This window comes from Capronia coronata (genome assembly GCF_000585585.1).
Source record: "Capronia coronata CBS 617.96 chromosome Unknown acBCG-supercont1.11, whole genome shotgun sequence".
NCBI classification, from domain to species: domain Eukaryota; kingdom Fungi; phylum Ascomycota; class Eurotiomycetes; order Chaetothyriales; family Herpotrichiellaceae; genus Capronia; species Capronia coronata.
In genome coordinates, this window is record NW_006912903.1 from 359,685 (window position 1) to 837,859 (window position 478,175).

Below are 478,175 nucleotides of genomic sequence, written 5' to 3' on the forward strand. Positions count from 1 at the left end.
TAAGACTGTAGTGAGCGTTCTCGTGGTCTGAGTCGACCCTGGTGTTCTCTCTCTCTTTCTCTCTCTCGCAATAAAGGATACAATCACTGCCTATCCATTGTTGTCCATGAGTTGATGTCGTTGTCCATCATGTAGCCGTGGATCCTAATAAATCTTGTCAATCTCGTTGTTCTCCGCCCGTTTCGCTTCTCCGCAAATTGCGAGATCTTCATTCAATCTCGAAACTTTTTCTCCCGCTTCCCAAATTCCCTCTCTCGACGCGTCTCATACCTTTCAGGCCAATTGCGCCTGCCACTCGCTGGTCGCAATGGTCAAATTACGTGTAGTAGTCAGGGTCATCCCAGAAGACGACTATCTCAGGAATCTGGAACGACCTGCGGGTTCCCTCATCCCCCACGAGAGACGGTTGATTGTCATCGTTCGAGAACCGCACAAATGGCAGGTTGGCACCCTTGCGCTTGAGGTACAGCGAGCATACAAGAGTTGCTATCAGCAGTAAGTGTATTGTTCCGCTCGGAATGCGCCAGCCATAGTACTGACCGTGCTTTAAGGGAGCTGCCCACCATCAAATACCTTAAAGACAACGAGGACGACTGCGACCTAGACCCCCAGCTGTACGTTTCTGATCTCCTACTCGACGAAGGCAAGGCCGCAAGAGATGGAGCAGATCAACGTGCCACGATCAAAGTCATACTCGAGCAAGGGCGTGCCGTGCGTGAAGGGTCGGTTGCAGTGGGCAGCTTGTTGGACAACCCTCAATTTCAGCTTCAACACCACAAAACTTCTCGTCCGCCTGTCCCAAGGTTTCCTGGTGTGTCTTCTTCGCTAGGGAAACGTTCGCTTCCACCGTCCGACGTCTATTCATCCGATCTGAACGGGAGCAAAAGGCCGCGACAGGTTGAGATACTGGAGACGCAAAGAGAAGAAAGCGTGGTCTCGTCTATTGAAAGAGACGCACTCAGAGCAGGATCACCCGAACTCGTTCAAGCAACACAAGATGCAGAACTTCGACAAGACCAGGTATGGGAGCAACAGCAAGAAGAACACCAACAGTCGCATCTGGAGCCGAAGACAGAGTCCCCCGAGCTATGGAGGGCTTTCCACAATATACCGGCAGCGACTGTGGATGAATTAGAGGAGCTGTCAGGCCAACCCCAGATATTTGCGCCTAGGCAGAGAGATTCAAGAGAAGTGCAGAGATCTTCGGAGTCCCGTCGACCGAATGGAGTTGCGTCAAGTGGCCAGATCGAACATTCCCACGCTCCCCTGACGCCGCCTACAGATGTATCTACAGGGCGTCTGTCGTCGGCGAAGGTGCGCTCTCAGAGCAGACGGGATGCTGCAAGCATTCCTCTTCCACATTGGTCAACCTCGGCCAGCAAATTCAAACGTCGAGACATCTATGATTACCCAGAGTCAGATATTGACGACACCCAGATGTCGCCTCGCTCGAGGCAAGCGCATCTTGGATCTCGGAAGTCAACAGACCGCTTGTCTCGGATTGAGCTTCTGCGATCTCCTGACGAGGATCGCGTCGAAGAGGATCGTCACCGGCTCGGCGTCAACGAAGCTCTGGATGCCTTGGACAACGAGTCTGTCTTTGACAACAATGGAGCCGCTCAGCAAGAGTTTGTTTCTCCCCAACTACCCAGGAGAGATTCCGCTCCGCTCGCGGATGAATACGAAGACTCTATCTATGAGGATGCTCCAACCAACGGCGTTCAAGTACAAGATGTCCATGGGGGATCCATTCTGCACACAAATCCATCGCCAGGCATGCAGAGAACAGAAGACAAGAGAACACAGACCCCACCACCACAATCGTACGGGGAGACCGACGATAAAGAGAATCATCATGAAATCCCCACATCGGCTCAACCGGTCTCCGGACGTACTCAGACGGAAGCCACTATCAAATTCGCCGGTAAACCTCCCACCAAGATACATCCTACGCCGACTCCTGCCGAAGCAGGTCAATCGACCGAAGCCAGTCCTGCAAAGAAGCGAGCACGGAAAAGAAGCACGGCCCGGGGAGGAGAAGCGTCCATCAACGGCGATGAACACTCGAGCCAGGTGACCGGCAGTACAAAGCAATCCCCTACTGCAAAACCGCCTGCCAAAGCAGCGCCAAAGCCAACTCCAAAGACCAATAAACGTCAAAGGACACCTAGACACGACAGCCCTGGAGCACAGTTGTCACAATCGCTACAGGAATCCGCACGCAAGCAAGTGTCTGTGAACGCCAACGTGCCTGGCGAAAATCTTGCAGCTGAGCAGAAGAAAGCACAGGCCACCGCCGCGGTCGGAAAGAAGCATAATGCTAAGGATACCACGAATGCCAAATCGGATAGGGAGACTGAGCCGTCCAAGGAGCCTGCAGAAACCCAGAAGGAAGAGTCCGTCACTGCGCCCAAAAAGACACCTAGGCAGAGAAAAAGCCAGGAACAACCGAAATCAGCAAAGGCAGTTGCCAAGTCTGCTGTACAGGAGAATGTTGCTCCTAGTATCGTCGTGCAACGCTCGGAGGAGGCAACAGCCCATGCTATACCTCTTCCCAATTGGGGTTCGAGTCCAGGTATGGGCGTCGACCCACAGAAGGCACCGACCCATGACCAGACAAAGTCACTAACAGCTCAAACCGCGGACGGCTCGAGAAAGAGCTCATCTATCCCGCCAGGCTTTACTGAAGAAGATATCAAACTCTGGAAAAGCCGAGAGGGCATGACCAAGGAGCAGTACCAGGCTGAAAAGAAACGTAAACAGCGGGAGGCGGCCGCCGAGCGGAAGAGGCAGGAGGTTGCAGCTAGAAGGGAGAGCGCGGGCAAGTCATTGGCAAGGGAGATTCCCAAATCCGAGGCTGAAAGTCCTGCTATTGCCGTGGAGAAGGGCCCTAAACCGAGTGCGAACGCGAACAAGGCTCGGAAGAGTGCTTCCGCAGAAGATGCGCCAAACAGTCTTTCTGCCGAAGATGTTTCCCGGCCTCCTCTCAAAGGTCCATCAGCCAAGGCGAAGGCGAAAGACGATGCTGTCTCTACTCAGGACAAATCGGTAACACCAGCAAAAAGTGCCACCTCCTCCTCGAAACCGGAAACCTCTCGGGATGCGTCATCAACTACAAGCTCCTTGAAACAGCCTGAATCTGAGGCTGGCCTGACGGCTAAGACACCTGCAAAAAAGACAACCAAAACACCTTCAGTGAAGTCCGCTACTGCTGCTACTGCCAGTAGTCCTGCTCCTACCACTACTACAGTCGCCAAGCCAGCAAAGACAGCAGCCAAGGCGCAAAGCAAGACAACGAAGAAATCAACGCCTGCTCCAGAGAAGAAACCAAAACCTGTGCCGGCAAAGAAACCCACACCGGCTGAAGCAGGCAAATCATCCACACCTGGTTCCAGAGTTGAGACAAAATCAGCATCCAAATCCACTCCAGGTTTGATCTCGACTTCTTCAACCTCCGCCAAACCAGCACCCACACCGACCATCGCGACAGCAAAGAACCTGACCGACCTCCGCACGGCGATCCGTTACGCAGCTCACATGGCATCCACCACGGCCTCGAGCTCGCTGTCTCGCTCTCGCGCTTCTTCTCGACCAGATCCAAAGCGATCGGTGTTGAATACATCGAGCTCGGATGATGATGACGACGACAGCAGTGACGATGATAGCGACGATGACAGTGATGAGGAACAAAAGACGGAGACTGCCAATTCTGCCAATACCGGGGTGAATGGGCAGCAGACGAAAGTTAAGGTCCGGAACCCAACCAAAAACCAGAATGGAGCGCTCACTTCATCCTCGGATTCGACCAGCGATGATGACAACGAGGATGAAAGCGAATCAAGCGAAGCAGTGCCGAAGTCTAAGCCGGTCATCAATGCAAGTGCCAATACGAAGACACCGACAGCTGGCAAAACAACTGCAAAGACACAAGGTCAAGATCAAAGTCAAAGTCGGGCTCAAAATGGAAGTGGACCTATAGTCAACAGCAACACCGCAAGCGTAAGCAAGCGCATAACTTTGAGCCGGCCAGATCGAAGTATTCGCGATCCGAGCGTTGAATCAGACGATTCTGACGACTCCGACTCCGACGATGAATTGTGAGGACGAGATCCAAGAAAGAAAACGCACTGAAAGGGGCATGTCTTGTTTGATTGAGTGTCACACATCACAGATCACTCAGCCTCGGACTACCAACACGTCTGGACCGTGCGAACGAGATTCGAGGGCTTATGAACCCCTTCGAGACCCCTGGGGCCGCTCGTCGCCCGCTTTGTTGGGTCTGGTTCGCTTCATTGTCAGCCTTAATGATGCGGCTGCCCCCTTCCACCGGGGTCTAGCCTCGTCGGGTCTGCTGTTTGCCCTAGGAGTTTTGAGTCAGATAACTACCCATGTTTCTTGCTCTTCATTTGAGTAGCTCCCTGGTTAGCTCTGGGGATGGATGGAAGGATTGATAGCTGGCTGGATAGTTGAAGGCTAGGCAGTTGGTTGGTTGGGTAGTAAGATAGTACAATCATCGTTCACTTGGGTTCCGGTCACCTAGGTATTTGCAAGTCCTGAGTCCACTTTGACCTACTGACCTAATCCCATCGAGCTGGTTGTCCAATACTTTCCAACCCTAGTAATTTGGGCATACAATGGATAAACTTGCATAGCGAGTGGATGGGATTGACGCACAAAGGGAGGATGGCAGAATTTTGTACGTCGATGATTGGGGTTTGAGTGCGTGAATAGGTGTAGTCGAGTCAATGGACGAATCCCGTGTGCTTGTACAGATAGATATCTTACACCGAGAGATATCTTCCACCGAGAGATATCTTCCACCGAGAGATATCTTACACAGAGATACGACGCCCCAATTCTGGACACAAACACCAATTCAAAGTCCGGAGACAGAGAGGGCCGGGAACTTGACATGACTGTTCATGGTGTCTTTTATTTAATAAAGGTCTTCAAGTTGCTACTTCGTGACTGTGGCTTTGACTAATCAAGGGAATTGATGTCTGAATAGAGTACAGTCTCTTTTCTTCCCTTTTCGCCCTCTCGAATCATGCAGGCTGTCCTCGTGCTTCATGCTGCATCCTGTATCTGGTATCATGGTCCCTGCGTGCTGAGCGCTTGCTTTCAACCTCCGAATCTGGATCCAGGGGTCATCGTCTGGTCAATTTGACACAGAAGGCCACCCCCAGCAGCAGTGCTAGTCGTGCTAACTAACCCGTGAGGACGATAGCCGAGCAGTCTTCGACCACGACCCCGACCACAACCCTCAAAACCTCCAACCTCAAATCGTCGAAGCTTGCTGGAGCTTCTCACTAGGAAGCCTCAGGCGCGATGGTGTTTCCCGCGACGATATTCGCCCAGCCAATAAGACGCCAATGCTTTTCGATTCTGCGACTGAGGGCGATCTTCTCGCCGATGGCGGTGCAGGCCGGGGTGGTCAGGGTGAGTTTTGCGGCGTCGGCCTTGACGCCCATGACCTTCGCACCGGTGGCGGTGCTGCCAATGTTGACCATGAGGACCTCGTTCTTGGCCAACTTTGCGACCTTGGCCTGTTTGCCGTCGGCGGTCTTGACGCCCAACAACCGTCGCAGCAGGAAGTAGTTAACTTCCAGCTCGATGTAGATTTCGGGCAGTTGGCCCCTGAGGCCCAGCACGTGGCCGACCAGACGATCGGCTCGGCACAGCGTGGGATCGACGCGGGTCCCGACACCGATCAGACCGCCGGGAACGGCGAATTTCAGGTCGTTGTGTTCGGCGAACAGACTGACCACGCGAGACATGATGGGGCGGCAGATGGTCTGGCCCTTTTCGTCCTTGGTGATGATGCCCGGCCGGATTTCCACTTCGTCGCCGAGTTTCAGGACCCCGGTCAGGATCGACCCTCCTGCGACACCACCCTTCAGGTCTTCAATCTCGGCGCCGGGTTTGTTGACGTCGAACGATCGGATCACAATCATGTGCGGCGGGGCGGTGAAGTTGCGCACCGGCACGGGGATCTTGGTGACCAGATACTCGTTGATGGCGTCGATGTTGTATTTCAGTTGTGCGGAGATGGGGATGATGGGCGATCCGTCGGCCACGGTGCCCTTGATGAATTTCAGGATGGACTCGTAGTGGGAGAGCGCGCCTTCTTCCCGCATCAGGTCGACCTTGTTCTGCAAGATGATGATGTGGTTGAGCTTCATGATCTCAATGGCCGCCAAATGCTCCGACGTTTGCGGCTGGGGGCACGTTTCGTTACCCGCGATCAGGAGAAGAGCCGCGTCCATCACCGCGGCGCCTGATAACATGGTGCTCATGAGAATATCGTGTCCTGGGCAGTCAACGAACGACACGTGTCGGAGCAGACGGTATGTGCCTCCACATCCGGGTCTTTCACACGGAGGATCTACTTCCTTTTCACTCTTGTAGCTCTTGTAGCAGGTTGGTCGTGGACACTCCTGGTTGTCACACTTGTAGATCTTGGCGTTGGCGTAACCGAGCTTGATGGTAATGTTCCGCTCCAACTCGTTCTTGAATCGAACCGTCTGCACGCCGGAAATGGCCTTGACCACCGTCGACTTTCCGTGCGCCACATGTCCTATCGTTCCAATGTTGATCGTCGCTTGTCGGGCTATGATCTCGGGCGTTAGAGGCGTGAGCGTGGATATATCTAGGTCTTGAGGTTCTGGTTGTTCGGGAAGGACAGGGCGAGCGACTGGAGGCTCGGGAATGGCTGCTGTGGTGCTCTTTTTCAGCGCCGATTTGGGAGGTTGGTTGCTTTCTTCGATTTCGTCCACGTCGTTCTCGTCACCGGGGGGAGTGCCGGGCTGCGAGAACTCGTCGTCGGAAGGGAGGTCGCCGTTGGTAGACATGATTGCGGCTGCTGCTCGAGAGTGAAGTAGGAGTTCGGTGCGGAAAGTTGGTCTCGTCAATGGAGGCGACGAGGGCTGCGGTAGATCTCAAACGGTAGGTGTCCTGGTCCACGAGCGGGCTGCTTCGAAGGAATCAATTAATCTCGCAGGGGAGATATCGTGAGGTTGAGCTTCTGAGGCCGCTGTTCAGGAGCCGCGGACGTGGTAACCAGAACTGAGTGGCAGCGTGGAAGAGTGAGTTGATGTGAGTGTTGATATCAGCGCCGGCGGAGGGGCGGGAGGTTGTGAAATTTGTGGCATCGCCTTGCCAAGAGCTTGACTCATGGAGTCCGTCTAAAGCGGCGGGTGTCAGTCGCCTCAGCCTCGTCACAGCCTGACTAATGTAGTAACCCCCTAACTCAGCCTTGTCGACCCATCTTATGGATGACTGTTGGTGAGTAACCTCTTGATAGATATTATTCTATTATTCAGCACACATCTCCATCCCGGATGCACTCAAGAAAGCTTATGGGCGAGGCATGGAATAACTTCAGTCACATTGCGTATTCAAAGGGACGTTGCCTATAAGACTATCCAGTCACTGAATACTACCTAGAACACTCAACACCACGATGCTCTCTTCATCTTTGGTCTTGCTCTTCGCCTACCATGTCTTTGCAAAGACCTTGGACCGTACACTAGACTGAGTGCCAGTCCTGTTAGGCCTCGCGCCTTGCCCTACCACGACTTTACTATTCAAGGCCCTGTCGAACAGAGACTTGCTCCTCTGCCTCCTCCGCCGATCCGCACGGTATCTACAAATCAGCCACACCGCCCATATTAAACCCAGCACTAAGGTCAAGAGCCCCGAAACAATCCAGTAGACCTTGAAAGGCTCCTTGACAATGACGCCGTCATCTTTCAGTTTCCAATTGAACATGGGCGTCGCAAACAGGTTGGCAACGAACGTCCAAGGCAGGAAGACGAAGCCCGCCAGAGCCAACGCCACCATGGCCGAATTGGACCACCTTCCCTGCCAGGCGAGAGTCAGACCGATCCGGGCATCATGTTGAGCCACCTGATAGGTCATGATAGCCACTTGCTTGTCGAGACGATGTGATAGTGTCTCAGCATCGTGCAGGTAGACTTTCGTGAGAGATTGCATCTGGTACAACTTCTGGTCCAGCCGCTTACATTCATCCTTTGTGGTGTCATTGTCCAAGGTCTCCGCGTAGGCCATATTGCAGCCCTTGATCCAGCCGATCTGATCCTGAAATACTCGGAGGCGGAAAAGAACGTTGGTGAGCTTGCCACTCAAGACGTGAAATCGGCCAACGGCTGCTTCCTGGGCCTCGGCGATCATATGGGTGCCTTCTTCAACGTCGGATGCATTTGGAGGATCAATTTCCCGATCGAGGACCCAATCCCAGGTGGCCAGTCCAAGCGTCATCTCTATCGCGCGGGTATCCCAGTTCATGGTGTCCAGGAGTTGAAATGTCCATTGTAAACTGATCGTGATCTTGATATACGCGAGAAGCATTGGATGTGCCAGGTGTTGTCTGAGTCGAAGGATCTCGGCTTCGAGCTCTTCTCGTCGTTCGTCACCATCCCCTTCCCGATGGAACATGACAGCGGATGTATGTCGAGTCGCATGAAAGTATGACCAGGCTATCGCCCATGATGTGCCGCTGGTGTAGAAGGATGTGACCGCCCCACCGTCAGCGCCTTCCTGGCCGAGGACTTGATAGGGAGAATCATCCCAGAACGTGATGTGCGAGCGGATGTAGGCACCCAGAGCTGCGAGTGGTAGTCTGGCATGATCGAAGATCTCTTTGACCATGGCCCGCTGTTCGGTTCGTTCTGGAAGAGGCGTCACTTCCGTGTGACCCGGGATTGTTCGATATGTAGGGTTCTTCTCCGGGTCTTTGCTGAAATCATTGTGCGTTTGGATGAATAAGATCTTGAGGGCGGGCTGTCCACTCCAGCGAGCAATGTCCTCGGTGTTGACGTTACTGGGTCGAAGCCACTGTTTGATGCGGTTGACGTCCGGTTTTTCTGGTAGTATTTCTTTGGAAGGCTCCGACTGCCCTTCGATCAGATGATACTGTTCAATCTTGTGGTGACCGTTGTAGCTGCTCAACTCTCGATCGAGCATAATCAACCCAGCCTCACTGAGAGTGTTGGACGTCATCGTGTTCACCTTGTCGAACGATCGACGGTGGCGGGTGATGGACCAGGATGGTTGGTTATGAACCCTTCTCACACACGATGGGCACTTCTTCTAAGAAAGGGTGGGCGGTTCTCGAGAAGTTCCTGGATGTTGCGAGAGACTTTTCAGAAAGACCATCTCAAACGTTTCTTTTATGTGTTTATGTGCCCGTCTGGCTGTATAGTCCATCCTCGTCAGGTCGAACATTAGAGTCACAAGACAGCGTCGTTCGCATCCTTCCCCCTCCTCCCAAGCACCAGGCTGTGGAAGGTGGACGGTTGATTACTGGGTACCTGATTCGACGATAGTGGTTGTTTGCCTTGAAACAAAGGGGGTTAGAAGCATGGAGGTCGCCGAAACAGTACGCGGACCGGGCGAGGCAACCTTCAACAGCGCTGGCATCCAAGTGTTGTCCTTATCGGACGCTTCTGGGCCAATAAATGAATCTGCAACTCTCATGGATCTTCTTACGGGATTCGCTGCATTTTCCGGGCGTTGAAACTGCTGGTATTCAGCCGCCTTTCAGTCATGTAGATCGACGTGCGAAGTCTTGCTGCCTGGCGCCCATGTCGAGGATATCTCCTTGATTGGTAGCATAGCATCTGGGGTCAAGGTCAGCAGACCATGATATAGACACCCGTTTTCTATACAGACCTGTCCTTGACTCGGCTGGCCTAATCTCTGCTTGTTCAAGAGTTGGGATGTTTACCAGGTAGGTACATCCCCGTCACCAGGGTCTGCATCTTCATGCGTTTAATGCATTTGTCAAACCGGTCAGGTAAGAAGCTCTTCTTCAACGAGCTTCGAATCGATTAGCGGTAAGAAGCTGGCTTGACTCACTGGCACATGTATGAGATTGCCGTCTACTGCGTCAGGAGCCCATCTCAGTCACATCGACTCTTGGGACGACGACGATAGCTGGCGACGTTTAGATTCGACAAACATCAAGGTGTCCTATACTAGTAATGCTCGAAACATCCTCTAGGATCTAGGCGAGCCTGCAGAAATACAGTATGCAGTAACGACGCCGCCACATGCTCTCGGAAAGCCTTGAAAGACGACAGTTACCTTTCTTTACACATCCTCGTCGAGATCGTCCTCATTCCCTTCCACCATCTCATAGCCTTCACTTCCTTCAATGCCATCCGAACCATGATCACTGTTTTTGTCGTCGTCGTCCTCGTCGTCATCATCGGCGCCGTCAATCGGCTTCAAGCCATAGTCGTCCTGGAAGAAATTGAGATCTCGGATCTCCGGGGTGAAACCCGCCTGGGCGAGTCCGTCTGAAATGGCCTGCATCACCAATAATTAGCACCTGATCCTGCGTGTATGGAGTTGGGACGTGAATATTTTTACCTCCTTCAATCCAGGGGCACATGTTACAATGATATCAGCCTTCCCTGGGGTGAACACGTTGTATACGACTGTCTTGAGGGCGTCCTTGATATCCTCGACCTTGATGGCTCGGACCTTCTTCAGTAACCTCTCCATATGGTCCTCAGGCAGACCTTTCATGACCGACCGAATGAAACTGGCACCTGCAGCGCTGGCCAGAGTCTGCTGCTCGTTGGCAAACGCGACAACGATACTGCTAATGGCGCCTTCCAGCATCAACGAGTCGAACTCGATGTCTCCCGTCATGTGACCCTCGACAACTTTCCGGCTGGCCTCAAAGGCCTTGTAGGCATCCGGAGAACGATAGACATCAAGGTAGACATAGCCGGACTCCAAGTCGTACCCCATGTTCGTGCCGTAGGCGAGGCCGGTCCCTCGTACAGCGGCCCAGAGTGGACCTTCCACTGCATTCATGTAGGCCATCGCAACCATGACTGCCGGCATCTTGGGATCGTCGTAAGAAGTCGGTCCGCGTGCCGAGGCGTACGCGAACGAAGAATCGATCGTTGGCATTGGCACAACATATGCTAACTCCCCGGGGTTTCTCCCTGCCTCGCTGAGACGATCGATTCGGCGGCCAATTGGTGTGAGCTGCTCCTTCGTCTCCAGACCTTTCAAGAAGGGTTTCCAGGTGCTGACCGGCTTCTTGACCTTTTCAAGGTCCGTGATGACGAGGACTCGGAAGTTCTCAAAGCGACAAAGATTCTGGCGCAATCGTTCAAATTGCTGCACGACATGCTCGGGACTCGTTTCCAGCAATTGCTTGATGCGTTTCAGGTAGAGAGCCTTAACAAGGGTACTGCGTGCACGGCCGATGGACTTGGGAGCAAGGTGGATCATGCGGTTTACCGCCACCAGCATATCATCACCGCTGCGTTTCGAGTCTGGCACATCAGCGAGTAGTCGTGCGTTGATGGCCTTGAGCCGGTCCACGTCGAAGATGGAGTCGAAGAGGAGTTCCGACAGCCACCTAACGGCGACACTATACCGTTCAATCTCCACTTGGAAACTGACTCTGATCCCTTCAACATTGCCTAGATTTGACGCTGCGTCGATGGAGTATCCGACCGTATCTCGTTCCAACTCGGTCACCACTTGTTCGAATCCAATTGTCTGACCATTTCTCTTCACGGGCAGATTGAAGAAAGCTTCCATGTAGATCGACAGCAGTGGGCGCAGTTCATCAGGAAGTGTCTCGGTCGATATGATCAAGTGAATCCGGGCAAAGTTTGATGGAATGTGTTGGAAATCAAGGAACAAAGGCATGTCCTTGGCGTCAGTATCGATGATCTGCTGATATCTGCTCTGCGGCTTTCCAATCTCCAATGCAAGGCCTGCGCGAGCACCCGAGGTGTTGACGAAATGAATGGAATCTGGAGATGGGACTTTGAATTGAGCAAGCAGATCTCGAGGGATCTCGCGATCATTCTCCGCTTTGGCTTTGTCGAGCTTCTCCTGCATGTCCTTCAACCCTTCAGGCCCAAGCCTTTCTTTTTGCTGCTCGATTCGATTGGCCTCATCCGTTTTTAACTTCTCAGATAGACGCGCCGAAGGTACTCCAAGGATGGACACGTGGGGAGCGTCTGAGATGTACTTCTTGATGAAGTCTTTCCACTGTTGTTCGCTCCAGGACGTCAACGTGTGTGTGTACTGGCTGAGAGTTTTCACGTTCTCCAGTGTTGAGCCGTCTCTCTGTCCATACAGGTAGTCAGAGATGATGTAGTCAGCAAAAGCGGTGGGTGACCCTTCGGCATTGAATTTGTACGTCCGCACTTGTCGATCGATACAATCCTTCATGAAATCCATGTCCAGCGGCTTGCCCATGGCTTCCTTCAAGACCTCGAAGAACCGCCTCTCAACACGCTCCAAGCGCTCGGTTTCGACACTAGACATTGAGAAAGCTATTTCCGTCCGTGGACGGCTGTCAACCTGGTAGTAAACACCACTGGCCAACTGCTCCTTCTCTACAAGAGTGTTGTCAAGTAAGGCAGCTGGCGAACCGGCGAGATAAAGGAGTACCACATTTAAAGCCGCCGTAGACAGTGGATCTGCGCAGTCAGGGCCCAAGAAACGGATGTCAATTTCTCCAAATGACTCATCTTCCTCCGGGAACTCGACACGCTCCAATGTTGATGTTGTTAGAGGCGGCGCCTGCTTCGACTCAATCCAAGGCCGTCGGAATGGGGCGTCGGGACTTGGAATGTCCTCCATGATCGATGTCTCGAAGTCGTCCAACACGGCCAACAACTCGCCATGGTTGACCTCGCCAAAGAGGGCCAGACAAAGGTTTTTCGGCTGGTACATGTCGCGGTGGAAGTCTCGGATCCGGTCGGCCGTCAGCACGCGGAGTTGCTCCATCATACCTCCAGTCTCGTAGCGGAAGCCGACGCCTTCTGGATAAAGGATCCTTTTTGATCGCAGCTCAATCAGCTCCGCGGCCGTATTCTGCACGCCCTGCATCTCTGAGTAGACAACACCAGCGTCGTGGCCATTTCCGTCAATGTGATGGACTTCGGTTATACAGCCTGCGTCAGTCAACGTTGGGAGGATGACATGCTCCAAGTAGACCGGTAGAATCTGGGCAAACCCAGCCCAGCCAGCGGTTTCCAACGTATAGGCCGTATGATCCGTCGCCGTCCAGGCGTTGGTGCCGGAATAAGCACGAGTTGCGAGTTTGTCGAGGAAACCTTTATACTTGTAGCTCTTTGAGCCCATGAAGCACAGATGTTCCAACGTATGTGGCGCGCCCGAGTCGTCGTGGATTTCAGTTGCTAACACGAAAAACCCATGCAATTTGGGTCCCTGTTGGTCGACCACGACCACTCGCATTCCCGTTCGCTCTGATTCATACTGGGTGATCTTGGTGGGAGAATATTCAGGTACAATTTGTTGAAGCTGCCGAAATCGCGGGCCCGACCTTGATGACACCATGTTGGCCGAGCGCAGAATGGCCTGGCAGAGTTGGTGGAATGAATTGACGTGTTGTGACTCTAACGCCAGTCTCACATTAGTCCACAGTTCTTCAGCGTGAAATAACAAGCTGGTCAAAGGCTATATCGGGAGAAAAAGGGCGAAGAGGCAAACGATTCCGGCTATGAGATACACAGCAAGCCTCATTTACCAACGGAAAGACCTGCCTGATTGTAGTAATGGCTTGAGTCCAAGGCTGACAGGTGCTTACGTGGTGTAACGCACCTTCTTTTCAATTTGATAGCAAACCGTTTTCGACGTCAGTAATGTTTTCCCAATAGGTGCCCACCAGCCTTGGATCGCAATTGACCAGCGACAAGCAAATTCCAGCACTGGCAGGGAGAGATTGTGAGGCTCGACGGCAAGGAACGTGCAGAGCCCAGTCGAAGACTCGAGCAGTCTGTTGATCCTGGATATCCCGTTGCGATACAAGAGTCCAGTCCCGCGAGGAGACTCTGTGAAGGAGGTGGGAGAGAGCGAAGATATTGCTTTAATCACCAGGACTTCTAATGGCCGTACGAGATGTGAAAACGAGATGTATTGTGTACCTTGGTCCCGTCCCCATGCATTTTGGTAGAAGTTGAAGTCCAGACCACATTCACTCCCCGTTTCGGCACTAGGAATGCCTTGGCGTCAAAAGCAGTGTATTGTTAAGATGCTAGCATGTTAGAATCCACGTGACTCGACCGAGCCTCGCCGCTTTTGTAGCTACGGCCATTGCGACGGTATACTAGTACAGAGTAGTAGTCCTGAGGTACCTACGTGGAGGTGATATTTGCGACAGAGCAGTTGCAGGGTTACCTCACAAAAACAGAAGAGAGGGTGGTTCAAGTATTATTCCGGACCTAAAAGATCAAGTATTATCTTGCAAATGTGCAAAGGCCCAACATATATTTCCCTTCGGTGGTCCAGCCCGTCGTCTATCCAAAACATGCACTGAGGCCCTCTCAGCACGATACAATTACCCCCAGACTTTTGATAAACCGCTTTGCTAATGCCTGATGATGACGTGCCGCGCCTGTTTCCGAAACCGACCAGAAATATGCCGCTTATCATCCGCTTCAAGTATGCACAGGAAATCCGTGTAAAATGTCCACTGTCGTTACGGGGCGTTGGTGTAGAGCTCTTGAAGAGGGTTCTGTCCCTTCCGAAGAGCCCTGTTCTTTTGCTTCTTCTCTTTCTGCAACTTCATTTCTGCCCATCCCTGCTCTTCGTCGTCATCGTCCTGTTTTGCCAGCGGTGATCTTCGGCCAAGAGTATTGACCGACGGTTTCGCTCCATGCATTGATGCTCGAGGTACATTGTCGCCTTGTGACCATGGTCGGTAGGTTGATGTGGTAAATGTAGACGATCGTCTTGTGGAGGAGGCATCTGGCTCGCCAACGATCGACACCGGTCTATATCTCGGTGCAAGTCCAACATTGCTACGCTCTGAGGGCGCAATCGATGGGGTGTAGTACCCGCCGTTGATGTTGATGGCTGGCACAAACGATGGGCTGGAGTTCCATGGCGCCATCCCCGAGTGGAGAGCACTCATGGTCCTCGACGCCAGCTGAGGGCCTGATGATTGCTGCATATGAACAGACTGTGGCCGTTGCTGACCAGGCTGAGGCGGCATGCCTGGCGGAGGCTGTCCCTGTCCACCCATCATCTGCTGCATTTGCTGCATCCATTGCATTTGCATGTGCATCATTTGATTCATTTGTTGGGACATTTGGATCTGCGCTTGCTCCCCAGGGCTCACCATTGGAGGCATCCCTGGCATCCCTGGCATGCCCATGGGATATCCCATGGTAGACAAATTGCCAGCGATTTGTGACCTGGGTAGCATTCCCGGGGGCGGCGCAGGCATGTCATAAGTGCCTGATGCATTAGGGCTACCTCTTCTCGCCGCGCGCGCTCGTTCCTCTCCAGCAATGACTCCAACAAGACCTGCTGGATGTACAGGGTGAGCGGTCGACGGACCTGCTCCTAAAGCAGGGCTGGCAGGGTGGATCGACAGAGACTCTCGAATGGAAGAACTGACGAGGCCAGCTCCATAATAAGGGTCTTGAGGCAGATGCCGTGCAAAAACGGGCAGGTTAGGCCCTTTCGGAGCTTGACTCACCACAGATGACGCAGCTTGGCTCTGACTTACAACTCTGAGGTTGGGATTTGAGGGCAATTTCGAAAGTTGAGTCGGTGGCCGATTCTTGTTTGGAAATCCATGCGCCGCTAGGATGCCCAGTGGAACGTCCTCATCTTCATCTTCATCCTCTCCGCTGCTCCTGCCAGGTTGTTTCAAATCCATTGACAGATGAGACAATTGATTGTTAAGGTCATTGGAGCTTCCGTTTCCGAGCTTCATTGTGCCCAAGCTACTCTCGGTTCCAGATGATAGCTTTTCACCCGTCACTTTCATCATCTGCTGACGGTAAACAGCCAAATGAGCCTCCTGCTTCTGCCGCTGCTTTGTAGCTCGACGATCACGCTCAATCTCGTCATCGTCCTCATAGTCATCGCTTACGTTCGAGTCACTGTCATCAGACAAAGCACCCAACCTTCGGTCCATTTCCTTCTGCTGTTTGTATTGTTCCCATTGAGCCGGCGTCATCACCTTGTTAGAGGAGACTGGTTTCGGGGGAGGGACTTTGGTCTCTTGGTACATATTGGCGAGTTGGGCATCGGCTGCGATGGCAGGATCGAACGTTGCGCTATGCGTCGAGCTTGGCGACAATGCTTCAGTCGCTTCTCTGATCGGACTGGTTGACATCAGGTTGCTGTCCCTCGATCTCGATTGCATCAGTGCCACTGGTCGTTCATCCTCCTCTTGTGCTGGGGCTCGTTGGCCGACTGGCTTCCTCGAAGGAAGGACAGACCTTGACGAGAGAGGACTATGACGAGACCTATGTAGACTGTTTTCACGCTCCCTGGCAGGACCCCCTTGAGTGATAGTCTTCGAAGGGCTTGGAGATCGCATTAAGCCATCCTGCGAATCATGCGAGTTCCATGAATAGGGGGAGGACTCGACACCTTGGGCGCCATCTGTCCGGATAGGAGAAGGTACAGGCGTTCTGCTGGAACGCACTGCAGCTGCGCCAGGGTAGCTTGTAGGAGGGTAGCTGGTCGAAGGGGAGGACATAGGTTCCTATGAATGGTCAGCCTGTGGGAAGAGAATGAAGTCTCAGGATAGAGTGGTACCTCTTCCTGTATCGGCCGGACAGGGGCAGAGCCTGGGCTAGACCCAATATGGTCGAACATGTTGCCGAAGCCATCCAACTCGGAATTCTCCAGTGCTAGGTCAGAATCGAAAAGTCGCGGAGGTGTCGCGGTGCTGGCAGTGCTGGCAGTGCTTGTTGTGACCGCCCTGCTTCTGTTGTTATCGATCACTACATGGGCACCCGGTGAGCCCGTCGGTGACCCTCGACTGCCTCTCACAATTCCAAAAGAGAATGTCCGGCCTGGACTGCGCAAAAACGCCGGTTTGGCTGCCGAGGGTGGCGGGACAGGAACGTCGTTGGGTGACCTTTGTGTAGAAGTATGAAGATTTTTATCTTTATCCGACCTCGTGTCGACGGATGATGGATTCGTGGAGGAGATGCTGAGTCGAGTAGAAGATGCACCGCTGTCATAGGGGGCAGTAGAATGGGAACGTTCTGTCCCACCACTTCCACTGAACATGGTCAGTTTTCTCAATGGTGTATACATGTGCAAGTCCTCGCCTACCGATTGCTCACATCCTGGCGCGCTCCCACAAATATGTCGTCTTCTTCGTGATCATCATGGTCTTTCGGTGGTGGCCTTGGTGCTCCACCCGAAGCCATTCTCATCGAAAGGCCACCATCAAAGGACTTTTCTTTGCTGCCGGGCCGCTCCAAGACCCTGAAGGAGGAGTGAGAGTCGGGAGGATTACGGACTTCATCCAAGGCATTGCCTGAAGATTTCCGTCGCTGAAAACCCTTGGGCAGCTTGATTGGCATGAAGGTGGTTTAGAATGACTGCGACAAGCCTGACCAAGGACCAATGGATATGTGACTGTGTGTCTGACGGGCTCCGGTCTGTAATCGAAGAAGTAAAGGGGTTTAAGGACACAGGACTAGGACGAGGTCATGGAATAAGTTGGACGCGGCCGGCAACCTGCATGAAACGATGTGGTCAGCAACAACATCCCCGGTGAGAAGAAAGTTCACAGAGCCTACATACTGTGTACTCCGTACAGCCTCCTTTGACCTTTTGTACCCACTTGTCGTCAGCGGAACGATCAGGAACGGTAGACCACACACTCGGACCTCTAGAGATGCTGGATAAACCAACAAGTGTAGGAGGTGGTTGGACCGAGCGTTATGTCAGACTGCGGATGGACACTATTTTTGTACAAGCGAGGGATGTGAGCGGCAGGAGGACGAAGGAGCGATGGACAAGGGCTGGACGGGAAATTGACGTTCTTTAATACTGCCACACTTTGAAGTGAAGAAGCTGGAGCATGAGAGCTTGTGAGTAGTGCAAAAAGCGAGTTGTCATCAAACATATAGAAAATGAGACGAAGATGGGCAAGAGTGTAGGAGCAAAGCTGCAAAGCAGCAAGTTAGTGGTGAATCCTCCTTGCCTGCTCTAGGGACCAACCAGTGCCTGTAGTGCCTGCACTCGCGCGGTTTTTGAGACATGCCCCAAAACAACGCCGGGATCCATTTTTTAGGCGACTTTACTTAAAATGTTATAAACAGTATGCCCCTCCCCAGGTATGTTCCGGCTTGATTGTGGCCCAATGCCATGTTTAGTTGGTCCCCTAGCCTACTACTACTTACCTGGTATGCACCAAGGAGCCCGGGAGGACGCAGAGTGACACTTTCTGGGCAGCCCGCAGTACGTAGTAGCGGCGACATCACTTGTTCCGCATAGGTACAGGCTGTAGGTAATCATCAAGATATACCTAGGTAGGTAGGTAATGCTTGACAGTCTACTGACCTACGTACAATTACTGTTCATGCCCAATAAGGTAGCAACTTGCGACATTATCTCGATGTGAAGAACCTCTCATACAGCCTGCGCCTATACGTTGGTAAACGAGTAGATACACCAACTAAATATCAGGTAATAATGGGGGGGTTTCTTCTCCTGCAGCGAGTGATTGCCCTCCTCACGATGCCAATCACAACATCCGCCAGCTGCCGCTGAAGACACACACAACTGCAACATTGCATTCAATCCACCGGCCCTCCGGCCAAGGGCGGGATTCAACAATAAATAGTCTGGGTGTTTACTCCTCGTTTTGTGCCGCTTTCGGTCAATTTCATGCCCTAAATCAACCCAAGGTGCTTACCATCAAGCCATCTTTTCCATGCAGGTGTTGACGCATCGTGCACCCCCAGCCAGTGCCTTTTATTGTGGCGCTCTCGCCTCCCAGTCTCTTGCCCGTACTACCAGGGACCGGGGCGACCGTAGCTGTGCTGGACTCTTGTCTGCCCCGTGGCAGGCTGTCCTTGCTCGCTGGAGCCCCGCATGCACTTCGCCTCCTCTTGGCTTGCAAGATGCGTACCTGGGAACCGAAATAAGGAGGCGGGAATCCGGGGAAAAGACCAGTCCATCTAACATGTTGCTACCGGGCCATATTGTGATATGACACACCTGCATATCATGCCCTGTCTGTGGCTCGCACTTGCACGAACCCCGACCAGGGCTTGCGGATGGAACTTTGGTGGAGTCTCCTGCGAAATAGTTGTTATTGCCACGGAGGTTTGCGCGTCAAGCAATACGAACCGCGGGCTTGATCCCTTCAAGACACGACTTCAGGTCTGGTCGTTGCCGCGGTTGATCTGGACCACTTTATCCTCGCCAGTGCTGAGAATTCCCACCTCCTTGTGCCAACACACTGCGAACACCTTGACACCGTCACCAACGGCCGGACTGGGCTTGCCTTCAAGGCTTGCTCTCGGCAAGGTGTACAAGCTTTGCCCGACCGCACCCTCCTTCTCCTGTTGTGTGCTTCTCACATCCCACACTCTGCAGGTACCATCGTGACTGCCACTGACCAGGGTGTACTCATTGGTGGGATCTCGAGCCAGACTGACAACGGAGTTCTTGTGTCCCTTGAGCGTCATGGCGGCAACAGTAGCAGCCGACACTCGCGGATCTATCAGCTTGATAACTCGGCTGATCGAGCCTGCAGCAATCAGGTGAAGCGACGGCATATGCTCGATACTGAGCAAGGCACTCGATATCGGTCTTGTGTCCACCAAAGATGCCGTCACCAGATCCCACGTTCGAACAGTCTGGTCCCAAGAACTTGAATATCCTACCGTGGCGTCGTTTGAGTCAAAGATCGCTCCCGATACCGGTCCAGTATGTTGTTGCATTAGGGCAAGTGGCCCTCGTTGCGACAGAGTTGTCTCACTCAACTTCCTCCTTTTGCCATCCTTGGTCCTGGCACGAGGCACGAGTGCTTCCGGCGCCGCAGGTGCATCGGATTTTCGGGTAGACCACAATCCGACAGAATGATCCGAGGATGCAGATAATATGCGACCTGAACCGGAATGAGGGCACACGGAATCCACCGAGGATTTGTGACCGTAGAGTTCAAGTTGTGGTGTCAAGCTGGCAGAAAAGCCATCCTGGTCCTCCGTATATCTCCACAGCCTCAATGTCCGATCGAAAGAACCCGACACAATCTGATCTGGCGAGACAAACTTAGCGGACTTTATAAAAGATCCATGCCCACCATGTGCTCTTCCCGGAGATGTCACGAGAACCTGGGCTGAGGTATTCCAAACTCTTAGGAGCCCATCGTAGCTGGCTGAGAGGATTCTGGGTGACTGGCCTGATAGGACATCGACATCGCTGACCCAGTCGTCGTGTTCAAAGGAAGTGACATATTGAGGCGGAATCCGCGCCCGCGCGTACTCGACGGTGAGAGTGGTTTCCGGGGACAGCCCGTTTTCGGTCAGGTATTCATCAATCGTGGTGCGAAGATATTTGCCATTAATGAGAAACTCCAAAGGAACCGACTTCTCGCTCTTGAGGAGGCTGTTGACAAGGGTTGAGAGGGCATAGCGGCGGAAGGACGTGGGAATGAGGATTGGCGCATTGTCCTCGAGGACGAGATCGGCGTCTCTGGTGGTCAGTCTCACCCGCACTTGGGAGTTCTGTGAATCCGCAGACGTTGCTGCCATCTTGATAGAAAATGACACGTAGTTGGTAGGTAGCCAGAGTGCTGGCAACAGCGACGGGCTGATGCGAGGCCTGGTTGGAAAATGTTCTGCTCAACCCGCATCTGCAAAAAATTTGAGTGGAGAAAATGGTCCGAGTAAATAAATGGCCTAGGGAGCCCCTTAGCCCCTCTACTACTACTAGTACTAAGGTACGTACCTAAGTAAGCCCCCCCGGTCCACCAAGCAAGTTCCTCGCAGCCAAACCGCAGCGGGCCGCAGCCTGATGTGTTTGATGTCACTTTTGGGCTCTCCGCGTCCCTGTCTATTTTGACACGTCGACATATTAATCTTCCTCCTCACGAAGGCTCGTCTTCGCCCTGCGTCTGCCCGCAGACATGCCAGATGAAAGAGACCCTTCAGTGTCTCTGTGCGAGGCCATCGTGAATGGCACTTTTCCTCAGTCGGAAGACCTTCTGACCTCCGACCTATCGTCTGAAGTGCGACTCCTCCATGAGATCTCCGAGACCCGACGGAAGATCAGTGACGAGATCAAAGCTGCCAGCCAAGATGACTCGGGAGACGTGGGTCAATGGATTCTGCAAGCCAAACAGGTCCAGGAGGACATTGCAAGATGCAAGCTGGAATCTAAACGCATCGTCGAGGAGCATCAGCACGTGCAGGCTTTGAGGGACGAAGCTATCGACTACCAGCGGAAAGCGGAACTTCTCGAAGCAGAGATTGAGTTCACAGAGACCTTGGGAAGAGAACTGCAGACCATATCTTCAGCGACACAGTCTTTGAGAGAGGTTGAGGATGATTTGGCTGCGCAAGATTTTTCCGCAGCCGCCTCAAAGTTGCAGCAACTGGACAATACTACCTCAAGCATATTGAGATCGCGTACGGCGACCTTGATTCGAGATCTGAAGGATGAGCTGCGTCTCAAGACACGCGTCCAATTGGAAGCAAAACTATATGACCAAATCACAGTGCGAAGGGAACAACAAAAAGCGAGCATTGAGGTCCTGCCGACAGAGATTGATCCAAGCGCAGTCAACTCTGACACTCTTCTACAAGCTTTGAGCCAACTAGGTGATCTGCAGGAGTCACTGGAACCCTTGATAGACAAGCTCAGTGCGGTTGTGCTTCAGCCTCTTCGACAGTCGTCGCGACTGAAAATGGCCTCTTACAACGTTTCAAAGTTCAGCATCACTGTTGAATTTGACAGGAGTGGCGCACCACTCGACGTGATTTTTCGGTTTGTGCTTGACTTCTTAGACTTCGTGCATTCCTCGTTGTCCAAGGAGATACAGCCTATAATGGTCAAAGCCATCCTGCCGCAGTTAATGACGGTATTGGTCAATGACTGGCTCAATCCTGGTCTCCCCACGGACCTGTCGATGCTTGAGGGACTTGATACAATGCAAGAACAAGTAATTTCAATTCTGGGAACATTGAAGGCCCTTGGTTGGGACGGTCAAGCACAACTTGAGGACTGGGTTGACGACATCCACCGGGCATGGTTGAACAAGCGGAAGGCAGCCACCCTAGACGCGATTCGAAAAGCTTTCGCGTCGTCCAGAGGGGTCCTTCGCCAGGTCGAAAGGGTTGAAAGGCAGGTTATCTCAACAACGCAGAAAGAGCCCATTCAGACCCACGATGACGCGATTGACTGGAATGCAAGTTGGGACGATGAAAGTGGGGAGAATCCAACGAACCGTGAAGCAGCAAAGACCGAGGACGATGAGGAGGTGAGCGGATGGGGCTTTGAGGACGACGAAGAGGAAGCGAATGGTCGCGATAAGAATACTCAAGCAGGCCGGACCAGCGGTGCAGACAAGGACAAGCCTACAGATAGCAATGAAGAGCGCCAGGAAGAAGTAGAAGAGGCAGAAGAGGCCTGGGGTTGGGAAGATGACGGTCCTGTCGAGAAGCGAGACGATCCGAGAAACAACATCCAACAGGCTCCCACAAATCAGACCAAACATGCCGAGCAGGAAGTTACTTTGACCGAGGTCTACAGCATCAGCGAGATCCCCGACCATATAGTCGAAATCATCGGACGAGACGTCTCAGATGCGCAAGCTCTCCAGCAAGGAACAGAACACAAGAGTCTCGACGCGACCGCTGCCTCGAGAGGCCTTCTCGCGCTGCCTACATTAGCACTTGCCATGTTCCGCGCCATAGCACCAAGCTACTACGGCGCCTCACCATCGTTGACGGACCTCCACCGTTACAACGACTCGCTATACATCGCCGAGCGGTTGCGCGACATGTTGCAGTTAAACAACGTGTCTTCGACAATGCCTACACCACCAAACGTCGAGGCGGACATCAAGGCAATGGAGCGGTTTGCGCGACTAGCATATTCCAAGGAAATGGAAACGCAGCGCCTCATCATCTGGGACCTGCTCGAAGGCGCACAGGGGTTCGTGTCAAGCACTCAATTCCCTTATTCCCAAGAGATCAAGAACGCAGTGTCGGCCGTCGTCGACCGCATTCGCACACTGCATCGCGAGTGGAAGCCGATCCTGTCGACCTCGGCGCTCATGCAGAGCATCGGCTCACTGCTTACCATGGTCGTCGCCAAAGTCATCTCCTCCATCGAGGACATGGACGACATCTCCGAGCCCGAGTCGCAGCGCCTGACTGCTTTGTGTCAGCAGATCTCCTCCCTGGACGACTTGTTTCTCTCCAATCCGCCGCCGCCGAAAGCTGATAGTCCAGACAGTCAACCTCGGCGCTCATCCTTACTTGAATCCCTCGAACCCAGACCTGAATCGGAATCCGGCCTGGAACCTGGTTCAGAATCCGATTCGGTGCCAATGACCGCCGTCTACGTCGGCAACTGGCTCCGTTTCCAGTATCTGATCAACATCCTGGAAAGTTCGTTGGTCGACATCAAATATTTGTGGACCCAGGGCGAACTCAGTCTGGAATTTAGTGAAGACGAGGTGGTCGACTTGATCAAAGCCCTCTTTGCTGAGAGCGCTCATCGGAGGAACGCTATAGCGGCCATCAAGGGCTCGAGGCGGTCGCAGTAGTCAACTTCAGGATCCGGGGACGTCTGCGCAACTGGAATGCAAGTGTCTATCTATGCATACTTTGGAAATTGAATAAATACCTGGACGCATTCAGCACTCACACTATCAATGCAAAAACTGATAAACTGAAGTCAAGACGTCGCGTTCATATATTAATAAAAGGTGAGATCATCACCAAGCTGTGGCTAGCTATGTCTATCAACTAAGCGCGCTGGTATTGTCCAGAGCTACCTTGCTGACCACGTATAAAGCCAGGTAGTTGAGACAGGTAAATGTACTGTACAACGTACAACATTGGCTAGTTGGCTAGCAGAAGAATTTATACAGTTTCTTCCAAGTCGGCCAATTCCTGCGATCCGCCTTCTCCTCGGCCACCAGGACCTTGACATTGAACTCCCTCTTACCCGTGAACAGATCCATGTCCCTGATCTTGACGACCTCCGTCCTCAGATACAGCTTGTAGCCGAGATACATGATGACGACGATCGGGGCGGCGAGATAGGCCTGGAAGAAATTGATGACGAGTTCCTTGGAGCTCATGGACTGCCAGCCTACGGGACTGAAGCCGGTCCAGAACTGGGCGATCAAGACGAGCATGTTGAAGATGAGCCCGATCCACGACCCGATCACGCCGACGGGGGAGCGGAACGCGAGTTCGTCCAACGTGTGGCCTTGAGCGAGCCAGGCGTGGCGGAAGCGGATGTGCGCGAGGCAGATGCTGGACCAGGTGAAGATGGAGCTGAGGCCGGAGAGGGCGACCATCCAGTTGAATGCGTCTTCTTGTCTATGGGAGGCGGCGAGGAAGGCGAGTAGGCCTAGGACGGAGGCGACGATGATGGCGTACAAGGGGCGGCCGGTGCGGTCGATGTAAGCGAAGAAGGAGGGCGCTTGGCGCTGTTCGGCGAGGGCGGCCAGGGTTCGCGACGATCCGTAAATCGAGGAGTTGCCGACGGAGAGGACGGAGATCATGATGACCACGTTCATCACCGACGGGAGGACTTGGAGACCGGCGTTTTGGATGGAGATGACGAATGGGGATGCTCTGCAAGACAAAAACATATCAGTAACCAACAAACTTGTCCGGGATTGTTGTGTTTGTGGAAAGATGGGAACTTTGGGTGCTATGGAAACAATGCCAGGGGTAGGACGTACTTTGCATCGGCGCTACTCTTGCCGTTTAGGAGCCGTGGATCGTCGTAGGCCACTAGGGTTCCGACAAGGAGTAGACTGACGATGTAGAAGAGGGTGATTCGCCAGAAGACCTATACGACCAGTCAGATAGGAAGGAATAGGATATTTTGGTGTAGCAGAGGGACTCACTTGCTTGATGGCAGTCGGCAAGGCTTTGCGTGGGTTTTCCGTCTCCGCCGCAGCCAGGCCGACCAGCTCAGTGCCGGCAAACGCAAATGCCGCCGTCACAAATGTACTGCATAAGCCTTTGAAGCCATTGTGGAAGGCTCCCGGGTGATGCCATAACCGAAACCCCATATAGCTTCCATCGGGTCTGCCAAAGTCGTCGGTGCCGCCCATGATATTGATCAGGACACCAAGGATGCTGTAACAAGCATCAGTATCGAAGCCCAAGATCTCTTGTCGGAGAAGGCTTACATGTATCCTATCACAGCGGTGACTTTGACAATAGAGAAGATGAATTCCGCCTCGCCATATCCTTTCACGCCGAAGAAATTGATCATCACAATCAGAACCAGGAATATCGACACCCAAGCAGCATTGAGGCTGAGCTTTTGCACCTATAGGATTCTGCGTCAGCCATTCGACGGGCTCAAACACACAAAGACCAGTCCACTTCCGACCTACCCAGTAATCGACCGTGATGGAGGCCGCGACAATCTCCAACGGCAGCACAACGAGCCATTGCATGGCGTAATTCCAGCCCATGGCGAACCCCCATGCCGGATCCAGAAACCGGGTGGAATATGCGGAGAAGGATCCTGCGACCGGGAACAACACTGCGAGTTCACCCAGCGCCTGGACGGTACAGTACATCATGACTCCCGTCAAGCTGAACGCCAGCAGCACCGAAGCTGGACCTCCGTATGCGAGTGCCTTGCCGCTTCCGACAAATAATCCTGTTCCGATACTGCCGCCGATCGCGATCATCTGCAAATGTCGTCCCTTCAGCCGGCGCAGGAGAGGCGACATCGCCGTCGCCTGCGCGGCAGCCTCGGCATCGTAGTGGTGATGGTGAGGATGGGCAGCGCTGAACGAGGCCGACCTGATGACGCTGGCATTGGGATCTCGTCGGAAACTGTCGGTCATGCGCCGTGACCATTTCCGCTTGACATGGGCCATGTCTCCCTCGTACGCCGACGGCCCTGGGGAGGAATCTGGAGTCCAGCTCTTCTTATCGTCCATCTTGGGGAAGCTTCGATCATGGTCGCGCAGACGCGGAAGATCTGTCTGTTGTCGGCGCGGGTGCGATACTGACTCTCATAGCGAGCGACAACGGTACGATAGGTAGTAGAGGTGGCAGAGACGACGGCGAGGGAAGATGATGTGCTGAGTGCGTTGCGTTGCACCGCAGACGCCGGCAGTGGGAGGATCTCAAGCCTTGCTTTTGCCAGTGGTGAAGCCACAGATAGGATGGTCCCACTTGATGACCCTGGTTCTTTGATAACGAACGAAACGCTGTGTTGAATGAAGATAAAGACGTGTGATTGAAGTCGGCTGGTCACGTGATATGAGGCTCGGCCCCGATTTGGCAGAATTGGTCTATTACAACTAACTGTACTGTATCAGAAGAATAAAAGCTACCTACCTTATCCTACAGCCATCATTACTCCAGCCAGGTATATATACCCTGCAAAGCACCTGGTAATCATATCGCGCTCTGGCGGGTCAAAACATAGAGGGAATTCCCTCGGAGTCGTCAAATCGTCATAGACCACAAGACAGCATTTGAAGGGTGCTGCCCGTTAATGGGTCTGTCTCATGCCTTCTCTTTTGTACAGATGCCCAGTGTGCATAAGTAGGCGCTTCTGTCATCAACACCAAGCCGGGGTCGAATATTAGAAGACGATAAGGATGGGCGATACCATCGTTATGGTTTGTGTCCGGAGAAATAAAGGGTTGGAAAACCGGCTCCCTGCCTAGGTAGGATCTGCATCATTCTCGGATTCCCGATCACTGGGTCCAGATGGGCCAAATGGATCCGAAAGGCGGTTCGTCCTCGTGAAGTGATCGTCCGGCCGCGACGATTCCCCCTCCCCCTCTCCAGCGTCCAGCTTCAACGATGCGTGTCCGACTTCGTCGGCATCAGGAGGAACCGATTTCGACTCTGCACTAGCCAGGCCTTCGACATCTCGCGAGTTTAATCCTCTTTCGAGCGCAGGGCGTTGCGCGGCTTCTCGTTTTTGCTTGACCTCTAGCTCGTCTTCCGGTTCGGCTTGATCGTCTTGTCGTTTGAAGTCAAGCATCATTGGGGGCTGGGATTGCTCCCGTAGGGGGCTTGGCGACACTAACGCCAGACTTTTTGCCGACGAGGATCTTTGACTCTTCATACTGGGACTGGCCAGAGATTTGGAGGATGGGGTCCGCGTTGCCCGACGTGAAGCCCGCGTCCGCCTGCCGCTTGAATTTCTTGACTTGCCACTTCCCTGATCCTCATTCAAGCCCTGATTCGTCATGCGCCGGGTTAACATCACTGCAAATTCGTCGTCAAGGGGAACGGCGTCTTCTTCCTCATCACCCATAATAAGATCTCCTCTAGAGCTGAGGGAATTCATGGTCGACCTTGAACCGGCAGTATCGCTCCTTTGGCGGCCGTGACCCTTGTCCCAAGGGACATCATTCTCCTCATTCTCCTCGATCAAGGGTTCCCGTTCGGAGTCCCTTACTCTAGCTCCTCCGGGGTTCTCTTGCAAGTCTGCTGCCGAAGGCTTGTACCGCAACTTACGCGCCCCTATTTTCCACGGAAGGCGTTCTAGGAACCCCAAATAGGATGAGCCTGGGATAATGGTCGGGTCTTGTTTTGGGTCTGGCTGGATCCCAGGGGGGTTTCGTTTCCCCCGAGAACCATAACTCATGGCCCGTTGTCTGCGTGGCTGCCCCGAGCGTGGACTTTGACCGGCCAGGAGACTGTCCAACTCATCATTACCCCATCCTAAAGGAGTGTCGGCGAGGGCCTCATCATCGTCCCAAGCGTCGTAGAAGTCGAAATTGTATTCAGCTCTGCCACGCGATCTCCCCCTCTTCCGGCGCAGATTGTCTTCTCGACCTGGGAAACATGGCCGTGTGCAGTCATACAGGCAGGATCTCAGTCCAGCAAGACAAGGATCGATGTAGAGTTGGGCGAAGGTGTAGATGTTCTCCTGGGCCGCTTGGTTGGCGGACTCAAGATTATGGGAGATGTTATGGAGGGTTTGGCGGAATTCAGGGTTGTTCATCTTTATGCGCCGAAATGTCGTCAGGCCGATGGTAGAGGTGCTGGAGCAGTCGTGCACGCGGGAGGCTCTGATCGAAGCGCTGAAATCATGCGCTCAGATCTCGCAATTGCCATGCTTAGAACAATGCGGTAGTGGTAGTGGCAGTGGCAGTGGCAGTGACAGAGTGAGATGAGTTGCGCAAGAGGAGAGGATCGTGAATTGGTGGAATTGTCTGGCGGCGGGACAAAGGCTGGGACGGAGATCGTTACAGCCCGGTAAACACGGGTCAACAGGTGACGGTAGGGAGATTATGTAAGCTGCGGTGGCTGATGCCGTGCAGTGGGGGGTTAGAACTCCACCGTAGCATTATATCCAGACCGTCTGCTCCACCGAACAAGTCTCGCTTCACGTCCACTATCCAACGGTCCAACATTTCAATTCCTCGCAGAACAAGTTTCAACGGAGGTGATCAGAAGCAAATTATGCAGAGTCCGGTCTCAGACGACTAGCATGGCAACCTAATCAGACCTCTGCAACTTCGACTTCACACTTTGACCTCCCAGCCTAATGCTGCCAACCGTTTCGTCTCCTTCGAATGGTTCACTATATCCGCTTCCTGCGCACGCCGCAGACTGCAACGGGCAAGAAGACTGTTGATATTGCAGCCGTTGTTGCAGTCACCACAGATCTGGGTGATGCCTACTACGCCCAAAATATTGATCTTGTGGTGGAAGTCGTAGAAGCCAATCGTCCTCATGGTATTCTTCACACGCAAGTCGTGACATGGCAGGCCTCTTCCAGAGCTCTCAAATTCACGGCGAATTGTCCTGGCAAATATACTTCTAGGTCTGCACGGCTCCATGTGACCACCAGAGCCACGCAATCTGCGTCTGGCATTATGGCGGTGCCCGTGATCCTTGACGTGTGGAGTGATATCTTTACCCTGTCTGACAAGCAGCGCACCGAGCCCATAGTGGAACGGCAGCTTGTCCTCCCGAACAAGAGCCGCATCCGTATGTGGGAGGAGACGGGTGACAGCATTGCCCGTCACGTCTGGTACGTACAGCGATCGCATTCCCCTGGACTGACTGACAAGATACTTCAGGGACGCCGGCTTGGGCTTTCTGATGTATTTTTCGCAGGCTCTATCATCATCACCTGCTGAGGGAATGTCCCGACTGGCATCTCTGATGAGGTCTAGTAAGGTGAGGCGACTGAAGGTGCTGGAACTTGGAGCTGGCTGTGGGATTGCGGGTATGGCCTTCGCACAGCTTGCCAAGTGCGACATGCTCCTCACCGACCTGGAAGATGCTCAGGAGATTTTGGGCAACAACATTCGCTGTGCTTCGCCATTAGCGGGATCGACCCTCCGATCCGAAGTTTTGGACTGGTCTACAGGCGTTGATGATAGCTGCAATGCGAATTACGATCTTGTTCTGGTTTCGGACTGCATCTACAACCCAGACAGCAGTCTTCACCTGGTAGAGACTCTCAGACAGTTGGCCACTCGTACCCCCGGCGTGTTGATTTTGGTCGGGTTCAAACGACGACATGAAGCAGACACCATCTTCTTCGACCGGATGCAACAGACCGATTTTGCCATAGTCGAGCAGGTCAATATTCCTCTTCCGCACACCTTCACCGACCATGACGCCGACATACCCACGAGCGAGTTTTATACCTATCAGTTGCAGTCCGCTCTGTCCCCAAGAACCTAGACAAGAAATTGACTCCCACGCACTCTCAGACGAGCAGAACCATACGCATCGCAGAATCCCCGACCTTCGGACCGTAAAAATGCCGACATATTCGACCTGGTTGACATGGTTGACATGGTTTGATACCCCTGCCAGGGCAAGCCTGGTCACGTGCCGTGTCACCCCCTGAGGCGGTCAAATTCCCGCACACAACGAAAAATTCCCTTTCTCCTCCGCCTCGATTGAATTGTCGATTCGATTCGATTTGTCTCCCTCGGCGAATTAGACGCGTCGAAAAGAACGGTCTCCGTGTATTATTCAGCCTTCGATCTTGCCGATGTATACTATTATTGGCCGCCCACCAACTTTGTCGTCAGTCCAGTAAATAAAAATCCTTATCGACTGGGGCCAACACACAGCTCGTCCATTTCTCTACTACCTTCACCTTCATCTTCCCCTTCAACTTTCACTGTTCGTAACCGCCAACAGCTCCGCTCATCACCTCACAGCTATTTATTGTGTCCCGAATGAGACACAGTATCCCCTGGAAATTTATCTAGCCTTTGGTAGTCCAAAGGCACCTCAAGACGGCTTCAACGTCGTTTTGCCTTCGCTTTCAAACTGCATCGTCTTGCAAACACCGACATATTCTCAACACTCGTCCACCGCCTGCTGCTGAAGTCTTCAACCGCCACGCCATTGTCGTCCTTCCAGCTTGACGCCCCGGACCAGTCACTTCCCCAAACTAAGCTGCCGCATAGGTCGTCACTCGAGGTTCTTCCTCTTCGTGAGGGAGAGTCGCTGAGGCAAAGCCAACGTCCCATTGGAGCGGAATCCAGGAAACCTCCCTAACACCAATTGGAGATTTCTAGAACTTCAAACTACTGCTTAACCTGTTGCATGGTTATGGCACCTTCTGCGATCGCCATTGATGAAAAAGAAACTACGATTATCAACGACAGTAAAGTCGAACTCATCGACAACAATCATGGCGTCGAATCCGATGTGACTGGCTTTGCCTCCAAGGCGCTCGTGCAAAGAGTCCTCAAAGAGCAGATTGCCCGTGTTGATGTTGACACCTGCGAACCGGGCGAGGAAGATGCCTTCTACGTGGCGGATCTAGGGGAAGTCTACCGCCAGCATCTCCGTTGGAAGCTCAACCTCAGTCGAGTCAAGCCGTTCTATGGTGAGTTTTGCATGTGTATTTCGGTGTTCATCAAAAGTTCAACTAACATTTGTGCAGCCGTCAAATGCAACCCGGACCGCGAAGTGCTTCGTCTGTTGGCGAAAATGGGCACCGGCTTCGATTGTGCGTCTCGAGCTGAGATCGACCTGGTGCTCAGCTTGGGCGTGCCGCCCAGCCGTATCATCTACGCTCAACCATGCAAGACCAAATCGTACTTGCGATACGCTCGCAACGTCGGCGTTACTCAGATGACCTTTGACAACGGGGACGAGCTTCGAAAGATCAAAGACTGCTTTCCCGACGCCGAATTGGTGCTGCGCATCTTGACCGACGACTCGGCCAGTCTGTGCCGTTTCAGTGCGAAATACGGCGCCAGCTTGGAAGACGCGGCAGAATTGCTCCATCGGGCAAGGGAGCTTGATTTGAATGTCATCGGAGTCAGCTTCCACATTGGCTCCGGAGCGAGCGATCCCTGCTCCTTCGGAAAAGCAGTCAAAGATGCACGCTACGTGTTTGACCAGGCGGCCGGATTCGGCTACGATCTCAAATTGCTCGATGTTGGAGGCGGCTTTGTTGACGAGACGTTCGAAGTGTTCGCGGGCAATTTGAACGAGGCCCTCGAGGAGTATTTCCCCCACAACGTCAATGTCATTGCCGAGCCTGGTCGTTACTATGTCGCAACCGCTTTCACTCTGGCCACTCATGTCATCGCCCGACGTGAAGTTTCGGTGGATCGTGAAGGTGGGAAGGGGTACATGCTGTACTTGAACGATGGTGTTTACGGCAATTTCTCCAACATCATCTTCGACCATCAGCATCCTGTTCCACAGGTTTTGTCGGCTGCAGCAGGCGGGGACAAGATGGTTGAATACTCGATCTGGGGTCCTACTTGCGATGGGATCGATGTCATTGCCGATCGATACTTCTTGCCTGGCGTTCTCGACATTGGGGATTGGTTGTTCTTCGAGAACATGGGAGCATACACCAAGTGCTCGGCCACCAGGTTCAATGGATTCAAAGATGACCACGAGGTCATTTACATTTCCAGCGAGCCGGGTGCTTCAGCATTGCTCGGGTACTAAAGACCATGAACGGAGTACGAAGAACCGGGAGCATCTGAATCCCGACGGGACGGTCATTCCTTACGACAAGGAAGAACGGGACAATCTTTCGTTGCGCAACACTCATCACGCCCTTCCGCGGTTTGCGAAGCAGGCGAGAGGATTTCTTTTCTGTTATCACACACTCCTTTGACCATTTTGATCGAACAGATTAATTAGTGACCTCTCTCTGTATCCCACGGAGATGATTCAATTCATTTGACCAAGACAGATGCTCTGGTTTATCAAACATGGCATCTCCTCTTATAAGAAAGCATTTGCCCTATAAAAGCCCCAGCGTCAGCTCCTGACAGAAGCTGGTCTAGTAATGAATGAGGTGTAGCCATCAAAGTGTCCATCTAAAATACCTAGAACATACTACGTACTGCTAACAAGTACTTGCACAGCTTGCTGCTATCAAAATCACTTTCACTTAGAAGATCACGTGCCGTGTCCAGTCTCCAGGCTTTTCTGTGTCTGTCCAGCGCATTTTATTGAAAGGTTGGTACAGTATATCAATCACTCTGTTGTATTGACGCCAACCATCTCAATAACGACCCATAACATAGACTCGTCCGATCCCAGCTGGGAACAAGGATTCACACCATCTAGACCGAGACCGTCCTTCTTTCCCTAAGATCGAGACTCCCCTTCTTTGTGAAGACAGAAGGCTCTCACAGTATATATACCGTCATCTATTCTCCTCAACACCTCCCAACGGCCCGATGGCCGAATCCAAAATGGCACCGACCCCCGTCACAATCATCACGGGTTTCCTGGGGAGTGGCAAGACGACGCTGATTCTGAACCTCATTCCACAATTACCAAAAAGCTACAAAGTAAGTCATCATGCCAACCATGACCCAAGACACTGCCTCAAGAAATGTCCACTACTATGTCAATGACAAGAACAATGACATTGACAATGACAACTCCTCCCCATTCAAGAACAACATAGAAAGACAGAGAGAGAGAGCCCCTAAGCGCCGGTGTACATATCATTCTCAGGACCTCGATATTGCTATGATGTGACTAACGCAACCATTGAACCAACGCAGCTCGCGCTCCTCAAGAACGAATTCGGCGACGTGGCAGTCGATTCGCAGCTCGCCGGGTCCGCATCGATCTCTGGCGTGCGGGAGCTCTTGAACGGCTGTATCTGCTGCAACCTGGTCGGACAGCTGGAAGACGCGCTGTTCCAACTGCGCGACTCGGTGTCGCCTAGCCGGATCATCATCGAGACGTCCGGGTCCGCGTTCCCCGCCACTCTGGCCATGGAAGTCAACCGGGTGGCGCGCGAGCATCCGGGCACGTTCACGCTCGACGGCGTCATCAGCGTCATCGACGTCGAGAACTGGAAGGGCTACGACGACACCAGCTACACGGCCAAAATGCAGGCCAAGTACACCGATCTCGTCGTCTTCAATAAATGGGAGCTGGTGGACGAGCGGAAATTCGACGACGCGCTCGACCGTGTGGGCGACTTGGATGTGCAGGTTGCTTGGGTCAAGAGCGATCGAGGCTGGGTTGACGTCGATGTCATCATGGGCATTGATGGCGCTATGGTGCGGGAACAGGGGTTGCGAGGAGCCATCGAGATCACTGACGAACAGCATCAACTTCAAGAACAACTTCAACAGAGTCACGAGCATGGACACAGCCATGGCCATGACCATGACGTGCACGTGCATCACCAAGACGAAGTGGAGGTTCTGAGTGTCGTGGTGCGCAATGCAGATTCGTCCCGACCGCCGCAAGGGGTGGTGCTGCAGTCCTTCGAGGACTTGCTGCTCTCGGCGCCCAAGGATGAGGTCTACCGCATCAAAGGGCTCGTTTTGTCGTCGAACCCGCCCCCCGATTCGACGGGAGATTCCAAACCCAGTGTTGCCGTCGACGCCGAGGGGCTGGGTCTGTATGTTCTGAACTGGGCGTTTGGCCGCTGGACCTATACGCCACTTCCGAGCTCGGCGTTTCAGGCCATGGAGGGGGCCAGCGCGAGACTGACTTTCATCCTGGCCAGAGGAGAGTCGAATAAGTGGATCAGACGGTTGGAGAAGGGTGATTTTATTGCTTTGGAAAGCGACGACGGAAAGGAAGAGAGGGGAGAATTGAAGATCGAGAAGATCGGTTGAATGAGTCGTCGGTTGGAGGACGTGGCTTTTACTAAATGTCCGCGGCGAGCATCTACACCATTTCATTCCGTTGATGACACTGAAGCGACCACGACGATATCATATCAATGGCGATGGACTACCTATCAAAGATCTTACTGTGGACAGCAGCAATACCTGAGGGAAAAGAACGTTAAGTGACCAACAGCAACGACCAAGCCAGAGGTCTAAAAGGACTGGCACGGATCAAGGCAGCGCAACGGCGACAGATGACCGCGTTTCATGATATGGAACGCCAAAGGCCCGGTCAATGCCAACTGACCAGTCCGGGGAATCGATCAAATATTTGATATGTTGGTCGTGGAACTCCCAGTCATTCATGTGGCAACGATCTGGTTTTTCCAGGTCGACGACTACGGGCTCGTGAAAAGCGGAACGGCAGCGATACTGTCGCAAGAAAGGATGCTCCGACATTCTGTCACCGGCTGTGCTGATGTGGTCCTGTTTAGCTTCATTACTAGGACCTCACGTTATGACCTCGGAACAAGAGTCAGTTTCCTACGCTGGAGGAAACAAGGAAGCAGCCAAGGAGCAACGAGAGAGCCCGACACGAAAAGCAAAGAGGAGGTACAACAGCCACAAACAGAACCAGATAAATAGATCAACGACCTCGTCGGGGAGGACAAAGGGAAAGCCTTACGATGAATGCTTCTTAATATTCACTTATGGTGTCACACGAGACAACCCTCGATGGAGGACTCTCTGCTCTCTGCTCTGTGCTTCCGTGCCACAAAAGCCTTAAAGCCAGCTCTGAAATACCTTGAGTTCAGTATTCCGGCCATGCTCTCAGCAGCCTCTTGCACATCAAGACTGTCTCCATGTTGTTTGTAAGGATAGAGTCAGGTAGCTAGGTATGATGCAGCACGTCCTGCTGTCTTCCCCAAACACCTCAGGATACCATACCATGCATTATCTGATGTCTCTCTTGTTGCATGTCGATCAAGCACTGCAGTCCATGGCAGCCTAATAGGTCACCATAGACTCGATCCGCTATGGCATGGCGTATTTCGCAGGTAGGTTCACTAGAACTTGGTTTCCTTGTCTTTGATGGGGACCTCTTTACCGGTCACACTCCTGTCTGTAATTCGCCGTGTCAGTCAAACTTCAGACAAGAAGAGAGACAGTCAAAGATACAATGAGGACGGAGGAGACTAGACATGGAGGTGTAGGTTGCCCCCAGGGATATTGTCAGTACTCACATTGGTTACGGAGGAAATCACTGATCTGTTCATCCTTGGCTTGTTCAAGGGCACTCTCGTTGTTTTGGGGGCCTTGCCCCAGGAACTTCTCTTGGACGAAGTCGACACCTACACCGCCAGGGTCATGGTCAGCATGTTGTGACGACAAGAAGATGAGACAACCCGCACCCTTGTCAACGTAGTCTTCGTTCTTCTCGCTCTCCTTGCCTCCACCAGCCATCGAGTTGAATTTGTTGCCGAGTCCTCCAAGGAAGCCCCCGTCACTCGAGCTACCTTGTTGTTGACCGGGCTGCTGTTGGGAGTTTTGTGGGTTTTGTGGGTTTTGTGGGTTCTGCTGTTGGTTGCCTCCAGAGAAGCTGTTGAAAGCACCCTTGAGTTGATCCATGATGAGGTAGAAGGAGGTGGGAGGATCGAGTATGAGGACCGAGACAGGAGTATGGGGTATGCTATGGTCCGGCGGAGACAGTAGAATGAGAATGTTTTGTTCGTGAGTTGTGAGTTGTAACTAAAGGCTGAGACTCGAGGAGGGAAGATGGAAGAGGGAACAGGGACTTTAAAAGCAGTTGAACCAAACGAAGGAGGTGTGAGTGAACGATTCACTTTCACGTTTGAAACACCGGTGAAGGGAGGAGGGGCAGAAGGCCACACCGCAGCTGGAGTGTGACGGCGACACTCCGCTGTTCATCGTTCAATTGGAAGCTGACAGGCGCAGCCAAGTTGCTTGGACAGTCTCCAGCCAGGCTTCGTGTTACCTGCGTTTCGACCCTGAGGCTTCGCGTTGGACAAGAAACGCAGAGTCGAGTCCTGGTCGCAGCTGAACAGATACTAGGAGGGCCCTGTACGCAGTAAATAGTGTCACTGACGTTACGTACTGCTGCACCGTGTAGTAAGTGAGCCACATCTTTCCCCACCAATGATGTGCTGACGTTGCTGTGCCACCTGTGCCACAGTTTCCCCAATGACGTCGGCCCAGCCGGTTTAACCGAGATGGAAGAAGCGAGATGCGGCACATCATTCTATTCGTCTATTCGTCCCTTCGCAGCCTCGTCACGAACACTCTCCTTTAGATACCCCTACAACTTAAGGTAGCCCTGGCCCTTGCCCTTGCCCTAGCTAGACGGCCCCATTGGCGAGGTGCTGGCCACCGTTCCAGTCCTGGGCCTCTTTTGCAATGCCGTGACAGACAGCGCCAGCCGAATCTTGCAGCCACTATCAAACTAGGTGCACAGTATGGGTATACTAGTACTGTGTGAAAGCAGCCCAGCCTCACGCTGTCAAGTCTCCCTATTCCTCCACTGTATCAATCTCATCACCAGCACCAGCACCATGACTGGTCACACTAGTCTGACTGGCTCTCCTGTCCGCCTCATCATGTTCTTCCCGCTCAACCTCCTGCTCCCAATCATCCACCACTTCCTGCTCCTGAGCCTTCTGCCGTAGTTTCTCTTCATTCTCCTGCTTCTTTCTTCTGGCTTCGGCTAGTCGACTGCCCAGGACCGTATAGACTGGCCTCTGCCCAACCGGCTTGACCTGAGGTGCTTGAGCTGGTGCGGCTTTCCTCGCTGCCACCTGTGACCACCCGTTCGTGGCCGTCGTGCTCGGTTTACCTTGCTGCTCAAGCACTATCGGTCCAGGTCCGGATGTGTCAAATTGACAGAGCACCACCGAGCTTGCTAGGTTATGCTTGCCAACCTCACCAGCGATCGTAGGTTGCAAGCTCGTCAGCATCGTTACCACTTGTTCAGACGTATCCCAAGACATAGATGGGATGAGGGCGACACCTTCGTCGTTGGGCAGGAAGATGATATCAAATTCCGTCGTGGGGGCCGCCTTTTTCACCACCGGCCGCACTTCGTCTTCAGTCAACGCAAACTTGGGTTTCAGTAAGAGTAACCCATTGTATTCGTGCTTGACCTCATCAGCTTTTCGCTCCGCTGTGGAATGGACTGGAGCAGACACATTCAACTGTCCTCGTTTGATCCGGGCGGCTTGTGCCAAAGTCTTCATGGGAGCCGCAACAAATTTCGGCGTCTTGAATAATACGACGTGTCGGTGTGGCTCAGGATCCAAACTCTCTCCATCGAACCCGAAATCTTCGGCAATGCTGTGGATGAACGCTCGTTGTCGGCTCTTCATTGGCGGGAACCGATAACGCTTCACGGTGTCGTCCGCAGCAAAGAGCCTTAAAACGTCCTCCTGCTTATGAGCCCATGCCACATCTTCCAGATACATCTTGAGAGTCGTGGTGGAATAGGGAACATGCTCATCAGTGTGGTCGTCCGAGATATGTAAGGCAAGTGCCAGGTTCCGGTTCCTCTCCAGCCTGGCGCACTCCTCGTCGCATTTGAGGGATGTCTGTCGACCCGGTGGCTCAGGCATATTCGCCCGAGCATTGCATCTCACCTCTTCTTTCTTTCGCTGACAATCGCACGTGATCATGATTTTCAACGGGCATGGTTTGTTCTCCTTGCAGGCTGAAGGGGCATGGCAAGGCTGCTCACAAGGATGTCCACAAGCCTTCTTTGCTTTTCCACATTCTTGTTGGCAGTGTTGATGGGCGTCCTCGCATTGCCCTGGCTTGTGACATGTCTTGCGGCAAGTATGCGAGCCACATTTCAACACCTTGCCACAGACTAGGCCACAAAGAACGTCCGACCGCCAGCAAGGCTGGTTCTTCAGGGTTTTCTTCCCGCAAAGACACTCCTTTTCCGTCAAGAATGGACACTTTGGGCACCCTTCCTCCGCTGGGTGGCAGTTATGCGCCACCTGCGGATGACCGCACTCCTTCGTCCGGGTGCAGGGGAAACTGCAAGGTGGTGGTTGTGTGCCACACGGAAGAGGTGCTTGAAGCACGGTCCTGCCGCAACTGCACGATATATCATCGAAGATGGCCTCTTTACAGCCGCCACATGGCCCACGGTGACACAGATCGGTACAGGTATGATTGCCACACTTTAGTCGACGGCCACATGTTCGTGTGCAAATGTGTTCTGCCTCGATGTTGTCGTCGAAGGACCTTGGGATTGCGCCCAAAGGCTTGAGTTTGCGTCGCGTGGCTTGCCGTTCTGAGGCCTTGCGTTCGCCGGTGCAGCATCTTTCCCCACACTCATGCCGGCCGCAGTTCAAAGTGGCCTTGCACAGACGTGTACACTGTGGAGGTTCTTTGGTTGCCTCATGACAGATGACGTCGAAGGAGTTCCGACCACATCGACATGGAAGCGAGATCTTCAGGTCACAAGGTTTGCACTCTCCTGCGTGACAGGTCTGCCGGCAATTATGGCCACAGGGCAATGTGCGTCCGCACTCCTTGTGACAGCTCGGAATCGGATCCGTACAGGATGTCCGCGGTTCGACATCGAGCTCAGTCAGGGCTGTCTTGCCGCAAGGACAATGTGTGACAACATCTACTGAGCTGGGACAATGTGGAGGAGTCGACTCCTGAGGATGACAATGCTTCTCGCACTGATGCAGTCCGCAGTCCATCGACCTCCCACACGGCTGGCCACAATCAAAACTTCCGGTCCAATTTGCACTTTGCTTCTCTTCTCCACGTTCATGGCATTGTATCGTTCTTTCCACTTTGCCACAATAGCAACGAGCATCAACCTCGGCCGTACAAGCACCGCAAAGCCCCTCGTGACAGGGCCTCGGACAAGTATGCTGACCACAAGGCATCAAGTCGCCACAGATAGCACCACAGCTCCAACCTGCTTCGTAATTTGTCTCCACGCAACGTCGCGTGATCTCTTCTTTTCCACAAAAGCATGGCTGCTTCGTGCCCATGGCTGTACAAGGAGGACATGGCCCGGCATGACATAGGAGATCACAAGGATGTGGACATGGTTTGGGAAAGGTCCTCTCTCGCCCACAGGTCTGTCCACAAGAATGCGGAGGAATACCTGTGATCGGTTTCGGATCCAGCTCCTTCTCGCACCAACATGTATATGCTGTAGGAGCGGTATCCTTGGGCAGATTGCAACCCGGACACCTCCATTGTTTTCCCACTGGTGTCTCGTTGTCGTCTTGCGTCGCAGGTCGCTGCACAGCCGAGCCTTCGTTCTTCGACCACCTCTTTATGCAACCAATATGGAAGACCGTCCAGCATGTCCGACATGACCAAATCTTTGAGTTGCGACCGACCTCATTGGTACAAATCGCACATTCGTAGAGATTATGCAGTATGTCTTCGTGTATTCGGGTGGCAATATCCGGCGCTGTAGAGCGGGAGACTGATGGTTTTCTGGGCCGCTGCTGTTGTTGAGGCGGTGGGCGGGTCGGTGGTTTCTTGGTGCGAAGATTGTGAGGTTTCGATGTCGGCGTTTGAGGAGGACTCGAAGGGCGTCCTGGCGACACCGAAGCTGGGATAAAAGCAGGCGCTTCCGCGTGTAGTCGTGTAAGCTGGCCGCCGAACGATCTTCCACCAGCCGTTCGTACGGGATTTGTCGAGTCTGAAACAGAAGGTGGGTGTGGTTGCCCTCGTCTAGGGGGTCCTCTCCGTCTATGTCGTTGGCCTCTGTTATTTGGTTCCGAGGGTTGCTGCACCACGGGTGCCTCCATGGTGATATTATGAAAAAGGAACTGACTTGGGAGAACAGCGAGGCAAGAGTGAAAGCGGTAGGTGAGTCCGGAAAGAAGAAAAAGAAGGCGCCTCCGAAAGAATAGCCACCGCCAACAAATCTAAAAAGAAGAAAGGAAAAGTGCTACCTACAAGCGAGAGGATGTGAAGTAGTGATAGGGAGAGATTCAATTTGATTGTGAATCGTGAATCGTTCGTTGTGCCCAGTGGCGCAGGCACTTTTCTCAAGGCTCTAGATTTCCCCGAGTTTCAACGTCATGTCCGTCCCCTCCAACTGACTCACCGCAAGGCTGACCAATCACACACGGCTCAACCCCAAGAGTCCAAATTCCAGTTTCACCGTCTTACCAATGCCATTGTGTGTTAAGAAGAGATGTACATCGTAGCAGTCGGTCTTATTCACAACCAGGAATGATTGTGCGTGTTCAATCTCATCGATTTGGCATTCAAACGCCTACAGCAGGACCCTGTTGCCCTAACTCCATGCGTGTAGAGAATATGTCATACCATACCACGCCATGCCATTCTGTCTAATTGACCTGTGTCCCATAGCCTCGAATTTGATCAGCAAATGCCCAGCTCTGATTCTCCAGCTTTTCGTCTTCCTTGACCTCGACTCCGTCTTTGGTCACCACAGCGATACTGTACTTGTCCAAACTTCGGGCATCTCGGTAGAAGAGGACTTTCATGCATGCCTTGACGGCCTCGACGGCCTGCTCTTTAGTCACATCCTTCACACTGTCTTCGTCATGAGGCATCAACTTCCGTAGGAGAGGCTGTGCCAGATGCGCTCCAAACCCTGTCGCTAGCGTAGGGCTCGAGAAGGTGGTTCCCAATAAGTCGGCGCTCGCCAGGAATGGCTTGTCGTCATCGTCCATACCAGCCACCAACAGCATGTTCCATAACGGATTGAAATCGCTTCTTCTCTTGTACAGGACCTTCGACAGGTATGTATGCAGATTTTTGGCATTGAGGGTGTGTCCGTGAGCAGAGAGATAGTTTTCGCGAATATCCAGTGACATTAGAAGTCGGTCCAGGTATTGCATATCTGAGACATCGCCACCGAAGCCGATGACAGTGTTTGGGGGGAATGTCCGTAGACGCCTGACATCGGTAAATCGTGCCAGTGATCCGTATGAAGCTGATTGAGCCGTTAGTACAGGAGAGGATCAACCGGTATGGGCTGAACATACCTAGATTGTCTGCAGCGATGACAACTCCATCTTTAAACTTGACTCCCAGCACCGATGTCCCTGTAACGGCCGGAGATTGTGTGTGTGTCGTGGGCGCAGATGTCTGGAGGTAGGAATTGTCGTAAGGCCCGTAGACGTCGTCTCTGGGCTGCGTTGGGGTTAGCCATTGTTCTGTCTGATGCGCCCGAATCACTTACCCGACCCCAGGCTTCAGGGTAGTGGTTCATCTTGGGAATATTCTGGTGAGAGGATCGAGAGTAATTGGTGAGTGAGAGTTGTTCCGTCCGTCAAGTTGAGCTTGAGACACGGTCAAGACGCCGCGTCAAAGAGGTGAAGCCTTGATTGAGCTTGGCCAATCATGTTGCCCTGCACATTTACGGAGGATCACTTAAGCACTTGATGTAGTTACAATATCTCTCCAGGTCATAATAACTCACTGTCAAGGCTGTAGACCACAAGCTACCATTCTACCTCCTACTAGGAGGTTACGTCGTTGATGTCAACCTCGACCTGTTCACCAGCTCGAACATACCGACCACAGCAGCCTAGATACAAAGGTCATCCAGGAGCTGACATACTCGCGCAGGCCGAAAGGCATTCCAGCACTAACTACCAATGGCGCCGACCCCTATAAAGACCAGGACGAATGAGTGATCTCTCCTGTGAGCAGGATCATGACATTATACTCGCTTTCAGGAGACCCTCCGGCAACTGCGATTCTGGTTTCGACGAGCGGCCTTTCTTCCAAAGCTGACAGCTCGCTGGTTGACATTAACGAGTTGCAAGCTGGGCAGATTGGTTTCGTCATACCCCTGTAAGAGGCGACCTGCGAAACTTGTATCGTGGGAAGGCATACCTTACATAACGTTGACGATTATCTTTTTCGAGGTTATAGGAAAGTAGAAGAGGGGGTTTTTGGTTACCGGCTGATCGATCTAAAAAGTAAACGGTCGATGGTGCGGTTGATTATGGAGATGAGGAGGACGAGAAGTAGGACGTCCAATCTATGATTGCCATAAGATAGCTGTCTCTTTTTCCTGTTTCAAGCGTGATCGGCCTGCTTGCGATGGTGGGATTCAAGTTGAACCCACTTCGAGTCGGCCAGTTAGCCAGTCTTTATTTGCCCGTTCCGCGCAACCGGAGACAGGTAAGAAGAGAAAGCGCTGCATCAGTTTGAATTGTGCATGGCAGGGAATGGATGGTAGACATGATGAGATGTAGAGATGAAGATGGGCTGCCACGAAAGTTGATATAAGCCTCAAGTTTGATGTTGTGCGACGTGACAGAGACTCCTCGCTGCCAGTGAATTCTGCTAATCGTACATACCTTACTCAAGTAGTCAAAGGTGGCCCTGTCTGACGAGAGAGGTTTCGTAGCCTGAGGCGGCATTCCATTATACTGCCACATCTCGACTAGACCCTGTGTAGAAGTGCATTGTTGCATTGCAATGTAAATGCCACGAGCTTCGCCGAGATCATGCCTGGCGGCCCATGAGACTGGTAGATGTTCACTGTACTGTATAGCCAGATGTATCTTGTTGATCTACTCCAGCAGTGAGAAGAGTTGAACTCTCTCGAAGATGCTTGTCTCTTGACCCTCCGCACAGCGTTTTTCAAGGCAGGAGAGCTGTCCCAGGCCACTATTCCCTGCGAGGGTGAAGAACTGGACCCTTCGAAGTATTCGGAAGATGAGCAACTGCTAATAAGACTCGACAGCTGTGCTCAAGGTATGACACCTTCACAAGACACAGTGGCAGGTCAAGAACGACTTACCTGGAGGTTAAATAAGGCTCATGTGAGATGGCGAGGCTCAGATCTGAAGACGGCAGTGGAAGATAGACAGATCAGGATCCTTCATCAAATAAATGCGGTGTCTTCTTTTTCATCCCACCGCAAACAGGAAATAAGTCTGGTATCTGCAAATGAACCCCGATGGCGTTACCGTTACCCGATATCGGGCCATTCGACGAGCGCAACCTTTCGCAGTTCTCCGCGAATTCGCAATTGCAAGTCTCCTCAATCAAGTCTTCCCTTTTGCGGGAGGCCCTATGGCGGTGACGAGTCATACGCAGCTTGTTTCTAAGACGATGCGATGTCTTCCTTCTGCTTGGTATCTTACCACCTGAATGAAGTAGGGAAGCATCTCCCCCTCCTCCATTCACGCGAGGGTGGTCTATCCAATGTCTGCTCTCGTACGGCCGTTGAAATGGTTCTATCATGAATTCGGCCTCAGGTCGATCCACGAAACCGGCCGGGATGCATATCTGATTGTGTTGACGCGGACGTTGCGGATGTTCGCATATGGCACCAATTCACTGATCATGGGTACGTACATCCATCATATATCTGATTATTGCATGATGCCCCCGACTATACTGTTGCGAGCATACTACGCAACTGTGCCAAGTTCTCGCTCAAGAATGGATCTATCTACGGTTGCTTCTTGCCGAAAGCAATAAGGAACATACACATCTACCACTGCTGCCTCGAAGATGAGACCACATTGTCTAACCTACGTTCACGAGGATAGCCATATTCTTCTCAGCGCTCGGATACTCGGATCATCGGATCGGTGCATTCATGACCTTGACGCTGCTGGGCGATGTATTCCTGGGCACCTTCCTCACGCTGATTGCTGACCGAGTCGGGCGCCGAAAAGTCCTAATGGGTGGATCATTCTTGATGGTGTTCAGTGGCATCATCTTCGCCCTGTTTGAGAATTTCTGGATCCTGCTTCTCGCGGCAGTGGTGGGTGTCATCAGCGTGACGGGATCGGATTTTGGGCCTTTTCGAAGCGTGGAGGAGTAAGTGTCCTGGACTCCCTCGGTGTCTGGCCTCAAGCTTGACTAAGAGAATGGAACGACTAATCGTGTTTGCTCTTTTCTCCTGTTTCCTAGGTCTGTCCTGTCGCAGCTCACCACGCCTTCCACCAGAGCTGATGTCCTGTCATGGTACGTCACGACGTCAACGCTGGGTTCGAGCATTGGAAGCGAGGCCTCGGGTAGGATCGTTCATTCGCTCCAGTCCCGCGATGGCTGGACAGCCGTTGATGCATATCATGCTCTGTTTTGGGTCTATACGGCCATGGGACTCGTCAATGCCCTCCTGGTCCTCGCCCTGACTGACGCTTGTGAGCTGCAAACCACGGCGGAAACTTACTCACAGGTGCCACAGGACGAGCATGATCATTCCAATGTGGACCTCGGGGAGCATGACCACGAGCAACAGCCGGATGTCGACGGCCTCACAACCGCGCCTTCGTCCCCGGGCACCTGGATCTCAAAGATCGGACTCTGGTTCAGCACGCGGTTCGCCGAGATATCTGCACCCACTCGCTCAATCATGTACAAGCTGTGGTTTCTGCTATCTGTGGACTCGCTGGCGGATGGGATGGTTCCCTACACCTGGACCACCTACTACATGGATACCAAATTCACACCTGCCAAATCGACCCTCGGCGACATCTTGTCGGCCAGCTACCTTCTTGGCGCGGTCGGGGCCGTCTTTGCAGGACCACTGGCCCGCAAGATCGGACTGATCAACACCATGGTGTTCACGCACGTGCCGTCGTCTTCGGCAGTTCTGGTCTTCCCGTTCGCGCCTCGACTCTGGATGACGGCCGGACTGCTACTGTTACGCGCGGGCTTGAACAATATGGACCAAGCGCCCCGAGCGGCATTCATTGCGGCTGTGGTCAAGCCGGACGAGCGAACAGCTGTCATGGGCATCACAAGCATGTTGAGGACCCTGGCTGCCATGGCGGGGCCTTCCGTGACCGGCGTTCTTGCTGCGAATGAACGGTTCTGGATCGCTTTCGTGGTCGCGGGCATCTGCCGTTTGGCGTATGACTTTGGTCTGTACGCCTTGTTTGTCAACATGAAGCTGCATCAGCATGAAGACACATCCAAGGTGGATGAGTTGCCTAGTGGACACGGCCACAATCACCGGCAACGACAGCGTGACGAGGAGGAAGAGCTCGAACTGCATAGTCTGGCTGACTCGGACAGCTTGAACTCCGGCTCCGGCTCCAGCACTCTGGAAGGAGATCCCAAGAGTCATGGAGCCGGTGCTGGTGCTGTTGGGAAGGACTCCTTTGCGAACACTGCTCTAGAGGTCACCTCTCAAAGTGAGAGGCTTCGGAGTCGCAGTCCTGATCGGTGGAGCGCTGCAGAATGATTCGTCCATGCATTGCTCGGTATACGGGCGCGCAGCATCCAGCCAACCGAGGTTACCGGGACAAGCATGATTCAGCAATACCTCGTCCTTGTCGGGAGCCTTCAACTGGCAAACCGCGCCCATATATGCGCAGGCTTCACCATCGCCCGCCGCATATGACGATCATGCCATGCTATGATCGTGTGCTGGAGACCATGTTACGACCTGATATGAGAAAAAAGGAGTTCTAGCATATTTTGATGACCGCCAACACCAATCATATATGTCAATCTGTTTAGACATGTAGGTAGACATATAGCCATATGGACAGCGAGACAAATCGGGCTGTTCAACCCGTATTATTGCATGTGCACACCATCCCTGCACTAAAGGTCGATATATACCTTGCCCAGCGCAATAATATATACATTCCATTCCATTCCATCCCCAATCCAACAACTTCACCACCACCAATCAATTACTACGACGCCACCATCGACTATTCTGGCTTTTGACCATCTTTTTCAAGAAACTCCTCCAACGCATCCACAATGACCTGATGATCCTCCCATGACTTCAGCCCACTGACGACAATGACTCCCACAATGCCCTCTACGCCCTTCACCCTCACCGGCATCCCTCCACCATGGATCGCATACTCGCCCGCCGTCTCCCCAAGCGCATATCTCGTCTTAAAGGCCGCCTCATCACCTTGCATTTTGTTGTGCATGAACCACGAACTCACTCCCCATCGCTGCACCGTCTTGCGTTTGCGCGCGACCCAGATGTCGTTATCCGGCTGGATGCCGGGCCGCGACACCGCGTGGAACAGGAGGTTGTTGCTGTTGGCGAGGGTGATGTTGACAACTGCCGAGAGTTGTGATAGGGTCCGTAGTCGGTTGCGGATCGCGAGGCCGATTTCGAGGGCGTCGTCGGCGGTAAAATGAGGGAGCATTAGGGCTTCTTCTTGTTTGGCGATCTCGGAAAGCTGGAACACAAGGGGAAACACAGCTGTAAGTATGTGAAACTACTGAATAAATGGACGCACGAGGGAGGAAAAGGCCACCCGTGTAACAGGTCAAGTACTGGGGATTAGGGTAGATGTAGAAGTTCTCAACATCATTCATGGTACTGCATACATCTCGGGGCGCTTCGCGCAGGGTTGTTGATGAGGCCATTTCTTGTGCGACCCTGGTTTCTCTCAGTCTCGGCCTGAATCTATGCTGGTCGGGGCGTGTGGCTTTATTTGTGATAATCGACGGCGTGTAGGACAAACTCGGGGAAAGGTGTTTGTATAGAGTCTTCAAATGAAGGAGCAGGGTACCAGGTACTACTACTAAGGTACGACGTGGATGTATATACTCTACGGTAGAACCACGGTAGAAATATGTCAACGGTAGAAATGCCGCCTATTGGCGGTAGGTGGTATGAGTGAGGGGTGCGCGGTAGGGTAGTAGTCCATTTGGAGAAGTCGTTCCTCGCATTCCAATTGGCGAAATGACATCGGCTAAGCTTCGCACATTAAAGCGGCATGACTAGCATATTGTTCCAGGCATCAATCCGTTCGGGGTTATAGCTGCCAACTTGAACTACTAAAGGTACTTTCCACTGTACGAGGCTTCGATATCTGTATCAGTTACAGCTGCCCTACGTTACAGGAATGGCCGTGGGCCTTAGATTCGACACCTCTTGAGTACTACAATTGAAAGATCTGGAAAGGTCTGGAATAATGACACCACGCCAGCCTTCAGGCCACCAATGGCGACACTGGATGCATTTCCGAGTATAACCGAGTCCGAATTCGTCAAAGCATGCAGGGCTTTGGAGATGCGCAGTCTGGATCGACTAGACGGTACAGACTGGACGAGTATCAGGTGGTCTGGTGATGAACTTGTGATCAAACAGAGGCGAAGGGTCAATGACGGTGACCGAGAAGTCTGCAACGGTAATCCGAAGGAGGAAGATGGCGATGAAGAGAACATGGACCCTATCGAAGAGGCATGCCATGACACGGTATGAGACTTCAGTCTCTAATTCGGTTATTGGACTTTATATGCTAACCGCCTTTGCTCAGCTTGTTCGTGGCAGGGATGATTTCGGTGCCCTCACGATCGACTTCTCCATAACTCTGTCCCCGACATACTGTGTTCCTGTCCTTTGGTTCTCATGCCCACCAATTGTGGACGGGAAAGTGTTCAGTCTCGACCAAGTATATAGGATTTTGGTGCCATTGGCATTCCAGCAGTCACTGCGAAGTGTGGGAGTGATGGGAGGGATCAGTATGGCGGTGAGTCGACTCATGTCTGAACGCTCCATGGATTGCTGACTCTCCCTCTTTTTGTCCCAGCATCATCCAGTATCAGATCACCCAGCTTTCTTCGTTCATCCGTGTAATACCCATGAAGCTCTTTCGGCGCTCTGCACAGACAAGTCCTTGACTCCGGAAAGGTATCTCATACTTTGGTTGGGTCTGATTGGATCTTCCGTCGGCCTGCACATTCCGAGTAAGCTTTTCGAGACGGACGGGTCGTGAAAAGCGAGTTTCAAGATTCTCGAAGGGTTGGATGTATGGGCCAGCGATGTCAGAAAATGCAGCCAACAACTTCATCCAATCCGACAACCTTGTCCAGCAAGAGCTCGTTGGCGCGTGTCTCTCACAGACTACGGCGAACGCGCATTGATCGCTCGCATCCGATGCAATCTGGGACCCGGACACTTAGATAGAGCCCATGCCTCAGTCATCCTCGTCCTCCTCCATGGGGGCATCGTCCTCGTCTTCATCCATCGATACTTCATTTTCTTCCTCCTCTTCCTCTTCGTCTCGAGTCCTTTTCGTTCCGTGTGGCGCGCCATCTGTCCTCTCCGCGGGGTTTAGACCATTCTCAACAGTGTGACTAGAATTTGCTGAAGGTGGCGCATTGAATATTGATTTCTGTAATTCTGTGGTCTCGGGCATGGAGACTGCAGCAGTAGGAGGAGGTTCAAAGGTACCCCGTAGTTTCGGAATGATTTGCGACTGTCCTTTGCCATACACTATCACCTGCACAGCCAAAGCGGTCAACAACGACACCCATATTTGCTGTAACATTGAAGTATTCTAACGTACCATCTCCTTGCCGAATAGATCGAACCCTTGCAGCGCACGCATCGCTTGAGTACTGGTTTGGATGTCGCGGTAGACAATGTGTGCCTGGCCGCGCATGTTCTGGCCTTTGGTCCCGACTCGGGTCGTGACGATGTCTAGGACTGGGCCGTAGGTGGAGAAGAGCATATACAATGCCCGTTTGAGCTCGTTCTTGTTGACCTTCTCGTTCAGGTTCTTGAGGTACAGACTGGCAAGAAGTGTTAGAAGCCACAACAGTTCAAGAGCTACACAGAGGATGTACAACTCACGTTTGATTCGGGGTGCCCGCGTTGGTAGCATCTTTGGTTTTCGACGCCAGTTGCGTTCCTTTGGCGGCCATGTTTTCTGGTCGCAGGTCGCTGTTCGACGTGTTGAAGATGCGGAGATCTTCCCTCTCACAGCCGTGACACCCTGCAAGTTCGAACTTTCTCCGACCCGGTCATCCTCCTCGTGCTTGGCACAGGTATGGTAGAATGAAGCCTTTGGTCGCAAACTGCCGTGTTGAAATCATGCGGCTCTGTCAAGTCACAGCCGATTAATGGAAAATTCGGCTTGGCACAATGATGCATTTCTACGGGCGAGCAGATGGACACCCCTGCTGCCGCAGCCTTGCAGCCTTGTGTTCTACAGAACATCTCATTACCTACCTGACCTACCTACGTACTGCTGCGTACGACGACGTGTGAGCACATTATGAGCATGTATCTGTTTTATGTTGTCCTTTTTGGCATCTTCTCCTACAACTCATCCCTCTTAGTCTTTCTGCTACCGTGCGTCTCATCCCACTCGTTCATCCATGTCTGAACCTGCCGAATCTCCCATTGATGCGCCGCCTTGATGAAATCAGGCTCCGCGCTGATGTTGAGGATTCCAGTAGAGTCCCAGTGATGACCACCACCGGTGATTAGCATTTGATACTCACCATATCGCTCGCTGGCATTGTGTCCATGGTAGCAAACGTCTCGCCAGACATCGCTTCCACCATCGATCAACGCCAGTCGCGGCGCCGAAATGTTGAAGTCACCGTACTGATTGTACCATGTCAGATTTGGCCCATCTGGAGCTGGTACCGCTTGTGGTGAGAGAGGGCCAGGAGGAAAAGCCCAGGTGCACCATTGTTGCGTATAGTCTAGACCGATGACCCGCGACAGGAGCGAAGGAGTTCCGTAGGGCTGTGGAAGCTGATAGGCGCCCTGCTCCGTGCAAGTACTGTACAGGTACGAACGAGAAGCCGAGTTGTCCGTTATGGCGTAGAATGTCTCTGGATTTGTTTAGATCAGCATTAATATAATCAAGGCTTTGCAATCGCACTCACGGTTTTGAGTAGAGAAGCAAGAAGTGGTGCCGATCAAGTCTTCGCTGGGGCAGGTCGAGACAATGACTTCTTTTACGTAGTTGGCATACGCTCCGAGGCCTGTCCATGCCGATCCGTTGGTGTAGTTGGCCAGCTGCATATCAACTGCGGTGATGTTGGCTGGTGCATTCATATCTGTGATATTGTTGCAAAATGCGAAGAAGTCTGGAGCGTCGGAGGCTTCGTTCCAGGACAGCTCCTGCCAGGTATTCGTTGGGTAATTCATTGGCCCACCGAGCGGGAAAGCGATCTGTGGATTTGAATGGATTAGAATGGGTCAAATTTCAGCTGGAAAGACTCGTACTAACCGTCATTGCGAAATCTCTGAGGTCCTCCAAGCCACCGAGCCCGAAGATGTCCTTCAACTGCTGAATCGCTGTTGTCTCGTTATTCTGGATGAGGTAATCCATCTTATCAATGATCTTGTTGATTCGCGTGATGCAATCCTGTGGTCCATTTTTTTGTATTGGATTGTACCATTCAGGGTAGCCAAGGACCGCATGAATAACACCTGATGAAGCAATGCCGCCCCAGAGATGGCCTGAGTATTCGACGAGCGAGAAAGCAGTCTGTGCACCTGCTAGACTACCACCATATAGGATCCAAGGATGTCCTGGCGCGGTAAGATTGTCACCGCCAGTAACATTGGGGAAAGTGGCATGTTCAGCAAAGTAGGCGTTGTCCGCTATCGTCTGTTCCGTTGTCAAGAATCGAAGGTTGTCGGTGGTGCTATTCTCGAACGGATAGCTTTCGCCATAGTATCTGTTCTCCAGAATCTGACGGACGTCAGCCAATGACTCGAAAAACCATGTCTTGGATTCATTGTAGTCGCCATATTGGCGAAAGCTGATGTTCGTGCGGGCGTCATAGACAGGAGCAAACACGGCCAGCTGTGCGCTTGTGCACGTTCTTTCAAAAGAGAGAGTGACTTACAACGCCTAGACCACCAGTCGCATTCATGAGGATTTGAATGATGCCGGTCTGAAGGTTGGAGAACCGTGACGGTCCTGATGTCTCACCGCTAATGTAGAGAAACACCGGGCCGCCAGGTTTGTAGTAAGTGTTGTCGAAATAGTACCTCTGTGTAAAAGTAGCATTCGTGTTAGGCGCATAACGAGGGCTGTCTTGAAAGTGGTCGATGAGTTGATCAAAGTAGTATGCTGTATAATTCGTGGGTCGACCATTGTCATCCAATGGACCGACTTGTGCTGCTACAAAGCCTGTAAAGGCTGTAAGAGAAGTGACGATGGTTCCAAAGAACTTCATGTTGACAGCTAGAAATTCAGCAACACAGTTTAGAAGCTCCAAACCGAGCAAGTGAGGGGAGCATCATGTATAAAGTATTCTGAACCTGGAGCTAGTCGAAGCTCTACTGCATTGAATGTCGCACGCAGGTACGTCAGGTACAACCAACCTGGTGAAGCATGTACTTACCATCCACGTAACGGGTGACTCGGTGAGGCGGGGCTGACCTCTCGCCATATGTCGCATTAAAGCCCCTCATTGGCCTCCATAAGAGCTCGTGGACTTCCTCACCATTGAACAGCTGATCTTTGCCACAATGGTGGTAACGAGGTTGCATTGAACGCATAGCTACCTTGCTAACGGTCGATGATGACAGACCAAAGCCGTTCCGTTTCCAGAAGCTGCAGGCACTATGGAAGCGTCGGCTAGGCTAATCCAAGTGTCCAGGCAGAATGTGGCAGCCAGATGTCCCGGGAAGCGGGCATGCCCTGGCTATATTCTGTACCATGTTACCTGCTTATCGGGCCCGCTCTTCTGGGTGGAGTAACAAGGTATTTATTGAAGCTGGGGCGGAAAACGGCGACTGCCCGGGGTCATTTATCCCTTCATTCGGCGGTGTCGTCTTTTTGGCCACGAGGTGAGCTCGACAGCAGCGATTTGTGCCGACAACGGGATCAATATGTAACAACTTCGGAAGAGAGTATCTCTAGAGGAGAGACCAGCTTGCAAATCTGCCGGTGAAGTACGTAGGTCTTCCCTTTGTTGTGGGCCGTTGAGGGAGTTGTTATAAATAGGTACCTGTCGCTGCTGTCGCTGCTGTACCTACTTGGATCAGGCGCAACTTCCGATTAAGCTTAAAATGGCGGGACTTGGCGGCTGGGCACAATCTCACCTGGAAGTCCTAATGTGGCACTACAGAAGCTCCCTAATGCGAAACCACATTATTAGTAACGCCGTACTGCACCGAACTGCTGACTGATCGCCTGACTGACACCTCACCGCGCTTGTACACAGTAGACTGCGCCCTCATTCATACATTCCTCCTGTGGTCGTTCCCGCCGCGGTTTCACGTCGAAGGTGCAGCAGGTCATTTTTTGGTTCTTGCAACATGCCAATTGCTGTCCCTTCACAGTCTCCACAAGTCATTTCAGCTCCGGCGGTCCAGGCAGACTCCCGCACATAACTCGTTTACCTTGATCATCATCCTCTCAATATCAACCATACCAACATCGCCATCCTAAGTATCGACATCCACACTCCCCTGGCGCACGACCCTCAGTCTAGACTGCACAATATACTGTCTGCTCAACCTGGCGCATGTTAACCTTTGGGCCTGGATGCCAGGCTCACAGTCATGGGCAATATTGGTAGCAGAGTTGATGAAGGGTCACTCCTGTACCTAAAGGATCAAACAAGGTGTATGTGTTTATTCAACTTTCTCGACAATCGCTGACCGTGCCAGTCTTCATTAATTCCGTTGTCATCAGCAACAGTCGCGGTAGAGTTCTGCTCACTGTCGCACCGAATGGGTACCCAGCCTCACGTCTTATTGGCAAACCTGACGCGACAGACTATCGACCGATCTCTTACATCCAAGTGCGTTATCTGGCACGTTGCGCTTGAAGCCTTGCTGACCACTGGACCAGGACCCTGATTCCCCAGCCCTTGTATTTCTTCCAAGACTGGATCTTGAAGATGAATTAGACTTTCGATTCATATTCGTCAGTCGACAGAATTCCGCCCCCTTACCCGCCACACCCTCTACGGCGACTGCCGCTGTCGATACAACCATCAATGGCCTGACTTTTGCATACGCCCCGAACGGCAAAGAATTGGATACACTGGTTACCCGGGAATTCCATGCAGACCCTAATCTCCACAAGAATTCAAATGTACAATTTATTGGCGACTTTGGAACAAACGGAAGCCCTTCCGTGACATACGAATGGAATTGGCGTTGGAAACCTCCGAAGCCCTACGAGGACCGAGGCGGTGGTTGGCGCAACTGTTGCAGTTTCCTCGAGTACGACTCCAGAGCGCACAGACTAAACACTCTTGCGTCCTTTTCCTTTTGGGTGAATAACGCTACTCTGCCGAGTCTGACACCGCTTGCTTCCCCCAATGTTGATCTTATGGTTCCCCCGCCAAAACAGCGCCTGCCGTCTTCTCAATCGTACCAGTCTGCAGTCAGTGACTCGGAGGGACCGTCTGATCATGCAAATCCGCCGTCCCCACATGTCTATTCGACAGACTTCAGTTCTACCGCCTCAACTGTGGCACCCCCAGTCCCAGTGATCGACGTCCAGTGTCAGCGGCCCGGAGGGGACGTCAGCGCAGTTGAGGATGGGCCGTTATTCAGAGCCACGATGAAATCGTTAGAGCAGAAAACGGGTACCATGAGGGTGCAAATCAAGAAGGTCTTGAAGAAGGCAGAAGCCGCCCAACAGGCGCAAGCTGAGTGCAATCAAGCTATGTCCGCCTTCCTGAGCGCTCTCCAAGAAGCATCGGCCTCAAACGCCACCGCTTTTAAGCCCGCCCTTGACCACTATTTCACGAACATTGCGCAGAGGATCCTTAAGTATGAAAAAGAGAACAGTGTACTCTTGCAGAAACAGATCATCGAACCCATCTCCAAACTCTACAACCTCGACATCAAGCAAGCCGAGGCCAAGAAGAAGGACTTCGAAGACGAGAGCCGGGACTACTACGCCTACGTCAGTCGGTATCTCGGTCAGAGGCAAGATTCGCTCAAAGACAAGAAACGCGCAGAAAGCGATTCGAAATATCAGACCAAAAAGCGCAATTTTGAGCTCAAGAGATTTGACTATTCAACTTTCATGCAAGATCTCCATGGAGGACGCAAAGAGCAAGAGCTTCTCTCCCAGCTCACGAAATATGCCGATGGTCAGGCAAAGTCGTTCCTGGCAGCGGCCAAAAAGGTGGATAGCCTCATGCCACGACTGGATGCTCTGGTGAAAGAAGTGTCCGAGATTGACAAAGAGTACAATCTACAGAGGACCGAGCGAGAGGAAAAGCGCAGAAACTTGGAGATGAACGGACCTATCCCAGTGGAGCCAGAGCCGGTGCACCTTTCTACGAGCGTGGCGAGCCACACCCCAGCTCAGAACGGACATACAGGGTCTACTTCTGACACTGACCTGAGTAGGGCGGACAGTGCTAGCTCACAGTTCGGCCGCAGTTCGGTCAAGACTCTATCCCCTACCAGTAGTTCAACATTGCAAGGTCCGCCGAACGCCATTTTGTCAACATCACCGGGGAGCTCTTCGATAATGCCGACGCCAAACAAGTTCAAGGGTATTCGTGACCTGGATGAAAACTCGGTGTTGACGACTGATAGATCAACTGTCGGGAAACACCGGAAAGAAGGGTTGCTGTGGGCACTGAGCAAACCAGGCTCACATATAGATCCAAAGGGTATCAACAAGCAGGCCTGGCACAAGTACGTCGTTCCAACCTCCTGTCTTGTGGCTGCTGACTGACCACTCCAGGTTTTGGATCGTGCTTGATCAGGGCAAACTATCAGAGTACAGCAATTGGAAAGATAAATTGGATCTACATCGGGACCCTATCGACCTGCGGATGGCTTCAGTGCGGGTCGCACGAGACGCAGAACGACGCTTCTGTTTCGAGGTGATTACTCCTCAGTACAAGCGAGTTTACCAGGCCACGACCGAGGATGAGATGAATAATTGGATTAATTCCATCAACAACGCTCTTCAAAGTGCGTTCGAGACTGGCCCTCGCACGGCTCAGCAACCACGAAAAGAGCCCAATGGACGCGAGTTTGGAGCTATGTTGACCGGGAAGAGCTCATCTCAGTCTGGGCCGCACGGTTACTCACATCGCACTGATACTTTCGGAGTGTCGCGGCGGACAACAGTCGGTTCCAGACCCACGTACATCCGCTCAACCAGTAACACCTACGAGGAAATCCCTTCCAAACTCCTTGATCAGCTCCGAAACAACGACCACGGGAACAAGTATTGTGCCGATTGTGGTTCTACTTCTAAGGTTGAGTGGGTTTCTCTGAATCTGGGCATCATTTTGTGCATTGAGTGTGGAGGCATCCACCGCTCCCTGGGAACTCACGTGTCAAAGATTCGATCCCTGACTTTGGACGTTCATTCCTTCACGGTCGATATTGTCGAGCTTTTCATGCTGATCGGCAACCGAATCAGCAACATGGTCTGGGAATCCTTGTTGGACAAGTCCATCAAACCCGGGCCTAATGCCACGAGGGATCAGCGGCTAAAATTCATCACCGCCAAATATGTTGAGAGGGCTTTTGTCGAGCCAGTATCTCAACATGGGACAGCGGACGACACCTTACTGACATCGATTAAGAAGCACGATATTCAGGGGGTTTTACTAGGCCTCGCCCAGCGCGCCAACGTCAACGCTCACGACCGGTCGAGAAACACGCACGCCGTCTTTCTAGCCCTTGCGGCCGCCGACCCTGCTCGGCCAGTGTCCTCTCATTCTGCTACACCCTCACCTGGACTGAAAGCATTCCCAATGGCGGAACTATTAGTACAGAATGGAGCGGAAATCCCGATCGAGCCACCCCCAATACCATTATCGCCAGCCGCACAGCTCTACATAGACCAACGCACGTCTCGAGCGCCCAGGAATCATTCCGGCCACGGCGACACACTCGGCCCTCTTCCAGCCATGTCCAAGGCACCACCGTTCCCCTCCTTTGATGGCACCACAAAATTGCAGAAACGAGGTAGTGCCGGTGCAAGATTTGCTGGGAAAGTAACGGGACTGGGTGAACGATAGTGCCGTTATAAAGATATGGTTGAAGTCGACATTGCTGCACCAATACTTTGTAATACCGCGAGAAGCGACTAATTATTCAGGCGTCCGACTTGTATACCTAGCAAGTGACGCCGGTTTATGATAATGACCACGAAAAAGAAACATGGTGTCCTCCATGTACAGGACAGGATATCATCAGACTTGGAGGAGAGAAGGGTGATAGGATTAATCATCACATTGGCGCAAGGGTGATGGGCCTGTGCAGGAGTGCAGAATGAAAGGCATGATTGGAAAAATCGAAGGGCATGCATCTGGCAACCGGGAGGAAGACGGGCAGGCCTGGTCGTCCAAGAAGCTTGGAAACAGAAGCACACCTTAATGCTTTGGTTTGTACTCAGAATTGGGCTTTTGAGCCGGTCGGCGAGTTGCAGCCCTAATCAATCCATTGTATGTGACTATTACTCCGGACTCCAGTACCGCAGGCAAGTCTGTTCTTTACGGAATCAAATGTGATTGGAGACTATAACGTGCAGAGATGCTTTTGTCGCATGTTTCTCTTGAAAGAGTAGATCTGTGGGAGATAGATCTGTGGGAGATAGATCTGTGGGAGGTATCCTGACCTGGGAGGCGAAAACAGCGCTCGGCGGCCTGACAAGTGTCCATGATTAGTGAGATGAGCACCACGACTAGTAAGAGGAGAAGAGACGGAGGAAAGGAGAAGAGAAAGCAAAGCAAAGAACGCCAGGACCATCAAGAGACCAAATAGGAAGTCGAAAAAGATGTACTGCGAGGCCCGAGGGAAGAACAAGGGAGGAGGGAGGATGAAATGTTCAGTCTATGGCGAAAGGAGGATGAAAGCAGGTGATAGATCTTGTGATAGATTTATCTGGCTCTGGCTTTTCCGAGTCCTATAGAGAGATCTTCTTGACCTACCATGCGTCGACCTGTGAAAAGGAAACCCCAGGAAGAAGGGTAAGGGTCGACTGTAAAATGATGGGTAGTGGAAAGAAAAGCTGAGTCTTGACTGTCTCAGCAAAGATTCGGAAGAGTGTGTGTGTGACAACACATCAAGGAGCACAGGCCACTCGGATGATGTCTCTCTCTTTCTCTCCCCCCTTAATATCGTTGTCTCGTCTTTGATCTGCTGGACGCTCCTTTTTGTCTTCCACTTGTGTCTCGTAGGTGTTGTTTTTCGTCCGTGTGGAATCGGTAGACAGGTATGCTAAGCAGTCCAGCCATCCAGCGATAACGCTATACATCATTGCATTATTCCTCTGTCCTTCTTGCCTCTTTTCTATTTTCTTCTGTAGGTGTAGTCGCTTGTTCCCTGAGTGTTATTTCTTGCAAGTTGCAATATTTGTCATGTTTTGTCGCTTGTTCCGTCTTTCCAATGATCCTCCATAGGCTGTGTATTGTTTGTTGTTGCGGTATGAATCTGTTGAGTGTGCGGCTTCTTCGTTCCTATCTACTGAAATTTTTCGAGAGTTTTCTGTTGCTCCAGGTCAGCTTGCTTTGGGCGTCTTCGTGTTTCCATGTAAACAGGGCGGTGTGGTCGCGGGGATTTCTCGTGCTTATAGGATCTGAGAATGACAAAAATGGCGGTGGTTAGCAGTCTGAAATAGCACACTGGCGCGTCAGGCCATCCTCAGCAGAGAGATCATGTCACCAAGACAAGATTTTCCATATTTCTCTGTGGCTTGACTCTTGAGGCCAGTTTTGATAACAAGAAAGATTGCAGGATTGTAGAAAAGGACTTTGTTTGTAGCAAGACTTGAATAGGCGGTAGTCAATGAGCAATTTGCTAATACAATCCAGCATCTTCTTTCAGAAGTCGTGCTGTAAGAGATGAGCATGCTCGCTCGTGCCCTGTCCATAGAAGCTCGAGGTGTTGAAGGGGAGGCCAATTGCAGCTTGCAACTCTTCAGAACGAAGCGCTGTTGTCGAAAGGGTGATAGCGGTTCATGCAGGGGCGCCGAAATGCCGACTCGAAATGCAATGAGACGCACACGTAGGCGAATTGGAGCCGATATCGCTGAGCTCGTGGAAGAAAGGGGTGGAACAAGACGCATTGTAACACAATAGCAAGTGGAGCTGGGCTTTGGCTATTTCATCGATGAACATGAGGGCTTTCAATTTCATACCGGAAGCGCCCATACCACGGTCCACGGCTGATACCTACCTCAAGTTTGAAGAGAATACGAGAGACCGACAGCTGCCGGTTCGTGTCTTCATGACTCCACGTAGGAACGTACGCCCTTCATTCGAGCAGGATCCACATGGATCAGGTCTCTTCTGCAGAGGAAGACCAGGGAGTATGGCAGATGAGATGGAGGCCTAGGTCTATGATTGGTTCACCAAAAAGAACCAACAAGACATCGTCACAAGCGAGATGTATAGCTCGGTAGTGCAAGGAGAAGGGGATCGAGACAACGAGTGCTCTGAAGAATGGCCCCCCGTGATATTAACTGCTCAATATTGACCATAGCGCTTCGAGAGGTGATTGTAGAATCGAGGTCACAGCAATAAGATCGCCAGGCTTTGCCTCTGAATCCTGATCGTTGCGGAATTCCCTGGCTCAGCTCAGATCGTGAAAGGGGACGATGTGCTGGTTGGAAGACATCATCAATAAGGGCCCACCCAAGACCGTCGCGAGCATATCGCTGGTGTATCAGAAAGTAGGTCATATTTGTTGTGTAATCAGAAGATGGTTCTCCTGGTAGCCACAGGAGCATTTGACGCCCGTTTCTATCTCATCTGCCAACACTCGTAAGGTCCTGGTACCAGCTGTTCGTGTATGATTGGCTTCATGAGCAGGTCACCAACATTTACTGGCTGCAGAAGAGGCTGAGCGAACAAAGAACTCGGTGCATCTTAGCGCAGGCTTCAGCGTAGAGGTTGGATAAGTCTTTTCGCCTCAGATGCTCGGCTCCAAGTTGGAACCGTCTCGTTACAATTAAAATCCCGGTAGATGGTTGTAGGTTCGATAGAGTCCATCACAGGCAACATCAACTGATGATCGGGTTGGCCGCTGATCAAGTGGGAGTCTCCTGGGAGGCGATGCGTCGCTTGCAAGGAGCACTTCTCCCCGAGAATTATGGATGCTGTCCCAGATCACCAAGCATTCTCGTCGTGTTCATGTCCGAGTCTCAAGAGCGTCTCTTAGCGTCGGAGCATCTTGGGGGATGTTAGTGTTCAGCAGCATCGCCACTATGGTCTGGCCAGGCTGCCAAATCAACACGAATAATGAAGACAATAAAACCAAAGATAATAAATGAACCACATGTCAGCACTGGGTATTGACATCTGTCGCACCGACCCGCTCTGGGCCTTGTGTCAGTTGACAGATCCTCCTGCCGTATTGGCTAGTGTTGTACTGGCTGGAAGATTGTTCCTGGCGTGTCTCCTGTGTGCAGGCGCCATATTATATCGAAAGGGTCCTCAATGTGTACACTCATCATTTACCAGGTGAGCAGGATAAGACCGCCTGTCGGACGGTGTCGGCAAGATGGCTTCTGCAGCGGCGCCCTATCATCAGTTCTGGACCCAGTGGTATCCCGGGGTGGTCTTTCTTGTGGTAATAGTGTTCTAACATGGGGTTGGCTTTAGAGACTCCAAATCACGAGCAGCGAAGGCCGCCGAGATCCAGCTGCCCAAAAATTTTCTCTTCTGTAAGAAACCACTTTTGGAGACCGTCAACGCGTCTAGAACCTTTAGCGCAGTCGTCCAAGCCACTGGGTTTATTCGACATGCGTGGATGGTTTTGACTCCACAGAAATTGATGTTTCCTAAAGCGTACAGGCCTTAACATCCAATCGGCAGCGAACCAGGACCTTCCGGTCCGAGGTAGGGCAATCTGTCCCAGCATTTCGCGTCCATCTGAAAATCCGTCGACAAATCTTTACCTACTCGTGATCGAGTTGGGGTTCGGTTCGAGCTCGATGAGGTCAAGGTTCTATATTTGGGTGGCGCCACTAAGACACACAGGGAATGGAGACAGGGTTCGTTTTGGGTCGACTACGAGATCGACGACAGCGACGACAAGAGAAGGAAGAGACAGCCATGGAGCAAGCATTGAGGCAGCGAAGCGCAGGCTGTGATGGAGGTACTAGCAGGGCCTCTAGGCTGTAGGATTCGTACACAATAGAACTATTAATGCCAGGCGTCTGAAGCGCAATACCTACCTAACTACGTACGGAGTTAGTAGTAGCGCAGCAGTAAGTGAGGTTGGAACAAGGACCGGCGGGGCGCCAAGCTCCTCTGACGCAATTGCCTTTTAGGGAAAAAGTTTCTCCGTTATTCGACGCTAATCCTGATACGGCATTTCCTCTGAGCATGGGGATTCGCACAATTTCCATCTTTCCCAGAGTACAAATCCTCCATTCTTCTCTCGGCGCCCCACGATGTACGATGCAACTTTTTCTCGGAGAACTTCTCGACAGCTGCTCAGCCACAATCTTGGTTCAGCCACTAGACCCTGCAGTGGACTACATACTACTAATAAGACCCCGGTAAAGATGCCACGACAGAAGGACATCCTACCGTGCTCGCGTGAGGCCTCATTGTACCTCACACCTCACACCTTGACCTCTGGCACTGGTCTCTCTTGCTTTGTGTCACCACTCTCAACACTGGCATATGTGTTGATCTTCGACTGATGATGAGACAGCATAGAAGACATTCGCCACTGCGCTGGTCACATACATTCTAAGAGCTTCTTGACTGTCTCTCGTAGGCGCCTGCCTTGGGACAAAATATAGAAACACATCGTCATTCATCACACCTGAGCGTGGGATGTCGCTCGAACGGTTCTTTTGTCGTCCCCAAAGCGACGCTTGGCTCGACAATGTCTCAGGAGAAGCAATGCCTGATCTTCAGAAGCAGTGACTAAGAACCATAACCGACAGTCTGGCACACCAACCAGATGGCGAGTCTGCACCAGTATCGTGGTCGCAGCTCGCATCTAGGAATGTTGAAACGTTCATGTCTCAAAAGCGATCTGCAACTCGTTCGACGCCCGTTGCCGGTCGTTCCTTGTCAGTACATAGTCTGTACTCTGCTTGAGCACCTTGCAGCTGAGCAGCTCGCCAGTAGTGGCACTATTCGGCAACTGGCGGTAACAAGTCCAAAATTAGCTCCACGGTCATCGCTTCGTCAGCGGCACCAGGAATTAGAATGTACGACGTTGACCCTGACCCGAGACAAGCATGGTATAGAGGCGAATGACGACAGACCCTTTACCTACTGCAGGCCAGCGACTTTAGATGCATACTCTATATAACGCAGTACAGGATGTCAATGGATGTTGGCGCAGGTCGATCACATCTAGAACGCCGCAGAAGCCGAGTAGTGCAGAACCCCCCTGGCTGTCAGGGGTAGTGTGGCTTGCATATCCCGGCAGTGAACGCCACAGCCTAACCATGAGAGTATAAAGATCAACAAGTCCAGAACATCATATCTACGTTCGCCTCCTGCCACGAGCCAGTCGCATTCGAGCAATATATCGTTTGCCGGAAGAAAGCTGGCCGCAGCCGGGTTCCGCAGATGCGGCCAGGCGGATTGGCAGAATTATGGGAATGTTCCCCTGGGCCTCGTACCTGCCCGTTCGACACGTGCTGAGGTTCGACACTTGCCTTTCGATGTGGATCTGCCATTGTCTTCGAGTTACGCAACCCTGGGCAGAAGGTGACCATAACTTGCGCGACCAGTGGAGACTTTGCTGTAGGAGTACATCGTCTATCAAGCCGGGTACCATTCGGGCGAATTGGACACCCGGCAAGGAACCACCTTCAAGTTGTCCGCCACCGGATGATATGGGAGACCCTGAACCGAACAGTGTTGTCGCCACACATGGGGACCGTGGCGCAGCGGAGCCATACGCGGACCTTCCACTACCGGACAATGGTTCATTGTCCCTCTCCTCACCCACACGCAGACCAGACCCCCTTTCGGAAGGAGCCCAACGTACACAGTACGCTGAAGGGACCCATTGGCGGGAGGTACCGCCTTCTCACACAAGGAAGGGAGGAAAGCATGTAGCTCCTGAAAGAAGCGACGCTCGCCTCTCGCAGATCCTTATGCCTCTCTGTGCAGCGGTTTCCAAACTCTATCCGGCCCAAACTTCCGGAAGGAGGACGCACACAGCCACTGCTTGTTGCATCGACCCACCAACTAAATTTCTACAGAGAGCGAGGCCTCCAGCAAGATCAAGTGCGTGTTTTACACTTCCTCGTGCTTGCATGGAAAAGAGGTCGATCCTGTGGAAGGCTGAATCACATCAGAGTCAACGATTGCTAGCGAAAGAACAGATCCCTCCCTCAGCCACACATACCACATTCGTCTCGACTCTCGCGAGAAACAGAACACTGGGGTCAGATCACTTCTCCATCCGACCTTAGTTTGATGCCATCTGCCGCCGTCTTCCTGATCTCCCCGCTTACTCGTTTTGGGTCCTAGAGGTCGCATCTAAGATCCGTCCAATGGCACTGCTGGCCTTGACCGTTCTTCAACGAGCCAGCGAGGGTCGGCAAAACCGAGCGCGACTACTACAAAGCTATGGTGCTGTGGTGCTGGTATTCTGTTAGACCGTCAAGCTTCCGGGTTCGTCTAGCGGGCCCTGGTCTTCCTTGTTTCCCGCAAACAGTTTGGCATCTCTCCGAATCCTGATCACCTTGAGGCCGACAGGGGGCACTGTCCCGGTCTTTCCCAATCATACATGCTCTATCCTTTTGGCCACTGGCTCTCCAGTGGACCCTTGTACTGTTGTCGAATTTTACTTGTTGTGTCCCACAGGCTCTAGTATAACGTGCATCGCTATCGCCGCCAGTCGTCGACTCCCACCCCGGTCATGCCACATTTGAAGACACGGTTGGATGCGAATGCCGCTCTTAAACTACTACTGTCGTTCCCTTTGCACGCATTTGTTAAACCAATCGTTCTTCAAAACTCACTTTCGACACTGCCACGAGAGAAAAGCCTTCCTCATCTAGCCCTGTGAAACACAAACCGACCCTGGCCATACACGTCCATTTCCAAATTTGGCGCCGACCTGCTTGTTTCATTTCCTTACTCGAACACAAAAGACCGACTGATAGGAACATCACCTCAACGCCTTTCCTCAGAGTCAACAAGGTCACTCGGATAGGGGCGATCCGGGCGCTCAGCCTCTTCAGCTTCTCAGTCGGAATAGGATTCTCTTCTTCCTCTTGCAGACGGTTAGCTGTGTCTATTTGAGGTATGCATTCTGTCTCAGCCTTTTGTCTTACTTTTGAGCAACATGGGTTGACTGATGGCTGTCATCTGGGTCAAGCATTATTACCCTCTTCCCGTTATATTTGAAGGTTTAGGGATGGGTGATGAGCCACCATTAGCACGGAATCCCATATCCCAGGAGACTGAAGACAGCTTGAGAGGTGTGTTCCTGTTGCTAGAAAGCCTCGAAGAAACGTGGACACTAACCTTGACAGAACAATCTCAACAGCATTCTGGACCTGCCACGACGGCGCATTCAGCACAAGCGACCAATATGGAGTTTGAATCCTACCCTCGACAACACTTTGGCGTGGGCCACTTCCCTGGGGGAGCACCACTCGATATGTCCAACCTGGCGGCTGCGTTGCCAGACTATCAAATGCGACAATCTCAGCAACAATCGTTCCCTCAACATTTCCAATCTGCTGGCCCTGCTAGTCAGACCATGATGTATCAGTACCACCATGGCGCACAGTTTGCTGGTCAGACTGCGGGCCATTACAACCAGACTTTTGCTCAACAATATCCGTCACAGTACGTCCAGGGCCCTCAGGCACGTCAGCCGCAAGGAGTATTTCCCCAGTTCGCGGGGGGTCCGCAGGCATATCAAAACCCAAGCTTCATTTTACAGCAGCCCATGCTTCACAGCGCCGGTACAGCTGCGCATCACCAACAGCAACATCAGTCACATTTTCCTCAGTCTCAAGTCGGTGCAACGTACATGGGGTCGTACCCTAACAGGGTAACCACTACGTACCCATTACCACAGCTGCGCGTGGACAGTAGTCTGGCACATGCGCAGGCACAACAATTTTATCAGCAGCCGCACCCTCAAGGTACGAGACAACCCTATACAGTGAATTGGAGCGAAGAACTAAGTAGAGAAGCGGTGAGGAGAACAAGTTCGAATTCATCGCTACAAACCTCGGTTCTCAGAGGTCCTCCCAGAAAACCTCGACAGTCTGGCCACGCCCTTTGGGTGGGCAACTTGCCGCCTTCAACTAACATAATTGACCTGAAAGATCACTTTTCGAAGGATGCCACCGAGGACATTGAAAGCGTGTTTTTGATTTCCAAAAGCAATTGCGCTTTTGTCAACTACAAGACCGAGGCCGGCTGTGCTGCAGCCATGAGCCGCTTCCATGATTCTCGCTTCCAAGGCGTCAGATTGGTTTGCAGACTTCGTCGTGGTAGTTCTTCTGCTGGGACCACACCGCAACCTACCGTCGCAGGTTCTGTGGATGGTACAGAGGCAACGAAGCAACCCGATGGCGTTCCAGCAGAGCAGGTTCTGGTTGTAGATGGCTCAATCACGGCCGAGCCCGAATCCACTGAAAAGGTCAAGGAGAAATTCTTTGTGGTGAAAAGTTTGACCGTCGAGGATCTGGAACGTAGTGTGATCAGTGGCATATGGGCCACCCAGGCGCACAACGAAGAGGCACTGAACAAGGCATATCAGGTCAGTTTTGCTCTGTTACCCTTATTTGCTGGCAATAACACTCTCTGACTGATGAGCAGACTGCCGACAACGTGTACTTGATCTTTTCTGCAAACAAATCCGGCGAATATTTTGGCTACGCCAGGATGGAGTCGGCCATTGACGACGAATCTGCCTCCAAACTCGACTATCAACCACGGCCAGAGGCGCCCGTCCCGAGCCCTTCGGATCTGCCCCTGACGATCCCAACGCCCGCAACAGCCACGGCTCCCAAAGGGCGCATTATCGACGATTCTGCGCGTGGCACGATCTTCTGGGAGGCGGATGCGGACAAGAAAGAAAAGGAAGAACAAAATGTGGAGGAGGATGGGGGTAATGTGTCTGGAGAAGGCTACGAGTCAGCCAGTCCTGCGACGCCCCAAACTTTCGGCAAGCCATTCAAGATCAAGTGGATGTCCACGGATCGTCTACCTTTTTACCGGACCCGAGGACTGAGAAATCCCTGGAACTCCAACCGAGAGGTTAAGATTGCTCGTGATGGTACAGAGATTGAACCTACCGTGGGTCGTCGCTTGGTCAGCATGTTCCATCGGGCCCAGATGGCGCCGGTCAGTCCCAATGCCGCCAGGCAACAGCTTCCTCCTCAGGGACCGATGGTTGCTGGATTCATGTCCCCAGATGCGGCAGCTCCCGGTGGTATGTACGGACGGGGATATTGACAAGAACAAGAAACAACACATGTATGATGGTGCTTTTGTTTCCGACTTTATCTGTGACTTGAATCTTCAACAGCCAGCATACAATTTGAGCCTTATTGTCGCAGCATTACCATTGATGTTTGGACGACGATATGATATCATGACAACTGGAAAATAAAAGAGAACATTAAAGAACTGCAGACATATCCGAGCAACGACTGGAGGATGTCGAATTGCGGAGCTATTTTCTGGATGCGTCAGTCGACCCTGTCTTGAGGCGGTCCGGGATTGTCAATTTACTTGCCTTACTGTTCTACTGCCCTACATTGTCCTAGTGGTGGCGAAGTAACTACCTGCACGCAAAAATTCGCTAGCGAGCTTGGCTGGCCGAGGCTCGTTTTCAATTCTTCTTGTACAGGATTCTCGATTGGCTGGTGTGTGACGAGACGGCAATGGAGACGTTGAGTTGAGGCGATTGCAAGGGAGGCAAGGAGCACGCTGTTGAGGACTGAGTGGGCGAGTAGGCCATCTTATGTTAATTGTTTTTGTTTTTTTGATAGCAAAAGTAGGGGCCAAGAGCCTCTCAAGTCACTGTGTGTATATCTACCCTTCTCAGCGAACGGAGTGCTGTTGGCTTCCTTCTCTCTCTTTTTTCGCCCTCTAACCCCGATCAGACCCTCTGACCCCCGACAGAGTCGCCCTCTCCGGATACAGCCAGTCTTCGGAATCCTCCTACATTGTCTTTGGCCGTGGGCCCTACTCAAAAACATCGTGACATATATTCAGCTTGGCATTTCTTCTCCTTCTCCTTCCCTTCCCTTCTAGCGCCTACTCGCGCACCTCTTGTCGGTTCTATTGGGACATGATTTGCCACGATATACCCTACATGGAATGCAATGATGTTCTTATAAGTTACTTACATTCATATACTCGCGTGGCCTTGTTGTTCGAGACAGAGCGGCGTGATGTGCTCCATGTCGTATGAGAGCATACCTGGGCACATGGGAATCGATTGTTGCATGGTTCAAGTTGGGCATCCAAGAGCAGGAGATACCTACTAGTGTCATAGTCTAGTGAAAGAAAGTGTTCATCGATCGCCTGAACATACATAGGTACCTTTGTGCCTTGCGACTCAACGATATAAGAATCCTCTTAAAGTAGCGAGATATCATGCTAAACGAAGCTAAGCTCAATACCCACTGCAGTGATACAATGAACGAATCACACTGCAGCCAGAGGTACTATCAACATTCCCCTTTTATCTCTCCACACGCCTTGTTTTTAAAGATACACAACACCACGACCTTGGTTGGTACCTACCGTATCGAAGCGATATCCAAGGACAGTGGTTCACACTCGACCCCATCCGACAGATCATCCATAATCTCGACGTATATTCTATAGCTAGGCTGCCCTAGATATCGTGTCCAGACTCCAGACAATCCAACACGACGTCCTCCCATCCAAAAAGCACCGGGCGGGATCCCAACTCCCAACTCCCAACTCCCAACTCCCAACTCCCAACTCCCAACTCCCAACTCCCAACTCCCAACTCCCAACTCCCAACTCCCAACTCCCAATTCACAGCTCACAACCCCCATACTACAAATTCACTAAACCCGCCCACGCAAGGTAAATGGGGGATATATATTAAAGTCGACGATTTTCTTCCCAATAACGCAAAGACCCCCGGTTGGTACACTGGGCGAATTTCACACCCAAGTCTCCCCTGACTCTCGAGTTCGAGTTCGATTCTCGCCGTTGTCTCCCCGTCCTTGATTAATTAATCCTGCGAACCCGGGTTAACGCCAACCAGCGATGATCGACGACGACAACGACAACGTCTTCGGTTCGAACCCTGCGAACCCCCTACTCCCAGGATTAATTGGCCCAGTAATCGACAGCGAGAACCACGAAACCCTGCGAACCCACCCGGGTTGACGCCAACCACCGCACCGCACCGAGCAATTCGAACGAGAAATGGGATAACGGAAAAACCTTCCCGGGTTTCACTTCCTACAACCCTTGTATCAAGAAAGATGCGAGGCTTGTAGAAAAGTTTTTGGCTGCTTTTGACGGATGCATGTCAGGCCTAGTCCACTACGTATATAGGATTCACTGTATATGATAGGATGACTTTGAAAGGCTTTCAGAGATGGTAAGACGTAAGGATTTCTCTTAGGCTTAGTGATAATAACTGATATATTTATTACTACCCGTCGCATCTATCTATAGCCGGAAAATCGTATTCAACCTACTATAATATATACTGTAGTCGACAGTTGACAGTCGCCAGTTACCATCTCAGCCTTGGGGTACGCTGAACCAATTGGAGGACGAGTGACAAACACTTGACTGGCTTCCTAGCAGCCTAAAAAGTCTTTCCACGAATTAAGGCAGGACACCCTCATTGAACGGCGCTCACCTTAGGCTGAGGCAGCGGTATATAATATATTTCCCTATTCAGGATACGGCATTAAAAGCCAAGCCAGCGCGGATAATAGTACATTCTTAATAACAAGTAAGAGTACCATTTGGCATCATGTCGCAATATCAACATTAATCTGAAGATGAAGATCAACTTGGTCTGAGACTCGAAAGAAATATAACAACCTGAAATCATCCCAGATTATATCAAATCTATAGTTCCTACGAGGCTGAGTATCACTAATTGCCTGCCTCCGTCACTATCTACATGTCCATGTCGTTAGAGTTATCAATTTCAAGACTGCATTGGGAAGCATCCCAAGGAAAGAAGGAAGCCGTGTCACCGGAGGAAAAACATTGTATAACACATAAAAAAGTAGAAGGCAAGACGCCTATTGTAACGTGAAAAGCAATCATTAAGTCGTTACAGTCTCCAGAACCTCCGGATTCAGCTCACACCTTTCCTCCAGATAGATCAAAGCAGTCACGAGTCCTCTCTGCCTATCTCGCCACGCCGCAGTCAGATCTCTGGCAGTATGCGACTGCTGTGTCCTTGTTCAATGTCGAGACAGGTTTCTTTCGTCATCAGGGGTATCATTTGAAACAATGAAGGATATGCCGAGCACATCTTCCTTTGCAACAGGAATTGCGAGGATATCAAGGGATCAATGCCGAGTGGGCTTGCCCGTGTCCGCAGCAGGTTGTGTTTTTGAAAAGTCGTATGAGCATTTCGGCTGGTATATGCAGTCCCTTCGAAGACCTCAAAATTTCAATCCGTTAAAAGCACGCTCCAGTGCATCGGCCGCCACAGCCCACTAAGCCCATTTACCAAGTAAAGCCATTAAACCAGCGCCAAAGCACATGGTGACAAATGCACCAAGCACTGTCTTGATTCCGGCCTTTTGCATGGATCTACTGAACATGAACTCGTGCGCCATCAACTCCACCAATCCGGTATAAATGAGAATGCCTGCTGAAATGGAATCAAAAACACCGTTGACCACGAGGGTGGTGGCAGATCCGGGGGGATAGGAATTACGCACACCCAATCCAATGGCAATTGCTATGGGTGTGCTCAACCCGAAGGCTAGAGCGAGGATGTAAGGGGTCCATCTTCGGTGTGTGGGCCACGGCGTAACTGCGAGTCGAGAGCCCAGACCAAGCCCTTCAAAGGTCTGGTGGAAGATCAAGACAACGAAGAGGGTGTCAAACTCTTCTCCCGCCACAGCAAGGGTGAGCCCAATGAAGACGCTGTGGAAGATGATGCCGAACTCGAGGATGAAAATGGCCGTCATCTGAGCCTTGTAATCCTCAAGGCTGAACGGATTGTCCGAGTCTTCAATCTCATTGTGATCTTGGGAGTGTCCCAGATGGTCCTCTCCCGGGAGCTGAGTGCTGTGAGAACGCACTTGTCCGGAGCTTTCTGGTTGGAGGATGGCGGGTGCTTCGTCTTTGTATGGGGAGAGGCGTGAGGTGTTGCCCAGCTCTCTATCTTCCGATTGGTCTGAGTCAGAGCCGTGGGTGTGGGTAGATGCATGTTCGTCGTGGCTATGTCCGGAGCCAAAATCGCCATACCTCATGACCATCAACTCGACGAAAAACAGAACAAAGATTGTCATGAGAACGATGCCTTCCACCCACGAGTATTCGGTAATGGGTCCGGTGAGACATGGATTCGTCAATGCTTCTTGGGCAGGCCCCAGTAAGTGTATGAACGCCGTGGCGACAATGACGCCCGACCCAAAGTATTTGCAGATGAAGAACACCCATTCTGGAATCCTTAGTCCGCGATGTCGAGCAGCAAATATGGGAAAGGTCGCGCCAATGGAGGACGTAGCCCAGATTATGAAGAGCGCAGCTACCCGCAGGCCTATTCGACCGTTGTACGAATTGCCCGCCTCACAAGCCGGAGCAGCTTCGGCGTCATCTTCGCGAATAACAAGACGGGCCAACGACTCAAGACTGGCCATGGCGTTCCGAGACGTGAACGCAGGAGGAGAGTCGGCTACCGGCAGCCTGAGAGGCTTCCTTCGTGGCTCTGGGTTCGGAGGGAGTGGGTGGACGTTGTATACATCACAGATCGACAGGGCAGGGTGGTTTATGAGGGTCTGAGACTGGCTCTTATGTTAGATTGCTAATCAAGTGAAATACTTTGACATCAAGTATCTTACCGGTGGGTGTCAACAACAGCGTCTAGCTGGCAAAACTTCCTGGCGTCGAGTCCTTCAACATCGACATGAATGAAAAATGCCAGGTAGGGAGTCAGAATGGAAGTGAAGGGTAATGTAGGTAGGTACGGAGGTAGAGAGGTAGTATATTGATGGGTCGCTAAACAGGAGTACGTAGTCGAACTGGGGAGAAAAGAAGGAAGGAGCATCCATGAGTCTCCATCCATTCCACCTTCCAGGAACTGTGGGAGGAGGAGAAGGAGAAAGAACGGACATCGGTAGCAGATGGACACAATACAATTGGTCCTTCAGGTCATGTCCTCAATTATTAACAGCCACTGTTAGCAATCGCAACAGCAATAATAATCTCTGGGTAATACCTTAGGCAATAATCTGCTCCTGCTGTTTCAATGATACGTGCTTTCTGGATGAATGCGGCGAGGAAGAAAGTGAGGACCTTAAATGCTCGAGAGTCTATATGTCACTGCAGCCAATGAGAGGAAAGGCGATGAACGAGGCTCGGCACTACTGCGCAAATCATTACGATTCCATTGGTCAACAGCAACAGGGGAGGCAGCGCCAGGTACATACGCAATAAGATTGGTCTAGATGCGTTTAACTGCACGTCATGCTCCACAACCTTGAAAGCAGCTGGAATTCAGTCCAAACTCGAACTGTCCAAATGCAGAAGGAACCACATCAACTCATCTTGTACAGAAGAGAGATATCTACCAAATATCTTCCACAGGAGATGTGACTATGCTGCAGGACAGGTCCGTCATTGTACAACACGCGTCCTCTGGTATATTACCCAGGTTCAGCACAAGCGTCAAGAAAACTGTCAGGTTACACCGCTCCATCTGCAAGGCTGTGATCTCCTTGGCATTCTTTAAGGTCCTCAATTTAGTATGTCAGCGACATGTGCAGCAAGGATTCGTCTCGGGACAGTCCAAACAACACCCCTGTTCATCCTGCACGGTTGATGATAAGAGATGCGATATGTACATCTATTCGTTGGCTATGGTACATGCCAGAATCGACATAACTCTGGCTTACACTGGATAGCCGGTCTGCAGACGGTGGGCAATGATTGCGCCCAGTTGCGAAAGCCTGACATGTCAGTTCACTCGCCTCGAGCTTGCCAGGATCGGTGACTCGTGACTCGTGACTCGCTTATCCCAGTCCAAAAAGAGCTCCCGCTTCGCCGAAGCTGCGTCCTCTAGGTGGTGTCGGCGCTCGACGAGGCAGCTGTAACATGCCCTTGTAGAGCAGCCAGCCCACCAAACCCGTGACGGCACAGGTGGAGGCTAAAACCTGAACATAGACCTCTCGTCGCCGGCGAAGCTGCGCCAGTGTCGCCTGCCTCGCCTGGTGACGGTCGAGATTTCCTGGCCGTGGCCTTCCGATATCCGATATCGAGAACCAAGAACCGAGGACAGGAATAGGACTAATGCAGCTCTCCAGAACCGCCTGCATGACCTGTGGCAAGCTTCTTTTTCCAGGACTCCGCCATGGTAAGACCATTTCTGCTGAAGCGGAGCCCTCCTTCTGGTGCAGCACCATGGCGACATCAACCGGCGCTCCATACACCTCCACGACACGCGTCCGGATCCAGTGATCCAAGTTCGGGTATTTGTTTCTGAGAGCCTCCTTCAACCATCCTTGCGGTAATTCGGGGCACTGCATGAGAGCGAGGTACCCAGTCGCCAGACAGTCCACGCTGCTTTCCTTGTCTCCAAGGAAGAACTCCTTGTCTCCCAGCATCTCCACCAATGGTTCGAAGAAATCCGAGATGATGGCATCCAACCGGAATCTGTTCTTCTGCATGTTGCGTCCGAGAAGGCCACTGACCGTCTGCCTGGGTTTCCTCAACGACTTGGGGATATGTGCTGTCAGCCTGGCATCCTCGCTCTTGTCCTCCTGGGCCGCGTCCACGTCCAAACTACTGAGGCCCAGATGTTCCGATCTCTTCTTCGCCTTCGCTCGTAGGTGGTGTGGGACAGTCCAGCTGTTCGGCCACGCCAAGATCTCGCCCAGAGCTTGCCTGGTGCTACCCAGGTAATTGTCGCTGCTCACATAGAGACATAAGTCGAGAAGAGGCTGTCCGCGGGATTCGAGAAAAGACGTCAGTGCCGTGCAGTCGGCCCGTTGAGATTCATCGAGGTGCCTGTCGAGATTCCATTCTCCGTCTGAAACATCCCGTAAATACCGGACTATGTTATCGAACCCGGCTACCCAGCTATCCCCATCGCGCAGCGCTGGAAGTTCTCCAAGAGGGCTGACGGCCGGGTCGCTCGAGGGAATCAATGCCCAGGCGTCCACGGGCAGACATTTTCGCAGGTAACAGACAGCGGCAAGACACTGAGCGTCGATCGAGGGCAGATCAAATGCAGGGCCCCATATGTGCAATTCCAGCACCATTTCTTGCCTTGAGAAGGACAAGTTGACGGACTGGTGGAAAAGTAGGATGTATGCTGGCTAAACTGCGAAAACACGTACCTTTCGAGATGGCATGTGCGGCGAAGCATTGAGTGCTCGTGTACAATGCAGTTTTTCTCCTGCGAAGCATTAAATCTGGTGGTGCAGTAGTTTCCGCCGTCCCCAAAACGCTTGATCAACTCTTCCACCCCGCAGTCATTAGTACCTGTTATCCTTCTTGTCCTCTCCATTCACATACCGCACTCTGCTGGCCCGTTTCTCCCCGGCTGCGCTCTATCGAGCAAGCGGAAGGTCCAGACTGATGCATGAATCATCTCCGCCTGGGCCAGTGCCTCGGCACGGTTCCGCCAGCAACATTCCGCCGAAGACATAACGAAAGCCTGATCAACAGCCTCGCGCATCAGAAAGAGATAACCTTCTTCTACAGCAGACCGAGTTCCACGGGTCGGAATGATGGAAACAACTGCCCGCCCCCGACGACGACAACTGCATCTGCATCTGCATCTGGGACGATCGCGCATCAAGCAGGCGTCAACTGTCTCGCCATTGACGGCAATGAAGGTCGCTACTTGTTCTCGGGAGGCGCAGACTCCACTGTCCGGTTGTGGGATCTTGAAGAACACACGGCATCCCGCACCGCACCAGCGGGCGTTCCACGTGAATATCACCCATCAGCAGCGCTCACACGCAGCACTCCATCATCGCATACCCACGCGCTGACATCGATCTCCATCTACCCGTTCGACCCAACGCCGTCAACTCTGCTGACGACCAGCTACGACAAATCGCTCAAAGTGACGTCCATCACACCTACTTCGCTGGTGCCGGTACACACTTTCGATCTCGACTTCCTGCCCTACACACATTGTGTCTCATCCGTCCCGGACTCGTCCCCACTGATAGCCGTCGGAACGGCGCACCCAGCTGTGCGGCTACTCGACCTCCGCTCGGGCCTCTCGACGCATTCCCTCTCGGGGCCCAATGGCGCCGTCTACACGCTAGCGTGGTCGCCGAGGACATCCTACATTCTCGCGTCCGGCTCGGCGGACGGACGCGTGCTGTTCTACGATATCCGCCGCGCCAATGCGGTGTTTGCCTCGCTCGACTCAGACGACGCGGTCGGGGTTGTGGGCGAACAGCCCTCGACCGGTCTAGGCGCGCGCACCGAACTGCTGGATTTCCATACGGCCGCGCACAACGGCCCCGTGACCAGTGTGCAATGGACGCCCAGCGGCGATCGGCTGGTTACCGCGGGCCACGACCAGCGCATCCGGGTCTGGGACACGGCGACGGGTCGCAACGAGCTTGTCCATTTCGGCCCGCGCATCCGCAACGAGAGACAGGGCGAACTTAAGCCGTTGATCTCGCCGCCAGGGACCCATGCGCCCGGTCGCGAGTCGCTGTTCTGGCCCAACGACGACGGCCGCGGTGTAGTGTTCCAGCACCATCTGCGCGAGGGCCATTTGCTCGGGATCTTGCGCACCGAGGGTGTCAAGGTCGCCGAGGTCCAGGCCGCCAAGAAACACGGCAGGACCGGCGCCGCTGGCGTGAGCACTGCCGTCGCCCGCTTGACCAGTGCCGGCCGCATCAATGCTATGGTCTGGCGCACTGATGCCCCCCTTGGCGACGGGCTGGAGATGTACACTGCGCATGGAGATGGCAGGATTTGCGCTTGGATGCCGCGCCCCAAGGATGCACCTGAAGAAAAGGATGACGACGACGACAACGTCGACGATGATGAAAGTGGCACTGCTGGCGATACATCGGCTGGTGGAGATGGCCGTCGGCAACTACCTCCCGGCTCTGGCGATGCCGACGATGCAGCAGATAGAAAGAAACGCAAGCGTGACCTCATGGCCGACTTGGTCGGGGGTCTGGCGCGGCGGCCGATGCGCTTCTCCTGAACATCCGAGCATCTGTCGGACGCAGGCAGCATCGAGCCATCGCAGTGAGCCTGATATCTACAGCAAGAAGATCTTCCATAGCCGAATATATGCTCAATTGACACGAGGATCCGCTCATGATTCGAGTATATAGCCTTGCCACCTGCCAAATTACACTCTGCCGCCCAAGGACGACATACAAGGCTACACAATACTCCTGTCCAAGGAGATAAACTTCGCGGACCGCTTGATGCTGAATGTTCCAAAAACAAAACTAGCAGCTCATCTGAAATCGCTGCTCCGTTAGAGAATCGTACATTGATTATGTCATCCCAGTCATTAACATTATTGGTCTCGGGTTCGCCGCCACCGCCTGGATCCCGTCAAGCTCCTGGCCGTGGTATGATCTTCTTCCTCACGTCCCAAGAGCACGTGCTACCGTTCCTGGACGTGGTCCTGCCGATGTCATCGCTTTGGCACCACAAAGTCATCCTTGGTCGAGATCTTAAACCTCGTGTTGATGCCCGCAACCATATCTGCAGGAGTGAGGGAATTTGGATTGAACGAATGCCGTTTCAATTGGTGCGGGCCTGACACGACGACCGCGGGAGTAGCCGTAGCGTGAGCGGGATCAACGCCGTACGCTGGGATCTGGCCCTGCAGTGGCTGTGCCACGGGATACATCGGCAGCATCCCTATGGAATAACTCGGGTATCCCGGATCTGCCTGGCCAGGAGACTTTGCGTACATCAGAGGAGAAAAGGTTGTAGCGTTCGGGCCTGAATTCGGAGTTGCACCGGAAGAGTTTCGAAAGTCGACCTTATAATACCCTCCGGGAGAAGGAGTCTGCTGGAAGTAAGGATGCCTCTGCGGCGTTGGAGTCGTATGTGAAGCCACCGAAGACGTAGGCATGAAAGAGCCTCGACGTGGTCCAGGCTGCGTGGCAGGAACGGACGGATTCGGTTGATGCTGTCTCTGCATAGCAGCCAGTTGTTTCTGAGGCATGCTTGTATTCGCCCCGATGCCGCCATGGTACATTTGGTTCTGCGGCGGTACCTGACTACGCTGCGGATGATCCGAGAAGAGCGGAGGGATTGTGACAGCTCTAGAGGGGTTCCGCGCCTCGCTGGGCTGTGACGCAGCCGGTCTCGCTGCATCCGGATTTTGTCCAACAGACGTCGGAGCAGCAGAGATTCTGGTGTTCGCTGTACTACCTTGATCAACCCCTTCCTTCAAACCAGCGTTGTCAGTAGCCTTTTCTAAAAATTCGGCCATGGGCGACGAGAAGGGAGATCCAAACAAGGAATCGTTCTCGCTCGCCAGCAGTGGCTTTGGAGTCTCTGTGTCCTTGGCCGACGCCTCTGTAGCAGGTGTAGATACAGAATCGGTGGCCGGCGTCTGGACCTCGAGGCGGGAGAGAGCCGGAGCATATGCAGCTCGGGGCTGCATCGGTCGGGTAGGGAGAGTGTTAGAGATGGCTCCAGAGTCTGGATTCGGCGCTTCATTACGGCCAGCCTCTGTGCTCAACTCAGTCGCCAACTGACTTGATGGGGACTTCGACGATAGGTACTCTGCCTGCCTCCTAGCCCAGATCTGTCGCATACCCTTTTGCTCGTTCTCTGCTCTCTTTTGGGCAATCAATGATGCTATCAGGTTGGGGTGGGTGGTCAAAGAGGGTGTTTCGCCCGGTTTGAGAGCAGGCTCCTCGCCTATAGAAGGAGTGGCGGCTGGGAGACCTTCCTTCTGTACTTGCAGGCTCATGGACGTAGGTGCGACAAGAGCTGAGGTTTGCGCAGGAGCGAATTGCGGGAAGCCACCCGCAACGCTTGGGTGTCTCCCGGGCTCGTCCCCTTGCCGTGAGGATGCCAGAGGGCGATTGTTTCTCTGTAAAGGTTCCTGCCAGGTCTGCCCATTCGTAGAAGGCTGTTTTTGCGGCGCTACATTCCCACCACTTTTAGGACCCGTAGAGAACGTCGCGGCGGGTTGTAACAACGCTTGAGGACTCGGTCGAGGCCGGGACTCGGCATGCGTGACGTGTTGTCCCGAACTTGAAGGCGCAGGCGTGTTGAGATCCTTGTTGGTTGCTAGTGAGCGTGAGATGGTAGAGAACTGCTGAAGCGAGGCGGGGATTTCGAATGCTACGCGTTTCTGAGGAGAGGAGGGTGACGGCGAAGGGGTGCGCTTCCTGCGCGTCATGATGGATGGCGAAGAGCCTCAGCAACCATTGTCTGGACTGCGAAGACCGTACAGCCAGACGTCGAGACAAGGTCTGTTGGAGGGTCGAGGTTGAGGCAGAATGGGAATGATTGCGCAAGGCGCCTGGTTGGGGGTTGGCTGTTCAAGTCGGTATTGGCCGGGGATGATGAACTGCGTTCAAGCTGTGTGCTTATGATACTCGTGCCCGTGGTGTTGGTCCCTCGATCCTCGATCCCTCGATTCCATAACTAATTGACTGACAAAATATTGTCGGGTTTATCACTGAAGGTGCAAAGACATGTGGTGATAGATCGGGATGTAATGACAATGACGTTGTCCTACAGCTCCAACTCAATGCAATCCCATTGACTGCGCTGCATTGCACCTTTTTACTACCACTCAGTCTCTTCAGCTTAACAAACATCAACACCTCAATGCTGCGGTCGGCGTACTCGCTGTCACAGAGCCGTGCTCAAGGATGCCAGAGTGTCAGCCGGCTTCCGATGTGCTCCTCGGGCAGCTTTCCACTTCAGACCTTCCAAAGCCGTTTTCGTTCTGCCGAAAGCACCACGTCCACCTGATGCCTGCCTAGGTAGTTTTAATTCCGCCCATCATCTATGCTCGCGCCTCCTAGGCATCGACCGCGAACTTGCCTTCTGTTCGATGGCTCTATTCCTAACCAGGCCTGAAAAATTATTAGGTGAAGTGGGAGCTGGCAAACACAATAAATAAATGGGCGCCCGAGCGGCGCATTGTCTGCAGAGCTTGTATTCATGTTCAGTCAATCAATGGATGCTGATGTGCCGGCTCGTCCTCCACTACGGAAAAAGTCACAAGACGTTGGCAGAGGAGGTACACAGAGTCCTCGGCTCTCTGCTGGCCTGTTCCCGAAATCCTTGAGCCACGGTTTGGCAACCCTCCTCCACCTGGGGTGGTGCACATAGAGAAGCGATACTTCTAGGTCACGAACCTAAACATGCGCCTCTGAGCAAGGTAGGTCGAGAGGAAACAGAAGAGACACTGCTGGTGTATCGCAGACGGCAGACCAATCAGTGAGTGAGAAGTATCAAAGCAGCTGCCACAACCACGAACTCCGTTTGAGATTGCCTCTCCCAGCTAACGCAGATGCATTTCTCTGACAATGAAGAGTGAGTTTGCGTGATATGTCATTTCTTTCATGCTTCACGGCCATTGACAAAACCCCCTGGTTTAGATCCAATGCGGGCTTGAAATTAATACATGAAAGAACTCAATCCGATGCTCGAGGAGTTAACCGAGGTCAGATCAGACGGCTCGCTTGAATTTGTGCAACAACAGTCTATTCTGATATCCGAACCCAATCCCTTTGAGTACAAGACCCTGTGTACTAGTGACCCCAGACTTCATTTACCCCGGATCAAGGCAATACAACACGATACTAATATCCATGAAGGAGAAGACTTGGTGCAATTTTGGATCCTTGTTCATTCACTTTTGAGCACTTTGATAATCTTTAAAAGAAATCTGTAGAGGAAGACTCAAGAGTCATGAATACACGTACGTAGCAACACACTACAATAGTCCAAATCGACGATCATGACAGCCTCTACGTACCCAATCGCTTCAAGCAAAATCCGCTATCCAGGGTGTCTCCCAATTCGATTCATCGTCGAGCAAGCCGACTTTCAATGCCATGGCTCGAAAAGTAACAGAAGTTTGTCGTCAAGCGTCATCATTGGCAAACATCATCCTCTTAGTAGCGACCCCCACCCCAGCTGCTGTTGGTACTGCTGTTGTGCTTCTTCTTCTTGTCCTTGAGGAAATCTTCGGTGATGCTGCCCAATATTGCACCGCCGACTGTCCCGAGGAAGCCATGGTTCGCCTTCTTGCCGAGCATATGACCACCGAACCCGCCGCCGATGGCGCCCAGCAAGCCCCGATCGGTTTCGGTCATGGGGGGAGCATTGGGGTCGTAGTTGGGGGCATTTGGATCGGACGACTGAGCTTGGAACTGGTGTTGGCTCGCGTCGGGCAAGTGGGTGCCTGGTTGCTGAGCACCGCCTCCTTGGGCCAGTTGGGCCTGGTAGGCTTGATTCTGGGCATACGCGTCATTGCCGCCGCCGCCGCCGTAACCCTGATGTTGCGGTTGCAATTGCCCGTAGTAGCCTGGATGGCCTTGCGGGTTGCTGGCGTCGTAGGCACCAAACTGGCCACCGGCTTGACCGTGCTGGAAGCCCCCGTGCTGAGGGGGTCCAAAGGAGTCCTGGCGACGAGGAGGACCGTAGTTTTGATCTTGAGGATATTGCGAGTAGCCTTGCTCGGGATATTGCGATTGCTGATAGCCTTGGTCGTAGCCTTGTTGGGGAGGATAGCCGCTACCGTAACCTGGCTGGGGAGGATATTGGGCTTGTTGGCCGTAGCCGGAGTACGAATCGTAAGGGCCCGACATTTTGGAGGATGATGGTGGATGAGGATGAGGCGTTGATGTGGACGAAGGCGTAGATGAAGCAGTTGACCTCGTGTGTGTAGTTAGTTGTAAGGATGCTTTGGGATGGTTGGTCTAGGTTGTGGATGAATGAGAGGAGACGGTTTGAGAAGTGGGCGAGGTTTATGAAGGTGAAAAATACAGGTCGAGGTCTAGGGCTACAGTGGCTGGATACTAGTAGAAGACTGAAGTTCTTCGTCTGTCGTAAGTCGGTCACTCGGGTCAGTCAGGCAGTCAGTCAGCAGCAGCTCAGCCCCGCGCTGGATTACAGAGTGAGAGGCGACGCAATAATGCGCAGTCATGAAATTGTGAATGATGAAGCTGATGAGGGCGCATGAGGGCTGATTGAGGGGTTCAAGTTCCATCAAGACGGGGAGTCGGAGTCGTAGTGGATGTACTTATGTCATCTGCACCAATCAGCTGGTCGATTGTTACCATAGCCGTGGCGAAGCCTAGTCACGTGAGAGTCAACTGTGAGGCGCAGCAGATCTCGGAGCATCAGCCACAGTTCAGATAACTGATAGCAAACTGCGCTGCGCTCCTGGATACGAACTTACCTTATCCATCCATCACTACTACTTCTGAGACTGATACCAACAGACCACCCTATTCAGCTTGAAACATGTATTCCCCAAGTTACTAACATCACGGACGTAGGCATTACTTCTTCCATGAGACTTATTAGTGGTAGGTCGAATGTTCAAATGTCTAACTTATTAGGCTAAATTTGATTGAACCTCCTCCTTCTACCTACTTCAACACTAGGTATTGTACTAACTAAAGGATCTACCTTCCTCGAGATAGCCAAAGTCAAGTACTCCAACACCTCGGCCGCATCGGTTGTCGGATTTGAACGACTATCATGCCTCCTCGCCCGATGGTATCTGACATCTGCTATCGTTCTCCCATTGCTGTCAAATCATCTTCATTTGCGCCCATAAACTCCCCAGAATGGACTCCTACCACAGACCATGGTGCTCCGCTCGCATCGAGCCGTTCCAACAGCACGAACTACCGTGGTTTATATGTAGTCCTTCGGTTTCTCGAGATGATTTATCGTTGACCGTCTTGCGTCTCGCTTCTTGTCCTCTCGCCTGCCAATCCATCGTCCTCACCGACCCATGCTAAATGGCGACGCACGATTACAAGGAGGCTTCGGCCATTGCCCGTAAGAGGAGGGCTGCCAACATTGCCGCATTCTACAAGACGCCTACGTGGAAGGAGGAAGACCTCCCCAAGAATTTGACCGAGTTTGCCCTGAACTCGGGGTACTATACGGACGCCGAACTCGCCATCATCCAATCCGAGGCAGAGGCCATCCTCGAGAACATCAAGACCAGAAAATGGACCGCGCTTGAGGTTGCACAGGCATTTTGCAAGGCCTCGGCTCTGGCCCAGGAATTGGTATAGCCACATATGCCTAGGTATCGATGATTAGCACAGTCTGCTCACGTCTCTCCAGACCAACTGTGTAACTGAAGTCCTTTATCCCGAAGCCATGGCGAGAGCGAAATACCTCGACGACTATCTCGCGCGGACGGGCAAGACCATCGGTCCGCTCCATGGTCTGCCCATCTCTCTCAAGGACTGCTTTGTCACCGCTCCCCACCCGAGCAGTAACGGAATGGCCTGTTACGCGAATGACCCCATGGAGAAGGATTCCCTGTTGGTGAACATCCTTCGAGACCTCGGGGCCGTCTTCTACATCAAGACGAACGTCCCTGTGGCCATGATGATGGCCGAGACCAACAACAATGTGTGGGGTGAGACGCGGAACCCTCTTCACAAAGGTCTGAGTCCCGGTGGGTCCAGCGGCGGAGAGGGTGCCATGATCGCCTTCAAAGCATCCCCCCTGGGACTCGGGACAGATATCGGCGGCAGTGTCCGAATCCCAGCTGGATGGTGTCACTTGTACGGCCTCAAACCGAGCTTCGGTCGGTACCCAACTTATGGCGGGAAAGCTGGGATATCCGGACAGGAATTCATCCTTGCCGTCAACGGTCCCATGTCGAGATCCTTGAAGTCCCTTCAGCTGTACTCCGAAGCCGTCTTATCAGAACAAGTCCGTCCTTGGGACTACGACCATAAATGCATCCCTATTCCATGGAGGAAGAATGTCATCCAGCCTCCCGGGCGCAAGCTCAGGTTCGGAATTGTGGGCATCGACGACGGCCTGGTGACGTGCCATCCACCCGTGGAAAGGGCCCTGAATATGACCAAGGAAGCACTAGAACGCCAAGGCCACGAAGTGATCCCTTGGTCGACCGAGGAGCATGAAGCCATTGTCAAGGTAAAGCCCTGTTACAGGCCACGGTCCTCATGAGCGTTGATCAGCCCTGTACTGACACTCCCGCAGAACCTGCAAGCCGCGTTTTTTGACCTAGGCGGCGCCGCAATCATGGATCTGGTCAAACCCTACAATGAACCCGTCTTTCCCTCCATGCAAGGCTACGCGATCGCTGCCGCCGCCGGGGAAGGCGAGCTCGGCCCGACCAGGTTGCGCATGATGGTCCTGCGCCGCAACGAGCTCCAGAAGGCCTACCTCGATCGCTGGAACGCGTCTGCAACGGACGGGAAACCGCGTATCGACGGTATCATCCAGGCGGTATCGCCTTGGGCCGCCCCTAGGCTTGGAGAAACACAGCGTTCTGGCATGTATGTTGGGTAAGTAACCCTGTTGCTATGAGTTTTACTTGCTTCGAAGCCCACGTGCAGCATAAGACATCCTGCCAGGGAAACGGCGGGCAGCAAAGAGAAACAAGAAAACAGAAACAAACCAATCCGAACGACCCCATCCTGTATCAATCAAGTACCTGAGCTAATATATATGCATATCCACAGATACACAGGAGTCTGGAACCTCCTCGGTACGTCAACGATCCCCATGTCCTCCCAATTCTTCCCTATTCCCAGTGTCACTCAAGGTCCTCTCCCAAGACTTTGTGTCGTGTCCCCGGGCCGAGGTCTCCCCATTGCCTTTTGTGTTCTTCGCATGAAAGAATGAATGAACGAATGAATGAAGCTGAAGCTCACGTTACAATCAATACAGATTTCGGCGCCTGCACATTCCCCGTGACCTTTGCCGACAAAACCCTCGACAAAGCGCGAGACATGACGACGTTCAAGCCACTAAGCGATATCGACGCCCGCATCCAGGCCGAGTACGACGCCGACTTCTACGACGGCGCCCCCGTCGCGTTGCAGATCGTCGGCCGCCGCCTGGAAGAGGAGAAGATCCTGGAGATGTGCGAGGTCATCGACAATGCCTTGAAGGCCTCTTGAAGGAAGAGGATGGTGATACTCTTGTTTGCTGCGTGTCCAGATCACAGTCAATGGATTCTGGATCTTCGTTACTACGTACAGAGGAAAAGAAGGCCGCGATATCGATTCTGCGTTGTGGATCGACCCCAGCACCAGCCCCAGTCCCAACACCACCACCACCACCACTGAATGGCCTTGCGCCAAGCAGCTCTTGCCGTTCTTTTCGTGAACATGATGCGCTCAAGAGCAGTTCAATCACTGGTCCCCTTTTACCACTGACCAGGGCTGAGACAGTCAGCATTGCTTGCATGTTTACCGTCTAAGTATACATACTCCTATAGTGACCGGAATCTTGCTTACCTAGGTGCTACTAGTAGGTCAATAGATAGATAGATCTCGAGGGATATAGAAGATTATACAAAATGTCCGCAATTCCTTATTTGCCAGGCGAACAGGGCCACTGAATATGTATTCTATCATACCGGCCCCTACAGCCTCATTGACCATGTCGGTCAGTATCTCGTTTCTGGTTTGAGAGAGTCTGTGCGCGAGTAAAAGGATAACCCGTGAGCCTTTACATGTGCCGAACAGTAAAGATACTGCTCCCTGGTCCAGTCATCCGTACTACTACGAAGTACATCGGCTCGCGTCCAGCCAACAGCCGGTAACCGATGCTGGAGCCACGCATGATCAATCGTCTTCGAAGCGCCACTCAACTCCAAGATTAGTTTTGAAGCCAGCCATAACCCCGCCGCGTCCACTAATACCTAGTAGACAATGCTACTGAAGCGTCTGATTTTACATGTGCACTTCAACCCGTCCCTCGGTCCCTGATCCTTTGGCAAGGGTTGGCAGGAGATAGGTAATATCGTCCCAAGGATGTCTGGTGGAAGAGAACAGTCAGTTTTTGATGCTTTCATAAATACTGGACCGGGACAACAAACCTGTAGAGACCGGTGCGAAGACGTTTCTGATCAAGATAATGGGCAATAAGACCAATCGAACGGCCCAGCACGAACAGTCCGTTGAGGACACCCATCTTCATGTAATCTTCCGCTTCCTCGGCAGAGAATACACCAGAACTTCTCATTAGGTCGACAAAACTAACAGCAACCGCTCTGCAATCACAAATCGTCAGTCTTGGGCACGTATACAGACTCGACCACCCTAATGGAGGCGCGACTTACCCGTCAACGTTCAGAATGAGATTGTCCTTCTTGGACGTCGTCACTGTCTCCACGGCGATGGCATAGTCAAGCAGTTTGTGAGAGGGGAAGTTCTTCATAACATATTCCTTGACTAGTTCCACACGGAGATCGGGGTTATTTCGAGACTTGATTCGGTGACCAATACCGGGGACTGCGGTGTTGTTAGTTGGATTCTGCTTACTCCGGCGACCCACTTACTCAGTTTGTTCTCTTTCCTCATGTTGTCGACGAACTCACGCGGCGACCAGCCCTTGTCGAAAGCCTTGCCAAACTCTTCAGCAGCACCATCAAGGGCACCACCGAAGCGGGAACCGATCGTCAAGAGACCAGCAACGAGAGAGGAGATCAGATCCTTGCCGGCACGAGTGGTGATGATGGTGTTCATGGCACCAGACACGGCCGGACCGTGGTCGGCAGTCAACATCAGAACCATTTCCAAGAATTTGCTGGCGTAGGGAGGGAGTCGGCGACGGAACCACAGGAGAGACATGACACCGCCGATACCGATATCCTCCTTGAAGACATCCGATATGGGCATACCGGCATACAGCAACTCCTGGCCTCTGTCGTCGGAAATCGTGGAGATAAAGGCCGCAGGCTTTCGAATCAGACCGAGTTCTTGAGCCCAGGCGTAATCCATGGGGATCTTTGGTGGAGATGGCTCGGGAGCTGGCTTGATGGTCCCTTGCTTGACGAGCTTCTGGTAGACCTCGGCCAACAGTTGTGGCATCTCCTCAAAGGTCTCTGGGACGAAAAAGCCTGCTTCTCTCATCGACTGATTCTTGACCACGGCCGTCTCAAGTTGAGAGTTAGCGGAGGCGCCAGCGTGACCGAACTGTACTTCGGTCTTGAACATGCTAGCGCAGGTACCGATGGCCCATGCGACGATGGGCTTGGTGATCTGGCCCTTCTTCACCGCCTCAATAACCCTGTATTCTTCAACACCACCGACCTCACCCAGGAGCAGCAGGATCTTGCATCCTGGCTCATTCTGGTATCGCATCAAGTGGTCGATGAAGGAGGTACCAGGGTATCTGTCACCACCAATGGCAATACCTTCGTAGACGCCATCCGTGTTTTGGGCGATAATGTTGTTCAGCTCGTTGGACATACCGCCGGATTTGGAGACGTAGCCGACCGAACCTGGGCGATACAATTTCGAAGCAACAATGTTGTCCATCATGCCGCCAGTATTTCCAATCTTGAAGGCACCTGGTTTGATACCACCGACCGTGGCCGGACCAATGATGGTGATTCCCTTCTCTTTCGACTTGACCATGATCTCTCGGGCGCGTCGCTCGGGCACACCTTCAGCAATGATGGCGATCGAGCGAACTTGCGGGTAGTTCATCAACTCCATGGTTGAGCTGTACACCGATCTAGAGGAGGCGAAGTTCACCACTGTGTCAACATCGGGGTGTTTCTCGAACGCTTTTTCAACGGACTGGTATACTGGTAGGAGGGTCTCGCTAGTTCCCCAGTACATCTTGCTGACGAATTGACCGCCAAAAGTGTAGATGATACCGGCAACCGATGGCGTCGTGCGCTTGCAGATAAAGTCGAAATCGAGCATGCCCTGGACAGCCTTTGGCTGCATACCACTGTGCCGCTTGTCAGCGCCCCTTCCTCTTTCACTCAATTGTTTTGTCCGCAGACACTTACTAGACAAAACATCTTGTCTTGTTATGGAAGAGAGCATGTTGTGCAGGGCTCAACACCCTTGAAGGAGGATCAAAGCGACGGATGTTGTCGTTGGCAGAGATCATATTGTCTGATCCGGGTGTGGACGTGCTGCTCTCTTGAAGATCAATCTTGGGCACTCCATTGGAGAGGGGCGCAGGTGCGTCTGTCGCAGAAGGCATGGTGGGTGAGCTTTCACGGTCTGGCAAACCCATATTGTTAGTTGAGAAACAGAGGTAAAGGCACGCGAGAACAATGGAAATGGGCGTGCTTTGGTGTATAACAGAAAAAGGACGGTTCAGAAAAAGAACGGTTCAGAACAAGAGGGCGAAGGGGTAAAAACGGACCTCACTTGGACTTACAGGGAACGATACACTTGTTGAGCGACGCGTGAAAGGTGAAAGAGTCGTCGCAAAGGTCGGTTGGATTTCAGCAAGGAGAGATCACGGCAATGCAGAAGGTGAGGATTCGTGTTGGATGGTGCTCAGTATGGAGTTGATGTGTGCACTGCAGTGGTAGGTGTGTGGTGAGAGCAAGGGACCTGAGTAGGGATCCAAAAAAATGCCAGAGTATGTTTCGCGCAGCTTCAATGGGGATGGAGCGTTGAGATTCAACTCCGGCTACTAAGCAGCTGAACTACCGTCGCTAGCATCATGGCAGGGGCCTAAAATAGGAATGGCGGCCCCCAATGTCTTTTGCACTGCAGAGATTCAAAGCCTAGGGGCCCTGTCTGGCCCTGTCTTCCGGGCGGTGAGATTTCCAGTGGAGTTCCAACCGTTCAACAGCCTCCCTCGCCCTTGAACCTGGCGCCCCTTTGCCATGTCAGGCCTGTTACACCCACCATTATTCCATGCGCCTCTGACGGCCCGCCTCCGGAAAGGCTGAACGCACGGATGTTAGCAGCGTACTACCAGCTGCTCAGGTGCACGCGGCGCTCAGCTTTGGGCCTGTTTTTGACGGGCCTAGTTGGAACTTCTCGCGTGCCCCTCGATTTCGGAGTCCGGTCTCGTAGTCTTTTTACACGTCGTATCTCGTAACGCCTGTGGAACGTTGGGCCCTTGTCGGAGTAACAAGTACACTGTGTACACATTATCATCTCAGGTACGTAAGACAGTACCTATACAAGAACGAGTCCATGGATGAAGTAACGCCCGCGGCTCCCAATCCTGCCCAACAGAAATTTCCGGTGGTCACGGTGGTTGGATTGGAAGCCCAGCCATGCTGTACAGTCCTTCGCAGTATCCCGACAGGCTACAACCACTACCTAGGCCTGCTAGTATAGTACCTTAGACTTTCCCATCCAACAAAAGGCATGGACACTGGGACAGCAGTAACGACAGCGTCACAGCGTCAGCAGCGGTTGCCGACAATTGCAGCGGCGGCAGCCTCAGTCGAATAACAGCACAGCGTGTAGCGACTATTCGGAGAGGCTGTCCCTGGCGTTGTGTCCCCCCTGCGGTTCTTTAGCTTGCTGAGGTCCCCGATCCACCCATCGTTTAGGTGGCTTTGCGCCCCTCTAGATATGTTTAGCACCCCTAAATAGGAGACCCTAGGTGCCAGACCCCTGCTCCCAACAACCGCGCTCCACCAAAAATTTGTTAGGGAGCTGCAACTCCGGACGCCAACATTATTATTGCTGGACACCATTCACTGCATTGCCAGCAATAATTCTGGCCCCAGCAGCTGCGCGAGTCTCCCTTGCTCTACACCACGCTCACCCCATCTTCTGTACAGCAGCCGGTAATCTTTCACATTGTCAACTGCTCTTTCTCTCTCCTCACATTTCTTGAACATAACCAAACCTAACTCAACTCAGACAAAGAGGCACAGATACAACAGTCCGCGTTTCCCCTGAGCATCATCTCTTACTCTACCCCACACCGCCGCGACAATGTCTGCAAAGTCCATTCTGGAGGCCGACGGGAAGGCCATTCTCAATTACCACTTGACTCGTGCTCCTGTGGTCAAGCCGACACCTCTGAAGCCCGCCGGCGTTCACAATCCTCCACCCAAACTCGCTTCCCTCCATTTCCCTGAAGATGAGTCGGTCAAGACTGTTTTGGACCAAGCTGAGGCCACCTATCCCTGGCTACTAGCCCCCGGCGCCAAATTTGTCGCGAAACCAGATCAATTGATCAAGAGAAGAGGGAAGAGTGGTCTTCTGGCCTTGAACAAGACATGGCCCGAAGCCAGAGCGTGGATTGAGGCGCGCGCCGGAACGGAACAAAAAGTTGAGACGGTCACTGGCTTCCTCAGACAATTTTTGGTTGAGCCTTTCGTGCCCCATCCTCAAAATACCGAATATTACATCAACATCAACTCTGTCCGAGACGTAAGTTGTGCTCCTATCAATGGCCAGGACCAGCATTGACGAGGTTTTTAGGGCGATTGGATTCTCTTTACACACGAGGGTGGTGTAGACGTGGGCGATGTCGACGCGAAGGCCGAGAAGATCCTCATCCCAGTCGATCTGAAAGACTTCCCTTCAAACCAAGAACTCGCCAGTGCTCTCCTGAGCAAAGTGCCCACGGGCATTCACAATGTATTGCTCGACTTTATCATCCGACTCTACTCCGTCTATGTCGATTGCCAATTCACCTACCTCGAAATCAACCCCCTGGTCGTTATTCCCAACGCCGCCGGCACATCTGCCGACGTCCACTTCCTTGATCTTGCCGCGAAGCTTGACCAAACGGCGGACTTTGAATGCGGCACGAAATGGGCTATTGCACGAAGTCCTGCAGCCCTTGGGCTGCCCGGCGTCAAGAGCGACGGAAAAGTGACCATCGACGTGGGTCCACCAATGGAATTCCCCGCACCCTTTGGTCGCGAGCTCAGCAAAGAAGAGAAGTACATTGCGGACATGGATGCGAAGACCGGTGCCTCGCTCAAGTTGACCATCCTGAATTCCCAAGGTCGCGTGTGGACATTGGTTGCTGGTGGTGGTGCCTCTGTGGTCTATGCTGACGCCATTGCCTCCGCCGGCTTCGTCAGCGAGCTTGCAAACTACGGTGAATACTCAGGCGCCCCAACCGAGACCCAGACATACAACTACGCTCGCACTGTTTTGGACCTCATGCTGCGAGCACCTAAGCGCGAGGAGGGTAAAGTCCTTTTCATTGGTGGAGGCATTGCCAACTTCACCAACGTCGCTTCGACGTTCAAGGGAGTGATCCGCGCCTTAAGGGGAGTGGCTCCCGCGCTTCTCGAACACAAGGTTCAAATCTGGGTTCGTCGTGCCGGCCCCAATTACCAAGAAGGTCTCAAGAACATCAAGGCAGTAGGTGAAGAGCTACACCTGGACATGCACGTCTTTGGTCCCGAGATGCACGTCAGCGGTATTGTGCCGTTAGCTCTCCTGGGAAAGAAGACCACCGTGCCAGAGTTTGGAGGCTAGAGGTTTAGCCATGGAGGCAAGGGCGAAGCGAATTTTGTTTGGCTGGTTTGAACTAGAGTGTATCAAGTATCAGATCGATGGCGAAGGGTCGGTATGCGTGTGGGCAGTCGGAAAAGGGGCTTACAGGGTTATCCTTGCAGAGTTCATTCTCTGTTGACTGTGACGAACTGAGCAGTGTGTGCGCAACGCCGTGACAGTGCTCTGCTATCTCACTCGCGACATGAGATTAAGCTCGCACACAATGAAGCGTTGCTTCGAAGACATATTTAGACCCAGCACAGTAATCACAGTGTTGATGCAAGCAAAATAGTCGAGCATTTTCTTCACTCGTGTCTACTTCCTGCAAGTGTAATCGAGTCTTCGAGGTAGCTTCGCAGGCCAGTTGGTGTTTCATACTACAGCTGCCATCCTTGTGGAGGCTGTGCACCAGTTGTACCCCTTGCGAACCGATATTTTGTAAGTCCATGACCTTTTCACGGCAATTGCAAGAAATACCCTTGCGTAGACTCCTGACTCCATTTTCTGCCTGCCATGAGCACAAATGACTTGCAAGATATCACGAACCCGCCCCGTTTTATCGCGGACAATACCACCTTGAAACTCGCAAACTCCGAATCCATTTGCGTCCTGCTTAGTTGAACATTCTCAGCCACGTCTCTACTCGACAAGGATGACCCTTCCTCCGGCCAGCTCATCGATGTAGGCGAGTTTCCCGCAGCCCTGACTGGTCTTCTTATCCTCTTCGCGCAACAGCACGGCGAGTACTTCGACGGGTGGTTCTAGACCGAGCAGGTTGGCCCGTTTCCAGCGCTGGAGCCGTGATATACCGATGCACGGACCGTACTGGGACGAGAGGTCGAAGTGGCGTAGGATCTTCTCATGGAGGGAGAGCGTTTCTTGATGGACTGCAGCAGAAGAAACTGTGGTTAGCGCTTGGGATCATAGACATATGTAACTATGTCGATGGTATGGGTTGTGTTTGACTAAGGCAGAAACATGCTAATCAAGGGGTTTTCGTGCAAGGTAGTCAGGGCAAGAGTCCGACCAGGATGAAGATTGCGGATTATACGAAAGTATGCGCACGTAAAAATCAAAAGAGTACACATACCTCTAGGAGCAAGTCGGCTGTCCTCCTCGGCCCGCCAGTACTTCTTGATCTGCGAATCCGTGACCTTCTCTGCCTCAAGTTCGCGCGCATCTTTTCCCCCTTGGACTCGTGTTCGCTTCGCCCTTGGTTTCAGTCTCTGCGTCTGCGCTTCTTCTGCCGGTGAATCTAGAATGTTGACTTTGATCTGACTTGGCTCTGCCTTCGCTGCTTCCACATCCACAGACCGGGCCTCCTCCTGTCCGGACTCGAGCGTTTCGATCGCCGTCACCTCCTCTTCAATCTGCGCCTGCGCTGGTTCTGATAACGATTTGGCTAGCGGGTTCTTCTTGGCTTCATCTGGTCTGGCGCTCGGTTTGGTCACTCGTGCCGATTTGCTGTTGAACGAGAGCGTAGATTGGGCTTGAGCGGCAGAGGAGCCAGTGCTCGCTTTGGTCTTACGGCCGCGAGGCATGATGGTTAGATACTGCGCTGACTGTGGTAAATATGTGTCCTTAGCCTGCTGTAGTCAATGTGTAGTTTTGTGAACGCTGTTAAAGTGTCTGGAATATCTGAAATATCTGTCTTTGATATTAGGAGGTTGAATGGTGGTGTGAAGTCCAGGCCACCAACGGCACAAGTGCATGACGTTCTTCAATTTCCGCGTCGCGCTGCCTCAGCAACCGCGCCTAAATGACATTTATCACGAAATCAGGTCGACTATCACGCCTCTTTATCCAACCGCTCCTGTCGTCCTTATCGCTGCTTTAATGCTCATCGTGAAAAGTCGGAGGACGATAACGATAAAAGCTCGGTAGAGTTGCCCTTTATGCGTCGAGCAATCGGGAACCGTCATTGGCAGCCCCCCGCGGTCAACAGAATGGATGCGGAAGTATTGCTGCTGCGAGTATTTGCTTCCTTCTTCCTCCCTGACTCTTACATTACTACTGCTGTATATTCCTGTGCTACACCTGTAAAATCGAGCTTACTATCATTCCCAAGCGCTCGCAAGGTTCAAACTATCCTTTTTTCTAGAAAGAATTCCTCTTCCACCGCCAAAATGGGGCGCAAGTTCTTCGTTGGAGGAAACTTCAAAATGTACGGCTTTCCAATGGAAGAACTTCTGCTCATTGCGAAGATACAGCCGCTGACATGATGCTGGGCTCAGGAATGGGACGATCAAGACCATCAAGGATATCGCCCACAACCTCTCGACGGCCAAGCTCGGTAAGCTCTGTCTTGCTCTGCCCTTCCGATTGCTTTTCGTGTCCAGTATAGCCTCTCTGCCGAGCAAGACCAGCAAGACTGGCCCTGTCCAGGGGAGAACGGCTGTCTGGTCGACAACATGGGATACAAGGACACCCGGGCTAACTCGGACAACCACTCGTTGCAGACCCAAATACCGAAGTAGTCGTCGCGCCTCCGAGCTTGTACCTCCTCCTTGCGCGAGAGCACTTTGCTCCCAGCATCGAAGTCGCCGCCCAGAATGTGTTCGACAAGCCCAGTGGAGCTTTCACTGGCGAGATCTCCCCGCAGCAGCTGAAAGACTGCAACATAAACTGGGTTGTCCTAGGTCACTCTGAGCGTCGAACGATTCTCCGCGAGGATGACGACTTCGTGGCGTGCAAGACCAAGGCAGCGTTGGATGCTGGCGTGAGTGTCATTCTGTGCTGTGGCGAGTCTCTCGAGGAACGTGAGAAGGGCGTCACCGTCGACGTCGTTACGCGACAACTGGCAGCGGTCAACAAATCCATTGGCAAGGACGGCTGGAAGAATGTCGTGATTGCATACGAACCGATCTGGGCGATTGGAACAGGCAAGGTTGCTACAACCGGTGAGTGACATGGTTTACTGTTTTGGGTATGTTGCAAACGAGCAATGTGGACTAATACAACCTTTCTTGATGCAGAGCAAGCGCAGGAAGTCCATGCAGCCATCAGAAAGTGGCTTGCCGATTCTGTCTCGCCTGAGGTGGCGGAGGAGACGAGAATCATCTATGGCGGTAGCGTGACCGAAAAGAACTGCGCAGAGCTGGCCAAGCAGCCCGACGTTGACGGTTTCTTGGTGGGCGGAGCCAGTCTGAAGCCTGCTTGTAAGTGCTATCTCATTCTATTGATCAAGCACGATTCAGGAGGCTAACCAAACAATTTTCAAGTCGTCGACATCATCAACTGCAACCTCTAGTTCAATACATATCAGGCGGGTGAAGATGGCAGTATGTTGAGCTTGATCGCTCGATTGTCAGGCAATACGTGCCACTCTGCCCAAAACTGTTGAGCCTACGAGTTGCCAACTACCTAGTCAGATCAGACAAGACTAATGAAAGAATGACCTTTCTCCTGGTTCGCGTGCACCACTATCCTTCCGTGGACTGAGACTACCACCAGTGCTAAAGCCAATGGATTGTGTACAGATTTAAATTGGCGGGTCTTTGTAGTCCCTCGCCTTTCCAGGAGTCTTGCTGCGATGCCGTAGATACGTATCAACAACCCTACCACCGAAACGAGGAAGTTGCCATATCCACATAATCATGTCTTCATTGAATTCTCGATTATTGTTACAGGATTCAGTGGCAAGGGCCCATGTGGAATCTCTATGGTCCCCGAGTCGTACAACATCTCTCATCAGACGCACATCCCAACAACTAATAACGCCAGATCCCAAGTCACTTCCATCCGCCCATACACATTCACACATCCGAAACGCCCTCTTCGTAGAAGAGTTCAAGCCTGTGATTGGATCTTATTGTCGCCCTTCACCACCTCAGAATAGCTCGGGGGTGCGCCAGGCTCCTCGTTGCCTGCGCCTACACTTGGTCCTGCGGGCTGACTTGGAGGCGGCGGCGCCGGTCTGCCACTGGCATCACCGGTGTTGTTATCGCTCCGCTGCGAGGGACGGCTCTTGGCCTTTGGTGGCGGAGGGGCTGGTCGACCGTGGCCTTCGGTGCCATAACTTCGTGGCGGGGCTGGCTCGGTGCGGATATAGTAGTACGTGACGCGCTGGGACTCCGCGTCCGGAATGGTCTCATAGTCCCAGTTTTGCTCGGGATTACGGGCAATGATATACCAGGCGTGCAGGAGCCCGGGCAGGTAGCCGAGAAGGCATAGTAGAATGTTGATCAGGGAGTCGCAGGAGCAGATGCCGGATTTGATCCAGACTGGAGCACAGGGAGTTAGTCATACGCACGAAAGACGTCGGTGAGCCAGAGCGAACGTACCTGCAATCGGAGGGAATAGAATGGCGATGAGCCCGAGGAAGATGTCGCCGCACGACATGGCGATGATAACGTGTCCTTCCTGAATGGAAGCCGTGGTGGGTGAAGTTGGTGGCACAGAACTTGTAAAGATGTATTCGGCCTTTTTAATGATGAGTGAAAGATTTTGCGCAGTCGAAGTTTGGATATGATCAAAAGCAAAGCGTGTTTTTCGCGGGTGCCTGAGAAAGGTCTGGATCGGTTGGTAGAGGACTGCCAGTCGGAGGCGGCAGGCTAGATCCTGGGGTCAGGCGAGGCTGAGCAATTTAGTAAGGGAAGAGAATAGGAAGACGCCGTAGGACACATGAGAGGGACCGATGACGTTGCGGTGGTCGCCGAGCGCCTGTACGACTGAAAGGCACGAGGCTCGTACAGTTTCAAGTGCGGGAATGGCTTCACACTCCTCCGTACTATGTCCGCCGGATCATACCAGCTTCAAGCGCAACGCCTTCACCTCATTGCCAATGCCTCGGCTATTGGGCCTTTGGGCCTTAGGTCGTCAGCCGGGAGCGCAAGACGGGGTTTCAACAGCTTTGTCGGTCTCCTTGTCCATTTCATGAACCAGGATGGAGGTACTGTATCTTGTTGAGTAAACTGGCAATCTGAAAACAAGGACAACCATTGGAAACGTGTCGCAGCCCTGAGCCGAAGGGACGATAAGAAGAACGGCATCTTGTTACAGTCCTTGCCGCACTTTTAGTGATTCATACACCTACGGTGCATCGTCCTGTTCCTCTTCCACTCTTTGCACACTATAGAAACGCTGGTGACCATGTCGAGCAACGAATCCGTCCACCCTGACCCCGGCGTCGTGCCTCACGATCCTCCCGAGACCGACAACCTGACGGGAGGGATGGAGCCTGTCAAACCTGACGAGACGCCAGCATTGGCCAAACTGCCCAAAGAGATCACGACGACACTGTCGAAGGCTGATGAGATTCTCGTGCGCATCAGCAAGTATGTGGCCCCCATGGTGATTTGCGGCGCATCATACGATGGATTCAAATGGAAGTACATACGAACTTGGACTGACACGCTTCACACTATTGCAGATTGATCAAAACCACTGCCGGGCTGGGCGCAGCTCTCTCAACTCTCAACTACTCCATCTATCTCGCCGCATACCTACATACCAACGCGCCTACTCGCGCTGCCGTCATCACATACGTTTCACGGCTGATAGGGCGGACGCCATCGAAACTGCCCGCCGGTGCGCTCGCCCCTGCGGCGCCCACGTCGTTTTTGACCCCGTTGGGCTCCCTGATCTCCGATACACGCACCACACTGCGCCTGACAGGTCTCGTTCCGTTGTATTTGTGGCTTAAGACGCTGCTATCCAAGAAGTCTGCGGCCGAGATGGACCCAGCGCTGCGCCGAGTCGCCCTGCTTCAATGCACTGCATACATGGCCTTTCAGGTAATCGAGAACGTCTACCACCTTGTAATCAAGGGCGTGGTACCGGCTGAAGTGGTGACAAAACGGGGCGGCGTCAACAAATGGGTCGCCTGGAGCTCCCGCGCATGGTTGGTCGGTGTGGCCCTTGACTTCCTGCGTCTCCAGCGCGAGGCACAGCTCGACAAGTCCAAGCGGACAACCAAGTCAGTCCAAGAAGAAGAGGACTTTGACCGTGCGTGGTGGAATGAATTTATGGTCGCTGCGTCCTGGATGCCTGTAGCTGTTCACTACAGCCTCTACCCAGAAGGTATTAGGGGCATGAACACGGGGTTAGTGGGCTTCTTTGGCCTGATGGCTGGCTTGAACAATTTCCGGAGCCAATGGGCTGCAACTGCTTAGAGTTGTCGGCGCAGGACAGGAGAACGGAGAGGCATCGTGCTGGGAAACCAGGCTGCTGCATTCCAAACTTATGCATCGTATGGACAGAACATACAAATCATCAGAATTATCCCACGGCTCCAAGCTCGACATCTCCATTCGAATATCAATATCGAGAAGGGTCTACATTGTACGGAGACAAACCTGGGATGTGGATGTCGTGGAAACTAAATCTCATTGGTTGGGCAAACTCCGTCGCACGTGACCGACCAGCTTCCTATTGGCTCCAGCTCGAAGTGTCTTTTGCCGTTGCGATGCTCCTGAAAATCCGCCCGATTTTGCCATTTTGAAATCTCTCGCTGTACATTGACTGACTGACTGACCTTGTATCACTACTCCTTCTTCATTCCTTTGTGTTTTTTACTCTGTTGGCTCGGAGGACATTCCGCTCTGACAGAAAGCCTTCGGCTTCTTTCCAAGTGCGGCTTGTTCTTCCATTTTGCGGTCGACTCGATTTCGATATCTTGGGCGCAATGCTCACACGAGCTGCTCGTCGAAAGCATGCGCTCCTCTACTTTCAACGAGCCGCCGAAAGGATCCAGTTACCATGGCTGTGTCCGGCTCTTTCACAATCCAATTATACTCCTCACCAACGTCGTTCCATAACATCTCGACCGTCGATATCCCGCTCAAAAACTTTGCCTGCGCGGATAAACCAGGCTCGACATCTTGCCTCTCCAGCCGCCGCTCCTGAAACCTTCGATCGAAGTGATGACTACATTCCCTTCGTCTATGCTCATTCAGACTACCCAACCTCTGACCACCCCATTCAACGAAATGCTGGGGATCTATCTCCTTTCGACCTTTCACAAATCCTTATGCTCGAGAACGCCGCAGACCTCGCACATGACCACAACGACCCCAGCCATGCCACGGGAACGAGTTTACGAAAGAACACCGATGAGATTGAGGCTACATTGGATGCCTGTCTACAAGTGCATCGGTGGGATCGAGCATTCACCCTCCTGTCACAGTTAGCACTCTGTTGTCAAAACAATCCCTCCAGGCTGCGGAACTCCTTCAACCGAGTGCTCGCCGCAATGATCGATGATTTTGTCCGGAACCGAAATCATGAGCACGAATCACGAATCAACAACTGGGTCGAAGTACATATGAGGCAAGCCGGCGTGGAGCCTGATGCGCAGACGTTTGCGTTGAAGATAAAAGTGGCCTTGGATTCATTGGTCGGCGGAAAGCGTGATCGCACCGTACGGAGATATTGGGAAATGACACAAAAGTATGGTTTAGAAAGCAGAGTGCTGAGTTTAAGAGAGATCCTCGACGATCGCGACTTGGGACGACTATCTCAAATCTGCCCGCTGGAAGTGAAGACGTTTCAAGCTGAAGAGTCCGCTCGCAGCTTGTCGGCACAGCCCCATGTACCATCATCTACGGCCAAAGAACAGTTTCATGTTCGAGAAACCGAGCAAAAGGGCTTGGGCTTGACCTCACTCAGGAAATCGTTGTCCGTCTTTTCTGGTCAGGTGGACACCCATGTCGATATGGGATTGCAGGACGATCCCGCTACGGCAAGGCAACGCAAGCTAGAAAGAGATGCCATAGATTCTGCCCTGAACCGGTGGAAGACGGAATACTACAAAAGGACCAAATCGGGCATCACGGGCGATCTGGCTCATGGAAAAATCGGTGCTTTGCTATGGCAATGGCACGAGATCCTCGCCGAGAAGATCAGCAATGAAATCAAGCTTGCACGGGAGGACGATGCCACAGGAGGCAAGATGTCAGCACAACAAAAGTTGCGGGCGGAATGCACACCCTTTCTTGAGCTGCTACCCGCAGAGAGAGTGGCCGCCGTTACCTCGGTTGCCCTGATGCAGATCATGAGCAAGGTTGGAGCCTCGAAGCCAGCAAAGCTAGTTCGACTGGTCACGGAATTAGGGCAAGCAATTGAAACAGAATACGACGCTACTCGAGTGGCTCGGAAAAGAAATGCCATGTTGAAGGCAAAGGAGAGATTGGCTGAGAAGGCACCTGGCGCTGCCTTTGAATGGGATGAAACGCTGGATACTACCTTGCACAGACGTTCCTCGCACCACGCCGCGACACCCTATGCATATAAGAAGAATTGGTCGAAGACGATCCACGCCAAGCTCGGTTCCGTCCTTTGCGAACTGATGTTCGACACAGCCAAAATCATGATTACTCGAGAGGATAAAGCAACGGGCAGGAAGGTCTCGATCGCTCAGCCCGTGTTTCTTCACTCCACCAGCTATCAGAACGGACGCAGAGTTGGCACTGTTTCCTTACATGAAGATTTTGTCAAGATCCTTGTTTCTGAACCAGCCGAGCACCTGATCGCAAAACAATTACCCATGGTGTGCCCTCCTCGGCCATGGAAGGGCTTTTACGATGGCGGCTTCCTGGAATCGACACAACCATTCTTGCGCATCAAGTATAACGAAACCTCTCAAAAGGATTATGGCAAAGCCGCTGCCGAACGTGGTGATCTGGATCAGCTCTTCGCTGGTGTTGACATTCTTGGCCAGACCGGTTGGAGAATCAACAGGCAGGTTTTCTCTGTGATGCTGGAGGCGTGGAACAGCGGAGAAGAAATTGCCAATCTGCCACCGCTCAACAAAGTATACCCAGAGGTCGAGAGGCCCGCCGAAAATGCGCCTCCGAAAGAACGCTGGAATTGGTTCTTGAAGATGCGCATGATCGACAACGAAAGGAGCGGCATCCATTCTAACCGCTGTTTTCAAAACTTCCAGATGGAAATCGCCCGGGCTTATCTCGACGAAACATTTTACCTTCCGCACAACGTCGACTTCCGTGGACGTGCATATCCCATCCCACCATATCTCAACCAGATGGGTGCCGACAATGCGCGTGGTCTTCTGCTTTTCGACAAGGGCCGCGAGCTTGGCAGTGACGGTCTTCGCTGGTTGAAAATCCACCTGGCCAACGTTTACGGGTACGACAAGGCTAGCTTGTCTGACCGGGCGCAATTTCCCATGGATCACATTGACGAAATCTACGATTCGGTGCAGAATCCACTGAATGGAAGACGGTGGTGGTTGAGTGCTGAAGATCCGTGGCAATGTCTCGCGACCTGCTACGAGCTCGCAAACGCTCTGGATTCATCCGATCCGACAAAGTACGTGTCCAGACTTCCCATCCACCAGGATGGCTCCTGCAACGGACTCCAACATTATGCCGCCCTCGGTGGCGACATTGCCGGAGCACGGCAAGTCAATCTAGAGCCTGGAGACAAACCTGCCGATGTGTACACCGGTGTTTGCGAGCTGGTGAAAGCTGACATCAGAGAGGATGCAGCCAAGGGAGATTCTCTGGCTAAAATGCTCGACGGCAGGATCACCAGGAAAGTGGTGAAGCAAACGGTCATGACGAACGTGTACGGCGTCACTTTTCTCGGTGCTGTTCGACAAGTTCGAAAACAAGTTGAGGCGTTGATCCCGGAAGTATCCGAGGCACGTCTTTCCGGTAAAGCATCAGCATATATCGCGCGGAAGATTTTCAAAGGCCTCGGTGCCTTATTCACCGGAGCGCATGAGATCCAGTACTGGCTGGGGGACTGTGCGAATCGCATCAGTTCATCAATCTCTCCTGCACAGCTGGAGCAGATGTATCGGAAAGAGTACGGCGCCCAATCTGTGCCTGACGAGCGGCCACTGTCACGGAGGAAGAAAGCCAAGAGCAAGGAGATCCTTGAATCCGGTAGGTTCCTGTCGACTGTGATCTGGACCACGCCTCTGAAGCTTCCTGTCGTGCAACCCTACCGCGTGAACAAGGGCATGAAAATCCAGACAAATCTGCAGAACATCACCTTGGCTCAACCGAGTGTCAACGATTCCGTCAACAAGCGGAAACAATTGCAGGCCTTCCCTCCCAACTTCATCCACTCTCTCGACGCCACGCATATGATTCTCTCCGCCTTGAAGGCCAATGAGCTCGGCCTGACCTTCTCCGCCGTCCACGACAGTTTCTGGACCCATGCTGCTGATGTGAACTCCCTCAGTGAGCTATTGCGTGATGCATTCATCCGTATGCACAGTGAAGACATCATTGGACGACTCGCCGCCGAGTTCAAGATGCGATACGAGGGTCACTACTATCTGGCTCAAATCAACAAATCCAACGCTCTAGGTAAAGCCATCATTGCATATCGCAAGAAGATGGTAGAAGAGGGAGTATTCAAGGCAGGCACAGGCTCCAAGGGCATTCAACAACGGAGACATGCCGAGCTGCTACGAGAGATTCGCAAGAAGAAATTAATGGAAAGCCAGGACCCGAAGGAGAGGGAGGAAGGCGAGAAGATGGAGACCGCCGCCACCCTGTTCGAACAATACGATGGGGAGAAGTACTTGGCCAACCGTGACTCGTTGGGTGAAACCGCCATTGGAGCGGTGCCTGAACCGGCCAAGGAGGAGACAGTGGTCGAAGCGATCAATGCCGCCGGGGTTTCCGATGATGTCGACCTGGTCAGCACTCTCGATCCACTGCGGGAGTCCGTCGCCAATGAGGACGACGTTGACTTTGAAGCCGAAAGTGATATTGTCACTTCTACCACGATAGAAGGCGGTCAAGAAATCAATGCCTTTGGCCAGAAGATCGGAAAGAAGAATGCGGCTAAAAAGAGCGTCAACAACCAGACTTGGCTGTGGCTACCGCTTAAATTCCGACCGGTGCCGCAAAAGGGCGATTTCGACGTGCGACGATTGAAGGACAGCACCTACTTTTTCTCGTGATTGGCAGCACCAATTTCCCTTTTACTTGTACAGACGGCTTTTCCTTCACCTGTACGTCTTTTCATATATTGGAAAGGCTGGTCGTCAAAATGGGGGACCACCATGTTATGATGAATTTTGTATTGTCAGCCTAAGAGAGCATCGGTGGATGGCGTTCGAAAGCACAACCAAAAGGAGGGAGTTATGCAGGGCGCATATTTTGCAAGGTCCTGTGGTGTCCCCGCGCGGTGTGTTAGGCTCCTTCCATGTCGGAAATGTGTGAAGGGTTATGGACAGGTGAAGCCAATCTAGTCGAGTTGTTCGCCAAAGTGGACTGCTCAGACTTGTGTTATATATTGTATATATTGAGATGAAGAGGATGTCCATGGCTAGTGAAGAACAAAGCCATGATTACCTTTGAAAGTTCTGGATTTATCTAAACATCATCTGTCATGGCAGACTGGTCTGCTGGTCTGCTAGTCTGCTGGTCTGCTGGTCTTGGTCTCGAGATGCGTAAGGAGATTATAGAGCGAGTCAGTGAATAGCGTTGACGGACGAGGCTCCGGCTTATTAAAGCAGCGATGGAAGGATCGCCAGCGGTAGAGATTAAAACAGCGCCCGTGCCCATGGAATTGGATAAAGCGGATTGGGTGGGTTCTTATAGCCTTGTGGCGTGACAAGGCTGTGCAATCAGAATCCAGTCCAACCCCCTTGACGTTGGGTTGAAGTTGGCGGCGCCCCTCAGCGCAAAATTAGGTGATTTATGGCACGAAACTACTGTAAAACACGTCTCACATTCTCATCTCAGGCGCTAGGGAGGCTGCGGGCGAGACCTTGACGGCGACTTGACGGGGAGGCAGAAAGGGGGTTCCCAGTGCACGAGGCTAGACCATGTTAGACACCCATCACGCGCGGGTTTCACTGTTTCCCTTGTGCCTCATTTGATCTGCCTTTACTCTCTGCTCGGCGTCCTCGAGTCTGCTTCTGTCGTTCTTTACAGCTGGACTTCGACTCATCCTTTCGCGGAAAGAAGGAAAATGTGCCTATCCCTCCTCACCGTCTCCCGCACGAACGAACGAATCTGATACTAGTCTTTTCACTGCCTGCGCCGCTGCCTCTACTTCTACGGGTGCCCCATACCAGTACCCCCGTGGTGGCTTGGTATCCTGTGACCATCGTTAACAATCCAAGACTGGTCCAATTGTTGTTGTTGTGGTTGCCGTCGTTGGTGGATTGATGAACCACCCCCTCGGCTCACAGCTTTACAACTCTCCCTCAGAACCTTCGGATGCCGGTATCCTCGATGATGCCTCGAATCACGCTCCTGCGCGTCCTCCTTCTCCCGCCAACATGCTGGCTTGCGCTGGTCGCATTGTGGATTCTTCTGCCGTCGCCCGCGGTGCTGTGGAATGATGAGCCTTCAGAGTATCTCTGGCGTGGAGGAAGAGTAACGAGGGTTTACAAGTAAGTGTGTGCCCGCGCGTGTGTGGATTTTGATCGATTCTTTCGATTCGTTCCCGCCTAAATGTTCTTGTGAATGCGCACAGGATGAAGAGGAAAGTTCTGTGTGCATGTGAGTGTTGCTAGCAAGAGAGGGGGCATCAGGAGAGGAATTGAGTAGATGGTAGAAAAGAAGGAAACACATTCGCTTTACAAAGGAGATGGTCCTTCAAACCTTCCCCCTTGAAGAGCCGATATACCATGTATGAAGTGCATATATAGCTTCTGCAAGAGAAGGATGAAAAGTACTATACCTGAACATGTTTCTCTGCTGGACAAGGATCCAGACATGAACGAGCTCCAGAAAGAGAAGAACAGCAACCACATTGATGCGACGAAATCTCATATTTGAGTCTCTACAGAATTTGCCTTCCTACGGTTCAACTGGATGCCTTTTGGAGGATTTCCTCGTTTATTGCTGGTTGATATTGGTTGGAAGTACTCCCTCATCCGGTCAATCTCTGACACGGACGGATTGATCGATTTACTGCATTGCACTCACCTTACGTACATTGTCAGACTGATGCTAATGACCCCCTTCTTGTACAGTTTCGCCGATTTCTTTCCCTGGAACGACCATCTCCCTGCCGTCCAGGACGCTCTGACCACCAGCCGCTCAGCCTTCGCCATCGACTACACCTACTGTTCACGGACGGGCGAGTTGACCATCAGCGGCGTGCCTGGAGGATTGGAAGGACCGAGGTCTATGTCCGAAACAGAATCGACATCGCATACATCATCAGAGTCACCGCAGACCATGCAAGAAGAACCGCTTTACCAACAGTCCGAATCCGGATCGGAGTCGCCTACGCCAGCTGGTACCTCACATACATCACATGTTTCACATTCATCGCATCTGTCGCACACCAAATATGCGAACACATACAACATCTCCGCCCTCCTCCACGCTTCGACGCTGCCTTACACGTCGGCCCCGTTCATCGTGCGCGCCAAAGCCGGCGATCAAGATGGAATCAATCTGCCGTCCTTTGCCGAAGCCGACGCGACCCTGTTGTTCTGGGAGATTCACAAGGACGTCGCCGAGATTCCGCTGAGAGTGAGGGTGGTGAATGAGAGTACGGTGCAGATTTGGCCGGAATCCAAATTCTGGGTGAGTTTGAAACAAAGCCATGGCGCGCATTGCATCTGTGTTTCTATCCCGTTATCTTGTCTCTTCTTTCTCCCGGCACCGATATCTCTCAGGAGTATCCCTCTGGTACCCCTAATCTTTCCAAACATGGCTATGTTGTAACACTGGCACCAACGTTACTCTGTTTTGCAAGGCTTGCAGCTAATACTCTTCTGTCTACCCTTCCAGGACGCCGACCGAGCCAAAGGCCTCCGCAAACCAAAAGAAACCCCTACAACTTTTCCTCCACTGCTTTCCATCACCTTCAACACCACAAAGACGAAACCGTGGGCTGATCGTAAAACCATCACCACCGTCGTCGACACCTTCGTCCCGTTCCGCATTCAGCTCCCCAACACCGAGACCGAGTCCAACTCATCACCCTCGCAGACATTCATGCTCCGCCGTGCCATCAGCGCACTCATCGTGCCGGTCGGGTTGTTTCTCAACGAGTATATCGTCAACTACGCCGATTTAACGGTCGTGGTTCTCCTGAGGACCGCACAGTTCCTATGCTGTACCGTCGGGATATACTTGGGTGTGGTTCTTGTGTGTTGGAAAATCAAGGGGTCTCCACCGTATCATCGCTTTATACGGAGTTTCTGGCTCACCAGGCCTATGGTCGTGTTTGTTGTCCAGAGAGATTCCGAATATGACCTGGACTCCGATCCGTTTACTACTACTGGCGGGAGTGGCTACCGTGGTGCTCGTAGGTATCACATGGGAAGTGAAAAGGGAGACAGAAAGTATGAGCATGTCGAAACGCGCAGCCAACAAGAGGGTCTGGCTACAAGTCCGAAACCGTTGACTTGTTTGTGGGACTTTGTTTCCAGTCGATCGCCGCTCGATGATTTGCTGGTCACGTTTGAGGCAACGAGAGGCTTTGTGCGGCCGTTGGGCGTGCAGACTAGGATGCGGCTCTGGAGGAGGGAGAGCCGCAGGGGGCCTATCGATGACAATGATGGGACTGAGGAAGAAGAGCGTGAGACTCCACGATACTCGTCTCCGTATGGGGATGATGATGATGATGAGGAGAGTCGGCTCGGCGGCATTGCCGTTGAAGCTCGTGCTCGTTCTCGTGCTCGTTCTCAACCCCGATCCCCATCGCGGTCTCAGACTCAACCTCAGATTCGGACTGCTTGTGATCACGTTCACGAGCACCAAGACAAGGGCCAGGCTGGCCTTGACTTGGGTCCTTCGACCATATCTCTTGCTGCACAGAACGGGGACCACAAGTCGTGAGAGCTGCATCCCCGGTTTGACCAGGATCAAAACTTGGATATGGACATGGCTTGATTTGAATTGAATTGATATACGCATTCGGGTTTTGGATTTTCATATGGGATCTCACGAGCGACAGGTAAACGGGAGTATATATTTCATCTGAGGTCGGCATGAATGCTACAAGACTGGATATGGGTCATGACATTGCATAGGGTCTGAAGACAGACTGCCGTTAGAGGGCTCGAAAATAGGAAACAGAAACGATCTATCTTGATTCATTTCTCTTTGATCCCGATCGATTATAATAACGGGTGTATAATCTGGGTTAGTTTATCCAGCTTTTGTGTATATCAAGTGTACATCTATACATTAACATGATGTATACCCACGCTGCTCTCCACACCCTCTTCCTCCTCCGAGTCTCGTTCAACAGACTCAAAAGAACGACTCTGCGCATTCGAAATTTTCCGCACGCCGAGGGTCGCCGTGGCCTACGTACCGCGCGACCAAGGGGTACATGCACACCGGGCGGGTGAACTTTTTCTTATCGTCGACAAACTGGTTCCCACTGATATCGACTGTTTCCCCGTCTGTTCCGGGGTAGCGGGTGTGATCTGGAAAGCTCTCGCCCTCCAAGACATCCGGCGCAACTCCGTATTCGACCCAATCGCGGAGCCTCTCCATCACGTTGATAGGTAGGGCGCCGGGGCCATAGCCGCAATGTTGGACGCCAGGGGCGAGGAAGAGACGGTAGTAATCTGTCACGTTGCCGAGGTCTTGTGTTGGAGTCTTCTCTTTGCTTTTTTCCCTGTCTTTGCCCGTGGTTTTGTCATCGCTCACTGACCCCTTAGTGGATCGACTCTTGTTTTTCCTCTCTGCAGCCAAAGCTACCACATGGTCATAATACAGACGCGACTGATCAGGCATGATGGCCTCGTCGCTCAGACCGTGCCAGGTGATGATCTTGCCGCCGCGACGGGCAAACAAGCCCAGATCCGGGTCGCTGGTCGATATGAACGAGTGGTACAGCTCGTCGGACTGATGGAACAACTGGACAAAGGTTTCATGGGTGACGAGTCTCGCCAGGTCCGCCAGGTCCAGCGTCGGGTCTTTGTACATGAACAGCCGGATCCATTCGTGGGTCAACAGGTTCGGAGAGCCCGTGCAGCTGCCGTTTCGGAAACACGAGGTCCCGGCGAAGATGGACAGTGGCGAGCCGGGCACTAGGCCAGGCCAGAGAGTGGTGTTGGAGGAATCTGCATCCACAGGGCCACGCCAGACTGACAGTGCGACATGAGCGGCGGCGTGGCTGATGTTGAGGGAGTGCGCTACTGGCTCTCCGTGTGCATCTGCATCTGCGTAACGCTCTGTACACGAGATGGACGTGCCGACCAGCTTGAACGGATCGAAATGACAGGCGTCCACGGCTGCCACGACGCCATCCCTGACACCATCCAGGTCGTCGCATTCGTCAACGAGAGCTGCGTTGATGGCATCGAGTTCGCATCCATGAGGGTATTTGCCTAGCTGGTTCATCACGACTTGCGCCCAGTAGTGGCTCATCAGCAGTTTGGGAAAGTAGATGGCCGGCGCTGCGGCAAGAATGCCGTCGTAGTCGTCCGGGTAGCGCTGCGCGAGCATCAGACCCTGGCGACCGCCCGTCGAACAGCCCTTGAAGTAACTGTAGCTCGGAGCAACGCCGTAGAAGGACTTTACTATCTCCTTCCCGATCACGGCCATATCGTGCAGTGCGACAGAGGCAAAGTCTTGCAGGAGATATAGATTGACGTTTCCTGGCGACACGAGCGCCCACGGCTCACTGGATCCGACGGTGCGGCTGTGGCCGCCGTCGGTGCTGGAGATGGCGTAGCCTTGGGTCAGGGACACGTGGGCGTCAATGTCGGGTGGGCCCATCACGTAGCCGCCTCCTCCTAGAGATAGAAACCTGCCGTTCCATGCGGGCGTTGTTAAGGGTACTGGTACTGGTGCTGGTGCTGCTGTCCAGTCGTCGGGAGTGGTGGCATTGGCGGTGGCGGAGGCGGAGGCAGACTCCGATACAGATACTGGCAGCCATAGATTCACGTTGATGGTATCGTTCTGGCTCGGGTGGGTGTATGCCACGGTAATGTTGCAGAACGAGAGGTCTGTTGCTGCGCCATAGCTAGGAGGATCCGAATTGGTGAAATCCGGAGGGGGGAACGAGGCCGTGTAGTTCGACACCAGGGAGGATGTGACGCTCAGGATCTCGGCGCCGAACAGAGACGGCTGGGGCAGATTGTTGGCGAGGCATTGTGCGCTTAGGTTTGTTGCCGTGGAAGCAAAGATGAAGGGCATCTGAGGCGTCGCAATGTCCATGGTGTAGAACTTCTATTCCTTCTTGCTCAGTCCAAGTGTCGGGAACAGAATCGAATATAAGCAGCTTAGATCCCAGTGAGTGTCGGCGACAGCACCTTAGACCGGCTACCAGCTACCAACTACCACGCTGCCCGTCTCCCACCTTTTGGCTGTGGTTTGTTCGATAGATCAATCAACGTCGCTGTCGTTGGCGTTGGCGTCGTCGTCGCGGAGAAGGGAGGCGGACGGAGCCGGCAAGGCTGCCGGGTGAATATTGTTCCCCCTCCGGCCCGGCTGACCAGTAAGGCTGCGATAGAGACGAGACGAGACTCGTCCATCGACGACACCAAACTTAACGATCCACGATGTCGATGTCATTCTTCCATATCTCTATATATCTCTCTCTCACTCTCACACACATACCTTCTACTGTGATATATGTCGTGTCCCGCTACTCAAACCATGTACACAGATACTCATGCTCCTCGGTGAAATCCAAGCAACAGCATAGATATCTTAGATCCTCACATCACACAGCAAGATGAGCACCTCATCATTCCTTCGCCCAGCCATCCTCATTGTCTCCGACACAGCCGCCGCCGACCCATCTACAGACAAAGCGGCGCCGACCCTGAAAGAGACGTTCTCCCAAGAGGGCGGCGGCAAATGGGCCGAACCGATCGTGGAGATCGTGCGAGATGACATCCTGGAAATCCAACGAGTCGTGCGCTCCTGGACCGACCATGAACCCTCATCCGCCAGCGACTCGGGCCCGATCAATCTGGTCGTGACGACCGGCGGCACCGGCTTCGCCCGACGGGATTACACGCCCGAAGCGATCGCGCCGCTGATCCATCGCCACGCGCCTGGCATCGTGCATGGCATGTTGGCTGCGTCGTTCCAGGTCACGCCGTTCGCCATGATGTCGCGACCTGTTGCCGGGGTGCGGAACAAATCTGTCATCATCACGCTGCCGGGATCGCCCAAGGGCGCCAAAGAGAATCTACAGGCCGTGCTGAAACTGCTGCCTCACGCTTGTCTGCAAGCAGCCGGGGAAGACTCGAGAGCCGCTCATTCCGGAGGAACCAAGAAACTAGAGAAAGACGCCGGTCTTGCTGCCTCGGGGTCTAAGCCTACTCCTGACTCTTCTACCGCGACAGGTCCTGACCATGGGCATAATCACGACCACTCCCATCACCATGACCACGACCACGACCACGCCCATGGCAGCCACGGCCACGGCCACGGCCACAAAATCCCAAAAGCGCACACAGTACCCTCCGAGCGACCCCAATCCAACGATCCACGACTGGGCGCCACCGCACGCGCACGCTCGTCTCCATATCCCATGCTCACTGTCCAGGAGGCGGTTTCCAAAATTCTCGAGAAATCACCGTCTCCAACGACCGAGCTGCGCGACCTCAGCCCAGACTTGACCGGCTACGTGGTATCCGAAGACATTCGCGCGGCAGAAGCAGTGCCCGCGTACCGAGCAAGCATCGTAGACGGATACGCAGTGATCATCGCCGACACGAAAGCAGATGACACCACCACAAACTCTCCCTCCTCTCCAACCTCGTCCATCAAAGGAACATTCCCCGTCGCATCGGTGTCTCACGCCCAAGCCGCCTCACTGCCCCCGCCCCTGCAACCCGGACAAATCGCGCGTATCACCACCGGAGCGCCGCTCCCGGCCAACGCCAACGCCGTGGTGATGGTGGAAGACACGACGATCGCCAGCACGACGGCGGACGGCAGCGAAGAAGCTGCCGTGGCGATCCTGACGGACGAGCTCGCCGTGGGCGAAAACATCCGTGAACCCGGCAGCGACATCGCGCTCGGGTCGATGGTGCTGAAACGCGGGACCATGATCAGCCCGCTCGGCGGCGAGATCGGGGTCCTCGCGGCCTCGGGAACGCAGAAGGTCCCGGTCTACCGCAAGCCGCGCGTGGGCGTCATGTCGACGGGCGACGAGGTGTGCGACATCTCCCACACCGGCCCGCTGACGGGCGGGATGATCCGCGACTCGAACCGGCCGTCCCTGTTGACGCTGCTGCGCGGCTGGAGGCTGTGTGAGGAAGTGGTCGACCTGGGCGTCGCCCGCGACACCCCGGCCACGGAGCTCGAGGAGAAGCTGCGCTCCGCGTTCCGCGAACACGAGCTCGACGTCGTCCTCACCACCGGCGGCGTCAGCATGGGCGAGCTCGACCTGCTCAAGCCCACCGTCGAACGCGCCCTGGGCGGCACCGTGCATTTCGGCCGCGTCAGTATGAAGCCGGGCAAGCCCACCACGTTTGCCAGCGTGCCTGTCAAAGACACGCACACCGGCCTCCGTGCCGGCCAGGAGAAGCTGCTGTTCGGCCTGCCGGGCAACCCGGCCAGTGCGTTGGTCACGGCGAATCTGTTTGTCTTGCCGTGTTTGCAGAAGATGGCAGGGTTACTTGTGGATAGCGGCGCCGACCACTGCGGCCTCCAACGCGTCAAGGTCAGACTGGCCGGTCGCGTGCGCTGCGACAAAGCACGCGTCGAGTACCATCGCGTCGTTGTCCACGTCGATCCCCACGATGGCAGACTCGTCGCTACAAGCACGGGCTTCCAGCGGAGTAGTCGGGTCGGAAGCCTCGCGACGGCGAATGCGCTCCTGGAACTGCCGCAGCAGGAAGGCTGGATCGAGGCCGGCGGAGAGTGCGAGGCTCTGATGATGGGCATGGTTCTAGGGTACTAAAGAGTCCAAAAACGACGAGGGAGTGAGGCTGAGCCGGATGTCAAGGAACGAAGCTTTGATCAAGACGAGTCCGCCCTGAATCCGGCTGAGTGGTGTCTATTACTATACTTGTTATGTATAGCCATGTGCTGTGTATTGCATGCATCCATGCAGGCAATGTATCCCTGGCCCAAGTTCGCAGTAGTCCACGCATCTGACAACCCGGTACTCCCGTCTCGAACAGTCCGACTCTTCCCAAGTCAACGCGCAAAGGGGGTATCAATGTCATAATATAAGAATAGCAGCGCCGAAACAATCATGATACTCGTGTCGTGTGGTGCAACCCAATCCAATCCAATACCTTGCAAATCCCCTATACCAGTCCCAATCTCAATCTATCCGCTCGCTGGCTGCATCGTCCATCAGCAGCAAAGAACAGTCCTCATATCCTGCTCGTCCGTGCCCAAGAACATGCTTTGACGCTGTAACCCCCCAAAAGCAAATCATTGACAACCATTGCCGCCTCTTTATGCAATGCTCCCCTTTTTGTACTCCCTCTTCTTGACTGCCCTCAGGGCCGGCAATGTATGAGCCTTGCCAGGCTCGCGTCCGATCTCTACAACCAGAAACCTGACAAAGTCCTGCAGGATCCAATAACTGCTATGAGCACTGAGCATGCTGAGGTACTGGATCTCAAGAGGGCCCCCGCCGGAATTCAGAAACCAGTCGACCTGCCCGTTGTCGTTGAGGAGGAACATGCGCTGCTCAGCGATTTCCTCCCGCGTGAAGTTGTGAGTTTCCAGCTCGACCGTGCTAGGCAAATGCTGGAGCTCAGGCCGCCCGGCTGGTGCGGCCGCAGTGTACGTGTCGGATGGAGAGGCAGATGCCCAACGTAGACTGTTTCCTATACGTTTGAAAAAGCCGACACTGGCGCTGGGGATGGAGGCGGGTTGAAGAGACGCCGCGTAGAGTTGGTCGACAGCCGCGTTTTGCAGGTACGAGATTGGGTCGTTCCGATGGCAGATGTTGTACAGATTGTCCACCGCGAGACAGCCATATCTGGCTTCACTGGCGATACTGGGCTGTCGGTCGACACCCTCCATGCCCGGCTTGTTTCGGCCCTTGCGTGGAATGAGACTGGCATTGTGGAGAAGCAGGAAGAACCCAGACGGGCTTCCACAGCAGAACAAGTTGGTGGTATCAAACTCGAACAATTTTTCACTGGGCTTCTTGCTGTCCAGCTTGATGTCCTTTCCAATACGGGTGGGTTGTTGACTCAAGATCTCCATGGCCATCACTGACCCGAGCGAGTGAGCGATGAGATGCACACGACCATAATCTTCAAACCCTGGATTATTCCGACACCATAGTCGGTAGACTCGATTGGCTTCCCGTATGACCGCCGAGGTCATCTTGTCTTTATGATGAGACATGTAGTAGGGAATATCCAACATCACATCACTGATCAGAGACCGAACGCCTGGAAGAGTGTCTGGGGTGATATCCTTGAGTGCATACTTGTTTCCTGCGTCCTCTTGTGAAGCCTTTACATCCTCGTCGAAGGATACAGTCAGGCGCCAGTTCACGGGCAAAACCATGATTCCCGTGCCTGTTCGCAGATTGCCTTTGACAGCTTCGGTCGACAACTCGACGTTGAACTCGCGTCTCAGGCCATTGACGGCATGAGTGAAGTGAAAACTGTCCACTCTCTCTGACAACTTCTGCCCAATACCGTGGATGACCAGAACAAGGTCGGATACTTTCGGTGCTTCGGTCTCTCCCTCACAAGCAGCGCATGACATGCGGCGACCTCGAGTCGTGGCGTCTCCAGATTGAGACATGTAGGCTCCGACCTTTGCGTAGGCCGCTTTGGCATCCAGCTTGGGGTCCGGGTGGATCTTCAACCACTCCTTACGGTCAAACCCACGAACAACTGCAACGCCGATCTGTCGGCCCTTCCTAAGGGAACTCAATGGTCGCCGGTTTTTGCTGACGGATGGTAACAAGCTTGGCCTCAGGATTTGAGCGTTTCTGGCGTCAGTGTAGACAACACTGTGTGTAGCAAACAACCGTCGCTCCTTAGGCTTTCGGTGGTCTGCCGCCGCATTCACAAACGCTTCTGGTAAGGGTACATCCTCCGCCTCCTGTAAGGCGCCTTGGTCCATTTCTTTGGTATCAGCTGCAGTCTCAGGTCGGCTCAACCTTGGCTCGTCAGGCCAGAGCCTATAGACCACTTTCAACTCTGCAGATGCGCCATTCTCGATACAAGCTGACAGCTCTTCCTGATATGACTCGGCGTAAGGTTTCATGTACTCGTATCCCACTTCCAATCGATTGGCAACGTCCACCGGCACCGGCAGCATAGTGTCCTTGTAGAACCAGGTGGCTCGAATGACGTCGGACGTGTCATTGATCGGAGACCAGTAGATCGGTTTCATGATGAGGTCAGGAATCTCCACCAGATGAAGACGGGACACGCCCACCGGTACAAATGCCTTTTCCTGACCTCCTTCTTTCCGGCGATGTCGTCCAACACTAGAGGACCGACTTCGTGCTTTGCTTAGGTCATCATCGGGTTCCTCGGAGAGTGGCAAGGCCCCTTGGCGCTTGGAAGCTGAACTGATGTCCCGTCCGCTGGGAGGTCTGGCGAAGGGTCGACCACTCATGTCCGAGTCAAATGCTGTGGTCGGTTGAGGGGGTGTCTGTCGAGTGAGATCGAACTTTGCAGATTTCGGCGAAATACTATGGCCGGCCTCATCTTCCTTCTGTCTATGCCTGAATGGAGAGAGGCGTCTCTTATGCGTGGCGGGCTGATCTTGACTGTCTCTGTTGTCATTCAACTCTTGTGCATCGACCAGTTTTGACTCAATTCCGGGGCCTGAGTCAGAACCCAGCATGACCTCTGCCTCAGCAGGTGGACGTTTCGAAGACCCTTCTCGTGTACCACTACAACCTGCCATCTTTTCGGGTCTTCCTGAATCTGTGGGAGGGGACCTGGCATTGGGAGAGCCGCCGGAGCCCGTAAACTCTGGGAAAGAAAAGATACCTCGAGCAAAATTCCACCTCGTCTTCGCGTCTTTGTTTCTTTCGGGACCAGTCTCCGGGTGTTGAAATGCCCGCCATGCTTCTTCCAAAGCTGCGTTGTCTCGAACGGAGAATGGTTGCGGGGGAAGACGCGATGCTTTGCCGGCGGACACAGGTGGTAAAGGGGAGAGCGGATCATCTATAGGCAGAGACGAAACATAGAAGAATTGAGCCTTGACTCTGGGTGGGTGAGAGCCGTCGGACGGCGGATCTGCCTCCTCCTCTTCTTCGTAGTATGCGCACGTAGGTCCTAAGGAATGGGCAGGATGAGCCATGATAATGTAAGTTAATTACACGCCCAACGGTTGCCAACAGCCTTTCTGCAAAATTGCGAGTCCAGAGTATTGATTCAGGGTCCCGGAGGTCGCAGTCGTGGAAGTAGAATCAAACGCGCAGGCATGAGTATGGGGGCTGTCACAGGGAATCGTTGCAAGAGCAGGCTTCAGCCACCTCCTAGACGTATGGGTGAAGAAAGGAATAGGATGGAGGTCTACCAGAAACCTCTTACCTGTCCTTAACACCCAGACCACATGGTGGAAGTCGGAAGCTGGAAGCCTGGGTTGTGGCGGATGCGAGTCGATGGAGGAAATTCAAAGAGGGAAAACGAACAGTGACGTCGTTGGTTGCGGTTCTCGTTGGTATCTATACAAACAAAGCCACAGAGGTAGGTAGGTAGGTATATACAGTACTACCAGTGGTACATGCCAACAATTCAACTTTTCATATTGTCTCTCGACTGTGAGACAAAACTGAATAGACTGTGTTCATGGCAATGACGCTGGAGCGCCAGCCGGTGTACATTGAATGTAATGAATTTATGCCCTCTCCCAAACGCCTTCCATCCGCAGCCTCGCCACCATTAAAGTGTGCTCCGGCCCCTGTCTGCAGTGAGCGTCAATCCATAGATGTACACATCTTGAGGTCATCCACCCTGTAAGCCTCCGCTTCTGCAAGCTGACCGTCTTGTCCTGTAGCCCTCGTAGTCAGTCACCGGATGGTGTACGATGGGCTCCTTGGAGCCACTCATACATCGTACACTGCTCCTTATGTCGCCGCTGTTTGTACAAGATTTAATCGACTTTCTCTGTGTTGTTGCTCTGTAGGCCGTGTAATTCCTGAGCTGGCCGCAGCTCTGAGTGCACTTGTTCTGTCTGATTGCTTCTCTTGCCTCAAGCAAATTCCAGTGCCTTTCCGCTGACCAACAGTCCGATGATCAACCCAAACAGCCCCAGCACGCTTGAGAAGATTTCGATGACCAGGACCTTGACGAATAGGCTTGCGTCGGCGGCATCGGCCAACGCCGCACTGCTTCCATTGATTCCAACACTGACACCGCAGATGAGGTTGCACATGCCCACAGTCAGGCCAGCCCAGAAGAGTGCATAACCAGTGTAATAATTGGAGCCCGTATACAGTGTCTCCTCCGGCACCATTGTCAATTTCGAGGAAAAGACGATCGCCATGATGACACCGTAGATGGCGACAACTTCGCAGAAGATAATCGAGATCAAGTTCTTCGTCCGTATCCGTGGAGCTCTTACACCGCCGCCGAGGATGGATGTGCCGGTGATGAAGATGCCCCTACATTGCAAACATTAGTATGCAAATGCCATTTCCCGCACCGCCCATGGCATGCACCATAAGGACGAGCCTCATCCATAGGGGTCAGTTGTGGTGTTTTCTTACCAGGCTGCACCCACGACAGACAGTCCTATACATAGAGCAATGCCCAAGTCCGCCCAAGCGTATGGTGATACGGTCTCGAGAAATTGACCGACCTACGTCCCAGCTCAGTCAGTGCCTTCCAGGATAGAACTGGTTTCTCTTGACAAATGCGTACATTGAATTGTTCGCCCTCGCCATTGAAGAGCATGTCTGCGATTTCCGTTAGCTGGGGGCACCATGACCGCATCCAAGCAGACTGAACGGGGACTTACACAATCCGACCACACCAAGGGCAGTAACTGCGCCTCCAGCAGGGTAGATGAGACTCATCTTGCACCCTCGCCGCCTTTTCGAATTTGAACCGATGCGACAGAGTTGGCGCTGCTGTGATGGCTGCTGTCTCGAGCACCGAAGCTCGCGCAGTTGCAGGCCGCAGCTAGAAGGGAACGTTTCCCCGAATCTGTAGGAAGGTGGCCCGAGTCACGAGTCGAGGGTCACGTGGAAGGCTGGCCCCCTCGTCATGGTTTCAGGGGGGCGTAGTGCAAGAACAACGTCAAACAGTATCACAGCAGCTATGATGGTAGACTCCTACTCTGGCAAGCAACTCCCGAGAAAGCAGACTAAGGCACATGTACAGACCTAGTCGCTGGCTTTCGGACCGCAAATATAGCGTTTTGCAGGCTTTGAAGTCAATACCTTATTCTATATCCGATCAAGAGGCAGGTCTCCCTGGCAGAGTTGCCCAAGGCCGCTCTTCGCAAAGGCATGCTCATGCTAGTCCTTCCTCATTAATCGTAAATTATTCCTCATGATTCATTCGATGGATTTCCAAATCGCAACGTTCCTTTCCATTTCCGTGCGCCTGTCGATCCCAGCCTTCTGGTCCATCTCGTACAACTTTTGCATTTCTTGCAACCGATGTTCCATGCTATACCTGTATTTCGCTGCCGTCTTCAAACTGTCAAAGTCGTTCTTGTTTACAGCTTCATAGAAGATCTTCCTCATCCGGTCGCTGTAGAGTTGGCAGCTGTTCCCTGACGCCAGCTGGCTTCGATGCAAGTTGGGCACAAGTCTCAATGTCTTGGATACGTCTCTTGCGATTGGCCGGTCCCTGAACGGCCAGACAACTTCTTCGAAGCACTCTTCACATATGGTCAGTTCGGGAAGCTCGGGAATGTAATGCCAGGATGAGGTTGCCAGCATGGTGTCTTTGGTGCATTCGCGATGCCGGGATATCCGACGAACGAAGTCGACAAAGTCCTGAATATCCTTCTGTCTGAGCTGTTCCTTTTCTCGCCGGTCCGCCAGTCGTTCCAATTCTATCATGATGGGGAAGAAATGCCGGCTATTGGTGTTCATATTGCACACTTTCTCTTGGCAAGGCTTGGTGGCGGGTCGATCGAACAGATGATACTGTAGCTTAGGGAAGATCAGATCTAGGTTCCTGACACAGGCCGAGCATATGTCAAAGCTTTCCACTGGTCTTCCGGTCCTAGGATCAGTCAGATGATACCATCTTCTAAGATCAGCCTTGGAGCCCGGACAGGGGCGCGTCTCCTGCGGAGGCGGAGTGCTGATTTTCCAGACCAGAGTGAGTTCCTTTCTGTCATGCTTGATTGATTGGACCCAAGCGACCCGGAGCCAGGGGAGACTCATTGCGCAGACGACGGGCCGCCTTGGGTCTTTCGGTAAGCTAGGGACAAAGTGGTCGCGGAAACGGGTGACACCAAGAAAGCTCATGCAGGTCGGACAGAAATCCAGATACGGCAAGTCTCGAATGGTGTACCAATCATTAAGGCCAGTGACAGGTCTCGAACGAGGGCATGGGGGCATTGAAGTCGGCCTCAGTTGTGAGTGGCCGAGGGAAGCCACCTCCGGCGTTATCGGAGCTGACGATGCGACTGGATGAGACGGAACTTGAATTGTCGGGCGGAATCCTTGGCTTGAGGGACTCGGCGTGCTCGAGTGCGCCCTGTATAGAGCAGGGGGTCGGGGCTGGTCAGGCGAATGAGTGTGTGAGTATGATGCCGCTCGTAAGCTTGGGCGTGGTGGTTCCAGAGTTGCCATGGGTGCATATGTTGCACTTAGTGGCAGCGTCCGGTTCTCATGGACAGTATAGGTCGTAGTACGCATCGATGGGGCGTCATCTTGGCCTGCCGTCGAGTTTGTCCTAGACATATTGGGAGACATCATTGGGGCCGCCCCAGAGACTGGAGAAGACTTTCGCGATCTCTGACCGCTACCAAGACGGCTTTGAGAGCCAGTACTTGGTGTTTCGCCCGAATGGGAGGTGGATGCTCTAGACAAGCTTGGGATGGTCTTGGCTGCAAGCGAAGCGCCCAAAGTCGCTGCACCAAGGAGTGACGTGAGAGGTTTGATGTCTTTGAAGTGGCTGTCATCCCACGAAGGCGGACGCGATCGTTGTCGTGTAGGCTTCAGGGTAGTGGAGGCTGCCTCGAAATAGTCTCTGGACGACCGTTCACCTAAAGGCGTCCTAGGCGGGCTTTGAGGCGGTGATGTCTTCGGCGACACTGCTCGGGATTGGCTGTCAGCATGGTTCATTCGCCTATTTTGATTAGTGGCAAAAGCTTTTGCAAAGTAGTCTTCCAGTCCTTTCGGGATTCCAGGCGTTTGTGACCGCCGATGAAGATGCGCCTCAGAGGACCGTGGCCCATGGCTTGCATCTTTATCGTATACTCGTTCTTGGCGCGTGGAAATACCCCGAGTCGGCCTCGCCTTGTCGTCATGCTCATGATGAGATCGCGATCCTCTTCGCGAACGACCTCTGCGGGCGGCCGTCCTGTCATCTCCTGACACAAAAGATTGACCATATGCTTCTTCAGCTGAAGATGTGTAAGGAGACTCATTGGTACCTCGTTCGGCTCCACATCGTCTATCAGGTGGTGTTTCGGACAGAATCGTCTGGTCCACCACAGAGGACCATGTTGACACCACCTTCGGACTTTGAGGTGGAGTGATATGATCTTGCCCTGTATAGCTGTAGCCATCGAAAGCTCCATGGGGAGGCGCAGGACTGCGCTGACGGCGCGCGCGACGGTTGAACGCATTTTCCGAATCGTGTTGTCTCGCTGACGACGTCAATGGTTTGTACCTCTCGGAGTCTGAGCGATCCGATTGTGAGAAACTCTGCCGTTCGCTTCTGCTTCTGCTGCGTTCAGCTCTCCGACTTGGCTTCAATTTGTGATCAGAATCAATGCCATCATGCCTCATGTAATGCGTCTTTGGGTGTGCCGACACTGGCCTCCGATACTCATGCGCATCCATGGGTGACAACAGCTTGTGGCCATTTTGAGCCCCCGCAGACAATGTGTTGGTCGCTGTAGATGACCTGTGCGCATACGGGGAGACTGCACGGCGATGTCCTGTGACCACTCCATCAAGCGCGTCTCCCAAGTCCGTTTGTAGTCTTGGAATTGGAGGTCTGCCTCTGCGAAGCTGCTGCTCAGCGAACCGTGTGGCGGACCTGGACCGTTGGAGAGACTCGGCTCGGTCCGCTGGTCCCATATCCGGACGCTTAGACGGGAGATAGACAAACCTCTTTTCATGGTTCGTAATAGCAGGAATAGTTGCGGCTTCCTCCCTTTGTGGCAGAGGGGCCTTGTCCGAGTTTCGATCTTGGTCCAGGTCTGCTGGTGATGCATTTTCGAACGTAGTGGCGGGAGCATGGGAGTCAAGGATTATGGGATATTGGTCCACCGACCCGCGACTGGAAGCCGGCTGATCATCACTCTTCAATTCATGTAGAGGCACGCCATGTACATGCTCTTTTGCCAACGCCACATCTTCGTCTTCCACACACGGTGACGGAGGCCACTGCGGGGTCATTTCACTGTCGCCAACTTGATAGAAGTATCATGAGGCATGCACTCATTGGCAGATGCTGCAGTTTCAATATTTTTGCTGGGATCTCAATGCTCTTGCGAACCGTCAACTTGTCGGGAGAAGCAGTGAGGTTTGTGCTTGTCTCGCCGGATTGAAACTCGGAGTCAGAGGGATCGTTGGACGAGGCTTGTTATTTCAACCAACTGCCAACCCGGGGCGTTGGCGGTTGGGGCCGAAAATTTCAAAGCGTGTTTGCAAAGGCACGGGCAAGGTAGGAGCGCAACAGTCCAGATCGAAATCAGCACATCATCGGTGACAGGGCCGGGCGAACTCGTGGGAAAGGTCAATTCAACCGAAGACAAGAAAGCGTGTAAAGATCAATCATGTACGTCTCCCTCGGGCCACAACCGTGCGGGTTGTTCACTGAAAGAAGAGAAAAAAGAGGAGTATCCGAGACGCAAAGTGCCAGGAGCAAGAGATGGGATGACAGAGTGGTTCGAGGACTTCAAGGTCAGTCGACGAGTGTACTGAAGACGAGGCAACCCACGCAGTCAGTAACACCGAGAGTGATGGGGATATTGCCTCCTACTGAGCACAGAGCTGAGGGGCAGGACTTGAAGTCTTGTGCGTACAGTGCGCAGTGGCATATGCAGGTCTCCCGTTGAATGTTTGAGGCGAAGTGCCAGTGGAGGTCAAGCAGTGCGAACTACCTTGCCTTACAGAAAGGCGGTGTCCTCGGTAAGGGGCATCTGAGTCTGGAGTTGTGGTCATGGACAAATGAAACAGAATGAGGCTATTCTGTGCTGCGGAGTGTACGAGTAAAATTGGGTCGAGCGTAGAGATCCCGGTTTGTGCGAGATGCAATCAATCAATTGGGCGCAGGGAAGACAGAGGTGGAATCTCGGTGAAGATCCTACACAGTATGGAGCGAGTTGGGTACCTAGAGGTAGTGATAAAAGTAAACACCGAATACCTTACCCTGGGCTGCTTACAGAGTATACCTTAGGTACTATTGCTATAGGTACCCACTGCCCCTGTACATGCTAGAACTTTACCTAAAGCTCAGGTATACGCAGCACCAAACCCCCCACACTGGCACACAGTTCTTCATCCTTCAGTCGTGCTGCCTGCGCCTCCATCAATTCCCATTAGCTACCTGCCTTATATAGCATATGCCTCACCCCTGCGCTGCGCCCGGCTGCGCCTAACGCAGACGCCATGCACCTCTTGCTTGCTTGCTTTGGCTTCCGCTTCCTCGATCAGCAACTCGGCTTCGAGCCTGGCAATTGCCGGTCAGCAACGATGTATGTGACACCCTAGTCCTGAGGAACCATCTCTCTCTCTCCCTCTCTGAAGTGAATGGCGTGAATGTTGATCCAACCACAGCGCCAACTTCTCCATTCTTCTTTCGATGACTGTCACACCAGGGGGCCACGATGTAGGGCGTACTCTGGGGAAGGTGAAAAGGAACAGACTCACGTTGCTATGCACGACCGCTCTCGCTCGACCGACAATCCTTTGGCTCTCTTAATCTCCTCGCAATCTTGGTGCTTACGCGGCGACGTGTTTCCATACTTGGCTTCGTTCCTGTTTAGCGAGCTCGCCTCCGATTACTGCAGCGTAATTCCAACACATGCTGAGGTCAGGTCATGCCAAGTGGAGTCTACACTACCTTACATATGCGTTTGGCAAAGAAATGGTGCTTGGACGGAGCAGGTAAGATATCGCAAGACCGGAACGCGCTGGCCACGAGTGTCAAGGGAGGTAGGTACAAACCAACCATTCATATATGCAGAGTCCCTGGCAGATCGGCGACTGAGGAAATGCCCACAAGTGTCCGACTGCAGAATAAGCTGCCACCCTGTTCTGCTGCAAGGACGGCCCCGGTGCCAATGGTGAGCCTCGCCATCGTTGCGGTGTCTGCCCAAGCCTGGTTGGCAATCGATCAGTGGCGGCAGTCCGATGCTGATCTGCCACTCGTGGTCTTTCTCGCGGTCTCTGCTGCCGAACCATACAGCCCTGCAACATTTTATAAGGCCACGGCCAATACTACGCACAGTGAATCGATCCACTGCTTCTCCATAAATGGTGTTGTCCCCTGAAAAAATTGCGATGTCTTGCTTGCCTCTTGCGCTCATGACACGCAATCAGTCGATACCGATTCAATAGCAAGAGTGTGGCATTTTTGTTGATTTACGAGTCGTTGGTCAGGGCCGACCGGTCTGAGTGCCTGGGAGATGGCTACGATGGCCTCGCATATGGGCTGGCCGATGATTGTACACTTTTCCCAGCCAGCCACGATTGCCATTCTGCCGACCACGCCATACCGTCAAGGATGTATCCCGCACTCTGGTCCAGCCGTTATCAACCCCGGAGCCTTGGACCGATGTGTTGACTCTCTTCCTGCTATCACGAATACGATGCCCACATGCCTCATGATCATCACGATCTATGAACCCAGGGATATGAACATTTACACCGGTCAGCGGCCAATATCTGCCCGTCGTCGGCTGGACCCCGCCTGATTTCTTCGGCTGCTGAAGGGACAACGGAGACAGGCAGCATAATTGAGATCGAGCCGGTAAGCTGGCGCAGAACAAAGTGGTAGAATGAAAAGAAGTCGTCTCAAAAACCTAGCAGCCTTCAGATCAGTTGGGCCTCGTCGTCGTAATGTACCCCTTCTGCGCCCCGTTTCTGTTTTCTCTAACTACAACCGATCCACCATGCATACCGGTCACAGGTTTCCAGCCCTCAACCAAGGGTTGAATAGTATGATAGTTTGAGGGATCTTCTGCTAGCGACACCGCGGGATACTGTCGACATTGGCCTGCTGTTGGGAAGTGGTGACACAAAATACAGGATGACCCATGAGTTCCGTAATGAGCAAATGGCCTGCACGAGGAGACGGACAAGAAGTCAAGAAGTGCTTCTCTTCGTCTCTTCGTTTCTTCGTCTCTTCGGGTCTTCTCGAGTAAGCTACTTGGCAGCTAAAGCAATGTAAAAACTGCTCTGGGCTCACCCTAAGTATATAGTACATGTTCTAATAATACAGATCCTGGCTCAGGTCGGTCTCTCTTCCTTGACTCCTGTCTTCTGCTTATAATTCATGCACCCTGGCGTTCAGGTAGAAGACCAATGTACTGCCTAATCCGTTTCTCCTCGGCTTCTCTTGCTCCGTTTGCAGACAGTCCGAACTCTGGTAGGAGGGAAACAAGCACCTTATTCTCCATGGTCGGAATATCACGAGATCTTAAGTGGTGATGTGGACGAGGCTTTGTGGAATAGCGTTGCCTTCAGCCAGAGTAGGGATGTTTGGAAACTTGGCTAATTCATCACCGATAGCGTGACAGCGCTGTACTATACGATTGGTACCTATCTGGCTGTAGACCGAAACGATTCGCGTTTGCCATGGTGGTTGTAATGGTGTGGTTGTGTTGCTTGGTTGACTTGGAGGGGTGAGTTGAGGTTGTATAAGGGTAGAAGAGACAGTTGGATCTTCCCCGCACTGCGCGGAAGAGATTCCACGCCGGCTGCGGCAGCACTGAGGGGAATGTTTATTGCCATAGTAGTACGACTAGTATATGCTTATCCAGTGGATAAGAGGAATACATTGCCAGATTCAACATCTATAGACCTGACATTCGAGAAGTGGTAGCTGGACATTACCCAAAGACAAAGTTGAGGGCGAGACAACAGTAAGAGTACCTAGCCATCAACATCATCATCCTCGATCAATATACGGCCGGTCACCGGCACGGATCATTGCACGGATTGGACTCGGGCTTGCTTACGAATCTACGACTCTCCATGTCGTTCGCTCCTCTCCGCACTCGACTTCCACTCTTGAACAAATCGACCAGCAAAGCAACAACATCGAGCGCGCTCCGGCTACATTCCATTGCCTCGCACCTGTCGCCCTCCATCCCGCGAATCCAGACATCAATCCCTTCCTGTGCTCGCAGCATGTCATCCCTTCCGTCCACCATGAAAGCCATCCTAGTGCCGCAGAACGGCGGCGCCGAGGTCCTCCAATACACCGAGTCGCAACCGATCCCGCCGCTCTCGGACGGCCAGGTGCTGGTCAAGAACAACTTCTCCGGCATCAACTTCATCGACACATACTTTCGCTCCGGCCTGTACCCGCCGCCCGGCGGCAAGTTGCCGGCGATCATCGGCCAAGAAGGCGCCGGCACGATCGCAAAGATCGCGGGCTCCAACCCGCTGGGCTTTAAAGAGGGTGACCGGGTCGTGTGGATCTTCCGCGGCGGATATGCAGAGTACACGGCGGTGCCGGCGGACCGGGTGATCAAGATCCCCGCGGGCGTGTCGGACGAGCACGCGGTCGGCGGGTTCCTGATGGGCATGACGGCCCTGAGTCTCGTCAAGGAAGCATATCCCGTGCAGAAGGGCGACACGGTCCTCGTCCACGCCGCCGCCGGCGGCATGGGGTTGCTGCTGTGCCAGCTCCTGCGTGGCATGGACGTCACGGTCATCGGCACCGCGGGCGGGCCGGAGAAGTGTGCTCTGGCAAAAGAGAACGGCGCGACCCACATCATTGACTACAAGGCCTCCAGCGGCCCGAGCTGGGTGGAACAAGTCCTCAAACTCACCGGCGGCAAGGGCGTCGACTGTGTCTTTGACGGCGTCGGCAAGGATACCTGGGAGGGAAGTCTGGAGGTCGCCAAGCGGAAGGGTAAAGTCGTTTACTTTGGAAATGGTGAGTCCATTTATTACCTTAAGGACCTTGCCTTTCGCATCTTCTCATCTACCCTGTTTGTCTCTCGGCAAGAAAAAGCCGTTCACTTCACAATGGTGGTCTCTTCTTGTTTGTTTACGGGTGTCGACATTTCGCGGAGTTGAGATGAGATGCTAACTACTACTGCTACTGTCAAACAGCAAGCGGAGCCGTCCCACCATTCAACATTCAAAAGCTCGCGTCCAAGAACCTCTCCATCATGCGCACGACGCTGAACAACTACATCGTCACCCGTGAAGAACTCGAGTTCTACGCCAACGGCGTCCTCGACCTGATCAAGGCCGGAAAGCTCAACATTCGCATCCACAAGATCTATCCGCTCAAAGACGCCGCCGAGGCCCAAAGGGATCTTGAAGGCAGACGGACAACAGGCAAGCTGTTGTTGAAGATTTAAAAACTGTATAAAAAAAAGCAAGGAAGAGGTCCGCATGATCGAAGAAAACAGGAGAGGGCCTCAATGACGATCACATAGGAGTGTCACGTACTACGTAGTAGCTTAGGCCGGCGGGACTCCTTCATAAAATAGACTGGATGTCCTTCCAGAGTAGTGGTTGTATACATTTGGTCTGTATTCACCAGCTGGATGGCGCCACAAGCGCTCTTCAGGCATGACACTCTCTTGTATTCCGTGTATCGGCATGTGATGTACCCCTTCAAGCTCTGCTCTGCAGGTGGTCTGCTCTGGTCTCATCCCACAGTACAGATAGCTTCGACTTCCAGCTTGTCAACTTTTCCCGACACAGCAACTGTTGTCCTTCCCAGCGATTCAAGTTTCTCATCTGTTGACATGATTCACGTCACTCTTGCCCATCAACGCACTGTACAAGGGCATATGAACGCCATGTCTCTCCCTGTCATATGGTGGCGTCCCATCAATGTCACTGTTTCTCGTAATGGTCTGCAAAACAAGCATGGAGATGCCACATGAGTCCAACGCCTTCAGTCTCATCTGTTCGCAAGACAGTTCCAGCTGGACCAGATCCGAGAGAACCAACAGCTAAGTTTTCCATGGAAGGACACGTTGGTCTGGTTGCACGCGGTCAAACCCGTACAAGGGGGTGCCCATCTACAGAAACAATTGTCAGCTTTTCCCTCCCTGATGGAAACCTTGAGCCCGAGAAGAGGAAAGGAGACAGGAGTCACTCACTCGGCGAAGAACAAAAACCACATCTTCGGTCGTCACAGTCTGGGATGTCAATTAGTACGAGGTTGTTGAAATGGCGGCCAATATCACAGCAGGCAGAGGTAGCAGACGTAGGTGAGTAAGTGAGTACCTTTCTAGTATTTGCCAGGGGAGCGAGTTGTGGACCTCTGAGTGTAGGGTGACCCATGGTTATGACGAGGCGTTCAATGATCTGGAAATGCACAGCGTCGTCAGTTCGTCTTGTTGCATATTATACGAAGAGAAAAATGGAGACGTTGCTGACGCCTTTGCATGTCTGGAGAAAGTCTCAAACTCACTTCGCGCAGACGTGACTTCAGAGCATTCCGGGCTTCGTCGTAGATATCAGTTTTGATTCTGAGGATTCCACCTCGTCGAGCAAGACGGCTGGAGAGGGGAGACACGTGTGGTTAGCCATGATCGAGATCTTTTTCCTGTTGAGGAGGGTCCAGGTCATCATACCGAATGGCTGGTTTCGCTGCAAGTCGATTGAGGTTAGTAATCTTCTGGGGGTCTAGGGCAGATAAAGTAAGTTGTGTAGATCAACTTACTGACGCCCATTATTGCATCCATCTCGTATCTCTTACGTCTATGGCGAGCTGGGATCCCTTTTCCCCGGCCAAGTCCTGAAGCATAGATCGGTGTAGGTACAGCCAAGTTCGCTGCTTGGCGACGATCGGTGAAACCCATCTTGGAGAGACTGATGGACAGTTGAGGAGGTAGCTGACGGGGTTCGAAAGAACGAACGAGGACAGAATGGTGATGGTGGAATCAGGAAGACGAGAGAGTGTTCGAGAATATGGTAAGTAGGAAGCCGAGACTGGAGAGGAAGAAGAGTGTAAAGAAGAGTGTAAAGAAGAGGAAGAAGAACGCTAGAAGGAGACCAATGCGGAAAAAGTGAGGTGAGTTGAAGAGTTCAGGAGGGACTGAAATGAAAGTGATGGCGGCTGTTTTCACACACAAGGCTCTTGTGTTGTGTTTCGTTCAAAGTGTAGAAAACCCAGAAAGAATGAGGAATAGGATATTAGACATTAACAGTTGCTAGCATATCCAATCATGGGTCATCCAGCCATCCAATCTAATGGAATATACGTGGTCTCGTCAGGCTATGAAGGTCGCCTCGGTGAAGATTTGACCAGGCTCCGAAATCTCCTCGTCACCGATCTTGAGCTTGAGGGTGAGCTGGTCTTTCGAGCAATACTGGTATGGAGTGTTAGTCTCACGTCCTCTCGTGGCTGTGGAGGGACTTTGCTCACCTGAAAGATATGTGGCCTCAATCCAGTTGCGCCACTGATAAAGGATTTGACGAAGCCAGGCAGATGGGCCAGCACATCAACCCGATCAGACCGAACTGGTAGATCACCTGTGATCTCGCCTTTGACGGGCTTTCCATCGTGCTCGCCTCTCCATTCAAAGGCAACACTTTTTGGTTCTGGCCAGTCGGCTTCGGTCTCTGGTTCTGCGGTGACATGTTTGGCCGTACATGGGCCAACGCACACCAACTCATTGTCCTTTGCAATGCCGCCGACAGAAACGACAGTCTTTCCATATGAGGCGGGTGTCGTGTATTCCATGAGCACGGCAGAGTAGGTGGGTGTTTGGAAGTTGACAAAATTCCATCTAACAGCCAAGTGATGCGGCTTCATACCCTGAAGCGCGTACACATACAATCCTCTGCCAGTCATGTCGTACTCCTTGGACGGAGTCTTTACGGTTCCGCTGACCGTACATCTCGGCCAGAATGCATGTCGCAGAGAACCCCACGGGTTTGCGGGATCGGTGCCGAAATAGCTTGTGCCATCGTTCCCCAATTGGAATCCCGGGGCTGTTCTTGTGAGCGTCACGTTGACAATGCAGTTGTCGTTCACGGCCGACTTGATTGTGTAAGTGTCACCCGCCTCGTTCAATTCCAACGCCAGATTCTCCGCATAGAATGAGGTTTGTGGCTCGTCGAACCCATAATCCCTCAATGGATCTGAGCACCAAAGATGTTTCCCGGGGCCGTCGTGATCAAAGATCTTGCTGTTGAATTGCGCAGTTGTATGGATTCCACTGTCGCTTGTCAGTAGGCAGACCCGGGTTTCTGGGGGCAATTCCTTACCCGACGTTGCTGTAGATAACCTGCAGCATGAGAGTAGTTCCATCGGGCAACATGAGATAGAACGTCTCGGTCTCGACATTGGTGCTGTCCATGGCCTTCCATTTGAGGTCGTTCTTGTTGAGGATGGAGTACGGCTTTGTCTCCATCTGTTTGGTCACAGGCTGGATGGCGTCGGGGCCATATTCGGGTTCCTCGGTGCCGACAACATTCGCCAACTGCTGTTTGAACCAATTCATGTTGTCTACTGAAAAAGTGATGCGTATGTGTATGAAGTGTCGTGAAAGTGAATGGATGTCTTGTGCAGTGCGTTATTGGAAAAACAGGTACTTTATTATGGTAGGATGCGCCTAGGCGATTAGATTATCGTTCAGACGTCACCAGAGGCGAATAACAATGTAGGTAGAGGGGGCAATTGTTTCAGGGCCTCTGGTGGTACTTCTTAGCCTCAGCAGCCTTCTCTTAACAGCGCAGTGGCTCCCTAGACTAGGGAGGCTAAGGGAGCCTAGAGAGCCTAGGGAGCCCCTTGCACAATGCCTCTAGGCGTGGGATGATCAGCGAGTCAGATCAGTTGTGGGTGCCTGAAATTGCGGATGCGGCTGCGTGGTGCACTGTACCTAAGGTAGTACTGTTGACCAACGTGCCAGACTGCGCTAATCCAGCACGGCTTTTTTCCACTGTCGTCGCGATTATTGGATGCGTGAGTATGCTGCTCTGAGGGTCGTTTCCAAAAGATCTTCGTGGTCCGACATTTCTCACTATTGCCATCGACGCCAGACCGAACGATATCCCATCTTCTTGAATCCGTGGCCTGCGGGCGAGCGTCCTATTGTCCTGCAGCAAGCCCTTCATTGGCTTCTACCTGAGGCGCAAGCTTCTCTATTGGTCTGCATCTCTACCGTAGACCATCCAAACAACGCCCAGCATGTCTCGAAAAGTGCCTGCTCGCGACCAGATCGTCAAATTAATTGTTGGCGCCGGTCAAGCAAGTCCTAGTCCGCCTGTCGGCCCAGCGCTTGGTAGCAAGGGAGTGAAGAGCATGGACTTTTGCAAGGTAGGTTGGATTGGTTGGACCAACGTTCGAAGCTAGCTGGCTAATACTCGAGAAGGAATTCAATGCCCGTACCGCTCATATCACTCCCGGCGTTCCTGTACCAGCACGAGTTGTTGTCCGTCCAGACCGCTCATTCACATTCGAACTACGGACACCTATGACCTCCTGGCTCCTTCTTCGAGCCGCCGGCGTGAAAGAAGTGAAGGGTAAGATACGAGGAGCGCAAAAGCCTGGCTCGGAAGTTGTTGGTACCGTGTCTCTCAAACATATCTACGAGATTGCCAAGATCAAGCAAAGCGAGCTGCGTCTGTCCGGTCTCAGCCTTGAGGGTCTATGCAAGAGCGTCATATGGCAGTGTAGATCGATCGGCGTCAAGGTCGTGCCGTGAAGCGCTACAAAACAACCCTACAACGCAATCGAGCTTGGAACCAGCACAAGCTCTGGACAAGAGATCAGGGTGAGCACTTTGGACGTTCGGACCACAGAGGCAAAATTTGGAGCAACATGCCGCATATGCGACCGACTTCTTCTCGAGCACTACAACGCAAAGCAACGAACCAGCCGATGGAGGAGAACAAACATAACCGGACGTTGACTTGCAACTGGAGGGCTCTCCAACTGGAGCGATCAATTCACCAGCACCTGGTTCCACGGACAAATCTCTCTCGAGACGAAGACAGGTGATCGTCTTCACCAAACACACTTTCGACTTCTCTTCCTACTACGACGCCGAGGCTACAATAGCACATGCTTGAATTTCAAGCTGTCACAGGTGCCCGAAGAAGTGGTTACCATTCAGGAGGCCGCCGTGCTTTTCTCGCAAAGCTGTGGCTCCCGGGTATGTGGTGTGTCGGTGAGGCCGAACGAAAGCCGAAGGTGGTTGCTCGATTGGATTTAGCCTGATGAGCAGGCTGGTCTAATTAAGGGCAGTTTCGAGCCCCCAACTTCTTGCGTCAACAAAGAAACTTCACCCACCAACCCCATGGGGCACGAAGTAGCAGTCGAATAAGCAAGGGAATCGATGTCTTGGTAGGCAATTGACTTGTGAACATGTCGCCAACACTAGCAGTGTTCGGCTGGCTGGATAAGCGGCCATCTGCAGTACCGTATGTCAGTAATCCTTGAGTGATATATTTCGCACTCTCATCAAATCAAAATGCACCTAGGTACAACGAGAATGACTCCTCTCCCCCTAATCGGACACTGTGGACATGACCTTAAAGATGACGTGGATTTCTCGGATAGGATCAGAGGATCTAACGGTCAGGCAGACAACGGCATCGATCGCATCGTAACCACATTTAATGGTAGGAAGCTGAGGGCCACGAATGGCAAATGTTGTCATCGCAGTGCTGCAGTCCGGGCGAGCCGGAAAGGCAGGTGAAAGGTCAAACCCGGCGTAAGCTGGGACAAGAAACTCGACAGAAGTGCAGGACAAAGGCCAGATGCAATGATCATAGGTATCAGGTATTTATCATTGCATCAAATGCAAATCCCAGGCGACTGCAACGGCGACTGCGACAGCGACAGGGATCTATTCGACCGGATCTGCTCAGTCCCATGTCAGCGAAGCTTGTCAACGATGGTAGCAACCTACTAATAGTCAGCCCATGTATTTTATTATATTGGAGTTTTGTGGTTTGCCTGGCTCGTGCGGCCGTATCAGCCTATCGAGATTTCGACTGTGGCTTGGGATCAGATCAGAGGTCGGCTTGTTCAGGGTTGCTGGTTGCCTCTAGGCCTCATGGGATGCTGGCGGGGCAAAGTTTGAACATCCCACCTTCTTCTTCTCGGCCAAACGAGGGTGGAAGGGAAAAGTGAGGGATAAGGGGACTACTACGTAGTACTATACTAGTAGTGTTCGATTCTGGCCGTCGGATCTAATAGCCTCCTAAACCCTGTGCCGCGGGTCAAGCTCTTGAGTTCGGGAATCTTACGGGCCCTACAGTCCGAGTCGCTAGGCATTATTGCAGTAGTGACAGAGCACCTGCGTGCGCACCCTGTGCTCTACTACCTCTACTACCTAGGTAGACCTAGGCACTTTACCTACCTACCTCCTACACAGTAACCCTCGCTGCCGGTCTTCATATGTCAGAGCAGCAGGTTCTTCCTGCTGTCTGTCTCACTTCCCTTTGTCATTCTCACTCCACAAGATCCGCTTCTTCTACCTCGTCGTTCGCCTCGTCGGACGCGTGCATCAAAATCTCGCATTCTAACACTGTACGTGAGTCGCATCGTCTCCACTGGCCCGACCAATGTTCGTCCTTCCCGCGTCACTTAGCTCATCGGATCCCGAAGACCCAGTTCGGTGTACAGGCAGTGCAGCTCTTTGAACCTTTCTAACGTCAAGTCATCCTCAGATTCTTCGTCCCCGTTTCTTACCAATTTACCCCGGGAATCGACATCGTGCGAACATATCACTCGTTCATGTAGTCAATCGCTGTCACTTCCGCACCGACCTCCACCACCACCATCCGAACAGCCCCCAAAATGACCTCGAAACTGTCTGCAATGTTTTTCCCGGGCGACGATCCGAAGAAAGAGGAAGAAGGTACTGAGGACTCGGATGCACAAAAGTCAGAGCAGGCGGCTGATGTGGGGGTTCTAGATACAAGTGAAAGCCAGGCCGAAAATCCCGAGAGACGAGAGACCGCAGACTCTTCCCAACCCAACGTGCGATTCGCTTCGGAAAATGAGGAGATAGACCCGGTCGATGAGAGCAGGCGGAAAGTGCCTCAAACAGGCGACCACAGAGACGACGACCTCAGTCCCGAGGCGCAACAGCAAATCAGAAGCCTGGCCACATCTCTCCAGAAGTCGAAGTTACAGGAGAACAGAATGGCCAATTTCGCCTATGAGGCCGTCTCGATGCCGCCCTCACGAGTATGATCCATTTCTCCTCTTCCAAGACGTTGCTGACCGTATAACTAGGTCCCGTCGCGAGACAGTGATGCGCCTGACACTCCACGTAGTTCAATACGACATGGGCAGGGTTCCATATCCTCTGCTTTTCAGTCTCCTCCATTGACACCACACGGCTCGAAAGATAGTCGAGCTGACACCACCGCATCTGGTCGTGGCCAGCATGCCTCATCCAACGCCATCACTCCGCAAACTTCTCCTCCTCCCGACGCTCATGGTCGAGCTCTTTCTCAATCGTTATCGCCGACACAGTCTGTGTCGAGACCGTCATCCTCCGAACAACAGACCTCAAATCCTGAAATCAGGCATCACAAAGTGGTACCTAAATTCGAAATTGGGCCCTCAGAGTCCGCCAGCCCAACAGACCAAAGCCCTGTTGGGACTCCGCGGCTTCGGCCATCGTCCACCCCACCAGAAATCAAACCACCCCAACCCAAGAGCGAATTGCCGCAATCGAAAGCAGGACTATCGGATCACAGGCATTTCGGAAGCACAGGCAAGAATTCTCTTGCCCCAGCTATTGCAGCAGCAGCAGAACGGATACCTCGGGCGGGCAGCAGTAGTGACATTGTCGGGGACAAACGGACCTCGATTTTCGGGACCAAGAAAGACCCCTACTCTCATCTCAGTGACGCTGCAAGTGAGAAAGGTGGCTTGGAGAAGAAACACGGTTCAATGTCTGAACTGAAGCGGTTTTTCAGAATCGGCGGGCACAGCCATAAGCACAAGGGTCACCATGGCACTCCCCGAGATCAGTCTCCATCCTCGGTTCCAGCTTCCCGGAAACCGACATCGACGAAGACTGGCACACGGACACCTCCACATCAAGCACCTCCTGTGAACGTTCCCTTCATGGACGAGCATAGCCTGGAGGCCAGGTACGGAAAATTCGGCAAAGTGCTAGGGTCTGGTGCTGGGGGCTCCGTCCGATTACTTAAACGGAGCAGCGATGGCGTGACTTTTGCTGTCAAACAATTCCGAGACAGACACTCGTGGGAGAGTGAAAAGGACTACAACAAGAAGGTCACCGCTGAATTCTGCATCGGATCCACATTGCATCATGGCAACATCATCGAGACCATGGACATTATCCACGAAAACAACCGCTGGTACGAGGTGATGGAGTACGCCCCTTACGACTTGTTTGCGATTGTCATGACGGGAAAAATGTCAAGAGAAGAAATTGCTTGTGCGTTCCTCCAGATCGTCAACGGTGTGAGCTATCTACACAGCATGGGCTTGGCACATCGTGATCTGAAGCTGGATAACGTGGTGGTGAGTGAGCATGGGATCATGAAGTTGATCGACTTCGGTAGTGCAACCGTGTTCAGATATCCGTTCGAGAACGAGATTGTCCTTGCTTCAGGTATGTTTTGCTCTCTGGGTCGGCGTCACAATTGCTGACCGTTTTCTAGGCATCGTCGGATCAGATCCGTATCTTGCCCCCGAGGTGTATGAGGAGAAAAAGTACGATCCGACCGCCACCGACATCTGGTCTCTCGCCATCATCTTCTGTTGTATGTCATTACGAAGGTTTCCGTGGAAGCAGCCGAGACTAGTCGACAACTCATACCGGTTATTCGTTGCTACACCTACTCCGGGCACGCCTGTCCCCGACTCCAAACCTCGGAAGTCCTCGCGCCTGATCACAGAACACGACGAAGGGTCGCGACGTCCATCAGAAGCCAACGACAGTTCTTCGTCGCATCATCATCAACATAGTTCGGAGAATACATCAACCGAAACCCGACCTTCAACTTCGGGGGGCGATAAACAAGAAGTCATCAAGGGTCCTTGGCGACTGCTTCGCATCCTCCCTCGGGAGAGTCGACATATTATTGGCCGGATGCTCAAGGTCGATCCTGCGGAACGTGCCACCATGGACGAAGTGCTGGAGGACGACTGGGTGCTGAGCTCACAGGTGTGTTATCAAGAGGAGACCGGGGTTGTTCATCGTGCACAAAACCACACCCACATTCTGGAAGCCGGATCAGGGGGGCCTCCGCCTGCCAAGGTGTAGGGGTCGAGACTGACCTGGTCGACTTGACTTGGGGTTGATGAAGCAGCACCTATCCCAATTATGCTTGATTGGATATGCTCATGTCAGCGCGCAGCGGTTATGGGTTTGATGATGTTAGATGTTTCCAAAAGGATGAACCAGCGACAATGCACTGAGGTTGACGGACTGAGGGTTTAGCATTGTGTTGTGTGAGGGATTGACTGAGTCGTTGGAGCAAAAGGTGGCCAAAGCCCCAATGGGGTTTGATATTGTAGATATTAGTGATCACGCATGATGCTTCGCAGCCTTTGAGGAATTGAGCCATTGTTTATACGGTACAACAGTTCTGGTAGTGGACTATGAAACGGCTCCAATTGCAGTGTTTGGACATTTGAAAGTAGGGTACAGACAATCTCCATGTAGCAGATAGCCTCTGATATAGGGATATAGGAAGAGGAGGAGGGTGAGGAGAGCGAATAAAGATGGCGTCGGCCTCTCACTTCATAACTCGGGCCAATCGACCCCGGTTCCGGCCCCGCTTTGTACTCTGGACTCTGTAGCATGCCACTGCAGTGGAACACCACCACTCCAAGAGTATCCTAGTCCTAGTAGTAGGATGTACCCGCGTACTACGTACTAGTATACCATGTTGTCCGCCGCCATCATCGCAACCTACTACTAGTCCCCCGAAGATACGACCAGCTCTCCCTGAGGGAAGCTTCTCACGAACCTCTGACCAACTCCCCTCTACATTGCCACCAGACCCGACCGTCAAGGGTGGAATCTCGACAAGCGGACCCGGCGCAATGGCTGGTTGAACTATTAGAACACGGAGAGAGGTATCGATCGGTAGTCTCGAAGATAGCCGCATATGGCCAAGAAGAAGCGCCAGAGGATCAGCTACGGTCAGTCCAATTCGTGTTACCTGTCGACGGCGAGCTTGCGGCCGGCTAACGAGCTACAGTCCTACCACTGGCCAGCACGCCAGGAGGTCACCGACTGGGAGTGAACGGATTGGCGTTCGATGACGACCGCAGTATCTTGTGAGCAGCCCCCTACACTGGGCTAACAACAACTACTGAGACATGTTGCAGATATACCGGTGGCCGCGATGGAGTCGTGTGCGCCTGGGACCTAGACCTCGAAGCGCAGAAGATCAGTTCCGGGACCGATGCAGCGAGGCAGAAAAAGAGCACCGTCACCTTCCGCAAACAGGTGCAGGCACATACACATTGGGTGAACGATATTGTTTTGGTCAAGAACAACTTGGGCCTGGTGTCAGCGTCTTCAGACGTTACAGTCAAACTCTGGCGACCTCATGGCCACGAGACCGCGCAAGCGTACACCATCGGCTCCCACAGCGACTATATCAAGTGTCTGGCTGTCCCGGATCGCACCTCTGACTGGGTTGCGTCCGGTGGCTTGGATCATAAGATCTGCCTGTGGGATCTCAGCGGAGCGGGAAAAACACTCGAGATCAATGTCAGCAGGGCCGAAGATGTGGTCAAGGGCTCGGTGTACGCTCTTCGCGCTCGGGGGTCCATGCTTGCCAGCGGAGGCCCGGAGGGCGTGGTTCGACTCTGGGACGTGAATTCGGGCAAAGGCATCACCAAGCTCGTCGGACATACAGACAATGTGCGCAGCATTCTGATCAGTGATGACGGAGACACCTTGCTCACGGCCTCATCCGATCAAACCATCAAGGTCTGGTCTATCGCGGCCGGACGGTGCATTCATACCCTGACCATGCACAACGACAGTGTTTGGTGCATGTACTCCAACGACCCCAATCTGGCCGTCTTCTATTCGGGCGACAAGTCCGGACTGGTGGCCAAGACAGATACTCGGAGGGCCATGGAAATCGACGACGGAGTGTCAGTTGCGGTGTGTCAGGAACATGACGGCATCGCTCGTGTCCTGCCCGTCGGCAACTCGGTCTGGACGGCGACTTCAAGCTCGAGTGTCAATCGTTGGCTTGACGTGGATACGGAACTCGACATTGAAACGCCACCGACATCGCCGCGTCAAGAGCGCGCCGCAAGTCTGGAGACGAGGACTCACTTGTCGCCAGAGCCTCCCGCCTCGCCGTATCCCACTGCCAATGGTAACAGTAACAAGCCGAGGATCCCACACAATGCAGTCCTGCGCATATCCAACACCGCTCCTCATCCGGGCCGGAAGAATTTGGGGCGACTTCCCAATGTATCTGCAACGAATGTCAGAAAAGCCTCGGAAGCCATGATCACAGATGATCTGAGCCTTGTCGTCCCACTTCGAGGACAGCCGGCGGAGACCATTGAAGGCCAAAACGGGCTGATCAAGCATGTCATGCTGAACGACAAGAAGAGGATCCTCACGTTAGACACGGCCGGGGAGGTGGTCCTGTGGGATCTGCTGAAGGTAGGCCACCTTGGTCGTGGCGACAGCGACTTCGCTAACAGCAGCAGTGCGTTCAGATCAAGTCCTTTGGCCGCCGCCATCTCGACGAAGTTGTGCCGGAGGTCAACACCACCGAAAGCGTAGCCAATTGGTGCGCGGTGGACACCAAGACAGGGAAAATCACCGTTATGTTGGAAGAAAACTATTGCTTTGACGCCGAGATCTATGCAGACGAGCTGGACCTGCCCAGTGACCTTGCTTTTCGCGAGGATCAACGAAGTGAGTATACTCGCAGAGTGACCGTGGCCGTGACCGTAGTCGAGCTGATATTCTTGTTTCTTCTACAGTCAATCTCGGAAAATGGGTACTGCGCAACCTCTTCGCGAAGCTATTAGAGGAAGAGATCGCACGCGACGAAGCCTATCGAAGCACTCTCCGAACCCATACGCCTCCTAGCCGCCTCAATCGACCCGGTGCGCCCACCAGCATCATGATGCCGGAGTCCGTGGGAAGCACCCCGATGGTGTCTCCTGGAACTCTGACCACACCCCGTGCATCCAACGGTCACACCTTCGTCCCTGCGACTCCCAGCTTGGCGATTGGAGCGGCGACACCAGGCTTCGCACCGCTGACTATGACATTGCCTCCGACAGCGGAAGAAGATACTCCGCAGCGATATACCAACGGTGCCTTGTCGTCGGTGCAGCCCACTCCCAGCGGCATCGAGGGACAGCACGACTACTTCTCTTCCCCAAACGCCGGTGCTGCCAACCACATCCAATCCGAGACGTCTTCAGAGAGCAACAAGGTGCCCGTGACTCCTGGTGCCCTCGAGGGCGCAGCCATGTCCACGCCGGCATCACCTACCGAAGAGAGGAAGAAGGGCCTGTTTGGCAAGAAATTCCCCATGGCGTTTTCCAAAAAGGCCACCACCCGGACATCGACGGAGGTCAAGCCGCCTGTAACGATGGAGGAGAAGTCGGACACGGCGTCGTTCAAGTCGTCGGAAAAGGAAGAAAAGATCATCGAAGACAATCTGTTCGGCGTGATCCAAAAGATCCGGCAAGAATATGATGACCACCTGGAGTCCAATCCAGACCAGCCTCTCCCGCCGGGCATCACGCCGAGTCTGCCTGTCGAGACGCCCGTGTTGACACCGCCACCACACACGACGGTCATTATCCAGGAAGACAACCCAGAGTCTGGTGGTCTCGCAGACCAGTATCGCGGCGAGATAGGCGATCTGGGCAACGAGGCCGACACGTTGGAGAAGATCGCACCCATGTGGTTGGGCGATTTGCTGCTGAAGGTGAGAACAAACATTTTCCCTAACCCAGACCATTCTTGCTCGTTTTTGGCCTTTTCGCAATACGTTCTTGTCATCCTAGTGTTTTTGTCACTTACTAACCGATACGGCGTGTGCCTATGTCTGTCTACAGAACCAAATCCCCTACAAAGACAGCGTCAAAGTCTCGTTCGTCCTCCACCCCTACGACAACCTCCTCCCGTCCATCGCCTCGCCCGACGGCAATGCTCGACTCAACGCCAACCGCATGCTCCGCGCCAAGAAGATCATGGCCTACATCGCCGAACGCATCGAGGCCCCTGTACATCACGAACACAATCACAATCACGATGCCGATCCTGATCAACCGGATCCAGATGCGGCGGCAGACCTCAAGCCCGAAGAGTATCTCGAGTTGTACTGTCAGGGTCAGCGTGTCGATCCGAACACCACGCTCGCCACGCTCCGAGTGCACGTCTGGCGCACGGGCGGCGATGTCGTCTTGTATTATAAAAGTAACGGGAGGAAGGAGCTGAGGTTGCCGCATCCGTCCGAGGTGCCGACCATAGAGGAGAGTGAGCAGCATACGGGGGTTGTGAGGTGAAAGATGAGGATGAGGAAGACGAGGAATTCGAGGAGACAAGGGCGAAGAGGATTGATGAAAAAGAAAATGGAAGAACGACAGGACAAGAGGTGCTAGGATGGTTGGGTGATGGGACGACGAAACGATGGAGGGCTTCTGTGAGCTGATCTGACCTACTAGAGCTGAGTCGATCTGAGCCAGGTCATGGGAGAAGGTAGGTGGCGCGGTTAACTTTATGACCTGGGCTGTGTTTTGTACGTTTTCAGATCTCAGATCTTAGAAAAAAGGGGAACAGGGAACATGAGGAGAGCCAACAACCCCTACCTAGGTAGGTATCTTAGGTATCTTAGGTATCCTGGGTATCCTGGGTATCATGGGTAAGTTACTAGTAGGGAGAGTCGGAGTTCAAAATGAAAAGGGGGTATTGATTCACTTTGAAACTCCGTGTGATGGGCCGAACAACCGCGACCAAAACTGCCTGCGATCGTAACTTGGTTGTTTGCTTGCTCGGTTAGCACTGTGGCGCGGTAGATTGTAGATGGTACATGTAAGTGATAGGTGGTAGTTTGCAGAAGGTAAGTCCTGTTGGGCGAGGAAGAAAAGAAAGAACAGTACCTAGGTCTAGAATGGGTGTTTGGTGATAACGTCTACATGTTTTGTTTTGGCTAATATGTACGTATACCATCAATACTATATATACACAGGTCTGCATCTTTCGATTGTCTTCTCCCGACCATGTTTGTACAGGTAGGGGTAGGGTATGCAACAGAGAGGTAGTGGGTAACAGGTGTGGTATATAGTACAGAAGAGTTTTCCAGACCCTGGGTCCAATTCCTCTCATAAGAGAGGCTGGCACATGGACTCGTTCGATGACAAGGAAACCGAGAGAGATAAAGAGGACCGGATCCATTATTAGATCTCCATGGAGATCCAGTCACATCAGTTCTTTCTCTCGTGGTCTCGTTGCGAAGCGCACACTTTCAAGGCTGATCCGAAGCCAACCTGTTCCAGACATACTGGTATGTGCCGAGGAAGATGGCGCCGCCCGTGCTGATCCATCCGATCCGCGGCACAATCCCACGAAACAAGCCAGAGGGGCCCTCTGTCCTCACAATATCCTGGAAGACCTTGAGAGGGCCTGCTCTGGTGGTCGTGGGAGTTGTGGTTGCGGTTGTGGTTGTCGTTGACCCTGTCCCCGACCCTGAGCTTGTGGTTGTCGACGGACTGGTCTCCTTTCGCGCAAGCATGATCCTCGTCTTCAACACATCTAACGGCGTCGTCAACCCGGCAGCAACCGCGCCAGCCATGCTACCGAAGGCCGCGCTCTCCGTGGCCGTAACCAGGCCCTCCTGCCGGCCCGTCTCTCGATGCTGTCTGGCGGAATACGAGGCCTTGAAGGACTCCCACAGACTGAACTGGACGATTGTGAAGGGGATTTCGCGCATGATTGTGACCCCACCACCTCGGTAGAGTTCGCGCACCATGGTCGCGGTCCCGTCTGTCTTGCGTAGGGCGAGGATATCTTGGAACGCGAGAAGCGAAGATCCTCCAAACAGACCGGCTTGGGCGCGTTGTTTGACGACCTCGGTCGGCACGCGGATGGCGCATGCGGCAATCTCGCCGAGCGAGGACGCCAGCATGTGTGCGTACGTCGGTGTCCGTGGTGGCGAAGACGAGGAGGAGGAGGAGGAGGAGGAGGAGAGTGAGTGATTCGTTTCCGTCAGCGACCGTTTCACTCCGTCGTAGACGAGGAAGAAGAAGGCCGCGGACGGCATCGACCCGAGCATCGCGGACGGCAGGCCGGCGTACATGCTCCGCAGGGTGCCGCGGAGGGTGTGGCGTGGGAGGAGATTCTTGGGTAGATGGCCATGACTATTGCTGCTGCTGCTGAGCAGGTTAGATTGCAGGCGTGTCTTGATTGTGTCGAGTGGATAGAGGGAGAAATCCACGGTCAGTCCGGCAATTGCGCCGGCCTAGATGTAAGACACAGAAAATGTTAGAGGCGTTTTTCTAGGGGTATGCAAGAGAGAGCAACAGAGGTAATGGGAGATGAATGTCACTGGGAGAGATGTTACGGACAATCAACGACCTCGTCCATAAGGAACCCACGAGTGATTGGGTTCCTGTAGCTTCGGACAGCGCTACATCTTGCTCGGTCATGCCTGGATTGAGGCGACGCCTTTGCCGAGCTTGGCCTCTCCCTTCTTCCCTCCTCTAAAAGAGTAGGCTTGCGCTGTTCGCGGTTGGCGAGTATTTGATTCTAGACGGCTGGTATTGTGGAAGGTAATGAATTCAATGGAGCAAAAGCATGAAGGTTGAATAATAAATTTGTATGACATCAACTCTGGCCGTCTCCGAAGTCGGCACAGGGGATAGATCTCTCAGCCCTGCTACAACAACTAGACATCTACAGAATACCAGTTCGAAGGCACATCTCGTCCCACCGTCTCAAGGGTGTTCTTGTTCCAACAAACGAATGCACTAGATATTGACGACATTTCCCAATGGTCGAGCCACCACAAATAGCTTTCTCTGGGCGCTCTCAACGGATGCAATCAAAGTGGCCGTCGAAGGATGCAGGGGAATCGCCCCATGCCAGGACTTTGTTACAATATTGGATGGCTTTGCAGTAGCCACAGCCCGTCAAGGTCTTCGCAGGAAAAGAATAGGTCGGACCGCAAGAACCTAGAAAATACTGTGAGAATGAATTCTATCGGGCCAACTTGTGAGCAAGTGTGGAGGGAAAGCATGCAACATTGATAAGTCGATTATGTGCCCTAGAAGTCAAGGTATAAGTGGACCTGGAAAACACTTTCACTGGCCTGGAAGCACATATCCTCTGTCCAGTCCACCTCCTAGGTCGGGTCGTTGTGGCAGGCCATGGTCGGCATGGGATGGATACCATAGTCTGTGAGGCCTGAGGGTGGCTTCAGAAGAGGCAATACAGGTCTGCAATATCTGGCTGGATATGGTCAAGCAAGCCACTGTGTTCCAGTGGAAGTGCAACAGCATATGATGTCTCGTAGAAAGAACAGTACAATTGAAGAGCGCAGTTTGAGGAAGAAGCAGACAATAGATTGTTGCCTGGCAACGGGGCGTGTGGGGTGCAACCCTCCGCATCTGGCAGGCGCAACAATCGCCCGCGAAAACGGCGGCGCATTTGTCCTCCACACGCTGATTAAACCACTGCATGAGCCTCTGAGGGAGAAACAATACAATCGCTACCACGCGTCGAACAAGACACCGACCACCACTTTTAATGTCCTTGCACCCTTCACATCATCCATAAGCGAGCCCCTCGCCCGTGGCCATGTTTAGATACAGCATCGCTTTCTTGTATGTCATACCATTATCGTGTTGAGTTGTCACATCACTACAATTCCTCAATCAACTCAGTGGGCGCGCCTCTTGCGGCGGCCGATTATCTTACATATTGTTTTGGTGACTCTGGTCACTTTCCCTGATACTAGTATCCCGCCCATAGTCGCTCTATCCTCACCGGTGGCTCTTCCGACACTTCCTCACCATGGAACCATGGCTAGATTCTCTCTCGGAAGACTGGAAGTCAGAACACCAATCGTCCTCTCCCGCACCCTTGCGCTCGAGCAGTCGCCAAGATGGCAGCATCTCCCTGTCTCGCTCCCAAAGTCGCATTCCACACCTGGCAAAGAACATGCGCAAAGACTCTTCTACCGGGAGCTTCCTCAGACATAGGTCTAGTAGAGGACAAGCACGTGCGAACGGCGATTCCATCCTCCGAGAACGCAGCGCATCAAGCCTCAACACTCCAGGGCAGTCAGCATCGCACAAACACACGAGTCTGCCCCGCCGTCCTTCAAGTCCCTTTTCAGATTCGCAAAACTCGGTTCAACATTATAGCGTGCATGAACAACCGGCCGTGGATGAGACACCTGAATGGAAGAGAAGGCTCGCCAAGGGTGAAGATGTAGGCAGCGACGGCTTCGATCTCTTCTCTCCGTCGAAATTGGAAGGCATCTTCAAGAAACCAACATCGTCCAAACTGCCAAGCGAGGACGAAGTGGAACAACCCGATGGCGATTCAAATGTGTGGAAACCTTTCACCCTGCCAGTCTCCAATTCCTTCTCAGATCAATACAACAGCATCCGACAGACCAGAAGTCTCCCCAACCTGGAGGTATTAGAAGAGGTGAACGAGGAGGACGAGCTATCTCTGGACGAACCATCGGCTCTCTCTTCAGATCCTGCTCATAATGGTTCAGTGAGAGGCATCGTCAGGCAACGAGTCCAATCTCTTGAGCGGGCTGGCGCGACCCTCTCTGTTCGATCATCTCCAGCAGGCTCTCGGGATCCGCGCGAAAGGGGCGAAGAGAATGTCCAAGACCCTCGCTGGAGGACGGTCAGTGGCCAGGAAGAGCTCAAGAATGAGCTTATTAGCCCCGTCACGGTGTCAAAGCAGAACTCCATACGTGCCACGGTTCTTCGTAATTCTCTCGAGGCCAACGTACAGCCCCTCGACCACAGATTCAGGAAGACCACGCCAGGCACTATAGAGCGCCCGACATCGAGCGCGAGCGATCGAGACATCAGCTATGAACACGGATCCAAAACTCAGACCATTGTCAATGATGAGCCACTGCCGGACTTGACCTCCCAGTCACTGCCAGATGACTTGTCCATGGGAACCCAGGACTTCATGTCGCATGGTGGCTTCATCAACTCGAGACGTGGTGGGCGATCGAATGAAGCTTCATTTCTGCGAAAGTCCCTCAGCATATCGCAAGACCACTCACAAATCGAGTCAAATTCGCGGCCTATCTTCCAATTTCACAGTTCACCTCCCCAGTCTTCTCGCCTATACGATGAAAGTATCGAAGAGAGCAAGACTAGCGCCAGTGCTCCGACCACTCCACAAGACACAAGCGTGGTGCATCACACCGAGTCTTCCAGCAAACCCGCCTCGTCTGGAAGTCCACTCAAGCTTTTCGGGAATCGCGACACCTACACAAACAACAAGTTGATGCGAATACTCAGCCATTTCGAAGAGCCCGCCGACCAATCCGAGAACGCAGACGATGACAACGTACCGCGAGACCAGCAGGAGAATGCGCATCGCATGAGCCAATTCGGCAGAGGAGAGCTTGACAGTTTTGGGTTTGCTCAAGATATCCCCAAGCCCTCGCCTGTTGGTACGGCTCTGGTCAGATCGGATGAGAGGATTTTCAAGCCGGTCACCATCAACGCTGGCAAGAATGTAGACCCGCCGAACGAGGCTGCGAGGTCAGGGACAGCCTTCGAACATGGACAGAGACAAGAGCAATTTGCAACCGCTGGAGTTGTATCCGAGAAGGATAGAACGACAAAAAGACGCAAGACGCTTGTCAAGGACAAGGTCAGCGTCGAGGGCCACGAGCTGGAATTCAAGATCAGCCAGTTGGACGAAACAGCCACCCTTGCTGGGAGGAAACGTAAAGACGCCAGACCCGGCGACGACGGTACATTGGCTGACCCTGAGGTCCTTGCTTCCCGGAGTCTGCTGAAACCCAAGTTGTCGAGAAGAGAATCCGTCGATCAAGCTCCGTCAGACGGGCAGGATGATTCGAGCGTGAGAAATGTCGTGTCAGAAAATCCTGGCGAAGGTCTTACGGAGGCCCTAGCTGCAGAACTGGCCTCTTTCGCCCAGGAGGCTGCGCATATCAACGACGACTCTCGCAAACCATCGCTTGCCACAAAAGACTATATGGAAGAAGCAAACAAGGTCATGCAGTTCATTCGTGCTCGAGGAAAGCCGATGCCCGCCCTGCCTGATATCAGCGAGCCTGGAAATACATCCGAGCTCAATCCAGATGCCATTCTGGACCTGGACGTCGATTTGGACTCAACAAAGGACGATTTTTCAAGACCGCCGTCCCGAGAGTGCGGTTCGAAACCATTGCCAGACCGTCGTCATGCTCGACATGACTCCCGAACTGCGAGCTACCTCCGACAATACCAAGATCAAGATGATATGGACGTGCTGACAAGCACATCGGTTTTTGGAACTTTGGCTGCTAATGTTGCTGAGCAAGGTCAACAGCAAGCACCAGCGCATGATCTTGATGACTCTCAAGAGAGCAGTCCTCCAAACATGCGCATACTGAACCATTCGGACACGATGAGAAAACGCAAATATTCCACGTCCACCGTGGATGCGGCTCAGGACTTTACCTTGAATCAACCTTTACACAGCCAGCACTCTGCAGGCAGTTCGACGCAACGTACATTCCCTACCAGCTCGTCCACTTCTGGTCACAAGGGGGTCATCGCCTGTGGGACCGTATCCATCCCGGATCACGTTGGCTTGATGACCTTTGATCACGAAAAGAAGATGTGGGTCAAGAAAATGGCATCCAAGGATGATGCTCGGCCATTCAGCCGAGTCGAACGGACTGAAGACGATCCTTTCGGAGACATACCTGATCTGAGCATCGATGAGCAACAGGAGATAGAGAGGGCGCGTCAAGCAGAATCATCCGGGAAAGAAAATGCGCCCACTGCGGTTGAGAACGATAGAGAGGCTCAGACACCAGCTTCCCGACAACCCCTAGCAGAGATGAACTCTGAGGCCGTCGAAGAGAGAGATCAAAGAGAACATGAGCCGGAGGATGATGAGGATGACGAGCATGTGAACCAAAGCTCTCTTCGCTCAAAAGCTTCCGAGCACGAGGCAAAGCTTCACGATGGTGTTGCGTCAAGGCCTCCTGGTGAGCTCAAAGAAGGTCGGAAGCAGGCCAGAGTTGTGACCATTGCCTTCTCGTCGCCGGTGGTCTCGGCTGTCAATTATGCCAAGATGTCGGAGGCCGACTTTGATGATCTACCTCGTGAAGATGATCTTCCACTTGATGACTCCGAGATAGACTTGTATGAGGAAGTCGTCGACAGAAGATCGCGACGGAGCCAGCCGGCCGAGAACATGACAGAGTCGTCGCCAAAGAAAGGCCAGGATGCGTTCGGCGAACACAAATTGACCGTCGCGTTCCAGCCTCGGACAATATCGCCAATAGCAGAGGGTGATGAAGAACACATTGATGGGCAGATGAGCGTGGCCCGGGTCCAACCGTCTACCGAATTGACTCCAGCAGCGCCGAGGACGGTTTCGAAACGTCAAAAGGCCACAACCAAGGCCTCTAGCATTCTCTGCCTGACTCCGCTTTCTGAATTCTCGGTCCATCAAGTCGACAGTGCCAAACATCCGGATCAGAGCTACGTGGAGGAGAGGCAACATCCGAATGCACTTCGACAAGCTCATGGCTCACTGGCTTTGGCGGTGGATGAGCTGGTCAAAGCCATCACGGACGCGGTGCCCGATGTACTGTATTGGGAACAACTTCGGCGGCTGACCATTCAAAAAGGGGGCCTTTCTTCCGTCCACGGTCTAAAGGAGTATTGTCCCACATTGGAAGAGCTCTTGGTATGCGACAACCAACTTACACAAGTTGGCGGTCTGCCGGAAACTCTCCGTGACCTCGACATCCACAGCAACATGCTCAATGACTTGACCTCGTGGGGTCATCTACACAATCTCCAGTATCTCGATGTTTCTGGGAACCAGCTTGAGGGTCTGGAAGGATTCAGCTCGTTGGTCCACCTGCGAAGCCTGAAGGCCAGCAACAACCACATCAACAATATCGATGGGATTTTGGATCTCAACGGTCTTCTGGAGCTCCAGCTTGGTGGAAACGAGCTTGTGACTGTTGACTTCGAGGGATCAGAGCTTAGTCGATTGAGGTCACTCGACTTGAGTCGCAACCAGCTCATTGCGGTACACAATCTTCACAGTCTTCCCCAGCTGGAAGAGTTGAATCTCTCGCACAATCTGCTGGAGGATTTCGCGCCATCAGACAGAGATCACAGGCTGGCGATACGCGATCTTCGATTGTCTCATAACCAGCTTGTTACGATGGAGCTGAAGTCCATGCCCTTGATCCAACGATTGGATCTAGACGGCAACAGCGTCACAGATATTCGGGGACTGTCCCAGGCCTACCATCTTGAAGTATTGTCATTGAGAGAGCAACGGGACTCGTCCCACATCATCGACCTGGTCCTTTCGACCCCGAACGAATGCCGCGAGATACGGCTATCCTCGAACCAGACCGAAGACGGGACGTTCAAGCTCCCACCCTCGCCGCAGAACAATTTGCGCGAACTCGAGATCGCGGCATGCGGCATCTCCGAGCTTCCCGCCGGAGTCGGAGCCTATTTCCCCAACTGTCGGTCCTTGAACGCCAACTTCAACGCCATCAACGACATCGCCCCGCTGCGCAAGATGGTCCGGCTGAAGTCGTTGCTGCTCGCGAAAAACCGCATCAAGAAACTCCGCCGGACCTGTCTGGTGTTGGCGCGGTTGGAGGCGGTTCAGCAGGTCGATCTCCGGGACAATCCTTTGACAGTTGGCTTCTACAGTCCTGTTGGGTTTTCCGACAACGTCGGCACCGGTGCAGAAGCTGCAAAGGAACAAGGGCGTTGTTGTTTGCCCGAGGCACGATATTATCTGCCTCCAGGCTCGCCCGTGGAGGATGTCACGTGGATGAAAGTGCTCGACGAAATGACTGGCCTGCGAAGACGGACTATCGAGCTGTTATTGGCTGACCATTGCAAGAACCTGGTTCAGCTCGATGGTCTGGAGCTGTCTCGCGAAAGGGTTGGCAATCGTGATGGCGTTTGGAGTCGGTTGACTGCTCAGGGCGTGCTGAAGAAACCGGCACCAACACCACTACCAGCACCACCCATGTCCACTGCAGCGGAGGAGCAAGCGGAAGAACAAGAATTAGAAGAAGAAGAATTCACCCAGACTACCAATGATGGAAGGTCTCTTCGGGAGTCTTCGATGAATCATCGTCATGGCTGTGGTCATGGTCTTGATGATGGAAATGAAGAAGCATATGAAGATGAAGACGGCGATGGCGATGCAGATGGACAATGAGGATCTGTCTCTCGGTGTCTTATGTTTCGGTTCAGTTTGGCAAGATGACGAAGGAAAAATTAATAATGGAAGGCTGTAATTGAATGACTTGGAAAAAGGGACAGACAGGACTGGCCAAAAAGGGGCGTTAATCGTTTTTGGGTTCCGAGGTTGATTGTATGTATCATTATCATATTGGTCAATGCCCTGGATGGTGCATGAGACGTACAATTCAATTCTGTCTGTCTCTCAGTGAAGTCGAATAAATCAAGTCAAGTCGACTCAGCCTTGTTTGTGTTTTGTTTCTTCCGTATGTGTCTGCTCCACGATGATGGTTGGCTGCAATACTCTCCTCGTGCCTATGGTGGTCGGGACAGACAGCTCTCTAAACGCGTCTGCCTCAAATAGAGACGGCTCAAGGCTTTTAAAAGCTGTTGAAAGCTGTTGCAGGCCAAGGTAGGCTCTCTTGTCCGACCCATGGACCAGAATACTTGCAACGGGGTACAGCAATAGTGCGTACTATGTAGTTAGTAGCCAGGCGAAAAGAGCCGGTATATGGCTTCTTGTGAGGTTGCCAAGGGTTAGGTGATTACTACAGCCTACACTCAGGGTACTTAGTAGGTATAAGGATGGGGGTCTTCAGGGCAAATTGGACGAGAAGAGAAGAGAAGAGAAGGAGAAAAGAAAAAGACCTATGTTCATATGAGGAAAGCCCGTTGCAAAGCACCTAAGACTGGTACAGCTCGGTGGGTTTGGGTTTAAAGACATGCCAAAAAAAAAGGGGCCAAAAAGAAAGTCACTTGGAGGATTTAAACCTTCTGGAGGGTGAATCATCTTGATAGATGGTCCATATGGGGGTCGAACCCATGACCTTGGCGTTATTAGCACCACCTATGTGTCTTGTTAGAGTTGTGATTGACCATTGTAGGTGTTGTGTATGCTTACGCTCTAACCAACTATTCAGAATTAGTATCTTGCTGTGAATGTGTGAGAGCCAGTGTGAACCAACCTGAGCTAACAGACCCAACTTTGGGATTGTGATTGTTGTCAAAATTTTCCTACTTTTAGATTATCAAGAGATTGATTAGGTGCCAAGACTTGGCTGGTGGAGGTGCGGAACTTGCAACGCTAAAAGGTATCCCTAGCAATACAACCTCTCCCTAGCACTCCCATATTATTTTAAGATGGTGGTATTAGTAGTAGTACGTACTACCAGTAGTATGGCCATACTCCAATCGCTATGCTGGCCTGACATTATTTCCCAATTCAATTGTTCACGTTTGTCTACAGGTAGCTTAAGCAGACGTCTGTCAGCAATCTGGACCACAGGGCTTGTGATGTTACCCTTTGGTCCAATGCTCGTCGTCCAAGACATACAGCCACGCCTTGGTATTCTAGGACACGGTGACCTACGGCCTGCCCTGCCCCGCCAGCCGTTCGCATTCCAGTCGAAGACGGTCGAGAATGACAATGAGAATGAGAATGAGAATGAATCCCACGCACGGACAATTAGGTAGCTTCGAGGGTGTCAAGAGGTGATCTATCCAACCATGCACAGCACTCGTCCTTGACCGGCCTTGGTGACACGGTGTCGGGTGCCTCGAGAAGGCGAACGTGTCCATTGCTCGCGAATGTTGGGGGCAGTGGGAGAATTGAGGCAGGGGAAAGACAAGGCTGGAGAACCGGCAACGGTGAGTGGATTGTACTGATCATAGTATATATACCTAGGTATATATATCTCACTGGTGAGTCTGGATGATCGGCGCGAATTGGAACATAAACCAACAAGACTACGACTTCGAGGTACTCTTCTCTATTACAATTGTCGTTGCTGTTCGATTCATACCCACGTTTACATTCGTGTTCGTGGACCAAGTTGCCGATACTCAGACTGTCTGCTGTGGGAAATCTGAGTGATTGACAACCGACAACGATCTTGACCGGCTGCTATACGGCTACTTGAATACTGCTCCTTTTAGCTACTGGGACTTGCCCAAAGCATTTCTCCACTCAACATGATCCCCATCCTTGGGTTGCCCCTGGGACTCTTGGTCTCCTGTGTCTACGCATCTCCCATCGCAATCGCACAACCTCAAGCTGTCACGGCGTCACTAGCACCGTCCAACCGTCCAAGGTCAGGATGTACAGGATCGTATGCCGGCATTTTCGGCATAGCGGTGATGAACATTTCCATCTCCATCTCCACTCCTCTTCCTTCAGCATCAGACTCTGGAATCGTCGATCGGGACGAGAAGAGACGAGACGTTGCATACCTTCAGAGGAGACAGGATGGTCAGGAGTCGGCATTATCGTCAAGGTAAGCTAAGCACTCAATGGCTGTGATTGAAGTTGCAAGTCACAAGATATGGCCTCTTCAGAGTTTCTAACAACTCTATCACAGTTCCATTTCGGCACCTCCACCGATAACAACAGTCTTCACCATGGCGGAAGTCTCTCAGATCGGAGACGGCCAGATCCAGGGCGGGATGCACACGATCACCATGACCATGACCATGACGCCCGTGTCGCAGATTGGTGACGGACAGATCCAGAATCCAGCCGAGACAACAACCACAACCACAACAGACTTATCCACCGTCTCGCCGCCACCGGGATCTTTATCGGCACCTTCTACTCCTTCGAGAGGTCCTGCTGCCACACGGAAACCTCCAACAGTCATCGAGCAAGCATGCGGCTTTGAAACGAGGCCAAGCATACCCTTTACATTTACTTTCCCATCAATCCCAAGCCCCAGCACGAGTGAGTCTCCAACAACATCACCGACAACGTCAATGAGTGATTCTTCAATGCCAACCCCAACTACATCCCCCAACACGAATCCAAACGTCAACTCATCTTCAGGATCAACCTCGACCTCTAACAAACTACCCTTTGTCTCCTGCCTCACAAACTCCACCCTCCGCCTCGCCCTGACCGACGGCACTCTTCTCGACTCGCGCAACCGAACCGGCTACATCGCATCGAACTACCAATTCCAATTCGACGGCCCACCACAGTCCGGCGCCCTCTACACCACGGGATGGAGTATCTGTCCTAGCGGTCCCGACTCTGAGGGGTCGACTCGGTCGTCGTCGTCGTCGCTTCCCACTCTCGCATTAGGCGGAAACACCACGTTCTGGCAATGTCTGAGCGGTGACTTTTACAATCTGTACACGGAGAACTGGGCGGCGCAGTGTAGTCCTGTGGAATTGAGGATTGTATCGTTGGTTGAGTGTTAAATCTAACTTACAACTGAGTGTAAATTTTGTTGATGCTTGTCGCTTGATTATTGATGATTGATGATTGCTGGACTGAGCGCCAGGCTACGGTGAATGGCTCATATAAGGCATTTACTTGACTGGGATTATAGTGGAAAAGAAAGCAGGGCAGAAAAGGAGAAAGGTGCTGAGAAGGACTTCAGGGGAGGTAAGTGGTATTGTGATGGGAGTTTGAAACTCGAATGTTGGGTTTATAAGGTAAGTAAATAGCATGAGCATTGCATAGTAGCCAGTAATAGAAGTATAGTCCTGTTTTCTTATCATGAGGATTGTCCCCTGGGATGACTTTTAGAATAGAATATTGCAATCCTCGGCCGACGCCTAACCAGGAGAACAGTGCAAGCTGGGGAGCTCGCTTGAGTCTTGACGGAGTTTGACCAGGATACCGTGAGGGCTGCAGGAAAGATTGTTTGGTTCGAGTTTGAAATAGCATAAAGAAGAAGAAGCAGAAGAAGCAGAAGAAGCAGAAGAAGCAGAAGAAGCAGAAGAAGAGAGGGACAGCGATGTGTCTAGGTTTGATACGTAGATCTACTAATAGAGAGTATGGTGTGCCACTCATTACTCAACTGCCAACCTGCTTGACTGCCATGTACCATACATGCATGCTGCGGCGAGAATACTATGGTATGACAGCCTCGTTCCGACGAACATCAAGGCCACTACGTATGAGGCTTCACAGTGCTCTGGAGAGCATTCGTTGGTTCCATCGCAGGTAGAGTGAGGTTGACCGGTAGCTCGCTGTCCTTTGTATTCTCGGTGAACTGTCCGACTGGAACACATCCGTAGTAGTGGCTGTACAGGTCGGATAGATATTCAAGTAGGTGTGCGTCTGTTCTGTGGTGCTGGCAGTGGCAAATCCTTTTCAAGTTCTACCAAAGCAAAGACTGACATTGTGCGGCTAATCATTCCCATGATCATAATGTTCGAATCCTCTTGACCCTCTCCTCCACAGAAACCCCCTTCCCACTGAAGAAAGGTTGACGAGGGACGCGAACAGACAGCGATGTCTGCAGATGGAAGAACTGCCGAAGGGATATTGCCGGCTCACTTGAGTTCCATCCGTGATTCGCGGTTCTCAATGGCGCTATTGCAATTGAGGACTGCTGAGCCGTGAAGGTGAAGGTGAAGGAGCTGCCATCAGTTTTCAAGACTCTTAGATTCGGGAACAGTTGTGCTTCAGTCCATGAAAGCCTTGCAAGGTACATGTAGAACAGGCCCTCTCGGATATCTTGACACCAGCACATTCCTTCATCCGTGTCGTCGGGTGTCATCGACGTTCCGGCTTCGGAGTTTCCAAGATCAGCATGCCCTTGGGTTGAAAGCCATCTACGGCCAGGTGCAAGCGAGGTCGATGGGAAGGTGGACTGACCGAAAGAGATCTCGGGGTGCCGAACGATTTATTGGTGCCGTCTGGGTTGGCAAGTAAACCCTGCGGTGAACGCCCTGATGGCTCAACTCACTCATCAACAGCGCTGGGGTCTTGGTTCTTCTTTGGACGACCTCTCTTCTTCGGTGTAGCAGTTCCTGTTCCCTGAGCCGGGGCTCCTGAAGCTCCAACGGTGGCTACCGAGGAAGTAGCCGCGGGTTCCTCTTTGATAGATACTCGGTTGACATTGTCGGCTTCCGTCATTGTGACATCCTCATCAGGCTCGCTCTCCGAAGCCTCCGGTGTACTCAGATCACTGTCTGAACTCATGTCGGGCAGTGTACCATGTCCGGCCTGCGTACCACCTGTGGCATCCTTCTGGCGCTGGCGCTTTTCTTCTTCCGCCTTCTTCCTCCTGGCCCGTTCTCTTTCTCGGCCGCGCAGTTTAGCCAAAAGTCCTTTCTTGCCGTCCTCTCTCGGCGCACTCATCCGATCAAGCCAGTCGCCGTTGCTGAGCAGGCTGCGTAATCGGACACTCGTCTGAGCCGTATTATCGGGCAGTTGCAGATGGGTTGTGAAGACGGTTTGCGAGTCCGACTCATCCTCATCAACCCAGTCGTGGTGGTCCCAATCCTCCATCTGAATGTCGCGCAACAATCTTGCATTCTCATTGAGACCACGGTCTTTGGCATCGTCCTTGTTGTCTTTGATCTTGATCTCGATGGCTTTGGACTCGACTTTGGGAGGGGGAGCCTCCAACCCTGGTTTCTGCTTGGCTGGCCCAGTCCCATTGGCCGCTTGAAGTCTTTTCTGGGCGAGCTCATCCTCTGCGTCAATGTGATGAAACTGAGGGCGCATCTGCACCACGGCATCCACGTGCGAGAGGTGGAGTTGCTTCTTTTTGAAAGAACCGACAAGATATATGGGATCGCGCGGACTTGGAGCGACGATCTTCCCACCCAATGTCTGAGTGGTCAGATATTGGACGGGGTTGTTGAGCTGGTCGTGCATGGGAATGTCCCTGAACTTCAACTGTGTTGACCCAGCTGAGAACCCCCCGGCCAGACCGTGTGAACCGCCAGCCTGCAGAGTCCGGCTCTCGGCCACGCCTTTCCCGAACTTTTCGCCAGCGTGCTCATTATAGTGTTCTTGCGTCAGGATGGGCACGTCAACCTCTAGGAACCCCGAGTTTGGCTTGAGCCGGAGAGAAGTGGGAGCCTGCGATCGTGCGGCATTGTATGGTTTCGAGTAGGGTCTATGTGATGGGTATTGCAGAACATATAGTCTCGAGGCCGCTTCTTTGGCAGTTGGGGATAATGGCTTGGTGAGGTAAACATCGTAGGAAGCAATGACAGGGTCATCTTGGTCGGCCATGGCTGAGGGCTGAGGGTCAATCTGGTCGGCTTTCGAGGTCAGCAAAATGTTTTTTGGAGCGTGGAAATTTCGCGCCAGTACGTTCTGACAGGGCGGTTCGAGCGGTAGAGTGCTCGCTGGATTTTGAGAAACCGAGAGAGAGCCAGGCAATAAGTACAGCCTCTTGGATCGGCTGGGGGATGTTGTTGTTAGATGGTTCTGCCGTGTAAATGCTCCCTGGTGAGAAAAGTGCTAACAATTATCTTGAGGCAAAGAGTTTCACTGCGGAGAAGCGATTTGAGCTCCGCATGACGCAGCCTTGAAGTTGGGTCAGTTTACGGCGTGTTCCACAGTAGAAGCATGTCCAGCATCCCAACGACCTCACTACTAGGGGCTGAGGAGGCTCCCTAAGCCATTGGAATGGGGATCAGCAGGATGTGAGTGAGCCTATAAGCCCCCTAGCCCCATAGCCAAAGGTCCCTAGGCGCAGTGTGCGTGAACCCCGAACACTGCAGCAGCCACAAGCCACCCGACTTCATCCCTCACCCGTCACCGTCACCGTCACTGTGACCATCATCGTTGTCGTTGTCTCAGCAGTGAAACAGGTACCAATAGTACAACATGCTGCGATCACTCCTCTCATCTTCCGGCTCGACGCCTTCCTCTCTACTACCCACAGAAGGCTGAGGCTACTACCACTCACCTGAACCCTTGTCGGTGCTTCTTAATGTCAGACCGCCAGACCCGTCCTACTTATTTCCAAGTCAACTGCATGCCAACCTTCCACAGCGTTCGAGCACCCGAGTTGTGCTGACTTCTAGAACAGCCTGAGCGTTACTTTCACGTGGTCGTTCTCGCCATGATGCTTCTGTGTGTGCAATGGTTTCAAGAGGCTAGCTTCGGTCAAGATGACGACCGTCAGCATAGTCGATTCACAGTCTGATGCACTTGTGCAGCCCTGATACCGGATGCGCGCTGGTCAGGAAACGGACCTAGAAGACCAGATGTGACAACTACCTACGAAATACCGGCTGTCCAGTAAGAACAGGACAGGTCGGTTGGAACTGGAAGCAATCACCATTTGTTCCTCCATAGGAGCACGGCCTGCGGTTCAGTGCTGCAATATCCCGACAACCGTCGTCCTTGATTCATGGCAAATGCCACAGTTGAGCGATTGTCAGTCTCAGCACCTTACATGCAGTGGACGCCTGTGTTTGCTACATCTTGTGTTGATGTCACCTCGACTCTCTACCTGAGGTTGCACACATCTGGCTGTTTGAGGTGTTCCCTTCAACATTCTCTCCGCCAGCGGTCTCCCCCACACGTGAAGCCTTTTCGATTGAAGAATAGTCATTGCTCAATGATTGTGGTAGGATGTTGTGCCTTGCTTGGTACAAGGATTGGATCGACCTCTCATGGCTTCAACCACGACGGCTCCATGCAACCCGAACCCAGCTATTGCAATCAGCTTGTGTCTCCCTGCAGTTGCCCTTTGCCTGCCCACACTCGTCGGCGGTCTGCCCAGAAGTTACAGGTAGTACGACACATGCAGCAACCAGGCAGTCTTGATGTTGCTCGGTCTTGCACTTTACAAATGCTCAAGCCGCCATGCGCTGGCTTCCTCGTCTCCTTTGAAACTCTACGTTGATATCCCATATTTGCCATTCACTGCCCAGCGTGTTCAATGTTTGCTGCTCGAAAGCGCACGTTGTGGTACTACTTGTGGCTCATCATCTTCATTCCTTCTGTGTCGTTGCTAACCTTGCAGCAAAGTTACTCTTTCCCTTTACATCCAGGTTGGCTTCACTATATTCAGTCAGCCAGCACACTACTTCGAAGAGCGGTTCGGCCGTTCGATTTGACTGGTGGTAGCTCTATTGAACCGCGTTCAGAGCATCTTCCCCGCTGCTTTTTGCTACGAAGCGTGGAAACATTCAATCATCACCAGAAAGCGTCATCGATGTCCGATGGGCTGCCAAAGAGGTGACATGTTGCTGCTGCAGCACCAACAACCAGAGCAAAATCTGCAAAACGACACAGGAGAGAGTTCGGTTGACGGAGGTGAGGAGCAACGCCCGCAATGTCTGCCGGAAGGAGAGGAGACGCCCATTCCGGACGGAATTTCATCTTCTGCGGAGTATGCGGTGGACTACACAAACGACCGATTGGCACCTGTCGACATGAACTACGCTCAAAACAACCTTAAAGTTCCAGATGTTGGCCATGCCGACACACTGGACACGGGTGGCAGTGCGGGAATGCAGCCCGAAACAACCACGCAAATTGCTCCAATGATTCTGCCGGACCTCGACATCACTGACGAAGCTTATGCCGAAAGCACCAGTACCAGCTATGTCACCTCGATCGCTTCGGAGATCTCAAGAGGGATCCTGGAGAACGAACGATTGTACCCACAGTATGGCCAGCACAGCTATGGGATGCCCATCGATGAAGCCGAAATGGACCGAATGGATCTGCAGCACCGCAAGTATGAGATGGTCCTCGGTGACAGGCATTTCCTGGCGCCTATCGGCGACCAACCCCAGCGTATTCTTGATCTTGCCACGGGGACGGGTATCTGGGCGCTCGACGTGGCCGATATGTACCCCTGCGCACAGGTCCTAGGAGTTGACATTGCACCGATCCAGCCCAAGTGGGTGGCCCCCAACTGCCAGTTTGAAATCGACGACATCGAGGACAGCTGGACCTACAGAAAAGAGAGTTTTGATTTGATTCACTTGCGGGATCCCCTTTATGTGGTCAGAGACTGGCCGAAACTGATGCGACAGGCGTACGAGCACACCAAACCTGGGGGTTGGTGTGAGCTAGCTTCGGTCTACCCGCTCGCCATGTGCGACGACGGATCGATGCCGGAAGATTCAATGTTCAAATTCATTTGTGATCGGTTCATCGAGGCCTCATACGGATTGGGAGCTCCTTTGGACTGCTGTCTTCGCTTTGCCGAGTATCTTCGCAATGCTGGCTATGTGGATGTGATGCAGCACATTTTCAAGGTGCCCTCTTCTCCCTGGCCCAAGGATCGACGCATGAAGAGGATCGGGGCACTGGAGTTGACCAATTTGGTTGCGGGAGCGTCAGCTTTTGGGCTGAGGGTCTTTTCTCATGCCTATGGCTGGACGCGTGAGGAGACGGAGCTGGCCATGGTTGGGTTTCGACAAGATGTCAAGAACCGCAACTACCATCAATATGTGCAATAGTGAGTATTGCCTTGCGAAAGGAGAAACGTATGTGCTAACCAGGACCAGTTATGTGGTGTACGGACGGAAGCCAGGACGGGAGGAGATGTAGAGCGGTCACTGCACAGCTGTGAAGAGGTAATGGGCAGTGAAGGGGATGGTATTCCCGAGTCCTTGCTCATGGATCTCAGTCTTTCTGTGTCCTTGTTGATCAGTGTCAGGGGCTATGAAGTCGAACTACGTACGTACCTACTATCATAAATCGTGAGACCACGTGACCGAACAGTAGCATGTCTTTTGATCCACCGTAGTCCTTGTGTTCCACCGTATACCCCTTCTAGCAGTGGTTAATTGTTTAGCAGAGCTCTCAGTTGACTAATTAATTAATTTCCTCTCCACTGCAGCCTCGAACACTGGCAGCCCCGATGTCGCCATCGCCCAACGACCAATGAACGAATCGCCAGTCCAAATGACGAGCTCGTATTTACCGACTACCGGGCGACTACCGTAAAAAATTGCACGCAAAAGTCACCGACGACGAGGCACGAGCGCCGCAGGAAGGGAACGATGCTAACAAATGACGGGCGGAGTAGCCATGCAGTAATATTTGGGGTATTAACTACCATTATTACCACTACACAATTCATCGCCTGGGACTTTTTCTACAGTCTTTCTCTCACACCCTCCGATTTCTTTATACGCTCTGCTCTCTCCTCTCTGGGGTTCTGTATAGCCTTCAGAAATCCTTCCACAGAGACATGGGAACGGTAGCGAGCCCCGCAGAGGCTGGTACGTGGAAACATCGAATCGATGCACTCCGCATCTTCTTCTTGGACCCTGTATACTGACTGTGCCTCTACAGTTGCGAGAATCGCCTACCTCGCCAGCGATGTCATTCTCTCCGTTCAGCCGTCGCTGAGCACCGATTCAGAGTTCTCACATCATTTATCTCGATTTTCTGCCAACAACGCAAAAAGTTTCGTGTCTCAGGCTCTTCCAGAAGTCATCCCAGTTCGCCAAAATGCGGACCCTCTCCTTTCAGCATATACGCCTCTCCAGGCCGGCAAACTTGTCTCCGTAACGACGCCATCTTCCATCCTCCTAAACTCGATTCCTCACCTCTATAAACTTGCCCAATATCCCGTGGTGCTGCACGTGGCGCTCGCGTCTCCCAACTCAGACTTCTCCGAAATCAGCGCCATCCGACAGTGCGGGTTTGCCTTTCTGCAGTCGGAAACCCTTCAAGAGGCGCAGGACATTGCCTTGACCGCCCATGCGTTGGCAGTCAAGAGTGGGAAAGGTGTCATCCATTTTTATGATCCGAGCAATTCTGTACAAGATGTCCCCATCCCGGTCGAGAGCCGGGAGCTGGTCCAGACTCTTATTGGAACGGGGGTGGGCTCACGACCATCGTACACAAGCACCGATGATCTGACGTTGTATGCCAACAATGGAAGGACTGCAACCGTGACTGAGCTCGGTTTACCGGAGGTCACCTCTCAACCAGCATCGTCCGGGGTGACCAGGGAGCTTTTGTCGCCTGTTGGGCCCGCGCCTTCCACGAACGGCACAACCGATGTTTCTTCAGTGCCATCATCGAGAAGGGACAGTTCTTCGGACGGCGCTGCTCCATCTTCCATAGCGACCACAGTCGAGACTCCAATTGCTCGTCCCGTGTCCGCGACCGACATTTTCACCTATGTTAGCGATATTTGGGCCAGCATTTCCAGGGCCACTGGTCGCAAGTATTCAGCCATTGAGTATTCTGGTCCGCCAGATGCCGAGGCTGCGATTTTCATCTTTGGCTCAACGGGGGTTTTCGTGGACGTCCTTGACTCCGATGACTGTCCCGCCGACTTGACCAGTGTTGGCCTGATCACAGCTCGATTATACCGCCCTTGGTTGGGCAGTGCGGTCCTGCTGGATTCTATTCCACGATCGATCAAGAAGATTGCGGTTTTGGAGCAAATCAGGCGGAAGACCACCAGATGGGGACCTTCCTTCCTTGATTTGCTGTCCAGTTTGAGTCCCGGTGCTGGTGGCCAACCTGCAATTTCCTTGGTGCAATACAGATTGGGACAGATTGACCAAGCCACAGCTCTACAAGCATTGCGAGGGATATTCCAGAATCTCGCTCCGCCGTCGACCCCCAGGAAACACTCCCGGCGCCGTGGCCATTCGCAGGTCACTGTTCTTTCCATCCAAAATCTGAGCATTGGCAAGGAGCTGGAACCGGCAGTTGACCCTTTCACGCCTGAGCAGCCCGAGCTAGAGAATGCCTATCTCAAGATTCTGGATCAATTATTCAGCAACAGACTGTACATTGCGAACCAGCTGAAGGAGAAGAATGCCGGTGTATCAGCAACGGTTGCGGCTTCGCCTGAGTATGGGTTTGGATCACTTCTTGCACGAATTGAGAGACGTCAACAATTCGTGAAGGAAGCAGAGACGGCTGCACGTAGCAACGAATTCATCACAGAGTCACCCAAACAGTGGCTGTCAAGATGGGCGTTGAACGCTGATGACACCATCAAGGCGAACGACTACGCACCGGAAGTGATTGCTCGCTTGTCCACGGATGGTTCAAGGATATCCACTCGGCTGCTCGACAACAAGGCTTTCTTCTTCAAAGAGTCTCACTGGCTCATTGGGTCCGATGCATGGGCGTACGACCTGGGCAATTCCGGAGTCCATCATGTCCTGGCTTCGGGCGCAAACGTCAACATGCTGATCATCGACTCCGAGCCGTATTCGGAACGAACAGCTGCCGACTCTATGCGACGCAAGAAGGACATCGGTCTCTATGCCATGAACTTTGGGAATGCTTATGTTGCCTCTGTTGCGGTGTACAGTTCCTACACCCAAGTGCTACAGGCCATGATTGAAGCCGAGAAATTCAATGGTCCGTCAGTCATACTGGCCTACCTACCCTACCACAAGGAAACCGATTCTCCATTGACTGTCTTGCAAGAAACCAAGAAGGCTGTGGACATGGGTTATTGGCCCCTTTACCGCTGGGATCCCTCAAACGATGACAAGGACGAGCCTACCTTCTCGCTGGATTCCGAACGAATCAAGCGCGAATTGGAAGAGTTCCTCCGACGAGACAATCAATTGACCCAATTGATGAATCGTCATCCCCGATTTGCCGCCAGCTTGTCCGAGTCTTATGGCTCAGAAGTGCGCAAACTGCAGAAGCGCAAGGCCAAGGATGCATATGAGCAGATGTTGGAGGGCTTGTACGGAGCTCCGTTGACCATCTTGTTTGCTTCAGACAACGGCAATGGCGAGAGCTTGGCCAAGAGATTGGGCAACCGAGGCAAGGCCCGAGGACTCAAGACTATGGTCATGGCGATGGACGACTATCCTTTGGAAGACCTTCCCAATGAAGAGAATATCGTACTGATTACGAGCACGGCTGGTCAAGGAGAGTTCCCACAGAATGGTCGTACCTTCTGGGAGGGGATCAAGGACGCGGCTGACCTTGATCTTTCCAACATTCATTACTCGGTCTTTGGATTGGGTGACAGCCACTACTGGCCTCGCAAGGAGGACAAGATCTTTTACAACAAGCCGGCAAAGGATCTCGATGCGCGTTTGCAGTTCCTGGGAGGCAAGCAGTTGACTGCAGTTGGCTTGGGTGACGATCAAGATCCTGATTCCTACCAGACCGGCTATCAAGAATGGGAACCGCGGCTGTGGCAGGTCTTGAACGTGGACAAAGTCGAAGGTGTCCCGGAAGAACCTCCGCCATTGACGAATGAGGACATGAAGATCGCCTCGAACTATCTCCGGGGCACCATTGCCGAGGGATTGGCCGACACGTCGACTGGTGCCATCTCCGCGTCCGACCAACAACTCACCAAATTCCATGGTACTTACATGCAAGACGACCGTGATCTGCGAGACGAGCGTAAAGCCCAAGGACTTGAACCGGCGTATTCGTTCATGATTCGATGTCGACTGGCGGGAGGTGTTGCTACGCCTTCCCAATGGTTGCAGATGGATGAGATTGCCTCGGCTCATGGTAACGAGACAATGAAGTTGACCACGAGACAGACGTTCCAGTTCCATGGTGTCATCAAATCTAAACTCCGACCTGCCATGCGAGCCATCAACAAGGCTCTTATGACAACTCTTGCAGCTTGTGGCGACGTCAACCGAAATGTCATGTGCTCCAGCTTGCCGACCATGTCTGGGTACCACAAAGAAGTCCATGCCATCTCACAGAGAATCTCCGACCATCTGCTCCCAGCTACCACAGCTTACCACGAGATTTGGTTAAAGGATGATACGACCGGTGAGAAGACTCAAGTGGCCGGTGATGCTGTGCAGGACTATGAACCACTCTATGGGCCAACCTATCTCCCGCGCAAGTTCAAGATCACGATTGCCATTCCACCACACAACGACACCGATGTCTACGCCCATGACGTCGGTTTGATCGCCATTCGATCCAAGGACAACGCCCATCTTGAGGGCTTCAACGTTCTTGCCGGAGGTGGTATGGGTGTGACACACAACAACAAGAAGACTTATCCTCGAACGGGTTATATGTTGGGGTATGTACCTGCGGACCAGGTCCATCTTGTGTGTGAGAAGATCATGCTCGTTCAACGTGACAACGGCGACAGGAAGAACCGTAAGCATGCTCGACTAAAGTATACCATGGACGACATGGGCAACGAAGTCTTCAAGTCAAAGGTGGAGGAGCTTCTTGCTCCCCTCAATATCAAATTCGACACACCTCGGCCCTTCAAATTCCAATCCAACGTCGACACCTTCGGTTGGCAGAAAGATGAGAAGGGGTTGAACCACTTCACATTCTTTATTGAGAATGGTCGTATCGAAGACACGGCCGACTTCCCCATGCGTACGGGACTTCGGGAGGTTGCCAAGGTTCACAAAGGCGAATTCCGTCTGACCGGTAACCAGCATCTCATTCTGTCCAATGTCACGGACAAAGACAAGCCGGCGCTTGTTGAGCTGATGAAGAAGTACAAGCTGGACAACACGCATTTCTCTGCTCTTCGATTGTCTAGTTCCGCCTGTGTTGCTTTCCCCACCTGCGGCCTCGCCATGGCCGAGTCAGAACGATATCTGCCCGTACTCATCACCAAGCTTGAAAACTGCTTGGAGCAGAACGGCCTTGCACAGGACAGCATCGTCATGCGCATGACAGGTTGTCCCAATGGTTGTGCCCGACCCTGGCTGGCTGAGGTGGCCTTCGTCGGCAAGGCTTACGGTGCGTACAACATGTACCTGGGTGGAGGGTACCACGGACAGCGCTTGAACAAGCTGTACCGCAGCAGTATCAAGGAAGAGGAGATCTTGGAGATCATGACCGGCTTGTTGGCCAGATATGCCAAGGAGAGGAACTCGGGCGAACACTTTGGCGATTGGACCATCCGAGCTGGTGTCATCAATGAAACGACCGAAGGCAAGTATTTCCATGAAGGCACCGCCGAGGATGAGAGTGATGGTGAATAAGTGAAAAACCGACTTTAAAAACCACCTTTCGTCAGCCAAATGGACTATCAAAAGGGTTGTTTAATTGATTCTGCTGGGAGTTCGCCTTGGATGTATGTTGGCATCTCGGGATATCACAATATAATTGCGCTCTCCTCTAGTATGTGAAGCAAGGCTGCGTGGTATAGCATAGCATAGCATGGCATAGCATGGCATTGTCTGGTTCAGACGTGGATATTGAAGATGAATGTCAATATTTCTACTCTCCTATTTTATGTCAGTTGTTCTGTATCTGTATCTGTCTTGGGAATTAACCCGGCCATATTACCCCTTTCTTCCCTTGCAGTCTAGTTCTGCGTCCTGTCCTGGTCATTTCTTTTCGACTCGTGTCGAAGTCTCGTTCTTGTTCTCGTTCCCGTTGTTCTCAGCCTTTCGTCCATCCCTAGTTTCTCGGCCCATCGACTCCACACCACTCGTATCCCTGATCGATAACCCGCCATGGCGAAAGAGATCGTAACCGAGGAGTGTTGAATGTCGAAGAGTGAGGTGCGAACTGGCAATCCCTCAAAACGAGATACATGATATGATGGTTTCTCGTGTCCTGGATCCCGCAGGTGACTGAGAAGAGTGATAATAAGGAGATGTTGATGTCCATGCTTGGAATTTCAAATCATCGATCTCCGCCGATTCATTTCCTTTCGTTGTTCTATTTCTTCTCAAACGCCATGACTGCATATCGGAACGTCCCGTTCGCATATCCTCTCCGCATGGCGCGGAAGGCTTGTAAGAAGGCGAGACCGTCGCGGCCTTGAGAGATGGCGAATGCCCATAGTGAAGGGGAGGAGATTAGGGTCCAGGAAATATCCCTAGGACATGGGAATAGTTGGATTAGTTTTTTTCTTTTGGGTATGGTATTGAGGTTTGTGGTAGGAGTGGTAGGAGTGGTAGTGAGAATTCTTGTGTTGACGCTGATCCGAACATGTCAAGGATGGACAGGAGGAGACTCAGATCCTTAGAGAAAAGAAGGCCTCGGATAGGCTAGAGACACCTCAGATAGATTGCAAGTGGTTTGCGACTCACCAAGTCTTAGCAACCTCTTGACTGATATCTTTCGGAGGATGTATCGCCTTCAACCCAGCCGCCTCAGCCATCGCCACGTATTCAGCCTGCGTGCACAGCGGGGGTAACAGCATCCCATCCTCGATCGGCTTGATGTCAGTCTCGACTTGTTGGTCTGTTAGCTGTTCGGCGCGAAACCAGTCGGCTATGACGAGTTTGCTGGATGGTTTATTGGAGCTGGTGTCAGCCTTGTCGTCTCCTCCTCGCAACACTCGAGCCGCGTTACGGAAGAACAGCAGTTTATCAGGGAAATGGCTCAACGCCTCGGAAATCCAGACACAGTCGAAGCTGGACGGCGGGAATGCAGATTCCATCTTTTCGGCGTCGAGTTCGATGTATTTGACTTTACCGCCGCGATGGCCGATCGGGGTGAAGCCATCGGTGTCAGTGTCAGTGCTGGTAGTAGTGTGTTCGTCTTGAGTTGCATTGCTGGCGGTGGAGGTACCCAGTCTGGCCACTTCTTCTCTAGTCAGCCGCTGGGCGATCTGCACTTGTCGTCCGCTGATCGTGATTCCGGTGACGGTGCATCCGTGTTCAACGGCCAAATGGCGCGTTGTGCCGCCAATGCCGCAGCCGACGTCGAGCACTGTGGAGCCGGGTGCGAGGCTGGAGATGTCGAGGAGCAGGTTGATCAGATTGGTCTGGCCTGTTTCCTTGGTGTCTGTGGGCGAGAGGAAGTAGGCGTGATGGATGTGTTGGCCCCTATAGGAGAAAGGGAGAGAAAGAGTGAGATATGAGATAGATAAGATTGACAAGATGGTGTGAGGTGTCTAGACCAGATATATTGGAGGGTAAGGTAGGTATGGTGTATGATCAAGAGATATCCTGGTAGATAGGTTCATGGGTGGTTATGGTAGGTATAGATAACGATAGGCAGGTGGGCAATAGTAGATACTGGGTGGTTGGAAGTGTGAGATAAGGCATATATGGAAGTTCTTTACCAGAGTGAATAGTAATAGTCCGAGGCGAGCTCGTAGTGATGTCGTATGCGTTCCTTCAAGGTCGTGACAGATGAATGCGGTTCGTAGGTCGGAACCTCGTACTTGTCCCCAATGTGAGTGTCAGACTCGGATACAGAAATGTCCGATCCCACTACTGGAAGGCTTGATGTTGAGGCCGAGGCCTGTGCCGGTGCCGGTTCAGCTGATGGGGTTGGATCAGGCTCACCCATCTTGTAGGAGCAGTAGGAGCAGTAGGCGCAGTAGGAGGGAGGTGGTAGACAAGATCAAGTCTGGGGTCGGCCAGGGACAAAGGGTTGTTGATAGACTCACTCGGCAACAAACCACGGACAACTAGAGTTTCAGAGTATCTTGCTTGTACCTTGCTTGTACCTGAGACCCTGAGGTCATTACTGGAGAGAAGTTACAAGGTTACAAGATGTTGGGACAGAGTAGTTCAGTAGTTTCGTGCTTAGCCCCCTAAACCCCAGCCTAACACGTGACCACGCGTCATGACAGCCAAGTCACATGACTAAAACTCAGCCTTGGCATGTCTCGTTTCTGATTGGACCATTTCATGTTGAATCAACCTTCGATGAATGCCTGTCTCATCTCATCTCATCTCATCTCATCTCCTCTCAATCGTTCTTCATACTTCAACTCACCGGTCGGTCGGTCAATCGTACAATCCCCAGCTGCAGCCTGGACAGAAAGAAGACTTGTGGTCGGTTGAGTGGAGGTGGAGCTGCACTCAACCAAACATCATCGTCCCCAGCCACGATCGTCATACATGATGATTAATTGACATGTGCTCTCTTTCCTCTCTCTATCTCTCTATCTCTCTATCTCCCCACCTGTGCAACCGTCGGAAGTTCTAGTATCCAGCCTGAGATACTCTGGTATACGACCATGACATGACCTACGATTTACGATATTGAAGAGCGAGACACAGACTCACTCACTCACTCACGTGCTTTTGCCTGTTGCCTTATCTGCATTTGATCCGGATCCAGCAATTCAAGCGGTGTATAGTGTGGTCAGACATACTAGTACGTACACTGTACTGCAGTGGGCTGATCCCCGGATCGTCTTTACCTCCAGACCAGACCCACGTCTTGACGATTTTTACTTCTTTTTCCAAAAGAACATTTATCAAATCCACCTACCTACCCACCGAGGATCCATCTCGTATAACCCCACGATAATGCCCTCTGCCACACTCAAGCAACGACAAACCACCGACACCCTCTCCGATGGTGTTCCCTCATATGCCCCCAGCACAAATCCCCCCACCCAAACCCAACAATCACAACTGACCGCCCTACAACAACACGTGCTCTTCTGGGACCGAGACAACGACGGCATCATCTACCCGTGGGACGTGTACAACGGCTTCCGCGATCTGGGCTTCAACGTCGTCTTCTCCCTCGGCTCGTTACTGATCCCGCTGTTCTTCTCCTACCCGACCACCCTCGGGCACAGCTGGCTGCCGGATCCGTGGTTCCGCATTTTCCTCGGCAGTCTGCAGAAGGCCAAGCATGGCTCCGACACGAGCGTGTTTGACGTCGACGGCCATTTCCACGCCGACAGGTTCGACGCCATGTTTGACCGCTGGGACTCTTCTAGGACGGGAGCACTGAGTGCGGACGACATGTGGGCTATGTGGAAGAAGAACCGCTGTGCCGCGGATCCGGCTGGCTGGAGTTTCGCGTTTATGGAACTGTGGACCACCTGGTTACTGCTCCAGGAGGACGGGCGGGTGGGGAAGGACGATCTGCGAGCTTGTTACGATGGTACGCTCTTTTGGAATATTAGTGAGAGGAACGGGAATGCAAAGGGACAGGAGGCCTGGCACAAGGGCTACGGTGTGGGGGATTTCTTCGATGGAGTGTGGAAAGGAAGGACCTGGAGGAACTGGGAGCTGAAACAAAATTAGTTCATGTTTACGCCGCATCTGGCTCTTGTTTCTTGTTTCTTGTTTCTTGTTTCTTCTTTTTGCTTTCTCACATCTGGATCATTAGAGACTGTTCGATGAATGCTCAGCTTGGCGGGGGACCACTCGGGCTGGTCATCCTGAGAGGTTACTCCTGACGAATTCCCGGTGCGGTCATCGCTCGAGACCCCAACTCACAGTAAGGAGAGACAGTAGTAGAACGTCTTGAAACACCGCACAGATTCTGCTCCTTCGTTCAAAATGCTCGATGTAAATCCGCCTCTTTACCTGGTGGCGTCGGCTCCGCATGCCGGGCAAACAATCTCCTCAGTCCCCGATACAGAACAAGATCCGCGATCCGAGCCGGCCTTGCCGCCAAATTGGCTATACTGACGCGCCGGACGCGGAAGAGATAGTAGAGCATGATACATGCGAAGATCTGATGCGACCAAACCACAAAATCGAATCAGTCAAAGGTTCCCGAAACACGAAACAGCATTTCCAGGGAAGGACTCGAGACAGGCCATCAGAGATGGCAGACGAGACTTACGTTGAATGCAATATAAGCAAATCCAATTCCGAAATTCCTCCACCGCTCGCTGTAGTAGATGTTGCTCCCGGCAAGAAACTGGTCGGCGGACGTCAACGGACAGTATTCGCATCCGGCCGTTGCAGAGGGATTGTACAATCGGCCTGGCGCTCCTCCGTCGAGATAGGCAGCTAGGTATTCTCGACAGGTCTGGCCTGATGGAGGATCGAAGACGGCGAGTTCGTTGCGTGCGCATTCGACGAGACGACCGTTGAGGCCAGTTGCGGCCCAGCCGGAGATCATGTATGTCATGGGAGAGACCCGATCTAGACATCGACAAAGGAATGGTTCGTTAGCGGGGATGTTATCTTTTCTTCCTGGACAAGCAGTGGGAAGAAAAGGAAAAGGAAAAGGAGAAGGAGAAGGAGACAATGCAAAGAGGCGAAAGGGGGTAGGTGGAGGAGATCGGCGTACGGGGTACGGGTATACATACACATGAAAATCCAAAAGCCAGGCAAAGCCGTCGGTGTTTGAAGCACACCGCAGAAAGTGAGCATCATGCTGAACAAGAGGGTTGCGATGTTGCCGGCCGTTTCGGCATCAGGCATCGCGGCAATGACCATGTGGGCGAAGGTGCTGGTGAACACCATGAACTGCACGACAAATAGCAGCATCAACCCTCGTGTCTGATCGCTTTGGTTTTTGCCGAAGATGGCGAAGTACCATGACACCCACATCAGAATGGCCAGCACGATCTGATAGGGAATCTCGACGAAGATGTTGGCCACGAGGAAGGCGATCCAGGAATATGCTTTCGATGGCCGTTCTCGGACTTCGTAGAGCGACCGTTGGATCACGAAGCGAGGCATGATCTGTTGGACCAGAGTGGAGAAGATACTAGACGAAGAATAACATGTCATGTCAGCGTTTGCTCCCTCGCAGGCTGAGGCTGGAGAGGTCAGGTCGACTTACCTGACAAGCATGAAAACGCCAAAGATTGTGTTCTGCAAACCCGACGATGTCCTCTTTTGCTTGTAGAATGAAAAGCCAATGAAGAGGGCCGCCATAATACCTAGGAGAAATCTGTTTCTGGTCAATCACTGATACAACAACGCGTAGATACCGGTAGCCATATACTCACTTTCCACTTATGTAGGATGGCGTTCGCCAGTACTGTTGGAACACTCTGATGGTAACATGGTAGATTTGAGAAGTCAGCGGCACGGCGAATTCCGAAGTCGACTCCCGGGCTGCTGGTGGATCGGTTCGTTTCGCCTCATGAATCCGATCGAGCTCGGCTTGGACCTCACGAGCTTCGGGGGTGGTCTTCCATACCTCGCTCCAGTCGCGATCAGCAGACTTGCCGCAAAGGTCGAGCATATACTCGGCCGGGTTGGCGGCGTCGTCACAACGGTGGGCTCCATTCCGCTCGAAGTAGTCAAGCATTGTCCTTGAATTCGGGCCGATCTCGCCGAAATAGATCGTTCTACCACCCTTCATCAAGAACAACAGCCGGTCGAATTCTTGAAACAGGATAGCAGAAGGTTGATGGATGGTGCATAGCACCGCTTGTCCAGCATTGGCCAGTTTCCGGAGGAATGTCACGATAGACCATGAGCTCTGCGAATCCAACCCTGAGGTAGGTTCATCCAAGAAGATGAGGAGTGCGGGTTTTGCTGCCAGCTCAACACCAATAGTGAGGAGTTTGCGCTGTTCAACGTTAAGTCCTTCTCCGGGGTTGCCCACAATTGCTTCACTAAAGTCCTCCATGTTGAGCATTTTGATGACCTCCTCCACAAATGCCTCTTTCTCTTGTTTAGAAACAGTGTTCGGCTGTCGAAGGTATGCGGAGAATCGAAGAGCCTCTCGGACGGTGGTGGTTTCCAGGTGAAGATCTTGTTGTTGGACGTAGCCGGTCTTGCGTTGGAACGAAGGATCCAACGGCTTACCGTTCACAAACTGGACAGGTCAGAAGAGCATTCGCCAAGGAGATCCCCCTTACCATGTCACCAGTCAGGACACCGATGTTAGTCCTCTGTGCGAGAGCATCGAGAAGTGTTGTTTTTCCTGCTCCCGAAGTTCCCATAAGGGCCGTCAACGTCCCGGGCTTCACCCAGCCTGATATGCCATCGAGCAGTCTTCGAGGCTCCCCTTGAATTTTGATATCTAGTGTAACATTCCGCCATGTGAAGACATCCTTCTGCGCCGGTAGAGCGTTGATCTCATCTTCTTGTTTGGCTTCGGAGGCGGCATTGGATGCTGTTCCCTTCTCGTGGACAACTGCTGTCTCTTCGTCTTTGCGATCACCGTGCAGCAAGTATACCGGAACACGGCCACGTCGAAAGACCAGAAACTCTGCCGTTGATGTCGAATCTGAATTCAATTCCGTGGCGATGAAATAGACAGCGAAGAAGAAAACCAGAAAGGCGAAGAGGAAGCCGAGGTTCCGCCAAATATGGCTATAGGAGTATCCGTAGGATGCTTGAACCCATGCATCGCCCGAGACATTGTTCTCCCCAGGAATAGCCCCGGCAACAGCGCATTCGAAGTTGCGGCCTTGGCCATATGGTGGGACAAGGCTGGCTGCCGCACAAGGAAACTCGCGGCCATGGACTTCGTTCACCAGGAGACCTTCGAATGCATACGAAACCGGATTTATCCATCGAGACCACTTGAACCAAGGATGCATATAGGAGTATTGTATGGTGAACCCGGTATAGATGACGATCCAAAGAACCATAATGCCAGCAATGGCCATGGCCGCCGAAATGGTTTTGGTGACGGCAGCGGTGGATCGGAAGATGGCAGACATGGTCAACATGGACACGAAGTTGAATAGGAAGAAAATGAAGAATTGTGAGGGTTCGGTCCTGAGTCCTGCAAGGAAATATAAGATGACGTTGAAAATTGTTGTCACACAAAATTTGATAGGCAAATCGGCCACAATACCGGCGACAGCCTCGGTGAACGGATGGTAAAAGGCGTAAGACTTGTGTTTGGCCACTATTGGGCGTTGGGCATACAATGTGTTGATTTCAACGATCGACTTCAGTGCACTCAGTAGAACAGCAAAGAAGAGGACGGAGCCCTTCGCAAAGAAACTGCCAGTCGACAGAGGTGTGCCATAGAAGACCGAACCGACGATCAGGGCCTGCGCAATCTGGCTGAACACGACGGCACTGTAGACGTGGACGTTAGGCTTGTCATGAAATGAATGGGGCATGGAGCTCACATAGTTGATGCTTTGTCATTCCAAAGCCTTTGATATGCCCTGGTGGTACATAAGCGAATCTGCATGGGGATGTTGATGACATAAGGAGATTTGGGACGAGTATGTTCGGCCTTCCTCCTTTGGTGAGACTCTCTGAAAGTTGCGAGTGCTTCCTTGCCATCGGCGTCCTCGTTTTCTGCACGGCTGATTTCTTCTCGGGCGCTCTTGAAATGCGGGCTTTGGAGCCAATACTTTTCAAAGTCTTCCGCGGTTCGGGGCACTCGGTTTTCGAAGCCTTGCCGCGGCCGCCTTTCACTGGCGTTTGTGACGGACCTGAATTCAAGGTGTCAGAAGATCGCGGTTGTAGTAGCTTTCCGCGGCGGAGAAACATACGTTAGGAAGTCGCCGGTGGTCTGCCTGGGAGGACAGTACCACCCCATCTCCTCAAAGTACGCTTTAGCATTGTTGGTAGGGCCGAAGTAAATTTGTCGTCCTTCGTAAAGGACAATTGCTTTATCGCAGAGATCATAGATGGCTTGTGAGGCTTGGTAGATGGCGATGAGCGAAGTTAGGCCACCTATGTCAGCGGCAGTCCTCAGAGACCGGATGAACTCCAGAGCAGTTTGCGAATCCAGGCCACGAGTGGAGTTATCCCATGCCGCGATGGGCGGGCCTGACGACACTTAAGTAAGGCTCCTTGATAAGACCTGGAGCAAACACACCTGCAAGAGCCATTTCGGCGAGACTGACTCGTTTTCGTTCGCCACCGCTAACCCCGCGAACAAAGTCATCTCCAACTTTGGTATTCCGAGTATGTGCTGTGTCTCGAAGTCAGCTTGAGGCCTTGCGTGTTGACGCGCCATCAAAACCTACATAAGCCGAAGATGTTCATCATGACAGACGCCATATGCTCTGCCCAAACCTTTCGAGGCACATCGAGAACTCGATTGGACGGTGCGCGACAGGCCGCAGCAAAGTTAAGGGTCTCTCCAACCGTCAGGTGAGGAAAGTGTTTTTCATTTTCTTGGTTGTAGATGGCCTCGCCTTTGAATTCTTTAGAGAACACATCTTGCTTGATACCGCTGTAGGTTATACTGGAGTCCTTTGACAGCTGCAACCCTTGAAGCTCTGCACAGACACTCTTGAGAAAGGTAGAGCAACCACTTCCGGGCCTTCCAAGGACGATCAACAGTTCGCCACTATTGACATGCCCATTGAAGTTGCGCAAGATATGTTTCTCGGGAGGATTGCTGAAGATCTCGCGAAGCCGGAATGGTTGCATGAAGATGGAACCAACCGTCTTTTGCAGGACTAGAGCAGATCCTTTGCCTGAGACACTGAGATTTTCGAAGGTAAATCCGCTCCTTCGGCGCTTGAAGTTGTGTTGTTCGAGAAGCTGCACGTACTTTCGTAGCCAGAGAAAGAAGTTGAAGGATGGATGATGGGGATTAAATTCTGGAGACTTAATGTCCATACCCGCAACAGTATCCTCTCTTTGAAGGCCAGTATCGGTGCTTGTGTGGCTTGGTTGCCCACCAGACAGGAGAGTAGCAATTCTGGCCAGCTCGCTGCGTGTATCGCCATCATGATGGTCGACTTGGTAGGACACCGAATCCCTTGTCTTTCTGGTGCGGAGTGGTTCGAATCGTGGCCCTTCGGAACTGCTGGTGGAGATTTCACGCTCCAAGTGCTCATCAACTGGCAGGGAGCCAGCGGACTCATCACGCTGCGAGGCCATGATGTCGAGAAGCAATGACAGGCCGATTCCTATATCAATGGCATGGAAGCAACCAAGTCGTGGTCAGGATGAGAGATGTGATTGAGAGCAGGTAACAACCAGAATTTGGACGAAAGTAGAATTTCCAGCGATACTAGTATCGGTCTGGACATGAAGAAGCGGACCCCGACTTACCGAGATCTCACTGCAGTGTCAGGAACTATTAATCACTGACAGCTGGCGACAAACAACACCTTGGCGAGATCCAAGCACGGTCAAGTTAACCTCCTACCTTTTGGGACTGATCTTCCCGGTTCCGGTCCAGGGATGATTTGAAGTGGCCCGTGTAGTTCGTTCAGCTCGTGTTGCTCGCATTTCGTGGATAGGCAAATAAGTAGTCCGTGTTGGTCCAAAGTTACCCCGAGCTCAAATACGCACGGGGCTCAGCCCCAGGCCTTGGCACGTAGTACGTATGCATCCAAGTCGACTTTGACCGTGCTTCCGAGGGCTAGAAAGCAGGAGATTGGGTCTCGGGCGCCAGATGGTCCTTGCGAGCCGAGCAACATCCTTGTAGTTTGCATGGTTGACTGTAGAAGAACTTTGATAACCACTCACATCGACCCATCATAATGAGTGACCAGGTCGTTGCTCGTCAGTACGGCGGCATCCTCCGCAGACGTGAGACATCAGAGAGGCCAATGATTGTAAGCCTGACAGGGTTGTTGGCCCCTCGCGCTCGTTACCTACCTAGGTAGTTGAGCGCGTCAAAAGTTGTAGCTGATAGATTCTCGACTCGTTGACTGGCGCGAGGTGTCTCGGCGAGTGGGATACGAGATGTAGGCGGAGCTAGGGGAGAGACTTCCGGGCGTGGTGTGATGAGCGCTGGCTCAGTATTCAGAATGAGAAAGGAACAGGGGGAAGCTGGTGTTCCTCTCGCTGCTGAATCGGCCGGCCACAGTTCATAAAAGAGCAAAAGTAGGATGGTACCTGCTGTGTAACTTGTATAACTTGTATAAAACTCGGTACAACATGCGGAGTTCGTGCTGACTAAGAGTCCGGGCGTCAATATAAGGATTGCGCTATTGCTATCTAGGCCTAGTGCAATCCGGCTAACCTTCCACTCTGGACGTGACTGAAATGACCTCACTTCCTGCGCGCGCTGCGAAAGTCAGGTACATGACAATTGTGTAGCGTCGACTGTTTACTGTGCCTCATCTGTCGAGATGAAATGTCTTTGCCAGGCCTTGGACTCGATGAACCTGAAGAGGTTCATGTGGCAGAGACAACACAGCATGAGCTAGCGAAAGAGCATGAGTGGCGCTTCGAGGTCGCCGTAGGGAAGTACATTCAGGTCAAGGTAATTTCTCCATGAGAACTACTTTTCACGTTTCCGTCTAACGAGTGTGTTCTACTTAGTTATTAAGAGGCACCGCCGAGTTGTTCGGAACGGAACTTGTACCCGGAAACACGTACACCTTCACCGGCACCAAAGCCGCGATCTACACCTGGCATGGCTGTTCGTTGGAAATCAGTGGGGATCCTCTCCAAAGCGAATACACGGCTGAAGAGACGCCCATGCACGAATACGTCAATGTACATTTCGCGCTGGAGACCCTTCGCGACCAAGCCAAGGCGGCCGGCCGTGAAGGACCCCGAGTGCTGATACTGGGTCCCGACAACGCCGGCAAGAGTTCGCTGGCAAAGATCCTTACAGGCTATTCAAACCGATCCGCTCGGTCACCGGTCGTGGTGAATCTGGATGTCAAAGAAGGAGTGATGAGTATACCGGGAACTCTGACGGCAACCGTGTTCAAGACCATGATGGACATCGAAGAGGGATGGGGAACAGCGCCCATGAGTGGTCCGAACGGGGCCATACCTGTGAAACTGCCGCTGGTGTATTTCTTTGGCAGTTCCCGACCCGAGGAAAAGGAGGGAAAGGTATACAAGGCTCAGCTCCGCCGACTGGCGCTTGCAGTTGCGGGCCGCCTAGCGCAAGATCCCGAAGCCCGAGAAAGTGGGCTGGTCATCGACACGCCCGGTAGTCTTACATCCAACAAAGCAGGCACTGTGGGCTACGAAATCATCCACGACATTGTGTCCGAACTTGCCGTGTCGGCCATCCTCTGTCTGGGATCGGAAAGGCTTTATAGTGACATGGTCAAACAATTCGACGGGCAGCCTACAGCGACGCGGTCCACGACTGCCAGCCAAAACGAGACGATCTCTGTGATCAAACTCGCCAAATCCGGGGGTTGTGTCGAGCGCGATGAGGCATACATGCAAGCTTTCCGTGCGGCGCAGATCAGGACATACTTCTACGGCAACCCACGGCTCAGCAACGGCATCTCACTACAACCACGCCAGCAACAAGTCGACTTTGCCAGCCTGACGGTCTGGCGGAGGATCTCCAGTACCCCTGATCCGACGTCATCTGCCTCTGCCGGAGGCAAATTCAACGACGAGGACGAGGAGACTTTCCTGCCTGGAGGGATGGTAGACGATACATCAGACACGTATCCTGGAGGCGCCTCGTCCAAAGTACCTCTGCCTGCATCACAAATCTACGAACGGGTATCTGCGCCCTTTGCCACTATGCGCAACGCCATCCTCGCGGTGATGAACTGCGAGCCCGAAGCCGAGCAAGAAGTCATCCGCGACAGCAGTGTCATGGGATTTCTGTACGTGACCGACACAGACGAGGCACGGGGGCGGATCAGTCTGCTGAGCCCTGTTGCTGGCCGTGTCCCAAGTCGCGCCATCGTTTGGGCGGGTTGGCCAGAACCAGTCTTGGGGATGGACAGATCTTAGCAGCAATCCGAGAACACTCCACAACGAGCCTGCCTACAAATGGACAGATAAAATATGGAATAGCTCTGATTCTGGACATCAATCAAGACAGAGAGAAGCAAATAATATTGAGCGCGTCTCAGCAGAATTCTTCGCTTGCATCGGTCGCGTTTCGCCCATTTCTTAGACCGATCTGGATAATCCAACAAAAATGCGTATCGTATCGTAATCTCGTAATGCGTTGCCTTGCCGGTCTATTCAACCAGCCCCTTCAGAAGGCGTAGTAAACTGCGAACACCCATGAGAGCATTTTCGTCCGGCCCCTGACCGGGCGTCCAGGAGGCATGGGCGAAGTCAATGAGTCGAACTTCAAGGACCTTCTGCGGTATCTCCTCGTCTTCGTCATCCTCCTCATCGTCCTCATCCTCATCAGCAGTTTCAACCTCTCCATTCTTTTGTCTCTCCCTTTCCCGTTTATCCTCTTCCTCTTCATTCTGGAGTCCAACCTCCATAGCCTCCTCATCGCCTTCGTACACCATAAGCACGCTCGCGCTGTACATTCTGCTCTCCTCGTTCTCCAGAGCGTACTGAATACTTTCAAGCTCACGAATGAGTCTTTTCGCAATCAAAGCAGCCCGTTTCCGCTTGAACACCGTCTTACCGGGCTGGTGGTCGTCGCTTCCCACCCCACCAAGATATGTCGTTAACGCGTCAACGACGTTGTCCTTGGAAAAGGATTGGCCGTAAAGCTTGTTGTAGGATTTATATCCATTCTTCCACCCGACATTGGCTTCATCTGACTCGTCCCCTCCATTCTGAACATCTCCATTTCCTGCTGTACGTTTCTTGTCTGCGGCGGCAGCAGTATTGGTTGATCTCTCGTCGTCTTCTAGGGCGGGGGGACACCACATTTTCATCCCGGCAACGCGAAACCCTAGATTGCCGCTCGTAGTGCGCTCCGCCACTTCATCCAATCTGCGCCGTTTCGCGAGCGGCGCGTCATCGTCCCAGAGCCGCGCGCCGAGCTTGACGTCGAGTACGTTTGGACGTTTGAATCCCCCCGCCACATTCTCCAGTACGATCGCCAACCCCGTCGATATTTTCTTGCCGCCCGAGGGTTTCCAGCTCGCGCGTTTCACTAGTTCTGGTGTAACTGTAGAGTCTGCGATGACTGCGTTTCCTGTGTCTTCGCTTCCCTTCCCGACTGCGGTTGTGCCTGCGCTGGAAGCATGGTCTTGTAGGAACTGGACTTGGGGTTGAGCGGCTTCCAGGAGCGGCTTGACTGCATCCTGATCTTCATTTTGGCAGAGCGATCCGATAAAGGTCGGCATGTGCGCTTGGAACAGAGGATGGTCTTTGGCGGATTCGTAGAAGTCGATCTCGGCCTGCGTGCATGGCTTGATGATCAGAGATCCCGAGGCGTTGGAGCTGATCCCTTCACTGCACAACACATCAGAGAGCGATGTCAGCGAGATGCCACAGCTAAGGGGTTCGTCAGGCCGCGGCAGCACTTACTGTCCTGCGGCGCTGTGGTCGAATGCGACCAGTTCAGAGCCGGAAGGCATCGCCGCCATTTTCTTGCTCGGTGGGATGTTTGAGGAAGTGGCCATATCGTTGCCGGAGAGTGAGAGTGTCAGGTCGAGGTATTGAGAGCCATCGCAGAGAAGGTGTTGGGCAAGTAGGATCGAATTTCTGGCTTGGTTGGAGTCTGTTTATTTATTTAGATCGTTCAACCACCAACCAACGCCATTGACATACTAGTAATGGTTGAGAGCGTGGGGTTTGCTTCGCGCCTGTTACAGGACAAAGGACAAAGGACAAAGGACAGAGGTACAGAGGTACAGAGGTACAGCAGGAGGAGGAGGAGGAGGAGGTATATACTGGGATAGGATCTCTGTGTATGTAGGCAGTAGTCAGGTACAAGCCTGTCATTACTTCCTCCAACCCACATCTCACTCAGCCTGATCAGCCTTGTCTCCAGCCAAAGGTCAAGACAGACGCACTCTACACCTCTACACCTCTAGGAGAGATAGCGACTATGAATGAAGACTGCGAACAAGCACCAGATCATACCGCGGACATCATCACCATCTACGCACTCACTTCATGCGGCCGGTATAATCAATAGTTTGTGTTCGCCCACTTCAACTTCACGTCTGCCGTCAATTACACCTTTCTTCCGTCTGGCTTCTCATATCACCTACCTATTCACCTACCTCAGGAAGTGAATCATGCCAGACCTCTCTGTCACTCTGTAAGGTTCTTCAATCCTGGTAGGCTTGCTTCACCACCAGCTGCCTTTACCAGAGCCAGAAATCCCCTCTTCTGTCTTACTTAAACCTCTACGCCGACCGTTACACCTATCTCTTTGCTTCTGCGCTCGCTCTTCGCTCCTCGTCCTACTTTCTGGGAGTTAGTTGCTCTTCTCGAGGAGAACAAATCCAGACCAGGCAAAAGCACAAGATGGCGGAGGCACCAGGACAGGAGGCCCACACAGTTCATACGGCCGACGACGCTCCTAATCCCGAATTCAATTCTCACACGCTTCCCTCAAGGACCAAACAAAACGGCGTTGCAGATGGCAAACCGGCGACCACAGAAGGCGCCGACCAAGAGCACGATCCAGTCCTTCCCGCAGAGACCAGAACAGGTGCCAGTCAAGATGGAGATGGACATGGGGACGCAGAAGATCACGATTACGGCGAAGTCTCCAACCTGCCACCAATGCAACCCAAAAAGAAGAAGAAGCGGGCGAAACGAAAGCCTCAAAGCCAACGAGGACTGGTAAGTGACTATCGGTATCCTGCTCGAACGTCCCTTTTCTACGGCTTGACACTTAACCATGCCCTTCGCAACTATACTAACAAATATACCGTTCCTCAGGGCAAACCGACCGGGTTCGAGGACTTCTTCGCCGACACGCCCCTGACTCCCGCCCAATATGCAGCAGAGCAACAACTGTATCAAGCGTGTGTCGAGATCCTTACATCCATATATCCCATCATCCCCTGCCCTGGCACAATCTCCCCATCCGGCAACGGGATCAACTAACATCATCTGTCTGGGAATGTCAGAGACCTCCCCTTCGTCGACCGAATCCTGACAGCAATCGGACGTTTCGAACGCACACGCAAAATGTCCAACGAACGCCGCGACATGCTGTACAAATACCTGATCCACGGCAGCGTCGAAGTCGGACCCAACAGCTTCCAGGGCGGCCAGAACACCGAAGACATGGACAAAACCCAAGCGGCAGCGACACTGACGCAAGCGTCTGTGTCGGACGACAAGCGCGACTTGCGCTCCGACACAAGTCTCTACGAAGTCGATTTCCTCGTCTGCATGAGGTCGTTTCTGAGCCGACGCGCCAAATACCTGTACGGCTTCGAGACGCGGGACCAAGTCAGCCTGCTGACCACCACGCTCGAACGGTTCATGGACTATCTGCTCCAGCACGACGTGTGTCCGGAATACCGCGACGACGTGCTCGCGGCGCGTAACCTGTGTCGCCAGGCGCCCGCGGAGCTGTGGGACGTGGCGGAATCCACGCGCCGGCTGCCAGGGGATTTCAACATCGCATGCTCGACCTTGTTCGGCGGCAGCTATTCGCAAAACTACGACGGCGAGACGTGGTGGGGTCCTGACACCACAGAAGACAAGGTATTTGTCGGCATGAAACCCGACGAGGCGTCTCAAGTCATCCACTTTGGCGTCGCAGGGGCCGCCACCGAGGATGTTTTCGCTGCGTATCTCGCCGGTCTGAATGACGGGACTTCGGAGCTCGAAACCGAATGGGTGCGAGAGCGCGTGGGCTTCGAGATCACAGAAATCGTCCCTCCCACGCCCGAGTGCAAGGAGATCTATCTCCAGAGTTCAGAGCATTTCCGGCCTGTGGGACGCGTCTATGCCAAACCGTGGAAGAATCCGGATTCGTTGCCGGAAGACTTGACCCCTGCGGAACGAGCAGCCTTGAGCGACGAACGGACAGACAATGATTTGGATGAGGATGGGCATGACACAGAGTATGTCTTCTTCCTGGAGTCGATTCTGCAATCATACCTCCGCGTCGGCACGCGCGTGGAAGCCACGGTCCGCAAAGTCAACTGCGGCATCATGTTCTTTGACGACGTGCTCGATGTGTATCCCACGTTCGACGAGTTCTTGCCCAACGAAATGATGGTGGGCTGGGAGAATCCGAGGCCTGTCAAGGGCGCATTTGACTACGTTGAGGGAGGGGATTACGAGGATGCCTTTGACGGCGAGGACAAAAGCGATGATGGTGGAGAAAGTGAACAGCGCACCCAAGAGGATGAACAGCGCCATGGCGAAGCCGCTACTGAAGAAGCCTGATCTTCGGCACAGAACAAGGCGCAAAAGCAAATATGGAGACCGACTTCTCTCCACGAACCATCGAATCCACTGCCGAAAATCACATTCATCCCAGAAATGGAAGACAGAAAATGCCAGAGTCGATGGACAAAGGACACTCCAATATGCCAGCCACATCCGCTGCCCGACAATGAAAGACATAAACGAGAATGGCGCAACGATGCTAACTGTAGAGATTATATCGATACTCCAAAAAGCACTACGTGCGGACCTGGGGCGAAACCAACCCAAGGTGCCTTCACAAACCAAGGTCTTTCACGCCTTGGAAGAGTCCCCAAACTGGCAGCGTAGAGCAAAACGCCTCAACTAAGCCTTCCTCGTTCTGGGTTCTGGGTTCCCCAGACTCGGTCCTGCTTACTTGCTGCTCCGGGGACGGGACAAAGGCAAAGACAAAGGAAAAGACCAAACAACACTTAAAATACATTGATATCACAGAATGTGACAGTAGTCACTAAGTAAGGCAAGGCTCGGGGACCCAAGATGTAAGAAGACACAACAGGCCTCGATTCATTGAATCATCCTCTGCGTCCACCCATCCACCCATCCACCGGCCCATCACATCATGATAAAAGAGTCCCATTCAACCCAAACTCAACCAAATTCAACTCAACTCAACCGGTGAAGTACCTTCTTCCCCAATGACAAAACACTCATGCGCCGGGTGGTTTCCGCGTCACTCTCCACAGCGCCATCACCATCACCATCACCAACACCACCGGCGGCACTAGCCTGACCCTGACCCTGACCCTGACCGTCATCGTTGTCCTTGGCTTGGTCTGTTTCCTGATCTTTATCCTTACCCCTTTCTTTCTCTTTATAAACACCACTACTGCTACTGCCTTTTCGCCCACCACTTTCTTTATGCCCGTCGCTCTTCATCAGGCCCAATCCGCCGAAATGGACACGACTCTTGACCGTATCCGGAGAGAAATGCCGGCCGATAGTATCTTTCAGCAGATTCCTGGGACTCGGTGAATGCGATTGCGATTGCGATTGCGATTGTGAATGCGAACACGCTGTACTCAGTGGATCGGGAGCTGCATCAGCTGCAGCTGCACCTGCCTTCGAAGCGGCAATGGACGACGTCGACTGAGAGCGAATGCTCTTCGCAGAAGGATCATCTTTCTTGTCTTTGTCTTTGTCTTTGTCTTTACCCTTGAGCTTGTGATTGTGCTTGTGGTTGGATGTTGCACTACCACCCGCCGAAAGACTTCCGGACGTCCGAGGAACAGGAGGCATCGGCACCAATAGTCCGGAGCCACCAGGACCTCCCGCGAGGTTGATACTGCTCGAATGCCATGATCCGCTGCGCAGGAGGGGTGAAGGGCCTGTGAAAGGTCCCGTTTTGTGCCCGTTGATGGCGACGGTCGGCGATTGGAAGGAGATGCCCGAAGCCTCAAAGTCGTCATCGCGCCCGTCTTGCGAGAAGCTGTAGAGACTCGTGGTGTCGGAATTCTCGGACAGATGCAGGCTGAACTCGGAGCTTGGGATCGTTGACAAATGGGCGATCTCCTTGAGTCTCTCGACCTGTCGCTTGCTCGGGCGATGGTGGGACAGTTTGTTGCCGATGATGGCGCCGGCGTGGGATATCAGAGCGCGGATGACATCTTTCTTGAGCCGTAATGCAAGGTCCAGGTTGGACCATGTCTTGTTGCGGTATTCCAGGGTCGGCATGCGGAAGACAAAGTCGTTGAGGTCTTCAAAGTTGCGTTCTCCTTTGCCCTTGTAGCTGAGACAGATGACGAAACTATCCAGCTTGACATGCGCCAGGGTCATGTAGTTGGATGCTCGGGATATCATTTGGGACAGATCGTCGGATGGCTTTTCCTTCTTGTCCTTGTCCTTGTCCTTCCTGGCCAGAGTGCGTTCTTTACTTGTCGTGCGGCGTAGCAGATTGCGTTTCTTTTCCTCGGCAGCGCCCACAGTCACGAGACTGGTGGATGAGGCGTTGGTGTTCTTCTTCGATCTCAGACTGCTAGCCGAGGCTTTGTGGGTCGGCCCCTTCTGCACAGTTCGTGCATTCGAGGAGTTGAAATGCAGGAAGAACCTATGATCACCCGCCAGTCCTAGTCCTCTTCTTCCTTGGGTCGTTGATGCTGGGCCATCTTTGTTGTTGTTGTTGTTGTAGTTCAGATGATAGGTCGGCCTGAGTCTTCGGGCTATGGCGCCTGGTGATGTTCCGCGTTGGGTGGCTGAGTTGGAGCCCGGGCGATCCGTTTCATTCATGAGTTCATGTTGTGCCCTTTCCAGTTCTTCGTCATCGCGCTCATCCAAAGGCGCCATATTCTTCACCATCAGGGGAGAGAAGCCCCCATGTTCGAAAGCATTAGAACCAACACCGGGGAAGATGTACTCAAATAGCCTCTTGCCCAGTTCTCGCTCCAGTTGCACCTTGAGCGGGAAGACTGTGACATGGAACTGCTCCAGTACCGGTATTCCAGCAATGGCTTCCAACATGTACCAATGGACTCGAAGCATTTTGGCTCCTTCAGGAAGGCAGCCACTTCGGTCTCCAGACTCAAAATATGGTCCGATGATCTCGGGATATATTGCGTTGGGAAGGAGATTCCAGCCTCGGATATGCTCGATTTCCATGGCATTGTGGTTAGAACCATCGCTGTTGTCAACACGCTCATATGCGGCATTTCCGAGCTGGACTTCGAGCAACGGCTCGTCTTTCTCCAGCATGAGATGCCACACAATCTCAGAGGCGCTCAGGTACCACCTAAGCATCGCACTTGATTGAGAGGATTTTCGGTCGTCATTCCTCTGTTGGGATGTATTGATGGCTTTCATGAGGAAGAACAACTCATCTTCACAATTTGCCAGGTCCTTCTCCAGGTTGATGCGGTCCTGCCATCCTTGCTTGTCAAGGTATTTGGCATTGATCTGGAAATGGAGCTTGATTTCTTCGAGCTGCCTTATTCGCTCTTGCAACCTCTCCGCCATCTCGGGAGCACCCCTCAAATCACTAAAGTCGGATGCCAGCATGATCTTTTCCAGTCGCTCACTTCTTGTCTTCTCCAATGGCTCACTGTACAGAAGGAGATCCAGGACGATGATGTACATGGTGTAGTACTGCGTGGAGTCACAACGGGCGCGGACGCGGGGAAAGTCGACCCAAAGATGATCGATACGATTCTCCCCAGCGGTCGAGGGGTGCTTGCCCTCGCCGGTCTCGTCACTCTCCACTTCTTCGTTGTACTTCAAACGATGGGGATTGTACTTTTGATATCGCAGGCTTGCCGAAGTCTTCTGAATGACCCTTTGGAATCCAAAGGGCTCCAACTGAAAGTCAAACATGGCCTCGAGGGACACCCATGGAGGCCATGACGAGCCCGGCGTGTTTCCATAGCGATTGCCCGAGTACAGATGCAGATATTGTGCAAGGGTCTTTTGACTGGCCACAAAGAATTGGGCGCCATCCATATCAAGGGCAAAACGCCGCTGTACCAGTCCGCTCACGTCGTCCGATAATCGAGCCTTGTCCATAATGGAAACAACCTTGAGTTGCATCCCCTTCGTGGCTATAAGAACGATAGACTTGGTATTCTTCTCGCTCTGTAACTGGATCTGCGGGGCAATGAGACGAAGATGATAGCTATTCATCGCCTGGAAGTTCTCTGCTATGTTGTCGCCCAGGTCGACCGTGGATGGTCTCCGGTCTGGGATGTCGCTGGTGCTGTCTTCTTCATGCGTTGCAGCCGCTTCCTCGTTTGTCTTTTCGTCGCCAGCCTGGACAAACCTTTTCGCGTCATTGAGAAGCTGCTGAATTCTGTCCTCAACCACAAATTCGTCATCTTTCTCTTCCGTGGGCGAAAAGACACTCGGCGTTCCCGGGACTTGCATGTCTGGGTTTCCCTCTTGTCTACGACGGAGTTCTTTTGCCTTCGCCTGTTCATCCACTATGTCGATGATGAACTTGACCGCACGGCGAGACATGTAGTAAACAAAGCCGCGACGTTGACTGACTTGATGACTATACCGAAGAATGATGTTCCGTAGCGAATTGTTCCACTTGAACTGGGCATTGTGGATGATGAACCGGTTATTGAAATCACTGGCAAACTCATCGTGCGGAGCAGAGTACAGCGCATCCATGTCGACATGAGACGGTGCGTTGACTTGAGCATCGAGCTCCGCCGCTGATTGGGCTTCACTCCCGCGGCGGCCAGTAGGCTCCTGTGGTTGAGCTTCTCCCGGATTACCATGTCCCGCAAGACGTCGGAGCCCATGCTGCAAGAATTTGCGTTTGCTCTCCAGCTCCTTATGTTGTGCCAGCAGCGTGCTATGTTTGACTTTGAGGGATCGATCATGGTCCCCATCACGGACCACAAGCAGTTCATGCTCTTCCATCCGTCTGAGATGAATCTGGAGCTTTTCTTCCAGATCATGAAGCCTGGTCTCGATCAAATCCATCTGTACCTTTCGAGGGTCGTTGTGACGCGACATGATACAGAAATGGGTGTTTTCGTCTCCGAAGGGGCTCGTGCGAGACTCGTCTCCTTGAATGCCAACACCATGGTCCGTTTGCCGGAAATACGTGAAGCGGGGAGTGAACGCTAGGGGCAGAATGCTGGTCTCTGGGTTCGGGTCTGCCGGGAGAACCCAGTCCAACTCTACGAAGTCGTCCATGTCGATCCAGGTAAAGTCTCGGTCGGGGATTGTGAACCGTGACATGTCGACATTTTCAGGCACGTCTTGCAATGAGGACATGATCTCATCCGTCGCCTTCTGGAGATCCTCGGCAGTGGTTCCAGCTATGCTTGCTGCCACAGCCCTCAGGTCGGCACGAATGAAATCAAGTTCTGCTCTATTGATCTTCATGGCACTCGTTCTCATTTGTTCCGACTTTCCCTTCGAAAGGGTGTCGAAATATTCCCGACGCTGGTGGAGATCAAGCATGAAGCTGTCAATCTTGATCTTCAGCCCAGTGGCACAAACGACGTCATCTTGATAGTCCTCGGCGTCCTTGTGCTTGTACACATGAGCGATAAATAGTGGTGAGAGAAGCAGTCCGTACTTGATGGTCGCCAGATGACGCCCGAATTTCTTGCTGGATTTGTCTGGGCCTCTCCATAGCCGGCCTTGTCGAATGGGCAAAGACATGACGCCTGAGAATGTTGACCACCAGCTGAAGAAGTGGGAGAAAAACCGGGGGCTTAAATGGACGCTATTGTAGCTCTCTGAAGGAGCAGAATCCGGCCCAACCCAGTCTCTGTCGAAAGGCGCAGCCAGAGCCACCGACAGATGAATATGATTGCTTCGGAAGCCGCGGAACGCATCATAGGTCTTCAGATCCAAGTTGTGCATCTGTTCTGGATTCTTGAGGACCACGTCGTAATGATGCTTGAAGTGTGGTGTACGCACCCCGTCTTCCGAGAGCCTTTCGAAGACTAGCCCGGCGGTCCATTGGACGTTGCCAGATACCTTCATGATCACCTTCTTGAATAGAGCAGCATTCTTCCGGGAACTGCTGCTGGACAGACTGTCCGAATCTTGACTCGCCTTTTGATCAGACGAATTGCGCGCTTCGTGGCTGTAATCTGGGATGGCCAACACGTATTCGCCGCTTCTGACGGTCATGAACTTGCGAGGATCATCCACGGAATGAATGGACCACTGTACATCGCTGCGCCAACACATCACGAACCCAGCTCCGTAGCCCGTTACGACGTAAGGGTCCCTGGAGCCTTTCAGACGCAGTTGGACGTCTCCATCTCCTTTCCAATTCACGGTCAAACGTGAATGAAAGCTCAGTCGGATTTTGTCCCAGAAGCCCACTCTCTCGGACGGGTCTATCTCAGGCTTGGTGAAACCCTCGATGATCATCATCATGTCTTGTATGACGGGCTGATATGAGGTGCCCCAGGAGATAGTGGTCGACTGGCTCGTGTTGATGTCTACCACAGGGTTTGAATATGTCTTGACAGGTGTCACCGTCCTTCTTACATCGATGGCGAAGCGAGGAATCTCCTCGCCCTTCGGTCCGCGCTGCCCTTTCGGAACAATTTCAACATTGATGTGCCGCATAGATTCCTCGTCTCGGAATTCCTCAGCAATGACAAAGTCCATTTTCAGAGACCAACTGGGTAGTCGTGGAGGCTGGCCGGGGCGGATGGCGGGAATATGGAGAAGGTTGAGTGGGTAGTCTCTAAGCAATACTCTGGCTTCGCCCATGTCCAAAGTAACGTTGACAGGAATCAACAGCGCATAAAGGGTATCGTATGGCATCCCCTTTCCGATTGTGTGGAGGAATTTAGGCAAGTCGGACTCCGGAAACGAAGGCTTATCAATCAAGAGATGTAGATCACTGATTATCACAGTCATCAGCCCGGGGCGATTGGGAATGGCAAGAACGGTCTCGTCTTCTGCGCTGTCATGAGGTGGTTCATCGGCTCCTGAGAACATCTGACGAATCTTTTGGATAGTGTTATTTTGCATGTGAAGCATCCAATCGATTCGCCTTTTCCAGCTTCTTGCATTATGCTCCTGGAGCTTTTCCCATGCCTCATCTGCTTGGATTTTGGCACTGGTGCTCAACGCGCAGACCCCTTCTCTGTCATACCGAATGTTAGACGACACCTTGCCCCGTCTGCCTCTCGAAGTGGATCGTTCTCGAGGAGTGCTATCAAGACTTCTTGACCTTCGAGATCGGGGGCCAGGACTGGTGCCAGGAGAGCCTCGTCGACTTGAACTGGCCCGGTAGCGAGAGGTTGACCGTGGCCGCCGTTCGTCTTTCATCCGTTTGACCTTTAGATGGAATGCATCGGCACGAGCAAGCCGCTGTTTCTGTTCGATGCGACCGACGCGGTAGATAACACCGAGTTTCCACTCAAAGGGGTCGTCTTCGAGCTCGAAAGAAAGGGCTTTGGATCGGAGCGAGACTCGAGGCACCTTTTTGGGGCCGACCGGTTCCTTCGCCAAGATGTACTCATTTGTCCGTGTCCTGAAACGGTGATGTAACTGGGCAATAGCTTTCGCAGCATTGATGAAGTTGTCAAACACTCTGTACATCTGCATACCGTGGGGAACGGCTACGCGAATAAAATCGGTGGAGATATCAAATGATCTCTCTTCCACTGTCCCTGCTGGCATTCTCCTCTTCGCGTGACGCAGGTCGAGACGTACGTTACTCGCGCCGACAATCCGGGCCCAGACACCCTTGAGGCGGGGTGGCTCGGCATGGAGCCGAACAAGCTGAGCTCTGAGAAAAGGCGCCGACCATCTATGCCGGCCAGCAGAGACCTGGTAGATCTGCAGCAGCATGGGAGGATCGGCGGGCATCTTGGCTTTCACTTGGACATAGCTGGCCTTTACATCAATGACGAACAGGTCCAGTCCTGACTGCGCGGCAACACGCGGTTCCTGGATGATCTCTTCATCAGGCGGATGAGGCGTATTACGTCGGAGATCGACTTTGCCAGATGCAGGACCAAGGAAAGAGTCCTGGATGATCGAGCCGGCAACGCCCAGGGAATAGAAGTGATACAAGGAGAACTGCAGATAGAAGGCACGAATTGCAGAGTGCACATGGAAGAGTGCTCCTTGCTGGTCTCGAGATGTGCTGAAAGCAACCTCAAGCCTTGGGACAGTCATGAAAGGGTCCGGCTCCCATCGGTCAAGTGCCTCGATAATGAAGCCTTCCACTCCCTTCAGATGGAGAGAAAGTCGGCGCCCATCCGTGGGGTCAGAATGATGGCGCCGTGGAGGTGGTGGAGGTGATGCAGGCGGCGAATGGAGATTATCCGCCGAGAATGCATCCTCGTAACGGACGGAGGTGCTCATTTTTCTCCTCGCAGGAGTCTTTCGCGCTATCTCTGCGTTCGAAGTGTAGTGGGCAGTCCAGGACTCAAGTTCCAATGCAAGCCCTCGAGTCTGGCTGGAAATGGCCGAATCCACGCCAGCAGCTTCGACACTCCAGCCAGTACCTTCAAGTTGGATATCGACAAGCCAGGATGGGAGCCGTCGTAGGAACACCGTGGACACAGGTCTAGAGCCACCCGCGACAGGAGTATGACGCTTGAAATGCTTGACTATGTTGTAGATGGCCCTGCTCACTTCTTCTCGGACCATCAAAACGGAGAATGTGCGGAGATTTCCAGCTATACTGACGGATATGTCGGTCGAGGCAGTAACCTGGATCTTCAGCTCCAAGGTGTCAGTCAGGAGAATATTGTGTTTGACGCCCGTGGAGGCCTGATAATAGAGCTGATGTGACATCACGCGGAAGTTCGAGGCCAGAGAATATAAAAGTACACCGCCCGCGGAATGGGAAGATTCGATATCCAGCGAGATGGAAGATATCGAACTTATGATCATGTCGTACTCGCCCGGCGCCGCCTTGGCGGGGTCCGCGACAGGCAAAACAAACCTCACGACTGGCTCGTGTATAGAGAATTTGATACTTGCTTTAGGAAGCAAACGCGAAATGAGCCGGTGTCGATTGTGCTGACGCTCGTCGGACTGGGAGGGGCGAGACTGGATGAGTGCCAGCAGTCTAATCAGGTGTTGCGGTACCAGATCTAGAGAAGGGGAGGTGACAACAAAATTGGCGAATAGAATATTCGTGTTCCTCTCGGCAACATCTCGGTCATGAGAGAGGCTCATTGTCTTCGCGGGGAAAGTAGTCCTAATGGTCGTGGTGGCCATCGGTATGTACATGAGTTTGGTGGGCGAAAAATCATCCTCATCCAGACTGACGGAGATTGAGACGGCAGCAAGCAAGGCTTGGTGGGCGATGTCTTCCTTTGAGAAATACATGCGATGGACTGGAGCGTTCTGATCGAGACGGTGGAGGTCAATGCCGATTTCGTGGATGACCATGTTGGCGATCAAGGGTAAGTTGGCCTGCCTCAACGATTCGACCTCCTTCGATATCCGGACGAAACTCATTCCGAGTTGAATTTCTTGTACGCTTTGGAGGATCGAGCTGAAGAACTCTTTGGAATCAGCGACAGACTGGACGATGGACGCTTCCCGACTCCCCGGATTATCCAACTCCTGCACCACATCTTCGAAGGAGACTTCTTCCGCGGGACCATGGCCAAAAGGCTGTCGCGCCGTTTGAGCAATCTTTTTGCTCCGACTTGAGAACTGAAGCAACTCGTCGACCGGGACATAAAGACGGCCTGCTTTGATGGCGATTGAAGTGTCGCGTAGCCCTTCTCGTTCCCTGTATAGAAGTCCATGCACATTGATCGACATCGCGTCCAGAATCTCGGTCGGGTCACGGCCACCCACTCCCATCAATATGCTTCTTACTGAGAGGACCCATTCCACTGGCTGCTGCCCACCAAGGGGATCCTTCTTATGCCTGAATAATCGGCCACGGTCCAGGAGTTTCCGCCTTGTATGGACAGCTATTGTCAGGGTGGACGCCTGGACATATCCAACGCCCACGACCTCAGCAGTGGTGTTGAAGGCGCTGATTTCGAACATGCGTAAAATGTGGATTTGACGGTGTATGCGTTTAATGCGTTCTTTGATATTGGTCAACCGCTTCCATAGCTTGCTTCTTTCGCCCGAACGAGGGTTGCCTCCTTCGCGCTCATCCTTGCTCGCCTCGGGCTGCCCGCGGGCTCCGCTTGAGCTTCTCGGCTTCTTCGAGGGTGAGCTCTCGTAGACCTCCGGGTCCAGGGTGACCTTTAAGTCTTCGAAAACCAGACTTATGCATGACGGCCGAGCGAAGGTAGGTCTGTGCAGACTCAACCTCAGGCTGCGCAGGTCCACTCTCAGTCCTTCTTTTGGAGTGTAGGATATGTGTCTCAGACTGAAATAGCCCACTCTTTGTATGGAGATGCCGGTCGCAATGCGCAGGATCGCCAGGAGGACGAAAGAGGACAGGTATAGTAGCAGGACGACGGCCGCAACGGAGGTTGTATTGATGAGAGGCATCGTGGAGGCTTAGCTTCGCACAGTAGGCCCTATTCCCAACACCTTGGAGGAGAACAAGAGGGCTGATCGAATTCAACGTCACCTCTGGCGGCGAACAGGTTTCCCGCAATCGAGGATGCGACCGCGGCATGGGCCGGCTATTGAGTCGGTTGCTGCCATTTCCTGCTGCAAGGTGTATGGAGGAAGCGCGCCTCGTTTATGACAACGCGACAGTATCACCACAGATAGACGGTAGGAGTTCTGCAATGTCTGGATTGGAAATCGCGTTTCGAGGTTCGAGGGACAGGTGTGGGAACAATTGCGCTGTGAGCAATGGTTCTTTTGGTTCTAGCGCATGCCGCCCTCAGAGCCCTGGCAATTGGTTGATGCGACAGTCGACCAGGGACAGCTTCCCGGCAAGCCCGGTCCATGCGCAGAGGAGCGAAAGTTGGAGTCGATTAGAGGAATGTCGGCGCGCTGAACGGGCTGACTCAGATATGAGGGTGACAGATTTTTTGAATGGCCGGCTTGGAGCCTCTCGATACTGCAGAGTGAACTTCCATGGCAATGCGGTGCTTGCTAGTAGAGGTCGATAGCGGTGTCAGGTGGAGTTTGATCTAGCAATAGCTACAATCCCAGTAGTAGTGATGATGGCACCGCAGACGCGAGCTTGAGAAAGAAGGGGACCTACTACCTAGGTACCTCCTTAAGTGCGTACTAGGTAATACTCGTAATATAAATCTCAACTAATGGACCTAAACAAGTTCTGGACCTCCTAGGTTGAGGCTTAGCGAGTGCTAAGAAACTACACAGTAATGATATCCTCCTCTATCTACCACTAGTTTCTAAACTATACAAGTAACCTTAAGTAACCCTAATCACATACTAGTATCTTACAAGCTAGTTACAGATAAAATACCTGACTAGTAACGCCTTCAATTGTCGGCACTATCGGTCATAAGTAGTTACCTCCGGGTCTCTGTAGTGCTGCTGATTCACTATCAAGTGGCCGACAAGACGATCTTCTCATAGTCTCGAAGGCAAGTGTCGGTGGAAAGAAAGCATTTGTTCAAAAAGTCGGCTGAGGGGCGAACAAGGCTGCAGATGCTTATGTGCAGGTGATGAGGGAGACGGATTATGATGCCCAGGGTGACAGTGAATGACTCCCTAAATATTGTCTTAGTAAGTCAAAATAGAGTAGAGGAAGAGGGTTATTAGGCGACAACTTAAATAGCTTAGTAGCACTAAGCTTCGGTAGCTAAGCAGCAACTACTGCTATCGCTAGTACTAATAATACAGCGGTGTGTTATCTACCATGAACCCGTTTTATATAAGACTTTGAAGAACTGTTGGATAAGATGTGTATTTATCCTAACGAGAGATTGTCCATGCTTAGCTGTTGTTTGGTCTTATGCTTGAGAGGTCTCGCTTCCACGTAGGTAGAGCTCGGCCGAACCTTGATTTCCGACGAATGGTGTTATAGAGGATTGCTCCTAATCTTTGCAAACCCTAGTCCTGTGGGGAAATATCGTATTAGACCATGAATCAACACGCCCTTAAGACCAAAAAGTCCGTAAGACTTCCCAGAATTGGTGTGTTGCCCCCTGTTGCGTCGTCTCTGATATAGGTGCCTACCTAGTAGATAAGCAGTCTATCAGGTTGATACAAGAGGCGGTCTCCTACAACATAGGTATCTACCGCCTCTTGAATGTTTGAAGGGCGCCCCTACCAAGATGAGACCGCCTGTTGTATCAACCTGACGGCCTGATTACTTACTAGGTAGGCACCTATATCATCTTGTAGGACCACTTGTTGGGCAAAGTGGCCCGCTAGGTAGCAGTAAGACATGTTCAAGATGAATCCACTTGGGAGACCATCAACACGTTCAGACACTACAGTGACCACACCACCTCTGTCCTTAATTGCAAGGAAAGTAGGCAGCGTTGGTTTCGAGATGCATCAGGTCCTGTAAGCCATCGAAATTGACGCCCATCCAAGACGGTTGGTCTCTGCTGGTTGAATCATCATCAAGCAAGCCTCGCACATCCACGCCGCTATCCCCCGTCGACCCATTGGCAGCTTGAGACTGAGGCTCAGGCTGTTGTTGCGAGCCTCCGCCTCCTTCTAGCACTTCCCAGGCCACCTTGCGAATCATCCTGAGGGCGTTCTGCGCCAATGCCCAGGTCTGGGTCAGGGACTTCAGCACCCCGATGATCAGACTGACGCGGTCGCGATGCAGTTGATGGCAGTGGCGCGGATGTACCAAGCAGGCCGAGAGTTGCACCATTGCACTCAAGACGACGGCGCAGATGAAGAACGGCGTGTGCTGGCGGACGGGAGTGCGCAGCGCGGCGAGACTGGACAGCTGCTTGGAAGCGTCAGTGGCGATGACGGCGTGCGTGTGTTGCGTCGAGATCGGGGAGGTGTGACAGTCGCTCTGGCCACAGGAGAGCTCTACCACTGCGGGGAGGTTGAGGTCGCTGCGAGGACAGTGCAAATAGATGCTGGCGTACTGGATGATCATGTACGCCTGGAAGATCATGGGATCCAGCTCGCCAAAGGCGTTGATGATCTCGCTCTTGCCCGCTGGCAGGTGATGAATCCAGCCGACCAACGCATTGTCGACGGCTTGCACCTCGTCCGGGTGCGGCTCGTGGGTTCGGGCGATTGAGATCACCCGGGCCAGGATCCGCACCGCATCGATCCGGTAGCAATAGGAGGAAAACTGGAGCTCGTCCTCGATGAACAGGCGGGCGTCGAATTGAGCTAGGCTCAGCGGCTCCGGTATGCTATCGCCCTGGGTATACGCCGACTCTTCACATGGCAGGAGCACGTCCGTCGAGACCGACCGACTCCTAAACGTCGTTTTGCGATGCAGCGCCGCCATGTACCCGTCCACAATGAACAGCTCCCACCACGTTCTCCGGAGCGATTCTTCCTCGACAGGGTGCCGCACTCTGTTGATGACGCAGTAGCTCTGTTTGTGAATCCCAAGCTCCAATGCCAGCTCGACGGTGCGAGACAGGCTGGCCTCGGCCTCCGAGATTTCAAAGCGGGCATGCAGAGCGATGGAAAACAGCAGCCGCGCTTGGACCATGCTCGCTGCTCTCTGGCTGTCGTCTGCCAGCGCCCTTGCAGTCATGCTTCGAAGGGTGTCGCTGGAGAGCGTTGTCGAGTAATGGCTGCCGATGAATTGCACGGTGAGCCGGAGATACCTAGGATAGTTTTGTGCGTCGTACAGATGCCTCGGGACCAAGATGGGATGGGCGCGATGGAAGAAGGTGTAGTATAAGTTCACCAAGGCCTCGTCATCGACCCATGCGGAAGAGCCTTCGGCGACAGATACAGGCTGTAACATGGATTGGATATTGTAGAGGTTGTCGAGTCCAAATTGGAAAGACTCCAGCGGTTCTGATTCGCCGTGGAAGGGGGCCCTCACATTGGCATGGCCGTTGTTCTGTCCAGAGACTGAAGCGTCTTGGTTGCCCGGCGTGCGTGCAGAGGGCTCGTGCTGGTGCTCTGCCTCTGCTTCTGCCTCGCTCGAGATTTGCCGTTCGTGCGCCAGCCGGTTGAATTCTCGATTGGCGGCTGGCTCATCTTCTCGCTGCCGTTTGCGACCACCGCCACGGCGGGACGATGTGTAGTTGCACTGCAGCCGAGCCGTCACACATCGTGCGCATGTCGGATACGTTGCATCGCACCGAAGATGCTTTCGACGGCACTCCAGGCATGCTAAGGGAGAGGGACGTGCAAGCCCATCATGACGAGAGGGAACGGCGGCGCCATTGTTGTGTATTTGAGCCATCAGGTGGGATGGCATGCGATGGTCGTAGATAGGGTAAGTTCCTAACGGTTCTCCCTCCCTCGCGATGCTGATTTAGAAAGAGAAGTCAAGGGAGAGCACACAAGGTGGGCGGTTACTTAGCTGGGACCGACCTAGTGATCATCCGCGTGTTCGATTCGCTCCACTCTTCCTATCGAGACGCCGAATGGAGACCAAGCTAGAACCTACATACTGATAAGACGCATCGCGCCATCCAGGCTAGCCAGTCATCAGAGTCTTCAAGAGACAGCGGCTCACTGGAGAACGTCCCGGTCAGTCGATTCGCTACATTTCCTTCATCTACACAGTAGTGATTGCGTCCCGTCCAAAGCTGACTCGAAAGATGAGTACTTAGGGCGAATTTTGATCGCCCTACAAACCTATGGTCTGAAGTCTTTACTATGCCTATACAGATAGACAGAATGAACATAGATACATATATATTGTGTGTGACATGATCTCGTGAGCCATTGTTGCCATACAATAATTGGATCAGTTGATGGTCTTCCTTGCAGTAATTTTCACATCAAATTTCCTCGGCTTCACGAACCACGCATTGTGCAGATCCCAGTCCTCATCGGTGGTGAGTTGGATCTATGGTAGATTGTCAGTATGCGTATGCTAGATGATTCGAACGAGATCGGAAAGAGGACTTAAAGCCATGCCGAAGAGGAGACCATGGTGGGACTCACCTCGAAACGTCTCAGAAGACTCGGAATCAGTTTGTACATCTCCAGGAGGGCAATGTGCTTCCCGAGACACGTCCTTGTACCTTCCCCGAAGTGAAACATCGTCTTACTCATCTCTTTCACCCGCAACTGATCCGAAGGAGAACTGGGGTCCGCCAACCAGCGTTCTGGCCTGTAGACCTCGACGTCGTCACCGAAGATCTCACGTTGGTAGTGGAGGACCCACGAGTTGCAGCCCACGATCGTCCCACCCGGGATGAACTGACCGCGAATCTCAAGTCCCTGAGGGGGTGTCAGTCGTTCAAGGATAAGGCCAATCGAAGGATGGACACGGAAGGTTTCTTGGATGCAAGCGTGCAGATAGGGTAACTTCTGTGCATCGCCCCAAGTTATGATGCCTCCTTCATTGGAGATCGACCCGGTCTTGACGGCACTGTCGATTTCCTCGTTTAGCTTTTGATAGCACCGAGGATTCTTAAGAAGGTTGTAGAAGACCGCCGCCAAGCTGATGGCCGTGGTGTCTGATCCAGCCAGCGCGATTGACGTGGTCATGGTGAGCAGGCGGCTGTCGTCAAAGAACGCTGGATCCTGCTTCTGCGCCTTCAAGAACATGTTCAAGAGGTCCATGCTATCGGTCGCCAACTCGTCCTTGCCAGAGGCTCTCTTCGCCTCCATCTCGTGCAGTCGTTCAGCCATTCTCGCTTTGGAGAATATCGCCGTCCCGGAAGAATTGTCAATGAACCCATATTTGCTGAGCATTGTGCGGACCGGGTTTTTGACGAACAGCTTATCTAACCAAGGCATCTGGCCAACCTGCGATGAATGCGTCAGCTAACAAACTCACTGGGGTTGTAGTGGTATATCAGCATACAGGTGCCTGATAGTCAAATATCTTGCCCAGCCAAGCAATGATCCCGTCTACATCCTGACATTTGTCGATAAACCCGACCCTCCTGCTGTATGTGATTTCTGTGATGACATCAAAGGCAAAGTATTGCAACCAGAGGATGAAATTGCAGACATTGCCCGGAGCTGCATACAGCTTTTCTGTCTGCGCCAGGAAGACTCGCACGGTTTCATTGACCCGGGGCTCATATTGAATGAGTGAAGTCATCGAGAATGCATTGCTGACGGTTCGTCGGAGTCTCATGTGGTAATCCTGGTCTTGTGTCCCAAACAGAGACTGAAGCACCTCGCCTCTCGAGATCTGCATCTGAACCGGATAAAAGCCACTCTGTCCATTCGGTCAAACCTCTGTCAAACAAAACCACAGATAAATGCGACTGTACCTTGCCGAGTTTGTGGTTGATCCCATAGATTGCTTTGAGGGCATCTGGGCTGCTGAAAGAGAGTGAGTTGGGTCCCACCCTGACGATGTCGCCATGCTTTTTATGCAATTCTCTTAATGTGAATTGAGGCTTTCCATGCATCACACTCAGGAACCTCCAGATATTCGTGAAAGAAGCGGGAAACGGGGCGGGGTATTTGTTGAGACCATGATTAAAATGATTCCTCCATAATGTTACGACCGGAATCAGGACGAGTAGAATACACGCCAACTTGGTCGTGAGATCGCTTGGGACATTGTCTATGATCATCTTTGAACTGTTTGGATCTGAACCCAGGTCTGTATGAGAAGATACCGGTTCAGGAACTAACTCTCGACTTGGTGCCGGCGCCCAAATTGGTGTGAGATATCAGAGACGTTGGACTTATATGATGAAAGCAGGGAGCCCGCTGAGGCACACAGCATCGTGGACTAGGAGCACAGGTCGGCATGGGCAGCAGGAAGGGAAATGATGCCACCGACCAGCATCGACCAGCACGGGATTCACCTCCCAATGGCTGGCTACCTAATCAAAAGTGGTGCGATGTGGATATTGGCGGTGTGGGTCAATCTCAGATAGGAGTTGTGTCCCCATAAAGCGCCTCTTGATCTAGACTCGGGGATTGAAAGATCTCAACACTGAACAGACCACAACCCCGGAGCCCGATGGTGGATCTGGGTATTGGTGTCGGCCTCGTCTGTTTGCCTCGTTGAAGTCGCTATACCCGATCGACACTGTGTACTGCCCCGCCTCACACAGCATTCGTTCGTTTGTACCAAGGCCGCACTTGTATCTATGTAGACGACTTTCATTTTTCTAGGCCTTGAAGATAAGGCTTTGACGCCATTATTGATGACTGTAATTGTATTCCACTTGCTCACCACCAGGGCGCAATGAGGGTGAAGGCTCGACGGGTGGCCGTTATTGGAGCAGGGCCTGCCGGCGCCATTGCCACGGATGCCTTGGTCAAAGAACAAGCCTTCGACACTGTTCGAGTGTTTGAGCGGAAGAGTGTTGCAGGAGGAACATGGTTAGTCAACTGATATCTCCAAAGCCATAGACACAAGTAATGTCGACTGACTGGGGGCGTCGTAGGGTCTATTCACCGGAACTTTCGCCTAGCATTCCTTCGCTTTGTGCTCTTCTCGAGCAAAAGGCAGACCAGCCAGTCACCATCCCAACCGACTTCCCATGCGACACCAACAAGACCGAATCAATCAACTCCTATCAGATCCGTTACTCTGACACGGGGATTCATGAAAACCTCCATAGCAACCTTCCCCCGCAAACAATGTCATTTACCCAAGAGCCAATTCCCAATATCATTTCAGAGCGAGCATTAGCACAATACGGCCCCAATGCTCCGTTCCGTCACAGAGAGGTCATTCGTGAATGGGTGGAGGAGATCTTCAACCACGCCGGCCACCAAGACCTTGTCGAGTTCAATACGACGGTTGAGCATGCTGAGAAAAGGGGAGACGAGTGGGTGTTGACTCTACGAAAACTAATCCCCGAGAAAAAGAGAAATCACTGGTGGCAGGAAGTGTTTGACGCGGTGGTGGTGGCAACAGGCCACTTTTCCTTGCCGTATGTGCCTGATATACCAGGACTGGTAGAGTACGACCAAAGGTTCCCTGGGACGGTCAGGCACAGCAAGCACTTTCGCTCCACAAACGAGTTCAAAGGAATGGTAAGAGAACAACGCACCGTTCTGACCCGTCATTATTTGTCCCTTGCGAGCAAAAACAAATGCTGACGAACACTCGTTTGGCTCGCAGAAAGTTGTCCTAGTAGGAGGCTCTGTCTCTGCATTCGACGCATTACACGAGATCAGAACAGTTTCCAAGCGTCCAGTCATCGCATCCCTCAGAGAGCCGCTACCAGCCTTCGGCTGGGGAGCTTTCACCCATCCACATGTGGTTATCAAGCCACCTATTGCTCGGTTTCATGCTGACAGTGGACAAATCGACTTTTCGGATGGAACTTCGATAGACCATGCTGATGTCGTTCTTTTTGCCACGGGATACGACTTCAGCTTCCCTTTCCTAGACAAGTCCAAAGTAGAGATACGGAACAGGAGAATTCGAGGCTTGTATCACCATGTCTTCAGCATTTCAGACCCGACTCTCTCATTTATAGGAATGGTAAGTTATCTTCCCATTCCAGGAATTGCGCCCTGAAAAGGTGGGTTGTGAAGGAAGATACTTCGACTGACTCGAATGCTCTCCTAGGTTGCCGGCGGTCTTACATTTCGTGTGTTTGAATGGCAGGCTGTGGCGGTCGCCCGTGTTCTGGCGGGACGAGCTACGTTACCCCCGCAAGAAGACATGGAGAGATGGGAGGCTGAAAGGATAGCCAAACGTGGCGATGGTGTTGGGTTCTTTTCGATTGCGCAAGACCTTGAGGACTCTTTTGAGGAATTGGGGATGCTGGCCGGCGAGCCAGCCGCTGGGACAACTGGTAGAGTTCTGCCAAAGTATGAACAGAGCTGGATCGAGGCATTTCAGGAGATTGTCACCCTGAGGAACCGGTGGTGGGCACAGGAAAGACTTAAGTCTGAGGCATGTTCCAACCCACTGGTTGAAGGGAAGTTATAAGGCAGGCAAGACAGGCCATCCACTATCAGCCTTGTTTCGAAGCATTAGCTATGTACGATCAGCAAAAGGATAGACTGAGACGACTCGGCTTCCACAATGACGCTCAAGTCTAGGCATGGCGACGTTGCTCATCGCGTCAAGTATCGTTATTCAGCAGCAGCCAAAACGAAGTGCTCTGCTCCATTACACTCGAAGCTCTTCATGGTAAGAGAGCACCTCTCGACGAATAGGGCCCAGCCTTAGACAACAGACTGGAGTGGCGGGATACACTCGCCCCATAGAGAAGCAAGGTGCGATATACAGGGCAATGTTCCCGCAGTAACCAGGCAAGCCCCCTTACAAAGCAAATTTGATATAGATGCTTGACTGGTAGGTAAGCAGTCCGTAAGGTCGATATAACAGGCATTCTCCTTCAACGTAGATCATCTACTTCCTATTAAAGCTTTAAAGGACGCCTCTGTTGAGACCTAATACTACTCCTAGCTGATAGGGTGGTTATGGGCGACTTCGGTGCCTGTACCCAACTTCGACCTACCACCTTTTGAGCTTTTGAAGGACGGCCTTACCAAGATCTGGCGGTGCTGCTTATGTTGTAGGGAGGCTAGGGAGGCTGGCCAGGATGCCCGAGGAGATTTGCCATGCTCGCCGTCCATCAGCAGTGAAAATGGCCCATTTTTACATGCCGAGTTATCTACACCTTATGGGAAGCAATCTTGTGCTAGCAACAGACCGGAAATGCTTCAGCCTGCTGCCCTTTCGAGACGTAGAACTTCTGGACTCGCCAAACGCCGTCTATCTGTGGTCAACTCGTGCAGCAATACCGTCGATTGTACATGTGGGGCGATAGGGGATGCAGCTCCACCAACTATGAGAATCGTCCCCGGCCCAGCAACAAGCATAACATATTTACAAGAGAAACGTAAAGGGAACACTGCCATACCCAGAAATAGATTTATACCCAGGTCTGTTGATGCCCTGCTTATTCTAAAGTCCTCCCACCATCCCTGCTCGGAGTTCTGAGCAAGAACCATGGCGTCCCCGACTATCACCAAAGTCTCCCTCGACGTGCCTGCCCTTGGCAAGGCTACTGGTCTCTGCTTCGACGGCCAGACATGCCAATACTACGGTGTCCCTTATGCCACTGTTCCAGGTCGTTTCAGGCGGCCTCAGCCTGCTCCCAAGCCGTGGACCGGTAACAAGTGGGATGGTACCAAGCTTGGGTCAGCACCACGCACGTTACCCCCTGAGCGACAGGTAATGTTCTAATCACGGTCTTGTAGAGCCATGTGCCCGCAACCTCCAAGAGACTATCAGTATATTCCCAACCCCGAACGGCCATGGGTTGAGAATGCGCCAATATCCAGCACGGAATGCCCAAATCTTCACATCTCTGTCCCCGCACCCCCAGCCGAGGTCGCTGGCAAGCCTCTGTATCCTGTGATGGTCTTTGTCCACGGTGGCGCTTTTGTCTACGGGGCTGGATCTGCCGCGATATACGACGGGAGAAGATTGGCGCAGATATCACAGGAACAAAGCATGCCGACCATCATTGTCACCATCTCGTATCGAGTGGGCGTTTACGGTTTCCTTGCCAGCAAGGAAATCAAAGAATACAACCGCCAGTTTGGCGAGAGTGGTGTTGGGAACTATGGGATTTGGGATCAGATTGAGGCATTGAGGTGGATTCAGGACCACATTCAGGCCTTTGGTGGTGATCCCAGCAGAGTCACCTTTTTTGGCCAGAGTGCGGGAGGAGGTGAGAGGTTTCCCTGCAACTATTGCTGAAGTACGAATCGCTGATCTTCCCCATCGTCAAGTATCCGCAAACATCCACATGCTGCGAGGCGAAAAGCTGTTCTCCTCGGCCATCATACAATCCGGTCTGCTGCCCGTGTGCGGCGTGCTGTCTGAGGAGCAGTACCAAATCATTTACGACAAGCTTCTTGCCGTGCTCGAGATCCCTACAGCCCTCGCACCCGAACAGCGTCTGCAGAGACTTATCGAGATGGACGAGTCGAAAGTGGATCTTGCCCTGATGTCCGTCGGCGTCATCCCCGTCCTCACTCTCTCGCCCTGCGACGACCACTGTCTCCTACCCCAGGCGATGCCCACGTATTCAAGCTACTCGACTTTCGAAGCACCATCTTGGTGCCCGCGCTTAATGATCGGAGATGTAGCCCACGAAACACTGATCTGGAACAAATCCTTCAGATCCCTCGATGCTGGCGAACTCATCTCTCGGATCAAATTGTTCCTCAAAGACGATGTCAAGGCGCAGAAACTCATGGACTTGTATCAAATCACCCCCGATATGGATCGCAATAAAACATTCTACAAGATCGGGAAGTTTACCACTGATGGCTTGTTCCTTGCCGTCCACTGGGCTGCCCTTCGCGCAAATCCAAAGATGTATGCTTATCGCTTCGATGTGCCGTCTCCGTTTGAGACAGACTTCCAGGCACAGGCGCATCATTCCTTGGACAACGTTTTTGTGTGGGGTCTACTCAAGGAGTCGCTTCCACCCAATCAACAGCGTATCTCAGAGAAGATGTCTGAGTCCTGGTTGCGGTTTGCCAATGGCCAGGAGCCTTGGGATCGCTTTGACAAGAACAAAGAGTTCATGGTCTTTGGCCCAGATGACTATGGCATGAGAAGCATATCCGATGATGCTAAAAGGGGTTATGCCATATGGGAGGAGATTGAGCGGGAAGGACTCATGCAAGACTTTGGAGAACTAGCAGATGAGTTGTGTATGAGGCACTCAGAGGTCTGCGATCCCAATGTGCCACCGAAAGAGCTTGTCACGGACGATTTTGTGACCCTGGGAATCAGTACAGGAAACCAACTCGGTGGGTTGCGGATGGACTTTTGATTGAGCTCAAGATTCTCCTACACCATGTTTTGCATCGACTCTGAACTCTCAATCAGGGTCTTGATGTTATCTTAGTATGATGCGAGGGGCGATGGAATAGCGTAGGGCGCTATTTTAGAGGCGCGATAGGGGTTTGGATCACCGGGGTTCCAGACCCATTCTTCGGGCATCGCGCTCTTCACTTTGGTAGTCACTAGGGTCGAGAAATTCTCGAATTGCACAATTCGCCATCCGAACCATTATGGCGAATTCTGGGCCGGTGTAAGAAACGTGTCCACTTTCGGTACCTTGAACTACATGTCCCCTAGTATCCACTCTTGACCCGAGGTTGCCGCCTCACGATGGCCTCCTCCTGGGAGCGACTACTGTGGACGCTTCAACGACATGAACATCCATCACGACCCTCTCGTTATTGGCGCCAGAAGCTTTGTCGACGAGGAGATGCTATGGTAATCAGTAATCATGCCAACGTCAATCATTCTTCGTATGTCCACATTGTAGGTAACCAAAGTGTTTCTAGACGCTGAGGAAATCTTGCAGACAGTGTGCTTGAAGCCATCTGAATAGATCAAGACAGACTCCCCAATTTGGTATATGGATTCAATACACACTTCCTCTTGAGACCAACCTGACAAGCATTGTGGAAGGTTCAATTAAATTGATGCACACCTTGACGACCATGACCTTCATAGACTGCCCATCGATTGTTATATCCCTTCCCGACGTAGATGATCCTCTCCTGAAAGAACTCAAGCCACCCGTTGAGGACCGATGTAATTCTTCTGCCGCCAGAACCAGAATGCACCCATGAAGATTGTCAGCCCCCCTGTGATCAGGCAGGTATAATTCATGTTTTCGGCCGTGACTGGTAGGGAGAAAGGAAAGCAGAAGATGACGACGAAAGCGATCATGTAACCACACGAAAAGGCGTTGACAATATACCCAATGGCGCCCTTCATCCAGAACCACCCAGGGGTGACGTTGGACCTCTTAGTCAACAAGTGCGGCAGAATGGCCGCAATGTAGGAGAGTGACGACAGCACAACATAGGAGTCGACAAACGCGGCGAAGGCCGTGGAGGATCCCACGTAGATTGCGCCAAAGATGATCGTAGCGACACCGACCACCAGAATGGAGTTGAATGGATTCTTGAATCTCGGGTGGATACGATGCAGGGTCTTGCTGAAGGGCGTTGCGTTCTCACGGGACAATGTCCACAGGATACGACTGGCGGTGATACACGCACCGACGGTTGCCGCACAGGCGGGCAGCAGGATCAGGATACTCAATCCGAGGGCTCCGCCAGCCGATCCAGTCGCTTGTCGGTAGATTTCAACCAGCGGCATGGCCAGTGAACTGTCCAGCACATCGTCGAGACTGTCGATGCCGTACAGAATGGTGATCAGGTAGGTGAAAGCGGTGATGAACCCGACAATAAACTGAGTCAGGACCGCCTTGGGAATATTGGCGCTTGGTCTGCAACGCTGGCTGTTAGAAGAGCATAGATCAAGATGGTTAAGGAGGGGAGATCGCACTTAGGGATTTCTTCGGCCAAATGCGAGACGACATCGGGTGTGCCGACGGAGAAGGCTCCGTTCAACATGCCAGCGACAAACACGAAGCCGTTGCTGCTGTAGCCGGTGGAGTTCACCCAGTCACCCCACACAAACCGATGCGAGGCATATGGTCGTCCGTTGACAGCTGGCATCACAGCACACACGATGATGGTGATGAACACCCCCGTCAGGACCAAGAAGCCACCTACGGCCTCCACCATGGGCAGGATTCTGTTCGCGAACAAGACCAGACTGCACGAGATGATCGTGATGAGGAGGTAGCTCACAAAGACATGCCATCTTTGAAGCTCGAAGTCCGGATGAAACAGGGCGTACATGGAAAGAGTCAACTCGGCAACGATTTCGGCCGTGCCCACATATGCGAAAAGCCAGGCGAAAAAGTTCCACCAGCCGGCAAACCAGCCACTGACTCGACCATATGGCCCCGCAGCGACTGCAGCCCAGTGGTAGACTGTCTGCCATCAGCATGAGATCTTGCAGAAGAGAAAGGCAAAGACTCACCTCCACCAGAAGATGGGATTGCTGAAGCAAGCTCGGCAATCGAGGCGGCAACAAACCAGTAGCATACAGACACCACGATGCTGCTGGGGTTAGCTGAATTCTGGGTTGTCGTCGCCTGCTTCACTCACAACTCGTATAGCACACCAGGTGGTCCACCGTTGTAGATGGCAACAACCTAGGTTTTGTCAGCAAACTGATCCTGGTTGACGTCTTGCACTGACATACAATACTACCCCCAATGGTGATCCAGGTGTTACCCGTTGTGACTGCATAGCCATAGAGAGCGATTGGGTTGAAGATTCGCTCAAGCTCTTGCTCATGGCCTGAGGCATTGATCTTGTGCCCGTCGCTGGTTGCCGACACTTCCGCTTCCTTTGAGTGTGGCGCCGCAACCAACTCCTTGGATTCCGGCGTCGTACTCGGATCGGACAGCTCAGCCATTGTAATGCTGGGCCACAACCACTATATCTCCTGACAAGATGGAAGTGTCTGTAATTGACAATTTGCAGCCGTTTAGGCAGTGAAGGTGGTGCCAACTGGGGGAACTTAAATTTATAGAAGCCGAGCGCAACGTGCGAGATTTGAGCAATCAACACATACCAAGTGGCTCAGATAGTCAGTATGGCACAGTCCATCCTAGTCGCGAATAAGAGTCGCTGTTAGGACAAGAAATGAGACTGAGAGCTTGTCCATGCTTAGCTACTGAAGCGTTGATGGCCGGGGTACTTTCGAGTGGAAGGCTATACCCAACAGGGTATTGTGTCGTCTTGGCAGGCCCCATCGTAGATAGGGCACCACAAAAGTGGAGCTGCATTAATTTAGCCCTCTATATTAACATCTTAAGGACCCCTATCGCGACCCACATCTGATAAGAGATTCATAGTTCCCGGCAGCCGGGAATCTGGGACCAGCCTGGATGGATGAACACGGGGTCCTCTTATGGCCCTCGATCAGCCAGGGCCAGACCACTTCAAATGATCTCGGCTTTGGATCATACTGAGAGCACAGCTGTTCGGTGAAATCGGTTGTCGCTTCTCCTGGCCTCGCAAGAACTGCACACGGGTGAACAGCGGTCTTGGTCGACAAGCATACATACATACATAGTCGCCTCGGAGTCTACGCCTTGTCGAGTGAGTCCGGATCGTGAGGTGCGAAGCATCAAGAGTTCTGGAACATGGCGGACAAATATTACGACTATATCATCTGCGGGTATGTTCAATGTCTGAACTCTCAGAAGACTGACTGGCTGATCATAACTAGGGGTGGCACGTCAGGCTGTGTACTGGCCGGGAGACTGGCTGAAAACATCGATGCCCGCATTCTCTTGATCGAGGCTGGGCCAGATAGTGCGGACTTGGAGAATGTGCACATGGTTGGCGGGTACGTGAAGCTTCCACAAGCGACGGTGACTTTGTAACTGAGGCCAACCGCAACTCAGGTGGTCCAACAACTTCGACTCAGAGACAGATTGGAACATCGTGACCGAGCCACAGTCAAGCGCAGATGGTCGCCAGATCAAATGTAGTCGTGGGAGACTTCTTGGTGGGAGCAGTGGTGTCAATGGAACATTGTGCATCCGCGGCGTCAAGCAGGACTTTGATGATTGGAAACTGGATGGTTGGACTGGAGAGGATATGTGGAGATGTATGAACAAGGTTCGTTCTGTGCTGTACCACTGTCAGTCAGGATTGCAAACTAACCGAACGCAAAGTCCGAAACCTTTCACAACAAACCGTGGTTTAATCCAAGTTTCAAGGATCATGGCTACGATGGACCACTTCACTTGGAGCCTCATGATCTGGCGCCAATCTCAGAGTTGGTCAAACAATCCATGATTGAGAAAAGCTTGCCTCTGCACGAAGACATGTTCGCCACAGGCGAGACCTCCACGGGCTGCGGTCATGCTCTTCGAACGGTCTATGAAGGCATTCGGACAACTGCAGCAGATTTCGTAAGTAAGGGATATCGTCGCGACAATGTCACTATCCAAACAGATGCTACCGTCGACAAGGTCATCATCTCCGAAGGTTCCAATGGGCTTCGTGCCACCGGAGTTGAGATGATTACGAAAAGCGGTGAGAAGATCACAGCCCATGCGCGAAAAGAGGTCATTGTCAGCGCTGGTGCCTACGGCAGTCCCGCGATCCTCCTCAGATCTGGCCTTGGTCCAAAGGAAGAGCTTGAGAAAGTCGGCATCACCCCCAAAGTGAATCTGCCAGGCGTTGGGAAGAACTTGCTCGATCATCCAGTGAGTACAACGACAGAAGAGAGAAAGGGGTGATTTTACTAACGTCGGTAGGTGTGTTGGTTCTTCTACGAGGTGGACAGACCAGGTCTCACTCTTGACCATCTCGTCCACCACGACCAGGGGTTTGCATCCTCATACAAACTATACAAAGAAAAGAAGACCGGGGTTTTCTCGACGTTTCCATTCGGGATCTTTGCATACACCCGTCTGGACAAGCAACTCAACGGTGATCCGCTATGGGAAAAGGCGCCTCGCTGGGAAGGTCGGGATGCAATGGGACTGACACCATCCCAACCCAATGTTGAGTTCTTCAACACTGAGATGTATGGGGGTCCCAAACAGTGGGTAGATTTCCCGACCGACCACCGGTACGTGGTGGGCATGTGTACCGTTCTTTTCAGCGCTCGCTCAAGAGGGTCGGTAACACTTCGGTCATCAAACCCCTTGGAGAATCCCATCGTGGATCACCAATACCTGGCCGACCCGCTTGACCTCTTGGTCCTTACGCAGGGGTGCCAAACCATCAACAACATCATGACTACAGGAAGTGCGACCAAAGATCTGATCAAGGGAAGTTGGCCTCCTCGGCGAAGTCATCATCAATATACCTCCCGGAAAGAATGGGAGCCTTATGTCAAGGAAACCGTAACAACGTGTATGGCAAATCTTCTGTTGGTTTATTGATTCATGTGCTAACAGTCTCATAGGCTATCACCCTGGTGGTACGTGTAAGATGGGTCAAATTACAGATCCTATGGCTGTGCTCGATGAACAACTTCGTGTCCGTGGAGTCAAAGGATTGCGAGTCGTCGATGTCAGCGTCATGCCAGAACTTAACAATGGCCATACCCAATCTCCTGCTTATGGTATTGGGGAGAGAGCTGCCGAGATCATCAAGGAAGACTCGAAGAAGGCTTCCAAGTTGTAGAAGTTGTACAGTAACAAGATTACTTGCGGCGTCAGATCTTGTGCAGTCGGTAGGAACAGTTTACAGCTTAGGCAATAAAGAGTCTTTAGTTGGCAGAGAATTTCTTTCGGAGTATTTCTTCCCAATTCGAAAGCCTTCCAAATCAAGGGGTTTAATGATAACACCAAGATCTATAATCTGGAATCTAGTAATGAGAAAACTCATACAGCTACTCCCTCCTGAAACTCCTTGCTGAACTTATAGTCCGTGTATCCCTCCGGCTGTAATACCTCGTAGAATAGTTCCCGGATGTACTTGGTAAGTGGAATACCTTTCTTGATCCGAAAAGGGAGATCCGGGTTCGAGATGAAAGGTCGGCCAAAAGCAATCAACACATCTTTATCCACATATTTGCCATCAACGGTTTGTTTTGCACTGTCCGGAGTGTAACCGCCTGCAATGATGACCGGACTGGTGTTGTTCCATGCATCCACAAACAAGTCAATAGAATCTGTCTGATTTGTGTCGAACAAGCCTGCCACCCTTGCTTCGATGATGTGCAGGTAGGCTAATTTGAGTTTGCGCAGTTCTTGCAAGAGATACGTGAACTGAGGTATCGGGTCGTCCATTCTCATTCCGTGATGTCTATTCCAGGGGCTGATGCGAAATCCGACCCTGTCAGCCCCGATGGCATCTGCCAGGGCTTTAGCCACTTCGATGCCGAACCTGGCTCTGTTTTCAATGGTTCCCCCCCAGGCGTCTGTTCTCTTATTACATACGTCCTGGGTGAATTGGTCCACCAAATAGCCGTTTGCGCCGTGTATCTCGACGCCGTCGAATCCTGCTTCAATGGCATTGATACCGGCTTGACGGAAATCCTGGATGAACTGCAGGATCTCCTCTTCGCGCAGAGGTCGGGGAACCGCATCATCCTCGCTCCATGGAATGTCACTGCTCGAAACCACCTCTGCCCCTCGAAGAACTGCTAAAGGTCTGGCAGCACGCCCCGTCATCCATAGTTGCATGAAAATATATGACCCTTTGTCGTGCACTGCTTTGGTCACAGGTTTCCATTTCTCAATCTGTTCATGCGTGTATATTCCAGGAGTGTTGGGCCAGACAGCGGCACGAACACATACAGCGCAAGCTTCGGTGATCAAAAGTGTCCCTGGGGTTGAAGCTCTTTGAGCATAGAAGTCGACTAGCAAGTCCGTAGGAATAAAGCCATCTTGTGCGCGACGGCGTGTCATCGGTGCCATCGCAACGCGATGTTGCAACTGGCATTGGCCGACCTGGATGGGCGTAAAGAGTCGAGACATGACGAAGATTGGTTTTTGGCTCTCAAGCACAAGATGCAAAGAAAATAAAGGTATTGATGCCTATTCGAATACTCCGTCTATGTGTGTTGTCTTAGTCTTAGTTGAGAGGAGTGCTTTAGTTGTCCCCGGCCTTGTTGCTAAACGAGGCTCTAACACGAGGGACCCAAACAGGGAGATGACAACATCGTCAATAGTCAGATATTAGCGTTTGCTACAAGCACTACGAGAAGGCCTACTGGCACAATATTGAAAGCCAATTCCAAACCCCGACAAGGGGTTCTAGAAGTAGGTGCGTACCGTTGTTCTGATAGTGTTGAAGCTAAAGGGGCAGAACAGAGTATCAATCGCCGGTTATCGATAGGATGATAGGGGTTTAAATAAGCTTGATAAGAGATAGGAAATCCCGATAAACAAACACTAGCACTACTATTACTGTGTCTCTGACACTGATAGGGGTGTAAAGGGTCTAGGAGTGGGTACGTTTGGTTCCCCGGAACTTGCAAGGATACTGAGATATTGTATGTGAAGCCGCGTTTATCTAGCCAAGTGATTGACACTTTAGACACCACTCATTGTCACGCCATAGTAGTTGTACATGACATCCTGTCGCCCACCCGTCACTTCATCTCTTGATCGAACTACCTCCAACCCCGGACGTTGATAGGGGATAGAGGCTGGTCGCTTTTTTGAAGCCTCGTGCACTGACTCGGACAATGACTTGCGTGCTTTTGACTACTCTCTAGGACGTTCAGCTAAGCTTCTGCGGCGACAACCTTGAGGGATACTGTGTACTCTGCCAGACTGCCAGTCAGTGCCCGCCCCGTTCATATCGCACTGTAGGGTACCTCTTCATTGTCACATCTAGATCGCCTAGACCGTTATGGATCGGTACCCACCGTGGTAGGGGAAAAGATCCTCTACCATCGCCGAAAGTCTCTCCAAGCTGAACAGCAATGGACCGCTCGTTGGAGATGGTACTTGCCCGAGGCTCTTCTGGGATGGTCGCTTTCCGTGTCGTCAGAACGACACACCTTATACCCAGCTTGAAGCTGCAAGTCCCCTTGCGGCAAAGTCAGGTCTCAAAACGAGATGAAGGTTAAGGCAGTTGTTGTTGGTGCTGGTCCAGCTGGCATAGCCGTAGTAGGCAACTTACTTGAGCAGCAGAAGTTTCCTATCCTATGGATTGATGACCAGTTCGACGGCGGACGATTGAACAAGTTCTATAGGGAGGTTCCAAGGTATGTTGGTGAACGATACCACCAGTCCTGACAGATGTTATCTGATTCTGCCACTCTAGCAACACCAAAGTCGGGCTGTTCGTAGGCTATGCCAATGGCGTCTCCTCCTTTCGCAGTATTGCAAGGGAGATCCCAGAGCCGAATGCCATCAGCCTTATGAAAAGTCTACCACAGGACAAGACATGTCAGATTGCCAGAGCGGCGGACATGTGTGTGATGCTCACTCAAGGTCTTGATCAATCCAAAGGTGTCTCCAAGGAACTCGGTATGGTCACTGAGGCATCGTGGTCAAAGGTAAGCGGTACTCATCCCATGACCTGGGGAGACGTTATTGATGTTGAATAGCACGACAAGTGGAATGTCACTATCAACTCGGTCAATGGAGAATTCCCGCTTACAATCTCATCTGAGCTCCTTGTTCTGTGTACAGGCTCGTCGCCAGCCACGGTGCCGTTGCCCGTGAAGTTAGAAGAGATCAGCCTAGACACGGCACTCAATCCGCCACTTCTCTCCCGCATGGTCCCTTCCGGCAAATTTTCGACTGTAGGCGTTATTGGCTCCTCCCACAGTGCCATCCTCGTTCTCCGCAATCTTTGCAACCTCGCCAGCAGCACACATCCTGATCTACGCGTCAAATGGTTCACTCGTCACCCTCTACGCTACGCTGAGGAGCGCGACGGGTGGATCCTCCGCGACAACACAGGCCTGAAAGGAGAAGTTGCCTTCTGGGCCAAAGCCAACCTAGAAGACGACATACTGCCCACGTCGGTCGTTGCGGAGTATTTGCAAAAAGTGCCAACGACACTAGAGCATGAAAACATCATTTACCAGACACACCTACCAGCCTGCACCCACGTTATCCAGGCTATTGGTTACCATCGAAATGATATCCCCGTACTCACGGTCAACGGCGTCACTATATTGGGCGTATGTCATAACGCTACGACGGGCGGCTTCACCGATAGGCATGGTGTCACTATCAGAGGCCTCTATGGAGCAGGTATTGCATGGCCGGAGAAAACGGTCGACCCAGAAGGAAAGATCCAGTATGCGGTGGGCTTAGCGAAGTTTATGAAATTCTTAACACGTGTAACACCGGCATGGACTGGATAGATATTAGTTTCGATTGCTATGAATTAGTATTTGGTGCAAGATTGTGAGTCTGAGGGTGCTTGCGCCCTATTTATATTCGGGTTTAGAACCTCGAATGATCGACTCCACGATCAATAAGGACTCGTTTCCAGACGATACGTTTCTCGCCAATCTTCTGAAGCGACAGATTTGCTCACGATGTCAGGACAATGTGTTGAGTTCAGCAGACAGCAGAGATGAGGCGGTTGAGATATATAGATAAAACACAGCGGGAGATTTCACTGTGTCCTTGAACATCTCTCGGCTTGGATGGCATATGAGTTGTGAAGTAAACATGATGCCTGATCTATCATCAGCCAAAGCCCTTGATTACGAAGCATCCTGTCAATATGGCTTGTCTCCCGTCCGGGCTATTAGAAAGTATGTGATTTATTTCCCTATCATTCCCAGTCTCATCCAGGACTGAGAACAAATGGAGCGAAGCTGCATGGCGCATGAAAAATATAGCCAGAGGTCAGCCACCAGGAGCCTCCGCCTGCGAGCAGAAACTTGGCAGAAGAGGGTCCTTCGTAGGTACGGCGGCGCAATAACAAGTTAAGTCCAACACCAATGTCTGCACTCCCTGGTGACCGACGTTGCGTAGCTTGCCTCGCTGTATGTCACAGATGGGGGCCGGGGTCGAACCGAGCTGGACGTCCAAACCCTCTCAGCTGTGGTTCAACCAAAAAGAGATTCGGCCGCCAGACTTACGTCTCAGGTGTCGAGATCTTTTTGCCCGTCTGCGCACGCTGTATAGCATCGGACCCCAGCCGGTGGCGGTCTCCTCATGTTTGGTCATCAACTCCGGCCAATGCATGAGCGTAAAGGCTTTCCTGCATAATCATGTGCTGGTCAAGTTGTTGCATCCTTTGGGGTCCCTGATTGGCTCTGCGCTTGCTGCTGGCTCGCTGCTTTAAGATTCGCGATCTGATCATCCAGGATTGCAATTTCCACGTCCAGTTTGAGAAGCTTCTCCTGCAGGAGGCTTCCATACTCCTCGTCTGTCAGGGACTTCATCGGCATCAGGCCTGCCAGCTTCTGTTTCCAGCCCGAAGACACACTTTGGTCTGGCGTAGAGTCGTCCATGGTGTTGACGACCGCTTGGGAGGCGGCCGCAAAAACTCCTAGCATAATGCTTCCTGGAATAATGCTGCCTCGGGGCACTGATACAGTCAGACCACGCTTCCTGACTTGGTGCATGTCACTCACAAAAAGCTGAAACCACTGCCCCGGTACAAGCTCCCGCAAGACCGCTTGCAGCGATTCGCTCGATCCCTCGATCCCGAGACAAGGGGCCTGCAAGAAGCGCATTACGACAGTCTGGGAAGAAGTCAGATTTGTTTCGGAGTACATAAGTAGGGAACGGACAGAAAAAGGCCGTTCCTCCGCAGAACCATTGTATCCCGGTCAAGGTCGTGTAAGTTTTTGGCCGCGGCGACTGAATCAAGACTGAGACTATCCCTCCATATGCAACACCAAGGGCCCCTAGGAGGACAAGTCAGCAAGACGGCACCAGGAGATATTCCTCAAATAAGTACCTGTAGCCACGCCGACACTCAAGGCAGGGTAAAATGGGCTCACCAAGGCCCTCTCAAGGGTCTGAGACTGGCCCTCTGCCATATTGGCATGGACACAGGAGGCTGTTAAGGCTCCTGCCGGACCACAACAGGCAACAACTCTGATGGCGCAAATCAGATCACTGACCGCGAAGAATCGTCATGGACCAAAATACGCTCTCGTCACATAAAGGTCCTCACTGCCGGGCGCGGTCATCCGCGGCTAAATCTGGTTGTACGCGAGGTTTCCTCCAAACTTGAAGTCCGCGCCAAGCCGTATACACGCGATACCCGATCTGGAAGCGGCTTGGGAAGAAACTTGAACTTCAACTGCAAAGAAGCAGGCCCTCGACACTTTTCAGGCGTTTGCTCCAGCTGTGCCTACCCTCAACGCGCCTAGATTCTTACTTGCACACGTCCGACTTGCTCGCCTTTGTCCAGCATCAGTGCATCTCTGCATTTACCCGCATCCGAGTGCGATCCCCGACAACACTTCAGCCGGTCGCACACAGTTCAGTGCGCCTGCTGAGATTTCGCCATCATGGGTATGCCCACATCTCAAGATGCCGCACAATCTTCGGGCGGTCTCAAGATGTTTGGAAACGAATGTACTAACTCTGGCCAGGTCCAAAAAAGAACCAGAACCAGAAGATGTCCCTAGGGACCTTCTTGCAGGATGAGAGTGAGTAACGGTCAGATCGGTCGCAGCCGATCTATGTCGCTGACCGGTCACAGATTTTGGCTCATGGGCTGATGAGATGGAGGACATGCCCTTGCCTTGTACGTTCACACTTTGTGCATGATGCCGCAATGCCCCTCGTGGTACGGTTCCGATGGCTGACTATACTCGTGAACATAGCCTCAGACAGTCGACCTAGCTACGGAGGCGGAAGCGGCCCACGAACCTTCGGCCCATCTAGTGGCATGGGCAATGGATATTCGGGTGGGTTTACTTGCGTCCACATCGCACGGGGGAGAGAGCTGATATAATGGGAGAATAGACCGACGAGACACATACCAGACCCGCGAACAACTCCCGCTTCCTACCCAACCTCCGTTTACCGCCCACTTGGCAAATCTATCATTTGACGCCACTGAATCAGACGTCAGTGACTTCTTCAGGGAGTGCCAGGTTACAAGTGTCCGGATCGTTGAAGACAAGCTCGACCGCAAACCCAAAGGTTTCGGTTACGTTGAGTTTGCGACACTCGATGGCTTGAAGGCTGCATTGGACCTGAGCGGCAACAACTTGGCAGGCCGTCAAGTTCGCGTCAGTGTTGCAGAACCTCGTAAGTCGTGTAGAATGAAGTTCATGCACGGGCTAACACCTTTCTAGCGAAAGATAGACAGGACACCCGAGACTTTAGCGACTGGTCGAGGAAAGGGCCTCTTCCGGACCTGCCAAGAGAACAACGCAGAGTTTCTGATCGACAAGGTGGATTTGGCGGTCGCAACTTTGACAACACATCAGATGCGGGAAGCGACCGAGGTGGCCGACGTGGATTCGACCAAGGAGATGGGAAGGTCAGGGACTTTTCGAACTGGGAGAGAAAGGGCCCTTTGTCACCTAGTGCGGCTGCACCAACCTCTCTGCGTGAAGGAGGTAGACAACATAGCAAGGACGGTCCCGGAGCCTTCCGCCGGAACTCACCTGCTTGGGGTGAAGGGCGATCTCAGGATGGCTCCCGGCCACCGAGGCGTGAGTACACTGAACGGCCACCCCCGGACCGGCAACCTACAGCACCTGAGCTCGACAACCAATGGCGAGCAAGAATGAGACCAGACCCTCCGGCCAAAGCACCAACTCCTGAAGCCAGCGAGCCATCCTCTCCGGGCCCGGCCGCTGCTCCAACAACCAGACCGAAATTGCACTTGCAGAAGAGGACAGTCTCTGAGGCAGAGCCGTCGCAGTCTCCTGCATCCGGCGGCGATGCAAAGGCTAGTCCCTTTGGAGCGGCCCGCCCCGTCGATACGGCTGCTAAAGAGAAGGAAGTTGAGGAAAAGCGGCAACTTGCCCTTCGGCAGAAGAAAGAGGCAGAGGACAAGGCCAGGGCCGAGAGGGCCGAAGAGAAGCGTCAGGCAAGGGAAAAGGCAGAGCCTGAAAAGTCCAAGGAAGCGCCTAGCAAGGAGGCCAAAGAACCTAATCCCGTGAAGGAGGAGGGTGAAGAAACAACGCAACCCCCTGCTCCCAAATTTGATATCCTCCGTCGCGCCGACAGCGGTGTCAACGACATGCTTGCAGAAGAGGAAAATGAGGAAGAGGGCAACGTTCAACTCCCGGTCGATGACAAGGCGGTCAAGCCCAAGGAGGTGGTGCAGGACCCCGCTTCCACCAAATCGAATGGTTCTTGGAGAAGTGCTCAGCCTCCACAAGCACCTGAGGGAAGCACAACCGCGGCATTGGAAGAAGATGGCTGGAGCACGGTGTCAAAGCCGAACAAGCAGCGTAACAGCCGTCGGAACGTGCCTCACCGAGCCATTGCGTCATGAACGACAGCTGAGGTCCAGTCAACCTACTGCCGGTCATCTTTGATAAACGAAATCAGAGACCGATGTCGTGTTCTGTGTACATCTAGTGGGCTTCTCCCTTCAGAGTCTGGCCAGCCCATGGCGGACTCGGATCACAGTATGTGGGAGGCCAGATTTCAGCGTTTTCTTGGCTATCTCTCTGCTCGGCCTTTGACTGCTTCTTCGAACCAGCCATCGCAGGGTTTGCTCGTTTCCTCGTTTCCTCGCTTCGTTCAGCATTCAGGAGTTCGGAAAAAGTGCGGGCGTTACGACGGACAGGGTTGTGGACAGGGACGTAATTCGAAAAGATTCGATGGGCAGTCTCTCTGCTCGTAGTCTGCCACATGTCACTGGCCCTCGCCCGAAGGTAGCAGAGCACAAACACTCCTTAGAAGAATAGAAACAGATTGGCTTGTCCGGGAGATCAAGTAATAAGATTGTAAGAATAGTTCTATCGTCGGGGCGTACGGGAAGACACCCTCTACTACTAGTACGGACGATGGTAGCGTCACGGAGTGCATTAGAACTTAGCCAATCATTACGCCTGCCAAGATTAGTGTTAGTCATCTAAGTGTCCTATCACGTGACGGTCACTGTCCCTGCGGTACTAGTAGTACATAGTGGTAGCAGGGCAAAAAGTGAAGGGCGGGCGCCCGCCCAAAAAAACAAATCGCTTGCGCCGTCACTGATTCGAACCTCATCACTTCTGTCTCATGTCTTGCAACACTCACTTCCTTCCACAATTTTGACATGGAGCATAAACGATGGCGAAGAGCCTGGATGATTTGATCCAGCATCTGCTTGAGGAGATCGCCCTTAGCGGAAGTCAAGGTCAGTAGCAGCCCTTCAGCGCCCGCGCAGATGAGAGATTCGGGTTTCGTGGCTCAGTGGCAAGGCATGGTCGATCCTGCATCTTCCTTCAGAGCTGCTCCTCCGCCACTGACCATGCCATGCCCACCCTTGTCTCTATCCACTCTGTCAGCCCCATTTCTTTGTCCTATCCCCGTCGCGTCCTCCTGTCCTCAGACATCAAACAATGCATTGTCGACGCTGGAAAGATTCTCGTGTTGCTGACAGATACGCTCATCTCTAGGTGTGACCATCAACGATATCGCAGCCTTCACCTCTGCCTTCTATCATGAACCCAACAATGACCATCCCTCCGGTTCGGCCGCCGCAGAACCACTCCCAACCGACGGCCTTGCTGTAGACCCACCCTTTCTGGCTAAGATCTGGACATGGCTCAGACGCCATCCAGATGTGTCCATTGGGCATGATAGGGAGTACAATGGAATACCTCTGGCCGAAATCGAGCGCCGGTTTCCTGGTTATCTCAGTGCCAGTAGACGAGAAGGGGACCCTGCGAACGAGACTGACCATGATGACTCGGACGGTCCACGACAAAGCGACTCATCTCCAAAACCTCGTCTGGCCACCAAACTTGCTGATGTAACCAAGGGCCCTCGAGTCCGTGTCAATGTTGAGCGCGTCTACGAGGCACTATGCGGTCATCCCCCAGACTCTAGCAAAGTGTCACCCTTAGAGTTTGATCTTCTGTCGCTGATCGCGCCAGCACGGTCGAACGGTATTCTTCAGGGTGATCTTCGTCAGGCGTCAGGACAGGACAAGCGGTCCGTACCCAAACGAACTGACGCCTTGCACAAGAAGGGTTATATCGTCAAAGAAACTGTCTACAGAAAAGGTAACAGGACAAGCCGATTGATTCTGAGAAGGTTTGCCCCCGATGTTCTACGAAATGCAGACTCACCCGTCCGAGGGTCCACTGTACGGGACGTGGTGCGAAGAATCTGTGACGTACTATCCCGCCAGAACCTCATTTCTCAGACCAAACTTGCCGAAGACCTGAATCTAGAGTCTGCCGCAGAGTCTGCCGCGCTGGTGAAAATCCTTCGCCGACTAGAGCACCTCAAATGCGTCAAGAGAGCGAGGACTGCCACCGGACCTTCTGCCACTGTGCGAGATCTCCAACACTTCGTCCAGCTTCTGCACCTTCCCACGCCTGAGGACCTAGAGCGGTTTGATACAGAAGACTTGACCCTTGAGCAGCCACTTCAGGGGATACTTCCTACGACTGGATCGGCAGACTATGGCGGTGACATTGTCGCCTTTCCTGCCACAGAAAATCAGGAAGGAGAAACCGGGACAACGCGCCACATGGCACGATGGAACCCGGATCGTCCTATGCCCAACGTCGTGGTTGATGCTGTTCAACTCATGGGGATGTCGGGCTTGTCGAACTGGGTATGTCGGTAATCTCGAGTGCGTCACACTTGATTCTAACCTGAACAGGATGCCAGGCGAATGATAACTGGCGTTTTCGTCCGTCGTACATTGGAATCATTGCTAAATCGGATATCGTCAGGATCGCTGATCGTCCAACCACCGCATTTTCGCCACCTAGCGGTTGTCCGAGTGGCTATAGTCGTGGATGGCGTTGCTCAGTACAACCATTACTCCTGGGACGTGTTCCGCCAGATGGCAGAAAAGGGGGAAGTGGACATCTCTCAGATACCAGGTGCCAAGCAAGCCCTAGAGGATGTTGTGCCAACTGACCCTGAACGAACACCCGATACAACTTCCGTCACCTCTGTCATCAAAAATGATCAGTTCGGATTTCCCCTTCAAGCCTCCCCACCCCTTCAATACAGAAATGGTGAAGCAAGTTTCGAGGACCTCATCCGGTCCGTTGCGCCTGGTGATGTTGTTCCTCGTCTCATGGAACCAATTATTGTTGAGAAAGACGGAGTGTTGTCCTTGGCATATCGCGAAGGGGTCACGGCCCAGCACAAAGCCCAGCACAAGGCCGGGAAACGTGCTTCGATCCTGTCAACTCAATCACCTCTTCGAACGTCTGAAGCGCCAAAGAGTATCGTGAAGAAGGAAGATATCCCGCTTGGTCGTCCTCGCAAGTACTTGAAAGGCACTGAAAAGTTTTGGCGATTGCAATTCCAGCAAGCCAGGATCAACTCAGGTGCATCGTCTACTACATCTGCAAACAAGAGGGGATTGATGCAGGATCCGGCCGGCCTTGCTCTGTATGCACGTCGGCCTGCTGATTTTGACCAGACCTTGCTCCAGGCTATTGAGGCCGGTTTACCGATCCCTGGACGGCCTGACGACATCAGCGATGCTTGGGTTGTATCGACAAGAAACGTTCTTAACCGCGACTTGAATGGCGTGTTTCTGACGCCCCAAGGCGTACGTTCCGACTATGCAAAATTCAAATCTCAGATCATGATCATCAAAACCCCGCGTCTGAAACAGGTTGACCTGCATGATCGAAGCAAAGCGCATCCATACCAATTCATGTCCTCAATGGCAGCACACAGTTTTGCATACCGGCGCTTTTATCCTAGTATGCATATTACGAAACAGTCGCGTCAAGGCAGAGTGGCCTTGACCAACAGATCAAGGTCACCGCGGAGGGAGAAGAAGATGTCCGCCCCACCACTCGGTGTTTTTTCCGAGGGCCCTGCATCCCAGACGTCCAATACGTCTTTGCCAGGAGACCTGGAGACTGAGCCCATGCTCACCGATACCGCCATGGAAGCCACCGACGAAGAGCCGCTACGGAGTCGGCAACCCACCGAAGACGTAAAGTCCTTCGATCGGCCATCCATGATTCCAGCGGAACCCCGCCGAACGGCACCACACAGCCCCCTATCCCTCAGAGAAGCAACTTTGCCATCCGAAAATGACCTGAATGATCTCGCTGAGCAAATTTCTGCCCCGGCAGCTCGACGAGCTTCAAGCCCGCAATTGGAACCACCACACTTGGGCGCAGACATGATACAACCGTTGGAGGCTATGCACTCTCCGTTGTTGCACGGTGTGTCTCCGGCCAAATCCACGACTCAGGGTGATGTTATCGAGTTAAATAATCAAGATCTTACGGATGCCGTTCCTCCTGCTGTAGCGATTCGACGACAATCTCTTGCGGCAGCATGGGTCAGTCAAGATAGTCCTCGATCGTTGCCGGCTTCACTGGAGGTTGATGAGGCGAACAACCCATCATCTGCTGGTGCGAAAGCTTCAATTGTTGAGATGGGAGACAGGTATTTGAGCCAAAATTCCCAGGTTGGAGAGCTCAAGGAGAATGAGCTTCAGCCGTATGACCCGTCCGGGGCACCGGTGGTAGGTGATGCCCTCGCTCGTGCGAGCAAAGGTCCTTCGAGAAGAGGTGTCAAGAAGTGTGTATCACGCCATAAGGCTCAAGACGACGACGTCTCACAAATGAGCGGCTCAGAAGTGGCTGGAACTCCTAGGAAGCAGAAGAAATCGGGTACAGGCAAATATACGGCTGGGGCGAATGCTTTATGCAGAAGTATTGTCCTACAGCTCGTCACTGAAGCATCTGGGATAGTGCCGAATGACCCGTCCACCTTGAAACGCATCTCAGCCGCTCGGTGGCAGGAAGCTGGGGCAGAGGATCGTCCATTACTCAAAGCCGTCAAGGCGGCGATAAAATCTCTTTGCCAGTCAGGCAAATTGAAACAACTCACATTCACGTTCCGTGGAAAGAGCGGCAACATGATCAGACGGGCGGTTTTATTCTTGCCGACGATTAGTCCTCTCTCCAATCTCGTTGAAGATGTCAAACAGAAGATGATCGATGCAGATCCCACTGATTACATCCCCCCAGAGTGGGTGGCGGAGGGTTTTCGAGCCCCTTTGATAGGAAAGAACGCTCCACGCATGTTGATTGAGGAGGAGGACGTGCCCTCGCCATCGCCAAGAAGACGACGGGTATCTTCTGCAATGACCGAGACAACCGTTAACTCGGAGTCTTCAAGAGGCGCTAGAAGAGATTCCCGGAGCAGAACGAGAGAGCTTAGCCAGTCGCCGCCTCCTCGGGTGACCGCTGCAACAGGCTTTTTAACACTCAAGGTTCCTTCACTGGGTAGGCTTTCATCTGTGCAAATATTCAATTGGAGGACAGAAGCACCGGTAAAAGCTTTGCAATTTGAGGCTGTCACTACAAAATCAAGGCAGTCTAGGTCAGCGGCTGGTCGAGCACGAGGAAGAACTGGTCGGAAACCAACCACGCGTCCAGCAGGTCGGAAGGTCATGTGGGCGAACCAACAATGTCAGGAGTTTCCGTCATCATTGGAGGATATCCTCCGGCTACCCGATCTCAAGATCAGCTTCGACGACATCCAGTCTGGCGACTCCGAATGGCAGCGATTTGCTTGCGAGGTCGAAGGTGTTCGTGCCTGGGAGGGTCAGGAAGCAGAATCATTTCAGTTGGATCGCTTTCAATACGCCTTTATCAACCACACGGTCCCTCCGGCACTCTACTCCGCTTCAGTCCAACCCGGGACAGTTGAGTTTGCGAGCTTGATCTCGTTTGATGAAGATGGCTCTGAAGTTGAAGTACCATATCCTCCCGAGGAGTCTTGGGCAGTCTTCGTATCAGCGCTTCAACAACCCCCCGAGTTGACTTCGCGGATTGCAGGTAGGCATCCACAAGAACCAAGTACAGCACCGCCACCCGCAAAAGCAGGCAGAGTCCGACGAACGATTCGACCTACTAAGCGTAAGCGATTGGCGGATGGCGAAGTTGGCGACGAGGATACCTTCGTGCCCCAAGTCAAACGACGAAAAGCAGGTGTCAAAGGGTCCGGTACTCCTCGTCCCCGACGTAGGCTTCCACCAGCCAAAAGTGACGCTCCCACGACAATATCCCGAGGTGTCCAATACCTTCGAATCTTGCCGGAGGAGACCATCTACCGTATTGCTGTCTCCGTGGTTGTAGTCCGCACCCTGGCAGGAGGAATTGAGAGTTACGTTGATTGGCCCCTGGTCATGACCCTTTTCCCAGACCAGGAGGAAGAGTTCATTCGGCGTCGCTGGAAGACGTTGTTGTCCAGATATCGCAGTGACATCCGTGGACTTACAGAGAACCTTCAATGGAAATACCTGGAGGCGTTGGAAGCCGGAGACGTACCTTCTGTCAATTTCCAAGACCTCAAGGCGACAGATTGGCGGGGAATAGTCGACTGGGCACTCAACAACCTCGACAAGTTCAACTCGAGACATGCTGATGACCTCCCTGCTACGCGCGACAGATTATCTGAGACGGTTCAGATGGCGTTCAATGAGCCCAAACGCTCCTACCATCTCCTTACGTACAACGCCAACGTCACCAATCCTTTCAAAGAAGACGTCAGCTGCTCCATTGTCTTTGGAACAAGGTCTACTCTTCCACCTTCCGCGACAGTCGTACCAGGTCTTCACTATGCTCCGCGGTACGAGCTCGGAAATGCAGACGCAGACCTCCGTCTTGCGAGATCGTGGGTCTTCGCCACGAGTCTTACTCCAGAATCAAGGTTTGACCCGAGTGCGACCCATGCCAAGCTCTCGACCCTTGCCTCGACACCTGAAGAATGCGAAGCCCTTCTCAGCCGTGCCGTTAGGGTGCTTCGGGAAGAGAAGCTTCTTCAGCCTGCTCACCGGCCGTCGGGACAAGTTTCCAGCGTACGCGGCTGGGAAGGAAGCCGGAAACTATTTGAACTCTTTGAAGAACGAAGAATGATCAATGTCAATATGCTTCGGCGTGCTGTCACATACAAGCTAGCTATTCTCGACGAGGCCTTCCAGAAAGGTGAAAGTGTGGTCGTGGAAAAGCAGAGCATCGTGGATGATGGCGACATGGTGGCTATTCTAAACCTTACGGCTGCTGGTCAGATCACGGCCAAACCTGGGACTGATGTGCCTGACTCGCGATATGGCATAGACCACGAGCGGATTGGGTACCGGACACGAAACATGGACAAGAAGTTGCTCAATTTTAGTGCCGTGCTTGTACCAACGGAAGCATACGTCTTCGGCAATCCCAGACACGAGCAAGGCCGGCAACCCCCGATTCCACGGGGTCAGGCGGACGAGCCCAAGGGTCACATTCCGCCGTGGATTGACATCCATGGCAATGTTCAACCTGCGCTGTGGGAGATGTTCCTCGTAGGCGTCATTGGGTTGATAGTGCAGCTTCCCGGTGTCACATCTGTGGACATTTCGCGAGCGCTGGGCTATGCACTGGACCATACCGAGGTTGAGCTCATTCTGGACTGGTGTATACAAGAAGGGTTTGCCCAGATGGATATGAAATCGAAAGGATATGAGACGACAGAAGATTGGTGGTGGTGTATTGCTACTGGGCACGGTGAACATGAATTTCATGGCGAGAATGAGGCGTTATTGGTCTGAGACAAATTCCATACAATGGAGCGATGTGATCACGGAAGGCAGTCCCAGCTCCCTGGGTTGGGGTTCTCGCAGGTCAATGGCGCAAAGGTGTTGGTCTTTTTCGGCGCTTCACGGTTGGAGGCATACTGTTCGGAGTTGGCGAGCGTTAAGGGACTGAGAACCCCAGCGATATGATTGACGAGGCGTCACTGCACATCTTGACTCGGCGATCCCTGGCGCGTGGTCGCATAGACAGGCAGGGTGCAAATGCATATTGATAGCAGAGATAGCCGTGATGGTTATCAACATGTTTCAGTTGACTATGTTCGCATGTATGATCATGGGCATTTGATTGTTACCTTGATGATTGTAGGCATTGTAGAATAGTGGCAGGATAATGCGATGCCACTTCGATTTGATGGTCGAGGTCCCCTTTGGACCCCTGATCATCGTCAGCCTTGTCGCAGGGGCACGTGATAGCTTATGTAAGCTAAAGCTTCGACCGACCTCGAGCAAACCTCTTCTTGTCATGATGGCAGCTCTGGTCTACGGTCGAGATACTTCGTCCACTCCGTTTCCATGCACGGCGGTGCCAGACCATGTCTATACGAGTCGAGCATGAGACATGCCCAACGATAGGAGCAGCAGCAGCAGCAACGATATTCTCAAGCCTTCATCAATCGGCTCGAGGGTACACTCAGCTCCGCGCGCATCCTCAGGGACCATTTACTCCAAGACAGTTTCTGGGGCTTCCACTGGATCAAAGGCTACACAATCACCGCTGTCCTGCGTCGTCCTGGACCAAACACAACACCAAGCGCAAACCTGACTCCAGGACCAAGACAACAACAGCAACAACTCCACCAACTCCACCAAATCGTTCACTCTCGCCCCCGACGTCCTCAACATCGTAAGCTTGTGTAATCCGTCCGAGCCGGCCTTGATCACCCCGCCGCCCGACTACCCTTCCGGGAGCGACGCTTTTGATGACGACGCACCGGGGTGCCTGGACAACGAAGGGTTTCTGTGCTCGACCGACTGGTCGGATGTTTTTAGGAAATACGACCTCGAATACGGGTGGACTATATGGCCATCGATGCCGGGTTGAGTTGTGACGCTTTACAGTTCTCTGCGCCAGGTTCAGTCTCCCATCCCCTATCCCCTCTCCAAGGTATTATGGCAGGATGTGCAAGTCAAGCCAGTCTGTGTATGACTTTTCCTTCCCCTCAGAGAAGGAAAAGAGAACGATAGCCTATTTTGCTCTGCGGTACTAGTACCTCATACGGCAGAAGTACCCTACCTCGCAGGGAAGGAAGGAAGAAAGAAAGAAAGGGAAATTGGTGCAACCCCATGACCAAAGGCGTACTTCGATGGCTCTTGGACAAGAGGACGACGATACAGATGCGTGTGATACTCAAGTCTACCAGATGGAAAAAGTGGTAGTTCTCGTTTCTTTGTAGCGTTCGCAGCGCTTCATTTGTCCGGAGCAGACGTTTTCAGACTAGGCGTGTTCTTGGTATTGACATTCGGAAGATTTTTGATCTCGGAATTGGAGAGACATGCAGATCCCCGTCAAATATGTATAAAATGGTTTCGGGATGGCTTTAGGTCTCGTCCCCTCTGCATGCCTTTGTCGCCGAGTGTGCTATGGCTGGTTGGGACTAACCTTTCCGAGTCTGCTCGACTCTTGAACGGTTCCCACCAAGGATCCGGGTCTCCAAGCCTAGACCTCGCTGTGAGTGATGACGCCACCAACGACCACAAAGAGAAGGGAAGGCTATAGACCGACCTGCTCGGATCCTGAAATGTCGAATAGAGTCTACGCATTGGTACGAAGCGGGTGTGCTTGGGCTTCCACCAGAGTCGAGGGCCGGTCCTAGCTTGGGAAATAGACCCCGGGCTCAGTCTTTAAATATATCCCAGACCTTGTGCTTCAGTGATCGAGAATCCTTGACGTCTTGTCGCGCCGGGGCGACCCATTCTCTGCGGTCCGAGAAATCGACTTCGTGCAAGCGAACCCTGGAGACACGATTAGCACACCGAGCAATTCATGGAACAATAGTATGGCTCTGTGCCATAGCATCAAATGAGAGTGTGTCCCAGCCACGACCGAACAACGATGAAGCGTCGAAGATGGGAAGTGTAGCCACAGAAGAGGCAAGATGAAGCATCAATAAAGAAACGAGAAACTCGAAGAGGTAAGCAGGGGGGTCACAACATACCAATGCGTCTTAAAGTAGTACTTATATCCAAAGAACAGGATAAAGAACGTCGGGATCGTGATGTAGCACGCTATAAAGGAGCGCCAGTTGAATGGGTGTTTGAACACCACATACCCCTGGATCAGCAGCAAAAACACGTTGAAGACGAAATTGGCCCGGTAGATCCAGATGCTGCCGAACGCGCGGTAGGGGAACGTCTTGACGTCGATGCCCTGTTTGTCGGCGGCGGCGCGGATGCGCAGGTGCGTGAAGACAATGCCGGCCCAGGCGATGTAGGCCGCCGTGCCGCCCACGCTGGTCATGTACGAGAAGACTTGGCCGGCGCTTAGTTTGCGGTTCATCAGGCAGAGGAAGCCCCAGAGGTTGGAGGTGAGGATGGCGACGTAGGGGACTAGAAATCAAAAAGTCAGAAGAATGTCCATACAGAGACCGATCAAAAAGTATCGATGAAGATGATGGCGTGGTATCTGGTGTGATGATGATATATCTCGAGAGTGATATGGTCAGAGTTCAGTTTATGACAGTGCGTCTCATTCCCTTCTTTCTGCTTACCTCCACGGGACGTGGTCTTTGCAAAGATCTTGGGCGCTCGTTTCGTCAGCGCCAACGAGTAAATCGTGCGAGACTGGACGTAGACGACGCCGTTGGCGGCAGACACAAACGCGACGGTGATCAAGGCATTGACGAAGTGGCCGGCTGTCTTCCATCCAGCGGCGACAAACCCAATAGTAAAGGGCGACGATGCGACCACCGAATCTGCATTGAGAAGTTCCGGCGAAGATGATGGGCAGATCAGGCCCTGGAAGAACGGCATCCCGATGTAGACGACAAGAATGCGGTATACCACGGAGTTGATGGCCTGTAAGACATCGACATCAGCATGACATGGACCACTAGCTAGTCAAAAGAAGCAGGGACATACTCTTGGAACATCCTTTTTGGGATTCCGCGACTCGCCTGCAGCCAGAGAAATGATCTCGGTGCCGACATAGTACGCGGCTGCTAGCACGAAGACCTGGCCGAATCCGTCAATGCCGTGGATGATGGGACCTGATTGACAATTGTGTCTGGTTAGCTAGGTAGGCAAGAATGCAATACACGGGACTCTGCCGTACCGTTTGGCTTTGTCCAGTATCTGAATCCGACGTAGCCACCACCAAACCCGCCTACGTTTGCCACGATGGAGAGGATGAAGAGGATGATCAGGGACAGAAACTTGAACATGCCGAAGAAGTACTCCAGCTCGCCGTAGACGTTGACACCGAGAAGCGTGATGACTGAGAAGACCGCCCAGAAGATCAACGCCCAGGCGTAGGACGGAAAGGATGATTCTGGGACCCAGTAACGGAGGATCAAGATTGCGGAGTTCCAGTCTGTGGGAAAGTCAGTCAATGGCTGCGGCGCCGGTGTGTTTCTGTTTCGGGGCATTTCAGACCTGAAGCAAGAAAGACGCTCCACATGATATAGTACAGCCAAGACATGGCAAAGCTCAGTGCCGGGTCGACGAAGCGCCCAGCGTGCTGTGAAAGGAAGAGTCAGTCAGACGCTGCACTGAACCAAGCTCCCGCAAAATACCATGTGAATGTGTGTCTCACCTCAACGAATCCACCGTGGATGGGGAACAAGGTGGTGAGCTCGCCGACGCTCTGCATGAGCACCCATACGGAAATCCCTGAATACCTATCAGTCTGTATGGAGGGAAGCTCCCTTGGGTGTTTCGTACCAACGATGATGAAGCCCAGCAGGGCGCCCAGCGGACCAGACAGGAAGATGGCATAGCCCAAGCCGTAGAAGGTGCCTGGCCCGATGATGCTGCCAAGTGCAATGATGACAAAATGTCTCCCCTTCAACCCTCGCCGTAGCCCGTCGTCTATCACGTCGCCGGAAACATCGCGACCGGGACCATTGCTGTCGGGCGGCACATCTGTGGCCTCGAAGGCCGACAGATTCTTTTCCAGAGCCCCTGCAAAGGTGCCCAAGGGCACTCCATGAGTGTGCGCGACCGACGAGGAGAAGGAGTCAATCGAGGTCGGCATGTTGATGTTGGCTGTTTTCGTTTCCTGCGAGAGGGTGAGGCTGGGATTACCACAGTTCAAGAATGGTCCTTTCCTCTAGGTGCCAGGGTCTCTGCTCTTAAAAGGATCCCACGCCGACTTGGGGTCGGTGTCCCAGCGTTGCGGAAAGCCCTCGCCAGTCCCCACGTGGACCGATCCGCCTCTCGCGTGAAGAAATCTTGACGATGGAAGCGAGATGAATTTTTGGGGCTCGCCATGCGTGACTTGCAATGAATCTTGCACCATCGTAGTGGGCAACAATAGCATCCAGTGTTCAGGGACGCCTATTGCAGGAGACGTGCACCTCGAACCCCTGTTTTCCCGACTACTCGGGTCCCACTGTGAGCACCGTATCGTATATGGTTATATGGCCAAAAACGGTGGCGCAATATACGCTTATGCTGAGTGATCTTGTAGAAGGTAAGCCTCGCTCCACCCCAAGGAGGATGTCGGTTGCCATGGATTCATTGAATGGCAGTATTTTGTCTGATGATGGCCGCTGTCAACCAGTCACTGATGCTTACCACTGGCAGAGTCCACAGAGAGCTAAGCACTGACGGAATCTTGATGAGCTTCAGCTGATGGTTGAGCATGGCATCACCAGGTTCTTCCATGAGGGAGTCCATAAGGATGCCCAATTTGACTGAGGGAAAGGCGACATGAGGCTACAACTGTCAACGGTAGTGACAGTAACGCGCTGGCTCGATTGAATTTTCCGTCGATTTCAAGCCTGAACAAGCAATAGATGTGTCATAAGCGTGGTGGTACACTCCACGGACCTGGGCGCCAACATATGGTTTAGTGGTGCCATCTCAAAAGGGTTGTCTGAATAGCTTCATCTCTCCCTGACGACTGGAGGTTCCAGGTTCGAGATAGGTCCGATATCCATTGCACGATAGACGCCATAAATAACACCATCGTTCTAGCAGACGACATGATCTCCGAACACGTAACGAGAACCGAGGTTTCTCTCTTGTCAACATGGCTGGTATGATTGGAGATATCCGTCTTCTCATAGTATTCGATCTCTGTCAGATGCTGAGCTTGTGGAAAAGAGACGGTCCTCTTTGTTCTTGCAAAGAAAAAAACGCACTGGTTGTATTGTTGATCTAGGAAGAACTCCAGTACTTAGGGTTAGGGTTTTATGGCGACCATTCCTCACCCCGAAGCCGTGCAAGTCAAGGACGAAGCCGATGTCCTCAAATTCGCCCAGGTCATTGCCGCGGCTTTCTCCAATGACGCTCTCAACCGATACATCTATCTAGGCCGCGAGTCGAGGCCCGATCATCCCGGGTTGGCGCAACCGGAACTTCGTGTCCAGTATTGGCTGCCGCTTATTAGAAGTCGTTTGGAGGCTGGCGGTATCCTGCTGCAGATATATGACTGGTCAGCAGTTGCTTTGTGGTGAGTAATCAGTGATGCAATTCATGAAGGAATGAATGAATTGCATCAATACATAGTGTTAATCCCCCGTGATCAATATGGCATGACCGCACTCTGGCCGAGATGCTGACCTACTACTATCATATAGGCTCCCTCCTGGATTGAAAAAGCCCGACAGCAATGATCCTATTCCCGAAGGCGCTCTCGAGTATAGAGAGAAGTTCGAAGCAGTCAAGAAGAAGCACCTGGGTGACCGGCCCTACTGGTATCTGAACCTCATCGGCCGGGCACCGGGCCGGTCAGAGAAAGGTAAGACGACAATCAAACTCGAAGCTCGCCGGCAGAAGGCAGCATTGTCCCGGCAAGCCCTCTTGGAGAATTCCTCCATGGCTCATTGTCAAATCTAATCTAGGAGCGATCCGAAACCTCGTCGAGCCGTTCCTGAAGAAAGCTCGAGAGGACAACCTCCCGGTGTGGCTGGAGGCGACCAACACGCATGCCAGGGATGTCTATGCACACCTGGGATTCCGGGTGGTAGAGGAAGTCTGGATCGGAAAGGGGGTTGTCAATTCTGAAGGATGGGCAGAGCCTGGCGGAGAGGGTGTCCTCAACTGGGGTATGGCCGCCAACCTATAGCCCTTGCTCATAGAGTCGAGACATTACACTGGCACAGGGCAAAATCAAGGCGGGTATAGCAAGCGAGGACACCGGAATCGGAAAGCGTGAAATTGATGACATACTAGTATGGGAGAGCAGGGTCTAGCAACCCCAACGAACAGAGCATACTAGTAACAGTTTCACAGGTTTTTCTGTCTGTCCAGAAATGCACCGCAGGGTTTAACCATCCAGAGCTTGAACGACCTGAGCCCAATCTTGCGTGCCGTACGCGCCAGGGACCTTTTCTCCGTCAAACAGACTGGCCAGGACAACCCGGTCACTTTGCTCGCCCTCCCACGGTTGACGACCATGTTGAGCAATGATATTGTCGTATACCAACACATCACCACGCTGCCACTTGTGAAGGACACGGATCTCGTCGGTGATCTTCGCCAGATGTCCAAGGTACTTGTCTGGGATGGGCGTGCCATCCCCGAAGAGCTGCTGGGTGTTGTTTCTCCTACCCTGGGTTTCGCCCGACTTGTTGTTCTTCCAGATGGCCGCCAGCCCGGTGAAGAGCGTGGGCAGGTTCGTCTCCGGCTGTGTGCGGATGGCTGGGAGCCGATGCGTCAGGGTGATCGAGCCGTCCTCGCTCCATTCCCATGTGGTGTGCTTGCCTCTGTTGTACCGGACAATCTGGGCCTCGATCTTGGCCCGCCTGGTGGCTTCGTCATCCCCGTCTTGGATTTCCTTTCCAAACGCTTGTTTGAGAGTTGACCCGCCAGCATATTGCTTGTCTACTTTGTAAGCGACCTTGCTAAGAATGCCTTTCTCCGCCAGCTCGGTGATAAACTCGGGGATCTCCTGTTGTGCTCGGTGGAACAACTCCAGCGACGACGAAATGGGCGTCTCACCACCCTTCTCGGGCGCGCGGTGGCTGTAGAAGAAGATATACTCCGGCGCGTGAGGGACCTGGGGAGACTCATTGTGGTTGTAAATGAGCACTTCCTTGGGCGCCTCGTTGGCGGGTGCCACGTTGGGGGCCAGCAATGGTCTGTCGACGACTATTCCAATGATTTCATGTGGCTGGTATCCAAAAGCATGCGCGAACTTGCTAAAGTCTTGGGCGTTGTGGATGGGCAGCCCACGGAAGAGAAGTGTTCCGTGACGCGCAAGTAATTTGGTGAGAGTGCCGTCCCGAGCCTGGAGGGACTTCATGCTGTTCACCACGGTATCCAGGTCAACTTCGGCATCGTCGTGAGTGGATGGCTTCAATGCCAGAGGAATGACAGTGTCCTTGGGGTGAGGGGCTCCGAGGATACGTTGGTTGCTCCAAGGCAGCTCAAATGGTTCAAAGGCGATCAGCGACGAGAATGGATCGTCGAGTTTGAGCGATTGCAGCCCTGCCTCTAGAACTGAAGCTGCCATTGCTGTCAAGTATGGGAATGTCGAACAAAAACGTACCAGTTGTCTTGGTCTTGGTCTTGCCGCTGGAGAAGTAGTATGTGCCCTTTCTTGTCGACTTGGTGGTGGACATTTCCGCAGCGTGTAGCAGATATAAAGTAGTCCTGGTTCTATAGATGTGGTACGATCCCGCAGGTCTGTGGTGTCATCTGTTCTAAGATCACGACAGCAGCCTTCAGCCGTATCATCTTCTTCCTAGAGCAACCGAGCGTGGCGCTATTGGTTGACGGATATGCTAGAGGCATGACCGGGGTCTTTAGTCGATATTTTCCCTATGCATTCATACAGTATCAACACTTACCCGTGTGTTATGACATCCAGCCTGTGTCTTTCAGTCTCCCAGCTCTCGGAACCGAGGTTGGGTTTGTGAACATTCTCTCACGCTGCCCAGCGGCCAAGGATGAGCCTAGAGAATAATAGTGTTGGTCGGGATGTCACCAAATATCAGGCTTCTTGCGTGCTCGTCGGAGGTAGGTGTACCAGGGTGGTCTGAACTGAAATTTGCCAGAGTGCGAACGATATAAAACGTTGTCCTCCGAAAGGTGGGTGCGAATACCTTCACGACCTGTTCTTTGTCAGTCTCTGTATTCTCGTTGTTCAATACCTTTCCCCGGTCGCTGGTCTACACCCGCCGTTTGCGCATTGTTGCCAGCATGTCGACCTTACCCGCCAACGAGAAGTTGCCTGTGAGCAACGGGGAGGAGCTTCATGACGCTCCAGCCCCAATTCCGCTGTCAACAGATGGTCCCGCTCCCGTGAACAGTCGACATCCATTCTTTCGAAGAACGCTCTTCCAGATCCTGGTGGTTGGCATATGTGCCTTCTGTGCGCCGGGAATATGGAGCGCCATGAACGGTCTAGGGGTTGGCGGATCCCAAAGCCCAAACCTTGTGAACGCGGCCAACGCACTTCTCTACGCATTCATGACGGTGACGTGCTTCGCAGGTCCCTGGCTTACCAATGCGATCGGCTTCAGGTGGACGCTAGCCATCGGATCACTGGGATACCCGCTGTACGCGGCGGGACTGTATCTCAACAACCGCACTGGAGCCACTTGGCTGGTGTATGTCGGTTCCACGACTTGTGGACTCAGTGCCGGTTTCTTCTGGAGCGTTGAAGGCGCCATCGCCACGGGATATCCAGAGCAACATAAAAGAGGACGGTACATTGCCACATGGTTCTCCTTCCGCAACTTCGGCAACATCATTGGCGGAGCAATCTCACTGGCGATCAATCACAAAACCAACGTGCGAGGAAAGGTCGGCTATGAGACCTACCAAGCATTCATCGCGATCCAGTGCTTAGGCTTCTTCTTTGGCTTGTTGCTGTCCAACCCAGAAAAAGTCCAACGGGATGATGGAACCCGGATCCAAGCACCCAGAGGTATTGCATGGCGCACCGAGCTCGCGCATATGTTGCGGTTGATTCGAAGTAAGCCTATCCTCCTTCTGACGCCATTGTTCTGGTACTTCGGCTGGATGCAAGCGTATCCAGGCACGTACCTGGCAAGATACTTCACAGTCAGGTCACGAGCGCTGGGAAGCTTCTTGTCAGCCGTTGTCGGCACTCTCGCGACCTGGCTAAGCGGTGTCCTGGTTGATCTGCCATGGACAAAGAGCCGAAAGACCCGCGCCATCGCCACCTACATCCTCATCGCTGTGCTCAATAGCGGCACCTGGATTTGGGCAGTCTACATTCAAAATGAGTACCGGCACACAAACCCAGTGTTGGACTGGGCCGATCAATCTAGTTTCGGCCGTGGATTTGGGTTGTATATGTTTGAGCGGCTCAGCCTTGGGATGGTGGAGAATTACATATATTGGTGCATTGGAAATCTCTCCGACTCACCTGGCGACCAGATCCGGTACAGCTCGCTGCTTCGAGGAATTGAAACGGCTGGGGTCGCTGTCGGGTTTGGAGTTCAAGCTATACCGACGGCTCTGATTGCCACCGCAAGCATCAACATGGGCTTGTGGTATTTGGCCCTGCCATTCAGCTACTACGCAACGCTGCAGGTCGTCCGCAAGTTCGACAAGCTGGAAAAGAAGCAGCAGGAGGGGGCGGTCGACACAATTCAAAAAGTCGAGGTCAAATAGACGCGCAGAGAACAGACAAGGGACCACCTACCTAGTAGACGATATAGAGCAGCTCGTACCTGGGATATTGTAACGGTAACGGCATTGAAAGACACAGTCTCCTAGTGTTTAGATACAAGCTAGAACTGACAGTGAATTCTCTGGCCATGAGTTTATGGAATCCAATCTGATGCTTGAACTCGTGATTAGTAATCATGCTCGTGGGCAAGACTAGACCCAATCCAATCTAGCCTGGTCATGTGATCTTCAGCTCCTTCGACTTATGATTCGTCAGCCTCGTTGTAGGGCACGTGATAGCTTATATAAGCTGAAGCCTCGACCGACCTCGAGCAAACCTCTGGTCTACGGTCCAAGTCGAGATAGTTCATCCACTCCGTTTCCATGCACGGCGGTACCAGACTATGTCTATACGAGTCGAGCATGAGACATGCCCAACGACAGGAGCAGCTCAACTCGGCACCCAAGGCTTATTCGTGCCTAACCCGTACAGATTCTGTCCTTGCTGTCGTCCAACACATGCATCTGCCGGAGGTGACTTCCTCGTCGCCGGCATACACACTCCTGCTGTGTCTTTCCATTCTCCGACTTCGCCATGATCTCAACTGCACATTGGCCACTAGCATGGCCTTGTCATGGCCTTGTCATGGATGTCGGTCCGGTTCAAGTATTGTTAATTGTCTACGGCCTTCCTCTCCCATCCTTTTCACAATCTTCTGCATTCCTTGGTTCCTGGCAATGGCTCCATCATCAACCTGAGTCCTCGGACAGTATATATCAGCCTGACTCACTTGCACTTTCCCAGTTGCTTCTCTTCATTTGCTATCTCGTCCCTGGTCAGTGCCCCGAGGTACGCACCTCCCGACAGATGGGCGAGAATGGAGACTCTCCTCTTACGCCAATATGCCGCTACCATCCAATCTACAAACACTGCAGTGTCATATTCAGCCGGCCATATAGTCCTGTCCTACGTGACATCGCTACTAGGATGCATCACCACCTTGGAATTGCTGCAGCGTCGAACCTCGACCCGCGGCGCATACAATGGGTACGCCGACTTTCTGCGGGTGCTATCTGCTGCTTACTGTACCAAAATATTGATACATGACAGATTCCTTCTTGCCATGTCAGCAGTCACTATGGGCGGAATCTCCATTTGGGGAATGCATTTTGTCGCTAATGGAGCCGTCATCCTCGACCACGGAGCTCCTGACCGCCAGATTGTGTACAAGCCCACTTTCACCGCGATCTCCTTCTTGGTACCGATCGTCGTCCTCTTGATGGCCTTCTACATGGTCGGAGTTTGGGCCAGAGCTGGGCAAATCTGTATCGCAGTCGCCTGTCTGCTCACGGGGGCGGCAGTTTGTGGCATGCACTCACTGGAACAATACGGAGTGGAGAATTACACATGTTCATACAAGGTCAAGAACCTGGTGGGCTCTGCCATAATTTCGGTGATGACTAGTTTTATTGCCTTGAGTGTCTTCTTCCGCCTGCGGGACACATGGACGGATTGCTGGTGGAAAAGATTCATCTGTGGTGCAATACTTGCCGTTGCCGTCTCGGGTATGCATTGGACGGCGGCTGTGGGAACCATGTACAAGTGGAAAGGAGACTCGGCTGTCCATAGCCGCCTCAATTCCCAAACCACAATTGTTGCTGCTACTCTAGTGGGTCCATGTCTGGCCTGTCTGCTGGTATGTCACTGACAATCGGAAGTCAATGGGCGCATGCATGGTGCTTCTAGTCATCGCTTTCATTCGAAGCCGCCGCATGCGGAGGGCCAGAATCAAGGCACAACGTCTTGTCCTGGCTTGTGCTTATTTCGACGAAGATGGCAAGTTGATGGTCACGGAAGAAGGCATCTTGCCGAGCGAGAAAATCACCAACCATTACCTAGAAAAGGTTTGGGTATGCCCTATCCCGGTTTGGCCTAGCAGCTAACGTGCCACTTCAGACCTTTGGAGAGGACGAACTGAGCCGGTCCCAGGCCACTTTTCTCTGGGTGTATAGGGCGTCTCGGAATTGGGCAGTGCTGAAGGAGCTCATCCCTGTCATGACAGAATACATCAAGACAGATCCAGCAGCGAAGAGGTACCGCCCCGGCCACACCGCTTCCAACTCGCTCGATGACGCAAGCGAGGTTTCGCTCCATTTCTCCCCTGTCTTCAAGCAACTGTTCTGCATGGCAGCAGAACGGCTAGCAAATCGGATTCACGAACCCCTAGAGCAGCTTGGGACGTTATTTGAAGAACCATTGGAGACGGGAGCACTCTTCATATTCGTACAAAGCAGGACCGCTCTGACTGACCTTTCTCCCCAGACTGGAAGCCAGGCAGACGTTGAAAGTGGCCACTCTGTTGCGAGAGGCAAATACCTTTTTGTCACCCGCCGCCTTGATGTTGACGAGACGTTCAAGTTTGCGGCTCTTGGGTACCGGTTTGCCGCTGTGGCACGAATTGCCGAACCCATGGCTAAGAGGATGCAGATCAACCGTGATGACTTGGTGGCTCGGATGAGACGCATGCAGATCAGTGTTTGCCTTGAGAATTTACCAGCGCCGGGAGTCCATCTGGCATGTTTCATGCTCCGACCGAGCATCTGCAAAAGCTTCGACGTCTTAGTCCCCGAGTCGAGACAAAACCAGCTGCCTCACGTCAGCATCCAACCGGATGACCTGACTCTAGAACAATGGACTCAGATTGGCCGTTTGTTTGACGAATCCACTGTCTCAAATGTTCTCGGCATGCTCCTGGACCGATGTCATGCGGTGGATCTGGACGAAGACATAGCCTCGCGACTTTATGAAGCAATCATGAAGCTGGTCAGCCTGATTGGAAGCTCCGATACTGTGATGCAAGCCAAATTCTCGGCCAGAGCAGTCCATGTTCCCTGTCAGCAGGCCCCAGGGTGCCCCGGGACAGCGACCTGTACTTTTCTGACTGTAAGGATGATAAGAGATGTGCGCACCTCCTCGCCCAGCACAGAACTGGTATACGTGCCGCTTTCCTCCTTCAGCCTGCAGCAACAGTATCAGACCGTGGGATGGTACGACGAACAATTTGCACGCGAAGTCAAGGCGGAGTTCGGTCACCTTCTGCAAGACGGTGCGAGACGAAGACGATTCAACAGTGTCCGGGTTGGTCGGCTGTCGACGTCGCCCGGCCCAAGCAGTCATCCTCCAGGATTATCGAGAGCCAGGATCCGCCAAAGCCTCGCAGAAAGATGCCATCCCAGTCGCAACCGTGGCAGCGACCGGGACCGGGACCGGGACACGAGGACGCTTGTCAGTTTAGGATCGGATCAACCTAAGAGATTAGATGGACCGGGAACGCTGGTAGCAAACCCAGAAGGAGAAAGTCCTCCACTCAACGAGGACAGCGCCGAAGGCCCGCCGGATCGACGAGGATCTGTTGCAACGACAGTTCGAACAGGGAATTGGGTTGCGGAACTTCTGGCTCTTTTCCAATTGCGCACAGAGAGCTGGAGATCAGTACGCTCTGCAACGGAAGAATCACCTGATTTCAACGTGCTGAACACAGGTGTCCATGGTACCTCTGAGCCTGTTACCAGGAACAACACCCGTACTCGAGTTTGATATGATACCTTCTGATAGCAATGTATACCATCCTGCCTTTTTATTCCTTGGCCACCTTGCGCAAATGGAAAGGCGTGCGCATTTTACTCCTCGTACAGGAGAAGAGTGTCTCTTGCGACGCTAGGAGGCGCCGTGAGGCATGGTTCCAATCAAGATACAAGTACCGTGCATAGGTTAGATATCTATCGAAAAAGGGGCTCGCCTTTGGACCGTTTTGATGTTCTTGAATCTGATTGGCGGATTGCTCGGAGGAAAGAAATGCCCCGTTTCGGTCGAAATTCTGCCGCCTTCCGCCGTCACCGCCTTTGCCGCCTGCAGTTTCACGCTTGAAGTCGGATACTTTTATGTCGGTAACTTCAGATCGATCTTGCATTTGCCAGATCTTTTCCCACTCCGACCTTGCCGACCCTAAGAAAGAGACGATATTGCCCGACGATCAGCGCAATATTCAACAGATACATTCCCGGGAGGCCCTCAAGCTGCAAGCAGCAAGCAAGCACAGGCCCCGCGGAATCGAACACCTCGATCACACAGCCTTCCATTTCCATCTCCAGTTTCAGTCACTTCCTTGGTGCCTCCCCTTTTTCCCGGGCGCGCTGGAACTTCTATTCCCGGAAAACCGTCGACCGGAGGCGTTGCGCGTGCGGGTTGTCGCAAGGTCGAGGAGTGGAAGGAGGAAGAGCGGCGAATAAAACGAACGAACGAACGAACGACGAGTTCCGAAGGACGGGCGACGAAAACAACGGTTCTGGCATTCCGACGCGGCTTGATTTGACTTGACTTGTCTACTGGGGATACATTATTACATACTGCGCTCTCGTCCCCTTCAGCTTTTGGCCTCTCTCGGCCTTTAGCGACCTTTGTTCCGTCCGTTTATCGACCATACCGCCCCTCCCCCTTTCCCCCTCTCAAACAATGCCATTCGCCCAACTGGTCATCGGCCCGCCCGGCGCCGGCAAATCAACATACTGCAATGGAATGCAACAATTCATGGGCGCCATCGGGCGGAAATGCAGCGTGGTCAACCTCGACCCGGCCAACGACGCCACGTCATATACCGCGGCAGTGGATGTGCGCGAACTCGTCACACTCGAGAGTATCATGTCACCCGAAACCGGTGATGGGGACGACGAGGGTGATGCGCCGGGCCTAGGGCCGAACGGCGGAGTGTTGTATGCGCTGGAAGAGGTCGAGGAGAACTTCGAGTGGTTGCAGGAGCGGCTGAAAGAGTTGGGCGACGACTATGTCCTGTTCGACTGTCCCGGTCAGGTGGAGCTGTTTACGCATCATGATAGTCTGAGGAGGGTGTTTTTGAAGCTTGCGAAAGCGGGTTATCGTGTGTGTGTTTCCCGTGTCCCATGTTTGAATGTTTACAACCGTTCTACCCCTTTTGCCCCCTTTTTTTCACCACCTTTTCCTTTGGCTGCTGTTGTCTACGAAGACGCTGGGATTCAGATATGCTAACGTTTTCATTGTCTGTTTTGGGTCTATCTAGCTCGTGGTCGTCAACCTGATTGATTCATACGCATTGACCCTACCGTCACTCTACATCTCGACCCTCCTGCTCTGTCTGCGCAGCATGCTCCAACTCGACCTGACGCACGTCAACGTGCTCACCAAGATCGACAATCTGGCCAAATACCCTCCGTTGCCGTTCAACCTCGACTTCTACACCGAGGTGCAAGACCTGTCGTATCTGCTTCCCAGTCTGGAGGCCGAGTCGCCCATGTTTGGACAGGGCAAGTTCGCCGCCCTGAACGAGGCCATCGTCGGACTCGTGGAGGAGTTTGGGCTGGTCGGGTTCGAGACGCTCGCCGTCGAGGACAAAAAGAGCATGATGAGCCTGCTGCATACCATCGATCGTGCCGGCGGGTATGCGTTTGGAAGCGCCGAGGGCGCCAACGACACCGTCTGGCAGGTTGCTGTTCGGGAAGGCCTGGGGAAGATGGATGTCAGGGACGTCCAGGAGCGGTGGATCGATAGCAGGGAAGAGTATGATGAGTTGGAGCGCAAACAGTGGGAAGAAGAGCAAAAGCGCAGGGAAGCCGAGTGGGAGGCTAATGGGGATCAGGAAGCAGGTGCGGATATGGATATGGATCTGGGGATGGGGATGGACAACGTACCGATGCCCATGGGCAATAGTGGTGTCAAGGTCGTGAGGAGGGGGGACCAGAAGAAGAACCAGCATTCGTCGGATGCAGCGCAATCGTCGCAACCATCACCATCACCACCACCACCACCACCCTCATCGCAACCTTCATAGCATTGGGTTGTTGTGCAGTGCATTAGATTGTGCTGTGACATACTAGTACGACGCTGCAGATGCTGTCGCAGGAAATGGGTGCGTGTACTATGATGGCGGAGTTGGTTGGATTTGGGCGTGGCTTTAGCCCTGGTGTTTGGTCCCAGGGAATGAATGGGATGACTGCAGGAATATACCCTCTCATCGTTCAGATTTCAAGAAGAGTGCTTGATGGCAAATCATCGTTTCTTCATTCCGATAAGTCGTCCATATCATCATCTTCGTCGTCTTGGTCATCGTCGAAAAACTCGATTCCTCGATCGTCATCATTGTTTCGTTCTGGCCCAGTCCTCAAGCCTGTCGCTGTAGCCGTCGTGTTTCTTTCTCGCTGGCCCTTTCCCACCAAGCCATCCAACAATAACGACGTCGCGGCCGCATCACCCACATCCCCGTCATCATTGTCCGAATCAACTGTTCTCATGCCTTGTCGTTTCGCACGCACAATGTCTCGCCGGGCCCGCCGGAGTACTTCCTCTTCACTCTTTCTTATCGTCCCACTGACTCTAACCACCCTCACGACACAGGGAACACTGCTTGTAGTTGTGGTAGCGTTATTATTGTAGTTGTTACTGGAGGTAGCATTCTCCCGACCGCTGCTGTTGCTGTTGATTGCCCCCTTATACGCACCACCTGCACCTTCAGTTTTGCGTCCACCAAGGTTAGATCGAGATCCAGGAATGGCATCCATAAAGGTCAGACTGGCCCAGACGAGTCTGAAATATGCCCGCGGGACACGGAGGATGCAAGTCGACGTGCTCGGGGAGAAATATACGATTTTCAACCCGGCCTGAGTTGCGCCGAGGCCGTGGCCGCCGAAGATTAGGGATATTGTGTTCCGGAGAGTTTGGACGAGGAGTTGCGGTGTCAAGTGTCTCGGACTGGGACGGGAGAAGAGGACGTAAGACGGTAGAGGAGGGCGCGTGGAGGTGGAGGTGGAGGTGGAGCTTGGTGTGCTCGTTACATTGGGATGAGGGTGGGAAGAGTTGATGAGATTGTTTTCTGGAGGATTGGAAGGAGCGTGGGCGAGGGCGTTGGATGTAGGTTGTTTTGAGGTCGTGGTGTCGGGTGCATTGGGGTCTGGGTAGAGAATGTTGAAGAGGAGATAGCGGTGCTTAATGCGGACCATCGTTCGAACCTAGTAGGATATGAGGGAGCTTTGGCCTCTCAAGGACTACGGCGTCACTCGAGGTGTAGTTGTTTGTTCCACACCGGTTGGCATAACAGAGGGAGAGGTGAGAATGGGAGGGAGGCTGATAGTAATGCTGGGGGAGTGGGTGAGTTCACATCATCTCCAGGATGGGGTGACTGGAGGCGCGTGTACAGAGTATATCCTGCGAAGGAATGTTGTCGTGTTTGCGGAGTACGTACAGTATGTAAGTAGTACCTGTAGGTAGTAGTATGAGATGCAAACCTGAAGTTCCAGTTGTTTGGCTTCGCAGCCTTGCGGATCAGCCGTTGAAGGTTCTTTGACGCTTGGCAAGGCTGCGCTTATAATTGTGGTTCAAGTTTCACCCACGACTTGAAGCATGTGCTTCGAACTTGGACACTCATAACCACTTACCTACGATTAGTCCTCTCCTGTTCAGACGAAGTGGACGTCATGAATACTGCAGATGGGACTGCTCTACTACGTACTCCAGAATCAGGTACGCGTCCACAAAACCCCCTACATCTGAAACGAAGAGCCCACAGGCACGCTGCCTCTTTCGGTCGACTCAGGGGCTCGGTTGTCACTTTTGAAACGACCCAGCACTGCATCTCCGCTCATTCAGGGTCAAGCACACCTCTTCCTCTTGCCCGAGGATCAAATTGAGGTACGCAGTGGTCTGCTACCAGGGAGCATGATGTCGGGGTTGCAGGATCTCAAACATCCCTGAGAGATTTGTCCACGCGTCGATCCTGGTTTGTGCAATAAAAAAAGCTGGGGCATAAGTTTACGTTACTCTCTTCTTGGGGATTTGCTTGTGTCGAAAATACACAGCTGAGAAATGGAGGACTGTATGGATCTTCAAGCCGCATTGTGAGACTTCGCAACGGGTAGCCCGTAATAAGAGAATTCAGGGTGTGTCCCTAACTCAACATCTCGGTCAGGATCAGGTCTGTCTCGGTATGAAGCACTCCCCATCTTCTCTTTTCATCTGTCCAGCAAATATCCACATTCGAACGACTAGTGGTCGGTGGGACATGGGACGTGGTCTGTGGCCTCTGATCTGTGGCCACTAACCGTTAAGAGAGTGTTGCGGGTGCTACGTGCACAATGCTCGCGTGAAGGATGCCACCTCTCTGCTCTTTCGATGTTTGATAGCAGAATCCTCAGTCATAGACGACTATGAAACCCAGATCGCGGGTCGGTTCTTTCGATTCCGACGTGTCGTTGCTGGCATTCCCCCTGAGGAGAACTGAGGACACGCGAAACTGGGGCACAAACGTGGCTAGACTTCAGCGCGGAAGAGGCTCCCAAGGGGTATGGTGGTGGTGTCGGGACCAGCCAATGATAATGGGACAGGTGAGAAGCTTTGACGCCGTTGCTTCAAGGGACTGGGAAGAGAGATTTGAGTGGCCGGGTGAGCAGGTGAAATGGAGCCTTGAGTGGTTGACATGGCATTCCACTGAGAAGAAAAGGAAGAATGCTGCAGGGGAAAAGCCACCAGCGAGACTTCAAAAAGATAGCTCGCAGTTTAGTCGACTGTAGACAGGTAGAGAGTGGACTTGTAGTGGAGAGGAATGGGCAGTCCTGAACAGGAGTGGATGGCAGTGAACCACAACACCAGCTGATTGACCAGGAACCGAGAACAGGGCACGCTTTTGGCTGTTGTCCTGGTCCGCCCGTAGTTCCCACTCATGCAATCTCCATCGAGTAGGCGCCCATGATCGCTCCCTAGGGGTCCCTAGGCTCCCTAGGCCCCCAGAGGCTCCAACTCCCACCCGCTACTGTACCTCTGTACCTCTGGCTCTGCACCCTCTCTATACACAGAACACCTCCATCTCTCCCACAACTCTATTTACCCTTTTTCGCCTTCCCCCAACGTCAAAAGATTCCCGCCGAATCGCCTCCCGACCCAAGGGAAAAGTCTTTCCTTTCATCTCTCCATCACACCTGAATGTCGTTCCTTTGACTGCCTTCCTTCCCATCAACTACACTCATTGCTCGACGGTCGATTCGTCGCAAGAAACACTCCTTGTACATTCCTTGAACAACGTGTTTGTGCTGGCTTGTCATCCTTCTCTCACGACAACATCAGCCAAACCTCACTCTACTTCACTATCGATCCTTTCTGCGCGCGGACTGAGTCCTACTTCGACTGATCGATCATACACGACCATTCCTTTATCACCAAGAAAGCCTTCACTTCGATTCGAAAAACACTTGAAACAAACCTCACATTCATTGCCGTGCCACCAGGTCGCCATAAAGAACCTACTACACAAACCTGCACACACGATTTAGATTCAGACGCAGGCAACCAAAACTTGGATTGCCTACTAAATCATCACCTTGTGGCTTTGTGATCACAATCAGTCATTAAAGCCCCCGTTCATTACCATCAACACAAGCTCTCCTCCGTCATGTCTTCCGCTACAATGACCCTCGCCCGAGCCTTCACCAAGCGTACCAAGCGCAGCGTCGAACCCCAGACTCCTCAACGTGGTACAAGTGTCCGATACGCACATGGAACAATCAATCGCAGTCTCATCTCGCTCCCCACAGAGCTGATCTCGACCACCAATGTCCAGGCCTTGACAGCTCCGGACATTCGAAGTGCTTCCTCGTCGTCAGTCGGTTCGACCTCCTCTGCCAATGAGTCTGATTTCTCCACGATCGATCGAAGCTTCCTCAACCGCACCAGTCATGATTCTTCTTCCGTGGACAGCAGTGGCCCTGCAACCCCAGTCACACCTGCGACGGCTGACCTCAAATCATTCTTCGATGCGAAGCCACCAGTATCGGTTTTACCCGAGATCGCTTCGCCGCCTATCATCGACACGCCTGCGATCCCGACACGTGCTCCGTCCCATTCCAAAAAGGCACACGTTGCATTGTCACGGAAGAGGTCAATTCAACGCATGTCTCCACCTCCGTCGAGCCTTACCAAATCTTCCGTCCGAGACAGCGCTGACATCTTCACTTCGACCACCGACCCTAACCATCCTTTTGGTAGGGAACTGGCGCAGGTGAACGAAATTGCGGAGGAGTTTGGTGCTACCGCCAGACTCTTGGATGAAGAGGAGCAGGAGATCACGAGCAAGGGTTTGTGCAAGTTCGGGGTGGAGGATTACCTTGACGAAATCGCTGGGTTGTACGGCGGTATCTTCGAGGGCCAACTCGGCACATTGGCAAAGCCGTGGATCTGAACGACCGATCGTTGAAGAGTCGGTGGCCTGAGCCCTGACTTCTTCACAGATGTCACGACTTTACGATTTTTCGAGATGGTATGGCTTCGGTGTTCCTCTGGCTGCTGGTCGGCGAGTCATGGCGTTTCGTGGTACGAGACAGGGCAACGGGCTTTCCTTTCCCTGCGCCTGGTTCTCTTGTGGAGGAATTTTGTGGCTTTCCTATTTCCGGGACCTCTCCCATGCAAGAACGATTTCTTCTGCTTCTCGACAACCAATACGGCGCGATACTGGCAACGGTTATTCACACAAAATCTTATCCGGCTCACCGGTCCTGCGCATATGCTTCCATGGAGTCCGTGACTTCAATGCAAGACCTGGGCAGCGATCAATCGCAACAATATTGAGTGGTGGTAATCTTCGTCATATCGGTTTGTCAGGGAGGATTCAAGCTAGGACTTTGCAATGGGCAACCTTGAAATGCAGCTGAGATGAGGTGGAAGAAGGATCTGGATCTGGAGTCTCGAGATTTCGGTCCGATTCAACAACGATAGAACTGGCAACTGGGACTATGTGTAGATTCCAAGAAACAGAGTCATTCCCTACTTATACCTATCAGGTGTCTTGCTCCCATGCCTTGTGTTGTTTCGGTAGGACGCGCTGCCGCCGCTGCTTGGATCTCCATTCTTGGACCCAATTGCCTTTCTTGTTCTTTGCGTGTGACAGTGAACAGTGACCCGGTTCTCCCTTGGTATCAGAGCTAGGTACAGTTTACTAAAGCTTCATTCTGCCCCGATGCCACCATTAGGATTGCTTCGAGCATTCCATTGCACCTGGACCCTCTTCGTCTTCCTCGTCTTACGTACATCGCGCTTACTCAAGATGATATAATGGATCTCAATGCCTCATCGGCAAATACTGCAGTGGGTCAGATATTGGAGCGAATCGGTAGTGAACCTTGTCCCATTACTCTCGATCTTCCTTCCGATATACTCCGCCACAGCAGATGCGCAAGGACTTTGGAGGAGATTTTGGTTCTAGAAGCAGTGTGGCTTCTTGACGAATTGCTGTCTGGAGTCGATATATCCAAGTCAGAAGCGCACAATGTGTCGTAACGTGGCGACATCGAACCAGCGGTCCCAGTGTCGTAGACCTTCAGCTGGGATGGTATCTCGTGGGAGTGTACTGTGGCAGTGTGGCACAGCCAGCACAACAAGCGTGGGTTGGCTCTGGTCCATCTTAGAGAATAGCAAAAGCACTGTGTGGGGGCTCGGCAAGCGAGATTTTATGGGGTCTTTTTCAGCTGCAAACAGTCTCGAAAATTGATGCATGTGGTACGTGCACGGCATGTCATCGTGGAGACATTTTTCCTTCCTCTTTTCTTCTATAAGCGCGATATCCTCTGTCCTGCGTCTCTTCTTGGTATCAAAGATCAGTTTGGTGTGTAGGCGTAGCCGGTGAGAGGATGTAGAGAGAGGACAGCACGCGAGGGGTAGACGCTGACGATGAATGGTTGTGTCGGTTTCTATCGCAGAAGGAGAGAACGTTCACTCATCTCATGTGTTCAAATAAACGCGGCGTTTTCCGCAGGGTCTCGGATCAGTGATGATGGATGGGGTCGGTCCCGCGGATTTGCTCACCGTGGCCGTGGGGAGCGCCCGCCGTGTGTGCAGGCTCAGAGTCAGATTCAGGCTCGATGTCCTTCTTGAAGTCGACCGTATGCGAATAGGTACCTATGTGACCTATTTCACAGTTAAACTGGGCATCGCAGTCAATCCCTAGGATGAGGTGGTTGCTGTTATATTTATTCATTGTATCTCGTGTTCGCGGCTCATCCATGCTGGAATGGAAGGGGGGCGATTGGAGCGCAGGTTGGTCGGTATATGCACCCACTACGTAGTAGGGCTGTGATGGCGAAACGACTCAGCTTCGTTGGTGTGGGTTGCTGGAATGTTGCTTCGTAAGGTAGTTCTCGGATCCTCAGGTACAAAATGGGAACTCGCCAATCTGGACAGTGGAAGAAAAATCCCGAGATAAGGTGCTACAGGCTAGTATAGTAGTAGGTCGTCGTCGACTGACTCGACTACTCGTAGTTAGTACGAGGTAGAAATTTGTCCTCAGCCTCAGCTCGACGGGGGTCTTGGCTGAAACTCTGTTCGATGCGGTGCGTGCCAGTGGGAGTGGGAGTGGGAGTGGGAGTCTTTCTTCTTCAACTACTAGCATAGTAAAGGAAATGAATTATCCGCAGGTCAGACCCATCAGGCTGTGCCCTCGCCTGTCATCGACCCCTCCGACGGCTAGGGCGCACCCACAACCTAATCTGCAGGCTGTATGATGAGTGTTCGAGTTTGCAACTTGAGCGAGGTGTTGATAGACTTGGACATACCTGCTGAAGTGCCCATACTGCGGTCTTTTGTACCACTAGGTACTCTGTATATCCTTAGAACACCAGCGAGCGGCTCCCACCTACTACTCATCCGTCTTCCCTATCCTCCTCCTTGTTTACACCTCCGCACGATCGCTGTCACGCTGTCAGCATCCCTGTCTCTTGCGTCTCTTGCGACGGCCTGCTCTTGCTTTCTGGCTTGGCTCAACTGTGGCGCCCCTCACCTCAACGAGGTAAACAACACTCAACAGCAGTGTCTCAATCATTCTGCAAAGGCACATCGGTGCACCTCCAATCATGGAGGTAGTCCATGTCCTCCTCCAGAGTCGCCAGGCTCCCGATACCAATGCGAACGACGACAAGAACGTTGGATCCAACAGAGACAGTGATCCTTCGTTATCTGGCCTCATCTCTACACTCGTACCGACTCTCATCCTCTCCGTCGCATACTTCGCCATCTTCCTGCTTCTGCGGACCAAGTTCCCCAGACAATACGCGCCCAGGACGTACTTGGGTGCGTTGCGCCCACAAGAGCGCACTCCGGCTCCACCAAATTCGCTGCTGGGATGGATTCCGTTCATGAGGAAGGTGTGTATTTGTATTGAATCGCGCGCTGGGCATCTCTGTCCTGACAACGAGACGTTTCTAGTTGCCGGATGAATACGTTCTGCAGCACAATTCCCTCGACGGGTACTTTCTGCTGCGCTACCTGAAAATCTCGGTCGTCATCTGCTTTGTTGGTTGCTGTCTTACCTGGCCTATATTGTTTCCAGTCAATGCGACGGGCCATGGTGGGCAGACGCAACTGAACGTTCTCAGTTTCAGCAACATCGAAGACAAGGACCGTTACTATGCCCACACGTTCGTCGCCTGGATCTTCATTGGCTTCATCTTCTTCCTGGTCACCAGGGAACTGATCTACTACATCAACCTACGACAAGCATACCTCACCTCAACCTTGTACGCTTCACGACTTTCGTCTCGCACCGTTTTGTTTCAGGCCGTCCCGAACGAATATGCGAATGAAGCCAAAATCCGCAGCATGTTTGGCGATGAACTGAAGAACGTGTGGATCGCTTCAGACGCGAAGGAACTATCCGAGAATGTCGATAAGCGATACAAGCTCTGCATCAAACTCGAGGCTGCCGAAACGAAATTGATCAAGCTCGCCAACGATGCTCGCCTAAAATATGTGAAGGGAAAGGAGGCAGACACTGAGGCCCGCCATGTCATTGACCCTGATGAAGATTACGGAAACGAACCCGGATCGGCTGCTGCGCGATGGGTTAGACCTAAGGACCGACCAACCCATCGTTTGAAGTTTCTGGTAGGCCAAAAGGTCGACACCATCAACTGGTGTCGCGAGGAGATTGCAAAGCTCAATCCTCTCATCGATGCCGAACAGAGCAAGTACCGCTCTGGTGAATCGACGCCCAAAAACGCCGTCTTCGTGGAATTCTGGAACCAGACTCAAGCACAGAGCGCATTTCAGATGGTCGCTCATCATCAACCGCTGCACATGTCCCCTCGTGTCGTCGGCGTGAGTCCGGAAGAGGTCGTCTGGTCAAACATGGGAATCACCTGGAGAACTCGCACCATCCGCAACATCGCTTCATTGGCGTTTGTTACCGCCTTGATCATATTCTGGTAAGCCGAATGCTCCCATATAGGGCCTTTCCCGCGTCTGACAATGCTTGAATCTAGGTCGATCCCGGTCGCTGTCGTCGGATCCATCTCCCAAATTTCGTATTTGACCAAAGTCGCTCCCTTTTTGTCCTTCATCAACGACTGTCCCAAAGTCATCTTGGGCGTCATCACCAATCTACTCCCCGTCGTTTTACTGTCGGTCCTGGTATCCATGGTTCCCGTCATCATGAAATTCATGGCCAAAATCGCCGGCAAGCCTACCTTGTCTCTTGTCGAACTCCGCTGCCACGAATCCTTTTTCTGGTTCCAGATCGTTCAAGTCTTCTTGGTCACCACCATGACATCGGCCGCGAGTGCAGCCGTCCCGCAAGTCATTAAGAACCCTGGGTCTGTGACGAGCCTGTTGGCCAAGAACCTTCCTCTCGCGTCGAACTTCTACATCTCCTACTTCATCCTGCAGGGCTTGGTATTTTCCTCGGGCCAACTGCTCCGGATCTCAGGCTTGATCGTATCCAACGCGTTGTCCAGATTACTGGACAAAACCCCTCGAAAGATGTACACCCGCTGGTCCAGCCTGTCATCAGTCGGTTGGGGCACTACTTTTCCCGTCATCGAGTACGTATTCTTTGTCTTTTTTGTTTAACGTTCCTCCTCCTCAACAAGCATTGTGATTGCTGACAGCTGGTCAGGATGATGACGGTTATTTCCATCACATACGCCGCTATTGCTCCTCTCATGCTGGGCTTTGCGACCATTGGTCTCGGTCTCTTTTACTTCGCTTACCGATATAACCTGTTGTTCGTGGACAGTTCTACCATCGACACCAAGGGGCTAGTCTACCCCAAAGCCCTACAACATACCCTGGTCGGATGCTATCTCGCTGTCCTCTGTCTGATTGGGCTCTTCGCCATCCGAGCCGCTCCTGGACCTCTCGTACTCATGATCATCTTTCTGGTTTTCATGATTCTATACCATATCTCCCTGAGTTCCGCCGTGAAGCCACTGCTGCATTATCTCCCGCGATCACTTGACGTCGAGGAGGCTGCACTGCTAGACGGAGAATCTCCAAACATGAGCGCGACGGCCGAACTTGACGGCCACGGCCGCGACCACGACAAGACCTACGAAAAGGACGCCATCAACGAGCTCAGACGAACCAAGGACTCCATGAGCCCGGGTCAAGGCAAGAACAGGCCCGTGTCGAAGTTGAAGAAGTTCTTCCGTCCCGACATATATGCCAGCTTCGGCGTGCTGCGTAAATTGGTGCCCCAGGACTTCGCCGAGATTCGATATTCCCCTGAAGTCGAGAGGGACGCGTACCAGGACCCAGCAGTCAACGCCGCGCCTCCTTTGCTCTGGGTCCCCCGTGACGAGATGGGCGTTTCGAGGCAGGAGTGTCTGCATACCAACAAGGTGACGCCGATGACTGACGAGGGTGCCTATCTCGATGAAAAGGGCAAGATTGTTTGGGACGAGGAGGAGACTGGTGGCCGACCTCCGATATTTGAGGAGAAGATATACTATTGAAAAACGGAGGGTGTTTTAAATTTGGTGGTGTGAAGGATGAGCACCCCGCCAGAAGTTGGAGCAGGCCCCTGACTCTTGACTCTTGACTTTGTAGGTGTGTGTTGGTCTATACGGGCAGACGGTTGTTGTTCTGCTTCCCTCTCCTTCCTGTCTTGTCCTCTGCACTGCACTGAGGGGGATAATTGCCTCTTATGGTAGCAGACGACACGGTGGAGGAGGGAGTTGGCATTGTTCACCATTGTCCAAGGGCCACCGGCGTGAAGAAAAGGTATATACCCCCCTATGGCGTCACAAGATGGCTTCTTCTTCTTATCTGTAATACAAGTTCAGCGTGATGATGGGTTTGTCCTTGCTGTTGTTGTGCAGTAAGTAAGGTAGAATGTCAGAGATCCCTCTTGCAACGAAGAACAACTCGCTTTTGGTCTCATGTCATATTTCAGTTCACTCCTCTCGATATGTTCCCACGACTATATCACATACCTAGGTACGTAGTCTGGACGCGGCGATGCATGTCCTCTCGTTCGTAGAGGGGCCTCATAGCACTCCTTCATTTACAATTGTAAGGATTGTGATGTCGCAGTTGATGAGTAGAGGAATTTAATTTCCATGGTAACCTCTTGAACCTGTAGTTGTCTCCGCAGTTGACAGTTTGACATGGAGATTTGGAGTCTGGCTGGTGGGAATCATACTTCCGATCTGCGAGGCCTAATCCCTGTTGAGTATTCAAGGAGCGTGGATTCGACGTACTAGTATTCTGTATAGCGGATACGGGATACGAGCCACTTCGGCTGAGGTGGGTTTTCGGATATGCTGACGTGCCTGGATCTTCGATTTTACGTCAAATCAATGCGGACCTCTCATGAGGCCTGCAGTCGCTTGTTTGACAGGAACGGCCTGCAACAGCGATGAGGCCATCGGAGGCCGCCGTTGCTGATCTGAGGGTGTGCCGCACTATTGTTTTCGACGACGCCCTCGTTGGTCAGTCATGGCTCCCTCACTGGCCGCCCTGGAACCTAGAACGTTGAGGCAGAATGAAATGTCGATCATCTTGTCGCAACAAATGTCGGTGAGACAGAGCATTCGACCAAACAGGATAGCAGCGACTATGATTCTACCAGTGGTGACCTGGAACATACCCATATTGACCAGCCCAGCGCATGAATACGGCGATCTCGCTTGTCGTACTGCTCCCGGTAGGGTAAGGGAATGCGCGAGACTAGTCGAAAGAAGGACATTCAGGCGAGAATAAGTATGCCAGGTGCTTGGTCGATGGTTATAGGGATGCATGTTGCGTAATGAATGTCTTCGTTCAAAATCTTGCTGAGACTACCTGGGTACTTGAACGAGACAAGCAATCCTGCAGGCTCCTTGAAGCAGGAAGATGTTGGGGTTTGTCATTACTTTACCTGTACTTATGACTGAGCACTGCCTGTATTGTTCAAGACTATTGGCGGCGCTGTTCCTGGCGTGGTCCTGCATGGTTCTATTGTATTTCTTTCCCCAGTCTTGGGAGAACTGCCAGCCAGTGCTGATGGTCTGTAACGACACATGGGATTCGATTCTACAACAATCGTGGGCGAGCAATTTGACTCGTGGGAGGTTGGACAAGTGAATCGGACGAGACTGCATCCTGATACTTGTATCCGGACTTGCTGGGGAGGATGCACCAACGTGCATGAGTGCAATGCAGGAAGGCCCAGAGGGCTGATCCAGGACGGACGGTCGTGACGAGAGCCATGTCAATCGTGAGACAACCATTTTGATGAGGGGTCTTTCGTGACGAGGTGACTGTACCATGGACTACCGTACCACCTGGAACTCGACGAAACACCATCAATGTGATATGAGGTGTAGTTTGTGGTTTGCCATGTAGCCAACATTGCTCGTATCTCAAATCATCGTCTCAATCACAAACATCGTCAACCTTCTTGATTATACAGACTATTTTAGGCCAAGCTGCGTAACGGACCGACCGGAACAGTCGAAGTGTCGAGCGGCGTCTCGATCAAGTCGCAATAGAGGGCCAATAAGAGATTGACAGGTGAGGTTGCACCAAGGATGGTTTGCAGGGAGATGACTTCACGCCGGGTTGAACTTGAAGCGCAAGAGCAGTCGATCCTTGCTGGGGAGGACGAGGAATGCTGTGTGACTCTGCAAGGAATTATGATAAAGCGACTACCAGACTGAGGAAGGTCGAAAAGGAAGGCCTAGGGTAGCCGCATATGGGGGGAAGAATGGGGGGAAGTCGGAAGTAGGGTGAGAGAGGTGATTAGGCGGATGGGCAGCAGCTAGAAAACAGCTGGTATAGATGGAGCAGGGAAGAAGGAAAGTACCGCAGGAAGAGTGGATGGAGGGGAGGGACCGGTAGTAAAGCGCTGTAGTTGGTGGTAGCGGTGATGATCGATCGATACATGGGTACCGTTCCGTGCACACTTCACCCTGCCTCAAGCTCGCCGACAGTAGCCCTTTGGAAGGCGTTCATACTGGTACATACCTAACACAATAGTGTTTGCAGTTGAGGCAGACAACATTACATTCAAACGTACTAGGTAGGTACTTACAGGTAGAGGCGTGTCACTTCTTCACCGCATGGTCAAGTCGCTGGGGTTGTGGGAATGAGTCAATCCGTCGGTTGGAAAATCTCTACTCTGGAGACCCTAAGGAGCCCTCGGGCCATCGACAACTGGCACATCCCGCCTAGTCGTACTCTACTACGTATTTCTCTGCAGTCTAGAGTCTGTAGGGCCGAGAAACCCCAGGGATCCCTGCGACCCCTTAGGCCTAGGGAGCCTAGGGAGCCCCGGTCGACGCCTAACGCCAACTAATTACTAGGTGCCGAGCGCTTCCTTCCCATGAAGTCCCTGTCGGAGGGCATAGGCTAGTCCTATAATTGATATAACTACGTACCGCCTATCTTCCTCCCTACGGACGTACTGTAGTAGTACGTACATCACAGTAGACACTAGACATCAGATACTACGCACATTGTCACGTCGGACAATTTCTGATGCTACGGCGGCATATTTACCTAGGTAGGTAAGGTAGTGATGCTACCACAATATCCATAAGCCCATGAACCTATGGTACCTATAATCACTCGATTGACGGATTGATTGACCAGTTCATTTGCTTGCTCGCTTGATCGCTTGATGCTTGATGCTTGATGCTTGTTGCTTGTGCTTGCATCTGCTGCCTGACACCGCATCGCAGTCTCCTCCACTGCTAGCGAGTCCCTCTCCCTCCACCGCACCCACCACTAGCCACGGCGATTAACAAACTCCTCCCACTCCTCTCATCCTCTCACTTCTCTCCTCGTCAACCGCCGGTCAACCACTGCACTCCCTTTCACTCCGCCTATCATCGCATATCAATATCCTCTGTTCCCTCCATTCTCTTTCACCAGAGCTCCCTGGGCTTGCATACTGGCTTGACTCAATCAGTATCGTCGATCAGCCGTTCAGTGTTCAGCCCGCTTATTCGCGCCTCCCGCTCTTCCGGACGGCCACTTTCGACACCGAAAAGCCTCATACCGCATTGATTTTACCGGCTCTACCTCTCCTTCCGCCGTCTGCTCTTCTCAAGTGCAAGATCAAACTCACAAACGAGGCGGCGAAGAACACTGAAAACGATGCCCTCGTGATCTGCTCAACTGTTCTGTACTCCCAAGACACTTTTGCAGGTGCTGTGGTGCACCTCATGGCTCGAAATATGGATGCTCACTCCAGCTTTGTCTTCCTCCTCGAAAACCTTCCCACTTGGAAGGCTAGCATTCAGTCATTATCCTCACATGCCGACCAGAAACATACCGAGTTTGTAACCGAGTATGCTCGACTGGTTAACCAGATCAAGCCCAAGCGTCGGAGGTCACCTTCCATGACTTCAGTCCATACCACCGATGACAATGATTACCCTGGCCAGCCTGAAGGGGATTCCACTCCAAGCATTGACACTATGCCACCCCCCCTCAGCCGGATCGAAATCAATCCTCTCGAGGCCGGGAACAAATATTTATACGCGCAAGCCAGAAGGAGGCGGAGACCGGGCACCTCAATCCGTTCAGGAGCCTCTGGGCCACAAAAGTTCAGGAATAAAAATCAAGTCGTTGTATATTACGATGCTTTTCTGCAAGAACAACTGGAAACCATGGTGAAGACTATTGGCGTCGGTCGGAACAACCTACGCAAGGGCAAAAATGCCTTAGTAGCTGCTAAAGGATTTTCTCTTCCCGCCTTATCATCTACCACGCGCAACCACCGAGCTTATCCATCACTCGACAGTATCCGAGGTACAACTTCGGTATCCCGCAGTACGCCAGCACTTGTGTCGGGAAAGAAGCCTACTTCACACACCGTCCAACCCCAAGCAGCATCCGATGATGAAACTTCTTTCTTCCTGGTGGACAAGGAGCTGGAGTCGATCCAGTCTCTCTGTGAGACTGCGGCTCACCAATTTCTTCGAGATGGCGATTGCAAGACAGAGCTGGATTCAATTTGTCAGAGGTTTGACGCCGTCCTCGCCCAAGCAACCGCTGTAGCAGAATCGCTCAAGAACAGTCGGCAAGAAAACCAACAGGAGTTGGACGGAGACCGTGAGCACGCAGATAACACTCATAGCTGTGGAGACTCGGTTGGTACACTGTCTACTCAGCCTTCGCTCGATGTCCTTCATACCCCCAAGATTGGTGCAGCCATGGACCGCAGTCACCTCATCATTAGCCACACTTTGGAGGACATGAAGTCGCGTGGAGCATTCTTCAGTGCACCCATGGTATCGGGTGACAATGCGGGAATGATGACTGACAACATCGAAGTGGACGATGCCAGCGACCAGAGCTCTGTTGTCGTCGACATTACGCAGTTTCGAATGACGAATCCGAGGAGGACCAGGGTCTGAACAACGCTCATGTCCCAAGAAAATCGCCACGTCCTCGCCCATCCATTCTTGTGCCTATTAACATTGCATTTTCAGCGTATTTTCGCGGTCCCGGGCATAATTTTGAAGCCTTTTAGCAGGTATTGTTTTCTGGAATTCAGTCAAGAGCGGCATGATGCAAAGGCGCGATCTGGTATGTGACTCTGTGGAAGGGAGGAAGTTGTTTGTGACGACTCGATTCGGCTTTTCAGGGCACGACACTATAACGACGACTGCAATCGTCCCCTGCCTACAAGGGAGAGACGCATGAAGGAGTGTCACCCTGACGATGCGTTTGCTGGATAGCATTGGGCCATGCAAGGCGGGAAAGGGCAACATGTTTTTGCTTTTCCTTGGGACGGCGTCATTTCGTGGCGAGCAACTGATCAAGTGGGCTTTTTTGAAATTGATGCAGAACAGAAGGATCAGATGAGCTCACGGAGCATTACGGCCTTTGGGATGGGAGTTGTGGGATTTCGGCGCCGGTGAGCTGCTGACAGGATAAGGATCCAGGTCTGAGCCTATATTTGCATTTGGATCAGATACAGCTTGAGCAGCTGGCGATGCCGGGCAAATGATTGATAGCTCGCAAGTATCGGACATACTATCTTAGTGTTTAACAGCAAGTTAACTACTCATATCTCATTGCACTTCAAGTGGAAGAGCGACAGAGGGCAAATGTGACACATTCTACAAACCACCTTCGCCCGTAGTCCAGTTGTAAAGTGGTCAGATCTCGGCAGCAGGGGAACAGACATTTACGTAGTAGGTAGTTGGTACCTGAGTATTAGGGGTTCTACCGGACTACTACAGCTGTGGTTTGTGAACATGCCATGTCTATGCCAGCTTCGGATTCGAATTTCCTTTTGAGATTCCATCGGGATATCTCTCTCTTGATGACCAGCTTCAGATGGAAAAGACGGACCCGGGCCTACTCCTACCTCATGTTGATACCACTGTCGCCATGAGATGGAGAAGAAGGAAGTGAGAAAAGAAAGAGGCTGGCTGAGAGGAGTTTTCCACGCCGGCTGTGATCTGGTCAACAGAGCCGGCGTCTGAGCCTCCACACCATGGCTGACAGTTCCCACCTCAGCTGGTGCACTTCCCCATGAACCATCCCCAGAGAGACCAACGGGTCGTCCTCTGCCAGCGCGGTCTGCATTGACTGGGAGCGCTGCGGAAGCAAGGTCGTCTCGTCGTGTAGTGCAATGTTGGGATAGTGCCAGAAAACATGTGGACGTCAGAGAGTGAGCTGACCGGGCCGCCAGTCAATTCACTCGCCAGCCCTCCGGATGCGCATTACACGCTTGACACCCATTGTGGTAGGTTGCTCTGTTCTCGTAGACGGCCAATGCAGCCACATACCCCGTGTCAAGGATGATTGACCATTGGGGCTTTTGCAGCACCATGGCTTGAGAGTGAGAGCAGTAGACACGCCTTAACCTCCGTTACTCCCGACCGCGATGCCAGCAGCAGCATTTGTCGCCTGTTCCCCGGCAGCCTTGACTCTCGCCTCCTGCACCACACCCCAGAACAACTTCTTCTTGACCTCGCTGGCCAGCAGACCGGCGACCTCCTCCGATGAGATCTTGTTGCCACCGCGAACAATCTGCTCGAGTGAACCGTCCCTAACGACCCTGATATTCTGGTCTCCAGCACCGGCCAATTCCTGCGTGCGCCGACCGACGGTGGCATTTGTGCGCTGTTTCTTCGCCGCCTCTTTAATCTTGACGGCATGGTCGGTGATCTGCTTGTTGACGTAGTCGCGGTTCGTAAACAGCGGCGACTGCGAGAGGGTGGATGTCCAGTACTTGTTCCACAGCAGACCAAGCAGATGCGTATCGAGGGTGGATTTGTAATGGGTGACCTCGAGGGCATAGTAGGAATTGGCGTGGGCGCCGAAATCCTCGATCTTGCCAGTCGGGATGGCCTGGAACTCGTCGCTGTCGTCGGTGAACTGCTTGTCCTTGGGCCGTTGGCCTTCTGGATAGGTTCGGAAGGCGCCGATCTCGACCTTGCCGGCGCTGACGGTGCGGTCGGGGTCGATGACCACCGCGACGAACGGGTCGTTAGCCATCTGATGCGTCATTTGCGTGTTGACATCGATCCCGGACAGCCAGCATCCATAGCCCGGATGCGAATGATACCACCCCACCGCGTTCTCCAGTTGCCCGCCTCCTTCGCGCGACGCGATCCCAAAGTTCACCATGTATTCGTCCGCGTCGCTGTGCGCGTTGACCCGTGTTTCCGTGCCTTCCACGGGCAGTCGGAAGGCGTCCGTGATGATCAGAGACCGTCCGGACACGTACCCGGTCATCAGACCCATGATCTCAATGCTGCCGCCGGAGCGGGCGTGTGTGGTCATTTTGAGCAGCGCGAGGGCAGAAATCCGCACGGTCGTGAAGTAGTTGGGGTCTTTCTTCCATGGCGACGAGTCTTGTAGAGCTTTGTATGCGGCCGGGTCGGGCAGGTTGTACAGCGCATTCTGCGTCGGGTCGATCGTGATGATGTCGTTTTCCGCCTCCCAGGTGCGGAGGGCGGAGAGGGTGGACATGGTGAGAGCCGTCTGCAGATGAGATGCAGTAGAAGGAACTACTCAGAGGGTTGTTGAAATATGGCCTAAGTACCTTTCACACGCAGGACGGGCATCGATCGATGTTCGGCTGCCAGTGGTGGTCAATGGCGGTAAGTATCTCAGTATTGGTGACGAATTGAGACATGCAATGAGTAAGTGGCCCAGGCAAGATTCTGCCGGTCGATAACGACTATCAAAGGCGGTGAAGACGACGAGGCTCTGACAGGTTCTCGGACCTTACACCTTGTACCTTGCACGGCGTGGTTGTTGCTCTGCCAACGCCATCAACATCACCACCGCGCACTTCACCTCGATCCTCCAAGCCCACAACTTCAACCTGATTCGACCGAACGCCGCGACCACTTGGTGCCCATATTCTCCATGCTCCTCAACGTGTATTTTTTGAACCTGTCACTCCCATCGAATCTTCCGTTTGAAGGAAACCGAGAGAAGAGTGGCATAATCGTTTCTACAGCTCGGCCGCGAGCCGCAGTCTGCCCTCCATGCCTGCGCCAATGGACGCCAGCTACCTAACCACCCAGGTCACTACGATCATAGGCCAATTGCATTCGATATTCGACGAGATCGGGGTGCCGCGCAATGAACGAGAATCCAGAGAAACAGAGCTGTTCTCTGCTTTGTCTGAGACGCTACATAACCAGCTACGCCTGGTCAACAAGTACGCAGCAGATACGCAACTCGGACGTCGTTCGTGGCCCATGTGTGCTGACTATTTACTGCCAGTGAGAAGAATGAAATGACCGAAGAAGCACACAATATCATCAAGACAATCAAGCAGATGGAAGCATCGCTGGACGATGAAAAGGACAGAGGCTACGACTTGGACACCGACGGGCTGCGCGTGACCTATCCCCTCATTGATTGTTTACGCGACCTCAAAGAGAAATACAATGTCGTTAGCAGACTGCATCGCGAGCGCTTCGAACAAGTCAAGAAACTGGTTCAAGCTCTCGAGTCTTACTCTTCGCATCTCGAGTCGTCCTTTGTCAAGATCCGCCTGCCACCAACTTCCTCCAACAGCTGTCCACCGAACTTCGACCTCTCCCCCTCCTACGTGACGACCCTCGACGAAGAGTTCTCCAGAGTATATGATGAATACAATAGGAGGACGCTGCTTGTTCAACAAATAGCGGAAGAGATCGTGAGACTGTGGTCGGATCTGGGTATCCCTCAAGCCCAGACGGATTCCTTGATTGTGCAACATTACCGCGACTCACCAGAACAGTTGGGTCTCCATCAGGCAGACTTGGACCGCCTTCGAAGCCGTCGCGACAAGTTGTTGGATGAGAAGAAAGGTCGTGAAAAGAGACTGGGTGACTTGAAAAAGAACATCGAGTCTTTATGGGACCGGTTGGGGATCGAGGAACCTGACCGAAAAGTGTTCCTGGCCACCAACCGCGGCTGCGGGTTACGAACCATCAACGAATTCGAAGACGAATTGGCCAGACTAAACGAGCTCAAGAGACAAAATCTTCATTTGTTTGTCGAAGATGCTCGCGTCAGACTTCAAGAGCTCTGGGACGCACTGTACTTTTCCGAGGAGGAGATGCTCGATTTCACCCCGGCCTTCTCTGACGTGTATAGTGACGCTCTACTGTCAGCTCACGAGGCTGAGATTGAACGACTGACCACGCTCAAAGAACAGCGAGCCCCGACTCTGGCGGCCGTGGAAAAGTACAAGTCGTTGATTGCCGACCGCGATGCTTTGGCCGCCTCGGCAAGTGATGCGTCAAGACTACTATTGAAGCCGCAAAAGGGAGAAAAGCGCGATCCTGGAAAACTACTCAGGGAGGAGAAGATGAGGAAGCGGATTGCAAAGGAATTGCCCAAGGTCACAGTGGAGCTGAAGAGGACTCTGCAAAAGTACGAGGATGAATATGGCCGACCATTCTTGGTCCACGGCGAAAGATTCCTCGACGAGATTGAAGAGAAGGAAGTCAAAGCTCCTCCAGCACGATCCAAGACCCCCAACAGCCATCAGCCGAGATCGAAGACCCCGGCACCTGCACAAGCTTCCTCCAAACCAGCTGCCGGCGCATCAAGGACTGGCTCGACAGCTCGACCTCAGAGTGTGATGAGAGGTCCTCCACCACGTTCAACCACAAAGACACCCACCGCCGGGATGGTCAGACATCAACAACCAGCACCCGCATTGTTGTCGACAGCATCTCACTCGCAATCCAAATCACCTTCCAAGATCCCGGCTCGTTTACCTCTAGGCAATCTCAAGCACGGCAGCAATTCTCCTGAACGTCGGGCTGCACAACACTCACAACCAGCTTCAAGGAGCGTACAGCAGCATCAGCCGCATGAGGCCGTCCCGAACTTCTCGCAGAGTGGCAGAACAATGGGCCCTCCTCGAGCACCGCCACCGAAGATGAGAGATCTCTTCGTTCCCCCTGAACCGAGTCCACCTGCCACCATGACCACTTCTTCTTCCCACGCTCAACCTCCACAACCTTCCACCCGACCCACTAGCACCATATCCTCCGGCTCGAACGAGAGCAGTCGCTACATCCGCCCCATAAGTCCCGAAGATGTGTATGACGATCGCGAGAGGATGTCGTACATGTCAACATCGCTGTTGAACCGGGATCGGGACCGCCCACAGCAGCAGCAGCAGCAGCAACAACAATCACAGCACTCTCAACCCGACTCCTACATCCCTGATCAACCTTCTCACTCAATGTCGACTTCAACCTCAATACGCGGCCATAGCCATAGCCACGGCCCCGGCAGCCGTCCTCACCCTTCAGCCCCACCGTCGACCATGTCCGCCACTTCCCGACAAACGTCCAACACTTCATCAAACATGACTAACGGAACTACCGCGAGCGGGAGCGAGAACTGGGAAACCTACTCGGACGGATCGGAGATGGAACCCGAACGAGATGTCCGCGACACGTACTACTCCAAAGTCCACGCCGCCGCAGCCACCACGACGACCGCGACGACGAATGCCCTCGGTATGAGCCATAACCTGAACGGCAAGAGACCCATGACTGCGGGCGGAGGTGTCAGCGGTGCTGGTGGTGCCGATGTCGCGCTGTTGTCAGGCCAGATGGGCCCTCCACCTGCTAAGATCAGAGTGCATGCAAATGGGAACCAGAACCACGGCCACACCGTCCATCTTCATCACGATGCCCATGTCCAAGCCTATGCCCGACAGCCAGACTGCGGTCCTCGCCGCCCTCACCAGAGCCAATCCCATGCGTATCAGCAGTATGAACGGTTCCGAGAAATGTCGGATGAAAACGTCGATACTACGGCGGCGGCCACTGCTGGTGGTATCGCTGCTTCAGGAGTCAGGATCGAGGGCAGTGACGCCGCTTGGAGCACCGAGCTGGAAGAGACCTATTGATGTATCGCCCTCTTTTTTCGTTTCGTTTCTTTTTCCCAGCTTATGTGACTTCTCGGTGGCGCGGTTGACCGGGGTTGCCTGATGAGGCCATTTTGCTGTTGAACATTGTATTTTCTCTTTCTCGTGGAATATGAGTAGGAGCAGGAGTCTGGAGTATGCCCGATGGATATCGGATATCGGATATTGGGGATGGAAATGGAACCACTGGGCAAATGAAGCGTGCTGCTCACCAAGATATTTCTCGCGCTCTTTCTCGCTGAACGATGAACAGTGTCAAAGATACAGTCCAAAATCGTCTGTCCTTCCCTCTGATTCTCGTGGAACACTCTTTGCCCTCTCCCTGTATGTGAATAATCAGGCGTGTGTGTCTGTTGACTGTGGAAGAGGCGCGCCACTGTGGTTTTAGTGTGCTGTGTTCTTCTGTCCAGTTGACCATGTAAACCACAGACTTGAAACTTAGGGGATGTTGTTGAAGATACATGTAATGAATGTTGAGATCGATACTGATGTTCATGTTCATGTTCATGTTCGTAGTATGCTAAGGTGTATGCTAAGGTGTATATAATCGCTATTACACTATCCGGGAATATAATAGTAATTTTCCAAAGCGACGCTTGCCAACACCACCCCCAAAAACAAAAAAGACAACATAACCAGAGAGGAAAGACAAATCCGCCGCCATGCCGCTGGCTTGAAGTCCTATGCAAAAACAGCCCCAGGTAAAGAAAAGGAGTAGAACAAGGCCCAATAACTTCAATGATAGATAGATATCCTGTTTGGTATACCCCAATGGATAGATATCCGATTTCCCGATTTCCCAATTCCCAGGCAATCAAGTCCTATACGTGTACGCTCACTTTTTTCGTGCATGTCCAAGTCCTCTCTGAAAGGGTGCATGTGTCTGTCGTTGATCTCGTTGGGTTCGTTTCATTTCCACATGGGTCGCAGCAGCATAGAGGATATCTCTTGCGTCGAAGTACTAGGGTGGCCCGGTTGTGCCGTGCCAAATATCAACCAAGGGGCCTTAGGCATGTGGCACATTCATATCCAGTCCGTTGCCGAGTGGTTTGTGGAGTATCACGCTGGCAGGTCGATATAGCCATTTTGCGGCAGATGCCGTTCGCCAGGTTCGCGGGTAAAGGTCAAGGTACTGGTCCTGGTGATGCAGATTCGGTGGGCGGCCGATCCTCGCCCCGACCTTGACCTTGTTCTCCTGTCGGCCGTGGTTCGTAGACTTCCTGCCAGTAATGTCTGACCTTGTCGCAGATGCCGTCTTTGCCTTTCCAGCAGCCGAACTGGTGCTCGTATTCACAGGCGGCGCCTTTGATTTCTTCCCAGAATCTCCGCTCGACATCGAACCCAAACACTTCAACGGCGCGCGCCTCGTCCATCCAACATCGGACCCATGTCCCGTTGGTGTCACGGGTCGGGCCGCCAGAGCCTATGACCTGGGACGAGAAGTCACGCATTTGCTCGTCAAAGATGGTGGAAGGGTCGAATTTGGGGAAATTGGCATGGACGAAGAACGGCTTGACTTCACGGTTTTCGATGTCGGAGGTTGGCGTCTCTCCTGCTGCTGCCTTCCTCTCGTCCTCTTTCACTCTCTCGTGTGGAAGGCCGTGAGTTTTGGTGAAGACCAGGTCGGCAACAGGGTCATGCTGGGCCATGGCGCTTCCGAGGTAGTGGCCGGAGGAGTCGACCCGTCCAAGAGCCATGACGCGTTTGTTGACGGCGTAGAAGGGCTCGTTCAGAGCGGTGGCTGCCCACGCGAATGTCTCCTTGTCACCTTGACCGGGCGCTCCCTGGGAGAGCAGGGGATAGTAATATTCCGGGCCATAGTAGTTGTAATAGGCAGCCAGCATCAGAGACGAATGGTGTTTCGACTTGGAAAACATGAGTTCGCCCGACTCGACGGCGGGTCGGATATTGAGAGGTGGAATGGTCTTGATCTTGGCGATCTCGAAATAGTACGGCGATTCGGATGCGTACCAGAAATCCGGCCAGACGATCAGTCCAGTATTGTTGAACGGCTCTTGTTCGAACAGCAGCAGAGGGTCTCGGACAGGGAAAGCGTCCGAGTCCAGGAGAAGAACATCTTCAAAAGAAGAAAAAAGGATAGCCATGATTTTATATTGGAACCGCTCGATTGATACCCCGGTTTCGGCTGCCCGAAATATGTCAGTGAAGACAAGGCATTTGGCGTTCAACGTCGGCAAGACGGTATTGCAGATTTCCTCGTCGTACTCGGACGAGTCGGCCAGAAACACCTCGACTGGTAACAGCGACCAAGTCCTCCGCAGCATGCGTATTGAAATCACCAGGACAGGAAGCTGCTTGTATCCGGCCGTCATGACAATACCTCTGGAGTCCACCTCGTAGGGCATTTTCGGAGGAGTGCTTTTCAGGTCATTGACAAAGTTCGAATGGGCCTCGCGCATGCGTTTGATGTCGGCGTTTTCCATGAACAGTATGTCGGGTCGCTGGTGGTTGTGGGAGGGATCAAAGCCGATATCCAATTGCTGAGGCACCACCGCCTCCGGAGGACGGTCGCAATTAGGGTCATTGTTCAAGATGATCAAGTATAGGTCCCGCCAGAACGAGGCCTGGTTCTTCAGCAGAGGGCTGGTCGGTCGGGAGGGAATGGGAGGGCTGGTCACGGCGGGCTGTTCGTCAGGCGTCGATCGGTTCATACGGGTCTGAAGGAACAAGAGGACGAGGACGAGGCCCAGCAATGATGCAGCAATGACGGATTTTCGCCGGGTCCCTGGTCGAGGGAGGGCTCGAGAGGATCGGAGAAAGCGCATGGTCTCATCGTAAGAGGCCAGCCGGTGGTCATTAGGACGCCATATCGAACGACTGAAAGGACTGCGACGGAGGAAGCAGATGCGAACAGAGCGGACAAGCAAGAAGATGAAATGCTGGGAAGGTGAATGAAACCGAATTGAACAGCCTCACAACAAGCCCACTCCGTGCCTAGGGTACGAATACCATGGTACGTGGTCGACCCGTAGCGGGGGTGAAGCGAAACGCTGGGAGGAAGTGAAAAGAAGACGGCGGTGGATTTGAGTTATGGACCGGTGGAGAGATGGAGAAAAACAGGACGGCACGCTGGGAAGGCAATCGATTCAATCATCAGCTGAATAGTGGTGAATGGTGAACGGGCTGAATGGACCCTGCAGTGGACGAAGAAGAAAGAAGGGGAAGAGGAGGAGGTTGGCGAAGAGCGTCGACAAGGGTGTTGAAGTTCTACTCTGTATTTGATCGATACACATCTCAGCCGCCAGATACTGATAGGCCTTTTAATCAAGGAGCATGTGAAGATTAAGGCTCTTCTTCGTATCAGGATCAAACAGGGTGCCTAATGCCTAGAGTACCAGTACATTGTCGTCTACTGCGCCTCCCTAGCCCTCGTGGTTCATGTTTCAGGCGTGATTCAGAGAACAAACTTGAAGTGACACGCCGGAACAAGATCTCCAGACTGTCAAATGTCAACTAAATATAGAACGAACCTGGAAGGGTCTTAGATAGGGAACAGGAGGGTAAGGAGGCAGTTCTAGGCCTTCAACGCCGGTGGTGGCCACCCAGAGCCACTGGAGAAAGTCTCCAACTGCGGTTATCGGGGTGCTGTCATGCCTAAATGGGCCTAATTTCCAACATCCAAGCATCTCCATGGGAGCTTAACCGTGCTTAAGACACCGCTCCTCCCTCCCTCAAAGCCCGCGAATCTACACCGCTGCCATCCACTACTAAGCACGACACACCTTCCTCTGGCGTGCTCATGGCAGGTCGGTACCTGTATCTAAGATGCCTCTCCAGGCTACGCTGGGACGCTTGCGGGACAGTACTCAACAGTCGACCATCTCGTGGAATATTCTTGTCTGGCGTCGTGACCAAACGAGACCACACAACTAAGCACTGTACAACAAGCTGCCTGCGATGCGGTCTGCGCCTGGAACAAGAGCAGGACGCGAACTAGGACAAGAACAAACACAAATGCATATCTACTATGGGAGTGTGGCAGTTCACAAGACGACAAGAAGGAAATGCCCTGTTTGATACTACCGGTCAAAGTCGAAGTCGAGGTCGTCTATAATCATTAACTACCGAATATTTTTGTTCTGGTCCTGTCACACATTGCCTGCATCCTTGGTGTTTGTTCCAGTCTGAGGTCCGAGGTCCTCCTCGTCACTATCGCTGGCCAGGTCATAGGGCTCCGCGTCCAGGTGCCTCGATCGCTGGCTGGCTTCGAGATCGTCCAGTTCGTTGTCATCGTAGCCTCCGGTTTCCACATCCCGCCCCTTGGGCATGGATCCGTTGGCAACCGGCACGCTGAGATATCCTTGACCGCGGACTCGCCTTCTTCCTCTCCATACCCACCAGCCGAACAAGCCAGCCGCGATCAGCACGACCACCAATGCAGCCTCGCCGCTGCGATAATATGCCTTGAGCTCGGCCTCTCTGACCTTCTGTTTTTCGTCCTCAAGGGCGACCGTGCTGTTGGGATGACCTCCAACACTGGTTTCGCTGCCGGCCTTTTCACCATCGATCCGGCTGTCGGCGGGAGTGCCGCCAATGCTGGCGATATCGACCCCCATGAATCGATCAAGCATGTCTCGGCTTCGTCGTGGCCAGTCGAACGGTACCATGTGGCTGGCATTGTAGAACAAGACGTAGGTGAGGTTCCTCGCTTCTTGGTACAGTCCAGCCGGCTCACCTTCGAACTCCCAATCTCGCTTCGGTGCCCATACGCCCGGAGAAATTTCGAATCCGGTGCCTCCTAGCCATACCATGTTGTGGATGAAGTCTTCGGTTCCCAGGTGATTGCAAATCATATCTTTGGCACCGCTGAACAGCAACACAGGCACCCCAGCCTCGAGTATGCTGGGAAGTAGTTGCACACTGGGTTTGGAGTTTTTGGCTCGGAATGCCGCAGAAACCGCTCCCGAACATTCGGTCCAGCCAGTCCGTTTGTCGGAATTGATGTGCAGGGCGTCCAGGACGTTCTGTTGACGCAGATAAGGTGTCACTGTGTTCAGATCCGGAGGCCAGGCCATGCCACAAGACGGCCAGTTGTCTTGCAGTCGGATGTCGTACATGTTGTAACACTTGCCGTTCTTCTTCGAGACCTCCAAGACCATAGACAACACGGACTCACAGTCCATCACATCCACTTTCTCGGTGCCACCTGGCTTGCTCAGCTCGGCTAGACAGCGGGCGTGCATGGCCTCGACTCGTTGTGCCTCCGGAGTGCCGCCCTGGATAAGATTTTCCTGGTACGCGAATGGGAGGTAGGACTGGTATTGTTCCGATGGCGAGATCCATCCGTTTCCGATCAAGAGCCCTTTGACGTCCCACGTGTGCTTTCCTTGCGCGCTCGCTCTTTTGTTGCGCTCGAGGATGGCGTTCGTGATGTAGGGGATGTGCTGACCCGCGTAGGATTCGCCCGCGAAGTAGATGTCGTCGGCTTCGTACTGGGGGAATAGGGTAAACCACTTTTCCAGGAAGATGATGAATTGATCCGCCATGTCTTGCAGTTCGTGGAGATAACTGTCCGTGTTCACGTAACTGAACCCCGTGCCCACCGGATTGTCTACGAACAACAGGTTGGCAAACTCATCCCACGATCCCTCGTTATATCCGAGTTTTCCCCCCTCCAGGACTCGGTAAGGGCCCATCTCCATCATCGCTCCGTCCATGGAGCTGCAACCTGGGCCTCCATTCAGCCAGATTACTGTCCGCGGCCGGTTAGCAATATGTCGGTTCGCGTAGTGCCAGAAGAACAGATGCCCGTTATGCTCGGGCGTGATCTCAATATGACTGCAAAGTATCAGCAAAGGTGCCTCCTTGCTATTCGAATTCGGCTTACCCAGCATGCATCTTCAATAATGGACCATCGGGCTGCCCGGGAAGCGAATGTACAAAGTAATCGGCTGCTGTCTTTTCTGCACTCGTCGTGGACGCGCCCCATACCAGGGCAGTCAAAGCCCACAGCCATGACCTTGTCAGCCTCATTGTAGCGGGAATGTGTAGGTCGAGTCGACCGGCCGTGGTTGAAAAGGGAGGGCGATGGAAGAGGTGGAGGTTATTCGATTATCGCCGTGCTGACATTTCCGTCGGGCTGTCGAGGGGAGGGTCAGGGGCGGAGAATCAAATGCCAGAAAAGAATACAGCCCGCGAGAGGAGAGAAGGACAAAATAGATACAACGGTCGAGGACAAGGAGGAGAGAAAAGGGTGTCCGTCGACGAGCGCATGGACTGCTTTTGGGGTCTTGAGAGGACAGTTCGAGACGTGTCCCAGTAAGGCGTCTGGATGCCGAGATGCCCAGATACTGGTAGATGCCCAGATGGCCCCTGGACTTTTGGCAGCCGCCAGCTCTGTTAGCGGACACAATTGGACAGCTAGAGGACAGCTATACTACACTGAGAAGGTCTCATGCAGCTGGATACCAGGTAGATTCCGCTCTACTATATCACATACTGTAACTGCATTCACCGAGTAGTAACGTACTACCGGACCGGGTTCGGCAAGCCTCCCTCTTCCCCTGCGCCCTTTTGCCTCCACCTCCGCCTCCGCCTCGTCGACCTCGCTTCACATAGTATTAGTAGTACCATACTATTCCAACATCCCCGGCGTCCTCCCAACCCAGATCGACGCGTGGCGCGCGCTTCAGATCTGACTTCCTCCCAACGTCCATCCACCTTTATGAAACAGCGTCTGCCAGAAATCCATCCTCCCGGTATGCCCAAACAAAGGCGCCTCACATTCTGAGATCGGATTCTTCGAGATCCGGGATTGCTTGCCTCCAAAGTCCCATGCTGATTCTCTCCTGGGACCGCTTGCGTGATATTGGGGCACTGGTGTGGTTATGATATGGAGAAAAGGGGCCGTGCAGGATGACTCTTCGGGTCAGCTATCGGCGAGTCCGACCTCGAGATGAGTCAAAGGTCATTATAAGATGTCCAGGTCATCTAGGGAGTTACGATGAAGGCCCAGCGTGCAATCACTCTCCCAGCACCGGATGGTCCAGTCTGTCCAAGATGTAAGTTCCCTCGAGGCCGCTTCATGATGGTCACCATACCCGGGAAATGTGTCGGGGTGCCCTCCGAAAGCAACGGTCTTCAAGAATGAATTGTCCCAGATGAGTTGAGAGAGAGCCTCCCATCCATCCTCGAATCTGGTGCACCCTCGGTCATTGAATGGAGATCCTATTGTTCTATTCTGCCGCAGCCACGTGTGAATGGTGAGGTGCGGCAGAGCCGCTCAATGGCAGGCTATTCAGCCTCTCAATTCAACACACGGCTCCAATGGACAATACACCTTGGAACCACTGTGAAGTGAGGTTGGTCGTATACCGGAATCTACTTCAGATCTCCCCCAGCTGTTCTCTTCTCTTGTTGCATCTACAGCTTCGTTTCTCAAAATTCCATTCTACGTCCTGCATTCCCTCGTCTGCTCTCTTTCTGCTATTCCGCCGTCCCCAGTCTGCACTGTGAAATCAGCACAATGTCATCCGAGAGACTCAATCCCGCAGGCTCAATGCAGAATCAAAGTGTCATGTCTCTCATTCGTGAGACTGAAGGCGACGTCCAGGCTTGGTGTGCCAATAGGAGCCGTCAAGGTCCTAGAGACTGGGCTGCTGAGGGCATGAAAGACATCATCGATCAGGTCATCACGCCAGAGAATCGTGAGTGGTATTACGAGACGATGGCCAAACTCGACAAGCGCCGTCAACATGGTAAATTAACCACCGTCCTTGGATACGACGCCTGCTAATTCAGCTCAGATCAACAGAGCCTCAGTTGCACCGCTACGAGCTCTGGAACGAGTGGTCGGTCTTTCACAGCTAGTCGTGGTCATTCCAGAAACCCCAGCATTGAAGAGTATCTCAACAAGCCACTTCCTCCTCTGCCGCAGCAACCTTACTTTGAGTACATGTTTGCGGATGCTGGCGTTGAAGAAAAGAAGTCCAAGGATACAGTCACAGCACCTGTCCGGGTTGAAGAGGAGCTTCCACGCAAAGCTTTCACATCCGCGTCGACTTCGTCGGACTCGAGTCTCGGTCTGGACAGTGCTGAACTCGCTCAATTCGCATTTGCGCAGGCGGGTGTGGATATTTTGACCAGTGGTAACTTCTACCCTCGCCCTCTTCAATCGTCACTAACAACAAGATAGAAGCCGACAATCGCAGTGAAGCTCACGTCTCTGCTTGTGACGCCACGGTATACGGGGTACAGCAACCCTCATATCTCCCAGAAGGAGAGCCTATGCAATTTGAATTTACCCAGACTCGAGACCAGCCAAGATACAAAGGCATCATTGAGCCCAAGTCTCAGAAGTCGAAGTCGAAGGTCTCCTTGCGAAAATGTCAACCTTGCAATGCTGCCTCTCAGAGAAACATCACCGCTCCAGCTGTTCAGCCTCTGAGCCCAAATACGGTTCAGAAGTGTATGTTTTGCTCTACTACATGCAGTATTCTCATTCTGACAGTCCCTACCAGACAACAAGCGCGGTGCCCGAGACTCCTTCCTCACCAAATCAACCGTCAATGACAACAGAGATGGTGAGTATCCTTCGTACCCTTATCTTACCTACCCTGTCTAACCACCGCTCGCAGACTATGATGTCAAACTGCTTTCTACCAAGAAGGTCTGCGTCGAGGAGCAGCGCCACAGCCGTAATGTGCGAAGCATGCGAGCTTCGTCCGTCTACAGCAACATTACCGCGTCAAGCTCTTCGTACAGCGTGAACAGCATTGATGGTGATCTTGCTCTCCCCCCTCAGCGCAAACGTCTCACAAACGCCCCCACGGGCTACCCGGGCCAGTTCCCGAGCTACGAATCGAAGTTTCTTCACTGCCGTGGTACGTTTCCTTCATACCGGCTGCTGCTGTACACGTACCATCTATCGGTTTAGAACCCAACATTCTCATCTAACCCTGACCCCGGCTCTCGAACTCTTCAGCTGACTCTACATCTTATCTAGCTTCTGGCATCTCAAGCCCACGATTACACCTCACCTGCGGTGACCCATTACATCCCAACAACCAGTTCACACACACCAACTTCGTGGCCGACCCAACATGGCCGTCCAAGAACTACACGAAAGAAGACCTCGAGCGGTTCCCCATGCGCAATGCCGCCCTGTCCCACGCCTACCGTCTAACCGTCCGCGCTGCCAAGATCCTGACCCGCACCGAGTCTGAAGCAAACCTGCGTCGCGAAGTCCAACGCGAGTGTGCCTCTGCCCGCCTCGAGGGCGTCGCTGTCGGCCAGTACCGCTACTACCAAGGCCATATGAGCATGGAGGAGTACAAGGCCGCCAGAGTCTGTATCTGCTGGGACTCGTGCTGGTGTTCCAAGCTGTGCACCATCTACGGCGATGTCCTGTGCCCTTGCACGGATTGGATCGTGTTGAACAATCACTGACCCTGGTCGGACATGAACGAAGGTCGAGAGTCCGAGACTTGGTTACAGCTACGGCTGATGATGCAAGACAGGCTTAACTCAGTCATTCATGGCTTATGCTTATCACAACGACGATATGGTCCGAAAACAAATCAAAAGGGTAGCATTGCTGACTTTGTGAAACGAAAGTGACCAAAACAAAGGAAAAAAAGGACAGTCAGGGTGGTTTAGAGCTTGCGCATTGCTGATTTGTTCTCTCAACAAATCATACAGGAGAGGAAACGACCAGTGATTCATGGTTGACAGCGAATCTGCTACACCATCAAGGTGGCAGGAAGGGCTGAAGCCGAGATCGAAAAGAGCAGATTCAGTTGCAAATGCAAGTTCAATGTCATGCCTCACTTTTACGTTTGCGCACCTAATCCGCCTTCATCGTGTCTTCCAATTTCCTAGAATATGCGACGAGATCAGCCGGGTAATTTGGTACTTGCAATTGCATGATCGAGTAGTCTCGAATCGCAGGTGGTGGCTTGTGCATTAGGGCCTGTTCGGCACCGGCATTGAAATCGCCATGAGTGAGACCGCGTTTTTGCCAATTAAACTAGTCTGTGCTTGACGCCCAGCTCACGACTACTCGTGTCAGAAAGAAGGGAAGGCATTGCAAACGAAGCTTAGGAAAAAGAGGAAGAGAAACTCATGCTACTGGTTCAGCTCGGCTGTTATGGAATGGGATGGGATGTGATTCGCTCTGCTCTGCTCTGCTTGCACTAGAGATACAAGACCCCGTCCGATGCGTGAATACACCAATACCGCAAGCATCATGACTTCTGGCACCACGTGCATGGGAATTCAACTCGGAATTCCGACGACATAGACGGCAGTCTCCCGACAACACCATCTCGTATGCCAGCACAAGTCGGGTTGCGCGGTCTTGGGGTCTCGTCTCGATCAGTTTCTTGTTTTCTCAGTCACATCCCACAGCGCATTTGTATCTTCAAGCACTCTCCATTGAAGGAGGAGGGTTTTCAGCTAAGCCCGCCACCGAATCCTGCCAGCTCATTTCGTCGAAGTCAGTGTGCTTCGGCTCTCCCTTTCTCCCATGGACTTGCTGCAGTCGATCTTCCTGATAGTGTCACCCAGCAAGTCTTTTACCAGCGTCTCACAGTTGTCGTCCGGTGCGTGTCCAGAGCCAGACTTCCATGGTGTAGGTTGGTTGAACGACTGGTATGGGGTGATGGGATCAGTCCAACAGGCCCCGGAAGAGCGGGAACTTGTTCTGGCCTGCGAACATAACGATTAGTATTGAACAAAAGTTGTTTGCGATGATTGCAGGTCAAGGGAGAGCAGCTTACCAGGACTGACGGGAGTACTCTCAAGGTCACGACCGCGGCCAACCATTGACACGCTGTCTTCAGGACGAATTATGTCAACTTCATCCAGTTCACGCTGAAGCATTTCACCGGCCGAGTCTTGCGACGATGCAGCAGACGGACTCATGCCTCGACTGCCAGCTGTAACGAAGGTGGAGGGAGCACACGACATGATCGGCGAGAGTGGCTGCTGTCGTTTTGCAGGGAACGGAATGAAAGTACCTGGCTGAAGAGATTTTAGGTCGAAATCATCGTTGAGCGGTGCGCGACGCTTTGCAGAGCCAACTCGGGGTCCAAGTCCAGCTCCAACACCAATGCCGTTTCCACTTCCACTGGCACGAGCGGGCGGAGGAGACTTCTCAATGCTCGGCAGAGGTTTATCAGGAGAGTAGATGCTGCATTTAGCTGTCGCCTCGGTCACACTGGTAGCCTGTCGTGCTGCTGCACCGGTAGGCTTCTTGCCAGTGCTCTGGCGCTGTGCCTTTGGGGTGGCAGGATCTTTGGCCGACGCCTTGGTTGGGGTTTGCATGCTCGTCTTGACTCTCTTAGCAGAGCGCTTCACATTCGCGTCTGAATCCATTTCTAGATCATCCTCATGTTCTTCTTCTTTGGCACGAATGTCGTCAAGGGCAAAATCATCCTCACTGTCATCGCCAGAGCCTGGGGCCGAAACGTCATCGCCAAACATTGTGTTGTAGTCAATCTTCCGTCCTCGTGTCTGGCGTTTTGGGACAGTGGGCTCGACATCAGCTTCGTCCTTGACTGCGACATCAGACTCATTGTCTTTCCCTGCAATTGAGGCTGCCGACATGTCTTGACCAGAGACGGCTTTGGCCTTACGCTGGCGCGCGGCAGTGCCCTTGCTCGTAGTGGACTTCTTGGGTGCTGCTTTCGGACTCTGAACAGCACCTGCGCTGGCAGCAATTGAGGTTTCGATCTTTTCCTTGAGTCGGGCATAGCGCTTGGTGGCAGCTCCGACCGTCAATCCTGTCAACGCGGCGAGAGTGCTGTAATCGATCTATGCCAGCTTAGTCAACGCCCACTTCGCGCGGATATGTAGCGATGTTACCTTCGCATTGGTGGATTGCAGGCACTTGTACAGGAGAACATGGTTCTCGTCGATAGTGGTAGGAGCCATAGTGTGTCTGCAGATAGTCCTTGAAAGGAGCGTTGAGAGCGACGTCGAGTTTGTGATGTTCTGTTGAAACGGACAAGTTGAAGTAGAAGAGACAGCCGGGAGTAGGAAGCGCAGATGGTGTCGTGTACCTGGCCTGTGTTTGGAAGAGTACGTGAGATCTGGGTGACACCCCAGTAGCGTCAAGTCAAACTGATACGGATCGGCGCAAACACTTGATGTTTGGCGGGCCAAATACACGGTGGTACTGGTCCAGTAGCTTCCGGACAGGGGAAGGTATCGCAAGGGTTGACGAGTATTCTCATGTCTTCATCTCGACATCATTCATGTGGTCGTGGCTGAGCTTCTTGGTGCCACCTTTGGTTTTCGTGAGGGCTTCCACCAAGACCTCTTTGATCACAGTTTGTGCCCCCCGCGCAGCAGCCACAGCGCTATCCAGCATTTCATCGAAACTGATGCCCGCGTTGGCCCCCTGAGTTGATGAGGAGCCATTGGTCCAGACTTCCACAAGCTCATCGCGTGACGGCAGGTAGCCCACAAGACAACTTGCTAGGATTGCTTCGTGCTCGATAGAGGCGGGGTCCAGAATTCGGAGTGGCTTTTCAGGACCTGCGACGATGGCGCCCACCCCTGCTGCTAACAAGTCCAGACAATCCACCCTCGCGTCTGCAAGTGCTGCCATAGAAACATTAATGCAACCCGCCAGCATATTGACCAAGCCAACTCCCACAATCCGATCCCCGTCGATCTGATCATCCTCGCCTTCCAGCACCGTGACTGCAATATCAATCGCACTTTTCGGCCATCTGTCAGGTATGATGACACCCTTTAGAGCGTTCTCTAGGTGCATCCCAATATCTCTTTCTGTGCTGTCGCGGACATAGCCCTGGCGATTACGGGTCGCGAAAGGAGCAAACTTCACAGACGCAGATAGTTGAAGGTTTGGTGAAAAAGAAGCAGTCCGGGGGAGGGGCTTCGGTCCGTGAACTGAGCAAGACAACTTGATTGTGGAGGAAGTGTTTAGCACAGTCGATCTTGATCTTGGAGGACTCTCAAGTTCGAGGTATGCTGAGCCAGTCGCAGAAGGCACTACCCCAGTTTGCAGAACTGTACCACATCAGTCTAGTCCGCACGTTGGGAGGTTTGCATCATACAGATCTTGCGTAGTTCATTAGGCTTCCTTGATCGGTACTGCGGTGATATCGCGGAGCCAGTAGAGGGCGTAAAGACTGGCGGGCTGGTTGTGCCAGCGGGCCCATTGAGACGACGTCTATCACTCATGACATTGCAGTCGCGTCGCTGTTGGAAATGAGTGAACGTCCAACAAAAATTTGGACTGAGATGAATGAGAAAGTAAGTAAAACGACAAGCCTGCGTTCACAGGCCCGCGTTTAAAGGACTTGGATGTCCATCTAAAAATCATGCCAAGCGGAAGTAAATACAAGGTGAGCTAACTATCTTCGGGGTGAAGTTCACGCCGCCCTATGCTCAGGTTGATGCTAGTTATTCATCTTATACTCCTCCGTAGCATAGGACGAGGCTGAGTTCTCCGTACTGCGAAACATAACTCTGCTTAAGCATGTGCTGAACATCTCACTTCTTGCCGCGTGGTCAATCTTCCCTAACACACGTCGTTCACTAAAGATGTACTTGACGGGATAGCTTGTTCCGGACGACAAGTTTTAATTGAAATGTCACAGCACAGATTACCAACTTTCACTGCATTGCTCGGATGAAACACCATCATCTGGCAGGTAGTCTTCTCTCACGCTTTCATGATCTGGAACATACCATACACCCCCAAACTTTCTTGGTCAAGGCGACCTCAGCGGATAATTCCAGATGGACATGGGGATTGAAATCGTGGCTCCGGCTGCATGACGGACGCATGGAAGATTTGAATAGCAAAACCTTGCTCAAGAAAAGGTAGGCAGACAACCCCGCCGGGAAGGTCTTCCCTTTCCTTTATATGGCCATCCTCTTCTGCTTCTTTACCCGTTGCCTTTGTTCGTGTTATGGAGAATCGCTTGTGGCATCCGTCGAGGTGCGTCCACTCGCTTCTGCTGTTTTTCTCTTTAGCAGCCTTGCCTTATTCATGTCAATATGTTCTGCTGGAAGATTACACTTCTGCCGACGAGGGAGTATCAGTGTCCGATGTATCGCCTGGAACCTGGTCCTCTGGATACACGGAATCGGGGTCACCTGGCAGATTGGCAGCCAGCTTTTCGGCAAGGACTGGTTCTAGCCAACCTGCTTCAGCTGTCACGGATACTCCACCAACCTCACAACCTTGGGTGGCCAGTTATACGGATGCTGCCAACACCGTGGCCATCGTAACAAGTACGACAGTTATCATCAGTGTAGCAGTTATAGCTCTCACCTCATCTCTCTTGGGGTCCTCCGAGTGGTAGAACTCCAGAGCTACAGAGCTACAGAACAGGACTTGCCTTCTCAATAGATCTGATGCAGGCTGAGCAAATGCGCTTCTACTGTGGAAGCAGAGTCGACACGGGCAATACCTACCTCAACCATCCGCCTATCGGTGATAAATGCGACTGATTTTCCGTCCTTTCCCTCTTTCCCTCCCTCCCACATAGGCTGTTTCATGTGTACTACTAGTACGTGACGTATACCGACCGATGTATACAGAGAACCTAGGGTAGGAAAGCAGCCTTTGTACCACTGCGTCCGCCACCACTGTACCATTATCTACTTAGTACTCCTACAAAAGAACGAAAAGGTACCAAATACAGCTGAGGCCTTAGCTGCACCTTCCCCTGGCCAAGCATTGGCCTACGTATACCTAAACCAATCAGGCCGAGGTCTACAGTACTCTGGGGTCTGGGGAAGCGAACGGACATGGGGAAGGTGAGTGAAGCTGAGGGAGTTCAGGTCCGCTGCCAGTACGTAACGCGGGAGTACCTCACATTCCGTCCGAAGAGCCAAGACTGAGCAGCCTGATGTTCCACCCCTCAGGTCGTACAAAAGAACAAGTCGACTTCCAACAAGTCCCTAGAAAATCAATGCCTGAGGGTTGAGGATGAGTGCCCAATCTCAGTTTGGGCTATAAAGCCAGCCCTTGATCCACCCAGATTCAGTGGAAGGTAGGTAGGCAGCGAGACTACTCGCAATCTATTGTCTCCAAGATCATTTACCATCGATCGCGACATGTTGTTTACCTATAGTTTGTTCGAGACTTTCTTCCTCCTCCACCTCCTTATCCGCACAGGCAATACATCCAATACTCTCTTCTTTGGCCTTTCTGAAGTTGACGGTCCCTGTACAGGTGCCAAGGGAGCTCGTGGTGTATGCATACCCACCTCGAAATGTACTCAGGGAGGGGGAAGCTTCGTGTCCGATAAATGCCCAGGCACACCCGAGGATATCAAATGCTGCACCAAGACGGCCTGTGGAACAGACAACAAAGGAAACTGCCGCTTCACGTCCTCCTGCAGCTCTGGCAATACCGAGAACAATAAGTGTCCTGGACCTGACGACTTCAAATGCTGCATGCCAGGCGAGGGAGGCGGATACCCTGCCCCAACGATCCCCAGTACCGGCAGCGGGTGCAAAAAGGTGGCTATTGATGGCGCCAAAGCAATCGTTGATGCATTCCCAGGTAAAATCAAGTCCATCGGGTGTATCAGGAAGTGCGACGATTCTAGTTCGAGCGATCACTGTACTGGGATGGCAACGGATATGATGGTTGCGGACGGCGGGGTGAGTGTGTCCTGTCCCATCCAGATCTTAATCCTTCATCCCAGGAGTATTGCCCTTACTGGGTTGTGTCTAAAAGGCATCCCGCGCATTCGTGAAGCCAGAGAAATGTTCTTGATAACTTGAAGTGGAAAGCAACTGACCCACAGCTTGCTCGGCGTTGTATAGGTCAAGACTACCGCAGGCGAGCCGATTGCTGAATGGGTCATGAACCACGCCAAAGACCACTCCGTCAGCTATGTTATGTGGGGACAGAGGATCTGGAATGTCGGTAGAGACTCTGTTCAGCCTTGGTCGCAGTGGAGGTATCAGTCCTGCACGGTCATCAAGAATTGTGAACATGGTGATCGAGGAGACAATACCGCTAATCATTGGTAAGCTCTGTAATCAGTTCAACCTACTCGACCTGCTAACAAGCCAAAGGGATCACGTCCACGTTAGTTATAAGTAGCCACGTTCGAAGGGGAAAAATGCATCTTGTTTGAGTACGAGGGGCTGCAGCAGAGCCAACATTGGGATACCTCGCTTCGTAATGTATTATCAGACGACTTCGGCATTACCATCAGCTAGCAGAGCGGCTTGTTCCAGAGCCTTCCGCTTGATCATTCGGTATCAGGTAGATCTGGAGGCACCAGAGCAGTATTTGAGGTTGACGAGGTCGCAAGATTGCAGGGAGATGAAGTTAAATTGCACATCACGTGAGATGATGCCAAGACTCGCGATGTCTTGCCGTTGGATAAAATAATCTCAACTTCAGCTGCACGACTGTCAGTTGAGATTTTACATGCTCTGTCGTCCATCCTACAATTCCATCTTGCTACTTCATGAAACACGCGACACGAGCTCAGTAGGATATGCCAACGGTCATTGAGCAGTAGAGCTTCTTTCTGGTACGTATTCCCATGCTCCTTCGCTGCACGATCATGCATCTTTCTCCTATGATGAAAACACACCTACACAAGTTCCGGCGATGCTTCATGAGCCATTTGAACTAACATGCACTACCATCTGACTACACCTCTGCCAAATCCTACTTATCACCTTCTACCACATCTCAGGAGAGGCATGACTGACTTTGGGAAACAGACGTAGAAACGAGGGCTAATGGTTTCGCTCGGGAGGTGCTACTGATGACATGGTAAGCATCCCATCATTTTCTATTCCTCCCAGGCACACATGTTGTTCATATCATACCCACGCGAGACTTTGTATGATGATCAAAGGTTTTTAATTTAACAGTTCTGCTTCTGAATTATATTGAAGAAACCGTTACCAGCTTACCAATGTCTGATTTTGTCTCTCTTACACATGTCGTCCAACTTGGACGACCGATCCATTCAATAGCGTCATCCGCGTTTCGAACGAGATTTTCATGCGTGCTGACATATGTACTCTTCACAGACAGGACAGAAAACTACCCCCTTCCATGACTCCAACAGCAGCAGCAGCAGCGGCGGCGGCGACAGGTACATTGTAATTCTATGAGTAAGTCTCTCCTCGCCCTCAAGGTCACACTGCAAATCGCACCTCCCCAATCTTTATGATGACACCTAGTCTATCCATTCTCCGAGTTCGCTGTCATGGCGACGCCCATCTAACGAAACATATCCCTCTCGTCTTGGGGTTTCGCTTTAGTACCAGACTTCCTCTCTTGTTCATCCACTCTCCCTGATACCGGACCTGCGTTTCTCACCCTTCCCGCCTTCGGGCGGTTAGGCAGAGATGTAGGGATGATTGGTTGTGGAGCTGCCTGGCCGGATTTGAGGGGAATTCTGGGAACTGGCAAACCCCATCAAGGCCAGAGGGGTCGTTTTGTTCTTGCTACCTGACTGAGCGTGCTTGTCATGGCTTCGTTATGGAGCCACGATATGGTGCATCGGTCATGGTAGGGATGGGACTGAGGTATTTCGGCTTATCTGACCTTGCTTCTTCTTCTGCTTCTGCTGTTCACTCTTGTCACCTGCAACGGCTGATATTCACTGTTGACTGGATGAAGTGACTAACGGTGCGAGTAGGCTTGGTCATATGCAGGCATTCGTGCGGCGCCGTTCCTTCGTAACAAATAACAGATTCGATAGATTGATCCAGGGTGGCCTCTGTTCATTCCATGACATACTAGAAGGGTTTCCAATCTGCATATTTACAATCGTGAACTCATGACCCGCTCATTTCTATTCGTCGTCATAAAAGTCGCCAATACCAGTTCCAGTTTCATCTTTTCCCTCGTCTTGTCTCCCGGCCAGGCTATCGAGCTTCATGATCAGTCTGTCTACGCTTCTCGCCTGCCAGGGTACGAACTTGGTCCCGCCCAATCCAAGAGTGCTCGCTTTCTCGATGACAGTGTTCGTGGCCAGGCCACTTCGCTTCTCCTTCTCTATTTCCCGGATGAGCTGCACAAGTTCAAGAAGAGTGGCCTCGATGGCATCTCTAGTACGATCCATCTCCGCCAGAACCTCCTGCTCATCCTGGGCGTGATTCGCGAAAGCGTCCAACACACCTTCATCTTCCTGCAGATCCAGGCTTTCCCACACTGTCTGCAGGCGAGAGAAAAGAGCAATCAAGTGATCGATTCGGCTGAGCAGGCTCTGCAGCGCGCCCGTGAAGTTGTCGTCGGTGAAGAAGAGCGCTTCACTCAGAGCCTGCAAATACAAATGGTGTGCTTCTGCCAGGGCTCGAGGGTCGTTGAGACCGTGACGGCGAGTAGAGTCTGTTATGTTGTCTCCCATATACGACAGGCCGGTGGTTTTACTCAAACCTGCAGATGATGCCGTGCCGGGTCTTGAGGACCTCGTGGACGATGATGATGTTCCTGTATCGTCGCCTTCAATCCATTTTTCGAAACGTGTCCAGCTGCACTGTATCACCTCACCCTGAAGGTATGCTTGCAGCTCGTTGATCATGAACAGCGCTTTGCTAGCACATGTCCAGTGGCGTCTTGTCCTTGCAGTTCTCTCTGCATTGCGCAGTCTTCTCTTCGCAGTACTGGCTTGCCCGGTTCGTGAGAATGATCTCGGCGGAGCGACGGGGGCAGGATAACATCGTCGATGGTATGAAAGCTTCCAGAGTTCGGATAAATGAAGACCAGCTCGACGTATAGAGAGTAAATATGCATTTAAGACTGCATACATCTGAGCATCTTGGGCCGACAGGAAAATATGTAGAGGGGACGACGGCGGAATCGTAATACAGAGACTTGTTGGCGTAGGCAGTAGCGTTGAGATCAACCGCGAGCGATGGGGAGTTTCCGCCGCAGGTCGGAGAGACAACAACCTTTTCGCTAGGCTCCAAATATCGTAATCGAGGTCGTCGTCAGCTTGTAGTGCGGCGAGGTCTGACATGGCTTTGTTGAGAATGCCGTTGAGTTCAACATCCTGCATGGACAGATCATCCAATTTACCTGTCTTTCTTACAGGACGAGCCACAGTTCGGCTCTGGCGGTTGCTGACGCGCTCATCCGCATGCGCCACCAGAGACACTGCAAATTCACCATGGTCAAGAAGCATATAGCGTAGTATGACCTGAAGGAGCTGCATAACCATAGTTCGAGGAAGGATTTGTGAAAGCGCATTTTCGGAGATCGATTGATGTATAGAGCTCAACACATTCTCGAACAGCAGTGGATCGAGAGGATAGCTCAGTGATTGAAGCACTCTAGCATGAATGGGCATCAGAAGCAACGACGGATCCTCGGAAGATTGGAGACTGCCTGTCGCCGATAGATTCTGAGACCTCAATTGATTGAGTGCGCTTCCTGCAGAGAGTAGGGCACGTGCGGCCCCTGGATTGACGAACGGTGGCGTCAGCGCTGGATCGATGGAGAAGGCATTCATTGTCGAAGATGATGTAGGATTCGCAGTTATGCAGAAGTCCTCCACGCCATAAGCCGGCACCTTTCCAGAAAGAATCCACAGCGAAGCTGTCCGCATCCAAGTCCTCTGCGCAACCTCCAAAAGAGCGACAGCCATATCTTCAATGTCTGCATAGCCCGTACGTGTTTCTCTCTCCAGGAAAGCAAGGAGGGCGGCCCCAGAGGCTGCTCGCGTTCTATTACCACGTCTGGAGGCCGGTTCGAGACGTTGTACCACGGACCATAGCCATTCCAATCGTCTCGCCCAAGGTGCGAACTCGGCAACGACTGTGCTCAAAGGAACAATATCGTACGCGCCAACGAATCCCGCATCCTTCTTGAGCATTAAAGCCTCAACCTTCAGAATCTCTTCCATGAATCTGCCTAGGTGTGCATCAATTATCGAAGAACCCACTGCTCTACAAACCATGGAGGGGTTTGTAGCAGACCGAGCAGCTCCATCCCGGATCTTGATATGTAAATCGTGCAGGTGACCCAACGTGTCTAGCATAGCCCGTTCTGGCGGTGAGACATATTGGTTGAAGCTCCGTGCCTCTGCTGCCTCTGCATTGTCGGGTTCTCTTTCTTGGTTCCAGATAGGGGACTGGAGCCCGGATAATGAAAGGAGTATTTCATGCAGCATCTCGTTGACCGGGTCGAGGGAATTACCCGTACGCGGGGCTGAGGATCGTGACGGAGGTCAAAAGAATGTGTGGACTCGTGTGCAGGTTGGCACCAAAGAATCAATCGTCCAAAGAGTTCAAAGCGACACATTGAGAGGACTGCAAGCCCATTGTGGAATTCTCGAGCTGAGTCGCAGTCAACGCGTGCTGGGAAGTGGGCGCGGTGAGTGATCGTGATACGGTGACCTACCTTGTAAGGATGGATGGACAGCCTACGGCAAGTGATTGCTCATGAGCACTATTGACCGTATAACGAGTGGCTGCCACTCTTTGTCTGATCCAAGAACTCTATAAGACGAGACATATTGTGTACATTGGTTTGGCGGCTGGTGGGACATGAGGGCGTCGCAGCAGCAGCAGAGCGTGCTCGGTTCTGCCCGCCAACGTTTGAGAAGGCAAGTCTGCCGAAGCAGTGCCGCCTGCGGTGCCTGCGGTGCCTGCGCTTTATTAATTGTGGTGCTGTATATTGCATCACTCCTCGCCTCTTCCACCGCAAGAGACGTTGTTCTGTAATCTACTACTAAACGTATCTTACTACAGTTGCGTTTCGCGAACCTTCCTGACTAATAGTCAAGTCGCTACCTAGTAGTAGCAAACAACTGCCTGCGCCTTCAAGGAGATTTTAATCAGGCTTACGCTCTGACAACTTTGTTTCTTCTGTCATTCCTTCCAAACCCGCACGTTCACAAACACAGTCGTCCAACCTTTGAGCATCTCCTCTGAAGCAGCCGTTTGCTCTTCGTATCCTTTCCCACCACACTCTGGGTCTTGCTTGAGGCAAGGCCACTGTCATCATTTCACCCCACGCGGACGTTCCAGATACCATAAAGGCCGGTAGTAAGAGAAAGGCTTCTGCTGAGGACCTCTCCCGGCCAGAAAAGAAAATCATGACAGATTCCGTGATGGAGGTCGACAATCCTGGGGCGGCTATTCAGCAGCTCCAGAATGGCGAGATTGATGAATCCCTTTACAGCCGACAGCTATACGTTCTGGGTCATGAGGCAATGAAGCGTATGGGCTCGTCGAATGTCCTTGTGGTTGGTCTTAAAGGCCTGGGTGTCGAGATCGCAAAGAACATTGCCCTGGCCGGCGTGAAGTCATTGACTTTGTTCGATCCTAATCCCGTAGCAATTGCCGACCTGTCTTCTCAGTTCTTTCTGCGCCCTGAAGACGTTGGCAAGCCACGAGCAGAAGTCACTGGACCTCGAGTCGCCGAGTTAAACTCCTACGTCCCCGTCTCGGTCCTCAAATCCCAAACATTGACCGAAGACCTGAGTCAACTGAAACAATTCCAAGCAGTGGTCCTGACGAACACACCTCTGAAGGACCAAGTGGCAATCGCGGACTTCTGTCACCAAAATGGCATCTACCTAACGATCACTGATACCTTCGGCCTTTTCGGCTACCTCTTTAACGACTTCGGAAACAACTTCACCGTTGGCGACGTTACAGGAGAAAACCCCATCAGCGGCATCATCGCCGACATTGACGAGACTGGCCTTGTGTCTGCTTTGGATGAAACACGACATGGACTGGAAGATGGTGACTATGTTGAGTTCGCCGAAGTTCGGGGGATGGAAGGCCTCAATGGCGCTCCGCCTCGCAAGATTACCGTCAAAGGGCCATACTCTTTCTCCATCGGAGATGTCTCAGGGCTGGGCAAATATGAAGGAGGCGGTCTCTTCTCTCAAGTCAAAATGCCCAAAGTCCTACAATTCCAGCCTCTCTCTGAGCAGCTCAAGAAGCCAGAATTCTTGATCTCTGATTTCGCCAAGTTTGATCGACCCGCGCAGCTTCACTTCGGGGTTCAAGCTCTTCACGCATTTGCGGAGGCTCACAAGGGTGCACTTCCAAGACCTCACAATGACGAGGATGCTACAGAAGTACTGGAACTCACGAAGAAGTTGGCCGGAGACAGTGGGGAAGAGGTCGATGTCAGCGACAAGTTGATCACTGAGCTGAGTTATCAAGCGCAGGGTGATATTAGTCCAATGGCAGCATTCTTTGGTGGTCTTGCAGCGCAGGAGGTTTTGAAGGCGGTATCAGGAAAGTTCACACCAGTTGCCCAATGGCTCTATTTCGATTCCCTCGAGTCGTTACCAGCATCTGTGCCTCGTAATGAGGAGCTTTGCAAGCCGACCGGATCCCGATATGATGGGCAGATCGTCGTGTTTGGAAAGGAATTCCAAGAGAAGATCTCAAATATCAAGAACTTCTTGGTGGGTTCTGGTGCCATCGGTTGTGAAATGCTCAAAAACTACGCCATGATTGGCCTGGGCACAGGGCCCAATGGTCACATCACAGTCACGGATAACGACTCGATAGAGAAAAGCAACCTGAATCGGCAATTCTTATTCAGATCCAAGGATGTCGGAAAGCAAAAGAGCGAGGTTGCTGCCGCCGCAGTTCAGGCCATGAATCCCGATCTGAAGGGCAAAATCACCCCCATGACGGATCGCATCGGACCGGACAGCGAAGACATTTTCAACGAAGAGTTCTGGAATGGACTTGATGTCGTCACCAACGCCCTGGACAATGTCGAGGCGCGAACATATGTCGATCGTCGATGTGTCTTCTTCATGAAGCCGCTCTTGGAGAGCGGAACTTTAGGCACCAAGGGAAACACCCAAGTCATCCTTCCACGTCTGACAGAGTCATACTCCAGCTCTCAGGATCCGCCGGAGCAGTCCTTCCCGATGTGTACACTTCGAAGCTTTCCCAACAAAATCGAACATACCATTGCTTGGGCGCGTGATCTCTTCCAGTCCTATTTTGTTGGACCCCCAGAAACGGTCAACTTGTACCTCACTCAACCGGACTACATCAACAGTACTCTACGTCAGCAAGGAAATGAGAAGATGATCTTGGAAACCCTTAGGGATTTCCTGGTAACGGACAAGCCGGCGGATTTCAATGACTGCATTGCTTGGGCGCGCATGCAATTCGAGAAGCAGTATCACAACGCAATTGAGCAGTTGCTGTACAACTTCCCCAAGGACTCCAAGACGTCGAGTGGTGCCGATTTCTGGTCGGGCCCGAAACGTGCTCCGACCCCTCTCAACTTCGATCCTAAGGATCCCACACATATGGGATTCATTGTTGCGGCTGCCCATCTCCATGCATACAATTATGGCATCCAGGCACCTAAGCTTAGTCATGAAGACTATGTGAAGGTGCTTGATAGCATGATCATCCCTGAGTTCCGGCCCGATGCAAATGTAAGGATTCAGGCCGATGAGAATGAACCGGACCCGAACGCAGCAGCCAAGTCAGTCTCCGATGATGAGGACGAGTTGAACAAGATCATCTCCCAACTGCCATCGCCGAAGTCTCTTCCGACTTTCCGTTTGAACGTGGTGGAATTCGAGAAGGACGATGACACCAACCATCACATCGATTTCATTACGGCGGCAAGCAATCTCCGTGCCTTGAATTACAACATCCCTCTCGCCGACCGCCACAAGACCAAGTTCATCGCCGGAAAGATCATTCCTGCCATCGCCACGACCACTGCTCTAGTCACCGGACTGGTCATTCTTGAACTGTACAAGGTCATTGACGGGAAGACCGATCTTGAACAATACAAGAACGGGTTCGTCAACCTGGCCTTGCCATTCTTCGGCTTCAGTGAACCGATTGCGAGTCCCAAGGGCACATACAAGGGCAAAGATGGCGAGGTCACGATCGACAAGCTATGGGATCGATTTGAGATTGATGATGTTACATTGACCGAGTTCCTGAAACACTTCGAAGACCTTGGTTTGACCGTAACCATGGTCAGCTCGGGAGTGAGCTTGTTGTATGCCAGCTTCTATCCGCCAAGCAAGACCAAGGATCGGATGCCTCTCAAGATGAGCAAGCTCCTTGAGACCATCAGTCGCAAGCCCATCCCGGAGCACCAGAAGAATATCATCTTCGAGATCACTGCCGAGGACACGACTGAAGAAGACGTCGAGATCCCCTATGTCATGGTGAAATACAAGAAGTAGATGCATCAGCTTGTACCTGCAAAGGAGGACTCGGCGTGTCTGGCAGGGTTTCATATGGCGCATGGTTAGCAACCATCGGCTGGGGGGGGAATACTCAAAGACAGCATCGGAACTGGTGGACGTCTGGGCCTCTTTTCCATCCTTGTGTATCACAAGACCATCGATAGGCAGATAACCACAGGTAGAGACCCCTATTAGACAAGAACTTCATCCCAAATCTCTTTGACACCCGGGCATGTACCACAGACGTGGATACCTACTACATACCTTCCATAGATATTGTATTCGGGTACGCAACCGCATAGGGAAAGCATCACAGCATCGGTTAGGCTGATTCATCATACTTGTGTGGGATTAGTCATGTGTGAAGGTTTCTCGTTGGTTGGAGTCACGTGGAGAGTCTTCGTCATGATTACATACTAGTACCGAGTTCCTTACGCTGGCGAAACCTCATTTGGCCGTCGCTTCGTCTCCCCCGCAGCGGGTCGGGCGTCATTTGCTCTATAATCAAAGCTGAGCAACATCACCGTGTACTGTACATAGTAGTTCAAAACGTAGCAGCACCATCTGGACTACAACAAGAGAGCTGTCTTGCTCTACTTCATGTCAAATATCCTTGCTCGGGCACGTTTACAAGCATCCCATCTCAAGAGAACTCCTGCTCCTGCCTCATTCTGTTACTCCACCGTTCGCTTTTTCACAATGTCGGTACGTAGTAGCCATGTTCTCTTCCGTCGTCGCCGTGTTGATTCTGAACGACATGAATGTCTATCAGGACAAGAAGCCGAGCATCACCGACTGGGTCAAGCCTGGAGACCCGACTGGAGAGTTCAAGAGACAGCAATCACGATTCCGCGACTTTATATCCAAGGATCCAGACGCCGAATTTCCCGCGGAGAAAGACCGGTATCACTTGTTTGTTTCTTATGCGTGTCCATGGGGTAGGCAGCTTCCTCGGACGTTGATAGGAGACGCATGCTAAACAGCCAACTTTCTCAATTAGCTCACAGAACCCTGATCGTGAGAAGCTTGAAGGGACTAGAAGACATCATTCCCTTCACCAGCGTACATTGGCACATGGGAGAGCAAGGTAGGTCCCGTGCTGGAGGTTGAAGGTCGCGACATTTTTGACGTGGAGCATAGGCTGGCGCTTCGCAACGGCCGACGAACATCTCCCCGGCAAAAACGTCACTCCCAATCCTCTTGATCCCGAGTTCACACACCTACGCGACCTGTACTTTTCCGTGAACAAGGATTACGAAGGACGCTTTACCGTCCCAACGTTGTGGGATAAGAAGAAGAAGACCATTGTCAACAATGAGTCTTCTGAGATCATCCGCATGTTCTATACCGAGTTCGACGACCTGCTACCGGACAAGTTCAAGAACGTTGATCTGTTCCCGAAAGAGCTGCAGGCCAAGATCGAGGAGACGAATGGCTGGACCTACGACGACATCAACAATGGGGTGTACAAGTCAGGGTTTGCCACAACTCAGGAAGCTTATGAGCGTAACGTTATCCAACTGTTCAAGTCGCTCGATCGCGCCGAAGCCGACCTTGCGAAGTCACCCGGACCGTACTATTTTGGCGACAAGATCACTGAGGCCGATATCAGGCTCTTCACGACCATTGTGCGCTTCGATCCGGTCTACGTCCAGCACTTCAAGTGCAACATCAGAGATATCCGTTCAGGGTACCCGCACTTGCACAAGTGGCTGAGGCAATTGTACTGGAACGTCCCGGCCTTTGGTGAATCGACGGAATTCGAGCATATCAAGAAACACTACACCAAGAGTCACAAACCAATCAACCAGTTTGCCATCACGCCGGTCGGGCCGGTGCCAGATATCTTGAAGCCAGATGAGGAGGTTGCTGCTGCACAGCGTTAGGAACGCATCCACGAAAGATGCCGATCTTGGTTTGACTGGCGCTCGTCAGAGCAAGTGCTTCAATATCTTTACAGTCTGAGCATCCGTCGGCTTGTGTCTTGTATCTGCACCTGGGCGTGGCAAGGGGCTAAAAGGGCCCGCCAAACGGATGCCCGGTCTTTAGTAGCCTTACCAATATATGAAGGCTCCTTGTACCGAGTAGTATGTTGGCAGTACATGTATCACTCAGTCATTTGTTGCACAACTATGCCATTCTCTGTTCTCCGCAGATCCGGCCGATGAATCACAACTTGAGTCTGAACGTTGTGATTGTAGGACTCTGCAGCATAGGAGCAGCATACTTACGAGGCTGACAGTTGTGGATGTGTCATTGGCGGGACCCAGACGGATTGGATTGGATTGGATTAGATTAACTGCGGCGTAGATAATTTTTGGTCTTGCTTCTCCGCAATCTCAGCCTGCCTAGAATTTCTACATGGGTCGCCGGCGGAGAGTCTTTCGAACGAGGTGAATCATTCTTTATCCGAATCCACGCCAAACATGAAGCTCGATACGAAAGCCCTCCGATATCTGAATCCCAGCGACTGGCGCACCCTGACCGCGGTTGAGACCGGCAGTCGCAACCATGAAGTCGTCCCTACCCCACTGATTGCGAACCTCTCGAAATCCAGCGTCGGAGATGTTCAGCGCAGTATTTCCTTGCTTGCGAAGGCCAATCTCATCGCGAAGGTGAAGAACGCCAAATACGACGGATACCGACTGACGTACGGCGGATTGGACTACTTGGCTCTGCATTCTCTCCAAAAGGGCAATATCGTCTACAGCGTGGGCAACCAGATCGGGGTCGGGAAAGAAAGCGACATTTTCGTCGTGAGTGATGAGAAAGGCGAACAAAGAGTGCTCAAGATTCATCGCCTCGGCAGAGTCAGTTTCAAAAAGGGGGTGCGCAACAAGCGAGACTATGCCCGGACCAGAACGCAGAAAGAGAGAGGTGCTGGGAGCTGGATGTACATGTCCAGGTTAGCCGCAGTCAAGGAGTACGCTTACTTGCAAGCACTACACGACGTTGGCCTCAGCGTCCCTACACCCCTAGGCCAGAACCGACATCACCTCGTCATGTCACTTGTGGACGGATTTCCTCTCAGACAGATTGACAAGGTCCCTGATGCGGCCGGTCTGTACGCGGAGCTCATGGAGATGCTGCTGCGACTGTGCTCGCTTGGGCTCATCCACGGAGACTTCAACGAGTTCAACATTTTGATCAGGGAAGAGGAGGGGGGAGACGGTGTCAAACTGATCCCGGTGTTGATTGACTTTCCCCAGATGGTTAGTGTCGACCACGCCAATGCAGAGTTCTATTTCAACCGAGATGTGGAGTGTGTCAAGCGGTTCTTCGCCCGACGATTTGGGTTCTCCAGCAATGAGGAAGGACCTTTTTTCAAAGATGCTAGACAGCTGGTCGGCAAGGACGGGGTCAAAAGACTGGATGTGGAGGTCGAGGCTTCGGGCTTCTCCAGAAAGATGGCTAAAGAGCTCGAGGCTTATATGAAAGAGCATGGTGTGGACGGTGACGCCAAAGCCTCCGAAGCGGTCGATGAGGAGACTGCGGATTCCGACAGCCAGAGTCACGAAGAAGAGGACGATGATGATTCTGAACGTGACGACGGGGTCTCCGAACCTGTCACGAGCTGACATGGCATCTGTTTACCAAGCTGCACTCCAAACGCATTCGAGTTTCTCGAAACAATATACTACCAGGACCATTTGCGCAAAAGCCCATCAACGTGATCTGCTCTGTGCGCGGGGCGTCCTGCACATTCCGACCGGAACGATCCCCATTTGAGGCATTCAGGTGTTTACAATGGCTTTAAAGTCTCCAGAGGGTTCATGAGTGAGACTCGATATGCAGACAAAGCCTAGCAACCCCGGACCACATAGCTCATCACGCGCCAGGTGCTATCAGCAACCTTGAGCAGTCTGTGCCACTCACCACATGGAACTTTACGACAGAAGCACCTCTTTGAGACTGGAATGACGTTATGTCAACGATGAATAGACATTTGAGGAGTCGTGGGAATCACAAAGTGATGATGCCCAACAGTGACAAGCAGGACTACCGAACGAAGCAGGCGGTTGAGAGCATCGCCAGCACATATCCACGGCATACCGGCCTACATATGTTCTCGTCATACCTGAGACGAAGTCACTGTCCTGTCGCACAAGGGAAGCATGCCCATACTGCTTAGTATGGTGCATTCAACATTGATCCCTTGAACTCTCGAAACGATAAAGACCAACTTTTGACCAGACCAAATGATTTCAGTTATTGAGGGACAGCCAGTCCTGGGATGCTACCACCAGCTTGCTGCAAGCAAGTGTGATGGTCACCTTTGCCATGCATAGTAAAAGGACACTGGAACTTTGCTCTGATAAAAGACTGAAGACACTGTTAGCGACAGATCAACGCACTTTCAATCATGTTGAACTTCGGCGCAGTGATGGTGTGGCGCATTCTCAGGCCAGAGCCGAGCATGCATGAGAGGCAGGACGGCATAAAGGAGAAGTCTTGCGCCATGACTGAAGAAGGAAGTAGGGTATCTCTAAGAATCCATAGGCTTGAAGTCCAATCCAAGATCCCTTGCAACGAGATGGCACGAGCTGTACCCCTGATCTGTGGAAAGAACTGATACAAAGTAGAAGCCCCCTTCGAGGGCATCCTGAAACACAAGCCCTGCGCCATGACTGCATGAACACTCGGTAAAAGAAAAAAAAGCAAGGCGCGAGGACGGCGACGACTGAAAAGGGATGACTTCACGCTCTGATAGCCACGTTAGCCGGCCACTGTACGTACTGAATACAACATGTGTCCTGCCAGGGGTCACCAAGAACGGCCTTCCTCCGAACGACACCAGCCACTGATTAGGCGGAGTCACAGTCTTCCAAACTGCAGATGGTATAGGATATTCCGGAAGGGAGGCCTCAACCCCCTGCTACTGTCCTGCTACTGTAGGTACACGGCTTTCCGTAGCCTGCTGAAAGGAAGTTTTGGAATGGCTGGAGAGGTGCTAGAGATGTGCTAAATGGACATCCGCAAACCCCGGAAGTCGATTCTGCCAATAGGTGCTGATATAGGCGTAGCAACCCTGCTCACACGGCCCCAATTAGGCTCGCTCAAGCCTTGCAAGCCTATAAACGCCCCCCTGAGGATCCCCTGCTAGGCTGTAGTTACCCCTGGAGCTTCGCCTGCACAGTGTGGCGGCTAACTAGAAATAGAATCGCCAACTGAACGCGACACCGACGCCAATCCTAACATCGAACTCCTGCACATCGCTCACTCGGGTTCTATGGTTTGACTCCTGACAGGGACACCAGCATCCTCGCACCTTGTATACACACACCCCGACAATACATTATTGTCTCCTTCTCCTCAGTCATCAGTCCCCCCTGTACGCAGGTGCGAAGACCGTGTCCTGCCTGCGTCCCCTCAACCTTGCGAGTATTGTCTTGCGCCGCAGTGAGCCATAGTACTATAGTACCTCTCTCTCTGCCTCGCCTACCGATATTGATCACTCGCGAAGGCTGGACACCAGGCAAAAGGGACCGTGCCAGCCCTGGCCCTGTCACCGCCGTCACTCTCGTCCATCACCTTCAATCGAAACGTCTCGGGACAGCCCACAGCCCACGGCGCACCGTACCGACGTCCACTTCTTATTCACTGCTGCTACCACTCCTCTCTCCACCACACCTGTCGAACTCCTCAGATTCCTGGACTTTGGGCGATCGTCCTTCTCGACGCTTTTCACACCTCGATAATATCTGCCGCGTCTCCGCTCGCGATCCAAGCTCCTATTCTCGAAGATACCACGCGTCAATCGACTTCATGTTGGAGGGTCACAATATATCGTGAGGTCCAGTGCCCATTGACACCCGTTGCGCACGGACAGACGTTGTTGAGGTGACCCTTGGACCCAAATAAAATGGAGCATTCGAAGGGGTCCAACATAGTCTCCTCGCCGCCAGGCTCGCCCGACGCAGCCCGGGAGGTACGTGCGCAGAACATGTATTCGGCCCCGTCTCCAGATTCTTCCCAAAGACAACGCCCCCAAAGCATGTTCGGTAGACTTCCACCACGGAGTCAAAGTCGCATGAGCCAGAGTAGCAATCATGTCGGGAGCAGAGCTTCAGACGAAGATGCGAAGATCTCAGTCAAAGTCGGTGAGTCTAAGATCGTGGGATGGTTCGCCGACATATCCTGATGATTGCTAACACGACTGCAGTCGTTCGAGTTCGGCCACCTCTGGGCCCGTCCGACCCCGGATTTGACCTCATTCCACAACGGTTCCAACGGTCAATGGTGCAGGTCAATACGAATACCAGTCTAGCCGTCGATTCACCCCAGGGCCGGAAGATATTTATCTTCGATCGCGTCTTCGGCCAGGATGCGACCCAGCCCGCGGTATGGGAGTACCTCCAAGATGGCGTCGACTCCTTCCTCCAAGGCTACAATGTCTCGATCCTCGCATATGGTCAATCGGGTTCCGGAAAGAGTTATACAATGGGGACATCTGGTCCAACAGAACAATTCGACCCATCTTTGAAAGGTAAGTTCGACCATGCACCGCAAGCAACTTGCTGCTCACCTCAACCAGGCGTCATTCCCAGAGCAGCGCAACATCTGTTCGACCACCTCAATGGTAGCGCCCCTGCTCACGCGAGACACAACTCCGGTCTGAGGTCACCGACCAGATACTCGGTCCCCAGCCTGAACCAAGTGATGCAGAATTCCAAAACCTTCGCCGACCAGGGTTGGGAAATGTCCGTCACGTACGTTGAAATCTACAATGAGCAACCCAGAGACTTGTTGCTGCCCGAGAATGCGCCCTTTACAGAGAGAGCGAATGTTCAAATTCGAGAAGATCCTCGAGGCCGGATCTTTGTCGAAGGCCTCAATTCTGTCCGCATTTCGTCGTTGGATGAACTAATGCGTGTTCTGAACCATGGTTCGGCCATTCGGCAAACGGATGCAACCGCCATCAATGCACGGTCTTCGCGGTCGCATGCCGTCTTCACCATCAATCTCCGTCAGACCAAAGCCCAAGGCTTCAGCCCTTCCAAGGACAAACGAACCCCCTTCACCGCCGATCAAGTGGGTAGTGGAAGCGACTCCCCCATGACTGTCGAGAGCAAACTTCACTTCGTCGATCTGGCTGGAAGCGAAAGACTGAAAAACACAGGTGCCACCGGCGATCGTGCCAGAGAGGGCATTTCCATCAATGCCGGCTTGGCTAGTCTAGGCAAAGTCATTGCTCAATTGTCATCAAGGTCGTCCGGTACCTTCGTGTCGTACAGAGATTCCAAATTGACCCGAATGTTACAAGACTCGCTCGGTGGTAATGCAATCACATATATGATTGCGTGTGTCACACCTGCTGAGTTCCATCTCAGTGAGACTCTCAATACGGTACAATACGCTCAACGCGCTCGAAATATCCAGAGCAAACCCAGAATTCAACAGATTGATGAGAGTGGTGACAAGCAAGCCATAATTGACCGCTTACGAGCTGAGATTGCATTCTTGAGACAGCAGATACGCAGCGCCGAATCGAGCGAACAACGACCGGGCGCAATGTCTGAGAGGCCAGACCGGCCCAATGGACGAGAGAATGAACTGCATAATCAGTTGCTAGACGTGCAGGAGAGCTACAATGCCCTCAGCCAAAGACACGCAAAACTGGTTGCTGAGCTGACCAGAAATACCGAACTCCACGATCAAGTCAACCCGATCTCAGGCGAAACCGCTATAGATCGTCTCAAACGATCCCAGGCCAATCAAGAAATGATCGAACAGGTCGTCATGGAATACGAGAAGACAATCCAAAGCCTTGAGGCGAATCTGTCGAATACGCGATCGTCACTGGCCACGACCGAGAGCAAGCTTCTGGAGCGTGAGACGAAATGCGCGTATATTGAGACGATGAACCAGCAACTGAACTCCCGCGTTCAGAAGCTGATGGATCGAGAATCCAATACAGAACAATATCTTCATGACCTGGAAGCGCGACTGGACGATCAGCATACGGGCGGCGAAAAGAATGATGCCATGATCTCTGATTTGCGCAAGGAGATTGCGAGGATCCGAGAGACCGAAACAAATGCTGAGGATTACATCTGTACGCTTGAAGAACGACTGGCGGAAGCTGACCAGGACATGGAAATCATGCAACGTGAAATCGAGAGGCTTGAACATCTTGTCGAACGCCAGAGGAGTCTCGGCAAACTGGACAATCTACTCTACGAGCTTGACCATATCCAGGATAAAGGTGAAAAGTCGAAGGGATCCAGACCATCCGTCGAAGCAAGTGACGTTACTGAGAATGACGATGAAATGGACCTGAGATCTGCAGAGGAAACCGAACTGCCTGCTCAAGGGGAGGATGAGCTTGCGGAGGAATCGACTGAATCGTCCGAGAAGCCTTCTGCCGAAAGTGACGATGCAGCTCTTCAGCGGTTGGAGACTGCTGTGGCCAAGCAGCAGTCCCTGAACGCCAATCGCAAGGACGACAACCTTCCCAGTCCTGCTCAGTCAAAATTTATGACGGAGAAATTCGAGTCAGTGAGCCAGGAGTTATTCGACCTTCGCCTCGAGCATGAATCGACAGTCAACGAACTAGACCTCATGTCTGCCAAATATCAGGAGGCACTCCGCACCCTCGCCCGGATGCAGGATTCCATTGACGAAGAACGTCAGGGTGCGCCATCCGCTCAGTCAAATAGAGACACAGATTCCAATCAAGAACGGCCTTTTTTAGAGATCGAACTGCAAGAAGAGGAGGATGGACAGGAACAACCCTCATCGCGCTCGCTCTCGTCGGAGTTGTCCTCAGTTGGGGAGTCGTCATCTTCGACCAACACCGACATCACGCCGGTCTCGAAGGAGACTCCGTCCACTGAAGTGGCATCACAGGAGATTCAGCGATTGCAAAATCTTCTTGCAGAACATGAACGCAGCATACACGAGGTCACGGAACAGTATGCTCAATTACAGACTAGTCACAAAGAGACCTTGACGACGGTGGAGCGACTCAAGACTCAGGTCCAACGCTCCAGGCCTGCATCTCCCGGCACTCCTGGCATGCTCAGACGCATGACTTCGCAGACCGGTACTGGGGTTGATCGCGGTCAACGGTCCGTGACATCCTTGAGGACACTTCTTGCAGAAGAGTTTGAATCAAAGCCAGATCAGCTGGAGACGGCGGAAGTCCATCTCGGTGCCGCCGCCACCGAACTTCAGACGCGACTAGACCGCATTCAAGCCCTTGAAGCCGAGGTCAAGAGTGTCAAGAAGGAAATGGAACTGAAATCCACCATCATCTCTGGCTTGACCAGGGAGAGGACCAGTATCAAGGCGGGATCTCCTGTTGACCTTAATATGGTTTCGCAGCTACGAGATCAAATCATTCAGAAAGAGAGAGAGCTGAAGTCTCTGCATGATTCCTACGCCCATCGGGAGCAAGGTCTGCAAGATGAGATCCAACGTTTGTTGTCGGAAAAGACCAATACAACCACCACCACTCACTCAGCTGCGGAAGACGAAGAGAAGATGAAAGCACTGAATGAAGAGCTGACTGAGCTGAAACGGAAGCTTCGATCTTCACAAGAAGCCGCCGAAGCTGCAGAGAAGAAATATAATCGGACAAAGTCAGAGCTCGAGGCAGCCTTAGCCAGTATAGCGACATTGAAAGCCCAACAATCTAGTGGCGAAGGAGAGTCGGCTCCCGACGGCGGCGATGCTCTCAAAGCAATGCAAATCGAGCGGGACAACTATCAACAACTAATCGAAGACCTCAAGCAGGAACTGGAAGAGCAACGTACGGCGAACGCTGATCAATTGGTCAAAAGCTCTGAACTCCGTCAGCTTCACGAGTCGCTCAGCAAAGATTTCGATGCCCAGTCAGGGTTGGTGAAGTCTCAGGAACAAGAAATCTTTGCCTTGAAGGCCGAGTTGACGCAGCTCGAACACAAAGTAAAACAGGCGGAGGCGGCTGTGGAGGTCCACAAGCGCGGCCTCAAGACGCTCCATGAAGCTCATGCCAACGAAATTGAGGAAATGAAGCTTGCCCACAGTGGCCATCTGGCTGGGTACGACGATCAGATTGCCGAGCTGACGGCGAAGCATGAAAAACTCGTGGCTACGTACAGAACCGACCTCGAGCAGGCCTTGTCCACAGTGGACAAGTTGATTTCAGACGTACAAACAACTCTTGGCCATTCCACGAACGCAGATATGCTCGCCAGTCATATACAGGATCTCGTGGATGAAAAGCGCCACATCGCTGAAGCGAATGCTCGGATCACCGCGGCTAACGCCGAACTCGAGCGGCAACTTGAAGGCCGCCAGAGTCTTTCAGAGCTGGAAGAGGAACTCGCGAATGCTAACAGCAAGATTGCCAACTACCAAGAGACCATCCGAAGCCTTGCCAACGAAGTTGGAAATCACGAAGAGACGATCCGGGAGAAAGACAATTCGCTAATGAAGGCCCAGGCCCAAATCGAGGCGGTCGAGGCAGAAAAGGCCAAGAAGCTGATCATGATCGAAGAGCTTGAGCAGCAACTCCAGAGCAGCTTCGATCAGCATCACAACCGAGTGTCTCTGATTCAAGCCCAAGGAAGTCAAGCTTTGATCGAAGCCCAACAACGCATCGCCCTGTTAGAGAGGGATCTAGACCAGCGAAGATCGGTCAACGAAGGAGCATCGGACAATGGATCACGAAGTAACACGATGAAGTCTCAACATCGGCCCCAATCTCCAGCAGTGGAAGGAGGACCACCACGGTCAAACTCCATGACGTCGAACCTGCGCAAGTCGTCCTCGATTGCTTCCCTACCTTCACCGCCTCCAGCCATCCCCTTGCCGCCATTACCCAGCATCACGGGCCTCCAGGTAGCAGGCGCAGCAGTAGGAGCCAACGCGACCAACCCATCCCCTCCGCAGTCGCGACACACCTCGAAAGAAGTGACTCTTCCCGTGACTCCGGTCTCCGGCACGGGCGGTTCGTCCACAAACAACTCGCAGAACTTGCGACGACAATCCGCACTGCTCGAGGAGCAAGAGAACCGGCTCCGCACGATCGAGAAACATCTGCACGCCGAGAAGCAGTTGACCGCCACGCTGGAGGAGGCTCTCGTCGATCTCGAGACCCAATCTAACAAGTTACGCGTGGACGCGGACGCCTGGAAGAAGAAGGCTTGGGCCATGGAGGAAGAACTGTCGGGACTGAAAAAGGAGCGTCGGTCCGCCCGGTTGAGCGTCCAGGCGGTCGAGGAGGAAGTCAAGAAGCGTCGGGAGGCCGAGGCCGCGAGAGCCCAGTTGGAAGAGCGCATGAGGTTGCTGACTGTGGGCAAGGATGGGAAGACGAAGAAACGAAAGGGGGGCAGCTCGTTGAATTGTTTTTAACAAAGAAACGAGACACGGATAAGAGTCTCAAGAGAGTCTCTCGATGATGGCTCGATGGGTTCTTTGGCTTCCTTCCTTATCCTCCAATGCCTGCTTTCTGGCTCTAAGCTTTGGTAATGCAGAACAGGGAAGAAGATGACAATAAATAGAGATGAACATGAGGATGGACATTGTTGTATTTGTATGTTTCAATCTTGGTATCCATGTTGTAGATCTGGTGCCGTGGGAAGATCGAAGGGGACGAGATAGGATAGACGTACACCCTACCTACCTTAGTTTATCTGGGGCTACTAGGACGTAATTCCCTCCAGTCAAGTCCAGGTGGTATTAGAATCACAGCTTGAGAGATAGGAATGGACATTGAAAAACGAACGGACGGAACCGGACGATGTGTCTTGTTTATCAACCAGGTGTTTATTATTCGAAATCTTAGCATCCTCTGTCCGGATCTTCGAGCTCTTCTTCTTCTGGATCTTCAAATGTAAGTACCTAGTCGATCACTAGAACTCGTTAGTCAAATATAGGAGAGGTAGGATTGATTGAGAAGTTGAATGGAGGTCGGCACGAAATCGTTTTCATTCTGGGCCAAATGGCAAACGGCATTGCAATTATTTGCCCACGCCCTAGTAGACTAGACTAGAAGACAGGACGACAGACCGTTCTGCTGCTCCTGCTCCTATCTGCCTGTTCACCCCAGTGGCATGCTCTCTCCTGATCCTAGTCTCCCTTCTCCCTTCTCACATCTTAAATAGCGAGTTGAACGCCAATCCCAATGATCCGCCAATAAATCAACACCGGGGAGAGTGAGAGAGAGAGCATGAAAATGTTGAGGAATCTCTTCTTTCTCCGTGCACGCGCAGGAGGGGGTATCATAACATGTTGAATATCGTCACGACTGAGCCCGCGCTTCCGATGAATTTTTTTTACCCGGCCAAAAAGTTGAACCAACAAACACACACATTCCCCGAAGTTTCTCCTCAACTTGTTTGGATTCATGACCACAACAAGTCTGTACTGTGACAGGCCTTCACAGACCAGATCACACAAGGAGAAAATGAATCGAAAACAAACCAACAGCAAAAAAGGGTTTGAGCAAACATCAGTGCCCGAGTCTGTTGAAACTGGACATCATGACATTTCTCGTAACCTCACGCCGACCCACCATATATTCCGAAGCTCTCTATCCCATTTCTCTTTGGCGTTTGTTCCAGTCAGAAATGGCTTCCGGTCATAATCATGCGGCGATATCAAAATATGTGCGCGGGAGAGATTAAAACTTCAGAGGCTTCGGTTGTTCCCACGGGAAAGTCTGGTCAGTGAAATGACCGTTCTTGGCCGTCCGGCAGTAGATGGGGTTGATCAGGTTGAGTTCCTTGACGATGACACCAGGTCGCAGGTCGAAGTTCTTGTTGATGATTTCGACGAGCTCCCGGCTACTCTTGTTGCTGGTACCGTACGTCTCGACGAACAGCGACAATGGTTCGGCCACGCCAATGGCGTAGGACAATTGGACCAGGCAGCGACGGGCGAGGCCAGCTGCAACGAGAGACTTGGCGATCCATCGAGCGAGGTATGCCGCGGACCGATCGACCTTGCTGTAGTCCTTGCCAGAGAAGGCACCACCACCATGAGCGCCCCAGCCACCGTAGGTGTCGACAATGATCTTACGACCAGTGAGACCAGCGTCACCCTGGGGACCACCGATGATGAAGAGACCAGAGGGTTGAATGTGGTAGACGGTCTTCTCATCAAGGTATTTGGCGGGAATGACCTTCTTGATGATCTTCTCCTTGATTTCTTTCCGCAGCTCCTCGGTGGTGATGGCCTCCGAGTGCTGGGCTGAGACGACGACAGTGTCCACTCTCAGAGGCACCACGGCACCTCCATCGTGAGCGTATTCGACAGTGACCTGGGTCTTGGTGTCCGGTCTCAACCACGGCAGCTCGCCAGAGATACGAGCCTCTTTCATGGCGGCGTTGAGTCGGTGGGCGAGCTGAAGGGTAAGAGGGAAGAGTTCGGGAGTCTCGTCGGTGGCATAGCCGAACATGATACCCTGGTCACCGGCACCAAGCTTTTCCAATGCCTCCTCGTAATGCAGACCTTGGGCGATATCGGGCGACTGCTCTTCAATGGCAACGAGAACGTTGCAGGTCTTGTAATCGAAACCCTTGTCTGAGTGATCATATCCGATGTCCTTGATCGTGTTTCGGATGATTCGCTGATAGTCGAGATGGGCCTTGGTGGTAATTTCACCGAACACCATGATCATACCTACAGCACAATTAGCGGGGCAGGCGATGTCGCCGTCTCAGAGCCCATACCGGTCTTGGTGGCAGTCTCGCAAGCGACTTTGGACAACGGGTCTTCCTTGAGGCAGGCGTCGAGGATGGCATCGGAGACTTGGTCACTAGCAGCTTGGTTAGTGCGAATCGGGTTGTTTGAACAATGACGGGGACTCACGCAATCTTGTCCGGGTGCCCCTCGCCGACAGACTCGGAGGTGAAGAGGAAGGTCTCGCCTCGGGCGAGTCCGTTGACAGCAGCAGGCATCTTGAAAGACTTGTTGGTATGAAGGAGAGGTTTAGGTAGTGAAGGAGAGCAGCGTTCGGTCTGGGACGAGGAACCGGAGAGGATGTGCGGTAGGATTGGAGGAGGGTCTACGGCGTTGAGGTTGATTTGGACCGGAGAAGATATCCACCAGCGCGAGTCTTCGGGGATGGTATCTAGGCAGGGAGGATTCGCAACAGGCTGCAGAGGGAACAACTGCAGAAAGATACAATGAGGCGAGAGGGTGTGTTGACGAAGGAGAGAGTAGAGGGGAAGGTTAGAGTAGTCGAGCAGATAGGTAAAGGTAAGGTAGGTAGGTAGTTTAGCTGGTTGGTTAGAACGAAAAAAAATTCGGGGGGTTGATGAGGAGACAAACTGCGAACGAGCGAGCGAGCGATGTCGTTATCGGACATCGGCAGTGATGAAGAGAATAGTGGTGGGATGCACTTGATGCACTTTTCCCAAGCACCGTGGATGCCCCGAGTCTCTCTCAGAAATGCCCGACACCAACGCACCAACAGTATGCACTCTCTTGTTCTGTACCACCAACCATCATCCATCAATCACCCACCATCCATCAATCACCCACCATCCATCAATCACCCACCATCCTGTCCGCTCGCTCTGCAGTGTGCACAAGGTACATACATGGCCGGATGTTCGTTCGCCTTTGGTCTGAAGGTCTCCAGGCCTGCCGGCAGCCCAAGAGTGCAGCCTGCGCAGTCGGTGTAATGGCCGGTGTCGGTGGTCCCATGCCGGCTACTTTTCATCCATCCTTCTCGTTCCTCAACGCTGCTCGTCCATCATTTCTGGTCTTGACGCACTGCAGGCCACAGTCAACTCTGAACGGAGTGGGCGGAGCTTGACAAGGGACTGCATCTGGTCCTTTTTCCGTCCTCCCAATCGACAGCACCCGTAATGCCGTAACTCAACTTTGCCTTTCCGCGCGGCCTACCTTTATCATCCTAGTACCGATCTGATCTTGCCCTGAAGCTCTGACAGGTTGATCGCGCCATTGATAATCGCCCTGGGACCCTCACGCGAAAAGTCTCCGCCGGGTGCAGAAAGCCCTGTTGCTGGCCACTGGTCAAGGCGGTGGCAGAATTTGTAGAAGCCCCCATGATGGAAGATTTTGTTCTAGAAGGAGAGATCTGGGAAGTGAATAGTCTATGAACACACTGCGGTCACACATATCGTGTACAGGGACTCACGTAAACTGTGGAATCGAGACCATCCTGCACACCCTGAGAAAACTGCTTGTGTGGACGTGAAGCATACTCTGTACACCTCCGCAGGCGTCCAGCAGACTGATGCTTCAAACACACGTCACTTTACACCTCCGTCCTTCAGGCTGTTAAACCTCATCCAGCGACACCCTCCTCTACTATCATCTCAAACCACCTCCCCCTACACCAGGCCATCATGTCCAAATTCGGGTGTCTGATAATGGGCCCCGCGGGCGCGGGCAAAACGACCTTCTGCACAGCCATGATCCAACATCTCCAACATAGCCGACGGTCATGTTTCTACGTCAACCTCGACCCTGCGGCGACGGATTTCGCATACCAGCCCGACCTGGACATCAAAGACCTGATCTCTCTAGAAGACGTGATGGAGGAGATGTCATTGGGCCCCAACGGCGGGTTACTATTCTGCTTCGAGTTCCTCCTACAAAACCTCGATTTCCTCGCCTCCGCCATCGAACCTCTCTCCGACGAATATCTCATCCTATTCGATCTACCGGGCCAGATCGAGCTGTACACCCACGTGCCTCTACTGCCGGAGTTGGTGAAATATCTGTCAAGAATGGGACCGTTGAACATCAACCTTTGCGCCGCATACCTGCTAGAGGCGACCTTTGTGGTCGACAAGGCCAAGTTCTTCGCAGGGACGCTTTCCGCCATGAGCGCTATGATCATGATCGAGCTGCCCCACATCAACATCCTGTCCAAGATGGATCTGGTCAAAGATCAAGTGTCCAAGAAAGAGATGAAGCGGTTCGTCGACCCGGAGGCCACCCTGCTCGACGACGAAGATACTGGTCGAGGTACAGCCGCCGAATACACGGTCGATGTCAGCAACCCACAGGAGGTCGACCAGGTCATGAGTGGTGACTCGTTCAAGCGGCTCAACCGGGCCGTGGCCAGGTTGATCGACGATTTCAGTATGGTTTCCTTCCTGCAGCTGGATGTGAACGATGAGGACAGCGTGGGAGATATTCTGAGCTATATCGACGATGCCATCCAGTTCCATGAGGCGCAAGAACCGAAGGATCCGAGGGAGAGGGAAATGGAGGAGCCAGCTTGGGAAGAGGGTTGAACGACCTTGTCCTCAGGAATTCGGGTCAAGGCACTTCCTGGTCCATCCCTCCATCGGGAACAATGTACAATGTACTCGTGTGGATTGTGTTTCAAGCGTCGGCGTTGGTGGTTCATAATGTCACAATGAATGATCAGATACCCTCAAATGCATGTAAGGTCTCCATTCGCTTCTGATCAGCCTTTTCTTCACGGCATCACTCTTCAATCATTGACATCGTGACCTGGTGCACTTGAAGTGGTTGGAAGCGTAAGGTCATCTTTGCAATCCTGTGGTGCATAATACCCTAGATGGGTGATCATGACATGAAGCGCGGCAGAAGAGAGCAAACGCTGCGATGTCTTCCGAGTGACCTGCAATTCATTTCCCTTTTTTTTTCTCATTTCATTCATGCAATCAGCTATTAGTTGGTGACTGATCTCCCAGCATCATAATCCCATCATAACTGTCATAGAACCCATACAGACACAAAGATGTCGAACCCATTCCACTCGATGGGTGTTGCATATCAGGGGTATCAGTTGTGTTGTCAACGGTGAACACATAACCAAGGGATCGTCAGTATTCCCTTGTGCTCTCTCTCTCTCTCTGTCTCGCTCTGTTTGTGAGTGTGTTCATTCCTCTCTCACGTCCATCCTCCCGCTCTCTTCCTCCCTCCTCGCGGCTGCAAAGGCACCTGCGCCCTACCACCCCCATTGCCATTCCCATTTGCAAAAGACCACGAATTCCCATTCCCGCCTCCACTTCCACGTGCCCCCGACAACCATCCGCCCGTCTTGTTCCCAGTCTGCTTGTCCGCCACAAACCCCCAAACCAAACCGACCGCCCACTCTGCATCGCTCAGCGCCCGCTCCCAGCCGTACCGATTGACATAGACGACCATGTTGGCCAGCAGGAACAGCAAGCCGATCTTGACCAGGAACAGAACCCACGCGACCACGCTGCGTCGGACATAGTCTGCGATGCGGAGCGAGAAGTACGCGACGACCAGGAACGCCGCGAGCGAGACGATGTCGCCGTTCGTCGCGGCCGTCAGGGCCGAGCCGACGCCGGTCGAGGCGAGATTGAGCGTCGATGTGACCAGCGGTGTGAGTTGGGCTGAGACGGCTTGGAGCGGGCTCGGGAGGAGAGGGTGGATGTAGGATTCGTAGAGGTCGGTTAGGCTTGATAGGGTGGAGGAAAGAGGTTGGAGTGATGGAGGCATGGTATTCGGGTTGTGTCGTTGTCGTCTCGGGTCGTCTGGTCTTGTGATGCGTCGTAGTATGTGGGTGACTGAGCGAGTGTGTCTGTCTTGTAAGGACCAGGTAGGCGCGAGTAGGTGGTGACTAGGAGTAGGAGTAGGAGTATGCGCCTGCGCCACCGCTCGCGAGATTGTTTGTGTTTGTGTTTCTGTCTCTGAGAGGGGAGAGCGCAGTTCTGAGGGTGAGTGCGGTCTTGAGTGTGATTTCGAGAGAGGATGAAGTTGAGCGTGTTTGGCCTTAAAGTGAGAGAGGGCGTAACGACAGGCGTGAGCTGCGCGACAGCGAGTGTGAATGTGAAGCGTGACTTCAGACTTTCTAACCCTCTTTTTACTTCTCAGTCGGTCCAGGGCGCGGTGGGAGAAGCAAGGGAATCTTTAGAGGAGTAAAGACCGGTAAGAGAGAGGAGGAAAGACGAGAAGAGAGTGAGAGAGAGGTGAGGTTGTGTTCAGGTGGTTCACAGAAAGTACTTTTTAGAATGTTCGTTGCTTGATGTCAACTTCAAGGTATCCTTTTCCTTTTCTTTGTTCGTGTCTCGGATTCTTGCAGTAGAAATTTGGAGGTTCGTTGACTGCTCATGACACACAGACGTCTATCAACAAATAATCCCCAATTGCAGCGGAGTGAAGTACTACTACTCGGCTACTACGTAGTACCTTACTGCCTTTCCAGTGAATGTTATTGCTGGACGTCTATATGTTGTCCAGTAGTGAGATGTAGGTGGCATGAAGTTGAAGTTCTTGAGGATGATACTAATCATATACTACTCTGCCAGCATACAGTCTCGTCTATTGATTCAAAACACGAAACAAACACTGCTCGCTGACCATGTCCTCCTCGGGGAGAATCCAAGAATCATTCAATATCAGGACAGAATAGCCATTTGTTAGCATGAGTCAAGTGGGTAGGTAGGGGCAAGTGAAGGTCCTTTGGTGTATGTATGTATTTTGAACCACACCAGTTTTACTTCACGGACTTCATTCATCCTAGAGTCTTCTCTTGCTCTTCCTTTGGTGGTATCTATGATCATGGATACCCTGCCTGCCAGCTTAGAGCCCAGATCACAATATCCAAACACGCACATGTCTCCTTCCCTCGTCCCGCCTTCCATCTCCTCAAGGAGAGGATGGGATAAAAGGAAACTGTGACGCTACACCATAGGTCGCATGCTAATCACATGCCTGGCCAGACGTGGAAGAAAGGGGGTTATTCTCCCGAGAACAAATGCCTGCAAATGCTGACCGGGTCCGTTGACAACGAACAATGCCGACTTCAACCCAAACAGAATGCGTCCCCGAAAAATATACACCGGTGCCGTCCCAACCCATGTCACCAAATACACATTCTCTCAAAAATGGGGTATAATAACAAGAAAATGATGGGTTGGTGTCGCAATCCTTTAATCCGGAGTCAATCCCAACGAATAGATGTGGTTGCAATGCTGAAGAAAACGTCGATTAGTAGTCGGAGGGATAACCGGATGCATAGTCTTGGTCGAGGAGAGCCTGCACTTTCTCCCGCTCGGCAGCGATGGCGGCTTCAAGCCTTCGAGTTTGACGGAGCGCTTCGTCTCTGTAGACATCGATACGTTAATATCAACACGGCCATATCGAGCGGGGAGTGTTCTTACCTTTCCGATTCCAGATCAGCCACCCCCATCTGAGCCGAGTTCATTCTTCCAACCACTTCTTCCATTTCTTTTTCCGCCTCAGCCAAGGCCTTTTCCAGATCGGCGACCTTATTCTCCAAGTACTCGGTCTTGAGGGCGTCATGAAGAGCCATGCCTGGCCCAGTGCTGGTTTGGTCGAGCCTGGGGCTTTTTCGGGAGTTGATGAACATGGGGGAGAGCGGCGATCGAGGAGTAGGCGTCAACAATCCCGGGGTTAAAAGCCCGGGCGGTTCCCTGCCAGATCGCGTTCGTAGCAGTTGAACATTATGGCTAGCTCTCAACACTCGAACCTCCTCTTCGTGCTTCATGACTGCGGTTTCGGATTGCATTTGAGCAACAGTGATAACGTCTTCCAGCTTGCGAAGCTTGGTTTCAAGTTCGCTGATCTGTCCCGCCGAAGCTTGCTGGTCCTTTTCGCCCTTCACCACAGCGTCCTCTAGCCGACCTCTCAGGTTGGCATTCGATTGCATTTGTTTGCGGACTTGCGCAGCCAACGTCTCAAACCTCTGCGCAGACCTTTCCAGCTCGGAGGAAACACCTTGGTCGTTCGATGACCCTGCCGATTCTTGATGTCGAGCATGATCTCGTTGTTGCTCTAGTTGATGCAACGCTTGTTCAAGCGTCGATGACAAAACCTCGGGCGCTGTCTCATCACGGGATTGCAATAACGCTTGCAAGCTGGCCGTTTCCTGTTTGCTCCGATCGAGGTCCATCTTCAACCCTGAAAGACCTTTCTCACATTGCCACTTCTGTTCCAAAGCATCGTCTGTCCGCTTCCGTAGTACATTGATCTCCGAGCGTAACTTTCGCACTTCTCGTTCATAGCCCTCCTTCCTGGAACCATGCAGAGAACTCTCGCGGTCGCGGTCGCGGTCGGCTTCGGCAATCTTGAGACGCTTTTCATATTGGCGACGTTGGGCGTCAATCCTCCTCAACAGATACTTCACCGTCGAGTGGAGGGCGTTCCTCTGCTCCATCACATCTTTCATCTGATCGGCGAGAGATTGTTGACTTTCCGGTATCGCGCGCTGGACCGCTGAATTGGACCTCGACAACGAATTTGACCGAGTCCCCTGAGCTCTCGTGGACGACCGGTTCATGTGGACGGTATTGGACCGCTGTAGGCCAGTGCTGCGGCTTGGAAATGGACTAGTTGGTGACTCGATCAGGTCGCCTTCTTCGGCAATTGACTGAAATTGCATGTTCAGTGCTCGAGCACTCTGGAGGGCGGCATTCTCATCCCGAAGACTTTGGATCTCCTGTTGCATTCGCGCCAGGTCGTGTAATGAGTTTTGAGGCTCCATGTGCGCAATCTGGGACCGAAGTTGTGGCACGACCGTGTCGCGGAGGTTGTCCCGTTCGTTACGATGTTGTTCCAATTCGACTCGGAGAGCCGTCAGTAAGTCCTCGAAATTCTCCTTTGTCTGCCTCTCCTCGCTCAAACGTCTCTTCGCGTCGTCCAGCGCCATTTCGAGCTCTTTGGCCTTTGCTCCGATATCAGCGGACAGGTTGTGTTCTCGACGTGAGTGTGACAGCTTCTGCTCCAGGATTTGGATGTGTGACTCCAGTGCCTGCCGGCTTGATCTTTCAGTCTGCCACTTCTGCGACATCTCCACCTTCAACTGTGCTCTGAGTTGGTCTGATTCTCGCCTGATCCTTTGGATCTCTTCCTTGGCAGTGCCTTCGCTGGTGGATGGCCGGATCGAACTCGTGCCTGAATCGGAGAAATAGTCGCTCGTCCGATCTATATCTCTGTTAAGGCTAGGCCCGTCGGTCTGTAACCTTTCCACTAGATCCTCCAAATCCATCTCACGTCTGATTGAATTTGCAAGTTCGGTGCTGATCTCCCGGAGCTCAGCCTCCAGTTGGAGGCACTTGCTGTTTGCATCACTGAGGGACAGACGCCGCATACGCGAGCCGCCATCGAAGTCGACCGAGTCTTCAGAGGCCTGAGAAGGCGGCGTCCTCGAAAGCGAAGCGCCGAACGGGAAGCCCGAGGAGGAACGCGTGGAGGCATGTGGTGAGCCTGCGTACGGTGACGCAAGAGGAGACTTTCGATCAGAGACATCTGTCATCGACGATTCCGCACTGGGGGATGCTGTAGGCTTGCGAGAGAAAAAAGATGTAAACTTGCTGCCGGGTGTTTGAGGTTTCTTCGTATCAACGACCGTCAAGGACTTCGTTGAGGAGTTGGAACTCGTCCGCACAGGCGGCGGTCTTGACCCCGGCTTCAAGCCCATGTCCTCCTCTGCGGTCACGCTTCCCGAGGTCGAAGCATCAGACCTTCTTCTATTGTTTTGGATGCCGTTGGCAGTCGTCGACTCGCCAGTACGCGTGTTTATCAGAGTATTCTCGTTGGTGTTTCCACGGATGGATAGTGAAGGCGTGTCCGGTGCCCTGTATCAGTCAGTTGAATAGTCCAGCCAGCATGACGCGAAGTCCTACTCACGCCTTTGCCGAGGACCAGTTCGAAGAAAGGAGTTCCGTAGTCGAGCCTTGGGTTGGTGAAACATCCGTCGCCTGGAAGGGCTGTTGAAGCGACAGTGTTTCGGGAGACTGAATAACCGGAGCCGCGTTGGAAGGAAGTGGTTTACGACGGACGGGCGAGGCAGACGAGAGGGGTTTCAAGGCAGCAGACAGAGAGGGAAGACGTTGGACAAGAGTTGGATACTCCTTGGAAGCCGGAGGCGGCGGGTTAGACTCGAAGCTGGCAGAAGGTTGTGCATTGTCGTCCATCATGGCCGCGGGAGTCGGGGGCGGCCGGTGGATGCTGACCGACCGCGGACAGATCGAGGAGTGACGCTTTGACGCCCGTCTAGGATAGGGACATGTTTCCAGCGGTCGTCTGGCACGCTGATCAGCCACATGCAAAATGTGGTGAATAGTTCGAGGCCGGTGGAGAGAAGAGTGTCTGAAACTCTTCGGAGTGAATTGAGGGAGTGAGTTAGACGAGAGTAGGAGGTCGTCGCTAAGTTGTTGCAGATCAGATTGAGGTTAGGTTGGTATCTGCGTGTCGAGCTCATTGGGTGCAGCCGCAGATTAATCTCGCCGAACGCATCTGGCGGCTACCGTCTCTTCAGTCTACGAGTGGAGTGTCTGCTAAATCAAGAGGTGGTAGCCAGCCATAGCGAGATTATCACGTTGTAGCTCTTCAAAGTTATCCCAAATCACAAAGCTGAGTTTAGCCATCTTCGCCATGTAGAGAGAGAGTGAGAGAGAGTGGGAGTTCTGCGAGCAGCTCGGTGGAAAACGATTCGACTCGATCGAGACATCTGCTGCCTGCCGGTCCACTGTATCTTGCAGCCTCAGGGGGCTCCTCGGCCGAAGGAGCGCTTTAGGAAGAGTGGCACGATGGTCTAACGGGGGACTAATTGTGATAGAGGCCATTGAGGAACGCGTTCGGTGCGAGAAAGACGCGATTGAGGATCTGAGTGCGTCCGACACAAAGAGACTGACCGGTGTCCCAGCCTCTTTTGACAGCCTTCCTTCTGCTCCCGGATCCATGATGAAACCGTCACGATGTCAATGCAACTGCTGCCATTGTCTTTTGTGGTCTAGATGTCAACATCATTTTGTGCCCAGCAGAGCGTCTGCTTTCTTTGTGGCACAGATTCCTACTACATATTCCAATTGTTGGTGTTCATCTCAGGGCAAGGGCGAGAGGTTGACAATCGCGTTTAGTTTTGTTGGTTGAGGCCCTCGCTGAGTCGTACGGATGTGTGATATTTGGATACACCAGTTCAAATTATGGCATCGGCTGATGGGCAGACAGTAAGCTGTATTGCAAGATAGTACTGCCAGTGTCCTTCACTGCATTGTGTGCATGTAGAAGTTTACAGAGCCGGAACCGTTTGTCGCAGCCAGTGGGAGAGATGCACCGAAAGCGAAGTGGGAGACTAGGGGGCTCTTGGCAGGGGAAGCATCGCGGCTGCCCCTGGCCTAGTGCGTGGTTAATGTAGCGCTAACATGCTAGTTCTTTTTAGTGGATTACTTCGTGCTAAAAGTGTTCTTCTGATCTTTATCGCCCGGGCCTCCACAAAGAGTGCAGGTTAAATACTCCACTGGCATTGTAAGCATGTGCCAGACTCCCTGTAGGGTTGATCTCCATTCTTATTATGTCAGATGCTCTCCTTGCGCTGGAAACGCTCTCTCGTGGAGGAACCGATGGATACCAGTGCCGGCTGAAAGCCAAGATACGAATAGAACCCGTGTCTCTCGTGAACCCTCACAGAGGAGGCCCAACTTCCGCACCCCTTGTGGACTGATCGATGTGTAGTTGCTTACTATTATGCCATTGACACAACATGACTGACCGGGTGTCCCAGCCTCTTTCGACAGCCTTCCTTTCCGAAAACAAACTTGCCCCATCTCTTCATTTGTCAAAGGTATATCGCATCCATTCTCCCACAGCTTTTAAGCTCTCCCATCGCACATTCTCATCCGGGTCTCCCATCAGCTCCAGAAGGCGGGCTTTGAGCCCAAGTTTCTCCAGCGTCGATCGATGCTCCGGCACTTCTTTGACCAGATTACCAACATCATTGCATCCGATCGCCAACACCTGCTTGTCTGCCTCCCAATTCTTAGACAAAATCTCGGCCAACTTCTTAGGAAGCCCGCCTCTCTTATCCTCAACGATTTTTCGCGCATTTTCTCTCCAGAACGTTGGATTGCGGTGCGGGGGCGACCAACGTAGATGGCCGGAATTGACTTCGTCGGCGTATTCATCGAACGTTGTCTGGTTTCTGGTGTATTCGTCCAACATGCTCTTGAGTGCGTCAAGATCTTCCAGCAAATCGGGATCCGTCAGATGTCGGCCAGAGAGATTGCTCAGAAGCGCAGGTAGCCTTGCCGTCGTAGCTGTTGCAATCAACGTATCCTTGTTGGTTGACAGTAGATTTTTCAACGTCGCTACTAGAAGGCGCGTTGTCTTTTCCTTGGGTGACATTCGTAAGAGTTGTGTGTACAGTGGCACAATCTCCTCGTCCCTGAACGCACATTAGCCGGAACTCAGAAATGGGGGAAAGGAGAACACCACTTTTCGAGACCCTCGCCAACCAGTTCGCCCTCGAAACTGAGCTGCCATATCACGAGCAGTACATGATACATCAGCTGCAGGCTAACCGCTCCCCCGAATCTGGTGTCACTGCTCCTAATGCTTGTGGCGCCATTCCACAGTGTAGAATCGTTGTCCTTGGCTGCGCCCACCGCTTTCCTCAAGATGTCAAACAACGGGTCGACAGTGTCGTTTCTCTGATTCCAAAACAGTTCCTTGGACCGCCTCGTTCGGAGCACCTGTGACATGTGTTGAACGCCAATGTCTTGTAAGCCGCTGTCTTGGTTCTTCACGAGCTTGGCAAGATAGGAGTAGAGCTGTGGGAGAGCTTCCTCGTCTCGGGCGGTTGGCTTTGATGATGTCGTCAAAGAGATAGCAATGAGATTGACCAGAAATGTGGCCGAGAGAAGGGGAATCGGGTCTTCCGGATTGCCGGACTGATTGAGAAGGGAGAGGAAGATCTTGTATGGTTCGGGTTGTTCCAGGATAGCAGTGGCCAGAGTCGTTGCATCTGCCAGAAGTAAGTCGCCCTGTATTTGATCACAACCAGGAAAAGTGGCTTTCAAACTCACCATTGATCAAGTCTGTTGCCAACACCATGATATATTGGATGATATCGGTTCGTTTGAAAGCCTTTTCGAGCACGCTTCCACCCTCCGAGCCGCCAATTAGCAGGGTGCTGTAGCTGTTCACATCTTGCTCGATCGTCTGCCTTCTCTGCTCTTTCCTGACCTTGTCAACCGATCGGATCTTCTTGAGTTGGTCTTCGGTAAGGTTTCCAGCCCGGACGGCGCCGTCCCAGGGAATCTGGGTACTTGTCAGATAGCTCGAGACTGGAAAGCATAGTTCAACCTACTGGACGGGCGCGAATATTGTTTTGGAGTGAACTGAGGTAGGCAGGCGGGCTTAGCGACATCGTGGAGACCACTGTAATGCAGATCGAGGCAGAGAGATGACGAGAAGCCTAGGGGTTGCTTGCTAGGTTATTCGGTTGACTCCATGAATTCAGAACGTAGGGACTTGGGATGTGTAGATGGGAAACGATGTCATTGCTCCAGGTTTAATCGTTATCGAAGCTGCACGAAGCTGTGAGGCTAACAACGGGGTGTCTCTTTGACGTGCCTGCGGGAGTGACCGCAGATCGCTGCTGCCCACGCATCTGCTTCCCCGACACCCTGTCCACACTTCAAGTTCACCGCACCATACAGCACAGGGACCACGCGTCAACATTGGACAATCTGCCGCGCAACAGACATTCTTTCTTGCGCCGTAATGTTGTCGTCGTCGAGTATTGGCAAGTCCGTCTCTCGTTCCTAACCCTACGTTGTAGTACGCCAGACGGTATCCATCGCTATCGGTAGCGGTCCCGACCCTTTCCAGAGGGTATTATTTGACACATGCGTCGGAAAAGATGACATCGAAGCCAACATCAAGATGGGGCTTCATACAGCAAGCCGTTGCTTCAGTCGAGTCAAAACTAGACAACATCCTGGCAGAAGAAAATGACCCCCTGAAGAGGAGCACTACTCCGGCGCAATCATCGCGGGACACCGCGTCTTCAAAAAGAAGTATGTATCAGTCGTCGCTCCACCCTCTTTCGTGGCTAACTTGTCCATAGTCTCCTCCGAACTATCACGGAGTAGCAGCAATGCCTCGACCTCCAATGACAGACTTCAAGAACGGCTTGCGCGCGCGATGGCAAAGAAGAATGCCAGCCGCTCAGAAACTCCAGCTATTGTCGTGGACCAGTCACCAACACGGGCTCTAGGAGATCAACCGTCTGTAACAGATTCTGATAACGCTAGGACTAGCGGCGACTCCGGTGTCGAAGGGTCACACACGCTATCGCTGTCGAGGACTTCGGAGGAGGTGCCACTGAGTTCACATACTGAAGAGACAATCTCCGTGGAGGATGACGCAAAGGACCTTGGACCCGATGACTCGATGTCCACTCCTCTTGTGGCGGAGCATCATGTGTCTGCGAGAACTCCTGCCGATGTCACGGGAGAGAGCAAGACAATCGTGGAGAGAGTGTCCCAAGAAGTCCAGAGGAAAAGTGACGATGCTCCTATGCAACTCCAGACCGAAGAGACCAAGAAAGTTGGAGAAGAGACCAGCGTATATCTTGAAAAGATCGATGCTCTCCAGTCAAAAATCCAATACTTGAGCAGAGAAGCGGCTCTCTCGGCCAAGCAAGCTGCCACTTCTGCAGACGCTGGTAGCGTAGAAAAGCAACTTGCTGAGAAGGACGAGAAAATTGCACTGCTTATTGAAGAAGGGACCAAGTTATCAAAATCGGAAATGACATATTTGACTGCTGTCAAGAGACTGAAAGCCCAAATGGCAGCCAAAAGTAAAGAACAGGAAGCGGTGAGACTACGTGCAGAAAAGGCTGAACGCTCTCTGAGGGCAATGGAGGAAAGGGCAAGCAAGGCCGAAGCGGCGGGCAAGCGGGCCGAACAACAGCTCGCCACAAGTCTGAAAGTCGCAAGCGACCTGGAAGCCATAAGAAGGGAGAGAGACGCACTCCATGCAACCTTGGTCGAAATGAAATCACAGCTATCGAAGGCAAATTCACGGGCGGAAGCTGCAGAGACCAAGGCCCAGTCAGATCAATTGGAGAAGGAACGGAAACGGATTGCGGAGTTGGAAGATGATTTGACCAGTTCTAAGGTCGAAAAGGAACTATCCGAGGACAAGTTGCGTAGGGAGATCAAAGAGTTACAGGCCGCCCTGGAGAAGGAAAAAGAACAAGCTCGTATCATGGAAAGCGACATGCTCAGCGAACAAGCGGCGCTAGAGAGCAAGCTGGAAGCGTTCCGTGTCCGAGCAGAAGAGGCTGCTTCCACAGACCATGATCATTTGCAAGCGAAACTGTTGCGCCAAATTGAGACGCTCCAAAGCCAGTATGCTTCGGCGAGTCAAAATTGGCAAGGCATCGAGAGTACTTTGCTGGGCAGAATCACCAACCTTGAGAAGGAAAGAGACGAAGTCGCAGCGAGGGACGCGGACCTGCGAAAGAAACTGCGGGATGCCACTCTCAAATTGAAAAGCGCCGAGAGAGAACTGGAGAGCATGCAGACCGCGTACGCCGACATGGAGAGGAACTTGACAGAGGCGACTGAAGAACTGGAAAAGATGGGTCAAAGAACTCGTCAACTCGAAACAGACCTGACCACTGCTATCAAAGATTTGAAGGAATATAAGACGAACACGGCACGCGAAGTGCAACGCAAGATCGAAGAAGAGAAAGCAAGATGGACCGCAGCTTTGCACATCCAGCGCACCGAGTCTCCTGCAACCTCGATGCGTAAGAGTTCGAGTATGGCGACGGATATTAATCTTTTGCTGAGCCCAGTCCAGTTGGACCGCCCTAGCAGTCGAAGATCTTCCGCAATGCCAGCCATGGACTCGAATACTCCCCCTCGCCAGCAGTCAACTACGTTGTTCAGGGGCCTCAGTAACGGATCCCTTGCTGAGACGCCATCTGTGGTGACCTCAATGGACCAGGACGAATATTTTGCCAATGTCCCACCCACACCTCTATCAGCAAGTCACCACTCTCATCGTGGCGTGAACGACTTGATCTCGGCCTCCACAGTCGGAGCGGGTCCTTCAGTTCAACTGGTCGAACGAATGTCCGCCAATGTTCGTCGACTTGAGAGCGAAAAAGCCGCTTCGAAGGACGAGCTGCTCCGGATTAGCACCCAGCGCGACGAAGCCAGACAAGAGGTGGTAAATCTGATGCGGGAGGTTGAGGAGAAGCGAAAAGTCGAGGCTCGGCTGGACGCCTTGGAGAAGGAATACCAGAGCTTGAATGAACGGCACCAGACCACCCTTGAATTGCTCGGCGAGAAAAGCGAGCAAGTGGAGGAGCTCAAGGCGGACATTCTGGATGTGAAGCAGATGTACCGGCAATTGGCCGACACCATGAAATAATGATATCAACATTTTCGAGGGCATGTTGGGGCGTTTGACGGGTTGGTCGTCTGTAGCATCTAACAATCGATATAAGCTCAGTCGAGCTCGATGCCTTCTCGTTCAGCAGCTTTGACAATGTACGATCGGACTTTGTTGTCGGGTGCACATTCGATAGCGAGTCGGCCATCTCTGTCTTTTTTGTCTATTTCCGCGCCCGCTTTCAGCAGCTCTACCGCCACATGAGCATGTCCTTCGCTAATTGCGTGGTGCAGTGGGGTCATTCCATCCATGTCGGTGGCATTGACAGGGCTTTTGTTCTCAACCAACAACTTCAGGATTGGCACACTGCCAACCGCGGCGGCCCGGTGTATAGGCAGTTGTCCCCGTTTGTCTTTGGTCCTTGCCGAGGCGCCATGTTCCAACAGAATCTTGCAGATCTCAAGGTTACCCTTCGAAACGGCAAAGTGCAGAGCAGTGGCACCGGTGTTGGTGACGATTTTAGGATCAGCCTCTTTCGATAGCAGAAGCTCAACAACGACCTCGCCGCTGTTCTCTTTTAGACTCGAGGCGATCATGAGCGGTGTCCATCCAGAACCGTCCTGTACGTCGGGGTCGAAGGATCGGGTCGATGCGAGGAGTTTGACAATGTCCAAGTGGTTGAAGGCGCACGCCCAATGGATTGCGAGGCGTTCATCTTGGTCCACAACTTTGTCGAGTTTGGGATTCGCCTAGAAAAGCGATCAGCACAAGGTGCGACTCGGCGAGAGTGCTGGAGGTACTCACATTTAGGAGCGACTCGACCACTTGGGCTGGCAATTTCCTGTTAGTGCCCGCACAGAAGAGCGTATAGTGGTGAGCAACTCACTTCTCCCATCCCTCGCCGCTTCATGTATTGCGTATTTGTTCTCTGTCTCTGGCGCAGCCATGTCGATAACCTTGAGTCTTACATGTTTGTATGGTTTCTAGGCGGAGGAGCAAGTCGCGTCCAAAGAACATTTCCCCCGCATAAAACGTCAACCAATCAGCGGCAGGCTTGGCTATTTTGTCGCGTTTACCAACTTGAACTGCCTGCATTTCTGAAAATCGCCATCACGACTGCGCTGCCGCAGCCTCTGAATATCTCCATTTCCTTGGTCGCTCGCTATTTGACGGCCTGCAGCGGAAACATGGCGGCAGCGGCGCAGTCACTGTCCGAGCGGACGAGAGCCATATTCGGCGACGACTTTGACGGACCGAGCGATGTCCAGGGTTTCGAAATTGCTGCTTCGTATAAGCGAAAAGTCGAGTATGAAAGCGTCCGCGAGCTACCCAAAGCCCTAGCCGAAGCGCAGGCGAAGGCCACTGCTGCAAGAGGACCCAAGAGACCTAAGGTGCAGTCTGGAGGGAACCAGATGGCACTGGTGAAGAGTGACGGAAAACCCGACTCTCAATCACAGTCGGCACAAGCCAACAACGGCACGGCCATAGGCAACAGTTTGATCCGGAGACCGAACATGCAACAGCCTCGACCCGACTGGCACGCGCCGTGGAAGCTGATGAGGGTCATTTCTGGGCATCTAGGATGGGTGCGCGCTTTGGCCGTGGAGCCTGGAAATCAGTGGTTTGCATCAGGTGCAGGAGACAGGACAATCAAGATCTGGGATCTGGCGTCAGGACAGCTCCGTCTCACACTTACAGGCCATATCTCTACTGTTCGTGGGTTGGCGGTGTCCCCTCGACATCCATACTTGTTTTCCTGTGGAGAAGACAAGATGGTCAAATGTTGGGATCTGGAGACAAACAAAGTCATCCGTCACTACCACGGACATTTGTCCGGAGTGTACACGCTCGCCCTGCACCCGACGCTCGACGTGCTTGTCACCGGTGGTCGAGATGGCGTCGCTCGTGTCTGGGACATGCGGACCCGGTCCAATATCCACGTCCTCAGTGGACACAAAGGCACCGTCACCGATGTCAAGTGTCAGGAAGCTGATCCGCAAGTCATCTCTTCGAGTCTCGACAGTACTGTGCGATTGTGGGACTTGGCCGCCGGCAAGACAATGGGCGTGCTTACACACCACAAAAAGGGCGTCAGAGCCCTCACCACCCACCCCAAGGAATTCACGTTCGCTTCTGCCTCCGCCGGCTCCATCAAGCAGTGGAAATGCCCTGAAGGAGCGTTTATGCAGAATTTTGACGGCCACAACGCCATCATCAACACTCTCGCCGTAAATGAGGACAACGTCCTCGTCAGTGGGGGTGATAATGGCAGTGTCTGCTTCTGGGACTGGAAGTCAGGTCACCGATTTCAGTCCACGGAATCGCTTGCCCAGCCTGGGTCGCTTGACGCTGAGGCCGGCATCATGAGCAGCACCTTTGACCAGACCGGGCTGCGATTGATCATGGGTGAAGCAGACAAGACCATCAAGATCTGGAGACCTGATCCGGATGCGACGCCCGAAACGCACCCGTTGGACTGGAAGCCCTCGTTGGGAAGAGTCAAGTTTTAGAATCTCGGTCACCGTACGGAATGTTTAGCGATGGCGGACTGTGAACGTACAGATCCTGTGAAATGGTTTCAGCGACGGCGTTCTGGCGCAATAGGAAATAGTGGTGGAAGCGCAGACAACTGTGCAAAACGGAAAAAGGGGCATGCCCGACCAGAACAGGGACACGCTATCTCCATTGCAGCGGACATACATTGTGATTAGAGCATTTCATGATACCCCAAACTTGGTCTCATCAATACTTGACACAGGTCAATACAAATCCCAAATGACTCAACGGTGATTATTCAAAGTGTCCTGAAACAGACATGTCCACAGTTCCAAGAAGGTCTCTCGAACCAGGCTCCGCGAGACCAGTTTCCAAGCTCCAACAAGGTTCCTCCTTCGGCCCGCCACAATCCCAGTGGTTAAAATGGCTTGAAACCGCGATATCCTGCGTCGATGACTTCGCTCAGAACCCTGCGGTACGCCCCCAATCCACCAAAGTAGAACATCACCGTATGCTTCTTGCCAGGGACATTAGCGCCGAAGATCCAGGAATCGGTCTTCTTGAACAGGCTGTTGTCACTGAGTTTCTTGCACAAATCCGTCCACTCATCCTCGGCAGTTTCGAGTGCTTCGACCACTGGACCAGAGTCATCAGATACAGTTGATTCTGCGGCGCCGTTGGTAGCTTGCGCCTTTCCCTTGGAACGCTCCTCTGCTCTGGCAATAGTGTCGGCTATGAACTCAACCTGTGTTTCGAGCGTGGGCGGAATATTCGTGAACGGACTATTTGGACCAGTAATCATGAACAGATTCGAAAAACCTGGCAGACATACGCCCAGATAAGACGTTGGGCCGTCTTTCCTGTCCCAGTGCTCTTTCAGACTCTCACCGTTGCGGCCTTTGATGGCGACACGGGTATAATTGCCATCGACGGCATCAAAACCGGTTGCAAAAATCAGCACGTCGAGATCATACTGGGTCCCATCCGACATGGCTACACCTTTTTCCGAGATACGCTCGATCGGGTTCTCTTTGAGGCTGACGATATCGACATTGGGCCGGTTGAACTGTTCATAGTAGCCAGCATCACACAGTGGTCGTCGGGCATAGAAGTCGTGGGGAGTCAACTTCCTTGCTTTCTCCGGGTCTTTGACGGTCTGGCTGATTTTCTTCCGGACGAACTTGCATGCTTCCTCATTCGCTTGCTCGTTGACCGTTAGGTCACTGAAGGTCCAGAACATGAATCGAAACCCGTTGCCTCGCTGCCATGCCTCTTCGAACTTCTTCTCTCGTTCCTCGGCAGACACGCTCATGGCAGGAGTGGTGGACTCTTCGAACCCAAAAGCCACGGCACTGTTACGGACTTGACTCCATATCTCCTCGTAGCGGCCATTGATCGCGTCGCGGTATTCTTTCGTCACAGGCCCGTCGCCGCTCGGCACACTATACTGTGGAGTGCGCTGGAAGCATATCAACTGGCGGACATCCTTGGCAATGGCGGTGATGACTTGAACACCAGTGGATCCGTTTCCAATGATTCCAACGCGTTTGCCGTTGAAATCGTGCTCGCGTGGCCATTTTCTATGTGCGAGTTGAGTTAGTTGAGTGGGGGAAATGAGAGGCTACGGGGTTGCTAGAAGGCTTTCTTTTACCCTGTATGATACATCTCTCCCTGAAAACTCCCAATGCCAGGAATATTGGGATAGTTGGTCTTCGACAACAGGCCTAGTGCGGTGATCAAGTATCGGGTGGTGAAGGACTCGCCCGTCGAACACTCCACGACCCAGACGTTGTTGGTTTCGTCGTAATGCGCATGCTCGAGCTCAGTATTGAACTGCATGTGCTGGCGCAGGTTATATTGGTCAACCACATGTTCCAGGTACGCCAGCACTTCGGGCTGCTTGAGGTAATGTTCTTTCCAGTGATAGTTGATCAGGTCCTCCTTGTCCCAGCTGTACCGGTAGACTTGAAAGTTGGTGGGCTCAGTATGAATACACAATCACCTCTATTACGACTCCGAAGAGGGCTTACTGTACGATTCCGTGTCAGACATTGCGCCAGGATATCTGTTCCAATACCATGTCCCACCGACATCTCCAGCCGCGTCAATGACTCTTACCGACAGTCCTAACTGGAGAAGTTTGTGAAGCTCATAGATTCCTCCGAACCCTGCGCCCACGACGATGGCGTCGAAATGTGTTTGCTTCATGCTGCTCTTGTCTTTGTCGACAGATTCAACGGTGGTCTAAGGGTGGTTTCGTTGCCAGGACTGAGCGATCGACTTCATGAATGCATAACGTTCTTATGATAGAGTCGTAACATGATGCCGAGGTGGATGGAGTGCATACAAACTGCGGAGAAGCTTTCTATACTTACATTCGTGTCATCCAGTTGGCTGGCTATTGAGGTTCCCCAGTCGTCTCACGTACCCCAGGTTTGAGGATCCCCCGCATCTGGGGAACCGATGACCGGACATCAGGAACGTTTGTCAGCTTCGAAGGCTCGACTAACCCTAGTAGTCGAGAAGAAAACTATCCTTCATCTTGCGGGATTCGTCAAAAGTGACTATGGGTTGGCGTGAAGAGACCCCTAGCTAGCCTTCCAAAGCAGCCGCTGACGGTAGATAGTGCGGCCGACCATAGGTAGGTAGGCGTTGGCCATTGGTCGACCACAGTCCCGTCAGTGTCCTGCGCAAGTAACATGCCTCTATTAGCTTACCATGGCATTTATTATGATCTAGTAACATCAGTATAGCCGCTGCTCTGCTTCACGTTACTTCTGACGTCGCTTCACCTGATTCGCAGGCCAAACAATTCGGTCCTAGTCTTCTGCTATCTTCCATCACTGCGACTCCCGGCTGACGTACACAACCTCATCACCCCACAGAGACAGTTCCTGCGACAAATCGACACCCTGAACCCGTTGGGTCGACTAGAACTCGAGGGTTAGTTAGCTGGAAGGAGGTGTGGTTGGAACTCCAGCTGGACAAGGCTGAGCCCCTTTTCGGCCCCACTGTTTCTCCAGCTTTGCGAACCACAGATGGAAAAACAGAAAATGCCAGTCGGAGAAAAACGCTCGTAAAACTTGTTGTTGTGACCAAGTCCTCTCCTGTGAGCGCTCTTATCTTAAGGCGAGGGATCAGGTGCAATGTTTGGAAAGGGCTGTCTCTACTTTCACTCTACGTGAGATGAGTGAAAACGCAAACTCTGCTTGACCACCTTCTTCCTCGATCACCACCTCCTGGGTCCTGCCTTTTGCGAGTGCTAAAGAACGACTCAAGATTGATACAGATCATCTGGTCTATTTATACAAGACTGTATTCGTTCCTTGATCTTGCAAGAGAGATGAACTGACCAACCACATGTGGCATCAGAGCTGCGTATTCACACCTCATGAAGGCCGACCTGAGATTGTACAGGCTGGACTGCTCAGGTCTGGACACAAACCACAGAGGGAAATCGGCGAGAATGGCTAATCATACCTAAGGACAGGAGGGAGAGCTGGCAGCAGGCTGTTATGGGCTGGCAAATTATGCTCAGGCTTAGTAAGCCTACGTTGAGCTGATTACCTAACGTCCTAGTAAAGCGGCAAGGCCGTATTTGGTGTATCTCAAGCAAGCGCTTCAATCCAAGGTAAAACCTCTGTATGTTCCTTCCCAAAGGAATACAAAGAAACCATCAGCTAGAAAAAGCCACTTTGTCTTGTTCCTCCTTCGCTGCTTGTTCATCCAGTCTCTTCTTGTATGCTGCGTCTTTCGCTTTGCTCTTCTCCTGTTCTTCCCTCCTCTGTCGTTGATATTCGGCCTCCCTTCTACGGGCATCGTCTAACAAGCTCTGTTAGTGGTCACGTCTTGAAGAAACAGATCTAGGGGAATGACAAACCTTTTGACACCGAAAACCCAAAGGGCAAGATTGCTGGTCTGTTGTGCGGCTGCTGGTAGTCTGACAGGTTCAAGACTAGCTCCCGGCTGCTGTCCCTGACGACACAGAACACCGCTCTGTCGTCAAGCGTGATGTCGTCTATCCCTTCGATTCGTAATTCCACTTTCCCCACGAAATCTTCATGGTGACCACAGTGGAGTTGGCCTTCAATGCCCTGGTTGAGTCGAGGGCTCTCACCAAGCTTATCCAAGAACTTCTGGGATATTGTACGACACGGTGCCTGGCCGTCTATGGCCGCTTCCACATCCTCCCATATCATAGTTAGATCGCTGAGCACTCTAACTGGGACTGGGTCTGGATTAGCCATGATGCTGGAGGTACTTCTAGCGACTTTTCGCTCTATTTCGAAATGGAGATGTGACAGAATAAGACGGCTTGAGAGATGGAGTTGAGAATGCCGTCTGCCGCTCAGTCAAGGCGGAGGCTTTCGTGCTTTCCTCAAATATCGTCAAAGACCTCCCAGCACCAGTGCAGACGGGCAATTGGACACCTCCTACAAGTGGGGAGCGAACGATAACCTCTCGAATACCAACATATGAGGCCCGGTCGTGCGAGAAACTCATCCTTGCACGGTTGAAAATACCACATAGCTACCATGGTCGTCGGGCGCTTCACACCGTCCTGCAGCTGGGCAGGCGCCCTGATGCCTGATCAGACTGACTAGGGAAAGAGACAACAAAATGATCCTGACAGCGAGTACTTTCGGATCTATCCAAGGCTATCAGGGCCTTTGGAGGTGGTCCGATATGCGGTTGCATTGTTGCCTGAGGATGTGCTATGCGCAGTCTCAGGACCTAATTCGTTCCGCCTCATATTGTTCGATCTATGCGAAAAGGTCTTGTACAAAAACGGCCGACTACCAGCATCTGGACAGCCGATGCCACGTCACGAAAGGTAACAAATCAAAGTGCCAGACAACCCTCCCTCTCTCCGCTCAGGGGATTTTCCCCTTCACCGGTCAGTCATTTTGTTCCGTGACCTCTGTTGCATTCTGCACACTGCAATCGGATCAGATGCCCAAGATCCTTAGTTAGAGATGAGCTGAGGATTGCCCGGTGTCCAGCGAGGTCTTCAAAGACATCGAATTCCACCTCTCTCATTCCCCTCTCGCAACGCATCCTCATGGGGATCACAATGCTTCCCAAAGACTCGATCTCGTGGTTCCCAGCAACCCTCCGTCGACATTTCTTGCTCTCATCTAGCACCTTGAACCCCAACGAACTGGCCGTGGCCTTAGTGATGACGCTATGCGCATCTGCGCATGTGTCCATACTTGTGGACAGTGAGTCATGCCGACCATCAGGGCGGCCTACGATCACAATCAGGCCTCTGAAGTCGTCCAATTCTCTCTGTCGGAGGATGCACGGACCGGAAGCGGGAGATCGCAGGGGGCAAATAGACGGTATACCCTCGTGATCAAACACATGACAGGCACCGCCATCCAGTCGGGCACCATGATAAGATCCCTGACCAGACGGCCTCAAGTTCAATGCAAGGAAGTTGCTAGCGATCCTCAGGTAGGGTGGAAGAACGCTGCCACTGGCATTACTATATTGCCTTATGCCGATCTCATGGTTGCCAGCGGTGGGAGCCGGAGAGGCTGCGCTGACACCGCCTCGTATGCGAGGTACATAGCGATACAACTGGCGGAACAAGCCTTGCGGCCGCCAAGATGCCCCTTTGCAATCCAAGTTGCCAGTGCCCGCGCAAGTGTACAGAGCTTTACCATCATTCTGCAGGTCGTGGACCTCAACCAGAGCATTTGTTTCCGCTCCACCAGTATACCCAGGCCTGTCTCGCTTTGCAGGCACATGGACATGTTTATCATCACCATCCTTCCTGGCATTAGGATAACCATCTTCGCATGATGGTCGGACCACAATATGAACTGGGCCACCGCTACCAAGCACAGAATCACTGATGGAAACGATGGAAATAGCAGGGTTGGAATGAGGGAGTATGATCTCGATGCGGAGTTCTAGGACCATGATGCCGAAATGAGGCCTGCAGAGCGGATCCGTGGGGTGCGAAGATTGATTGCGTTGAAGACGATCAGTCAATGTGGACGGCTAAACTCAGAAGCTGGAAAGAAATGCTGGTATCTCGAATGCAGTTGCAAGCGCAGATTCAAATGTACAGACCTCGTATCAAACAGCAGCGGCGGAAAAGAAAGGGGTATACTGGAAGGCAAGTCAAGGGAGGAAAACACGTACTATCTGGAGCGAAAGAGGGCGAAGCATGGCTCCGATATTCCAGACTACGGCTGTCGCTGTGGCTGGCCAGGCACGAATCCACGTTGCGAGACTTGCAAGGCGTGGAGCCGCAAGATGAGTCTGATGGCAATCTGAATGAAGAGCGTCGTCGTCCTTGCAACGAGCGTTAGCCCGAAGCCACGCGCAGACTGGCAACACGTCTCACGTACGCCCGCACTGAATCCGAACGGGGAGGAAGTCTTCAGAAGTATGCCAGCCTTGCGGGTGCAGTGCTCACTGACTCTGAGGATTCGTCGCAGATTGGCAAGTGCATGGGTCGACCCTTGAGGCATCCGCTATTCCTGGCAGCGGAGAATCGGCTATCCCATCGCTGATAGACCTACTTCTTTTACCCATGATAAAGTTTGCACAGCACCATGAGGGACACCTTCACTGGGAGATGCCAGACGGGCCGATGGATGTTGATATTCCCCTGCGGTCTTGCATGCACATCCGCGTGTGCCTGCGTTATCCGACAGGGCAGCATGATCGATCCGGCTCGATGGTTGTCAAGCGAGAGCAAGTAAAAAGGGTCACTTCGGCGGGTTTAGAGCTCGAGCTTGGTTTGCTGGCCTGAAAATGGTCCCTGCTAGCTTGATTGGCTAAGCAAGCCTTCCACAGTTCCGCGAGACGACGGCGCCATTAGGCTCTTGAAGGCGATATTGTGTTTGAAAACTCAGGATCAGGACACCAAACGCTCGCAGAGGCGCTATAGCCAATGGCTGGGACAGGTGGCATACCTTCACAGAGTGGTGCTGGACCTGGTTTGCCGATCAGAACCATGGGACTGTGGAAACTCTCTCGTTGCTCTCCCCAGTAGTCCTCGCGTTCTTCCCTTTCCGATGAGAAGTCCTGAAGTGAAAGAGAAGACAAGCAAAGCGTCGACATGAAGTCGAATCATGGTGAGTCTTGTATCGGAACAATGCAAATGGTACACCATCTGCCCGTTCCTGTTGCATCGTTCGGTAATTGAAGGCCGTGCATGCCATCGAGGAGACCCCTTTTTCTTCTGCGATTGTCCCCAGTACCCTCGTACAGGGCGCGGGCGTACAGCCACATTGGTAGAAATCACCCCTGTGACATTGGCCCCCATCTGCTTGGCGCCACATTCGTCCCTCTTCCACACTCACCTAAAGCCCTAGAGATTACGGGTTGCACATTGTTCAGCGAGCACAGTTTCAGAGGGTATGTGATCAACAGCAACGGCAACAGCAACAATAACGGCAGTGCTTGCATGAGACAGACGAAATGAGAATGAGAATGAAATCAAGAAAGAGCTCATGCAGTCTCTCTTACGGAGCTGGCCCCGATTTGGTGTCGGGCCTTTCAGCGGGCAAGTCGACTAGGCCGGTTGGTGGAACGGGGATTATTTTTCCAGGTCGGAGACAAAGAACTCTCGATGGAAAGACGCAAAAAAAAGGGTGAACTGCGTGGCTATACATACGGCCGAGAGCGAGACGAAGAAGAAGACGAAGAAGAAGATGAAGGAGAGTGAGTGAGCGATCGTACAGGTCCCAGTGAGGGAGCTATGTGCCCTTTTTATGTTTTGCATCGGGGACAGGAGGCTCTCAAACACTCTCTCCATCCATTGGCCTGAGTGTGACGGTGACACCACCCTTCTTTTTCTGGCAGGAAATCCATGCATCAATCAGGCTCAAAGGTCAGGGGTCACCACCCACACACTCATACTATTGGGCGCCATTGAGTGCCATTGTATACCCTACGACTTCCAAGGCCGTTCATACTATCAACACGCCGCGGCGAGGGCAAAGAACATCTGTTCGTGATGAAATCTTCTCGCTTCTAAACGAGAGACCGTCGGCAAGATAGTGGCCGTACCCTGCTTGCAGCCATTTAGACTTGATGGACGGCGGCACTCAATCACACTTGACGCTAAGTACTGCTACTGGTCTCGTTCGCTGCATGGCGACCATTCGTGGTTAGGGTGCATGCCAACGCAGAGCCTGCTGCAAACTGGTAAGAGTCAAGACGAGGGAGGGAGGGGGGACGAGAAGAGAGGTTGCATGCCCCGGGCGACCTCCCTCCCTCCCTCCATGCCATCTCATTCTCTTCCCCCTCTCCCTTATCTCTCTTTCTGCTACATTCTTCCTTTCGGTGCAAGAGCCTCTTGCCAGCCCAGCCCAAAAATATCCCACTTGGCTTCATCCTTAGGTGGAAAGGCTCTTTTTCTCTCTAACCCAAACACAAAGCGGCAGGAAGGCTACGATGTCAATGAATGGATACAATGCACTTGCAGGCTATATGGGGACGTATCCAAGCCTGGCGATCTTCCGGAGGTTCCTCATCCTGCACGCCAGAGACCTTCTGGTCATGCAAGGCGAGATAATCAATCTTGAGCACGAACTCTGCATGTCCATCCAGTCGGACCGCGAGGCCAAGGACCCCGTGAAGAACGCGTCCGAATACGACATCTCCGCGTTAAAGGGGCCCCATAAGTCGGAAAGAGCAGCAGAACAATGGAGCCGGACGCTCGAGCTTCGAAAGCTGCTGAAAAATTATGGCAGGTCTACCTCTTTTGCTTCTTTTCGGCTTCTTCTTTCTCTGTGTACCTTTGCCTCTCTTTTCCTTCGATCGAAAGAACCGTTCCTTGACTGACATTTGTCGACCATGTCTTCCCCGTTCAGGCGAGGCACAGCTTCGATTCGCCTCTCTCCAGCGTCTGGCTCCGGTGAAGAAGGCCGATTTGCTCCCCTTACACGAATGTCTGGGAATGCCTTATGGGAGTGGTCGGCACTTTCTCCGGGCTCACGAGTTCGAGACGTGGGACGAGGAACATATACATGATCTGGCTTCGCTGGATGGGAGCAACACGCGGAAAGATGCACTTTCCAAGTTGATCGACAAGCTGCTCAGGCGCGTCTACCATCCAGTCATGGGCCGCAAGTTGCATGATCCGCTGTCGGTCGAGGAGGCATGGGCCAGTCACGGCCAGCCGAGGCCGATTGTTTACTATCCTGACGGCCACGTCTCGGTGGCCATTGACACTTTGAGCACGATTCTGGCTTCGGTGCTGCCGGCTCTCAGTGCATTCGGGCTCTTCTTCATTCAGGACCCTCTGATTAGGATGGTGGCCATTGTGGCTTGCACGGTGCTCTTCTCAACCATTCTGACACTTGTCGCAAGACCTACCAGAGCCGAATGTTTCGCCATCACTTCTGCTTTCGCTGCTGTGCTTGTGGTCTTTCTGGGCTCGAATGGATCTGTCCCGTGAAATCTTCACAGGTGGTGGTACAAGATCGCGTGAGGTTACCTGTGCCTGAAATATAGAAAGGTGATTCAGAGGTTCCGTGGAAGATCAGCATAGTGCGAGAGAGTTGTCAGATACTTTATCATGTGGCAGTCCGTGATCTTTTCGTGCTGGAGAACAGCTCCTCATAGATTGCAGTTTGGCAGGCACCAGTTCGAACCGTCTTAAAGACGACATTGTTTCTTTCAAACCCCCCAGGTCTGCTGTTGTCATGTACCATTCTCTTGGAGGGAGAATTGTCTGCCTCCCGTCGATGCATTGAACCAGTATTTCTTGCGTTCTGGTTGCAGGATGGTCCAGGACCACTGTTCTTTGGAGCAGAGCAAATCCTCTGATTTGCTGAACGCAAGGCCGTATTTGAAGTCGCATAACTTGAGACGTGAATGATGCGCAACCCATAGACAGATATCGATAATCAAGATGAAGCGCAATTAGGGAGCAGCTCCTGAGTCTTTCTTTTGTCTTTTGCGTGAGGTGCGCGCAGAAATCGGGTAAGGAGGTAGGGGTTGGGACGTGGTCTCCATCCTCGGCTGGACATGGTGAGATTCGTTCTAGGCGTCTTGCTACCGGAAATGATGAGCCCGCCATGTGCAACCCATCACGACCAGAGTTACAATTGCCGAAGGGTCGAACCGAAACAGCTGGCGCAACCGTTGCCTCTACCACGGTCCGGCGTCTTCCAGATGTAACTCTACTCTCTAGCAAACACACTAGTTGGACCACCCATCAACCCTCGAAGGAAGATCAAGGCTTAAGTCCGAGGAGAATCAATCACCAGCCTCGACTTGTCGACAATTTCTCGCGAAACTGAAACAAATGAATATGTCAGACTGTGTGTGATAGGGAAACTTGACCTGAAATTTGAATCAACGTTAGGTGCGATCGCTAGTGGTGTGAAGGGCTTCTTATCACCCCTGATGACATGGATCCGTAGTGTTTGACTTCTTCTCCAGAGGACGGAACACGAGCACTTACTGTATGCAATATACACCGCTTACTAGACACCGACGTCGAACGCAGAAGAATCAGGCAGCCTATGTGGCATGTGGCAGACCAGTTGCACGTCATGTGGAATGCAGGTCGAGAATATGTCATATATCTACATTGACCTCCTACCCTGAAGCTGATCCTCCTTTTTTTTCTTTTCTCAACCTGGAGCCTGGAGGCTTTCCTCTGCTGAAGGGGGCATATGTGTCCATACAGTCAATCACTTTCTTCTTTTCTGAGTCACTTCTCAGGGCAATTTCAGTTCTCATCAAATCCAAATGACCATCTATGGTAGGTACAGGGCTACTTTAATTTGCATCATTCTTGGGACCACCAAGCAGCAATTGCTGATGATGCTAGACAATTCGACTTGAGCCATTCACAGGGCATGAAACACCTCTTCTTCTTCTCCCAGAAAAAGTCTACAGCTCGAGGTGGCTAGATACAAGAAATATTCCTTTCTTCTCATCGCTGAACAGCAAAAGATGAAGCAACGGCGCTCGAGATGTTCGAATAATGCCCACCTGCTCACTAGGCTGAATGCAAGGCTCAAGCCATCAGGGACATCGAAGAGCGGCCGCGCCGCGGGGTCTGTTAGCAAGCACTTAAAGACAGACTGTCAATGCCAGAGCGGACAGGGACCCTGGAATTGTCTGTCATGCTGAGATGAATATCCGGTGGCTGAGGCACTGCGAAAGGACGGGTTCGCTGGATTGAATTTTCACTTTTCATAAGGCCAGCACATGCTGCTGCGGCTTCAACAGCGACCACAGTGCCGACACACTTGCCGCTGTTGAAGCCGCAGCAGCTGGAGGCGCATATCTTAACGGGATAGACAGGCTGCGACGTTTATTCCATGGAGTCATAAACCCCCCCTTTTTCTGGTCACTCGGATTCAGTATGAGGCCGCCTCTGGTCAGGTTAGATGCTGTGCTGCGCTGTGTTCTGCTGTGCAAGCCTTCTGGCTTGATCGGATCTCTTCAGCACGAGACACTGTATGCAGGCACTAATGGGTACATGGCCTTGCCGAGAGGACTTTGTCAGTTTACCTGTTTCACTCAGAAAACCCTCCATTCCATTCCAGTGTCAGATTGAAAATTGTATGCGACGAGGCTGAGTTAGAACCCACCGCCGCCCAAAGAGGCAATACGTATCCGCATTTCTGCGTCCGGGGATCCACTCACTCACTATATTCTCGCAACCTTCGCGTTGGCGCCGCGATCAGGCTGAGGACAACCTTAGTCGTTTTTGCGACTGTTTGGGACTGGTTGCGGAATGCCGTCGGCGTTCTTATTTCGACTGCTCACCACCTGCTCGACGACCATAATCCTCCCTGTTCATTGTTCAAGGGGTAGGAGGTAGGTTTCTGTCTGGTCGTGGTTTGTGGGTCGGTTCTCCCAGAAGCCATCACTGTGCGAGACAAGAGTATCAGTATCCTCTCACTGCTGTTTTGTCTAACGCCGGTGCATTCTGCTCTGGATGGAAACAAAAGGAGATAGATGCAGATGGGAGATTGATATCTATCATCTAGGATACTTGACAACCTGATACTCGCAGAAGTTGACGTCACTTGCCAGGGGAGTCAAGCCATTACTAAGATACGTACTTCTTCACACACCACAACGGGGAGAGTCGATCTGATGATGATCAAGAAGGAGAAGGCGTAAACAAGTGAAGCATCCAAACAGAACCTGCAATCACGGCACTTCGGGGTTGTCTTTTTCGCTTCTCGCATACTCGCATTGAATCGGCAATATTGTTCTAGTTCTGTCCACCGTCAAGATCAACCATGCACCTTCGAAGCGAGGATACCGCACGTCACCGCATCTCTGATAGCTGATCCCTTCACATCTGTTCATCGACTACACAAGCCACGACAGGAGGATCATCAGCTACTGACTGACAGGACTGTTTGGGGTACCAGGAACAAACCACAACTTAGGTCAAGCCGTTCCAAGAGGCGACAGAGTATACCAGCAACCACCACGATCACCCAAGCGAGCGAGGGAGCAAGCGAGCCACTGACCCATCTTCAATACCTACCTCCCCCTTAATCAACTTCGCCACTGGACGACCATTGGAAATCTGATCTAGGAGCGACATTACAATTCACGACTGAGTCCCCTCTGGACACGGACTATTCTAGTCTATTTATCCCAATTCACTGTTCAGGAATCAGCTCCCCCATATACATCTTGGTACACTCCAACCATCCTAGTATCCAACCATCGTACCGATAACCTCCAGAGTCAACTCTGAAGAATGCCGCCCAAAACCGCCCTCCTCGTAATCGACATGCAGAACTTCTTCGAATCCATGACCACCGCCGCCCTCCCCAACATCCTCCGCCTGGTCAAGCACTTCCGCCAAACCTCAGCGCCCCTGATCTTCACCCAGCACGGACACACCGAATCCGAACTCACGACCACGCCCTCGCCCAACCAACTCGTCCGGAAATGGGGTCCGGAGGGCTCCATCGCCGCCGGCTCCGAGGATTGGCAGCTCATGGAGCTCCTGCACCGCTTCCTTCCGAAAGGATACACGGCTAAACCCATCCCCCTAGGCCACTCTTTCCCCGAAGCCTCGTCTGAGACTGTCCGAGAATGGCCCAAGGTCGTGCCCAAGAACACGTACGACGCCTTCATCAACACGAATCTCGCCGAGGTGCTGGACGCCGCGAACATCGAACGCGTCGTCGTCTGTGGCGTCATGACTGATTGTTGCGTCGATACCACAGGGCGGAGTGCGTTTAATTGTGGCTATGAGACTTGGTTGGTTCGCGATGCTTCGGGGAGTGCGAATCGCGTGCAGTATGAGGCTGGGTTGAGGGGGTTTGGGTTTGCTTTTGGCGCCATCTTGTCCACGGAGGAGGTGATTTCTCTTCGGGAAGAATGAGAGAAATAAAATCAAAATGGCAATGAGTAAAGGACGGAGAAGGAAAGGAGCATTGTAATATAACCATATAAGTATGTTATATATATATATATATATATATAGGCACGCACACACATATCTCTCTATATATCTCTCTACATACACACACACACACACACACACACACACACACACACATATATATATATATATACATATATGGTAAACTGGCATGGTTATCTATTGATTAATATCGAAAGACATATATGATATCGAGTTCTTCAACGGCGATATGATATGAGAAAAGTTTGTCTTGGTGTTTTTGATTCGAAGAACAGCCGCTTATCATGTCTGGTAGTGTGATAATGAGGTAAACAGATATAAGAAAAGGGAAAAAACAAGGATTGAGCGTATCAGGTATGTAGATTTGTGTTATTATTGGGAGTTTTCGTATTTCAACCCCCATTTTAAGTGGTGAGGATATGTCTTTCGTGTATATAGGCAAATGAAGGATGCCCTCGAGCTGACATTGCCGTTTCGCTCGGCAAACTCTTGACGGAATGACAGCTAGGTAAAAGCAGTCCTGTCTGTCGACCTTATGACCAACAACATGTGGTGTCCCCGGATAAATTTTATGTGCTGTTGTGACACCATTCTGTATATGTATGCATGTATGCTTTTTTGCCTGTCCCTCCTCTTTTCTCTCAGATCAACCCCTTGGTTCGTTGTTTCATGTTCTTGACATCGACGTCCTCCCACAGCATGGTCGAACCCAAGGTGATGGAGTAGAGGCAGGTGGCGGTGATCAGCATCAGCTTTTGAGTCTGGCCGTAGGATTTATCGATGGCGATGCGGGTCGGGCTGCCGGGCGGGTAGCTGGACTGGACGGTCAAGTCGCCGTAGATGCTGGCGAAGTTGGCTTGAGCGCTGGCCGGCAGGTTCTCCTGCAGCTTCTTGGGGAAGATACCGGTCCACATGGCGGCGGCGATGGTCGACCCAACCGAGCTGCCGATGTTGCACACCATGGCCTCGATGGCGAGCACGGCAGGGATGTGCTGGTGGCGCGAGACGGCCATGACCGTCATCTGCTCGCAGATGACCAGGGTACCTCCGCCAAAGGCGATGAAGATCTGTGTCATGACGATATACGAGATCTTGTTGTCCGGTTGGCGGAAATGAATCATGAGGCCAACGCCCAGGATGGTCATAGGCACCCCAAAGCATAGAGCGTACCACTTGAGACGTCCGTTGAAGCGGATGGCCACACCGAGGACCAAGGCCCAGAACGTCGATCCGATCGTGTAGATGTTGCCGATGTATGTGGCCTGCGTGATCGTCTGTCTGAACACCACGATACACAGCGAATAGAAGTAACTGTCCCAGATGTACCAGGCGCAGTAGAGACTGAAGGCCATGGTGTACGTGAAGATGACGGTGCGGTTCTTCAGCAGTGGCCATGGGATGAAAGTCACTGGCGCAAGATACTTCTCGTACAGGGCGAAGGCGATAATCAACAGTCCCCCGAAGATGATGAAGCAGATAATCAAGGGCGAGCGCCACTCGTCCTTCTGGTACGAGTAGATGCTGAAGGAGAGAAGGAAGAGTGCCAGCCCAGCGCTGATGAGTAGAAGGCCAATGACGTCGAACTCGCGGCAGTAGTAGATGAAGGTTTGGAACGGTGTTCCTCGGCTAGGACGCGGTGGAATGAGACCCATCTTGTCCGCCTTTCGTTGGTTGTACATGAAGAGCAGGCAGAGAGGGGTGCAGATGACTGGCAAGATGATGCACCAGATCCCAAACCCCCATCTGAACCCAATGGTCTTCAGGATGCTGTTGGCTGCTGGACCATACGCCCACGTCACAGCTAGCCAGGGCGATGATGCCAGCGCGATCATGAACGACCGGTTTCGCAGTTTCGAGGTATCGGCAATGAAGATGGTCATGGCAAAATCAATCCCATTGTATCCAACGCTGTAGAAGACCTGGGCGGCGCAGTACGTCTCGACGTTGTTGCAGCCAGCCATCATGATGAGACCGAGGGTGATGGAGGCGACCATCACGATCAGCGCTTGTGGCCGACCCCAAATATCCATGATTTTGGCGAAAGGAAGCTTGAAAATACCGGCGATCAAACTCGAGATGATGCTGGTAGTGGCGGTCAAGGAGTGCATTTCGAACGAACTCGTGACGTAGGGAGTCAATGTGCTGACAATACCGGAGGAGAAGGCGAGCATGAATTCAATGATCCAGATACTAAATGATGCGTTAGTTCATTCAGGTATGTGTAGAAGCTCGGTTGAGGTTGCTTGTCTTACAGGACATAAGCGATGATCAAATCGCGTTTGGTCCAAACCTCAGTCACGGCCTCGGCGGCTTGCACACCACGTTGAGCATCAGTGTCAATGGGCTTCTCATTCACATCATCTCCCTGGCTGGAATTATCAGAATCCCCTGGAACGGCAGCTTCCTTGTCGGTGAACTTGTGAGTGGTGAGATCTGCATCTCCATCCCCAGCAGCCGAGCCTGGAGTGTCAACATCGTTGGACTTGCCGCGGTCCAACGCCACGCTGAGTGCCTGAGGAAAACGGAGCCTCATCTTGGAGGTGTATTGAGGAAGAGCAAGTAAGCCAAGCTCTTTAATGCAATGTGCAGCAGGGAAGCAGTCGGGCTGAATGGTTTCAGGGGCCCAAGGCCTTCAAGAGTAGGATCAAGATTATATAGATTGATAAGTGAAAATTTTATCTTATCAAATCTGATATGGATCCATATCACGACCAGATATTTGTCGACCACGAGACGGGATCAGGCGGGCTTGTTTCTTCAGAAGATGTCCCACTTACCTGTCCGATAAAGCACCGATGGCCACGTCGCACAAGGGTCGTCGTGCAATGAGCATGTCGCGATGGGTGCAATAGACAAGGCGCAAGGGTCTAGACTCCACCAAGGTCGAAGTATCAAGCAGTCCGACGTCGCATTCATATCCAGTACGAAGAGTATGGGCGGGCCATCGATCAACAAGGCGATGATCGTCCCGAGCCAGATCTTCCAAGTACTCATACCACGAGGCTCGAGCAAAATCGCGCCAAGCTGTAGCTGCCGTTCCAGCTTGAGGGAAGTCCAGACAAGCCTTTCGAAGCTCTCCTAAGAAAGCAGCCTCCGTGGCCCCTTCGCGGTCACCAAATTGGGGCTGAATCAATCAATCAATCAAGCGTTCCCTAAAGGGCAGGTGTGCTTGGAGCGTGGACCGTGGCAGTAGTCGGCAACGAGAATCGGTCCTTTCCAGTCTGCGTGCCCCGTGTTTGACTAGCAGTTAGGAGGGTTAGTTCAGGGCCAGTTCCCGTCTCCTCATTTATGCTATCAGTTTTGCTATCGCTGCCGTGGATCTCGACATCCATTGCTCCTATTGGCGCCGAGAGTTGCCAGGTCCCAATATCGAAGTGGGTTAACGTGTGATCGTCAGTTCTAGCCTGTACTCGCCAAATACCACACACTCCATGCGATGTGTGCTTGGTACGTAAATAGGCTTGAGCTCGAGCAACTGTAGTCCCTGGAGGGCAGTCTAGAAGAGTCGCCATGATGGATCAGAAGTGATTGATGGCCTCAGTGGCGTTGCGAGGAGTATTGACACCCGCTGCCCGGAGGTCAAGAGCGGCAATTATTGCGCCCGAATTATGCCAAGGATGCCAAGCTTGCGGGAGATGTATGATCACGTGATTTATCAGATCCGCCCGCGGTCACATGATCGCCCCTTTATTTGAGCCTCAGTAGTAAGAAGTGTGTTGAAGGCAGTGGGTAGCAGCATCAAGCACCATACAGAGCATACTGTGTAGTAATGGATAATACACCCCGGCAACTACAGATACTACAAAGAACGGATGATCTGTAGTCCCACACTCTCCACGCCACCGCATGAGTCCGTGGCAGAGTAGAGAATCGGACCGGATCCAGTAACGCGATAGCGAGGGTGGAAACTCCGCGTACACGTGTGTCACTTGACGGAATCCATGCCTTCATCTGATCCTATGAACCCTCGACAGCCTGCGTTCCAGAAAATAACCGCACAAAGGGGACTGAGCGTGAGTTATTTCTCGCGTGTTAGCGTATCCAAGTGATAATCCTCCAACAGCGCATGGCCGTCTCCACCAAGCAGAAGAAAACACACGGCACGAGGGACCTTTGCCGACCATCTCACCAGGAAGCTTGAGGAGCTGGGCAGGTGTTCTTGAGGAGCTGGGCAGGTGTTCTTCGTGGACACATCGACCGGATCGACCGGACGACCGGTCCGCAGCCTTGGTCCAGCCACGCCATGCAAATCCGTATTGCCCTATTGTGATATCGGATGGCAGACGCTCCCCAAAGCCGCCCCTTGCTTGGTCTCCATTATAGAGTGCGAATCCGCTCGGCGATGTTGCCGACCATGTCCACGACCTCTTCGAGCATCGCTGTTTTGAGTCTCCTTGTCTCATACTCCGTCGAATAAGCCTCCAACAGCTCTTCAGCATGATCTTGCAGTAGGTTGATATGTTCTGTTAGGTTCTTGTTTTCATGCTGCAGTGCCTCCTTGTCGGCTTCGAGCGCAACCATGTAGGGCGCCACCGAGTCTGTCATCCAGTTGTACATCGCGAGAGCGTGCTTGAATAGCTGATCTATTGCGGTAGGGTGAGTTGCACCGTCGGCTTCCGTGACCATGATAGGGTCCTCTGAGCTCCCGAGTGCTTCGAGGTCACGGCGCCACTTTTCGAGAGCTGCTTCGTTGAGCCGGACGAAGGACATGTTGTGATGTCGGTGACAGGTTTCAATACTACACACGATGCTCGGTTGATGTTGCTCAGGTTGGCGTTCCGCAGTCTGGCCCTGATCTTCTTCGGGATATTCGTTGTTGTTGCCGATCTCGGCGTCGGTAAATGTGTTATCAGACACATCGGCAAGTTCCTCCTCCAGCGTGAGCGTAGACCCGCTGAAAGAGGTCATATACGAGAGATCTGTATCGTGGGCAGCTTCGAGCTCTTCACCCGAGTATTGTTGAGAAACTGAAGTGGACGACATCGTCGATATGGTATGCGGCCTGGAACGAATGCGGGAATCTAGGTCTGGCTGTCTGTCAGGCAAAATGAGGCGTCTTACCGGCTGCGGTGAAGAGTGTTAAAGAGAAAGGATCGAAGGTTAGGGTTTGCGAGTTCAACACATAGATCGGTTGGCCTGCGGCTGTGTTTCGATATGAGAGACTTGCGCCTTTCAAACTGCCCGCGTGTCACACCAGGTTGCATGGGCTGGGAAGGCTCCCAGATCCTTCAGAGGTGAGGCCAAATCCAGAGATTAATAAAGTATGGCAATGTCTTAAATTAATATAGATCCATCTTCACTCCGGCTGTCGAGTCTCAAGTTCGACTCCGTCTTGACCAGGTTCCGAAACATTTTCATTCCCATCCAGAATCTCATGCTCATTGGTGTAGTCATCAGTGAAGTCTTGCTCTCTGTCCCGACCAGACACTCTGGTCCAACCGTGAGCGCTGGGAGGACTGAGTCTCAGTCTCCCTCGAGAGATGTTATTGATTTTGTCGGCAAGGTAATCACCGATTCGACCGAGGAGATCAATAATTCGTTCATGGTGTGGACTAGGCTCGTCCTGGATGGCGTGAGCGTGAGCGTGTTCTTGTGCTTCAACCTTGAATTGATATTTCAGACAATCTTTGACCGTGACAAGCCCTTCTAGTTGACCATGGTGATCCACGAGAATCACACGTGGTCCCATCTTCTTGAAGATCTCCAAGACTGTCTCCAGTGGTAGGCGAGGATGGACGGTGATGGGAGTCAGATCGACATATGGGCTGATATTCACGGTCTGGATAGCCATAGAATCGAACGAGACGGCCGGGCTGGGAGGAGCCGCCGTGTCAGCCCCATCCTCACGGTCCGCAGCAAATACGCATTTTGCGTCTGTGGCCAACATGCCGCCTTTTTTGGCTTTGTCGATGGCGAACTGAAGCTCGGTTCTACCAATATAGCCCACCAAGATCTTGGAATCAAGATCTTCGACAATCGGAAACCCGGAGAAACCCGTATCTTCAAGTAGCTTTTGCACAGCCCTGACCTCCATTCCTCTCGAGGGAAGCATAGTAACATGGGCGGTCATGACCTGCGACACAGGGACGCCAAAGGTATGTTCTTCCTTGTTGTCCAAGAAAGGAAAGCCATTGAACCAGATCATTCGGTCCGCAATGCCGGCTGAGCTGAACCTGTCGCCCACAGCCTTTGTGACTCCCACCACAATCATGGTGGGGAGAATGTATGTCAAGGCTCCGGTCAACTCAAACATGATGACAGTGACCGAGATCGTCAGGTGCATGATACCACTGAGGGCAGCACCAGCCCCAAGGAAAGCGTAGGTGCCAGGAGTGATGCAGGGGACATCAGGTTGGCAGGCAGAGAAAAACCGTGAATCGGGAAATGTCTCGTATAACCATTGTACAATGATCCCCAATGTGCGTCCAAAAGATGCTCCGATGGCCATGGACGGGACGAAGATGCCTGCCGGCACCTTGCAACCATAGGATATAATGACAAGAAACATGCGAAGGAAAGTGGCGATCAATAAGGACCCGATCAACATAGGTCTGTTTCTTCTTTCGCATAGTCCATCATAATCGTCGTCACCTTCACACTCTCGAAACAGCAGTTCCATCATTTCAGTCATATCGATTCTGAGGAACATATTTGGATAACAAAGGATCGCCGTAGCCCCAGCCAGGATCACAGCCTCTGGAATGGCATACTGTGACAGATACTTCTTCCTAAATGCTTGAGCCATGAGGTTGTATTTTATGACGAATGCGCCATAAAGTCCGCCAAATATGCCGAGGATGATGTAAAAGACGACCTCGAAGAAATGCCAATCCCGATCGTACTTGACCGAGAACATGACGAGTTGCCCGGTTCTGAAAGGATTGATTGTAGCCAGCACTGCGGTTGCTACGAGTGCACAAAAATAACTCCTCCAGAGTGTCTTCAGTGGAAAATGTGTCGCCATTTCTTCGAGCGAGAACAGAACACCGCCAATGGGACTCCCAAATGCCACAGCCACACCGGCTCCTGCTGTTGCCGTCAATATCTCTCGTGTCTTGGAGGCACTCCGTCTGTATTTGTCGAAAAACCGTGAAATGACATTGCCGACGCAGACGGCGTAGTGTACGCTGGGCCCCTCTTTGCCAACAGACAAGCCGGAAGCGATCGCCAGCGGTAGACAGATGGATTTGATGAGGAAAGTCCAGAACCCAAGGAAGCCTTTCATGACAAACCCAGCAATGATGCATTTGATCTCCGAAATGCCAGAGCCGGCAGCATAGGGGGCGTAACTTTTGACCAGATATGCCGAGACGAATGCCAACAGAAGGGCAAAGATGGTGTACAGCAGGTAGTTGGCGACACTGTACGAGGTCCATCTCCTCCACTCGTCGCACCCGTTCTCGGAACCGTAGCAGCAGAAGCCCTCGTTGAGGTACCATGCGGTGGTGCAGTAGCCCATCTTGATATCTGACAACCACTCTGTGATGATGTTCAAGGCTGCAGCATTGACACCGATCACCACGCCTACCAACGTGATCACAATCCAGGCTAGAGCTGCGTCGTAGGACTCCCAGAGCTTGCGACGCCATCCCAACACTCCATCTCTTTCGAAGAATCGTGACTCTTTCCGCCGTGCGCGTCGGCGCATTTGTTCTTGGGCCGCATCTTGCACCCAATCGATTGTGGTGAAGTCCTCGTAGCGTTTTATCTCTGCAATCTCTTCTGTGATGGCCTGTTCCGCAGGCGCAAGCTTAGGCCGGGCCTCGCCATGTTCGAGGCTGGAGAGCGTGGATAGGCGTCTAGATATGCGCCTGGCGGAAAGTGAGGGTCGGCGAGAAGAGCTGGAAACGCGCGAGGTCATAACACCGGCTCATCTATCATGGCGAGACTGTCAAAACTAGAATGTCAAAGAGCGTAGGCAGACTGTGGAATGCTAGTGATTGCGTGGACGTCGCGAGATCATTGCCGTTGGACTCGGTGTCCTCCCGACCCATCACCTTTCCCCATTTGGACATGCCCAGAACGTGACATGAGGACTTTCGACGCGACTCTCGCAGCAAAAACTGTTACATTACAATATCACGCTCACATTGTCGCGCTAAGTGAAGTCATAGACGCCGTTGAACGATTCATGAGTATTGCAGACGCGACAACCGCCCTCCATTCGTCCTGTGACTGAACTGAGTGAGTACACGGCCCCCGATATTGGAAGGGAAACAGCACCCGGCGAAACGACTTCGCTCCTGTTTAAGGGCTGGATCACTGACATACGCCAATTCCGATCAAGTGACAAATACTTGGGATCATTGTACTCTCTCAAAATTGGTTGAAGCTGGGGGTTTCGAAGCATAAGGTCGAAGCACAGCGGCATCATGCCATACAACAACGTCCCAATCGAACCGTCTGAGGAGGCTACAGGGTCATCTGCTCTTCCACGTGAGTTGCGCCTCCTGCCGTTCTCTTCACGACACAATACTGACCAGGGTAAAGTCGCAAGAGTGAAAAAGATCATTGCTATGGATGATGAGATTGGCCAGTGTTCCACCACGGCTGCTTTCGCGATCTCGGTGGCCACGGTAGGTTCGGCCGATTGAACCTCGACACCCAGGATACTGAATGGCGTCTAGGAGATATTCATCCGCTACTTGACCGAACAAGCATACAATGTTGTCAAGTCGGAACGAAAACCTCGGCGGAACATTGCATATAAGGATGTTGGTGCGTTGGTGGACATGGTATGCCACTGGACAAGTTGACCCTATGCTGACTATGGAATCCTCCAGCCACCGCAATCTCTAGAATCGACAACCTGGAGTTTTTGTCGGACACAGTGCCCAAGACAAAGACGTATCGACAGTACAGAGAAGAGAAGGCCCAGGAAGCGGCTGCCCAGGCGGCATCTTCGACAGCAGCCAATGGTGTGAATGGCGACACTGGGACGATTTCGATACAGACCATGATGAAGAACCAACAGCAGAACGGCGTGAATGGCGTGAATGGCGCTTCGCATTCTCCTGGCATAGGACCTGGCGGTTCCATCGCTCATGGGCTGGGTCACCAGCGAAATCACAGCCATCCAGATCCTGTCCGAGATATTGAGATGAGTGGTTGAATGCGGATGCAGTCTCAGATTTTCACAGCACGAAGGAACGATGACTCCAAGGCCATGTAGCTGGAACTACCGGTACTGTATGAAGCGGGTTATTGATTGGACTACAAGATGCAGGGGGGCGTCACGAGAGTTCTATGATCGCAGTGTAAGATAGACGACCTTTCTCATGCACGGGGATCATACTGAATTCCCTGGCGCCATCATCGATTATTGATTATCGAATATCGAATATCGAATATCCGAAAGAATGATGGTCGTGTAGGAGAAGATAGATACCTGCTAAAGATGCAGTGGTGGTTACTCTGTACTGTAATGAAGCTATCCCAGTCAACCTCTCTCCAGCCAATCAGCGTCGATGCAAAAAGAACCTGGTGTCGGTCTTGGCTTTGGACCTTCAATTCGCAGATGAAGTTCGCCAGCGCCTCTCATCACCAAACAACCAAACCCAGTCCCTTGACACAGCTCGAGCTCTGCCATCGCCTCTTCCTAAGCTTCCCACCTCGTCGTCCACGACACCTCTCTACTCCCACTCGGTCAAGTCGTCACAATGCGTCCAGTACCTGCGTCCGCGGGCTCTGCCGTGCGCAGCTGGACCCGACACACTCTTCCTACCTCCGCAACCTCGTCCAGCCGTGTGGCCGCCACAGCTTCAATTCCCACCACCACGAGTTCGCAACAGCGACGGCTGCAGTCCGACCAAATCGCGAGCAAGGGCTCGAGCTACCAAAGCCCATTCACCACCACCAAGGCGAAGAAATATGACACCACCAAGATCCCGAGCTTCAAGCACTACCAGGCCCGCACCCCAGCGGTCACCAACCGAGTGTTTCAATACTTCATGGTCGGCACTATGGGTTTGCTGTCCGCTGCTGGCGCGAAGGCCACTGTTCAGGGTGAGTGCGCCCCAGTCGGAAGACAAGAGCTTGCATGATACCTGCCACAGTTGTTACTGGAGCTTGTATTACAGGAACCCGCCCCAAAAAGGAACCTACATCGCATAAGGGAACGTTCATAAGCTGATGAAATCTTTTTCTTTTGTTTTCCGCAGATTTCCTCGTCAACATGTCTGCGTCTGCCGATGTGTTAGCTCAAGCCAAGGTCGAAGTCGATCTCGCCGCCATCCCGGAAGGCAAGAACGTCATCATTAAATGGCGAGGCAAGCCTGTCTTCATCCGTCACCGAACGGAAGACGAGATCAAGGAGGCCGAATCTGTCGAGTATGTCCCCGTCCTCCTCCCCATTTGCCCTGTTGAACGCGATGAGGCGAAATGGTCTCAACTACTGGGTATTCCCATGGTCGAGCTTGAGATGGCTCGACCTGTGGGAGCGCTCACTATAATCTACCCCTAAGCGCGACGCTCTTCATGTCTTCCACAGCGCTACATCGAACCTCGTACTAATCCGACCGTGTGAATCTTACAGTCTCTCCGTCCTTCGTGACCCCCAACCCGACTCCGACCGTGTCAAGAAGCCCGAATGGCTAGTGATGCTGGGTGTGTGCACACACTTGGGATGCGTCCCCATCGGCGAGGCCGGCGACTACGGCGGCTGGTTCTGCCCCTGCCACGGTTCGCACTACGACATTTCCGGCCGTGTGCGGAGAGGTCCCGCCCCGTTGAACCTGGAAGTTCCGGCCTACGATTTCCCCGAAGAGGACAAGTTGATCATTGGTTAAAGAAGAGCAGCCGAGAAAAGAAGACCGTGACGCGTGCTGGCTTCAATCCGATTTTTTTCAGATGGCCTGGAGGAGAGGAGACGACAAGCATCAGCCTGCCTAAATGTATCTGGAGTTGCGGGACGGCCACATCAGCTGTCAGGAGAGTTACTCCCGGCACTTGTATCTGTACATACTAGAACTGGACAGGGGATGGTGGAGGTGCGATTGGGGACATGGTATGTCTCCGAGGCAGAAGCTGGTGTTGCGGAAGAGGGACGAGGAGAAGAAGCCGAAAAGATGATACAAACGTGACATTTTTAGCAGACAGTTTTGGCCCAAGATTGTTCTTCATATCGCTCATTTTCGGCTTGTAGTTGGCTTTTGACATGCCCATGGCCCTCCAACATCCGAAGCGAGGTGCTTTTTATTTACGCGCTTGACAATTGTAGAGATACAAGGCTTCTTTATGCAAAGTCTGGCTTTTTCTCCTTCTCTCTGATTGCCGAAGCTCATTTCGGCCGCAAGAGAAGAAACAGCAAGCCCATCAGTGCCATGCCGCCCGCGACGCCTTCCATAGCAACGGTGGTCAACTGTCGCTGCGTGACGGTGAGGAGATGCTGGTCGCTGAACAGGGCGCGTAGAGAGTCTTCATACCACGCAAGCGGTGAAGTAGCTGGAACCCAGCGCGACGTGCCTGACGGAGGAGTCTCTGGTGCTTGCGGGACGATTGTGCCCGGTGATTCTTGTTCAGCTTCCTCCGCTGAAATCTCTTCAGCGGCGAGCTGCTCTGCGGCCGCTTCAATGACCGGCTCTGGTGGCACAGCAGTCAATGTCGCGCCTGTGGGTGGACTTGTTGTCGGAGGAATTTCCTCGTCGACCGTGGTGCCAGAGACAGCATCGACGATCTGCTCGACTATCTTATCGGCCACGACGTCAACTTTGCCGTCCGGCGCCATGGCTGCGATGGCGCCCTCGTGGTTCGGTCGGACTGGTTGCACGGCCGTGAGGTCGTCAAATGTCTCCTTCAGGGCAACTTCCACCTTATCTTGGAAGCCCTCGACCAGTCTCTTCCGGCGCCACGGCTCGATTGCAATCTGGAAAACGACGAACAACAGCACGTTGAGGCCCATCAGCCCCCAGGTGCCCCAGGTCGACATCTGGCGGATCTTGTCGCTCCAAATCTGCTCCTCGTGGTATCTGGCAAGAATGGCTTTGGCCAGTTTCGTTGACGCCTCTTCGTACCTGGCTTCTGCGTCCGAGACTTCCTTTGCCGCCACCGCCTCGACCTGCTCGTTCTCGTGATCGGATCGGTACAGGCCGGTGAAACGCTCCAGATCCGAGGGCGACCACGTGTGTTTCCTGTGCAAGAGGTCGTTCACTTCGCGTTGAGTGGTGCTCCGCGTGGCAATGGCCTTGGTATATTTCGCCCGGGCTTCCTTGACTGCTTGTCGACACTCCTGCACCACAGCTTCTTGACGTTCGATTTCGTTCTTGAGCGCTTCAATACCCGAGTACCCCGTAAGGTCGTTCAGGCGTTGAGAGGCCGTGAAGATATGGGTCTGGAAATTGTCCATGAAATGCGTAAATCGGGTCCGCAGGTGCGAATATCGGTTCGAGAAGTCGGAGGGTAGTTTCCATTCTGAAGGAAATCGAGATGAAGGCTGTGACTGCGACTGAGGCTGCGAGTGAGATTGAGACTGAGACTGAGATGGGTTGTGTTCTTGCTGTCCGTCTGTTCTAGGACTTGAAGCATGGACAATTGACGACGACTCCGGAATGGTATGGACGATCGTTTCATGCTGCGAATCCTTGGGTTTCTGTTCGGCCGCCGCCTCTGCCCGCGATCCCAAGCTCTCTTCTATCCGATTTTTGGCTTCTTCCACCTTTTTTTCTATTTCTGTTTTGTTCTCGCTATAACACCGAGCTTGAAAGGCTATTCTGGACCTTTGTGTGGGCCATGGTTGCGAGGAGGGTCGGACCACCGAGGAAAATTGACGCGGACGTGGGAGTGCGTTGCAATTGCAAGCGGGCTTCGTAGCTCGAAATACGGACCACAATGTCTGAGTGAGCCGTATAGGAGCTTGCTGCATTGCGAGCAGCAGTGAGAGAGAGGGTATAGACCGCCAGGTGGGAAGGGTCGAGTCTCCCACAACAACAAGAACAAGAAGTCCAATGCCAGTCCAACCACAACAACCACCTAAACTGTGCTCGAATCGAGATGTCGAACTCGAACTTCTGGGAAAGGCAGCTTCAACGCCGGGTTCAAGTTGCGGGCGTGTGGCATGGGTGTGACTGTGTAGAGAAGGTTCCCCGAGGGAGCTAGAAGAGTTAGTCGGGATGCAGTGTACTGCTAACTTCTAGAGTGTGTAGAGACGGTCAGACAGGAAAAGATGGGGAACTCGGCAGTGAACTGTGTACGTCATTTGTTCGGGTTTCTTCGTCGGGCAGATTCCCGCCAGAAAATATCTGAAAGATGGGGCAGTGACGGTCAATCAATCACCGGCGGTGGGACGCTCTCACGCCGACGACAATCCCCTCCACGACTTTGCTTTGATATATTAAGTACTAGTAGGGGCTGATCACTTGAATATATTTTCAATCCCCTTATTCTTAGACCAGCTGTTGTGACTACTCTCACTTCCTCTCCGAGACTCGAAGGCCAGAAAAGGACATTACCACCACCACCACCACCATGCCTTTCCCCGAGACACTGAACAAGAAGCCGCGGGTGATTTTCTTCACCGACTTCGACGGCACGATCACGCTCCAAGACACCAACGATTTCATCACGGACAACTACGGGATGGGCTACGAGCAGCGGCGCCAACTGTTCCACGCGGTGATCAACCACACCGACACGTTCCGCAACACGTTCCAGAAGATGCTGGACTCGTGGCACATGCCGTTCCCGCGCGTGCTGGAGATCCTGCGCGACAACATCACGCTGGACCCGTACTTCAAGGAGTTCATGGAGTGGGCGCGCGCGCACGACGTGCCCGTCATCGTGCTGAGCAGCGGCATGATCCCCGTGCTCGAGACGCTGCTGAAGCACCTGCTCGGCGAAGAGCTGATGGCCGACATTGAGATCGTCGCCAACGAGACCCAGCTGCGCGCCCCGGGCAACTCGCTCGACGTCGCCGATGGCTGGACCATCAAGTTCCACGACGACTCCGGCTTCGGCCACGACAAGAGCCTGACCATCCGTCCCTATGCCGACGCCATTGCCAAGATGCCCCTCGACGAGCGGCCCACGCTGCTGTACGCCGGTGACGGCGTCAGCGACTTGAGTGCGGCCAGGGAGACGGATCTGCTGTTCGCCCGTGCGGGCCAGGATCTCGTCACGTGGTGCGAGAAGGAAGGCATCCCCTTCACCACGTTCGAGAACTGGAAGACCATCCTCGACGAAACAAAGGATATCTATGAAGGTCGGAAGACGGTCAAGAAACTCGCCGAGGAGGGTCTGAGGCGGTTCCGAACCAATTCCTTCGAGGAGAACTCGCGCCTTCGACCGACTGTGAAATGAGTAGGGATAGATGGGATTCGTGATAGAGAAATGTCTCTAGGATGACGTTTAGGATAGACTTCACTTCGGTATCCCGGACTTCTTCGAGGTATGATGGGTTTGGGCATCAAGCTGCTAGATTTCCCTGGCAAGATTAGGAGCGAATAGATAAGGACCAGAATACCAAAAGCGCTTTCAAGGAGATAAGAGAGCAATAGCGTGTCATGATACTGATAAAATAAGGGCTAGGGCTAAGTTGTACCATTGCCGTCTTCAAAGACAACCACGCCTTTGCTGTGCTCGATAGCAAACTACCTGCTCCAGCTCCCTCAGTCCAGGCCGGCAACGTGCTCAATGCTTCTCATCGATATATTCGCCCAATGCCTTCCTCAGACACTCTTCATCCCTGGGAACCATCCTGACTCTATACCGCTTGGGCACACTGACGAGCTGGCTAGGATCCTCGACGCCTCTGACAGGATGCGTGCTCATAGGTCCACCATCTTCGGCCTCGACATCACGCATCTCAAACGCGGACAACAGCCGCAGATAGATGACGTACAATTCCCGATTCGCCAACAAACTGCCCGCGCACATGCGGTAGCCCAGACCGTACGTGAACAGAGGCGCGTCGGGCGTTTCGAGCCATCGTTCAGGTCGGAAGACTTCTGGGTCGCTCCAGACCTCCGGGTCCATGTTGCACGCCCACGCATTCAAGAAGACGACGCTGCCCGACGGGATTTTGTGTCCGTCATACACGACATCTCTGACCGTGGCGCGCGGTAGTGACAGACGCAGCACTGTGTAGTATCGCAGCAGTTCCCGGACGAGTGCGACAATGTATGGAATGGACTGGTCATCGTCGGCATCGCACAGGATTTGGTCCGGAGGATACTTGGCTCGGATCTCTTTCAGTGCCTTCTCTTGGATCTCCGGGTGTTGTGCCAGCAAGGCCATTGACCATGCGACTAGTGTGGTGAGCGTGTCCAGGCCACCGGACAGCATGGTCAGCGAGATCGATGTGAGTTCTTCGGAGTTGAGTTTGGCTTCTTTGTCCAGGATAACGTTGGCTTGGATGCATGGCTGGTGTGTGCCCTCGGCCATGCGTCGGTCCAGGTCTTCGTTCAGTCGCTTCAGGTACATATCTCGACGGCGTCGCATGTCGCGTGCCTTTGCGCTGCCGACACTGAAGGGGTTGAGCCGCAGGATGGGGATGTAGTCTTGCAGATTGCCCGTCGTGGATCGGAACTTAGACACCTCCTCCTCGACATGCGTAATCTCGCCGAAAAGCTCGTCGTTTTGTGAGGCCATCCGCGTGCCCCAGTTCAGAGTTAAAGCGAGGGATAGGGACAGACGTTGAATCATCGGCATCGGGTCCACGCCCTTTCGGCCTCCTTCACCGTATAGCAGGAATTCGTTCAAGAAGTCTCGTGTTTCGACATCGATGTGTGGGATGTATGTCGCCACGCTGGGCTTGTTCAATGCGCTCGCGGCGCCCTTTCTTCGACGTTTCAAGCTTTCGCTGAAAGGAGAAGTCCCTATCGTCGTCCCGGCTGTGGAGCTGACGACTTTATGGAAGGTGTAGAATTCCGGTCTCGAAGCGAGCGCCTGTGAGTTCGCCCCGAAAATCTCTCGAGCAGATTTGGCGCTGTTCACCACGATGACGGGGACGTTGCCCAGCATGATCTGATACACAGGCCCGAATTTCTTGGACCATAAGCGGTACTGTTCTGCCGCATTGTTCCTGATTTGGTGGATGTTGCCAATCATAGGCAATCCTGATGGACCACTGAAGCCTGGGATACGAACTCGCACTCTCTGTATCTCGGTGAAGATGAGATATAGTACGGCTGAAGCCACAGCAAAGTATGCCAGGACGGTCGCTGGCGCCTCTTGGGCTTGAACAATCAGGTCGGAGAGAAGGTTGTCAATCATGGTGAGTGAGATCTGGAGTAGGCTTGATAGACAACTTGAAGGAGGATTCAAGGTCTTGGACAAGTTGATGGCTGGAAGTCGAGTCATTCCAAGGTGAATATAAGGCCTGTCAACCCCGGAATGTTATGTGAGGGGCCCGCCGCGTTTGTGGGGGAGAGCCGGGGTCCAAGCCCACTTCATCATTCCGTCCCAGATCGTGAGGGCGGAATCACCACCGTCTCTTGAACGACTTGCTAGCGACCGGCTGATTCTCACAGAGAGGTCATTGGATGACCGGGCTGAACAACTCCATAAGAGATGACTCCGTGGTGTCAACAGACTTTAGCCCGTGTTGCACGTCGGTACCTCGAGAGGGACACAATTCCTCGGCAGTTGGCTGGCACAGCCCTCCTCTTCCACCAGCTGCTATATTTGCTTAATCTTTAGAGTCCCATCATCATTTCGCGGAACGGTGGCGAGGACTTCGTTCTTCCAACTTCAGTGAGCAATGTTTCCACAATCAGGTTCTTGAGGAAGGATACAAAAATCCTTGACGCACCCGCCATCACGAACGAATGAACTTGATGACAATATCGGGGAACTCCTCAATGTGTGCATCTGTTTTAGCCATGGAGATTCCACAACCAAATGTTTTACCGTGCGAATCAGTTTGTCTGTGTTGAGAAATGGCGCCAGTCGAGAGAGACCGTATAAAGAGAATAGGCCAATTGGGCCGCCGCCTCATTCGATTTACTCCGGCCTAGGAATTTGTCGTGTGCCCGGTGTTGGTAACGCGCATGGCTCCTGATCATAGACGGCTCTCACAGAATGACTGGTAGCTGGTTGTGGTAAACATATTCGAGAAGGTGCGCATCCTTCGCCTTTAATCATCACAGCAGCGACGATCCTTCGGTCATCTTGCAAATATACGGCTCTTGGGCCTCGCAACTCCGGCAGTTCTGGAGAAAGGTGTATCAACGTAAAGTATCCAGCTACTCACCCTGTAGCCTCCACAGAAAGCAGCCCTCGGAGCACTCATGACCTGGCAACTGTCTGGTCTTCTCCAACATACATGACAGGGTAACGATGCAACCAAGTCTCCTGCTGATCATCGTTGCGGCAGGGACCAACCATAGGAGGGTCCGATGCGGTAACAATCCAGGCATCGGCCATGCATAGGTTTGTGTTGCCAGACTCCAAAAGCATCGAGGAGGACAGAAGTGAACTGGATTGATTTCGTGGTGAGAGTGGGAGCGGGAGCCTGAGTTGACGTTATCTTGTCCTGCCTCTTCCCAATGCGAGCATAAACGATCCAGATGGTGCGGATTCCCGTGGATAGGGTGTTCAGCAGCTTGTCTCATTTGGCCTTTCGACTTTTCCTAGATCCCGGGGTAGCTTTTTTCTCTCCTCCAGAAGTCTGACCATTAGCATTCGCAGTGGTATCGCTTCCTTTCTTCTTGTTCACCTGCTCCGCCTCTTTCTTTGCTAGTGCCCTCTTGACAGCGCCTTGCTTTTCCAGCTGCTCGATTTGTTTTTCGCTGAATTGCCATAGCTGCTTTGCCACGTCTTCATTCTGCACTTCGGGTCGTAGCGGTTTGTACTCCCTGCATTCTTTGATCATTTTCCCTCCAGATCCTCGCCCATACTCTGCGTCCATTGCTGCAAAAAGGAAGCTCTGAGCTCCTTGAACGGGAGATTTCAGGATCAGCCACCAGACAGGCCATGTAAACAGGTAGAAGAAGAGTCCCCAGATCAGTCCGCCAGACAGCCAGCGCCGCGTGCCAGGTGTTCTGCAGTAGCCCGGGTCAATGATGAAGGCCCGAGCATTGTTGGGCTGCTTGTCCGGACGCTGGTATGCATCAAGGTGTTTCTGAAACGCATGTGCGAAAGTCATGACCGCCAACTTGCTTCTAGCAAACGAAGTGCTGCCGGATTTTGTGGCGACGTCGGTGTTCTTCAAGTCCAACTGGCCTCCGATGTAACTACTGCATGTACTGAACAGGATCCTAATGTCCCGATCCGGAGGTTGTGCTCGGATGGCCGGTGAGAGAATACTTAACAAATGGAAAGTGCTCAGGTAATTGATGGCCCATTCAGCTTCCAGACCATCCACCGTTATCTGTCCGGAACCAAAATATGGTGTCATGACATTCGCGCAAAGAATAATCATGTCCAATCTTCTCGGGGGTGCGTTGTCCACCCATCGGGTGGCGAAGAGTCGTATCGAATGTAGGGAAGAGAGGTCGACTTGCTCCGCATATATTAGTTCGTTGTTGGTCAGTGTCCGTACGTCTTCAATATAGTCAACTAGGAAGGGATCCGAAGGTGCATGGTGTGTTAGGAGGATGATTTGGGCTCCTCTCGAGGCCAGCTCCTGTACGACGGCAGCGCCGATGCCTGAGGTTCCTCCCTAGAAGTCTTGGGTCAGACGCACCTGGTAACAGCGGAAAACGACCAACGAGGATAGCTTACTGTCACCATCACCACCTTCCCGTGCATCACCCGTTCCGATCGACATTTTGCTCCCTCGAAGTAGACTTTCAACAAGACGACGAGGCCGATAATTGCAGCTGCCTTGGCCGCAGTCCAGACATACGGACTGTTGTAGAGACCCCGCTCGAAGCCATCTGCCAATAGATTCAGAGGCATTGTCTCAAAGTGCCGGTATAGATAGGCACGTCGTAGACTTGGACTGCGCTGCGAATTCTAAAGATGGGTAGAGCGACACCTGACACCGACACAGACAAAATGTCGTCGTCTCCGCATTGGAGTTTCTATGTAAACTTCGATTCGGTGAAAGAAGTTCCCAGGGACGGAGTAGTATGCCAAGCCATTATAGACGTAGTGACACGGGAGTGCCCGCCACTTACCGTTCTGGGTAGTCTAGGCTCATCTATAATCATGGACTGGTCTTCTCCGCTACAGAACCTAAAGGCGGCAACATGCATTGCCCATTTGGAATCAAAACTGTACCCTGGATGAAGATCTCATCTGGCCAATCACGGCCACAAGGTGCCTGGAAGTCACAACCCAGTGACGCCACTCATCCGCCTACAGTTTATGTCAAAGTTATTTCGCCGTACTGATCCATCGTGTCCCTCTATCTGCTTTTGCAGGTTGGTCTGAGCCCACAGCGCCAGTCCTGGCCATGGCAGACGAAAATGAAGACTATTTCCTGCCCGTAGAAGATCAGCGCGTGTTCGGCGCCGGCATCCGACGCAAAAAGATCACCTTTGTCCCGGCGTCTTCCTCCGACTCTATTATTCAAGAGGGAACCGTGCCGAAACCAAAATCGACATCCAGCTCCGCAGAGCGGTACTTGTCCATCGTCCTTCCGAAGAGCGTCAACGAGAAAGATAATACTGAGGAGCAGGATACACCAGAGTCGGGGGCATATGCGGGAGGGCGGACTGAAGCCGGAGAACAAGGGCACGGCGGACCAGGTTCGTCCGAGGATGTGGCATCAATATGTCCGGTCTGCAAGCTACCTCTGCCATCTCCGAACGACCAGGAAGCGATAGAAGCCCACGAGTCCTCGATAGCACATCAGCTTAGTCTAGAGCACTCCCACCCCCCGTCTCATCTCGACCGGGAACATGTCGGTCTTCGTTATCTGACAACGTATGGATGGGACCCAGACAGCCGGAAAGGACTGGGTGCTAGACAGGAAGGAATAACAATACCGATCAAACCCAAAGAGAAGAAGAATACTGCTGGACTGCGAGAGACCGCCGGAGAAGACGGCGGCAGAATCACGAAGCGCAAAGCCGCAACGAAGAAAGAGGAGAAGGTGGTGCGCCTCAATGCCAAACAAGTTAGGCTGAAGGAAATGGAAATGAAGAAGAAAGCCGAGAGACTACGCAGAACATTCTACGGCCCGAGTCTGGAGCAATACCTGGGACTAAACAGTTGATTCTCAGGGTTGGATTCATTGACTCACGAAGAGCATCATTCCAGCTATCATTCGCTGAACCACCATCATAACCAGATCCTTCTCCCGACGCCACGCTAAACCGCAGAATCAGTACAAGCTAGTGCTTTTTAAACAAGCCAAGGTGTTTCTTCTCCTTTTTCAGTTTTCCCCGGCCATCGCCTCCTGGTGAAGACTGATAAGGGGCCGGGGCTGATTGAGACGGTTTTGTGGCCACAGGCACCGGAGCACCGTTTTCTGGTCTTCCGCCAATGGTCATCTTATGCATGGCCTCGGCCAGTGGCCTTGTCGATCCAGCCGATCGACCGTTCGGTGGCGCCTGGGGTTTTGGCTGTAGGCTTTGTGGAGGAGGCTCCGACATCCATGTGGGAAGCTTTGGCGGCGCTCGATCTATTGGCAGGTCTAGTTGTTTGCGACCCGCGCTCAGGAGGCTCAGCTGTCGCAAAAAGTTCTTTGGAGTGATCATGTGGGTGGTGGCCAGGAATATCTCCTTGCCTGCCGTCTTTGAAACATCATAACAAGCCCGGGCTTCGGCATACGTGGCACCACCAGCGACAAACACAATGATGCGTTGCCGAGGCTTGTTGGATTGAGATCGAGTTTGTGCCCATGTGGGCTTTCCGGCATTGCGCAGAGACGTCTGGGCCGCGTTCATGTGCATGTTGGGATCATTCAAATGCGGCTTGACGGGGGGGAATAGATTGGGATCCAGCGTTCCCTGACATTGCTCCTCAAGCATGTATCTCAGAGCCGGCTCAAATCGTGACAGACTGATTTCCTCGGTACTGGTGTTGTCTCTGAACCGAAGAGGGAATAATGGCGGTGGAGTTGGGGTGCTATCCTTCAGCGGCTTTTCAATCCTTGCACCCAATGTGATCAGATTGTAGATGAGCTCGCCATCCATTGGCGACAGTTGTCCATGGCATCGCAGCTTCTCAACATCACCACGCAGGATGCCGTTCCGGTACAGAATATACATGATCAGTAGTCTGAGACGGTCCTCGTGCACAATGCTGTCATCATCCAGCAGCCTCACGATCTGGTCGGCTGTGTTCTTTGGTCGTCTGTTATCATCATCCAGTCCGGTGGCAAGTGACTGTTCCAGGGACACGACATCCAATAGCTTGCGATCGGCAAAGATTTTGGCACACTTTTCCGCCATGTCGATATGGAGCGAAAACGCTTCTTTGCCTTCCTGGAACTCCGGCAGCCCAGCCAACATATCCTTTATGGTGTTGATACTGGCAGGTTGTCCATCATTATCGGCGAATTGCGGGTTTCTCGCTTGGAACTTCTTGAACTCTTCGCTAAGTTGCACCAAGAGATCCTTCATGTGCATATGACGGTGAACGACCCAGAGATTATCTTTCTCACTGATCTCAACCTCTTTTTCTTCCTGATCCGGATGACCTCTTCGAATGATATTTCTGTAGGTAACTTTGTCTTCGTCATCCCGTATAGGAAGTAGATCCATAGCCATGGCCTGGTATGTGAGTTCGTGAACGAACGGTGACATCAGATCCATTGACCTATCGGTAATCAGGAGGACTGCTCGGGGCCGGTTCGGCTGAGACTGTGGAGGGAAATCATTTCGTTCATCACGAGCGTAGTCGTCCAAGGCCGTCTGAACGAAATTGGCCAGATGATAAGACAGCACATCCGCTGCATGTCTCTGATGTTCTCGAGGTTTGTGATACCTAATCAGCGGATATTCTCCCAATGAAACACATATTGATACGATTTTCTGGGTCAAGGCGTCCAAATGGCTCTTAACCAACGAGTCGCATGCCGGATGGTAGAGGAGATGGAAGCTCCAAGGTTCTCGGAATGTGACCAGATGCGACTCTCGAGGGAAGTACTCGATATTGAGCGTGCGGGACTCAAGGATCAACGCGGCCCGGGATTCTGACCGAAAGATCTCTTCTGCGAGGGAGCGCGGTAGTTGTGAGGTCCATATTAAATGTGCTCGACGGTATCTCCTTCGACTTAAATCGGCTTTCAGGCATTCCACGATATGTGGTAGAGGAGATAGGAGGTAGATGGCGTCGGTATCGGAAAGTGTCTGCCTGCGCTGTTCGATCTGTTCGATATTCGTGATGTTGGCGTTCAAGATGTCATCTTCCCTTGTAACATTGTACACAAGCCTCCTGCTTTGCTCATCCAAGACCAAGACTTTCCAGTCTCGTCCCGCAGTCGCTCGGATCGTGTTGAGGATAATGCCGCGCTGAATGTCGAGTATGGAGGTCGCCATCACGGCGGCTGCGGGAGGCTCAGGTTGTAGAGGAAGCTCACATGCTATTGATGACGGGTGAGCAAGTCACAGTGTCGAGGTGAGAGGTGTACTAGTAGTAGTGTAAGAGTTCACAGAACCAGTCTGCGAATGAGGTGGCAATTTTGCTGAGAGAGTTTGCTTTGCACCAGACTCAGAGGAGTGGCTAGGATCTAGATGTCGGGAGCTTGATGTGGTTGTAGGAGAGTTGCAGTTTTGACACACTTCACAGCTAGACACAACATCATGGATCATGGTGACACTGCTACCGCTACTCCTACGTAGTACTCCGTGTTTTGGAAACCAAGCGCCGAACACCGGTTGCAAGGCTATCAGTATGTCCACAACTTGAATAAACCTCAGATACTGCTGCCACCGCCACTGCTCTGGCCACTGGAGCCTGACAAACCCATAAGAACTAGTAGGCTGCTGTTTACAATCGTCTCAAACGACAGAATTTCTGGAAGTAGCCTTGACGCTTCTGCGATACTTTATGCAAGAGGGTCTGTATTCTATATCTTCCTTCAGGAGCCCGCCTGCGCCACTGCTACTTTCACTCACAGCAGCCTTGAATCCCCTTTCCTTTACAATGTACTAATCTATCTATGATGATGGCAGAACCTCCTTCACATAGGTAGTCGTCACAAGCTGGTGGACGGTGATACTTGCTCCCAACATGTCAAGCCTTCAAGCACATCTTGCCAAGATCATAGCAAGGAATCACAGCCTTGCAAAAGATATTGACAAGTTCGCCCAAACACAGCAGCGTGCGGAGCGGACCAAAGAGCGCGAGAATGAGAAGAGTAATGCTGAAACCGCAGCTTTCCTCGACACAATCTACACCACGATATGTTCGATGAGAGAAAGACGTGGCCATCCGCGAACCACGAACCAGGCCCTCCTGGCAGCCTGGACAAGCTTCTTCGATCCTATTCGCAGCCTCACAGGCATCCCCGACAATGGGAACTTCCTCGCGGCGAGGATGACCCTCTATCTGACCGCCGCTTTCCTTCGCGAGGGCGCGCTTCAGCGCAAATTTCCGGAAACTGCATCGAGTGTACCTCAAGTGGCGAAACTCCACTCCTTTCTGGTGGCTATTGATGAACAGCTACTCAGTTATTTGCGGAACATTTGGAAGTCCAATGGCCCCCGCGAAGAGTTCTTGTGGGTGTTCTCCCCATATCCAGTAAACGATGCAAGTCAAGGCATGGTCACAACGGATGCACACCGCAGCCAGGTTCTAGCAACCGATCCAGCTGTTCTAGCCGCCTGCGGGGGAATCAGTGGACGGAGAATCTGGATGCCAGAACCTGGAAGTACTCCATTATCGGACAAGGACCCAAGCGCTACTCTCTGGTCATACAAGGAGAATTCAGAAGGTCAACGTGAGATGCTGTGGCAACAGTACGGCGACGACGGACCAATCCGTGAAGATTTCTTCTACAGCATCGTTAACGTCGACACTGGTAACGAGGAGTTGCGCACGCGACAAGTTCTGCGGCGCTCAAAGCAGTTTGTGCTCGATGCTCGCCAGGTTGCACAGCCTTACCTTGCCCGAGATCGATATCAACTGGCGAGCCATATTCTGGACGCAAGCCCGCTCGCCATGGAGACGGAAGTTCAAATCCTGAGCTATTTCGACGAGCCTGCCTTCGATCCTTATCTGTCCCACCTGGATCTTGCGGAAGTGTACAGCCCCTTTCCCGCCATCGACAAGACATGTGTCGAATGTACAGAGGGTAAGAACGACGAGAGAGCTCGTTTGACAAAACAGACATGTCCACAGGCCAGCCTGGTCATCTGGAACCTTGCATTGCGAGCCTTTCACACTTTTCATCGAATATCGAAGACCCGTGACTGGTTTCTGTGTCAGGATATCACATGTCAAGGACACCATGCTTCGGCTAACTGGAACGTAGTATACGAAGGTGGTCTAACGGACATGCTCAATACCATTGTGAGCTCTCGATGTGGCCCGACCGCCACTTTACACAGCGTTGGCCTAGGTCCTGTTGATGATTTGTATCTTCCCAGCGAGGAGGCAGATAACAGGCGAAAGGAACTTCTATTCAAATCTTCATCCCCTTTGCACGAGGATGAGCAGGAAGATACAATAATGAAGGGTGGCATCGCAGGCCTCGCCAATGCGATGCTGCATGGCAGGACTCTACTCGGGCGTTGGCAGAACGAAAGGGAGGGTGGAGGAAGTACCCACGGGGACCCAGCATGGTCTCTAGGCCGAACAAAAAGTGACGAGCGAGGTTGTCAGAGGGCGCTGAACGTGTTACATGGACACTGCGAGTTTTGTTAGGAGCTGTTGAATGTGGGCCTACTCTGTACAAGCAGAGGATCTATAGAACATAATTTGTTACAACATGTTGTATAAGCTATAGGGGGTACTGTTAGCTATAAGTCGTGAACGCAACGATGCCGGGAGATGCAAGATCTGATATCCGAGTTCGATGCACGGCTGTGGCGCTGGCGCTGGCGCTGGCGGGCGCATCATTGATTGATTGATCCGCAGTCTAGATCTCTTTCGGACAACTCTCTGATTATATTTCATGAAACTTCTCATTGCTTTGCCCCCACGGCGGCGTATACATATGCAGATTGTTCTATGAGTGACATGAGTGTGCTGCGTCTTTAGATTCGGTGCCTGGTCTTCTTTTACGATTCCAACCTGTTTTTCTCGTTCATCCGCTTCGCCTGCTCACCCAGGGCATGCTCGCCATCTCAACACGACGAGGCCAATGCCTTTTCTGTTCCTTTCGAGCCCTACTTGCGACTTCGACTTCCCCGAACCGACAGCGCTCTTCGAGATACGAGTACTCTAGTTCTGCCCCTTTATGGCGAGAGAAGACAAAGCCACCGCGCCGCCATGCCGAACCTCCACGCAAAGTTAGGTCATCAACAACACCGAACCGAAGACCGGGCTCGCATATCAATCTATCACCCGAAGCCATATCGAACCGGGTGCGCACCAGTCTAGAGAGTCTAAAGAAGCGTCTAGCATCTACAAAAGCCGACAGTGACTCGGAGCTGACGCAGCTGGCCGCGCTTGATCCGGACAGGATATACTGGGACGGTTTCAAGAGCAAAATAGAACAAATCGTGACCGGGTCGAGGGAGAACAGAACGGCAGAAGATGACCGGCTTCTGGCTGAGATTGGCCATACCCAAAATTCAACGGAGTGGCGTGCGGACCTCGAAAGAGTCCTCCATTTCGGATTCATCGATCATGTCTTGCTGAGAAAGGCCGGACAAGATCCCGGAGACAAGTCGGTCAGACCAGATCTGCGCTATCCTACAGAGTGGTATACTGCCGCTCGTCAGATTCAGAGGGATGTCCATCTCCACATCGGCCCGACGAACTCGGGAAAGACGTACAATGCGCTCAAGAGACTCGAGGAGAGTGGTTCCGGGTTCTACGCTGGCCCGCTTCGACTCCTGGCACACGAGGTCTTTTCGAGATTCAAAGCCAAAGGTCTATCCTGCGACTTGGTAACGGGCGACGATGTGAGAATCGATGACAATCCTAATGTCATGTTGTCTGCCTCAACCGTGGAAATGGTTGATGTCACCACGCCTGTTGAGGTGGCGGTCATTGACGAAATACAAATGATGGCTTCTGAGGACCGTGGTTGGGCGTGGACGAGGGCATTCCTCGGTGCGAATGCAAAGGAAGTGCATCTCTGTGGAGAAGCCCGGGTCCTTCCCTTGATCCGTGAATTAACCGCCTCGACCGGCGATAGCCTCCATGTACACGAGTACAAGCGCCTGAATCCGTTAAAGGTGATGTCCAAGAGCCTCGGAGGAAACCTCAAGAACCTGCGAAAGGGCGACTGCATCGTGACTTTTTCGGTCTTCAGCTTGCACGCCATGAAGAAGCAGATCGAGCTCGACACGGGCCGTCGATGCGCCATTGTTTATGGAAGTCTACCACCTGAGACTCGGGCGCAACAAGCCGCTTTATTCAATGATCCTGACAACGATTACGACTTCTTGGTTGCAAGCGATGCGATCGGCATGGGGTTGAATTTGTAAGGACCCGCCGACCTGGGTGCACTGAGACAGACTAACAACGAAACAGGAGTGTGAAACGGATTATCTTCCATGGAGTCTCGAAATACAACGGCTCCTACACGGAGCAGTTGACCGTTCCCCAGATCAAGCAGATCGGTGGCCGTGCTGGAAGATACCGAAGCTCACACCAGGCCATGAACACATCCAACAAGTCCGAGAACGCCACGGAAGTCAACGTAGGCCTTGTCACCACCCTCAACGATGAGGATCTCCCGGTCGTCCGCGATGCCATGGCCGCCGAGGATCCTCCCATCAAATTGGCCGGTCTCCTACCTCCGGGTGATTTCATGGAAGATCTGGCAACCCGACTGCCAGAGGGCATACCCTTCGAATACATTTTGAAGCGCCTTTGTCAGTCAGCCACTATCCATCGTCGTTTCAAACTATGCAACATCCGCGACCAAAGTCGAATTGCCCGCATCATTGAGTCCATTCGAGGGCTGACTACTAATCAGCGAGTCGTGCTGACAGCCGCCCCCGGGTATAGCTCCTCGAATGATGTGACTTTGGTAATGAAAGCCCTCGCGCAAGTCATAGCCGAGCAAAGGCAGGTCACGGTCGTGGATGTTGCGGAAATCAACCTGGAGGTGTTGGAGAAGCCGATATCCGGGGAACGAGAATATCTACAAAGTTTGGAGGATCTTCACAAATCCCTGATCCTGTTCCTGTGGCTGAGTTACCGATTCATTGGGACGTTCAAGGACAGGGATATGGCCATGTACGCCAAAGAGATGGTCGAGGACAGGATCAACACATGCCTGCGCGAATTTTCGGCAAATCCGGAACTACGAAAGCGGGTTCTTTCCTACAAGAAAAGAATGGATTTTCCCAAGATCCCGACCCATGAAGCTGATGCTTCGAATCTCGACTTCCCGGCAAATCAGGATCCAGCCCTGCGGCTGGATTGGACCCGTGGATCGGAGGAAGTTGCATTCGAAGAGGCACAATCTGCGCCGGCAACCGTCCCGGCACATGCATAGGCTTCCGCAGTCTGCTCCCAAGTCGTCAATCAACGTGCAAGAGAGCTGGTTTCCCGATGAAGCACACCAGGACAAGGAATCCATAACAGCATACCGACCACACACGGAAGAGACCAACCAAGGCCTTTCCCATGTCGGCAAGGATTGTATTGTTGCTAGTCAACAGCTTATGTACCCGGATCTTCGACCTGCGTCCGCATGGATGATGGCTCTAGACTTGTTGCAGGAGTGCTCATCTTTGAACCACCACTTTGTCTGCAGCTCCAGCTTCGGAATTTGCGGCGGCCATCTCTCGCGCAAGCTGCTCTTCAGTCTTTTTGTTGCCGTGCAGGATGAGGCGGTTCAAGAAGCTGCCCGGCTTTCCAGTATCATAGCCCTCCTTTTCGGCGTCATCGGCTTCCTTGGTGACATAGTCTATTGTGTCTTCGTCGGCAGAGTCATGTTCATCGAAGTTGGCTATGGAGGGTCATCAGCACGGGCTCCAGTGTCTCTGTACGAGTGCACCGGGAGTGTGTGGACAAAGAAGAGCTGAAGGACCCCGGCGGAGGAACTTGACCCGAACGTGCGTCAGGACCAGCGTCCTTGTACCAACATTGAGTGTAGAAATATCATGACAAAAGAGAACAAAAATGCAATAACGAGCATACCATTTTGATCCTTGTGGCTGAGCCTACGCTTGAGCTTCGCTCTGATGCTTTCCATAGTGGATGTTTAATGATAGTCGAGGAACTCCAGTCCCAGGAAAAGGACGGGCTTGAGAACGCAACGGGACTGATGTGAACGCCTGAGGAAAGAAGACGAAGAGGGAACGCAGGGGGAGCTCAAGGAGGTGTCTAGGTAGCTACAACGAGAGATATACTACTCTATTAGTACGTACAAGGGTATGGAGGGGTGGAGGGCGAAAGGACTCGGGAGGCGTTCCTGCGCCATATTGCAGTTGCAGGTAACTTAGACAGGGCAAGAGCGATTTGCCGCCCGGCTGGACCCTGCCGAGAGATCAACTGTAAAGTTGTAGAGGACTGCTAGTATTGGCCGCTCACTCGCGTCGGCAGCGGGCAATCAGGCTGCCACTGGCGCCGATATTTTGTACGAAGGTCAAAGAAGATGCAAATCCACAAATGCAAGAGCTTCCACTTCGCAGCCTGAATCTCTCGTCTGTTAGCCACCGCCTCCAAGATCCACCCATCGCCACCAGCATCGCCCGCCGCAGATGATTCGCCGGAGGGCATCCTTAGCATAAGGACAACCTAAATCTGGGGAGTCGCCAAAAATCGCATCTCGAGCGAGCCACCACGGTACCACGGTGCCAACTGCTAAATGTCATCGACGAGATCGTTCGACTTCCACCACGACCTACACAGTATCCAATAGGCCCATTCCCGGTCATGGACGACTTCACCTCCCTCGAACTCCTCTCCGTCGTCTCCAAAGTCACCTCCGAACTGCAAAATCATCTGGGAATCAGTGATAAAACCCTCGCCGAATTCGTCATCGACCAACACGAAAAATGTGGTGGGAATCTACCTCAGTTCAAGGAGGCTCTGGCGGCCATGGGCGCGGACTTTCCGAACAGTCTGGTGGAGAGTATCGATCGCCTGATCTTGACGATGCACCCGAAATACAAGAGCCAGAAACAGCAGCCTGCGCCGAAGCAGAAGTCGGACATGGATGAATTGGATGACATCAGTCGCAAGGCCAGAGTATTTAAGGGTTTGGCCGTGCCAGACCGAGAACGACTTTGGGATGACTACGAGGATGATATGGTGGGACAGAAAACTATCGATGAGAGCCGACCACCCGACGTGGGGACGCCCGAAGATGACACTTTTGCTCTGCTTGAAGGTCTTTCGGGGAAACCACAGAATGGCACGAATGGGGCCGACGACAGGAGTAGAAAAAGAAGTCGCAGTCCTGACGCGGGCGATTACGCTAGAGACAGGAGATCGAGGCAGAAACACGGGTCGCGAAGTCCCAGTCCTCGACAGGAGAAGAGGTCACGGCGAGAGCGAGACCAAGACTACGACAGACGAGAGGATGGCTACGGAGATCGACATGATGATCGGAGAAATGGCCACCATCGAAGCAGACGGCGCGACCATGACGATTATGATGATGACTTCAAGAAGCCTCCGCCACGGGATATGGACGAATCTCCTGTGCTCTACAAGGTGTACGATGCTATTATCAACGGAATCAAAGATTTTGGGGCTTTTGCCAACCTTGAAGGGGTTAAGGGAAGTCCTAGCGGCCTGATTCATGTCTCAGCAATCCAAGAGGGCGCGAGAGTCAACCACCCTTCCGACCTTTTGTCACGCGGTCAACGGGTGAAGGTCAAGGTGGTCAAGATGGAAAACAATAAAATCAGTCTCTCGATGAAGGAGGTTGATCAGGTGTCTGGCCAGGACCTGGTTCCGTCCAGAAGAATTGCCTCGGGTGCCAACATGGAACGTCTGAACGGAGTCTCATCATTAGACGATCGCTACGGAAATCTGGGCAGTGGCGTGCCTGTCATTGAAGATGACTACAGTTCGAAACCCGGGAAGAACAAGAAGCGACTGACTTCTCCTGAACGGTGGGAAATAAAGCAACTCATCGCGTCTGGGGCTATCTCCGCCCAAGATTATCCGGACATTGACGAGGAGTATAATGCGACTCTGAATGGAGAGGGCCAGTTCGAAGAAGAGGAGGATATTGACATCGAGGTTAAAGAAGAAGAACCACCTTTCCTTGCCGGTCAAACCAAACAATCTCTCGAACTATCCCCCATCCGAGTCGTCAAAGCCCCTGAAGGTTCGCTGAACAGGGCGGCTCAAGCAGGAACGTCCCTGTCAAAAGAGCGAAGAGAGCTCAAGCAACAGGAGGCAGCCGACAGAGCTGCGGAAGAGGCTTCTAAGGTTGATTTGAATGCCCAATGGCAAGATCCTATGATCAATCCAGAGCAGCGCAAGTTTGCTGCAGACCTGCGACAGGCCCAGCAACAATCTTCTCGAGCAATTGCTGCTGTGCCGGAATGGAAGCGGGCAGTTCAAAACAAGGACCAATCGTTGGGCAGGAGGACAAATATGACCATCAAACAGCAGAGAGAATCGCTCCCAGTGTTCAAATTCCGAAACCAGCTGCTCGAAGCTGTTGCCGCGAATCAGCTGCTTATTGTGGTCGGCGATACAGGCTCTGGAAAGACGACCCAACTTACACAATATCTGGCCGAGGCCGGGTATGCGAACAATGGAATGATCGGCTGCACACAACCTCGACGTGTTGCCGCCATGTCCGTTGCAAAGCGTGTGTCGGAGGAGGTTGGTTGCGAGCTTGGAAAAGAGGTTGGCTACACTATCCGTTTCGAAGACCGAACTTCTCCAGAAACCCGGATCAAATACATGACCGATGGTATGCTCCAAAGAGAAATTCTGCTGGATCCGGACATCAAGAGGTACAGCGTGATTATGTTGGACGAGGCGCACGAGAGAACCATTGCTACCGATGTCCTTTTTGGGTTATTGAAGAAGACCCTCAAGAGACGTCCCGATCTGAAACTTATCGTTACTTCGGCGACGCTTGATGCTGAAAAGTTCTCTGAATACTTCAACCAATGTCCGATCTTTTCTATACCCGGGAGGACATATCCTGTCGAAATTATGTATTCCAGGGAGCCTGAAGAAGATTATCTGGACGCCGCGTTGACTACCGTCATGCAAATCCACCTTACCGAACCACCTGGCGATATCCTTCTATTCTTGACAGGACAGGAGGAGATCGACACCAGTTGCGAGGTTTTGTATGAAAGGATGAAAGCGTTGGGACCTTCGGTGCCTGAATTGCTCATCCTACCTGTCTACTCCGCCCTTCCCAGTGAAATGCAGAGTCGAATATTCGATCCGGCACCCCCTGGGAGTAGGAAGGTTGTTATCGCTACAAATATCGCCGAAACTTCTATTACAATCGATCATATTTACTATGTGATCGATCCTGGATTTGTCAAGCAAAGTGCTTACGATCCTAAGCTCGGGATGGATTCTCTGGTGGTCACCCCAATTTCACAAGCACAAGCCAAACAGCGAGCTGGTCGTGCGGGCAGAACAGGACCCGGCAAGTGCTTTCGTTTGTACACCGAAGCAGCGTATCAGTCGGAAATGCTACCCACTTCTATCCCGGAAATTCAACGTCAGAACTTGTCAAATACCATCCTCATGCTGAAAGCCATGGGAATCAATGACCTCTTGCATTTCGACTTCATGGACCCGCCACCCACGAACACAATGTTGACTGCACTCGAGGAGCTTTACGCTCTTTCAGCCCTCGATGATGAGGGGCTTCTTACTCGACTCGGTCGGAAGATGGCGGATTTCCCCATGGAGCCGGGCTTGTCCAAAGTTCTCATCGCCTCGGTTGAGATGGGCTGTTCCGAAGAGGTGCTCACCATTGTTGCCATGCTGTCGGTCCAAAGTGTGTTCTATCGGCCGAAAGAGAAACAGCAACAAGCCGACCAGAAGAAAAGCAAATTCCACGATCCTCATGGCGACCATTTGACTTTGTTGAACGTCTACAATGCGTGGAAGCAATCCCGATACAGTGACGCCTGGTGCTTTGAGAACTTCATCCAGAAACGGCAAATCTCACGAGCGCGAGATGTGAGACAACAACTGGTCAACATCATGCAGCGGTACAAGCATCCCATCGTGTCCTGTGGCCGCAACACGATAAAAGTCCGCCAAGCACTATGTTCAGGGTTCTTCCGCAACTCGGCCCGGAAAGATCCTCAGGAGGGCTACAAGACGCTTATCGAGGGAACACCAGTTTACATGCATCCCAGCAGCTCATTATTTGGCAAACCGGCCGAATATGTCATTTTCCATACTCTGGTGCTCACGACGAAGGAATATATGCACTGTGCGACCGTGATTGAACCGAAGGTATGTTCTGACTGGCTTTCTCCACTTCAAGCCTAGCGTTTCTTTCTGATGATAACTTTACTGACTGTGCTTTTTGAATAGTGGCTTGTTGAAGCAGCTCCGACGTTCTTCAAGGTCGCTCCCACGGATCGTCTGAGTAAACGCAAAAAGGCCGAGCGGATTCAACCTCTCCACAACAAATTCGCCGGAGAGGATGACTGGAGGTTGAGTGCGCAAAAGAGACAAGGTAGAGGTGGCGGCGGCGGCACCTGGGGTTAAACAGAGAGACCACACACCTGGACACCTGAAGTATCTCGAATTGAGGGCGCTCTCTGTGGGCGTATGAAGAAAGGAGGTTGGACAGCTGGAAAACTGAGACCCTAGTGGCCAGTGATGAAGATGACAATACTATACCATCTCCACCCATTAAACCGTCCCAATGAAAGCACCGGGAGAGAAGGCGATTGTATTAAGGGATCAAAACCAAATAGGGAGATCTCGGAGATAGAGTCCCTTGCTCTGGCTTCGATGTACAGACTCCTTATAAGACTCGCGGACAAGGCTGGTGCGGAGTCAGGGGTTGATAGTAATTGATAGTAATTGTTTCCCCGCACTCAATCTTCAGCCTCGTCAACTTTTTTCGCCGTCAAATCTGTATTTGCGCTGCCACCACCCTCCGGCTTAGTCTCCCATTACACCGGCAGCAATCAGCCCGAGATGCCTCACAAACATAAGCGGAAACGCGAGGATGATGAGTCGAAGTATGTACCTGTCCCGGACCACAATGGTGTTCCTTTTCCTCTGTCAACCCTCTTCCAGACTGCGAACGCATGCTCGGCTTGACTTCGATGGAGACTAACCGATTCACTTGCAACTGCTCAGCTTCGACCTTCCTCCCTCAATCCGTGCCAAACCGCTCACAACGCTCACAAAACAGGAGTCAATCTTCACCTCTGACAAGGAGAAAAAGGAGAAGAAGCAACAAAAGCGGAAACAGAAATCCAAGAATAATGGATACGACGACGACACTCCCAAATCATTCGCCCGCCTCATGGCATATCAGCAAGGCAAGAGGCCGAAGAATGCAGGCCTCGATGACGGCAACTATACGAAGAAGAAGAAAGCCAAAGTGAAGGCCAGCCAGCCAGACGGCGACGGCGACGGCGACACGAAGACAAAAGTCCCTGGGTCGGCCGCCGCCTCAGCCTCGATCCCAACACCAACACCGTCGACAACAACTCCTTCCAACGACCTAAAAATCCTCCCAGGCGAACGCTTATCCGAATTTGCCGCCCGAGTCAACCAATCTCTCCCACTCTCCTCCATCCCGAAACAAACGACCCGAGTCGCCAAGATTCCGGGTCTAGAAAATCTCAAGACACCGCTGACCAAGCACAACAAGCGACTCGCGCGACTCCAAAGTGAATGGCGCGCGACCGAGGCCCGTCTGCGCGCCAAACTCGAAGATGAGAGCGAAGAGCTGGCCGACCAGCGCGAGGAGGACGAAATCGTCTGGCTAGGCGCGGGTATTGACAAGAACGCCGGGTCCAAGAAGAAGAAGAAAGGCAAGAAAGGCAAATATGGCAATGACGATGACGACGTGGATCCTTGGAAACAGCTCGAACGGAAACGGAGTGAGGAGGGGGAGCTGGGAAGACAGCGCAATCTGCAGGACGTGGTGCAGGCGCCGCCGGTGTTGAAAGGCGTCAAGAACATATTTAAGGATAAGGGTGATAAAGAGCTGCCTCAGCCGTTGCGGAGGACGCGGATATGAATGGTTGTCGACTCGATGTAAGAAGCATGTATTTGCCTACAGGGAGCTACAGCAGCGACGGGATTTTGACATGAACACGCATACCTCCTCCGCCGTCTCCCTTTGATGACGGCCAAGACGGTGAGGGTTCCACACGTTGCTGGGATGAATTACTAGGCCTTACTTTCTCTGTTTTATTGAGGCAGAGTATAAAGGTCAAGCGGGGAAGTGGGAAAGGAGCCTTGACTTGGGTTGATATTGACCATACTGTGGCTACAGCCAGTCTGCACGAGACCTGGTCATGACTGTCATGCTTTGACTTACACCCTCATTTGGTATTTGGTGTCCAATTACTGCCCTGGTTGAACGACCGCGGTATATGCCATGCTTGAAGTTCTATCGCTTTCCGGTCGCGTCGCACGGAGCCTTCGGAGAGGAGGACTTGAAACCGTGCCACTTCCATCTCTCCATATATGACCCTTTACTAATAAGTTTGACATTTCGCAGCGATTGTGCCTGGAGTCGCAGCAGACAATAGAAAGCAGCTTGAGAACAGAACGGTCAGTTGGTCACAACCAACAGGAGGCTATATGAGTGAAGTGGTGTTCCTTAAAGTGGCGACACCGGAGAAATGATTCCCCGTTCCGTGAGCCTTCTTTCAACCTCATCGAGCTGCTTCACCTTCATCTTCTTCCCACTCACTCTGTATCTCGATCATCCCCCCAGTTCGGGTTTCTTTGCTGGAGGTGATGCAAATCCCTTACGTTCCAATTATGCCGACCCACACTTTGTCAGCCTGGCACCGCCATGGCGATGAAGCAAACACCAGTCATAGAGGTTACGTTTCTACTCAACGTTCATCCAAGGCTGGCTAAACAATCATCCCGCTTCTTATTGGCTCAATCTTTGTCCCATATCTTCGTCAGAGGGTCGCTATTACAAGCAGAGGCAATGTCAGGACCTGTCGCATGTTACGTAGATACATGCGATGATCCAGACGGCTTTCGCTCGGATGTGACGAAAGGTAGGTGTGCCACACGGATGAAGACAAAGGTCTGTTCCAAATAAAACCATGTTGACTTCCGCCCCGACTCCGTCTGCTCTACTGATTACGGAATACTTGTCTCTCCTTCATCATAATGGCTACTTCGCAACCCAAGGTCTATACTCTCGCGGAGGGCGCGCCTCTCCCTCGAAACGACACCAGTGTACAGGTCCTCACCAAACATGGCGGAGGCCTGGTTCTCCTCCAAGACACCCAGTTGATCGAAACGCTCGCGCATTTCTCCCGCGAACGAATCCCCGAAAGAGTGGTGCATGCCAAAGCAGCCGGGGCCCGAGGCTATTTCCAAGTGACCCACGACATTTCCGACATCACGGACGCCGACTTCCTCAACGGCATTGGCAAGAAGACGGAAGTCCTGACACGAATCTCGACAGTCGGGCCCGAGTCGGGTTCGGCAGACACAGTGCGCGACATCCGCGGGTGGGCGATCAAGTTCAAGACCAACGAAGGCAACAATGACTGGGTGTTCAACAACCACCCGGTCTTCTTCGTGCGCGACCCGATCAAGTTCCCTTCCATGAACCGCTCCCACAAACGACATCCGGCCACCCACTCCACGGATCCCGACATGTTCTGGGACTACCACGTCAACGCCCCCGAGTCGGTCCACGCACTGATGTTTATTATGGGTGACCGAGGCACGCCGGCCTCTCTCCGCCACATCAACGGGTACAGCGGACACACGTACAAATTCACCAAGAAGGACGGGTCATTCCACTATGTCAAGATCCACATCCACGCCGACGGCGGGGTCAAGAACATGCCGCCGGAAGAAGCGACCAAACTGGCCGGCAGCGACCCGGATTATCTGACGATGGACCTGTACAACGCCATCGAAGCGGGCAACTACCCCAGCTACACCGTGTATATCCAAACCATCCATCCCGCTGACGTCGCCAAATGCCCCGTCAACATCTTCGACATCACCAAGACCCTGCCTCACGCACAGTACCCGTTACGGCCGGTCGGCAAGTTGGTGTTCGACAAGAACCCGACCAACTACTTCGCCGAGATCGAGCAGGCCGCCTTCAGCCCGAGCACCATGGTCCCGGGCATCGAAGCCAGCGCCGACCCCATGCTCCAGGCCCGCCTGTTCGCGTACCCGGACGCCGCCCGCTACCGACTTGGCGTGAATTATCAGATGCTACCCACCAATGCCGCCAAGGCTCCCGTCTACATCCCCACCGAGCGGGACGGGTTCATGAACTTCGGCTCCAACTACGGCGCCGACCCCAATTACCTGCACAGCGCCATTCAACCGACGTCATTCCGCGCCCCGCCTGCCGCGTCGGAGTATAAGCCTACGGAGGATGGCTTGAGCGGGCCCGTCGTCTTCACCTACGAAACCACCGACGACGACTTCAAGCAGCCCCGTGCCCTGTGGAACAAGGTTCTTGCCCGCCAGGAGGGTGCGCAGGACCGGTTCGTCGCCAATGTCGCCGGAAACGTTGCCTCTGTCAAGCGGGAGTGGTTGCGCGAAAGGGTTTTTGGTGAGTACATGCATCGTCTTCTCTCGAATTTAGCTTGTCTTAGTTGGCTTGGTCGGAGGGTTATATCTGTATCCTCACTCCAGCAGACCCTTCTCCTCTGTACATCCTTTTACCCGTCTCCGTTGCATTTCGTTCACGAGCTTCAAGATTTCGGAATCCCTATGCTGACGTTGATCTCCAACTTAGAACTCTTCCGCCGCGTCGACAACTCTTTGGGTGACAGGATCGAGGAAGCCGTCAAGGAGATCCTGAAAGCATAATTTCTATACACTCGAGCCCTATAATCTTGATGGACAGAATCACTAGAACTTGGAACTTGCTTAGGATGGACTTGCTTATTTTTCTTCGTGCCTTGTCACGTCTGGTTTTCCAAGAGACGGATGCGTCTTATGGATGCATCGCATCGGATCGTATCCCCTCGGCGTGAAAGTACTCCGGGAATGCCGAACATGGTCCTGCGTCCTGTGGCCAGATTACTATCTAAACTACCACACTACACCATAGAGGATGGTACCATATATTGTTATATACAACAGAGATGATCATAATCACGAGTGATTTGAATCCTATACCAGTGGTTCTGGTCTAGAGCAGCCGGCCCTTCCAATCCAACTCGCAAGTCCTATCCTGGCACGACTACCTTATCTATGGTGTCCATACAAGCCTGTTCAAGCTTTCTCTATCTTTCTTGGCCCCCCCTCCCCTTCTGATCGTGGCCATTAGTAGGATCTAGTAGACTGTAGCTTGTTTTGTCCAAAATAAATCAAGGCCGCTCGATTGATGGACTTGAGTCAGAGATAGGGGTAGGGGTATATCGCCCGTAATATTTCAATCCGACAGGAATATATATTTCTCTCCAGACCCGTTTGGATAAAGTAGCTTGGATATCTTCGCAATTTCTTTTTCTACTTGACGATCAAGGCTGTCTGATATCCTGAAAGTGTAAAGAGGGTATTTGTATTGTATTGTCTTTTTTTGCACCAAGGCTCTTCCGTCTGTCTATTTCTCAGTTTCTTCTCTTTGGCGGACCCGGTCGGGTTTTTCTGTTCCGAGTGGGATTTGTTTCACCGCACCCCAGGATGTCATTGTCACGAGCACCAACATACTACGGCGTAGGTTATGCACATACTTCAGAAAAGGCCCAGACAATGGGAACTGGCCCGTGAAATAGATTGGTCGTCTGCCGCCAAGCTTGTTTCTGGAACGGATGCAAACAGCGGATGGGTGGATGGACACATGACATGGCTGGCATGGCAACCTTTTTCAAAGATGGTTTGGATTCCCACTGCCCTATTCCGAGGCAACTTTGGGGACATATCTTTTGTCGGTCTCCCGTGACATGGATGTTGGATTTGGACCATACATTTGGTCAGACATGTTAAGCGCTGGGAGAATTGTGAGACGGCGCGAGTTCGCGTTCCCATTGCAGCAGTGGACATGGTCGACAGATTCACCGCCAAAAACACAGTCTAGCATTTAGCAGGCGGACCGTCACTCCCGTGGTGACGAATACATGATGCTTGCTTGACGCGTGATCCGTCTGGAATTCCAGACAACGCCGGTCGTCGCTCCACCGTCTCATCGGCAGCAACAAGGTTGAGACTGGAGGTAGATAGAGACCATAAAGACGGCATGGCACAGTTCACGTATTGACTGTTTAGAATGGTCCACTCGGAGCTACCGCTGCTGCTGAGATAGCACATCACGCCCAGACCAATATAGTGTAGAACCTTAGCCCTTCGTGAGCCCGAGCCTGAATTGTCTCCGGTAGTTGTCTTGAGCAATTCTCCTTTCCCTTTTCACGCAATGGTGATGCACCTGGGGCTTCTCTTCCCCGATCAACGGGGCGGCGCGCCGAACGTCATAGCAGTAGGAGCCACATAGCCTTCCCTTCTTCCTGCAGTCGACCCGGCGGGCTTCCTAGCCTGCTCCTCTCGGAACTTGACTTCCTTCTCGTCCTGAGCGACGACACAGCAACAGCAACAACAACCGTTGAGACAGTCACCCGCGATGTTCCCGGCCTCCGTGTTCATGTGGTAGGCTTTGCGCACGCGCGTGTGTTGAATGGCAGCCAGAATGCCATTGACGCCACAGAGAACCCCAAACGCAATACAGGAGCCGTTCACCGCAGTGTAGCCCAGCATGTTGGTGGGGTCTTTCCTGTCGGCCCGCAGACCAAGTCGATACTGGGTCTTCCCGTACACGAGACAAGGGCAGAACAGCGCCGTCATGCACGTCGAGGGCTCGGCGCAGGAACAGAGACCGTGTTGCCATGAACCGCCGCGGATGGCCTGTGGGCTTGGGGTGAATGTTCCCACGGAGAAATGGGATGGATCGCTCGACGGGAGGATGATGGCCATATTGGTGGTGGTGGTGCTCGCGGGGTCGGAGACCTTGGGGGTGGTTGGTGTCAATGGATTCACGTCAGGTTGGATTGGTGTGGTCGGTTCATGGGGTGGGTGCTGAGACTGCGGCTGAGGCTGTTTAACAGGATCTGCTGCGATTGGAGCCTGCCGTTCATGTCTAGACAGTGGTGGTCCATGAGTGGCTGATTGTGTCTGGGCTGGTAGAGGTATTGGGCCTTGTGGTGTGGGAGCTGGTGATGTGGGATAAAGGTCTTGTTGATGTTGATGTTGATGTTCATAGTCGTGAATGTGCTGCTGTTGCTGTTGTTGTACTACCCCCCCGACGTCTCGGCCTTGATACGCATATGCTGCGTAATTGTATCCGCGTGGTTCCATAGCCTCTCCCTCCTGTCCCTCTTGTCCGGGACCTTGCATGGCAGTTGGGATGCTGATGTGTATGGCTCCCCTTGCTGTGTTGTTCGTCCACACTCGATTTTCCTCCTCAGCCGGTGTGTCCACCATCCATGAGAATCGGGGTCCAGTTGGTATTTGAGGCGCCTGCAGTGAGGTGGGAGGCCGCACTCGAGGATATTCGTAGGGCTTCATTCTCGCTTGATCACGGATCACCGGACATGCCCCCAGCTGCTCTGGAGGTGTGTGGATAGTTGCGCAGGATCAGGATCGTAAGCAATGACGTGCCTGTAGTGGTGGCCTGATGAATGTAGTGGTCGTGCTGTGTTCAGGAGTTAAAGTACACTTTTCATGTCATAAAGGGTATAGGGAAGAAAGAAGAAAGAAGAGTATCACTTTGAACGACCGCAACGCAACCATTACCTTGTGACTCTTACCGACTGGGAGCGCCTCCTGCCGGCGTCGATGAGGACTGTTGCGACATACGTAGGACTGTCCACGAGTCTCTGGTGGTCGTCACCAGTGCTTGGAGCCATCACCGTCGACGATTGGGCTGTGGGAAGTCCACCTTGTACACTCGGCGCTTACAAGAAACAGAGTGTGTCAGGCGTGCCAGGCCCTCTGCTGCAGGCCGGGCGCGAATCGCGTGTAACATTGCCCTCATTGCTGAAACAAGCGACGACGACAGTGTTTGCCGCCAGCCAGAGAAGGCGTAGAAGCGCCGATGAGGGAATTGGAGGTGGTGGGAGAAGAGTTGGGAACTAAGAGAGCGGTTGTTGATGGTGGTGGGATGGAAACATTTTGTGGTCCCGCGGCTGTTGTCGAGTCTGTCGTCTTCGTCACTGTGACCGGCGCTTCTCATCACGCGTGCCTAGGTAGATCACTGCAGGACGATGGCCAGCGAGCGTGAATTCGGATGCCGACCTTTGCATTAAATGTATATAATATCCGTCGTCTTTGGTGGTGTAGCCGCATGGGCGGTTAGGGTTGAATGTATAGACACAGACACAGACACAAACACTCCTACCGAACATCTACCGAGCATTTAGGGGACTTCTTCATTCAGTGCATGCTTAGGATATCTTAGGGTTCTTGAAGAACTAATCCTGAAGCATCCAGCCCAGGTATATCTCTCCTCCCTGGCCGCCATAGATCAGGGCTGCCGGGCCTCAAATCGACGGTAGGCAATTCGGCCATGTGCAGCTTCGCACTGCCATAAGGACGCAATTCCACGGGGAATGCTCTCCCCGTGCAGTTCCGTCGTCCCATCAAGGGTGGTTCAGGAGCATATCCGTCTTCCAAGTGCCAGTCGATCTTGCAGGCCAAGGCTGAAATACTGACAGGAGGGGCTTCTTCATTCCAGATCGGATCCGGCAACGACGCAGCATACCGGTTGGGATATTCGTAGAACTTCAGCGTCGAGGAATCAATTGCCACGTTCCACGGCTCTCGAGGGAAGATCTCCCAGTCATTTGCTTCCGGCGGGGCCGAGGTGCCAGGATACCTGGCTGGACGTGAAGGACGGTAGTCTCCCGCGACGGGCAAGGCATACAAGAGAGCACCGTGGTAGATCGAAATAGTATCGTTGGCTCTCGGCTCGATACGCACTCTGGCACCAAACACGACTTCAACCCGCGTTCGTCCCGCGGTGATGATCATGGTGTGCAGGCCGGTGACATGATCTGGCTGGAGAGGATGTTCCTTGCCTGAATCAACCCACAGGCCACTCTGCTCGAGAACTGCCCAGGAGGGCACTCTGAAAGAGAAGCGGAAGCTGGATCCGGCCTTGATCTCGTAGTCGAGGTGGTTGCTGAACGGATAGTTCGTCTCACATCGGATGCGGACCCGGTTGCGCCTCGTCAACGTGGTGTCAACTTGAGAAGGCCCGAGCAAGGCGTGTGCGAGTCCGTCGTCACCCACTTTGACAAACATTGCCGGCACAAACTTGGAATATCCTTGCATGTTGACCGTGCAACATGGGAAATGCGGCTCCGTGCCAAACGTCTGACCCAAAGCCCCGACGTTCCAGAAGGGCGACCTGTCCAATCGGTGGCTGATGGGTTGGTTTGTCTGGGCGAGATATTGGTGAGCCCACCAACGAGGCATGAACATGACAGGCAGGGCATTGTATGCTGCTAGTTCCGACTTGTCGGCAAAGTCGCGGTCGCCGACTGCTTGATAGAGGTAGTTCAAGGAGAAGATGGATTCCACCACGCTGCACAGTTCGGTGCCTCGGACAGGACTGAGTCCTGCTTCGCGTTCATCGCCAATGACGGCCCCCGATGGGGTTCCATGATATTGGAAAGTCCAGTTGACGCCGTTTCTGGTCGTGTTGAGCAGACTGTCGTCGTGGGTAAGTCGTCGCATCACGGCAGGCCATTTCAGCCCCTGGCCTGCATTGACGCCGTGAATGTAGGGAAACAGCTTCTGGGTCACATTGACGGGCACGAGATCCAGGTCTTCTTTGAGGAAGTGGTCTTCGTGGAACCAGTATGACCAGTCATACGCCATCTCATACATGTGTACCATGCAATGCTGGATGATGCGTCCGTTATCCATTGGGTGTTTCTCGTAGAGCCATTGCAAGGCGAGAACCATGTCTGCAGCACGGGATCGGCCCCATTGCTCGTCGAACTCGTCGCCAGGCTTCCAGACGTAGCCTTGGTGGTGGTCGGCTAGCATTTCGTGCATGAGCTTGACAAACCGATGCATCGCTGGTAGAATCACCGTCTGCCCCAGCTCTGGTTCCGCTTCAACCAGTTGCATGAACCCGAGGAACAGAGGATACCGGGCCCAGAAATTGCGACGAGCGAGATCGACCTCTGGGCCCAACCAGCCATCATCGTGCTGATGGTCAATGATCCATTTGGTGACCTGCAGAACGTGGTGCTTGAGCCGTGCATCATCCGTGATCCAGGCCAGTGGAACGAGTGCATTATAAGAATATGGCCATGCTTCGTTCAGTTCTGAGACTCATCAGCCGGGGAAGATGAGTCCGAGTCGACAATCGGCACACTCACCGGAGTACTCTTCGTCTCCTCCAAGCCATGGAGCATCTTTGACAAGTCGGTAGAATTCATGCAAGTGGCCAGGCAGCCCATTAGCCATAAGGTCCATCTGTTGCCGAAGCCATCCCAGTGGCTTGACTGCCCCCAGTGCCAGGGGCTCAAACGTGGAGGAAGCACTGACAAGGATCAGTGGATGTCTCTCAACGTCTGGCTGTTTCGAAGGAGCTCTTACATGTTTTGTTGTAAGAGTCCGGCTCTCTGATCGGCTGTTGAGGGTCATCTTTAGGGCTCCGCACATCCCAAGCCGGTCGTTCCTGAATAGCACTTTGATCAGGTCTCCATGTTGAATCTTCCCCGCGTTGTACGGGACCTGGCAGAACATTCAGTGGCTGCTGGGCACCGCCACCATCAGCACCAACGTGGATGACACCACGTAAGGAGTTCGACCAGACCAGGAAGAAGACCAGACTGAACATGAATGAGCGTGGACCCGACATTGTCCACAAGACCCGAGCATGGGATGAGTCTGTGCCAGCACAGACGATGCTCTAGATGGAGTTGTAATATAGAGAGGTAGAGAACAGGTCAATAATGAGCCTCTCTCTGCGTTTATTATCTATTCAAGTTGGAGAGTTTCCCCAGAATCATACGCCATCGACCATTTCTCAACCGGACAAGATCTGATATGTGACGACGCCACCTACTAAGCCGGCCCGGTCTGCTCATATATGTCTGAGGTACCAGATTACTTGAAGGAGTCACTCTTATGATCACCATTTGGACATCATTATGCTTCCACAGTATTACCCATGTGTGCAGACAGTTTGGGAAGAATTAGGTAAGCTGCCCCTATACCCAGTCAGCCTTGCCAACACGTAAATGGACACTATGTACAGAGTATGCCAGACCCCAGGAGAATCCGGGTCAAGACGGGTTCGCCTCCGAGCTCCAGTGGCCGTCTTCGATGCTGAGGCCAGAGACACTCCATGTTTTATGGCAATAGACAAAGACGATCCCAGGGCCACGCGCATAGGGTTGCTCAACACAAGCGAGATGTCGGAAGAAGCCGCGGAAGCGTTCGTTGGAAAAGATTTTCCACCCAAGTCGGCGACGCAGGTCGACCAACAGGGTCCAGGGAATGCCTCGACAGAGTCGACACAGCAAGATAGTCCACTTCCAGTGTCAATACAGCAGCAGAGTGCTCCTGGTTTCACATTCCTCATTAGCTTCGGCGCTGCCGCAGGACGTTGATGGTTCCGAAAGGCAAGATGGTCCGGAAGGGTCTTCTCAGTAGTGATCCAACAGATCAGGCACGCCGGTGATGTGCTCATAATCCATATCACCGGAGACAGATTATACACCCGCAATAGACGCGTGATGGGTCACGTCCTTGCATCTGAGAGACCTAATAAGGCGCTCCATGTTTCTGCATCATTAAGCACGATAGTAACAAGCCGTTTGATATTGTAAAGGTAGATGTGCCGTCGCACGCTGCTTTGGACGTGTTGACTGGGCTGCTTCAATGTGAAATTAAAGCGGCATCACTTGAATCCCATTTCAGGTAAATCAGGCCAGGCACTGAAGTGATTTCCCTGAATCTCGGCATGTTTGATGTGTTTCAATCTCGAAGCAGATCAGACAAGCACAACGACGTCGAGTAGCACTGCAAGACTTGCAATTACGGGTAGAGACGAAGTCCGGAAACCTCGTCTAGACGGTCAAGAGAGACCTTCGGCGCACTTCCTTTGCACGATGTCGTTCCCTAGCTGAGATACTGAGATTCCTTGTCGCATTGCACTTCCAGTCACTGCCAGTGTCGAGCCATGTCTCTCCTCCGACGGCTCTTCCGAGCTGCGCCCAACCCACCGCCGCGACCGGTACGGACTCCCGTATCCTTTGCGATCCATGTCGGAGCCACGTTCATTGCGATATATTCGTTGTCGGCGTTGATCGCACACAATTGGATCTGGTACACGGTAAGTCGGTCGATATCACATCGGGCCCACCTATACTTTGACTTTGTCCCGCTCATACAGTATTCGTTGCAAAAGGCAAACGCAGGTCCTTCCATGTATCCGACCATAGCGAGCGGACTGTCCTACACCATCTACTCTCGAAGACACAAACGGGGCCGAAATATACAGATTGGCGATGTTATACTTTTTGAAAATCCTATCTTCCTACGAGGAAAGGCATGCAAACGGGTCGTTGGTATGCCGGGCGACTATGTGGTTCGAGACCCTTCACAAAGTCCAACTGTCGGCGGCGCACCTGTGCCTGGTATTACTGAAGACGACGCTGTGCGGGAAGAGCCCGTCATGGTGCAAGTTCCCGAGGGCCATGTGTGGGTTGCGGGCGACAGTCTGTCCTACAGCAGAGACTCCCGGTTCTATGGTCCGGTGCCGATGGCACTGATTGCCGGCAAAGCACTCTACAATGGCGACGGGTGGTTCAATTGGACCTCATTCCGCACACCTCAGCTGACTCCGGTCGAGGAGCCCAGTCAAATCTCCCTAGAGCCTGTGAAGGGCGAAGTACCTCTGGAAGATGCAAGGGCTGGTTGAGTCGAAGAGAAAGCTGGATATCGTCTCATGTGCGCTCGGCATATATGTCCGGGCTGCGCCTGTTTTTGGATACACTCGGATCCGTATTGTACAAGGCTAAATAATGGACACAACCTATCTAAAGCTGGATGGGTTGCGCCTCTTGTAGGGCAACGGCTCGACCTTCTTCCGCTTGAGCTCGACATTGGCTCCCTCGAGGCCGGCTCTTTCCATGACAGCAGCCGTGCTCTCATCCCATCTGGTGCGGAACAGAGACGCGCTGATCGGAGTCAGCAAGTGCCGACTCATGAAACTGCGGAGGGTGAAGCCGTCGCGCTCAACCTTCTGCTTGGCAGGCTCAAAGTCAATGGGGATATTGTCCTTGTGTTGGAGGATGACAATTGACAGTCGGTGGTATGGACTGCCTTTCTGTGCGTGAGGTGGCAGCCACGGCAGGAGGACTTGTGAGCCTGGCGATAGTTTGGAGAGATCGACCAGGGGCTTGGTCGGGGAAATGGTGATATTGGATGCCAGGTAGTGGCATCTCGAGTCAAAACTGTCGGTTTCGACGTTCGGTACATCGGGATCGACCACGGCAATTGTGACCATTTTCTCGCCTCGATCGAATGCTTGTAACGTAAGCTGGCATGGCTTCTCACTGACGTCGGACGGCACAAAGTCGCCGGAACCAACAGCCTTCTTCCCAAATGCAATCTTGACGTCCACGATGGGGTCAACATTGGGTACCACGTCCGGGACAACGTTCATCTGCGTGATTCGTTGCACGAGGACTTTGCGAGGATATTCTCGCCATTTTCGCTCTGCAAGATATCTGTATATGGGTTTGTTCATGTCACCTTTGGAACGTTAGCGGGTGCTCCGTCTTGTCTTGCTATTTCTGACACACCTTTTCCGTCTTCGAACCTCCTCTTTACACTGGGGTCATTGATGTCGGCCAAGATCTTCAATCGTTCAAGCTCAGCCTCCATGCTTGCCAATTTCTTCTGCTTGAACGGCTCTCCGCCGCGAAAAGCGCCTGGATCGGCCTCCCGAACACGAGCTACCCGTGCTCTTTCAGTCTCGATCTTCCTGAGCTTTTCCTCTCGGTCCTCGACGAGGACCTTCCGGGCTTCTTGAAAGCATTGGTAGGGTAATTGCTCGAACGGAATGCGAGGAGACTGTGAAAGGGCCATTCGTCGGCGGCGGGAGCCAATTGGAGGCCTACCGGCTCTTGCGAGTTTGCGCTCCAATCTGGGTTGGTAGACAGTCTCGGGATCGGGGTTTCGATAGAAGGACGGTCTCTCAGCCTGTACTTCCTGACATGTCGAGCTGGCCGACGTGAAAGCACGGATGGCCAATGCCGTCGATGGTTTCTCAATGGCCAGAGACCTTAATGAGTGTAGAAGTAGCGCACTCGGCGCTCTTGAGGGAGCCATGGTGATAACCCTCTACAAGAAACGACCCTGTAGTGGCCTCTGGTCTCTCCTGTAGCCAAAAAGTTTCGAGACTCGAGCTCAGATCTGCGACACCAGAAAGAGCTTGGCGCGGTCAGAGACGCGGTCACGTGACTGAGACATGGCCAATCAAATGATCTTTCGATGTCGCTTGTCTGACAGCAATTAATCATGCTTATTTGGACGACATTTTCAGTCATGCGAAATCCCTTCTCTGACTCGAGGGAGCGAAAGTGGCTGTCTCCTACTACGGACTAGCATCTGCCATTCCCATGTCTCCCGCTGTTGCGCTTTATATCGGACGTTTTGATAGGCGCAGGTCCCTTGACAGGAGTTTGATCACTCAGCAGCGTCGTCAGCACGACCAAGGCCATTGACCTGAAGTCATTCGCTCGCGCGAATTCAAAACTCACCCGCGTCGGAAGAGACTTCGAGCCGTCCAGTATCAACACCGACCACGCTCGCCGAACCGTAGGCGATTCATGAAGACATAAGTATCATGCCGCTTTCCTGCTGAATGGACACCGTCCAGGCGCGCTTCAAGCCCATCCTGGTTTGTAGGAACCCTTTCAATCCCGCCAGTCGCCTTGGACTCTATATTGCGACTGAATCTTATTTCGGTTCTTGACCATGTCTGCGACGCCTGAACAAGAACCCTCTGATGGGTCGACGAACGTCGGGGAGGACTCAACACAACCCATCCACGACCGGAATAACTCCGTTGCGGAAGAGCCAAAGGAGCCCCGACCAGGGCTCTTGAAAAGGGCTGTCGCAAAGATCAACCTAGATCTCCCTACATTTTTGCTGATGCTCAAGTAAGCCGAGTCCACGGGTTGTCTCTCAACGCTAACCGACGCAGAGGAGGAGTACCACCAGCAATTGCTCTTGCATCGTAAGTCAATTGAAATGATTTTAACAACAATGGGCTGAAATTGTCTAGGTACCAGAGTGACGGCTGGGCCAAACAATACTCGACTCTGGGGTATCTGGTCGCCATTATCTCAACTTTATCCATGCCCATCCTCCCTCGGGCGAAGTACGTTCAGGGCTTAACTAACTCTCTTATCGCCATATGTCTTGCAGCGGCGATGGGGCTTCTGGCAATCCAATGCGCCGTGGCTGCCCGTCAGCACGGCCATACGCACAGCGCCTCCACCACCACCGGCTCTTCTGGAAGTACGCAATCCACAGATTATAGTGCAGCAGCCAGTGTCACAGCATGCGTGTGGTTGTTCTTCAATCTGTACATGACGAATACGATTCGAGCACTCCGACCTCAACTTTTCCCTACGTCTATTCAGTACAATATCTTCACTGTTGTTCTTTCCACATACGCCCCGACCTTTCCCAATATGACGGCGGGGATGGATTTTGTGCAAAGATTGCTCAAGGTCTTTTTGACTGGATACGCTCTTGCCGCTGGAGTATCTTTGTTTCTGATACCCATCTCTTCCAGGATGATATCTTACAAGCAAATGGCGGGAATTATGAATCTCATGAAGGACTGCTTGAGTATCCATGCAGCATACCTGCATGGCATTACGCGCCACGAGGAAATGATCGGACGTGTGGACGAGAACGGAACACCGGTTCCCATATGGGACAATCCGGAAGCGACGGTGTCCATGCAACAGGCCGAGGATGCCGCGAAAAAGCTGAAGATGAAACTACAGCAGATGTCGCAATTATTTTCTCGGCTCAAGATCGAGATCAGCTTCGCAAAGAGAGAAGTGGGCTGGGGAAAGCTACAAGCTGGGGACTTCACCAAGATCTGGAATCTATTGCAGGATATCCGTCTTCCTCTTTCCGGACTGTCAACGTTTATTGATATTTTGCAGTCTATCAAACATCATAAAGCGGCGGGAGAAGACGTGATCTCTGATATGGAGACAGTTGAAGCCATCCGTCGTATGGAAGCGGATGAGTGGACCGAGATTATCATCATGTCTCGTGGGCCATTTCACAAAGTCAGACTCGGCCTGGCCGATGGCTTGGCCCATATTGGCTACGTGCTGGAGCTCGTGCCACGACCGAAAGCTGCGAACAAGGATCTGGAGAAAGCGGCCGACGCATCTCCCGCTCCAGGCGACCCCAAGTTCGCAGACTACTTGGAGACCGAGATCAAGTTGTTCGAACAACATCGGCAGGATACCCTGCGCGAGTGGTGTGAGAAGAAGGGGATAGATGTCCCCTCCACGTTTTGGGAAGACCCTTCGGTTCAGTACAACTTCAAAGATTCGGACTCTGTCGACGGCACTGTACGCCACAAGGAGAATCACCAGCAATTATACCTGATTCTCTATCTCCAGTATTTGCTGCACTCTGTTTGCCTCACTATCCTGGACATGGTTCGTTTCGCCGACTCCAAGGTGCAAGATGGAACCATGAAGAAGAACAAACTCATATTGCCTGGATGGAGACGAATCAGGAAGTTGATGCAGAGCTCATTCATGCAAGCCGATTCGACTCAAGAAAGTCCTGATGGAGAAACGAATGGCATCATCGTCGCACTTGGAGCTTCGTTAATGTCCGGAAGGAAGGACCCAGAACATCTCCCTCCCACCACCTGGTATGAACGCGCCAGTGACCACTTGAGGTTGATTCCCAAGTTTTTTGCCTCTCCGCAGTCCGCATTCGGCTTTCGGGCGGCGGTGGGCAGCATTAGTCTGGCAATCATTGGTTATATTCGCCAGACCAGCCACTTCTTCCTTGCCCAGCGTGGCATCTGGGCGGTGATCATGGTCGCCATCTCGATGGGCCCCACAGCCGGAGTTGGCGTGCAAGGCTTTATCGGCAGAATTCTAGGCACGGCTATATCGACGGGAGCAGCGCTTACCATCTGGTACATGTCGGACGAGAAGACCGGGGCCATCATCCCTCTCGCGTACATATATTTCGTGTTCTGCTTCTACTTTGTTCTGAAGAAGCCGAAATATATCATCGCCGCGGTCATCTCTGTGGTGACGGTCATTCTGATCATTGGATACGAGCTCCAAGATCGGAAGGTGGGCACGCAAGTCCTGGAGACCAGCGGGCAGGCATTCTACAACATATATCTGTTGGCTCCATACCGACTGGCGTCGGTGGTTGCCGGCATCTCGGTCGCGTTCATCTGGACCTATTTCCCCTATCCGATCACCACGCACGCGACGCTGCGCAAAGACCTCGGCGTCGCACTGTACATGATGGCCAACTTCCACTCCCTCACGCACTCGACCGTGGAGACGAAACTACGGCACGGCTCTCTGCCCCGCGGCAACGACAAGTCCTGCCCCATGAGGAGGCTGGACAAGGCCCGCCACAAGCTGTACGAGAAGATCATGGTCATGATGAACCGGCTGCGCGAACACTCGGCCTTCACCGTCTACGAGCCCATCTTCGGCGGCAAGTTTCCCAAACAGACGTACGACGAGCTCATCGCCCACATGCAGCGCCTGATCAACTACATGGCCCTGATGTCGTGGTCGTCGCAGGCCTTCAACTCCAGCCCGGACGGCCAGGAGAGCGAATGGCTGCGCGACTTCCGCCGCGCCACCGTCGAGTCGCGCATCACCAGCCACGAACTCACTTCCACCCTGTATCTGCTGTCGGCGAGCATAACCAACATCCAGCCGCTGCCGCCGTACATCCGCGTCCCCGTCCCCATCGACATTGCCGACCAGCTGTCGGCCATCGACCCGGGCATCCTCAGCACCAAGCACATCGACGAACCGTGCTACGCCGCTTTCGCCGTGCTCGAGATCGCCAGCATCCTCGTCATGGAGGAGGTGTCGCACGTCCTGGCCAAAATAAAGGACCTGGTCGGAGAAGTCGACTTTTCCGTCCATCTGATCGGCACCGGCGCGAGCTCGGCTGATAACTCGTATGTGAAGCTGAACAAACCCCGCAAAGGCAAGGCTGAGTAGGGGGGTGACTCTGCATTTGGCTTGGTGTTCAGGAGCATGATTAATGGGAGACTCATTGCGGTCAGCGATTGATTTTGACAGTTACAATCCAGGGATTGGTGCCATGCATGGATATGGAAGGAAGATAAAATCACGATCAGGCCGCATCCTGTCATTTGGAAACCCCTTGTCAGAATGCTCCGACGGTTCTGTTTTCCAGTCTACCGGCATTCGTGGATGCAAATTATAAGATATGTATCAATAACCTGGTCCCTGGGTATCTCGAATAATACAAACAAACAACCTCGGATATAAATAAAAGATCGCCTCAAAAGGAAGACTCGCTCATCTAACCTGACGACATCGCTCCAGTCCGTGATCACTGCTCCGCCGAGCAGGTTGTGACAGACAGAATAGGAATGTCCCACACCCGCGGGCTGGTTCCAACCACAGGCGGCCAGTACCTACGTTGAATAAATACCTCAAGTGTAGAGTGGATGGCTTTCCTCCTCGCCATACTGACAGATCCAGGTCTGTGGCAGAGGCGGATCGATAGTCGATGGCTCCTGTCCTGCCAGTCGCTGTGCATTGGTGACTTGTCATTTTGACATTGTTCTTCGCAACAGCGCCGATGCTGTAACAATCCGTGTCTGTCCGGGCCCTCACTTGAACATGCTGTCAAAGTCCATATCCATGTTCTCCATGTTTTCCATACTCATCATGCCATCGTCGTTTAGATTGAGTGAGTCGTCAAAAGTCATGTCGTTCGAGTTCAGCAAATCATCGAACTCATTCGGTCCCAAAGCTGGGAGGCTGAAATCGGTGATGTTGATCTGCTGTTGGGCGTTGTTGTCGGTCGTCATGCCTCCTCCTCCTATGTCGGTTCCGCCGCCTCCGTTTGCTGTTTGTGTATTAGTAGAGTCGCCCATGTTGAAACTGTTGTCGTCGCCGGCTTGGTTGGCATAGGACTCGAGGCCAGGGAGTAAGGAGTTTAAGGACGAATCGTGGACGTTGAGGTGTTGAGCAGCGCTTTCGGCGTCAAATCCATTGCCGAGGTTGAGGTCGAAATTCATGTCGTTCCCGGCGCCATCCAGATTGTCGCCTGAGGGTTCGCCAAACATGGAGACAAAGTTGAAGTCCTCGTTGCCTGCGCCCGGGGTATCCTGTGGTGTTATTTTGGGCATCTCTTCCGCCGTTGGCTGCGGCATGGCCTTTTCAGGAATCTGCACGCTCTGTGAAGGCTTGTCTTGTTGTCTGGGGGGAGGAGCAGGGGCAGTGGCAGTGGGAGGTTTTGCTTTCTTGACCTCGGTTGTAACAGACGCTTTTGGCTTCTCTCCTGTTTTTGATGCAGCGTTATTGGTACCGTTCGGTACGGCTGTAGCAGCGGGTAAGGGAGGCGGTCGCTGCGACGGCGACTGTGATGGCTGCTGCTTCAGCGCTACTGGTTCCTCAGGTTCGGCCGTCTTGACGCGTTTCGGCGCATTTTCTCTCTCGTTTTCGGGGGCCGCCTTTTCTGGTTCGTCCTTGATTTCCTCGTGTTTCCTTTTCGCGTGCGCGGCGCTTTCTTCTCGTGCCTCGGCCTCGCGACGCGCCTTGTTCAACGCCAACTGGTGCTCCAGGTACCATTTTGCTTCGAGAATCTGGATTTCGCAGTCGTCCAGCGCATCTTGGAATTTCTTTGCCGTCTCAGCCAGGACGGCTTTTGTGGACTGTGCGTAGTTCAGAGGGTCTTTGATGGCATAGGCGATCCGCGTCACTGAACCGTTGAACATGCCTTCCACTGTTTTCACCGGGTCGTAGCGAGGTTTAGACGAGGCCATGACGAGCGCATTCGCGACAAGGTCGAGGGATATCGGAGGGTGGAGGGGCGGACGGAATGCGTCGAAAGTGAGTTCATTCAGACTGAGAAGGGGTTTGTTCCTTCAAAGCTTAAGGAGACCGCAGCTGCTGAAAGCCTGAGAGAAGAATATGGCGTCTGTCGAATGTCGAACGAAGTGTCAAGGTTCGACGTCAACCACCACTGCGGTATAGCGGCATAAAAGGCCGTTTGGTGTACTAGTAAGTGCAGTGGGTCAGTCACAAGTGACGAGTGATGATCAGTGACTGACACTGTTCTCCTCCGAGACGGGCTGACACTGATTAGGTAACCACCGCACTGCAAGCGCCCGGGGCGTATACTACAGGTATTTAACTCCCGGTAGCGTTGAACTCACAGGCACTTAGCAGGCTTAGGAGGCTCATCAGCTTAGGTACTGTACCTTAAATACAGTGACCCGTCACCCTTCAAGCCTTGAAATCCTCCCCGGGCGGCAAGCTCCAAGCCTCATAAGCCGGTGCTAAGCTGAGGATGCCTACCTGGTGCTTTGAGCTATGACACTCCACACAAAGGCTTCATAGCTCCTTACAGGGGCCGGACTGCACTCGGCTCACAATGTAGTGACCTCCAGTGGCATCGAGGCGCCCTAAGCCGGCTGCCGTTGACACGCGCTCTCCCTGGCACCTGCGACACTACCACTGGCACCGGCGCTTCCCATATGACGGGGAACCAGCGGGCACTGGTGCAGGCACCACGCCACTGCCACAGCTGGCTGCGGTGCATCTTATCAAATGATGATCTGCTCACCCACCCTGCACTCCGGGGCACCATCCACAGCACTACACAGCACCTGCAGCTCACTACTGCTCAGCAGCTCGATGCCCACTATCTCAAGCTGCGGCGACTGTAACTACAACTGGGTAAGCTACCTTACCTACCTGTTCTTACCTATTACTACCGACTACTTACAAACCTGCGTTTTCCCTCCTCACTACCGTTTCTTCTTCTTCCTTCTTCTCGCCATCTTTGCTATCAGCGTATCTTCTTCAATTCGTCGCTTTCTTCTTTCTCCATCTCCGTCTATATCGCTTGGAATTCGTGCATTGCAAGTTGGGCGTTGGGAAAGAATTCGAGCGATTCCTCATCTCTCCTTTTCCTACCGTCTCTCAGTTCATCACTCTGTGTGCTGCTCTGCTCTGCTCTGCTCTCCTCTAACCTTCACTGCTGCTCTCGGTTTCAGCTGCTACTCCCACCATCACCGCTGCCGCCTGTCTGACAGCCCCCGAGAGCCATCAAACCTCCCGGCGCGACCTCTTTTGCGACCGACCTTCTTCTGTCTCCCTCCCAACCTCCGAGTCTTGCGTTGTCATCATCTCCTACTTTCTCGACGTTGGGCGCTCCTCTTGCTGGGTTGGCTTGTCATCTTGATAGCGAATTGTCTGGTCTTTCGCAAACAAGAATTCCTTCTTGACGACCCGTCCCTGGGCGTTCTCCCTGCAGTACTACAATACAATACGAGTGCCTACTTGAGCTGCCGCTCTACATACAATACTTTTGTCATCCCGAACCTTCGCCGCGCAATTTGTCTCCTGTCATCCCAGTTGTTGCAAACGTTGCTTTCCTCAGTATGGCGGAAAACATTCCTCCTTCCACGCTGCCGCCGCCGCCTACTTCCTCGGCTGGCATTCCAGGTTACGAAGTTTCTCCCGGTAGCAATGGGCACAATGCTGCGGCCATGGCTCCCCCTCCGTTGCCTCCTGTCGTCATCCCTACGAACAACAATCCAGTCCCCAGTCAAGTCACGCCTGGGGGTGCTTCGGCGGGCGGAGTCGTGCGCAGGGCTGCCCCCGAGCCGAACAAAAGAGCACTTTATGTGGGTGGGTTGGATCCTCGAGTGACAGAAGAGGTCTTGAAGCAAATATTTGAGACGACTGGCCATGTTGTCAGTGTCAAAATCATTCCGGACAAGACTGTAAGTGGTTCGCTTTGATTAACTCGGTGTACGCTAACATGCCAAAGTCGCAGTTCAGTACCAAAGGTCTCAACTACGGATTCGTCGAATACGACGATCCCGGTGCGGCCGAGCGCGCCCTGGCCACTCTTAATGGCCGCCGCGTCCATCAAGCCGAGATCCGTGTCAACTGGGCATATCAGTCCAACTCCAATAATAAAGAAGATACCTCGAATCACTTCCACATCTTCGTCGGCGACCTGAGCAACGAGGTCAATGATGAGGTGCTCCTTCAAGCGTTCTCTGCTTTTGGTTCCGTTTCCGAAGCACGAGTCATGTGGGACATGAAGACCGGCCGATCTCGTGGATACGGGTTTGTGGCGTTCCGTGAACGAGCAGATGCCGAGAAGGCCCTCGCGTCAATGGATGGCGAGTGGCTGGGCAGTCGAGCGATCCGTGTGAATTGGGCAAACCAGAAAGGCCAACCGTCCATCTCTCAGCAACAAGCGATGGCTGCGATGGGTATGAGTCCTACCACACCTTTCGGGCATCATCATTTCCCCACTCAAGGCATCCAGTCCTTCGAGATGGTTGTGAACCAGACTCCCGCCTGGCAGACGACGTGCTATGTCGGCAATCTCACACCTTACACCACCCAAGCAGACCTTGTGCCGTTGTTCCAGAATTTCGGCTACGTAGTAGAAACTCGGTTCCAGTCGGATCGTGGATTTGCCTTCATCAAGATGGATTCGCATGAAAATGCCGCCATGGCAATATGTCAGCTTTCTGGTTACAATGTTAATGGCAGGCCATTGAAATGCTCGGTAAGTGCCCCCTTTGTCGGTACATAAGGGATGATTTCCAACAAAAGCAGTGGGGCAAAGATAGACCCCCAACCGGTCAGTTCGATACGTACTCGCCGCAGACCTCCGTCGGATCGGCGACAACTCCCGGAGGCTACAATCCCGCCTCTCCATACTTTCCACAGTATGGCACTCCTAGTTCGATCACTCCGCAAGGTATATATTCACCGCCACATCATTGAATCGATCTCGGCTAATGAACCTCTAGGCCCCAGTCCTGCTGGCCGCGTCCCATGGGATTCCAACCATATGGCAAGTCCTTACACCCCATCGCCTCAGTCAGCATATGGACAGGTTACACCGTCAGCTGGCGGCTACGCCCGTGGTCAGCCTGCTCCAGGAGGAATGTATCAACAACCTCCGCCATCGTATGGCAATAATTATCCTGGCTATTAAGCCGGATGCGTGTCCCTGTGGAAAGACTGTTCTCGGCGATGATAGTGTGGGTCATGAAATGTACGTTTCGATGGAAACTCAAATTGTTGTGGAATCAGCATGCAGTAATTCGAGCGGGCGTGAAAGGGTATCTGATAGCCTGAGATTGTTGATTAGTAACACCGTGATTCACAGGATACCCTAGGCAGCGTGATGGTTTACTTCGGGCATTGTTTCTGCACCCCAAGGGGATTGTCTCTGCGGTACTATCCACGCCCAAATGCCCTGTGTGGTGTACTTAATGAATTCAAACTTGAAAACAATATCCAGCTGCAGACAAGGCTGAGGCAATGACTCGTGCAGCCTCGTTACTTCTCCATCCATGAGTCAGAATGCCAAGCTTCAATAGTGCCAGTGGTGCACTGCACGCGACTGCGGGCTCAACGCGTTCTGTCAGGCTCGCCTGCGCTTTCACTCTACCTAGTCAGAATCGCGCGATGCAGAAATACAACAAACACATCCGATTGCTCCCTTCTGGTACTGAAGCTGCAATGTGACTTGCTTCTTCCCATTGTCCTCTTTTTCATGCACCGACACCTTCCCTTCCTTATCCTCTGCTCTTCAGTCTGCGCGCCGAGATCTCCAAAGACATTCGTTAATGCTGTCATGTTTGCTCAAGCCCTCCAACGACATCCGGCCTCTGGACATGCGGAGAAGAAGCAGACACCCCTCCAGGTAAACTCTGCTGCCAGCAATATACCCAGGGAGAAACCGCAGCCAGGCTTGAAACGAAAGTTCGATCGCAGCATGAGTACTACAAGCAATTTGGATTATCTCCACGAACAAACGTCCTTTGACGAGAACAGTCCTCCTGGTCCCGCAGAGATTACTTACCCTACCTTACCACCTCATCCACAGAGGGCCTCGCCGCCATCAAGCAGTGCTTTGGTTCCCTGGTCATCATCTCCAGAGTCGCATTATGCACGCCCCGGTGCAAAGACTTTGTCAAACCCTGTGCCATCGCCTGAACCTGGCAGACCAAGCAAGAGACGAATACTTCCCGAGTCCTTCACGTCAGCCCCGCTGGCGACTTCTTCTTTCCGCGATGAGCAGGGTGGGCCCAATTACAAACACGGTGGAGGTAATGCACGCGGACAGTTTGGCCGGTTTGACAAGTATTCTGCGCAGAAGCAGTTTGAGTCGATGAGTAGCCGGGACAAGGCATCTTCGGCCATGTCAGACATGTTGCAAAAATCAACATCTGTCCGTCAGCGACCGACCACCACTACGTCACGGACTGCTTCGGAACGAACTGTCCAGTCGTTCACCAAACCAGCCGACCCACCACACTCAGGCGTGGATAGATTGCCTGAGCCTTTCCTCAGTGATGAACAGAAAACTGTCATGAAGGCGGTCATGGAAGAAGGAAGAAGTGTTTTTTTCACTGGCTCGGCCGGTACGGGCAAGTCTGTGTTAATGAGAGCAATCATCGCCCAGCTTCGACACAAATACCGCAAGGAATTGGATCGCATCGCCATTACAGCATCTACCGGCTTAGCGTCGTGCATCTTGGAAGGACAAACTCTGCATAGCTGGGCAGGGATTGGGTTGGGAAAAGAACCTGCACCGGAACTGGTCAAGAAGATCAAACGGAACCAGAAGTCGAGGCAAAAGTGGCTACGCACCAAGGTCCTTATCATCGATGAAATTTCCATGGTGGACGGCCAACTGTTTGACAAACTTGAACAAGTCGCGCGTACTATTCGGAATAATGGTCGGCCATTTGGGGGCATTCAGTTGGTGGTTACGGGAGATTTCTTCCAACTTCCGCCGGTGCCTGAGAAGAATTCCACCGCGAGGTTCGTCTTTGAGGCGACGACCTGGAACACTTGTATTGGACACACGATCCTATTGACGCATGTCTTTCGGCAGAAGGACGAGGTCTTTGCAAGCATGCTCAATGAAATGCGCCTGGGCAAGATGAGTGCCGCTACGGTGCGGGAGTTCAAGTCTCTTTCCCGGCCTCTCAAATTTCAAGACGAACTTGAGGCGACAGAGTTGTGAGTCTGCCTTGTCCTTGCCATTGTCGTCTGCTAACAATTCCCAGATATCCACGTCGAGAAGAAGTAGAATTCGCCAATCAGAATCGAATGCGCAAGTTGTCGGGCCAGGTCATGACTTATAACGCCGTCGACTCGGGCGTTCAAGACCCGAACGTACGGAAGGCACTCCTCGCCAATTTCATTGCACCAGAGGTGTTGGAGTTGAAGAAAGGCGCACAAGTCATGTTGATCAAAAACATTGACGCCCAACTGGTCAATGGATCACTTGGAATTGTTCAGTCTTTCATGGACGAGGGCACTTTCTTCGCCTACAAAGACGATGAGCCCGCATTCCTACTGGCGCACGAGCCGGACAATGGAGCGGCTGCAGATGAAAAAGTGGCTGCGCGTGAGAAAGTTCAAGCTGCTCGGATGAAAAATGCTGGGACGGGCGTCGGGTCTACCCGACTGTGGCCCATGGTACGATTCAACCTCCCGGATGGTACATCTCGAAGCATGCTCTGCTCACCCGACGAATGGAAGACGGAATCTCAACAAGGGGAGATCCTTGCCAAACGGGTCCAGGTGCCTCTGATTCTGGCTTGGGCCTTGTCTATACACAAAGCTCAAGGTCAGACTTTGAATCGAGTCAAGGTAGATCTTCGAAAGGTGTTTGAGAAAGGACAAGCCTACGTGGCGCTCAGTCGAGCCAGAAGTAAAGAGGGTTTACAGGTTCTCAGGTTTGACGAGCGGAAAGTCATGGTGCATGCGAAGGTCCTACAGTTCTATTCCAAGCTGTCGGGGCACGAGAGTTTGGAGACGAACCACGCCACCACAACCGCGACCACGACCACGACCACGATAGTGAAAGGTATTGCAAAGGGTCAGAGCTATATGGCCACCAAGAAGGAAACCACCAACGGATTGGCTTCGGCGGACGATGACTTCCTGGATGATGACTTTTCGCTGGAAGAGATGCTCGAAGCAGAGTCACAGCTGACCCGAGGAAGTGGCAGTACGGCATAGCGGTGGCTTAGAAGGATGACCGCTCCGAGGGCTGCCAGCTGCTGGAGAGATCATGATCTGGTCATTGTTCTTTGAACATTGTGTAGCGGCTGCAATAAACTGTCCAGTGGCATGAATAGTCAGATACTGCCTATGTAGTAAGTAGTGGCCGTGCAATCAGAGACAGGCTGACAGAATGAAGGGTTAATGCGCTGCCAGTGCTTTGTACTGCTTTGTACTGCCGCTTATTGGTTGGTCGTGAGAGAAAGCGAGAAAGCGAGAAAGCGAGAAAGCGAGAAGTGACGAAAGGGGAAACTGAAGAATCTCAACTTTTGGATTTTCTATCTGTAGGAGAGTTGAACCCTTATAGACAACTCGAACCAAGCCCAATTCTCTCTCAACGTTGTTCTCTATTCACAGTCTTGACTCCCCTTCTCCTTTTTCAGCAGTATGTCGCTATAGAGTTCACATTCTACCCTCCACCATGGCGTCCGAATTCATCGGCTACACCATTCTTGTCACGCTGAAGAGTCCGCCGTGGTGGCCGAACACCCAGGTGCGCGGTGTCGTAGCAAACGTCGCGAACCAGAAGCTATTTCTAACCGATGGTCTGTCTGCTCGAGTTTCACATTGACAGATTGGTATTAACTGTGTGCTAGTTTTACTGCTATGGAATAATCAGCGGCTGGCTACCTATACGCTCGAGTCCTCTTCGATCGCCGACCTAGAAGTCGCACCAACTCAACCAGCGCAGGCCAAAGAGAAGGAATTACCTACACGAGCTGTGACGGGCCAACTTGAGCATCAGCCGATCCCGAGTGTCTCTCAAACGCGGCAAAATGAATCTGCATTCCTTGATCCCGCCATTGTCAGTTACACACAACCACCAGCCGCCCAAGCAGGTGCAGTACCTTCTATGGTCAACCCGCCACAAACCGTTTCTCCGATTATGATAGCCGACGGCGTCATTAGCAGTCCTTCGACACAAGTGCCCAGGGATGGCACCATAGAAAGTAGCTCGGTTTCTAGCATTGTCACTGCCGTGCCTAGCAAGGCGGAAAAGAGAAACCCGTCCGCGAGCGCAACGCTGACCGAGCCTTTCGATGCATTGCGTCTTGGAAAGAGCGTGGCCGGAGTGAGAACAGCAGTCAACCCGGCCAATGAACCGAAGACTCGAGACACGCCATCCCAAACTGGACCAGGTATCATTGACATGAAAGATGTGAACAATGGCCCATTGAAGAACCAAAAGAAGGCCGGAAAGGGCAAGGGATGGCGGCAAACCCCCTTGATCGAAGAGGTTCCCAGACCGAACAAGAAGAAGAATGGCCAGCGCGGTCGTAAAACCATCGAGGACGTCAATGGGTGGGCTACTGAAGATGCTACGGACATCCAAGACCTGGGCGATTTCGACTTCGAATCGAACTTGTCCAAGTTCGACAAGCGACGGGTGTTTGATGATATCCGGCAAGCAGACACCACAGCAGAAGCTGATCGATTGGTGAGTTTCAATCGTAAAGCACGTCCCGGCACGAACGGGGGGCGAAACCTTCATTTCACCGAGAACGTCCTTGACACGCCCGTTGCCAAGGACAAGGACCGGTGGAAGAGCGAGGCCGGCGAGACGGAAGATGAGATCCCTGAGGACCAGTACAGCAGTGGGAAAGGATCCAAACGAGCTGGTTCCCTGCGGCCCCTGCAGTCCAGGAAAGGAAGCGTCATTCCCGGACACCTTGAGCAGAACGGATCACCGCGACCCATGGGTCGAATCCAGACGGCATCACCTCTCAACGGCTCCATCTCCGGTATTCGGGCTTCGTTCAAACTGGCCAACAACAAACCATGCTATTGTCTCTCGCCGCTGCAGATGTTGGAGATTGAACAGTTGTGCACGTCGGAGCTGGGGTTGACGGAAGACATGCTTTCGGAGAATGCCGGGCGCAGCATTGCCGTCGCCGTGCTCAAGGTTCATCCCCATGCCAAAAACGTGGTCATCTTGGTGGGCAATCACAAATCGGGTGCCAGAGCCATCGCGGCCGCACGGCATCTGCGCAACCGTCGATTGAGGGTGACGGTCGTCGTTCTCGGCGGCGAGCGGGAAGATCTCCTACTCGAGGTCATGCGGAAGCAGCTGGGCATCTACCAAAAGGGCCAAGGCTACGTCGATCGATGGGACGAGTATCAAGCCAAGGCATCTGGCGGCGCCCCGGGTCCCGACGTGGTGGTCGATGCCTTGCTGGGGGTCCACGTCACCTTTGAGGAACTGCGGACGGACGACCAGGCGACGGTGCTGGAGATGATCCGATGGGCGAATCGAACGTCCAGCGTCCTCTCCGTCGACGTGCCCACGGGCCTCTCGGCCACTTCGGGCTTGTCGACCGAGGTGGACGGTCAGGCGCTGGTCATGGCCAGCAAACACGTTCTCAGCCTGGGCGCGCCCAAGACCGGGTTACTCCACGCCATGGCCATGGAGGGATTCGAGCCGGCCTGGCAAGTCTGGGTGGCGGACATTGGCATTTCGGCAGCTGCGTGGCAGAAACATGGATCTCGACGGCACCACGGCATGGACTTTGGGAGTGAATGGGTCGTTTCCGTCAAGTTTGTTCTCGGGTCGTAAGGCTGAATATGGGGGAGGGGGGATTCGAATGGCGTTGCATTGCATTGCATTCCGGAAAATGGGAGAATGGATCCCAGGGGCAGTGGGATTTCGTCAAAAAGGGATTCTTCATGGCGGAAAAGGCGATCGTGGTCAGGCCAGGTCTATTGCTTGCATGCTGTTTTTGATCGTTTCGTGCTGCGTTCAAGCGATGACAGAGGGTGGGAGGTAGGGGGGATGGGCACAGGGTACTGGTTTCTTTCTTCTTCGCCGTTTGTATTATTCTTCCTTCTTTTCGTCTTCTAGAGATACGGATCCGCAAGAGACAATGGTCCAAGTCCCACCACAGTCTCGAGATACAGCGTCACGGCAGGTGGGCAGCGAAAGATATGTGTTATTTATCTATCTATCAATCAAGTGATCAATCAATGGATTGATCGTTTGTGTAAAGAAGGAAAACACGAATACTCTCAAGGCATCAACGTTGTTGTTTATCCGGTCTTCTATCTTGTCTTCTGTCTGTTCTCTCAACCATAATAGTAGGAATGCTTGAGACTTGGAGCGATGTTTCTCTTGACCCCCGGCCCCCTTTCAGCAGGGCATCTATCTTGCTACCATCTATCTACCTCTAAGCGTGAGGCCCAGGGCGCTGATTCAAGAAATAAGCAGCGAAGCTTGTCTTGGGTGCCAGTACATAACAGAGGAATAGTTCCCGCTACTAGGACTTCTGTGAGCGGCCGACTGGCTGACGGTTAAGAACAGGGGGCGGGATCACAGATGGGCGATGTCGCTTATATTTGTTGCGAAACGGGTAATTAAGTGCTGATGGAACACAGAATATACCCGGTCCCTAAGGTCCCTGAGGTCAAAGGTCAGGTAGGTCAACATGGTCGTTGGTCGTTCACAATATAATATAATCCATCCCTCGATTCCTCTTCCCTTTCCCTTTCTCTTTCCCTTTTCATTCTTGCTGACCAATGGTGGCTTGTTGATAGCCGTTCAGCCGGGATCGGATCTCTCTCTGTTGAATCTGAAGCTGAAGTCGAAGCTGAACCTGAGGCCGGTTTCGAATCGAATCAAGTCAAATCGATTCAGAAGTCGCGTTGTGTGGGAGGGTCATTCTAGTCATTTGTCAACCACGAAAACATGTCATACAGGGCAGAAAGATATTGAGACTGATTGATACTGATACTGGCACTCGTTCTGGCCCAGGCAGGCTTTGGAAAAAGACCCATACAACGGAGGAGAGTCGGTATCTCGTTGAGATTGAACTATACGAACTAAACACCCGGGATCGGGAGAAGACAAAGACACATAGTGTCCCGTCATCTCGAAGGAGAGGGAATACAATCTCTACCTCTACCTCTACCACTACCTCTACCACTACCTCTACCACTACCTCTACTACTACTATTACCACGACCAAACCATACACTCACTCACTCACCACCTCCATTCCTCAACCCAGCAAACACAAAACACAGACTAAGCTTTCGAATCAACCACAACAATGTCATTCCTCCAAACAACCTTCAAAACAGGCTACATCACCGACCTCATCCTCCCGCCCGTCCCCACAGGCAAAACATCATCCGACGTCTTCCTGGCCGGCCACGCCCTGGCCCTCAGCATGGCTCGATCGCCCGAAACCATGAGCAGACTCAACCCCTTCGTCTACAGCGTACAGACCATGTCCGCTGCGGACCCGCATGCCGTTGATGCCAGGGCGATCGCTGCACGGTTCGATGTTAACGTCGACAATGACAAGCTCGACAACACCCCGTCTTCTGCGACAGCCGACACCGAGTCCGATTCCGAGTCCCAGTTCGTCCATTACGAGATCAAAGACAAGTTGCCCGTCGCGTTGGGATATTCGGCCGACTTGACGTATCATAGTGCGATCCGGCGGACGAAGGAGGGGATCGAGGCGTTGACAGATCCTGGAAGTGGTGTGTTGCTTCATGGGAGGTGGATGGTTAAAGGTGTTGCGCTGGATGGGGACGCGAATAAGGAGAGGACTAATAGGGATGATGGGACTGGGGACGCCAGTGCGAGTGCCGGAGTACTTACTCTCCTCGAAACGAACACCATCTCCTGCAGTGTTTTGGTGGCGTGGTATATCAGGGCAAGTATGGATAAGAGTCATCGCACAGCACATCAACGGTTCAAGGAGTTGTGGACGCAGAGGATGAATGAATTGGGATATCCTCCTGCATGATGATTATGACGATGGGGTATATATCCTCCATCTACTTGATGATGATGATGATGATGATGATGACAACAACACCAATGATATTAATGTGTTCTTGTTGTTCCACAAAGAAACGTTGATCGATCCAACGGACTATGGAGAGTCTCTTCTCTTCTCTTCTTTGCGTTGCAAGCGAGACGCAGGATCGGGATTGAGTTTGTCTGAATATTGCTTGTGCAAATGGGGACCAGGATTGAAGCGAAGCGAAGCTGTTCATTCTTTGCAAATCCCAACAACTCAAGGGTCAAGAAGAAGGATCTTGTACTGCTACGTCAACTCGGATCCTGTTCTGGTGTCTCTTTCGAGATCGCGAACGACGCACGTGGGAATGATTGTGTTTACTCTGAGTTTTCAATGAGTGTTGGAACTTGACTTGGGATTCGCTAATGCAATGCCGCGCGCGCGGGTTGATTTGGACCATGGAGGTCAGAGGACAGACCCTCCGCTTGACGATATCATGATTGTTGAATATGAGGTATGGGACATGGGATATAAACGTCTCCTAGAGCATCTATGGATGGACTTGAGGAATTGGACTGGAGTCGACATGGAGAGGATGGAACGGGAAAACATGGAACCCTCATTCGACCAGGCCGAAAACTGGTGTCGCCGATGGAATGTGATTGTGATTTTGACTACAGAACATGACGTTTGACTTACTCGTATCACTTTGAACTCGAGATGGAAAAGATCGTTATTCACGTGGGGTATCATACATGTATCTGCAAGGCTGAATCCATCAGGGCGGCAACAACGAAACAGTTGGAACGTCTCACCGCATCGAGGAGGCCGTCCGTCACCAACTGTCGAAATTGCCGAATCCTCCACTCTTCGTTTTCTTCCTCACCGGCTCCTCAGGCTCATCGATGAACTCGACGATTTCGTCTTCCTCTTCCGGCGGATGGTTGTTGGCTAGCGCCGCCTTCAGATACTTGCCTACTCCTCCAGTAGAATCACCGCTGTCGACGGTCCCGTCGTCACGGATTCTCTTGCCCGTCCAGGTCGTGCGGTCTTGATCCTGTCGTTGTTCCTTTTGTTTTTCCGTCTTCTCCGTCTCATTCTTTCTCTTCCAGAACTCCTCGAACGGGTCAATAAGAACCACCGCTTCGATGATCTTGATTTCCGTCGTCGGCCGGTCAGTCGAGTCGACCGGGGTGTCCTCCAGTTTCTTCAGCACGGCCATCGAACTGCCGTCGTCAACGACTCTGCCGAAAATCGTGTGTTTGAGGTTCAGATGTGTCGCAGGTCGATATGTGATGAAGAACTGACTGCTGTTCGTGTTCTTGCCTTTATTCGCCATCGAGACGACGCCGCGCGCATCGTGCTTCAGAGGTCCCTCGATCTCGTCTTCAAAAGTCTTGCCCCAAATGCTTGTTCCGCCACGGCCGGTGCCGGTCGGATCGCCGGTCTGAACCATAAAGTTGCGGATGTTCCGGTGGAAAATGATCCCGTTGTAGTAGCCCTTCTGCACGAGCCGGACAAAGTTCCACACGGCTTTGGGTGCGTACTCGGGGTATAGTTCGATGTGGATGTCGCCCACCGATGTCGAGAGTCGTACATAGCCCTTCTCCTTGACGCGGCCACGCTTGAGCAGGTATTCTTCGTCCGACATCAGTGCCAGAGCGCCCGACGTGTGCGGCGTCATCCCCGTCGAGGTGAACGACGCGGCGGCAAGTCCTGTGGTATGTTGTGTGGCGTTGTATGGAATAGGTTTCGAGGTTGTGGCCGTTGACGACTTCTTGACATGGTTGCCGGACTGTGACTTCTCTTTTGCCTGGGCCAACTGAGCGTTCGCGCGTTCAGCCCTCGCCTTTGCAACTGCTTCTTTGGCCTTGATGATCTTGAGTTCCGCAGCACTTCCCAACGAGGCCGAATTGATCGACGCTTCTTCCTTGGGAATGCCCGAATCCTCGCCTTCTCGGAGGTATTTGAACGAGCTGAGATTACGCGATTCAATGTTCTGCGGGTCCTGGAGGGTGATCATGTCCTTCCTGGAGAACTCCTCGTCGGACATCAAATCCCGCCACGTCTTGGGTTTGATGTTCAACCGCTCAATGGTATCGTAGGCAAACACGTTGGCCGAGTCGCCATGTCTGATTGCCACAATGTGTGTGTTATTTGTGAACACCTTGAATGTAACCGGATCGACATATTCTCCGCCGTCATTCCTCGCAAAGTTCAGTTTTATAAGGTCCTGCTGTTTCAGAGGCTTGCCGTTGGTCGGGTTGGTGTCGTGTTTGAGCAGCCACCTGAGGATGTTCTCGTGGTCGAAAATGATCCCCTCGGAAGTGCACACGGGAGTGTTGAACGGTTGTAGACTCAACGCGCAGAAGTTAAATGGCAATCTCTTGAATGCGGCATGGCCGCTGGTGTCGGCGCGGACACCTGCGCCTGCTGACGCCGAGTATGCGTCGGACGAGGCCCATTCGGAGTGTGTGATCTGTGAAGTCAGTATCAGTATGCCGTGGGTGCGGAGTAATGGAAGGATGTGGCCGTACATAGAGCTTATCGGTCCCTATTGAAGCCTGTCAGCAGGCTTAAACGAGCGGAAGGGGGGCCATGCTGACCTTTGCCCATCTTATGCCTCCAGTGGTCTGCGCGAGTGTTGATGTTTCCAAAGAGAAATACTCGGTGCCAGTGAAAGTGATGCGGAGGTCAAGTCGGCATACCTTCTATTTACGGAGGGGAAGGCTATCTTATATCTCAGCCTTGTCTTCCTCCTCTAACTCTAAAAGCATGAAATCTATGCAATCAATCCCTCCTCCAAGTCTCTATCTAGGTATACCCAGGTACTTAAAGTACTCTCTTACTCCTGGAGACGTCCAGGTCTCCCGCTCGTCCAGAGCAGATATCCACACCATACCAACAATGGCCGCCGCATTGGCACCTGCACCTCTCTGCAAGCCACAATGCCGTCTGGGGACCAGACAAATCCACTCCTTAACCATGACGACGTTATACGCCGAATCAGAACCTTCGTCGGCGGCCGCGTCTTCATGAGCCTTGCGCACTTCCGCGAGGAGTTTGTCGTAAGCTTGGACGAGATATGCCTCATCCGCATCCTCGGGCAAGCGCAGCACGAAATGCTTATGGGGGACATTAGCGATGTCGCTGGCAATAGTGACCTCCGACTCCGCCTGGTTGGGGAACAATTCGAACCCGAGCTCCGCCTTGCCCGGGTATTCCCAGAGCTGCATGTGCTTGTGGCCCTGGCTGGAACCGGCCTCGTAGCCGCAGTTGTAGATCATCATGTACGGCCGGGACAGGCTGGCGTGGTGAAGGAGCGCCCATGCCGTGGCCAAGTCGTTACCATCCAGTCCGTCTGATTGCGGGACGAACTGCTTCGTCACTAGCAGTAAACTGGGCCGGTAGACGCAATACTTGTTCAACAGGAGCAGGTGGTTTGGCCCGACTGGGCAAAGCACGAATGCCGGGTCTGGGTTGACGAATGGATTGCGCCCTTTTCCTGTCTTGCGCTCCGGCGCATCGGATGGGATGATTGGTTTGCGGCGTAGATGTGGTACATAACGGATTTCAACCTGTAGAGTTGTACGGCTCGTGTTAGTCTTAGTAATGTCATATTTTGATGAGAGTGTCTGGGAAGGAAGTGAACGTGTTTGGTGTACCTTGAATCCCTGGTCTTCAACAATCTCCGCTGTTGATGGTTCCCAGATCAACTCGCCCTTAGCTACGAGGTCATCGAACCTAGATAATATCAAGGCCTCGAGATCGGAAGGTAGTGCTGATGTTGTTGTTGTTATCGAATTTGGGGTACTGGTGGCTTCAACAGGCTGCCCGTTAGAGACGCTTTCAGAATGACTGTCTCCCATGTTGATAATAGACTGGCAGGCTCGGTGGATGAAGTCAAAGTCTGGCAACACAGAATGATGGAACCGGACTTTATAGGCAAAGTTGGGATTCCGATTGCTTCTGACTGTAGGCAGGGGCGAGGTGTGTAGATTGTCGATCTCTTGAGCCAACGTCGATGTATGTGAGGTTGAAGTAGCCCCTATCTTGTCCCAACTTTCAGCCCACCTTGATGATATGACCACGACGCACTATATGGCAAAACTGAGAAACTACAAGTGAGTTCTCTCCTAGTTTTCTTATGCTACTTGTATCCAAAGATAAGGCCAAGTGTCAGATGGAAAGTCCGAGTCATGACTGATGACTGAAACTTGACAGTTCCCCAATTTCTGGACACAGCCTTGCGACGTTGAGACGAATTATGTACATAATACTTCAGGAACCGTTCTAATGATGGTTTGATTGAGAGAAACAAATGCACGCCATCTAACTAGCAATTGCATATACCATAGCTATGAGCAACATACCCGGAGCGGAAAGCATCACGACATGTCCAGCCTCGGGGAGCCTTCTTCGAGTACAATCAGGAGGCCATAATCCTGCCGGCAGTCACAAAAATCATCCATCTTGGATTGATTTCTCTTCTTGACTGCAGAGACATCTTCTCAAGTATATCTTCCACGCGTCGAGTATGTCGAAACCACATCAATTGTATTACCAGATGGATATTGAGTAAGGGTCCTGCTCTCAGAGAGGAAGACTTCCACAGGCGACATTCGTCCTTGCGAGTGGTTAGGGACAACTCTTCAGCTTGTCCCCAGTCACTTGACCTTCTCGATGTGAATATCAAGAGTATGCATTCTATCAAAACAAGAATCATGTTTGTTCTGGATCGGCAGCCATGCCTCGTCCTCTTTTCGTCCCACAGCACACGCTGGTGCGCGGTAAGCGGTCTTCTGTCGTATATAGAGTTGTCCGCAAGCGCCGGTCGAGCTATTCACGACAATAGCCTTCCTCTAAGGTACAGAGGACGACGGTCCAACCAGGCGGGGTATTGCAGTACTCACATTACCTCTCTGTATAAAGCATCTCGTACCTAGGATCTCTGCCATGACATCCTTCGCCACGAGTTTCCTGGTAGCGGTTGTAGTGCCATTTGAGATGTCAACTCATCTCTGCCAATGCTATAGCTTCAAGGTATTTGATCTAGCTATGCAGTTAGTTGGTTAATACCATTGCAGGCTTTATATGAAAGAGTAAAAGATGGAAAAGATGGTGGCTTCCAGTCAAAAGACAGCCATATCCAAACTGACCAACGCTAGACCCAATCGGGCAATTGGAGCTCTAGATCTTCCGTCTTCCTGCGCTCCGTCGTTTTGTTCGTATCTTTTTATTTTCTGGTCGTTGAAGCATCAAGTTCATCCCCGTCGACGCTGCTGTTCCTGTTTGTCGCCGCATCCGGGGTTCAGTTCCTTTTAATTCTATTCCCCTTCTTCACCTATTGTCTTCTTACGGCGTCACCATGGCTTTCTCTCGCTCCCTCACATCTCTCCTGCGCACTTCGCGGCACATTGCGACGCCTGTGAGAGGTGTTAACCCAGTCAACAGAGTCTTTGGTCACGACAGATTCGGAGCCCGAACGTATGCGGCAGTCTTTGAACGAACCAAACCCCATGTGAATGTCGGTATGTATTTGTTCCACCCATCTTTCCGGTGGTGTTGGTCTAACTTTCTCTTCACAGGTACTATTGGCCACGTCGATCACGGCAAGGTAATATCTTTTCCCGTCGAGATCCTACGTCCCACGCTCACCCATCTAGACTACGCTTACGGCAGCCATCACGAAGAGACAAGCCGAGAAAGGCTTTGCCACCTTCTTGGAATATGGAGCCATTGATAAAGCCCCCGAAGAGCGAAAGAGAGGTATTACCATCGCAACCGCACACATCGAATACCAGACGGAAGCCCGCCATTATGCCCACGTCGACTGCCCCGGTCACGCCGATTATATCAAGAACATGATCACTGGTGCTGCTTTGATGGACGGTGCCGTCATGGTGGTTGCTGCTGGTGATGGACAAATGTAACATTTTCTTTCCTGGTCAAAGCACGAGCGTGGACTAATGGTCAACAGGCCTCAAACTCGTGAGCATCTGCTCCTGGCTCGTCAAGTCGGTGTGCAAAAGATTGTCGTCTTCGTCAACAAGGTCGACACCGTCGAAGACCCGGAAATGTTGGAACTGGTCGAGATGGAAATGCGTGAACTGCTGTCGACCTACGGATTTGAAGGAGAGGAAACCCCGATCATCTTCGGCTCTGCTCTTTGCGCTCTTGAGGGAACCAGACCGGAAATCGGTGTCGAGAAGATTGATGCTCTGTTGGAGGCCATCGACACCTGGATCCCAACTCCGGTCCGCGAAACCGACAAGCCTTTCATGATGTCTGTCGAAGAAGTCTTCTCCATCTCCGGCCGAGGAACCGTCGCCTCGGGACGTGTCTTGCGTGGTGTTCTGAAGAAGGATTCGGAAGTGGAGATCGTCGGTGGCGGCAGCGCCCCGATCAAGACCAAGGTCACCGACATCGAAACCTTCAAGAAGTCCTGCGATGAGTCCAGAGCCGGCGACAACTCAGGCCTTCTCCTCCGTGGTGTCAAGCGAGAGGATGTCAAACGTGGAATGGTTATCGCAGTTCCGGGCGCGGCCAAGGCACACCAAGAAGCGCTGGTTTCCATGTACGTCTTGACCGAAGAAGAAGGTGGACGCAAGTCCGGTTTCACCCAGGCCTACCGACCACAGATCTTCATCCGCACGGCGGATGAGGCGGCGGACCTGGCATGGCCCGAAGGCACCGAAGACACCAGCAAGGTGGTCATGCCGGGTGACAACGTCGAGATGGTTATCAAGACAAACCACCCCATCTGCATGGAACCGGGTGAACGATTCAACCTCCGAGAAGGTGGAAGGACCGTCGCCACCGGCCTGATTACGAGAATCTTGAAATAAGCGTGGGAACGTTGATCGTTGGAACGGATAAAAGTCTGTCTTCTACGCTGATCCCGACCACCGAAGACCTTGTATCACAATGTATGTTAAGCCATTGCTTTTGGTCACTTGTACATCTGTCTCGAAAGTTGAATTGTAGAGGGACGTCAATGCTGGTTATGGGAACAATTTCGGGGGTGTTTGTGAATGAGCTGGCGCAGAATCTCGCATATACCTCTCTACTTCCCAATACCAAAAGTGTGTACAAATGGAAATTGAAATAGACTATAATTCTGCGACTCACATGTCCTCGAGACAAAGTTGCGTCAAGAGACAACAGACATCAAGCATATTGCCAAAGGCGTGGCAGATAACAACGATACCGAGAGGAGCCGGCCTGAACAAAAAGGGGGCTTGAACAAAGAGATAGCAAGGGTCTATGACAGATATCGTTCCGTTTCAATTCAGAATGGTGGAAAGGAATCACAGCAGACGGTATGAAAGCTGAGAGACGAGATATCAAAGTGCAAAGATCCAGGGAATGGACCAGGCCCAGCAACGGAGGCCCCTAGAGGGTATTGTATCTCACATCCTGTTTGCTTTCCGGGCAGCTGGCAACAGTGTCTTGCGGTTCCATGGATTTTGCGAAATGAATGCGGTATATGCATTCTCGTACAGTCGTTGTCTTTGTACAGATAGTAGTACCAGTACCCGCAGCAGTAGCAGCACCAGTGGTTTGTCTGAATGCAATAGTTCACGGACATCGCTCCCTACGAGCCCCTTATGGTCCTGCCACTGATCCCGACAGCTCTTGTTCATTGTTTTCTGTTCTCCATCCCCCATTTCAACCCATCCCAAAACTTGACAACAGAAGAATATGTGATCGAGGACGAGGACAGCTCTGGAATCTGCTTGATTGTATGTCTCATTGAGTTGTCGCAGTTTAACTTGTCGAAGCCAGCACGCCCACAGTCTCAGCCTCGCCGCCCGTTGCAGCTTCCCGCTCCGCCCGCCGTCTCCGCTTCTCAATCAAAAGTTCTTTCCGCTGCTGGAGCATCTTGATCTGTCGCTCCTCCACGCCCTGCATCCAGTATCCGAACGACCCGCCAATTCCCATGAACAGAGGATACACCCATAACGCGCCGCGCTGGAAGAACGGTCTCATTTCAATGCCGAGTTGGACGAATCTAGTAGCGATGCCTGCGCGAGAAGTAAGAATTGGAGTCACTTGTGTCAGCCCTGGTACCAGTTGTTTGGCCAGGAATGTTCAATTGTTCTTTCTCGTGGAAGGATGTACCTACCGAAACCGGCCCAGAAAAGGATCTTGTGAACCATCTTGGAAAAAGTGTAGGTGTAGGCGCGCTCGGCGCGGCGGAGAGGTTCGTGGACAATTCGCGACTTAGTCGACCGGTTCTGGTAGGAGACGAAGGGGGGGGAAAGAGATCTCGAGTGGGAGTGGTCGTGGTTGTAATGGCGTCGGGGGGAGCTTGGAGAGGTTGGTGGTTGTAGGAGATAGGATAGGGATTGACGATTTGGAGAGTTAAGTTGGAACGTTTGGCTGCTTTAGGTACGAAGCAAGCAAGCTTGCGGCGGGCCGGCCTCTCACAGGCGAATGATTCCCAATGGAACCAACGCAGTGCAGTGTACAATAATGCCAAGAATGTATGATTGGGTGCGTGATCTGCCGTATAATGACAAGGCTGTGAGTGGTGATTCACTTCAGCCTCGCGTTGTAAACCACACGCCCTCCCTTCCTCCCTTACCTTGCACTTGTTGTGTTCAACAACATTGAATGATATACGATGCTGCTCCGGCGCCCTCTACTCTAGCGCCCACAAATATACTCACCACCAGAAAAATATCCAAATCCTCTCATTCCAGGTAACAAAAAGTCGGCGAGCGAACGGGAGGAGTCTCCTCATACCTTCCCGGTTGTTGATCAAGGAGATTTCCTCTATCCTCGATCGGAAGGCCCCACCGACCGACCCTAAGTGCATTGAAGACCTAATCTTTTTCGAGGAGGAATCCCACTACCCCGGGTATACCAGCGGGTCGTGTGCTCTGTATGCTACTTAGGTTAAATGCGAGGTAAATTTGCGGGAGTGGAATATATGAACTTCATTTATTTGAGAGAACTGGACTCGTGACCTCGCTGTCATGTGACTGTTGAAGGTGAGGTGCGTGTGAAGTATGACTGAGGATAATGGACTATGAGAAATACATGCGTGCGCGGCATGGTCGTGTTCTATGGGGAGGCTGAATCGCTTACCCCTGAGTGCCTGGACCATACAGGATTGCTTCAACACTTATGACTTATGACGGTTATGGTTTGGTTCTTTTCTGGTTCTTTTCTATCTTAGTATCTATGTTTTAGCCTGCGTAGGTGGAGATTAAATGGTATGACTTGTATATACCTCGAGGTGGACAGGTTCTGGTCCATCCGTGCCGGTATCATGGTCAGTACCCAAAACACTTTTAGGTTACAACGATGCTCGGGACTATAAGAGACGGCATAGACCGGCATCAGGGGCAAGCATTTCCTGTTGACCTGCCGTCCAATGTATGAGCTGCTAGACTGTGAGAGAAGGGGACGTCGGTTCACTGCAGCCATACACAATTCAGTTCACCAGTCGGGAGAGCCTCTCTGTGGCAGAGGCAAGCCGTGGTGACGGGATAGTTGAGCAAAATGGGCTTGCTTCGATCAGGCATTGTCGTTCTGGAAGATGTAGATGGCAGAGGATCTACATGCCTGCCAAAGCAGACCTGACCTGGCTTGAACTGACCCTGCTTGACTGTTGAATCCAATAGCATGAGGTCCGCTCACCGGATGCATTGCCTCTCTACGCCGTTGATCAGGGCTGGGTCACCAAGGAACAGTGCCGAGTGTGCCAGGCTCAAGGGATTGTGGAAGCGTCAGTCTGTCGAGCTGGGCAGGTCAACACGCGTACGAAGTGCGAAAGGCAGAACAGAATTAAGTTCCAGACGTTGAACTTGGTTCATGTATTCACAAACAGGGTCGAGTTACCCCGGGGGTCTCGGTCTCTGTGGTAACATCTCGGAAAGCAGCAAACGCTTGTGGAAGTAAGAGGTCATCTGTGGAATCCAGCAGACTTCTGGGAAGAGGTGAATAGCGATATATTGGTACCTTAAGGTGCCAGCAACCGGGAAGAACTCCCAGGATTGTGACTGCGAGGGTGTGGCATCAAGCCCAAGCTTAGGTATCTACCAGACGTATGTCCTAGTGAAACGGCTGTATATTGTCCCAAACTAGCGTGCCGAGAACAGCTGATACGCCTTTCATTGCAATATAGCGTTGTCTTTCTATCCACGCCGTTGACTTCGCCATCTGTGTGACTCGTTATAGCACGATTGATGCGCGTAGCACGTAGACTTTCAAGGCACTTCCAGCCGGACGTGGGCGTTTGAGTCCACATCTGCGGATATCACCTTTGTGGCATAGGTACTTGGCAGTGCCATCAATGTAGAACATTCTGATGTAGAGTTTCGTAGTATCAGTATAGCAGAGATGTCTGCAGTAAGTACATGTAGGTTGGACGGGTGAATGATGAAGGCTGAAGGCTGAAGGCTGTAAGAAGTCCCCCAATGCCAAGAAATTGCTGACACGTGACTGAATTATCGGCTCCAGGTTTCTTTTTGGCCTTGACAGCGGCAACGCGACCAACTAGCAGGCCGCGTCTGAAGTACAACTCAATTCAACCAGTTTCACTTTATTAACCACCAGTGTGTCCTTGTGTCCTCTTGCTGCGATTTTCGCGCAGAAAGGACTAGGACTTTACAGTCTAATCATCCATGGTCTCTGGCAGCCATGGCTGATTCTGTCATGACCGACTCACCAGCGGCCGATCCCTCAGTTCCATTCTCCCTGCGGCCGCGTTTCAAGATTTCTGACCTCCCACTTGTCAAAGAACAGCGGACAACGATCGATGCCCTTCTTCTCAAATTCAAGAAGCAAGGCGGCTATGACTACCTCCGGAAACAAGTTTGGGCCTCGTTGAACTCCCCAGACGCCAAGGCCGCTCTCACCGCTCAGATCCAAGCCATTGCAGTGGCCGAGATCGAGAAAGATCCGAACCTGCTGAGTCGAGAGCGGGGTAAAGCAGCGACATTGATTCAGGGTGCAGTTGACCGAAGCGATATCTACAAAGATGTGGAGTCCAGGATCGACACCGAGCTTGCAAAGCACTCGGCTCCCATGCTTGATTCAGTACGAGACATTCGCCGCGAAGATGTAGGCGCTGAGGTTGCAGCGGAAGAGGAACAACGTGGTAGCAAGACGGATGATCAATACCGAGCAGAGACTGAAAATCGAGCCGCCGAAAGGGAGCGAAATAGGAGTCGAATGGAGCAATTGCTTCGCGAGACCGCCGAACTAAAAGCAAAGATCAAACAGGAAGAGGAGAGGAAACGCAAGAAGGAAGAGGCCAAGCGTGAGGAGGAAGAGCGCAAGAAGCGTGAGGCTGAGGAGGAGGAACGAAAAGCAGCCCGAGCTAAGCGACGAGAGGAGGAGGAAAAACGTGAAGCTGAGCGAATTAAGGCGCGAGACGAAAGGCATCGAAAACGTGAGGAAGAACGGCGAGAAAGAGAAGCTCGTTACGAAAAGGAACGGGATAAGGAAAGAGACCGCGACCGTGAACGTGATCGGGAGCGTGAACGAGAGCGCGAGAGGGAACGAGAACGAGAACGAGAGCGTGACCGTGACCGTGACAGAGGAAGAAACCGCGATGACGACCGCGGCCGAGAGCGTGAGCGTGAGCGTGAACGCAAGAGAAGCACAGATCGAAAACAGTCTCGGGCAGAGTCTATTTCCTTTAAAGATCTACCGACTGACGAAAAGGATCTGGAAGCCACAGCCCTGGAACTACTTCTGAACGAAAGCAAACAGTTGGCCGAAAAGTCCAAGCACAGGCCGGAGTATGATTTTGAAAGATCAAAAGTACATGATAGCTCTCGAAGATTTGCTGGCTCAGACCGTTACTCTGGCAGGCGGGACAGATCTCGAGAGAGCTACAGACCCAGTCATGACCGCCGAAGCAGGTCTCGCCATCGGAGAGAATCTGTGCACGAAAAGGAGCGGGAGAAGGAGAAGGAAAAGGAACCGAAGAAAGAAAAGGTGGCCACTCCGCGCCCTCGATCCCCGAGTAAGGACCGGGAAGAAGGCGAAGCGCGGAGCCAGAAGGACTCGGCATCACCAGTTCCCGAGAAGGTCACAGCAGCAGCAGCGGCTGCGGCTGCGGCTGCAGCTCGAGACAGAAGGCCTCGATCAGCTTCGCCGCCCAATATCGACCGTTATGTTCCGGGTGGCGGTTTCCATCGTACAGATGAGGAGCGTGACCGCGCCCGAGATCGACGCCGAGCCAGGGATTTGGAGAAGGATGAACCGAGGAGAAAATATGACAGTCATCACCCTGACCGAGGTACCGATCGTGAGCGGGAACCAGATCGGGAGCGAGACCGAGACCGAGACCGAGAACGTGATCGCGACTATGACCGAAAAGATCGTGAGCCAGATCGGGACCGTGATCGAGACAAAGACCGTGACAGAGACCGTGACCGTGACCGTGACCGTGAACGTGAGCGATATCGAGAGCGGGATCGGGATCGGGACCGTGGTCGTGATCGGAGTCGGAGTCGCGACCGTGAGAGAGATCGAAGCAGAGTACGAGGCCGAGACCGTAGCCGAGAACGGGACAGGGATCGCGACAGAAATCGAAGCCGAGATCGAGATCGAGACCGAGACCGAGACCGAAGTCGGGACCGCGACAGAGATCGAGACAGGAGAGATCGCAGCCCTCGACGTCGTGAAGAGCGAAGGGATGAGAGAAAGGACGACCGTCGTGATGATAGGCGAGATGACCGACGGGACGACCGAAGGGACAGTCGCCGGGACAGAGATCGGAGTGATGTGCGTCGAGACCGAGATCCTGTTCCGATCGACCGTTATGTGCCCGGACGATAAATCAACTCAACACCTCAGGGCTCAAGTGGCTGTAAACGCTCGCATGGGCGCTGGTCGAGCCATGATACTCGGCAAAGGCGGCGGTGGCAACGGCAACAGCATTGGCAGATGGTTCTGCTGATTGTGACTTTGCAAACGAGAGTTTGAGATGGTCTTATCCGAGTGTTTGCGGAAATTGAACTCGGCGTTCGATCGGGGTCTAAGATCAGGAGACAGGCCTTGGACGATTGCACGCTCCAACAACAAAACACTGCGCAGGTTGTCGCCTTGTTTCGTCCAGATGGAAATATGGGTGAAGTACAATCTGGGCGAGAAAGACATCCCCAGGATATGATCGTGCTCTGGCAAATCACACAAATCAATATCATCACATCAGTCGTGAACTGAACAACAGGGGAGGTGATCACAGCGCAACAAAACAATATGAGTAGAAGGGTAGGGGTTGCAGAAGATCATAATCACCTTGGGCGATGGCGGCTTGCAATTCTCCACCACAGCAAAGAATGCAGACCTCTTCCCACACTCTGATGGCTCGATCATTCCCATTCTCGGGACGCACGCGAATCAACCAACGTCCACCGTATTGGTTCTCGGCGTCTTCCCACAGCGGTTTCACGCCGGCGCGGAAGATATGGATGCTGTCCTTCTGCCTGATCTCGGTCCAGGGCACGTTGTTGAAAATGCGGTAGAAGGCTCCAATGTCGGCGACGTTCTCGACGAGCGTTCGCAACAAATACTCGGCTGTGTCGTCGGGTTTGGAATGCCACACCGACCACCGGTACTGGAAGGGAAGAGGCCGCAGTTTGGCGATGACCATTCGGTGAAGCGATGATGACCGACGAGGCATAGATGGTCTGGCAACTGTTACGCTAGAAGCCAGCTCAGATGGCACAACCGTGCTACATGTCTTCTCCGCCGAGGACATGCTGACAGGATTGGAGACTTCAATTGCAATGCACAATTCTTTTCTTTCTGTGTCGTTCGAAGAAAGTGGTTTAATCGCAGTGCAGTTGTGTCGCTTTGATCAAGTCTCGTTCCGTATGAAAACCCCCAGATATCTGTCCAAGTGTTCCTTTTTAGATATACGGACAGAAACAAGAGCTGGACAGCTCGGAATAGCTCGGCCTCTTCTCTCCACGTCCTCGCAATCGTGAATTGCCATGTCTCATGCAGTCCAGTCGTCAGATGGCCTCGTATTTACCATCACTGGTGGCGGGTGTGTCTTGCATTCGTCATCTTCAATCTTGATTGCATCCCAATGGTCGAGCGATACCAATAGCCGCCCAAAACATCGTGACGAACATCGACAATGTGAAACGCGAGTTGTGATGTATACCGTATCCAGTAACCCGACCGACTTCGTTCCATTCGACGTGCCAGTTCTACGCGCCCGGGTGGAGACGCAATATCTTAGGTTGGTGAAACTTCAACTTGAAACACGAACCGAACCCAATCCCGTCCCACTGGAATTCTGTATCTGATGACGGACTGGGGGGGTTGTGTAACTGACTGATGATCGACCTATCCTCCCCTCGCATTCGCGTCTTTCAAGGTTGCTGTTGCATAGGAACAGAAACATTTCGGTCTCATCCGTGTCTAAGTGTCTAACATTAACATGTCTCTTCCCGAGTACGTAAGTACCTATCAAGCTTATGTGGACATAGAAGCCTCAGCGTGAAAACCAGGTACGGCCAGAACCCTACAGGTCACGGATTTCTCTACAATGGGACTCGGGGTCATCTGGGGTAGGATTGGATGTGGCTGAAGGTCTTTCTTCATTTCTTGGTTGAATACTATCTGCTGTTCGACTCTATTTATGCTAGCGAAGTATCTTAGATATCTACCTACCTGGGCAGTAAGTAGCAGTAACAACACAGAGAATTCCTTTCCTGTGGACAAGACGTGTTTCGATCGACCACAGTTCGATACCCTCAGTTCGATACCCTCAGTTCGATACCCTCAGTTCGATACCCTCAGTTCGATACCCTCAGTTCGATACCCTCGGTTCCGGTCCGAACCTGGCTGCAAGGTCGACAAGATGCAGGATTGTCCGAAGAAGAAGAAGAAGTCGACATCTGTGGGTAACAACATCCCCAATGCTGCATACTGTAAAGTACCTAACTGGCCGTAGGGGAAGACCGGGGGAGATAAGATAGCGATTAGTCATTAATTAGGTAAGCGGAAACCCAAATCTCACATACTACCAAATATTGCTTCATATTCGAGATGGTCTTCACCATTACTCTGTATTGCTACAACGAGTATCGATATCGACCACTTCTATTCTGTTGCTTATGCCATTAATAACGTCCAATCACTATTCCTCTTATTGCTAGTATCAGCCAGACACGGTTCTGGATAATAAGCACTCTTTATTACACAGACATAGGCGAGGCATGATTACAAGTATTCAACAAAAACACTGCATCATCAACAGGAAACCATGGCTAGCAATGCGGAAGAACCACCAGCGAAGCGGCGGCATGTTTCTAATTCTCAAAGTCGACAGGTTGAAACAGTCGATGACGACCTGAAACTTGGGAGTGCAAGAGACGAGACGAGCAGACATCACAGAAAAGGGAAAGGGAAAGGGAAATGTGAACGGCAGTCGTGGTCTTCAAAGTCCTCGTCTTCGTCTTCGCCTTCTGGGAGGCGCTCACCTCAACGACCACAGTCACTACATGATCTTCCCACGATCACGGCAACAGAGAGCAGTGGTCTGGATCTGGACTCGGATCATGATGCTGATGAAAATGAAAATGAAAATGAAGAGGAAGAGGAAGAAGAACCAACGTCATCTTCAGGGACTGACGAATCCGACACCGACTCGGACTCGGACTTCGATGAAGGGAGCGACGCTACCCTCACCGCCAACCATCTACTAGACATGTTGACCTCCTCCACCACGTCTCGACGACAAGCGCTCAATACTTCTACTTCTGCTTCTGCTTCCTCGTCTTCCAGGGAAAGAGAAGTGGAAGGACAAGAGGATGAGGAAAAAGAAGGGGAAAGACCACCATCAGATCTCAAATCTCGACTCCAGAACTTCCTGCCGCAACTACAAAAAGCCAACAAGGACCTAGAGACCTCATCCGCATCTGACATGACGGTATTGATGGAGCGGAGGATCGACTACGTCCCCGACGACGCCGAGCAATATATTGAAATGAACCTGGGTTTGGGGGTGTTGACTGAACAGAAGCCATCCTTGGTCTCGACAAGAGTTGAAGAGGACGGGGTGGAAATCAGGCTGAAGCGGGACTGGTCGAGTACGGATGATGAGGAAGAACATGGCGGCAATGACGAGGATGATGACGGCGAGTTTCTGTCTGGTGGTCCGAGACTGTCGCTGCCAGGGGAAGACTCTGATACACGGGGATCAAGTCCGGGTCAGGGTCAGGTTCAGGGTCAGGGTCCGGTTGAAGATGTGTTGGCTCGATTGATGGGGGAAAGGGTGCATAAAGGCGGTCGGACGAAGAGGAAAGTTGAGGAGTTGGGATGAATCCTGATGAGACTTGTGACTTTTTCCATTCTCCATTCTACCTTCTCCCTTCTGTTACTCGACTTGACAAGATGACATCATTTTCGCCGACAACTCTCACGATGTAAGTGCGTCTTGACTCGAGGTGTCCTATGCTGAACCGATGCGCAGAGTCCGTGTAGAACGTTGGACGCTGTTCACATGATCCCATTGACTTCTGCGGGGGCTTTGTTGTTTCATGCCCTTCATCACTATCTACAGTTATACGACCACATCCAATGTGACCATGTGACATGTCTTCCAGGCAAACGTGTTTTGTTCTGTTTCTAGGACTTGACTTGAGATTTCTCATCAGCCACCATATTTACCACCATATCTGCCTCCTCGTCATACACCACCACCCCCCGGCGCAGCTACCCCCGTAGCCTCAAAAACCAGTCGATACAGCGCACACCTCTGATCCAAATCCCCGGCAGAAACCAAAGTATTGAGAACCCCTCCCGTGCCCAGATCCGCGACGATCGGCACGCCCGCCCAGCCCGGCCCACCGCTCGGATTCCTCGCGAACGTCGCCCACGATGTCTGCAAATACTGACTCAACGCCCTTTCATCCTCGGTGGCATTGACGCGCGGATACGTGCCCCAGACCAGCGGGATCTCGGAACTATGAAAGACGCCCGCCGTGGGGAACCCAGCCAACTGGATATTGGGAAACGTGGCATTATAGAAATACCGCCACGCCGGAAACCCAGCGGCAATCGAATCATTGGCCACGATGGCCGCGGGACACTGGAACGCAAAGTCCGTGGCGATCGCGGCGACCTGTTGTGATTCCGGCAGCGGGTAGGATGCCAAAATGGCGTTGATTAGTGCCGTTTGCCCAGGGAGGGTGCCGCCCAGGTAGGCTGTGGCGTTGGTGACGCCGATGGTGAAGAGGGTACCTTCGTTGGTGTTGGTGCCCGTGAGAATGGGCACGGGGGCGATGCTGCCGTTGAGCCGGGCGGCTTCCGGGTAGCGCAGATTCGTGACGTTGTCTGAGACCGGCCGGAAGGGGAGGGCGAGGTGTTCGATGGTCGATTTGATGGTCGAGGCGGTCTGGTTGCGGAGACATGTTAGGTTGGATTGAGGGTGTGTGGCGCTGCAGTTGAGCGCGGCGGCTAGGGCGAGCCATGAGGTGGGCGCGTTGGTTGGGTTGATGTAGAATGATGTTTGGCCGGATTCCATGATCGCGGCGCGGAAAGGGGGGTTTATGGGATGAGTGGTGACAAGCATGTCGACACTAGAAACAATAGGAGAAGAGAGAGTTAGGTTTGGTGATCTAACAGAGATATGACAGATGGCTGGGATAGAGTGGGAGGGTGTGTGGTTTGTGCTTTGTGGTGGTTTATACCTTGCTGCCCCGGCACTTTCTCCAAAGATGGTCACTTTCTTGGGATCACCGCCGAAGGATTGTATGTTTCTTTGGATCCAGTCCAGAGCAAGGCCTGTGTAGCATCAGCAATTGCACTCTGGAGTCTGATTTGCTCAGGGTGGGAGAAGTCTGCTGCACTCACGTTGGTCCAACAACCCAAGGTTGCGTTTTGTGAATGGCAACTCAGGAGAATTGGGAAATCCAAAGACTGGAGGGACGAGGAGTTAGCCCGATTACTAGTAGGCAAGGCAGTCGACCACGGTTGTTTATGCTCACCATTTGTGCGGTAGTTAAGCGTGACGATGATGACATCTTGATTTACCGCAAACGAGGTTCCGTCGTAGATAGCCAAAGAATTCGAGCCGTAGTTGAGATTTCCGCCCTGAGAAGAAGCATCAGAGATCTCCTGTCCCAATTTCTAAGATAATCGTAAGTAACTCACATAGATCCATGCCATCACCGTCTTGTTCTTGCCCGGCGTCCCACGGACATAGACATTCAGGTTGAGACAATCTTCGCTCTCCCCAGCTGGCGGCGGAGGAGTGTTGAACCAGCCCATAGTGGCATTCCGCGACGCCTCGGGATAGTTGAACTGCTGAATACACGCCGGGCCATATTTGGTCGCATTGTAGGGGCTCGTCCAGGGAGTCGGCTGGGTGGGCGGTGCAAATCGGATGGGGGAGGCTGCGAAGGGAATCCCTAGGTACTTGTTGACCGTGACAGTCGCTCCAGCTGGTGATGTTGCTACTCCCACCACAACACCAGAGTCGATGGTGACAGTAGGGGTGGGTACCGAGGCTGGAGCAGCGAGTCCATCGTTGATGAGAAAGAAAACTGCAAGCACAAGCTGCAGCAATGGGTTCATGATGGCCTTTTTGCAGCTGGCCCGTCCGAGAAATCGAAAAACCGTCCACGATGGCGGGGTGTCTGCTGGCTTTCAATAGATTTTATGCTTAGCATCAGTCGGTCTCTGCGGGATGCCGACGATCCTCGCATGACCAGGGGAGCCAGTCCCCCGCGCAGTCGTTGCCGAATTCTAGGGACCGATGTATATTCCGTATCTCCATTAGTAGAGCTATCCGATGGGAGAACCACGACAATGATGGTGACGATGACTATCAGGTAGTACAGGGTTACACATCCTTGCAAGGTACTTTCAGCCCCGCTGCGTCGTTGAGTAGCTCTCGATAACTCGCGATGACACCCATGTTAGGTTACCGCCGGTAGAGGTAAGGGTGGTAAGGGTGATCTGGGTGGAGAAGACATTCCATTCGTGGAGAGAACCCCTGCAAAGGCGGAGAAGAGACTCGAATCTGGGGCAAAGCGGAGAGCTTGACGGCGTACGAAGCTCCGTTGTCGGTTCGGTTGTAACCTAGGTAATAATGCATCGTACCAGGACGACGAACGGACGGATAGGCCATGGTGAACCGTAAGATAGGTTTGCAAGGTACATGGGTCGATGGATGATGATGTCTTCAGATCGGCCGGTCGAACCAAATCTGGCCTAATCACCGGCTGGAGTGACCAATGGTGCTCTCTTTGGACCTGAACTGCCTCGGTCCTTGGTCCAGATAAAAGCAACGTGCCTGTCGATGGCAGGTGAGTTGCTGGCTGGCTGGAGGAACGGCAGCAAAGAAATGAACAGCCGTTGCGGTGTCAAGCCGGGTACATTCATGTATATGCCAGTTGACGATGACGAGTTGATGGACACTAAAGGTCACACCTGTAGTGTCTCGGTCGGGAAGAGTTACCAGGCAGGATGAACGATGTCTCATCCAGAGCCTCACTCATTGTCTGGCCTCTCAGCGGTCAGCATCCGCCATAGAGCTGCCCTTCGGCTCAAGAGGTCCTTGAACGGCCCTTGCTCGACAACGCTGCCTTGGTCCAGCACCACCACATGATCGACAAATGCCATCATCTCCTTCGCATGGGTCACGACAACGACTGTCATCTTCTGTTGCGTTCGGGTGACCAACGTCTTGATGCTTGATCGGATGATCTCCGCACTCTCGCCATCGAGAGCACTCGTCGCTTCGTCAAGGATAAGAATCCTGGGATTTCGGACTAAAGCACGCGCTATCACGATGCGTTGTGCCTGTCCACCAGACACTCCCAGGCCTCCGTCTCCGATGATGGTAGCATAGCCTTGAGGCAGCGATTGAATGAATTGATGAATTCCAGCCGATTGTGCAGCAGACTCGATCCGAGAAGCCGATATAAAGAGTGAGTCGGGTGGTAAACCATATATGATGTTCTCACGAACCGTCGTTGGTAGAAGCACAGGAGACTGGGGTACCATCGAGATAAGAGATCGTAGTGTGGTAGGATCCAGACTGCGGATATCTCGGCCAGCCAGTGTCAAGGACGGCGGACCACCTGAGGGATCTGCGGGCGAGAGGAAACCATATCGTCTGTGTTTGGAGGATAGAGGCCAAGGATGAGGGAAGCGATTGTTGATTTGCCTGACCCTGAAACACCCACAATGGCCGTGTATTTCCCGGGAGGTATAGTCAGGTTCAGTCGTCGAGTAAGAGAATGTCAAATTGATGAAATGAATTGGTCCAAACAGAACGGTTGGGTCGTCCTGATTCAGTTTGACCCCAACCACATCTTCATGGGAGACGACTGGCGTTCGCACGAGACGTAGTAGTCGTTTGGCAGTATCATGTGCAGAGCTGATTTCGGGGATATATGTCACCACGGCTGACGCATTGGCAGTACAGAACAGAAGGAGAGAAAAGACAGTCAAGATGGATTTGGCCGGCCATTCTTGATTTTTAGCGAGACGTGCTCCATACCAGAAGATCAATGGTGTGAAAAAGATGATGGCCGAGTCGGAGAGCCCAAAGAAAAGCCCACTGACTACCGCCCGTCGCTTTCCAACTGAGAAGGCCTCTGTGGTCGCATGATGGTACTTTTTGTGAAAGTATGATTCCAGAGTGAGGGCTCGAACGGTCTTGATATCTGCAAAAGTCTCTGCGTAGATATCGCCAATCCGCTCCCAGGCATCGTTCGTTCGGGCTTCCCAGCGTGAAGAGATTGACTCGAAAGACCGAGTGATGAAGTAGAGAAGAGGGGTCACTGCGAGGCTGACCAGCGTCATCTTCCAGCATGTGATGAAGGACCACAGGACTGCCGCCATCATCATCACGGCGACGACCACCAATTGGGCAGCGAAACGTCCAACAAGATCTATCATCTCTTCCGCACTGCGGTCCAAACAAGAGACAAGGATAGCTGTGCTGTTCTGCTCCTCACCGAACCAAGCTTTCGGCTGCCGTAGGACGAGTTCCATTGCGGCCATTCTGAGGTCGTCAACCCATCTTTGGCTTACACAGCCCAAGAGATAATGCATGAGGAATGATGCAATTCCATCAGCAACAGCTACCCCAAGCACCACCATGGAATACATGAGCGCCTTTTCCTGATATCCCGTCGGCAGAGAATAGGTGCCAAAGACTTGGACGAGTGCGTACGAGAATGTTGCTGGCGCTCCAGCATGACAAAGCGTTGCAATGACTCCACAAACAAGCCTGACTCTGTCGGACTGGTTCAGGACTGGCCAGACAGTTGCCAGAATCATCGAGATGGAATAACGTTTCTGCTCTTGTTCAGCTACTGCTGCCAATCTCCTGGTAGTGGCGTCCTTGAAGCTTTCATCTCTGCTGGAGAGTTCCAATATCAACGGAGGCACAGGCAGCGGCTTGCTCTGGTATGCCGGTGTGCGAGGGACCGAGAGAAATGCGGCTGCATGCGCATTGATGTGTCTGTTGGCTGGCACCGGGGGCGCATCGCTGTCGAGGGGTTCAACACGAAGCTGGTCTCCCCCGAACACATACATGGCTTTGGCCCGTGCCAGAGACTGCCGCTTGAGATCTTTCAGTGCAGCTCCTGTGGTGGCCGAGAGCCCTTTCATTAACCTTCGTGTTAACGGACCTGAAGAGATGGTGAACCGTCGAGATGAGGATGTTTCGTCTTCTGTTACGATTTCCATGGCATCGTCAATTGAGTCCCTTCTGGGAAAGCGTACGGTCGAGGAGCTGTCGGCTCCATCTGGTTTAAATGCATTCCGGCGATGTTTGAGCGGCAGATCAGTTCCAGCAGATATGCGGCCAACATCGGTATTCTGCTGAAATTGGTCGGCTCCAGCCTCGGGTCCTTGGTCGACGTTCTCGATTTCGTTCCGACGGCCATTGCGAATAACCCGCCCGTTCTCGATAACATACACCATATCTTGCTCTTGGATCTGACTCAGATCGTGGGTGATTATGATGGTTGTTTGATTTCGCCGCCAACGCCGGATCTCCCCCATAACCGCAATCCTGCTCGTGGCATCGAGCGCACTTGTGGCTTCGTCCAGGATCAAGACCGGCGTGTCCCTCAGCCGTACTCGAGCAATGGCAATGCGTTGTTTCTGCCCGCCAGACAGAGACGAGCCCCCACGACCGACTCTGGTATTTACTCCGTCGGGAAGAGCTTCTATCGTGCTCTGCAGGTTTGCCATCTTCACGCAATTGCTCACTTGCGAGTTAGCCACGAGGTGGTGGTCATGATGCCCTAAGGCTATGTTTCTGAAGATTGTCTCGCTGAACAAAGTGGTCTGCTGTTGTACCAAGCTAATGTTGTTTCTGATCCAGTTTGTCTCGATATCCCGCAAGTCAATGCCGTCAATGGATATCGTTCCACTCTGCGCCTCGTAGAACTTGAGAAGCAGCTGACCAATGGTGCTTTTCCCGGAACCACTCCTACCAACAATAAAGGTTGTTTGGCCAGCTGGAAATGAAAAGGAACAGTCATGAAGCACGAGGTGGTCTGGTCGGACAGGATAAGCAAAAGAAACCTGGAGGAGTTAAAATTGTGGCAGCACAATATTCAGGCAACATACAGCTCGCATCTCAATCGTCCCGTCACAGAACCGTGGCGGCAAGCCGTGAACTTTAGGCTCGGCAGATCGTCCAGTATCAACTTTGTTTAGAACTGCCTGCAGCGTACCGGCAGAGGCATGCGCGCGTTGAAGGACGACGATCTGTGGAAGGATATCCTCGAATGACTTTGTCGCAATCAGGCATGCCCAGAACGTTGTAACCACCTCTCCTGCTGTGGTATGTCCGGAATGAATCTGGGTTCCCCCGTACCAGAATCCTATACACACTCATGAGACACAATCTGGAGAGCAAGGACCTCTGCGTACTTGCCCTGGACGAACATGATGGTGCCAGCAAACCGAGCGAATGCGACCTGGGTCGCGCTGAAGAACGCTTGCTTCAAGGAAGATGCAGCAGCTTCTTGCACCGCTGTGCCATACTGTTGCCCTTCTTGCTTCTGAGTATTGAACAGCTTTACCGTCACGACATTGTCAAGGATGCGAATGGCCACCTTGGTTGCGTGTGTCAATCTTTCGTTGTGTCTCTCCACATGAGTCTGGGCTCGTCCGGAGAGAAGAGCAACACCCAATGCGATGACAGGAACCACAGAAAGTACAACAAGAGTCAACTTCCAGTTGGTATGAAAGGCGAGGCCAAGAGAAGACACAGCCTGGACAAGATTTAGAACCGAGAGACCAAGAGGCTGTGAAACTCCCAGCTGGAGGTCTCGAATCTGTCTGCCTTGATTAGTGGTTGAGGGAAGGGAGCGTGAAGTGTCATACGTTTGCAGCCTCGCCAGCAGTGTCCCCACTCCCATCGTACGCTCGTCATACCAGGCGAGGTCTCGATCTAACAGGGCTTGGAAAAGCTGTTCCCGCACACCTTTTGCTTGCATCTCGCCGAAGACTAGCCATGAGGTGAAAAGTCCACTCTTGAGAACAAATTTACAGAATCCAATGCCTAGCAAAGCGTAGACGCTATCCACAGTTTTGTCCATAAGGATCGGACCATCGATTTGTCCAGATGCGTAATCCGAGAATGCTTGGAAGTATCGACCGAAAACAATAGCCATCGCGGGCTGCAACAATCCCATAGCAACAGAGAGGAACACGGCGAAGGCAAGTATAGGAAGATGCGGCTTTCTGGTGAACAGGAACACCGTTCTCCAATCACTGCGGCCTGCATGGGAGGTCGGTCGGGCTTTGGACGAGTTATCACCATCATCTTGCTTCGGCTGGCTCATATCTTTAGACAGAACGTGCGTACTCGAGGCCGCATGTGAAGAGCGACCAGGATCGTCAGAAAAGCATCAAAGGAAAATTCGAATATTCAATTACCGGGTCGATTTGAACAGAGTTCCCGCTGTTCTCAGTGGTCTGCTTCATTCCCCTATCTTGACTCCCAACCTCGGTGGGCTGGCTCGCCTACCAACCTAAGATTGGACGGTTGCTTCATATTGTTCTTCTGGAATGCGGCCGAATCTCCTTTGACAATGGTGAAACCAGTCCGTGAGTCGCAACTATCCTTGAATCCGTTCTCCACTTCCAAACTCTTCGGGTGTAACTTGTACTTGACATTCTCAAATATCACGTTCCGAGGATCGGGTCGGCCTTCGCTCGGAAGACAAAGATACTCCCCTGGAGCAAAGTACAGTGTCAACATTTTCTGTGACGTGCTTTTTGTAGCGAGGCTCTAACTTGAGCTGCAAGAGCATTATTTGTTGAGTCAGACGATCTTGCCGGCCGTTTTATGACTTGTTGACGGCCTCTTTTTGAGCGTGCTCATAGATCCAGTCGTTGAGACCTGCACGATTCCTCGCAATTTCAATTGCATAGAACTGCATTCGAATGACAAAAATAGTTTCCTTCTCTCCGTACTCAGTTTTCGGACTCTTTCTCAGCATCGTGCCGAAATTGTAGTCCTCAACTTTCTTCTCGCCTTTCTCGTACACCATGGCAAATTTCCGCCACTTTTCCTTGCCTTCTTTGCTCTTCATCTGCTCTTCATCGATCTCCTCAGCCGGGTCGAAGTCTGGAAATTCTCGCTTGAAATGATCGAGAATCTCGTCATCCAGTCTAGTGAGTCGAAGTTTGGATCCCGGCAACTTTTCGAGAATTGACCAGTATATCGACATATGCTGGACCGCTCTTACGGCAAACTGCTTCTCCATGTCCTCAAAGTTGGGAGCATTTTCGGGGTCTATGTAGTTGGTGAGAGACATGATGTCGGATTCTTTATCAAGTCTGGTGGTGATGGAAACACCCAAAGTCCGATCTTGGTAGTGGTATACCGCCTAGTGTTGTTGCTGGTTTGGCACCTGCCCGAGTCTGGGATCCCAAATGTACTCTTGATGTTGTGACTCTGTAAGCCTCTTTGGATATGGATTTGGATTTGGACTCAGATGTTGCCACGCGCTGGTAGTAGGTAATCAAGATGTTGAACATCAAGGTCTTCGTTCGATCTGCTCTGGCCCTGGGAAAAGACGAGATGCTTGGCGGTGGCAGAGATAGTGGCGCTTATGATTGCACTAACTGTTTTAGCAGCTCTGTCAAAGCGGCAACTGTGGCTAATGTAGTTGGTGATCCTCGTCCCCGAATTGAACTGCTCACAATCGCCTCTTTTTCCTCGCTCGCCCTTTGCTCCAAAATACCATTGTGAAAGATGCGCAGCCTGACCGACTATCACAATACCTTAGGGCATCTATCACAGGAGTATTTCTGCAGCTTTCCAGCATGCAATATGCGACCGTTCTCACACCTCCATTGACAGACCATCGGTTACATGGACAGCCGGGCTCCGGCCCACAATAACGTTTCCCCGTATTTTTGTGCGATCTCACTGCCATGTTGTTTTCTTGCAGTAAAAGAGCATGTGAAAAGAGTCTCTGTCACCAGCCCATCATCTGTCACAGTGTCAGCATTTTATTAGTAGTGAACCAATCCTGTGGCTACCAAGACTACTTACCTGACTTGCCCTGATCTTACCTCAGCTTTTTACTGCCACTCACCACACTCACATCTGGTGCCTCCACCTCGCAGCGTTGTCTCCCGTTCTCCGATGATATTGTGCAAACGAAGAAGATTCATTGACATGGATTAAAGTACACATATACGACTAGCCATAGTAATCCGCCGCCTCTGCGCCTCGACATATGCATCTACAATCTCACCTTCCTTCAAGTTAGCAACTAGGCACATCTCGAAACACTGCTGCAGCTTGCACATTGAATCCAGACTCCGCCTCATTCTGCCTCCTGCGCTTCTGTGGCTTCAATTCTCCTCCTCCTTTCCGTCAACTCATACTTGCCCATCATGGAGATGCCTCAGATTGCTCGTCCGATACCCCGACGACCATTCGAACTGACTCCTACTTCAACCGACTCGTCGCATCCTCCATCCCCAGCGACTGAAGCCGTCAATCCGGATGGGCTCGCCAGTCCAAAGCCCGATTCCACACCCGCTCGAACCCGATCGATCCTCAACCTCACCTCTTCGACACTGCTCGGGATATATTCACCTACAGGGTACGATGAGAACCGAGAAGAGTTGTCAACGCCGTGGGGGACTGGAGCGCAAACACCAAACCAAAGGCAGAGCATAGATGACTACAGGCCTCGACAACCTTCGTCGTTGGCATGGCCCCGTGATGCGGACAAGCCACGGCTGAAACCCAAGAGAAAAGGATTCCGCGGCTTCATAATACCTCTACTCCTACAGACAGTCCTCCTGTTCGCATTTGGGATTGCCTATGGCTCCGTCGTCACGCATCTGCACAAGCGGCAGCTTATAACGCCAGTGCCTGTTCCGAACGTTGAACGCGATTCCTTGTACTACCAGCTATCTTGGGGTGTGTTTGGCATCTTGCTGGGCAATGCTCTACCGCTAGTCGACTCCTTGTGGGAGAAAGCTGGTTCTTCTGTCGTGTCTGGGGAGCAGACTACTCAAGCTACACAATTGGGGCCTGAAATAGCTGCTGCAACCGAAGGGCCGACCTCTAGCCCTTCATCTGACAGTGGGTTGGGTCCGATATGGTATTCAGCCGTGAGAAGCATTGGTGTGTTTGTCGGGATCGCCTTTGCAGTGGTAAGTCACCCACCCTCTCGTCGCAGCACCGCCCTATTGACGACTTCACGCAGCGACGGCTCCCCTGGCAATCAACTCTGCAAGTTGCCTTGACGCTGGCTTTAGCTAATCCCGTTCTATGGTACCTGATTGACCGGTCCTTATCGGGCTTTGCTTTTTCAGCCGCCGTCAGTACCATTGGAACAATGGTTCTGTTGCTCGTCGATCCGAGTTTTGTGCCGCTTCCAGCTATCCATCAGCCGACCGCGTCTCAACAGTTTGGTGTATATACGTGGTTGGCTAGCATCCTCTTCTGCACGAGCATCTGTTTTGGGGCTATTGGCAGGCGACTTCAATTGTGAAGGTGATGAGGTAGTCAAGAAAGGCCACTTCAGGTGCTATCGTTGCCAGTAAGTTATAATTCGTTCTGCTATGCCAGGTGTGGTGTGCAATGCTATAGCAATCCAAAACCTTGTGCACGTCCGATTCGGGCTGTCCATAATTTCGTAGGAGCACTGCTGCCGTGTCTGCGCCTTCAACCTCGAGTCGCTGTGGTGCGTTGTATGATTGAGAAGCAGCAATATGATGGCAGATGCATGCCACAAACAGTACTAGTAACTCGCTGTCCGCCCACTCCCTCGCCTCTTTTTCCGCCGACCATATGGGAAGAGGTCCACGCACAGGCTACGGTGGACAGTTGTCAGCGGCAGGATGGACGTCACGAGATCGAACGCAGCAATGCAAATAGGCGTATCCAAACATATGCTCGCAAGTCAGTCCGAGCAGCGGAGGTGGTTTCAGGTTTCACAGCTTGCGAGCCGGGTGTCGCAGAAAGGCCGCACAGCGGTTGCAAGGGTTGAGACAAATCTGGCGCGGGAGCATGTGTATTGACGTTGCCGGTGTTTACAATTCCTGTTTTGTAGACGTTCAGGAATCCAATCTTGGATGCCTTGCATGATCAAATTGAAGCCTGACGAATGCTACCTCTTAACATAATGGCCCAATCCAAGAAGAGCCATAGCGACATGCCCGGGTGCTCGTTGACAGCGCGCAGGATAACAGATGACCTGACCACACTCATCAACACTCAACGCGCAGATGATCAGGCGCGTCATGAGCAACCGCGCTTCGACAAGCTGATTCGTTGTCCCCTGAACATGGGACTCGATTTGATCGTGCGATAGGCGTCGGGAGGGTGTATGCTAGGCGCAGTTGGGTAAAGGCCCGTTCAGGTTTGTGGCCAAATATACCCCGTACTAGGTACTAGGAGCGAGCGTACTATGGGAATCTATGCCAAAAAATTCCGCACCAAAAAACCCTTGGGAGTCTAGGGATTCCTCAGCTTGATCCAGGCGCCTCTGCCAAGGGGGAGTGTTTGGTGTCTGTTCACGCACTGGCAGCCTGAGCGCAGTTTGTGATGATTGTCAACTTTTTTAGACACCCGCCCGCGTCTTAAAACTCCTGACCCATGTCGACGCCCTCCTCTACAACCCTTTTTTTGACCCCTCGGACATGCCTTGCGCTCTATGTCTCCTGACATTCATTTGACGCCTTAATATTCTCTCTCTCAATCATCCGCTCGGGAGCTGGCTCTTGTGCGACCATCACACTGTTGCTGCCCAACTGCTAGTCCACTCCGAGTCTAAACATCAGAGCCCGCCAATATCAGACACGCCCAAAACCAGAGGCACTTAATACGTTCACCACTCACGATCCTCCACGCAATATGGTTTCTTTCCAATGCGAGGTCAGCACCATGCGCGCGACATCTTTGTTTGAGTGGACCGCGAACTGACTGCTCGTCCTATAGGGATGCGGCGATGTTTTGACCAAGAAGAAACTCGACTCGCATCGCAACCATTGTCGGGGCGCCGTCTTTACCTGCATTGACTGCATGACCACATTCCCAGGAACGCAATACAGAACACATACAGTATGTCGATCCGCAAACGCGGGTATATGGAGACCTGCCGTTGCATCTGCAATTGCGCCCGGTTGCGGAACTTTGGGCTGACTTGAGGCCTAGTCATGTATGACAGAAGATCAGAAATACCAGGGCGCTTTATATCGCGAGAAGCCCTCCAAGGCTGCGAAGAGAAAATCGGTCTCGATCGTTGAGCCGGAAGACACCAAGGCCCTCGTTCCACGGAAAGCCTACGTCGAGGACGTTCCAGATACAGATGCTCCACCCCATGCTCCTACGCCGCCTCCTGCTGTGCCCGACTCCAATCGCGACAGTGTTTTTGATTACATGGTCGACGGGAGCGCCCCCGGGACGCCACAGATCAGGTTTTCCAAGAAGGAAAGGGAAGAGATGGCCATGAAACAGACTGCACCATCCATCTTCACTGGCAGCAGGCCATCAAGCCAGCATGGCTATCGAAATGCAGAAGAGAAAGCCAACAGTAAAGAATATGAACAGAATGGTTATACTTGGGGTGCGGAGCCCGTGAAGCCTCGAGGCGCGTTAGACATGAACAATAGTTCATTATCGCTGGAGTTCATGACCCCGGCTGCGAAAGAAACAAAATCGAGGCTCGACAAGACGGCGAGGCCGCAGGTGCATAGCCGAACCAACAGCGGAAGTGAGAAGAAACGGAAACGACCAACGGATGATCATGCACACGAGGGAGATAACCTGCTGGTCGACACCGTCAAGGCGGACACCCCGGGGATCGTCCACTCTGGACTTACGGGCGGCATCAGCCGCATGATGTCGCAAGACGAGGAGTTCCCTTTCCGACAATCTCCAGATACCGAGGATAGACGCCAACTCAATGGAAAAGACCGATCCTCTCGCCGGAGTCACAAACCCGAAGATCCCACGTCGCCTCTGAAGCGTACTCGTCATACCAAAGACGATCCCAACGGTCTGGGCATCTCTATCAAAGGCCACGCGGTCAAGGCGCTGTCTATGGTAGGAGGAGCTTTGCTTCCCGGATCCCAGACCGACAGTCAGCAAAGTCGGACACGGAGGAGAGCGAGCTCTTCCGAGCACGGCCAGAGTGTTGTTGGCGTTCGTGAGGGCGAGAAACGTGAGAGGAAGAAACACAAAGTCCACCGTCATAACGGTACAGCGTCATCCAACGTCCGCCATGAGCACCGGTCGCGTCGCCGTACGTATAGCGACGGCTCCCCTTCTCAAGGTGAAGGCACGACGCGAAAGGTCAAGGCGATCGAGTACCACCAGCAAGGAGAGTCCGGGTCCGAGTCCGACTCCGATCCTGCTCACCGCCATAGCAACGGTGGTGGAAGACGCAAAGGTCCTAATGGGACCATGGTCGTTTTCGGCGCCGAGGAGAAGGCGAAGCGCGCGTGTCGCAGTTTCCTCGCCAATGCGCCGGGGCTGGAGTCTGACAAGGGTTACTCCATTCACAAGATGCTGAAGCGTTGGCACAAGCAGAACGACGTCAGGAGTTCGACACACAAAGCAGAAGAGGAAGAGGAACTGTGGAGGAGTCTGAGGGTGAGGAGGAACGAGCGAGGCGAATATGTTGTCATCTTTTGACCTCATTCAATCCGTTCCCTCCTGCTTCTGCACTGGTGTCAAACATGCACCACGCTCAAGCATCCCAAGTCGACAAGACCCGCCCCCCTCTCTCTATCTCTCTACACATCTGTCTGCCTTCCCTAACAACAATGCTGAGCAGTCGCTTTCGTTGGCGTTGATTTCAATGGTGGTATCCTTGTACTGTGGTTTTTGGCCCGGCGACATCTGTTTGCTGAACATTGTGTTTGATCCTGGCAAGCGAGATTACTCGAGATGACAGAACCTAATGAATGTACATTTATGTGAGGATTGGCTTGGAGTTGGATTGTGATCTTGCAGAACGAGCTGGTATGGGAGGAGGATCAGGAGCGACTCAACTACTGCGGCCACTGGAGTTCTTTTGTACAGGCTTCTGGGGCGTAATGTCAGGGAGCACTCGTAGGATGCTGGTGCGAAGGCTGAGACCGTGGATCTCGTATAGATACTGCCCCTTTATAAAGGAGAGGAATGATACCCACGACAGCTTGAGTTCACCTTTTTACTACGTCCGTCCGATGGATCGAGGCACCGGGGCAGTAAGACGCTTCAATACGAGCAGATCTTGCTTTTGTGCTGACCAGGCAGCCATCCACCTCAACAGTGTTTCTATCACGGTTATATCACAGGTCGGCCTCTATGTGCCGCTGAAGGCTGCATCTCTTGTACTCCCTCTGCATTTTGTCAAGCTAGATCAAATACCTCCAATGTGCACCGACCAGGAGCAAGCCATAAGATATCTTCACCCTGTATGAGGTACACAAGGTAGGCATCAGCCTACTATTAGGTACTTGCCCCCTGGCGTCCTATACTACCGAGTTTCATCAGAACAAAGGTACCAGACACAAAATCGAAGGAGCCTGGCTCCCGGCGGGCCGTGGCAGATCCGAAGCTCCTACTAAGGCTCAGTGTCCGCACCAAATAAGTCCTTCAGCCTGACCGTGCACCCTTGTCTTCTGTCCCCTATCCTTACTACCTACATACCATTCAAGACATCGCCTTTCCCTAAATACGGCGAAGGTAGCCCGAAAAGGGAGTGACGAAGGATATCGGGCGGACTAATAGCCGAGGGGTTTGCGTAAGTGCTCCAGCAGTACTGGATAGTACCTCTGTCAACCTGTCAACAGGTCGACCGCGTCTATGCTATAGATCGAAGTCCTTGCATTGGACGATTCTGTGCAGCGTGTCCCATCGCATCCGGGGCGATTTTCGCGAGGGGACCCTCGTTGGAAGACGTTTATGTCGAGCTGACAGCGCAGTGACAGCAGTCAGGATGCAATGTTCAGGAGGATTCGTCATGGATGTAGCACGTAAAGAGAGGAAGATTCCAGCTCGAAACAGATCAACGAAACTGCAAGCTTGCGATTCCAGTTTAGCCTGACAAGCTGGAAGCCACCGGGGGTGAAAGGATTGCTGTCTGACAAGACTTGTTTCTGGGCCATATGAGGCACACGGTGGTAACGATGGTGGTCCCCTGACCTATATCTTCGCAGTCAGACCAGAATATAACCGTTATTCTACCTGCAATGTATTTTAGTTGTGGGCTAAAGTGCAATCCGTACCTTGGTGCTTAAAGGTACAGTACCTGCAGTGGTAATTTTGCACCAAGCCACTAAACTCGACCGCCTGCACTTCGCCCTTGTCCCCTGTCTTATCCCTGTACGCTCCACGCTCCCTTGCCTGGACGAGCCTTCCAGCCCTTGACGCTCCGGTGCCACTGGCGATAGCGTACCACTCCAGGCACTGACACGAAAGCCAGTCCAGCCAGCCCAGCCCGCCTAACCCGCCTAACCCGCCCAGACGCCTTCGGAATAGTCACAGGTATGCTAGTCGTCGCGCGCCGTAGTCCTTCGCTCCCTTGATTCACCTCAGCTTCACCCTTCACCCTTCACCCTTCGTAAGCTGACCTCTCCCACACTTTCTACCGATTGTTCCCTTCCCACAACCACCTTCACCTCCTCCCAGATATTTGCTATTTCCATCTTCGATCAGAGCAATGTATCTAAGAATCAGATAGCTGCTCCGTTCAGCCTCAACAGCACTGGAGTCGCTCTTGGTGCACCATGGCCAAACCTCCGCTTCGGCCCCCAGGCCGACGTGGAGGATCCAAAACAGTGCTGACCTGGGCTTTCCTCCTGCTGCTCATTGCTGCGGTTCATCCTCAATCTGTTCCTCACCACGAGTCCGTTCAGAGACTGGTGGCCTCCACCCAGAGCATCCGGCCCGATGCGAGTCGACGTCCTCAGGCTGGCCGCAGCCCAGCAGAGATACCTCTCCTCAAAAACGACATCGCCACGGTCAAGTTCAGAAGTACCGATGAAAACCCCGAAAACCATAAACTCCGTGCCTTGGCTCCAGCACACGATAGCAGTAGTGCTGTTAGAGCACCTCTTGTTCAGACGGCCGAGTCCTCGCGACTCTCAGCGCTTCCTTCAGCGCGGCTGCTGCAAGATTGGGAGGTGGAGAATATCATCATATTAGCCACCATTGATGGCACCATACATGCCTGTGACAGGAAGACTGGCAACGAGAGGTGGTCACTGGGAATACCGAATAGTCCTATGATCGAGACCATCCACCACGCCGTGAACCGAAGTGACCAGGACGCTTCCCACTACGAAGACGACTTCATCTTCATCGTGGAACCGAGCAAGGATGGCAATTTGTACATCCAGCATCGAGATCCACGAATCGGTCTACAACGACTGGGCGTCACTGTCAAGTCCCTTGCAGCCGAGACTCCGCAGTTCGTGGATGATCCCCCCCTGGTGACAATTGCTTCTCAAGAGACAACCGCATACGTGGTGGACGCTGCGACAGGAAACATTTTACAACAGTTCGACAAACACAGAGGCTTTTCCACCGACGATGAAGACCGCAGCTGCCGACGCCTCAGTGGGTTTGAGCTCGATGGCCCAGCCTGCGAATCCTTGGGGACATTGAACCTCGGACGCGTCGAATATACCGTCCAGATATCACACAAGATCACAAACCAGCCATTGTGCACCATAAAATTTGCCGAGTGGGTTCCAAATAAGGGAGACAGCGACCTGCAAAGCCAGTATATCGCACCCCTCGACAATTTCCATATCCAGAGCTACTACAACGGCCGAATCATCGGAATTGACAACAACGCGGACGCAGCCAAGGTTCATCGATTCACTCACATGTTGGACACCCCTGTTGCGCGCGTTTTCGATGTTGTCCGTCCTCTGGACAATAGAGACGCATCTCCCAAACTTGTCTTGCTGGCCCGACCGACCGATTCTCCCCTCATGTCAACCCCCCAGATCTGGCGAGATGAAACGCAAAGAGCTGAAAGGGTGTTTGTGAACAAAACCGAATCAGGGGTTTGGTACGCGCTGTCGGAGTTGTCGTACCCAGGTGTCACGAGTGGTGCGGCACCTGCAAGCTCACATTGGAATTATGACAATCATCCACTGAATTTCAAGAGCGACATGGAAGAGATTGTTGGGGTGCACGTTCTATCCACCGAACCAGACAATGCACCATTACGATTGACTATCTCTGGGCCTCCTCCGGCAACCGACTTGGCCGAGGAGGCAGCGAGGGACATCGCAACCATTGGATCCAAAATCGCGCCATCGTTGTCGCCAGTGTTGAACCATCCGCTAATGTCGGTGTTCAACCTGATCGTCATCAGTGTAATATTTCTCTTCGTGGTGGGAATACAAATGAAGCTCCCCTGGATGTTAAAGATGCAACAACATCTTCGCAAGGCTGGCTTCGAAGTCGCTGTTGAGAAGGCCGAGCCTCCTGCGTCTGTCCCAGCTGCTCCTACGCAGACGACCGGTGACCGTGAAATACCGGTTGCCGATGTTGAGCAAGCGAAAGATGAGCCGCAAATCGTCTCACAAGCATTAGAAAACGCCATTGCCACGCCCAGCAGAAGTCGTGCTGAAAGCGTTGCAGTTTCGACATCTAGTCCTGTCAAGAACGTCAAACTAAACAATGGCAACGATGAGAGCTCGGAAGGCGATTCGGAGGACGACAAGGGCAAGCAAGAGTCCAACTTGGGTGAAAATACCGAAGCCGGAGCACAGCCTCGTTTCAGACACGCCAAGCGCGGGAAGCGTGGTGGCCGGAAAAACAAAAAGGGAAAAAAGACCATGGATCCTCAGGCTATGGATGAAAAAGAAGAGCTGGTGGTAGAAGTCCCCACCAAAGATGGCATGTTGCAAGTCGGTCGACTCAGGATTGACACGAGAGAGGATAGGTGTCTGGGCCGGGGGAGCAATGGAACGGCTGTCTTCCCTGGCACGCTTGACGGCAGGGAAGTGGCCGTCAAGCGTCTGATTCGAACCTCGAACAGTTTGGCAGCGAAAGAAATCAAGCATCTCCTGTCAAGCGATGAGAATCCTCACGTCATTCGATACTTTGGTAAAGAGGAGTCGCAGCACTTCACCTACATCGCGCTGGAGCTCTTCACCACCTCTCTCGACCAGTTCATTGAGCGGCCTCTGCAATTCCCTAACCTGGTCAAGTTTCCTGAAGGGTTTGATGTCAAGGACGCTCTACGTCAGATTACCGATGGTGTTCAGCATCTTCACTCACTGAAACTCGTTCACCGGGATATCAAACCGCAGAACGTCCTTGTGAAGGCCGTAAAAAGTAACCGACCTCCTACCGGTTTGCCGAAGCTGCAATTTGTCATCTCCGATTTTGGACTGTGCAAGCCTTTAGAGGAAGGGCCTGAATCAACCTTTGCCCCCACGGCAAATCACACCGCTGCAGGGACGACAGGCTGGAGGGCGCCAGAACTCCTGGTACATTCCAGATCAACCATTACTGCCTCAAACACCACCTCGTCAACATCGAAGTCCACTACCCATTCCAGTAACGGAACAGTGATCGACCGTCCTTCCGGTCGTCGCGCCACCAAAGCCATCGACATCTTCTCCTTGGGCTGTGTCTTTTACTATGTCATGACCCAGGGTCGCCATCCCTTCGATGTCGGCGGTTCCAGTCTGGGCAGAGACTTGAACATCAAAGAAAACAAATTCAGCACCGAGGATCTGCGCCTTCACGACTACCAATATGACGCTGACGACCTTATCATGCAGATGCTCAAACATGACCCCAAGGAGCGTCCCGACACGACGGAGGTCCTGCGTCACCCTTACTTCTGGGATGTGGCGGACAAGTTGGAATTCCTCTGCGATGTGTCGGATTGCTATGAGCGGGAGAAGAACTCGATCAAGAATATCTTCGACGAGAACGCCATCCGCACGCCAGCCGAAAAGGAGGCGCTGGCAGAACTCGCCGCCCTCGAATCGCTCGCGCCCAACGTCATTGGCCCGTCGAGGGACTTTCTTCGAGCCTTGCCTAAGAGCTTCGTCAATGAGATGGGCAAACAGCGCAAATATAGCGGTTCCAAAATGATTGATCTCCTGCGTGTCATCCGGAACAAGAAGAATCATTTCCACGATCTTCCTGACGATGTCAAGGAACAAATGCTCGGCGGAAGTCCTAAGGGATACTATGAGTTCTGGGCGAAGAGGTTTCCTAGCCTGCTCATTAACTGTCATTGTCTCATATTGGAGAGGGATCTCGTTGGACGGTTTCGGATGGAGAGGTATTATGAGTGATCAACCAAATCCCTAGGTTTGGTAGCACACCTAGGCAGGGGCCAGTATCTCAATCAGCCTACGAGCAGTGCTATATCTAGATATTGCCTTCTTCGTCTGTCTGGATTATACAATCACTATACGATTTTGGCAGCATTGATTTGATTCATTTTCATCAGCTAGAGTATGGAATACTGTGCTGTTTGGTCTTCAGGGCCCATACCATGACTTGACCATGGCCGTAGTTTTCGTTCATGACGGTAGAAATCTCTCGTGCCAGATGGAAGGCATTGAGACCATTTTCTCTTTTCGCCTAGTTTTACACACAACACAAGCGTCGCTTTTCACCCGTCTCCCTTTCCCGTCGTTGCGTGCCTTGCCAGTACAACCACCAGATAGATACCTGAATGGCTGATCTAATGTTCGACCAGGAACAGCCAGACGCTCGCGCAAGGACCTCGAAGACAAGCGGCAGGACCGTCCGTTGGACAAGGCTCTCGCTTGCAGAACTAATGATGGGACCAGATGCTGTACACAATCGACCCAAGCCCTTTGAGGTTCTGTTCTAGCAACGCCTGAAGCGCAGTGTCTTGTAGAGGTCGTCGTCGAAACCCCTCATCCCTGATTTCTCCAGCGCCACCATAGTCAGGCACGGTGCACAATGAAAGGGTCGAAATGAAATGGAAGCTGGCTTATGAGGTGTTTGTTCGATGTGATACCCGGCCGCCCTGCGGTGTGGGATGCATTTCGTCTCAGTTGGCACAGATGTCGATGACGGTGCTTTGGTTGCCCCGAACAGCTGAGGAACAGGTTGATACAGCTTTACATGCGCTCCCTTCTCCGCGGGGCAGCACGAATGATGTTGTCGACTCTCAACAAGAGCTCAGCAGCCTCGCTGGCGGAACTGACGACGGCTTTCTTCAGCTTGTAGCTCTCGACGACGCCGAGCTCACGCATATCAGCGATGCCGCCGCCGGGGGTGAGCAAGTCCAGGCCACTGGTTGACATGCCGCGGTAGACCTCGCTGCGCAGTTCAGACACCAACGCGGACGAGTCCAAGCCGGCATTGTCGGCCAGGATGGTGGGGAGCTGTCGAAGAGCAGTGGCGAAAGAGTCAATGGCAATTCGCTTCTTGCCGCCGACCTTCTGGGCCAGCGAGTCGACGGCCTTGGCCATGACCATCTCGGCACAGCCGCCGCCGAGGGTGACGCGCGGGTCCTTGACAGTCTGGGACAGCACGGCCAAGGCGTCGTGCAGAGAGCGTTCGGCCTCGTCGAGCAGCTGTTCGGTGGCGCCGCGGAGGACGATGGTGCACGCCTCGCCCGCGGCCACGCCGGAGAACTTAATCAGCGTGTCCTCGCCGATGATGACCTCCTCGATCAGATCGCAGTGGCCCAGCTTGACTTGGTCCGGATGGTCAAATGTGGAGGCGATCTCGCCGCCGGTCACGAGCGCTAGACGCTCGACGCCGTCGAAGTCGGCATGCTCAATGCTCATGATGCCGGCCTCGGTGAACAGCTGTTCGGGCCAGTTGTAGATGAGCTGACGGTTGATGAAGCAGTTGATGCCGTGGGCCTTGATGCGTTCAACCTTCTGTCTCATCTTCTCGCGCTCGGCCTTTTCCAGCTCCGCCAGCTCCTTGGGCGACCCGACCTTCATGCGCGACGCCCAAATCTTGACTTTGTCCGTGTCCATGGCCGTGTTGGCGACCAGGATCTTCGCATTCTCCAGTCTCTTCGGCTGGTTCACGCCCATGCGTTTGTCCAAGATGAACCCCTCGTCCAAGTAGCTGTCGCTCAGTTTCCCGCCGGCCTTCTTGATGATCTGAATGTGGTTCAGGTCCACCGACCCCTTGAGCCGCAGCACGGCCTCACACGCCAGCTGCGCGAACTTGTCTCGGTCTTGACTGAGGACTTTGGAGGAGAGCGTCGTGCGCGCAATCGCCTGTAGATCCTGCCGGAACGCGCCGGCGTCTTTGCTGTTGTCGACCGCCGCTTTCTCCAGCGCTTGCAGTGCCGCCTGCGATGCTAATCTGTATCCCTCGATGATGGTCTGCGGGTGGATGTGTTTGTTGACCAGCTGTTCGGCTTCTCGGAGCAGTTCGGCCGCCAGAACCGTCACGGACGTCGTGCCGTCTCCGACCTCGTCGTCTTGCACTTTGGAAATGTTCACCAGCACTTTGGCCGCCGCGTTGTCCAGCGCTATACTCTTCAATATCGTCGCCCCGTCGTTCGTCACCATGATCTCGCCCGTGCTGGCGCTCTGCAGGATCTTGTCCATCCCCTTGGGGCCCAGCGTCGATTTGACCAGGTCGCCCACCGCAATGGCACCCACGAACGCTGACAGTCGTGCATTTTCGCCCTTTTCTTCTTGCACGTCGTCCGCGAAAATCTGCGTAGGGTTGTTCGACGCCATCCTTGGGTTGTGAGCCTGGCCGGGTCTGTGTCGTCTGTCCGTTGCTATCGGGTAAAGCTTTGGGGAAAAGGTGGTCAATTAACAGGCCCAAATTTACTTGTACCGCTACTAACAGAGGACACTGCGTAGTACCTTATTACACAAGTAATAATTGTATCGACTGCGGAGGAATCCAGGCGACGCACTCGCATTGCAGTGGGGAGAAGTTGTCTCTTGGCGGCTAAAGCGGCGTTAACATCCTGGCTCCGAACGGGTTGGGCTTCCGCTGCTTTAATTTAACTGCTGCTCCTGCCTGTTTTGATCGTTCGTCCTTTCTACTACCTCAAGCTTGATCTACTCAATATCACAGAGTCAACATACATCTGATGGACATCGGAAACGGCATACAAGTGCCGATATCACTACATCAACATACGCTTGGTGGTCATCGGAAAGAGACACACAAGTCCCGATACTTAAGCAAGCTCTACCCAGAGACGGTAGGCTGAGATATGAATGTTTTTGCCAGGTCACATAAAGAATCACGTCCTCGTTCTGGATGGCTACCTCGCTCTCCACGCATATCACCAAACGAGCCAGAAGGCCGCCAAACAACATGTCTCAGGATTGGACAGCTTGCTACCCTTATTAACCTGCTGGGCAGCTGAGATGCCAACACCTGGCTCATTGCATGCCGATATGGACGGGTTGCTGCCAGTGGTTACCGCCATCAGGCTCCCCGCTCAACGATACCTGTTCTGTTTCGTTTGATTAGTGGCGATGCTCAATGGTGAACATATCGGACGCAATGCATTTGACAAGGGCTGCATATCATGTACAGGTAAAGTGGTCTTCCTCACTAACTCCACAAGGCGAGCTATCGAGCGCCGTAACTGATTGCTAGCTGCCCCTGATATATGCAGCCTGCCTCCCGCTACATGTGCTGGCTATGCTGATCAGGCTGCAGCGCCGCCCGCCCTTAACAGACTGTACAAAGAGAGGAGAGGCATGATACCGGTCACCACTACCTTAGTCTCTATATCAGATACCCTTTTTTCTGCTTTTTTCTTTCTTCTTCTCACTTGATCACTCCATCCATCTGCTTTTTTTTCAGACCATCTTTTTCCATATTCTCCCTTCTATTCCGATTGAACAAGCTACATGGTTACCTACTGAATTGCAAAAAGTCGGTCGTGAACAAGTTTTGATAACCGCCATGGCACCGTGGCGCCGTGGAATGCGCAACCGCGGTTCAAGATTTGAAAGAGGCAACGGTTGGCGCGGAGGAAGGAGAGGAAGGGGGAGACCGTGCTCCAACAACGCAGAACGGTCTTCTAATGGGAATGGCGAGCGACCATCAAGGCCAGAGGACACGTACGAGCAAGAAGAAGCTAGAGCCGACTACATTGCCTGGAAAAGAATTATCAAGACTCCACCTCGACAGCACGATGAGAAGACGGTGGACCGGCTTTGGAATGGTGCTCTTCCGATTTTGAATGGCGGCGAACGAGAGTGGAAGCAGATGCTCCCAAGAGATCTGGTGCATGAAGAATCTTTTGGTCTGGAGCACGTCGGGACCTTACTGGCCATGCGGACAAGTGTAGGAGGTCCCGGTGCATTCGTTCAGCTGATTCGACCCTTTGTCCTGGTTATCACGCACTGGGCATTCTTAGATTGCCTTTCTGTCGACACTTTTGTGGGAGCATTGTACACCTTCATAGGTGGCACGAACGGGACAAGGGCGGTTCCTTTCTTCCAAAATCTCTGCTGGACGCTGGTCAGTGTACATGTCGATAAAATCTTCATGACAGCAGCCTCCACGATTGACACAACACTGGTCGCCGTTTCAACTGCCCTTCGCGAACTTTTGAGGAGGGAGCCCAGAGCGAGATTCAACGATGATCTTCCAACACTGATTGACACGTGGAAAACACCGTGCAGGTGATCACTCGAGCAGGTCAGTCTCAGAGTGCCACAATCGTGCTCAGTCAAATCAACGAGATACGAGCAATGGTGGCTCGTGCAAACGGGTTATTAGTTCCGGAGGAGGAGCAGCTGGAGGCAATATCCAAATTCACAGGTGTATCCAGTTACCCTCGCGCCTTGGTGATGCCTCGAGATCGCCACGACAACAACAAGACAGATATCACCAAGATCAAGGTCTTCCCTACTCGTGACGAAATTCTGAGCGATGAAGCAGATTTCTTGCCGTCTACCGACTTAGACTCACATCATTTTCTTGCCGACCAAGCCGAACGTCATATCGACACCCACTTCCGTCTCCTTCGTCACGACACATTTGGTGAACTGAAGGACGTCCTTGGGGGCGTGATACATGCTGTCGAGAACGACCAGAACCATCCCAGACTTGACTTTGGCGATTTCCGAGCTTACCAGTACCTTGGTGCCAACATCAGCTATATTTCCTTCGACAAGCGCCGAGGCTTGGAGATGCAGTTATCCTTTGCGCAGCCTCCCGCTTTGCGCAAGGAACGCCCCTTAGAACGACGGAAGTGGTGGGAAGCGTCCAAACGGCTTTCCGAGGGCGTCCTCCTCTCCTTCATCTCGGTCAATGAGGTTCAGCATTTGTTCTTCACCGTGAGTGAGAGAATTACAGACACAAGCAAAGCTCATAGTCTCACCCACAAAGACTATCAAGCCACTATTACTGCAAAGTTGGCGAGTCACGATCAGATGAGTGTTGAGGCCGCAACTCGATTGAGCTACAAAAAGGCGAGAGGAGTGCTGATAGAGTTCCCTGGAGTTTTGCCGGCCACCTTCACCCCAATACTTGAGAACTTGCAGGACATGCAGCGGCATAGCCGGTTGCCCTTCCGTCAGTGGATTGTTCCGGATAGGATCAGTGCCATCCAGCAAGTCAAGGATATCAGTATTCCCCCTCCGCTCTACGCGCGGCATCGTGGATTTGCTTTTGCGTTGGAGCCGATCATGAGTCGAGACAAGTTACCTGTTGACAGTATCTCTATTGACCCAGCCACCTCCGCAAACGATCCCACTCTGATCGATACGATGGAAGCTCAAACGGACCTAGATCGCGGCCAGTGTCAGGCTTTGCTTGCAGCACTAACACGAGAATTTGCGTTTATTCAGGGACCACCCGGAACTGGCAAATCCTATCTGGGCGTCCAGTTGATGAAGGTCCTGATGCACTGCAAATAGAAGGCGGATTTAGGACCCGTCGTGGTTGTGTAAGTTCATCTTCTCGCTGACCGATCATCGCTAATGACTAGCAAGCTGCTATACGAACCATGCATTGGACCAATCTCTGGAGCATTTGCACAAGATTGGCATTCGCAAAATCGTCCACATTGGAGGCCAAAGCCAATCCAGGCTGCTGGAAGACCATAACCTTCGGAAGGTTTCTCAAGCAGAACCGAAGACAAGGTCGGAGACATACCTTCTAGCCACGCAATACGAGGCCTTGGACCTCGATACAAAGAGGATTAGAGGATGTCTCGGGAGGTTGCACGGTGTGCGAAAGGATGAGAAGTGGCGAAGCCTACAGTACCATCTTCGGCAAAATTACCCTCATATTCATGCGCAATTTCGCCAGATTGACGAGAAAGGATTTGAGCTTGTCGGCCGTCATCCTTTCGATCTGTGGTTAGCAGCGGGGAAGTCGTCCATTTCATCACAGAGCACGGACGAGATCAAAGTCACGGCAAGCGAGCTTGATCATGTTCTCCAGAAGGCGAAATCAAATGTACACTCGTTGACTCAACAAGAACGAGACAGACTTGTCAGATTGTGGACTCAAGAGGCCCATGATCATGCACTAGCCGAGCTCTACGAAAAGGTCAAGGAGACCGACTCCAACCAACACCAAATAACAAGCATTCACGATGAAGTTGATCGGCGGGTCTTGCAAGAGGCAGAAGTCATCGGCATCACCACGACGGGCTTGGCCAGACGCATTTCCACACTCAAAACGTGTAAGATGCAAGGTCGTTATATGCGAAGAGGCAGGGGAGGTCATGGAGGCTCACATGATATCCGCCCTGCTTCCGACGATTGAGCATTTTATTCAGATCGGTGATCATGAACAATTACGCCCACAAATCAACAATTACAGCCTGTCTCTTGAGAGTAGGGAGGGCGCCTTGTATCAATTGGACCGCAGTCAATTCGAAAGACTTTCAGTTGGCGAGCCTGGAAGACCGAAGATGCCCACTGCTCAGCGGAACGTCCAGCGCCGAATGCGTCCTGAAATTTCGATGTTTATCCGTGAGACCATCTACCCGAAATTGGTTGATCATGCGAGCATCATTGATCTCCCGGATGTTGTGGGAATGCGGAAGAATCTCTTCTGGCTTGATCATGACAACCTTGAGACCGGTCAACACTCCGAGATGCATCATAAGTCACATTCCAATGTCTGGGAGGGGGACATGGTGCATGCCCTGGTTCGCCATATTGTCCGTCAGGGAGAGTATAGCAGCACCGACATCACCGTTTTGACCCCGTACACGGGTCAACTTCAAGCACTTCGTTCCGCATTACGAGCCGACTTCGAGATCGTGCTCAGTGACCGTGACCAAGATGTCCTGGAGAAGGATGGGTTCAACATCGCGGCCGCCAGTACTGGTAGCGAGGGGCATGTTGATCCGTCTGGCCAGAGGAAAGCAACATTGGAGAAGAAGACATTGAGCGATCTGCTTCGGGTAGCAACTGTCGACAACTTCCAGGGCGAAGAAGCCAAAGTTGTCATCGTGTCCCTGGTCCGGAGCAACAAGGAGAAAAAGGTCGGGTTTCTAAGGACCACAAATCGAATCAATGTTCTCCTCAGTCGTGCTCAACATGGCATGTATCTCATTGGCAATGCGGATACTTACTCGAACGTACCTATGTGGCAAAAGGTCATCGATATGCTTCGAGCCTCGGATTCTGTCGGTAACGACTTGGCACTTTGCTGCCCGCGACATAAGGCCACGCCTATCCAAGTGTCAGCGCCGGAAGATTTTCCCAGGCTGAGTCCTGAAGGTGGTTGCCAGTTAGCTTGCCTCTGGCGGCTTCCTGACTGCGGTCACATGTGTCAAGCCCGGTGCCATTCAGAGAGCATGCACAATGTTTTCTCATGTCCACAGCCGTGCCAGCGCCTCCACGAACCATGCAAGCATGCATGCCAAAAACAGACTTGTGGGGAAGATTGTGGGCAGTGTCATATCAAGCTAAAGGACGTTATGCTTCCCTGTGGCCACTTGAAAGACGACGTTCTCTGCTACCAAGCTCAGAATCCTTCGGCCCTCTACTGCAACGTGCCTGTCCCGAAAGTGGTTCCAGGATGCAATCATGTGTTAGAAGTGGCGTGCTCCAAAGACGTAACCTCAGACCATTACAAATGTCCCACTCCTTGCACAACAATCCTTCCTTGTGGCCATCATTGTCCGAGTTCCTGTGGAGAATGCAACACCAAGTCAGAGACTGGGCCGGTTGTTACCCGCCACAAGAAGTGCGACAAGGTGTGCGGGCGGCGGTTTGGAACCTGCAACCATACCTGTGCGAAACAATGTCACGATGGGACGGCTTGCGGCCCATGTGTTTATCCATGTGAGGTCCGATGCCAACATTCCAAATGTATGTCACGCTGCCACGAGGCGTGTGCTCCATGTGTGGAAACATGTACATGGAATTGCGAGCACCAAGGGTCCTGCACCATGCCTTGTTCTGCTCCGTGTAACAGACTACCATGCAATCAACGCTGTTCCAAAGACCTTCCCTGTGGACACCAATGTCCAGGCTCTGCGGCGAGACATGCCCCAAAGACTACTGTCAGCAATGCGGCTTGAAGCAGGATGCTCGAGTTGACCTTCTTGAGATGAAAGCCTATGCCGAAATCGACGTCAACGAAACTCCCATTGTCGTCCTCGGATGCGGCCACTTCTTCACCGCAGAAAGTCTTGATGGCGTGGTAGGAATGCACGATGTCTATGTGACCAACAACTCAGGCCAGTTCTCTGGGCTCGCCGACATTTCGGGTGCTCTAGCCATCAAAATCCCTCAATGTCCAGACTGTCAATGTCCGGTGAGACAATATGTCACACAACGATACAACCGAGTCATAAACAGAGCTGTGATTGACGAGATGTCAAAGCGGTTCTTGGTGAATGGCAAGACGGAATTGGGACGACTGGAAATCCAAGTTGGAAAACTCGAGAAAGAACTCGAGACATCGCGACCAGACATCACACATCCTATCGAATCAGCCACTGAAAAGGCTTTGATAGGACTTGCAAAGAGCAATACTGCCAACCGAATCAAGAGTCGATACGTTACAGCTCTATCATTGAACAGAAAGATCAATTCTTTCCTCCAACAAGTCGCCGACCGCCACCAACCCGCTCATAAGCTCCACGAGGCCACAATCCATGCCAGCCGGGCAAGCAGATCAAAGTCTAACCTTGAGGAGGCACCGGCTTCATTAAGGATCGACCCTGCAGCAATTCCAGTGGAGCGAGACCGGCGCATCACGCTCGGCGGACGAACACTCCAGATCGAAGTTGACTAGATTGCACATTCTGGCCACTGGTATAATTGCTCCAATGGACATCCGGTATGTATGGACTTTTTTTTTACGAAGCGTTCACTTGTCCCCCCCCCTCCCCCTCTCTCCTTACCCTCCATCTCCTTTCTCTGCTTCTTCTTTCTCTCCTTCTTCTTTCTCTCCTTCTTCTTTCTCTCCTTCTTCTTTCTCTCCTTCTTCTTTCTCTCCTTCTTCTTTCTCTCCTTCTCCTTCTCTCCTACATCAATGGTGAAAGGTTTTTGTCGCTTTACGGCGCCCCAATGATATCTCAGCACCATTCTAGCTTCCCCTATTCGTCTTTTCAGTCAGTGTTAATACCAATGTCAATGGTCATGGCTCTTTTTCTTCTTCTTCTCACCACTACCCTAGCTTGACATGCTTTGCTTTGCTTCCCCTACCATCCATCCTTCCTAAGCAACCAGCTCCCTTCTATCAAAATTGGTACAGATGTACAGACTACTAAAACACTGTTCATAATCTAGTTCGCAACCGGCGAATGCGGGATGCCAATGGAACAGGCACGCTGCCCTGAATGCGGAGCTCGTATTGGCGGAGCGCATCATCAAGCCGTCGCTGGAGTCACACGTGCTGTGGACATGGAGCGCTGAGCTGAGGTGGACGACATCAGACAGAGCTGAGCTTCCTCATGGTGGGTTGTCTCTCTAACAAATGTTTGTTGAGGTCGTGGTCCTACTTTTATCGTTTTTCTGTTCGTTCACCGGTGCCGACTACGTACGTAGTATCTCTACAAAGGAGGATGATCAAGGTGGTTGTGTACTATATGGAACACCTATCAGCCAGATAATACTTAGTGCGACTTGGTTCATTGATCGCTAGGTCGACGTCGATGGGTAAAAGATACTAATGGATAGGCAGGCAGGCAGGCAGAGAGGAAGACATGTAGAATGATGGTAGGTGGAGGTAGGTAGGTCACCTAAGATACACCTTATTATATAGCATGTATATCCGCTGTACTATGCATAGTACCTCATACCAGATCGTATGAAATGAAAGGTGGTCACAAACTGCCTGTTAGATACTAAGGTTCTGGTGTACAAGAGTACTCACTTAGGCATAGAGTTACAAGAGTATACATAGGGAAACCAAAAGGACTTGAATTGAAAAGAGCGTGTGCTGTGCAGTGGCCGGTTTGTATTTCAATCTTGGCCTGATTCATGTTCGTCACGACAGTCAACAGTTGTTCATTGAGCTCTTCTCTCCTCTCCTCCCATTATCGCATAACAACAGAAAGAGACATACATCCACACATACATACAGCCAGCCAGCCATTGATCAATCATTCCGCCCCGATTTACTTTTTTGAGGGAAAGCGCCGTCAGCCAAGCCAGTCAATTGAATCGCTTTCATTTCCATTTCCATTTTCGCTTCCGTAAGAGACAAGGGACATTTCCGCCTGCCAAAGCCATTTTTCGTCGAACATTAGAGGTCTTGACGAATCAGCCGTCATTGTTGTTATCGCACAAAGGTATTGCTACCCTGGTCTGTGCAACTGCTTTTGTTCTCAGTTGTGTACTGCGTGTCGTCTGATGAACACCGAATGAAGACACGCCAGCACCTTCTATCCGTAAGAGAAGATATTGTTCCATCCCTGTAGAATGTCGCTTGAAACTCAGGCCAGGCTAACTTCCAGCCGCTCCGAGAATGTAAGAGCACATCGATGCTGGACTATTCAGTTCAAGACGAGTCGAACCGTCCACCCAGCTGGCTTGGCTTAATTCATCCATAATTTCTCATGTCTCCTGCATTTGGAGGACCGTATTCGTAGAGGACGTGCTTCGGAAGAGTTCGATCTGGCGACTTCGCCTGTCGTGCTTAGTTATCCACCCCGATCTTGACATTCTTTTCCTCGGGAGGGATGATCTCCTCTGATTTCTTCCCTTGGAGATTGGGCAGTTCGGTGACTGCCTCTCCAATGATCTGGAGGGCGCGCTTGATCTCGTCCTCGGTAATCACCAAAGGCGGAGCGAGACGAATGATGTTTTCATGGGTAGGTTTGGCCTGTCGACCGTCAGCATTGTCATTTCCATTTTGCTTGTTTCGCACATGAGCGATCCTAAGGGGCTCGACTTACCAGTAAACCTTTCTCCTTCATCAGCATGCACAAATCCCATGCGCTGTGGCCGTTCGTTTTGGACTCGTCAATCACAATGGCATTCAGGAGACCCTTGCCGCGGATAGTCGTGATGAGCGGGGACTCGAGATCACGCAGGCCGTCGCGGAAGAGGTGGCCCAATTTCTCGGCGCGCTCGACCATGTTCTCCTCTTGGACGACCTCGAGGGCGCGGATGGCCACGGCGCAGCCAAGCGGGTTGCCGCCATACGTGGACCCATGCGTACCAGGCTCAACGGTGAGCATGACATCTTTTCGACCCAGGACACACGAGACAGGGTACATGCCTCCGGAGATGGCTTTGCCGAGAAGAACCATGTCCGGTTTGATGCCTGCCCATTCGTGGCAGAGAAGTTTGCCTGTACGGGCAATACCAGTCTGGATTTCGTCGCAGATCAAAAGGACATTGTGCTTGTCGCACAGGGCGCGGATCTCGGACAGGTAGGTATCGCTGGGAACAACAATTCCGGCTTCACCTTGAATTGGCTCAACGAGAAACCCCGCGATCTTGTCACCGTGAGATTCGAAAGCAGTGCGCACTGCTGCTACATCGTTGTAGGGGATGACTTCGCCGGTAGCTGGGGAAATGCTGCCCACACCCGGCAGGTAGGGGCCGTAGTTGTCTCGTGATTCGGCATCCGTGGACATGGAGATGGCAGAGAACTGGACACACTGTCAGAGGTGGTTCAGCCATAGGGATGTGACACTTACTGTGCGGCCGTGGAAGTTTTCCGCGACGCTGAGGACAAGGGCTTCTCCTTGAGGGATCTTCTTCGACTTGTAGCCCCACTTCCGGGCGATCTTGATGGCCGTTTCCACGGCTTCAGCACCCGTGTTCATGGGCATCACCATGTCGAAACCAAAATACTTCGTCACAAACTCTGCAAATCGCGGAAATACGTCGTTGTAGAACGCTCTTGAGCTCAGGGTCAGTGTCGATGCCTGTTCGACCAATGCCTTGACTAGTTCCGGGTGGCAATGGCCCTGATTCACGGCCGAATATGCAGACAGAAAGTCGAGGTATTGTCGACCTTCAGGGTCCCACACCGTGGTTCCGAGGGCTCGAGCAAAAACGACTGGCAAGGGATGATAGTTGTGGGCGGCATATTCATGCTCGGCGTGGATGGCTTCGTCGGACGACGAGGCATGATACCTTGATCGGTTTGCCGCGCCGGCAGGATGAAAAACTGGAGCGGTTGCTTTGAGTTGTGTCCCGGCGCTGTGACCGTTCGACTGTGTGGTCCCATTGACACCATCGCCATTCACCGCCGAAGGAGCCATGTTTGTAGTAGTAGAAGGATAGTGTACGTTTTGGTAAAACGTAGAGCGAGGCGAGTTGGATATTTGGATGTGTCGAGTTGAGGCGACGCTAATTGGCCACCAAATTGGAGTCGAAGTTCGAGTCCAACAGTCTAGTTTGAAGGATTTATGGCTTGTGTACAGATCGTCCGGCGTTCGTAAGAGAATGATAATGGGTCTTGTTTGCTTGCAATGCTGCTGAAGGATTAGAATTAATGAATTCACGACTCTGTGGTCCACATAGAAGTCATGTGCAGAGATTTTCAAGCACGCTCACACAATTGGAGTCTTGTTGCTGCTATTCCCCTAAGTGCAGGTGTATCCGTGTATCCCTAACGGCAGGAGGATGATCGCTAAGAGCAACCTTAAGCGTACCACATCAGGCCCGCATGCGGCATCAGGGGCGAGATCATAAATGGATCGGGATGTTTGCTGGGGGGCGTAACTCTGTAAGGGGGGATTCGCTAGACTCGATGTGTGTGGTCTGTGGCCCTGGAGGCGAAGGGCGGAAGAATGAATGAATGAGTTATGTTATGGGATTGCAGGCCACTGGCTGCGATAGATACAAGGAGGGGCACACTTTACAGAGTTGTTACACCGCAGCGCAGCGCAGGCTGGAGGTGAAGGGGCAGCCCACTCAACGGCAGAGTACCTGGACTTTTAGGTACCCTACCTGTACTACAGAGGATCCCTAGGACAGAACGTGTAGTACGCATAACAGCCCCCGTGCACTCGCCCTTAAGTTAGCCACCTTAGCCCGAGTCTTTACTAAGGTCGAGACCTCCATTACTAACCGCTCCAAACCCTCTCCCACCGTTGGACCGCGCTACATTGGCAGATTCATCTTCAAACTTCTTGTGCGGTTGGTCGCGGGCTCCTGGCTGGTTGTCTCGCAAGTCATACATACCCTTGATCTACTACGTAGTACCACATCCGCTACAAGGCCGCGCCCTCTCCCTAAGCCCTGCCTGCGCCCACACATCTCCAACATTGCAATCCTGTTGCATTGATCTCAATCTCACCGTCATGGCATCTCTCAAAGGCCCTGGTGCTCCTCAGAAGCACGACGGCTCCGACCTACGCATTGCGATCGTCCACGCGCGCTGGAACACCACCATGATCGACGCTCTGGTCAGCGGTGCGAAGAAGACCATGCTGGCTGCGGGCGTGAAGGAAGAGAACATCGTGATCGAGTCTGTACCGGGGTCATATGAGCTCCCCATGGCAGTCCAACGGGTCTACGCCGCATCTCAAATCCAAAGCACAGCCAGCACCGTGGCTGGCGGGATGGGCAGTCTGGCCAGCGGTATCGGTGATTTATTGGGCGGAAGCAACTCCACCACCGACTTGCAAGGAAGCCTCCAGCCTGGCCCTCCTGAGACCGAGAAGAAAGAGTCGCAAGCATCAAGACATGTCTTCGATGCGATTATCGCCATTGGAGTGTTGATCAAGGGAGAAACTATGCATTTCGAGTATATTGCAGATGCGGTCAGCCATGGCCTGATGAGGGTGCAGCTGGACAGCGGAGTCCCTGTGATCTTTGGTCTTCTCACGGTGCTGAATGAGGCTCAAGGCCTGGCGAGAGCAGGTCTGGAAGGTGGCAGCGGCAAAGAAGCCACTGGCCACAACCATGGAGAAGACTGGGGGAATGCCGCCGTGGAACTAGGAGTCAAGCGCAGAGGTTGGAGTCAAGGCAAGATTGCAGGGTCGTGATTTTGTAGGCCAGGCTTCTTCCTATCACCGTTACTCTCAGAAAGATACCGACCAAAAAAGAGTCTAGAGCCTAGGCAAGTTGGGCATTGAACTGTACGTGGCTCGGAATGAAGACAAAATTAGAACCTGTTTTGGAAAGACAGCGCCTCTTTGCCTTTGGAGACCAGGCCTTTGGACCACCTCATACGCCAATAATGCTACAATGCTGTGAAGACAGGTATCAAATCACTCCTGCATGGCATCTCCTTCTTCCTCTTCTTCTTCATCGTCGTCTCCCTCTAGACTCTTCTTGGCGGCCTTTTCGGCTTCCTCCAGCAGTTCTTGTGGAACGTGTTGATGTCGACCTTTCGTTGGGCCGTCCAGCGTCGAGATCCAGGTCATCTCCAGTTCGAATTCCTTGTCTTTGGAATCCTCATGTGCAACGTAGATGATTCTCGCAGCCTCCATAACAGCATCTTTCAGCGTCAGAGAGCAGGTCGGGGAGTCCAGATCCAGCTTTTCTAACTCGGCCTTTGCAGCTTGTCGGCCTTTGCCAGTTGCAGCACCATAGTAACCCTGGTAAGGTTAGTGAGGTTGTCGCCAAAGTTGAATGATTGCACATACCCAGTACAACCCACTAGGTTCAATCATGTAAAGACCGGGACCACCTCTTTTGACGGCTTCGTCCTCCGCTTTCCCTCCTGCGCCAGTGGATGGGCCGAATCCGACTTGTCCGTCCACGCCTAGCTCAGCTTCTGAATCCCATCCACCCAGAATAGCTGTGACTCCAAATGGTCGTACACTCGAATAGAGTGTGTATGCCTGGACATAGCCTCCCATCCTCGAAGCCAGAGCACTGACGGGGATAGGACCTTTGTATGTCTGCCGCCAGCTGCTTGCTTCGTCTCTTGCTCTGCTGATGAGATGACGGCCATCTGGTAACAATCCTGAAGTCACAACACCTGCGTGGCGATCCACCGTTGATATTCTCATGTTGGCGCTGGGCTTTAACAGCTTGGAGGATATGATCTTCTCGCAGGCAAGGACCACGCCGTGCTTCGTCCGGATTCCGATGCTGGTTCCCCCATTTTCTACTGCCTTGACCGCATATTCAACTTGGAAGTTTCGCCCATCAGGTGAGAACACAGAGTTCGAAAGATCGTAGCCTGTTCCTATCGACGTCTGTTTGGAGCCGATTCAGCAGTGCACTTGAGCAGACGAGAAGAGCAACTTACCATTGCAACGAAGGTGAACTGGAGTGATTTAGAAGGCCTGTAGGGGATTTGAGATCAACTAGAAAGGAAGTTCAGGACAACTGCAAGCGCTTCATTCAAGACAGGGCGTGGAAGATGTGTAGACCGTTAAAGCACATCAACTCGTCAACTGCAGGCGTCCAAACCGCGTAACATGGTCGATGGCCTGAAAGAGGTTTAGTCGATTTGGGGTCCTTGGCGCAGTTGAAGCTGAACTTGAAGGTCGAGTCATTCCGTCACTGTCACCATCTCACATCTCATCTGCTGTCCTATCTTTTCTTTCTGTCGACTGATTCTCTATCTCGTCGATTGACTCTTTGTCTTGCCTACGAGCCGTTTTCCAGCTTTGATATTACGCTGATCTCGGTCTTGCTCCTCCAAAAACTACAGGATCTCCCCCTTTCTGATTGTCCCTCCTCCCCCTAGAGCTCACCTCCTTACCGAGCAACAGGCCTCCCCACCCAGTTACCTGATCCGGCCGGACTACAGGCTTTCTGGACTGGATTCTCTGGACCGTTGGTACAACTCTTCCGTTCTGGAACCAGGATCTCTGGCCGTCGGGGCCACTCCGGATCCGGACACGCAGCTGGACATACCTGGAGCTTCTATAGCCTTTGTGTCGTTTAGCTAGATTAATACGAATCTGAAGCCTGAATCTCGGATTTCTGCTTCCTTATCTCTCTGGTTCTCATTGTTGCAAAAGGCTCTCTTATCTGGTGCTATTGTCGAGTTAAAGTCTGAGGTCATGGCGTCCGCCATCCACAGATGCCAGCATTGTGGCTATGAGACGGACCTCTCCAGCAATTTGGCGGTGTTTGAAGACAACCCACACTGCAGACAGGTTTGTTGAATTCCCATCCCGGTTCATGACCTTCTGATTCGCCTCTCTAGTGCGGACTATCGGCCCATGAGAGCGACATCAAGATGCAGGACGACCTCATCAACATGATGGCACGCACCCTCCAACTCGGCCCTTTCCCACACGACCAGCACGACATGTCTACGCCACCAACTCCCCAAGTTCTCCCTGAGCCAGCACCTATTACGTATATCTCGCAACATTATCACCACTCGGCACATCAGGTGCCCGCCAACGACCTTCCTGTGTCTACAATCCTCGAAAACTGCGGGATCAATGCTGCCGCGCTGTTCCCTTCACAGTTGCAGCTGTTTAAAAACGCAGAGCCGGACCAAAGATTGAGGTTGATAGAGTTGTGGCAGATCGCTCCTCCTACGTACGGGAATCAGATGCATCCTGATGACCTAGCAGATTGGCCACAATCGAGCATGGAGAAGGAAGTGGAGGCTGCAAAGTATCGTCTGGAGAGAATTGAACAAGGCAAATTCCAGACCTTTGGCCTACCAGGACACAGCGCTCGCAACAATGCAGAACCGTACATACTGCAAGGCTACAACCCGTTACCAGATGATGGTGGAAAGGAAGTGGCAGTGGAAGATGGGGCCGTCAGGACCGGGGCAGACTACAACCAATCCACTGATCCGGCGTACAAGAGCCGGGAGTGGTGGAAGTTTTCGGAGGAGGCTGAACCGATGGAGCATCAATATGGCATGCTCCAGCAGATGTACGGGTTCTTGGACTACACATCAAGCCGACCAAACGACGGCGATGCAGAAATGTCATGAGGGAAGCACGAAGGCGAAGCAAGGACGGCATAGCATAGAATGGGGATCTCATGGTGATGGTCCTCTTGATCATGGGCGTAGGATATATTATTGTTGCATTGATTGGTCTGTAGACAGAGTATAGCTTTCCTTTTGTTGGACGGGAATGATACATTCACAGCAATCAGACTTCCACCATGTTATTCAGGGCAAATATCTCTCAAAATTCCACAGTCTGATAGCCTCGAGTCGCGCGAAAGTGTCAAGCAACAGTAATAGCCGCGTCTAGATGTGGAGTAGTTGATGAGGTAGTTGATGAGGTAGTTGATGGAGATCCAGATATGCGATCGAGTCCGCCGTCAAAATCACCAACGCTAGTCATTTGTCGGCTCGTTACCCGGATTGGGTTCCAACTATCTGTATGAGGCGAACGAGACCACGAATAACTATAAGTCAACCGGCCATAACATCTCCCAACATTGAAGCACAGGTGCATTGAGATCGCCCTACGACACAGACAGAGGCTAAACTTTGAAACCATGACCTAGAGCTTGACGTGGCCGAGTCTCTTCAACAGACTTCCCTCCGCTCCCACTCGAACCCAATCTCCTGCGTCCGCGCCCGTCCGCCTCCCTTCCTTCGTCGACCGCCTCTCCTGCTTCGGGGCAGCGAACCCCCAGCATGGCTTCCATGAGCAAAAGAACACAGGCGCGTAATGAGCGGGAGTTACACGAGCTGCTTCGTCTGCCCGGAAACTCGCAATGCGCCGACTGTGGTGCGAGCAACCCAGCATGGGCGAGCTGGAATCTAGGCATTTTCCTCTGTATGCGGTGCGCCTCTCTGCACCGCAAACTGGGGACGCATATTTCCAAAGTCAAGTCTCTGAGTATGGATACCTGGACTGCAGAGCAGGTGGAGGTGGGTGCCGTGAATACCTCATCAACAAGACACAAACACTGACAGACAACAGAACATGAAACGCAATGGGAACATCGCCGTGAACAAGGTCTACAACCCCAAGAACAAGAAACCGGATATTCCACTCGATGCTGATGAGGTTGATGCGGCGATGGAGCGGTTCATACGCAAGAAGTATCAAGAAAAGAGTCTCTCGGATGGGAAGCCAGAGCCTCCACAGCGCGACGATGCAGTCCCCCAGACTTACTCGAGACCTGAGGAACGAGAACGAGACCGAGACCGAGAATCACCCCCGCCGCCTCTCCCGCCGAAGAAAGGAAGATTCTTTGGCTTTGGTCTTCGCGCAACCTCGTCCATCTCTAATCTGAAGAAGCACGACAAGAAGAAACTGCCCAGGGAGCCTCGCGTAGACGGCGCATTTCCTATCTCGTCTGATGATTACACTTCGATGTCGAGGATGGCAGATGCCCGCTTCGAGATGACAGATGCAGAGTTGCAGGACCGACTCGATGCCCTGCGAGACATGGGGTTCACGGACACTGAGCGCAACATGGACCTGCTGCGCCGACTGGGCGGCAATGTTGAGAGGACGATTGAGAGATTGGTCCAAGAAGGACCGAGTGATTCGACCAAGTCTTCGGCCGCGAGACGACCAGACCAGCGTGCAAATGGAAACTCCAGGACTGCATCTTCACGCAATCCTGGACCTTCTGCATCATCAGAGCCGTCCTATAACCCGTTCACGCAAATGACCAACCAAGAAACAGTCGGTCTGTCCCTGACCAAACCGCAACAATCTGCAAATCCTCCCGGGCAGGCATACCAAAGCAACAATCCCTTCGGTCCAGTCGCCAACAATCAACCTCAGACTGGGCTTGAACAGTCCTTCCAGTCTATGCAACTGGGGCATCCACTCTTCCCTCACAGCACAGGAGGCTATCCAAGTCAACCGGCTCCTCTACAAGATCCTCGGTCACAGTATTCTATGACACCTCCGGTTCCCTCGACACACTTCCCACAAGGCTATGTTGCTTCGCCGGCGGCGATGCCTATGAACACAAACCCGTTTTTCGAATCCTCAACTGGCGCGCCTCAGCAGTCTACGGGGAACAATCCATTCATGGCGCAAGCCGCGGCCGCTCCGACCCCTTCAGCATCCTCTATTAATCCATTCTTCAGCGCCCAGTCTTTCCAGCCCGCACAAGCAGCGCCGATGCAACAGCAGCGGCAGTTCTCCCTTCCTACTAATTTGAATCCTTTCGGCTTACCGCCGTCGCAAGCATCGTCTCAAACAACACAAAACCCAATGCCTTCACAGTTCCAGCAATATGAGCCAGCGACAAACAACCCTTTCCAGCAGCAGCAGCAGCAGCAGCAGCATCAACAACAACAATCACAACCTCAAAGCCCTCAACACCAACCACCAACCTCAAGTTTCCCCCAGTTTGGGTACGGCCAGCCTCAGACACAACCGCAGTCGCAAATGCAACCTCAACAGCAAATGCCGCAGTTCCAGCAACAGCAACAACAATTTAATCAGCAACCTCAACCCCTAACCGCCCAGCAAACCGGGCGATACGACAAGAACTCGATCCTGGCACTTTACAATTATCCTCAACTAGCGCCGAAACCGTTGGCCTCAATCCCGGAACCAGGACCGGAAGGGGACCTTGCGAGCTCGTCTCACCAACAATCACAACAACAACCGCAGCAGCAGCAATATCATCAACAACAATCGCAACACCCACAGCAGCAATATCAGCAACATCATCAACCACAGCAACAACAACAACCACAGCAGCAATATCAACAACCACAACAGCAACAGCAACTATCTCCCGCACCCTCAGGCAACATCTACAACACCACCCAACCAAACGCAATCTCCCTGACCCCAACCCGCAGCGCCACCATGCCTGCATCGATGTCCATCTCCAACATGCACTCCGCTGGCGGCGGGGGAAGCCGGAACCCCTTTCTCATGAATACGGCCAACACAGCCACAAATTCCAATCTCAATGCCAATCACAACCCTAACAACTTTCCAACTCCAGCTGAATATGGCGGATATGCTGGCGGATATGCCAGTGGTGGTGGAGGTGGGAATACCTTCACTCCGGCTTCTCCGACTAGACCGCAGGGCCAGGGTGGTATGATGGCCAGATATCGTCACGCCAGTGCGGAGAGCGTGAGTATCAGTAATCTGGACAATGGGCGGCATAGTCCTGATGCTTTTGCGAGCTTGAGCGCTCGGTCTATCAGATGAGAAGGTCAAGGCCAAGGTCAAGAGGAAGAGGAAGAGGAAGATGAGATGGACACTAGGGTATTCGGGTTTATGAGGATCATTGATTGTTGGGTCATTGAGTTTGGGTTAGATGTAAGGTATAAGATGTACGATGTGAGAGGTGGAGGCAAGACAGATGTATTTATTCTGTTCATCTGTCTGTCTGTCCGCTGGTCTGCATGTCACCAGTCGACCCAGGCGGGCCCTTTGCGAGTTAAATTGATCCATACTAGTACATGAACATTGGCGTTCGTTTGATGAGACTTTACAGATAACGAAAGAAAGGGGATAGAACCCCTTTTCGAGGTGTGGTGTTGAAGTTCATATATATTCGAGAATGGAGGAACTGTTGATGGACAAACACGATCTCGTTCTTGACTTCCTTCCTGGCAGAGAAATGAGGTTGAGGACCAGATTAGACATTCAGTAAAGGTACCAACTGTACTGTTAGGATAGTGTACCACTTCCACCATCTCAGGTACCTCAAATCAGTCTCCATGCGAGTGCTGCTGGTCCGGCTCGTCTCTGACTTTCCAGAATGGCTTCTCGACGACTCGAGTCACAGAGCTACTCTTTTTCGTTTGTGTGTTTTGCTTTTCTTGCATCTTTTGAGCCTTCTTCTCCGTTCTTTTCAGTTCCTGCTTCTTGATATTGTCCTCATCCTGACTCACACCCCGCTGTGCATGTGGGTCACGAATGGCGTCCTGAAAGGCATCTTGATCCACCAAGACCTTACTACTAGCTCTGTTCCCAGGTTCGACGCCCGTTCTGTCTCCCATATTTTGTTTGGTGTTAGGAGGAGGAGGAGGAGGATCGAGACACCAGACCACAACGTCACCCGTCCTCCGCCAGTCGTCGTGCCAATGACTATTGAAGAAGCGGCGACACTCTCCGTACCCGCTGCCGCGCAGGGCAATGGAGAGTGTCGGTTCCAGCTGGGCGAAGAAGACGAGGTATTCCGGCCAAGGACGCCGTCCTTGGCGTGTGGTCCACCAGATGTCTTCTTGCTCGTGATCTCCACGGTGGTTTTGGTGTTGGTGTTGGTTATGGGAGCGGCCGAGGCCGATAGACGGGGTTTCCGAGTTGAAGAGTACAGCGTGGTTGGAACGTCGGTTTTGGGTGCTAGCGGAGATACCGTTAGAATGGGCTTGAAGACGTGGATGTTTTGACCGGGGCGGGTCTCGTGACATGTGCTTCTTCAGCCATACGCCTGGGTCGGCGTAGAATTGGTCGGCTTCGTCGAGATAGGTTGCTCGCTCGGTCAAGGGGAGGTCCAGGGGCGGGTCGCATGTCAATGCCCAGGCGTGGATTCCTGGGGAATATGATGTTGGTGGGTATTGCAGGTGAGAGCGCCACGGGGTGGAATGGCATGGCATGAGCATGCCGATGGTCATGTTTGTGGGAGAGCCCATTCCGAGTCTAGAACCAGAGCCGGAACTAGAACCGGGTTCCGATTCAATGCCAGCTTCAGCACCCAATCCCACACCCGCCCGAAATGTCGTAGCAGTCACAGGAAGATACGTGGTCTCAAACTCATTCCGTAGATAGTGCGTCAGCTGGATGATGCCCGAATTGTGGATTTGGGTTGTATAATATGATATTGACACGTTGAGACCAACAAGTAGAACCAGCAACACTCTCCTCGCCAGGCGTCGTGATGGTCTGGACTGCTGAGCTGAGGTTCGCGAGCCAAAGAATAAAGACAACGGAAGTCCCGTCACAATATGTAGAGCGGGTAGTAGAGGGTAGATGAAGCGGACCTCTTTATGAGCGATGATAGAAAAACAGGCCGGGACAAGCAGACATATGATAGAGAGTGAGCGTAGCACTGCGTGTCCCGCCGAGGTGACCTCGCTTGTTGAAATATTCGAGTTCAGGCTGCGATAAAGCCCGACCAGGGTGAATGGCAACGCCGTCGTGAGTAGGAGAGGATAGCCTTGGGAGATGTAGTAATGCCAATCATTATTGCCGTAGAATGTTGCCAGCGACTGTACGACGTTGACACGGAGGAAATTCAACGGTGGAAACGCCCATGTATCGTAGAAGATGCGATCGACGATCGCCGAGAGAAGAAGGATCAGCCCTCCACAGAGAATGGTCTCTCTCATGAACAGTGGGCATTCCACCCAGGTAGGTCCAATTGATCTCCATCCTCGTAGAAAGGTCAGCATTGTGAGACTCGCCCATATCAGGATATTAGTAGGGCGTAGGACCGTGGCTACGGCAGCACAAAGCAAGGCACGTCTCAGTCTGGTCACTTCATCCGTCCCGTCGACATCGTCCCGGACACGTATGTTGCGAATGTCGGGTTTGTCCAGGGGTAACTGCCAATGCCATGGCCAGTTGTATAGAGCGACAATGGTCAGAGTCGTTTCCATGGAATTGGAGAACGTCCGTGTAGAGCAGAACCACTGCCACGGACTAATGACTGTGAGACAGAAAGTCGCCAGCGTCGCCGTCGAATTCGCTCCGTAGACACATGATGCAAGCTTCCAGGTGTACAAGTCACCCAGGGCGGCAAAGAAGCCTTGTAGAGCCTTGGGCGAAGCGAGGAGTAGTTCTGCCCGTGCATGAGGTTCGAGCTTGAACAACTCAGCAATTGCCTGGGCGCCACGATAACCGAAGCCAAAGATGGCCGGGTGTATGGCAGACCGTAGATGTCTGTTCCACTCCTGTTTCGCTCAATAAGCTTCCTGGCCGCGCTGTAAAGCATTGTGACTTGTATCGCACCCATGTTATCCACGCCCCGGCATCTTTCCCAAAGGCCAAACGCCATGCAGGCTCCAAGGCCTGGAAGTATTCGTCCGGCTGGAAGAAGGTCTGAACGGTCAGAGTATTCAGGAGTCGAAAGCCGATCAACCACAGGAAGATATTCTGTCGCCCGAGGGAAAGGAAAGGGGATGTTTCTGATTGAGATGGACGTGTTTCCGAAGCATTGAGGTTCGCGATGGTGCTATGCTTCAGCGCTGCGTCGGACTTGGATGGCTCTGTGTCGCCATTGTCGCCCATTGCAATAGCATTGGATCAACCAGACCTGCCCGATGGCGCAGTGTCATGAGGTTCGAGATTGTCCAGTCAACCAGGATGCGTGCTCGTTCATCGTTCAGAGCGCGTTCTACCACATTTGCACAGGATCGTGGAGATGATTTCGTCTCCGGTCTCCAACAATTTCCCCCGCGCAGCCTCGTCACATCCCACAAGGCTATTGCAGTACATTTGATGATAAGAAAGGACAAGGTTCTGAAGAGCCTTAAGACATGCAAGCACTCGTAAACAAATACTGGCTAGCAAAAGAAAGTGGCATTGCTGGTTTACAAACTGAATGGCCCTAATCCACTGTTTTCCCTTTCCCATACAATACAGCTAAAGTCCTGCCTCACGTAGGTATCGTAGCATTCAGTCACTTGCTGGACGCCTGTTTCTCCCAAACTTCCCCGCTTAGCCCATGAATGAATAACACGGCATGATAACTGCCCAGATGATCGTGTCCTTTGCTCGCTTCGTCTATTCGACAGTAACCGATTTGGCCAAGTTACGTGGGAAGTCCACGTTCAAGCCTTCAGCCACAGCAAGCCAGTAGGCGATGAGTTGCAGAGGAATGACGTTCAGCAGACCTTGCAAGCAGTCGACTGTCTTTGGAACCTCGATACGCTCCGTCTTGTCGGGTGGGAATTCGGGATCAGCTTTGTTGCAGATCACAATGGGTCGTCCGCCCCGGGCAATTACTGTAGCCATGTTAGTTTGTCAATCAGAAGGAATCGCGGGAGTACTGACCTTGTTGATACGCGTTCAGTGATTTGGGGAAAATGTCGTCTCGGGTGAGGATCATGATGATGGGCAGATTTTCATCAACCAACGCCAACACACCGTGCTTGAGTTCTCCAGACATGACCGCTTCGCAGTGCAGATACGAGATCTCTTTGATTTTCAACGCACCCTCGAGAGCAGTCGAGTACTGGCTGCCGCGGCCAAGGAGCAACAACGACTTCTGGTTCTGCAAGAATTTGGCACACATTTCCTTGATCGAGTCGTTGAGTTTGAGAATATCCCGAATTTGGTCACTGACTCTCGCCAATCCATCAATGATCTCTGCCCGACGTTGGGACTTGGACGCACGATCCTCACTCAGCGACAGAGCGAACATGATCATGGCGACAAATTGAGAGGTGTACGCTTTGGTCGAGGCAACACCAATCTCCGGTCCAGCATTGATGTGCACACCACAGTGAGTGAGCATGGAGATGGAGGAACCAACCACGTTGACGATACCGACAGTGAGTGCACCACGCTCCAAGCAGTATCGCAGTGCCAGCAGCGAGTCGGCGGTCTCGCCAGATTGTGACACAAACACGCAGGTGTCGTCACGGAAGACAGGTGCCTGTCTGTCCAGGAAGTCCGAGGCCAATTCGACAGCAATCGGAATCTCGGTCAGCTCCTCAAATGCACCCCGGACAGCCATGCACGAATGATAGCTGGTACCGCAGGCGATGAAAATGATTCTTCTGCAGCGTCGAATGGTGCTGATGTACTGCCTCAGGCCTCCCAGGGTGACTGACTTGTTGGTCACGTCCAGACGACCACGCATGGTGTTGACGACGGACTCAGGCTGCTCAAAGATTTCCTTTTGCATGAAATGGTCAAACTTGCCCTTCATGATCTCCTGGAGCTCGAGCTCGATGGTTTGGATTGCACGGACGTTGGAAGTGCCGTCATCCTTGGTCAATCGGTGGATGTTGAGCTGGCCCTCGTGGATGTGAGCAATGTCATCATCCTCCAGGTAGAGAACCTTCTTGGTGTGCTCGACAAGCGCCGATGCATCCGACGAGAGGAAGAATTCTGCTGGCTGCGGCATGCCGTCGTCAGACAAGAATGCTCGTGACTGCGATCGGTGGAGAAGCGACTTGTCAGGGGGAGCCAAGAGGCCGCCAGGAGACAGCAGACCAGCCGCCGACTTCTTCATGGCAACATTGTGGTTGGCCTTCTCCGCCGGCAAGGCGCCACCATCTTCAGAGTACTCAACGTCGACGAAATCCACCTTCATCTTCTTCGCTGTCTTGACTCCCACCACCAAGGGCGAACCTTTGCGTGCAGCAATGACCTCATGGGGATAGTGAACGGATTTCAGGAGCAGACCAAATGCACCCTGCAATTCCTTGATCACTGCCTTTCCGAGAGTGGTGAAATCAATGTCCGGGTGGGAATCGTAGAGGAATTTGGCGAGTTTAGCAATGCACTCGGTATCGGTCTCAGTCTCGAACTTGAAACCCTTTCCCTCGAGCAAGGCCCTAAGTTCTTTGTAGTTTGTGATGATGCCGTTGTGGACAACAGCGAACTCCCATTTGGGATCAGATCTGTGACCAGTCAGCCTCTTGTCCATCACTCCGCTTTGGCATGCAAACTGACCTGTGGGGATGGCAGTTGAGTCGGGAGGGTTGACCGTGGGTGGCCCAACGGGTGTGTGCAATTCCACAATGAGAGTCGAAGACCTTGGTCATGTCCACGTCCGAGCTGTCCACCAACTCGCGTAGTTTGGCCACCTTGCCCACCTCTTTGAACGCAAAGACCTCATTCTTTTTGTCACCATCGACGGCGAGACCGGCGGAGTCGTACCCTCTGTATTCGAGGCGGGAAAGACCTGAGAGGGATAACAGTGAGTTGAGAATCCCGGATCAAACCAAAGTCTTTCACATACCATTGAGCAAGGTTTCAATAATGAACCTGCGGTCCTTCTCCACCAAGTAGTTGATGTAGCCGAAAATGCCACTGGTTCATGTCAGTCAGTAGGGCCCAAGGGAATGCATGGGACAGCCACGAACCACATCTTGAGCGATGCCTAGTAACAACTCAGGAATGAGGCAGTCCGGCTGGAAGTGAAGTGAACGTAGAGCGCACGATTCAAGATTTGAGTCGAACTGTAGAAGTCGGGGGAGGCAAGTGTCGAACAAAGGGCAGCCAGGAAATGGCCGTTCAGGGAAATAAAGAAGGGAGGGATTGGCGGTTCGGTAAGAGGGTATGTAGACAGGTCAGAGCCAGTCCAACGGATGAGGAAGGAAGGAGGATTAGAAGGCAGGAGTCGTCTCAAGCTGCAGTGAGCTGAACGGTCGGTCGTGGTTGACGAACTTGGTGCAGCCTGAGGTTGTTGTATATTATTACGGGCTGAGGTTCCGAGATCTGACACTGCAGTGTTTTGTGGTGCTTTTGAGGCCAGTCTCGGACGCGGTCATCGATCAGCACCCCGTACACAGTCCAGAGTGCGTACACAAAGCGTGAATCGACAAGAGTAATGAACGCAGACTCTAGAGTGCCCCAAGCGCGCGCAGGGTCTCACTAGCCGGACCTAATAGTTAGAATTCCAGGCTTGAGAGGCCGCTATCCACAGAGTCTTAGCCCCCATACGCCACCGCAGCACAGGCCTGCAGCTCCTCCAACGCCCTTCAGCGCCCTTGCACACGAGCCCATAAGCCATTCTCGCCCCCACTAGCACGCTCTGGCCTGCACAGCAACCGCCCGTTGACGAACCTTGGCAGGCACAACACCACAGTCAACGCGATAGTCAGGAAATAGTTTTCTAGAAGACCGAAAATCCTGCCTGCCAGTTTCCAATATAACGTCAATCAGAGAGAGCCGCTCTAGATCCAATGAATGCCCTTTTGATTTTCACGGCGAACGGTGACTAATAACAGAATCTTCTCCTCATTCTCGAACGCATTCGAATCAGGGCTGCCGCCTGGTGAAACACCTCTTGTGCCACAATCGTTGGTCTTGATATTCGGGCCACCGAACAGTGATCAACGCCCACTTGGCGTCCATGACGTTCCTTCCTCATACTGCTGGTCCACCCTCCAGACCGAACTTGACAATACTATCAAAACGGTGGTGGGGACTGAAGCCGGATGGGACGTCGTAGAAAAAGTGCGCCAGTAGTGAAAGGTATCGGTCTCGACAATTATGTATCTACAATGGACAGAGCAACGTCTACGGTGTGCCAGTGCTTCATCGAATTGTCGGTGTATGGATCTCAGCCAAGAATGTCCTGTGGGATCTGACACGACATGCGGTGCAAGTGCTGTGGCTGATGCCAAAAATACCTTCTTGCCGGGAGACGTATGCTTTTGCTCCTCAGCCTCCCCCTGCCAGGATGCCAGTGTCAGCCTGCGATCATTTGCTTCGCGGCCAGCCAACCGCCTCGTTCGCGTTCTGAGACAAAGCTGTCCTAAATTGAAGCCTCGGACAGATCGTTTGCTTCCGGTTTCAGAGGTCGGTCCACTTTCCGTCTTAATAGAGTAAGGTATTTGCGGTTTAGGCCGGAAGGAACCACTGACAGCTGAGAGACGAGAAAGTTCAACCAAGTTGGACGTCTGAACTGACTTGGGAATGGAGAAGCTTGTTAGCACCTACTATGTTCGATGTTCGCCGTTCGCTGCCACAATTGGCTGCTGTACCTTAGATTGTAAGACGATTCGTATTGTAACTATCTGTATACGTCCGTCCGCACTCTATGTTCCACTCGAGGCCTTTACCATATATTGAAAGAGCTCCTGCCGTTTTGGCTCCAACCCGTCAAACATCTTCTTTGCATGGCCCACAGGCACCTGCTCCGAACCGCTGGCCAATCCAGCGTACGCCTGGACTCAATGTAAGCTTCACGTGGCCCTACCGTAGTATCAAGTGCACATACCTCATCCGTGAACTCGGCGAGGGGCATACCCCAGGACCTTCCATTTTTGATGTCCGGTTGATGCTTCTCATCATGGAGCTCAGTCTGGACCGCTGGTGGGAACACCTCCACCACCTTGACATTGGAGCTTTTTAAACTCTCCCGCAGGCAGAGGATAAATTGGTGCAGAGCGGCCTTGGTAGCACAATAGTTGGGGCAACGAAGGATGGGAACAAGTGCTAGCCCGGACGTCACGTAGACGAACGCGCTCTTGCCCTCTTTCTTCTGGAAATAGGGCAGAAATGCCTTGGTCATGGTTAATGGCGAGAGATAGTTGGTCCTGAATTCGAGCTCGAGAACGGCCATGTCGATGGATTCAGGCTCACTGAAATCCGAACGCCTTTGTACGCCAGCATTCAGAACAACGCAGTCGACATCGGGATGGGTGTCGATGATTTTGGTTGCAAACTGAGGGATCGCCTCGAGGTTTGAAACGTCGAACGACACTGCGTCGATCTTATCGCGACCGTACTCCTGCACCAACTTGTCCAGATTCTCCTTTCGCCGGCCGACGGCGATGACAAAAGAGCCATCCTCGACCAGTCTTCTCGTGAGCGCCTCACCGATACCTGCCGAGGTCAGGAAAATCTTGGGAGATAATGTGAAGGAAGCTTACCACTCGTTGCCCCCGTTACCAACACTTTCTTATATGGAAAAGGCATGTTGTCTTATATAATAATACTCAATCAGGCTGGATGGACGAAGTGAGAAACTTGATGGTGTCAAGATTGACTTGAGTCGACTAGGACTCCTCTTAACTGCTGTTGACCTGGGGTGGGTGCGTATATATCACAGTAGGTGTTCGACAACACGGTAGATGGGTGGAAATCTCGGGTCTTTCTAGTCTGTCCTCTACACAACCGTAGATCGTTGTGGTCCTAACTCCGAGTCCTGGAATCCCCGACTCGTCGCGTATCTTTCGTATGACATCACGACAGGAGTTTTGATCGAACTATTCCTGTACGAGTACGACGACCGTCGACAACCACCTGCCGAAACATGTTCGTTATTAGTAATATGTTAGCAATAAAGCACTGCAAGCATGGCCTTTCACCGCCCGACAAATGTAGTCCGGGGCATAAGTGTCCTAAAGAGGAAGATTATGTCTCCGAAGCCGGACTTAGGATTCTTTCCGCGACGAGCCAATCATGTCTGTTCCTGAGCAGACGCACTCGTAGTACGCGATCAGTCATCGTCGCCGGAGGCCATGCACGTCGAGAATGTCGAGCATCAACCTTTTCTTTCAGCGTTCAGCCTGGTTGATGGTAACATCGTCGAGGGAGCAATGCCCCCTACGTGGCAGGCTCTCTTATGAAATTCTTTCCCCAGGGCAGCTTGTATGCCGGACCTTGACCACAACTGGCTCCCAACCTAAGATACTCTCGAATTCCCGTATTGATCCAATCGCCTGCTGGCGTTACATGCGCCAAAGGCACGATACTGGTCACCCAATTCAAGCATCGGCAGTCGACACACTTGCTCGTCTCGATGTTCAACGTGGACATAGAGGCATTTGGGTTCAGTCATCTGGCACTGGATGGTACAGATCTCTCACCCATTTGCTATAGCAGGTCTTTGCAACCCCAAGGTACCCTTCCTCGTAAAGTTGTAATATGAGTTGCATGGCTTGCTATGCGGCGCGTAATATGATCAGTGTAGGGCCCAACAGCCGTGAATGAGACTGGCTGGTAGGTAATCTCTCATCCCACTACTTACAGCCTCGCAACATTCAATGTAACTTGGATGCTGCAGCACCACGGCAGTAAAGGGTCTTCCGATCGCAGCAATCAACACAAAGTACCTAGGTAGGTAAGTTTCTGGTGAGAAGAGCATTGAATTGGCAATAAAACGTCGATTTAGACAATTTGCACGTGATCCCAGGTCACGGGTAGATACTGTCCTGCCAAGGCTGCTAATCGCATCGTGGTTTGGCTTCGCTCTGCAAACGATGCTGTCAAGGCGTTCAGCACGACGACGCAGCTGTGTCCAGATCACCTTTCTATTCTCTAAATTCTTTGCTTCGGCTGGCAGTAGGGCTCAATAGGCCTTGAAGGACGCCTCGAACCCCTTTGACAACAAATATTGTCAAACGTGGTCCCGGTATTGCCAACTGCGCCCTTCCGCAAAACCCCCTTCCTACCGTCCGTTCCACCTCGACGCGTTCAATATCAGACCGCAGCGCAGTTCTACAGCAACCCCAGGGCACTTCATGGTTCGGACGTCCCGATCTATACGAAACTTTACTTAGGAGGACGTACATCGAAGATGAGCGCGTGGTTGGAGTTGTGATACAAGGATATGTCGCGCCCGCCGGGCAGTAAATTCGCTGATTTCTTCCCAAGCGCCCCGAGCGTCATCGCGACAAAATCTTCCAGATCGGCAGACACAGACAAATCTCGACTTCGGGCTGCCGAAGGACGCGTGGAAGATGCGCATGTCAAGGACAACCTTGTCCGCGTTGCACTGAACTCACCAGCAACTAGTCTACCGCACACGTCCGGGAGACAGGACAACCTGGCCAAGTTCACCAACAATTCATTGCTGCAGGAAGAAAGCGACCAATTTGCAGGCGACCTTCTCAATGGTGTCGGCTCGGCCAGCTCGTCAAGCACCGCTTCATCGGTCTTTAGTGCTTCCCTCGCCAACGCCGCCATGCCCGGTCCAAATCATCTTCAGTTCACCACTCTTACTCCCCTCACAAATTCTGACTCGCCACCAAATGGGAAGTTAATGAGTCCCACCGCAGAGTCGGCTTCTCACGTGCAGATGAACGGCAATAATGGTATATCGAATCTCCATCAAGGCTCGATGACGCCCCTTCCCACGCCCCCGGCTCACCGAAGGTTCGCGCGAGACGCCAGCTCACCTGTCAAGGGGACCAAATGCACCTACGATCCGGAATTGGACAAAACAATAAATTCCAAGGATAAAAGGAAAATCAAGGCGCAGTTTGAGGATTTTGGGGTCAAGCCTGAAGACAACTTCCAGCCACCCGATCCGCGACTAGCAGTACCCAATTATACAAAAGGTGTAATAGGCAAAGGCAAGGCGAAGTTCCGACCTGCGCCCTACAATCTGAAGTCGTGGTCCCATGATGTCGCGACTGCGGTTGCACCACCGCCCGCAACTACCGTTGTGGTCACTGGCTTCGACCCCATGGCGCCTCTTTCTCAGATCAACGCGCTGTTTTCTAGCTTTGGTGAGATTGCGGATTTGGACGACAAGACAGATCCGGTCACAGGGCGATTTCTGGGAATATGCACCATTGGATACCAGGATTGCCCATCCTTTCAAGGTGGGGGGCCGATCTCCGCCGTTCTCGCCGCGAAAACAGCATACCTTGAGGGCAAGCGCGGTCAAAGGATAGGCCTGAAGACGGTCCAAGTGGTCATGGATCGAGATGGCTCTGTTGCCGAAAAGCTGGTTGAGAAGGCGATTGCTCTACACCGCAGGGAAAGTGGGTTCACGGGTCAATCGCGGCCAGTACCATCTCCATCTCCGTCAACGCTGGTCGGGACACAATCACCTGGATTCGCGAAATCTACCGGTCCGCCGCCAACAGCGCCAAAAGGTCCGTCAGGAAAGTCGTCCATGCGGCCGCAGACCATGTATCATGCTCCATTCGTGGCGCCGATCAAACAAGAGCGGCCTGTGAAGCCTGTAGTGGCTCCAACTGTGGCTCCTGCGGGACAATCGGTCGTGGAAACCACTCCTATTGCCGGCACATTAAAAGTTCCATATGTCTTCATCGCGCATTGTTATGTGCCTGTTATGAGCACGACCATACCACACTTGAAGAAGAGGATGAGGATGTATGACTGGCGAGAGATCCGTTGTGACGAAACGGGATACTTTATCACCTTCGAACAGTCTCGAAATGGACAGCTGGAGGCAAGGAAAATGTACCACGGCTGTCACATGCAGCCCTTGTTCACTTATGTGATGAATTTGGAACTCCATCTCAATGGAAATCCTAAGGCGGTCGGCACAGCGGAAGCAGCGCCAACGGGGCCCGCGCCGGTTGATTTCGTGTATTCCAAACAGGCCTACCGGCTGAGGAAAGAGCACGACCTCGACCTGGAAGAGGAAAAGAGGCAGCGAGCCAGAGATCTGGATCCTTCCCGGGCCGTCGTCCAGCTCGTCATCCAAGAACTCCGGGATAAGCTGCTGGAAGATGTGAAATCCCGAATCGCCGCGCCGGCCTTATATGACTTCTTAGATCCCAACAACCATGTGGAACGGCGGAGGAGGTTTGGGCTCGACGACCCCGAGGGAGCGCGAGGGGGTGTGCCCACGGACGAAGGCTCTCGCACGCCAGATTCTCGTTTGGGTGTTGGGTGGCTAAATCGACGTCCCCTCGGGAGCAAGAATCTCAACATCCTCTCACTACCCAAGATCGGCAAGAGATCTGGTATGGACAAAGCCATGGTCGGCTTTCGTGACGAGAGGAGAAAGGCGCCTCCTCCGCGACCTTACGTCCGACCATTGTTCCACCAGTTGGCACAATTCCACGATGATGAGGATTCGGATGATGAACACGGGACTTCGATCACCCGTGACACCGAAGACCTGGAAAGCCGCCCAGCCAGTCGGATGAGTATGACTTCGGTATCTGACGATGACGACGAACTCTTACTACGCAAGGCAACCAAACGACGGTTCCAGGCTCGAGAGGCATCAGAGATGGGAGATGGCGTTGTCAAGGACGAGTTCGACACGGCCAAAACGACAGCTGAAGACCTCATTATTTCCAAACTTGAAAGGAATATCTACGAAATGTCACCATCCTCGCGGAAACGCAAGAGGTTGGTCAAGGAACTAGAGGCCCGGAAACGTCAAAAGGCAGATGATGAGCTCTTTGGTGTTGGTCGAGCCGGACTGGACCTCGAGGACTCGGAGGAGGTTAAGATTCAAGACAGCGAAACTCCTTTGGAGGCTACGCCGGACATCGACTCTGATGTGCCGAAGCCGGCGGCGAAGAAAGCCAAGACGAAAAGGAAAACGAAGAAACAGATTCTCGAAGAGCAAGAGGCATTCAGGCAAGCGCAAGCAGAGGCCGAAGCATCTGAAGTGGTGGATAATGTCCTTGAGTTTGCGGAGGAGGAAGAGGCCCTGGCTGAAGCCGCCGAATGGCGACCGGAGGTGGAATGGGGTGTGTCAGCAGAAGAACCTCTACCGACAGTCGAGGACGACGAGGACATCTTACCCGACATGCGAGGATGGCAAGTCAGTCTGTTCGACGACGAAGACATGCAGTTCCTGTCAACTGCCACCAAGGTCAAGATGGCCATGGATATAGGAGACTCCATGGCCTGGGCTTGGAAGCAAGAACAAATCCGCAACCTGAAGCCAGGGTCGCAACACGGTACATTACGAAGCGACCCACCTATAGAGGGGTATTATGTTCCGAACGCGACAGGATCGGCTCGCACAGAGCCCATCCGCAAGATCTTGGAGTCGGAGAAGTCGAAGTATCTGCCTCATCGCATCAAAGTGCAGAAAGCGCGGGAGAGGCGTGAAGCCGAAGCCAAGAAAGATCCGTCGGCGGCCGCCGCTAGCAAGCAAGCGGTGGAACTTCCCAAAGCATCGTCGCGAGGCAAGCGAGCCGATGACAGGCGGACGGTCAAAGATCTGGACCGACAGCGAGAGATGCTTCGAGACATCAACGACGACGCGGATGTTCTGCGCTTCAACCAGCTTCAGAAGCGTAAGAAACCGGTCAAATTCGCCCGGTCCGCCATTCACAACTGGGGCCTATACTCGTTGGAGAGAATCCAGGCCAGTGAAATGATCATCGAGTATGTGGGAGAGAAGATCCGACAGGAGATTGCCGATCTGCGCGAGATCAAATACACCGAGAGTGGCATCGGCAGCAGTTACCTCTTCCGCATTGACGAGGGCACTGTGGTCGATGCCACCAAGAAGGGAGGCATCGCCAGGTTCATCAACCACAGCTGCTCGCCCAATTGCACGGCCAAGATCATCCGAGTTGGCGGGACCAAACGAATCGTCATCTATGCTTTGAGAGACATTGAGAAAGGTAAGCATCTACTTTTTTACATCTCGTCTGGCTAAGAGAAGCACTTGCTAACATGTTGAAATTAAATTATAGACGAGGAGTTGACCTACGACTACAAATTCGAGCGCGAGTTCGACAGCGACGATCGGATTCCTTGTCTCTGCGGCTCGGCCGTCTGCAAGGGCTTCCTCAACTAGGTCAAATCTTGATGGCTGGCTGGCTGGCCGGACGGCCGAGTTCTTCGCCTTCTCTCGTTGGAACCGGTCTGGCACAGCAGATGGATGGGTTGATGGATGGATGTAACTATATGAAAAGGGAGACCAATCGGCAGATCAAGGCAATACCCCCAGCGTCAAAACTCAGGCAGGAGTAGTTTCTGGCTGTCTGTGGCACTGTCTGTGAGTGTGTGGATATGGAGAGGGCCATTCTTTCTTCGCCTTCGTTCAGCGTGTCTAAGAGCACAACAAACAACAACAATGTGATATTCAAAAGAAAGCATTCTTGCTTTGGGCTGTGGCGTTTGTTTTTGGTTCTTGGATTGATTTGTTTCTCTCGCTCCCCCCTATCGTGTTTCTCTCTTGTTTCTTATTCTTCCTGACTTCGGACAGAGTATCCTACAGGCGGTTCAATCGGAAGGCAGGCGGGCGGGCATCAGGAAGATTGACAAACATGGAACAGCATGGCATGGCATGATACGGTCTGGGCCGGGATGGCATGGGATGGCATGGGATGGGGCATCGTGTGGCATGATAAGGCACAACTTGTGTGCTTGTGATCCCTAGTGGAACTTTACAAGGATTTTGCATGACTGGAAAAGGGGGGCGGACTACAGGACCTGAGATCCACGAATTTGATTTGATACAGGTCATCCTAAATCGGAGTGGTGCAGGAAGAAGGGATATGAGTCAACCAAGCACGGTGTGTAGGAGTTGCACAATTGCGCCCTTTTGTTGTTTTGCAAAGGTAAAGGCAAGGGCAAAGGAATAAAAAAGCAGACACGAAAGAAGAAAATAAACACATTTCTTCTATCTCTTAATTGTTCTCCCTTCCTTACAACAAAGTGATAAAGAAGTAAACTTGAAAGCCGAGCGTTGACTCCCTTGGGGATGAGAGATTTGACACTTCGTGAAAGTTCGGAGACCTGCGAGGGCATGATAAGAAGAAGGAATGGCGAGACAACAGGCTCGAGTTGAACGCTGCTGACCGACCCTGGTCCATAAGCCTCGTTTTGCAAAGCAGTGGTAAGTTTCTGAAATGATCATTGTAGGTAGCGAAAGGACCTTGATGATGCCGGTGATGTGTTCTTTCTTGCTCGTGGCATGGACCAGTGAGATCTATTCTTTCTCATTCATAGCCTTGTGGCATACCCTTGTGCAATTTGGAATACCCGTGGATCGTTTTAGAGCAGACAAGACACCCTCAAGTTGATATGCTGAGTTGGATGGGCATATGATTGATTCGATTGACTGATTGATGTCCACCATCGTGGATATATTGAGTGACTTTTGGTCTCTTTGAGCTCTCATTTCTTCGAACTTGTTCGCCCTTTTCACCCTCTTCACCCTCTTCACCCTGTTCTTATCCTTCACCCTCGCTCCCTTCACCCTTTTCTTATCATTGACTTGGCGTCCTTCCAGTCTAGCAGACACCCACTGCATGCCATGGTATTCCCTCAGCCGATACATGCCTTCACAAACGAGTCCCGATCTTGAATCCGACGAATAAGACCATCGTCCACCATTTCCAGGTTGGAGCTTCTCTCAGAGCGGGCTTCGGTCGTTGCCAACGCCATTTGACGACGAGGAGAGAAGAGGAGAAGAGCTTCAGTAATGGTGGCAGACGTTCGAGGTCGACTGTGGATGTATGTCGTCGTCCCTGGACCCTGGACATAAATGAAGAACCTGTAGAACCTGGCGAGGAAACCTGGTCCTTGAGAGAACGAGTTCGTGCTTATTGGTATGATTGTTTGTCGTTGCCGCGTCCCATAGATAGACAGAGGTGGCGACATCGAAGTTAGGCAGTTGAGCGAGATCACACATTTCGAAGCCATGAGATCTTCTCCCTTCTTTTTCATACCGAATCGAAACGGGGACCAAATACACCTCTCCGTGGCCCTTCTGGCTTGATGATACTTAGATTCGGTTGTTGTTGGTGCTGATCGTCCATGGATCTGGATTCCCGACATGCGATCGCTTTTCCTCTCCTTGTCCTTCCTCATTGGCTTCCTTTCTTCTCTTTCTGTTCTGTTCTCTTTCCACTTTGTGGCCCATTCACACCAAATGCGCCGGCAACAAGAAATTCCCCACCCCTTCCTTGATGGGATACTCGAACCCGCAATTCCCACAGACCAGTTTCCCTTCCACCACGCCCGTCTCGAGCAAGAGATTGTGCAGTTTCCTCAACTCTTCATCTTTGATATCGGTTTCTGTTTCTGTTTCTGTTCGGGTTCCCTCCGTCTGCATAACCTCATCATCTTCTTCTGCTTCACCACCAGCCGTGGCTGCGGCATTCTTCTCCTTCTCTTCTTCCATAACATCCACGGGATTCCTCGCCGGTACTAGACTCTGCAATCCCAGTTCCGTGGCTGTCGTGGTCAAGGCGTCCCAGTTGACGCGCGGCAAGACATTGCGGATGAAGAGCGGGTTGTAGTCGATCTCGGTGCGTTCGAGGGTAGCGTCTTTGAAATGTAGGGGAAATGAGAGCGGTGAGGTCTTGCACGTCTTGACCGCGCAGGTGAGGAAGTTCGTTGTGAGGAGTTTCATGGTCGTTTACTGAAATCTGGGGACGGTGTTTGTGTGGGTTTCACCGAGGGAGAGTAGGGTTTGTTTCAGATGGTGGATCGCGGTCCCGCAGTCGTGGTGTGAGTATACTGACTGACTGGCTTGCTGGTGCAATGGTAGGTGGTTGAAGGTACAGTTTGTATAAATAAATAAATTTCTCGAAAGTCGAAATGTTGGAGTTTGGAGTTTTGGGGACATTTCGAGTGGGAGTACCTGATGACTAATCTATTAGTCATCCGTCCGTCGTCTTTCCCCTTGATGGTCAGCCTTGTCGTTGAGAGGTAGAACCAAGGTATCATATTCATGTTCCCACAGAATTGATATATTTGACATTACCAAACATCTAATCAGGTTGAGAATATAGTATGGAATGCAAAGCTATGGACTCTCGGTCTCGAACGGACAGAATGTTTTGCTCTTGGGCGCATCTATAGACATCATAGGGTGTCAAGATACCCCTTTTCGCTGACGCGCGATCAGGCCAAAGGATCCTTTGCTTTGCTTTTCTCAACTTGCTTCCAGCTGACAGGTCTTTATCCGACCCTTAAGATCATTTCTCGCTCCAGGTTTCGAACAATCACTCGCTAGAACATCAATCATATAAGTTATATAGGCTCATCCCTCGGCTCGATCAGAATTTCGTTAACCGCAACATGCTGAGGCTGTTTCAAAGCATAGACAATTGAATTAGCCACGTCTTCCGCATCCAAGACCTGAGCACCAGACGGCTCGCCATATTTCTTGAGCGCTTCAGCGTCCGTAGACATGCCCAGCAGATCAGTAGCGACGTTGCCCGGCTGCACACTAGTGACGCGCAGACCGGTGCCGGCAGTCTCCAGACGCAGACTCTGTAAAGTCGCTTCAACGAAGAACTTGCTGGCAGAGTAGACGCCCAGGCCGGGGAAGACTTTGCGGCCGGCGTCGGACGAGATGGCCACGATATGTCCACTTCCACGCGACAGCATGGACGGCACGGTGGCAGAGAGACAGTTGAGGAGACCCTTGCAGTTGACGTCAACGGTGCGTTCCCACTGGTCGACCTGCACGTTGGCCATCATGGTGAAATACATGACGCCGGCGCAGGACACGAGAATGTCCACGGGGCCCAGCTCGTCGGTTGCGGCACTTAGAAGGGATTCGACTTGTTTCCGGTCCGTCACGTCCGTCTGGCGCACTATCACCTTGCCTTCGCGCACCACCAGGCGACGCTTGACGGCTTCGAGCGCATCGAGACGCCGCGCCGCCAGAGCGACGTGACACCCTTCCCGTGCGAGAGCAGTCGCTACGGCGGCGCCGATGCCTGACGACGCACCCGTCACCACGGCCACGCGGCCGCTCAGCGGGCCTCTGCGGATCGGCTGTGCAGAGCCGCCCGGGGAATGGTGGCGCGAGGGAGGCCGCGGGAGCCAGCCTCGGGCGAACCAATGGCGAGTATAGGTTTCCAGCAGCACACTGTCGACCTTGGGTCGTTCGACGACGGCCCGGAAAGGTCGGGTTGCCGCGTTGTTCAGCACGACAATGCCCCTGAGGAAATCGACTGTCGGCATGCCGCTGCGGAGGATGTCGACTGTGAACGCGCCGTCACCGCCTTTGACGGAACTCCTCTTCTCGTTCCACAAGGCGACCCATTTATCGAAGTCGAGCGGTTTCGTTGGATATCCTAGCTGCTCGAGATCCTCGAAGACCTTGCGACAGTCGACCGGGTCGGGATCGCCAAGGTGGAAAACCACTTGTTTCGCGTGCGTCTGGTTGGCCAGGTGCACGATGGCTTTGCTGACAAAGTCGACCGGCGTCATCTCAGCACGCCAGCCCTCGACATCTGGGGCGTAGCCGAGATGAATTGACTCCACGATCAACGCGGACAGCAGATCCCATGCGTTCGCTGAACCGGTCGTGCTGTGGCCGCTGATGGTGCCTGCTCGGTGGATTTTCACGGGTAATCCACGCCGCCCGGCCTCGAGCACCAGCTGCTCAGCCACCCATTTTGTCTGGCCGTAGCCATCATGTAACTTCTCGGGCACTTCTTCCACGGCAAGCATGGCATCTTCCGGCCAGCCCTCTTGTGATGGTGGCAGCACGCCGTTGGTGGATACGTACTGGACTGTGGCGCCGCCGCGGCCTGCTAGACGCAAGATCTCGCGTGTACCGCCGACATTGGCCCCTCGTAGGGCGGCATAGGGATAGACGAGGTTGACGGTAGCGCCCGCGTGGACGATGACCTGCACACGAGAGGCCAGTTCGTCAAACGCTTCGGGCGTGAGACCCAGCCGTTTCCGGGATAAGTTGCCAGGTAGGATTTCGACCCGCTCCATGATGGAGTCCCGCCATAGTCCCAAGTCCAGTAAATTCCTCCTGATCCTTGCTATGCCGCCTGGTCGGTCTTCTTCTGAGGGGTCACCGAATCTGACGAGGCAGATGATCTGGGCTGAGGTGCTTTCCAATAGGTCGTTGAGTAGAAAGGCCCCTAAGAAGCCAGTCACACCCGTCAGGAGCACGGTGTTGACATCTTTGAGTGCGCATATCGTGGCATTGGATGGACGGATGTCTTCATCCAGGATAGAATCCTTTCGCAACACGGCTGGCAGATCCGCCTGCACTTCTGCGGTGTGACCATCTCTCACGGCACGGACTGTTTCTAGATGGCCGTTGAGAGTGGGAGGGTCGACTAGTCGAGCGAGGGGGATGCGAAAGCCGAAGGTTCTTGACAGTCTGGAGGCCAGATCCGCAAGAGACAGGGAGTGACCACCGAGATCGAAGAAGTTGTGTTCCGGCGTGATTACATCCCGTGACGTCTTCAGGGTCGCCGCCCAAATCTCGGCGATTGCATCAATCGTAATCGGGTCTTGCTCGACTTTGTGGCCGTTGGTGACGACCTTTTTAGGTGTCGGCGGAGGTGGGAGATGCTTGAGATCGACTTTGCCGGACACTTGATGAGTAGGTAGTTCGTCGAGCTCTACCCACAGAGCTGGGATCATGTAGTGGGCTAGATGGGCCGACAATGTCCGTCGTGCCGCTGGACTGTATCCGGAATCATCAATCTCCACAATCGGGCGATCCGGGGAGGAGCTCTCCTTGTCCCGGACAATGTATGCCACTAGTTGCCGCTCGAGGCCTTCCCCATGGGCCACCACAGCGCAGTGCCGGACGGCCAGATGCTTAACAATGGCATTTTCGACTTTGCCAGGTACAACGGAGTAGCCTCGGAGCTTGATCATGCCTGCAACGCGTCCTGTGATCTCGAGAAGTCCTGAAGGCAGCAATCGCGCCAGATCTCCGGTCTTGTACATGCGGGCTCCTGGGGTGGGATCAAATGGATCCGGCGTAAATGCTTTGGCGGTGGTTTCAGGAAGGTTAAGATAGCCACGAGCCAGCATAGAGCCGCCGATGAAGAGCTCTCCATTGGCGCCAGATTCCACTTTTTGCCCACCTTCATCAAGGATGTAGGTATGTTTGAGGTCCATTGGCGGGCCGACAGGACAGTAGACGGACTCGTGTGTCAGCATTTCCGCAATGTCGCCGCATGCAATCTCGTGGGTCTCACAAGCGCTGTAGCAATTGAACAAGCGCACATTGGGTAGTGCCTTCAGAGCTCGACGGGCCAGGTCTGCGGTGACGACCTCGCCGTTGAGCCACAGGGTGCGCAGATCTGAGAGTCGAGACCCCAGGTCTGAGTGACGGGATAGGACCGTGGCAAGAAGCGTGGGTGTCATGAGGGTTTCAGTGATCTGCTTGGCAGAGAGCAAGTCCACGAGTGCGGCCGGGTCATAGCTGGCCTCATCGGAAACGGCATACACCGTGGCTCCTCGTAGGAGCGGACGAATCATTTCCCAGATGAAGAAGACGTTACAGGCCACGCGGTCTCCGGGGTGGACGTCACGCACGCCAAATCGCAGATTGTATGAGAGCACAGGGGCCCTGTGAGGATTGGCTATCCCCTTGGGTTTGCCCGTCGTGCCTGAAGAGTAGGATACAAAGGCCAAACGCTCGAGGTCATCTTCTGCAGGTAGTGGCGGGAGCTCGCTGTCGGCGTGTCCATCCCCATTCACCGTGTCTTCCTGGTTCGAGTCTTCGTCAAGAGTAATCAGTGGTATACCCTCCTTGATCTTGCCGAGCTCGGCCCGATACGTAACGACAACTGCTGGACTGGCATCTTCAATCACGTCGGCCAGTAGCCCTGGCGGATATGCCATCTCGAGCACCAAGAAGGCGCCTCCGGCCCGCAACGCCGCCAGGGAGGCTATCACATAGTCGGCGCTGCGAGGGAGCAACACGCCCACCAGACTGTCTCTTCCAACACCATGGAGCCTTAGTCTTTGCGTGAGAGCATCGACTGAGGCGTCAAGCTCGGCGTATGTGTAACTGGTCTTGTCGTCCTCTAAGGCAACGGCGTCCGGCGTTCTCTGAACTTGGTCCCGAAAGAGGGCAGCCAAGTCTTTGGAGGTGTCGATGATGCCCATGACTTCTTTTTTCACTCTTCAACAAACATGGACTTCTGTATCTTCGATTCTGGTGTCGCTGTATCTCCCCGCGTTGCTTAACGACAAACTTTAGAAGTCGTTCTTCTCTGCGTCAGAGCAATGGCTCTGAGAAGGCAAGAATATATATGTTATGTAGGGGATTTTAATCTCCTGTTCTGACTGTTGCAGTTTTCATAAAACCTAACAGATCTATAGTCTTTCTGGGGGTCGTATGAAGTGAGAAGCGAATCTCGATCGAGTTCCCCAGATCAATGAACACGCTTTGTTTCTGTTGAGGTTTCAATATCGAATTTCTTCGTCATTCTCGACCAATGAAAGGAGAGGATACAACAACGTCATCAGCCACAAAATCAAGTTCTCCACCGTGGCACAGCAGACAGCCACGTGCAATTGATCTGATTCGGCAGCCTTGTAGCAGACCACCGCACGTGACCTGCATCTGCGCTCACAGCCTTGTCCCGCAATCTGCGTCCTGGCCACCGGCTCCTACAGATGGAAGCCAATCCTTGAAGGCGAGGCAGTCGGCTCCAGTTGAATATGACCAGATAGAGAGAAGACTGAAGTCCTTGAAATCTGGTGGATGGGAAATAGTTGAGACCGAACTTGCCAACCAACTACGGCTAAATGCTGACTTTGTAGGTCTACAATAATCTCTGGTAGGAAAATACATCACAAAAAGTCTTTGCCACAGAAATGGCTGAACAAACCACGCCAACACATCTTCAACCAGCAAAAATACAAAAATAAATTCTCCAAAGAGAATAGTCCCTATGGGTTTCGAACCCATGACCTTCTCCGAAATTTCACATTGTAAAGGAGATGTGATACCACTACACCAAAGGACTTGATTTGTGCGACATATCAGAGCATAATTTTGCTATCTTTGGTATAAGTAGCTATCTCCACTGTTGCCGTAATAGGCTAGACATCGTTCATCTCCGGGGGCCGTAGAGTCAAGTTGACCCTCCATAACATGTAAGAAGAATATCAGCCTTCCTGGGTATCAAGTGCCGACGATGATCCGTGGGACATCCGCAAGTTAAGCTGGTATCAAGAACGTCTGTTCGGTGAGGTGCTCTTTGGGGATCCATCATGTGCGCATCGCCTCTGTGTGAATGGATTCGCTGAACGCCAGAACCCCCAAGCGTGATAGACGGCGATACGAGTCAAGATGCGGCAGGTTTGATGGACCACCAAACGACCACATTACTCCTGGCTAAATGTGAAAGTTTCCCAAGGGATGGCGGACCGATTTCAATCTCGAAATTGTGCCGTCCTCCAGCCCTATGTTCTTGCCGACAAGGCTGACATAGTCAGGGGTTGGACATGGACATGGGCAGTTTGCGCCTCATTTCTGTAAAATCGGCGCCGTTGCTGATCAATAACCAAACTTGATTGATACGTTTAGCTTCCAACATCTGCCTAGCTATCTCCGTCTGGCAGTGATGGGTCTGTGGCTGCGCCCTTTGCTGGCGGAAGCGACTTTCCCGGGGTTCTGTTCTTTGAGCTTCCTTCGGAAGTCCCGACAATCAAGAAAAATAACAGGAGATATCGGATATTAGCGAGAGCCACCACCGCATCCTCCTCGCATCCTGCTCCAATATCTCGAAGCTATCTTAAGAAACGCATCAGTCTTGGTATGCAGACTCTTCGTGGGGTCCGGTCGCATCTGCAATGTCGACTCAAAAGCGTGGCGGAACATCCACGTCTGCTCCCGGTGCACAGGAGCCGCACGGCAGCTGGCCTCGCTGGTTCCTCCTTTCCCTGATAACAGCGACCGTCGCTCTGGCTTTGGCGGGTGGAAACACAGTGCTTGACCATGGCGGACCAAGTCGATTCGTGATGTCCTATGTCCCACCATCATTGCTGTCCTTGGAGCAAAGAGTCGACCGCATCTTGTCTCGGACACCGTTGCTGGGTGAGTGTTGTCCAACCTCCACACGCCTTTTGCCGCTATCTGAGAAGGATTGCCTCACACTCTTACCAATATCTTGTTTGCCTCTTGCACACAGGGGGTTGCCATGCTGATATTACAATCTGTAGATGGACATGATGACTTGGCTGAGCAAGTGCGTGCCGAATTCCAGAATCAGATCTATACACCCGAGTTTCGAGCCAAGTTCGAACAAGGGTCGATGCCAGGCCATTTCGATCTCCCCCGTTTGAAGAAGGGCCGGCAGGGTGGCCTGTTCTGGAGCGCGTGGGTTGATTGTCCTGTTGACAAGTACGACTTTTCGAACGAGAATTACGCCCCTGGTGAGCTCTGCCGCTTCTATGTCTTGTATCTTTTCTTCAGGTCTGACTTCTCTTCCTGGTCTCTAGTCGTCATGAAAGGGTTGGCACAGGTTGATGTGATTCATCGACTACAGTCAGCTCACTCAGACATCTTTTCTCCTCCGACATTGGATACCACTGCCGCGGTGGCAGCGTTCCGTCGTCATGGAAAGCTGTTATCGCCGATCGGTGTGGAAGGTCTGCATATGATCGGTCGCAACGCCTCGCTTCTGAGGCTGTATCACTCTCTCGGCGCCCGATATATGACTCTAACCTGGAACTGTCATAACGCTTTTGCCGATGCCGCCCAGGTCACGGTCAACCTCGATGATTCACTTGCATTGGATGCCGCCAGACCGGCCAAGCCGCATTGGGGAGGTTTGAGCCCGCTGGGGAGCAAATTGATGAACGAGATGAATCGTCTAGGGATCATGGTAAGCTAATGAAAAGGACGAGCACTTCCCTATTAGAGCCACACCGTCCTGAAGAAATGCATGTGTATGCTTCTCCATGCTAACTTCCCCTTTTTTCTTTCAAATACAGATCGACCTCTCCCATACACACCCGGTGACCATGCACGACGTCCTGGCTGGCAATCTTACGAAATCATATGCCGGGAGTCGAGCGCCCGTTATCTTCTCCCATTCATCGGCTCACGCTCTGTGTCCGCATCCACGAAATGTTCCCGACAACATCTTACCGCTGGTGAAGCAGACGAACTCGGTGGTTATGGTTACGTTCGTGCCAGAGTTTGTTTCCTGCGTCAATTCTTCAAACCCAGACGTTCTGCCGACCTTTTATCCAGCAAATTCTACTCTCGGGTTTGTGGCAGATCATATCATGTATATCGGCCAGAGGATCGGGTTCGAACACGTGGGCATTGGGAGTGACTTTGATGGAACCCCGGAGACACCCAGAGGTTTGGAGGATGTGAGTAAGTTCCCAGATCTCGTGGCGGAGTTGTTGAACAGGGGCTTGACCGATGATCAAGTTGAGGGGATTGTTGGGGGGAATGTCCTACGTGTTTGGAAGAAGGTTGAGGATGTCAGTCGTGAGTTGCAGGCGAACGGTGAGGTTCCGATGGAGGATGAAATTTAAGGTGCTGGAATATCAGACAATGTCAAACGCTATACATCGGAAGGAGATATGGCATCCGAGGTATGGTGCAAGACGCAACAGGGATTGCCAGGTGCATGTTCCTTGTATGGATATAAGACATGTGTGACCGCAGTTGACAGTTCGAATGGAAGCACATGGCTTCTTTGGGGTCATCCTCCCTTATGCATCTCCCCGTGTAGGCCAGCAGTATCAAAGAGCTTCTTCCCAACAGGGAGGGGGCTGTTCCAATGTGGTCGAAGTTCGTAGGACAAGTCGTTCTGGTCGAGTCTGGATTTTGCAAGTAAGTCGAAGTACGGCCGCCGGCTCTCCTGGTACCTATTTATGGGTGAGAATCAGAAACAACGTTGAGCAACACTGCGCCATCTGGCAATTCTGTCGCTCTCGAAACTCGGAGTATCTGTTGGATCCGGCAAAATCGCACGAGCTTTGCAAACAAAAGAACTGACAGAGACCGCAATTGACATAAAAATCATGACGCCCTTGCTTTTCTGATTTCAATGGTTGGTATTTGTTTCTGGCGCGGCTTCATGCCGGCGGCACATCCTCTAACTCTGGTCTGTGCTTCATGACGCCAGGATATCTGCCCATAAAACCATGCCGTGGGACAGTATGCGCATGTCCTCTTTTTGCTCAATCCGAACCACTAGCAATGTCCACTCGCCTTTCCACCCTGCAATGCTTCGACACAGCTCAACTACCTTAGAATTTCTTGAAAGACTTGACGGCCTTGCCAGTTCGGGGCAGCACACGGAGAACATTGAATCGGACCTAAACAGACTGATCAGCACACTGTCTGGAGCGCAGAAGCCGGCAGTGCTGTGGAAATGTCGGAGAGGGAATATCTTACAGTCTTGCTGAGAGGTCGGCATTGACCAACAGTGACGGTATCACCTTCCTCAACACGGAAAGCAGGGGAAACGTGGGCGGCCAGGTTCGTGTGTCTCTTCTCGTATCTGGCGTACTTGGGGACGAAGTGGAGGTATTCTCGGCGGATGATCAAGGTTCGGTGCATCTTCGTGGAAACGACGGTGCCGGTGAGGATACGGCCTCGAATAGAAACCATGCCGGTGAATGGGCATTTCTTGTCTGTAGAAAAGCAAGTCGCACAGGTTAGACATAGTTCTCATTCCATAACGAACCTTCCAGCATATTTGAAGCAGCGAAAAATGCTTTTCAATTCTCCACGACGGCATTGCTGTTCGAGAAGTGATCCCCAGAGTTCTACTGACCAATGTAGTGTCCTTCAATGGCCGTCTTGGGCGTTCTGAAACCCAGACCGACATCTTTGTACCATCTTCGTCCACCCTTGCCTGCGCTCCTGCTCTTCGCGGCCTTGGATTTGTGGTTGAGGAAGATGTGCGGCTGCTTCTGGTACGCGCGCTCGGACTGGACGGTCAACTCGGTCGCCATGTTTGCGGTGGTTGACAAGCGGTGGGCGAAAGGGGAGTATTTGTCGTCGTCGGCGTGGTCGTGAAACTTCAACTGCGAAATGTGGCCGGGAGGTTTTCCAAAAGTTGAGCCCGCTGTGCGTAGCATTCTTGGCGGGCTGGTGGCACTAGTCTCGAAAGAGGTGGGGGAGGCTGCACACGTGATCTCGAGCTCTTCTCGTGTTTATGCTTTCCCCTTCGGGATTAGTGTGTCACGGTGGACCGCAATGCCAATGGGACTCGCTCGTTTTCCATGGTGGGACGCGGATCTGGTCAGGTCGTTGTTCGCTATAGTAGAATCTATCATTCTTACCATGCAACACTTCTAGACATACAGCAAAACCCAGATCTTGTGGATCTGGTAGCGCATAGCCATGGCTGATTCCGCTACTGATCGCAAGGCTCCCAGGCCAAAGGCGCGCCAGTCAATTGCGCATGTGCCGTCGTCCAAAATCTCGGCCTTGAAAGACAACATCACGACAGATATTGCTGCGCTACAAGCACAGAACAATGTCGCGCAAGTGATGAAAAAGAAGTCGCGTGGCAAGAGTCTTGGGCCAGGTGGCCTTGAGGCGTTGACAGAGTCTACGGGAAACACTACAAAGGTGAGCGCAACATGCATCGTCGCGAAGGGGCTTGTTGTTGTTGTTAACTATCCATAGACCACAGCTCCTTTCCAGATCAAGTCAATCCTCAAACCTACAGTACCTCTTACACCGCCTAAAGCAATTCCCACGTTCGACGAATTGCGCAAGCGAAGCACAGGGAAGGGTCGATCACCGAGCAGAAATGGCGGCGAAGACCTCCTCATTGATTTCTCGACACCAGGACCTAGCACGCAAGATGCAGTTGAAACCTCACTCACTGGCGAGGACAAGATCGCGGATCCTTTCAGTCCAATTAGGCGACGCATGCCTAGTAGATCGGACGCTGGAAGTGCGGATAATCTCGAGCGACAGCAGGAGGAGGAGCTCAAACGACAGGCTGAAAAACAAGCAATATTAGAGCGCAGAGCTGCAAGACGGAAATCGCTGGCAAACAGGAGAGTTTCTTTTGCCCCGGAGGCAACTTTGCATACGTGGAGTGTTATGGAGCTCGCAGAAGACTCTACCACAAGTTCTGCGACCAATTCTACGAGAAGACAATCGTCAATGACAGCAGCTCAGTCCCCGGTCGCCTCAGCGCTGTCCCCAGAGACCGCAGCGGCGCCTTCGACCCCCATCGAAGAACCAGAACACCAAATAGCCGCGGAATCGCCGGCGCATCAGCGGGATCTTCACCAAAAGAAGCGTCGGAGAAGAAGTTCGGGTCTTTCCGAGCCACTGTTGGACGCTTCGCAAGACGAAGTGTTCTCTTCCAGCCCCTCAGGAGACGTTATTGCAAACAGCAGTCCGCTCCGTGTTGAGGAAGGTATTGAGTCTTCTGATGAGTCCGACACCGATGGTGACACTGCCATGAGCTTGGATGATGGCACTGCCCAAACCATCGCCTCTGAAGACTCCGGGTCGAGCACACATTCGAGCCTGGAGGATCGTCTTCGGCAAGCTGCTAGTCAGGCTGGCACGCGCGGGATTGACTACGATGAACAAAGCGATGATCTGTCCATGGAGCTGGCAACAGGAACAGTCACCAACGCATTCCAGCCCTGGGCTCGGAAACGCACTGCAGACCCGGAAGGCAGCGCCGTGTTTGATCAGGAAAATGTCAACCCATTCGAAGTTCCGCGCCAGGCTACCACTCTGCAGCAACCAATATATCCAGATATCCAAGAGGACGAAGACCAGACGGAAGGAATGACTATGGATGTTACGATGGCTGTCGGGCGCATTGTATCGAGACAATCTCCAAGCAAGAAAGGTGGAAAGTCACCAATGTCTCGTCGGAGAAGCAGTGTCCGCCGCCGCCGTTCATCTGCGGGCGAGTCAACATGCGACGAACCCATGGAATTCACCATGGTGCAAGGTGGCATCATCGATGTTGAGGCTGACCGAACGACTGGCAATACGACGAATGTCAGAGCTGATGAAGACATAACTATGGAATTCACCACTGCTGTGGGAGGAGTTTTGGGCAATTCAGCACGCAGAGAATCTGGGTTGTCCGAGCAGACCGACGAGAATGAAAGCATGGATATGACAACTGCTGTGGGAGGTATCCTGGCACCTATCGAAGAGCAGACTGAGCCACAGACTGATGTAGAGGACGAGCAAACAATGGCTATGGAGATGACTCGGGCGGTTGGTACCATTCTCGATCAAACTCCGGCTGGAGCAAAGAGAGCGACCAGAAAATCTGGGGGGGTTGCTATAGTTGAGAACACCGTATCGATGACGCCAAAAGGACAGCCAGCTCAACAAACAACTCCAAAGTCAACGCCAAAGTCGCATCAACATATGACTTCTGTGGCGTCAGAAACAGGTAGCCCTAGCCTTGCTCTGAAACCCCGATTGTCAGGCAGGGCCCAGCGAAGTGCAACGAGGTCTTCGACCACGCCACAATCAAAACCTCAGCGCAGCACACCGGTCAAGTCTACAGACAGAACTCAGCACGGCACGCCATCAAAGCAGATCACACCCCTCCCCGCCCGTGCAGAACCACCCAACAAGACGCCACTCTCGGCCAATGTGACACACCGAACGGCGTCGCCTAAAAAGCTGTTCAAAGCTGAAATCAAGGCTAGAAGTTCACCTGGCTCTGTCAAGCGAGAAGCAAATCTCAAAGCAAATACTTTGTTTTCGAGAGACTCGGAGACTGGCCAACAGACCCCTAGTGTCGTTCTGCAGGCCCCGAAGATCCAGATGATGCGACGAAGATCGAGCGGCATCGGCCTTGACAAGGAGGGGATCGGGTCTCCTCGGGTGTCTGAGATACTCGACCGTCGTGCCAGCATTGGCGAAAGTGTACCACAGTTCAAGCTTGGTAATACTGAGCCGAGACGCTTACGACTGGAAGATCCGAAGGTTCTTGGACATGAAGTGGAGGCTGAACGAGTTGAAGAACATCGGCGTGAAAGTGGTCGTTTCATCATGGAGCAGGAGGCTGATCAGCAGCAGGAAGAGACAGCCACATTGCAACTGAAGGGTATGATCGATGCCATGTCGCCCAAGAAGCCAAAGACCAGCAAACTCAAAGGCAGAAAGAGCCTTGCGGTTGGCGCTGCTAAGGGGCTTCTGGGCAAGAGGCCCGCAGAGCTCGATCTGGACGATGAGGATGAAGCTGACTCAACTCCGAAACGCTTGAAAATGGTCTCCCGAGAAGGCAGCCCGGTCAAGAAGGTTCACCTGCCAAAGCCGCCGAGTAAAGACGAGACTACAGGCAGACTGAAGTTTCTCCATGATGTGGCAAGCACTGAGGGCATAACTCCGACACTTGCAAATGCCTCACCCAAACGAAAAAGTGTCGCACCGAGCCCATCTTCTGTCGGCCGCTACCGTGATGTTGAAATCCATGACGATGCACGACCGACCTCATTCGAAGACAAGATGGACAACGTCGTTGGTGCCATCGATGTTTCGACGGCTCAGATGGAATATGGAGATGATGACAGCGAACAGGATAAGATCTCGCTGCAAGAGTTCTTGAATATGACAAATATTCACTTCATCGAACTCTCGACGACCAAGAGAAGACATACAATGGCGCAGTCAATGCCATCAACAGAACCTCAAGACGGTGGTGACCACAATAGTACCGAAGCGACGTTTGTTGCTGCCGCCACAACATTACCTCTACTGGAATTATATCAACATGCCACGAGAGAATTAAAGTCCTACATCTCTACCGGTCGAAAGATCATTCGAACCATTGAGGCCGAAACGTTGGCTGAACAACCACCACTCTTTCGTGAATATTTGGATGCTCGACCAGATGTGAAGTTGGTGATGGACAACCAATTCCGCAATGGAAAAGCCAATGCTCGCCTTCAAAGCAAAGAAGGATGGTACCAATGGCGAGCCCAGCTTGTGGAAGGTCTTAGAGCTGGTCTCGAGGGTATCAATCAAGGAATGAGCACCGACTTGGCTCTTTTAGACCAGCAGCGGACGACCTTGGATGGAGTGATACCACAATTGCTGCACGAGCAATCGGAACTTGAAAGACAGAAGTTGTCCTTACAACAGAGGCTCGAAGAACTGAACAGTGTTGACCAAGAGGCCTTGAACGACTGTCGCCATCAATTGCGGGCTGCTAATGACTACGGCCTCAAGAGATCTGCTTTGCTGGAGAGTTTGCGGGAGCAAATGAAGGGGAAGGATGAGGCTGTCGCTGCGGCCAAGGAAATGAAGGTCGAGATGCTAGAGCAGATCGCAGAGGCAGACCGCGTGAGAGAAGAGCACAAGGGATGGCCCGCCGCTGACGTCCTGGCGTTCAAGTCGAAGGTCGAGACTATTGAAAAGCAGACGGGCTGGCGGATGCTCGCGGTAGAGGAGGACGCGGATGAACCCAGCGACTGCGGTCCTGCTCTCACCATCGTGTACAAGGATGACCTCCGATTGTTTTTCCACCCACAAGCTTTTCAGTGCAACACTGCCAAAGCTCCTCGACGGAGATCAGGGAGGAAGTCGGCATCAGTCTCTGGTCCGACAGCGCCTATCAGTTTGACATTTGCGCCCACAGATGAAGACGATCTCGAAGAACGACCACCACAGTTATCTACTGAGAAGCGCTTCTTCCTGCAGATGATCAGAAGTCAACTGCATGTCTTCGCAATGATGCCCAAAGGCTCCGTCGCATCCAAAACACTTCTGTCGACTGTCTCTCAGGGTTGGGATGTTGCATGCAAAGTGTCTGAAGAGATACGTCTGCTCAATCTGGTTGGCATTACCACGGCGTCGATCCTAAGCGATGAGAAATTGTCTATCAAGGTGGTGCTGGTTCTACCGGATCAAGGCGGGCGCGTGGACATTGACTTCACCGTCACAGCGACGATTCTCAATGATGGTGCGATGGTAGCTTCCACGAATGTGACTGCCAATGCTGTCTACGGATCAGTATCGGACATTCTGAGCGGTGCCAAGTGTCGGAAAGTCCAGCACGCTCTTGGGAAGGAAGTCGAGAGTCGGACCTTAGGTGAGGGTGCATGTGTCAGCGCCGTTCAAGGCTTTCGGGCGTGGTTCCAGCAACAGCGACAACAAATGCAGATGCAGACCGAGAGGTCGAAAGAGGAGAGGGCCGTCCAGAGCAAGGAAGAGGTCAAAGCTACTACTCAAGCCCCAGCTTCTGTTTCTGTTCCTGCAGTGGCAATTGGCGACGGTGTCGTCGTGTCAAGATATGCTCCAACTTCAGCTTTAGGACCAGTCACGACTTCTTCGTCAGCCCCGAAGCGGTCACCGCTCGCCCCCAAGCGCAGTAATCTGGTACAGAAGAAAGCTCTGCCCATTCCCAAGCAGCGTCTTGAGAAGTTTACCATGCAGACGTCGTCACATCAGCAACACCAACAGCAAGGCGTTTCAGCCGCGGCAGCTGACAAGGAAAACTTCAACCCGGCCCTCCCGATCTTGGCGGCGGGGAAAATGCACGACTCGGAGGAACTGGTCAAGACGAGGCTCGACTGGGCCGATAAAGACGCACAGATGCAGATGCCGATGCATACGCCAATGCAGGTTCCCAAAGCGGCCATCCCACCAGAGATGCAGGAGGTCATGATGCATACTCCGATCAAGCGTGTTGGGGCCTTGAGAAGAAGTCCGATCTGATCATCAGCGTCAAGACCGAGCTGGAGATGAAGGTGTGGGGATATAAAGTCTTAGCAGTGATGACTGTGACTGACTGGACTGCTGAATGAATCAATGAACTGATGACGATGGGAGCTGGGAGCTGGGAGAGAGCTTCCTGGCTTTTTGGATTTTGGTTGGATCTGGAAGAGGCAAGATGTCGATTGTTCAGCCTTGCAGTGGTGTTTGATTGAACCCCTGAGGGATTCGAGAACAAAGACACGCATGCGCATAAGGGTCAGCATGAGCTTGTCAATTTGATCGTGTTCTTCTCTGGCGCGTTAGGACATCCGTTGGCTTTGTGAATTTGAATTCATCTTGGACATTTTTTTCTATACCTCGATAGTCTGTATGTGTTCATCATGAGTGTATTTTGTTTTCAACTCCCTTTGACTTGATGTTTGTTACTTGACCAACCGTTGTCCTGTCTCCTGTTCCAAGATCCTAGGACTAAGTACATGTTTCACTGGAAAGTTCGATAAGCCCGCAAACCAGGAGGCAGTCTCAAGAGGCGGCCCTTGTTCTTGTTCTTGTTCTGTATCTAGGGATAGAGCCAGAAGAGGTTCTTCAAACATGATTGATACATGATACATGATACATGATATATTATTATACAGAGGTATTCAATGCTCTTTTCGGGTCTAGATACCTGATTTTCGGAAGAAACAACGACTCCCGCCTCGTTCTATTCAGCAACCCAAAGCTGCTAGCAAAGACAGGGCAAGGGGGTTTCAGAGCATATATCCTGTGGTACAAACATCCGTATTTCCCACACTATAGGACGAGAAACAGGAAGAACAGCGAGAGCAGTAGCAACAGTAGCAGCAGTAGCAGCAGTAGCAGCAGTAGCAGCAGCAGCAACAGCAGCGTCATAGTATAATAGCGGTAACAGTGTTGGTAATACGTATAACAAGTCCAACTGAGGTCTGTCTTGTCTATCTTCACCATCCACCACCGCCGCCGCCGCCGCCGCCGCCGCCGCCTCCTCTCCCACCGTATCCACCACCACCGCCACCACCACCACCTCCTCCTCCATACCCATTGCTACCACCGCCGCCTCCGCCCCCTTTCCCACCATATCCACCGCTCTCATCGCTGGCAGTGATAGATTTTTTGGCCGTACCGCCGCCACCGGCACTACGTTGGCTCTTCTGCTGGGCGGCCTCATGTTTCCTCAACTCCTCCGGGACACGACTGATACTGCTCTTCATCAGCATCTGTTTGAGGTCATAGAGGACATCGGCATCCTCGTTGCCGAGGAAGGTGATGGCGACACCACTCTTGCCGGCACGACCGGTACGGCCGATACGATGGGTATACGACTCGATGTTGTTGGCCATGTTGAAGTTGACGACGAGCGAGACGTCGGGGACATCGATACCGCGACCGGCCAGATCGGTGGCGACCAGGACGTCGGTCTTGCCGTCGCGCACCGACTGCAGCGCGGCCTCGCGCTGGTCTTGCGTCTTGGAGCCGTGCAGCGTGACGGAGCTGAAGCCCATGGATTTGATGTCGCGCGCCACGGCGTCGCAGTTGCGCTTGATGTTGACGAAGACGATGATGGGCGGGCGGAACTCGCCTGACGCCAGGATCTGTTGCAGCCGCTTCTTGCGTTTGTCTTCGCCCGCGACGAACTCGACGCGCTGCTCGACCGTCTCGACCGCCTCGCCGACGTTGCCGATCGTCACGATCGCAGGGCGCCGCAGGTACTTCCGGGCAATGCGTTCCACGGCGGCCGGCATGGTGGCCGTGTACATCATCGTCTGTCGGTAGCGGTCTTTGCCGCCGATGGGCTGCGACATGGCTCGACCGTCTTCGGCCGCTTCCGTGTCCGGTTTCTCGTTGCCCACGGGGAGGGCGTCGAGGATGTGGTTCACAGGGTCTTCGAACCCGAGGTCGATCATGCGATCTGCTTCATCCATGATCACGTAGCAGCATTGTTCGAGCACAATGATGCGTCGATCAATACAATCCACGAGACGGCCGGGGGTGGCGATGATGATCTCCGCGCCGTTGCGGAGGTTGTATGCCTGCTCTTCGATGGAGTGGCCACCGACGATGGATACCACGGTGAAGCCGAGTGGAGTGGCGAACTTTCGAGCCTCAATCTCGATTTGTTGCGCCAATTCACGCGTCGGGGCGAGGATGATCGAGTAAGGTCCATTGTTTCGGCGTGTCTCGTCTTCGTCCAGACGTGGTAGTTCCGAGATGTAGACGAACAGGGGTAGGAGGAAGGCCGCTGTCTTACCGGATCCAGTCACGGCAACACCAATGAGATCTCGATTCTGGAGGGCGATGGGAATGGCGGCTCTTTGAATCGGCGAAGGGTCCTTGTATCCCACTTGCTCGATGATCTCCAATAACCGCCGTGGCAGTCCCGACTCTTGCCAATTCCGCATCGGGTTGGGGATGCCTCCTCCTTTGGTGCTGATGTTGAAGTCTTCTTTGAAGATTCGCCAATCTCGTTCCCGCATCTGATCCAACCTCTTCTCGCTCCAGTGCTTATCAATCGCCATTCGGTTCGACTCTTCTTTCCTCCTCCGTTCCATCTCGAGGATCTCTTGGGCGCGTGCGGCTCCAGCCTCGCCATCTCTCGACTGTAACGCTTCGGCATATTTCCTCGCAGCATCCTCTGCAAGTTGGTCGTCAAATCCTCCCAGTCGGCCACGGCCGAAGAATGTAGGCTGTGCTCGGTCGTTGTAGATCGGATTGTAGTCCGGAGTCGTGTCTTCTTCAGTGTTCCATTCGAAATTAAATTTCTTTTCTGTCGTCCGCCGTCTCTTCTTAAGTGCGGAAAATGTCGACACATTTGTGTTGGCACCCATATATCTCTGTCGTATCAAATCGGTCTCTACCGTATCTGACGAGCCCTCGTCTGCCTGTCGCTTTTTCGTCTTTGAATCCTGACCGAATGCTATAGGTTTCGGAGGTGCGGGCGGTGTCAGATCAACACCTCTGTTGTGGTCCCTCGACCGCATTGCAGCGGGACCTGTTGGGATGTCTCCGTTGCGTGTAGCTTTCGGCCCATTCGGGATTGAGCGGGCATGCGACCGCTCGGATTCCTTGGAGGTGCCATCAAAGTCATCTCGAAGAATGCCATTTTGAGGCTTTGCGCCTGCGGCCGCCTCGACTTCTTTCGCACGCTTTTCCAACGCCAGACGCTCACGTTCCGCCCTCGACAAGAACTTCGGCTTGCTGGCAGCAAGATCAGCCTCTCGTTTCTTCTTCAATAGTTCTTCCACGCTCAGTGGCGTGGCCTTGGCCGGCTTGCTGGATCCCCAACCTTTCTTCTTGGGTGGTTGAAGAGGTTTCGATCCAGTGACGGGTGGCTCTGCGTCATCGCTCGGCGGTGGCGGTACGCTTTCGGGCGGCGGAGGAGGAACACTGATGTCGGATGGAGGTGGAGGCGGCGCAATGTCTGCAGTTGGCGGTGGTGGAGGAGGGTTGGTTGCCGCGAGAGGCGGAGGCGGAGGGGTCTGTGGTCTTGAGACAGGGTCAACAGGCGGTGCTGGAACGTCAATATCATGATGGCCGTTCACCATTGTAGTCGCCATGATGGCATGTAAGAGGCGCAACAATTGAAGGCGAGCAGGCGATGTTGTGTGGCTGCTGACGACCGAATCCGGAGGCAGTGGAGGCCCGGATACCGTAGGGCGCGCGGAAAGTTATCTCTTTATGAGGATTCCTAGGTTGGTCTTCGAACGATGTCTGACTTGGGATAGAGGCGAGAAGATTCCCGCTGTTGCAATGCAGTGCAGTGGAAGATCAGATCACTAGGCGCCAAGGTTGAAGCCAGCCTCGACTAGTACTTAGTGGTACGACTAACTACGTACTAATACATACTAGTAGCTCGATAAAGGCTCTTATCTTATCGTACAACAGTTAGTGGCCTCTATAAGATAGACGTATGTTCTACTCTGTAGCTATTGAACGACCTGATCCTTCAGAAACATTCCCTCTTACTCGAAATGAACGACGGAGACAATACGGTGTATATACATTTTCTGTTCAAGCACTCTGACGTCTTGAACGGCCTCGTCGCTTTACCACACCTTGCGCTTTCAATGATTTAGCCACATGCCTCTCTTCGAGGTCACCACTCGTCGTTCTGGTTGTTCTGGTCGCGACCGACGTATTGTTGACGGTGGGAGCAGCTGCGATTGTGTTTTCATATCGTCTTGGTCTGAAGCTTTCACGGATTGCGACATGCTCAATCGACGTTCTCTTTCTGTGAATATAAAGCCGCGACGGAGTGGCCGAGCTTGCTTGGTGATTCTAGAGGCCGGAGCTCGAGATGCTCGCTGCCTTGGCTCTGTCATCTCGGAGACCGGAGAAGAGACTTCGGACTGTGCTGTCGAAAGGGTGGTACCAGTGCCTGAACCTTTGAAGACGCGATGCGCGGTGGGACGACGCTGTTGCTTGCGTGGTGTTGCACGGGGAGCGACTCGCCTCTGCTCCGTGCGAGGAGCCATGTCGACGTTGTCCTCCAGCGACAACCGTGCTGACTCTCCACTTGTGACTACTGCTGCAGTTCCTGGTCCGGTGCCCTCGTGATCGCCATTCTCATCTGCAAGGGGGTTTGACATCGACCCTACAGACGCTGATGGTGCTGTGTCCCCTCCAAACAAGTTGAATGTAAAAGCAGGACGTCCGAGTGCAACTTCCGGCAGCGGCGGCGACGGCGACGGGGGAGGAGTGTGTATCGCTTCCAGCGCATCAATCTCGGACGGGGTAAAGTCCATGTTATTTGGCTCCGGAGGCTCTGGTGACGGGGACTCATGTCCCGATTTCCATCCCGGCACGTCTGTCAATGCAGCCGGCTCGTCTTTTTTTGCAGCCTTCGGTGACCATCCAAACCTCGCGTCGTGGGGCATACTGTTAGTCCAACTGTCTTTCCAGTATCCCTGCTCTTTCCACCGAGCTCTGACATTCACCCGCGCCTCTTCATAGCCGGCCAGCCAATTGTGCTTTGGGTCGCGGGGTAGGATCGTATCCTCCACCAAAGCCTCCAGTGCCCACACGAACCAAGGCCGACTTGATCCAGGACTCACGATCATCTACCGCAGCAGTGTCGTGTGGATCTTCAACCCCTGAAGACCGTACCTTGACAGTCTCGCTCCATTGACCTTCCCTCTCGAGGTAAAGTCGAACCGCTCGCTCATCTGGGGATTCTTCCATTCGTTAGGGCCAACTGACCTCTTCTTGCCACCAAAACTGTGGGGAATCGAGATTTCGCTCTAGTCTTATACATCGTGGGCGCCGATCCCACGCCCAGGGGTGCATGCTGTGACCCTCGCTGAACCTTTGACTGTCCGTGAAGCTAGAGCCGCTGGTTGGGATCCCCCATTCGGCCTTCCACACTCCTAGCTTTCCCCATCGTTTCTTGATGCTGTGTCGAATCATGATATGTGCCCGCTGCTCTCCAGCCCGTCCCCGCAGATCGGGTCCACGATAGAGCGGACGGCCATTCGCATCCCTTCGGGTATATATTTCCCAGATGCGGTCCCATTCTTGAGAGACTTCCGCACTGTATCGGTGGCCTGGGTAATAGACGTGAAAAGAATGTGCGATCTTCTGAATCTCGAAATCACGCAATGGCTGTTGGAGGAGTTCGGTGAGATCAATGTCACCTTGGGCCTGGGGGAGTGGGTCAGGAGTCGGCTCTCTCCTAGTGCTGCGGGATGAATCAGGTGGTGGAGATTTCTCGAAACCAACATGTCGAGCCGAATCGAAGTGGTAGACGGTCCGATCTATTGTCGCGGGTGAAGGATGAGTGGAAGAATTCGGTAGAGGCGGTGGAGGGTGGAGGGCACAAGACGAGTCTATTAAAGGGGCGCGTTGGAATTGTCAACATTCACGTCGAGGGGAACGTTGGAATGTAGGAGCCAGGGATTACCATTCCAAGAGGTCAAGTGACATTTGGATCTCGACTGACTTCTTTTTCTTCCAGCTCCACCGCAACAGATCAAATTAGCGTGTTGGCCGCCTGAGACAACAGCACGAATTGCAGCAATAGCTGTTGTCCGTCCGACTTCAGGGGAAGACATGGGGTTCTTCAAGAGTCTCAATCTCGTCGGGGCCTGAGCGAGGAGACTGGCGTGTTCAAAATAAGGCTCATCTCAGACCACCGTCGGATCCAATTTCTCATGTCCTGGCTCCCATCAGAAAATCCCAGCAATCGAGGAGCTTTCGTCCAGAAATCTCTCCACCCTACTCATCTCTCGGGACACTATGTCTTGCCGAATACCTCATACTCACACAATCTTTCACCTTGTTCCGGACGGGAAGTCTCCTGGGCCCGAAGATATGCTTCTTCACCCGGACAATTAGCCATTTGTATCCCTCTGCAAAGCCTCCAAATGGAAGGAGGTAGGCAAGAATGGACTCGAGATCGGCCATCACGTCTGGGCGAGGCCTCGTGGTCTGCTGGTAGTGGATGTTGGAAGGAATGCTGATATTGTGATGTCGGGGTCGAACATCTGCCAAATCCACTTCGCATTCGAGGTCCATCCAGAATCCCGCCAAATAATGCTTCTTGACCGGTCCCGGTCCCGGTCCGGCACAACCGAAATGGCCCCAAGGCTCCAGAGCAGACGGAAAATTCGGTCACGTCGTCCTGGATATGAAA

At 52.7% G+C, this 478,175-nt stretch overlaps 168 protein-coding genes across 168 annotated transcripts; 83 read left to right on the forward strand and 85 right to left on the reverse strand.

Moving 5' to 3' along the window:
- Positions 1-307: 307 nt before the first annotated feature.
- On the forward strand, positions 308-4,101 carry A1O1_08911 (uncharacterized protein; the record flags this gene model as incomplete). Its single annotated transcript, XM_007729768.1, has 2 exons — positions 308-495; positions 552-4,101. 2 exons carry the CDS (start codon positions 308-310, stop codon positions 4,099-4,101), a joined length of 3,738 nt encoding a protein of 1,245 aa, XP_007727958.1.
- A 1,208-nt stretch (positions 4,102-5,309) lies between these two features.
- Positions 5,310-6,851, reverse strand: A1O1_08912 (eukaryotic translation initiation factor 2 subunit gamma; the record flags this gene model as incomplete). The annotated part of the gene is made up of 1 exon (XM_007729769.1): positions 5,310-6,851. The coding sequence occupies one exon, from the start codon at positions 6,849-6,851 to the stop codon at positions 5,310-5,312; it is 1,542 nt and encodes a 513-aa protein (XP_007727959.1).
- Positions 6,852-7,494: 643 nt separating this feature from the next.
- Positions 7,495-9,021, reverse strand: A1O1_08913 (uncharacterized protein; the record flags this gene model as incomplete). Its single annotated transcript, XM_007729770.1, has 1 exon — positions 7,495-9,021. One exon carries the CDS (start codon positions 9,019-9,021, stop codon positions 7,495-7,497), a length of 1,527 nt encoding a protein of 508 aa, XP_007727960.1.
- A 1,092-nt stretch (positions 9,022-10,113) lies between these two features.
- Positions 10,114-13,365, reverse strand: A1O1_08914 (uncharacterized protein; the record flags this gene model as incomplete). Its single annotated transcript, XM_007729771.1, has 2 exons — positions 10,114-10,332; positions 10,396-13,365. The coding sequence occupies 2 exons, from the start codon at positions 13,363-13,365 to the stop codon at positions 10,114-10,116; spliced, it is 3,189 nt and encodes a 1,062-aa protein (XP_007727961.1).
- Positions 13,366-14,506: 1,141 nt separating this feature from the next.
- On the reverse strand, positions 14,507-17,363 carry A1O1_08915 (uncharacterized protein; the record flags this gene model as incomplete). Its single annotated transcript, XM_007729772.1, has 3 exons — positions 14,507-16,531; positions 16,585-17,056; positions 17,110-17,363. 3 exons carry the CDS (start codon positions 17,361-17,363, stop codon positions 14,507-14,509), a joined length of 2,751 nt encoding a protein of 916 aa, XP_007727962.1.
- Positions 17,364-19,169: 1,806 nt separating this feature from the next.
- A1O1_08916 (ribosome biogenesis protein ytm1) lies at positions 19,170-20,549 on the reverse strand (the record flags this gene model as incomplete). Its single annotated transcript, XM_007729773.1, has 1 exon — positions 19,170-20,549. The coding sequence occupies one exon, from the start codon at positions 20,547-20,549 to the stop codon at positions 19,170-19,172; it is 1,380 nt and encodes a 459-aa protein (XP_007727963.1).
- Positions 20,550-20,923: 374 nt separating this feature from the next.
- Positions 20,924-23,569, forward strand: A1O1_08917 (uncharacterized protein; the record flags this gene model as incomplete). The annotated part of the gene is made up of 2 exons (XM_007729774.1): positions 20,924-23,255; positions 23,334-23,569. 2 exons carry the CDS (start codon positions 20,924-20,926, stop codon positions 23,567-23,569), a joined length of 2,568 nt encoding a protein of 855 aa, XP_007727964.1.
- Positions 23,570-23,875: 306 nt separating this feature from the next.
- Positions 23,876-25,945, reverse strand: A1O1_08918 (AAT family amino acid transporter; the record flags this gene model as incomplete). The annotated part of the gene is made up of 5 exons (XM_007729775.1): positions 23,876-24,611; positions 24,722-24,831; positions 24,890-25,124; positions 25,178-25,306; positions 25,377-25,945. The coding sequence occupies 5 exons, from the start codon at positions 25,943-25,945 to the stop codon at positions 23,876-23,878; spliced, it is 1,779 nt and encodes a 592-aa protein (XP_007727965.1).
- A 734-nt stretch (positions 25,946-26,679) lies between these two features.
- On the reverse strand, positions 26,680-27,975 carry A1O1_08919 (uncharacterized protein; the record flags this gene model as incomplete). Its single annotated transcript, XM_007729776.1, has 1 exon — positions 26,680-27,975. One exon carries the CDS (start codon positions 27,973-27,975, stop codon positions 26,680-26,682), a length of 1,296 nt encoding a protein of 431 aa, XP_007727966.1.
- A 574-nt stretch (positions 27,976-28,549) lies between these two features.
- A1O1_08920 (uncharacterized protein) lies at positions 28,550-29,672 on the forward strand (the record flags this gene model as incomplete). The annotated part of the gene is made up of 2 exons (XM_007729777.1): positions 28,550-29,010; positions 29,060-29,672. 2 exons carry the CDS (start codon positions 28,550-28,552, stop codon positions 29,670-29,672), a joined length of 1,074 nt encoding a protein of 357 aa, XP_007727967.1.
- Positions 29,673-30,551: 879 nt separating this feature from the next.
- A1O1_08921 (ornithine decarboxylase) lies at positions 30,552-31,919 on the forward strand (the record flags this gene model as incomplete). The annotated part of the gene is made up of 2 exons (XM_007729778.1): positions 30,552-30,837; positions 30,895-31,919. 2 exons carry the CDS (start codon positions 30,552-30,554, stop codon positions 31,917-31,919), a joined length of 1,311 nt encoding a protein of 436 aa, XP_007727968.1.
- A 758-nt stretch (positions 31,920-32,677) lies between these two features.
- Positions 32,678-34,069, forward strand: A1O1_08922 (uncharacterized protein; the record flags this gene model as incomplete). Its single annotated transcript, XM_007729779.1, has 2 exons — positions 32,678-32,776; positions 32,996-34,069. 2 exons carry the CDS (start codon positions 32,678-32,680, stop codon positions 34,067-34,069), a joined length of 1,173 nt encoding a protein of 390 aa, XP_007727969.1.
- A 1,061-nt stretch (positions 34,070-35,130) lies between these two features.
- On the reverse strand, positions 35,131-35,692 carry A1O1_08923 (uncharacterized protein; the record flags this gene model as incomplete). Its single annotated transcript, XM_007729780.1, has 3 exons — positions 35,131-35,186; positions 35,308-35,415; positions 35,476-35,692. The coding sequence occupies 3 exons, from the start codon at positions 35,690-35,692 to the stop codon at positions 35,131-35,133; spliced, it is 381 nt and encodes a 126-aa protein (XP_007727970.1).
- An 899-nt stretch (positions 35,693-36,591) lies between these two features.
- A1O1_08924 (uncharacterized protein) lies at positions 36,592-37,746 on the reverse strand (the record flags this gene model as incomplete). Its single annotated transcript, XM_007729781.1, has 1 exon — positions 36,592-37,746. One exon carries the CDS (start codon positions 37,744-37,746, stop codon positions 36,592-36,594), a length of 1,155 nt encoding a protein of 384 aa, XP_007727971.1.
- A 45-nt stretch (positions 37,747-37,791) lies between these two features.
- Positions 37,792-38,265, forward strand: A1O1_08925 (uncharacterized protein; the record flags this gene model as incomplete). The annotated part of the gene is made up of 1 exon (XM_007729782.1): positions 37,792-38,265. Exon 1 carries the CDS (start codon positions 38,065-38,067, stop codon positions 38,263-38,265), a length of 201 nt encoding a protein of 66 aa, XP_007727972.1. The 5' UTR covers positions 37,792-38,064.
- Positions 38,266-39,258: 993 nt separating this feature from the next.
- On the reverse strand, positions 39,259-39,795 carry A1O1_08926 (uncharacterized protein; the record flags this gene model as incomplete). The annotated part of the gene is made up of 1 exon (XM_007729783.1): positions 39,259-39,795. A coding segment is annotated over one exon (537 nt), but the record flags the coding sequence as incomplete, so codon positions are not given.
- A 618-nt stretch (positions 39,796-40,413) lies between these two features.
- Positions 40,414-41,303, reverse strand: A1O1_08927 (20S proteasome subunit beta 7; the record flags this gene model as incomplete). Its single annotated transcript, XM_007729784.1, has 3 exons — positions 40,414-41,024; positions 41,077-41,224; positions 41,274-41,303. The coding sequence occupies 3 exons, from the start codon at positions 41,301-41,303 to the stop codon at positions 40,414-40,416; spliced, it is 789 nt and encodes a 262-aa protein (XP_007727974.1).
- A 1,952-nt stretch (positions 41,304-43,255) lies between these two features.
- On the forward strand, positions 43,256-45,251 carry A1O1_08928 (uncharacterized protein; the record flags this gene model as incomplete). The annotated part of the gene is made up of 3 exons (XM_007729785.1): positions 43,256-43,400; positions 43,606-43,879; positions 43,973-45,251. The coding sequence occupies 3 exons, from the start codon at positions 43,256-43,258 to the stop codon at positions 45,249-45,251; spliced, it is 1,698 nt and encodes a 565-aa protein (XP_007727975.1).
- Positions 45,252-45,729: 478 nt separating this feature from the next.
- On the reverse strand, positions 45,730-46,408 carry A1O1_08929 (uncharacterized protein; the record flags this gene model as incomplete). The annotated part of the gene is made up of 2 exons (XM_007729786.1): positions 45,730-46,218; positions 46,370-46,408. The coding sequence occupies 2 exons, from the start codon at positions 46,406-46,408 to the stop codon at positions 45,730-45,732; spliced, it is 528 nt and encodes a 175-aa protein (XP_007727976.1).
- A 580-nt stretch (positions 46,409-46,988) lies between these two features.
- Positions 46,989-47,763, forward strand: A1O1_08930 (uncharacterized protein; the record flags this gene model as incomplete). The annotated part of the gene is made up of 3 exons (XM_007729787.1): positions 46,989-47,243; positions 47,305-47,517; positions 47,578-47,763. 3 exons carry the CDS (start codon positions 46,989-46,991, stop codon positions 47,761-47,763), a joined length of 654 nt encoding a protein of 217 aa, XP_007727977.1.
- A 201-nt stretch (positions 47,764-47,964) lies between these two features.
- On the reverse strand, positions 47,965-48,694 carry A1O1_08931 (uncharacterized protein; the record flags this gene model as incomplete). Its single annotated transcript, XM_007729788.1, has 3 exons — positions 47,965-48,270; positions 48,337-48,562; positions 48,624-48,694. 3 exons carry the CDS (start codon positions 48,692-48,694, stop codon positions 47,965-47,967), a joined length of 603 nt encoding a protein of 200 aa, XP_007727978.1.
- Positions 48,695-49,091: 397 nt separating this feature from the next.
- On the reverse strand, positions 49,092-50,974 carry A1O1_08932 (uncharacterized protein; the record flags this gene model as incomplete). The annotated part of the gene is made up of 4 exons (XM_007729789.1): positions 49,092-49,615; positions 49,670-49,958; positions 50,017-50,484; positions 50,642-50,974. 4 exons carry the CDS (start codon positions 50,972-50,974, stop codon positions 49,092-49,094), a joined length of 1,614 nt encoding a protein of 537 aa, XP_007727979.1.
- A 1,333-nt stretch (positions 50,975-52,307) lies between these two features.
- A1O1_08933 (uncharacterized protein) lies at positions 52,308-55,756 on the forward strand (the record flags this gene model as incomplete). Its single annotated transcript, XM_007729790.1, has 4 exons — positions 52,308-52,371; positions 52,416-52,549; positions 52,600-54,413; positions 54,463-55,756. The coding sequence occupies 4 exons, from the start codon at positions 52,308-52,310 to the stop codon at positions 55,754-55,756; spliced, it is 3,306 nt and encodes a 1,101-aa protein (XP_007727980.1).
- A 7,324-nt stretch (positions 55,757-63,080) lies between these two features.
- Positions 63,081-65,140, forward strand: A1O1_08934 (uncharacterized protein; the record flags this gene model as incomplete). Its single annotated transcript, XM_007729791.1, has 3 exons — positions 63,081-63,144; positions 63,199-64,442; positions 64,502-65,140. 3 exons carry the CDS (start codon positions 63,081-63,083, stop codon positions 65,138-65,140), a joined length of 1,947 nt encoding a protein of 648 aa, XP_007727981.1.
- Positions 65,141-68,361: 3,221 nt separating this feature from the next.
- Positions 68,362-69,516, reverse strand: A1O1_08935 (uncharacterized protein; the record flags this gene model as incomplete). Its single annotated transcript, XM_007729792.1, has 1 exon — positions 68,362-69,516. The coding sequence occupies one exon, from the start codon at positions 69,514-69,516 to the stop codon at positions 68,362-68,364; it is 1,155 nt and encodes a 384-aa protein (XP_007727982.1).
- A 1,371-nt stretch (positions 69,517-70,887) lies between these two features.
- Positions 70,888-72,135, reverse strand: A1O1_08936 (uncharacterized protein; the record flags this gene model as incomplete). Its single annotated transcript, XM_007729793.1, has 1 exon — positions 70,888-72,135. One exon carries the CDS (start codon positions 72,133-72,135, stop codon positions 70,888-70,890), a length of 1,248 nt encoding a protein of 415 aa, XP_007727983.1.
- A 323-nt stretch (positions 72,136-72,458) lies between these two features.
- On the forward strand, positions 72,459-74,057 carry A1O1_08937 (uncharacterized protein; the record flags this gene model as incomplete). Its single annotated transcript, XM_007729794.1, has 1 exon — positions 72,459-74,057. The coding sequence occupies one exon, from the start codon at positions 72,459-72,461 to the stop codon at positions 74,055-74,057; it is 1,599 nt and encodes a 532-aa protein (XP_007727984.1).
- A 444-nt stretch (positions 74,058-74,501) lies between these two features.
- On the reverse strand, positions 74,502-76,232 carry A1O1_08938 (uncharacterized protein; the record flags this gene model as incomplete). Its single annotated transcript, XM_007729795.1, has 1 exon — positions 74,502-76,232. The coding sequence occupies one exon, from the start codon at positions 76,230-76,232 to the stop codon at positions 74,502-74,504; it is 1,731 nt and encodes a 576-aa protein (XP_007727985.1).
- Positions 76,233-77,964: 1,732 nt separating this feature from the next.
- On the reverse strand, positions 77,965-78,660 carry A1O1_08939 (uncharacterized protein; the record flags this gene model as incomplete). Its single annotated transcript, XM_007729796.1, has 1 exon — positions 77,965-78,660. One exon carries the CDS (start codon positions 78,658-78,660, stop codon positions 77,965-77,967), a length of 696 nt encoding a protein of 231 aa, XP_007727986.1.
- Positions 78,661-79,824: 1,164 nt separating this feature from the next.
- On the forward strand, positions 79,825-81,978 carry A1O1_08940 (uncharacterized protein; the record flags this gene model as incomplete). The annotated part of the gene is made up of 5 exons (XM_007729797.1): positions 79,825-80,100; positions 80,159-80,986; positions 81,053-81,360; positions 81,538-81,563; positions 81,746-81,978. The coding sequence occupies 5 exons, from the start codon at positions 79,825-79,827 to the stop codon at positions 81,976-81,978; spliced, it is 1,671 nt and encodes a 556-aa protein (XP_007727987.1).
- Positions 81,979-82,873: 895 nt separating this feature from the next.
- Positions 82,874-85,027, reverse strand: A1O1_08941 (ATP-citrate synthase subunit 1; the record flags this gene model as incomplete). Its single annotated transcript, XM_007729798.1, has 4 exons — positions 82,874-83,075; positions 83,145-83,316; positions 83,364-84,766; positions 84,828-85,027. 4 exons carry the CDS (start codon positions 85,025-85,027, stop codon positions 82,874-82,876), a joined length of 1,977 nt encoding a protein of 658 aa, XP_007727988.1.
- A 1,709-nt stretch (positions 85,028-86,736) lies between these two features.
- Positions 86,737-88,242, forward strand: A1O1_08942 (ATP-citrate synthase subunit 2; the record flags this gene model as incomplete). Its single annotated transcript, XM_007729799.1, has 2 exons — positions 86,737-87,177; positions 87,229-88,242. The coding sequence occupies 2 exons, from the start codon at positions 86,737-86,739 to the stop codon at positions 88,240-88,242; spliced, it is 1,455 nt and encodes a 484-aa protein (XP_007727989.1).
- Positions 88,243-88,899: 657 nt separating this feature from the next.
- Positions 88,900-89,801, reverse strand: A1O1_08943 (uncharacterized protein; the record flags this gene model as incomplete). The annotated part of the gene is made up of 2 exons (XM_007729800.1): positions 88,900-89,147; positions 89,351-89,801. The coding sequence occupies 2 exons, from the start codon at positions 89,799-89,801 to the stop codon at positions 88,900-88,902; spliced, it is 699 nt and encodes a 232-aa protein (XP_007727990.1).
- A 585-nt stretch (positions 89,802-90,386) lies between these two features.
- A1O1_08944 (triosephosphate isomerase) lies at positions 90,387-91,465 on the forward strand (the record flags this gene model as incomplete). Its single annotated transcript, XM_007729801.1, has 4 exons — positions 90,387-90,424; positions 90,495-90,553; positions 90,720-91,160; positions 91,236-91,465. 4 exons carry the CDS (start codon positions 90,387-90,389, stop codon positions 91,463-91,465), a joined length of 768 nt encoding a protein of 255 aa, XP_007727991.1.
- Positions 91,466-92,049: 584 nt separating this feature from the next.
- A1O1_08945 (uncharacterized protein) lies at positions 92,050-92,601 on the reverse strand (the record flags this gene model as incomplete). Its single annotated transcript, XM_007729802.1, has 2 exons — positions 92,050-92,483; positions 92,544-92,601. 2 exons carry the CDS (start codon positions 92,599-92,601, stop codon positions 92,050-92,052), a joined length of 492 nt encoding a protein of 163 aa, XP_007727992.1.
- A 750-nt stretch (positions 92,602-93,351) lies between these two features.
- Positions 93,352-94,373, forward strand: A1O1_08946 (uncharacterized protein; the record flags this gene model as incomplete). Its single annotated transcript, XM_007729803.1, has 2 exons — positions 93,352-93,536; positions 93,632-94,373. The coding sequence occupies 2 exons, from the start codon at positions 93,352-93,354 to the stop codon at positions 94,371-94,373; spliced, it is 927 nt and encodes a 308-aa protein (XP_007727993.1).
- Positions 94,374-94,885: 512 nt separating this feature from the next.
- A1O1_08947 (uncharacterized protein) lies at positions 94,886-99,142 on the forward strand (the record flags this gene model as incomplete). Its single annotated transcript, XM_007729804.1, has 1 exon — positions 94,886-99,142. One exon carries the CDS (start codon positions 94,886-94,888, stop codon positions 99,140-99,142), a length of 4,257 nt encoding a protein of 1,418 aa, XP_007727994.1.
- Positions 99,143-101,150: 2,008 nt separating this feature from the next.
- Positions 101,151-102,992, forward strand: A1O1_08948 (uncharacterized protein; the record flags this gene model as incomplete). Its single annotated transcript, XM_007729805.1, has 2 exons — positions 101,151-101,732; positions 101,940-102,992. The coding sequence occupies 2 exons, from the start codon at positions 101,151-101,153 to the stop codon at positions 102,990-102,992; spliced, it is 1,635 nt and encodes a 544-aa protein (XP_007727995.1).
- A 417-nt stretch (positions 102,993-103,409) lies between these two features.
- On the reverse strand, positions 103,410-105,329 carry A1O1_08949 (uncharacterized protein; the record flags this gene model as incomplete). The annotated part of the gene is made up of 1 exon (XM_007729806.1): positions 103,410-105,329. The coding sequence occupies one exon, from the start codon at positions 105,327-105,329 to the stop codon at positions 103,410-103,412; it is 1,920 nt and encodes a 639-aa protein (XP_007727996.1).
- A 520-nt stretch (positions 105,330-105,849) lies between these two features.
- Positions 105,850-108,033, forward strand: A1O1_08950 (molybdopterin molybdotransferase; the record flags this gene model as incomplete). Its single annotated transcript, XM_007729807.1, has 1 exon — positions 105,850-108,033. The coding sequence occupies one exon, from the start codon at positions 105,850-105,852 to the stop codon at positions 108,031-108,033; it is 2,184 nt and encodes a 727-aa protein (XP_007727997.1).
- Positions 108,034-108,539: 506 nt separating this feature from the next.
- On the reverse strand, positions 108,540-111,371 carry A1O1_08951 (uncharacterized protein; the record flags this gene model as incomplete). Its single annotated transcript, XM_007729808.1, has 1 exon — positions 108,540-111,371. One exon carries the CDS (start codon positions 111,369-111,371, stop codon positions 108,540-108,542), a length of 2,832 nt encoding a protein of 943 aa, XP_007727998.1.
- An 894-nt stretch (positions 111,372-112,265) lies between these two features.
- Positions 112,266-113,091, reverse strand: A1O1_08952 (V-type H+-transporting ATPase 21kDa proteolipid subunit; the record flags this gene model as incomplete). The annotated part of the gene is made up of 4 exons (XM_007729809.1): positions 112,266-112,677; positions 112,783-112,874; positions 112,937-112,971; positions 113,034-113,091. 4 exons carry the CDS (start codon positions 113,089-113,091, stop codon positions 112,266-112,268), a joined length of 597 nt encoding a protein of 198 aa, XP_007727999.1.
- A 483-nt stretch (positions 113,092-113,574) lies between these two features.
- On the reverse strand, positions 113,575-116,607 carry A1O1_08953 (uncharacterized protein; the record flags this gene model as incomplete). Its single annotated transcript, XM_007729810.1, has 1 exon — positions 113,575-116,607. The coding sequence occupies one exon, from the start codon at positions 116,605-116,607 to the stop codon at positions 113,575-113,577; it is 3,033 nt and encodes a 1,010-aa protein (XP_007728000.1).
- Positions 116,608-120,567: 3,960 nt separating this feature from the next.
- A1O1_08954 (NADPH2:quinone reductase) lies at positions 120,568-121,754 on the forward strand (the record flags this gene model as incomplete). Its single annotated transcript, XM_007729811.1, has 2 exons — positions 120,568-121,321; positions 121,501-121,754. 2 exons carry the CDS (start codon positions 120,568-120,570, stop codon positions 121,752-121,754), a joined length of 1,008 nt encoding a protein of 335 aa, XP_007728001.1.
- A 1,869-nt stretch (positions 121,755-123,623) lies between these two features.
- On the reverse strand, positions 123,624-124,859 carry A1O1_08955 (survival factor 1; the record flags this gene model as incomplete). The annotated part of the gene is made up of 3 exons (XM_007729812.1): positions 123,624-123,722; positions 123,779-124,574; positions 124,624-124,859. 3 exons carry the CDS (start codon positions 124,857-124,859, stop codon positions 123,624-123,626), a joined length of 1,131 nt encoding a protein of 376 aa, XP_007728002.1.
- A 686-nt stretch (positions 124,860-125,545) lies between these two features.
- A1O1_08956 (uncharacterized protein) lies at positions 125,546-126,062 on the forward strand (the record flags this gene model as incomplete). Its single annotated transcript, XM_007729813.1, has 2 exons — positions 125,546-125,674; positions 125,727-126,062. The coding sequence occupies 2 exons, from the start codon at positions 125,546-125,548 to the stop codon at positions 126,060-126,062; spliced, it is 465 nt and encodes a 154-aa protein (XP_007728003.1).
- A 2,102-nt stretch (positions 126,063-128,164) lies between these two features.
- A1O1_08957 (HAL protein kinase) lies at positions 128,165-130,616 on the forward strand (the record flags this gene model as incomplete). Its single annotated transcript, XM_007729814.1, has 3 exons — positions 128,165-128,557; positions 128,606-129,962; positions 130,012-130,616. The coding sequence occupies 3 exons, from the start codon at positions 128,165-128,167 to the stop codon at positions 130,614-130,616; spliced, it is 2,355 nt and encodes a 784-aa protein (XP_007728004.1).
- Positions 130,617-131,466: 850 nt separating this feature from the next.
- A1O1_08958 (uncharacterized protein) lies at positions 131,467-134,863 on the forward strand (the record flags this gene model as incomplete). Its single annotated transcript, XM_007729815.1, has 6 exons — positions 131,467-131,500; positions 131,560-131,638; positions 131,690-132,995; positions 133,043-133,253; positions 133,322-134,283; positions 134,414-134,863. 6 exons carry the CDS (start codon positions 131,467-131,469, stop codon positions 134,861-134,863), a joined length of 3,042 nt encoding a protein of 1,013 aa, XP_007728005.1.
- Positions 134,864-135,822: 959 nt separating this feature from the next.
- On the reverse strand, positions 135,823-137,002 carry A1O1_08959 (uncharacterized protein; the record flags this gene model as incomplete). Its single annotated transcript, XM_007729816.1, has 2 exons — positions 135,823-136,815; positions 136,922-137,002. The coding sequence occupies 2 exons, from the start codon at positions 137,000-137,002 to the stop codon at positions 135,823-135,825; spliced, it is 1,074 nt and encodes a 357-aa protein (XP_007728006.1).
- Positions 137,003-138,368: 1,366 nt separating this feature from the next.
- A1O1_08960 (uncharacterized protein) lies at positions 138,369-143,786 on the forward strand (the record flags this gene model as incomplete). The annotated part of the gene is made up of 1 exon (XM_007729817.1): positions 138,369-143,786. One exon carries the CDS (start codon positions 138,369-138,371, stop codon positions 143,784-143,786), a length of 5,418 nt encoding a protein of 1,805 aa, XP_007728007.1.
- A 2,420-nt stretch (positions 143,787-146,206) lies between these two features.
- On the forward strand, positions 146,207-147,004 carry A1O1_08961 (uncharacterized protein; the record flags this gene model as incomplete). Its single annotated transcript, XM_007729818.1, has 1 exon — positions 146,207-147,004. One exon carries the CDS (start codon positions 146,207-146,209, stop codon positions 147,002-147,004), a length of 798 nt encoding a protein of 265 aa, XP_007728008.1.
- Positions 147,005-148,499: 1,495 nt separating this feature from the next.
- A1O1_08962 (uncharacterized protein) lies at positions 148,500-149,783 on the reverse strand (the record flags this gene model as incomplete). The annotated part of the gene is made up of 1 exon (XM_007729819.1): positions 148,500-149,783. The coding sequence occupies one exon, from the start codon at positions 149,781-149,783 to the stop codon at positions 148,500-148,502; it is 1,284 nt and encodes a 427-aa protein (XP_007728009.1).
- Positions 149,784-151,750: 1,967 nt separating this feature from the next.
- On the forward strand, positions 151,751-152,980 carry A1O1_08963 (uncharacterized protein; the record flags this gene model as incomplete). The annotated part of the gene is made up of 1 exon (XM_007729820.1): positions 151,751-152,980. One exon carries the CDS (start codon positions 151,751-151,753, stop codon positions 152,978-152,980), a length of 1,230 nt encoding a protein of 409 aa, XP_007728010.1.
- Positions 152,981-153,717: 737 nt separating this feature from the next.
- Positions 153,718-158,449, forward strand: A1O1_08964 (sulfite reductase (ferredoxin); the record flags this gene model as incomplete). Its single annotated transcript, XM_007729821.1, has 2 exons — positions 153,718-153,748; positions 153,822-158,449. The coding sequence occupies 2 exons, from the start codon at positions 153,718-153,720 to the stop codon at positions 158,447-158,449; spliced, it is 4,659 nt and encodes a 1,552-aa protein (XP_007728011.1).
- Positions 158,450-159,134: 685 nt separating this feature from the next.
- A1O1_08965 (uncharacterized protein) lies at positions 159,135-160,718 on the reverse strand (the record flags this gene model as incomplete). Its single annotated transcript, XM_007729822.1, has 3 exons — positions 159,135-159,294; positions 159,509-160,249; positions 160,489-160,718. 3 exons carry the CDS (start codon positions 160,716-160,718, stop codon positions 159,135-159,137), a joined length of 1,131 nt encoding a protein of 376 aa, XP_007728012.1.
- A 971-nt stretch (positions 160,719-161,689) lies between these two features.
- Positions 161,690-162,421, forward strand: A1O1_08966 (uncharacterized protein; the record flags this gene model as incomplete). Its single annotated transcript, XM_007729823.1, has 1 exon — positions 161,690-162,421. The coding sequence occupies one exon, from the start codon at positions 161,690-161,692 to the stop codon at positions 162,419-162,421; it is 732 nt and encodes a 243-aa protein (XP_007728013.1).
- A 253-nt stretch (positions 162,422-162,674) lies between these two features.
- A1O1_08967 (uncharacterized protein) lies at positions 162,675-167,896 on the reverse strand (the record flags this gene model as incomplete). The annotated part of the gene is made up of 10 exons (XM_007729824.1): positions 162,675-162,857; positions 162,969-163,273; positions 163,441-163,844; positions 163,920-164,030; positions 164,089-164,906; positions 164,950-166,126; positions 166,180-166,491; positions 166,552-166,831; positions 166,881-166,976; positions 167,032-167,896. 10 exons carry the CDS (start codon positions 167,894-167,896, stop codon positions 162,675-162,677), a joined length of 4,551 nt encoding a protein of 1,516 aa, XP_007728014.1.
- A 1,207-nt stretch (positions 167,897-169,103) lies between these two features.
- On the forward strand, positions 169,104-170,686 carry A1O1_08968 (uncharacterized protein; the record flags this gene model as incomplete). The annotated part of the gene is made up of 2 exons (XM_007729825.1): positions 169,104-169,232; positions 169,292-170,686. The coding sequence occupies 2 exons, from the start codon at positions 169,104-169,106 to the stop codon at positions 170,684-170,686; spliced, it is 1,524 nt and encodes a 507-aa protein (XP_007728015.1).
- A 233-nt stretch (positions 170,687-170,919) lies between these two features.
- On the reverse strand, positions 170,920-172,275 carry A1O1_08969 (uncharacterized protein; the record flags this gene model as incomplete). Its single annotated transcript, XM_007729826.1, has 2 exons — positions 170,920-172,105; positions 172,181-172,275. The coding sequence occupies 2 exons, from the start codon at positions 172,273-172,275 to the stop codon at positions 170,920-170,922; spliced, it is 1,281 nt and encodes a 426-aa protein (XP_007728016.1).
- An 853-nt stretch (positions 172,276-173,128) lies between these two features.
- Positions 173,129-175,015, forward strand: A1O1_08970 (uncharacterized protein; the record flags this gene model as incomplete). Its single annotated transcript, XM_007729827.1, has 3 exons — positions 173,129-173,449; positions 173,549-173,634; positions 173,740-175,015. The coding sequence occupies 3 exons, from the start codon at positions 173,129-173,131 to the stop codon at positions 175,013-175,015; spliced, it is 1,683 nt and encodes a 560-aa protein (XP_007728017.1).
- A 645-nt stretch (positions 175,016-175,660) lies between these two features.
- A1O1_08971 (uncharacterized protein) lies at positions 175,661-184,951 on the reverse strand (the record flags this gene model as incomplete). Its single annotated transcript, XM_007729828.1, has 1 exon — positions 175,661-184,951. The coding sequence occupies one exon, from the start codon at positions 184,949-184,951 to the stop codon at positions 175,661-175,663; it is 9,291 nt and encodes a 3,096-aa protein (XP_007728018.1).
- A 1,897-nt stretch (positions 184,952-186,848) lies between these two features.
- On the reverse strand, positions 186,849-188,735 carry A1O1_08972 (uncharacterized protein; the record flags this gene model as incomplete). The annotated part of the gene is made up of 1 exon (XM_007729829.1): positions 186,849-188,735. The coding sequence occupies one exon, from the start codon at positions 188,733-188,735 to the stop codon at positions 186,849-186,851; it is 1,887 nt and encodes a 628-aa protein (XP_007728019.1).
- A 510-nt stretch (positions 188,736-189,245) lies between these two features.
- On the reverse strand, positions 189,246-191,040 carry A1O1_08973 (uncharacterized protein; the record flags this gene model as incomplete). The annotated part of the gene is made up of 4 exons (XM_007729830.1): positions 189,246-189,347; positions 189,446-190,255; positions 190,314-190,676; positions 190,732-191,040. 4 exons carry the CDS (start codon positions 191,038-191,040, stop codon positions 189,246-189,248), a joined length of 1,584 nt encoding a protein of 527 aa, XP_007728020.1.
- A 623-nt stretch (positions 191,041-191,663) lies between these two features.
- Positions 191,664-193,367, forward strand: A1O1_08974 (uncharacterized protein; the record flags this gene model as incomplete). Its single annotated transcript, XM_007729831.1, has 4 exons — positions 191,664-191,800; positions 191,866-192,460; positions 192,549-192,914; positions 193,002-193,367. 4 exons carry the CDS (start codon positions 191,664-191,666, stop codon positions 193,365-193,367), a joined length of 1,464 nt encoding a protein of 487 aa, XP_007728021.1.
- Positions 193,368-194,396: 1,029 nt separating this feature from the next.
- Positions 194,397-196,239, forward strand: A1O1_08975 (uncharacterized protein; the record flags this gene model as incomplete). Its single annotated transcript, XM_007729832.1, has 3 exons — positions 194,397-194,587; positions 194,648-195,123; positions 195,185-196,239. The coding sequence occupies 3 exons, from the start codon at positions 194,397-194,399 to the stop codon at positions 196,237-196,239; spliced, it is 1,722 nt and encodes a 573-aa protein (XP_007728022.1).
- A 749-nt stretch (positions 196,240-196,988) lies between these two features.
- Positions 196,989-198,758, reverse strand: A1O1_08976 (uncharacterized protein; the record flags this gene model as incomplete). The annotated part of the gene is made up of 5 exons (XM_007729833.1): positions 196,989-197,715; positions 197,775-198,267; positions 198,318-198,397; positions 198,446-198,492; positions 198,543-198,758. 5 exons carry the CDS (start codon positions 198,756-198,758, stop codon positions 196,989-196,991), a joined length of 1,563 nt encoding a protein of 520 aa, XP_007728023.1.
- Positions 198,759-199,491: 733 nt separating this feature from the next.
- On the forward strand, positions 199,492-201,493 carry A1O1_08977 (uncharacterized protein; the record flags this gene model as incomplete). Its single annotated transcript, XM_007729834.1, has 6 exons — positions 199,492-199,526; positions 199,578-199,697; positions 199,756-199,972; positions 200,029-200,565; positions 200,617-201,220; positions 201,273-201,493. The coding sequence occupies 6 exons, from the start codon at positions 199,492-199,494 to the stop codon at positions 201,491-201,493; spliced, it is 1,734 nt and encodes a 577-aa protein (XP_007728024.1).
- Positions 201,494-201,693: 200 nt separating this feature from the next.
- Positions 201,694-202,791, reverse strand: A1O1_08978 (uncharacterized protein; the record flags this gene model as incomplete). The annotated part of the gene is made up of 1 exon (XM_007729835.1): positions 201,694-202,791. One exon carries the CDS (start codon positions 202,789-202,791, stop codon positions 201,694-201,696), a length of 1,098 nt encoding a protein of 365 aa, XP_007728025.1.
- Positions 202,792-203,880: 1,089 nt separating this feature from the next.
- On the forward strand, positions 203,881-205,142 carry A1O1_08979 (uncharacterized protein; the record flags this gene model as incomplete). Its single annotated transcript, XM_007729836.1, has 3 exons — positions 203,881-204,029; positions 204,089-204,323; positions 204,375-205,142. The coding sequence occupies 3 exons, from the start codon at positions 203,881-203,883 to the stop codon at positions 205,140-205,142; spliced, it is 1,152 nt and encodes a 383-aa protein (XP_007728026.1).
- Positions 205,143-206,012: 870 nt separating this feature from the next.
- Positions 206,013-206,780, reverse strand: A1O1_08980 (uncharacterized protein; the record flags this gene model as incomplete). The annotated part of the gene is made up of 3 exons (XM_007729837.1): positions 206,013-206,323; positions 206,370-206,645; positions 206,699-206,780. The coding sequence occupies 3 exons, from the start codon at positions 206,778-206,780 to the stop codon at positions 206,013-206,015; spliced, it is 669 nt and encodes a 222-aa protein (XP_007728027.1).
- Positions 206,781-207,367: 587 nt separating this feature from the next.
- On the forward strand, positions 207,368-209,206 carry A1O1_08981 (uncharacterized protein; the record flags this gene model as incomplete). The annotated part of the gene is made up of 5 exons (XM_007729838.1): positions 207,368-207,398; positions 207,452-207,496; positions 207,576-207,659; positions 207,718-208,005; positions 208,053-209,206. The coding sequence occupies 5 exons, from the start codon at positions 207,368-207,370 to the stop codon at positions 209,204-209,206; spliced, it is 1,602 nt and encodes a 533-aa protein (XP_007728028.1).
- A 782-nt stretch (positions 209,207-209,988) lies between these two features.
- A1O1_08982 (uncharacterized protein) lies at positions 209,989-216,451 on the forward strand (the record flags this gene model as incomplete). Its single annotated transcript, XM_007729839.1, has 3 exons — positions 209,989-210,055; positions 210,318-211,486; positions 211,535-216,451. The coding sequence occupies 3 exons, from the start codon at positions 209,989-209,991 to the stop codon at positions 216,449-216,451; spliced, it is 6,153 nt and encodes a 2,050-aa protein (XP_007728029.1).
- Positions 216,452-218,331: 1,880 nt separating this feature from the next.
- Positions 218,332-220,688, reverse strand: A1O1_08983 (uncharacterized protein; the record flags this gene model as incomplete). Its single annotated transcript, XM_007729840.1, has 8 exons — positions 218,332-218,449; positions 218,653-219,043; positions 219,205-219,511; positions 219,575-219,702; positions 219,768-220,025; positions 220,088-220,172; positions 220,248-220,324; positions 220,376-220,688. 8 exons carry the CDS (start codon positions 220,686-220,688, stop codon positions 218,332-218,334), a joined length of 1,677 nt encoding a protein of 558 aa, XP_007728030.1.
- Positions 220,689-221,850: 1,162 nt separating this feature from the next.
- A1O1_08984 (uncharacterized protein) lies at positions 221,851-222,725 on the forward strand (the record flags this gene model as incomplete). The annotated part of the gene is made up of 3 exons (XM_007729841.1): positions 221,851-222,110; positions 222,238-222,398; positions 222,502-222,725. The coding sequence occupies 3 exons, from the start codon at positions 221,851-221,853 to the stop codon at positions 222,723-222,725; spliced, it is 645 nt and encodes a 214-aa protein (XP_007728031.1).
- A 201-nt stretch (positions 222,726-222,926) lies between these two features.
- On the reverse strand, positions 222,927-224,114 carry A1O1_08985 (uncharacterized protein; the record flags this gene model as incomplete). Its single annotated transcript, XM_007729842.1, has 1 exon — positions 222,927-224,114. One exon carries the CDS (start codon positions 224,112-224,114, stop codon positions 222,927-222,929), a length of 1,188 nt encoding a protein of 395 aa, XP_007728032.1.
- Positions 224,115-224,803: 689 nt separating this feature from the next.
- On the forward strand, positions 224,804-226,246 carry A1O1_08986 (uncharacterized protein; the record flags this gene model as incomplete). Its single annotated transcript, XM_007729843.1, has 1 exon — positions 224,804-226,246. One exon carries the CDS (start codon positions 224,804-224,806, stop codon positions 226,244-226,246), a length of 1,443 nt encoding a protein of 480 aa, XP_007728033.1.
- An 875-nt stretch (positions 226,247-227,121) lies between these two features.
- Positions 227,122-229,841, forward strand: A1O1_08987 (uncharacterized protein; the record flags this gene model as incomplete). The annotated part of the gene is made up of 4 exons (XM_007729844.1): positions 227,122-227,291; positions 227,355-227,913; positions 227,963-228,148; positions 228,201-229,841. The coding sequence occupies 4 exons, from the start codon at positions 227,122-227,124 to the stop codon at positions 229,839-229,841; spliced, it is 2,556 nt and encodes an 851-aa protein (XP_007728034.1).
- Positions 229,842-230,756: 915 nt separating this feature from the next.
- A1O1_08988 (uncharacterized protein) lies at positions 230,757-232,104 on the forward strand (the record flags this gene model as incomplete). The annotated part of the gene is made up of 2 exons (XM_007729845.1): positions 230,757-231,179; positions 231,337-232,104. 2 exons carry the CDS (start codon positions 230,757-230,759, stop codon positions 232,102-232,104), a joined length of 1,191 nt encoding a protein of 396 aa, XP_007728035.1.
- Positions 232,105-232,333: 229 nt separating this feature from the next.
- On the reverse strand, positions 232,334-233,269 carry A1O1_08989 (uncharacterized protein; the record flags this gene model as incomplete). Its single annotated transcript, XM_007729846.1, has 2 exons — positions 232,334-232,673; positions 232,767-233,269. The coding sequence occupies 2 exons, from the start codon at positions 233,267-233,269 to the stop codon at positions 232,334-232,336; spliced, it is 843 nt and encodes a 280-aa protein (XP_007728036.1).
- A 2,441-nt stretch (positions 233,270-235,710) lies between these two features.
- On the forward strand, positions 235,711-236,496 carry A1O1_08990 (uncharacterized protein; the record flags this gene model as incomplete). Its single annotated transcript, XM_007729847.1, has 1 exon — positions 235,711-236,496. One exon carries the CDS (start codon positions 235,711-235,713, stop codon positions 236,494-236,496), a length of 786 nt encoding a protein of 261 aa, XP_007728037.1.
- A 2,662-nt stretch (positions 236,497-239,158) lies between these two features.
- On the forward strand, positions 239,159-242,035 carry A1O1_08991 (uncharacterized protein; the record flags this gene model as incomplete). The annotated part of the gene is made up of 4 exons (XM_007729848.1): positions 239,159-239,449; positions 239,511-240,508; positions 240,566-241,123; positions 241,198-242,035. 4 exons carry the CDS (start codon positions 239,159-239,161, stop codon positions 242,033-242,035), a joined length of 2,685 nt encoding a protein of 894 aa, XP_007728038.1.
- Positions 242,036-245,731: 3,696 nt separating this feature from the next.
- A1O1_08992 (uncharacterized protein) lies at positions 245,732-246,928 on the forward strand (the record flags this gene model as incomplete). Its single annotated transcript, XM_007729849.1, has 1 exon — positions 245,732-246,928. The coding sequence occupies one exon, from the start codon at positions 245,732-245,734 to the stop codon at positions 246,926-246,928; it is 1,197 nt and encodes a 398-aa protein (XP_007728039.1).
- A 1,456-nt stretch (positions 246,929-248,384) lies between these two features.
- Positions 248,385-249,500, reverse strand: A1O1_08993 (COP9 signalosome complex subunit 5; the record flags this gene model as incomplete). The annotated part of the gene is made up of 1 exon (XM_007729850.1): positions 248,385-249,500. One exon carries the CDS (start codon positions 249,498-249,500, stop codon positions 248,385-248,387), a length of 1,116 nt encoding a protein of 371 aa, XP_007728040.1.
- A 524-nt stretch (positions 249,501-250,024) lies between these two features.
- Positions 250,025-252,903, forward strand: A1O1_08994 (uncharacterized protein; the record flags this gene model as incomplete). Its single annotated transcript, XM_007729851.1, has 2 exons — positions 250,025-250,200; positions 250,266-252,903. 2 exons carry the CDS (start codon positions 250,025-250,027, stop codon positions 252,901-252,903), a joined length of 2,814 nt encoding a protein of 937 aa, XP_007728041.1.
- Positions 252,904-254,045: 1,142 nt separating this feature from the next.
- On the reverse strand, positions 254,046-255,707 carry A1O1_08995 (uncharacterized protein; the record flags this gene model as incomplete). The annotated part of the gene is made up of 1 exon (XM_007729852.1): positions 254,046-255,707. The coding sequence occupies one exon, from the start codon at positions 255,705-255,707 to the stop codon at positions 254,046-254,048; it is 1,662 nt and encodes a 553-aa protein (XP_007728042.1).
- Positions 255,708-257,030: 1,323 nt separating this feature from the next.
- On the reverse strand, positions 257,031-258,915 carry A1O1_08996 (carboxypeptidase D; the record flags this gene model as incomplete). Its single annotated transcript, XM_007729853.1, has 2 exons — positions 257,031-258,720; positions 258,770-258,915. 2 exons carry the CDS (start codon positions 258,913-258,915, stop codon positions 257,031-257,033), a joined length of 1,836 nt encoding a protein of 611 aa, XP_007728043.1.
- Positions 258,916-260,407: 1,492 nt separating this feature from the next.
- Positions 260,408-262,329, forward strand: A1O1_08997 (uncharacterized protein; the record flags this gene model as incomplete). Its single annotated transcript, XM_007729854.1, has 6 exons — positions 260,408-260,639; positions 260,688-261,029; positions 261,077-261,349; positions 261,402-261,464; positions 261,519-261,764; positions 261,887-262,329. The coding sequence occupies 6 exons, from the start codon at positions 260,408-260,410 to the stop codon at positions 262,327-262,329; spliced, it is 1,599 nt and encodes a 532-aa protein (XP_007728044.1).
- Positions 262,330-263,548: 1,219 nt separating this feature from the next.
- Positions 263,549-264,816, reverse strand: A1O1_08998 (uncharacterized protein; the record flags this gene model as incomplete). Its single annotated transcript, XM_007729855.1, has 3 exons — positions 263,549-263,589; positions 263,661-264,696; positions 264,748-264,816. The coding sequence occupies 3 exons, from the start codon at positions 264,814-264,816 to the stop codon at positions 263,549-263,551; spliced, it is 1,146 nt and encodes a 381-aa protein (XP_007728045.1).
- A 298-nt stretch (positions 264,817-265,114) lies between these two features.
- On the reverse strand, positions 265,115-266,094 carry A1O1_08999 (uncharacterized protein; the record flags this gene model as incomplete). The annotated part of the gene is made up of 2 exons (XM_007729856.1): positions 265,115-265,920; positions 265,968-266,094. 2 exons carry the CDS (start codon positions 266,092-266,094, stop codon positions 265,115-265,117), a joined length of 933 nt encoding a protein of 310 aa, XP_007728046.1.
- Positions 266,095-268,080: 1,986 nt separating this feature from the next.
- A1O1_09000 (uncharacterized protein) lies at positions 268,081-268,908 on the forward strand (the record flags this gene model as incomplete). The annotated part of the gene is made up of 2 exons (XM_007729857.1): positions 268,081-268,533; positions 268,699-268,908. Exons 1-2 carry the CDS (start codon positions 268,324-268,326, stop codon positions 268,906-268,908), a joined length of 420 nt encoding a protein of 139 aa, XP_007728047.1. The 5' UTR covers positions 268,081-268,323.
- Positions 268,909-270,701: 1,793 nt separating this feature from the next.
- Positions 270,702-273,020, reverse strand: A1O1_09001 (uncharacterized protein; the record flags this gene model as incomplete). The annotated part of the gene is made up of 1 exon (XM_007729858.1): positions 270,702-273,020. The coding sequence occupies one exon, from the start codon at positions 273,018-273,020 to the stop codon at positions 270,702-270,704; it is 2,319 nt and encodes a 772-aa protein (XP_007728048.1).
- A 927-nt stretch (positions 273,021-273,947) lies between these two features.
- Positions 273,948-277,049, forward strand: A1O1_09002 (ubiquitin-activating enzyme E1 1; the record flags this gene model as incomplete). The annotated part of the gene is made up of 1 exon (XM_007729859.1): positions 273,948-277,049. The coding sequence occupies one exon, from the start codon at positions 273,948-273,950 to the stop codon at positions 277,047-277,049; it is 3,102 nt and encodes a 1,033-aa protein (XP_007728049.1).
- Positions 277,050-277,770: 721 nt separating this feature from the next.
- On the forward strand, positions 277,771-278,938 carry A1O1_09003 (glutathione S-transferase; the record flags this gene model as incomplete). The annotated part of the gene is made up of 3 exons (XM_007729860.1): positions 277,771-277,990; positions 278,053-278,139; positions 278,193-278,938. 3 exons carry the CDS (start codon positions 277,771-277,773, stop codon positions 278,936-278,938), a joined length of 1,053 nt encoding a protein of 350 aa, XP_007728050.1.
- Positions 278,939-279,478: 540 nt separating this feature from the next.
- A1O1_09004 (Atypical/RIO/RIO2 protein kinase) lies at positions 279,479-280,630 on the forward strand (the record flags this gene model as incomplete). The annotated part of the gene is made up of 1 exon (XM_007729861.1): positions 279,479-280,630. One exon carries the CDS (start codon positions 279,479-279,481, stop codon positions 280,628-280,630), a length of 1,152 nt encoding a protein of 383 aa, XP_007728051.1.
- Positions 280,631-282,915: 2,285 nt separating this feature from the next.
- A1O1_09005 (uncharacterized protein) lies at positions 282,916-288,392 on the forward strand (the record flags this gene model as incomplete). Its single annotated transcript, XM_007729862.1, has 4 exons — positions 282,916-283,153; positions 283,216-283,539; positions 283,588-287,951; positions 288,012-288,392. 4 exons carry the CDS (start codon positions 282,916-282,918, stop codon positions 288,390-288,392), a joined length of 5,307 nt encoding a protein of 1,768 aa, XP_007728052.1.
- A 1,270-nt stretch (positions 288,393-289,662) lies between these two features.
- On the reverse strand, positions 289,663-290,941 carry A1O1_09006 (S-adenosylmethionine synthase; the record flags this gene model as incomplete). Its single annotated transcript, XM_007729863.1, has 3 exons — positions 289,663-290,663; positions 290,714-290,799; positions 290,853-290,941. 3 exons carry the CDS (start codon positions 290,939-290,941, stop codon positions 289,663-289,665), a joined length of 1,176 nt encoding a protein of 391 aa, XP_007728053.1.
- Positions 290,942-292,360: 1,419 nt separating this feature from the next.
- Positions 292,361-293,257, forward strand: A1O1_09007 (GPN-loop GTPase 3 like; the record flags this gene model as incomplete). The annotated part of the gene is made up of 1 exon (XM_007729864.1): positions 292,361-293,257. The coding sequence occupies one exon, from the start codon at positions 292,361-292,363 to the stop codon at positions 293,255-293,257; it is 897 nt and encodes a 298-aa protein (XP_007728054.1).
- Positions 293,258-293,882: 625 nt separating this feature from the next.
- On the reverse strand, positions 293,883-294,461 carry A1O1_09008 (uncharacterized protein; the record flags this gene model as incomplete). Its single annotated transcript, XM_007729865.1, has 1 exon — positions 293,883-294,461. One exon carries the CDS (start codon positions 294,459-294,461, stop codon positions 293,883-293,885), a length of 579 nt encoding a protein of 192 aa, XP_007728055.1.
- A 1,491-nt stretch (positions 294,462-295,952) lies between these two features.
- On the reverse strand, positions 295,953-298,900 carry A1O1_09009 (uncharacterized protein; the record flags this gene model as incomplete). The annotated part of the gene is made up of 3 exons (XM_007729866.1): positions 295,953-296,067; positions 296,126-298,561; positions 298,614-298,900. The coding sequence occupies 3 exons, from the start codon at positions 298,898-298,900 to the stop codon at positions 295,953-295,955; spliced, it is 2,838 nt and encodes a 945-aa protein (XP_007728056.1).
- Positions 298,901-300,536: 1,636 nt separating this feature from the next.
- A1O1_09010 (V-type H+-transporting ATPase 54 kDa subunit) lies at positions 300,537-302,133 on the reverse strand (the record flags this gene model as incomplete). Its single annotated transcript, XM_007729867.1, has 4 exons — positions 300,537-301,149; positions 301,200-301,728; positions 301,790-302,024; positions 302,074-302,133. 4 exons carry the CDS (start codon positions 302,131-302,133, stop codon positions 300,537-300,539), a joined length of 1,437 nt encoding a protein of 478 aa, XP_007728057.1.
- Positions 302,134-302,628: 495 nt separating this feature from the next.
- Positions 302,629-305,156, forward strand: A1O1_09011 (uncharacterized protein; the record flags this gene model as incomplete). The annotated part of the gene is made up of 2 exons (XM_007729868.1): positions 302,629-302,785; positions 302,836-305,156. The coding sequence occupies 2 exons, from the start codon at positions 302,629-302,631 to the stop codon at positions 305,154-305,156; spliced, it is 2,478 nt and encodes an 825-aa protein (XP_007728058.1).
- Positions 305,157-305,233: 77 nt separating this feature from the next.
- On the reverse strand, positions 305,234-306,064 carry A1O1_09012 (26S proteasome non-ATPase regulatory subunit 10; the record flags this gene model as incomplete). The annotated part of the gene is made up of 3 exons (XM_007729869.1): positions 305,234-305,866; positions 305,922-305,947; positions 306,004-306,064. The coding sequence occupies 3 exons, from the start codon at positions 306,062-306,064 to the stop codon at positions 305,234-305,236; spliced, it is 720 nt and encodes a 239-aa protein (XP_007728059.1).
- Positions 306,065-306,304: 240 nt separating this feature from the next.
- Positions 306,305-307,627, forward strand: A1O1_09013 (pre-mRNA-splicing factor prp46; the record flags this gene model as incomplete). Its single annotated transcript, XM_007729870.1, has 1 exon — positions 306,305-307,627. The coding sequence occupies one exon, from the start codon at positions 306,305-306,307 to the stop codon at positions 307,625-307,627; it is 1,323 nt and encodes a 440-aa protein (XP_007728060.1).
- A 404-nt stretch (positions 307,628-308,031) lies between these two features.
- A1O1_09014 (cyclohexanone monooxygenase) lies at positions 308,032-309,821 on the reverse strand (the record flags this gene model as incomplete). Its single annotated transcript, XM_007729871.1, has 3 exons — positions 308,032-309,193; positions 309,265-309,577; positions 309,644-309,821. 3 exons carry the CDS (start codon positions 309,819-309,821, stop codon positions 308,032-308,034), a joined length of 1,653 nt encoding a protein of 550 aa, XP_007728061.1.
- A 1,468-nt stretch (positions 309,822-311,289) lies between these two features.
- On the reverse strand, positions 311,290-311,860 carry A1O1_09015 (uncharacterized protein; the record flags this gene model as incomplete). Its single annotated transcript, XM_007729872.1, has 2 exons — positions 311,290-311,435; positions 311,494-311,860. 2 exons carry the CDS (start codon positions 311,858-311,860, stop codon positions 311,290-311,292), a joined length of 513 nt encoding a protein of 170 aa, XP_007728062.1.
- A 679-nt stretch (positions 311,861-312,539) lies between these two features.
- Positions 312,540-313,238, reverse strand: A1O1_09016 (uncharacterized protein; the record flags this gene model as incomplete). The annotated part of the gene is made up of 1 exon (XM_007729873.1): positions 312,540-313,238. A coding segment is annotated over one exon (699 nt), but the record flags the coding sequence as incomplete, so codon positions are not given.
- Positions 313,239-316,031: 2,793 nt separating this feature from the next.
- A1O1_09017 (uncharacterized protein) lies at positions 316,032-317,037 on the forward strand (the record flags this gene model as incomplete). The annotated part of the gene is made up of 2 exons (XM_007729874.1): positions 316,032-316,371; positions 316,451-317,037. The coding sequence occupies 2 exons, from the start codon at positions 316,032-316,034 to the stop codon at positions 317,035-317,037; spliced, it is 927 nt and encodes a 308-aa protein (XP_007728064.1).
- A 3,285-nt stretch (positions 317,038-320,322) lies between these two features.
- On the forward strand, positions 320,323-320,955 carry A1O1_09018 (uncharacterized protein; the record flags this gene model as incomplete). Its single annotated transcript, XM_007729875.1, has 1 exon — positions 320,323-320,955. One exon carries the CDS (start codon positions 320,323-320,325, stop codon positions 320,953-320,955), a length of 633 nt encoding a protein of 210 aa, XP_007728065.1.
- A 683-nt stretch (positions 320,956-321,638) lies between these two features.
- A1O1_09019 (uncharacterized protein) lies at positions 321,639-323,530 on the reverse strand (the record flags this gene model as incomplete). The annotated part of the gene is made up of 2 exons (XM_007729876.1): positions 321,639-323,187; positions 323,250-323,530. 2 exons carry the CDS (start codon positions 323,528-323,530, stop codon positions 321,639-321,641), a joined length of 1,830 nt encoding a protein of 609 aa, XP_007728066.1.
- Positions 323,531-325,314: 1,784 nt separating this feature from the next.
- On the reverse strand, positions 325,315-325,980 carry A1O1_09020 (uncharacterized protein; the record flags this gene model as incomplete). Its single annotated transcript, XM_007729877.1, has 1 exon — positions 325,315-325,980. The coding sequence occupies one exon, from the start codon at positions 325,978-325,980 to the stop codon at positions 325,315-325,317; it is 666 nt and encodes a 221-aa protein (XP_007728067.1).
- A 313-nt stretch (positions 325,981-326,293) lies between these two features.
- On the reverse strand, positions 326,294-328,858 carry A1O1_09021 (chloride channel, other eukaryote; the record flags this gene model as incomplete). Its single annotated transcript, XM_007729878.1, has 1 exon — positions 326,294-328,858. The coding sequence occupies one exon, from the start codon at positions 328,856-328,858 to the stop codon at positions 326,294-326,296; it is 2,565 nt and encodes an 854-aa protein (XP_007728068.1).
- A 511-nt stretch (positions 328,859-329,369) lies between these two features.
- On the forward strand, positions 329,370-330,109 carry A1O1_09022 (uncharacterized protein; the record flags this gene model as incomplete). Its single annotated transcript, XM_007729879.1, has 4 exons — positions 329,370-329,433; positions 329,488-329,573; positions 329,625-329,715; positions 329,781-330,109. 4 exons carry the CDS (start codon positions 329,370-329,372, stop codon positions 330,107-330,109), a joined length of 570 nt encoding a protein of 189 aa, XP_007728069.1.
- Positions 330,110-330,656: 547 nt separating this feature from the next.
- Positions 330,657-331,784, forward strand: A1O1_09023 (ubiquinol-cytochrome c reductase iron-sulfur subunit; the record flags this gene model as incomplete). The annotated part of the gene is made up of 3 exons (XM_007729880.1): positions 330,657-331,002; positions 331,158-331,326; positions 331,532-331,784. 3 exons carry the CDS (start codon positions 330,657-330,659, stop codon positions 331,782-331,784), a joined length of 768 nt encoding a protein of 255 aa, XP_007728070.1.
- Positions 331,785-332,275: 491 nt separating this feature from the next.
- Positions 332,276-333,856, reverse strand: A1O1_09024 (uncharacterized protein; the record flags this gene model as incomplete). Its single annotated transcript, XM_007729881.1, has 1 exon — positions 332,276-333,856. The coding sequence occupies one exon, from the start codon at positions 333,854-333,856 to the stop codon at positions 332,276-332,278; it is 1,581 nt and encodes a 526-aa protein (XP_007728071.1).
- Positions 333,857-334,458: 602 nt separating this feature from the next.
- Positions 334,459-335,289, forward strand: A1O1_09025 (uncharacterized protein; the record flags this gene model as incomplete). The annotated part of the gene is made up of 1 exon (XM_007729882.1): positions 334,459-335,289. The coding sequence occupies one exon, from the start codon at positions 334,459-334,461 to the stop codon at positions 335,287-335,289; it is 831 nt and encodes a 276-aa protein (XP_007728072.1).
- Positions 335,290-335,619: 330 nt separating this feature from the next.
- On the reverse strand, positions 335,620-337,203 carry A1O1_09026 (3-hydroxyphenylacetate 6-hydroxylase; the record flags this gene model as incomplete). Its single annotated transcript, XM_007729883.1, has 1 exon — positions 335,620-337,203. The coding sequence occupies one exon, from the start codon at positions 337,201-337,203 to the stop codon at positions 335,620-335,622; it is 1,584 nt and encodes a 527-aa protein (XP_007728073.1).
- A 1,336-nt stretch (positions 337,204-338,539) lies between these two features.
- Positions 338,540-339,831, reverse strand: A1O1_09027 (alcohol dehydrogenase; the record flags this gene model as incomplete). Its single annotated transcript, XM_007729884.1, has 2 exons — positions 338,540-339,592; positions 339,655-339,831. The coding sequence occupies 2 exons, from the start codon at positions 339,829-339,831 to the stop codon at positions 338,540-338,542; spliced, it is 1,230 nt and encodes a 409-aa protein (XP_007728074.1).
- A 499-nt stretch (positions 339,832-340,330) lies between these two features.
- A1O1_09028 (uncharacterized protein) lies at positions 340,331-341,095 on the forward strand (the record flags this gene model as incomplete). The annotated part of the gene is made up of 1 exon (XM_007729885.1): positions 340,331-341,095. One exon carries the CDS (start codon positions 340,331-340,333, stop codon positions 341,093-341,095), a length of 765 nt encoding a protein of 254 aa, XP_007728075.1.
- Positions 341,096-341,213: 118 nt separating this feature from the next.
- On the reverse strand, positions 341,214-343,364 carry A1O1_09029 (uncharacterized protein; the record flags this gene model as incomplete). The annotated part of the gene is made up of 1 exon (XM_007729886.1): positions 341,214-343,364. The coding sequence occupies one exon, from the start codon at positions 343,362-343,364 to the stop codon at positions 341,214-341,216; it is 2,151 nt and encodes a 716-aa protein (XP_007728076.1).
- Positions 343,365-344,058: 694 nt separating this feature from the next.
- Positions 344,059-345,239, forward strand: A1O1_09030 (uncharacterized protein; the record flags this gene model as incomplete). The annotated part of the gene is made up of 2 exons (XM_007729887.1): positions 344,059-345,121; positions 345,169-345,239. 2 exons carry the CDS (start codon positions 344,059-344,061, stop codon positions 345,237-345,239), a joined length of 1,134 nt encoding a protein of 377 aa, XP_007728077.1.
- Positions 345,240-346,103: 864 nt separating this feature from the next.
- On the forward strand, positions 346,104-348,445 carry A1O1_09031 (uncharacterized protein; the record flags this gene model as incomplete). Its single annotated transcript, XM_007729888.1, has 2 exons — positions 346,104-347,422; positions 347,473-348,445. 2 exons carry the CDS (start codon positions 346,104-346,106, stop codon positions 348,443-348,445), a joined length of 2,292 nt encoding a protein of 763 aa, XP_007728078.1.
- A 232-nt stretch (positions 348,446-348,677) lies between these two features.
- On the reverse strand, positions 348,678-349,147 carry A1O1_09032 (uncharacterized protein; the record flags this gene model as incomplete). The annotated part of the gene is made up of 2 exons (XM_007729889.1): positions 348,678-348,901; positions 349,093-349,147. The coding sequence occupies 2 exons, from the start codon at positions 349,145-349,147 to the stop codon at positions 348,678-348,680; spliced, it is 279 nt and encodes a 92-aa protein (XP_007728079.1).
- A 683-nt stretch (positions 349,148-349,830) lies between these two features.
- On the forward strand, positions 349,831-353,613 carry A1O1_09033 (adenosinetriphosphatase; the record flags this gene model as incomplete). Its single annotated transcript, XM_007729890.1, has 2 exons — positions 349,831-353,355; positions 353,437-353,613. 2 exons carry the CDS (start codon positions 349,831-349,833, stop codon positions 353,611-353,613), a joined length of 3,702 nt encoding a protein of 1,233 aa, XP_007728080.1.
- Positions 353,614-354,051: 438 nt separating this feature from the next.
- A1O1_09034 (uncharacterized protein) lies at positions 354,052-355,108 on the forward strand (the record flags this gene model as incomplete). The annotated part of the gene is made up of 2 exons (XM_007729891.1): positions 354,052-354,095; positions 354,217-355,108. The coding sequence occupies 2 exons, from the start codon at positions 354,052-354,054 to the stop codon at positions 355,106-355,108; spliced, it is 936 nt and encodes a 311-aa protein (XP_007728081.1).
- Positions 355,109-356,226: 1,118 nt separating this feature from the next.
- Positions 356,227-357,903, forward strand: A1O1_09035 (catalase; the record flags this gene model as incomplete). The annotated part of the gene is made up of 2 exons (XM_007729892.1): positions 356,227-357,643; positions 357,830-357,903. The coding sequence occupies 2 exons, from the start codon at positions 356,227-356,229 to the stop codon at positions 357,901-357,903; spliced, it is 1,491 nt and encodes a 496-aa protein (XP_007728082.1).
- Positions 357,904-359,481: 1,578 nt separating this feature from the next.
- On the reverse strand, positions 359,482-360,594 carry A1O1_09036 (uncharacterized protein; the record flags this gene model as incomplete). The annotated part of the gene is made up of 1 exon (XM_007729893.1): positions 359,482-360,594. One exon carries the CDS (start codon positions 360,592-360,594, stop codon positions 359,482-359,484), a length of 1,113 nt encoding a protein of 370 aa, XP_007728083.1.
- Positions 360,595-361,482: 888 nt separating this feature from the next.
- Positions 361,483-363,789, reverse strand: A1O1_09037 (uncharacterized protein; the record flags this gene model as incomplete). Its single annotated transcript, XM_007729894.1, has 2 exons — positions 361,483-363,365; positions 363,420-363,789. 2 exons carry the CDS (start codon positions 363,787-363,789, stop codon positions 361,483-361,485), a joined length of 2,253 nt encoding a protein of 750 aa, XP_007728084.1.
- Positions 363,790-365,230: 1,441 nt separating this feature from the next.
- On the forward strand, positions 365,231-365,971 carry A1O1_09038 (uncharacterized protein; the record flags this gene model as incomplete). Its single annotated transcript, XM_007729895.1, has 2 exons — positions 365,231-365,383; positions 365,444-365,971. The coding sequence occupies 2 exons, from the start codon at positions 365,231-365,233 to the stop codon at positions 365,969-365,971; spliced, it is 681 nt and encodes a 226-aa protein (XP_007728085.1).
- A 114-nt stretch (positions 365,972-366,085) lies between these two features.
- A1O1_09039 (uncharacterized protein) lies at positions 366,086-367,386 on the reverse strand (the record flags this gene model as incomplete). The annotated part of the gene is made up of 2 exons (XM_007729896.1): positions 366,086-366,807; positions 366,858-367,386. 2 exons carry the CDS (start codon positions 367,384-367,386, stop codon positions 366,086-366,088), a joined length of 1,251 nt encoding a protein of 416 aa, XP_007728086.1.
- Positions 367,387-368,034: 648 nt separating this feature from the next.
- On the forward strand, positions 368,035-371,309 carry A1O1_09040 (uncharacterized protein; the record flags this gene model as incomplete). The annotated part of the gene is made up of 3 exons (XM_007729897.1): positions 368,035-368,219; positions 368,264-368,296; positions 368,345-371,309. The coding sequence occupies 3 exons, from the start codon at positions 368,035-368,037 to the stop codon at positions 371,307-371,309; spliced, it is 3,183 nt and encodes a 1,060-aa protein (XP_007728087.1).
- A 641-nt stretch (positions 371,310-371,950) lies between these two features.
- On the reverse strand, positions 371,951-373,060 carry A1O1_09041 (uncharacterized protein; the record flags this gene model as incomplete). Its single annotated transcript, XM_007729898.1, has 1 exon — positions 371,951-373,060. The coding sequence occupies one exon, from the start codon at positions 373,058-373,060 to the stop codon at positions 371,951-371,953; it is 1,110 nt and encodes a 369-aa protein (XP_007728088.1).
- Positions 373,061-374,731: 1,671 nt separating this feature from the next.
- Positions 374,732-376,314, forward strand: A1O1_09042 (uncharacterized protein; the record flags this gene model as incomplete). Its single annotated transcript, XM_007729899.1, has 4 exons — positions 374,732-375,076; positions 375,130-375,879; positions 375,930-376,074; positions 376,127-376,314. The coding sequence occupies 4 exons, from the start codon at positions 374,732-374,734 to the stop codon at positions 376,312-376,314; spliced, it is 1,428 nt and encodes a 475-aa protein (XP_007728089.1).
- A 3,510-nt stretch (positions 376,315-379,824) lies between these two features.
- Positions 379,825-381,957, forward strand: A1O1_09043 (uncharacterized protein; the record flags this gene model as incomplete). Its single annotated transcript, XM_007729900.1, has 2 exons — positions 379,825-379,948; positions 380,000-381,957. The coding sequence occupies 2 exons, from the start codon at positions 379,825-379,827 to the stop codon at positions 381,955-381,957; spliced, it is 2,082 nt and encodes a 693-aa protein (XP_007728090.1).
- A 1,489-nt stretch (positions 381,958-383,446) lies between these two features.
- On the forward strand, positions 383,447-384,154 carry A1O1_09044 (uncharacterized protein; the record flags this gene model as incomplete). Its single annotated transcript, XM_007729901.1, has 1 exon — positions 383,447-384,154. The coding sequence occupies one exon, from the start codon at positions 383,447-383,449 to the stop codon at positions 384,152-384,154; it is 708 nt and encodes a 235-aa protein (XP_007728091.1).
- An 832-nt stretch (positions 384,155-384,986) lies between these two features.
- Positions 384,987-386,690, reverse strand: A1O1_09045 (peptidyl-prolyl cis-trans isomerase-like 2; the record flags this gene model as incomplete). The annotated part of the gene is made up of 1 exon (XM_007729902.1): positions 384,987-386,690. One exon carries the CDS (start codon positions 386,688-386,690, stop codon positions 384,987-384,989), a length of 1,704 nt encoding a protein of 567 aa, XP_007728092.1.
- A 271-nt stretch (positions 386,691-386,961) lies between these two features.
- A1O1_09046 (uncharacterized protein) lies at positions 386,962-388,020 on the reverse strand (the record flags this gene model as incomplete). The annotated part of the gene is made up of 1 exon (XM_007729903.1): positions 386,962-388,020. One exon carries the CDS (start codon positions 388,018-388,020, stop codon positions 386,962-386,964), a length of 1,059 nt encoding a protein of 352 aa, XP_007728093.1.
- Positions 388,021-389,519: 1,499 nt separating this feature from the next.
- On the forward strand, positions 389,520-390,999 carry A1O1_09047 (elongation factor Tu, mitochondrial; the record flags this gene model as incomplete). The annotated part of the gene is made up of 4 exons (XM_007729904.1): positions 389,520-389,682; positions 389,740-389,768; positions 389,818-390,080; positions 390,132-390,999. 4 exons carry the CDS (start codon positions 389,520-389,522, stop codon positions 390,997-390,999), a joined length of 1,323 nt encoding a protein of 440 aa, XP_007728094.1.
- A 922-nt stretch (positions 391,000-391,921) lies between these two features.
- Positions 391,922-392,313, reverse strand: A1O1_09048 (uncharacterized protein; the record flags this gene model as incomplete). The annotated part of the gene is made up of 2 exons (XM_007729905.1): positions 391,922-392,178; positions 392,280-392,313. 2 exons carry the CDS (start codon positions 392,311-392,313, stop codon positions 391,922-391,924), a joined length of 291 nt encoding a protein of 96 aa, XP_007728095.1.
- Positions 392,314-394,804: 2,491 nt separating this feature from the next.
- Positions 394,805-396,955, forward strand: A1O1_09049 (uncharacterized protein; the record flags this gene model as incomplete). The annotated part of the gene is made up of 1 exon (XM_007729906.1): positions 394,805-396,955. One exon carries the CDS (start codon positions 394,805-394,807, stop codon positions 396,953-396,955), a length of 2,151 nt encoding a protein of 716 aa, XP_007728096.1.
- Positions 396,956-396,976: 21 nt separating this feature from the next.
- On the reverse strand, positions 396,977-397,772 carry A1O1_09050 (uncharacterized protein; the record flags this gene model as incomplete). Its single annotated transcript, XM_007729907.1, has 2 exons — positions 396,977-397,296; positions 397,418-397,772. The coding sequence occupies 2 exons, from the start codon at positions 397,770-397,772 to the stop codon at positions 396,977-396,979; spliced, it is 675 nt and encodes a 224-aa protein (XP_007728097.1).
- A 1,626-nt stretch (positions 397,773-399,398) lies between these two features.
- Positions 399,399-400,457, forward strand: A1O1_09051 (uncharacterized protein; the record flags this gene model as incomplete). The annotated part of the gene is made up of 1 exon (XM_007729908.1): positions 399,399-400,457. One exon carries the CDS (start codon positions 399,399-399,401, stop codon positions 400,455-400,457), a length of 1,059 nt encoding a protein of 352 aa, XP_007728098.1.
- A 366-nt stretch (positions 400,458-400,823) lies between these two features.
- On the reverse strand, positions 400,824-402,712 carry A1O1_09052 (uncharacterized protein; the record flags this gene model as incomplete). Its single annotated transcript, XM_007729909.1, has 5 exons — positions 400,824-401,715; positions 401,827-401,920; positions 401,990-402,055; positions 402,124-402,229; positions 402,290-402,712. The coding sequence occupies 5 exons, from the start codon at positions 402,710-402,712 to the stop codon at positions 400,824-400,826; spliced, it is 1,581 nt and encodes a 526-aa protein (XP_007728099.1).
- Positions 402,713-403,630: 918 nt separating this feature from the next.
- A1O1_09053 (uncharacterized protein) lies at positions 403,631-408,374 on the reverse strand (the record flags this gene model as incomplete). The annotated part of the gene is made up of 4 exons (XM_007729910.1): positions 403,631-406,687; positions 406,733-406,873; positions 406,996-407,946; positions 408,141-408,374. 4 exons carry the CDS (start codon positions 408,372-408,374, stop codon positions 403,631-403,633), a joined length of 4,383 nt encoding a protein of 1,460 aa, XP_007728100.1.
- Positions 408,375-408,459: 85 nt separating this feature from the next.
- Positions 408,460-408,933, reverse strand: A1O1_09054 (uncharacterized protein; the record flags this gene model as incomplete). Its single annotated transcript, XM_007729911.1, has 1 exon — positions 408,460-408,933. The coding sequence occupies one exon, from the start codon at positions 408,931-408,933 to the stop codon at positions 408,460-408,462; it is 474 nt and encodes a 157-aa protein (XP_007728101.1).
- Positions 408,934-410,023: 1,090 nt separating this feature from the next.
- On the forward strand, positions 410,024-411,135 carry A1O1_09055 (uncharacterized protein; the record flags this gene model as incomplete). The annotated part of the gene is made up of 2 exons (XM_007729912.1): positions 410,024-410,794; positions 410,848-411,135. The coding sequence occupies 2 exons, from the start codon at positions 410,024-410,026 to the stop codon at positions 411,133-411,135; spliced, it is 1,059 nt and encodes a 352-aa protein (XP_007728102.1).
- A 57-nt stretch (positions 411,136-411,192) lies between these two features.
- Positions 411,193-411,415, reverse strand: A1O1_09056 (uncharacterized protein; the record flags this gene model as incomplete). The annotated part of the gene is made up of 1 exon (XM_007729913.1): positions 411,193-411,415. A coding segment is annotated over one exon (222 nt), but the record flags the coding sequence as incomplete, so codon positions are not given.
- A 1,084-nt stretch (positions 411,416-412,499) lies between these two features.
- Positions 412,500-414,281, forward strand: A1O1_09057 (uncharacterized protein; the record flags this gene model as incomplete). Its single annotated transcript, XM_007729914.1, has 3 exons — positions 412,500-412,520; positions 412,584-412,706; positions 412,800-414,281. 3 exons carry the CDS (start codon positions 412,500-412,502, stop codon positions 414,279-414,281), a joined length of 1,626 nt encoding a protein of 541 aa, XP_007728104.1.
- A 2,081-nt stretch (positions 414,282-416,362) lies between these two features.
- Positions 416,363-419,908, forward strand: A1O1_09058 (IRE protein kinase; the record flags this gene model as incomplete). Its single annotated transcript, XM_007729915.1, has 1 exon — positions 416,363-419,908. The coding sequence occupies one exon, from the start codon at positions 416,363-416,365 to the stop codon at positions 419,906-419,908; it is 3,546 nt and encodes a 1,181-aa protein (XP_007728105.1).
- Positions 419,909-420,709: 801 nt separating this feature from the next.
- Positions 420,710-422,302, reverse strand: A1O1_09059 (T-complex protein 1 subunit beta; the record flags this gene model as incomplete). The annotated part of the gene is made up of 1 exon (XM_007729916.1): positions 420,710-422,302. The coding sequence occupies one exon, from the start codon at positions 422,300-422,302 to the stop codon at positions 420,710-420,712; it is 1,593 nt and encodes a 530-aa protein (XP_007728106.1).
- A 1,195-nt stretch (positions 422,303-423,497) lies between these two features.
- On the forward strand, positions 423,498-424,226 carry A1O1_09060 (uncharacterized protein; the record flags this gene model as incomplete). The annotated part of the gene is made up of 1 exon (XM_007729917.1): positions 423,498-424,226. One exon carries the CDS (start codon positions 423,498-423,500, stop codon positions 424,224-424,226), a length of 729 nt encoding a protein of 242 aa, XP_007728107.1.
- A 65-nt stretch (positions 424,227-424,291) lies between these two features.
- Positions 424,292-426,317, forward strand: A1O1_09061 (uncharacterized protein; the record flags this gene model as incomplete). The annotated part of the gene is made up of 3 exons (XM_007729918.1): positions 424,292-425,345; positions 425,393-425,490; positions 425,586-426,317. The coding sequence occupies 3 exons, from the start codon at positions 424,292-424,294 to the stop codon at positions 426,315-426,317; spliced, it is 1,884 nt and encodes a 627-aa protein (XP_007728108.1).
- Positions 426,318-426,465: 148 nt separating this feature from the next.
- A1O1_09062 (uncharacterized protein) lies at positions 426,466-428,807 on the forward strand (the record flags this gene model as incomplete). Its single annotated transcript, XM_007729919.1, has 2 exons — positions 426,466-427,292; positions 428,039-428,807. The coding sequence occupies 2 exons, from the start codon at positions 426,466-426,468 to the stop codon at positions 428,805-428,807; spliced, it is 1,596 nt and encodes a 531-aa protein (XP_007728109.1).
- Positions 428,808-430,655: 1,848 nt separating this feature from the next.
- On the reverse strand, positions 430,656-432,234 carry A1O1_09063 (ornithine aminotransferase; the record flags this gene model as incomplete). Its single annotated transcript, XM_007729920.1, has 3 exons — positions 430,656-430,841; positions 430,915-431,616; positions 431,665-432,234. 3 exons carry the CDS (start codon positions 432,232-432,234, stop codon positions 430,656-430,658), a joined length of 1,458 nt encoding a protein of 485 aa, XP_007728110.1.
- Positions 432,235-433,278: 1,044 nt separating this feature from the next.
- Positions 433,279-433,965, forward strand: A1O1_09064 (6,7-dimethyl-8-ribityllumazine synthase; the record flags this gene model as incomplete). The annotated part of the gene is made up of 1 exon (XM_007729921.1): positions 433,279-433,965. The coding sequence occupies one exon, from the start codon at positions 433,279-433,281 to the stop codon at positions 433,963-433,965; it is 687 nt and encodes a 228-aa protein (XP_007728111.1).
- A 225-nt stretch (positions 433,966-434,190) lies between these two features.
- Positions 434,191-435,182, reverse strand: A1O1_09065 (20S proteasome subunit alpha 7; the record flags this gene model as incomplete). Its single annotated transcript, XM_007729922.1, has 3 exons — positions 434,191-434,520; positions 434,569-435,126; positions 435,180-435,182. The coding sequence occupies 3 exons, from the start codon at positions 435,180-435,182 to the stop codon at positions 434,191-434,193; spliced, it is 891 nt and encodes a 296-aa protein (XP_007728112.1).
- A 760-nt stretch (positions 435,183-435,942) lies between these two features.
- A1O1_09066 (uncharacterized protein) lies at positions 435,943-436,841 on the forward strand (the record flags this gene model as incomplete). The annotated part of the gene is made up of 2 exons (XM_007729923.1): positions 435,943-436,038; positions 436,089-436,841. 2 exons carry the CDS (start codon positions 435,943-435,945, stop codon positions 436,839-436,841), a joined length of 849 nt encoding a protein of 282 aa, XP_007728113.1.
- Positions 436,842-437,501: 660 nt separating this feature from the next.
- Positions 437,502-440,004, forward strand: A1O1_09067 (uncharacterized protein; the record flags this gene model as incomplete). Its single annotated transcript, XM_007729924.1, has 2 exons — positions 437,502-437,738; positions 437,791-440,004. 2 exons carry the CDS (start codon positions 437,502-437,504, stop codon positions 440,002-440,004), a joined length of 2,451 nt encoding a protein of 816 aa, XP_007728114.1.
- A 506-nt stretch (positions 440,005-440,510) lies between these two features.
- A1O1_09068 (uncharacterized protein) lies at positions 440,511-443,031 on the reverse strand (the record flags this gene model as incomplete). Its single annotated transcript, XM_007729925.1, has 2 exons — positions 440,511-442,694; positions 442,753-443,031. 2 exons carry the CDS (start codon positions 443,029-443,031, stop codon positions 440,511-440,513), a joined length of 2,463 nt encoding a protein of 820 aa, XP_007728115.1.
- Positions 443,032-443,526: 495 nt separating this feature from the next.
- A1O1_09069 (glucosamine-fructose-6-phosphate aminotransferase) lies at positions 443,527-445,843 on the reverse strand (the record flags this gene model as incomplete). Its single annotated transcript, XM_007729926.1, has 5 exons — positions 443,527-443,747; positions 443,797-445,373; positions 445,426-445,657; positions 445,715-445,785; positions 445,839-445,843. The coding sequence occupies 5 exons, from the start codon at positions 445,841-445,843 to the stop codon at positions 443,527-443,529; spliced, it is 2,106 nt and encodes a 701-aa protein (XP_007728116.1).
- Positions 445,844-447,518: 1,675 nt separating this feature from the next.
- Positions 447,519-448,401, reverse strand: A1O1_09070 (uncharacterized protein; the record flags this gene model as incomplete). Its single annotated transcript, XM_007729927.1, has 3 exons — positions 447,519-447,647; positions 447,701-448,308; positions 448,356-448,401. The coding sequence occupies 3 exons, from the start codon at positions 448,399-448,401 to the stop codon at positions 447,519-447,521; spliced, it is 783 nt and encodes a 260-aa protein (XP_007728117.1).
- A 1,636-nt stretch (positions 448,402-450,037) lies between these two features.
- Positions 450,038-453,955, forward strand: A1O1_09071 (uncharacterized protein; the record flags this gene model as incomplete). Its single annotated transcript, XM_007729928.1, has 2 exons — positions 450,038-453,779; positions 453,852-453,955. The coding sequence occupies 2 exons, from the start codon at positions 450,038-450,040 to the stop codon at positions 453,953-453,955; spliced, it is 3,846 nt and encodes a 1,281-aa protein (XP_007728118.1).
- A 2,073-nt stretch (positions 453,956-456,028) lies between these two features.
- Positions 456,029-456,520, reverse strand: A1O1_09072 (uncharacterized protein; the record flags this gene model as incomplete). The annotated part of the gene is made up of 2 exons (XM_007729929.1): positions 456,029-456,208; positions 456,299-456,520. The coding sequence occupies 2 exons, from the start codon at positions 456,518-456,520 to the stop codon at positions 456,029-456,031; spliced, it is 402 nt and encodes a 133-aa protein (XP_007728119.1).
- A 623-nt stretch (positions 456,521-457,143) lies between these two features.
- A1O1_09073 (uncharacterized protein) lies at positions 457,144-460,995 on the reverse strand (the record flags this gene model as incomplete). Its single annotated transcript, XM_007729930.1, has 1 exon — positions 457,144-460,995. The coding sequence occupies one exon, from the start codon at positions 460,993-460,995 to the stop codon at positions 457,144-457,146; it is 3,852 nt and encodes a 1,283-aa protein (XP_007728120.1).
- Positions 460,996-462,690: 1,695 nt separating this feature from the next.
- A1O1_09075 (membrane dipeptidase) lies at positions 462,691-464,388 on the forward strand (the record flags this gene model as incomplete). The annotated part of the gene is made up of 4 exons (XM_007729931.1): positions 462,691-462,934; positions 463,060-463,272; positions 463,339-463,724; positions 463,834-464,388. 4 exons carry the CDS (start codon positions 462,691-462,693, stop codon positions 464,386-464,388), a joined length of 1,398 nt encoding a protein of 465 aa, XP_007728121.1.
- A 720-nt stretch (positions 464,389-465,108) lies between these two features.
- A1O1_09076 (40S ribosomal protein S11) lies at positions 465,109-465,819 on the reverse strand (the record flags this gene model as incomplete). Its single annotated transcript, XM_007729932.1, has 3 exons — positions 465,109-465,177; positions 465,257-465,495; positions 465,639-465,819. 3 exons carry the CDS (start codon positions 465,817-465,819, stop codon positions 465,109-465,111), a joined length of 489 nt encoding a protein of 162 aa, XP_007728122.1.
- Positions 465,820-466,210: 391 nt separating this feature from the next.
- A1O1_09077 (uncharacterized protein) lies at positions 466,211-471,529 on the forward strand (the record flags this gene model as incomplete). The annotated part of the gene is made up of 2 exons (XM_007729933.1): positions 466,211-466,441; positions 466,499-471,529. The coding sequence occupies 2 exons, from the start codon at positions 466,211-466,213 to the stop codon at positions 471,527-471,529; spliced, it is 5,262 nt and encodes a 1,753-aa protein (XP_007728123.1).
- A 959-nt stretch (positions 471,530-472,488) lies between these two features.
- Positions 472,489-475,101, reverse strand: A1O1_09078 (uncharacterized protein; the record flags this gene model as incomplete). Its single annotated transcript, XM_007729934.1, has 1 exon — positions 472,489-475,101. One exon carries the CDS (start codon positions 475,099-475,101, stop codon positions 472,489-472,491), a length of 2,613 nt encoding a protein of 870 aa, XP_007728124.1.
- Positions 475,102-475,608: 507 nt separating this feature from the next.
- Positions 475,609-476,604, reverse strand: A1O1_09079 (uncharacterized protein; the record flags this gene model as incomplete). The annotated part of the gene is made up of 1 exon (XM_007729935.1): positions 475,609-476,604. One exon carries the CDS (start codon positions 476,602-476,604, stop codon positions 475,609-475,611), a length of 996 nt encoding a protein of 331 aa, XP_007728125.1.
- Positions 476,605-478,175: the final 1,571 nt, after the last annotated feature.